General features: G+C 35.5%; 21 protein-coding genes, 1 long non-coding RNA gene and 1 pseudogene across 56 annotated transcripts; 9 read left to right on the plus strand and 14 right to left on the minus strand.

Moving 5' to 3' along the window:
- Nucleotides 1-218: 218 nt before the first annotated feature.
- On the minus strand, nucleotides 219-9861 carry LOC128207503 (proteasome subunit alpha type-3-like). Its single transcript, XM_052910454.1, has 10 exons — nucleotides 9751-9861; nucleotides 8007-8089; nucleotides 7662-7785; nucleotides 7190-7291; nucleotides 5761-5907; nucleotides 3987-4052; nucleotides 3027-3073; nucleotides 2248-2315; nucleotides 1523-1587; nucleotides 219-631 (listed from the first exon to the last, which is right to left on the minus strand). The coding sequence occupies exons 1-10, from the start codon at nucleotides 9769-9771 to the stop codon at nucleotides 587-589; spliced, it is 768 nt and encodes a 255-aa protein (XP_052766414.1). The 5' UTR covers nucleotides 9772-9861; the 3' UTR covers nucleotides 219-586.
- Nucleotides 9862-17351: 7490 nt separating this feature from the next.
- LOC128209049 (uncharacterized) lies at nucleotides 17352-24157 on the plus strand. Its single transcript, XM_052912868.1, has 8 exons — nucleotides 17352-17846; nucleotides 18436-18526; nucleotides 19075-19264; nucleotides 19511-19617; nucleotides 20055-20222; nucleotides 20597-20725; nucleotides 22111-22245; nucleotides 22984-24157. Exons 1-8 carry the CDS (start codon nucleotides 17746-17748, stop codon nucleotides 23122-23124), a joined length of 1062 nt encoding a protein of 353 aa, XP_052768828.1. The 5' UTR covers nucleotides 17352-17745; the 3' UTR covers nucleotides 23125-24157.
- Nucleotides 24158-24713: 556 nt separating this feature from the next.
- LOC128207447 (seipin-like) lies at nucleotides 24714-32648 on the minus strand. 2 transcript variants are annotated; one of them, XM_052910372.1, is made up of 8 exons: nucleotides 32423-32648; nucleotides 31359-31434; nucleotides 30685-30760; nucleotides 29954-30021; nucleotides 27506-27640; nucleotides 26518-26615; nucleotides 25829-26022; nucleotides 24714-25293 (listed from the first exon to the last, which is right to left on the minus strand). In XM_052910372.1, the coding sequence occupies exons 1-8, from the start codon at nucleotides 32626-32628 to the stop codon at nucleotides 25112-25114; spliced, it is 1035 nt and encodes a 344-aa protein (XP_052766332.1). In that variant the 5' UTR covers nucleotides 32629-32648; the 3' UTR covers nucleotides 24714-25111. The 2 variants fall into 2 exon arrangements, with proteins under 2 accessions (XP_052766332.1, XP_052766331.1); XM_052910371.1 differs by having other exon boundaries at nucleotides 29948-30021.
- Nucleotides 28195-28474, plus strand: LOC128207448 (uncharacterized). The gene is made up of 2 exons (XR_008256702.1): nucleotides 28195-28295; nucleotides 28333-28474. It is a non-coding gene; the product is annotated as an uncharacterized LOC128207448 (long non-coding RNA).
- A 2508-nt stretch (nucleotides 32649-35156) lies between the features above and the next one.
- On the minus strand, nucleotides 35157-56688 carry LOC128208840 (poly(A) polymerase type 3-like). Of its 4 annotated transcripts, none has more exons than XM_052912471.1 (22): nucleotides 56549-56688; nucleotides 53578-53732; nucleotides 53111-53177; nucleotides 52732-52816; nucleotides 52017-52126; nucleotides 51619-51672; nucleotides 50991-51102; nucleotides 50424-50513; nucleotides 49811-49949; nucleotides 49380-49455; nucleotides 48140-48260; nucleotides 47445-47535; nucleotides 46992-47045; nucleotides 45280-45390; nucleotides 45012-45028; nucleotides 44451-44520; nucleotides 43636-43708; nucleotides 43109-43285; nucleotides 42591-42704; nucleotides 40193-40324; nucleotides 39493-39669; nucleotides 35157-39065 (listed from the first exon to the last, which is right to left on the minus strand). In XM_052912471.1, the coding sequence occupies exons 2-22, from the start codon at nucleotides 53727-53729 to the stop codon at nucleotides 39060-39062; spliced, it is 2028 nt and encodes a 675-aa protein (XP_052768431.1). In that variant the 5' UTR covers nucleotides 53730-53732; nucleotides 56549-56688; the 3' UTR covers nucleotides 35157-39059. The 4 variants fall into 4 exon arrangements, with proteins under 4 accessions (XP_052768431.1, XP_052768430.1, XP_052768432.1 ...); XM_052912470.1 differs by having other exon boundaries at nucleotides 44925-45028; XM_052912472.1 differs by lacking the exon at nucleotides 42591-42704 and having other exon boundaries at nucleotides 44925-45028.
- A 3315-nt stretch (nucleotides 56689-60003) lies between these two features.
- Nucleotides 60004-79286, minus strand: LOC128208477 (isthmin-1-like). Its single transcript, XM_052912042.1, has 6 exons — nucleotides 78990-79286; nucleotides 70208-70757; nucleotides 68403-68555; nucleotides 61540-61647; nucleotides 60786-61188; nucleotides 60004-60571 (listed from the first exon to the last, which is right to left on the minus strand). Exons 1-6 carry the CDS (start codon nucleotides 79284-79286, stop codon nucleotides 60472-60474), a joined length of 1611 nt encoding a protein of 536 aa, XP_052768002.1. The 3' UTR covers nucleotides 60004-60471.
- A 3542-nt stretch (nucleotides 79287-82828) lies between these two features.
- LOC128209469 (tubulinyl-Tyr carboxypeptidase 1-like) lies at nucleotides 82829-95176 on the plus strand. 12 transcript variants are annotated; one of them, XM_052913504.1, is made up of 13 exons: nucleotides 82829-82845; nucleotides 83839-84304; nucleotides 84666-84757; nucleotides 85305-85361; nucleotides 85610-85684; nucleotides 86003-86174; nucleotides 86682-86727; nucleotides 87168-87247; nucleotides 87505-87588; nucleotides 88224-88253; nucleotides 90375-90425; nucleotides 91647-91789; nucleotides 92202-95176. In XM_052913504.1, exons 2-13 carry the CDS (start codon nucleotides 83951-83953, stop codon nucleotides 92281-92283), a joined length of 1266 nt encoding a protein of 421 aa, XP_052769464.1. In that variant the 5' UTR covers nucleotides 82829-82845; nucleotides 83839-83950; the 3' UTR covers nucleotides 92284-95176. The 12 variants fall into 12 exon arrangements, with proteins under 12 accessions (XP_052769464.1, XP_052769466.1, XP_052769460.1 ...); XM_052913506.1 differs by lacking the exons at nucleotides 82829-82845; nucleotides 90375-90425 and adding exons at nucleotides 82993-83100; nucleotides 89406-89438 and having other exon boundaries at nucleotides 83704-84304; XM_052913500.1 differs by lacking the exon at nucleotides 82829-82845 and adding an exon at nucleotides 82993-83100 and having other exon boundaries at nucleotides 83704-84304.
- Nucleotides 95177-98002: 2826 nt separating this feature from the next.
- On the plus strand, nucleotides 98003-183615 carry LOC128208081 (regulator of G-protein signaling 7-like). 6 transcript variants are annotated; one of them, XM_052911416.1, is made up of 19 exons: nucleotides 98003-98346; nucleotides 122644-122739; nucleotides 125734-125842; nucleotides 146206-146302; nucleotides 148484-148534; nucleotides 153966-154072; nucleotides 161734-161785; nucleotides 162756-162897; nucleotides 163364-163445; nucleotides 165816-165902; nucleotides 166230-166244; nucleotides 169061-169159; nucleotides 170169-170230; nucleotides 170610-170723; nucleotides 173369-173500; nucleotides 173861-173935; nucleotides 175065-175179; nucleotides 175608-175700; nucleotides 179630-183612. In XM_052911416.1, exons 2-19 carry the CDS (start codon nucleotides 122717-122719, stop codon nucleotides 179678-179680), a joined length of 1506 nt encoding a protein of 501 aa, XP_052767376.1. In that variant the 5' UTR covers nucleotides 98003-98346; nucleotides 122644-122716; the 3' UTR covers nucleotides 179681-183612. The 6 variants fall into 6 exon arrangements, with proteins under 6 accessions (XP_052767376.1, XP_052767374.1, XP_052767375.1 ...); XM_052911414.1 differs by having other exon boundaries at nucleotides 175608-183615; XM_052911415.1 differs by having other exon boundaries at nucleotides 98003-98289; nucleotides 175608-183615.
- A 629-nt stretch (nucleotides 183616-184244) lies between these two features.
- Nucleotides 184245-193533, minus strand: LOC128207800 (protein angel homolog 2-like). Of its 4 annotated transcripts, none has more exons than XM_052910942.1 (5): nucleotides 191282-192395; nucleotides 190735-190961; nucleotides 187402-187471; nucleotides 185598-186571; nucleotides 184245-185136 (listed from the first exon to the last, which is right to left on the minus strand). In XM_052910942.1, the coding sequence occupies exons 1-4, from the start codon at nucleotides 191841-191843 to the stop codon at nucleotides 185640-185642; spliced, it is 1791 nt and encodes a 596-aa protein (XP_052766902.1). In that variant the 5' UTR covers nucleotides 191844-192395; the 3' UTR covers nucleotides 184245-185136; nucleotides 185598-185639. The 4 variants fall into 4 exon arrangements, with proteins under 4 accessions (XP_052766902.1, XP_052766901.1, XP_052766900.1 ...); XM_052910941.1 differs by lacking the exon at nucleotides 184245-185136 and adding an exon at nucleotides 193475-193533 and having other exon boundaries at nucleotides 185402-186571; nucleotides 191282-191859; XM_052910940.1 differs by lacking the exon at nucleotides 184245-185136 and adding an exon at nucleotides 193439-193533 and having other exon boundaries at nucleotides 185402-186571; nucleotides 191282-191859.
- Nucleotides 193534-193714: 181 nt separating this feature from the next.
- Nucleotides 193715-232721, plus strand: LOC128207799 (uncharacterized). 2 transcript variants are annotated; one of them, XM_052910937.1, is made up of 14 exons: nucleotides 193715-193849; nucleotides 201074-201809; nucleotides 205013-205087; nucleotides 207236-207397; nucleotides 210796-210946; nucleotides 212310-212419; nucleotides 212856-213003; nucleotides 214614-215662; nucleotides 220880-220966; nucleotides 221706-221835; nucleotides 222952-223133; nucleotides 223832-223925; nucleotides 225452-225532; nucleotides 225939-232721. In XM_052910937.1, exons 2-14 carry the CDS (start codon nucleotides 201192-201194, stop codon nucleotides 226118-226120), a joined length of 3069 nt encoding a protein of 1022 aa, XP_052766897.1. In that variant the 5' UTR covers nucleotides 193715-193849; nucleotides 201074-201191; the 3' UTR covers nucleotides 226121-232721. The 2 variants fall into 2 exon arrangements, with proteins under 2 accessions (XP_052766897.1, XP_052766898.1); XM_052910938.1 differs by lacking the exon at nucleotides 205013-205087.
- A 799-nt stretch (nucleotides 232722-233520) lies between these two features.
- Nucleotides 233521-349999, minus strand: LOC128208856 (ryanodine receptor-like). 9 transcript variants are annotated; one of them, XM_052912504.1, is made up of 115 exons: nucleotides 349878-349999; nucleotides 347772-347916; nucleotides 335506-335628; nucleotides 329980-330081; nucleotides 326665-326736; nucleotides 326407-326482; nucleotides 325241-325353; nucleotides 324805-324901; nucleotides 324301-324394; nucleotides 323684-323758; nucleotides 323263-323419; nucleotides 320608-320775; nucleotides 319609-319730; nucleotides 319097-319221; nucleotides 318280-318480; nucleotides 317861-317962; nucleotides 315798-315916; nucleotides 315249-315382; nucleotides 314543-314781; nucleotides 314070-314259; nucleotides 313543-313753; nucleotides 312959-313167; nucleotides 312585-312671; nucleotides 312139-312298; nucleotides 311661-311734; nucleotides 311371-311468; nucleotides 310317-310361; nucleotides 308465-308479; nucleotides 307270-307354; nucleotides 306902-307022; nucleotides 306542-306638; nucleotides 305874-306075; nucleotides 302646-302750; nucleotides 302227-302346; nucleotides 301669-301847; nucleotides 300436-300903; nucleotides 299108-299131; nucleotides 298009-298813; nucleotides 297460-297733; nucleotides 296898-297084; nucleotides 296206-296287; nucleotides 295763-295960; nucleotides 295160-295339; nucleotides 294623-294772; nucleotides 294275-294387; nucleotides 293517-293674; nucleotides 293157-293255; nucleotides 291456-291735; nucleotides 289927-290051; nucleotides 289123-289271; nucleotides 288579-288789; nucleotides 283466-283595; nucleotides 282817-283056; nucleotides 282281-282506; nucleotides 281752-282002; nucleotides 281287-281438; nucleotides 279458-279678; nucleotides 278907-278997; nucleotides 278412-278549; nucleotides 277761-277924; nucleotides 277423-277501; nucleotides 276862-276951; nucleotides 276398-276532; nucleotides 274168-274309; nucleotides 273756-273879; nucleotides 271388-271637; nucleotides 270932-271050; nucleotides 270583-270693; nucleotides 269907-270145; nucleotides 269401-269482; nucleotides 267730-267756; nucleotides 266781-266929; nucleotides 266269-266446; nucleotides 265779-265897; nucleotides 265282-265466; nucleotides 264227-264385; nucleotides 263580-263709; nucleotides 263312-263454; nucleotides 262952-263008; nucleotides 262482-262616; nucleotides 258804-258916; nucleotides 258209-258302; nucleotides 257896-258066; nucleotides 257620-257691; nucleotides 255247-255346; nucleotides 254819-254898; nucleotides 254420-254496; nucleotides 253850-254004; nucleotides 253266-253354; nucleotides 252639-252767; nucleotides 252056-252160; nucleotides 251773-251854; nucleotides 251495-251565; nucleotides 251000-251065; nucleotides 250649-250728; nucleotides 248280-248441; nucleotides 246924-247080; nucleotides 246496-246594; nucleotides 245973-246052; nucleotides 245232-245432; nucleotides 244570-244785; nucleotides 244026-244146; nucleotides 243644-243699; nucleotides 243029-243125; nucleotides 242602-242622; nucleotides 241700-241786; nucleotides 240548-240943; nucleotides 239472-239587; nucleotides 238912-238972; nucleotides 237950-238096; nucleotides 237547-237678; nucleotides 237126-237282; nucleotides 236730-236794; nucleotides 235968-236068; nucleotides 233521-235146 (listed from the first exon to the last, which is right to left on the minus strand). In XM_052912504.1, exons 2-115 carry the CDS (start codon nucleotides 347829-347831, stop codon nucleotides 234984-234986), a joined length of 16065 nt encoding a protein of 5354 aa, XP_052768464.1. In that variant the 5' UTR covers nucleotides 347832-347916; nucleotides 349878-349999; the 3' UTR covers nucleotides 233521-234983. The 9 variants fall into 9 exon arrangements, with proteins under 9 accessions (XP_052768464.1, XP_052768468.1, XP_052768463.1 ...); XM_052912508.1 differs by lacking the exon at nucleotides 349878-349999 and having other exon boundaries at nucleotides 271388-271586; nucleotides 347772-348056; XM_052912503.1 differs by lacking the exons at nucleotides 250649-250728; nucleotides 349878-349999 and adding an exon at nucleotides 249705-249784 and having other exon boundaries at nucleotides 347772-348056.
- A 68-nt stretch (nucleotides 350000-350067) lies between these two features.
- LOC128208857 (2-aminoethylphosphonate--pyruvate transaminase-like) lies at nucleotides 350068-363348 on the plus strand. Its single transcript, XM_052912513.1, has 11 exons — nucleotides 350068-350142; nucleotides 350541-350682; nucleotides 352624-352770; nucleotides 353108-353245; nucleotides 353883-353983; nucleotides 354958-355091; nucleotides 355516-355622; nucleotides 357078-357242; nucleotides 357511-357670; nucleotides 358688-358848; nucleotides 359341-363348. The coding sequence occupies exons 3-11, from the start codon at nucleotides 352653-352655 to the stop codon at nucleotides 359490-359492; spliced, it is 1236 nt and encodes a 411-aa protein (XP_052768473.1). The 5' UTR covers nucleotides 350068-350142; nucleotides 350541-350682; nucleotides 352624-352652; the 3' UTR covers nucleotides 359493-363348.
- Nucleotides 363349-364211: 863 nt separating this feature from the next.
- Nucleotides 364212-375728, minus strand: LOC128209651 (sodium-dependent phosphate transport protein 2B-like). Of its 2 annotated transcripts, XM_052913780.1 has the most exons (10): nucleotides 375508-375728; nucleotides 374360-374395; nucleotides 371505-371555; nucleotides 371183-371264; nucleotides 370855-370986; nucleotides 369057-369203; nucleotides 368697-368888; nucleotides 366819-366937; nucleotides 366072-366240; nucleotides 364212-365934 (listed from the first exon to the last, which is right to left on the minus strand). In XM_052913780.1, exons 1-10 carry the CDS (start codon nucleotides 375562-375564, stop codon nucleotides 364991-364993), a joined length of 1929 nt encoding a protein of 642 aa, XP_052769740.1. In that variant the 5' UTR covers nucleotides 375565-375728; the 3' UTR covers nucleotides 364212-364990. The 2 variants fall into 2 exon arrangements, with proteins under 2 accessions (XP_052769740.1, XP_052769741.1); XM_052913781.1 differs by lacking the exon at nucleotides 374360-374395.
- A 1840-nt stretch (nucleotides 375729-377568) lies between these two features.
- On the minus strand, nucleotides 377569-390412 carry LOC128207331 (calmodulin-alpha-like). Its single transcript, XM_052910183.1, has 6 exons — nucleotides 390274-390412; nucleotides 389381-389411; nucleotides 388528-388671; nucleotides 388297-388391; nucleotides 379427-379574; nucleotides 377569-378140 (listed from the first exon to the last, which is right to left on the minus strand). Exons 1-6 carry the CDS (start codon nucleotides 390274-390276, stop codon nucleotides 378112-378114), a joined length of 450 nt encoding a protein of 149 aa, XP_052766143.1. The 5' UTR covers nucleotides 390277-390412; the 3' UTR covers nucleotides 377569-378111.
- A 3542-nt stretch (nucleotides 390413-393954) lies between these two features.
- On the minus strand, nucleotides 393955-396064 carry LOC128208478 (52 kDa repressor of the inhibitor of the protein kinase-like; annotated as a pseudogene).
- Nucleotides 396065-398891: 2827 nt separating this feature from the next.
- LOC128208380 (sulfide:quinone oxidoreductase, mitochondrial-like) lies at nucleotides 398892-413800 on the plus strand. The gene is made up of 10 exons (XM_052911941.1): nucleotides 398892-399204; nucleotides 402060-402230; nucleotides 406428-406481; nucleotides 406665-406862; nucleotides 407303-407406; nucleotides 407644-407752; nucleotides 411144-411333; nucleotides 411692-411759; nucleotides 412546-412724; nucleotides 413281-413800. Exons 1-10 carry the CDS (start codon nucleotides 399022-399024, stop codon nucleotides 413339-413341), a joined length of 1317 nt encoding a protein of 438 aa, XP_052767901.1. The 5' UTR covers nucleotides 398892-399021; the 3' UTR covers nucleotides 413342-413800.
- Nucleotides 413801-419553: 5753 nt separating this feature from the next.
- Nucleotides 419554-426114, minus strand: LOC128208381 (MAP3K12-binding inhibitory protein 1-like). 2 transcript variants are annotated; one of them, XM_052911942.1, is made up of 8 exons: nucleotides 426064-426114; nucleotides 424164-424286; nucleotides 423576-423672; nucleotides 423136-423207; nucleotides 422802-422957; nucleotides 421838-421932; nucleotides 421131-421193; nucleotides 419554-420851 (listed from the first exon to the last, which is right to left on the minus strand). In XM_052911942.1, the coding sequence occupies exons 2-8, from the start codon at nucleotides 424269-424271 to the stop codon at nucleotides 420777-420779; spliced, it is 666 nt and encodes a 221-aa protein (XP_052767902.1). In that variant the 5' UTR covers nucleotides 424272-424286; nucleotides 426064-426114; the 3' UTR covers nucleotides 419554-420776. The 2 variants fall into 2 exon arrangements, with proteins under 2 accessions (XP_052767902.1, XP_052767903.1); XM_052911943.1 differs by having other exon boundaries at nucleotides 426061-426091.
- A 178-nt stretch (nucleotides 426115-426292) lies between these two features.
- On the plus strand, nucleotides 426293-433190 carry LOC128207163 (uncharacterized). The gene is made up of 7 exons (XM_052909940.1): nucleotides 426293-426482; nucleotides 428899-429074; nucleotides 429528-429707; nucleotides 430150-430213; nucleotides 430679-430782; nucleotides 431142-431236; nucleotides 431771-433190. Exons 1-7 carry the CDS (start codon nucleotides 426435-426437, stop codon nucleotides 431845-431847), a joined length of 744 nt encoding a protein of 247 aa, XP_052765900.1. The 5' UTR covers nucleotides 426293-426434; the 3' UTR covers nucleotides 431848-433190.
- A 5258-nt stretch (nucleotides 433191-438448) lies between these two features.
- LOC128209341 (serine/threonine/tyrosine-interacting protein B-like) lies at nucleotides 438449-453948 on the plus strand. Its single transcript, XM_052913339.1, has 10 exons — nucleotides 438449-438586; nucleotides 440272-440304; nucleotides 440645-440698; nucleotides 441376-441473; nucleotides 442296-442356; nucleotides 443773-443849; nucleotides 444702-444752; nucleotides 445520-445592; nucleotides 446954-447014; nucleotides 452096-453948. Exons 1-10 carry the CDS (start codon nucleotides 438536-438538, stop codon nucleotides 452158-452160), a joined length of 624 nt encoding a protein of 207 aa, XP_052769299.1. The 5' UTR covers nucleotides 438449-438535; the 3' UTR covers nucleotides 452161-453948.
- Nucleotides 453949-457732: 3784 nt separating this feature from the next.
- On the minus strand, nucleotides 457733-460449 carry LOC128209881 (uncharacterized). Its single transcript, XM_052914140.1, has one exon. It carries the CDS (start codon nucleotides 460199-460201, stop codon nucleotides 458270-458272), a length of 1932 nt encoding a protein of 643 aa, XP_052770100.1. The 5' UTR covers nucleotides 460202-460449; the 3' UTR covers nucleotides 457733-458269.
- Nucleotides 460450-471863: 11414 nt separating this feature from the next.
- Nucleotides 471864-475205, minus strand: LOC128209939 (uncharacterized). Its single transcript, XM_052914213.1, has 3 exons — nucleotides 474565-475205; nucleotides 473528-473608; nucleotides 471864-472738 (listed from the first exon to the last, which is right to left on the minus strand). The coding sequence occupies exons 1-3, from the start codon at nucleotides 475142-475144 to the stop codon at nucleotides 472212-472214; spliced, it is 1188 nt and encodes a 395-aa protein (XP_052770173.1). The 5' UTR covers nucleotides 475145-475205; the 3' UTR covers nucleotides 471864-472211.
- Nucleotides 475206-482383: 7178 nt separating this feature from the next.
- LOC128207849 (sulfide:quinone oxidoreductase, mitochondrial-like) lies at nucleotides 482384-501211 on the minus strand. Its single transcript, XM_052911017.1, has 10 exons — nucleotides 500785-501211; nucleotides 495581-495751; nucleotides 494457-494510; nucleotides 493344-493541; nucleotides 492726-492829; nucleotides 489519-489627; nucleotides 486717-486906; nucleotides 486231-486298; nucleotides 485164-485342; nucleotides 482384-484397 (listed from the first exon to the last, which is right to left on the minus strand). The coding sequence occupies exons 1-10, from the start codon at nucleotides 500965-500967 to the stop codon at nucleotides 484337-484339; spliced, it is 1317 nt and encodes a 438-aa protein (XP_052766977.1). The 5' UTR covers nucleotides 500968-501211; the 3' UTR covers nucleotides 482384-484336.
- A 2555-nt stretch (nucleotides 501212-503766) lies between these two features.
- Nucleotides 503767-518719, minus strand: LOC128207851 (sulfide:quinone oxidoreductase, mitochondrial-like). Its single transcript, XM_052911018.1, has 10 exons — nucleotides 518280-518719; nucleotides 515805-515975; nucleotides 513961-514014; nucleotides 512453-512650; nucleotides 511771-511874; nucleotides 510076-510184; nucleotides 508387-508576; nucleotides 507928-507995; nucleotides 507099-507277; nucleotides 503767-506326 (listed from the first exon to the last, which is right to left on the minus strand). Exons 1-10 carry the CDS (start codon nucleotides 518460-518462, stop codon nucleotides 506266-506268), a joined length of 1317 nt encoding a protein of 438 aa, XP_052766978.1. The 5' UTR covers nucleotides 518463-518719; the 3' UTR covers nucleotides 503767-506265.
- Nucleotides 518720-525119: the final 6400 nt, after the last annotated feature.

Here is a 525119-nt window from a genome sequence, read left to right on the forward strand (position 1 = left end):
GTGTAGAAATATGGTCTATAGGATGTCAACAATGTATTTTTAAATCAAACTTGAACAAGACATGATGAATAATCATATTTGACCTATATCTTATAGACACTTGAATACGGTTTTTGCGATTGAGAATAGTGTTTGCCTCCTTAAGAAAGTTACCTTTGCCTCCTTAAGAAAGATACCTAGAGAAAAGACAACCATTGAAACAGCAAGATATAAAAAGCTTTTCATTCAATATTTTAATTATCATTTAAACACAGAGCACAGTTAAGTTGAACTGTTCAATACAACAATGTCTTAAGCCAACTATCATAGCACTTAATGTACAAGTCTAAGTAAATTACCTTTTTCAATGAAACAATGTCTTTTAATAGCCAGTCATAATAATAAAGAAATCCCTCGTCTTAAAGTTTTATGCTATTTTTTAATGGTATTTTAGCACTTAATTAAGTCTACACCATGAGCGGTCCTTTGAAATACACAGCACTTGAGAACATGGAGATGTTGACGATGACAGATGATGCATTGTATATCACTAGAAGGTCCCATGGACAGGCTTGATAGGGGTGTGGTCCCGATAGTGGGCTTGGGGCTACAAGTCTTCATCATCACTCTCATCACTCTCCTCCAGGGATTCCTAAACACAGAATTCACACAAGGTTTAGCATCATAAATAATATACAAATGTACATACATGTATATAAAAACATTTTGGGCAATCCTAAGACTATACAGATTTATTCCTGCCATTTGACAAATTAAAAACAACAACACTGCAATTAGTTTAAGCTTACTTACATACATTGAAACAACACTTATTAGTGATTATAAATATATCATCATGAGCATAGAGGAGATAGCTATATAAAAGCTGCACTCTCACAGATTGGTCATTTTGACAACTTTTTGTCTTTGAACGAGCCAATTTTTTCCTAAATGTCTGGAAACCAGTGAAATAAGACAACTGACAAACCATCAGATCCTTGTTAATAATATTTACATTCAAACATTGATGTTCAATGGCTTAAAGTGTAACTAACACTTTAAAGAAATTAAAATTTCGGAAGTTTCCAAAAAAAATACTATCTGTTCTATGTTGGTTATATAATGTGACAGAATTAAAAGCATGGATTCCAAATTCAGCTGATTCTGTGATCAACATAGTGTCAAAACTGACAATCTGTGAGAGTGCAGCTTTAAAGCTTATATTGTTATCTGACTATTTTTTCTTTGTAAAGATCTGCCAATGCTAAAACTCATAATAGAAATTTCAGCAAATCAAGGGCCATTACCCAATAACTGTCTTAGGAAGGTTAATGAGACTTGCCACACTTATGCTTATTGTCATAATGAATATGTCTACAAATTTCATATTTAATCCTGCAGGGTTTTTAAATTAAGGCAAGCATAACAAAATGTACAACAACAATAATTTCACCACAATAAAAAAGTAATGCTTATAGGGTTGACGGAGTAACTAGTAAGATGTTTCAGATTTAAACCAAATATAGTTTATGCAAAAACTTACCTTGGCATACTTTTCTGCCTCTGTGAATACATTCTTGGGAACAAGCTGGTGTTTTCCTTCCGTCACTGAAAACATAAATAAATTTGAACTGACAAGAGCACCTCATTTGACGTGTCATCAGTTAGCGGTGTGTTAAGGTAACAAAGTTTGTATTGCTAATACCATCTCTTTTATATTTATGAAAAAAGATACAAGTGAATTGGCAACCAGTCTGGTACAAGAACATAAAAAATTATATCAGTGAAATTGATCAATACCCTTGCAAAAAAAATTACTGCCTTAAGCTTTAGCAACTTCAAGTTCATGATCCATTAATGTCATGAATATTAAACAGGAAGGGGAGAAATTTCTTCCTCCTCCAATGAAAACACATGTTACAATTTAATAATCTAATACAAATTAATACTCCTTATCTAAAGAGATTAACCATGATGGCATACATGTTGTGTTTTTTGAATACTGGTATAAAAAAACACGCGTGCATTTTCATATGGTTTGATTCCGAAGGTCCCTATTCTGTACCAGTGAAACTGTCTCAATAACAATATGAGACTTGGACACTAATGTAGTTTTAACAGAATAAAGTATAAGGGTCTTCGACCATGCAATAAATTAAGATTGAAACTTTTTTTTGAGCATGCATGGCAAATGATCACCTTCAACATCATATTTGCACTGATGATCTTAATTGTGTGTACTCTATGTTACGAAATATGTTGACTTACTTTCTCCAACCCAGCTCAATTCCAGCTCAAAGTTCTTGTCTTTCACTTCATCATGAACAATGTAAATGCTGAAATCAGACATCGAAGTAAAATGATCAATCACGTACAGTTATACATGTAGTATTCAAATTCTGATTTGTCACATAAGTATGCTTCCTTATACATGTGGGGAAGTAGACATATGAATGCGAAATGAATAAAATGATGATAACAGACTTAAAATCCCAATTCTGAAAATTAAAATTGAGTAAAAGGGGTTCAGGCCCAAAGCAGGGTTAAATGGCCAAGAGCCGAATAAAATTGTGTCCGAAGACATTGATATCCATTTAAATGTATTATTTTTCATGCAAAAAAAGTCCAGCAGAAACAAACTCTCTACAACTACACAATAGACTGAAGCTGACAACTCTCAATCCTGAGTTAAGGATTTATTGTGAACTGCTTTCTGAATATCCAAACTACATACAATATGTAACACATATATGCCAAAACTGACATTATCTTGGTAATTGTGGAAGGTTTCAGATGAATGTTAACCCACAAGTCTCAACACCATTGTTTATTTGGTGCTAGGACATAAGTTAGGCATACATGTATCACCTTTTTTCTTTGTATTTCCAGCAATCATAAATATGTTGTCTCAAACTCTGACTGAAAATTGGCTATAACAATTTCTTCTGCTTCAAAAATAGAACTTGTAACAACAGGTAATAAGAGTTATGGTAACACATTACATTTAGACTAGTAAAAACATGTTCTTGTCATACATTCATACTTACATTTTTGCTACCTCTTTTACGAGATCTGTACACAGCATGTCCTTCATCTGAAAGTGTAAAATCAAATGTTCACAGTCATCAAAATTAGTCTTTTGGATGAACAAGCCCAAATTCATATACTGCTTGGAATTACATCAAGTCCTGCTGTATAAACCCCAGATTTTGAGCAAGCCCGGAAAGTATTTTACCAGTGCAGGGCTTACGGGCTTGTGCTAATTTTGACCAATGATGTTCATATAGGTCACAAGGTTGGTTTCCACAAAACTTAGCTTATTTCTACATAGGACCAAGAGAAGGATAACAGTGCTCAATAACAATTCAAGCATTATTGCCCATTTCCTCATTTTACCAACTTGAAAGGACATAACTTGGGATATTTTGTACTTGATTGATTGGACTTAAAACATATGAGGAGTTAACCAAAAGTTTGCGGACATTTTAATTAAAATATGATTTCTGCTTCTTTTGTTTTCTGCTAAAGTATTTTTATAAATGTCATAATGTCGATCTCATTTCATTCTTTTTTTATAGAAAAAATGGCTTTATATAAATATGATATTCAAGAAACAATGGTTATAGATTACATGCCATGGTATGATAGCGCCCATGAACTTCAGATCACCCCTAAATACATGTATGCAGACAAAGTTCATGTCAATTTCTGATTTCCATCTATTGCCAACACGGTATTTGCAAGATACCTTGAAGCAAAAAGATCTTGACAAAGTAACTACAATTACTCTACTTGTGTCTCTCCAAAAACAGACTACCTTCAAAAATGTATTACTATCTATGCAGGAAAGCCTTGGTGAGACTCCAGCCTTCAACTAATATGGCAACCCCGCCTAGCAGAGAAATTGAATTGACTGTACATACTTAGCTAGCTATTTATTTATGTGAAAATATATGCACTTGCATATTGAAGACTGTATATTCATACTTGCTGGCTTCATACATTACCTTGATTTTTTCTATTTCTGTTTTTGCAGCCTGCTTTGCTTTACCAATTGCACATCCATGGTAACCCTGAAAGTAGAGAGGTTTTTGCTATTACACATCTTACATGTATACAGACTTCTTAATTTAATAATCAATATTTGCAAAAATACACATTAAATAATCAGTCAACATGAAAGTGAATACAAGTATTCCATTTTATATAGGTTCTCATTTAATACTGATCTTAGTTGTATGTTTTCTCCTGATAGCCAATGTTGTCAATAAGAACTGACTGCATGCCAAAATGGACAGTTTAAATTGCAATTGGGCTGGTTCAAATTTAGAAAAATAAGTGAATTTTAAGTACAATAAGTAGTAGCCGGTCCGTTACTTTACTATTTGAGGCGGTTCATCCGAAACTTATTAAGAACCTTAAATAGCAGCGATGATAGTTGATGAAAGAATATGTTTCAAAGTTTTACACGGCTGATAAATGTCAATCATGAAAAATAGCCGGGCAATTGTTTGTCAAATTGAGTATTAGGGATTCATGCTAAAATCAGAGTAGTGGCCCTATTTAAATATATTTGACTTACATATACATTTATGTAAATAGCGCCACTTCCTACTGTTTTGATGCATATGAACTTTTGAACCCCTGATTTTAAATTTACATGATGGAACTTATTTAGGTACTGGTTACAAATTTAATGAACTATTAAATGCCTAAAAAGGTCATGATATTGATATGCCCCAGCATATGTACGGTTGTGTTGACATTCCAGGCGCGCCAGCCTTGTTTGAATTTTGCCACCGCCGAGTGAGCAATCATTCCACAGGGATAAAAGTTATTACAAATGCTTCACAAAGTTATATACATTTATTTTATTCAGATTTCATTGCTCACAAACCTGATAAACTTGGGTAAAGACACAGAATATCAGACGTGAATATCCTCGTGTTCATGTTATTCATGTAGAGAAGATTGTTTATTTACTTTTTCAATAGTTCACGATCTATGACGACGCCATCTTGGATTGGCTGTCAGCCAATATTTTTGGGTCATTTGACCCAAATATATGGGTCGTTTTCGGTCGGGTCATTTTCGGTCGGGTCATATGACCATGATTTTCGGTCATTTGACCATGTGTGTATATAAGGCGGGGTTTTCCAGAATCGAGAGGAGACGTAACTTGGACATAGCTTGAAGCACATTCCGTACGATTCGCCCTCGGGCGTTTCGTCCATTTTGGCATTTGGCTTTGACATTTAACTGGAAATAGAAAACGATAACAAATGAAACGATTTTTATTATTTGTCTCCTTGATAAAATCCAAAAAGAATTATATAGGAAATTCGCGGAAAATTAATGTTTAAAGGACTTATAAAATTCAACACGATGATATAGCGTTTTCCTGTGTCTACCCAGCGATTGCATACTGTACCTTTTCTTCTTTTGATGTTTAAATGATGATTTATTCCGCTGGTGTACTGTTTTCCAACGTTTATTAAACTTGTAAACATCGATTTGAGTTGTCTTCCCGGTGAACTAGTTTTTGACACGCAATGGTTAGACTACATACAATTTAACTGCCATTGAGAGGTTTCGCTACCAGTACCTGAGGGGCAGTCACGAGGGGAACACTTCAAATACTTGGTCACCCTAAAAGGGACAGTTGATAGCGTCGACGGACCACGGGGCTAGGTCGTAACAATATTTACGGTCGAAAAGAGAAAATGTCAATTATTCAGTAATATTTACATGTGATGGTCATAGTGAATGCTAAATACTTACATATGAGACACCAGATGGATCAATAACAAACATCTGTGCTCCCTCAACAGCATCATAAGATCCGAGGATACTGCTGACACCGAATGGCCGTACTGAACCATACAGTGTGTATGCATGTACATACATCGACACTCGATCTGTCAGGTGCTGAAATGAAAGAGGACGGGTAATAGGGTATCATTCTTTCAGCATGTCTTCCTTCTTTTTTGAAATGGTTATTACCGGTATGAAAACAAATGGACTTGCGTCAAGATCAGACAACGCGAAAACTTTTTCTTCTTCACAGGACATTGCGACAGGTAAACACTGAAAGTTTACCTGTCGCACCAAATTTTTACCTGTCGCAATGTTACAAACAGTATTCAGTTACATCAGTCTAAACCTTGATTTAAAGCCTCTTTTTAAAATAAGTTTTGTAATTCCCCATTATAACAGGTTTAGATCTTTTTGGTTAGATTTGTCCTACAGTACTATAATAAATTACAAAAAAAGCTAAACATATGTAAAAAAATCAATATTCGGATCTTATGTCATAATTTTTTTCTTCCCTTGCCTCCCAAAACTCATTCGTCTATCCATGGAACAGCTAGATCTTACTCTTTTAATTCATCTTTAAATTAAAGATACAGTACGGTTATAAAATGTAACGAATTGTACTACAAGTCAAACTCAGACACAACATTTATGCAAAAACGAAAGTAGAGTTCTTGTTATTGACAATGTTAAACAGAGCGGAAAGAAAGTCAGCTCGGTATTTAAATTAACACGATTGCCAGGAACCACTTCGCCGAAAATTTAATCGGATTTAAAAATAGTGATACACGGATTAACACGCTGAATAATCATGATATAATAGTTAAAAATACCTCTGAACATTTATTTAGAAACTGATAGTAAATTTTCCGAAAATTAAACGGTGCTGACTGTATTTTTTCACCGGACATTGTGACCGACCAAAACAAAAGTTTCGTCGGTCAAAATGAAAATATACCGGACATGTCCGACTGTCCGACGGACATTCGCATTGTCTGCAAGATGATTTGAAAGGACATGTAAAGAAAACAATGTCAAAAACAAATCTTGAGATAATTTCAAATAGTGAAATTGTAAAAGTAGCATTTTGAATGATACAAGTAATATTCAAAATGTGACAAAAGCCATCAGAGATGGTGATATTCAGAGATCCCTCGCCCTAATACCAGCTTTGTATCAGACACACAAATGCAATGATTCACATGGACCACCATTAACATCTGATCACTTCAATGTCTGCAAACAATCTTGAAATCTTTCTTAAGAAGTTAATTTCATTTCTATTTTCATCATTATATTTTGTTGGCGACACTGACAAAGTACATCTATGTAGTACCACAAGTAGTGGTATTCACTCACATGTAGTGGTATTCACTAATGGTATAAATAACAGTACCTTAAGTGGTACTGGCATGCCATAGTTTGATCGGTAGTTTGAGGCCTCGTCCCTAGCGTTTTCGACTACCTGTCGTGCATCAGCCAGCAGTCCTGCTACAGCCTAAACATTTAAGCAAACAAAATTTTGTTTGAATTTGAAAATTATGTGTGAATTAACATTTATAGCATTGTGAATATAGCATTGTGAATTCTAAATCAATAACAGGTTAAATACTTTTTTCTTTCTAATATTTATTATGCTTACTATATTACAAGTTTAAATCGAGAATAGTCATGAGGTACAATGTAAATCATATCCAACATATCTAATTAAACTGCAAATTAAATTTTATGTCAAATGTCACTCACACAATGATGATCATGTACATGGATTATGAGAAATTTCATCCCTCTATCGTAAAATAAAAATTGTAAAAGCACAAAATTAAAAAGCTAGTGGTTAAGATGATTTTTATTTTGCACATCTTTACCATTCCGATGTGTCTGTCGATGTTGAATATCCGTTTGTTGGCACCTGTCTCATACAGTTTTGAGGTGACCAGTTTTTCTACCCCAAACACAATGCCATCTTTGCCTCTAATGCCTATTGCAGTTCTGAAATAATGATTACCCAGTTAAGACAATTCTTTATTATTATTAGAATCCAGAAGGTATTTTATACAATGCTCCTAAACAAAACTATAAGACCAAAACATGTAATCATAAAAATGATTATTGCAAACTTTATTTTATAAATAAACTAAAATTTTATAATTCCTGACAAATAAGCGATGATCAAATGTACCAAGTTTGAATAATAAAACGTTTAAACATACCCACTGTTTTCGACAGCTTTCTGTGCATACTCAACTTGAAAGACGCGTCCATCTGGTGAAAACTGGGATGCTGACAGGTCATACTGCAACACAACACATTATGATAGATATAATATTTATGATTTATTAACATTAAAGACTGGTCAAACTCTTCACCTGGTCCTTTTTGTCCCTACACAAAGCTTTGCACCAAGCACACTTCCTCCTAACAACCCCCAGGTGTCCTTATGCAGCTGTTGAGAGGTTTGAATTCCAGACATTGGAAACCAAACCGTTCAAACGTTAAAGACAAAAATGTTCAAAAGTTAAAAGTTAAGTCTATGTGACTTTATTTTCGTTTTGTTTGTGAAATAAAACAAATAAATGTTTAAAAATTGAACAAGTGATTAAATCTCTAAAATTAAAAATACACCAATTGACTCTTCAAGCTATGTGTATGCTGGTCTTATGTTATTATTTTCTATCTTAGAACTGGCATTCAGTTACATTTGAACAAATTGAGAAAATAAAGTAAACCTGGAAAGAAACGTTTGCCCCGAGTAGCACTTGAACCCATGACTGCCAGATTACTAGCACAGTGCTATTACCAACTGAGCTAACCTGCAGAGGCTGGTTCTTACCCAAACCCGCTACAAACAACCCCCTATAATGCACCAGTCAATTGTAACCACGGCCCCCCAGGTCCGGGGAATAGGAGGGACTTTGACTTTCGGTCTAGCCAACCCAGGCTAAAATCCTACGCCCTGCGGGCACGAACAGATGGTAACATTCCGGCCAATGCCCCTGCACCCCAGGGACCCTAGGTAAGGCCTATTCCCAGCTATATTTAAAGTGAAGACAAAACCACCGTGTTAACCCGGCACTTTGGGGCCACCTGAAAGGTAAAAACACAGCCCATTTCCCCGGCTATCCCCGGACCTGGGGGGGCCGTGGTTACAATTGACTGGTGCATAACACTAACGGCTGATCGAGGCACTTTTCCCTCTAAGTCTTGGTACTGACACAAGTCACGGACCTATAAACCATGGATTGGCAACTGCCCTATATCGGTGAAACGATAAGAAATAATAATTTACCCAAAATCCATAGCACGCGCTCGGCAATTATCGGAAAATTCCGCCAAATCTCCGATCGGTGATTAATGGCAATCTTCGGTTATTTCCGCCAACTCTGCTAATAATGCCTTGTTCGTTATAGATTTAGTTATAATTAATAATTATGATTTTAATCAGATTCAATTGGACTATTATCAACTCAAATGAAAGTACCGCACATTTGAGTCAATTTTAATTAATGTTTTCCTACGTGTATATATTCGGCCGATGTCGGACGTCTCGAAAATGACCATACGGTATGATCTTGGAATGAAATCCCGCTGCACGCGTGAGTTTGAGATTATCGCATTAACACAGATGAGAGTTGCCAATCCATGGTTTATAGGTCCATGCACAAGTTAAGTAAACCTAGAAGGAAATAGTGTGACGGAGTGGGGCTCAAACCCACAACAACTGGAACAATAGCATGGCACTCTTACAGACTGAGCTATCCTGGCGGCTTGTTCTTACCCCCAGCCCCCCTCACCACACACACATAGACAAAATAAATCAATTTTACATTTTTAGGAACAATTCATTTTATTTCGCTTTTCATTTTATTTTAGCAATGAAGAACTGCTAGAAATATTCACTGATTTTTATACAGCAATAACCTTATTTGATATATAATCATCTTAATATATAATTACCCCTGTTCCTATGGAGCTCATTGTGTATGTCTTCGTCTAAATAGTCTAAATGGCTTTGTCATGCAGAAAACAAACTTTTCACGAATGCCGGTGAAGCGCGCTTGATTTTTGTTCAGTAGTTTAATCGAATTTGAGGGTTAAATGCAACTATTTTTCTAATACCGTCAATTACATGTACATATTTCAACGTTATGATTCTGCACTTAATTTAATATAATTAATAGATCCATTAGCTAAAGTCTTACAATAATGCAGAACTAAAATATAACTAAGATATTTAGATTTATTATTGAATGGATTATAAGATATAAATATAAAGATAGAAGAAAGAAATTGGATCAAAGGTTTGACCATAATGGTCTCGAGTCTGAGATCATGGTGTGTAAAGCTAATATGGGTATATAAATGGATGACAGTACTTTATATTTTGTTTACGTCAATTCACTAGCCGGGACATAGACATTTGGAGTTAACGAAACATAATGGAGGACAAGGCGATCAGAGTGACGTGGCTTTTTTCGAATAGGCCGTTGGTTTTCCAACGTGCCCAATGTCGAACACCGATACATGGGCGATAATTTTCTGGGTTTAAACCAGTACTTACTATTCCAAATTTCTTAGTACTTACTTGTTCTAGCATTTGACGAGCACCATGCAGCCAAGTGTGCTGCCGATACCGTTTTTAACGTATCATCGAGTGGTCGGGATTTAATTTGAACCAACGACCTATACAGCTCTTAAAGCGGACTCTCTAACACTAGGATATCGGGGAATCAAGGAGTCTCATGTGGGTGCATACGTTGAATATTAAAGTTGTTGAAGTCATAAACACTGAATTACTTGTCAAATGGTACAAACGAAATCACATTTTTTAATGTATTCGTTATCTTAACCAGTAATGAGTATTTCAAACTGTGTCCATTTCGTTTACATTCTAATGGGCCGCGAACAACACACAGGCACATGACCTACTTGGTACAAAAAACACAATGTAAATTAAGGTCACAACTTGAAATAGGGGTGTCCCATTATAAATGGTCACCACCTGAATACGAAAAATATTTCCTTCTCAAGAGTCAAATAAACCGATGAAGTGGGATAGCGCAAACAATAGGGGAAATATGCCGCATGATAAGCCCATTTCGGACAGTGATGGGACATTCACCCACCCATATCGGGAAGTGGTGGGACACTCAACTCCCAATTTCAAAGAGTAATGGTGGCATGCACCAACCCATTTCCATTGTGATGAGACATGCGGTCACCCATTTTGTTAGGCGATGCGCATGCGCCCACCCATTTCGGCAAGTGTCCAAGTATTCCAACCTAGTCATATGCCAGTGTTGTATATATATAACATCCGATTTCCTGCATATGTGATATATGGCAATATCACCTGATTCAATGCCAATGTGACATATCATGGCTTTATCACATGATTAAATACCAGTGTGATATATCATGGCTCCATCACGTACCTGATTTAATGCCAGTGTGACATATCATGGCTTTATCACCTGATTCAATGCCAGTGTGATATATCATGGCTTTATCACCTGCTTCAATGCCAGTGTGACATATCATGACTTTATCACCTGATTCAATGCCAGTGTGACATATCATGGCATTATCACCTGATACAATGCCAGTGTGATATATGATGGCTTTATCACCTGATTTAATGCCAGTGTGACATATCATGGCTTTATCACCTGATTCAATGCCAGTGTGATATATCATGGCTTTATCACCTGATTCAATGCCAGTGTGACATATCATGGCTTTATCACCTGATTCAATGCCAGTGTGATATATCATGGCTTTATCACCTGATTCAATGCCAGTGTGACATATCATGACTTTATCACCTGATTCAATACCAGTGTGACATATCATGGCTTTATCACCTGATTCAATGCCAGTGTGATATATCATGGCTGTATCACCTGATTCAATGCCAGTGTGATATGATACATTTTCACCTGTTACTATTCTATGTTAATATGGGGCATTTCCACCTGTTTTATGACAGTGTGAGATGGGGAATATCCATCTACTTTTATGCCAGTGTGATAAGGCGCATTTCCATCTGATTGGTTTTCCACCTGGTCCTCTATCAGTGTCGGATTTGGGACATTTCACCTTTTATCATATACCAGCGTGATATGGTATATTTTCACCTGGTTCAGTGCCACTGTAATAGTGAACATTTACATCGTTTATACAAGTGTGATGTGGGGAATGTTCACCTATTTCTGCGTCAGTGTGATATGCGGGTATTTCTATATTGTTCTACGCCAGTTTGGTATGGAACAGTTCCACTAAGTTCCATGCCGGTGTAATATGAGGAAGTTCCATCCAGTTATATGCCAGTGTAATGTGGGTAATTCCACCTAATTTTAAGTGTGTGCAAAATTAGGCATATCCCCCTGGTTCAATGCCATTTCGATATAGGGCATTTCCACCGGGTCCTCTGCCAGCAATTTATTGGGATTTCAGCCTAGTTCTATGCCCGTGCGATATGGGGAAATCCACCTGATTCTATGCCAGTGTTATGCCGTGAAAAAGTGCACCCGGTCGTTCCGTAAACAATTTATTTTCCTGCAATATAATTCGGTCTATCGTCAACCTGTTGTTTTCCAGTCTTCCCCCTCAGACGAGCGCAATGAGTGCACGTGTTCAATGCATAAGCGGTGCTCCTGAGTGTTCCTAGATCTAGTAGGATGCTAGAAGCATATATCTATAAATCGAAGGATATCAGCCTCTTAGACGACAGACATATGTTACAACAATGATTGTCGGCGCCAAGAGTTAGAAAAGAAGCCAACATGATATCATTTTAATCTAATGTATGTTTTTTAGCATCCTGGGCACCCCAGCGTATCATAACCTAATTGCAAATATAGTATGAAAATGGTGACAGAAGGAGGAATTAGTTCCAAAACAGGAATAATTTATGTAACAACACAAATTACATGTTTATTGTTTTTTATTATGCTACAGACAAAAATGATGTTCAATAGATATTATTGAATTTGAAAGACCTTACTGTATACATTATGTTGTATCATGAGCAAACTATTAAATACTGATAATAACTATATGTACATATCGAGGGGTGAAAGCGAAAAGGTTCTAAGTGACATTAAATAAAGAAGCAGATAGAACCTTTTCGCTTTCACCCCTCGATATATAACTACGAGTCATGACAGATCACTGTATTGATATTGAAACATATCCGGTATAGGTCCGTTTTAGCAAAAACATATACTTTGACTATATTATGAAACTGAATTTTCTGTATTTGTGACCGTTTATATTTCAACAACCTTTTACACGTACAAATTAGCTCAAAGTTTAACCATTGTCTAATCAATGTGTTCTGGACGCAGACAACATCTCGTTATTCCGAAAATAATTGGTTGTAACCCCTTTAATGCGTGATATGCTTTTGTCCCAGATTTTTTAAATGTCATAGGGTAAAGATCTGTTGACTTAAGTGTCACATGTTCGATTTTGCCTGAAGATGGCGTCGGTGTTCGGATGCCACATGTTCAGGTAGAAGAAGCCGAGTACCAGGGCGAAGGCGGTGACACACAGGAAGTACATGACAACACTGAAAGCACGTGCTCTACGGCTTGTCCACTTTTTACCGAGACGCACGGTGTACAGCGAGTGCTGCGGGCGAGGGTGTGAACGCGCGAGAAACTCGTGCGAGCGCGACATCATCTCGTCAGCCATTTCGCGAATGATGTCAAGTCGTGAACGGTCCATCGAGCATCGAGACGTCATTTTTTCACAAATGTACGTCACCGGCGATACCATCAACAGTTAATTTGCTAATGCATCCGATTTCTATAAATGTCTGTATACAATCTCCATGTATATCAATTTGATGTGTTTGAGCACAATTTCACATTATTTACGTTATTGCACATAGTTAAATCACTGTGGTTCCTTCTCCTCAACTGTCATCACATCAATGAATAATTCTGAGAACTTCTTTGAAAATGTGCCAATAATATTCACTTAGTTCTATTTACTCAGAACGGTTACTCTGTTTGAATCCACTTGAAAAAACACTAATGTTATCAGACGATATGAAAGAGAATGTATGTCTTTGCAGAAACGATTTACCAAATAGTCTGGTATTTTTGCACGTGTAATGTTGGCGCCATCTGGGAAAACTTTCTTGAGAAATTCCTAGATTAAGAAACATTCTGCATTTTCATGGGTGCTATCGATCTCTCAGCACAGAGAAAATGGAAGAGACAATAAAATATCCCTCGTTTCCTACTGCCCACAAATAACGGCGTTCCTCCGTTCTGCCTTGGCATTATGAATTAACTGTCACGAGGAATTGACGTCATGTTTACAATTTGCAAGAAACATTGCATTAAAAGCACTAGTTCACCATGGGCACACCATTGATCAATTCCCATTGTTTTACATAAAAGATTTGCACATGAAATAGAAACATACGTTCGCCTATATATGTTCAAACAATTCGGGAAATGGCAGACTAAACTACCTTTTTTAAGAGTTTTGGCGGGGTGATTCACACTGTATTTTTGGTAGCACTCGTCTGCCCATATAGAGAACAGCATGTGCACCATTTTGCATACATAGAATTGAAAGTTAAAGATCACCATTTTTTGTTTTGATTAAAACTTGTATATACTATGATTAGAAATACATAGTTACAAATTTGGCAAGATTGGCAGTTCAAACACAATAATACACCACTTGTAAATTTCTTTGACAAATTCATGATGTTCAAGTTCTTTACAGTCCGTCACAATGTACCCTTTCCTACCTTTAGCACCTTGTTCCTTTTTGCATTACCTTGCCCTTTAAAAATCCGGCTAAAACCCTATCTTATGCAACCTTAGAATAATCATCCCCGTGAAGTTGTTAAATGTGCGCGCGCGGGTGTGTGTGTGGTTGGAAGGGGGGGGGGGGGGTCAATCGTAGTAAAGGTTTGCATATGATGCATCATTTTAAACTAAAATTAGCTAGTCAGCGCAGTGATTAGCACCAATGCAAGCCGGACAAGCGTGGGTTTCCACCGGTTTAAAATACCATATTCTCGCATAACATCGTGCCAACGAGAATGAATAAATAAGTTCATACTGAACCAACACCCACCTAATACCAAATCGGTCCCTGAGATATCTTGGCTCTGCCATTTCGGCCCATTAAAATTATTTTTTATCAACAGGATGGGGCCGATTTGGTAGGGGTCGAAAATGTAACCGTTTCAACTAGGGGCCGACTTGGTAAGGTGTCGATTTGACTGGTAACTGCAAGATCAAATCACGTCATATTTGATTTTGTTTTAATACTTTTAATGTCCACCTGCTGCGGCAATTACAGCGAGGCACCTTGTCCTCATTGATATAATATATCTGTGAAGATACGGTTGTGGAATGGCTGCCCAAATCTGATTAATATCACGCGTGAGCACCCTGACATTTGGTTGCAGCGGATGGGCACGCACCTTACGCTTCAAAAGTTCACACACGTGCTCGATCGGATTTAAATCCGTACTTTTTTGCAAGCCATTTGAGTGTTCGCACGTTGTTTGCTACAAGCATAACTTCTGTGCTTCTAGCCGCGTGACATGTTGCGTTATCCTGTGTCAACATCATACCGCGATTGGCACTGCTATGAGGTAAAAGAACCGGCCGAATGGCGTCATTTTGATACCTCATCGCGTCCATGTTTCCTTGAATGGGTTCAATTGGAGTTTTCGTGTGCATGGAAACTCAAGCCCACAGCATAATGGAACCACCCCCGAAGTTATCCAGTTCTACCAGACAGTTCTCATTGTTCCGCTCACCCGACGGCGATATACGCGAGCACGTCTGTCATTCGCACGTAGTGTGATGCGTGTCTCATCAACAAATAAAACATTGGCACAGTCCGCCCTTGGTAATCGCAAATGTCGCCTGGCCCACGATGATCTTGCCTGCCTGTGTCTTGCGTTAAGAATCGACGGCACCGCAAGCCGGCGGCCCTTAAGCGATTGCGCACTGTCTGTGGGTGGATTGCGGGGTTGTGTCTGCCCACTGTATTACGGGCCGTCGTCGCTGCCGAGGTAAAACTATCCTGAAGGTGGTAATTGACATTTTGAATGTCCTGTTGGGGAGTCGTCGCTCTTCTTTTGGGGCGTCGTCGGAGATCTGCTACACTTCCGGTTTGTAATAATATAATCGAATTGTTCAAAAGTGAAAGTTAATAAGATACAATGTATTTCATTGTATGATTGGTCAGTCCTATATGACAGTCTAGTGATGAAACGATTATCGAGTACAATCAATAAATCGTCGCTGACAATGCCATGTCGACGACAATCGATGAAGGTTGTCCAAAATCGATGTCGCTAATTTTACTTCCGGTAACTACCTATTTGTTTTTGTTTTGTGGTAAAGTTGAGTAAATGTCAATTTTTCTTACACAAATGCGGTGAATATAAACACTTTTGCTTAAAAATTTAGAAATCTCCCAAAATTACAAATTGTTTTTAATTGTTTATATGTTTCATAAAACCTTCTTCAATAATCTGTCTCTAAGGTGTCGTGGGTCCGGTCTTACCTGCAAATTCCGGGGATCCCGGCTCGATGCATTCAGTTTTTGAAACCTTTTTGGTATCGTTTGTAATTAACTTATTTACTTTTTGTGTGAAAGTTTTATGAAGTTAAGATATTCTTATGAAATGTTCAATATAACAGTTTATTCAATGTTAAGCTGGTTCACAAATATTTAATATGCTTTTACATGGATAAAATGATAACTTACTTGATGCGGCGTGCATCATTTTGCAATTGATGTGCAATTATTAAGTATGGGTTGTGTTGTTATGTTTTTTCGTTCAGTTATTAAAGACAAAAAGGTTATGGAAATTTACTTACTGTTGCAAAAAGCATGTCTATTGCATCACAAGTACTGATTTCAGGTTAACCATTTAAATGATCATAATGATACTATGTATAAAGAATGTATTATTTACTGATATTAGGAACTTTCGATTATTGTCCGATAGTAAATCGAAATGCTTGGTCCGATTCGATTCGATTATCGATAGCAAATGGAGTCCGATGTTAAAACACTATATGACACACTGGTATTGTATTGTTGACCGCCCGTGGTATTGTTTACGACTGTTTTTACGTAAATAAGAAACACCTACAGATTAATATAAACAAACATGTTTATGTCAATATTTTGCACTTAATAACAAATAAAAACACATATTGCAACTTTTATAACGACACATAACATGCCTGTCTGATGGGGGTGCCGGCACGAATCATTCCGACGGCTTGCACGCGTTCTGCAATGCTCATTCTCGCCATATTTAATGTTTTTCATAAAAGACAATCCTCGAAGAATCCATTCCAACCATATTCGACAACTACCATGCCGTGCACGAGAAACTCGAGCACATAGTCTATTTTCCACCTACCCGGTTCCGCATGGATGATTTTGTACATTAATACGTGTTTTCTTTAAGTAAATCGATATATTGGTGTGTACAATACAAGAATTACCAACAATTAGATTTATTGATTAAAAATGTCGCATAGCATCATATTTTATATAGTGGCCAATTGGAAATTCGTCGAAGTGTATACGGAATAAAGTACCGTGGCAGTTGCCGACGATGGATCTCAACATTTGTATACATTTTTGCGAAGTTATTTCAAAATCCCAATATGCGTGACATTTTCATATTCCGGTTTCTGAATGTTTTACAGCTGAGAAGACTGCAAACTTCAAAATGAGATATGCACGCAACATGAACAATAACAGTGGATTTAAAAAAAAAGCCGTATAACAAATTTATAATACAGGCATGCGCAAGCTCAATGACACGGGATAAAAAGGCCATTTTAATGGAAACAAATTGTTTTTTGACAATCAAGCACACCATACTGCAAGGTAGATAACTCTGTGCTTAACAGAAAAGTAAATAACTAAAAAGTGTTGAGAATGAAACTGAAAGACAGTGTCCTCTCGATACAATTTATTGCCGTTTTCAAATTTCAGACACCTTATAAAATAAACTGTTTACGGTTTGGTAACGCTTTCAGGTAAGTTGATTGAAAATTACAATTTTAATTTTAGAAATTAAAGTGAAAGTTGAAACTGAAAGTAAAATGAACTGATGGCAGTGATGCGATTACAGGAGCAGGGAGAGCGCTTCTGGCACATCCTTATCCTTCAAGTTATGTCATTTTAAATTTAATTTTTTATTGAAATCATAAATTTCTTGAATTTTTCATTTGCATTTTTTGCAGTGTACATGTAGGATGTGAGATCCCAAAATACATAATAACCTCAAATTTCATTGAAAAATATTAAAGTGTAAAGAAGAATAATGGAAAAAGCTTAGTTTAGCGTATACTTATATACATACAGTATATACCAGTGTGTTCTATATACAGTACAGTATACATGTATGTAAAAACAACACAATAATTTCTGTATTAAATATCTGACCCAAGGGGACATGACTGTGGAAGCAAGTTACATGGCTTGCAGATTTACCAGCCTATTAGCCTGCCCAATTGGTGGATTTTTCGATAATGCAAGAATCTTAACATATTTAATTTGCATACGAATATTTGCTCTACAATGATAATACAAGCCCAATAATTGTATTGTTTTTCTTTGTTTCAGAAAAGACACAAGCGGCCTTGTGGTTGGGGGAGAAGATGGGATAATTAGAATTTATGATTTGTCTTCTGAAATACAGCCAGATAAGCCACAGGTCTGGGACCTTTTTCATGAATGATATCATAGTCACCATTAGGAGTTTTAAACATTTTATGTTCTTTTGATGCTGTGAAAGTACGTTTTCCAGATTTTGAAGCTGAACAAAAATCACATACACATGTAGCATTATTTTTTTCTTTCTATTACATGAAATTGTTTAAACATTCAGTCTTTTAGATTTTAAGACGTTTTATTTTTTAGTGGCTTTATATATCTGATTTGGTAGTAATTGAGAGTATCACAATTACTTTCACCACTATTACTTTTTCAATTATCATCTCATCGTTTTTTTTCAAGTTATTGCAATAGCCATGGAGTCATTGGCATTGTTGACATTGGTGGGATATTGATTGGCCGTATTACAACAAATGTTCAAGACTTTCAAATGAAACATTGTACTGATGTTTCCAGAGACAATGCACAGAAATGCCCACAATTTTGGCTTTAATAATTGTCATGTTATGGTCTGAGAAAAAATATCAGGCGAGTAATGGAATTTGCGCCTCGGCTCCTTTGTTTTATATGGTATTATTTTTTTTACAGATATTCTTAGAAACAAAAGGTGGCCCTATACAGTCAATTGCCATACACGATGTTACTAAGTTCTACAATGATGACATTGTGGCTGGAGACTCCGTTGGCATGGTTACCATATTCTGCAATCGTCAGATTCTCACAAGACACAGTCTATCAAAAAACAGCATTCACTGCCTAAATATTCACAAAAATCCTTGTAAGTATCTTATTTTAAAAGTTTGCAATCTATTCTATGACCCTGACATGACTGGAATACTTATACAAATTCTGCCATTCATTGCTTTTGCCAGCGACGATACTGGAGTGGTTGGCATATTTGATTCTTGATCTGAGGGTCCTGAGTTTGTACATGGAGCTTTGTGTAAGTTTGTTGAAATTTAAAAGCTCTTAAGATCTAATTCTACTAGTTAAAATAAATTATGATCTTAAATTAATCTTTCAGTGGGTAACTGTGCAATAGTTGCTGCAGATGAATCTGGTTACATTTGTGCTATACAGCCATCACAAGAACTGTGGAGAATTAACTTGAACAACCTCGCTATAAACAAGGTAACGAACCATTTAGCATTTGTTGAAACCAATGTTGCATATTCCGCTAGCACTGTACTAAATATGTGGTACATGTAGTAATAGTTATGTGTAATGATGCAATTCAGTTGATATATTCCACCCTGGAATTACTGTTTAATGTTATAAAGTGTTTTATCATTTGTTTCCGTTTACTTCTTAGTTGTTACCCTTTCTCCATTGAGAATGGGTTTTCATCATACTTCCAAAATGAGAGGAAGTTTCAGAAGTTCTGCTAATTGTTAATGTGAAATTCAATATGGGAAACCCCTAAACCATTGCTATATATTTGATACAGTTTGAAGTTGTCCAGACAAATCAAAAGAAATTCATTTTTTTTTACCTACAGAGTTTTCTAGTGTGAGCAATGGCATTACATTAGCGTAATGAATTAAAAAATAATGCTATCAATCTTATAGGGTCCATCAGAAAAGGCGATTGTAACAAGTCTGCTGTGTGCTGATCTCACCACACCGAGTGGGGAAGTGTGCAGCTACATTCTTGCAGCAGACAACAGAAAACATTTGCTGGTAGTGAATCAGGGCGAAGTTGTTATGACAATCAACACCCCCGATGTTGTTACTGCAGTAAGTAAATAACAGGGATAAGTGCTTTTTTGGTATACATTGTGAACATAATTGCTCAATAGATGATAGTTCTCTTGATTTGGAGCTCACAGCAATGTACAGGTTGCCATATATGTTTTCAGGAGTTAAATAACTATATATTGGAAATTAAAACCTCAAATGCAATTTTCTTCCTGATTATTTTACAAGATAGAGGCTCCAAAATTGCAATTACATTGATCATGTCTATGATGTCTCATGTTTATTGGCTAAAGTTCTCTTTTTTGTTTTTCTAAATTTATGACCATTGTTCACAGAGCTAGGAAAAAAAAAATTCATAGATTTTTGTTAGTTGATACAAAACCGTTAACACATTTTCTCATTGTTTATTCTAGATGTGCAGTGGTGCTTTTATTGATGCTGAGCGTCTAGATACTGGAGGTGAGACGACCCAGACCAAAAACACAACGCAGGTTGCTCTTGGCTGTGCCAGCGGGGCAGTCTACATTATGCATAACTTTACTGTTAGTGAACTACAAGATTATGCATGACTATTGCTCTTTCAAGTCACAATGGGCCAATTGTTCAGATTGATTGATTAACGAGATCATTGTTAACTTTTAAGGGTGAAATATTTGATGATGTGCTCACATAAATAAATATAAACAAGTACAGCTGAAACAGTTGTCTCAAAGATTATAAGAAATATGGCAGATCACAAGTGTATCCATTCAACTTCAAGAGCAGTAGCAGTTTGAAAGGTAACAAGGATGAGGTAAACAACGTTGTTAAACTTAACAAAGTTCTGAACAATTTGCCCAATGTCAGTCAACTTTAGCTGTTGTGTGATACTAAAACCATGATCTATGCCCTAAGCCTGAATCTGTACATAATGTTAGAAACATGCTTTGTACAAGTGTGGACTACCTGAATGTAAACCAGTTACATGTATGTGCAGAATTTACATTCTTGCATACCAGACAAGTATTTCCTGTCATATGATGAGTGCCAGGAAAACTGATCTTCCAATCTCCGTGGAAAATGAGTCATGTTGGACAAAATGCCAAATAAAATTATTCTAATGTATAATTTTTTGCAATTTTAATTATGACATTTCAAAAGAGCAAAATTAAGTTACAAATTTTTGCAAACACACTGTAGTAAGGCTAAGTTCTCAGGAAATATTTGATGCCGACTGTAATTTCAAATCATTGCACATCATTATTTCAGTATATTTTTTTTAGTAAAATGTACAAAAACTGTGTTTTGAAGGTCAAAATTCATTAAATTTTAAAGTTAAAGGTATGTAATAAAAAGTATCAATCATATGATTCAAGTAGGGATGGAAAATCCAACAATAGGGCAAGATAACCAGTTTTGCAATTGCCCTTGGGTCAAATGTTTACATTTTTCTTGGAAACACATGAAACATACTTCTAAGATTAAAGCATCTAGCTAATATAGAGGACATCGGCACATGCAAAATGTGTAACTAGTAATTAAATTGCACAGTTTTGAGCAGGCCCACATAAAATCTATCAAATTTATACATGCTTTCAATAGTAAAGAAATGTACAATATCACAATTAAAGCCTAAAATGAGTATCAATGAGCCCATACATACAAGGAGAGATTCATTAATGACTTGTTAGTCCAACAACACCTTTTACTTGAATGTGTAGCAACAAGTACAAGTACAAGCTGTTTTTCTTTATTATGACATGAAACTTCTTAAAACAATGCCAATAAGCCCACCAAATTTGGTAAAATGTTGGTAGAGTTTTGCGCCTTGATAGACTAAGAAGAACAGATCAGCACCGTCACCCCCAGGCTGCACCCTTGTCTAAGATTAACTCAGGAATGTAAGGTAATCTGTCATTTATCATAGCCTCAACTACTCTGTGTTTAGATAACAGAAGATGAGTTTGTGAATGCACAGTACCGCATTGGGCAGTTACTGGCGCATCCCTGCACCACACGAGACACTGACCTCATACTCTGTGCCGGACACTTCAGCTCTCTACAAGTCTTCCATGATGGAAAGGTAAGGTCTATGACATTTAAACATTAAACCCACCCAAGGAAGGCACTTTCAAATTCAACTGTTCCCATTTGTCTTTTAGAAATGGTTTTAAACTTGATGTAGCAAAAAAGAGGACCAATATGTTTTTATTTTGCCTTTATGGCGTTGAAATGAAATGTTTAAATGAAAGTGAAACAATTGTTGATCTAGGGTTCAACTAAAGGAAACCACATGAACTGATGTCAATAGTTATTGTGTGGCATGTGCAGCATGGCCAACATACAGGGTGAGAGTGGTCTAGTGGTATAGGTGTCCGCCTCTCACCTGAGACATTGTGGGTTCAATCTCCACCAGGGGTACTTTCTCATAGCCTCTCAAAAAGGACACAGTACTGGTTTCTGCGCAGGAAACGGACTCGAGAGTGATTCTATAAGCTATCAGCTGTTGTCACAATCGAGTTTAAATAAATTAGTATAAACCAACATACAGAGATCATGCTGCCTTGTGTCATCATTCCCAGCATTACAATTTCATTTCTGCTCTTTAACTATGACATTTCTTCTCCAATATTTACAAAACGAAATAGTTTTGATTAACAGTCAGATCCCCATTGTCACTCTAAGAGTTATGGCCCTTTTATTGTCAGAGGTGACTCACACGATTCACAAAATTCTAGTTTTTGTTCACACTAGTCTTGTTCAAAATGCTCTTTTGGCATTTGGTGTAACACCTACAATGTATTTTTTTTCTGCCTTTCAGAAAGTAGGAAACTATGACACTCCAGACTGGATCCGAACTATGGACATCATGTATACATCAGGGGAGAGAAAACCGCAGATTGTGATTGGCTGCCTGAATAACTCTGTACAGGGGTTGTCTCTCTTGGAAGGCAGCTCCTAGCGATTTCTGATGTTGTGTTGGTGTGACGGGTTAACATGTACAAGGGGAGAGACTCATTACCAAGAAATTAAGTTTCTGTCATGTGTTTGTGATGATTAAGGGCACTATGAAGGGAGAGGACTTGAAAAGTTGAGCTTCGAATTAGTGAAAGCTGGAGGATTGATCTGCTGCCAGTGCGGAGATTTTCGTAGAAAATAAGACTTTTTCCAGAAAATAGACTAGTTTAAGTCCCATGGCAATTGCTTAAAAAAAGTTTCAAGATATTTAGGTGAAACTGCACAGTACAAAAGACAAAATGAACTGTGCAGCAAGACCAATAACTCTTGCTCCAATAATTGTTGAGTAGTGCTCCTTTATTCAACTTTATTCAACTAAACAAAGTGATATTCTCAAAAAAAAAATTAAGACGGCAATGTTTAAATCGGTCTATTAAACATGTCCAACCATTGAAATATGCTTCTTTTTCAACTGAAATATCTTCTAATAAAAAAGCTGTATAGGATTTACATGTTTTTGATGGTACTGATTATCACTAGGAGACTGCTGTTATATTTCATTTAACTGTAAGGCTTTGTTGTTACTATGATGGCCAGTGTGTTTGTGGAAAAGCGCTCTTGTAATAGAAAGCCATAGCTCAGTAACAATAGTCGTTTTGTTAATTGCAACAGTGAAAGAATACAATAGGTGAGTTTGACGCCACCCTCCCACCGGCCCTCACAATCAACGACGCACCGTACGTCATTTTTATAACCACATTGTGAAAACATGGTTAAAAGTCAATGAAGGGTTTTTAGGGTTATTAAGGAGTGATGTTATCTTATTGTCAGATGTTCGTCAATAATTGTGTGAAGTATTAAGTCAATTGAATGAAAGGTACTGGATATAGAAGTTATTAGTAAATTAGAGGGCCAAGTGGCCCTATATCGCTCACCTGCTGGACAAAGGTTACTAAAGTAATTGATTGGACAACATCCTGAATGCCTCAAGCCCATAAGCCACAGGTGAAACTGTAATACATCCCGTTTTTTAAATGGGCTTATAAAGATATAAAAAATATGTATTTGATTAAAATGTTACAAAGGGCCATAACTCTTACAATATTAAGGAGCTTTATAACTTGTCACAATAGAGCACATTGTTACTGTGAATAGGTTCATGAAAGTTTGTTGATACCTTCAATATTGTAAAACAATGAAGAAAAATAAAAAAGAAATTTATATATAAAAATTCCCCCCCCCCACCAAAAAAACAAACCCAAAGGAACTTCCTCCTGCCCACCATGGGTTTTTTAATGCATCAACATGGGTGAAGGAATTTGACAGAGGATCACCTTAGGAACATAACTGTAAAATTATTTTCAATCGGGCCAAAAGTTTCTAAAGAGATGATTTTTCAAGGTTTCCATTTAGACTTGAAATAAAAAGTAGCCTTGGCATTTTGCAGTTAGATGCGGCTAGCCTTTATGAATTTAGTGATGTAAAATCTCTGAAACAGAAAAAATGCAACTTCAGCATTTTAAAGTTTGGCAATCGATATGCTTTAAAGCTCAAAGTGGTTTACTTAAGTCTAATGACATCTTGTTAACAACATACATTACAAACATTTATTCATTAAACAAAAATACAAAAACAGATTTGATAAAATACTAGTGTATTGCACTTTCATTGGGTTTACATGAAGCACCAGATTGGTCCAATGTTACCATCACAACCCATAAAATAACATGGCTACATCTGAATATACAGTTATGTACAAGAACACACAATACACAATGCGGTCTCTTTCCAGAGATCAGTAAAATTTAAAATCACAAAACCTTCAGTATATTTTAATGGCACAGCTTTTTCCTTTCTTCATTCTAACACTGACTTTCTCATATGTATTCATTTCAATGTCAGAAGCGTTCTAAATACACATGTATGAAGACACAAGTTCCTATCCTAAAATCTGTCCACTTATATTGATGGCAAATGATGCTTGGGTGAGTTTAGGTTACATCAGCGGGCCTGGATAATCTTTGTCTAACACCTGGGGTATGTGTATCATGTTGAGTCCGTACTCCTGTTGATAAGAGACTTGTCTCCTCAGGATCCCTTGGTTGCTCTGTGTCACTGCTGTCATGGCTGCCTAATGTCTCTAGTGCCAATCTGCCGCCACTAGCACCCGTATCTGAAGACATTTTGTTTATGTTTTGTTATATACAATGATAAACTGTTCATTAAGGTTAGAGATATATACATGTATGTAGATTTGAAATTGTATAAAGTAATGCCATTTTTGTGTTATTTCAATCATTTAAGATGGCTGATGCGCATAATCTAGATGAAATGTATCAATAGTGAACAGAATTTCAAAATCCATCTGTTTTCAAGATAATTTTTTTTTTATCAAAATGGACCTATTCCATCATTTTTATTATTTATAGACAATGAACTACAAATACTAAAATAATAAATATTAAGTTTAGGGAAAGTTATGACTACAACTTTTCTGTTACAAGCTTCATAAATGGCAACGAATGTAAGATCACTTTTATCACATCACAAAATTTTCCTTTTTTTTCAGTATAAAGTTGAAGATAAGTTAGTATAGCCGAATAAAGTCAATGCGAGCTATATTAACACTAGTGTAATGCACAAAATTCTGTAACAATTGTACTGAAAAACAAGGAACATCATGTAATACTTGATATTCCTCAGCTAACCTCTTTTCTGTTTCACTGGGGATTCCCTTTTCCTGTTTCTGGAGAGGTTTACCCGAACAACTGGGTTGTTTTCATCTTGTTTCCATGGAAACCGGAATTGGTACCAAAATATTAGCACTGCAGAGCTGATTGTGACAAAGTTTGTGGCTATGCCTATTACCATGGAGGTGATAGGCCAGTAATACAGAAAATACCTGGAAAATAACATAATTATTTTTAGGATTACTAGGTTATGCAAACGGATCAGATGAGAGACTCAGAAAATATTTTATTTGGTTAATTCTCAATTCACAACAACCTTAACCCTTGACCAACTGTCCTCCAAATTCAAAGGAGTCATCTGCTTGGCATGACTAATCTGCCTACCAAGTTTGAGGTCTCTAGGCCTAAAAGTGCCCAAGTTATTGAACGGAAACCAAACTGAAGGACAAACTGATGGACGGTCAGATTACACTATGGTGTTGTTTGGGGCATAAATAATTGCTCTGGCCTAGAAACATTAAATAGCAGGAGAAAAATGATAACATGTACACACTGCTTAAATTACAAATAAACTTAAAGCTGTTGTTTTGACAGATATTTTTAGATATTGACATTAGCAATGAACATTTATCTGTTATCTTTTTGAATCTCCAATATCAGTGTAACTTAAACGGGCATACATGTAAAATGCATAAAGATAAGATTACTTTATGCCTGAGAACTGGGCAAACACACGAAGAACAGCCTGGTAGATCTCCACTTTAAAACTCTCGACCTCGATCGTCAGACCTACAGATGGGTTGAACTGGGAAAGGGAAAACAAACATTATAAATACAGTACAGTACAATAGAGCTGTAGATATTGTTGCAAAAATCCAAATAAAACTTGATCAAGTGCCTGATATTGTGCATTAATTGAAAAACAAATCCTGTTTGCCAAAAAAAAATGGCATTTAAATGTTTTGCTGGCATTGTTAACCCTTCCAAAATCAATGATTGTCTACTGAACAATTTAAGTTGATATTATGGACCCACTAGCACAGGGTGACTTGAGCCTGTTTTAAATATTGAGTCTGTCTTTCTAGTTTGTGTGGTATAACATGATCTGATCATTGGTGCAAAAAAACAATGTCAACGGGCTTTGTTTAACTGCTTGACAAGCATGTTTTGTTAAGTTTATTTTCAATGAGCAGTATTTTAAACTAAATATACTTATGAAAGTTCCATAATAACTGTAAGAAATTAGTTTTGCCGAAAGTATAATTATGTTTCTCAGACTCTCTGATCATTTGAGGGTAAAGTCTGAGAAATATAACTAAAACTCCACAAATCAAGAAACCTTAATTTAGAGAAAGCAAAATTGAATATTCTTAAGGAATTCATTTTTAAAATGTTTCATTTCATGGTCATTCAAAATAACAGTCCTAGCTCAACTCCCTTTCTGCTTCATTGAATCACTGAATACATAAAACGAAACCATACTGCACAAGGGTGAGAGTGGTCTACGGGTTTAGGTGAGTTCCTCTCACAAAAGAGGTTGTTGGTTTGATCCCCACCAGCATTACTTTCTCATGGCCTGTCAAAATGGACACCAGTACTGGTTTCTACACAGGAAACAGACTAAAAAGTGATTTATATCAGATTTCAGCTGTAAGCATTAAAGAGAGAGAAAAAATAAGAAAAAGCGAAACATACAGCGCTATCTGTGTACTCCGGGAAAAGCTCGACATGCAGGAACTGTTTCTGTTCGATGTAGCCAAACAGGAACATGGGAGCAAACACCAGTGTCTCAAGCGTACGGAGTAACTCAGACTTGTAGTGCAGGGTTGACTGCAGAGAAAAACAAAGCATGGTCTTAATTTTTTTGTTTTTAAATACTTTTGCTGTTATACATGAACATATATGTAAATAACTTAATATACATTACAAATGCCTACCAGTACTAAAAAAGGCAATGCTATTCACAATGGCCCTATAATAATTGTATTAAGACTTCAATTGTCAGCTTGATTTAACAAGAGGGCCATGATGGCCCTAAAACACTCACCTAAAGAAAGAGCCACAACTCTGTGATAAAGCATAAATAAAAATGTTACAATTTAAACATATCTTTACTGATGACAATGCCTCGATTTATATTTGTAAAGGGTCATGCAAGCTATCTGTTAAGTTTTATTAAATTTGGCCTGGTTGTTTCAAAGATTTTTTTTAAAGCAAAACAGTAAGTCAGCCATTTTGTTGTTGTTGTTGTTGTTGTTGATCAATCTCAATGCCTTGTTGTATTTTTGTAGAGGGTCATGCAATGAAGCTTCCTGTAAAGTTTCAGTGAATTTGGCCTGGTAGTTTCAGAGGAGATGGTTTTTTTAAAGCAAAAAAGGAGGTCGGCCAGATTGTTGTTGTTGTTGATAAATTGTGACCCCTTGTTGTGTTTTTGTAGAAGGTTACCCAAGGAAGCTTCCTGTAAAGTTTCATTGAATTTTGACTGGTAGTTTTAGAGGAGATGTTTTTTTATAGCAAAACAGGAAGTTGGCCATTTTGTTGTTTTTGTTGTTGTTGTTGATCAATCGTGACCCCTTATTGTATTTTTGTAGAGGGTCACCCAAGGAAGCTTCCTGTAAAATTTCATTGAATTTGGAGTGTTAGTTTCAGAGGAGATGTTTTTTTTTTAAAGCAAAACAGGAAGTCAGCCATTATGTTGTTGCTGTTGTTGTTGTTGTTGATCAATCGTGACACCTTGTTGTATTTTTGTAGAGGGTTACCCAAGGAAGCTTCCTGTAAAGTTACATTGAATTTGGATTGGTAGTTTCAGAGATGATGTTTTTTTAAAGCAAAACAGGAAGTAAGCCATTTTGTTGTTGTTGTTGTTGATCAATCATGACCACTTGTTGTATTTTTGTAGAGGGTTACCCAAGGAAGCTTCCTATAAAGTTTCATTGAATTTGGACTGGTAGTTTTAGAGGAGATGTTTTTTAAAAGCACAACAGGAAGTTGGCCATTTTGTTGATGTTGTTGCTGCTGTTGATGATCAATCATGACCCCTTGTTGTATTTTTGTAGAGGGTCACCCAAGGAAGCTTCCTGTAAAGTTTCATTGAATTTGGACTGGTAGTTTAAGAGAAGATGCTTTTTAAAGCAAAACAGGAAGTCGGCCATTTTGTTGTTGTTTTTGTTAATCAATTGTGACCCCTTTTTGTTTATTTGTAGAGGGACACCCAAGAAAGCTTCCTGTGAAGTTTTATTGAATTTGGCCTGGTAGTTTAAGAGGAGATGCTTTTTAAGCAATTGTTGACGGACAAACTGACAGACGGACGACGGACAAAGACCGATCATAATGGCTCACCTTGAGTACTTCGTGCTCTGGTGAGCTAAAAAAGTGAAATAAAATGTCTATACAAAGTTATTAACATTTAAACAATGCAACGCATTTTTGTGAGGGTTTTCAAATTCTGCATGTATATGTCTGTGTCCAACAACTTTCACTTAAAAGATACCGATTTTCAGCGCCATAGAAAGTTTGTTTTTTTCTGTGGCCTGTCAAATAAACACCATTACATGAACCCTTGAAAGAATTTAAAATGTGACTTAAACCAGCTGTATGTAGATGAGAACGGTCTAGTGGTTTGGTGTCTGCATTTCACCCAAGAGGTTGTGGGTTCGATCCCCACTTGGGGAACTTTGTCATGGCTTCCTAAAATGGACAGATTACTACTAGTTATCTAGGAAACGGACACTCTAGTTTGAGTCAATACGCTATCAGCTTTCATCACAATCAAGCTAAACTGTTTCTGTCTATGAAGATTTATGACTTATACGAAAAATGTGACGCTTTATGAGCGCATCATCATTGACGTCATTGGACTGCACCAGTCGGGTTCAACCATATATCATTAATGGATTGTAATTCAGAGAATTTATTATGTTTTGCTCTGAAAATTTCAGGAATTATATTATGTTATATGTAATGTATATGAAGTTTCTATGTTGTATGTGCAACAATATTTGAATTATTAAAAAAAGTCCATGTAATTCTGGATCAACATTCGTATAAATATAGAAATTTGTTTTTTACTCATAGATGCAAAAGCACTTGGTTGAAACGGCTAATTGGATGAAACGGCTAATGAGAAAGAAGACATACACTTACTGCTCTACCAGATGTTTTCACCACCACCCCATGTTTGTTGTACAACTTCATAACTAACATGAACATTCCTGAAACAAAAAAGCTTATGTATGAAATTAATAAGATCAACATTAATTCTATTGGATTTCAAATAAATCTACAATCGGATGCACGATTCATCCTCCTCAAACATCTTTCGTAATTTGTATTTTGTATTTGCAAAAAACTCATTTCATTTAAATGCCCTTATTTACCGTAATTAAGGTTAAACATATGCCTACATGTAAAACGATGATATGATGATAAAAAAGAAGTTGCAAAATACTTCTTGTATGGGTTTTAGCCAGGTTTTATAAAGGACAGGGTGCTGCGGAAAAGGGACAGCGTGCTGAGGGTGAAAAGAGCACATTGTGCTGGAGAACATGAAAATTATGAATTTGACAGAAACTGTTAGGATTTATGTTTATGTTTATCTGATTCATACATGCCATATTTCTGAGAGGCTTCCCAGGGAATATTGGTCTGATTTCCAGGGGATTTTGATATTAAACCAGGGGATTTTAACACAGCGAAACAACATTTATTTTTTTTTTAATTCCAAGGGATATGGATCCCCCAATACCAGGGATGGGTCGGAATTCCGGGGGATTTTTCCTCCCGCCGGGGGATATGGCATGTATGCTGATTTCAAATTCGAAATGAGTATTGTATGTAGTTTGATTGTATGTATTATCCTATTAAAAGTTTTCTACCTATATTCCTGTTGCTATCTGACTCTGGAACATGAAGGTCGACAATGATCTTGTAGGGCTGGCCTACTTTAAACACCTGCAATATAAAGTAACAGTGACATTCATAACAAACAGATCTAATTAAAATTCTGATTTATTCATCATCTGTCTTTGATAATTAATACTTTTTTCTGTTGGCCACTTATAACCAACAGTCCCCATGTTCCCTATAACTTTTCACTAGTTTTGCAAGTTTTAGCAAATTCATGTATCACTTAAAATTGCAGCAGATGTGATGCACATTATAACTTCATATAGATAGTAACACCCCTGCAGGGATTCAAGAATCATAATGTGATGTACAAATTCAATCACACAAGAAATTGGCAACATAGCAACATGTATATGATACATTGTAATAGCATTGTACACAGGCTTTTTTCAAGGCACTGACAGGTCAGATATTCAATTTTAAAATTATGCAGAATACACAAATTGAAAAGTAACTTCAAATTGTTTAAAAGCTTAAAGTTATTCCTGTAAATTCCATTCAAAATTTATTAAATTTAACAATATCGAAAACTTTGAAAAAATACCTGAATTAGATCAAGAGCCATGCCCTGGACTGCCATGTATCTAGTACAAGTATATATATATATATATATATATGTACAATATAAAGCTACAGATTTTACCTGATTTTCCCCATCCTTAGACAAGCTGATATTAGCTGTAGGGAAGGAACACATTCCTACCCCTGAATCACAAACCCTGTAGGAAAAAATGTAATTGAAAGTAAATTTTTAAGTCTGGAAGAGATGATTTCTGGGCCTGTGGAATAAGCGAATTGATTGACCACTGAAAAACTGAAGGCCAAACAGGTACATTAATACATAGAAACATTTACATTTCTAGGCCTTACAGATTTTACTAGCCTTAGCCCTTTTTTCCAGAAAAATGTCTTCCTTGGCTGAATGCAGGCATTGCAAATTGTCAGTAGTTTCAGCAGGCATTGCAAATTGTCAGTAGTAGTAAAATTTAAGCAACTGAAAGATTGTACATTCAACTAATACTGCTCATACTACACCTACACAAAAATGTAGACATGCCCGAGAAGGATCAGTTGCCAACATTTATTGGTAAATCATATATTCATTATTAATACAAACTAACATTAGAAGTATCACTTTTAATTCAAAATAAAACTACCGGGTAATTGATACTAAAAATCAATCAAGAATGCCATAATATGCAAAAATCCCAATGAGATTTTAATCTTATATTGGAAATTAAAATAAAAATCCTTATACATTTTTTTTTTTTCAAAAATCATAACCAACAACTGAATACTTTGCGAGCAAACGAGCATCTTAAGAAAAGTATTAAATCGTTTTTTTAATGTGATTTCTTTACTGACAATTAAATACATGTATTGATAATTGACAAATATAAATTTAATAATAAAAGAGATCAACAGCATCAGGCACACTTTTCCTTCCGGATTTATTTTAAATCTACATTTATGGCTAGTCCAAATAATTGTACGTTGACGGATTTTTTTTTAGATTTTTGATATGGCAAATCCTTCACGACGTTAGGGATTGGAGGAATCCCGTATAACACGTCTAATATTTTAGACTACATTTATGGCAAGAATCCCTTTGACCAAACATAAATTATGATTTAAACGTTTTATTATCCATCAACCTAAAACCATACAAATAAAAAGAAGTAAAGATGTAAAGAAAAATGAAACTACCTAAACTGAAAGTGGACAGGTCTCTCTTGCTCAACAACAGGAACATAGTAGTAGTAAAATGAAGCGTATAGAAATGCTGAAATCCATCCAATCGCTGAAAGGGTAGCAACTATTCTTAGAAACGTTTGTAAATAATAAGTGACAACGGTCACTTGCGGTAAAACTTGCTGTTGAAGTGAATCGAAAATACTTGCTATTAGCCCCATTTCAGTAACGAGTGCTCCCGATTTTGGCACATTGTGCTACCCTAAGGATAGAAGGTTAAATAACACTAAAATAAATAAAATTCTCTCATACGCAGTTACGTTTCCTTACAATAGGTCTCATTATTTTACCAAGCCCAACGCTTTATGCCAGAGCGCTTATGTAGATGCAAACTGTTTCATACCTTAACCTTGTTCTAATAGTGTTTTTATCGATATTGTTAAATCAATTTTCAATAAAACGAGTATAGACTTAACCGATACAAGCGGATCCCAACCACCGTGAGCCACGTGAACATGGATCTTTATATACACTCAGCGACTGTACATCATCGGCCAATAATACACTCACAACTGTGTACATATAACCTTACTGGAATACGGAATAATTCACTTTTTATCCGTGACATACTAGTGCCCCAATCTTGTCTGCAGTAGCTGGGAGTAGGATTACATTATTGGTCCCAGGCAGTAGCGATGGTCGCGTGTCGAACTCCAGATCAGTAGTTTACCTGGCACCGTAAAATGATGCGACATACATAGTAATTTTCTGTCACCGTCTTTATGTAAGTCAGGTATTCGAGCCACTTATTTGTTCACATTCGATGACATATACACATATAGTTTACAAGAAGCATTTATGCACGTGCAAATGGTAGGATTTTACATTCGTATTTGGCAATTAATCGAGAACGTCACGCTTTATGCTGTATTATAACGTGCAGGAAATAACATAAATGGAATTATATGTCAAGCATTTATTTGCATCATATCCATAATGTTCTGATAATTATAATTTGACAATGCATGACTTTGTGCCCATAGCAATTCTAGTTTATTACGAGTAGTTCGTCAAACGCGTATTTGTAATATTGAGTAGTTAAGCCTGATGCGTTGATCAACCGGAAGTCCTTGTGTAGACCCGCCCTACATTTCCAGCAGCAGAATAAACACGTCGTAGAACCAGTCACAATCATCCGTGTCTGTAACAATCCCAGAAAAAAAATCATTGAGAAGCATTCATGTGCCGTGAAATCCGACCGGCTAATAAAGGTCCGATTTTATTGATTTTAATATCAACAGCTTATACGAAGCGGTACCATGAGCACTCTAACTTAGTTGTTAGACATTGTTTAAAAAGTAAATCTCGCAATTTAAAGTTTAGCACATATACAATGTGCTACTGTAAGGTAAATACATTTTTGTGTTTTTCTCCAATTGATATGCTTGCATTTCCATTCAGCTATGTAGGTCTAATATCCCGTCACTGTTTAGCGTTCAAGTTTTAATAGTTTCCAAGACTAACCCATATTGTAGGAGGCACGCTGTTTTTCGCTGCACTTCCACGGAAAATGTATGATACACAGTTACTTAGGGACGCTGTTATGACGTAACATGTCGGCAATGACGTAAGGTCGTACAATGAGTCTCAACATGCTATCGTCACTATGAACCGCCTTTTCGACAGAATTACGCAAACAAATATTTACTTAAAACAGAACGTATATTTTCGAACGTGCAGAAACCGTAAAAATGAATAGCGAATAATAAAAATAGTATACATATACAATTACTACAACTTTTAAGATACCTTTTTTGTAATCGAATATTCGATCGAAAGAATTACCGAATATTCGAATATCAATTTTGCCATTCGTATGCATCCCTACTATAAACACAGTAGTGAAGTGAAGACAACTGTGGTTGTATCTACCGACAGCCCCTCCCCCTTTTCCAAATGAAAAGGGTGATGGAATGGTCAACGGCAACGTATCAATGGAGTTTCACGGTCCTACATGTAGGTCAAATAGTTTTTAAGTTGGTGTACGGAGTTTTCATTAAACTGTTGATCGTGACCACGGACCTACTGACCTCAAAATGAATAAGGGTCATCTGCTGGCCAAGAACAAACTACTGCGATCACCCGAAATTTACAAACCTGTATAATACCTTTTTAGAAGGGCGCCTGCGAAAATACGCTGTCGGTTGATTCTTACAGTACGGAGTATGTTAAGTTACCCAGGGTCGGACTTAATTCCTAAGTCAATTTCCTACGAATTTTATAGTCAAAGTAAAAGAGAACAATTGGTGTTTTTAACAATAAGTATGTATTTTTTTTTAATCAAATCAATGAAAATAAAGTCATTCAAAGTATGGTGTTATTATATTATGTGTTAAGTGAGGTTCTTAACTAAAGAAAATAAGTTTAGAAATTACTTAAGATGGATACTATAATAAGCTATATAACATTCTGATAGTCTCTGATGCATCACCCATGCAATATTCGTGTAATCCAAAACTTAACTCTAATAAATGTGATCCTTAAACAGTAAACATATGTTTGTCGTTCACTACTGTCTGTACACGTACATACTAGCGGAAAGAAAAGAACTGTGTTGCATCCGTAAAATACAGGTTCTTAAATTCCTACGCCAATTTAAAATTTTAGCATTTTTAAAAGATGATTGTTTTGCCACTAGTACGAATTTTTAGTTAAAACTTCCTTGTACACAAGCACAAAAAATACCAGGTTGTTTGTTCAATATTTTATTATGTTCAAAATAGTATAACAGTTTCATATTAAGATAGCAATTTACAACAATGAAAAACAAGTTCTCATATTTATGAATGCTATTTTACAAACTTTCAAATGAACTTTTACAAAATTTTAAATAAAACCAAATAAAATCACTTCTTGCAATACTTACAAATGGCCGAGTTATGCATACAAAGGGTTAACTTAACACAATCACATATTATTTAACAAATATCAACAAACACATCATATATACTCCAATCACATGAACATGTTATCATTGTTGCCACAGCCAGTGTCTGTCAAGACCATTCTCGTTCACCAGAGTGATGATGCTACTGTAAGATTTATCATTATCAAACCTCTTGATGAAGGAGAATGGTCATAACATGATAGAAGTGATGCAAAACATGAAATATTGCAGCCAATTGTATAAAAACATGTGAATTCTTTGCATTGGTTAAAGTGAGCCCAAATGTTATTGATTGGTCAATATTTTTTTCAAAAAATAATATTAACCAATCAAATCATTGAAATGTGCAAACTATTTAACCTGACAATTATCCAAGTTTTAAACAACTGGCTGCTGAGATTTACTGATTTTTTTAATGGTAATGCAAATATATAATTTTCTTAAGAATAGCTGGCCACCAGCATACTAACACAATAAACCATTATAGAGTTGATATTGTTGTTATTTATAGCACTTATTAGGTTACTTCAACAATGAAACTATGATGTGCTTACAATTCAGGTTTACATGAAATAGATAACCCAATTTTACAAATTTTACAACTGTCGTATTATAAGATGAACATGAGATTGTATTTACAAGACATACTTGTGAGAAAGTACTACATGTTGCCATAAATTAATTTTCAATTATTCTTTTAGGGAAAATAATGGATGGCAGATTTGTAAAATATAAAATCAATTAAAACACACAACAGTAAAAAACGATTTTTTGTAAAGCAGAAAAGAATGTGTTATGGTAATATACAAGAAAAAAACATTTTATTATATGAACAAAATATGCCTAGTTAGTACATGAACTGGATATGAATTATTAAAAATGAACAGGATGAAATATTTATCCATTACATTTTGTATTGTTGATGTTCAAAAGATACACACAATGATAATTTATTCAAATATCACCACTTAAGTCTAGAAATATGACATTTAAGTTAATATTGTATTAACACACCTCATATGTGAAGGCCAAAATATCTTGAGTGTAAAATACAAGTCAAATATGTGTACACAAATGTTATGGATTTACAAATGAGAAAAAAATGACACCCATTTTACACCTTCATACATGTTTATACAGCTCATCATATTTACATACAGTTTATCATATTTACAACATAACAAATATATACTACATTTACCTTAAAGTATCCATTGTATAGAATACACATCTTCAACATTACAAGCCTCGTGAAAACAAGATTTACTAACAATCTTACTCATATTTTGAACATTAAAATCACCAACAAATCTAACACAGAATAGTCTGAACATTTTCTCATATCTGACAGATGTTTTAAGATATGGTTTAAAATTTCAAATAAAATTAAATTCTTCGTAGTTTAAAGTGTAATTCAGAATGTTGTATCTCAAAACGTATGGTATGGTTAACCATTTAAAGGACAAGAGCTGTCACAGTAAGTGACAAATGCTTCCGAAGTGCCATGCAGTTCAATGGCTTATGCAATTACTAATATACCTACATTCAGAAAAAGCTATCATAAACCGTAAGCATATGCGTGCCTCTATGAAGGTTGAAGTCAAGTGTGGATTGAGGAAGAGGTGAGAACGAAGACAAATTAATTTAAAGATATCTCCCTGCATGACAAAGTTACAGCCCGGACAGAAACAACAATACACTATCTATGTGCATATATGAAGCTTTGCATAATGATCAGATAGGGTCGACCAGTGGGTCCTGGACGTGACACATTGCCATGATGTACCAAACTTAATTTTCAAAAAATCAGCCCTTGAGCAGATACTCAATGTGCTTATATGCAGCATTCAATAATGATTAAAAATTAAGCTTGACCTTGAACTTTGAAGTTGGGTTTCTGATCATGCACCTGACACATCACCTTCATGTAATGAATACATGCGCCAAGTAATTTTAAAACCCTCCATTGATGAGTTACAGCCAGGATAGGACCAATTTGACGCTATATGCACATATCGTTGACTTAATGTAAGAACTCAATATCTATTTTTATTTTAATATGTAGCTATTGGATTCTTGCACTAGAGCCAGTGACGATATACAGCATTACATAATGATAAGCTGTGACCTTGAACTTTGAGGAAGGGGTGAGGGTCTTGCATGCGACATGAGCTGAACTCATGTGCCAATTTATTTTCAAATCCCTCTGTTCATAACAAAGTTACAGCCCGGACATGACCAACTATTCTGTATATGCAAATATGCAGCATTTCATAAAAATAAACCTGTGTGACCTTGACTTGACCTTTGAGGTAGGGACGTGGGTCTTGCATGCATCATAATCTTAATGTACTGAACATATGTGCCAAGTAATTTTAAAAGCCAGGACATGGAAGACTGCACAGACAGATGGACAGTGCAATTTTAATATGCCCACTTTCGGGGCAATTAAATTAAGTCCTCAATCATTCAAAATGAAATTCAGATTGTTATACCCAAAAAAGTATTGCATGATTCCACATTTCAAATGACACTAAATCCTCAATCCATCAGTGTAGTTCAGAATGTTGTAACCTAACAAAAAGCATGGCCTTCCAAAGGCTCAAAGCAAGCAAACAAAAATTAAAGTATAAAAAGCAGTGAAAATGCACAGTTATGTATATAAGCCAACAATTTTATCTACTAGTTCCATTTTTCACCTCTCACTTTTAGGGAGAGTTTAATCGAGTGTTTGGGCAGGTTGGCATTGGACACTGGTGGGACGCTGTTGTTTTGGTTGGCCAACGGGCTCATCAGGTCGGGCACCTCTTTGCTGGGCAGGCGGTAGATTCTTCCCGCCTGTAACACCCCACCATCAGATCACTCACCGGCCCGACACATTTGATGCATATTAAAGGAACTCCTTCGCAGATTTCATGGTCACAACATTTTTTTTCAAAACATGTTTAAATCGAGTTATTATAATTTTCATTATGAGCGAACGACCAGTATCTGACAGATACCTATTTGAATCGAAATTCGTAAATTCAAGCCTTAAGTAATAAATTATTCATTAGAACTTTTCAATTGCCTTTCGGTACTTACACACTTCAGCAAAATGAAATATTTTCAATCATTATTGCAAAAAGCTTCCTGTATTATTCTTGTTCAATGTGTGACCGAGTAAAACTTGAGATTGTCCCTTTAACCTACAACTGTAGAACATAAACTACATTGTAGTACACTAGCCGGAGTATTTGACTTCACTGACCATGGCAATGAACGTAAGGCAGAAATAATTTTTAAGTATGCAATGCCACTTATCATTTGAACACGTCTTTGGCTTAGTTGAAATGCCTCATGAAGACAAGATTTATTAACAACCATTAAGTTAGTATCAGTTATCAGCAAATTAATGAGCAAGTTACATGAACAATCCCAATGAAAGATTGTACACACGTATGTATTAAATAAGCATACAAAACCACAAACAAAACGATCTACTTAGAAATGTTTCAAAATGTATTAGTCAATGCACTCTTAATACAGGTTTTTACTCGTATGATAATGTACAAATAGGGGATGAAAAACATAATATTATACAGTTAATGAATAAACAATAATGTTATGTAGTGAGTGACAGATATTCCCCGAAAAGTCGTGTGATTATGTGCAACAGAAATTGGACCTGAATAGTGTGAGGGTTAACTCCCCTTGACCACCGTGTCATGCCTGGAAAAAAACAACATGTGAATGCATTGTTAGAAATTTAATTTTGTTGATATATTATAAATCAAATAGAATTACATGTATAAATAATAATTTCAATTGCCTGCAATTGTTATATCCTGCTTTTTAAATATGACCAACAGACCAAGCTATTTTAAGGACACCAAGTTTAGTGATAATTGGTTGTAAACTAAGCCAAATAGGTGAAACTATAATACTAGTCTCATTTTTAACCCATTATTTAAATCATTTCTAATAGAGACCACTTGCCAATTTAATTATTTCTTAATGACAAGAAAATCCATTTTAACTCCGACATCATAATTTACAGCACAGCTTTTTATAAAACTCAATAATGAAATAAAACTTTTTTTTCCTATAATGAAAGAATGAGATTTCCTTTAAGTGAATACAATGAAGCAGGACTCACCACTTTCTCAATGGGTTTGCCAGCAGGCAGTGCCGGTAAACATGAACCCTTGTCCATCTGCAAGGGCTCCTTATCCTCTCCCACAGGAGCAAGACCCTGCCCCACCCCGTCTCCAGACTCGCCCTTTCCCACTGGGCTACCAAACACAGATTCTGTGTGCATTGGTGATCCACTCCCCTTAAATGACAAGGAATGAACAATAGAATATATGGTGTTAGCATATAATAATGCTAATAACAAACAGTTGCTTTGTGACACTGCTATGTTCATTATTTAAGCATCCCATAAACTTTTTATGTACATGTATGAAAGCTGATTATTCTTTCACTTGACTGAATCAATAACAAGGAAATCTACTAGATGAACACAATCAAAGGAGGAGGAAGAGTAAGAGTTATCAAAGTAGAAATTTTCTACTCTTATGTTAAAGGCAAGGTTTAATAATGATAATGGCGAGGTGACTTTTTGTTTATCAAGTTCTAACTACACTTCATTTATTATATTACTTTTGTTTGTTATTCGGCACAGCTCACAAAACCTGTCAGAACTATCATCAAGTGTGGAAAAATTTAAGTTGGCCTAAAAAAATAATGCCTATTTTTTTACAGACAAAGACCAAAAAGTGTGGAAGATGAGTTTTTGGTTTGGTTAGAGTTGTTATATTTTTATGCCTGAAGACAAAATAAATAATGTTCATTACAGAAATGCGGCCTGTCTGTGCTTCCTCCAGGGACTTGGAGCGCTTCACGGGCGTGTCACACTGTGGGGGTGAGCTGTCACGTTTGCGTAGACTGTTCGGGCTCTGCAGGTTCACATCCATCGGAGTGTTCGCCTGAAATGAGCAGGGAAAAAATAGTTCATTCCAGGTCTCATTATGCACACTGTACAATGTTAGATTAATACAGTGAAAGTGTATACATGTAATTCTGGTCACTGATGCTTCTTAATTTCATCTTGTACATTAAAAACCAGCCTGGAGTTTCCTCAGGTAATATAACAACACCTCATGTCAAAATTAACAAAAAATTAGCTAGGTTATATCTTTAATTCAGATATCTTATGATCGCATGAAGTTTAGGTTAAAAAACATTATACAATAAATTATTTCATTTACAAAGAAAAAAAAGCAATTAACTTCAGCGCCATTTCTTCATATGAGCTGAACAAATGTTTATAAAAGGTAAACTAAATGTGTAATATTCTGCAGTTTGTAGCACAATGGTAGACTCTTAAACAAGGCTGCTGCAGTGCTCCAGCTAGGCATAAATAGCAGGGTGGGGCACCCTCTGCCCTTTTCCAGCACCCTGCTGGCTTTTTACTTCACCGTGCTATGCCCTTTTGTTAAACATAGTCAAGTGTCCGAATAAGTAAAAATAAATAATACTTGACTTTCACACTAAAGATAACAGCAAAGACATTCATATCAAACTACTAGTTTTGAAAGTAGTTACAACACAGACATAATATATATATATATACCCCGGTATACATTGAACATTTGCCCTTGCAAGTGCCCTTTCTGACCTAGCACCATGCTCTTTTCAAATTCTAGCTGGAGCACTACTTTGGTTTACACTGTGTTAGAATGCTCCACAGAAGCATTACCAGCATAATATACATAAATATACTGATCTCAAGGCAACAAGTGTAAGCGTGCATCAGAAACCATGTGAAAAGATTTCAGAACCATGACTCTAGACTCATTTCATTTTATTTCATTGAATGACAACTCAAAGCACTTAATCAAAGTAGTCATAGCCAACACAATGTGAAGTTTGACCATCAACACTGAAAACACAAAGTCAAAACCTTTAATATTATCGAGCTATAAAGCCATTTAATTTTATCTAGAAATATAGCCAAACTAAGAATATACATGATAACAATTGTTTATATTAAATTTTATGATATTCTGTAAATATTCCATAGAGAATGGCAACATTTTTCAATTAAAGCAAAAAGCTGGAAATAATTTTCAACCTGTAAAGATTTATTAGAAAAATGATCAATCAATACCCCCCTACACCACAATACAGTACAGATGAATCTGAGGGAATGACTTAATGGCGCACACTTACAGCCAAAATGCTATTTTTAAATAATATTGTGTTAAACTATTTTGAATTAAATGATCAAAGCAAAACCAATGCATATGATTTAGGTACTGTAAAAATTATTAGCAATAGTTTGGCACTTTAAAAATTTAGGTATTTGCTATTAATTAAAATAAAACTTTCATAGAGTATTATATTATACCTAAATAATATGCATTTTTTTGTTCTGATCATGTAAGACCAATGAGTTAAACAAGATAATGCATTAAAGGGGCTGTACTCCGTACAATGAAATAGCGAAAAAAAAAGAGAAAATTGTCGAAAACTGACATAAACTTGGTATCGATGTGTACAATGCATTGAAACTTACTAACTGAAGTACCACATAGTTTACAATTAGTTTATTTTTCGCAGTTTTTCGTACTTTTCCATTAAAAAAGATTACTAGGTAGGTCTACCTTGTAGAATTCATTCCTTATGCGTGATTGGCTAGTGGATGTTATCACGTGATATTACCAAGTTATGTATATAGGTTAAATATTCCAACAGACAAGGGTAAGCCGTCATAGCCCAGTGGATACACGCTGGACAGCAGTTATGGCGACACCGGTTAGAACCCAGTCTCCGACAAAACTTATTTTACATTTTGGTATTTTTTTACAATTTTAATATCAAAGAGTAAACATTTTATTAAATATTTGTCCTGAGATTCATAACAAAAAACAAAACTTTTTCTGTTGCAAATCTGGTGTACAGTCCCTTTAAAATATAAAAAAAACAACATTTTTGCATCAACCTATATCGTGCGCTTTTAAGTCATTAAGAAACAGAAGAAATTTTAAAAATAATTTTTAATTAAAAACTACGCTTTTGATTGATAGTTTTATAGATCAAAGTGCTTTTATAAGTTATGCGCGACTTTTAAATTTAAACTAAATTTTTGAATAATGATTGAAATTTAAGGTCATTATGCATATAGGATTAATGCGAGCATCGGAGCAATGTTAGCCTATCATGCAACATGCCAACAGATAATCAATTTACCTGTTCAGCAGGTTTAAACTTTTTTGTTGGTTGGGCAATTTCATTATCGTCACATGGACGTTTCCCTCTTTCATTGTCCTCAATAATGATAACTTCAGCGTTTCTATTCTTCTTCTGTATAAAAATACAGAGAACTATAAGTACTATGAAATGACTAATTTTTATCTGTGCATTTTTTTTAATTTTCACAAAAATGAATGAACAAACACTTGAAGAAATTGGTAGAAAACAGAAAAAGAAGTTAAAACAGAACTGTGTAAGATTGGAAATACAGATGTGGCAAAAAGAAATAGCCTTTCAAAATATCATTTACAAACTGCAATATAAACCATTTGGTGGTTTAGTAGGGTTTTTTTTAATTTCACTTCATTTCATTTTAGCTCTTTTGTTATTGTCAACCAAACTTTATACACAAATTTCTTCAATTTACAAACCAAAAAACCATCAACATTTTTCAAAACACAGAAAACGCAACAATAAACCAATGAACAATCAGTAACAACCACATGGCAACTTACATCAAGATCAATAACTTCATCCGACCCATTCACAGGTTTGTCCTCTCCAGATAGGTCAATGACCTCTGAACCCGTCACATGAACGAGTTCTGTGTCAGAACGACTGTGAGGCAACGTCTTGGGCTGCTGTTGTTGCGACTCTGTAGACAGTCGCTGCAGATTGCCCGTGCTTGCATGCTTGAGAATGGGAAGAGGGAATTTTTGTTAATGTTGACGTTTAAAGAAGAGCTTGCTTTAGTAGCGTGTCAGCCCTTATCTGCTTTTCTCAAATGGCCAATGGACATAATATGCCTAAGGCTTGCAAAATGTTTGCTTATTTTAGGACCTATTTTCATTTCTCTTGCATTTATAAATTATGAAAGCTGGGGTGTGATCTTACCAAACATATAATGCACACAGGAGCATATTTAAAGAAAATTTGCCATATTAATAATGGCACGATAAAACGACAACCTTAAGTGCCAATCAAATATCTTAGCAACCAACAAAACGAATCGACTAGTTACTTTATTTAGTCATTAACTCACAATTTTCTTGGCAGGTCTAGGCTTTGCCCCTCGGACTAGCACGTCAGGTGGTACAAACTGGTCCAACATTTTCCTGAAGAAAAAACACACCAATGGTACAATACTAATGGCAGGGTTCTGTAATGGTTTCTTGGAATGGAGTCATATTTTAACGCTTTTTCAAGACAACAACTTCTTCAATTTTGTAAAAGTTGTGTAGGTTATGTGATTTTAATAATATCTGTTGCCACGATTAACAGAAAGTTTGTTTGACGTATCACTACCCACATTTTTAGATGTGGGTATGCAGGTAGGCTTTTGATTGTTTTGTTGTTGTTGCTTTTATTTTCAAACCCCTCAAAACCATAATGAAAATGCATCTTTTTTTTTAAATGACCACAGGATAGCCTTCAAGACATTTGAAAGTGGGCATTTTTTAGAAGGTCGGGAACCGGCAAACGAATTATCAATCAATTGTGGCCGGAGACAGGTTCTTTGTACCAAAACAGAATCCTAGAGTAGCATATGTCTTTTGTATTTTTTCGACTGATTATCTTGAGGCACAACCCAAGGTGACCTAAGGAAACCAGCCATTGATGTATTTTCTCACAGTGAGCTTTACAAAGACCAGAACAAATTTTAGAATAGTGGCAGAGCCATGGTCTAGTGGTAAATTCAACAAAGGCTGGCAATAACGAATAGCCCGCAAAAAATTTAGAATTCATTTTAGTAGCCATATGATATAAATTTACACAGAACGACAGTATTTAAAATATATCACAGTTCTTTAAGTTTTATCATGATTTACTTAAGTGACCGGTTGAACCCTGACTTACCGCTTCACATGCCGAATGTCAACAGTCATGTCATCTTTATACAGTTTAATATGCACAGCTTGCTTATACACTGAAACAAACACAAATCAGAGTTAGCATATAAGATTATCAACATCTACAATGCATACATGTATGCAAACATTTTATGTTTTTAATGTTTAAATGGGAGAGACTAATTGAACATGGGGTAGTTTACATTTTGAAGGCAGATGGATATTTCCAAAACCAAACATTGCTCTTTGGAGTAATTCTAAAGCATATAGACAGTTACAAAAAATTCAGAAAGGCAAGAAGCACTCCTATCATATTTTATATTCTATATAAAGCTTGGCCTATATCTATCTAAAGGTGAGTCTTAGATACTTGGACAATATCTACCAGTAGGAGAGTCTAAGAAGATTAGCTCGGACATTATCTACCAGAATGGGAGTCTAAGAAGCCTGGACTTTATCTATTTGAAGGACTACATCTTACCTATGTTTGTGAAACTTTGAATATCAAATGTGAGATCTACATTCTGGTTTTCCACTTTGTTGAAAGACAATCCTATGAACCACTTACACATAAACTTATGATCACTGAAAATAAAAATCAACAACATTAATACACCAAAACAACTCACAAACAAGAGCACTGGGGAGCAAGCTTGTTTGTCATTTTTTATCAGTCACTAAAGGAAAGTAACTTGAAAACAACTAAACCCAGTGTGCAATACGTCTCTGGGAACATGTGTTCCAAATTGCATTTGAAAATCTAGAACAGTTTTTGAATTGTGACCAAGGTTAAAGCTTTTGCATCGCATCTATTATCCATCTGACAGTTTGCTTACCTGTTATCAAGAGGCCCATGTGACTCTGGTGTTACATGAGCTAACCGGATAAACGGGTTTCTCTCCAAGTTTCCGACCAACAATCGGATCTTAGACTCTATATAACCATGCCTGAAATATAACAACACCCACTTGTACAAAATATACAAAACAATTTTTTTTAAAAAACCTGGCATGTTAGCTTGCATAGGATGCTGAACACAGTAGAGAACTAGGAAAAAAGGTAAATATATATCATGCATACAGGTTTAGGGCAAGAGAGATAACATATTAATGAATCTAATTGGTTTTTGAGTGCCCTTCATCATCTACCATATTTATAAAACAACGAAGCCAAAAGGTCCTAGCTTTAACTAAATACAGAAAAGGTGACTAGCATCAAGTAGAACAAGTTTAGTTTTGGAGGAGTTTTGTGGGTATAGCAGGTTCTGTTTTTATCAATAGATTAAATAAATTGTTTGAAAGTCATTCCCTTAAAGGTGCACAATATAGGCTGATGCCCATAGTCAAGATCACTGTCTTGTTTGAATTATTAACTAGGTGGCCAATAATTCCCCAGTTAAAAAGCAGGGTTCGAATTTAACTTTGAGGAGCACTCGCAAATTTTTGCGAGTGCTTTTTGAGGCAACTCGCAAAATGAAAAATCAACTTGCAATTTTATTATTTTCTTTATTCCCTTATAATATTGTCTAATTAAAGTAGATATTTACAACTAAGACATATTATTAATATTAAACACTTTGGGGGGGGGGGGGGGGGGGGGGGGGTAATTCCCATTCGGCGAGAACGCTACAAATTTCATTAACTGATCAAGTCTATAAGTATTAAAAACAATAACAGTATAAATTTAGAATAAATAAAAGCAGCAGTAAATGTAGCGTGGATGCTTTGGACTATAAAATATATCGGAAGTTTATTCACTTTGACAGTTGAGCGGATATATTCTAAGGTTGATGGGATTTTACGAGAGTGCGCGAAAGCGCTAAATTTAGCTAATGATTGAGCTAGGTGATTACGTCATGTCAATTCATTTGTTTTCACTTTGTATTATGCAGCATCCCCAGAAAGATTCGAGATAAAACTCCGCCTTTTCTGTATTTGTTCTGTTTTTGAAAACTTACTAGAACGTGACTCCATATTGTTGTCTCTTAACCGGTAGTGTAAACATGCCACTTATAGGTTGTTTACACTCGACTTTGTAGCAAAGTTAATGTTTATTCTACTTTCCTTTTAACATTTTGTGGTCTAGAAAAAAAAAACACTCGCAAAATTTTGCGAGCTTGAATAAGTCACACGCAATTTGCAAATGCCGCTCGCAGTTTGCGAGTATGCGAGTCTAAATTCGAACCCTGAAAAGGTGCTAAAATTCGCAACTATATTTTTAGCTCTATACCTATCGCATCCTTTTTTGTTTTGATCATTAATGTCAAATGAGTTTTACATGATAATGCATTAAAATTGAAAAAAAATCAACCTTCTTTGTGTGTGCACCTTTAACACAAATAGTCAAAGAACTTCAAGCAAATTTTAACAAACATCATTCTGATGTATATCATTTCCTATAATAATAATAATAATAATAATAATAATAATAATAATAATAATAATAATAATAATAATAATAATAATACACAAGCATGAAAACATGCAAAATGTTTAAAACATGCAAAATGTTTAAAACATGCAAAATGTTTTTGTCAATCTGATCTTACCATTCAAGATAGGAGGACTCTTCCTGTGCTGCACATGATAACACAATGTAATGCCTGAAATACATTACCAATATCAGAAAATGTAGATATCCCCTTCCGAGTAAAAAATCAATTAAAAAACCAACCTTAGCATCACAGCACCCCTTATAATGCTGATAGGCTTGAACATATATGTGTTATCAAGTTCCAATTAATATTAATATGTCAAACTAAAATTGATTAACACCATTATGTACCGAAAGAAAACTATCCGAAAATGCTTCTTGGAACAATTATCTAATTTAAATAGCAACCATTCTTAACAATGTTTCAGAAGCATAATAAAACTTAACTATTGGCGATTGATAATTAGATTACACAGACTTGATTTTGTTTTCTCTTCATCCTTATGACATAAGTCCACTGCAACAGTTTACTACAAGGACAAGTAAGTTGTAAAGGAAGTATTCTCACTTGTATTTTTGGAAGAAGTTGGATGGTCCAAAAAGCAAGGCCCAATTACCCTCTTCTCCCTGTTTGTAAATCTCTGAAGTGGCTTCCAGACCTGAAATAAAGTAAACAAATTAAGAATATACAATGATTTATTGCAAAAGACAAGTAGATGCCAACAGACATTACCGGTTTCCCTCAGCTGACCATCATATTCTTTAGTCAGAGCAATGTGTATCAAATTTTAATGTTGAAATGGTTTCAGAGATATTGTCTACAGAAGAGTTTTCAAAGGGGACTGCTTGTTCAACCAGATCCATCAGTGAATCAGTGAATGTGATTAATAACACTGCCATACAAAATGAAAGTGAAATATTCAGAAATCCTTCTGAAGTACACTGCACTTCCTCCCTTGCTTTTGACCACGGTATAAAGTTTAATTAAATTTCATCAAGTAGTTGATAATGCTGTCGATATAGTTATGGTTCTTGTACACTGCATTTCCCCTTTTTGTTCTTAACCATTGTATGAAATCTTATTATATTTAAACTAGTAGTTTAAAGTGACAAGAAAAAGTAAAAAAAGGGCAATAACTCTGTAATAAGCTTAACAGTTATGCTTCTTGTACACTGCACTTACTTTATGTTCTACCATTGAATGAAGTTATCATAATAAGAATTATCTAATATTAGCTCAAATCTAAACACATGTGAACAGACCTTCTTTGAATTCGTCCATCATGATCTGTCTTGTGGAGTTGGTGACATTGAATGTTGAGTTCTGACATGGGTAGGCCGGGGTGATGATGGGCATCAGATGGAACCGGTCAGATGGGTTGATCTACAACAGCAAGAACTATATGTAAACTAGAAATGTGTCCATAGGACACGGATGCCCCCACTTCGGTCTTTTGTCACAGAAAATAAGCCATAATGATTTTTGAAGTATTTTTGGCAAAAAAGGGCCGTAACTCCTAAATGACTAAAGCGATTTCCATGACTATCGAACTTGATCAAGATATTATGGTCACAAACATGTGTTTAAAGTTTGGTGAGGATTGGACAAACAGTTTTCAAGAATTAGTCGGAAACAATCTTCGGGACGTATTTTTCAAGTCTTTTTTTGCAAATAAAGGGCCGTAACTCCTAAATGACAAAAGCGATTTCCATGGCTATCGAACTTGATCAAGATATTATGGTCACAATCATGTATGTAAAGTTTGGTGAGGATTGGACACATACTTTTCAAGAATTAGATTGGAAACATATATTTTTGAAGTATTTTTGGCAAAAAAGGGCCGTAACTCCTAAATGACTAAAGCGATTTCCATGACTATCGAACTTGATCAAGATATTATGGTCACAAACATGTGTTTAAAGTTTGGTGAGGATTGGACAAACGGTTTTCAAGAATTAGATCGGAAACAATCTTCGGGACGTACGTACGTACGTACGTACGTACGTACGGACAGACAGACAGACGTACGTACGGACAAGGGCAACCCTATATGCCGCCACTTTGTGGGGGCATAATGATGTACATAAAATGTTTTACTGCATATGGAGTTCTGGCATAAGAAGGCCGGGTTAATGACCTGCATCATAGGTTGACCATTGGTTGCATAGTTTAAACTGATACATATTAATCACAATGTTAAGTGAAGCATAACTTAGTCTTGTGTTGTAAGGGAAACTAGATAACTAGAAGCCAACCCTTTTGTCCTGCTTGGTGACCATCAACCAAAATGTATGCTGACAGGCCGGGAATTGAAACAGGGAAGTCTGGCTAGTTGCAAGTACACTTACCACTTTAATAACAGGGCAAGCTATTTGTTTTTTTAATGCCATAAAATTTTAGTAATATACTTGAAATTTTAGTTTCACCAAACAAACACTTTATAGTTCATAAACCACTATTACAAAGGGTAAAATACCAAGAACAACAATTTATTGAACCTACCCGTGGGTCCCATACAGCAAAGTTCAGCTTATTTTCCTGTGAAAGCTCTGTTAATAACACCGGTTGCGGCCATTCCCTGAAGCAGAAACATAATACGGATTTAAATGTACATTCAGTATAATAACAGCATTGTTTGATGACTCCAGTCCAAGCATCATTTTGATTGAATTTTACTCAAAAGGTACTTTATCGATTAATGGAAATTGCAAAATTTAATTTATCATTGGTATCTGCTGCCTACAAAACCTAGACTTCATTTCTTCAAAAATAAGTAAAAAAGTCATTTCAATGAGCTCCCCAATATTAACATACTAATAGAATTAGAGTATAAATTACAACCACCTCTAGGCACTTTTAGTGATAAGGTTAAAACACTCAGAACACCTGATCTACCAATCAAATATAACTCTCCCACTCTTTAGTTGCCTTACCATTTTGAGTAGACCATGAAGAACTTCTGAAGCAGTGTGGAGGGATCAGCATTAGGATACAACTGACATACCCGGGCCACTAGCATTGCCCACGATACACCACCAAGGAAACCAAGAGAGTTGGAATATATACACTTCTCTGAAAAGTAACCAATACATTTAAAAGGTAACTATTTAACTTTTAAAATTTGGTTTTACAATGTTATACTATATATAAAACACCCATAATGTTTTAAAGATACATGTAAACCACATTTTTTTTTTATAATAATCATCTTTCACATGAGCCATGTTATTTCAATAAACATCGTAAAGAATCAAGTTATTGCTTCATTCCACTTTGTAACGATTATACCTCCCGTGTTTAAAACTCAAAACAGTTTAATTTCTCAAACGATCTCAAGTCCCTTATAACACGCTCAAGCTAGACACAAATTTTTGATTTGGTATAAATTGAGTAGTATTATCCCAATTACAGCCACATTAAACTGTTTTTGTACAGAAAAATCAAGTTTAAGTATGGAATTAAACTCTAAAATGAATTAAGCTACTTAAGCATGTTACGCTTTGGAAATTGTGCCAAGGACATGGGCAAGCAATAATGTCTACTTACTTTTAGCCCATAATTTGATAGCTCTGAGTGTCATCCTGAAGTTTTCTACATTTGGGACCAGGTGTAAAATTGCATCCGTTACTCTACAACCTGGTGGAAAAAAGACAATGAATTCATTTGCAAAAGATAATAATTTTTGGGAATGAAAATATGTTTGTGCGAGTTTTGCTCTAATAGCACACAAAAGTAAGGAAATATGAAACCAAACATGTCTTTATATCCTCACTCTAAGGTAGTGTTGGGAATGGGTTCCACTTTGACTATCGATAATCGGTTCCTCTCAAGACTAATTATGACCAAATACAATTGATTGTCGCCAATTTCAGGCCCATCCAATCAATCTATCATAATCGATCATCGGAACATCACTAATTCCAAGGTTAAAAGTTTATTGTACAGAGGCCTCCTCTCCTTACACAGAAGGTCACCCCTGATTAAAACAAGTTGATTTTGCTTCTACAAATAAATCTTCATGATGTAATATGCTGTCATTCAAGTGTAAATGTATGAGTACTTAAATGAACATACATGTAGCTACATGCTAAAAGTCAAAACCTGTGACCTTACCATTGAGACTGCGCACACACTTCAGGTCGAGGTTTTTCAACAATGATTCGTTTTTGAGATCAATATCCTCCGGTATTGTTGGTAAAGCCAGTCGTGCAAACGTCATATCCAGCTACAGGAGTATAAATTACATTTAACACTTACATAACATAATCCTTGTTTTTTAAAACAATGCGTGTGAAAATGCATCTTGGCATTATACTGAACAACTAAAATCTTTTATCATGTAAACGAGACTTTATTTTGTAGCAATTGCCAACATTCAATTTCTGCACACCTTTTTCTGTGACATAGAAACCTGATTTTTTTATCCTAACATGAATAAGTAATATTGTTTTTTTCTTCATTAAACCATTAAAGGGACAGTAGCCAAGCACAGTCAACCTGCCAATTTTAATTGTTTATTAAAGCAAAACTTACTAATAACATTCTTAAGAGTGGGCGATCCATCTGGCGATCCCATTGGCACAGATATGAGCGTAAACACTGAATATGGTAAACTGAATGCCTGCGATAGTGTTTATCACTTATTACGCCAATATGTAAATAAATGTAGCTCTTAACAAAGGATGCTAGGCATTAAAAATCTCAAATTTAAACAAACTTGAAATAAAGACACTTGGTTTACCTCGATGCCATCGAAGGACATTTTTATGACTGGTACAAACGCCTCCTCAACAGCCTGAAACAATCAGAGAATGTCATTATACAGGTTGGACTAGCATCAATGTTCCACTATGCAGAAATTTCTGGAACCATATTCACCTTCTGGACCATATTCTATTTATGTCCTGAGTTTATACTCAATACAGGAAAACTTCATTTTATTTTTTAGTTGCTACTAGAAAAAAAGATCGTTATAGAATTGGCTGTGTCACAAATTGCAAGTTTTATTATAGTTTGTTTGAAATAATTACTTATGTTATTTGTCGCATATTTAAAAGGTGTTGCTGGGTGAGTTCTGTCTGTGAATGTGGCCCTGGTCTTATGTAAATGTTTCTCTAATGTGACAACATAAAGTCCTACCCTTAGCTCTTTGACCTCCGACTGTTCCTTGAGAAGCTCTATGAATGAGGTGAAGAAATCGGTCCTTTCTACGTGTCGTGGGGCCACACACAGGGTATCAATATCAGCACCTTAAAGGGATATGATCGCTATATTCACCATGTACACAGTTTACAAGATGCATGTGTACTTGGATTATTGTCAATTTTCGCAACACATGACCAAACATTGCTTCATCAAAATTTTATATATCATGCAGTGTTTTGCTATAGAATGATCTAAATTTGGTGTTAATTGACAGTTTTGGTTCTTTTTGCTATCTCAATTTAAAAAAAGTTAAAATGTAAATCTATGCTTTAAAATAAAAAGTAACCAAATAAATATGTTGTCAATTTTTCCGAATCACATCTTTTTACAAGGTTACCTTTAGTGTGAACACCCAGCCTGTAGAAGTGCACACCTACCTTAAGTGTGAACACCCAGTCTGTAGGATCCAAAAGTGCAAACCTACCTTTAGTGTAAACACCAGCCTTTAGGATCCAAAAGTGCACACCTACCTGAACTTAAGTGTGAACACCCAGCCTATAAAAGTGCACACCCACCTTTAGTGTGAACACCCAGCCTATAACAGTGCACACCTACCTTTAGTGTGAACACCCAGTCTGTAGGATCCAAAAGTGTGCACCTATCTTTAGTGTGAACACCTAGCCTATGGGATACAAAAGTGCAAACCTACCTTTAGTGTGAACACCCAGCCTGTAGGATCCGAACGTGCACACCATTCCTCCAAATGAGTCGATTTTGTTCTCTGGAATGTTGTTCTGAAACAATTTAAATTAAGGGTCGAGGTAATTAAATTAGGATTTGTTTACACATTTTTCACTAAACCTTAGTTGATGTTTTTCAGATTTCAAATCTGTTCTATTGCCATTAAAAGTTGTTCAATTATGTTCCATATGATATTAAACACAACTTCATTCAGTTTTGGCATAAGAGAGAACAATATATTTTATGCAAGAGTGATTTTGACTTTCAATTTTAATATCTGGACATGTCTGATGGATCAATCAAATGTGAACTTCAAATATTAAAAAAATAGCCATGTATTGTCTTACCTTCCTTCGACTAACATCTTTGATCCATTCCCTGACCAGCAGATTCACTTTGTTAAGAACATCCATCCTGAAAAAAAGTTACACCTTGTATATGAGCTTTTTTAAACTCTACTGATGAAAACTGTGGATATGGCACAAGAAAACATTATTTGGAATACATTAAATAAAATGAAACATTTAGGTTCAAATTCTGATTCTGTGAAGAAATCTATCATACATACATGTTTGTTATGTTTGACTTTGACACATAAATGTAACAGCATTTTTACACAGACAATTATTAGTACAATCATGTACATATGTGTTGATCTCAGACATTATCCAGTTATAAATTTCATACGGCATAATCCTGATAAAATTGTTGACACAATATGGAAGTTGTCCCTGGATGTTGACAGCTATAACCAACAGAGACAAAAACATAATTATGGGTTCTCTCTTAGTCTAGACTCTTTGAATGAAGTTACCTGTGTGCCAATTCCTCTTCACTTTCAAATACACCAAAAGGTCGCATGTATTCCTCCAACTTCTTTGACAGATGAATGTCAATAGGCTTTGGTCCTTCCATGCTGATAGGGGCCGTAATGCCCTGTAACTTTTGTCCTGCATCTAGAGGCATGTTCTGAAAGCAAATATTTTAAACATGTTTTTTTTTTATATGTAAACATTTTTTTTAAAGTCAAAGGAGTTAAATATTATAATGCATTAAATTTAAACAAATGGGTTTTTTGCATAAACCTTCATATAGATATTGTGCACCTAATATGATTGTTTCGTGGTTGATAAGAATCATGACAAATGCCCCAAAAAGGCCTCGTTGGACAGATAGCAATTAATATTTTGGCCTATATGGACATATAGCATATAACAAACATATTTTCACGGCGCCAAAGTGGTCTAAGTGCTTACTTGCAAAATGACAAAAGATGTCATATGATTATAATGATATTAAATATAATTAACATACATTTTAATACATTTATCCATGACAAAATGTTCTAAATTTTTTGTGTTTTTCTGTCCAAAGACCCAGTATAAAAATCAACATTGTACCATAGACAGTCATTCAGTTTGACATCATTAATTTTATAACTCTCAAGTCAATACAGCTAAATCATAGATTGATCTATATACGTGTTTGAATAATGGGTGATCATTACCGTATTATATCATGCATAGGACGCACTTTTTTACCTCCAATTCTTGTCTTAAAAAGGGCCTGCGTCCTTTCTATGCTATTAGAATTGCATCTGTTTTTTTCCAAATCCATTTCAGGTCGAAAATATCGGACCGGGGAAGAACGCGGTAAAAGTAAGTATCTGTACTGCGTCAACGAAGAGAACAACTGACATAGGTAAAATCACGCAAGTTAACACACGCAGAAATGTTTACTTTAAAATGATTTATTGAGAAATAAATTGAAAACAAACATGAGTGTTTACTTTTTTACAAAAGGGACGCTACTCACAAAAACTCGATGTGAGTCAGCACTTTAACTGGTTTGAGTTATAACGGCAACGGAAAATCGGGAAAGGAGGTAAATATCAATTAATCGTTGTTCATGATTTTAATGTTTCGATATTTTACAAAACATTTTGTTGTATCTTACTGTTTTTAAAAAATAATAAAAGAATGTGCATAACGCAAAGTAGCATTATTGTCACTATCAAATCTTTTTCAAATGTGCGAAGGTGTGAAAAACACCCGCTGTCTGTCATTAGAAAAACATCCATAGAACGAACTATTGAGATGTTAATATCGTATGGTTGTTTGTTCGCACTTTACCCGTCGTGCCTTCCGCTGGCAAGGATAATTAAAGACACGCATTAATTATGCTTTAATCCGCGCAGTGACAAGCCTTATCAAAACAATCATCAGTTTTGACAATACACAGTTTTGCAACGGTTGCAACGGTTGACTGTCATTCAGAACGCATGTCGGAACTATTGCAACGGTTGCAACGGTTGACTGTCATTCAAAAGGCATGTGGAACTATTGCAACGGTTGACTGTCAATCAGAAGGCGTTTCAGGACTATTACAGCATTTGTATAAGTCTTATAATATGCGTGAATGTTCTCAAAATGTCAAGACTTATATCATTGTTGTGTACACTAAATTACCGAAATACGACGATAATTATCGAAATACACAAGACAGTTATCGAAATATGCCTTATATACATTTTTTTTTTTTACTTCAATATATGTTATAAATACTTTACCAACCTCAATTTTTCGGCTCCGATTTTGACATTTTTTCGCTGCGTCCTATCTTATATATTAAGGGTTTTTACCCGTTTTTTCAACTATTTTTTTGCCTGCGTCCTATCTATGCTAGCGTCCTATACATGATATAATACGGTATGTTGTTTTAAACATCGCCTGATTTTATATATTTGGTGTGGTCTGGTAAATTTATCTGAAGATAATTTATCTGAAGATGAGAACTTCGCTGTTTAAAAACTTCTTTTTTCAATTTTCATATAAAACAATATTATAATTTGAAAGCCCTAAACTATACTGTAGATATAAGTTAGTTTAAAAGAAAATGATTTTAGCGACATTTTCGACCTATTTCAAAGGCAATGTTTCAAATATATTCCAAAATACTTTCAAATGCTATTTATTGATCTAACATTTCCATCAGAATATAAATGCTATTATTTGAATCCAAATTCATAATCATTTTCATAATACAACAACTAATAAGTTATTTTTACCTGCGTTAAATCGTCTTTCGGTTGGCGAAGGAAGACAACTAGTTCACTGACATATTGTCTTTATTCAATTGACCAATAAGTAAATATTTTCATTAACCTATTCATTTTTATGAGTGTTTTAGTTATATGAATATTATGAGATCATCATTAATTGGAATAATTGTTTATTTTGGAAGCTTTTATCTGTCTTTCGGTTGACGAGTCGGCACGCAGAATTCGATCTCGAACACTGACATTTCAACTGCCTATTACATTATTATATTCTAATATTTTTCTCTAAAATTTGGTTTGGTAATGTATTTGTATAATATTAATATAAAAAACAATAAAATAAATGCATTAGAAGGCGTCTTTCGGTAACTTTCATGCGTCTTTCGGTAATTTTATCCGTATTTCGGTAAGTCCAGTATCCGCAGTCCGGTGTAACGGCCCGGGTAATCTAGCTCAAACCGCTCACAGATATCTGTTTTGTCAACATGTTTCGCATAGAGTGAGATGGTTAATAAGAATTGTTAAATAGGCTTGTGCATCCAGTAATTTACTCGTCAATTTAATCAAATGCACCGGTCAAAACAGTAAGTGTGGCTTAAACTGAAAGTAGAGAACGTCAAAAACAATGATAAATCACTGAAATGAACAATGTCGAAGTTAAACAAACAGCTTACAATTACATATATTTAAATATGTAAACAAAATTCATTTGTTAAGAAATACTCACTGATATTAAATATCCATGCACAGATACAAAATAAGTGGCTTTGACGTTTTAAACGTTTTCATTTGATTAAAAGTTATTTTCAATTCATTCAAAACGATGCAACTTTTACAATGGCGGAAAGCTATCCGAATATAAGAACATTATATTTTTTATTTTTCCTATTTTGTAATGTTTTATAACTAATAATAAGTATTTTTAAACAAATTTATGATGATAAATCTGTATACATAATATAAAATTGTAATGTTTTATTAAAAAAATATATTACGTATAGGTTACATTCAACTCTTATTAGACCCTATTGGCTCTCCAACAGTGATCTCCCCTTAAAGTTGATAACCAGAAGTGAGGAAGTTTACATTGTTATTTGCCCACATATCTTCAGTATTCTGGATAAAGAATGTAAATCAGATAATAATGGTAAGTGTATTGGGGAATTTCAGTCTCATACCATTTGTACATTGTTTGTGTATTGGCAATGTTGTTACATAATATACTAATACAACTTTGACCTGTTTTGAATAATTATTTCTATAAAAAAACAGTGTTTATACTCCCCGGAGCAGGAATGATAACTCGCTAAGTTACACCCGTCCTATACATTTCCATTGGAACTTATAGCGCGAATGTGGATTCTTCATGGTCCATGAGTTTGACATGCAAATAAAATGTTAACACCTTGTAAAAGTTTTGCTTGAACTGGTACAAGTGGCGTGTTTCTCTTGAGATGAAAAACATGTTTTCATAGTTTACCACACTTATGTTTAAAGTCTCTAAACTGCATTTCTGATTATGTGATCTTTTCGTACGATCGTCGGATTTTAAATATGAATTTGCCGGACCATGAGACGATAACAGATTAGTTTGATTAATAGCGGTCTAGGAAAGTAAGATGTCCGCTCTCGTCCTACAGACCGTGGATTAGAGCCCGACCAGACCTCACTTGTTGGCCTTTTAAAATGAAACCAGTTCTGGCTTCTACGCAAGAACCAGACCCGAGTCTCTTATAACCAAACCTTTTTGATGCCTGTAACAGTCATTATACAATATGGTAAACATAAATACGTATTAACCAATAATAAATTACTGTTCTTCTGCCATTGTAACGTGGACTAACAGAAAGGGTTTGTTAAAGAAATCATTTACCATTTCACTTAGTGTGTGTTTTTTACTAATCCCTCGAATGAGTTACATGTATGTTGTTCCTGAATTCTTCAAAATATTCAATATTCTGTAAACATGTTTGACGAGTAACTGAGTTTTTTGAAAAGTTATTGCCTTTCTTGTAAACGATCGTGGAAAACATACTCAATAAGATAATAACATACGAAATAAATATACTGAAGGACGCAATTCAGCCTGTAGGAGCGGAACCTTAAACCACCCAACCCCACAATGGTGCAAGACTTACCTTGTCGACTGAAATTAAGGCAAACTTCATGTGTTATAATTGAATCAGTGTAAGTAACCAGGGATCCATTTACGTAAATATTCTTGTCGGTCCATTCAACGGTCATTCGTGATCGCCGCAAAGGATCAATCTTCGCAGTAAACTTCGGGTAACCCGCCTCATGAACACTGACTAGTGATCCACTAACACGAGTCCTTATGTCAGACATGTCAGGTGTTTATTGCTCAGGTGAGCGGTTCATGGACTTCTTACTTTTCAATTTCATGCATTAATATTATATTAAATCAAAAGGGCATCTTACTCTGGCCAGCTTGTTTTGTGTATACTTAGGAAAAATAAAATAAAAAGTTGTATTAGGCAGCCTAAACGCGTCTCATTACCCAGCTATCTGATAGCGAAAATTAACGGCACAATTATAACTTTGTTCCATATGTTGCATAAGACGCGGACAATAAACATAAAACATTGAAATGATAACTTTTGTAAACTATTCAATATAAACACCGTAGAGTTCACCAGCCACTTTGACAGAGGTTACAACATTGGCAAATCCAAACGGCGTCAGTTCAAATCCTGCTGCCGCCGGAAAACAGTTTCATCTTTTCTTCGCTGCGCTAGTTTCTTTGCTATATTCTTTTAGATATTCACAGTAAGAACGCAGTTGTCGTTTAATATTGGTCATATCCCTAAAACTGTACAAATTACTCACATGGGACTGTGTACGAATATTACCGGTGACAATGCGGTCATGCCCATCAAGGCCTATTGCTCTTGCCTAATAAGTGCATCCATTTAAGAGTCTGAACATGTCATGCAAAATATTTTACTTAATAACCATTTATGATATTCACATGAAAAAAATGTTTACATGATTATGTATAACAATATACACATGTATAATAATATGCACATGTTTGGCATTGCCCTTAAGTCTGGATCCCATACGGTTGTCGGGTTACGCCCCTAGTTTGACCGAAACGGGCTCTTAAATAAACACTGTTGCATGACTGGGAATCACTATGTCAGGATAGTGTGAAGGTGGGGCACCATATTTGGCATTTTGACATCAAACATTTTTCTGGTAAGTTTTGTTAAAATCATTGATCAAAAAGTAGAGTGGGAGAAATGATGCGCTTTCTTTTATTTAATAACATTCTATCCGATTATTTATAGAAATTTATCAGTGAAATAAAAAGGAGATATTACGATGAAATAACTATTTGATAATGTTCACTGTTTAATCCGCTCTCACTTCTAAATCAAACCTCAGCCTTCACAGGGCTGGGACACACTATCAAAGACTATATCAATATTTCCGAATGACGTTAGGTTCTGATATAATTTGGCGCACTGAAAAACTTCAGTTGACTGTGATTTTTAATCCTTTTAGGGCATATATTAAACAGAAGCAAAAATGTTTGTTATCGCCATATGTTTCACAGAGTAAGCACCAAAAGCTATATTTCACGAGTGGCATTATGTTCACTCGTTAAAATATGTCGAATTTTACACTGAAACAAACACTTGGACTTTGTATCATTACTATTATATTTTAAGGACATATTTTTTAAATAACACAACACAAAATGATAATGCATTTATTTTTGCCGTAACGGAATGTTGATTACCTTTATACATATACTCATTATATTAAAGGGACTATATACAGCTGTGATAAAAAATATGAAAAGTAACCGAAAGGAAATACCATAATTACTAGTATAAGTATGTACAGATATTAATTAATAAAGAAAAATCTCAGAAAATAAACTAAAAAGATGTTACAGTATTTAAGCATCGTAAAGGTTCGAATCTCATTCGGTGTATTATGGAAATAACCTTCTTTCGAACAACGTTTTATGTTGACTATTTTCTAGAAATACGAAAGGAAGTATTTATATTTTTAATCAAATCTGACGGTGAAAGAAAACCCTGAGAAAATCAAATGTTAAACGATGGCTGAATAAAATGATAATACCCGTTGTTTAAACTCGTAATAATATCAAGCGTCCATCAGGTCGATGGCGATAAGTTCAATAAACAATTAGTATATTAATTGGTATTTAACAAATGAGTCAATGTCATTAATGACCTACATTAACAAAATACTCTAATGCACGAGTAACACACACCCCTCGTGTCCTGTCTCCCTCGTGTACCCTGCATCCCCTCGTCTCGGTTTGTCATACTAACAATCCTTTTACGGCCTTATTATGATTGTTTTTAAACCATCTGTATGATTGTTTACTAATGTGGTATTAAAATCGTATAACAAAGCCTTATCCTTCAACACCATTTGGACAACTGTAGGCAAGTCTCACTTCATGCACAATTACAATAATTTTAACACGTTTTTAACGACTTGCAGATTGTGAGTTTGATTCCAATTATGATAAGGAAAATCCATGACACAACCCGGTCCAGCTACTAGCCGTTAAAGGTGCCTGTTTATGTCTGTATATCGATGCTTGACCCCTAGAGGTAATCTGGAACTACTGGCAGGGGGATGGACTCAGTAGTTACTCAGTAAACTCTTCTGAAACTGAAGGGTTTCCTCATTTGGATTTTCTGCACATCGGAAGTCGTTGTTTGGAGGCAGTACCTGGTTGTATCTGAAAAAAAAGTTTGCAATAACATTAACTATAAATTATATAACGTTGAAGATGTGCGTTACGTCGTTTTCTTTGATCTTAACTTCAAAATGAATGCGTTTGTTATGTTGTCATGTTGCTAAAAGGATTTGATATGATTTGAATATGAACATTTGACAAACCATTACTATATGCAATAGCCACGTTAGCGTATGGCGGTAAGTCTCATACTGACCTTGTCCAATCACCTTTACAAATCACCCATGGCAAGAGATCGATCTTGTAATGTAGCTCCTCCGATATTTCTGGGCTTATCAGCATGGGTGTACCAGCTGCTCTTCCACGTGTCACCAGCATGTACGTGTCGTCATAGCAACACTGTTGAACAGCAAGAGTTGTCGTACCTGATGCCAAAGTTGATCGCATGCAGGCTTTGGCCCCAGGTTTATACACTAAATCATCATGACCGCTACTGTCTAACCATGTGACGTCAGTGTCTAAGGTGACGTCAAATATATGCTTAGTTTTAACCCGTATAAGTGGAAATATGCATGGGCACCCGGGAAGTGTGGCGTTGTTGATAAAGTCTTGAGCAAATTTGGAATTACACTCGACCCAGTTTCCGCAAACATCGGAACCTGCAAAATAATCAAATATGTGTGAAACCACATACTATTTATAAAAAAAACACTTAAAGAATATAATCATACATCTTTAAAATGTTTGTTTTTATTAAAACGTTTCACACAAAAAAGCACATTGAATATTGCATTGGTAATTAGGTCATATGCGACAATTCAGATATGTTGTCCAGCAGATCAATTGAATATGACAACTTGACGAACGAGCACATGAAGTTGTGGCAAGATCAATGAAACATGTTGTACATACATGTATGTCAAATTCTACTATTTTACTAAGTAAAATTGCACGAAACATATAATTGAACTAAATATATAAAATGTCAAGGTCAAGCTAAACAATCATACCAATGTCAAGGTCATTATGTTCTAGACGGTCGAGAGGCGGCACAAAGTCATCTGACTCCCATTTGTAGAACTCGTTGATGGTATTCGTATTGGCCACATTATTCCCGTCTGAAAAGCAAGATTGGTGTTGTTAAGTGTATGGTCGTTCATTATATTTGTTAGCAGGTGCAAAGCCAAAGTCGGATACCCACGATTGTGTCCGAAGGCGGTGTCAACGCTCGTTCGTTTTCCTTAGTCGAACAATGCTGAATTATTAAAAAGCAGAATACTCGATCTTGCTTCACATGTATTCTTCTATAGCAGAGTGAGGAATCACGTGACTTCAGCGGGGTTCTCATATGGGTCACCACCGATGTAAACAAACAAGTAAGTGATTTTAACTTTTAAATAACGTTTAATTGTATTGCATTTTAGCGACGTTTGATGTGGATATCTTAAAGCGAGAAATGCTAATAGATCCATATGCTTATTAAAGCATGCAAAGGAAATGCAACACCGCGGATTTAATGAGTTTGATTAGGCCTAAAAAATATATATATGTCTGTTTCGGGTAACCCGACCCTACCTATAAAAATGCGCCGACCCAAACCATTTTGAAAAAAAAAATACCTACCTTCCCTACCTAGAAATTTTGGGAAGGTTACCCTAAACAAACTGTTTATTTTTTTTGGCCTTAAAAGAACAATGCATGTTGTATGAGGTGAAAATTAACGACTTCCGTCGGAAGATTAATAACTAAAACAATATGCATGCCATCGATATTTTCTATACCATGCTCCTTGCCACACGGATATTTTCTTTGTGATAATAAGTAGATACATTTTACAAATACTATGTATTCTGTTTTATACATTTAAAGTGTTTTTGTTGTTGTCGTGTTTTAGAATTCCCATTAAACGCTAAAACGCCGCTAAACGACAACACAATTAAGTAAAATGTTCTCTGCTTAAGGGCACTGGCACCCGTCCTCTAAGATTGGTAAAAAGATGTGACTGCTAATGATTGTATCAAGTAAGTAGGACCACTCGTTCCTACACAATTGTTGTAACCATTAGACGAGTGGTTCTTCCATTTACTGATTTCCAAGAAGCAATCACCATCACTCAACACAATATTATTGGGGTTTGTTTTGACATGAATGATATTTCGTCAATGAGTATAGTATAAACAAACGGAACCAAGCCATGATAACTTCTTTAAACAAGCTATTTTTAAGAAAGCAAATCCATCATTAGGATAGCTGGTAACCCAATATAACATTTGAAATAAGCTTTTCACATGTAAAGAGAGAATGTGTATAATAAATTATATGCCCGAAATAACGTTACTGCAGGTTATGTTTGGTCCTGAGATTAGAAAAAAATGGCAATTTCACGTCCAATTTATAATACAATGGAAATATTATGAAACATACTTCTCAGGGCAAAGTCCCAATTACTGTTAATGCGGCAGGGCCTGCTGAAAGCATTCCTGTATAAGCTGTATGCATGCTGGACGAAACACCTTAAATCAATTTACTAATTCCCAAATAAAAAGGTATGTCGAAATGCAAATCTGAAGTAAAACGGAGTATAGTAAATTTAAAAATAACATTTATTTTGGATGCGGTAATTTATGATCGTTTGAAATGGTGTGTAGAAAGAATCATATAAACAATATACCGAACAAAAGTGTTCCAAACAACCGTTGTGTTGTCGGTCAGGATATTTTTTTCAGCTCTCCCACATCCGAAGTTCATTTATGGGACACAAATAGTACTAGTACTGGATTGCCATGGGCTGGTGTAAATTAACCAGTCGGTTTTATTAACAGGATTTAAATGGAAATCATTTGAAGCTGGGCAAACATCAAAGTCCTTTTGAGTAAACAAATTGAAATATCACGATTTACAAAATGCAACTGATTAAAAGGATACAGAGATATGCATAGCGGAGGAGGAGTGGGAGGTACAAAGGGCTAGAACAATTGTTTCAGTCTTGCAGTCTGCGTTGGCTTGGAAAACTACGTGACTGCATGCATAGTGGTGCTTTGCCATTCGGAACTCCTCGACGATTTCGTTTTCGATAAAAATGGCCGAGGAGTTCCGAATGGTTCTTTGCACGATACAGGTTAGATGTAGAAGCATAAGCATATGTTCATAATGGAAAGTTGCATATATTGTAAACTTCTCTGCCAACTATACTTAGCGTGAGTTGAGGATCATCAGTATGACGAACGAGACGAAAGACACTGACAGTTTAAATAGACTATAATATTCCCGCTTAGAATATATAAATGGTATGTTGATTATGTTATTTGAGGGGGTACGTCTGGACTTGGATTTGATGATTGTCACTTTACAACATATTGTCATTAAAACAAGAATCACAAATATTCAAAACACACCACTTACTGTGTTTAATGGACTCAGACTCAAAGTCTCAATGACAAGTTAAGTTTCAAGTCTTAAAGATTCTACCAAAGTTTCAAAGCTTCCATTCATGCAGCGGACGCGCTTATTATATAGTATGTCCAGATGTACCACGTGACCCAAACTAGCCAATGGCTTTCTGCCCGGAGAGCGCCCATCCAACAAGAAGAGGACCGCTCAGGCGCCAACCAATCAGTGGCTGACCGCCCGGGCGCCAACCAATCAGTGGCTGACCGCCCTGGAGGTCCAAGGATGCGTTCCTGGCAGGCAGCCATGACAGTTTGGGTAACGACCAAAATGTAAACAAACAAACAAGTGAACAAACAACAAATTTTTGAAGTGGCTCTTTTAGAACGACGAAAGACAAATGAGATGATTATGAATTAAATATTAGTTATAGTTCTAACAATGGAGTAAACATATTCTTAGGAATTACCATTATGATCTAGAATAAAAATATGGTAGAGTGGGGATTTTACCTACTTTGCATATTTAAATCACCATCTCATCGTGTATCAACTAATGGATAATGAGATAAGAAATATTACTTAAATCATGCATATGTTTCATATTATTATTAAATATGTTAGGTTATTAAGTGAAAGTCCCATGGCTCAAAAAGGTGTCCAATGTATCAACAGGTAAGTGTCCAAGGTATCAACAGGTAAATAATGACAGGGTCATTACAATATGTACATACAATATAGGTTGTCGTGTCTGTGTTATAACTTTGTCATGTGTAGGGGAATAGGAATTGACATGACACTGGATGTGTCGCGTTCAAGTCCCAGGCACCTTTCTCTTAGTCCAGCGTTCCCCTACACGTGCAGCCAACACTTTTAAGGGCCCCGCGTATATGCTTATAGTGTTAGCTCTTCCTGAACAGTAAGTTCGATCGAGGAGATTCGCCACTTTCAGTGACAACTCTTGTTTATGAATTAAAATGCATAATTTTATATATTGTATTATTTATCATTGCTGAACTTAGACTTGATCTTAGATCTATGTGTCGGAGATGCATACGTTTTTTTTCCTTCTAGATCTGATACTTCGTACATCAGTTTGTATGTGTATACTTGAAGCGCGTTGATATACATTGAATTGTTTAATATGTTACAGTTTTAGTTTATTCAAAAGAATCTTTATTTAATACGACTTATAACATCAATTAAAACACTATCAACAAAATAAGCCATATTAGGTATAATATCTTAATTTATCCATCCTATTTAATTTAAAAAAATTAGATTCAAAAGCAGATAACAACTACATGACTGATATTGTTTTATCCCTGGCTGCTGACAGATGAGTTCTGTACTGGTAAGCTGTTTTGATTCGAAGTATTTATGTTGTAAATCTGCGTTCCGCATATCTTGTCATCGAACATTAATGTATACAAAAGCAGTTCCTGCAGACCTCATACAATAACAGTATCTTGGCCGTTAAAATGAAACGAAGTGAATCTAATAACAGGGGGCAATGCGGAACGCCGCATTCTCATTTTGAAGATTGGTTTGATGTTTTTACTACAATTTATTGTATTGTTGGAGCAGAACTATAGGTAACAATGTCTTGGATTCAAATGTTCTGGCCAAAGTCATGAAGATAAAACAGTTGAACTTCTGAAAGAACAGCAACTGTCACTGTAAGTGACGAATGCCCCTGAAGTAGTACTCAAGTGTGATCCAAAGGTCATTTAGAAAGGGGAAACAGCAATGAAATGTGTAGCTAAAGATAGGAATGTTTATGAATAAGTGGAATATATAAAAACACTACTTAACTCTCATTGATGATCTGAAACACCACATGAGACCCATGCAAGGTCACTGTAATATGACCTTGACCTTAGACGTCTTAATATGTCGAACACATGTACCAAGAAATTTTGAAATTTGTCCCTACAAGAAAAACTTACAGCCCTGACACGACCACCTATATATACTCATGTCCTTATATGCAACATTTTATAGTTACACTAAGTTTGACATTGACCTTTGAGGTAAGGATAAGGGTCAGGCACGCGACACCTCGTCTTGGTATGTCAAAAACATGTGGCAAGTTTTTTTTATATGTCAATACAAGAGAAAGTCACAGTCACACACGAAACATTTAGCCGGACGCGCGGATAAACGGTGCGATTTTAATATGTCAACCTTCGGGGGCATAAAAATGAAATTACGCGTTGGGAGTTATGTTTAACTGTTTAAAGAATATATAATAGCACCAAAAATTATCAGTGTGTGTTTTTAATCATTAACCCATTTTTTTGATCCAAGGGTACCATATTGTTTTCTAACCAAGTTTCATATCAATTGGTTAAAAACTAATGAATTCATGACGGATGTTTTTGTTTTTTTTAACAGTTGACCTAGTGACCTAGTTTTTTACCTGATGCGACCCATATTTATAACAAAAAAATATGCAGACGAGTGTAATGTCCAAGTTTCATAACAATCGGGTAAAAACTATTGGATTTAAAACGGTTAATTTTGTTTACCTAATATTTGACCTAGTGACTTAATTTCTCTACCTGTGATGAGCCATATCGATTCTTTTTCAAGACAATACGCACACAAGTATTCTGTCTAAGTTTCAAAATAGCTGGATAAAAACTATTGAATTTAAATAGATATAACCGGAATTTATTTTCCTAAGATTTGATAAGGTGACATTTTTACCTAGAAGATTCGACCTAATGGCCTAGTGGGCTGAGGTGACCAACATTGATAATGATTCAAGACGACGTACAGACTAGTATTCTAACGGGGATTTCATCTTATAAGATTTGACCTAGTGACCTAGTTTTTTTTTTTACTTGTGGTACCCCATTATGGCATATTCATAGTTATTCAAAACAACATACAGACAAGTATACTGACCAAGTGTCATAATTACTGAATAAAAACTATTAAATGTATGAAATGAAATAAAAAGTTCAACACAGAATTGTGAACGACATAGGCCCGCCCGAAGCCCGCCCAGTTTTCGCCCTTCTATAACCTGTAATTTATCGTTGAAAAATCCGTCTAAAAGCCAAAATTGACTGCTGTAAGCCTAAAATACTTGTGTTCGAAGTTCATTTTTTTATTTTGTTCTTGCAAGTTCAAACAAGATATACACACTGGAACTCTGCACCAGTTCACTAGGTTTACAAACAGGGCATTCCTAAAATTCAAGCCAACAACAAAATACCATTCGGATTCCACGCATTCTCGTAAACAAAGGCTACATAACTAAAATGATACCCGTTGACAACCACCCACTTGCTCGGTAATGAACAAGGACAGAAATACTAGGAAATATTTACTATTATAGTTGAACACAGTGGGGTGTCACCTTTTACCGTTGCCAGTGCGAAAAAAACAGGTGGTAATGTTTTTCCGTCCCATTTTACTCACTAAAACACCCTCGAACATGTGAAAAACATTAAAAAGAGTTGTTTTCCGTAAATATCTGTTATAAAAGTATATTTTAGAAAGTATTTTTTTGCTTTCGGGTCGTTTTCCACAGGTGTATAGAATGGATGGATGGTTCAAACAACAACTTAGCAAAGGGAATCCCTATTGGCAGTTAACCGCAATATTTACTAATAAAGATGTTTTGATAGTTGTCTATTAAATGTGTTGATTATTGTCTTGTGACGTTGCATGTTTCTCGTTGTACGTCATTTGTGAATGCCTCTAGTTTAGAGTCTGTGTGGCCCTGAACAACGTGCCTTTAGACACTGTCATGGTAAAATCTTAAACTACTGAGGTCTTCGCTGTCCATGTCTTTCGTTCCCATATATTTGAAACCTAAGGAAGTATTTTTAAATTCGTGACAGTACGTGTTTGTCTCTTGCGTCCTCATCCTCATCGCCGTTGACGCTTTTACTATTAGTTTAGCTTATACTACGTAATAGTTCGATAACATGAAGTACATTTTTAATGATTAAGAATGGGCAGTATATGTAGCGAACGAGCTCTTTCTTAATCATCGGGTGAGTGGCAGTAGGTGGACCTTTAAACCCATGATCCGCGAATATTAAAATACTTAATGATTAAGCCTAGTACTTAATGATTGCCTATTTGCAATTTCATTGACTGAAAATTTGAGTTGTTTTCTAATTTATTTCAGCTCGATTGTGACGAAAGCTGATACTAGTAGCTAATAAAATTACCCTCGAGTCCGTTTCCTGGACAGAAACCAGTACTGTGTCCTTTTTGAAAGCCCATGAGAAAGTGAACCAAGTTAGAATCGAAACCACAGCCTATTTTGTGGGAGTCGGACACTTTTACCACTAGACCACTCTCAGCCTTTTATTATTCAATAGCTTTTATACAGACACAAGAAAATAGGACGGAAAAAGTGAATTTTATTACATCAAGACCAAGCAAATATTGTGAATTGTCTAAAAATTGCTACATGCATGGCTTAATTTTTTTTCAAAGAAACACTGTCCAGAAACAGGTACCTTCACATATCTGCAAGACGCACACCATGGACTCGACTTCTGTGCAGGCGGCCCCACAGCTGCGCATTCGCTCTTGCTGCCCGGCCCCGCACGTGGTGCTGCATGGACTCCAGGGCGACCAGGGTGTCGCGAACCCCGTCCCGTAACCACCATCTGGAATGGTTCTTGTACAGTCATGACTCCAATATGTAAATATGTATTTATCGAATTGAGAATTTTAACTGTCTTTTATAGTCGTCATGCGCCAACAACCTAGTGCGGAGGACTAAGGTGCCGAAGTCGTTTCTCAGACTCGGAATACATTAAATTAAAACGGTGCAAGATACATTTGCAAGAAGTTTCAAATAATTGCAATGGCACTGCTTTTGTTTTCCAAATAGTTTGATAGCTTGTTTTAACAGCACGAACTCATTTAATTTTTTTGTGGCCCTAGTAGGTCCAAATATCGGACCCATTTGCCTATGCAATTGAGTCCTATAACCAGGAAAAAACAATCCCAATAAAATGAGCACATAATGTACATGTTGACTGATGATCTAACTATACTGATAAAAACCGCAATTGTAATTTACCGAATTTGTTTTTGATTATTATATATATACATTTTTTTATTTTCATTTATATAAATAGGGGTGGGATGGGGGGATTACGAAAATTTCGACGTGACTAACGTCCGGCAGTATTTTTTTCAATTTTGAGTAAGGTCGTTTTTCCCAAAAAGCTGCTGGTATAAACTTGCGTACACTAAATACTGTAAAGACTGCTACAAATGGAGAAAATTAGAATGTCTCCTTCAAATTTTAAGCATTTTAAAACAATCGATTTCTTACCGACAAACAATACCACATCAATCAAAATTGACGAGTTATTCAACATCGAACATTGAAAGAACACAAAAGAGGGTTTTAGCGAACCGAATTTTGCCGCGAGCTCGCCATGGGCGCTTCGTGTGCAGACCTCGTACTAAGGTATGTTCATACGAGGTTGATTGGTAAAGATTTTGAAAAATAAACATCAAACAAGATTGATGGTAATGATTTGTTCTTACCAAGCCGATCCCGGCTTGAAGACGAATGACTTCCAGATATGACCACCGCACGGGAGCATGAGAAGGCAACAAAGTATTTCAATTTGGATGATAAAAACCAGATAAATCTAAAGAAAATGTACCATGACGGTTTTTTGCAGAAATATTTATGGTGCATTTTTTTTTAATTAAATGCGATTTTAATGCGCTGGAATTTTCATTTTAGTTCAACACAGTTCGCACGTGGCTAAAAGCATGTTCTGCATGCAATCACGCAATTCCGCTGTTGCGAATGGAATTTTTCTGGGATTAACAAGATTAATACAGTGATTCGGCACATTTTATCTGACAGAAAACGACTCGGTATCAAAACTAAAGAGTTCTTTTATCAGATTGAAATGTTCCGTCGTTTATAGAGTGTAAGTACTCATCCATTCGGAACACCTCAACCATTTTCCATCGAAAACAACCTCAGATGTAAATGGATGGTTTACAATGTCGGAAATCTTTATTTTTAACTACGCTGCAAATAGATCGCGTAGTAATATCAATCAAACAGTTAAACTTAATGATATTTCTCTTGGGAATCTAAATCATTTATCCAATAATAAACTTCACCGACAATCAATTTGAATTTTGTTATTCAAAATACACGTTAAAATACTACAATTTATTAATATTTTTATATGAAAAATTACGAACTACTTTTGATGTACCGGCATACATCCGAGGTTGTTTTCGATGGAAAATTACCGAGGTGTTCCGAATAAGAACTCACCAATACGATAATCTGTTTCGTCCCCAAGGTTGATGTCATCCCCAGCGATGTTGGCCCAGTGCTGGTTATAACTCCATCCCGTTCCCTTTTTTATGTCATCATTTCCACTGTCATCACTGACTTGTGCTCCTTTAAGAATACTGGAAATACTACCGTCTCCTGCACGCGCTCCTGACAAAGTATCGTCTGCCACCTTTTCCAAAACTTTGCGAAGAATGGTAGGACTTAATCTGCCAGATTCCAAGTGTTTCCGACCTTTCCGTTTTCGTATTTTACAGTCTGAACACGCAGATTTAGTTTTTCTATTCCTCTTCGACTCAGAAGTGTCATTTAAAAAGTCGTCAAAACTATTAAGTGCCAGTTTCTTGTTTCTCTGACGAAGTCTGCGCCTCCGGTTCCTGTCCTTTTTTCGTCGTCGTTTGGCCTGCTTTCGGTGTGTTGGCACAACGACTCGTGTGAGGTAGGGCGGGTCTGTTTGGTGTTCGTCTGATGCAGAAAGATTCGGAATATAAGCTGTCCCTGATTTGGAGAAATTTGAGTATTCTTCGATCTGAAAAGCAAGCAAGATTAAGTTGAAATATGTATATGAATATTTTATTATTTATAACATTTTTTTTCACCTGACGGGCACAATCGATTTTTCGAGTTGCACTCTCACAGATTGAACGTTTTGAAAACTCTTTTCGAAAATGCATGGAAACCATATGTGTGAGACTGCTGACAAAAACTTAGATCGCCGATGTTTATATTTAAAAAATGATGTTTTATGCATTTTTCTTAAACCGTTAGTAACGGTTTAAGCCATAAAACATTAGTTTTCGAATGGAAATATGAAAATCTGCGATCTGATCTTTTTTCAGCAATCTTTTATCATTGGTTTGCAGTTATTTACGCAAAAATATGCTCTTTCCAAGACAAAAAAATAAAAAAAAGGTTGTAACAAAAAGGTATATCTGTGAGAGTGCAGCTTTAAATCACGAATTCTAAATCCTCGAAGTAACTGCATGCAAAACTTTCAGAACTTTCGTTGGAATAGAATGTATCACAAAAGAAGCCTACTGTATACTTTAAATGATGGACAGCATTTTTGTTTCGTTTCATTTATAAACATTCCTATCTTCAGGAAAAGGTCCAGTATTGTTAAAAATGGAGTATAATTCAATGGGAATGTTTTTGTTGTTGTTGTTGTTGTTGTTGTTGTTGTTGTTGTTGTTTTCAATGGTACTTTAATAAGATGTTTTTCATTGTAACATAAATCAGCGTTCTATTATGATCTCTATTGGGTTTTTTTCGGTCTTTCAGTTAAACTCTCGTATAACATGGTAGTGCAATTTCTGGATTTACGTGTCGATAGATTTTAGACAATTTGCTGCTATAAAATACGAGTTCTGTTATTTACCACAATAAACCTTAATGTAAATTGACAATGACATGCAAAAATACTTTTAAACAGAATGTGGGGTCGAGATATTGATGTTCAGAGACCGCATGGGTTAAGAAGCATCGTTAGAACCCTCTCGTAAAAGATTACATTTCAGTTCATATAAATACCCTTGGATTACCAGCCACTTAACATCGCGTTCAAGTATTGATGGTATACTCAGCGAGAGGCCCATACCCCTGAAAAGAAAGTATGTGACTTCCTTGGCACATTCCAAAGAGAAAATAAATGTCGCCAAATGGGTTTTCCTGTGAAAGAAACATTCCGCAGAGAAAATAGATGTCACCATCGGGGTCTTCCCGAGTAAGAAACATTCCGCATAGAAAATAGATGTCGCTAAAGTGGTCTTCCCGAGTAAGAAACATTCCGCAGAGAAAATAGATGTCGCTAAAGTGGTCTTCCCGAGTAAAAAACATTCCGCAGAGAAAATAGATGTCGCCATCGGGGTATTCCCGAGTAAGAAACATTCCGCAGAGAAAATAGATGTCACCATCGGGGTATTCCCGAGTAAGAAACATTCCGCAGAGAAAATAGATGTCGCCATCGGGGTCTTCCCTAGTAAGAAACATTCCGCAGAGAAAAAAGATGTCACCATCGGGGTATTCCCGAGTAAGAAACATTCCGCAGAGAAAAAAGATGTCACAATCGGGGTATTCCGGAGTAAGAAACATTCCGCCGCAGAGAAAATAGATGTCGCCATCGGGGTCTTCCCGAGTAAGAAACATTCCGCCGCAGAGAAAATAGATGTCACCATCGGGGTCTTCCGGAGTAAGAAACATTCCGCAGAGAAAATAGATGTCACTATCGGGGTATTCCCGAGTAAGAAACATTCTGCAGAGAAAATAGATGTCACCATCGGGGTATTCCCGAGTAAGAAACATTCCGCCGCAGAGAAAATAGATGTCGCCATCGGGGTATTCCCTAGTAAGAAACATTCCGCCACAGAGAAAATAGATGTCGCCATCGGGATATTCCCGAGTAAGAAACATTCCGCAGAGAAAATAGATGTCGCCATCGGGGTCTTCCCTAGTAAGAAACATTCCGCAGAGTAAATAGATGTCGCCATCGGGGTCTTTCGAAGTAAGAAACATTCCGTAGAGAAAATAGATGCCGCCATCGGGGTCTTCCGGAGTAAGAAACATTCCGTAGAGTAAATAGATGTCGCCATCGGGGTCTTCCGGAGTAAGAAACATTCCGCAGAGAAAATAGATGTCACCATCGGGGTATTCCCGAGTAAGAAACATTCCGCAGAGAAAATAGATGTCGCCATCGGGGTCTTCCCTAGTAAGAAACATTCCGCACAGTAAATACATGTCACCATCGGGGTCGTCCGGAGTAGGAAACATTCCGTAGAGAAAATATATGTCGCCATCGGGGTCTTCCGGAGTAAGAAACATTCCGTAGAGAAAATAGATGTTGCCATCGGGGTCTACCCTAGTAAGAAACATTCCGCCGCAGAGAAAATAGATGTCATCATCGCGGTCTTCCGGAGTAAGAAACATTCCGCAGAGTAAATAGATGTCACCATCGGGGTCTTCCGGAGTAAGAACATTCCGCAGAGAAAATAGATGTCGCCAAAGTGGTTTTCCTGAGAAAAGAAACATTCCAAAGGAAAGAAAATGTCATCATCCGGGTCTTCCGGAGTAATAAACATTACGCAGAGAAATCAATGTCATCATACGGAAGAAACGGGAATCTCGGGGTCCGGGCTTATCAGACTCTCCATCATATATCACAAAGACAGTAGAAATGAACAATGTGAGCCAATGAAAATGGCCATCGACCCAAGCAAGCTCTTTATACAATAAATTATTGGGTAAAAAAGTACAAATGGTATTCTATCCCTACAATTCTAATTTCTGATAAGACGTATGGATTTGTATTTTAGAACTTAAAAATAGATGTATCATTAAAATAGGAATAATTCAACGACTGCAAGTGGGTATTTATTGTACCGTCAGATATAATGACATGCATTTTCACAATCTGTGTTAACTAGTTTGGGTTTTATGTCTCTAGAAAAAAAATATTCATTAAAGAAGCATTATTCTTTAAGAACGTTAAATACGACTCTTGGATAACGGATATTGACGAAAGAATGTGGCATCATTTAAAAAAAAATAGATTCATTGAGCATCCATAAAGTATCCGTTTAGAAATCATCTATAAAATTTAACGTGAATGGAAGGTTAATGTTGGCGAATTTATGTCCGTAGCACAAATTGTCGGACCTGGCGCACAACAAGGATCCAACATAGTCCCTATATTATTCTTTATCTACGTCAATGGTATGTTTACTAAACAATCGATCTTCAGTAAAGTATGCTGGTGATTCTGCACTAAGTTGTTTTAGTTGTTTTTTTTCTGTTTAAAAACCCTCTCCAGGAAACTTTGATACTGTACATTGGCGTGCACTAAAGGGTATATTCATCAATGAAATATTTACTGGAATCCACAAACTACACCTACGTATGCATGATGATTGTGTATCCACTACAGTGCAAACCAATTAAAAGCTAATTAAAACAGCACGTGGTCATGAAGGCTGCTTATATAGCTCACGTTAATACCCTAGCTTTCAATGTAAACAAGTTTAAAAAAACAACAACTTGGTTTTGGCCGAAGGTAACAATGGCATTATGTAGAATTTATAAAGTAAATACTGTTTTAACCACAAGTTGGTCTAGTGACTTACTATGTGCTTCAGCAATGAAATAGGATCCGCATTCTGACCAAGTTTCACGATTATTATGTGGTATAAACATAAACAGACGTACTGCTTATTAAGTAAGTTTCTTTTTGAATAATTCTTTTATTTTATTTATAGCGTAACAATGCATAAATTTGGAGAGAAAAAAAATCGATCTTTCTACACCTGCTCCTGTTTCACTATATACTCTGGCATTTGAAAAACTGCAACGATATCGACATATAGATAATAATTATAGCAGTTTATTGATTTAGATTCTGGTAAACTATCTGCTCTTTGGAAATAATCACATTAACTTCTCTTTTTAGCCCGCATGCAAAGCGTTGAAGTCAACTGATGTTAACTGATTCTATTTCAACTTTATTTTTAACTCATGTTAACTGCATGTTTTTTTGGTCGTGACAGAACAGGGAATAATGCGAGGTCGATAGTTGTGTTTATCCTCGGAAGTGGTGGTGGAGAGTGAAAACTGGTAGAAAAGAAGAGGATGTAGTCGGCGGTTCGCATTCATCATTTAAAAGCTGTTATATTCGTCAAGTACATAAGAGTACCATAATCGATGTCATAACATTTTTATGAACTTTGCACTGGTTTTCTGACGGCTGATTTCCGCGAAAATCTGATTTATTGCTCCATACAGACAGCTCTTTGAAACCATATGCTTCTATCCCCACTCGTAAAACAAAACATTGATCATGGGGCTATCTAATCTCTTTAAATCTGTAGTTTTGTTAAAGCTAATTGCAGGCCTCAGCCACAAGAAATGTATTCACTGATTGTACCATATCTTCCTTTGATTTATTCGCACGAACTTCTTTGAAATAATATCTTCATTGAAGTTTTCTGTCAAATAATCAACAGGTGTTTAGAAGGCAAAAAATATTTCATTGAGTACCTATCGTCGTTTCTAGTTTATTATTTTTGCTAAAAACTAATAAGATGTATGATTGACGAGGGTCTGTGCTGTTAGAGATTTCCAGGAATTTCTCACAGTCATATGATAAGAATGAACTCCTGCTTTTGTGTCATATGACCTGAAATACATTTAGTGACATTTAACCTCAGATTTATCAAAGCGGTCACTCCTACCAACGATCTAGCATTTCTGCAATTTAAAATGTCAGAAAATTTCTAAGGCCTAAATTTGATAAAACTAAAAAGAATAAATAATATAAGGTTAAATGTCACTTAAAGTATTTAAGGTCACATGACACCAAAGCAGGAATTCATTCCTATCAAATGAATTTGATATTTTTGTCAAGGGATATCGACAACAAACTAGGGAACCGTCATTTGGGCCATTGAAAGACTATCAGACACGAAGATTGTATTCTATAATCAGTTAACAACGAGCTGATTAGTGAAAAAAGTCATTTCAACATATTAGTTCTAGGTGGTCATGATTTGTCATATGCTGATTTAATGAGTACACGTGTATTTTGAAATAAATCACACAAAATACCATAGTTATGTTTAAATATTTGAGGTAAGGTCGAAAAAATGTCAATGCATACGCAACCGCCCGTAGGCCGTCATTGGTTCAACTTCAACCAAACTTCACAGAGGAGATCCTTCGTTGGTATTTTTTAAACGTACCAAAATAACACTAATTACTCCGGTAGTCATACCAACCTAGGAACCACTTACAAAACTATATTCTGTACGGACTTTAATACCCTTATACCAAATGCATTTAGATTTAAAACAAGATTCATACATTTTAGTTGTAAACATATTTTGTCCATTTTAGGTGTAAATCAGGATTCGTACATTTAAGGTCGTACACTTTAGGTGTAGGCAAGTATACGTACATTTTAGGTGTAAACCAGGATTCGTACATTTAGGGTCGTCGTTTTAGGTGTAGGCAAGTATTCGTACATTTTACGTGTAAACCAGAATTCGTATATCTAGGGTCGTACATTTTAGGCGTAGGCATTTATTCGTACATTTTTGGGGTAAACCAGGATTCGTACATTTTATGGTCGTACATTTTAGGTGTAGGCCAGTATTAATACATTTAAGGTGTAAACCAGTATTCGTACATTTTAGGTGTAAACCAGGATTCGTATATTTTATGTGTGATTCTTTCAATAGATTCCAAGATTCTTTTATTTCAGGTCGTACATTTTAGGAGAAGGCCAATAGTCGTACATTTTAGTACAAGCCATGGTTCGTATTTAGGTGTAAACCAGGATTCACACAGTGTATGTGTGATTCGTACATTAAAAGTGTAAACCAAGATTCTTATATTTTAGGTCGTACGTTTTATGTTTAGGCCAGTAGTCGTACATTTTGGTGCAAGCCAGTGTTCGTAATTGTAGCCAGGATTCCTATATTGTAGGTGTGAGCTAGAATTCCTACATTATAGGTTTAGCCAGGACTTGTACATTTTAGGTGTAAACCAGGATTCCTACATTTCAGGTGTAGCCAGGATTCGTATATTTTAGGTGTAAGCCAGAATTCCTACATTTTAGGTGTAGCCAGAACTCGTACATTTTAAGTGTAAGCCAGAATTCCAACATTTTAGGTGAAGCCAGGACTCGTGCATTTTATGTGTAAGCCAGGATTCCTACATTTCAGGTGTAGCCAGGATTTGTACATTTTAGGTGTAAGCCAGAATTCCTACATTTTAGGTGTAGCTAGGACATGTACATTTTAGTTATAAGCCAGGATTCCTACATTTTATGTGTAGCCAGGACTCGTACATTTTATGTGTAAGCCAGGATTCCTACATTTCAGTTGTAGCCAGGATTCCTACATTTTAGGTGTAAGCTAGTATTCGTACATTTTAGGTGTAAGCCAGGACTCGTACATTTTAGGTGTAAGCCAGGACTTGTACATTTCAGGTGTAAGCCAGGATTCGTACATTTTAGATGTAAGCTAGGATTCGTACATTTAAGGTGTAAGCTAGGATTCGTACATTTTAGGTGTAAGCCAGGACTCGTACATTTTAGGTGTAAGACAGGATTCGTACGTTTTAGGTGTAAGCCAGGACTCGTACATTTTAGGTGTAAGCCAGGACTCGTACATTTTAGGTGTAAGACAGGATTCGTACATTTTAGGTGTAAGCTAGGATTCGTTCCTTTTTAGGAGTAGCCAGGACTCGTACATTTTAGGTGTAAGCAAGGACTCGTACATTTTAGGTGTAAGCCAGGACTCGTGCATTTTAGGTGTAAGACAGGATTCGTACATTTTAGGTGTAAGCTAGGATTCGTTCCTTTTTAGGAGTAGCCAGGACTCGTATATTTTAGGTGTAAGCCAGGATTCGTACATTTTAGGTGTAAGCAAGGACTCGTAAAGCTAGGATGCGTTCCTTTTTAGGAGTAGCCAGGACTCGTACATTTTAGGTGTAAGCTAGGATTCGAAAAAATCAAGAAGCATTGACTCATATACGTAACATATGATACGACTGTACGATTTGTTGACATTATTAATGTAAATCAATTCCTGATTCAAGCCATGTTTTACCCAAGATTTATAGTCGGCATTATTTATACAAATTATATCTCTTGTTTGTGATGATTTACTTTGTTAAATGCTTCTGGTATTGTATTGTTTCTCACACACATTGCTCCAGAACTACATTAACTGGAAACATCATTGGAAATGAGATTTTTCACGAACTGAATAAACGTAGTTATATTTTGCGTATTATTTTACTGTTAAGCAAGTGTCCCGTTGTGGAGATTATAACATTTTGTTTATTTCATTAAAAACGACTAACGAAAAATATTAACTCGCACAATTTTATTCCCCAAATGATATGTCCCAGATGCCCAGTCCTATAAAACCAGAGTTCTCATAGAGTACCAAGTTAAACGTTTAAATGGCTTTTCAAGATTTTTTATGGCGCCTTGATTGCCGTACACCAGTTGACCTTCCGTTCGTGGGAGGCTTACGGCGGTTGGGGATTCATGCCGCTCCTCCGAGAAGGACGCTATTTCCGGTGACAGCCACACGTCGCTAAATTAAATCGGTCATCGGCAAAGGGATGGATCCAAACTAGTAAAGCTCTTTATCTGCCAGATACTGATTTATTTTTCTTCAAAGCTACACTCTCACAGATTGACCGTTTTGACAACTTTTTTTTGTCTTTTTTTTTTTTGTCTCGGAATGAGCCAATTTTTTCGTGAATAATTTTATCCAGTGATATAAGACTGCTGACAAAAAACAACAACAACAAAAAAAAAACAGATCGCAGTTTTTCATCAGCAGACTTTAACCACTTGTTTACGGAAATTCACGAAAAAATTGGCTCATTCCAAGACAAAAAACAACATCAACAACACGGTCAATCTGTGAGAGTGGGGCTTTAAGAAGGGCTTGGCAACTGGTAGTTTGTTTCAAAATATCTGCGGCGCATTTCTTGTCACACATCAAACATTTAATTTCATATATTGCTTTTAAAAACGTTTTCTATGCGTTATCATGAAATGAAACTCTATATTTTTAATAAGGCATATATTATAGAATATTTCCAGTTGTATTATATATCAACGTGACGTATAGTACATGATGATTTAATAGCTGAGAACATGAACTAGTATGTGTGTGTCACGCATTATTTTCCATAAAACAATTTAACTGTTGTTTCTTGAGAAAAAGAAGAAGAACATGGATGAATGAAATACCTGAGTAGTAGAGTTTGAAATTGTCGTCTGGTTCAATGATGGCGCTCCCGAATATTCCTTTCCAAGGTTACTGGTAATAGTCCACACAAAGTACACTATAAATGTGACAAGGAAACACATATTTATCTTTTGAACCACATTCAATATTATTTTATATTTCCTATGTTTTTCTTTAGAATGTAGTATCTGTTCAGCAGACGACCCATTGCGCGCTTCTTCTATGTCGTCCGCTTCACCATCTTCTGAATCAAGCGCGCGAGTGACCCCGATCGACGTGACGTCCACACCTTGCCTCATTAGCGCTTTAGAAACCTTTGATCTTCGCTTAACAATGTAGATATTACAATAATTTCACCCAGGTAGCTTCCTCGGCGAATTTAATAATTTGTGAAAACCACAGGTAGACGAAAACATCACAGAAAATGTTTGTAAAAGATGCCATTGTTCACCGGCCACTGTTGACTTCATTATGTCATCATCTTGTTAGTTTTCACAAAACTTAGCTTCACAAACAATTTGCAAGTTTTCGAGATTTTCGGTGAATTTAATGTATGTACAAATTTTCATATCCAAAGATTAAGCGGCATAGATTTTACTATTTATCGTCTTATCTCTTATTTGACTCCATTCACTTTGTGAAACTTTGATCTCTCCTAACATCATCTCACAGGTTGATATTAGATATATGTATCGATTACAATTTTTCAAGTCAACTCTTCTTTTCCTCTGCTTTCTGATGGTTTCCCGGTATTAAAACGACATTTGCGTAAAATAGTTTTTCTAATTTTCTTAATGCTTATACATACGAATATAACTAAAACAATCACATCTTTATGTAGGCAAAATGTATTAGCGCATATAAGATATTAACATCAATTATTTTTATGCTTATTTTTTAATAATTAAACATAACATTTTTTTGCATGGATTACAAAAAAAAGAAGAATAACGCTATACTGACGCTAGCTATTATATGATATATTTAAGGGATCTAATAAAACAAAAAGAACTATGATTATATAGCAATGTTATTTATTTGTAACTAATATAACATTATGCCATTAGAAAAATAAGCTCTCGGTGTAACTCTGTATCTATAATGGATGGATTACCCTAATAAATGATTATAGCCGCTAATGACACAAAACTAGCATAGCATTGGTTCAGGCAATATCTTACGAAAGATTATTAAAAGAAAAAAAAATGCAAAAAAATGACTTAATTGATAGTAAAATTTCACTTTTTCGATTTTATCTCTAGCACTGCGTAACTGCAATGTATCAAAAATTGGGCCTCTGACAGCAACCGATTCAAACACTCACAGTTATTACCCAAGCCACGCTTTGCCCTTTATTCCAGCTTGAACCTTCAGATCAAAGACTTTTCCCAAACAAACGTTCAAATAATGAGCTTTTTATCGTTCCATGGTTTAAACTTAGAGATGTAAACCTTCATTTTACAAGAAAAACTCTACAAGAAATTAAATTCTGAGTACGCAAAAAATACGGCTAAAAGAATCCACCGTTGTGTGATGATTTTAATTCTGTTTATGCGCTGAAAGAATGATAGTTATGTTCTCCTCTGATCCAATATTCTTAGAAAGAAAACACTTTTCCATCCGAACATTTCTTATCATTAACTGAATAATTTTGATGCTAAAAAGTATATATATATGTATATTATATCGACTTAAACGAAGAACGAAGCCATTCAGTATTGCGGTTTATTTCTGTATATACCGTTAAGCGGCGATCTTGGAAGTTTTATGGATTTTAATCATGTCTAGAAACCTCACAACTGAACATCTATCCATGTAAAAATGACACTTGTGACGCAGAGATGAATTAAAACATATATTTCGACGATATTTCAAGTTTTCGTTTTGTTAGAAATATTTCCACTAGAAGCACATTTATATTCCCAACTTCCAATCTTTTGAAATCATCTCCACATTCAAAACGTCAATTACTGGATAGGATTTCAACACGGTTCACCGATGCAATGATATCCCAAATAAAATATTGAAATGAAACAGCAATAGCATTGTCCAGAAATGTTAAATATATAAACCACACATTTGAAGAAGCCTCAGGAATATTGACCACTTAAATCCACCCTTGCTGAAATTGCAAGTCAGAAGTTACAAATTAGTTAGAATCAACGAAAAAATATCTCATAGCTGTGGATAATGACCAAGCTTTACATTATCAGGAATCTATCTGCGCTAACGTCTCCATTTACTGTGCCTAATCACCAACATAGCGGCAGCGGATGCGAGTATCAAATCCATCTGGTACACGAAGCAAGGCACGAGCGCAACGGGCATCATTATAGCGCGGGACCGGGTACTCCACGTGACATATGATTGAAACCTCGTGGCAGCTGGATCAACATGGCACTGCTCGACCGCTCATACATGTAGACGTGAACTTGAACATTTGTTTCAAAATTTAGTTTGCCCGTTAGTAGTTTATTTATGCATGAGAAGACTTTGAACATTATTCCAGTACTTATATGAAGCGAAGTTCACTTTTTTGTCTTTTGTTTTCTTATTTTTTTAACAGTTTTGAGACTCTAAAAGAATAGTATCTTTTTGATGGTCACGATAAACTATTCATTTTTTTTTGGGTAAAATCAAGAAAATTAGGTAAAATAAAATACTTGAGCTTGTTACTCTGAAGAAAATTCAGGAAATTGGGGCCTTGGATTGAGGTTTGGAGTTTCGTCGGGACGTTGTCAACTTGATGTGAATCGTTAATCCAACGTCGGACTGACGTCGACTTTGGTCAGCTTAACCTACGACCGTATTCACGTACATCTTTAACGACTCACATACAGACTTAGGTTTCAATATTGACATGATTTCATAGTTTCATTTACTACGTCCTGTTTAGATGACGTTTGATTTTGATATGTCTTTTTATGAAAGCAAAACATTGCAAATTCGTTCTTTTCCATTATATGCTGTTGTAAATGATGTGTTTTACGGATCTTTTTCCTGATCTTTTTTAGCTTGCACCTACTTGATTAAACTGAACGCTTAGCAATACGTACTTACCATATATCGATTTAGTTGAATTAATTATAATCATATCCCGTTCTGTTTCTACCCTCGAAACTACCCTTATTATCAAAGTTCGAAATAAATGTTTGTATTTGTATTTGCGTTGTTGCACTGGGTCGCGCTTCTACAAAAAAGTTAGAAAGAATAACCATTTATAATAAAATTCCCCGGCTATTGAGAGAAGGAGCGAACGAGCAAAGATACACGCACAATCGTGTGCCCCTCCAATGTCAAATCTTTCACCCCTGCAGACGCGACAACCTGTCACGTCAAATTCTAAAGTCAATGTGACGTTGTATTGATAAACCGACGCCAAACTGCCACATATGATGCACGCAACAAATTTAAATAAACCGCAAACAAATGTTTGATGTATTACGTCGAAATTATTTCTGAAAATATTCGATTATTGCGTTTCTTAATTTGCTGTCAAAATGTCACGTCAAATATCTTGAATTTAAACGTCAAAAAGTCGTCGGAATCTTATAAGTACATGACATTGACGTTTAGTAACTGTTCGAAATGCTCTATCAATTCTTGGATGTCTGACATTATGAGCAACACTTTACATTCAAAAACATTGAAAACGTTGAATCTGAAAACAATGATTTCTAGTAAACCTCATCCCCTACTCCATGTTCATTCAGGCTAAACTTACGACGCCAACAGGCAAATCATCAAGCTAAACAGTGTTCATGAGTGGAACCGTTGTGCTCCAGATAACTTGAATAAACATCAATCAATATATGCCGCTTTTGCCAGAAAATCTTGTACAAGATGACCTTTGAAAATGTATGATATTCGTTTTATATGACGATCCTATTTCTGACCAATACTTACAACAACATATTAATGTTTGATTTATTATTATTTTTTAATTCAGGCGAACGATAGCAAACGATATATTCGGGCAAAGTTTTAGCCTGTACCCATTGTCGTAAAATGCACAAGAACAAAATACGATAACAACGAATGTAAACAATTTTAGTTTTTTTTAACGCGAGAACGATGATTTTTCACTGAATATAGTCTTTTTTAAGACACTTGGTAGGTGTAATGCACAATTTTAAATGTTAATTAAAATCTTATATCAACAAGGCTTTGAATAAAATTGAAAGTTAATCAAAATATATTGCTTTAAGTTTAAAAATAAATAAGGTACAGGAAAGTTATTAATGTTTAAAGAAAGAATCCTTACAATTCTATCTAGTATATTTACCATAATCATAAAACTTGTTATTTCGATTACAAGAGAAGTCGTACCAACACAAACTCAAACTACTACAAAGTCGCGCCATATAAATGGAGACATAGTACATGCTATTTCTGTCATACTTGACAATGTATATTGAATAAAAAATTTTAAGTATTTAATTGATTAAAAATTAATGATGGTATATTAATATCAGGTCTACCGGGTATATGACAAGCAACTTTTATGAATCTACCTATACTGCCTTTATTATACATATGTGGGGCGACTTCTCTGTATATATGGCACAACTTTGTAGTGGTGGGAGTCTGTGTTGGTATGACTTCTCCTGGTACCATTATATCAACCTTTTATGTAAATGAAAAAAAAAAATCTTAAAAAAAATTCCGACGGAAAACAACGTTAAATGTTTTTGTGTTGTTTCGATTTCTCTGAAGATGGTTCAAGATAAACAGGATATGCAAGTCTCAGATTCTCATCAACATCAGGCGTGTCGGAGTTTTACTGATGATTGGTCAAATAAGAACTTTCCTGGACCAGTTTTGATATAAACTGTTTCATGGTCTGGACAGAAATCGCAACTGAACAAATCATGTAGCAGGTTGTAGAAAATGGAGAAATTTCTAAGAACAGTAACATTAACAGTGCTTTATAAGAGTGTGTATATCTGTTTTAATTGCTGAAATGCCAAAGCTTGTATCAAACAATGACAGCCCAGGTGATTTTGGCACTCTGAAAAGGACGACAGAGGCCAGTACTGATGAGCCCAAAACTATGAAATTCAAGGCCTCCAAATCACCAACCATGAAAAGTAATGGTACACAATCCTCAGCGCATGATTCAAGATCCCGCCCATCAACATCAACTGTCAACAAAGAGGATCAAAGAGAGGAAAATGGAGTTTGGTTTTGGGTGAACAAAAATGGCTTTCCAGTGGATGATGTGACATGGGGAAGGATGTGGGATCATGTGGCTAAAATCCACCCTGATGGCTATAAGATGGTGGCTACAGTTCGAGCTAACACAAATTTACCCCCTGTAAGAACTTTGTGTTGCACTGTATCCTTTATGCTGTTATCATGATAGGATCATGTCATTATTTTTAAAACTATTTTCTATGCTTGATTATTAAATGGTGCCTACATACACATGTTATGATGTTAATGAAGATACTAGCAAGACCAATGTCCAAAGACATTCAAAGACATATTCCAGTTTTGTTCTACAACACTTGGGCATGCGGGGTTTATTAACCACATCCTGTGATAGCTCTATTTTTAAAACATGGTTTGCCATTACTTGTTGATTTAAACCAAATAGGAATCATATTCATTTTGTCATACTTTGTCAGAAAAAATATAATTGTATGTGACATTGTGCACTTTGTATATTATTTCAGATTCCTGTTCCACAGGCTCCAATGAACTTTTCACCAACGATGCCAATACCTGATAGACTTGAAAAAATACAAAACTATATGAATGCATTGGAGTATCCTTGTCATCTGTTTTACATTAAGTGACTAAGTTAAAAAATTTTTTTTACATGTACCGGCATACTTGAGTTTCATTTTACGGAGCCGAAAATTAAAAAGAGTTTTTTCATGAATCCTTCAGTAACATTTTCTATTGATTGGCAATGTAAACCCCCATAAAAGTAATTTATATGGCAATCCAACTGTTTTTCCATTGTGAATATTGTTGTCTCTCTGTATTATACTTCTTAGTAGTTTTTCTAACTTTTCATGATTAAAATAACTGGTAGAAATGATAAGAATGAAGAGGTACTACAAAAAACATTTGTATTGCATGCAAATGAATATGCATGCTTTATGAATGTTTTTCATAGTTCCTATTTTCTGGTGACCTTTACTTGTTGAAACAAAAGGATTGTCCTTTGAATTATGTTGCAACTATTCTATACCAAGGCAGCAGATTTTTCATCTCATTTGGAATAGCTCTTGTGATATGTACTGTACGTTGTTGTGTTGATGTAAAAATCGGTACTCTGGGACATATAGAAACTTAACCATCAACAGATATAACCATACTGGGACACAGCTGTTTGAAATTAAGAAAAATAGGCCCATATCAGGGTAAGTAAGTGTATAGTTTGTGCGTGTCAGTGCTGCAAAATTATTGATAAGATACAATTAAGCACTTTTAAGGCATTGGGCAATAGAAAATGGTAAGTTTATGTAGAAGTGTATACAACAAGAAATAAACAAGCTACAAGTTTTTCAAATTTTATTGTTTAAAAATTTGCTGCCCTTTTACTGTTTTCTCTCAAAATTACAGTTGACATGTGCTCATGCATGTATATCTTTTCTAATATATTCTGCAGATTGATGGAGGTGGCGAAGGACATGGTACGTGAGTCTCTACCCATCAAGTGCTTGGAGGCCATAATTCTCGGGGTGTATCCTTCGTCACTGAATAGATCATGCTTTTTATTTTAATGGCAGTACTATATGGTATTTGAACATGAAATGTTACCCAATATGGTACTAGTATTTGATCAATGAATGTTAAACTTGCAATGAGTAAGGACTTTGCTACGTGCAGCTATAAGTGTATTTATAATCAGAGAATGAAGTTGTCACTAAAAGGTAAACCTTTCAGTTGAAATTTGTTATTGTTTTTCTGAAATTCTTCTCAATGATATTAAATAAAGGGGAAATGGTATGCCTCAAACCATCATCTTTTTAACCATCATTTATTAGCTTAACTCACAAAGTTACCTCACTAATGGTATGATGGGTATGGAACGCTTTCCGATCGGCTTTAAGACACAGTTCAACGGCAATTACCACCGGCACGTGGTGTTGGGCATTTACCATGGCGGGAGATACGGCGCTTTAGGCATGAGCCGTCGAGAGGACTTGATGTATAAGCCTCTTGTTTATAAGGTACCGTATTTACTAGTAGAAACATACATTTTTACTCACAAATACAATGTATGTTAATTTAAGGACTTGATGTATAAACCTCTTGTTTATAAGGTAACGTACTTAATTGTAGATAGAACACACTCATTTTGTCTCCAATATTTGTCAACCTATAATCAAGATGCATGTTGATAAACAAACATTTTGTTTACAAGATACCATATTATGTTGTGTGTGCAGTGCAATTTTTTAATCTGAAGTTTGCATCCAAATGTAGACTATGTAATTAGCAAGCAGTTGGAAACTGTACACTTGTTGAGAAAATTTCATTGTCAAGTAACAGTGCTTGACTGTTGTGTTACAGTCGTTGATATTGATGATGAATAAAATATTTGCATACATCATTAGGTTTAAATAATTTTTGATTGGTTGAAGGCGGTTTGGTTGAAGGCGATTCAAATATGTTAGTATTTATGTGTTTTCAATCAGGTTTTTAACATAGTAAATCTGTTATTTTTTCTTTTTCAGAGCCTATCAGAGCTGATAACAGATTATGAAAAGGCGTATAGAAAGTGTAAATATTTAATTTCTTATTAAGAACTTTTGCAAAACAGGGTAAATCTTCATGTTCATGTAAAATTTGATTATGATTTCAGTCATTGAAATTGGACTTTTGGATGAACAAGCCCGAATTCTTATACTATTGCTTGGAATCAAATTTTTGAAAAAGCCCTGCTATATAAAATTCAGAATTTGAGCAAGCCCGGAAGACATTTTACCAGTGCAGGGGTTGCAGGCATGTGCTAATTTCGACCACTGTGATTTATCATTTTACCAGATTAAAATGTCATTTGACCAATAATTGTTGCTTTTGCAACTTCAGAGGTGTTGCAAAGATGTTGTGTTCATCGGAATAGGAATACAATTGAGAGCGTGTACATTTGAATCTAAGGAAGCGCAATAGGAGTGTCAATATTTCAGTTTAATACATTTTACTTTGTTTTGTGACTACAGACTGGCACGATGTGAAGAAGATCAAGATTGGTTTACCGGTGTCACATGACCCGCACAGCTATGAATTCATACAGTGGAAGGTTGTCTAGTAATCTAATCTTAATTTAACTTATACCATAGAAAATAGTTTGTTCTCTTTTCTAAGAGAGAAAGATGATGTTTGATAATAAACCAACATGTCATAGCCTTTGAATCATTGTTGGTGTTGTTGTTAGGGTCATGAAAATTGTTGGAAAATCTATAAACATTTATCTTCGTCCTTGCAAAAAATTTAAATGTTTTATACAAATATGTAAAGATCACTATAGTATGCTAATTTGAATATTTGTTTATTTAGAGTATGACTTTGACGAGAAGTAAGCTGACCCAGCAAGAACTTATCAAAGAAGTGGATTCCCATGCCAAGGAAATACGGACCAAGGTGGGATTGAAAACATTTGGGCTCATGTTAATGTTTCTTATTAAGCATGTTACAGGCCATATAAACATAAAATGGGCACAATTTCTCAAACAATTTATAGTGTAACATGCTACTAGTATCTCATTTCATTTAGCCAACTTACTTATATTATCTTGATTTTACAAAATAAAAAAGATTATTCCCTTTAATAGTCTCAAAACTTGAGAATATTACACATAATTATGATTGTTGGAGAAGTTGGTGCCAGTTTGTGGTATTAAATCTCAGCAATAAAATTTAAAAGTTATATTAAGAAACATGTTGACCCTGAGAAAAATTATTCTGAATTTACGGTATATCAGAAGTGACTGAAACTGTTTTTTATTTGTCTGTAAACAATATTAACAGTCACGGACTTAATTTATGTAAAAGCGTTATAATATAATAACCTCAAATGCATATAAGTGTTTCTTTAAATGCCAATTTTACCCACGCTGGTATTATTGATCAAATTAAATGTCCCTACATTTTGCATACTTTCAATAGAATCGTTTCCATAAACCAGTATTTTTGTCTGAAATCTGTGAAGCTGAATATTGAAGAAATAAAATAATAGTCCCTCATCCACTTATTGAAATAAATGTATTGTTATTTAGAATACATGTTCAATGTTCCCTCCTTTCAAGGTAAAATTCATTTCTTATTTAACACGCATAATACACCACAAACTCACAGTGTCTCAGATTGTGCGTGTGAAAACATACTGTTCTAGTAGGTGAGTAGTTCTCGGACACTTTCATTTTTAAGATATTCTCCTGAATTTTGAACATGTATCTGAATAGGATTTTCGCTATTATCAAACTTTAGCATATCGTCAGTTCAACTAATGCCAAATTTACTGCAGTTATACAACTTCACCTCATTTTCTTTGATTCAAAATTATGTATACAAAAGATGTCAAATTCTAGTTCAACAGTAGTAATTTTTGGACGCTTCCTAAAATTAACAATGAAACTGGGAATCTTGTCCTTAGCATTTTCTTAATTTTGATTTGTGTTAAAGTTGAATATTTAAACCAGAAATAATACTTTTGAAGCATTTAGTTGCCTTTAAAATAAATCTAATAAATTTGTTACGCAGAGCATTCAAATATTCTGTATAAATGTCATTACACTTATGACGTACTGTGTTCATCTGATAAGTATAAGTAGTTAAGTTAACAAAATTGTGGAACAAGTTATTACAACATTATGATAATCACTCTTATTGGCACAATGTCACTTGATAGTAGCCAGAGAAAACTCACATGTGCTCAGGCGGGGAATCAAACCCAGGAAGCCCTGGTGAAAAGAGAGTGTGCTTACCACTGCTTTAATCGAACAAGCCATGTATAATTAGTATACGTAGCAGGGGGAGTAACATCTGTATATACGCTTAAAAGTGTGTTTTCTTCCTTCGATTCAAAATTTTATTCACATTTTATGGTACTGCCTTGAAATAATCAGCAAAAGTGAAATGTGATTATGTCAACAGTGATCACTTTTGGGTCTTAATTATTCTTACCTAGAAAGAGTTAGTACCTGCAGATATGTTTCAAGGACCTATAACAACCAGGCATTTGATATGTATCATAATATGGCGAAAAATGTGACTGTCCAAGAACTACTACTGTCCAAGAACTACTCACCTACTGGTATTAGTATCAGGAATCACCAACTATTAAGCAGACTTTTCTTGGTCTTTTTGCTTCATAGACATATAGCTTCAAACTGGATTTTTTATTGTTTACTGTTATTTTTTCAATGTTGATTAAAGCTAAAATATAAAACTTCAATCAGGGAAAACAAAAGTGGTTGTGTTCTCTGCGAAAGGTAAAATTCAGCACATACTAGCATATGACATTGTTATTTTTCCAGGTATTGATGGTGTAACCCTCTTCCCTAAACTGAATACTCAGCATTTTTGTTTTTTGCCGTTGCATGTGTGTGTTGGGGTGGGGGGGATGTATTGATTGGCATCATGCAGAAGCTTCAACTCTGGAAACTTGGTACACATGTTACTGGGTACAAATACACATTTAACATATCAGAAGCAGGGCCCATCACTCGGGCCAAATTTTCTTATGGAATTATGCTGTTTTGCAAACTGAAAAATAAGGGACAAGCTTAGCCATCCTTTTCCTGCTTTTTTGTCAGGGCTAGATCGCAAATAGTTAAAATGTCGGAAACAAATTTAAAAGCTGCATATCGAATACTGACTCAATTTCTTGCAAACTAAAAACTCTCTTGAATTCTGCACCAAAAAGGTGTGGTTACGCCCGCATTTCTGTAATTATGGATAAAGTATGATTTCTATATTGCACCATCATTGTACAGCACTAGTTGCATGCCTTTGTTTTAACTCCATGCAGCTGTTACTTCCCTCTGCTGTATGAAAGGGAGATCACTGCATTTGAAATTGGCCTTTCTGGGTTCTGGAAAAAAAATAAGGAGAATTGTATTTTTGTATTGATATTGAAATGGGTTATGAATCCTTTAACTTGCATTAATAATAAAATAAAAAAGGTTTTACATAATGCCCGAGTATCAACTGCATTGCTTTAATACAAAAACTTTTACAACGCATAATATATTTACTTTTTAGTACCAGCTTTGATAGGAGACCGCGAAACGGTTTGCAATGTCTTCAGTGTATTTCTGCCCGTTCCTTAATTTTCATTACAGTTAAAATCGAGTGCCAAATTTACTGTTTTACACATGTTTTAGATGACCAGTGTACATGTATCTTTCTTTTAAATCTATGCACAGAAACTTCGTGAAACAGAATCACCTTGTTATGTGTCTATGTATTCAAAGAAGGTATATTTTGTGTGAAATACATAACATTGAAATTTTGCCACTATTCAATTTTGCGCTTTGGCTTGGTAGTTGATTACCTGTGCTTGGTAGGTGATCACCTGTGCTTGGTAGTTGATTACCTGTGCTTGGTGGGTGATCACCTATATATATATGCTTGGTAGTTGATTACCTGTGCTTGGTGGGTGATCACCTATGCTTGGTAGTTGATTACCTATGCTTGGTGGATGATCACATGTGCTAAGGGAAACACTGATATAGCTGAATATTAAGTATTGAGTGGCTCATTAGATTATAAAAATTGAATTTGCTTATTATTTTTCAGCAAAAATGTTCATTTCAAAGGCTACACCTAAGACCATTACCTGTGAATAAACCTTTAAAGCATTTATCATCGTAGTAGAATACTTTACTTTCAAAAAATATTCAGGAAATAATGATTTATCCGCTACTCTGATCTGCTGAGCTTATTTTTGGCAACGTAAAAAAAAGAAAAAAATAGAATAAAATTTCAACCTGAAAAAAAAGCAACTTATCCTTTTGTGCCTGACAACGCTACAAATTGAAATTTTTCATTCGATCATTGCAGGTTCATGACCTTTGGTGTAAATCTACCTATCAAATTTGTAAAAATAAATCGTACATAGAAATCCTTAAAGATATCTATTTTTTTTAAAGGATATAAGTTGACTTACAAGTTGCTCCACTGCTGCTAATCCATAGCTTAACACAACAAATACATGTACATGAAATTTCATAATTGCATGCAATTTTTGGAGTGACTAGATGGCTGTCAGTTTAACAATATGCCTAAAACTAATAGTAAAAAAATGACCAAAGAGATTCTAAAATTCAATCTCTCAAAAGGTGAAGACTGCTAGACAATGGATGGAGCTGATATTACATGTAGATTGGTTTGTTAAAGTGCTTCATGGTGCAAGCTGATGTAACAATTTTTTGAATAGAATATGTAATTAGTCATACATGTATGTCAAAGGGATACGGTCATGCTATCGTATTTGTCCAAGGATTTTTGTCTAAGGTTTAACAGTTATGTATTATACATTAATGTTCTATTAATTTCTTAATATGTATAATTTTTTGTAAATTAGTCAATTAAATTTATGATTGGCAACTGGTTGCTGGTTAAATTAGACCAGACTGTCATGATAAAAATAGAATAAAATGATAATGTAATATTGTGATAATCGAACCATATTTCAGTCCCGCTCATGGTCTGTGCCTCAAACAACTTCACCTCGCAAGTCGCTGTCCTTTGTGGACCTTGACTCTGTGCGTCACTCAAGATCCAAGACGGGTCAGGCTTCACACTCCAGCTTCAACCAGGCCATTAAACTCTACAATGGGTTTGTGCACAGCTGTTTTGTTTTTCCATTTAGTGGTTTTACACACTTTTCTTATTTCTCCTTTATCATTCAATATTGGGAATATATGTGTAATCTAGATTTCCCAACTGAAACTTTTGTTTAAATTTTGAAATTTAGATTTTTGAGGAAATAGTTAATTTGTAAAATCAAATTTAAGAAAATTAAATGTATGATTTCTTTCAATAAAAATGCATCACCTTTTTTTCAAATGTTCTGACTAATATATGTTCAAAGTTTCATGACATTTTGTCGATAAGATTTAAATAACATTTTGTTTTACAAATGTATTGTTCAAAATGGATGGTGGCTTTAAAATAGGAACATCCTATCAAATAGACTTTTAGATCACTTTGGCATGGCCATATTCATTAATGCAGTTGTTATTTTTCAGGACAACTGTTTCGACTGATTCAGGGGAGAAAATTAAGAAAAAAGAGCCAACAGATTTAGTAGAGTACCAGATCAGGATATAATGGCTTCCATCCCCGTGAACCTGCGATTGTGACAGTGTGTTCAGAGTCTTAGACATTTATATTCAGCCTCAGGGCCAGTCTTTAATTGGTAGGCGGGTAGCTAGTGCAACAGGCACATGTGTAGCGACACATTAAGATGTGTTAGCAAAATATTGCCAAAAATGGGTGAAAACAGAGAGGCAAAAGGCCTATGACCCCTTAACTTGTGTGGAAAAAAATGGCGTAGCAATGCCCCTAAAGAAAATTAAAACTACAAACCAGGTCATCCTAAAGAAGTATTTTTTTGTAAAGACGTGATCCACACTTTTCAGATCAGAACTCTATTCTCAGTGATATAAGATACTCAATTATGTGAATTCTGGATACCTAGTGACCCCATGTTAATTTGATATCTGAAATGATTTTGTGTTTTGATAAAGATAACTAGAAAATATCACAAATATAACCTTGTAAACATGCATTTTGGACAAATAGGGCATTTCCTATTTGATTCGGTTGGAATAAAGAACAAAATTACACTGCAATTTATTTATCTGTTAAGATGAATTTTCAGTTATTTCTATTACATGGTTAAGGCATTATGGAATAGAATAGATTCATCAAACTTATAACTTATTGCATGTCAATTTTTTTGCCTTCTCCAGCGGTCACAGACAATTTGATTTGAGCCACTGCTAACAATGTTTTAAGGATTGTTTCATAACGGTTCTCCTCTGCATGTAAATGTAAAGGCTATCATTAGTTCAAAAGGTTTAGTTACAATAATAGTATTACAGTCAAATGCATTGATCTCAAATGTCCACCTTAGATTTATACAAATGTGTAATGCTCGCAAACTTAAATTTTGGATAGTCACTAGTCTTTTAGAAAGAAAGTTCAGGTATTGACAAAGCCTCGAAGTCAGATTTTTCATTGCGATTTTTATACGCGCATCTTACGATGGCCGTATTATGGGAACACCCATGGCGGGCGGGCGGCGGGCGTGCGGGCGGCTCCACAATGTTGTCCGCTCTCTAACTTGAACATTTCTCATCCAATTTCCACCAAACTTCATGAAAGTGTTTGTTGGTGAAATATCTAGGTCAAGTTCGATAACCAGCCAAATCGCTCTAGGCACTCCAGAGTTATGGCCCCCTGAATTTGTCAAAATTGGGCGGGTGGCGGGCGGGCGGGCGGCTCCACAATGTTGTCCGCTCTCTAACTTGAACATTTCTCATCCAATTTCCACCAAACTATATGAAAGTGTTTGTTGGTGAAATATCTAGGTCAAGTTCGATAACCAGCCAAATCGCTTTAGGCACTCCAGAGTTATGGCCCCCTGAATTTGTCAAAATTGGCCATTTTAGCTTTGTCCGCTCTCTAACTTGATCATTTCTCATCCAATTTCCACCAAACTATATGAAAGTGTTTGTTGGTGAAATATCTAGGTCAAGTTCGATAACCAGCCAAATCGCTTTAGGCACTCCAGAGTTATGGCCCCCTGAATTTGTCAAAATTGGCCATTTTAGCTTTGTCCGCTCTCTAACTTGATCATTTCTCATCCAATTTCCACCAAACGTCATGAAAGTGTTTGTTGGTGAAATATCTCGGTCAAGTTTAATAACCAGCCAAATCGCTTTAGGCACTCCAGAGTTATGGCCCCCTGAATTTGTCAAAATTGTCCATTTTAGCTTTGTCCGCTCTCTAACTTGAACATTTCTCATCTAATTTCCACCAAACTTCATGAAAGTGTTTGTTGGTGAAATATCTAGTTGTTTACTGTCGACTGTAACTTGCAAACTGTGGGTGATATAAACATGAAACTTGGTACAAATGTTTATCAAGACAATTAACAACAGTTTAGCACATTCAATAACTGTAGCTTAAATAAAATTTGTCAAATTTTGGGCCAAGATTGGCTGCTACGTGCACTTTGGGGGCATGAAATTATCATTTTTTCCGCTTTTGTTTAATTGTGTTTTCTTCCTAACTCAGATTATCACAGTATGTGTGTTATTAATTAATTTATGACATTTTACTTTAGTTGTGTCCATTGTAAATGAATTATAGCATAATATTTGCATTGCAAGTTCAACAACCCTTTCTGTAATATTTCCTGAGTAATGCCCCTTACAGGAAAATCTAGAAGCATCAGGGATTCTAAAGATCAGAAGTAATCCTTAACACAGGATTGAGAGCTTTCACATCAGTCTATTGTATAGTAGTAAATATGTTGTTGTTTTTGCTCAGACATTTGTATTATATAGGTCAAAGCAACACATTATTCGCTCAAATTCATGCACAACATGAAAAATTGAGGTACTTAATAAAGACAATACAATTCAGAGGCTCAAATTGAGTATTCAAGGACATAGCATACATGCAAGTGTATCTAAATACCAGATAGTCCCATTTAACAGAATAAATATTGCACATGAATCATTGGATTCAAACAGTGTTAGTTTATGAATCATAAAATGGGTTAGTACAATGGGAGAGTCAACTAATATATGCAAAAATGTCTTAAATAAATAAGAACACTAATGCTTTAATGAAATTGTTTAAGAATTATAAACAGTGGACCTTTACCCTGCTTTGGGCGTGAATCCCTCATACTCAAACCTATCCCCCGGCTTTTTTGACAGTTGATTGATAATTATCCTCTGGTGCGTTAGGTTACATTGCTTTTTTGTTGTTTTTTGTTAGGACTTCCAGATATTCATATACTTGATTTTGATAGTGTGTGTTTTTAATATATTTGCCATGTTTATTAATTAGTCCATTTAACATTTTATTATTGTTTTGTTGTAGATATACACATGTGATACATATTATTTTTCATTGTTGTTATGATATATTATATGTGTTATTCATTGTGATAAAATATACAAACAGTTAAGACTTATGTAATAAATGTTTTTGATTACATACAATTGTGTTCAGCTCATTAGTTGACTGTGATTTCAATAGTTGTGAAATTTAAACTTAAGTTCCATAGATTCAGCATGCTATATATAAACTAGAAGCGCCGCAATGCGAAGAAACCAGGTTTTTGTTATGGGCAATCAGAAATTATAGCCAATTAATTTGTTGTATGACTTTATCTTTACTTTTATCAAAAAGAGACGTAACTGAAAATTACTCTAATGAAGTATCTTATGTGTTTAGTTTCGCTGCAACATTCATACTAAAGTCTCATATTTGTGAATATCTTTTACCTATTTTTTTGCATATGACAATGATTTAACTTTCTTCAAGCCAACATCACTGAATACCAATGACAATTTATTTTTACAAAGCAAAATGTTTAATCTGATTATTAACACTTTTATAAAATGCAAATGTCAATTTCAATGTAAATTCATTGTTTGCTAAGCAATATTTGAGAAAATGGCTTTACATATTTAAAATCATATTCAATGATAACACACTCTTATTTTGTCAAGCTGATTATATTAAAGATGTTATATAACATTTCAAAATTCCCTTTTCTGAGTCTGAGTCTAAAACTCAGAGTCATGACGATAGTGAACACAGAACCTGCTTCACTACAAAGGCATGCATGTTCTTGTAAAATATTCTCAAAAAATCAGTTGTCTGCTTTTTGAAAAAAAACTTAAGTTTTTAACTTACACTCAACAAATCAAGTATCTTGACCTTCTTCCCAACCCTCAAAAGCAAGTTCAATCTGCAGCTTCATATAAGCTATATTCACACTAAGATTCATCTCTATCCATCAATTCTAACTAAGTTGTTGGGCAGAAAAAACATTTTTCTATTTTTAGGAACAGTGACCTTGACCCCACCTCCCAAGCTAGCTCTTCACATAAGCTACCTTCGCTCTAAGTGTCATCAATATCTATCAATGCTAACTAAAGTTATTGGGCAGAAACCATTTTTCTATTTTTAGTAACAGTGACCTTGACCCCACCCCCCTCAAAAGAAATTCCAAGCTTGCTCTTCACATAAGCTACTAGTACCTACACACAAAATTTCGTCAATATCTATCAATCCTAACTAAAGTTATTGGGCAGAAATCATTTTTTCTATTTTTAGTAACAGTGACCTTGACCTTAGCTCCACCCCCCTCAAAAGCAATCCCAAGCTAGCTCTGTACATAAGCTACCTACACACCAAGTTTTATCAATATCTATCAATGCTAACTAAAGTTATTGAACAGAAACCAATGTTTGACGCCCGCCCAACGACAACCTCATTCTAATAACCCGATTTTCGTTGAAAACCTGGTTAAAAAGCACAACATAACATTTGAACACGTTTATTTATTGCAATGTGTAAGTGAAGATGTTGTCAACGCCTAAGAAGACAAACTTCTTATTGAATGCAATCAAGGATGCATTATAATGCATGTATACATGTCAGTCCACTATACAGTAAATTAGTGTGACTAAAAGAGTTTGAAAATATGATTGTCCAAATTAATTTGTTTTTGCAAAGCAAATATATGACATGTATCAGGGTGTAAGCTCCTTCCCTCATAGAATACTCATTGAGTTTCTACCCGAATCCTGCGTAACAAACGCTATTAACATAGGGGCCATCTTGTCAGTGTGCATATGAAAAAAATCTCGTGTGATCAAGAATCTAAGTTAAAGATTGCGTTTAAGTCACTTAAAGATGCACTCTTACTCCCAGATAAGATTTACCTCAATAATATTGTTTTAAAATTCCTAAAAGGATAAATAAATGTCGAAAACAATGGTTCTTATGAATGATACAGAGTTTACTTGAATGAAATGTGCATAAAACACGGTATTACTACCTTATGAGACTATAGTAGACAACAGTAAATCTTTTAGCATTCACCAATCATTTAATATTTTTGCACTTTCTGCTATTAAATACAAGGTTACAATCTTGTTATCAGTAATTAATAGTTTCCATAAAGGCATAATTTCGTAAGTAGGCGAGGGTGTATCACTCAATAGTTCTGTATGTTATACAAGTGTATGTATTGATTTTGAATAAGAGTGTCACTTTAAGGAGTTAAAAGTTTCATTTCCATATTTAAACAAGGTGTGCCTTACTTGTTCAACTAAATAATCTGTTTTAAAATAAAATGTATTATTACTTGGAATATCCAATCCGAAGTGATCAAAGAAAAGAGTGTCCTTTCTTGGTAAAGTCTGCCTTCCGAGATATGCCCAAGTTTTTGCGTACTGCGTACCACCCTCTGAAGTCCTTTTGACTGAAAAAACTTTAACTGCTTACTAAATAATGCATTTATGAAAAATATTTATTACTGCCTGATAACAAGATTGTAGCCGTGTATCTAATAGCTAAAAAACGCAGAAATATTAAATCACTGGTGGGTCCTAAAAGATTTAAGATAGAAATACCTTTTTTTCAAATTAATTACGGTATCCTTCATAAGAACCATTGTTTTCTATATGTATTCATCCCTTTCGGTAAATTAAAACAATTATATCAGTTGAGAATGCATCTTTAAACAGCAACTGAAAATTGCGTACCAACAACGCAAGTTTCAACCTCGTCATTATAAATGGGACCATTACTCCAATATTATAACAGTTGTCATTGACATGTCACCGTGTGTTACTATTATTAAAATATAGCAGACCATCTACAGAGGGAGGTAATTGCACGGGAAAAACTCGGCGATATTCCAGGGCGGTTATCTATTTGTTTACATGTGGAAGAGTCAGAGTTCACACAGCAGCCTCAGCATCCAATCCCAGATGATTATCGATCCAGAAAATCAATTCAAGATGGTCGCTTCACAAGGTGAAACACTCGCAATGTCATTTAATTCGCAGAATACTAACAGATGATGACCAGTTTCAGTGATATTTAAGTCTAATAACGAAATGCCACACATACAATCAGTGTTTAATGGACGCACAGGGACTAGGGAGAACGATAATGATATATACATAGCCCTCGTTGCGCTAGGAATTTTCAATTAGGTTCCAATTATGTGTTTGCTGTGTTTTTGCTGGTGTTAGCTTGGAACCAGGAAGGAAGAGGATTAATACTTGCTTAAAGGTCCTTTTTGTTTATAGTCACAATTTTGTCTTTTACAACGGAATTATCTTCTACAAGGTTGGTATACGCACTACTTATTTTAGTATCAGTCGTAGCTTAAATACTGATATAAATCTTAAGCGGCATACATTCGATCTTAAGGCATCTTAACAACACAAAAGAGAAGAAGATGAGATTGTATAATTTATTCATATATGTAGGTACCTCATATATGAATATATTTTATTTGCGGAGTGAAAATTGTATACAATAAAAAACAAAAAGGCGCATTTAACAGGACTGTATCGATAAAATAAAACAAACAAACCATTTGAAATATCGGGAAAATAATAGCATGTTAGATTCCTCAGACACCAGTTTTTGGTTATCATAGCATTATCAATGTACACCGTGAAAAGATAAATATGTCACTAATAAGGCATTCATTTTGACCATAAACAAATTACATCCTGAAAATTAGGCGTTATTACATTTATGGTCGTCGAGACGTTACGGTGATATTTAAAGGTGCTTGACTAGCTATACTAATCACCTGGGTAATCATTCTAGTTTATAAGTACTCATGAAGTTGCTACAACACAAGGGCTAATATGAAAGAGTTTGTATGGTTATCAAAAAGTCTTTCATCTCTTCTTTCTATTTCTCAAAATCACTTATGTGGCTCAGTTTCCCACTTCCTGCAAACTTCGTCTCATGTAATGGCGCTCATGTACGTTTAAAGGCTCCGACATAAACGGCTTGTTGCATACACTGACTCTCCGAATCCCGCGTAAAAAAAGTAATATTTAACAATTTTGGGAACCATCGTAACATATTCATGTAATGCCAAGTTTGTACCGCGTACACCCTCGATCCCGAATACCGAGTATACGGTAACCGCAGCGACGGTACCAAAAAGTGAATGGGTGTGTTCTATTATAACTGAGGTGTTACTAAGTGCAGCGCTTTAATTGCAAGTGTACACTTCCGCGACAAAAGCATCATGAACAACTTCGTCTTGAACGATTCCCCCAAATTAAATCTGAAAAATCCTCACTGCTCGGTCGTTGCACCCAGTGCACAACTAGACGTTCTATTTTTCTAAAATTGATTAAACCATAAACATTCCAGATAAAAAATCTGTAAACTTCGTTAACATTGGAAAGACGGTTGATGCAATCTCTCTTTAGTAATGGGGATCTTAGCACAGTGGTACGGGAATTGCTTTAAGCATGGTATTGAAGGGCTTCCCTCTCTGAACCAGAAACAAGATCGCGCTACTTATTTTCTTGCAATAGTATGTGCACACAACTCATATTGTAACACAGATACCCGACAAACCTCATGATACATTCCATTCATGAATAATGTTGTCTTCATTTTGTGATTTTTTTTTCAGCTGCATTTTCAGGTATATGCAAAAATTACGAGTTCAAGTGTACATTACTATACATCAATTTAGATTTGTTGAAGTTTAAAGATGTCATGTGTATTTAAGCATTCAATGAGCGCATTATTTCGACCGAATCACCGTGTAATCATTTGTAGTAGGGATGCAAACGAATGGCAGAATTAATATTCGAATATTCGGTAATTCTTTCGATCGAATATTCGAATATTCGATTACTAATATGAATATTTAAGAAATGTAGTAAACTACTATTATCATTCGCTACAGTTATAGCCGGGGCCTTTGTAATAGCCGGTACACGCGACGGACGCTGATTTTTCCCAAAATGACCCTGTGAAATTTCATATTTACCGAAAATAAATCCAACAAAAAGCAAAATATTCTGAACAAACAAAAACCCAAATTAACTTCAATTCAACAGCATTCATATTTATAAACGAGGCCATGATTGTAAATTCCCGGTTGAATGTCGTGATGCACTAACGGATGGTCGTTCTGTAGGACGAGCAGCTTCGTTCCGGGATTGATCTCTACCAAACATAACTATGGAAAAACCGAACCTACTCGGGACTCAGTTAAAACATAAAACGAAAATAACCCTGAATTTTGACTCATCTATTGTACAACAATATCCTAAAACGATATTCTATGCAGTAACATTTCACAGCACCAACGTTATATTGAAAAATGGAAAATAATTGAAACTTGTTTGATGTCACTTATCTAAAAGCCAGTTTTCGTAAAATTACGGGTATTCTTTTAATCAAACGAAAAAACATCGAATATTCGAATACCGATTTTGACATTCGAATATCAAACGTTCGATCGAATATTCGAATATTCGTTTGCATCCCTAATTTGTAGTAACGATCTGATGTGCCTACTATGAACGTGGCCCTGAAGGGCCCCTGTTCAAAAAGGGAAAGTTTTACTTGTGAACGTACAAGTAAATGATTCCTTTTGACATAGTTAGATTACATGAATTAAACTCATATAATGGTTGAGAATGGGCGGAGTGGGCGTAGCGAACGAGCCGACTTCGTAATCATGAGAATTTTAATTCAGGTCATCTAACTGACTTAGAATACAACCTGATACATTGTCTACGCAAAATCTGACGCAGGGAGTGTGTATCGGATGAATGGCAGTGGACGGACCTTTTAAACACCCGCGATAGTTGAAATTCTTAATGATTAAGCCTAGTAATTAATGATTGCCTATCTGTAATTTCATTGGCTGTAAATGTAGGATGTATTCTTATTCAAACGAAAATGTAGGGAGAATGGGCTTATTCTAGAATGATATTCGTATATAGGACCATTTATGGTAAAACTCAAATAGTTTCGACGCCCGGACAAACGTGTACATGCTCGTTCATATAGCACTAATGGAGCTAGGGCGTGCACCAAGAGATCATTTCCTATCAATATGGTAGATAATTTATGTAGATATTACACCAAAATGCATCATTGTAGACTTAAGGTCAAACTTTGTATGGGAAACAAACCACAAACCCACCCTTGCTATATTTAGAACCTTTTTGTGGTTTTACATGGAAAGGGGGCACAGCGTAGCTTTTAGGCCCCACCAAGCGACAAATCCTGGAACCGCCTTGTAGCATTAGCAAATTGTTCATGAACAGCAGGCATGGACTATCCGTGGCCCACCATTTAAGTAGTACATTGATGAGCAAAGAGTATTACATTGACCCATCAAGGGCTTGTCATCAATTTACGGGCGAAAGGATGTAACCGGATCGAACTATGAAGAGCACGCGTAACTTGATGTTTTTAATCAGTTTTGATCACAACGACAAGCTAAAATTGAGAACTCGGACCTTCCCATACACATCATTGGAGAAGTTCGTTAATAACTTGTGTACTTCAAAATTTGCTTGAACAGTTGCGGGCGGTTTGAGAGAGAGTTCAAGTTGACTTTAGCGGTTTTATCGTGCGGTGACAATCGTCGAATGGACAGAGGCGCAACATAAACAATTGCCTACGTTAATGGTAGTACATGTACTCTGATAAGCATGACTAAACGATCGTTACTTGTTTTCTTCAAACGCAAGATTGAAATGTATGATGAATAAATAAATAGTGTTATTTAACCCTCAAAAAGTTATTTCCCTTTGTTATAAAATTCACATGAATGGATAAAGTAAAAATATCAAAAACTAGCCCTTTAAACAGGTAGTAGACAGTACGTTTATCAGCTTATATATATTGTATTTATGAAAGAAAACTTAGAACTTGTAAGAGCAACAAAGAACTCATAAGAGCTGCTAAGAGCTTCCAAGAAATTATGAAGAGCTAATCAGAACCGCATGAATTTGACTCGGTGTTCTGAAATGATTCACTATTACTAAAGTTATTTTATTATCAAATACTGACATTCATTACGATTTCAGACATAAACCTGGTCACTAATGTATGTATGTATTTATTAAGACCTTGCAGTCAAGGATAACCCGTGAAAGTGCAAGCACTTATTTTCAACGGGGTCCTTTGTTTTTGCTGAAGGAACAGCACGTGGAAGAGATAGTCTAAAATGATAGACATGTTATACGGGATTCTTCCAATCCCTAATGTCTAAACAGGAATGTGCAAAAAACGGGGGTGTTTCAAAAATATTGAAATTGTTTGTAGTGAAGTATTTTATGGTTGAAATTGGTCATAAAGAGTTATATTAATATTTTACCATGTAAGTGAAATGTTATTTTGCACTAAACAAGCATTTAATGCATTAAAACAAGTTGTTTACCTTTCCATTAAAACGAAAGTTGACTGACACAGACCACAATTATGCGAAGGGGAAAAACTCGATACAATATCGTATTAGTCTAAAATAATAGACGTGTTATACGGGATTCTTCCAATCCCTAACGTCTAAACGGGAATGTGCAAAAAACGGGGGTGTTTTAAAAATATTGAAATTGTTTTAAGTGAAGTATTTTATGGTTGAAATTGATCATAAAGAGTTATATTCATATTTTACCATGTAAGTGAAATGTTATTTTGCACTAAACAAGCATTTAGTGCATTAAAACAAGTTGTTTACCTTTCCAATAAAACGAAAGCTGACTGACACAGACAACAATTATGCGAAGGGGAACAACTCGATACAATCGTAATAGCTCGGCCTTCTCCGACAAAGCTTCGAGATAGACCTCGTTATACAATCGTAACAACTCGGCCATGGCCGAAATGTTCCGAGCGATTTAAAACTGTGCCCTGAAGCCTTGCAGGTGCCCTTCATGTATATATCGTTATGTTTTGACAGAATGAAATGAAGAAAAGCCGACAAACTCATAATTATAAGTTGGATATTTATTTTTTGTGTACGGAACTAATATAAAATAACATTATCTGGTAATATTTCTTGTTTTTATGATATTTTATAGACGCTATATGCTTTAACCTGGAATCCTGATCGGAACAACTACCCACTTTTGATACTAAACAATTTGTACGTGAAGGATTTGCCATATCAAAAATCTAAAAAAAATCCGTCAACGTACAATTATTTGGACTAAATATCGTATTAGCTCGGCCTCCTCCGACCAATCTTCGAGATAGACCTCGTTATACAATCGTAACAACTCGGCCATGGCCGAAATGTTCCGAGCGATTTTAAACTGTGCCCTGAAGCCTTGCAGGTGCCTTTCATGTGTATATCGTTATGTTTTGACAGAATGAAATGAAGAAAAGCCGTCAAACTCATAATTATAAGTTGGATATTTATTTTTTTGTGTACGGAACTAATATAAAATAACATTATCTGGTAATATTTCTTGTTTTTATGATATTTTATAGACGCTTTATGCTTTAACCCGGAATCCTGATCGGAACAACTACCCACTTTTGATACTAAACAATTTGTACGTGAAGGATTTGCCATATCAAAAATCTAAAAAAAATCCGTCAACGTACAATTATTTGGACTAGTGGAAGAGACAGTGGTGGGATACAAGGAAGTCTGGGTGCGATACCCTAGCTCTTGTTCGAAGAGATCCCTTGTCTCTTTTACATGCTCGATGTAAAGCACCTATAAACGGGGTGCAACTTTTCTGGGTAAAACCAGTACTGAGTACACCATTTTTCCAAGCACAACCATTTAAATGCCAAGAGCTACTTGTACCAACAAAAAGATTTACAAAGAACAACTAAATTCTACTATGAGCTTCTTAAAAAACTGATGCATTTGAAATAAATATTATTAACTTCCAGGTATTGTCATCAAAACATTTAATTATTTCAGGCTATTATAATAAATAATCATTTTGTTAACACTTAATGAAAATAATGATTTACAGACACTGTCGCATTATACTTCTAAAGATGCTGTTTTATTCTTTGATATAATCAGGTATTATTATATCAACTATAAACATTCATATTTTACATTCCTATATGGCCACTGCTATTAAAGAGAGATTGAAATACGATAATGAGTAAAATAATAATAATATTGAAACCTTTGAATCATGATACTCTAATTGGCATAATACAGAGAAAGTGCCTCAGGCCTCAGATCTAATCATATATCTTTTGGAATGTATTCCATAATGCGTATATGTGAGAAAGGTATCCATGTCTTAATCATAATTCTTTATATGCCTGTAAAGACATTTGATGAGTTGTCTTATTATCTTGCTAATACTTTGGGATAATAGTTTTAAAAGGAAAAATTAAGTTAACCCTTTGATTAAAGGTTGTATGATTAGGATCATGTGGAATAAAGATGTGTTGTATGTTCAACATACACTGAGGAATAATACCCTGATACCATTTCTCTTTTACTATGTTTATGTAACCGGGTATTCGATGTGTATATAGCGGCACTTGTACTGTCTCACTATAGAGCTAGCTTTTATAGCGACGCGGTAGAGTGTCCGCCTTCAGAGGGAGAGGTCGTGGGTTCGAACCCCGACAGGTGCACATAGCAATTTATGCAGTCTGTTACATTTAGTTTATGTTGGTAATGGACAAAACATGGCAAGTTTGGTATTAAAAGTTATTTTAAGGCTCAAATTTATGAACAAGTTGGTAATAAATAAGTGTTTGTTGCGAGAACATTCATTACATACGGGAGTCCAACTTAAATTTAGGTTATCTGATCCTACAACCTGCTATCTGATTGGATGGCCCAATAACGGTTAGCAGAACACTTGAATATGATGATTGGGTTAGGTCGATACACAGTTTGAATTAATTTATTGCACTTATGATCTAATAAATCACACACGTTTTTATGCGAGTCAAAGCATTTAAAATGATTCATACAATTAACAAAGTCATGAATATTTTCATAATAGCAAATTATTTACAATGGGATCATTTAAAATTCCTGACTGCGTCTCCTATTTGTGGTGAGAAACACTTTTTTTTTGCCTGGAAATATTAAATTAGCTTTGCGTGTTGAATCTGTTATTATTCCTTAATATCTTTCATAATGAAAACAATTCATCAAATTAGGTAACATACTGGCCTAACTTTTTAAAAAAAATGTATCAGTATCTGATTACAATTTATGATTGCATAATTACATGCCAGGAATTTATAGTTTGTGCAATGAAAGGAGTGAAATATGAAATATTTCTCAAGTCTAAAGGACACAGTATTATAAGCATATAAAGCTGATCAAGAGCTGTTCAACGTTTCGCATGTTGCTGACTCATGCTCACTCATGCGCGACTATACGCAACATGTACCTGATGAAATCATACTTAATGTAATTATATATTATTATGAGTTTCAAATTATATACACATAAGAAGTCTTATCAATATATTATAATATTTTGGAGTTTGCAGGCCACTTTTGAGCCTTGTCCTACCAGGTCCTTAGATTTAATTTATGAATTACATTGATTTTGATTTGTCATTATGGCTTTTTTGAGACGCTTTTACTATGAAAAACCAGATTTGACAACCTGTCATTGATGATTCTCATGAACAATATTTTTCATAAATACACAAATACATGGAACAACTTGAGAATAAAATTCTTTCTATATTTTAAGTATTAATATTATCATCTGTTCCAATACATTATTACATTAAATAATGCTTTTTTGAAGTTTTTAGTAGTTCTTAGGAGTTCTTAGTGGCTCTAAGTAGCTCTTAATGGCTCTTAGTAGCTCTTTGTAGCTCTTCCCTGCTTGTAGCTCTTAGTAGTTCTTAGTGGTTCCTTAGTAGTTCTTAGTAGTCCTTAGTATTTCTTAGTAGTTCTTAGTGGTTCCTTAGTAGTTCTTGGTAGTTCTTAGTGGTTCTTAGTAGTTCTTAGTAGTTCTTAGTGGTTCCTTAGTAGTTCTTGGTAGTTCTTAGTGGTTCCTTAGTAGTTCTTTGTAGTTCTTAGTGGTTCCTTAGTAGTTCTTGGTAGTTCTTACTGGTTCTTAGTAGTTCTTAGTAGTTCTTAGTAGTTCCTTAGTAGTTCTTAGTGGTTCCTTAGTAGCTCTTAGTAGTTCCTTAGTAGTTCTTAGTGGTTCCTTAGTTGCTCTTAGTAGTTCTTAGTAGTTCTTAGTGGTTCCTTAGTAGTTCTTAGTAGTTCTTAGTAGTTCTTAGTGGTTCCTTAGTAGTTCTTAGTAGTTCTTAGTGGTTCCTTAGTAGTACTTAGTAGTTCTTAGTAGTTCCTTAGTAGTTCTTAGTAGTTCTTAGTGGTTCCTTAGTAGCTCTTAGTAGTTCTTAGTAGTTCCTTAGTAGTTCCTTAGTAGTTCTTAGTAGTTCTTAGTGGTTCCTTGGTAGTTCTTGGTAGTTCTTAGTGGTTCCTTAGTAGCTCTTAGTAGCTCTTAGTAGTTCTTAGTAGTTCTTAGTGGTTTCTTAGTAGTTCTTGGTAGTTCTTAGTGGTTCCTTAGTAGTTCTTAGTGGTTCCTTAGTAGTTCTTAGTGGTTCCTTAGTAGTTCTTAGTAGTCCTTAGTAGCTCTTAGTAGTTCTTAGTAGTTCTTAGTGGTTCCTTAGTAGTTCTTAGTGGTTCCTTAGTAGTTCTTAGTGGTTCCTTAGTAGTTCTTAGTAGTTCTTAGTAGTCCTTAGTAGCTCTTAGTAGTTCTTAGTAGTTCTTAGTAGTTCTTAGTGGTTCCTTAGTAGTTCTTGGTAGTTCTTAGTGGTTCCTTAGTAGTACTTAGTAGTTCTTAGTGGTTCCTTAGTAGTTCTTAGTAGTTCTTAGTGGTTCCTAAGTAGTTCTTGGTAGTTCTTAGTGGTTCTTAGTAGTTATTGGTAGTTCTTAGTAGTTTTTAGTAGTTCTTGGTAGTTCTTAGTGGTTCTTAGTAGTTCTTAGTGGTTCTTGGTAGTTCATAGTGGTTCTTAGTAGTTCTTAGTGGTTCTTGGAAGTTCTTAGTAGTTCTTGGTAGTTCTTAGTAGTTCTTGGTAGTTCTTAGTGGTTCTTAGTAGTTCTTAGTGGTTCTTGGTAGTTCTTAGTGGTTCTTAGTAGTTCTTAGTAGTTCTTGGTAGTTCTTAGTAGTTCTTAGTAGTTCTTAGTAGTTCTTGGTAGTTCTTAGTGGTTCTTAGTAGTTCTTAGTAGTTCTTGGTAGTTCTTAGTGGTTCTTAGTAGTTCTTAGTAGTTCTTGGTAGTTCTTAGTGGTTCTTGGTAGTTCTTGGTAGTTCTTAGTGGTTCTTAGTAGGTCTTGGTAGTTCTTAGTAGTTCTTGGTAGTTCTTAGTATTTCTTACTAGTTCTTGGTAGTTCTTAGTGGTTCTTAGTAGTTCTTAGTAGTTCTTGGTAGTTTTTAGTGGTTCTTAGTAGTTCTTGGTAGTTCTTAGTAGTTCTTAGTAGTTCTTGGTAGTTCTTAGTAGTTCTTAGTAGTTCTTAGTGGTTCTTGGTAGTTCTTAGTGGTTCTTAGTAGTTCTTGGGTAGTTCTTAGTGGTTCTTAGTAGTTCTTGGTAGTTCTTGGTAGTTCTTAGTAGTTCTTGGTAGTTCTTGGTAGTTCTTAGTAGTTCTTAGTGGTTCTTAGTAGTTCTTAGTAGTTCTTGGTAGTCCTTAGTAGTTCTTAGTAGTTCCTTAGTAGTTCTTGGTAGTTCTTAGTAGTTCCTTAGTAGTTCTTAGTAGTTCTTAGCTCTAATTTATGTTCTTAGTGGCTTTAGCAGGACCACCCAAGCACATAAAGAAGAATATAAATTTTCTGATAACAAATAATGTTGAATTCTGAGAGGTAAAATATCAGTAATTGAGTTGGTAGTCAAATTATAAATCCCAGCTTACATGTTTCCTATTTATTTATATTTCATATAAAACCTGGTCATGTTCAAGTTCATTTAGAGACATTTCTAGAGTTTCATCTTTGGAGAAACCATTTATATTCAGAAAGTACATTTTTGTTTATAGCTTATAATATTATAAAAGCAAATAAAACAAGTACTTCAGGTTTCTTCCAATATAGAAAAACGCACCAATAAAAACTGATCTGTTTGATTGAATGCCATTAAGTTCATTTTAAGATTAGTGCCATGTTGTCATACAGCCTTGCACTTTCCGATGATATAACAATTAAACGCAAATCCATACGATCAAGATGGAATTGACAGACACAGAATTCCAATGCATTATTTTCTTATATCGAGAGTGGATCCGAGATGATATACGAGCATTATTAAAATTGTGTTGCAAGTTGCAAACTGTCGTTGTCATTCCTCGAAAGGTTTTTCATTTTTTATTTATTTATTGTTTTAATTAATATTTCAATGTTTGAAAAAAGAAAAAAGAAAACCATAGCAGTTGCATTCATTATTAATTTATTTCATTTCAAAATAGTTGCATATTTAAATGATCTATAGCATGGGGAGCTAAACAGACTTAAGGAAATACTCAAATGACTTTAGGAAATACTGAAAAGACTTAAGGAAATACTCAAAAGACTTAAGGAAATACTCAAAAGACTTAAGGAAATACTCAAAAGACTTGAGGAATACTCAAAAGACTTTAGGAAATACTCAAAAGACTTGAGGAAAAACTCAAAAGACTTAAGGATATACTCAAAAGACTTAAGGAAATACTCAAAAGACTTTAGGAAATACTGCAAATACCTATGAAATACTGAAAATACTTTAAGAAATGCTGAAAAGTTTTGAGGAAATACTGAAAAGACTTAAGGAAATAAAGAAAAGTCTTAAGGAAATACTGAAAAGTCTTAAAGTCTGAAGGAAATACTGAAAAATCTTAACAAAATACTGAAAAGACTGAAGGAAATACTGAAAAGTCTTAAGGAAATACTGAAATGTCTGAAGGAAAGACTTAAGGAAATACTAAAAAGTGTTTGGGAAATACTAAAAAGTCTTAAGGAAATACTGAAAAGTCTGAAGGAAAGACTTAAGGAAATACTGAAAAGTCTTATGGAAATTCTGAAAAGTCTTAAGGAAATACTGAAAAGTCTTATGGAAATTCTGAAAAGTCTTAAGGAAATACTGAAAAGACTTAAGGAAATACTGATAAGTCTTATGGAAATCCTGATAAGTCTTAAGGAAATACTGAAAAGACTTAAGGAAATTGTTGTCATGATTGACAGTTTGACCACTGAATGAATTCCCAAATATTTAATCTAAACTGCCAAATTCTCAAGTTTCATAGAAAATATAAAGAAATACAAATATTTTTTCTTGTCAATTGTAAACATATGCTGACAATTTTTAAATTCTTACAAATTTCAAAAGTGGCCTTATTATTTTAACAGAGCACTTCCACTATAATGGATTTTACTGATAATGTTTTGCACATGAATTCTTCATAAAATAACTCTTAAATTATTTATAAACTGATTTTTAGAACAGGGGTCTAAAGCTTTCTCCTCTAAAGCATTCAGTATTTCTTGAATTATATAAGGAAAACCTCTATTTCTGGGCTTCTAATATAAGCGAACCTAACCAGTAAAGCAACTTTTGAACATTTCAGTGTATTTTTCTCAGATAACTGCATTGTTTGACAAAGGCATAAATATTTTTTAACCTTTTTTTGCGGGTTTCCGACCTACCTTATTTTTTGCCCAGACTCTCAGCCTTTTTGTTGTCTTGAGAAAATATTTTTTATCATTTGTTTGATGAAGTGATTTTGGCTTTTAACAATACCACTGTTGCAAATACAGATTGCTTAGATGTTCTTGAGCAAAGAATTTATATTTTTGGGTAACAGGAAAATCTCAAGAAACAATTTGCTGTTTCACTATCCAAAACACTGACATTTGACAAGACCCTGAACCATTACGTATTTTATGCATATTTTCCAAAAATCTACAAATAGTAACAACAAGTTTTTGTTTACATTGTATGCATCATTGGTTTTGGAAAATGAAAATGAAAGTGATTTAGAAATACTACCGCTTTTGAACCCAATCTACCGACTTAGAGACCCAAATCTACCTCTCTAGCTGACATTGCCAGAGGTTCACATTTGTGTTTGGTGATAGCTTTTTCTCTAAAAATGCATGATTGGTTATTTTCTTTAAAAATGCATGATTGGTTATTTTCTTTAAAAATGCATGATTGGTTATTTTCTTTAAAAATGCATGATTTCTTCTACAAACAAAACCTTTTTGGGGTCAAACTTCTTAATGAAATCATTTTTTGACTCACATATATTTTTTCTTAAAAGGAAAATTGGGATTTTTGTTTATTCCATTTTACCATAGATCTGAGTTTAGCAAATTTCCTAAAATACAAGTTAAAGGGCTGGGGTAGCTCAGTAACTGTTGGTAGAGCACTGGATTTGCAAGCTGGCAGTCCAGGGATTGATCCCTGGACTGACCTCGTACTTACCTGGGTCTACTTATCTGAGGTTATGATATTTGGCGTCTTACATTTAAATTGCCATGGCGCATGCATGTGTGGGAATGAGAAATTGTGGTGAGTGGAAAGGGCCACAATGGTAATATGGTTTGGTCTGGGAATTTGGGGATAGATTCAAGTGGGTGAATGTAGTGATGAAACGATTATCGAGTACAATCGATAAATCGTTGCTGGCAATTCTATGTCGGCAACAATCGATAGTGGTTGTCCAAAATCGATGTCGCTAATGTTACTTCCGGTAACTACATAACTTGTGGTGAAAGTCAAATTAATGTCAATTTTTCTTTCAGGTAAATACTCGTTAAGTTCATTTTACGCAAATGCGATGAATGTAAACTCTTTTGCTTAAAAACTTATTAACTCTCTCAAAATTATAAATTGAATTTAATTGTTTATATATTTCTTAAAACCTTCTTCAATATCCTGTCTCTATAGTAGAGTGCGTCCAGTTTTACATGCTAATACAGGGGATACCGGCTCGATGCATTCTGTTTTTGATACCTTTTTTGGTATAGATCATTTATTATTAACTAATTTACTTTTTTGTGAAAGGTTCATGAAATTAAGATATTCTAGTGAAATGTTGAATATAACGGGTAATTAAATGTCAAGCTGGTTCACAAATATTTAAGATGCTTTTAGATAGATAAAATGCTAAGTTAACTTACTTGAAGCGGTGTGCATCATTTTGAAATAGATGTACAATTATTAAGTATGTGTTGTGTTGTTATGTTTTTTCGTTAAGTTATTAAAGACAGAAAAAGGTCATTGAAATTTATTTACTGTTGCAAAAAGCATGACTATAGCATCACACGTACTGATTCCAGGTTTATCCTTATAAAATGATCATGATGATACTATGTATAAAGAATGTATTCCTTACTGATATTATGAACTTTCGATTATTGTCCAATAGTAAATCGAAATGCTTGGTCCGATTCGATTCGATTATCGATAGCAAATGGAGTCCGATTTTCAAACACAAGATGAATGTCACCTTTTCAGATTCGCACAATTTGAGAGTATGTAAGTTATCCAGGCCAGCTTGCTCACTTTTTAGAGCACATGGCATTTAAAAGCAGCACCTTGGGGTCCCAGGACTAGCCACATTTTTCAGAAGCTGTAACAAACAAAGATACATGTATGTTAATAATGTGGTATTTTGCAGACTTTTTTTGCTGTTTAAAACAGTCATTTTTGATATATCAAACCTTTGTATTTTTAATATCCCAAAATTTTAATATCCTACATGACATTATTTAGAAAAAAAGTGAAAAAAATAACAACAGTGGCCTTAGACGTTAAAATAAAACCTTGTGTGGATGTGGCTGGACAAGCCCAGTTTAATACTGAGCTTAAAATTGCAATGAGAGACATAAAACCATGCAAGAAGACATTCATTACACTAATATCCAAATGTCATTGTCCGTAAATGTTGGGGTAACAGCCTTCACACAGTCAGTGAAAAACGAGTTAGAACTCACTGGGGGTTTAAACCAGTTTCTGAGCTTTAATCTGCAGTCATTTCAAGGCTTAAAGGGACTATTTCATGGTTTGTAAAATGAACCTTTTACAGATTTTTTTATTTGGAAATAAATCGTGGCAAATCATAAGGAGTGTTAAAACTAAGACACAAAATTTAATGGTGATATATGCTGAAATATTGTCTTTGAAGTCCATTATTTTGAAGAGTTAGTAGCATGATTCAGCAGAAGGTTGTAGTGTGATTGATAAATTGACATTATCATTGATGCTAGCAATGTACTTAATAAAGGTTTAAATATCTGTAAGCATATACTATGAGTCCTTGTGGGCGATTGTGGATAATTATCATGTCATTTTTTTCTTGACTGAACCAGCATTGGCTCATCCCCCCATTGCATGCAGGTTTTTTTTTTTTTTTTTTATTTTAATCATTTATTTTTATGCAATTTTGGAATCAAAGAGTAAAATTATTGCAATCTATGGGTTTACATATGTGTCACTGGGAAAACTCATTTTTGGTGCCAAAACATGAGCGAGTCCCTTTTAAAGGTTTCCAAGCATAATTATAAACAACTTAATTTACCGGTTTTTTTATAAAGTGCTTTTTTGTATATCCCATCTTGACTGTTTTAATGCATTTTGCCTTCTACCTGTACTGAAGGCGTGATTACGCAATTAGCTTATGGCTTGAGGTTGGGAAACAAAGGTAAGTTCAGAGAGTTCATAAAAGATTTAATCTTGTGTTTTGTGATTGAGTTAGGCAAATATAAAGGAAAATTAGAGGAAGTTTTATTTGAATTTTACTGTTGTTGATTTATATCACTATGTTCCTACCCACCTAATCTGTAAAACAAGGATGCATATCCGCCACTGAGGCTTTTTTTATTATCCAGTTACAAAGAGAGATACCGTATTTTCTCGACTATAAGACGGGGAAATTGGGTCCCGATTTTTACCCCCAAAGTAGGGGACCCGTCTTATAAGCGAGTCGATAAAATATTAAAAAAAGATTCAAGTCAAAATCAGTAAAATTTTACATAGGGTATTCGTCTATCCAGTATATCGTCTGCTGATACAAGTATGGGGCAAATAAGTAAACAACAACACGAAATATCTTCACCGCGCGTGCTCTGACGTCACACAGTGTACCGTTATATCTGCATTTTTTCTCATGGCGCGTGTCAGTATAATTAGTTTGACAGATATATCAAATCAATAAATTGGAATCTAAATATGATGTAGGTACCTAACTGTCAATTTGATTAAGCAAACAAATGACAATGCGAATATGAATCCTTTATGTTCGTCGCCAATCAAGGGACAATATTGCCTGAAGCATTATTGCTAAACAAACACCTATTTATGCCGCGGCTTTTCGCAGTTATGTTATTAAAGCCATTTATTTTGCCGAAGAACTTTATTGGTGTCTTCAATAAAAAAAACTAAAACAAACATATGTTGTTATTGATTAATTATTACAATTCCGATAAGTAACGACCTGTCCTGCAAACTTATGTACTCATTTTTAACCTACCTCCAAATAGAGAGCTCACAGTTGACTGCCATTTTCTTTGAGGAAAACAAAAACAGTTACCGCGAAAGTCGATAATTGTCCGTTGAGCTTGAACATTTTTACACATTAGGAAGAATTTTAGCATTTTAGATTTGCTTAAAAATTGACCCCGTCTTATAAGCGAGTCGAAACAAAAAGCACCAGAATTCATGGGCAAAGTTAGGGGGCCGTCTTATAAGCGAATCGCCTTATAGTCGAGAAAATACGGTACATACTTGTGTATTCAATGACCTTTTTATGTCAAAAAAGAAAAAAAATATAACAAAAATACACCAGGAGACACCAGAGTGCACCATTTCAGACAGAAATTTCCAACAAATCTTCAGGACCAGAATCACATTTACATCCCTCTTACGCCAAAATCTCGAACTGCCCGTGCTCTTAAATTTCACTTTCTCTCATGATTTTGTAGACTGTCAACCATTTTCTATACATGAATGTTCCTTTAAAAAAATTGCCATGTTTAAACACCATGTTTTATGATATCACTGTAATAGTTATTGTTTATTTTTGCTATACTATCTACCATTAATTCAGCATAAGCTGGGCACAAGAGCACATATTAATTATTTAGTCAAGCAAAATTTTACTTAGTGTTAACCCTTATGCCTCTGCCAATGGGATCAATTTATAGAAAGCTTTTACTTAGTGTTTGCACCTATGCCTCTAATCTAGCCAGTGGGCATACGTGAACCACTACATACCTGATTGAATAAAAACGCTTAATGACTTACATGAAACACCGCAGTTGTTTTTTGTCGGAAGCTTTCTAAATGATAAAATCAGAATCCATTTGGCAAACCCATTGAAAGGGACATGAGTGTAGACACATAACACTGAATTAGTAATAACTTCAACACTATAGCATCATCACATTACAACTTCGGACTAATTTGATAAAGAGTAATTTCTGAAATAAATGGTAATTTTACTTAACCCAGGCTAATTAGCGAAATATGTTATTAGCAAACGGTGGCAACAATATTTTGTGCGGACAAAGTATTACAACAATATTAAACAATGAACTGATAGTTCCGAACTTTGCTAATGTTAACAACCTGATAAACAACATTGTTGTTAACTTTTTTAAATTAAATATTTGATGATGTTCTCACATATTTAAATATAAACATCTACAGCTGAAACAGTTGTCTTTAATTTTGTAAGAAAAACAGCATATCACAAGTGCATCGTCTTCCAGAGTAGTAATGATTTCAAAGTTAACATCAACAAAGTTAACCTTGTTGTTAACTTAAAATAATTGGCCCACTGAATGTGGATGATCATATGATTTCTGTCAAATTTGATCATCAGGAAACATTGGAACAGTTCCGTAACATGTACTTCATTGATAGTGTCACAGATAAATTGTCTCCAAAGTTTTAATAATTCATTAAAAAAGAATGCCAGTTACAACTGAGTGGATTTAAGCACTATTCTTCTCTCCTATTATTATATTTTGTTGACAAAAAACGCGTTAATGAACATCTCTGGAGGAACTATTAATTTTTTTTTTACTTGTTTGATTGGAATACACTCTTTAGTGCGGTCGAAAGCCATGAATATTTCAGCAGACCTCAGTTGGAGACCTAAATTTGTTGGGACATAATCATGATGCTGTGTCCCAGTAGGGTTTGATCTTTTCCTGTCTTGTGAGAAAAGTTGTTTTATCATGATTCTCCTGACCCATTTGGTGGCTATAAACTTGTATGGTGGCCCACACTAAAGAACATTATCATCATAGGTGACGGAGGACAGACCTGTGAACACAATTATAACTGGTCCTTCTTTGTGGTATACAATTTATATGCTTCAAGTGGATGAACAACCGTATTCCAAAAATATTTTACAATTAAAGGGCACACTAGTGCTAGTATGCACTACTTTTCTGAAGAACAAATTACAATCTATGGGTAAACACTACTTCTGCAAAGAACACATTACTATGTATGGGTATAAGCTACTTTTGTAAAGAACATTTACAATGTATAGGTATAAACTACTTTTGTTAAGAGCATATTACAATGTATGGGTTTAAACTACTTTTGCAAAGGACATATACAATGTATGGGTTTAAACTACTTTTGCAAAGGACATATACAATGTATGGGTTTAAACTACTTTTGTAAGGGACACATACAATGTATGGGTATAAACTTCTTTTGTTAGGGACACATATAATGTATGGGTATAAACTACTTTTATTAAGGACACATACAATGTATGGGTATAAACTACCTTTGCTAAGGACACACACAATGTATTGGTATAAACTACTTTTGTTAGGGACACATACTTTGTATGGGTATAAACTACTTTTGTAAGGGACACACACAATGTATGGGTATAAACTACTATTGTAAGGGACACAAACAATGTATGGTTATAAACTACCTTTGTTAAGGACACATACAATGTATGGGTATAAACTACTTTTGTAAGGTAGCCATTTTCAAACTACTTTTGTTAGGGACACATACAATGTATTGGTATAAACTTCTTTTGTTAGGGACACATACAATGTATGGGTATAAACTACTTTTGTTAGGGACACATACAATGTATGTGTATAAACTACTTTTGTTAGGGACACATACAATGTATGGGTATAAACTACATTTGTTAGGGACACATACAATGTATGGGTATAAACTAACTTTGTTAAGGCCACATACAATGTATAGGTATAAACTACTTTTGTAAGGAACACATACAATGTATGTGTATAAACTATTTTTGTTAGGGACACATACAATGTATGGGTATAAACTACATTTGTTAGGGACACATACAATGTATGGGTATAAACTAACTTTGTTAGGGACACACACAATGTATGGGTATAAACTACTTTTGTTAGGGACACATACAATGTATGGGTATAAACTACTTTTGTAAGGGACACAAACAATGTATGGGTATAAACTACCTTTGTTAAGGACACATACAATATATGGGTATAAACTACTTTTGTAAGGTAGCCATTTTCAAACTACTTTTGTTAGGGACACATACAATGTATTGGTATAAACTACTTTTGTTAGGGACACATACAATGTATGGGTATAAACTAACTTTGTTAGGGACACATACAATGTATGGGTATAAACTACTTTTGTTAAGGACACATACAATGTATGGGTTTAAACTACTTTTGTTAGGGACACATACAATGTATGGGTATAAACTACTTTTGTAAGGGACACAAACAATGTATGGGTATAAACTAACTTTGTTAGGGACACATACAATGTATGGGTATAAACTACTTTTGTTAGGGACACATACAATGTATTGGTATAAACTTCTTTTGTTAGGGACACATACAATGTATGGGTATAAACTAACTTTGTTAAGGACACACACAGTGTATGGGTATAAAATACTTTTGTAAGGGACACATACAATGTATGGGTATAAACTAATTTTGTTAGGGACACATACAATGTATGGGTATAAACTACTTTTGTTAGGGACACATACAATGTATGGGTATAAAATACTTTTGTAAGGGACACAAACAATGTATGGGTATAAACTACCTTTGTTAAGGACACATACAATGTATGGGTATAAACTACTGTTGTAAGGTAGCCATTTTCAAACTACTTTTGTTAGGGACACATACAATGTATTGGTATAAACTTCTTTTGTTAGGGACACATACAATGTATGGGTATAAACTACCTTTGTTAAGGACACACACAATGTATGGGTATAAACTACTTTTGTTAGGGACACATACAATGTATGGGTATAAACTACTTTTGTTAGGGACACATATAATGTATGGGTATAAACTACTTTTGTTTTAGGACACATACAATGTATAGGTATAAACTACATTTGTAAAGAACATACATACAGTGTATACATTGGTATAAACTTTTATGTAAAGAACACATACAATGTATAGGTATAAACTACTTTTGCAAAGAACATAAAAAATGTATCGGTGTACACTTGTTTGTAAAGAACACATTACAATGTATGGATATACACTTCGTTTGTAAAGAACACATTACAATTTTTGGGTATACACTACTTTTGTAAATAACACATTACAATGTATGAATATACATTATTTTTGTCAAGAACACATTACAATGTATGACTATACATTATTTTTTGTAAAGAACACATTACAATGCATGACTATACATTACTTTTGTAAAGAACACATTACAATGTATGACAATACATTATTTTTGTAAAGAACACATGACAATGTATGACTATACATTATTTTTGTAAAGAACACATTACAATGTACGACTATACATAATGTTTTGTAAAGAACACATTACAAATATATTGATATACGTTACTTTTGTAAAGAACACATTACAATGTATGACAATACATTATTTTTGTAAAGAACACATTGTACTGTATTAATATACATTATTTTTGTAAAGAACACATTACAATGTATGAATATACATTATTTTTTTTTGTAAAGAACACATTACAAATATACATTATTTTTGTAAAGAACACATTACAATGTAGGACTATACATTATTTTTGTAAAGAACACATTACAATGTACGACTATACATAATGTTTTGTAAAGAACACATTACAAATATATTGATATACGTTACTTTTGTAAAGAACACATTACAATGTATGACAATACATTATTTTTGTAAAGAACACATTGTACTGTATTAATATACATTATTTTTGTAAAGAACACATAACAATGTATGAATATACATTATTTTTTTGTAAAGAACACATTACAAATATACATTATTTTTGTAAAGAACACATTACAATGTATGACTATACATTATTTTTTTGGTAAAGAACACATTACAAATATATTGATATACATTATTTTTGTAAAGAACACATTACAATGTATGACAATACATTATTTTTGTAAAGAACACATTGCAATGTATGACTATACATTATTTTTTTTATAAAGAACACATTACAAATATATTAATATACATTATTTTTGTAAAGAACACATTACAAATATACATTATTTTTGTAAAGAACACATTACAATGTAGGACTATACATTATTTTTGTAAAGAACACATTACAATGTACGACTATACATAATGTTTTGTAAAGAACACATTACAAATATATTGATATACGTTACTTTTGTAAAGAACACATTACAATGTATGACAATACATTATATTTGTAAAGAACACATTGTACTGTATTAATATACATTATTTTTGTAAAGAACACATAACACTGTATGAATATACATTATTTTTTTGTAAAGAACACATTACAAATATACATTATTTTTGTAAAGAACACATTACAATGTATGACTATACATGATATTTTTTGGTAAAGAACACATTACAAATATATTGATATACATTATTTTTGTAAAGAACACATTACAATGTATGACAATACATTATTTTTGTTAAGAACACATTGCAATGTATGACTATACATTATTTTTTATAAAGAACACATTACAAATATATTAATATACATTATTTTTGTAAAGAACACATTACAATGTATGACTATACATTATTTTTTGTACAGAACACATTGCACTGTATTAATATACATTATTTTTGTAAAGAACACATTACAATGTATGACCATACATTATTTTTTGTAAAGAACACATTTCACTGTATTAATATACATTATTTTTGTAAAGAACACATTACAATGTAGGGATATACATTATTTAAAAAAACAAACACATTACAATGTATGACTATACATTCTTTTTTTGTAAAGAACACATTACACTGTATGAATATACATTATTTTTGTAAAGAACACATTACAATGAAAGAATATACATTTTTTTTGTAAAGAACACATTACAATGTAGGAATATACATTATTTTGTAAAGAACACATTACACTGTATGAATACACATTATTTTTGTAAAGAACACATTACACTGTATGAATATACATTATTTTTGTAAAGAACACATTACAATGTATGGGTAATAACACATAGGTATATACACTACTTTTGTAAAGAGCACACATAAAGAGGGTTGTTTGTAAAGTTCATGGAGAAGTTGTAAGATGTTATTCAATCAATATAGTCAACAATCTTAATAAAATCATTTTGAATATACTTTTCATTCAAAAGTATAACACCGAACAATGTTCAAAATATAAACGTTGTTGAAAGAAATTTAATTTTAAAGAAACCTAGTATAGTCGGTATGGAGCATTATGATGTTTCAACATAAATGGAAACAAAAGTGCTCACTTTTAACACAATTAAATGAGCATTTGGTGCCAAATTACGCCAACGTGTTAAATGCATATTTTATGACGTAATATACATAATTATAGCAGAAATATTGATGTCATTACTCGATGTATGAATTTTTAACAACAGCACTAATAGGTAGTGATTGCCTTGTATTTAATTGGCACAAGCGTTTCAGAGATGGTGAAACCAGCATGGATGATTTGCCAAGAATAAGCTGGCCATCTAGGAATATATGCTGAATAGCATAACAAGTGTATGAACTTCAACGGAGAATATTTTGATAAAAATGTGATGTGACATTATATTTTGGGGTTTTTTTTTCGAAGTGCTCTGTGGCTGTGATAGGGTATAATGGCTGTAAAACAGTTTATGTGGTATGCATTTTGACACATGTTTCTGTATCCAGAGCAGTACTGAAATGACTGTATCATTTTATTTATTCTTTCTAACCATATTCATCATATTTGAATGTTGTCTATGAATATTACGAACAGCCCTCGTACAATGTTTTTGTATACACTAGATTGCACTATTATTCTGGAGGACACATACAATGTATGGGTATACACACATATGCGCTTCTTTTCTGAAGGAATTTACAATCTGAAACAATATTATATAAAACAACTCCCGTGAAGGACACATGTGTAAAAAGCAGTCTGTAATACGTTTCTGACCTTCTGCTTGGGTACACACTAGTATACAGTACTAACAATGCTTAATTATCTGAATGAACAGAATATATATGAGTAAACGTTAGTTTGCAATCTGATTAATCAACACTTTTTCTGAATGACCTATACAATGGTACACCCTTATAGTATGCAATACTTTCCTCAAGTACAATGTACATATATGCATAGGTTATGCATACACTTTATTGATAAACTACTTTTCTATCAATTTTTGCATTTTTTACTGATGCACAGACATTTGGTTTTCCATAAACATCTGTATGTTATAATTATTTCATACATCAAAGTTGATTAGCTCTGACGTAACTGGTATTAATCGATGGATGATCACTACAACCAACAGATTTTGCGCAGATTTTGTGTCATTGAGATCTCAAATCTCAACACAAAAATCCTTTGAGTCCAAGCTGTAGAAGAAATACTGATTTCAGATCGCAAGTATTGATCATGCATAATCTTGTATGGCAGTTATCCTGTGCACAGTAAGAGTATTGGAATAGTCATTAGGCGAGAGAAAATGCTAGTTTCTCTATTTGTTCAGACAGTCTTTAGAAGACGCTGTCTGGTAAGAAAAACCTGGATTGCAGCCCTTGCCTTTCATTTAAACAAACTTTGTTTGACACTTGTAGAATGGTAGCTAGAAATATCTCTTAATGTCATGAGGTTGTGGTAGGAATAATCTATACGGGAATGTGTTTGAGGATTCCTGTACATGGTGGTAACACAATGGATGGCTTGGTCTCGTACTCTCAAGTAGTGGCTTGGAGTGGTCTGAATTTAGAATCGTTGGTCTAGATTGATTGAAGATGACCTTTGTCTGAATGGTCTCTGATTGTTTTCGATGACTATCTAAAGGCTTGTCTTTCTCGTTGACCTTTTATAAAGGTTGTTTTACTTGTTCAAAATATGTTGAAGAAAAAAAAAGCTTTTAACTGTAGGTGAATGAACAAGCAAAATTAAGATCTAGTGTATGATAATGATTGTATAGCTTAGTCAGTGGTAATAAACACATACTGTTTTGTTAGAGAGGTTGTGCGTGTGTTTGTGCGTGGGAGCGTGCAATATGTGTTATTGTGCACTATTGTAACAATTCATGTCATCCAAGTATGTGTCAAGTTTTCAATGGTTTGTACTATAGCATGAGGGAAGTGATCTGAATATCAGGGAACATACAGTCATACGCTGTTGGCTCGAATTCCCAGGGACCGACGGAAATACCTCAAGTCTCAGAAAATTTTAGCTATGCGGGATTGCTTACCTTCAGTTTAAAGAATTGGTCCTTTACATCTAGTTTGAGCAAACGAGGAATTCAAGCCAATCGACTGTACACATTTAGGGGAAAATTTCGCAAATGATTTTTAAACCCAATTGCATTAAAATTTTGTAGCCTGTAAGTGTAGCCATACATACAAGAACAGGTTCATGTCGTGTTTTGGAACCACTCTGTTGTTTCTATAATTGTTAGGCAGAAAATGACAGGGACCATAGTTAGAACTCAATTCAAATGAGTTTTATTCTCAATTCCAGTAAGTCTACATATAAGTGCATTCATAAGTCTTATAAATCTTATAGGTAATTAACTTGTTACCATTTTATTACAGCAAAGTTATATAACTCATTTTAATAGTATGAAGTCTCCATTTGACCACACATTTTAGCTTTATTTTCACTTTTTATAACTGTGAAGTGCATCTTACTCTCTAAAGAATTGTAGCAAGACAATTATTGATTATCATTTAAGAATGACGATAAAGTGTTAAACTTGATAGATGCGCAAAAAACATACTAATTTTAATGCATTATTATGTTTAACTCTTTTCATTTTAATTACCGTATAAAAAAAGCATTTGATTTGTGTTTAGATAAAAAACATCAGCAATATTTTGGCGCTTTTTTTAACAGGAGAAATTGTGGCCATGTAGTTATTAATTGAAAACCTGATTCATAACTTATAGGCTAATATATTTTTTTTCATCTGTACACAAATCATAATTATGTTTTTTTTTTTTTTTGATCATTAATGTCAAATGAGTTAAACATGATAATGCATTGAAATTTGTATGTTTCTTGTACATCTGTCAGGTGTCACACTTGATTGCGCCCTTTTTTGTTGCAATGTGGTGCTAACTTTGTCATATAAACGCTTATACTTTGACATATAAACTTTATTCACAGATATTAATTTTATTCCCGTTGTGTTTCAGTGGTGATGCGAGAGTATCCAAGGTGAAGGTCACTGTTGGGTGGGATCCCGCTGGCGTCGTGTTCACCACTGGCATGGTGATGGCTTCGAGCCATAGGTATAGTTAATCAGCTTATACTAATCCAAAAAGATAGCTATCTCGGGAAGAAAACTAAGGGCGATATTGCCATAGCCTTGATGATGTTGTCATTTCTATTTATTGTTGGCGTCATGCAAATATGTTTACCTTAATCATTACTCAAAAACTCAAGATATTCGTATGCAACTTAATAGGCTTGTAACGAGTGACAATATGCATTATGTGTGACAGTAAAGGCCCATAACTCTACCAGCATTGGCATTCATTTTGGGTGTGTTTTTCTGTAAGCTTTCAGTATCACGTTTAGTTTCCAGAGTGGAAATTTTTAATTATATCTGTATTGAGAGGCCATGAAAAAGTTCCTTGGTTGAGGCACTACCTTTTTTTTCTAGAGTGAGACGCCAGGCCCAAATATCACGAAAAAACTGAAGTCAAAACTTAATCTCAACACTTTTTACCACATAAAAGCATGGCATTATTGTTTTTTTTTATGTTTTAACTCTTTTTAAGAACACATTATCTCATTGATTATGTGGATATAAAGATTTTGTAAAGATTTTATAGAAAAGTAATGCTAGGGCAAAAATTATACTTGTATTTTTGAGTTATTACTCAAGTACATTTTGTGTTCTAGAATTATAATTTTATTTTTGTTTTAATATTGAGAAATGATGCTTATCAACATAATGCAAAAGAGAATGCACTTTTTTACAGAGTTAAACATTCAATAGCTTATTTGAATCATGCCATTCTTAAATGTTAAAAAAATGAGCTGAGCTTGATTTTGAGAAATTACTTGAGTATTTTTTGTGATATTTGGGCCATGGGTGCTCCAGTTTCCCCCATAACACAAGACCACACCCTCGCGTAACATCGTGCCAACAAGAGTGATTAATATAATGTTGTAATAACTTGTTTCACAATTGTTGTAAATAAATAAGTTAAAACTTAAAACTATTTTCTAAGGCCTTTAGTCTGTGTTTCAGATTCAGTCTTAGAAACTGAATTCTGAAATTATTCAAAATATTTATAACATTATTAATTTTGAAAAATAGATGTGCGCCAGATTGTAAAACAAGTATTTTGTCATAGATAAAGAATCTATGCCATCTTTGCTCCTGTTGTAGAATTTTACAACAGAATTAAAAATGTGCTTTTCTGAGTCTAAATCTCAAACCGAGACTCAAGACATTAGAAAAAAATGGGCCCAGGGGCCATGATTACAGTCTCAAGTCTGAGTTCAGACTCAAGTAGCCATGATTACAGTCTCAAGTCTGAGTTCAGACTCAAGTAGCCATGATTACAAATGGTCTCAAGTCTGAGTTCAGACTCGAGTGGCCATGATTACAAACAGTCTCAAGTCTGAGTTCAGACTCAAGTAGCCATGATAACAAATGGTCTCAAGTCTGAGTTCAGACTCGAGTGGCCATGATTACAAACAGTCTCAAGTCTGAGTTCAGACTCGATTAGCCATGATTACAAACAGTCTCAAGTCTGAGTTCAGACTCGATTAGCCATGATTACAAACAGTCTCAAGTCTGAGTTCAGACTCGATTAGCCATGATTACAAACAGTCTTTAGTCTGAGTTCAGACTCAAGTAGCCATGATTACAAATGGTCTCAAGTCTGAGTTAAGACTCGAGTGGCCATGATTACAAACAGTCTCAAGTCTGAGTTCATACTCAAGTGAAATATTTACTTCATTGTAATTTTCCTTGTAGTTGATTATTGATGATGAAATTTGCTGAATTTTAGTTCTATTTAAAACTGACATCTTTTTGTAAAATGAATGGAGTAAAGCTGATTCTTTGTTTTTTAATAAAAGTGCTTTTCTGAGTCTAGACTCAGACTTGAGACTGTTCGCAGTGATGGGCCAAGGTATATCTTGGCCAGTAATTGGCTCAGATTTCTAATCAAGAAATGATTGGTAAACAAATTTATTCTTTATTTATAAAGGCTGACAAAATACCTGAGCTATCTGATTGTCTTTGATGTTTTGCATTTGAAGATATGCGATTAATAATATTAATCAGATTCTTTATACAGTTGATGTTGTTAATATTGAATAACTCAGAACATGGCATCAGTGATGAATTTATTTTCACTTGTAAACTGTACTTTTTTGGATTCTGTAAGCAGAGGGGATGAATTTATTTTCACTTGTAAAAAGTACTTTTTTGGATTCTCACAGTAAGCAGAGGACTTTGTCTGTGCTACAACTTTAAATGAATATGTGTACATGAAACAGAGAATGAAGGAGCGAGGTGACCTGACTGGACCAATGTATTTTTCTCCATTGACAACTCATTATCATATATTTTTTCCACTAATGGACATTTATATAGATTCACTGTACTTTGATAAATGTGAAAATTTGATGCCATTTGCTCATTATTATCTCTGTGATGTATTTAGTCTGGTTGACAATCGACCAGCCGCTAATTGTCAATTAAACAATCGGTTGACCAATGATAGGATTGTATTTTGAAAATAAATATAAGCACATGGTTGCATTATGCAATGAATAAACTGGTCGACTTCCAACAAATTATCTTGACTTGTGGCAATATTTGATTTGGTGCCTGGTCCATTGCACAAGATGTTATCTTTTAAATATTAATATCATTGAATTGATGTCAGAATGTGCATTTGAGTAGCAAGTCCCATAACTCTAAATATTTGACTGTTGAGTTATCTCCTGTGTTTGACAAAGTTAAACTGAATTGGAATTTGCATCCATTTGATTTCCATCCATCTGGGTTGATGTGCACCCAGACCAATTGAGGTTTAAAATTTTTAGAAGCCCTGGCTGCTCTATAGGCAATTTATTAAAGAAAGGTTTTATATGTGTTCATCTCATGCATTTATAAACTGAAAATAAAAACAGTTGCTTTCGATGTAAAAGAGGAATCTGAAAGAACACTTGTCTTGTTTTATTTTATTAAATATGAGCCCAATTGCTTCCTTTGAATAAGTTTCCATAAAAACAAAGATGTCATTTCTGCTCTGCAGGTACAACAAGCGGACCGAGTCCCTGCCCAGCACGCTGCCTAATGCTCTCATGTTTGGCAACGGGCAGATTAACCACGAGGAAAACCCTAACTACTTGGTCTACAAAAAGGTGAGATATAATTTTGTGTACACACCCAAATACTGTACAGTAGAAATGCCATTCCAAGCCTGACTGGTAGTGTTAAGCTCTCATGTGTGGTCACAGGGTAATTAACACAAGGAAAATCCTTACTACATGGTCCATACAAAGGTGATACATACTTTAGATAGCCTGAATATCTTATGATATGTATGCCCTGCTGGACTGGTAGCATAAAACCCTCATGTGTCTGGTCACAGACAGATTAATACAAGGAAAATCCTTACTACATGGTCTATACAAAGGTGCTTAATATACTTTGGATAGCCTGAATATCATGATATGTATGCCATTCCTTGCTGGACTGGTAGCTTAAAACCCTCATGTGTGGTCACAGATAGATTCACACAAGAAAAAGCCTAACTATTAGTTTTGCAAGAAGGTGTGATTTAACTTTGGATAGCCTAAATATTGTATAATATATAAATTATGCTATTCCCTGTCCGACTGGTAGAGCAACGCTCTTATGTTTGGCAATCAAGAGGAAAAAAACACTAGTTTAACAAAGAGGTGAGATTAAACATGTTGCATACGATGCATGATAAAGCCCAAATTTTTTTCAGGGAGCTAAAAGGAAACCAAACACATCATTAATTTCATATATGAAGCCACAAAAGATATCTATTTCCAACATCGAACATGCCAAGAAATACAAATCAGTACAAATTTTGAAATATATGTATCATTATGATGAAACTATTCAATTTGTAGCCCCATCAATCACTCTTTGGTCTCATTTGAAGGTGAAAAATGTGGTTTTTATATAAAAATGTGAAAATGTTCAAAACATGATTGGCATGCATTAATTTGATGGAAAACTATGCCAAAAAACTTATTAGACTGGCCTATTTCTGGACGGTATATATATTTAGAGTTCAGACTCATGCCTCATTCAATTGGATTGCCGGACCGATTCACATTTAATCCATTAAACAAGCTCTGACACCCAAAAAGCCATTAAGCAGATTACAACTGCCAAATTTCCATTTTGTGAAACAACTGCCAAAATTTCCATATACTCATTAATTGGTTTTATAAAGTGAGTAATTTAGAAGCTTGGGCATATGACTGGCTAGTTATTATGCATTCAATAGGCATTTCATCTAAACTCTAAAATCAAGCATATATTTTTTATCTTCTAAGTAATAAGTCTGCACTGGGCCGTGCCAGGCCTGCCGACCAAAAATGAACACTAACTTATTAAAATATAATTATGTTAAAGCTAGTGTTCCTTTTTAAGCTCCTTATTTAAGTGTTTATATATTATTTATTATATTAATTAGTTAGAAAACAAGATCTTAATTGTTCACTATACCCAGTTCATCAAAATTCATGCTAGTATTTAATTTTGAAGTTATTTAACCTGCAAATTTGTTATAAGCATATCCAGTTATGAACAAGTCATATAACTCTGGATTTGCCTTAAATGTCAGTTTGAGTATCTTCCTCCAGAGGCTGTGAAGAATGGGTCCTCATAAATGCCACAGATGTTTACATAACAATGTTACAAAGCTCTCATACCTCTGTTAGAAATACACAATATTCAATGGCAGTTACAATCATAATCCAACTTATCTTAGTGACAAAGTGCATTACAATTTTACCACAGCTTTTTGCCCTTGTCTTATTTACCCTCAGTGTGCCGGTAACACACATAAACCAAGTAAATCACATTTGATGTTTACAGCCCATGCTAAATATACCTCAAGTATGGTGGTAACATACGAAAGTGCATCACGAAAGGAATCACACTTTTACTACAGCTTTTGGCAATTAGTTTAACCCTTATTGTGCTGATAACACACATCTACCAAGTAAATCACTCTTTGGACACAGCTTAAGCCCCATTCTAATATAACTGTGCTGGTAACACACTTACAAAGTACATCACACTTACCAAAGTACATCACACTTTTACCACAGCTTTTGACCTTTGTTTACCTGCAGTGTGCGGAAAACTGTGAGGCAGCTACCAAAGTTCATCTCATATTGTATACCACAGCTTTGGGCCCTTGTTAACAATACTTTAGTGTGTTGGGAACAAACTTAAACCAAAGAACATCACACTTTTACCACAGCTTTATGCCCTTGTCCAAACCGTTTCTGTGCTGCTGGGAACAAACATCTACCAAAGTACATCCCACATTTACACAGCTTTTGGCTCTTTGTTGACAACAATACTTTAGTCTGCTGGGAACAAACATGTACCAAAGTACATCCCACATTTACACAGCTTTTGGCTCTTTGTTGACAACAATACTTTAGTGTGCCGGGAACCAACATCAACCAAAGTACATCCCACATTTACACAGCTTTTGGCTATTTGTTGACAACAATACTTTAGTGTGCTGGGAACAAAAGTCAACCAAAGTACATCCCACATTTACACAGCTTTTGGCTCTTGCTAACAATACTTAAGTGTGATGGGAACAAACATCTACCAAAGTACATCCCACATTTACACAGCTTTTGGCTCTTACCAACAATACTTAAGTGTGCTGGACACAAACATCACCAAAGTACATCCCACATTTACACAGCTTTTGGCTCTTACCAACAATACTTAGGTGTGCTGGACACAAACATTAATTAAAGTACATCCCACATTTACACAGCTTTTGGCTCTTACAAACAATACTTTAGTATGCTGGGTAAAAACATCTACCAAAGTACATCCCACATTTACACAGCTTTTGGCTCTTGCCAACAATACTTTAGTGTGCTGGGAACAAACATCTACCAAAGTGCATCCCATATTTACACAGCTTTTGGCCCTTGCTAACAATACTTTAGTGTGCTTGGAACAAACATCAACTAAAGTGCATTCCACATTTACACAGCTTTTGGCTCTTGCCAACAATACTTTAGTGTGCTTGGAACAAACAACTATCAAAGTTATTCCACATTTACACAGCTTTTGGCCCTTGCCAACAATACTTTGGTGTGCTGGAAACAAACATCTACCAAAGTACATCCCACATATACACACGTAGCTTTTGGCTCTTGCCAACAACACTTTAGTGTGCTTGGTACAAACATCTACCAAAGTACATCCCACATTTACACAGCTCTTGGCTCTTGCCAACAATACTTTAGTGTGCTTGGTACAAACATCAACCAAAGTACATCCCACATTCACACAGCTTTTGGCCCTTGCTAACAATTCTTTTGTGTGCTTGGAACAAACATCTACCAAAGTATATCCCACATTTACACAGCTTTTGGCCCTTGCCAACAATACTTTAGTGTGCTTGGAACAAACATCTACCAAAGAACATCCCACATTTACACAGCTTTTGGCCTTGCCAACAATACTTTAGTGTGCTGGGTACAAACATCAACCAAAGTACATCCTGCATTTACACAGCTTTTGGCATTGCCAACAATGCTTTAGTGTGCTTGGTACAAACATCTACCAAAGTACACCCCACATTTAAACAGCTCTTGGCCAACAATACTTTAGTGTGCTGGATACAAACATCTACCAAAGTACATCCCGCATTTACACAGCTTTTGGCATTGCCAACAATACTTTAGTGTGCTTGGTACAAACATCTACCAAAGTACACCCCACATTTAAACAGCTCTTGGCTCTTGCCAACAATACTTTAGTGTGCTTGGTACAAACATCAACCAAAGTACATCCCACATTTACACAGCTTTTGGCCCTTGCTAACAATTCTTTTGTGTGCTTGGAACAAACATCTACCAAAGTATATCCCACATTTACACAGCTTTTGGCTCTTGCCAACAATACTTTAATGTGCTTGGAACAAACATCTCCCAAAGATCATCCCACATTTACACAGCTTTTGGCCTTGCCAACAATACTTTAGAGTGCTGGGTACAAACATCAACCAAAGTACATCCTGCATTTACACAGCTTTTGGCATTGCCACCAATACTTTAGTGTGCTGGGAACAAACATCAACCAAAGTACATCTCGCATTTACACAGCTTTTGGCATTGCCAACAATACTTTAGTGTGCTGGGAACAAACATCAACTAAAGTGCATCCCACATTTTAACAGCTCAGCTTTTGACTCTTGCCAACAATACTTAAGTGTGCTGGGAACAAACATTGATTTAAGTGCATCCCACATTTACACAGCTTTTGGCCCTTGCCAACAATACTTGAGTGTGCTGTGAACAAACATTAATTAAAGTGCATCAACCATTTACACAGCTTTTAGCCCTTGCCAACAATACTTTAGTGTGCTGGGTACAAACATTAATTTAAGTGCATCTTACATTTACACAGCTTTTAACCCTTGCCAACAATACTTTAGTGTGCTTGGAACAAACATCAACTTAAGTACATCCCACATTTACACAGCTTTTGGCCCTTGTTGACAATACTTAAGTGTGCTGGGAACAAACGTCTATCAAAGTGCATCCCACATTTTAACACAACTTTGGGGCCTTAACTGAATCCTTTCTTTCCTGTTAAGACCATGATCCCTCTTTTTAACAACTCTTGGCTCAATAAACACATACTCATGTACATGTAGACAACACAGATATACATAAAAGTACTTTATACTTTTGATATATCTGTCGGCTTGCGTCTCGCACTTCACTAAAGCATTGGTAACGCTTTATTTAGATCAGCAGGAAGTCAGTCTAAGCTTAAAGCAAAGATCAATTGTGGCCAATATTCGTGAGATGTTCTTCGTTAAAACTTGGAAGGAAACCTATTGCCTTTGACAGTATTATCAAGCCAGGCATGAAAATCAGCCAGGAAGCTGGCTTGGGCTATAATTAATTCCAAATCAATGTTGTAAATTTGTTGTCCTATAAACAGTCTACTTTCTTGAATCTTTATGATTGTATCTGATACAGCAGAACTGTCTACATGTACATGTGATTGTCAAATATTTGAGCTGTTGTAAAACAATGCTTGTACATGTACCTGTTACCTGGGGCTATGTTTTGTGCACTATATCATCCTGGTATGTGCACATTGTACAAGATAAGAATTTCATGTACACTAACACGAGGAAAGTGATTTTTGCAGGTATTGCCAATCCTACTTTAGTTAAAGTTTAAAATGAAATTTCGTAAACAACTTGTACAGTGTACTTCATCTTTGACAAGTACATGTCATGATGTAGCTACATGTTCAAGTACACGTACATGTCTACACATTCAAGTACACGTACGTGTCCACATGTTCAAGTACAGGTACATGTCTACACATTCAAGTACACATACATGTCTACACATTCAAGTACATGTACATGTCTACACATTCAAGTACACGTACATGTCTACACGTTCAAGTACACGTACATGTCTACACGTTCAAGTACACGTACATGTCTTCAAGTACACGTACATGTCTACACGTTCAAGTACATGTCTACACGTTCAAGTACACGTACATGTCTACACGTTCAAGTACATGTTCATGTCTACACGTTCAAGTACACGTACATGTCTACACGTTCAAGTACACGTACATGTCTACACGTTCAAGTACACGTTCATGTCTACACGTTCAAGTACACGTACATGTCTACACGTTCAAGTACACGTACATGTCTACACGTTCAAGTACACGTACATGTCTACACATTCAAGTACACGTACATGTCTACACGTTCAAGTACATACACATACATGTCTACACGTTCAAGTACACATACATGTCTACACATTCAAGTACACGTACATGTCCACACGTTCAAGTACACATACATGTCTACACGTTCAAGTTCACATACATGTCTATATGTTCAAGTACACCATGTTCATGTCTACATGTTCCAGTTTACATACATGTCTACCTGTTCAAGTACACATACATGTCTACACGTTCAAGTACACATACATGTCTACACGTTCAAGTACACATACATGTTGACATGATCAGGTACACGTACATGTGTACACGTTCAGGTACAATACATGTCTACACATTCAAGTACATGTACATGTCTACACATTCAGGTACATGTACATGTCTACACATTCAAGTACCCATACATGTCAACATGTTCATGTACACGAATATGTCTACACATTCAAGTACACGAACATGTCTACATGGTTAAGTACACGAACATGTTTACACGTTCAAGTACATGTACATGTTTACATGTTCAAATACACATACATGTCTACATGTTCAAGAACACAAACATGTCTACACATTAAAGTACACATACATGTCTACACAAGTACACATACATGTCGTCATGTAGCTACCTATACATGTACATGTACACATCATCATGTCATGACAGAATTCCCATGTAATGTCCTATCTCATGACAGAATCCCCATGTAATGTCCTATCTCATGACAGAATCCCCATGTAATGTCCTATCTCATGACAGAATTCCCATGTAATGTCCTATCTCATGACAGAATCCCCATGTAATGTCCTATCTCATGACAGAATTCCCATGTAATGTCCTATCTCATGACAGAATCCCCATGTAATGTCCTATCTCATGACAGAATCCCCATGTAATGTCCTATCTCATGACAGAATTCCCATGTAATATCCTATCTCATGACAGAATCCCCATGTAATGTCCTATCTTATGACAGAATTCCCATGTAATGTCCTATCTCATGACAGAATTCCCATGTAATGTCCTATCTCATGACAGAATTCCCATGTAATGTCCTATCTCATGACAGAATCCCCATGTAATGTCCTATCTCATGACAGAATTCCCATGTAATGTCCTATCTCATGACAGAATTCCCATGTAATGTCCTATCTCATGACAGAATCCCCATGTAATGTCCTATCTCATGACAGAATTCCCATGTAATGTCCTATCTCATGACAGAATTCCCATGTAATGTCCTATCTCATGACAGAATATTCCCATGTAATGTCCTATCTCATGACAAATGGTATGTTCAATCCCATGGCAAAATCTCAAATGTTATGTCTAATCACATGACAAAGACCCAATATGTATTGTCCAATCACATGACAAAATCCCAGTGTGATGTCAAATCACATGACAAAATCCCCATGTAATGTCCAATTCATGACAAAGTCCCCATGTAATGTTCAATCACTAGACAGAATCCCCGTATAATGTCCTATCTCGTGGCAGAATCCCCATGTAATGTCCTATCTCATGGCAGAATCCCCATGTAATGTCCTATCACATGGCAGAATCCCCATGTAATGTCCTATCACATGGCAAAATCCCCATGTAATGTCCTAACACATGACAAAATCCCCATGTAATGTCCTAAATCCCCATGTAATGTCCTATCTCATGACAGATTCCCCATGTAATGTCCTAACACATGGCAGAATCTCCCCATGTAATGTCCTAACACATGGCAGAATCCCCATGTAATGTCCTATCTCGTGGCAGAATCCCCATATAATGTCCTATCTCATGGCAGAATCCCCATGTAATGTCCTATCACATGGCAAAATCCCCATGTAATGTCCTAACACATGACAAAATCCCCATGTAATGTCCTAAATCCCCATGTAATGTCCTAAATCCCCATATAATGTCCTATCTCATGACAGATTCCCCATGTAATGTCCTAACACATGGCAGAATCTACATGTAATGTCCTAACACATGACAGAATCCCCATGTAGTGTCCTAACACATGGCAGAATCTCCATGTAATGTCCTAACACATGACATAATCCCCATGTAATGTCCTATCACATGGCAGAATCCCCATGTAATGTCCTATCACATGGCAGAATCCCCATGTAATGTCCTATCACATGGCAGAATCCCCATGTAATGTCCTAACACATGACAAAATCCCCATGTAGTGTCATATCACATGGCAGAATCCCCATGTAGTGTCATATCACATGGCAGAATGCCCATGTAATGTCCTATCACATGGCAGAATCCCCATGTAATGTCCTAACACATGGCAGAATCTCCATGTAATGTCCTAACACATGACATAATCCTCATGTAGTGTCATATCACATGGCAGAATCCCCATGTAGTGTCCTATCACATGGCAGAATTCCCATGTAATGTCCTAACACATGACAGAATCCCCATGTAGTGTCATATCACATGGCAGAATCCCCATGTAATGTCCTATCACATGGCAGAATCCCCATGTAATGTCCTATCACATGGCAAAATCCCCATGTAATGTCCTAACACATGACAAAATCCCCATGTAATGTCCTAAATCCCCATGTAATGTCCTATCTCATGACAGATTCCCCATGTAATGTCCTAACACATGGCAGAATCTCCCCATGTAATGTCCTAACACATGGCAGAATCCCCATGTAATGTCCTATCTCGTGGCAGAATCCCCATATAATGTCCTATCTCATGGCAGAATCCCCATGTAATGTCCTATCACATGGCAAAATCCCCATGTAATGTCCTAACACATGACAAAATCCCCATGTAATGTCCTAAATCCCCATGTAATGTCCTAAATCCCCATATAATGTCCTATCTCATGACAGATTCCCCATGTAATGTCCTAACACATGGCAGAATCTACATGTAATGTCCTAACACATGACAGAATCCCCATGTAGTGTCCTAACACATGGCAGAATCTCCATGTAATGTCCTAACACATGACATAATCCCCATGTTTACATGTTCAAATACACATACATGTCTACATGTTCAAGAACACAAACATGTCTACACATTAAAGTACACATACATGTCTACACAAGTACACATACATGTCGTCATGTAGCTACCTATACATGTACATGTACACATCATCATGTTATGCTACACATACAAGAACATGTGCATGTCATCACGTAGCTACACATACAAGTACACATACACATCATCATGTAGATACACATACATGTCATGTTTAACAGCGTCTCTAGTGTTGGCCTGGTAATGAAACACTAAAATTGGAACAATGCGTGCTTCAGCTGAGCGTGTTGATTATTTGAATTATCGTGTTATTGTAAACATAAACGCTTGTATGAAAAAGTTGGCCCTCAGATGACACCAACCCATTTATCACTTCATTGAAGCCAGGAGTTTGTCTTAATGCTTGTGTCATATTTTGATAAACTACTTAATGGAAATATTGAATGGTGTTCTTGTAATACAAAGTAATGAAATGGCACAATGATGTCAATATTTGGCTTGTGCAAAGTTGTAGCAACCCAAAACACAATCCTATTTTGACTACATATGTATGTTCACTATTGTAAGTTTAACCCATAATTTTATCCAACATATTACGTTACTTTTGATGAAGGATTTCAGCCAGTGTTGTAGACTTGATATTTAAATTTTGTTATCAGCTTACTTAATTGTTAAAAAATATGTAAAAAGTACTTAAACTCAAAGAAATATTTGGGAGAAAACTTAACACGTGTTGGGAACAATTTCGAGCATGTCAAATCAGTCTCAGATTTCAAATAAAAGCCTGAGATCAAGTTTAAAATGATTGCACAAAAGTCTGCATTTCATTGTTTTAAGCTTTCAATGAGATTGTACATTAAGAATTGAATTGATTCAAGAAAAATATACCTAAATTTTTCATCTTGGTTTCTGCTCACAAACTTTATGGACATTTCGTTGCGATGTGTTAGCAATAAGTATAACTGCAGCTTCATCTGGGAAACAGATGAGAATTCAATTGCTGTGATACATATGAATATTTTCTTGGAGATATATCTACAAAATTGTTAGCAACAGTATCAGAACACGTTAAAGATAAGTGGTGTGATCAATGCCCGCGTCACCAATCACCGTGCCTATGATTTTGTATCGATTCTGTGAGTTTGCAGGAAAGAAGAGATAAACAACGGGGTAAGAAATACATTTATGAGACATTCCCTGATCACAAAGACCCATACTTCTTTAGTGCCGATTTCTGAGATCGTGTTGTCAAAAGGACGAGATGTATTTCCCTCTCGTTTATAGCCTCATATCTCTTGCTTAAAAGGGTTTCACTCACAGATTTTATGTTGGCAGTAATTTTTTAAAGGCTGCTTAAATTGAGTTACTTTACATAATTTAATAAACGGAGAGTAAACAGCTCCTGGCAGATGACTTATTTAAACAAATTATTTGAAATAGTTTAAAATGATTCATTACAGAAGAGCTGTATTTTGAACTTAACTTTTTGATGATGTATTATCATTAAAACAAGCATTTCGTCACATTTCATACAAACCTAATTTCATCGATGTCGGAGGCTATCAAATGTGATCGAGTTCCTCTGTAAGAAATGTCGAATATCCGCATGGATGGATGGATGTTTTTTTTTCTTAACAAGGATTGTTTATTGTACTGAAAAAAAAAACGTTTCTGAAACTGTACATGAGGCACTTTAGCTCAGATGATTTATTGGCATTATGTGCAATGAAGTTGTTCCGTATATTGGAATTCTGTCTTGCTTATAAATGATTTATTCCAAACAAGTTTCACAAAATCTGTTAACCATGAAATTATGGCATTGGTGAACATTTATGTTTTACAAGCCCGACCTTTTAAGGTCTTAATTCATAATTTATAGAATGGGTTATTGCAGACAATTAAACACATTCCAGTGACTGCACATACTGTACCTTTCAGCGTTTATTGTCGGCATGTTAGTCACTCAGTTGCTCCTAGTTCTTTGGTTAATCGGCAGATTATTATGAATTCTGGATGAACTTGCTCAGCCCTGCAACTTGCTGCAAGGCATATGTGCCTCTTGATATTTGGTGCATACGGAATCACTTAAATTGTTTATATTTTGCCAGATGTGTTCTAGGCTTTTACTTAATTCATTCCAGCTTTGATTCAATGTTTGTGATAAAGTATTGGCATAAGCATTTGTTTTTGAGTATTTGTGACACCCCTTTGTCACTTAATACGACTACTGTTTAAGATCTATTTGATCAATTTCTATGAAAGTTTACCAGATGCTTCCTGGCCTTGACCTGTCTAAAGTTGGTTGTAATGATTGCCAAAGCTAAAAGAGAACAAAAAAATCACGAATTAAACCAATAGGATTTGGTTTCAGATACTAACATAGCTTGTGATCCTCTAACAAGTTTGAAGAATTTATGCACCTTCCGTCCTTGTTACTTTTTGTATGCAAGACAGACAAAATCCCCATGTAATGTCCAATCGCATGACAGAATCCCCATTTTATGTCCTATCTCATGACAGAATCCCCATGTAATGTCCAATCACATGACAGAATTCCCATGTAATGTCCTATCTCATGACAGAATTCCCATGTAATGTCCTATCTCATGACAGAATTCCCATGTAATATCCAATCACATGACAGAATCCCCATTTTATGTCCTATCTCATGACAGAATCCCCATGTAATGTCCAATCACATGACAGAATTCCCATGTAATGTCCTATCTCATGACAGAATTCCCATGTAATGTCCTATCTCATGACAGAATTCCCATGTAATATCCTATCTCATGACAGAATTCCCATGTAATGTCCTATCTCATGACAGAATCCCCATGTAATGTCCTATCTCATGACAGAATTCCCATGTAATGTCCTATCTCATGACAGAATTCCCATGTAATGTCCTATCTCATGACAGAATCCCCATGTAATGTCCTATCTCATGACAGAATCCCCATGTAATGTCCTATCTCATGACAGAATTCCCATGTAATGTCCTATCTCATGACAGAATCCCCATGTAATGTCCTATCTCATGACAGAATTCCCATGTAATGTCCTATCTCATGACAGAATCCCCATGTAATGTCCTATCTCATGACAGAATCCCCATGTAATGTCCTATCTCATGACAGAATTCCCATGTAATGTCCTATCTCATGACAGAATCCCCATGTAATGTCCTATCTTATGACAGAATTCCCATGTAATGTCCTATCTCATGACAGAATTCCCATGTAATGTCCTATCTCATGACAGAATTCCCATGTAATGTCCTATCTCATGACAGAATCCCCATGTAATGTCCTATCTCATGACAGAATTCCCATGTAATGTCCTATCTCATGACAGAATTCCCATGTAATGTCCTATCTCATGACAGAATCCCCATGTAATGTCCTATCTCATGACAGAATTCCCATGTAATGTCCTATCTCATGACAGAATTCCCATGTAATGTCCTATCTCATGACAGAATATTCCCATGTAATGTCCTATCTCATGACAAATGGTATGTTCAATCCCATGGCAAAATCTCAAATGTTATGTCTAATCACATGACAAAGACCCAATATGTATTGTCCAATCACATGACAAAATCCCAGTGTGATGTCAAATCACATGACAAAATCCCCATGTAATGTCCAATTCATGACAAAGTCCCCATGTAATGTTCAATCACTAGACAGAATCCCCGTATAATGTCCTATCTCGTGGCAGAATCCCCATGTAATGTCCTATCTCATGGCAGAATCCCCATGTAATGTCCTATCACATGGCAGAATCCCCATGTAATGTCCTATCACATGGCAAAATCCCCATGTAATGTCCTAACACATGACAAAATCCCCATGTAATGTCCTAAATCCCCATGTAATGTCCTATCTCATGACAGATTCCCCATGTAATGTCCTAACACATGGCAGAATCTCCCCATGTAATGTCCTAACACATGGCAGAATCCCCATGTAATGTCCTATCTCGTGGCAGAATCCCCATATAATGTCCTATCTCATGGCAGAATCCCCATGTAATGTCCTATCACATGGCAAAATCCCCATGTAATGTCCTAACACATGACAAAATCCCCATGTAATGTCCTAAATCCCCATGTAATGTCCTAAATCCCCATATAATGTCCTATCTCATGACAGATTCCCCATGTAATGTCCTAACACATGGCAGAATCTACATGTAATGTCCTAACACATGACAGAATCCCCATGTAGTGTCCTAACACATGGCAGAATCTCCATGTAATGTCCTAACACATGACATAATCCCCATGTAATGTCATATCACATGGCAGAATCCCCATGTTATGTCCTATCACATGGCAGAATCCCCATGTAATGTCCTATCACATGGCAGAATCCCCATGTAATGTCCTAACACATGACAAAATCCCCATGTAGTGTCATATCACATGGCAGAATCCCCATGTAGTGTCATTTCACATGGCAGAATGCCCATGTAATGTCCTATCACATGGCAGAATCCCCATGTAATGTCCTAACACATGGCAGAATCTCCATGTAATGTCCTAACACATGACATAATCCTCATGTAGTGTCATATCACATGGCAGAATCCCCATGTAGTGTCCTATCACATGGCAGAATTCCCATGTAATGTCCTAACACATGACAGAATCCCCATGTAGTGTCATATCACATGGCAGAATCCCCATGTAATGTCCTATCACATGGCAGAATCCCCATGTAATGTCCTATCACATGGCAAAATCCCCATGTAATGTCCTAACACATGACAAAATCCCCATGTAATGTCCTAAATCCCCATGTAATGTCCTATCTCATGACAGATTCCCCATGTAATGTCCTAACACATGGCAGAATCTCCCCATGTAATGTACTAACACATGGCAGAATCCCCATGTAATGTCCTATCTCGTGGCAGAATCCCCATATAATGTCCTATCTCATGGTAGAATCCCCATGTAATGTCCTATCACATGGCAAAATCCCCATGTAATGTCCTAACACATGACAAAATCCCCATGTAATGTCCTAAATCCCCATGTAATGTCCTAAATCCCCATATAATGTCCTATCTCATGACAGATTCCCCATGTAATGTCCTAACACATGGCAGAATCTACATGTAATGTCCTAACACATGACAGAATCCCCATGTAGTGTCCTAACACATGGCAGAATCTCCATGTAATGTCCTAACACATGACAGAATCCTCATGTCATGTCCTAACACATGGCAGAATCTCCATGTAATGTCCTAACACATGACAAAATCCCCATGTAGTGTCATATCACATGGCAGAATCCCCATGTAGTGTCATATCACATGGCAGAATCCCCATGTAATGTCCTATCACATGGCAGAATCCCCATGTAATGTCCTAACACATGGCAGAATCTCCATGTAATGTCCTAACACATGACATAATCCTCATGTAGTGTCATATCACATGGCAGAATCCCCATGTAGTGTCCTATCACATGGCAGAATTCCCATGTAATGTCCTAACACATGACAGAATCCCCATGTAGTGTCATATCACATGGCAGAATCCCCATGTAATGTCCTATCACATGGCAGAATCCCCATGTTATGTCCTAACACATGGCAGAATCTCCATGTAATGTCCTAACACATGACAGAATCCTCATGTCATGTCCTAACACATGGCAGAATCCCCATGTTATGTCCTTACACATAGCAGAATATCCATGTAATGTCCTGTTAGATGACAAAAAAACTCCCATGTAACTTCCAATCAGATGCTCTATTTGTAGACGTGTTACTAAGCTTATGGACATACACATGTGTGAAGCAACAGTATTAAAAATGTGAAGGGAAGAATTGTTAAACAACTATAAATTGAGAGTGACAAAGTGGGAGATTAAGGCCCCTGACTCCATAAATAGTGTGAATCAAGGTGATTATTTTGAAATCTGCTTCAGGATGCTTCACTTGGACTCTCAAATATCATGACCATGAGACCTAAGCCAAAAACTGAGAGTCCCAGGCATTGATTTGTGCACACATTACTTCCCGCAGATGCACATGTTTTTAAGAATAATGGGTCCTCACGATAAACAATATCACAGAATGCGCAGCAAAATGAATCACTTGAATCATGGGTCTAAACATAAGGAATGGTCTAACTCAGTGTCTGGCATAAATGTTTATTTCCATGCTGAATGTGAACGTTTACTGTTCTGAAATATTTGCTGCCTGTTCAATCAAAATTTAAGTTGTTGAAAAACCGTCCTGGAATATTCACAGTGTTGATGGAGAGATGAAACATTCTGACAGATCGCAGTAAACATTTTTACTGGCCACATACTGGGATGTAGAAGCAGATTGGTTTATCGCTGAAGGATAAAAGATGTTGCACGGCTTGCTACCTAAGCTATAGATTTGATTATGTTCTATAGACAAAGACCAGACAATATCAGTCATTGCAGGAATCTGTTAGGCTCAAACAGGTCTAAACACAGGCCCTACCGGTTTTGTTCCTTGATGGGAACAATTAACAAATTATATATATTTATAAAGGTATTAGAAAATATTCTCCAGTCAGACATGGTGCTTTATATTTTTCCTCTTCATATATAAGTTCAATAAGTAAGATGATATTTTAGATCTTACTTTATTATCTTGTTTGGGCTTTGTGTTTCATGATGTTTCCCAAGCTTCTTAGACTCCAGTGCTCATATTTAAGATAAAACTCAACTAGTTTGGGACCAAATTTGATAATATGCTGTTGTTTAAACTAGGTGGTCTATTTTTGATACAGTTGCAGCATGCTCTATTTTCTGTAAACCCCGTCAAAATTGGACTGATCTGGTTTTTGTTGGTGCAGTCGTCAGAATTGATCTTCGTAAAATTCAGAAAATTCCTCAATTGCAAACACCAAGTTACTTAAGGATGTTATATGTGCATGTCTTTCAAAAGAATCATTCCATTTAAATGAATGTTATGTATTACCTGGTTGTAAAAGGACACTGCATGTTTGGTACGATTGTTTATTTTGAAATGGAGTTTTCTCATGACTATATATAGCAACCAATCAGCACACTGCATTTCAGTTTTGAAGCCATTATTAAGAACTGTGAAATCATTTATATTCGTTGGCATGAAAGTTTTCGGTTTGCCAAAAAATTACAATTTCGTGGGTACTTGAATTTGTGGTTTTTCATTTTTGAAAAAAATAAATCGAAACTGCGATCGTCCTAGGTCGACTGCATTATCTCCACGCGCTGGCTTGTGGTTTCCGTCTTCTACGTCACTTGGTTTATGACACTCGCTATAGTGGTACGACATGCCAGTTAGTGCATATATCCTTGTCAATTATCGATTTAATTGGAAAATTAGGTCATAAAAGAAGACGTACACTGATACTAATAATACAGATAGGAGAAGCCATTGAATGCCAATTAAGAATTTTGCAAACTGTGAAGGTCCGTATATTTGAGTTAACAATCCCTAAAGATAGCTGATGTTTACAAATTCAATCACTTTTGAATATCATCTCATTTCAATATTTATTCAAGCGTTTTTGTTTAATAAGTATATTGAACGCTTTGTTTTGTACATTGTCACGTTGGGTGCTCAGTAACCTCCAATGTAATCGATTAATTATTTCATTAAATAAAAAAATCAAGAACCAACACTCATCACTTACATCTTGTAAACCTGGAGATTTTCATGAACAGCACATGTTTAGGCATGTGCTTCAGTTATTTGGTTCATAAAAACACATTAAAATGATTTGGTTTATTATTTGTTAAAGGCAATTATAATATATTAACAAAACAATGATAGTAAGATATACAGTGAGACAGATATTTACAATGTACGAATAAACTAGAGTATGTACGTAACATAGCAATTGAAAAAGTGAATAAAGGGTCTATATTTCGTGGGATCTTGAATTTGTGGATCACCTAACCCACAAAAACCACGAACATTAATGCCCCACGAACATTAATGATTTCACAGTACTTTGAAATAGGCCTACTTTCTCATGACTATATTTAGCAACCAATCAGCATTTTAAAGGACTATAAAAAAGGCATGATGTCAGATCATGTTCTGAAGCATGAATATACAAATGTTCTTGTATCCAGGCTTTCACCTTAGCCATATTTATATTTCTTGCGTCATCACGCAAGTAATGTTAAACAATACTTTTCCCACAAAATTCTTGACAACTCAGTATGCTTATCAGGTGTCTTTCCACTCAGAACATGGCTATTATTACTCACTTTTGTTACCTTTATCTTTGAATAACTCCACTAGCTATCTTCTTGTACCATAACTTGTATTACAGCAGATTTGTAAAGGCGGCCAGGATGGCTTGCTGCTATGTCTTGACATCACCACATAGGGACACATAATCAATAGGACATGGGACTTCCAGTATCTACACTTGATACGCTATCGCAATTTGGAATATGTGACCGACTTCCAATAAAGAAATTTACAAGTATTAGAGAATGCTAGCCTTTAATGATTTGTCTTTTTCCTTTGGAATAATAATCTTTGGTAAGGCTGCTTTCAATAATTAGTTTGTTTTGCCTATTCCTACCAGCCCTTTGGGTAGGTAGGTAAATTTTTCTTTTTTTCCCATTTTTTTGCTTTCAAAGAATTAATTAAGTGTTATAAGACATGGAAAAAAAATAATAAGACCACCGCATAGCCAAATCAAATTGGTGTCTGGTTATTCTGTGAGTCGGTCAGAAAACACAAAACTAACTATTCAATATTAAATGTGGCATAATGTGCAACGTGATCTTTCTCACTGTATCTCGTGATCCTGCTCACTGTATCTCGAGATCTTTCTAACTGTATATCATGATCTTTCTCACTGTATTTCATGATCTTTCTCACTGTATCTTGTGATCTTTCTCTCTGTATCTCGTGGTCTGTCTCACTGTAACACGTGTACCTTCTCTCTGTATCACGCGATATTTCTCACTGTATCACGTGACCTTTCTTACTGTATCTATGTATCTTTTTCAATGTATCTCTTGATCTATCTCACTGTATCTCGTGGTCTTTGTCACTGTATCTCGTGATCTTTCTCCCTGTAGCTCGTGATCTTTCTCACTGTATATCGTGATCTTTCTCACTGTATCTCGTGGTCTTTCTCACTGTATCTTTTGATCTTTCTCACTGAATCTCAAGATCTTTCTCACTGTAACTCATGATCTTTCTCACTGTATCTCATGATCTTTCTCACTGCACCTCATGATCTTTCTCACTGTATATAGAGATCTTTTTCACTGTATCTCGTGATCTTTCTCTCTGTTGCTCGTGATCTTTCTCACTGTATATCGTGCTCTTTCTCACTGTATCTTGTGGTCTTTCTCTCTGTATCTCTTGATCTTTCATACTGTATCTTGTGATCTTTCTCACTGTATCTCGTGATCATTCTCTCTGTATCTCGTGATCTTTCTCTCTGTAGCTCGTGATCTTTCTCTCTGTAGCTCGTGATCTTTCTCACTGTATCCCGTTGTCTTTCTCACTGTATCTCGTGATCTTTCTCACTGTAATTCGTGATCTTTCTCACTGTAGCTCGTGGTCTTTCTCACTGTATCTTGTGATCTTTCTCACTGTATCTTGTGATGTTTCTCACTGTATATCATGATCTTTCTCACTGTATCTTGTGATCTTTCTCACTGTATATAGTGATGTTTCTCACTGTATCTCTTTGTCTTTCTCACTGTATATAGTGATCTTTCTCACTGTATCTTGTGATCTTTCTCACTGTATCTCTTGGTCTTTTTCACTGTATCTTGTGGTCTTTCTCACTGTATCTCGTGATCTTTCTCACTGTATATAGTGATCTTTCTCACTGTTTTTTGACTCTTAAAACAATTTTTCTTCCATTTAAAAAATGATAAAAAATGTTATAAATATAAGGTGTTTGTGTTGCTTGAAAAGGCCACATCTGTGACAGTTTTATTTATAGTGTTTACCTTTGGCAGAGGCAGTGGCAACAATGTCACCTAAATTATGTGAAGACAATTACTTATGTGTTTATTATAAATCCAGCCATGAAGAGACTTGATGGCGGTGTTTTAATGGGCATAATGTCTTGTCAAATATGATTGTTACATAAATCATTCAAGTAGCCCAGAGTTATTTCCCTTTTACATGAAAATAAAGTTCATTTATTTATTGTGGAATCATTAACTTTAGTGGTTATTATCTATTCATTCATGATAGTGTTTTTGGTCAAGATAACACCAGAATTATGCCCTCCTTACATTTATTGAAATTATATTCATTATTTTTTGTGCAAACGATAACTTAACATCATATTTAAAATTAGTTACACATCTGGACTTTCACCTATGGACTTCTCCATTGTCTAACCAGCGTTAAGTATTTTTGTGTTGGTGTCTATCTTTGTTTTAAATCCCACATCAATAAAATGCCACATCTCCAGTATATGAACCACCCTTCCTTTCACAACAGATCTTGTTACAGCGGCACCTTTGAATGGCAATTAAACCATGGGTCGATTTACCAACATGTCCTGCTTCTAAATGACATCCAATAACACACGTTGTTGACCATGTCTATCATAACAATGAATGATGTTGATATATTCACCACAACATGCGGTCAGCGGTTTATTTCCAGTTCTCATTGCGGCATATTTGATGAAGAAACCAACAAGATAATTATGCCAATTTAAGGCCATGCTGGGATGGAAATTGCTTCAAACATTTTGTCTACATAATTTGGGTCATTGTTGTAACTGGGTCTGTTTACTAGCATGTTGAACCGCAAAATTGCTTTTGTGCTTTTCAACTGGACAAAACTTGAACCCTGCATCTAATCAAGCCTGGGGCAAATATGTATCTTCTGGCTCCATGAATCTCGTTCAACCTCTGCAAACTGCATTGGCAGAGAAATCATTACCCATTATGAGAAAATGGAATTCTTTAATGAAGCAAATAAATGTCATATACAGTGTGACTGATGCATCAAGATTGCTAATTATCACTTGGATATTATATATATCTGTTTATTATATGACATGTAATGCTTTATTAGCTGGATTTAGCTGTTGTACATAGACAGTTATGTCTTAGGTGTCCTTGTTGTATGTATCTATTAGTGTGAATCTGCAATCTTATATTGGCGGTGACTTATACAATACATGAAATTTTGTACACAGTTCACTATGAAATTACATATGTGTGTTGTTACAGCATTCTGGCTACCATATATGTTAATATCACGCCTCCAACATGAATGACAAAACTCCATTGGTCCAATGGACTGGTCATGTGGTGACCCAATATTTTTCCATATTTGGTCACTAAATTTTATCATACCAAAAAGGCGCCTTATTTTTGGATTTTGATCAATAAATAAAAATTTCTCTAAATTGATCAATGTAATCAGGTTGTTGACATTATATATATATGTTATGGGGTTAGTTGGTGACCCAGTATGGGATGTATGGGCAAAGAAAACCACATTCAGGTTTGAGCTCCACTCCCATAATGCATATTCGGTCACCTTTTAAACCTGTAATGTATATCATGTTTTATTCCAACTATTTGTCAAGTTGGAAAAACAGAAGAGTGTTTGCATACACTTCTGGCACTCATGCTTTCCACGAAGGATATATATCATATATATCAACTACTTGATTGAAAAACATCGGAATTGCAAAAAGGGTTACCAAAACAATGTGTTTTCTGATTACAGATGGAGATGATAGTTGAACGTATGCAGGATGAGGCCACGGGCGTGCCGGTTCGCACCGTCAAAAGCTTCATGTCCAAAGTCCCCAGTGTGTTCACAGGTGTGTGCCTCTTATCACAATATTATTAAGATTGTGCTCCAGAATAAATAGGTTTAAGATTCTCATCCTCATTTCTCTTAAGCTGGTATGTTTATCAAGAAAAATTATCAAGATATTGTGATTGCTTTGGTGAAAAAACTTGAACCTTGGGCATATCTCAAAAAAAGTTTTTCCAAGATAAACAAAACATAGTTCAGTTGTGCCAGAGACAATTTTCACACTCAAGGCCCATAACTCTGGCTTAGGTAATTGTTAGTGATGTGATGATAAAAAATTGAGTGGTCGGGCCTGGATTCAGAGATAATCGAATGTATTTGGTCACAATCGATCATCGATTTAACCGGTGAGTTTTTTTTTTTTAAATTTCCTCTTGTTATTTGCGTTTGGTTAATGTCTACCAATTTTTTCCACCGAGTTCATTTAAACACTCGGAAGTGTTCAGTTGTTATTGTTAACAATATGGCCAAAAGCAACAACAACACTTAATTACTTCAAGCATACACATACCATAAGCAAAGTTAAGAATTACGAGTTATTGCACAAGAATCAAACTACAATTAAGGTTTTGTCAAAAACCAATTGTACTATCTATAATCTGGTACTTGAGTGGAACCGATTATCGATAGTCAAACTGGAACCAAGTCTCAACACAAGTAATTGGTAAGTTATACTTCTCTTCAATGAGCGTTGACAGTTGATTGCAGTGCCACTTCAGTAACATTTACCTTGTCAGTTTATGTTTTTTAACAATGTTTTAGGTCTACAGGAAAGTTGAAGCGCCTTGTTTCATGAATAATTAAAATTTATTGGAACCTGCACAGCAGCGTGCACAGGTCATAAATCAGGCTTGCTTTCCCTTGTCATTTAATTAAGGTAATTGTTTAACACAGCATGACACTAATAACATAAGGCAGAGTTAAGGCTGCCATCAGCGCAAATGGAATTAAAATGCCACATTAGTCTCTGTCTAGTTCATGGGTAAGACAGTTATGTATAGGTGATGTTCAACTATAACTTTTGTCTAGTGGCATAATGACGTAGCACACTGACATGCATTGTCTCAAAATGTTCCAAAGTTTTGTCTTGATTTGATCAACCACAGTGAGCATATTGAGAAGTTAAGGCAAAGAGGTTTCATTTACTTCATTATTTAGGGCCGATTGTTCAGACTTTGTTAAAGTTAGCATTGTTGTTAACGTCTTCGTTGTTAACTTTCTAATCTTTATTGCTCTGAAAGTTAAATGGATACGCTTGTGGTCTCCAGTTATTTCCTACAAGATATGAGAAAACTGTTAAAGTTGTTCGTATTTTATGCAAATATATGAGCACAATATAAAATATTTCAACTTTTAAAGTTTATTAACAACGATAATGTTATTAAAGTTCTGAACTGAATCGGCTCTAAATGTTATTTAGGACCTTTTCACTTTTAACTCTTGAGTTACAGGGAGATCTCAGACTCAAATAGTTTAAAGCGGGGGCCAAGATTATGAACAGTTTCAAGTTTGGACACAGATTCAGAAAGCCCTTTAATTATATTACAAAAATATGCCTTTTTTTTGTTATTTAGGTCAGCTTCATATAATAATAATATTTAGCAAATACATCATAAATACTCAACTGAAAGGAAAGTTACAATTAATTGAAGATTTGCAGTTTTTCTGTTACTATTTGTAACCATGGCCCCTGAATACTATAAACCTAGGTTTGTATATTGTTTTAATGTAATGACTTCGAAGTATTTGGTGTCATTTAAGACCCTTCAATTAGGTAAGCCATTTTTGCTAAGGTATAAACTAAATCTTTGTCTATTTTGCAGAGCATGATAATAAAGATTTAAAAGATTGATGTATTGTTTAGAAATTTGTACAGGTGTTTTCTTGTCTGATCCTGAAACAAAAAAATGGAACTTACATATCTCATTGGTGATGGATTCTTCATTGGAAAACTTTTACCTTGGCCATACATTACTCAAAAATGGATCATAGAATTCACATAAAACATATTTCACTCATTACCAGTAACAATATATGTAATATGTGTAGCAAAGCCCATAACTCTGGCTGAAATAATTATCAAGTTATGCCCCTTGATCAGTAGAGAAAACCGTTGAGTGTTGGCTTGGCCTGTAGTTGCTCTTGCCCTGTGCTTTGTTAAATGATTTATTTTCTGCAATTTCAGGCCAGGATCTGATCATGTGGATGATGAAGAACCTTGATGTGGAGGATCAAGGTATGGATACATAATACCCCTGGGCTTGGGCTTGTTACACCTAACTACAATTGTCCCATTCGAGGGATAGGGGAGCACAATTTTATGAAGTTGTAATACCCATTTAAGGGAGGGAAAAACAAATGTATTAAGTCATGATACCCATTTGAGGAATGGAAGCACAATTGGATGAAGTCAATATACCTATTTAAAATAGGGGGGGGGGGGGGGGGGAGGAGTGTACAATTGTATGAAGTCAAAATACCCAATCGAGGGTAGAAGAACTATGGTTGGGGGCGGGGGGGGGGGAGGGGGGCACAATTGTATGAAGTCATATATAAATACCCATGGGGGGGGGGGGGGCAATGCTTGTATGAAGTCATAATTCCCAATTGTGGAGTGGAAGCATGTTGCCTTAATACCTAAGAATAATTTCACAGGAGTTTCCGTAAGTGACTGAAAGTTATGTTATAAAAAATTCACTATACCAATAAGTCCTATACCAAGTTTTGTAAATTCTTGGTGTCAGGGTGGTTCTCCAACAAGTTATTTTTCAATATGACAAATGATGCCCATGGTGTAAAGGGTGTCCCTTTAATTGGGTTCATTTGTTATTTCATACATACTTCAAATAGGAAATAAATGTAAACATTTTGTTATCTACACCTACACTGCATATAGACTTTAAAAATCAGTCATGAAACTTTTGACAAATGATCAACAGGTTTGTTGAAAGTACTTGCATCATGTCATTTGGAACTATAATGGAACACAAGTGAACTTTTTGATGTCATCATGGCCCTCTTGTTTGTTTAAACTGGCAAACTGATTTGAAGCTTTCTAAAGATTGGGAAAGTAATGGATTTTTGTCAGACTCTTGAAACTTATGCTATCATTTTTACTGCCATTAAATTATGTAGTTCATAATGTTGGGAAAAAATTGGTAATCAAGCTCTAATAAAATATTTGGGCGGGTGGGCGGTCGGGCAGCCGGGCGGCGTCAAACTCACCTATGAAAATGAATAACTTTAGTAAGGGTTCACATATCTTGACCAAACTTGGTCTATAGAAAGAGTTTATGGGTACCTTTTATGGGATTGCGTTTGGGGTCCCTGGGGTCAAGGTCAAGGTCACTGTTACTAAAAATAGAAAAACAGTTGAAACTGAATAACTTTAGTTAGGGTTGACATATCTTGACTAAACTTGGTCTATAGTAAGAGTTTATGGATACCTTTCATGGGATTGCATTTGGGGTCCCTAGGGTCAAGGTCACTGTTACTAAAAATAGAAAAATAGTTAAAACTGAATATCTTTTGTTAGGGTTGACATATCTTACCCAAACTTGGTCTATAGTAAGAGTTTATGGATATTTTCATGGGATTGCGTTTTGGGGTCCCTAGATTCAAGGTCAAGGTCACTGTTACTAATAATAGAAAAACAGTTGAAACTAAATAATTTTAGACAGGGTCTACATATCTTGACCAATCCAGGTATAAAGAAAGAGTTTATGGATCCCTTTCAAGGATTGCATTGGGGTCCCTAGATTCAAGGTCAAGGTCACTGTTACTAAAAATAGAAAAATGGTTGAAACTGAATAACTTAAGTTAGGGTTGACATATCCTGACACAACTTGGTATAAAGGAAGAATTTATGGATACCTTTCAATGGAGTGCATTTGGGGTCCCTAGGGTCAATGTCACTGTTACTAAAAATAGAAAAACCGACACAGGCTGAAGTTCTTCTGTCAATCATTAAAAACCTGGTTTCGTTGCATTGCGGCGTTTCTTGTATTGTTTTTAGCTCTACTGGCCAAAGGCCAGAAGAGTTTATGCGATGGTAATGTGTATGTAGTATGTGTATGTAGTATGTGCATCCGTGTGTTCGTGCGCGCGTGCATCTGTAAACAATTGCTTGTGAACACGATACAGTCTTCAGTTTTGATTGTATCTCGATGAAACTTGTACAGTATCTAGATAGCCATTAGAGCTTGGTTCCTTTCGAAAACCAGCCAGATCCGCCCATTATGGCCCTTGATAGTATAAAAAAATGCTGTTGTGTAAACACTAGCTTGTGAACATGATACAGTCTTCAGTTTTGATTGTATCTCGATGAAACTTGTACAGTATTTAGATATCCATTATAGCTCGGTTCCTTTCGAAAACCAGATCTGCCCATGCAGGCCTAGTTTTGAACAAGGCTTTATTTAGTGGTCCACTACCATGGTTGTTCAAATTATGCCCCTTGGGTCAATACTGGCACTGCCCTGGGTGTCACTCTTTTCCTAGATAGTTACTTAAGAAATATTTTCAAATCTTCTTGTTTCAAACCACAAGGCCCATACCTTTGATATTTGTTATGGAGCATCATATGATGCAATTGAAAACATTTGAAATAAGGCCCCTTGAGCAAAAGCTGGCCCCACCCCTTTTCACTTATTAATTTTTAAAGCTACAGTAATGAAATTTTGACAATGTGAACAGTTCAAAATCTAGGTCACTAGGTCAAATCGTAGGAAAAATATTTCCACGTCATGACTTCAACATTTTTTTTCATATCTAGATGAAACTTGGTCAGAGTATTTGTCTGCATAATATCTTGTTTATTTTTTTATATTGGTCATCCCGGGTCAAATTCTAGGTCACTAGGTCAAATCTTAGGAAAATCTTTCCATGTCATAAATTCAACAATTTTTGTCAAATCTTTATGAAACTTGGTCAGAATATATGTCTGCATAATATCTTGATTTTTTTTTAATATTGGTCATCCCCGGTCAAAATCTAGGTCACAAGGTCAAATCTTAGGAGAAAGGATTCCACGGTCATAGAAATTCATTAATTTTTGTCAAATCTTTATGAAACTTGGTCACAATATTTGTCTACATGTTGTCTTAAATATTTGTACATATGGGTCACCTCAGATCAAAAACTAGGTCATTAGGTCAAATCTTAGGAAATATTTTCCCAATGTCATAAACAAAATGAAATCTTAGATGATAAAGTGTGTTATCTAGGGTCAAAAAATAGGTCTCTGGGACAGATCTTATTGGAAAAGCTTATGTATTTATAAAATGTTCATTTTTCCTAACACAAATGGATTGGTTTCTGTTGATCAGGTTATTTTTATGAACGATATCTCAGATAAACATAAATTTGGGTCTTTTTGGTTAAAAATACTAGGTCACTTGCTCAAATTCTAGGTTTGCAAACTTGCATCGTCAAATAAAAAATCTGGCTTAAATGCGGTATTGCCACATTGTTAATATTGTTTTTCACTGATGATAACAGGTATTGTAAAATTTTCTTCTTTGGAGGTAAAAAACAAACAAAGAATTCGGAGGTAAAAAACAAACAAACAAACAAAACCCTACCTACCTATCAACCCACAATAACTTGAGAAACAAACTACTTATTGTGGTCTGAATGATGAAGTTTTCTTGGCCCTGGTGCTATTTGTTCTTGAGTTTCTTCCAGGCTTGACAAGGTCAGAGACAGGTAATTTCAATATTTCTACATCTTCAGTCATAATGGATGTCATCATGTTAATGTGCATATTCAGTTAGAGAGACATGCCTTATTTTCCAGGAAATTGAAAAATCATGATGTGTTTTTGTGGATTCTTCTGATTTCCTTTGAGAAATTCAGAGGATGTAAATCGTACAGTTTCTTGCTATGGGGTGATTGGCATGAAAAATATTGTGAAGTTAAATGAATAAAATATCTGGATACCTGAAATATTGGTTGACTGAAGTTGTAATTTGATGTCATCATTTTTGTCTGATGTTGTCGTTGTTGGTGTAATTATGTGATTACTTTAAAGATGTTCCTTGTTCTAATTATCTTCTGTACCTGTTAGCAATTTGTCCGTCCCATATCTTCTTAACCCCTTGAAGGTTTTTCATGTTACTTGTGTAAAATGATAACCACATTTGCACAACATTCTGAACCCACTCTCCAGGTGTGCAGGCTCAAGGTCAAGGTCAGAGTTCAAGGTCAAAAGATTAAACCAAAGATTTAATGTCAGCTCCATATATCCTAAGCCTGTTGAAGGATTTTTATGAAACATGGGCAAAATGTTCACATTAGCAACACAATACCAACAATCTGCTCCATCATCATCTCCAAATGTCAAATGTCATGGAGCAGAATGAGACCAGCATTGTTTCTTAGCATCTGAAAATGGTTATCAAGAAATTAAGAATCTTATTTTCTTCCCACTGTTTCAAACAAAAGAAAAAACAATTGCTCATTTTTTTTTTTCCACTATTTTTTTATGGCAATACATTTTTAGATCATTTGTGGGGTATGGAAGTGCATAATTATTCAGCGATGAAAATTATCCAATAAATAATGCATCCAGATAGAGCTGTAAAACAATTGTCTCCACATTTTTGCCATTGATCATCGCTATTTGAAACTCAGTTTATGGTACCGTAATAGACAACTAATTCACTGATAATATCCAATTAAAACATGATTAATTATCTATAATATTCCTCATTATGGCTCTATTTGTTAGCAATTAGTGTAAAAGCTTGGGAAATATCAAGTTGAATACGTCATTGTTTTAATCTGGCATTGTAATTCCCGAAGCATATTGTTGGCATTTAATTGCGAATGATTTATATTCATCAGGGAAATATTGGACTTATCAATATACAGTTAACAAGGTTGCACCTTTTGCCGTTAACAATGTTCACATTTCTTCTTTACGTCTGCAAGTTGATGACATATCCAATTTATTACCTTTTATACAGACGTAATGATGTTCATATAATAAAAAGAAAATACAGATGAGCAAAAATTAATGCCACCCCCTATTTCTAATGGAGTTAAATTCAAAGTCAGATAAAATATAGAACATCTCAACTTAAGAAATGTGATTTCATAAAAGCGATATATTAAGGGATTTAGAATATGTTAAAAAATCCAATTGCCACAAAACTTGTAATAAACCCCCATGAGCCCTCGGACTATTGAATCTTTGACTCCTAAAAAAAAAAAAGGTAACAAGATTCCTAGCCGATTTTATACAAATAAGGTGTTTGGTACGTACTAAAACCAGTTGGCATATGATTTTTTAAAATTTTCATGCCATTATTGCAGACAAAGAAGTGCTATCTCCATGCATAAATTTGCAAGCTTATAATTATTCAACACCCATGAATGCAAGAAAAGTAGGAATCTTAAAATGCAATTACGAATTTAAAGGTTCATATAATTATGAAAATTGCATGATTTAGAGATAATTCAAAGCTGGCTAATAGCTCTCAGAGAGTGAACAAGTTATATTAATAACTCTCTTTTGCATGATGTTCAGTGAGAAACAGGTCATGTGTTCGAGTGGAAAGGGGAGGGGCTGCAGGAAACCCACTTATATGATGGATGACCACAAACCAAAAAAATCCCTTAAGAATGATATAGATATATTGATTATTCTTGCGTTTTTCTTGCAGTTGAGGCTCTACACCTGGCTCATTTGATGTCGTCCCATGGCTACTTTTTCCCAATAGATGACCACTACCTTACTGTTAAATGTGACAACACATACTATAGGTTCCAGGTAAGCATTTGATGTTGTTGTCCGATGGTTACTTCCTCCCTGGAGATGAACACTACCTTATTATAAATGTGACGACATAAGCCTTAAGTTTAGGGTAAGCCTGGCCATTACCTTACTGTGAAATGTAACAACACAAGCTAAAGGTTCGGTGTAAGTCTGACTATTACCTGACTTTTAAATGTTACAACACAAGCTAAAGGTTTAGGGTAAGTCTGACCATTACCTTACTGTGAAATGTTACAACACAAGCTAAAGGTTCAGGGTAGGCATGACCACTACCTTACTGTGAAATCTGACAACACAAGCTAAGGGTTTGGGTTAAGCATTACCACTACCTTACTGTGAAATGTTACAACACAACCTCAAAGTTTGGGTAAGCCTGACCACTACCAGACTGTGAAATATGACAACACAAGCTAAAGGTTCGGGTTAAGCATTACCACTACCTTACTGTGAAATATGACAACACAAGCTAAAGGTTCGGGTTAAGCATTACCACTACCTTACTGTGAAATGTTACAACACAAGCTAAAGGTTCGGGGTAAGTCTGACCTTAATCTGACTGTGAAATGTGACAACACAAGCTAAAAGTTTAGTGTTAAGCATTACCACTACCTTACTGTGAAATGTTACAACACAAGCTAAATGTTTGGAGTAAGCCTGACCACTACCTGACTGTGAAATATGACAACACAAGCTAAAGGTTCGGGTTAAGCATTACCACTACCTTACTGTGTTATGTTACAACAAAAGCTAAAGGGTCGGGTTAAGCATTACCACTACCTTACTGTGAAATATTACAACACAAGCTAAAGGTTCGAGTTAAGCATTACCACTACCTTACTGTGAAATGTTACAACACAAGCTAAAGGTTTGGGTTAAGCATTACCACTACCTTACTGTGAAATGTTACAACACAAGCTAAAGGTTTGGGTTAAGCATTACCACTACCCTACTGTGTTATGTTACAACAAAAGCTAAAGGTTCGGGTTAAGCATTACCACTACCTTACTGTGAAATGTTTCAAAGGTTCGGGTTAAGCATTACCACTACCTTACTGTGAAATGTTACAACACAAGCTAAAGGTTCAGGGTTAAGCATTACCACTACCTTACTGTGAAATGTTACAACACAAGCTAAAGGTTCAGGTTAAGCATTACCACTACCTTACTGTGAAATGTTACAACACAAGCTAAAGGTTTGGGTTAAGCATTACCACTACCTTACTGTGAAATGTTACAACACAAGCTAAAGGTTTGGGTTAAGCATTACCACTACCTTACTGTGTTATGTTACAACAAAAGCTAAAGGTTCGGGTTAAGCATTACCACTACCTTACTGTGAAATGTTACAACACAAGCTAAAGGTTCGGGTTAAGCATTACCACTACCTTACTGTGAAATGTTACAACACAAGCTAAAGGTTCGGGTTAAGCATTACCACTACCTTACTGTGAAATGTTACAACACAAGCTAAAGGTTCGGGTTAAGCATTACCACTACCTTACTGTGAAATGTTACAACACAAGCTAAAGGTTTGGGTTAAGCATTACCACTACCTTACTGTGCTATGTTACAACAAAAGCTAAAGGGTCGGGTTAAGCATTACCACTACCTTACTGTGAAATATTACAATACAAGCTAAGGGTTAGCATTACCACTGCCTTACTGTAAAATGTGACAACACAAGCTAAAAGTTCAGGGTAAGCATTACCACAACCTTACTGTGAAATGTTACAACACAAGCTACAGGTTTGGGTTAAGCATTACCATTACCATACTGTGAAATGTTACAACACAAGCTAAGGGTTCAGTTAAAGAATTACCACTACCTTACAGTGAAATGTTACAATACAAGCTAAAGGTTCTGGTTAAGCATTTCCACTACCTTACCATGAAATGTGACAACACAAGCTAATGGTTCAGGGTTAGCATTACCACTACCTTACCATGAAATGTGACAACACAAGCTAAAGGTTCAGGGTTAGCTTTACCACTACCTTACCATGAAATGTGACAACACAAGCTACAGGTTCTGGTTAAGCATTTCCACTACCTTACCATGAAATGTGACAACACAAGCTAAGGGTTCAGGGTTAGCATTACCACTACCTTACCATGAAATGTGACAACACAAGCTAAAGGTTCAGGGTTAGCTTTACCACTACCTTACCATGAAATGTGACAACACAAGCTAAAGGTTCAGGGCTAGCATTTCCACTACCTTACCATGAAATGTGACAACACAAGCTTAAGGTTTGGGTCAAGCATTACCACTACCTTACCATGAAATGTGACAACACAAGATAAAGGTTCGTGTAAAGCATTACCACTACCTTACTATGAAATGTTACAACACAAGCTAAAGGTTCAGGGTTAGCATTTCGCTACCTTACCATGAAATGTGACAACACAAGCTAAAGGTTCAACGTTAAGCATTTCCACTACCTTACCATGAAATGTTACAACACAAGCTAAAGGTTCAGGGTTAGCATTACCACTACCTTACTGTGAAATGTTACAACACAAGCTAAAGGTTCAGGGTTAGCATTACCACTACCTTACTGTGAAATGTTACAACACAAGCTAAAGGTTCAGGGTTAAACATTTCCACTACCTTACTGTGAAATGTGACAACACAAGCTAAAGGTTCAGGGTTAAGCATTTCCACTACCTTACCATGAAATGTAACAACACAAGCTAAAGGTTCAGGGTTAAGCATTTCCACTACCTTACTGTGAAATGTTACAACACAAGCTAAAGGTTCGGGTTAAGCATTACCACCACCTTAATGTGAAATGTGACAACACAAGCTAAAGGTTTGGTTTTAGCATTTCCACCACCTTACCATGAAATATTACAACACAAGCTAAAGGTTCAGGTTAAGTATTACCACTGCCTTACTGTGAAATGCTACAACACAAGCTAAAGGTGCGGGTTAAACATCACCACTACCTTACTGTGAAATGTTTCAAAGGTTCGGGTTAAGCATTACCACTACCTTACTGTGAAATGTTACAACACAAGCTAAAGGTGTGGGTTAAACATCACCACTACCTTACTGTGAAATGTTACAACACAAGCTAAAGTTTAGGGTAAAGCATTACCTCTACCTTATCTGACAACACAAGCTAAAGGTTCGGAGTAAGTCTGACCATTACCTTCCTGTGAAATGTGACCACAAGTTTATTGGGTTAAGTTAAGCATGACCACTTCCTTACCACAAAATGTGTAAACACACACTACAGGTTCCAATTAATCATTGCCGTTGTGTATAAAGTAAATGTGACAGTACACTTTTTAAGCTTTTAAAAGGTAATCATTGGCATATTCTCAATAGAACAGGAAAGTATTGGTGATGATTGATAAAAACTTTGGATTTCATAGAATTAGTTTACTTATATTTAAAAGAAGACTTTCTATACAGAAATAATATTGGAAGTGATGGAGCTCTCATCTGATGACATGCGATAAATATTTTCCGTAGAAAACTAAAGGAGATGAAATTATCACCATTCAGAAGTGACAGCAAAAATTGATAAATTCAATTAGGCAAAAAATATCTACTTTATTAAGGAAGCTAACATTGAATGGGATGTCTCCGAGAAAATAGAAATCAATAGGCTTATCAATAAATGTCTTAATTATACCTGTTTGCACCAGGCATTATTTGCAAGTACTGTATTGGGCCTTTGAATTGAAACAATCGATGTACCTCTTCTAATTAAAATTGTAATTAGAGTCGGAAAAGTTTCTAAGTAGCGATATTTGCTTTAAATGTTCGGCCATTGTGTAAACGAACCAAACTTTGTGAACTCAAGTTTTGGTCGATGTTTCCGACATTATATCAAATAGAGGGTGCTTGAAAAGTTCCACTGTCTATTTGCTCAGGCTATTGGTACATTCTCTATGAAGAGCTCTACTAACAGGATTGTAGTGTAATTAACAGTTTTTTGCCATTAATTACTATTAGATTGATTTCAGTCAACATGCACCAGGTATCCATAGTGTTGACACAGTTCCTAAATATGTGGTGCATCACGGTATTTTGGACCCAAAGTTGGAACCCTTTGATCTGGAAGTGAATTGATATAACACTTAAATTGGATTATGATCATTCTTGATAATTAACTACTTTGGTTAACAAAAGAATATATTGAATTCAAGTACACATGTGTTTGTTTGTCCAGAGTTATCATGTGACTAATGAATCTTGCCGTTGGCCTTACAGTCATGAATATTTATGTCAAGATGTTTGGCGTCATGTTAAATTCACATTAAGATGGTTTGTCATTATGTTAAATTCACATTATGTTAAGTTCACATTAAGATGGTTTGTCGTCATGTTAAATTCTCATTAAGAAGGTTCGTCATCATGTTAAATTCACATTAAGATGGTTTGTCATCATGTTAAATTCACATTAAGATGGTTTGTCATCATGTTAAATTCACATTAAGATGGTTTGTTGTCATTTTAATTTAACATTAAGATATTTACACCTCCATTCCTTAGATGAGCTGCCTTTCGGCAATTGCGAATACTTCCTGATGAACGCAACATCTTTGGATATGTGTAGATCGTAAATCATTGTGTATAAAATTAATATAAATTTAAAATTGCTTGTCTTGTTATTGTTTGTTTTTTGTCAGCAGGCCACCAAAAATTTTATTCAAATAGAAAATTTATGGTATTTTTAATGTATCTTGTCAGTGGAGTTTCAATTTTATGTTTAAAAGTGATTTAATGTATCAACTGTGAAGTGATTAATTTTTTCCACCTTAATGTGACACAGTATGATAAACAGTTACTGGTTACAGTCGAGTCGTTCTATTTTACAGAATTGGTGAGGAAGAATTACTCTAAGGTTTTCTTAAATGAAATGAATTGTTTTTGTGAAAAATTCTGGAAGAATTATTGGTGTAAATATAAGTATGCATTGGGTCCTTTGGACTGCACACACTTGAACAAGTTCAACTGCATTCATACCCTGATAATGACATTGATTCATTCATAAAGTGGTTCAACGTCATTTTAAGTTCACATTAAGATGGTTTGGGGTCATTTTAAGTTTAACTTAGGAATGTTCTGCCTCATGTTAAGTTCACAATAGGATAGTTAAGCCTCATGCTAAGTTAACATTAAGATGGTTGGGCTTCATGTTAAGTTCACATTAAGATGGTTTGGCATCATGGTATGTTCACATATAGATGGTTGGGCTTCATGGTAAGTTCACATTAAGATGGTTTGGCATCATTGTAAGTTCACATTAAGATGGTTTGGCATCATGGTAAGTTCACATTAAGATGGTTTGGCATCATGGTAAGTTCACATTTAGATGGTTTGACATCATGGTAAGTTCACATTAAGATGGTTGGGCTTCATGTTAAGTTCACATTAAGATGGTTTGGCACCATGGTAAGTTCACATTTAGATGGTTTGGCATCATGGTAAGTTCACATTAAGATGGTTGGGCTTCATGTTAAGTTCACATTAAGATGGTTTGGCATCATGGTAAGTTCACATTTAGGTGGTTTGGCATCATGGTAAGTTCACATTTAGATGGTTTGGCATCATGTTAAGTTCACATTAAGATGGTTTGGCATCATGGTAAGTTCACATTTAGATGGTTTGGCATCATGGTAATTTCACATTTAGGTGGTTGGGCTTCATGTTAAGTTCACATTAAGATGGTTGGGCTTCATGTTAAGTTCACATTAAGATGGTTGGGCTTCATGTTAAGTTCACATTAAGATGGTTGGGCTTCATGGTAAGTTCACATTTAAATGGTTGGGCTTCATGGTAAGTTCACATTTAGATGGTTGGGCTTCATGGTAAGTTCACATTTAGGTGGTTGGGCTTCATGTTAAGTTCACATTTAGATGGTTGGGCTTCATGTTAAGTTCACATTTAGATGGTTCAGCGTCACATTAAGTTAACATTATGATGGTTTTATCATGACAAGTTCACATTTAAATGGTTGGGCTTCATGTTAAGTTCACAGTTGCATTTATATAAATTAGAATTTGAAAATATTGCAATAAAATTAAAGAATAATATATCAATCGCTCACAATCCCCCCAAAATCAACTTCATGGCCAAAAATCCCTTGACACAACACATATTTGGTCTAATAAAATGAAACCAAAGGTCAATTCAAAAACTCAGCATATGCAGTCTCTGGCACTGAGATAATGATTGCTATTTACAGGCGTTTGAGCACACTAACAAACAAATTAAATTAAAGAATAAAATATCTAGTGTATATTTACACTCATATGTATATGGGAAGGAAGTTAAGAACGATTTTTGCAAAAAAAGCAGATTTTATAGAAAAGTACATTGTGTCATATTATCTGAGCAGAAGGCAATGTCTTTTCCTTTCCAGGAAAACGTAATCAATGGTTGTAACCGAAGAACTTATTTGTTGTGTCATTTATGAACTTTTTCTGAACTAAATGATTTTGTTTTCTCCTCAAATTATACAGCAATGCCTTGCTTTGAACAACATCTGTTTTTAGTTATGCATGTATTCTATCCTTGGAATTGACAATGATTAATTTCCGTTATTTTATGAAGAATTTAAATCATAAATAGTTTATTATCTTTTCTTGATATTGAAGTATGTGTTATGATTGTTCAGTGATTCTGTACATTCTCAAGAATATAACCAACTGTATTTTTAATGACTTTGGTAATTCTAAACCTTGAGTTGAAGGAGAATGTAATAAACTTATAGTAAAAAGACATGCTCAAGTCTGATTCTTGTGTGGTACTGAAAACTTGGTGCGGTATTCAAATACCTACTCAGATTTAACTTAAGTTTAAGCTTAGAAAGTGTGTGTTGATTGGACTTTAAACAACTGGCCAATTGACTGAATAAATGCACTGAGGCATGTCTAAGAATAAGGATAAGAATCATACTGAATACTGCCCCTTGGGCCAGATTCAATATCACTCATATCCTTATTCTTAGACATGCCTCAGTGATTCAATTCAGTCTATTGGCCAGCTACATGTATTTTTACAGTCCATTTCTACTCTTAAATTTAAGTGAAATCTAAGTTGGTAATTCAATAGGGCCCCAGGCCCGCATTGCTCAATAAATCTTTAGTGTATCAAGCTTAAAAGTTATTTGGTTTAGCCAAATTATTGTCTTTGACTCAATTCTTTTAAAGGTCTCAAAACTCTATAAAATATTACTCAATTTATATCGAAAAAAAAAAAAAAATCTGCTTAGCATGATCCAGTGACAAGGGTCCTACAATTGTATGAGAAATTGGGGTCAGTGTGGGAATCAAACTTGGAACCTTTAATTAGAAATGGACACCAATACCACTAGATTACCATACCTTATAAAATACTTGGAGCATTTTAGAAGAACAGGATGTATTTTGTCATTGATAGATCATAGAGATTCATGCTAAACGCTTGCTTACAATAGTTCTCATATTTTACAAAAATATCAGACAAACATGACAGAAAATCATTAAAATATGATAATATTTAATTTGATACCTTTTATTGATGCAAAAACATCCGTTTAAAAGCAAACGCTGTGAATAATAACACTTTCCATCATACAATGTGTAGAGCTGGTAGTCTGTGAGCTCTGTAATGTCACATAGAACCTGAAATTAATACTTTTTTTCCTTCCATTTCAGACTCCATGTTTTTGGCCGTCAAGATGTGGCGAACCAGAAAATACAGACTATGGTAAGTAGCCCAGTACTCCGCTAATATAATCCTGGGTTGAGATCCTTAGGTGGAGTGGTCCAAGATTTTTGCGACATAAGGGCGAAATGGTGTATGCAATGACCTTCATTATAAAGTTGGTCCTTAAAAGATGTGTTACAACTATTTGCGAATGACCTTGTCAGTCTGTTAATGTAATCACATTTACAATGTCATTTATCAACAAAGAGACAGTCAATATATACTGCTCCAAAAATTGTTTCAAACAGTAAGAGTTCAGCACTTTATATATATTGGCTGTAACCATGCCAACCATGTGAGCATAATTTAAAGCTATGATTTAATTGTTCGGTTGATGTTATACCAATGCAAACTGTACATGTTTGGTTGATTTCCGGAGTTATGAGCTCACTGCTTCAGTAGTTAGGTCATGATGATATTTCATAGTATATTCGAGTCACCACTCATATATCGAGGGCACTGAATCTTGGGAAGGAATGCTAGTGATAATTTAGCTAGTCTGTCTTTTGAAGAAAATAAGACGAAGTATTGTCAAATCCTTGGTCTCCTATTCATCGTTGTTAAACGTTTCAACATAATTAAATGATACTTTATACAAATGTAACCGGATTCAATACATTCATATATAGCAAGGCCAATTACTTATGAATTATGCCCCTTGATTGACTGAATAAAAAACAACCCAAAACACAGTGGAGTCTGCTCCCAGACTGTCTTGTTCTGATCTTTCTCTGGAAGAATTTACAGTATGTTTTTACCCACTACAGCTCTAAACTTATATCAATGGTTCATGGGTAGCAACCCGTACATGCTGGTGTTGATTTTAAAGGCCATGAGAAAGTACTTAGCTTGGGGAAGGAACCCGTTACGTTTGAATAAAAGAGGACGGCTTTTCAGTTAAGAAAGGTTTTATTATTATTCTTTGATGCAAAATATAAATATTCTATGTAGAACAATGTATTTATTACAGCTGTGTATTTATGCAAGAGGACAATGCAGAATAAGCAGAGATTGGAACTTGCCGATTACGAGGCGGAAAATCTCGCCCGACTGCAGAAAATGTTCTCGCGGAAGTGGGAGTTCATCTTCATGCAAGCAGAAGCTCAAGCTAAGTATGTCTTAGGGAGGTGAAATTAATGTTGATGTTGTTGTTGAGTTAAAATATAAGATGTTTCATTGGTTGATCTGCCCATATGATTATTCATAATTTCATGCAGGCATTCAAGTTTAGTGCTGCTTATTTGGGCCCAACTCCTTTGTATATATATATATTTATGTTGAAATATTTGTATTCGAATATGGTATGTAAATCTGTTTATATGCATTAAAATATTATTAAATCAAGTGATGCTAATCCCGATGAAAAGGAGAGGGTTACATTGTACTTGTTTTACCAATGTTTTATCATTCTTACTATTCTCAATTGAATTCAATGTAAGTTTCATGCAAAATATTAAACACAGAATTCGTAACATTATTTTCCCTTGAAATTAGTTAATTGAATATTCCGCAATATAAATCATGACATGGTGTAGTTACACATATTTTTAGTGTATATATGTGTTACGTATGTTTCAGAGTGGACAAGAAGCGCGACAAACTGGAACGAAAGGTGCTAGACAGCCAGGAACGTGCATTCTGGGATGTACACAGACCAGTCGTATGTACTAAACATTGTGTTGTATGTATAATTTATTGTGTTATCACACATTCTCACAGGACTTGGGATTTTGCATGCACGGAAGTTTATCTTGCATAATCTACATTTTTCTTTCAATATCTTATAATTAATTCATTATTGTAACAGTAGCAAATGTACTTAGTCCCTTTTGATTTGTCTTATTTGAGTAATTTTCTTTTCTTTTGGCTTTATTGTTACCAGTTTCTCTTTATAGAGTTATGTCCCCTGTTTTCAAATTTTGTTTGAAATGTATGATACCAATTCTTTTAAAGAGTCACAATGGAGCTTTTATCCAAATTAGTAAGAAAGAGATACTTCATGATGCACATATTTTATATTACCATATGAGCTCTGGGCCCATGGTAAAGAACAGTCTCAACCCTGTCTCAGAAATACTACTTTTATTAAATTATAAAGAATCATCTTTAAAGGGGCTAGACACCAGATGATACAATTGCAAGAAAAAAAGAAAATTGTCAAAATCTTACATAAAATTGACATGGTTGTGAACAATCTTACTTACACAGTTCTTGTGCATTTTTTTTATTCGAAATTTTCTTGGGTTGTCACCAATGTAAGTCCCAGTAGGTTTAAAAATAGTGTCAGTATATTTATCTTTACTCGTAACAGATATGATTTAGAACTGGGAAACCATTATGTGTTATTTTAAATGGGGAAACACAGATGAGACATGAAGATGAGTGTTGCGTTTATTATTTTAATAAAGTAAATAATAATATAAAGTGATGTATACTTGGCCTCCTACTAGTTCGCATTGACAAGTCTATGAAAACACTGTATTTGCCTATATTTGGACCATCTGGTGTCTAGCCCCTTTAATTCATTAGTTTTACCAAATTAAATGTAAGAATTGCACAATTTAAAATAAGAATAAAATCCAGCAAATTTCATCATCAATACTCAACTAGAAGGTACAATGACATGAAGATTTACATTTATGCCAGATGAGTCTGAATTCTGACTTGACACTGTTCGCAATTACAGCGTCTGGTTAATACTAAACTATGAACCTTCCATTAGAATTTTACCATCAAAAATCGCCAATATAATACTATTCTGACAGGAACTGAATATACCTATTTGGTGTCAAATTTTGTGTCAAATTTTGTGTGCTTTATAGATACTAACCCATGTCAGATACAGCTAAATTTTAAAAAAAGTATTGGATGATGATGTTAAGACTTATTTTTGAGAAAACTTCAATATTCGTGGAACCAAATGCAACAAAGAAATTCCCAGTCATTTTTACAAATCCCCTACCCGAAATCCCAAGTTCTGTGAGAATGTGTGTATATATATATATGTTGTTGTTGTTGTTGTTGTGATACAAATTTTCATCGAACCAAAGCCTCTGATTTTGGGCAAAACTGGAGTAAACTGACACCATTATAATGGTATAACATTATACTGACATAGGATTTATTTATAGAGTAATTATGTTTTACATTAAGTCATGTTACTTAGACTCCATATTGTTGAGCTGTATGGCACGATATTGTGCCTTTAAACACAATTGTTACAAATTGAATAATCATTATTAAAAATGTTAAAATGAATGAATCTTAAGATGTTTTTTTTTAATTTCTTCCAAACTGCGTTCACAAGATTGTCACAGCCGAATCATTTTCTTAATGATTTATGACATTTAATTAAGTCGTGTTTCCTTAGCAACCATGGCTTTCATCCTGACTTATTTCAACTGCTGTCAATGTGTTTGTTTCAAACCGTCTGTTTGTTTAATAATGCTTAAATGAGTCATCAAACTTTCATATATTCTGAAAGTAAATTATAAGCTAGTTGGAACATTTTAACATTAATTAGGTATGACTTCATTTGTAACATCAAATTTAGTTCTCAAAGTGTGCAATTCATGGTCTTACTTGTAAACATACAACTTATGCAATTTTAGAGATATCATCATAAAATTATCAGTATTTTTCTGAAATGTAAATAAATTGAATTACCCAAAAAAGAAAATGGCCTTCAATCACTTGTGTAGACTCGTATAAAAGCGCTTTGTTTGTTTAAGCCAATAAAAAAACAACAAAAAAAACCAACACATAAATGCAAGTCTCTCAAACTGGTTCAAACTTTTGTCAAGTTTTATAATGGTTATAATGTCAAAAAAGGAGGTGGCTTGTGCATACATGCCATATTTGTAAACAGTTTCCCAGGGGATTTTGTTCAGAATCCCGGGGGATTTGAGTCACATGCCAGGGGATTTTCATTATTGGCATTAAATTTTAGAGCTTTGGCACAGATAGCATTTCACTTTTTTACCCTTTATTTGTGGGATGAAGAATCACTGATGTTTATTGTTTATTTCAGCCTGGCTGTGTAAATACCACTGAAGTTGATATAAAGAAAGCTTGTCGCATGAACAGACATTCCAAAATGTCGCGGGTAGGTACCTGGGTACGTTGACAGCATTTTGCTTTATAATTTATTATTTTGTAGTTTTAGAACTTGTTTGTCAATAAAAGAATCATTTTGAAGCTTTAATTTCACTGGTTTCCTGTGTTTGATTCTTAGCTTGACTGTCTTTTCAAAGAAAAAATGGTATTGTCATAATCCTGATATCAGCTCCATCATGCAAAAGCAACGATTTGCCCAAACTTGACGACTGTTTAAGATTTTCTACTGAAACTTGTTCTACTTGTTAACAACAACAATATCCTTTCGTGTTATAAGTCCTATCACTGTGTATAAAATATTTGTTGAGCTATGTCCCCTGATGTGCAGAACAATTGGATAAGCGTAAGAAAATGCTTGTGGTGCTTTTGTTATGCATTTGCCAGTAAATAGAGAACATTTATTTTATTTGTGTTTTTTTAAACAGCACGATTGATTTACATCAAGCTTATATTGCACTGAAAACTAACATTTCATTTTTGGCATTCTTTGCAACATTCCATGAGCGATAACCTTTCGACCACTCATTTATTTCACCAATATAACTACTGAAAAACGTAAAATATCCATGCACTTAATTTAGGAATTTGATTTGATTAAGGTTGTTTTACATCTGTAGTATAGATAGAAAAGTGGACTAATTAGGCTTTAACATATATTTTTAGCAAGTCTTTTTTTCGAAGAAAACCCCCCAAGGTAATTGTCATAGCCTTAATGTCATGGGCAGTGGTGGCAGCATCGTCTGTGTTATATGTGAAAATGTTTGATACGTGGCCATAACTAAAAAACCATTTAAGATATTCATATGAAACTTGGTACACATGTTGGCCATATGTATAGCAGGGCCCATAACTCTGGCTTATCGGACCATGCTCTATGCCCTACTGAAAACAACAACAAGATGAGTGTTTGTGTTTGCTACTTCTACATGTTGATTAATCTATAATATATTCACATGAAGCTCTTTGGAAATTTTCTGTTTGTAGAAACATTTTTTCTCTCCATTTTATTTCTGATAATATGGTTACAAATAATTTGACTCATTATAGCTCTAGCGTTTATTTATTTTTTTGAAATTGTCCAGATTTGTAAACTACATACATTGTTTAATATGGCCGCTAAATTTAAACTCTTAGTGTTTCCATTTAGGATGTTAAAATTTAAATCACTAAGGTTATGACCTTTAACACTGCCAAATGCTCATAAATGTGGTTAGTAAGTAGTTATTTAGACCGTTATTTTCTTGATTACAGAGCCCCTCTAGTCAGGTGAGCTAACCATGCTTTTTGAGTCATTTTCCTTTTAAGGCACTTTCAAAATGGACCTAAGGGAGGATATTTGTATTGCAGGCATTATTTAGAGAGTACTTTATTTCCCGGTCAAAAATGTTACCTGTTTTTTCACAGTTTATTTACTGCTAAAATTTCTTTGCATTTTTAGCTTTCCTTTTTTTTTGAAGAAAAGAGAGTCCAGGTATTAAATAGCGTTGGTGTCAGCAGCATCCGCTTCTTTGAGCCTGCAAAAACCTTTGCCATAACTCCAAATTGTTCAAGATATTAAAAATGAAACTTGGTATGTGTGTTGCAATAGACAAAAACACATGTAAAGTAAGGCCAATTACTCTGGCTTAAATAATTGTTGAGTAATACCCCCTGTTGACTAAAAACACAAAAACAGATTAGGGTTGGCGTTCGCTTTAGGGCTCTGCTCTCATCTTTGATCAGTTTGATGCAACAGTTGGAACTCCCACAGGCTTGTCCCATCTGCTGCAAGATTGAATGGAATGTATTTAACTTCCCTGGTTTTTTGAAGGAAGAAAGTTGAGCCTGATTACAGAATGACCATTGGTTTAACAACTGCATGGAACAGGATAATATTTTAACATACACAGGATCTCACTGGAGCATTTATATGGGATATCTTTTGGTGTTCCTTACAGAAATACCAATTAATAGTTATGTCTTCTATGTACTATCATCTAAGACATAGTAATGTACGAGTCGGATGAGGCCTTTTTACAAATTGAACCTTAGGTCCATTTGCTTTTCAACCATTTAAAAATGACACAAATGTGAAGTACATAGATGTACATGTGCCTTTCCCAGTCAATGTTTGTGCCATGAGTGCTAGCTAATTCAGTAATTGAATGCAATGTATTTGTTTTTATTTTTCACCAACAAAACACTGATGGATATATTCACTGCTGTGCACCATTTTGTAAATCTTAATGTGTTTCATGTAAAGGGCTTTTCAGCAGATGAAATGTTAAACTTACTGTGTTAATTGGTAGCTTTTCCTTTTTTTAAAGAAAAAAAGATGAAGTCATGTCGAAGCCTTTATGTCGTTGTTGGCTTCGGAGGCGTCGTTGTGTTAAGCACTTAGCATTAGCTAAAAAAGATCTCTAAATATGATCATGAAACATGGTACACATGTTGCCAATGACAATACACTTGTGTGCAGATAGACCCATAACTCTGGCTATTATAATAGTCTAGTTATGTCCCTTTATTGATGGAATACACAGATGAACGTTGGTACCAGCTTGTGATGTTTCTGTTTCTAATTTTAAATACAATAGGCCAACGGTTCAGACTTTTTTTAAAGTTAACAACATTTTTAACAGCATTGTTGGTAACTTTTAAGTTGAAATATTTTATGATGTGCTTGTAAGAAGTACTGCAGATCAAAAGTGTGTCCATGAAACTAAGAGAGTATGAAAGATGATGTTAACTTCAACAAAGTTCTGAACTTCTATGATAGAAGTGATTGTTTAATATTAATTGCAGAAATAATTCAACAATGAGATATGGTTTCACATAATGCTTAAAAAATATTCATGATATTTTCAAAAAGTATAGTTTGTGATTATACTGTTCATGTATATTGTTGTGAAGCTTAAATCTCTTGAACAATGTTGTTTCGTATAAATATAATAAGTACCAGTCAACGATCAATATCTTACAAAACAGACCAAATATTTATTTATCATACCTTGTCTAATATTCCTTTTCAGCATCAAAATATGTTTTAGGGTCTGTTTTATTTTAGCCTCGATATTTCCATTTCTTTAGTAGAGTTTCTTATGAATAGTCATTTAATGTTACACAAGCTCACATAGATGATAATCTATTGACAGATATAAATGGATCTACTTTTTTCAGCCTAACTACGCAGTTCCTGGTGGAAGAATAAGTCCGAGCGTGTCGGAGGCCGATCTTAACCATCCTGCTGATACTGTCCGCAAGGACTTCTCACATGCCGTAAGTATTGAACATATTCTCTCATATTGACTCAATCTGTACTTAAATCTTAAAGCTTGATTGTGACTAAGCTGAAAATGTATAGAACTCACGCTCCAGTCTATTTCTTTGCAGAAACAAGTGTCCATTATGAAAGACTATGAAAACAAATTGTTGCCCCTGTGCATATAGAAATAGAAGCAGATATTGAGTTCTTCCATTAAGGTGACAAAAGTACCTTTGTGATCAGACCCACAACCTCTTGGATGAGTGACCATTCTCATCTTTACCGCTAATATTGAAAGTGTTATGTCTGCTCATCACCTGAGAGGTCATGGGTTCAAGCCCCATCAGGGGTTTGTTCTCATGGTCTTGCAAGAATGGATGTCAGTATGAGTTTCTACCCAGGAAACAGACTAAAAAGTCTTATAGCTTTCTTTATAATCAAGCTGAAAGATCTAAATATAATCTAAGACCTTTAGAAATTAGCACCAGCTTTTACTACTTACTTTTCTAGTCATCAGGCAAACATGGATCACTGTTAGTACTCAAAACATCATAATACATGTTTAAAGCTGCACTCTCACAGATTTACCATTTTTACAACTTTTTTTTATTTTTTGTCATGGAAAGAGAAAATTTTTGTGAAGATATCTGCAAACCAATGATAAAAGTTTGCTGACAAAAGATCAGATCGCAGATTTTCATATTTCCATTCGAAAATTAAAGTTTTATGGCTTAAACCATTTACAACGGTTTAAGAAAAATGCATAAAACATCATTTTTTGAACTGAAATATAAAATTTGTGATCTAATTTTTATCAGCAGTCTTTTATAACTGGTTTCAATGGATTTTCGCAAAAAATGGCTCATTCAAATACAAAAAAAAAAGTTGTCAAAACGTTAAATCTGTGAGAGTGCAGTTTTAATGTTGTCAATGATATTTAACAAATATTGAATACAGTCATGTACAAAAAGTCATGTATAATTGCAACTGAACACATCTTTTATTCTCTCGAATATTTGACAGATCGACTTGTTGAAAAAGAAGTTAGAAAAGAGACGAGTAAAGATATCAAAAGTTACTGAGAGGTAAGTTTTAACCCTGGTCCGATACAGCTTAAATGTCTACTTTTACACTGAATATTACTGTTGGAATATATCATGCACATTGCCAGCCAAATAACTAACCATTCTGAATCATCTTTAAATACAGTGTACAGCATTTCATCACTAAGAGTTTGAAGTTAATAGAATCAAGGTCAATTGTTGTGCTCAGTCTTCAGAAACTCTGTCTTAAGATTGAAAAATTAAGTAAAATCTTAATGGCAATAAAAGGCTTTGAGAAATGCATGAGTCAGCAATAGTTTTTTATTCATACATGTATATATGAAGGAAAATTTTGCATTATAATCTCGTAGGATAGTTAGTAAGGGTGAAGTAAGGGGAGGAAATCTTTGTTGTATTTCAGTTATGTAGCCTACTACGAGCAGTATGCTGAGTATGACGCATTCTGCACCCCCGCCGACCCAACGAACCCATGGATCACAGACAGCACCGAGTTCTGGGATCAAGATAAAACTATGTGAGTTCTCTCCCTTTGTTCTGCTTAGTCATATAATAAGAATAGGAATAAAATGATGATTAATACTATTGGAAATTGTTCATGAGTAATGTTGATGATAATCGATTGCATTACCTTTAAATCGAAGCTTAACTTTGATGAAAAGACAAGCTATTTAACAAAGGCATCGATCTCAGCCCTCATTTATAAGCTCATCTCTTTTTTTGAGAAAGTAAGGCAAGGTTGACCGTTGTCATCATGAAACTACTAAAATGTTATCCATAACAAATATTTCCACATATTTACATGATTTACAATAATATTATGTAATCCATAACTTAACACATATTTACATTAAAAATATTTGTGTTATACAAGAATGTTTAAATAATATTTCTGCTGCAAATTGTGAAGCAGTGGGCATGGTCATTTGACCAAAATTAACATGTTATGGCTTGTGTTGTGCATAAGTGCCTGCTGCATTTTTGAAAATTGTGGGCATTCCAATTTAACTATTAGTAACATGTTTTGTATGTGCTGTACAGGATAGTAGAGTTTACCCACTGCAGCTGGTGAAGCGATGTGTTCCAATATAACCAATAGCAACATGTTTTGTTTGTGTTGTACAGGATGTAAGGGCTTACCATTTGCAGTTGGTGAAATGGGTGATGTTCCATGTACATGTAACCATGTTTTGTTTTTGTTGTACAGGATACGAGAGTTTTCCCTCTGCAGTTGGTGAAATGGGGAATGTTCCCATGTACATGTAACCATGTTTTGTTTTTAGCTCTACTGGCCAAAGGCCAGAAGAGCTTATGCGATGGTAATGTGTACATAGTATGTGCATCCGTGCGTCCGTGCGTCTGTAAACAATTGCTTGTGAACACGATACAGTCTTCAGTTTTGATTGTATCTCGATGAAACTTGTACAGTATCTAGATATCCATTCGAGCTCAGTTCCTTTCGAAAACCAGCCAGATCCGCCCATGAATGCCTAGATTAAGGGCCATGAAAGTTTTAAAGAAATGCTTTCTATTTTTAGCCAGGTCTGCATGAGCGAATTCTATTTTTAGCCAAGTTTACATGTACATGTAAATTCAAGTCTAGAGTTTAGGGAGGGATTGCAAGTCTAGGATTTTGAGAGACAATTTGCTTTTTGCCTCTGCAGTTGATTTTGTGAATTACTCTGCCTTGTTCTTGTTGAAAGCCCAAAGGCCATTTTTTAGCTTTAAGTTCTGTAGTTTGCGCATTCATCTTAACAAAATTGGTCGTGAATGTTTAAGTTATGCACATGGTGTCATTACTGGCCTCACCCAGAGTTCACAGGTTTGGTAAACATAAATCTGGAAAGGTTTGAAAATCTTTTTGTGTGTTCGTGCATCCATCTCAGCACAATTGATTGTGAATTGTGTTCAAATTGATCAATGTTGTCCTAGGATGCCCTTGACTTTGACCTTTTGACCAACTTTTTTTAACTTTTAAAACTACAGAAATTTTTACTATGAGTACAGTTTTGAAAGCATTTTTTTTTTGTCAGATGACTTTTACTTGGCACATATTAAAATAGTTCATGCAACTAATCTGCTTACAATACTCTCTGGGCTCAGATGTTGAACGTGCTACGTTTTCAGGTAACCCAAACACAAAACATAAACTATATGTCTGTTGCCTTTTACCCATACATACATGCTCTGGATTGATATGACCACAAAAGCCATGCCAGTAGAGCATAGGCCCTTTTGGGCCTCTTGTTGTTGTACAGGATAAGAGTTTTCCCTCTGCAGTTGGTGAAATGGGGAATGTTCCCATGTACAATTTGTAACCATGTTTTGTTTTCGTTGTACAGGAGACGAGAGTTTTCCCTCTGCAGTTGGTGAAATGGGGGATGTTCCCATGTACATGTAACCATGTTTTGTTTGTGTTGTACAGGATAAGAGAGTTTTCCCTCTGCAGTTGGTGAAATGGGGAATGTTCCCATGTACATGTAACCATGGTTTGTTTTCGTTGTACGGGATATGAGAGTTTTCCCTCTGCAGTTGGTGAAATGGGGAATGTTCCAATGTACAATTTGTAACCATGTTTATTTTGTGTTGTACAGGATACAAGAGTTTTCCCTCTGCAGTTGGTGAAATGGGGAATGTTCCAATGTACAATTTGTAACCATGTTTATTTTGTGTTGTACAGGATACAAGAGTTTTCCCTCTGCAGTTGGTGAAATGGGGGATGTTCCCATGTAACCAATAGTAACATGTTTTGTTTGTGTTGTACAGGATACGAGAGTTTTCTCTCTGCAGTTGGAGAAATGGGGGATGTTCCCATGTAACCAATAGTAACATGTTTTGTTTGTGTTGTTCAGGATACTAGAGTCTTCCCACTTCAGCTAGTGAAATGGGGGATGTTCCCTTGTAACCAATAGTAACGTTTTTTGTTTGAGTTGTACAGATATTAAAGTTTTCCCTTTGCAGTTGGTGAAGCGGGGGATTTTCCCCTGTTACAAAAAGCAACACATAACTCCCCATAACAGGTGAAGTGTTAGGTGTTTATATAACAAATGGTAACATGTTTTGGTGTTTATGCAGAAGTTAAAGAGATATTCCATTGTAGCGGCTGAAACAGCTGGTTTTGTTATGATACCAATAGTAACATGTTTTATGCGTTTATTGCAGGAGTGCTAGAGATATCCCGCTGCGACGGGTGAAGCGATGGGCATTTTCCGTGGAGGAGCTTCTGAAAGATCCTGCAGGCAAGGACCAGTTCAGCAAGTTTCTTGACAAGGAGTTCTCCGGTGAAAACCTCAAGTATGTGCTATAGATTTACTATCTTGAGGAGATTTTTAGTTAATTTTGTGTGCGCTTTAAGTTTCTTGTATCTTGTAACAATTTTCTTATCAATTACTATCAGCTGTTTTCTTATGCTATTTGATGTAAAATATGTTAATTTTATTTGTATCTCAAAATCATTTTAGCTAAGATATTGTTATTGACATTAGTCCAAAAACTTAAATGCTGGAGGCAAGGCATATACATGATAGATTTTCACATGAAACTGAGTTGATATCATTTACAATAATTAAATTACAAGACTAATAACTCTGACTGAAGCATGTCTGTGACATGTTTTCATGTGTTGTTGTTTACTGTATGTTTTTTCTACTGCAGATTCTGGCTGGCGTGTCAGGAGTTACGAGGTGTAAAGTTATCAGAATTACATGAACGCGTCCATGAAATATACTCGTAAGTGGTTTTCAGTATAACCACATTAAGTTAATTTTTGAGAAGACTTCACTTTTGAAATTTACTTTCATCACAAAAATCTTTCAATGGTTAAAATGGCTACATTGTATATGATAACAATAGTTATTACTCAGAAGCTAGTTTTTTGCTTGTTTGTTTTTGAAAGAAAACAGTTGATGTGTTGTGATATGCTTGATGTTGTCATTGGCAGTGTCGTTGTCTTGAAGTATCAATGACCTTGGCCATACATGTACCTGGTATCTTAACAAGCATTAAAGATATTCACATGAAACTTAGTATATAATGTTGCCAACAGAATTATGCAAGTATGTAGCAAGATCCATTACCCTGGCTTGAATAATTGTTCTTTTATTTCTGTTTTTAAAGAAATAAAACAATTTTGTACCCAAATGTCATGTTGCCAAGAGAATTCTGTGAGACCCACAATCCAATTTTAATAATTGTTTAATAATTGTTGATTTATTTCCCTTTTTAATGAATATTCAGCAACAAATAATGGAGCAGGGTGCTGGTTTAGTCATGTGCTGCACTTGATTGAACCATATAATCACATCAGTTAGATTTTTAAACTATACTTTTTATATACAAATACTTATTGTGTATAAATCTAATTAATTGAAATGTCTTTCTTGCAAAATGTATCGTCTTGATGTTAATAAATGAGCTATACCCAAACTCACACACATATATATATATAATATTGTTCATAAGGCCTCAAGTAAAATACTAAATATTTCCCCTAACATGACAGACTCATAAAATGATTGCTGAAAGTGTGAGGATATGTGTTTTATAAATGTTTTGTACAACCCGCCTTAGAACAAAAAATATTTGTTTCAACAGCATACTAGCTGTATTATTTTCCCTTAAAGAAATATTAATATTCCTAGTTTAAAAATAATCACATTTTATTCTAACACAAACCTATTCAGTCTAACATGAAAATTCATTCTCTGAAAATTTGATATACACAAAAAATTATCAAACGACCCACCCTCAATCTACGTTGGTCATGTGAGACGAAACTAATAATAATGTTTTAAATCTGACCTGACATCTTATATTGTACTAAACAAGCCTCTTAATTAAGCTGTTGCATATATTTCAGTGAGTTTTTGGCTCCTGGAGCTCACAATCCCGTCAATATAGATGCTCGGATAGCTGAACTGGTGCGCAAACGTGTAGATGACAACCCAAATAGATACTGTTTTTCAGAAGCTCAGGTTGGTGAAGCTATTTTCTGCTGCTATGTTTTTGATATTGCAGCTTTATAAAATGTTAGGGACAATATTTAGCACATCTGTTTTCCAATGAAAAAAAGTCATAGCGTTGGCATTTTGTCATGGAGAATTTTCAAAAGGATTTATGATATTGACATGAAATTTGGTTCTTTTGTTCATTAGTACAATATGCACATGTTAATCTCTTAAGTTCCATAACTCTGATTCAAATATTTGTTTCAAAATGAATTGGCGGCTGTATAGAGATATACTTTTTAAATTTTATGTGAAATTTCCTTGAAATCAGGTTAAAAATGTGTATTGCTGGTCACCGGGTGCACTTCCTGCTTTCCTTAATGTTTGTAGAGTGTAAGCAATAAACATGTAGATTTTTTTTGTGTTGCTTAACAGATCATGATTTTCTTTTCCAGGACCATATATTCAAATTAATGAAAAGTGATAGTTACAGCAGATATATACGATCAGACATGTATAAAGACTTCCTTAGTGGCACACGGAAGAAAGTAAGACTCCTGTTGCCCTCCATTGCTAGTAACTTTACTTTCAAACACACGTGATTCTCAACGCCACTTGGTTCGCACTCTCCGCAACGTTATTGTGACTCCGCAAGCACTTGTGTGGCTCTTCAAGCATTTGTTGTTTATGACTGCCCGCTCTCGTCTTTTGCAAGTCAGTGTGAAACGCATGTACTTACAACTTACAAGTTAAACTTCATTGTGACATAGTTTCCAATACCAATTGCTGTGTAGTGTGAGAGTTTTGGGATAAAGAATTAAAGAGAATTTCTTTTGAACCATTTTCTGATAATGAAATCATCCTTGTAGCAGGAGAGCAAGGACATTTAGCCGAAACAAGTTGGATGTTCATTGCACATGTTTGGAATTCGTGGAGAAACTTGTAATTTTAAGTACTTGCAACTGAAAACCTGTGATTGTGCAAGCCATTGTGACTTTGCAAGCATTTTGAGCTTGAAAGCACAGCTTGACTGTGCAAACATTGTTAGTTTTGCAAGCATATTGACTTGGCAAGCACAGGCTGCTCTTCAAGTTCACGTGACTTGGAGCTTTTTTGATATGTCACTGTGTATCTTTTTTGATGACTTATTTTTCTCTTTTAACAGTGTTTATATTATTTTTATAGAAATTTTATTTAAGCTAGTCTGTTTTTTGAAGGAAAGAGTCAATGTTTTGTCATAACCTTGGTGCCGTTGATGTCATTGGAGTTGCTGTCAGCGTGCAAAAACGCAAACCTTTTCCATAACTCAAATTATAGATATTCAAAAAATGATTGGTAAACATGTTGCAAGGGACAATACACACATTTACAGCAAGACCAATTACTCTGGCTTTAATAAGTGTCGAGTTAATTTTGCTCCTTTTTTGACCGATGACCAACAGACAAGTGTGGGCATTTTACTCCTCAGCCCTTTTTGTTTAAAATTCCTATAAGACGTAAATGTTAATTTATGACTGTGTCATTCATTTTACAAAAGCAATGGACCTTTGATGTTTGTTCAAGATCACGTGATCTATATAACATGTAGCTAGCACCAACTTTCCCTTTTATTTTAGCACATTATTAGCTTCTTAGAGGTGAATTTCTGCTATTAAATGTGTGCCTTTTTGATTTCACTCAATGAATTACTTTAGTTTTGTTAATATTATTGGGAAACTATGTCTTCTGGTAAAATTTTATATATTTATTTCTTTCTTTAAACATATGTGTGAACATAAATTAAACAGATTATGGATGTGTTAACCAAAAGTAATTTTTAGAACTTCAGTCTTAAGGAATTCAATACCCAATTTTGTGAATCCTAGGTGCCTGGTGCCCATAAATTATTTTGGTATCAATGGAAAGGTTTTTATGTGCAGAATCAGACATGTCAACCTTTGGCAATGGCAGAGAGGCAGATTTAGGTCTCTTAAGGGGTAGATAGGAAACATTGTAAACAAAAACTTGATGTTTGTTATTATTTTTAGATTTTTGGAAAATACGCATAAAATGTGTCATGGTTCAGAGTCCTGTCAAATGTCAGTGTTTTTTATTGAGAAACAGAAGGAATATTACCTCCGACTGGTAAAAACTAGTTTATATATAGTAGAGCTACTAATAAATCAAATCAGACTGCTAAAACAGGTCAAAGTGTAAGTGCAGACGACTGCAGAATTGTATCTCTGCATTACATTAACATATAAGTGATCAGCAAGTAAAACCCTTATAAACGATACCAAACTGTCATAGATTCACCAGGCGTCAAAATATAACACTACGTTAAGGGAACTTACGGTAAACCAGGGATACCTTTGAACTCTTATTTTTATGCTCACAATCTGAAATGGATGAATAATGTTACACTAACTTATGTCATAACAGCTACAAGTGCTATTTGCTAAGCTGTGTACATGTTTAGCTATCAATATTGTTGTCTTTCCATGTAAGCTAGTGCCATTTCAATGTGCATTCTTACCATTGGTACTATTTGAATTTTGTTGCATGTTTACTGATTCTTGAATGGTCATGTATATTGAGGTTGGAGATACCGTAATCATGTATTATAATTTTGAATGAAAAATGTTCAACAAGTTAAGATCTATGCCTAATTTCATGAATATTAAAGCACCCAAAATTAAAAACAGGTATAATAAATTTATGGCGTAGCAATTCATGGGACTTGAGTTCTTGAACTGAATGTTGAATGGATTTATTTTTATGAGCCTGCTTGTGGGGGAATAATATTATCATATACTTAAGAGAAAGAAACATATTAACTATATTTGACCCAAAATGACTCCAAAACTGAAGTATTTAAGTATGTCAAAACACACCTATCAACTCAGCTTTTACATTTCCAAAAATAATTGCAATAAATATGATGAACGAAACATCAATTTTAAGAGGCTTAAAATTTAATTTGATACTAGTTTCAAAAAAGAACTTAAGTCCCATTAAAGACTAAGGAATTCTAATAACTTTTTAATATAATGACTTCTTGTTGACTTTCATGAGTATAATTATTAATGTAAAAAAGTAAGTGCCAAAGTGAAAAATGCCAAAAAGAGATTCATTAAAAAGTTTGTTAACTTGCATTCATGGATAGCATAAATCTTTATGTTTGGATGCAAGTTAATCCATGTTGTTTCATATTTATGTGTGTCTAAGTTGTTTGCCAGTGAAATCACATGTTGACGTGTGTGGAGGATAATTGCTGTTATTTTCTTTCCCACAGAACAAAACTTACAACTTCTCTGTAGTTTAGCATGTCAGCATTTTGGCCTCTTTCTATGGATTTCTAGCTCATCTGTTTTTTTCATATTGCGATAGCCTTGGTTTCATCATGTGCAATAACTTTAACCTTGGCCATTATTTAAAAAAATGTTTAACATATCCATATGAAACTTGGTAGACATGTTGCCACTGACAATACACACATGTATAGCATGGCCAATAACTCTGACTTATGCCCCTTTTTTCAACCAATACAAAAATTGCATAAACTAAATTTGGTCATAATTATAAATGTTCAAAATATTCAAATGAAACTTGGTGGACATGTTGCCACTGACAATACACACAGGTATAACAAGGTTAATAACCCTGAGTTATGCCCCTTTTTAAACCAATACAAAAATTGCAAAAAACTACATTTGGCCGTAAATGTTCAAAATAATCAATTGAAACTAAAACTAAAGTTAAAGAAATTCAAATACAATGTAGTACACATGTTGCCAGAGATGATATGAACATGAATGGCAAGGCCCATAACTTTGACTTGAAAAATTGTCCAGTTATGCCCCTTTTTCAACAAAATCAACTACAGATGAGGGTTTGGCATTTACTTTAGGGCGCTCTTGTTTCATTTTATATTTTTCTGTTAAATTTTGTCATTGAAAATACACATAAAATAATTATTCTTCTTAAAAAAATACAGTCATGCAAATGTAAACCTTACAAATAAGGCTATAGTTAGATAATTTTTAAATAGTTTGAACTAGTGATGGCTCGTTGATCAAATATTCAAATATTCATCCTGCATCGCAGTTAATTTGTAATGATCGATTGTCATCAAACTTTATTAAAATCCCAAAAAGAAGACAAACTCCCATTTCTACAATGCATTTTGACTTAAAACTTTGACTTCATCAGGTGAAAGCAGCTAAGTATAATGGAAAAAAATGTCATAACAATTATATATATATATATATATACACACACATTATACAAGTGGGTGCTTTTTAAAATGTACAAAATATATTTTGATACTAGTACATATTTTAAAGAGAAATACTTTTTCATTATTTCCGATTTAATGATCAATTTTGGGAGTCTAATTCGATTGGATTAGGTAATTTGGCCAATAATCCATCACTAGTTCAATAGATTTTAATAGATTTTTAATTTATAACGAAACTTTAATGTCCATACATTACAGAGCAAGAAGCGACTGGTACCTCTAGAACTTAGGAAAATAACAGCATTATGACATGATAGGTCCACAGGTCATACTTCCAACCAGACAAATGCCAAATAATGTTGTACGGGAAAACATTGTACACCAAGTAATAAAGAATTGCTGCAGATTGTTAACATTTTGCGAGGGTTTATTTTTTTCTGATTTTTTGCACAGCAAAGTTTTTAATTTACTTCTGATGTCCATTGAGTAGATAATGGCAGCTTGGCAAAATTGGCGAAAACCGAAAATTGTAAAAAAACATTACCTCATGAAATGAAAGCAGTCTACGGTATGTAATATTGACCTAAATGTTTCAGATTCAGTAAGCTAAGTGGACATATTAATAAAAATAGTAGTAATAAAAGCTTTGCCATTTGGGGTTTTATATTGGTAGTCATGAAAACTTTGCCGTTCGGGATCCAATTATACATGTAGGTAGATTTTGAGCACCGAAATTCATTTTTCATAGGATTTATTGTAAAAGTCAATTATTTATATCCATTATATGACATGCGATGTTGACGACAATTGTTTGAAAAAATACTGCTGTATCATCAAGATATTATTTTACTAGGTTAATTTTATATAATTACCATTATGTGTAGTTTGATACAATGAATATTCTTCTCTTCAGTTAATTTATGATTGAAAATACAATAATTTTTTCTAACTACAAATATTTTATTTCTTTAAATCTCTATTGTTCGACAAACTCTTCACATGTTTCTCAGTTGTAAACACTCACATTATACATTTTTTGGGAAATTGTTTGCCGAGTACCATTTTCAATATAAATTGTGCAAAGTTAATGCACTATAAATTTTTGTCTAGATTTTTACACTGCAGCTCCAATTATTCGCAATCATTTATAGTGCAATGTTCATTATAACGTGATGCCGTCCTGGTTCCCGATTTAAAAAATAGAGAAGCATTTTGCATGATGCTGTGAACATAAAAAACGTGAATGACACACAAATTGCAATATAAAAAACAAGTACTGTTGAAATATTTGGTACATTTATTGCCATACGGGCCTATCAGCATATATAATACGAAGACTGATAAGCCCATCTGGCTCTCAAATGGACAGTGTTTCTATTTGTTCTCTACCATTACTTGCTTCCTAAGCAATAAGATTATTCTTTATAATTAAAACATGATCTTCACTTTAAATTATTATAACTAGGTCTTGGTCGGTATTCAAAGAACATCTTAAGTCATTTCCTATCTTTAGTCATTTCCCTTAAGTTTACTGGTCATATTATATAATAACTAGATGATATATAAAATACTTCATTGAAAAGTCATTTTCCTTAGTTAAGTATTTTACTGGTCATATTATATAATAACTAGATGCTATATAAAATATTTCATTTAAAAGTCATTTTTCTAAGTTCAGTATTAAAATGTCTTCTTTAGTTAAGTATTTTACTAGTCATATGATATAATGACTACCTGTATTAATCTTACCTAAAATACTTTATTTATATTATTTTTATGTAATGTATACAAACTTTTATGTAAAAAACACTTGTACTTCTCTTTAAATTTGACTCTGGAAAGTTGAGGGAAATTGACCTCGACCTCAGTTAAAAAATGACTTAAGATGTTCTATGACTACCAGTCCAGTTTCATTAATTTGGTGAATGGTACATGTATGAATGAAGAGACTGGTTGATGATTTGTTGTGTTTTGTAAATATTAGGACTTTTCTCATCTATTTATTGAATAAGTTATAACTTATTTAGGATAAACTAGTGTGTACATGTAAATAAAAAATCATATGTAAATAGTATTTTATTATTATGAATTTTATGTCATGAACTGTTTTACTAGTTAAATATTTTGTGATTTGACGGGATAATTTCATTCATATGATGAATAGGCGATTGTTTGTGGATATTTATGGAGGTCAAATAGGTTAAGACAGCCTATACATCTCAAGTTGACATTGTAAATTTTGTTGCTTCACACACACAGCTGTCAATAATATGTCTTATTATGTACATGTAATTGATTTCTTGATTTCTGTCCTTGGTATTTTTTTTTCTATTTCCAAAAGATGCCATATTGTAAGTTCTTGACAAATCTTGTGGGATGATTGTTCAGAACTTTGTTAAAGTTAACAGCGCGATGTTTACTGTTAACTGTTAAACATGAAGTGTTTGATGATGTGCAGACATATTTAAAAATAAACAAGTACAGTTAAACAATTGTTTCAAATCTTGTTAGAAATACAGCAGATCACATGTGTTTCCATTAAACTTCCAGAGCAGTAACAATTTAAAATTCAACAGTAGTGACGTTAACAATGTTGTTAACTTTAACAAAGTTCTGAAAGATCAGCCAAATAACAGTTAAATATTATGTTTAATGGATAACAAAAGGTACACCATTGTTCACAATATACTTTTAACTCCTAATTATCGCATATTTTCAAACGTAAGTTGAAAAAATCCCAAGGTGGTTAGATTAATTTTTGTGTTACATTTTTTGAATGACCTCACCCACACACATTTTTCTATCTTGCATCCAAATTTAAGTAGCATACTCCCGTGCCATTCTATAACCCAGAGGTTAAAGCGAAATTCAAATCGATGTTTGCGCTATATTTGTTATTACTACGATTCGTCTTTCTGAAAGCAGCACACAGCGTTTGGTGCTCGAATTGCTTGTACTCAATAAAATGAATATGTAAAATACATGTGTTATGATACTTGGTTAAAGTGCCAATTGTTTTACAATGATTTTATTGGGCCCATTGTTCAGAACTTTCTTGAAGTTAACCACGTTGTTAATAGCATCGTTGTTAACTTTAATAGGTAAAATATACATGTATTTGCATAAAACATGTACAGCTGAAACAGTGGTCTCAAATCTTGTAAGAAATACTGTAGATCACAGGTGTATCCATTAAACTTTCAGTGCAGGAACAATTTTAAAATTAACAACGTTGCTAACTTTGATAAAGTTCTGAACAGTCAGCCCAAAATAATCTTATTCTGCTCTATTTATCGGATCATTGTGTAGATCTCAGATGTCTGCTATGTATTAGTACCCTGTAGAAGCTTTATATATGTAAGAATACTTGGTCAAGTATTTTTCAAACTTGTGCAATATTTTTACAAAATTTACGGATCAAAACAATACAGGTAATACTACCCAAATGTTGGTCATTTAGCCTGTGCAATAGTTTTTTCATTCGGCCTGTGCAATAGTTATTCCGATTAATTTAAATATAAAATTTAGTAACCAAAAGCAGTTTACTATCATCTCACTAACCATTTTACAGTGTCACTAGGCATAAAAATGATTAAAAGGGCAACAAAGTCCAAGAGAAAATTCCTTGGAAAGTAGCTGCTTCCATAACACAATCATGAACATGTTAATGTAAAAACTATATGTACATGTATTGACAAAATTATGTACATGTACATGTAAGGACAAAAGTATATACATGTAATGACAAAACTATGTACATGTATGACAAAACTATGTACATGTAATGACAAAACTATGTACATGTAATGACAAAACTATGTACATGTATGACAAAACTATGTACATGTAATGACAAAACTATATACATGTAATGACAAAACTATGTACATGTATGACAAAACTATGTACATGTAATGACAAAACTATGTACATGTAATGACAAAACTATGTACATGTAATGACAAAACTATGTACATGTATGACAAAACTATGTACATGTAATGACAAAACTATATACATGTAATGACAAAACTATGTACATGTATGACAAAACTATGTACATGTAATGACAAAACTATGTACATGTAATGACAAAACTATGTACATGTAATGACAGTTGTGTGATTTTCTTCCATTGTTCATGTCATCAGATAATTATGTATAATACTCCATTTTTGACTGCCATTGCTATTTCTTGTAAAACATTGACAATAAATCTTATTCGTATGTTTTGTTTGTTGTTTATGTTGTTGCCGTAGTTTGTAATCATTTGGTCTACAAAAATCAACATTAATCCACGGCCAGATAATGATCTAACATCATGGGAATGATTTGTACCGAGCTGAGCTGAATATTTTATTGTCCAGAGTGAGTATTCAATAATTGATCTTTTCCTTAGACATGCCTCAGTGATTCCATTTAGCCTATTGGTCAGCTAAATATACAGGCCAATCAAAACACTTAGTTTCTAATCTGAAGTTTAAGTTCTATCTATGTAGTTTATTTGATATGGCCCCTGAGCATTTTACATATACATGTAATTAATATTGCCTTGATATATAGGTATGTGCTCATTACAGGAATGTTCCGAACAGATCATCTTATCCAAAACAAGACCCTTTTATATGAGTCGATTATTTCATGGAAGGCTTGTTGGCTGCATACCCGAGTAAATGTTATGCGTAAACATTATTATGTAGGCTTGATGAATATCTTACCATCTGTAACATGGTCATGGCTAATCTGCTGAACAAAATCAAAGTTGCAAAGGGATTTAATAGCAAAACTGTCATGTATAAGTCATACCAGGCAAAATTTACAGAATACCCTAATTAAATTGTAGAGCATTATGGGAAGGTGTGTCACTCATAAATCCGTGCTTATCACCTCAATGGTCACATTTGGTAGTTGTTGCAGTCAACCTAGAAATTCATAACGGTATCAATGCTTTATTACCTAGTTACAACTGTCAGGATTTCATTCCAATTTCAGATAAACGTCGAGCAGCTGGGCCAAATGTGTAATACATTGGTTTTCAGAACCAACAATAGGTCTATGGTTAAACTTTTTTTACAAGATATGTTGATGTGTATCCAGTTTTAGAGTGATTCCGTAATAGAAGTTTGAACCATAAATGACCAATCATAAGAGGACTCCAACATATAGTGTGTGACTTTACCATGTGATAAATGACGGCATATAATTATGCTATGTCTGAAGGCAATAATTTGCTTCAAATGAAGACTTAAAACTAAAGATAACTTTACTTTTTATTGACCATTTTAATTGAAACATAGCACAGTCTATGCCGCTTACAGAGCCTCGCCTTCGGTCTTTTACCAGAGTTTGATTGAGTGTTTCAAAACAAATTTAAAATTTAACTTGCAAAATCTAAAAATCTTTGCCTACAATGACTATTATAGCTCTATGTTTAGATATAAATATAATAACAACTCACTCTCAGAAATACTCATTTGAAGAAGCACACATAACATAACCACAGACTGCCATATCCCACACCAAATTAACAACTTTGCCTTTCGACAAAGAATACCATTGAATGAACATAAACAAAGCGCAATAACTAAGTTATGGCCCTTGTGCACTGCACTTCTCCTTAATGTCATCCATCTGTATATTAAATTTGAAGTCAATACCTCAAAGACTTTTCCGAGTTATGCTCCGAAAAAAAAATATGTATGAAAAAGGGCAGTAACTAAAACTATCCTGCACCCAGAGTAATAGTTCCTTTTAACTGCACCTCTCTGAAATGAGATAAATCAGAATATGAAGTCAATACCTTAGGGACATTTCAAGTTATGCTTCGGACAAAAAATAAAGAGAATTAACAGAAGGCCATAACTATAACAATATTGAAACTCTTTCAAGTTATGGCCGGACCCTATAACTATATTCTCTACACCTTTCTACAAAAAAAACCCCATCCTACCATCCTGTTTTTGGACAAGATGTTACCCTAACCTCACAATTTTCTTCTGGTCTTGGGCATCGATTTTGTCAACAGGAGAGTTTACAAGAAGTTTTATTTAACAATAACATGTTTGTTGAACAAAATAACATCTTTAAGAACAGTAATAATCAGAACATGTAAATATCCCCTGATATTTTTACACCTCACAGAAAAATATATATCCCTTAAAAAAGGCACACTTTTGTATCATCCCTCTGATAACAAAGTTAATTTCTGAGACAAAATAGTCCTTACATGAAATGGACAGTTTTGTTGTTGACCTGTAAAGTGAAACTTTCACGTAAGAAGAAACTCTGACATAAGTGCCAAATGGTCTGAACCAAAGTTCCTGTTTGGAAGACTTCCCATATTGTTCAATTCCCTTTCAGTGAGTAGGCCGTATTTGGCCAGCAAAAACAGATGGCTTTCCTTGACGCTACTGGTCTGCACCTCACCTCGAGCAAATCTCACTAACGCTGATTGGATACCATAGAAAATGTAGTCAACAGTGCACACTGCATTTCCATGATGGGTCGTGATTTCTGGGTAAAAGTATCCCCATCTTTTGGTCCAATGATCGTAAGCTGAGTGCAACCTGAGACCATGTTGTAAGAATCCTGAACTTTGCACCGGAGTGCTCTGTAATGTTTCTACATTTTGTGTATTCGCATTTCGCCTCTGGACTACATCACAATACTGGCAGTTGTCTGAGATTCCCATTTCCCTTGGGAAGAAATCTGAAGCAAGTCTTTGATTTCCAGGTTTCATCATACCTTCCTCCTGTCCTGACATATCTTTAATCCGCAGATTCTGGTATTCAAGGAATCCCATCTGCAGAAACTTGTATATTTCACTATGAGGTGTGGAATTGAAGTCTCCACACACAACCAAGGCCTGATAATCATTCTTGCCTTTACTATTAACAAAATGCGCACACTTGTCAACTTCAGCAAGAAGCAGAATTAATTGAGCAAGTTTTATATCCCCACGTTTTGGATTAAACAGGAGATGTGTGTTAGCAACTACGAGTGTTCGGTCCTGAGGTACACAGTTTCCCAGAGGTTTCAGCTTCACAATTAAGGCCACATTCTCCCTGTTGAGAACCTCTTGTCTGGTCCGTTGATATGGCAGATGAACGACTTCAAGAAGTGTGAATTTTTGGGTCCTATAGAACGTGGCACAGCCTTCTTGCTTGTCCCCAGTACGCTTTATGTACTGTCCTTGGTAACCTGGAACATAACCACCAAGTTTATATTAAATCTTATGTATCTAAAGCATGATATTTAACACAGTTTAAAATAATTCTTTGTCTTATTACATTTAAACAAGACATATACCGTGAATGGTTTATATGTCCATGATTTAACCTAATGATTTCAAAAGCTTATCTTATCTAATTTTCTTTTCTAAAATATTGCACAGTGTATATATATATATATATATATATATGTAATACACCTAAGAAAATATGAGGAATAGTATCATGTAGAGATTTTGGATAATAGGCAATGTTTAGTTCAATAATGACAGCCACTCGGACACCAGCAACATCAATACCTAGTTAGCAGTATTGTTTTAACTTTACCTTTTTTACCAGAACCATACATGTAGGTAGCTGTAGAAGTGGGAAAAAAAACACTTACATGTATAACAAAAACATCTTATTATTTTATACATACTTATATAGATAATTCAATATATATATATATAAATCTCTATACATATATCTCTCTGCTTGGATCATATTCGTAAAGCATCTTCAGTCATTCCTATTCCTATAATAAGTAGATTTTTTATATTTTCACGGTCAACCTAAAAGTTTTGTAGAAGTGTTTTTAACATTAAAGTACCTTTTTTTCAATAAGGTCAATGAAAATAATGTATTATAGAATTTCTAAGTTTTATATCATACGAACAATGAGATACTTAAATAAGAAAGTGACTTCAGTTAGCAAATGTCTTAAAATGTGTTTATGAATTCCAACCCAGCTGTTCTATTCAGCTGCCTTGCCATAAACAGATGTGTTAGTAATTTCTTGTAAATGATAAAAATCTTTACCAAGTTTGTGTAACTCCGGAGTGAAGAAATTTACGTAGTGATCTCCATGTACTTCTTGCAGACAAATAACCTGAAAATAGTAGATCATTCATTTCAAATACTTTATGTAGAAGAACACACCTAAACAGCAGTGTCAAATCCATTACCATATCTGTAAGAATATAAAAACCAGTATACTGTAGCATTCATGAATCATAGCTGTAAATATTGATACCAATGATACTTAATATGCCTAAAATATCTGGTAACTAACTAGAGCAATCAGACAGAGTGATAAGGGTCCCCAAATGTTACAATTGAATCTCAAAAAAGCAAGTTGATATCTTTAAATTGTTTTTAAGCTATTAAGAAAAAAAAAACATAAAAAACTGCCAAGGTTATTTCTATAGAAGCAAAACTGAATATCCATTAACTTTGCAAACATTTTATATTAAAAACTTAGCTTAATTACTACACCAGCATCAGCAAATGTATCATACATGCCATATTTCTGGAGACCATTCAAAGGGTTTGGTAAGAAAGGCTGAAAATTCAGGGGGATTTGGTAGTATTCAAGGGGATTATTTTAGCAGGTCTAAGTTGGCAAAATTGGCAAAAAGTATTTTTTGGATACAAGTACATAAAACTGTATTTTGATATATTTATTGCAATGAAAACCTTTTACTTTTTGAATATACAGATTTATTATACCCCCACAAAAGAAGGTCAAGGTCACTGTTACTAAAAATAGAAAACGGTTTCCGGACGATAACTCATGAAAGGCTTGACAGATTTGAACAATTTTTGGTACACAGGTGAAACATCAGAAGATACAGGTCAAGTTCGATATTGGGGCTGGTGGGGCCAAGGTCAAGGTCATTGTTACTAACAATAGAAAAAACGGTTTCCGGACGATAACTCATAAAAGGCTTGACAGATTTGAACAATTTTTGGTACATAGGTGTAACATCAGAAGATACAGGTCAAGTTCGATATTGGGGCTGTTGGGTCCAAGGTCAAGGTCACTAAAAATAGAAAAACGGTTTCCGGACGATAAATCATGAAAGGCTAGACAGATTTGAACAATTTTCGGTACACAGGTGTAACATCAGAAGATACAGGTCAAGTTCGATATTGGGGCTGGTGGGGCCAAGGTCAAGGTCACTGTTACTAAAAATAGAAAAATGGTTTCCGGACAATAACTCCTGAAAGGCTAGACAGATTTGAACAATTTTTGGTACATAAGTGTAACATCAGAAGATACAGTTTGGTACACAGGTGTAACATCAGAAGATATAGGTCAAGTTCGATATTGGGGCTGGTGGGGCCAAGGTCACGGTCACTGTTACTAAAAATAGAAAAACGGTTTCCGGATGATAACTCATGAAAGGCTAGACAGATTTGAACAATTTTTGGTACACAGGTGTAACATCAGAAGATACAGGTCAAGTTCGATATTGGGGCTTGTGGGGCCAAAGTCAAGGTCACTGTTACTAAAAATAGAAAAACGGTTTCCGGACGATAAATCATGAAAGGCTTGACAGATTTGAACAATTTTTGGTACACAGGTGTAACATCAGAAGATACAGGTCAAGTTCGATATTGGGGCTGGTGGGGCCAAGGTCAAGGTCACTGTTACTAAAAATAGAAAAATGGTTTCCGGACAATAACTCCTGAAAGGCTAGACAGATTTGAACAATTTTTGGTACATAGGTGTAACATCAGAAGATACAGTTTGGTACACAGGTGTAACATCAGAAGATATAGGTCAAGTTCGATATTGGGGCTGGTGGGGCCAAGGTCACGGTCACTGTTACTAAAAATAGAAAAACGTTTTCCGGATGATAACTCATGAAAGGCTAGACAGATTTGAACAATTTTTGGTACACAGGTGTAACATCAGAAGATACAGGTCAAGTTCGATATTGGGGCTTGTGGGGCCAAAGTCAAGGTCACTGTTACTAAAAATAGAAAAACGGTTTCCGGACGATAAATCATGAAAGGCTTGACAGATTTGAACAATTTTTGGTACACAGGTGTAACATCAGAAGATACAGGTCAAGTTCGATATTGGGGCAGTTGGGACCAAGGTCAAGGTCACTGTTACTAAAAATAGAAAAACGGTTTCCAGACAGTAACTCATGATAGGCTAGACAGATTTGAACAATTTTTGGTACACAGGTGTAACATCAGAAGATACAGGTCAAGTTCGATATTGGGGCTGGTGGGGCCAAGGTCAAGGTCACTGTTACTAAAAATAGAAAAACGGTTTCCGGACGATAACTCATGAAAGGCTAGTTTTTCTTGTCTGCAGTGTAACTTCTAAATTACTCAACAGATTTAAATAAAACAATACATGCATGATAAAAGAAGATGCAGTGTGCAGTAACATTGGAGTTATGGCCTCTTTTCAAATGAATGGTTTGCCATTCCTGTGTCCAGGCGGTATTTGGGGGTATTCGTCACTCCTGTGACAGCTCTAGTTTTATATATCATGATTCATCATATTCTTATGATACACTGTAATGTTATACTGTAACATGCATGCACTTGCAAAACAAAATATGTCATTGAAAAAATATGTTTTCGAGACAATAAAATTGGTTTACCTTCCTCCAAAGTCAATTAAAAAATTCTGCTTAAGCTATGATGATGTTCAGACAAAAAAAGAATGAAATAAATATTATTAATTTCTTCCCTTTCCCAAATAGTAATATTTCTTTGCCTTTGATCATTACTACAATTAAATTCATCACTTGTTGTAAAAGTTTCCTTTTGGCATTGATCAAAGTTTACCTTTTTTAAAATATTCATTGTGATTTATACGGTCATTTCCCTAGTGGAGTAGTTTGTTTACATTCAGTTTCACTCAGATACTGTAGTTTCACTTTGTCATTATTGCCTGTTGTAAAATCTAAAAAATAAAATATTTTTATGGGGGATCTTTATCTCCCGCCGGGAGACCGATGGATAGATTGAAATTCCGGGGGATTTTTTTCCTCCGCCAGGGGATATGGCATGTATGATATGTATTATGTTGATTTATGTACAGACTCAATATTGTATGATACTCACATTTGAAGTTTGAAAGCAAAGTAAAGAATATTTCAACAATCAATCTCCGGAATAAATACCACTACATCACTATTGCTACATATATTATTTTCCAAGTCACTATCTCTTTAACAAATACCACTACATAAATTATAGTCTAAGTCACTATCTACTGAAAAAATACCGCTTAATTAGTTATAGTCAAAGTCACTTTCTTGGGAGCAAATACTTTTAAATTAGATATAGTCCAAGTCACTATCTCGAGAATAAATATGGCTACATAAATTGTAAGTCACTTACATCTGGCAGTAGGAAGCGTAACTCCTCCAATAAACGCTCTCGACGGAATTCCCACTCGAGAAATTGTTGTCTGCAGTAGTTGTACATACGCCGGTTATCCTGGAGGAGGTTTTGCGCAAGAACGTTGTAACTCATTATGGTAAACTCAAAGCCTCTTTGATGAGCCGGCCTCTGCAAGTAATAGTGACCTATCTCTGTGTACTCCCATCTACGTCCGTGGTAATCATCTGTAACACAGAAGGAATTAACATCTTGAAGGATGATTACTTCATCATGCATATAATTCACAGAAGATCTGGGCCCTGTTTCCAATAAAACTTAAATTACATATTTTAAACAGACTATTCAAAGATCTTCTTGTTATCTATTTTTGTGAAACTGACTGCAGTATTTACGAAATATCAACAACTATTTCTATTTTCTCGTTTTAACTAGTATCATACTCTTTTCTGAAATATTTAAAACAAGGTTTAAACACACAATCTTGGACATTGTATTCAACATATATTAGAAAGAAAGATCAAAATTACTTTATTAAAATAGTTACCATATGGTGCTGAATTATTTCTTTTCCTTTTTGAGCCATTCGGTTGCCATGACAGGCCAGAGTAAACGGTCTCCGGTGTTGGTTTACTGCTTGCCATCTTCTGTGGTCTACTGGGGGATCTCTGATATACTGGCACGTGATTACTATGTGAAAGAGGACCTACATTTACAAATGGAACATTACTTTGACTTTGTATTGCTTTATAGAGATTTAGTTGGTTTTCAATTTGAGTAACATTATTGGTACCTGCATTACCACTTGACTGAATCGTTTCACCATAATCATTGTTAATTACAGCATCACTTCTGCTGGCATCACTTTCATTGTTTTCAAGACTGATGTCTATTTTTTCTCCAGAACTTTCAGCAACCGGAGTCACATTTAATTTACATGTACCCGAGATTGAACACAGATTTGAAACAGTTTCCTTATGACATGACTCTGGCTCAGTCACTTTTATATCTGATGAAACTTCTCTTTTTTCACAGCCGTCTTTCTCTGAATATTTGGTAGACAATGGGACTGGCTTCTTACTTCTTTGAACAGAGCGTGGAACCATCATTTTTCATTTTCTTTCACTTAAACACAAAATGCAAATTTATGGTTAATGGTAAATGCCTAAATAAACTAAATTTCTTATGGCAATAAAAGAGCATTGTTAATCTGCAGTGTATTTCTCCAACACTCTGAGAAATGGGGTAGGACCTTTCTGATTGGTTAAGTACAATGTATTGTATTAAAAAGTAATTAACAAGAATGCTACAAGAAATATATTGTTTATAGCCATTTTTTAAAACTGTTTGTTTCTAATTTCATTGCTGAAAAGGTCCTGATTTAATCATCTGTTATTTGATGAATTAGTTTCGGCTATGGGTGCGCTAATAAAGAGGATGTGTAATATATTTTGGCAACAGGAGATGTAGCAACGTAGACCACACACTCATGATAATGGCCACTTGTATGTACTGTGGGTTTAAAGCTGCACTCTCACAGATTTACCATTGTCACTTCTTTTTCATTTTTTGTATTGGAATGAGCCAAATTTTGCATAAATATCTGAAAGCCAGTGATTTAGACTGCTGACAAAAGATCAGATCGCAGGTTTTCATATTTCTGTTTGAAAATTAATGTTTTATGGCTAAAAGCGTTACTAACAGTTTAAGAAAAATGCATAAAACATCAATTTTGAACTTAAATATGAAAATCTCCGATAATATTTTTTGTCAGCAGTCTTATATCACTGATTTCCATGCATTTTCGCATAATTTGGCTTATACAAAGCAGTGCCGTAGCTACACTGAGGCACACCGAGGCAGCTGCCTCGGTGTTTTTTGGGACAGATAATAATTTCTATAGCTCTGAAAATAACTTTTTTTTCGACTTACTTCATTTGCCTCAATGTACATAAACCATCGACCGAATATACTCCAGAATGCAGGAAATCACTTATTGCCAAAAAAAAAAATCGGTGGGGGGAATGCCCCTGAACTCCCCATAGACAGTTCTGCCTCGGTGTTTTTTTAAGTCTGGCTACGGCACTGCAGACATTTTTTTTTGGTCAAATTATTCAATCTGTGAGAGTGCAGCTTTAAATAAGTTCAATCACTCCATACAATTTTAGTCCATGATTAATCAATAGTTCAAGTTACGTCCATAATTAATAAATAGTTCATGTTAAGCCCATAATTACATACACATTTATGATAATTAATAGTTTGTTTGACAATTCCCTACACAGATATTTAGGCAGAAAAGGTTTTTTTTGTTTTTTTTATTTCTATAGAAGTAAATTCATAGTAATAAAATATAGGCTATAAAAATGGGTGGTGGGTATATTTATGACTCAGTATGGGAACACAAAACTATGTACTAACTGGCCCATGCCAAGCTAAGACCAAAGTTATTAAGTTTGGCAAAGTTTTGATCTTTGGAATATGGTTAACATAAAATATCTTAAAAGTTTAACGTTTGTGATTTAGTGCTAGTCTTGCTCCATGGTATTATTTACAAACCAATCTTTGTAAGAAAGAAGTCAGCTAATGGTGGTATGTAACCTAACAAACATTTAAAACACGCGAAAACAGATGACAACGTTTCATTTATTAGTTCTGAAGACTTGAAACCGAATAAAAAGCTAAAAAGGACGAGAAAACACACTTGTTCTCAAAATCTACTACGGAGAAAACTTTATACTTCTTGGTTGCATAACTTATTTGAGTTTCTAGACATTCACATGAATGTTTGGTTTACCGAATTTTTTTAGACGAAAATGAATAAAAAAAATGTAAATTTAAATCCAAATTAACGAAGAGACTGTACTAGTTTCTTGTGTTTTTTCAAATGCGAATGATAAGATTTCTTCCGATGACAATCTGGTATGTGTTCGTTTAATGTAAATGTGATACTTTGAAAACTTATTCCGTTCGCATTCTGGTTAGACCAAAATATGTCAACTCGTTCCGTGGCTTAGAGATTTGGATAACGTTGTGTGCCTAAATACTGTAATATCTCACTAAAATATCAAATTATGTTGCTAAATTAAGTCTTTGACGTTGAATTACAGGAATCGTAAGTTGCCATCGTTGTTTCTAGCTTTACCTTCGTGAAATGTTCGATTATGACCATGACCTAGTTACAGGACACCTGCACTTTCTTGAAAAAATCGGTCAATTTGTAAATTATGTATATTGACACAAATTTTGACAAAGTCTGACTAATATCAATACTCAAGATGCTTGTTTTACTAGGGTGAGATTGCTAATAAGTTGGACCAGAGGGGCAGATTGTGCCTTGCCAAAGATATATTAAAGACATAAAAAGCCTTCTCCCACCCCCTTTAATATTAAAAAATACAAATAAGGCAAAAAGCTTTGATGGTTTATAAAAAATCATAAGGGATCTGAAGCTGGTACTTTTCAAAATGGTGTTTTTAAGTGGCATGTGTAGTTTCATAATTTCTTTGCTTGGTAATGCAATTCAATTCTGGAAAACATATTAGCACAAGTACAGCGAAAGATTGTTAGTGATTACTGAAAGTAACCCTACAAATAAAGCCGAAGACTGTCTGGTTTAGTTTTTATAATTGACAAAGTTATGGCCTCTTGAAAATACAGAGAAATACAGGGGCGAGTCAGCCCTCTTTATACTTATTGCAGAAAAGTAATGTATTTAAAAGTTTAATTCTTGTCAGTAGTGATTAAGTACTGTATATTAATCATGAACCTTGGTATGTTTTTGTCCCTTTTGTAAATGAAATGGGGCGTGGGGAGGTAAGAGAGGGTGTCACAACCACACGCAGTCCCTGTGGGTAGGACCACAAAAGATCTTGAGTTATCTCAGCAACATCCTTTTAAAAAATGCTTTTTGTTTGAAATGGAAATACTTCCATCCATTGAAAAAGAAGGTAAAGCTACAAATGTAAGCCTCACTTTATAGTTGGGGATGTTTCTGAAAAGCAACTCAATGAGGCAATGGGAAACAGCATAATTCTTTATTTCTAATGTACCCTTTCCTAGGAACTGGCTAGAGAATATTCTAGAGCCATGTGCTTAAAGGGGTAACAGGACTATATAAACCTCTAGGTGGCGCTGGGGCAAGCTTTTGTATAATTTTATGCATGTTTCACATCAGGGACACTTTTTCCAAATTTATGCAATGCTTACAAAAAGTTGAGACATGAAACTTTGCAGGCATGTAGAATGAAGGTTAAACAAATAAAAAATCCTTTATTTGTTTTTGAAACATTACTAGAGACATGACTTTGAGAAAAAAATCCAACTGTCAGATTGAAAATTTGAATTTGCCGGGGGAGTGGCTAATTGGTGTTCTGGGGGTTATGAACTCTCTGATGTAAACATTACCACGTGCTGGTGTTTACATCCCTAGCAGCTTGCTTGTAGCAGACGACATGCCTCACTATCAAATACTGTAGTAACAAAAGTGAACAAACCTTGATAAGTTTTTATTCCACCTGCATATCCCAAAATTATTGATAGATATCATCAGCTTCATATGCTACATTTTAGTCGAATTGTTTTCTATGATTTTAACACTTTTTTCCTTTTGAAGCGTTACATAATTAATAAGTCTGGTGAATCTTTCCCAGGTTTAAATATGTAACATTGTTTTCATATTTGTCGTTTTAAAAACAATAATTATGAACCTCATTGCTTAAATGTTAGTTGCTCCTTCGCTTTCTATCAAAAGCTCTGTCATCATTACAAATGTTTATATCCCTGCCAGGTAAAGTGAATATCTCCTATTGTTCTTTAGTCATGTAAACTATATATATATATATATATATATATATCTTTGTCCTGTTTATTTTGAGTCTTCTTATTCTGCCCAAAGTTATTATTTTAAAGGAAGGCAGTACCTAGTTCCATGTCTTGCAAATGTTCATGTATAACTGTGTTTGAGTTCCCTCCTTTTTGACTCAAAATGTGCATTTGATTTCCAGTTATCAATACACAAACCAGATTCCGGGTAAATTGTGTATTGATAACTGGAAATCAAATGCACATTTTGAGTCAAAAAGGAGGGAACTCAAACACAGTTATACATGAACATTTGCAAGACATGGAACTAGGTACTTTTAATTTCCGCAACACTTTTTTTTAAATCTTAGTTAAAACTTTCTTTTATGAACAAACACCAGCTGCCAGATACTTATATAATTTTTGTGAATACAAGCTTTAATTATACCAATTTTCAATTTGGTTTCTTACGTTCTTCAGTGAATTTTCTGTCACATTTTAAAAATATAGCTCTAATATTTTATCATTGCAACAAGCATTTTGTTCATATTTCACATACTCTGCAGACAGACTTGCAAAGATTCCTTGGTAAAAGCGTATTAAATTGTGTGTGCATTAGTGGTGCCAAAGGCTATATATTATGCTATATATTCACAAAGTTCTCAAAAAACTTGTTCAATATTGTTTTATGCAAAGATTTATGCATCTGGTTGCATGGTTTATGATAAAAATAAATTGGAAGGCCTTTTTCTTGCCATTTTACTGTTCAGAGTATGTATGCGAACACATTACTTGAAAATTACTACTGAAACAGTCTCCAGTTTCTTAAATTTGCATTTGACAAATAACGTGCATCTGAGAAATATTATAAGGGTAATTAGGAATAAAAAAGCACAACTACTGATTTTAAAATGTGGAAATCTAGTAGATATAAGTTCATGTAGCATGGAGGAAATATTTTATCAGGGTAATCATGTTAATGTTCAATTGTTAAAATTGGTAACTTTTATGCTTACAAATTCAGTACCTTTTTTCTTATCAATTCTTGGGCTCTAAAATCAGATTAAATCTGCCCTCAATATAGTATAATTAGTTTATAAAAAATATATATTATACATTTGTATCCAAGTTCATGTGTAATGAAGTTTTTTCCAGGTTTGTCACAGTTTAACACTCTTGTTAATGGTTTAACAGTTGTAAATATAAAAATCAGAGCAGCCTAAAGGTAACTAGGAAACGTTTAGTCCCTGGTTCTCATTACTGTCAGCTGTATGTGTCTCTAATTTATTGGTGCTTTAGCTATAAAAGAGTCAGGGTATCGCACCATACCGACCTTCACCTTTATCACTCCACTGTCTTTTCAGCATGCCAACGATGTGAACCTGAAACCACCCAATATGAATAGATATAGAGCATGTACAGTGTTAAGACACTTTCGTTTTGAAACAAGAGGCTGTCAGATTTCCTTCTTGCAAATTTTAGTAGTCGGAGTCAGTATCAAGGAGTCCCAAGTGTTTGAGATATGTTCATAGTCATATAAAATGTAGAAAGGCGAATAAATAAAATCATTAAATGTGCAATATTTAAGCAAAATTTAACTTGTTAACAAGTTTTATGAAGGTTTAAGTTTCTTTGGCATGCTGATCAACTTGGAGTCTGTTTAGACTCCATCAAACCAAAGACTTGGGAGTCCTGACCGAAATTAAGTGTCTAAAATCCTGACTTAAATGATTTTACATGTGGCCATTCCTTTACTATTGTGTCTGTCCAAAGTCTTTATTTCATTTGTTAACATTTAAGAGAGAAAGGTGTAGGTCTTTGGGTCGATACGCTTCCAAGGGGTTAACTTGCATGAAGATAGTCTGTTTGTTTTTTTACAAAAAGTTGGGCTATTTTTATACCATTGGTGTTGTGGTTTGCGGCATAAACATCGTTGAAAACTATACTCTTGGCCATTACTCGTATCTGTCATTGTCAGATATTAAAGTTAAACTTGGTGCACATGTTGCCAGAGACAATACACACATATATATAGCAAGGCATATTACTCTGGTTTAAATGATTATTGAGTTATGCCCCTTGTTTTACTGAAAATCCCCCAGAACAGATGAGAGTTGGAATTCAATGCTCTTGTCTTCATTGCATTGACTTTTTTCAGAAATCAAGAAAGATATTGATGGCCTCAATTTGAAATGCTGAAGCTGCATTTTTTCTCTTTCGGAAATTTTTACATCAATAAAATCATAAAGGCAAGCCGCTTTTATTTGCAAATTGCAGAGTAAATAGTCTTATGAGAAAATGGTGTTGCATCATGTGATCAAAATGTTGAGCAATGATTGGACATCTCACAGAGAAGCAAAAATGCCAAACCTTCAGAAATTGTAACTTCAAGAAATGTTACTTTGGCATTTTGTAAAGAAAGTGTGTGATCAAATGACCAAGATAAAATTCTGAAAACGTTGCTTCTGAAACCATGGGATTTTGTAGCTTCGACATTTGGAAATGAGGCCATTGATATTGCTCATGAGTATTTTTGTGTTATTGATAATTGACATCTTATATAATGGCAAACAGAAGACAAAATGTCACCTTTCCTGATTACATGACCACAAAGTCAAACAAGGTATGTCAAATTTCACAATAGCCATGAATGCTGATGTATTACAAAACTCAGATGTCATAGAAATTAGACCTTGAATCAAGCCACAGTCCTTAAATAAAAAATAAAAATAGTCACAGATATCCAGCTGTGGCGGCGTCCATGGTGACACACTTAAATAACTGTTCATGTGCCCTAACATAAGAAACTGTTAACCCTTTTTAGCTCTACTGGCCAAAGGCCAGAAGAGCTTATGCGATGGTAATGTGTACGTAGTATGTGCATCCGTACGTTCGTGCGTCTGTAAACAATTGCTTGTGAACACGATACAGTCTTCAGTTTTGATTGTATCTCGATGAAACTTCAGTATCTAGATATCCATTAGAGCTCGGTTCCTTTCGAAAACCATTTTTGAGAGACAATTTGCTTTTTGCTTCTGCAGTTGATTTTGTGAATTACTCTGCCTTGTTCTTGTTGAAAGCCCAAAGGCCATTTTTTAGCTTTAAGTTCTGTAGTTTGCACATTCATCTTAACAAAATTGGTTGTGAATGTTTAAGTTATGCACCTGGTGTCATTACTGGCCACACCCAGGGTTCACAGGTTTGGTAAACATAAATCTGGAAAGGTTTGAAAATCTTTTTGTGTGTTCTTGCATCCATCTCAGCACAATTGATTGTGAATGTTTGTTCAAATTGATCAATGTTGTCCTAGGATGCCCTTGACTTTGACCTTTTGACCAACTTTTTTTAACTTTTAAAACTACAGAAATTTTTACTATGAGTACAGTTTTGAAAGCATTTTTTTTTTTTGTCAGATGACTTTTACTTGGCACATATTAAAATAGTTCATGCAACTAATCTGCTTACAATACTTTCTGGGCTCAGATGTTGAACGTGCTACGTTTTCAGGTAACCCAAACACAAAACATAAACTATATGTCTGTTGCCTTTTACACATACATACATGCTCTGGATTGATATGACCACAAAAGCCATGCCAGTAAAAGGGCCTCTTGTTTATAGAGCCCGCATGCGGTGAGCTAAACATTATTCTCACAATTATAGTTCTGTGTATATTCGTCCAGACGTCCGGGCTGTATCTTGCCCATGCATTATGGGATTTTCATAAAACTTGCCATGAAGGTTCACCTCTTGATGAGATGGCCCATTGTGCACAATACCCAGGTCTATACCTCAAAGGTCAAGGTCACCCCTAAGAGGTCAAAACATTGACATGATCCTTGTCCAGGCTGTATTTTGACCATGCATACCGTATTATATCATGTATAGGACGCTAGCATAGATAGGACGCAGGCAAAAAAATGGTTGAAAAAACGGGTAAAAACCCTTAATATATAAGATAGGATGCAGCGGAAAAATGTCAAAATCGGAGCCGAAAAATTGAGGTTGGTAAAGTATTTATAACATATATTGAAGCAAAAAAAAAATGTATATAAGGCATATTTCGATAACTCTCTTGTGTATTTCGATAATTATCGTCGTATTTCGTTAATTTAACATTTCATTAATTTAGTGTACACAACAATGATATAAGTCTTGACATTTTGAGAACATTCACGCATATTATAAGACTTATACAAATGCTGTAATAGTCCCGACACGCCTTCTGACTGACAGACAACCGTTGCAATAGTTCCGACATGCCTTCTGAATGACAGTTAACCGTTTCAACCATTGCAAAACTGTGTATCGTCAAAACTGATGATTGTTTTGATAAGTCTTGTCGCTGCGCGGAATTAAGCATGTCAGGCATAATTAATGCGTGTCGGTAATTATCCTTGCCAGCGGAAGGCACGACAGGTAAAGTGCGAACAAACAACCATACGGTATTACCACCGCAATAGTTCGTTCTATTGATGTTTTTCTAATGACAGACAGCGGGTGTTTTTCACACCTTCGCACATTTGAAAAGATTTGAAAGTGACAATAATGCTACTTTGCGTTATGCACATTCCCTTATTATTTTTTTAAAACAGTAACATACAACAACTTTTTTTTGTAAAATATCAAAACATTAAAATCATGAACAACGATTAATTGATATTTACCTCCTTTCCCGATTTTCCGTTGCCGTTATAACTCAATCCAGTTAAATGCTTACTCACATCGAGTTTTTGTGAGTAGCGTCCCTTTTATAAAAAAGTAAACACTCATGTTTGTTTTCAATTTATTTCTCAATAAATCATTTTAAAGTAAATATTCAATATATTTCTGCGTATGTTAACTTGCGTGATTTTACCTATGTCAGTTGTTCTCTTCGGTGACGCAGTACAGATACTTACTATTACCTCGTTTTTTCCCGGTCCGATATTTTCGACCTGAAATGGACTTGGAAAAAAACCAGATGAAATTCTAATAGCATAGAAAGTACGCAGGCAATCTTTAAGAAGAGAATTGGGGGTAAAAAAGTGCGTCCTATGCATGATATAATACGGTAATAGGATTTTAAAAAAACTTGCCATGAACATTTACCATGATGAGGTGGCATGTCACCTGTGTGTCTTATACTTTCAATCATTTAACCCATCATTTAACTCATTACCAAATAAGATGCGATCTCTTTTACAGATTTATGGCCCTTCATGAGTTCATTCTTTTTGAAATTCAAATGGAAATAAATTCTGTTAATGGACCAGTAAACCCTTCATTATATTTCTATAAAAAACAAACATATCTAAATCCAATCCAACGCCTTTTTAAGTAATTCATTGTTTTTCGCCTCAAACAGTATGCAGCTCATGTTCAAATTTGATGTGCGGAGTCTTATGTTTACCTGCTTTTAAACATATCCATAATGGTTCTTCATAACTTACTGGAAAATCAATATGAAGTATCACATTAAAAGCTAAAAGCCTTCTCAATTGTAGTTTGATATTGGTTTCGAAGACAGTTGACATCTCATTTTGTCTTTTTGCAGACCAGTACATTATGTACAGAATGGACATGATGATTGAAGACAGTTGAACGCAGGAAATAATAGTTTTGGATCTGTTGTGAAATATTGGTCCAGATATTAATATTGATCACTGCTAACCATGGAGGACGGAAAGTCAAACTATAGTTGTCCAAAAAAGGCTTTCCTGTCAAGGCTAAGCACAGATTCTGACCTGTCAAACCACAGCCCCTCAGATGGAGGTCAAAAATCTGACACGGAGAGAAAGTCGTCAGGTGCGGAGTTGTTGGCCTTTAATGGCATCCTATCCAACCTCTCTACTGCAGCTTCCTTTGGAGAAAGACGTAGAAGTTCAATTGGTCATCAGCGTGTCGATAGTATATCCCAGATGTCTCTGCCGGATGATCTACAAATAAACTTTTCTGAGCTGGATGATACAGGCTCGATACAATTGGATGATATCGACCTGACCTATTCTCCGTCGCCAGATGTTGACCTCACAACTGCGGATATTCGTGCTTTAGAACAGGGTAAAGATGGTGACTCACAACTACAGCGGATAACTTCGTCAATCTCATCCACAACTGGTGCACCTCAGTATGCCCCGCAGCTGGCGCAAGAGAAGGTTGATAACGGGATGCCGGTAAAGGTGAATATGGACGATATAGGAGAACTGGGTATTACGAAAGTAAAGGAAGAAGAGCCGGAGATTCCAGACTACAACTTTGAGGGTGATGGGTGGAAGATGAATGCACAACAGGTACTCTTTTAAAAATCAATGCAATAATCATTAAAAATCAATGATAATTTTAAAAATCAATGCAATTATCATTTATGTACATGTAGTGAAGTTTACATTTTTTTTCTAAAATTACATTGTGTACTTGAATTTAATAATCAGATTGGCTGTCTTGTTAATTTACTTTTAATTTAATTTACCCCCAGATCGATATTATCTGGGGTTTAAAGCATTTTACTTGATCTTACAAGAGCTATGGACCTTAAAAAAAAAACATGGTCATTTTTATTGTTTATATAAATGTATTTAAAAAAAGGCAATTTTACTTAAGTTCCTTCATGAATCCAGTCTCATGTGATGTAAGGAGAAAGCTGACAATGTCATGTTGGCCAACATCGATGTTGTAGGTCTAAGATCAATGTCGCTACTGAATCAGAAAATATTGGGGGTAAACACAATACATCTTCATAACATGCCTACGATTAGCATCAGAAACAATGCGTCTTCATCTATATATAGCATGCCTTTGATTAGTATCAGAAACAATGCATCCTCATAACATGCCTACGATTAGTATCAGAAACAATGCATCGTCATAACATGCCTACAATAAGTTTCAGAAACAATGCATCGTCATAACATGTCAACTATTAATATCAAAAACAATGCATCTCCATTACATGCCTACGATAAGTTTCAGAAACAATGCATCTCCATAACATGTCTACTATTAGTATCAGAAACAATTTATTGAATTTATCTTCAAAGCATGCCTATGATTAGAATCAGAAACAATGCATTTTTAGCTCTACTGGCCAAAGGCCAGAAGAGCTTATGCGATGGTAATGTGTACGTAGTATGTGCATCCGTGCGTTCGTGCGTCTGTAAACAATTGCTTGTGAACACGATACAGTCTTCAGTTTTGATTGTATCTTGATGAAACTTGTACAGTATCTAGATATCCATTAGAGCTGGGTTCCTTTCGAAAACCAGCCAGATCCACCCATGCATGCCTAAATTATGGCCCTTGATATTATAAAAAAATGCTATTGTGTAAACAATTGGTTGTGAACACGATACAGTCTTCAGTTTTGATTGTATCTCGATGAAACTTGTACAGTATCTAGATATAGATTAGAGCTCGGTTCCTTTCGAAAACCAGCCAGATCCGCCCATGAATGCCTAGATTATGGGCCATGAAAGTTTCAAAGAAATGCTTTCTATTTTTAGCCAGGTCTGCATGAGCGAATTCTATTTTTAGCCAAGTTTACATGTACATGTAAATTCAAGTCTAGAGTTAAGGGAGACAATTTGCAAGTCTAGGATTTTGAGAGACAATTTGCTTTTTGCTTCTGCAGCTGATTTTGTGAATTACTCTGCCTTGTTCTTGTCGAAAGCCCAAAGGCCATTTTTTAGCTTTAAGTTCTGTAATTTTAACAAAATTGGTTGTGAATGTTTAAGTTATGCACCTGGTGTCATTACTGGCCACACCCAGGGTTCACAGGTTTGGTAAACATAAATCTGGAAAGGTTTGAAAATCTTTTTGTGTGTTCGTGCATCCATCTCAGCACAATTGATTGTGAATGTTTGTTCAAATTGATCAATGTTGTCCTAGGATGCCCTTGACTTGGACCAACTTTTTTTAACGTTTAAAACTACAGAATTTTTTACTATGAGTACAGTTTTGAAAGCATTTTTTTTTTGTCAGATGACTTTTACTTGGCACATATTAAAATAGTTCATGCAACTAATCTGCTTACAATACTTTCTGGGCTCAGATGTTGAACGTGCTACGTTTTTAGGTAAACCAAACACAAAACATAAACTATATGTCTGTTGCCTTTTACCCATACATACATGCTCTGGATTGATATGACCACAAAACCCATGCCAGTAGAGCATAGGCCCTTTTGGGCCTCTTGTTATAGCATGCCTTCTATTAGTATCAGAAACAATACGTCTTCATAATATGCCTACGATGAGTATCAGAAACAATGCATTAAACAATGCATTTTCATAATATGCCTACAATTAGTATCAGAATCAATGCGTCCTCATAACATGCCTTTGATTAGTAGAAAATATGTCTACGATTAGTACCAGAAACAATGCATCTATATTTATATCATAAGAACATAAATCGCATGGATTCTGTCCATTTTTTTTTTTTTTAAAGCTTAAAGCATCGTCAGGTTTATGTCTAAGATATCTTATCAAAATGAGGCCCAGTAGCCCATATTTTAACTTGTTTCAAGGTATATTAGATTCAAGACCTAAACATACATGGAACAAGAAACACATTTCATTACAATACAACATAGACAGATAAGACATGTCATGGATTAAAATATCTCAATAAATGTTGAGGCTACCACCTTGGAACTGTAGGCAAAACAGGTAGATCACTGGAGGTTGAAACTAGTTAATATCATACATGCCATATTTCTGGAGAACATTAGGGGCGATTTGTTCAGAAAGGCTGAAAATTCAGGGGGATTTTGGTAGTATTCAGGGGGATTTTTTAGCAGGTCTAAATTGGCGAATTTAAGTTTTTTTATATGCAAGTACGAACAAATGTATTCACTTAAATTTATTGCTATGAAAACCTTTAACTTGTTGAATATACGAAATTATTTTATATATCATGATTCATCATATTCTTATGATACACTGTCATGTCATACTAATGCACTTCCAGAACAAAATATGTCATTGGAAAAATATGTTCTCGAGACAATTAAATTGGTTTACCTTCCTTGAAAGTCTTTAAAAAAATTCTGCTTAATACTATCAGCTATGATGACGTTCAGATAATTATTGAAAGAGAATGGAATAAATATTATCTATTTTCCCAAATAGAAATATTTCTTTGCCTTTGATCATTACTACAAATAAATTTATCACTTGTCAAAAAGTTTCCTTTTGGCATTTATCAAACTTTTTTTTTAAATATTCATTGTGATTTATTTATAGTCATTTCTCCCTTGTGGAGTTTTTTGTTTACATTCAGTTTCACTCACATATGTGAGACTGGGGGATGGATCGAAATTCCGGGGGATTTTTTACCCCACCAGGGGATATGGCATGTATGTTATATGTACCCATCCTCCCACTTGTCCCCACATACATCAATAATAACAAAAATGTATGCCTTATCAGAACAAGAATCAACTTAAAGTCAGTGAAAGATAAAGTAGAACAAATCATAAAAACTTTAATTCAAGTACTCAACGAACGGATACAGACATCAACTGCAAACGAATGAATCGAGTCGGAGCAACATTGATGACTCCTCCAAGGTATGATACATTCATAACAAAAAACAACTCTCAGGCATCGTATACTTAGTAATCTTGAAGGTTTAAAATAGGGATGGCAACGAGTGGCTAGGGTATCCAAGTACTCGATCAATTCTTAGAGTACCGAATACTAGATTCATTGCCCATTGCAGATTATTTTTCAAAAAGGGATTGATTGATTTCACACATATCTGATGCTTACCACATAACTGGTAATAAAAAATATATTTGATATAATAGGACCCTATGTTGGCATGGACTGGGTGGTATTACTATTTTTTCTATTTTTCCACTTTTAAAGTGGCTATACACCGTATGATGAAATAGCGAAAAAAAGAGAAAATTGTTGAAAACTTGATTTCGATGTGTACAATGCATTGAAACTAACTAACTGAAGTACCACATAGTTTACAATTAATTTATTTTTTTCGCAGTTTTTCGTATTTTTCCATTAAAAAAAGATTACTAGGTACACAGGATTGCAATTTTGGCGGCACCAGTTTGAACCAGGTCTCTGACTCAACTTTTTTTGACATATTAGTAATTTTTTACAATTATGATATCAAAGAGTAAAACATTTTATTAAATAATTTTCCTGAGATTCGTTACAGAAAAATACTATTTTGATACCAATCTGGTGTATAGTCCCTTTAATGTGCATATGCTGCATCACCGAGTTTTGCTTTCCTTGTGGTAAGTTCATTGATGGGAGCCATCCTTGTATACACTGTTTATGATTTTGTGGGGAATCATGGCCTAGCATAAAATCTCTTATATTCATTAAAAAAATATTTAAACTATGCATGAATTATTTCTCCCTTAAATCAGCTGCACGCTTTTATTGTTTTAGCATCAGCGTTGTTCGCAACCAATCAAAATTTTTAAATACCCAAAGAACATCTTTGATGATCAGATTCAAAACCTGATTGGAAATATTGTTTTTTATTGTGGCACATTTCAATCAGCTGCAGTATGATTGAACTGAACTGTTATTGAATAAAAACATATAATCTTCACAAGGCAAGCTGAACATGTCAATGACTTTTTTGAGGTTTTTGAACAGCCTTGTGTTTTGGAATGTGTGAATTTGTTTTTGCCATTTTTAGGATGATACACTGTGTAAAAGGATAGCTGAGAGAATTTTCAGATTGATTGTTCCGTCTCATGCTTTGGATTTTCAATCATGTCTAGAAGTAAAAATGTCAGTCCAAGACAAACAAAACCAAAAAATTCAAGATTCCTGTACAACACTTAACATATCACTGACTTTGTATTTCCAAACACTTGTAAACACAAAAGCATCCAAGTTCTGAATCAGAAGATTATTTCAATTTGGGAATAGAGTACCCAATCTACTACTGATTGCCATTGTAATCATACAGACTAATAATGATTGTATCCTTGTTCATACAGGAGATTGATAGAAATCAGTCAGATAAAATAAGGCCTAAAAAAGACACATTTTGTTTAGGTTACCTGACCCTACCTACAGAATAGGCTGTTTTTATAGACAGTTGGTAAAAAAGCTTTTTTTTAAAACAGCTTTGTGTTTTAATATGTAGTTTAAAGCATTTAAGGCTTTATTCAGAATATAACTTAAACACTGTTCTAAAAAGATGACAATTATGTTCTTATGTAAAGCCTAATAAAAAAAGAAAGAAACCCCTGTCTACCCTACCCGTTTTTGAAAAAAATGTAACCTTAACCAAACAATTGTTGATTTTGGCCTTAGGCAATACTCAGCATCCCTTGGTGTTAAGATAACCTTAAGGATCTTTAAATCAGTAGAGCAGGACTGATGGCATGCCGTGGTTACGAAAATGTGTCAGTCTTTTGCTTTCTTCAGTCCAGCTGTCCTTATAACTTAACATCGCAATTTTTACGCACCTTTTTTTCACATTTCATCTATTTTTTATCTCAGAAAAAGTTGAGGTATTGCTATAGCCTTGGTGTTGGTTGCAAAAACTTTAACTCGGCAAAAACTTTAAAAACCATTCAAGATGTTCACATTAACACCTGTTACATGTGACAATATGCACAGTTACTGTGGTTTAAAAAACAGTTCAGTCTAGCTAATGCATGTGCAGGATAATAATTGCATATGAGTTTCATGTATTCACTTGTAATACCCAGATCCTTTGTTCACAGGTATCGACAGTTGGCAGCAGTGGTCAGGGTTTGAAGAAGAGGAAGGCTGTGAGCCCTCGTAAGACAAACAAGCAAAAACACCTTCAGAACATCGCATGTCAGGTGTGTGGGGACATTGCGGCCGGCTTCTACTGTGGAGCATACATATGTGAGGCTTGCAAGGTAAATATAAATGTCGGGTGTTCTGGACTGGTTTTGCCGTCCATCTTGGCACTGTGACCACAGTACTTTTGCCCACACAGCCATCCACCTTGAAGCTGAGTGTTGGAATGGGGAAATTCATATTTTTAATTCAGTTATACAAATTAAAAATGAGTGTAGTGCATCCAGGTCATGGGAATGGCCAAAAAAGGCATTTGATAAATGGAATATTATGTGAATGGGAAGAGTTCAGAAAAGAAGGGACAGACCCCCCCCCCCCCCTTAAATTGGGAAATGTTAAAAACCTTTTTGTCTGAAACCACTAGGCAAATCCTTGCTATTTTGAACAAGGCTTTAATTAGTGGTCCACTACCATGGATGTTCAAATTATGCCCCTTGGGTCGAAACTGGCACTACCCCTGGGTGTCACAATTTTCCTAGAGACTTATTTAAGAAATATTTTCAAAATCTTTTTGTTTCAAACCACAAGGCCCATACCTTTGATATTTGTTGTGGAACATCATATGATGCAATTGAAAACATTTGAAATAATGCCCCTTGGGCAAAAGCTTGCCCCACCCCTTTTGACTTACTTATTAATTTTTAAAGCTACATTAATGAAATTTTGATAATGTGAACAGTTTTGCAAACAAGCATTAATGTTGTCCTCGGATGTCCTTGACTTTAACCTTTGACCGACTTTTTATTTTTAAAGCTACAGAAATGAAATTTTGACGATGAGTACAGTTTTAAAAGGAAATATTTTTTACCCTCAGATTACCTTTAGGCCAGTTTTTTTTTATTTTTCGTTTTACGGGAAATTTTTCAAAAAATAGCGTCAGGAGGAGGGAATAAAATTAAGAAAAAGATGTCAAAAAATGAGCGTCGAGAAAAATAAATAAAAAAAGATGGATTTTCCGTATATTTTTCTTTTTTTCGCAAACTTTTATAGAATGTATGTTTTGAAGTTGTGCACACTTGTTTTGTACTTCTTACTGCCTGTTGTATAATAGATCTGTATAATAAAGTCAAAACAAGATGTCATTTTCACAAGAAGCCACAATAATGCACCAGTCAATTGTAACCATGCCCGACCCAGGTCCGGCCAATCCTTGGTAAAACCTGCCCTGCGGAGAAAAACTACTGGTCAAATCCCCACCTAATTCCCCCCACCCCAAGGTGAGGCCCATTCCCCACTATTTTTGGCGAAAAAAAACAAAACCACCACATTCACTGCGGGGCGACCTGGAAGGTAAAAACATGGCCCATTTCTCTCATTATCCCCTATATAACCCCGGACCTGGAGGGCCGTGGTACAATTGACTGGTGCATAATCTGGTGCATAATGCATGTTTAAGGAACTTTTTTTAACATTTGGATATTCATTTAACTCCCTAAATGCCACATAAGTCAACTGATTTACACCAATGTAAATATATTCTTCAACTGTAACACTACACTGCTAAATAAAAATACACATAAATTAGTATATATTTTTTCTTATTTATATATGCATGATTTTAATATGAGCATCTATACTTTTGTAGTGCTTCTAATAGTCACTGAAACTGGCAAAACATGAGGCATCTGGCACATTGTTTGTGTCTCAAATGTTGATTAATATCATTTTGGTTACATATATTGAGATAAACAACACATCTGAAGAAATTTAATATCTATGATGTACAAGAAAAGAAACAAGGTATGTAACTCAATCTTACCAGATTTCACTGTAGATTCCATTTTGTTCAGTTTCTTAATCAACATACAAACAATCCATTTTAAAATGGGTGACATGAAAAAAGGAGTCAATGCCCATTAAAATGGTATGCAATATGTTGGTATAAGTTTATTGTCTTTAGACAAACAAGCCAAATCCAATGTCACATTCTCGTCTTTTTCTGTCAGAAACTGTACAGCAAATTCTAATTCTCAGTGTATCCCCATATAAACAGGTCTACACACAGAAGTATTTAAGTGATATTATGCTTTGGTATAAAGAACATATAATTCCGTTCCGAAATATCAAAATGCCTGATTTTATGAACAACAGTTTTAGTCTTCAAACTCAATCCACTTTCGTAAAATTTCGTAAAAGGCAGCCATTTTCCTTACAAGCGCTTAGATGATGATAATAAGCAAGTTTCATGTTTTATTTTCATCATTGCATATAATATGCATGTGATATCACAAAACAATGAAACATATTTCAGTTAACATCATAGGCAAATAGGAATGACGTCACCATTACGTCATATGTACTTCCGTTGTGTGGAAAATTCTCAATATAAAAAATGTTATTATGATTAATAGACATGTTTTCACATGCTCAATACACTGTCAATCAAAACTATCATTATTCCTGAAACTTTAATACCTGAAGTATCTATTCTTGCTTGATTTATCATTTAGAGTAGAGATTAAAGCATAAACCGCTGCCCTATAGTTGAAAGGTCATTTTGGAAGATCTGTCATGGCGGACGGTGCAATTTTTAGAGTTTGTTTTTCAAGTGGAGTGATTTTTCTTAGGAATAACTTGACCCCCCTTTTTTATTGGCTTAAAAGGTAATTTAAAGCTTGTACTTTAAGAATATATGTGGTTATCATAGCCTGCATTCGCTCGAAATGCCTTTAAATGTTGTCTAAAAATTATAATTTTACATTGAATTACATAGGGAATAACAATGGTGGTGTGTAACCAAAAGCGCCGGCTTCTGCCATCTTGGAAATTGTGCGCGATATTTTTGTGTTGTTGTGAAATTAGCATTAGGTTAAATAACACTAATTTTTATTTTCTATCGGAGATCGAAGAAACGGGCGGCGGAAAAAATAAAAATAAAGTTAGGAATTTAAAGTTAGGAATTTGAATCTTTTTCTTATTTGGGTTTTGCAATATTTAGGTATGGCGCTCCCGTAAAACGAAAAAACAACAAAAAACTCTGGCCTTACTTGGCACATATTAAAATAGTTCATGCAACTAATCTGCTTACAACACTTCCTGTCCTCAGATGTTGAATGTGCAGCATTTTCAGCTAACCCAAACACTAAAAGTGAACTATATATTTGTTGCCTATTACTCAAACGTTCATGCTCTGGATTGAAAATGACCACAAGAGCCATGCAACTAATCTGCTTACAACACTTCCTGTCCTCAGATGTTGAATGTGCAGCATTTTCAGCTAACCCAAACACTAAAAGTGAACTATATATTTGTTGCCTATTACTCAAACGTTCATGCTCTGGATTGAAAATGACCACAAGAGCCATGCCAGTAGAGCATAGGCCCTTTTGGGCTTCTTGTTTTTGCTTGTTTTCCTATTTAATAGTTCTCTGAAGGCCAATGAACTTCAAGCTTATTAACTGACTATCAGTTGTAATTCAATGAATATGCACCCAGAATGGTTTTATTTCATTCACAGAAATTCTACATGCGAGCATACAAGCAGGACAAGCTGAAATATGTTTGTCTGCGAGACAAGAAGTGTGTTATCACGAAGGAAAGTCGGGTACAGTGCCAGTACTGTCGCTACCAAAAATGTACACAGCTCAACATGTACTGCCCAAAGCAAGGTATGGTGCTCTGCTGTATTTTCTGGTAGGATTTATTCTAAGAAGTAATCCTTCATTTAATCCATTCATTTCCACATCTTTATATTAAAAATGCAAATTGCTATTATTATGCCCCCTTTTGAAAAAAGTGGGGTATATTGTTTTGCACATGTCGGTCGGTCGGTCGGTCGGTCGGTCTGTCTGTCGGTCGGTCGGTCGGTCGGAATACCAAATGGTTTCCGATCAATAACTTGAGAACGCTTTGACCGAGGGACCTCATACTTGGTATGTGTATTGGTCATCACCAGCAGATGAACCCTATTGATTTTGAGGTCAGTGGGTCAAAGGTCAAGGTCAGTGTGACCTTTACATGAAAAACGGTTTCCGATCAATAACTTGAGAACGCTTTGACCCAGGAACCTCATACTTGGTAGGTGTATTGGTCATGACCAGCAGATGAACCCTATTGATTTTGAGGTCAGTGGGTCAAAGGTCAAGGTCAGTGTGACCTTAACATGAAAAACGGTTTCCGATCAATAACTTGAGAACGCTTTGACCCAGGGACCTCATACTAGGTAGGCTTATTGGTCATGACCAGCAGATGAACCCTATTGATTTTGAGGTCAGTGGGTCAAAGGTCAAGGTCAGTGTGACCTTTACATGAAAAACGGTTTCCGATCAATAACTTGAGAACGCTTTGACCCAGGAACCTCATACTTGGTATGTGTATTGGTCATCACCAGCAGATGAACCCTATTGATTTTGAGGTCAGTGGGTCAAAGGTCAAGGTCAGTGTGACCTTTACATGAAAAACGGTTTCCGATCAATAACTTGAGAACGCTTTGACCCAGGAACCTCATACTTGGTAGGTGTATTGGTCATGACCAGCAGATGAACCCTATTGATTTTGAGGTCAGTGGGTCAAAGGTCAAGGTCAGTGTGACCTTAACATGAAAAAACGGTTTCCGATCAATAACTTGAGAACGCTTTGACCCAGGGACCTCATACTAGGTAGGCTTATTGGTCATGACCAGCAGATGAACCCTATTGATTTTGAGGTCAGTGGGTCAAAGGTCAAGGTCAGTGTGACTGTAAGCTGAAAAAAGGTTTTCTGATTGTCCATATTTTATTTTCTTATATTTTTTGTTATAAAATCAATAAACTAAATTTTATGTTACATTCATGTGTTTTTTTTCCAGACCAAACAACAACTGTACAAAAATTATAATCGTGAAATAATTTAATAGATCTGGTTAGTTTTAGAAAAATTTAAACAGACATTTTGAAAGTTTCCCCTTACTCTGGTAGGTGGAAATATTTGAGGAATTTCTTAAGATATTTAAACTGTATGCCCCCATGGCTATCTATCTGTTATGTTATTCAGGGGATAGTGAGAGCGGGAAGGATATGCACATGTCAGAAATCCCGTGTCGTGTCTGCTCCGCCCCATCATCTGGGTTCCACTTTGGGGCAATCACATGCGAGGGCTGTAAGGTATGCCTGTCTAATGTCATTCACTTTCAATTTTTAAAAAAAAATTACGCCCATGTTTTGACTCCGCCCTGTTGTAAGAGTTCCACTTTGGGGCCGGGCCATCACATTCTAGGAATGTAACGTCTTTTAAAGATAAGTTAAAGTACATTAAAAAAGTATTTTCTTACAAAAATGCAAGTTGTACTTTTCTCTGAATATATATATCCTCTTTATAAAATATCATCAGCAAAACCTACATTTTCATATTAAGTATTCTAATAGCATGTTTTTGTATGAATGTGTCGTACCTTACCTTGAGAAGCAGCAATTGTCAGAATGTGCGTCTTACTTATATTTATGAATAATGTAAAATGACTTATGTTTTAAAAGCAAAAATATTACATTCACTCTGAACATAGCACAAATTGGCAGTCAAATCAGGAGTTTCTTGTTTCAGGGATTTTTCCGGCGTATGGCGAAGGAACGGGAAGCAGAGAAATACCAGTGTAATAAATCAGGAAACTGTGAAATCAATATGATAACCCGTAATCTGTGTAAGGCATGCCGGTACCAGGCGTGCATACGGGCCGGCATGTGTGTTGAAGGTATGAGTATCTGCAGTTTTATTGTACCCTTGGTTTGGCTTGTTAGTGTTTTGGGAGGAAGTGCCTTTGTCTTGGTGTCATGGGAGGAAGTGCCTTTATCTTGGTGTCATCGAAGTGCCTTTGTCTTGGTGTCATGGGAGGGAGTGCCTTTGTCTTGATGTCATAGGAGGAAGTGCCTTTGTCTTGGTGTCATGGAAGGAAGTGCCTATGTCTTGGTGTCATGGGAGGAAGTGCCTTTATCTTGGTGTCATGGGAGGAAGTGCCTTTATCTTGGTGTCATGGAAGGAAGTGCCTTTATCTTAGTGTCGTGGGAGGTAGTGCCTTTATCTTGGTGTCATGGGAGGAAGTGCCTTTGTCTTGGTGTCATGGGAGCAAGTGTCTTTGTCTTTGTATCATGGGAGGAAGTGTCATGGGAGGAAGTGTCATGGGAGGAAGTGCCTTTTGTCTTGGTGTCATGGGGGAAGTGTCTTTGTCTTGGTATCATGGGAGGAAGTGCCTTTGTCTTGGTGTCATGGGGATAGTGTCTTTGTCTTTGTATCATGGGAGGAAGTGCCATGGGAGGAAGTGTCATGGGAGGAAGTGCCTTTTGTCTTGGTGTCATGGGGGAAGTGTCTTTGTCTTGGTATCATGGGAGGAAGTGCTTTTGTCTAGGTGTCATGGGGGAAGTGTCTTTGTCTTGGTGTCATGGGAGGAAGTGCCTTTGTCTTGATGTCATAGGAGGAAGTGCCTTTATCTTGGTGTCATGGGAGGAAGTGCCTTTATCTTGGTGTCATAGGAGGAAGTGCCTTTGTCTTGGTGTCATGGGAGGAAGTGCCTTTGTCTTGGTGTCATAGGAGGAAGTGCCTTTGTCTTGATGTCATAGGAGGAAGTGCCTTTATCTTGGTGTCATGGGAGGAAGTGCCTTTGTCTTGGTGTCATGGGAGGAAGTGCCTTTGTCTTGATGTCATAGGAGGAAGTGCCTTTATCTTGATGTCATTCCATTCATGTAGAAGTTCACTTTTGTTTGAATATTTTTTTGTGTTTTGCTCCCTTATCGTGGAAGGAAATTTGACATACATTAGCATCAATGTAATTGCTGTGCTCTATTTGCATTTATTGATATTCCTGGTAGTTCAACAACATAAAATAATGAAAATCATAATCTTCTATGCAAGACAAGACTAACCTTTCTATGAATAGTCATTATGTACATTGTCTTCCAGTAAACTGAGAAAACAAATACAATCTTACAGTCTTGTTACAGGCAATTCATTAACCGATAATGTAGGGCATTTGTTTTTGTGAGCAGATAAAAGATGTTTGAGGATCTCATCAGGGAAATACTGTTCATTGATTAAATATCTTGCATAACTGGCTTTAGAGATAACCATCCTTGTTTAATTGCATGAAATGATTTGTTAAAGTTCATCATGCTATCTGGTTTTTCATTTCAATGAGTTGTCTTAGGGAAGCACTACATTTGCTTCTCACCAAGGCATCTTAAGCTCCCCTTAAGCTGAAAAACACACATTAGCATAACATCATGCCATCAAAAGTAATTAATGTAATGTTGTTATTGCTTGTTGCCAAACGGTTATAAAATAACAAACTTTTAACTGTTTGATTTTAAGGAAGCCGCATAGGCAGGCAGCCCAATTCCGTTAAGCATGCGATATCAATAGAGCTAAAGAACCAGTCATCAAAAGATGGGTATCCGGTGCCTCTTGAGACTGGACTCGGACGAGTGAAGGAGGAGCCGCTGGACAACACAGATGATTACCTGGAGAGGGAGAAGTCTAGTGACACATACAGCTGGGATCAGTGGGCTAATGAGTTTCAGATGCCCGTTTCTACCTCGAATCAAGAAAGCCTGTCCGAAGATCAGTTCTTACCTACTATAGCTTCTACCGTATTTACGAGTTGTGCTAATCCTCCATTGGTCAGTATTTCACAGACTTCTGGTAGTGCTAACTTCCAGACACCTACTAGTTCATCTACTGTTGACTCAAGCGTTTTGCAATCTAGAGAACCATCATTAGATTCAAGCAGCCAGAAAAACTGGACTGGTTACTCGTTTTCTCCACCTAATACCTCAGAAAATCCCTTATCCTACAGTAGTGGCCAGATGAGTGCGCAAACCAGTCGGACCTCCACACCGTACAGTACCTCGCCGCAATCATTTATTCGCAACACCTTCAGTAACAATCAGTTTGAAGCTGCTTTAGGGAAAAAGCTTCTCGGGGATTCAAACAGTAAATTTCAGAACGCAAATTATGCACATTTTCACCATCAAAAACCTGTGGAAATTAAAAAGACATTTTCGATGAACTTTGCCAATAACCCTGTGAAGCTGAATTTGGGTTATGCCCCAGCTTATAACCCAAATCAGGCCCCAGAGCCTGGTTTTAATATGAATCGTAAAGACTTGAACGCCACACCACTAGAAACCCTCCCCGGCAATTCAAACATGAGACCAGTGACAAGCAGTCAGTCTTTCTCTCCCCCCGCTCAAAGACAACCAAGAGCTCCCCAGTTTACCTCACAGAACAGTCACATGACCCAGGGATTCCCCACCCAGGAAATAAATCGTAACAGCACGTACGGAAGTGATCCAGATATGAGTGAGTTCATCAGGAAGACAGTGGACGCAGGGAAATGTTTACAGTTGCTCAATTATCGAGTAAGTTTGGCCACATCATAGGCTCTATTTTCTGAAATCAACTGTTTTTCCATTAAGTCTTTTAAGGCCACAAATATTAGTATATTGCCATCTCTTCTGATCCCTGCCCGAATTCACGTACCATAACATTTTTATTGGACAATAATCAGGTTTTGCAGAAAAGTGGTTGAAAATCAGCAAAGTAATGTTGAAAATTAAATGGACCACAAGTCATGCTTCTGTATTATTTATTTTTATTCCCCCGCCCAATCATTTCGGACAAGAATCTAAACATTTTTCTTAGGCCTAGCAGAATTTTTATAAATTTACATTACAACATACATAGCATGAAGCTTTAATCCCATCCAAAGCAGGAAGCTTAGTGATGGAAATTACCACAAGCCCGCAGTTGTAAAATGCTTTCTGGACTTGCTCAAATTCTTCATTTTATATAGTAGGGCTTGTTTTTGATGCCAAACACTAGTGTTAGACTTTGGACTTATCTCAAGACCGAAGCTTTAGGCCCTGAAAGTCTTACAATAGCCAAAGTAGGAAGCTTCAACCTCAAAAAGTCTCGCCACAACCAAAGCATGAACTTGATGAAGCTTTGAAAGAATGTTGAAAGGGACATTGTTGGCTTTTGTTCTTTTAATCAAATATAAAACTTTTCTTAGAAGTTTGTAAACATATTACAGTAAGTTGTATAAACAAAATGTTAGAAAAGTAAATAAGGTCATTAAAAATAGAAAACAATATTTCGCCAGTAGAAGGGATCAAAACCCATCTCCTCTAGGTCTGCAGTCATGCACCTTAATCATTACACCATGGATGACAGATGCCCTTGATGAGTTTTCTAAACACAATTCAAAAATTGTGAACTATTGAACGAAGAACATTGAGGAAAGGTGTCAGCATTTGAATGCTGGGTTGTTGGAAGATGATAAGAACAAAGTAATCATTTTTGTGCGAAAGGTAGTTGGTTACTGAGAAGATTTCACAAGGCCTAATTCAACCAATTATTATCCTTGCCATACCAAAGGTTTTGGGAGGAGGATATTATTTGGTGTTGTCCGTCTGTCCTTCCATCTGTCAGCCACATTTTTTGCTGTCAGGAACCCTGTCTATAAATTTGTTATGGGTTGGTCCGATAATATTCAGACTTGGTCAGAATGTCTTCCTATATTACCATAAATATTAAGTACCGACTGCTTGTAGAAGTGGGTCACATGGAAAAAAACTAAGTCACAAAGGTTAAATCTCTGGAAACATTGTACACAATATATATGGTCCAATATTCATGAAATTTTTTCAGAATGTCTTCCTTGACAAACTCTTGGATTTATTTGAAACTAGGTCATGTGATGTCAAAAAACTTGGTAAAATCTTTAGAGTTTTTTTTTTGTCTGGAACCATATCATCGGAACTTTAATAATCTTGGTAGGGATTGGTAAGATTAAAATTTAGATTTCAAGGTCAAATATTAGAAAAAAAATCTTTGAAAAACACACAAGAGGCATTCTGTACCACTATTCATTAAAGTTAATCAGAATGTTTCCCCTTGGTGAAATCTTTACAAATTTAATACTGGGGCACATGGGGTCAAAAACTAGGTCAAAACTTAGAAAATATATTGGGAACATACTAATGGCAATTATATCTGTTTCAAAATTTATGAAACTTAATCAGAATGTTTAACTTTTATGAAATCAATAACTAGTTTGAAACTGGGTCACATGAAGACAGAAACTAGGCCGTTGAATCTTTCAAAAATCATGTCTGGGACAGGGATAATTCTATATCATAGTTGCAATGAGAGAATTGCTCCCATTTGTCCAAAATTGGTGAGAGAATTTTAATTTTATTGAGATTTTTATAATACATGGATAACGCAGTGATAAAACAATGCATAACAGTAACTTGTTTCATGATAATCAATATATTTACAAATTTACAATATATAGATACATGTATATAGATATAATATTTCAGGGCTTTTTCACCAAAAATTGTGAAGAGGCCTAGCCTTTTCATTTTGGGAAATTTAAACACGTGAAATTCTGCAAATTTGGAAATTTATATGCATAAATGTCTCAAAATGGGAAATTCCACACATGAGGATTGAAGACACCTTTTAAACTTGGGTCAAGGTATCCATATGAAACTTGGAACTCATGTTACAAAAAAACAGGCTCATATCTTACATGTGAGTCTACTTCTAGCTGATTTTTGTTTAATTATAACTTTTTTTAATATGAAATGTGTACAAACACTCAACAGGGTCAAGCTTGAAAGGTCTTAAATGTATGAACTTCCAATTGATACACATGTAGATTTTATTGGGGGAGAAATCATGTCTTTGACTTCGCTTTTTTAACATGACGCAATGACAAGAGAGGGAGAGAGATTAGTTTTAATCTTCATAGAGTTGATTCTAAATTGAGGGAAAGAATTGATAACAATATAATTTTATGGACTAATTTGTCCTCGAATAACGTTTAAATTATACAGCATTCTTCATATGTCAACTTAAAAGATAAAAAGAATAATTTGCTCAAACAAAATAAATTTTTATTGTAAATTTTTGAAGTAAGATCTTCCTTTTTGGGAAAAATATCTGGGAACTGTGAAAAAAATATCTGGAAATTGGGAAAATATGCCATTTTTCCCAATTGTGAAGTAGCCTAATTTCGGCCCCAAGCAAAGAAGGTGAAAAAGCCCTGTATTTACACTTGTTTACTTGAAGGAAACACTTGTTAACAGTTCAGATAGCATGAACATTCATACTTATTATACTTGAGCAAAAAATAGGATTAAGCCATTTTTGCTGAAAGGTGCATTGACCTTTTTTGGGAGATGAAGGCTTTCCATTGTTGTTTTCATCTGAACCTGGTATTTTATTTTGGTCCAGAGGCTTTTTCAAAGAATGCAAACAATGTTTTCTGATTAGACATTTTGATGCTTCCGATCTTGTAGACGCATTTAAAATGCAGTGGTAACTCACGTAAACAAAATTATTCCGGGTCGCAAAAACGCTTGAAAACAAGACTTAGTGCATGGACAATATCGATCAAAACATTCAATTAAGACAAATGCATTAAATGTAGGGGAGGCAATTCATGAGTAATTCAATAAATATAAACAAGAAGCTATCTGCGACTACGATGCTTTATTTTGTAAAACAATAAAAGGGTACAGGCACAAACTGCGATCAAGCGCGAGAATATCTCGCATTTATGTAATTTGAATGTGATTTGAGCGATTATTATGCGAGAAATCGCTTACTAGAATTATCCCTGCTGTAACCAAATGTTGATATTTTTGGTCACACTTTGTTCCAAATGTTCCCCTTCAGGTTATCTTGGTAGACTGATGGCTAAATGTGGGTCTCATGGCGTCAAAAACTAGGTTGCTTGGTAAAATTTTAGAGAAATCTTAGAACACACAGAGGCAACATACTGCTTCAATATTCATGAAATTTAATCAGAATATTGCCTTTATAAAATCTTGGCTGAGTTTGAAACTAAGTGACATGGGGTAAAAAACTAGGTCACTAGGTTAAGTCCATGAAAATCCTTTGGAACACCCTAGAGGCTATGTTTTGCAATATTTCAGGTCCAATCTTTATGAAACTTAATCAGAATCGTTGATTCCATGAAAAGTTTTGTTAGTTTGAAACTGGGTAAAGTGGGGACAAAAAGAAGTTTATATTTGTATTCCTTAAGTTTAACATAAACAAACTTTTAAACAAAAAGTTAAACAAAACTCATTAAAATAATTTGATAAGTTAGTAGGTATTATTGGATATTGACAAATCAATTTATTTTTTTGAAAATCTATCAACATTTCAAAACTCCTATTCAATATTTTTGCTCTTATAAAGAATTGGTTATGCTAACCTGATTTCATTTGTTCAGAGTATTATTTCCGTTTTAGAGAAAAAATATCTCTTACATATGAAATCATCCTGGCCCTTCAGAACAAAACTATTATTGTGATTCAAGAGTTTCCTGTTATGCTGTTATTTCCAAGTTAAATACTGTCAATCTCTACATGTTTAGAAAATAAAAGAACTTGTAAGATTTTATTTGCTCAGGGAATAGAGACATAGTTAGAATTAAGTGTTATGACGCATTATAACCGCTGTTGCATTCATTTTAAGATAAGCCTAGATTTGCGCAGCAATTAAAGTTATTTCGAATCTGGCTCGTACAGTTTACAGTCGTTTATGGAAGTATGTTTGTCCACAGCTTCATCCCATGATACTGCTAGATGGCATAAAGTAAATCCTGTTTTACTGCGGTTTTCTCAGCTGGGAAAACTTAGCTGAGAAAACTTTGATAAATGACATCACTTCTGAAAGAAAGTAGAGTCATAAAGAATTTAGCTCGCTTTTACAATTAAATACCTATTTAAGTCATTTTAAAAGAGTTTTAAGTGTAAAATAAATAAACTAAACTGTTTATGTGATTTATCAATTTTATTTCTTAGATTGAACACTTACTAATGAGCCCGTTTGATGAAATCAGGTTGATATTCCGCTGAAACAAACAAGTTTTCTCTTTGTCATGCAAAATAAATCAACAATTTAGATTACGCTTAAAGTGAGGAATTCATACCAATAAAAGGAAGCACTTTGTAATTCATACAAAGAAAAGTGATGTACTAATAAGTAATGTAATAATTAGATCAGGTTATATTTACAGTAGTTTTCAATGTTCTGTTAGTTATTATGTTCGCCAAGTGTCCAACATCTACCATTCCTAGACCAGTGTCAACAGTTTAGAACTTTTTATAGATATTTTTTTCTTTGAAACGGCATGACCCAGACCTATGATATTTGGTATTCAGCCTCATGTAGTGCTCCAGTTTTCTATATACTTAAACAGGAAAAACCTTAAATTTTATTGTCTGAAACCGCTAGGCCCATATCAAGGCGCACACCTTTGATATTTGGTATGCAGCCTCTTATAGTGGTCCTTTACCAGGATGGTTCAAATTAAGTCCCTGGGGTAAAAAATAGCAACATCCCCTGGGTACCATGTTTTCTGTATGCTTATATAGTAAAAACTTGGAAAATAAGAGCACTAAAATGAGAGCTATATTTCACAAGTGGTGTAATATTTCTTTTATCATTCTTGAGGAATAGTTCTGTAGATTATATTATAAATTGTTATTATTGCATTGTACATGGTTTTCTATGAAGTAACTGATAACTGATATCGGTTTCTGTATTTCCAGGTATTTGACACAGATATTAACCCCACAACGTCAATGGATGTGGATGAAATAAAGGCCCTGTTCAAATGCAACTATATGGACCCAAAGGTGAGCTACATGTACATTCCCCAATTCCATGTCCATATTCAGAAACCTTTTAAATATTACTTAAGACATAAAGTTTCAGCATCCATTTTATTATCTATTCTGCTTTTTGAATGAAAAAGTCTATAATATCCCAACTACTATACAGTATGTACTCAACATTATTATTTTAAATCCTGTATATATTATAATATGTGAAAAGATTGAAAAGTTATTCGCGTAATATCACATTTTGACTTTTTCTATTTCTTATGAGAGTGCTATCACAATAAGGTAATTAATATGTAAATTTACAGTTGAGTATAACCTCAAATATGTCAATAATTACTTTTAATTACATGTTTTGCTCTATTACAACTTCTGTTTACGTATTTTACCTTAACTCAATCAGTATAATTGATGAGAGAGTATGATTCTGACAGATTAGGGACATTTAATAATTTAAAATGTACAAGGCTGTAAAGTGGCAATATGAGTATGTTTACTTATTTAACAATTACTTATAGTAAGTAGTTTTTCCAGAAACTCGGACCTGTTGTCCTTTTTTGAGAGGACGTGAGAATTTACCCCTAGTGGGGCTCAAACTCATTGTCCCTTAAATGAGAGAAGCGAATTCTTAGGCCATATCACGTTCAATCATGAATTTCATAATGTTCAACTTGATAACTGTATATATGCAAAATTGTGACCAGAAAAACTCTACATGAATCTTTATTTCAAGATTTTTTGTTTGTTTTGTCAGGAGGGCAACCATATAAAATCAAAGGCGGACATGTCCATGTTTTCAACCAGGGAGTCCACATGGAACTACATGATGACAAACTTTCACAACAACACTTACATTACCATACGCTTCGCCAAACTGGTGCCAGGTGAGTAAGTTTGTTGCCACAATCCAGGAAAATACATTGGTAGATTGCCCAAAGTATTATTAGAGCTTTGGTGTTCTCCTTGCCATTTTTGCGGTCTTGTAAAAGCTATAATGTCCGCCAGAACTCAGAAACAAAATTGTTCTCAGACTATAGCAAATACTGGTATGTGATGCATTTCACTGGGGCTGAAATTATTTTTGTGGGGTGACCCTTGAATAACAGCTTCTGTGTGAGGTGCTCTTGAATTAAAGCTACTGTAAAAAACAAACAAGTAAACTCTAGTCTTCCCCAATATGTGCCCATGTAGGGTTTTCCCTTCAAGGCAAAAAACACAGTCCCTGACACTGTTTTCAAGCCAGGGACTCCCATTTTGAACCTACTGTGTATTCCTGAGACCCCCAAAATAATGTTCATTAAGATTAAACTAGTATATAAGGGCCACATAGGGACACCCAATTTCAAAACCATAAGGCTCACAGGACCCCCAGCCAGAAAATCATGGCCTTTTAAAGTCTATAAGGGTAGAATATGGTGTTCCTGGGTCTTGACTGCTTAGAGGGCTAAGATTCACTGTTTGTACAATTATGACTGTTCAATTGTACATTAAGATATTGGTGCAACTTTTAACTTCTGCGTCCCAATCAACTCTCTTAGCTTGTTTTTGGTATTATATTATACCTTACATACACAGGTAGCTGACTGTACGCTAATACGCAGCTGCATATTGAGAGGTCGAAGTTTTTTTCATACCAAAACTCCCGAATTTAAATAAAATCCAAAGGGGCTAGGGGGTGAAGGGATTAATATGCTGTCTGTCATCAATCTGCGCACTCCCAAATTTGCCCTAGCTACACAGCTGACATAAATGTGTCCCTTTTTTTGTATATATATATAAAGTTGATTGGTAATATTGTATTTTAATAAAAATTCACTTTTATAATGTCAGCTCTCCATATAGTATATTTAGCCGGTCCGGGCATGTCCAAATCAAATGCTGACGTCATAAAAGTGTGTTCATAATGGCAAAAAATTGTCTAATGTAAATAAGGCCATATTCAATAAAACACAAAAAAGTGTGCAGTTTATACAATGTCTTATTTGTTCCTTCCCCCCCAGGCTTTAAGACACTGAGTCTGAATGACCAGGTGAAGCTGATCCAGTCATCCATCTATCCGATAGAGCTGCTCAACATGTCCAAAGTGTTTGACCCCGTTACGAAGAAATACAACTACTTCACTTACACGAAAGAAGAGGAGAATATTATGATGGAGCAGTTTCCTATGCTCAGGGTTTTTCAGGTAAGGTATCCGATGTACACTTATGTGCATTTTGGATGCATGGTGATCCCATATTGTTTTAGCTGGATTTCATAAAAAAAATCCAGGTTATAGATTGGCAAAAAAACGGTTGGGCGATCCTGTGCCGTTAACAATTTGAGTGAAAGTTTTTTACCTGTGTCATAAAAACATCAGTTTTTATTGGAAAGTCTTGAAGTTTGTCAGAATATTTGTCAACATGATATTTAAGACCTATGTGAAAATGGTCAAAAACTAGGTCACTAGGTCATATATTTAGACATTTTTTTTTTTGGTTAAAGTTACTTATTCCCTTCATTAATTCTACAGTGTTTATTTCAATCTTCAAAAACTAAGTCAGAATATATCTCAGCAATCAGGGGTAGAAAACTAGGTGAGACCAGTGTGAATATAGGTTAGCAGTAATTTCTTTTTCCTATATGAACAAACATCCTGCTGCAAAATCACATTTGTCATGATGAAAAATCGACGTTAATGCAGTTTCTGAATTAACCCATTGTTGTATTATTAGAATGGGTTTAATGTGTAGATAAAGAATATGCAAAAGAAAATACTGAAATATATATTACATACAACCTTTTACGCCTTTAAAATGATAAAATTGGTCAATTTCAGTTGAAATTTATATATAAGGAATAAAAACGCCAACTGCCATAATTTTATCGATAATTATTTTTCAGGAGCACTTCCTGCACATCGGAGAGATGGTCACTGAGTTTCAGCTGACAGATGAGGAGTTTGCCATTCTCTCCGCCCTCATGCTTTTCCCTGCTGGTAGGCCAGCTTTTTCACTCTCACACTGTAATGTGTAGATTAGAAACTATTTTGGACGTAATAAAATCTCAAAATAAAACAATCCCAAAATTAGACCAATCCAATTAAATCTATGATCTTAAAGGGAGCACGTAATAAAATCTCAAAATAAAACAATCCCAAAATTAGACCAATCCAATCAAATCTATGATCTTAAAGGGAGCTTTGCTTTGTTTCTTTGTTCAAAAAATATTATGGTTAATTCACAGTTAGAATCAGATCTTACTAATTAAACAGTTATTAATTACTTGTACATGCAGATAAATGTTATTTATTTTGGCTCAGTTATATGGAAAGCTCAAAGTTTATAGAAATAAAATCACTTTCAAGGTTGAGAAATTCTCTGTTTTTGTGGTTGATGTTTTATCTGTGATAACTAATTGGAACTGTTATCTGTGAATCTATTTTCCTATCAATCACAAGGCCCAGAGTTTGCAAAGACTTCCCTTGAGATCAAAGAACTTAAGATATTTCAAACATGATATTGTAAGGCTGAGCCGATTGGACACCATGTGTTTACTAAATGTAGCCAACATATCACTTGTAAGGCAATTCATGTTGCTTTAATGATTTTTTTTCTTATTTTATTCTAATTATCTTTTAATTTTCTGCCAATCTTAAATCTTAAAATTAAGATTTAATTGAAAGTTTAAGCCAATTAAGTTCATTTTGTACAAGTTGTTACTGATATTAGTCTTTACGAGCAAACCAACAGAACATAAGTTGAATGTTAACAGACTAATGACAGATGTTAAATAGGCTGTTAGGGCCTCACAGGAGGTTTTTAGCAACTGGAGTCTTTTTTTTCAAGAATGCTGAAGTGATTTGCATCAGGATTGATTTTGTGCCTCGCTCCTATGAGTGATTTTGCACCTAGAAGTGATTTTCACCTAGAACCTAGGAGTAATTTTGCACCTAGGAGTGATTTTTGCACATAGCACATATGAGTGATATTGCACCTAGGAGTGATTTTGCACCTATCACTTAGGAGTGATTTTGCACCTATCACCTAGGAGTGATTTTGCACCTAGAAGTGATTTTGCACCTTCAATTTTTTTGCACCTAAGAGGTGCTATTTTCATCAATAGTACTGCTCTGCTGAAAATCTCCTAGGTATGAAATCTGTTCTAGAATTCTTGATGAAACAGTCTTTGGCCTCTTGCATCTTTCAAATGTCGGCTTTTATTGTTGTAGTGTGGTTAGAACTTGTTTTGTCTGACATGGAGATCGAAAACCAAATTGATTAAGCAATCCATCTTAGTGAACATTTGGAGTTTTGATTGTAAACAGAACAAAAATTGAAATAACAATTCTGAAGTCAGTACAATCATATTAATACAGGCTGTAAGAATATACCACTATTTCCTCTCAATATTTGAAAGGAATGAAAACTTTCTATGCCAAAATATAACACTTGTTTAGCTTAAATGAAAAAAGATCCTTAGTTGCTTTCAGATCTTATCTATCTTACCTTTACACTTTTCAAGAAATCCACGGCCTGGAGGATCCACAGGCTGTGGAAGCCTTACAGTCACAGATCTCTGTCGCCTTACAGTACTATGAGGAAGGTGGGTGCTCACTCTAGATAATTGAATGTGCATATTGTCAGGCCTGTATTAAACAAGGCCATCTTTAAAATTATATGCAGTGACCCAACCAGAGTGTACGAGCACTGGGGCCATATTCAATATAAGTCTTATTCTTTTCTTTAGATAAGCCAAAGTGAATCCATTTTTTTCCATTGGCCAGTTATTTTTACTGTCCAATCAAAACACTTTGATTCTAATTTTAAAATAAATTGATATATAAGGTGGTTATTGAATAGAAACCATGGACTGTTAAATGTTTGCTTGGATTGCTCAAAATCTTAGTTCAGCATAGCTGCACATGTTACGATTCTGAAGCTGAAAAAGGTTCAAGTAATTGAACATTTAGATCCTTAAGTCTTATTTCTACGACTTTTTTAATTTTCAGAGACCTTTCAGGATGGCCTGACACGTTATGGTATTCTGCTGGTGCGCGTAGCGGAGCTTGTCCAGTGTCTTCTACAGCACAATCTAGCCATAGGTCTGCTGCTTACACACAATCCCACCATCAAAGTCCCGCAACTCTTCCATGAGCTCATCATTGAGAGTATCAAGGAGGGACAGAAATAAGAGTTACGGAACTTGTTTGTAGTATTAAAGTATGGCCTTGTTTTGGTTGTTTGATGAGAATGTTATTTGTTATAAAGTGCTGAATTTTTAGCTTTTAAGGACACTTTGAAAATGTTGTGATAATTTCTTAAAGAATTTTATTATTTTATGTTTAGCTTTAAACTGAATTCTTTGGATGAATTATTATGAAAGAACTCGCTATTGTTTTTGTTATACATTTATCATTTTAAATCTGTACATTGAATTGTGTACAATTTGTTGTAAAATACTTTGCATAATGCTGCTGGCCAAAGTATTAGGAATACTTTTTATGAACACTTTGCTTGTTGATTGGCCAAGTATTACCACCGTCTGTTTATTCCTGCTGGTTATTAATCACTTGTAGATTTTATTCCGCTGCTGGACATTTCTTCATGTATATAGGAAATACTCTGCCGTAAACAAAGCCTTATACAAATGTTCACATAATGTTTAGTTGCAATAAAGTTAGCTATAAAAGTAAATGAAAGTAATAATTATTATATATTGTTGACATTCTTCTTCTAATTTACCACTTAAGTGTTGTAAGACTGAGGTGAACTGTCCGAGCTGGTAGCTTTTAATAGAATTTATGTACAGGAAAAACATCATTTAAATCAACGTGTTAGCTTAAAAACATTCACATGAACATGCATGCAGTGTTGGCCATATATGCAGTTCTTTTGTGGACTCTTATTAGTGAGACTGTTTTGGTGTATGCCTGCCAAACTAGAGGTCCTGAGTTCAGTCCAAAGTCGATTAAATATGGTGCAAATTATTGTCGTGGTAATTAGTGATGAATGGATATACGGACCCCAATTTCTCAAAGCTTCATAAGTCCCTTATAGCAAGATTAAGCTAAGCTCACTATTTTTGATTTTCTATAATATGCGTTCTATTTTCTTTTGAAGAGTGTTTTTTATGTTATATAGGAATTATCTCTATGTTAAACACAATAAACCATTTTTCATTTATCAAAATTTATTTTAAGTATGTGTTTTGGCTAATTGAAATAAGCTACCTAAACAGGTTAAGCTTAAGAAGTTTCAAGAAATTGGTGCCAGGATGTTAAGGATATCAGCAATATGTTAAGACATGGTAGCGAGGGTACCTGTATGTAAATGTTTGACTAGTATTAAGATGTCAATTATCTCTCTTAATAATTGGACTTGACAGTTGCTGTTTTTTGGCCAGTTTAAGTCCCATTTGTGCCTATCATATTCCGGGTAGCTACATGCTGGTCAGCTGCTCTCAAACAGTTCCATAAACAAATCCATGTTCAACCAATGCTCATGTGATATACCAGGGCTGTAAGATTATTGTTCAAGTGATTATAATTGTAAATATCAGAACAACAGTTTCCAATTATTGTAAGGTGTTTCTTGAAATGACATTTCTCATCTATATTATTTAGTTGATTAAGGCAGTATATGTTTGGTTTAATTTGTTGCTTTGACTTAATAAGAAATGAAAATTCCTGAGCTTGTGATTATTTGTTGTAGTCACTGGTAGATTAGATGTACCTTGTGTGTATAAGGTACACTTTTTTAGTTGGTAGCTGGTTTTGTGAATAAAGCAATAAGAGTTATTTAATCAAACTATTTGAAATCAATGATATGCTGCACTGTTTAAAACTACTGAGCTTTATGCTTGCAAAACTATCCTGCCTATTAACTAAGGTTTGTGAATATTTAAAAATGTATTACCCCGGTACATTGATTTCTCTACATGTATATTGGCTATGAGTTCATAAATGTAGGCTAGGAGTACATGTATATAGGCCAAAAGTACATGAATATGGGCCACAGTTACATGTATATAGGTCACAAGTACATGTATATAGGCCATAGGTACCAGTTTATAGGTCGCAGGTACATGGATATTGCAGGTTCATGGATAAAGGCTGTATGTACATGAATATAGGCCACAAGTACATATAGATATAGGTCACAAGTACATATATTTATATAGGTCATCGGTACCTGTTTATAGGCGGCAGGTACATGGATATTGCAGGTTCATGGATAAAGGCTGTATGTACATGAATATAGGCCACAAGTACATGTTGATAGGCTGCAATTACATGGATACAGGCCACAAGTACATATATATAGTCCAGAAGTACATTAGTATATAGGCCACACATGCATGACACAGAAACAACAACTTATTTTATTCCTTTATTTTTAGCTGTAAATGTGCTATTTTTGAATGCTGTTCATTGTATTATATCATAACGCAACTTCCTTTACAATTGTTTATGTTGAAAAAGTGCTTGGCTTTGTTTTTGTGTTTTGTTGATATTGTGTTTTATTGAACTGTATCTGGATGTCAAATTATTAAACTGGTATTATGAGATCTCCATTTCATAAAATACTGTTCGTTATTTCTTGACTTTCGATGAATCAATCATGGAGTTGTTTGATCATGTGATTTGAAATTTTCTCCCATGAAATTACAGCATGATATTCTATTTTCAGCCCATGTGCTTGTACTCTTCCATGTATTAGACATAATCATTCAATTACATGTACAGTGTAATTTTGTTTCGATTAAATAATGTGCACTCAGGATAAAAGATGCATTTTATTGCTATGGTGACAGCCTATAATAATCATGTTGTCATAGTGTTATATGAATATGTACATGCATGTAATTACCTTCTTCGACGTTTCATACTGTTTTCATTCTGGCATCAAGAGTATGTAGTAGTTCATTCATCAGCCATGTTATTTTTGGCTGTGTGGCAATTATAATGCTTTACATATGACTGGAAACATAGGGCATTATATATGTATATATATATTTTATATATGTATGTATGTATATAAAATGTATATTGTACATGTATGTTACTTTGTAAGATGTAATGCTATGTTGTTTGTTACCGAGGTTTGAGGTTTGAGTGATGTTAAGCATGATGCTGTTTGACAGATAAAAAGGAAGAAATACCCATATATGTAAATTTAGATTAAATGATGCATGTAGCATATCAGTATGTTTGGTTGTGTGATGTGTATAATTTCTACATATTTTTCCATTTTCAAACTCATTCATCATTTTTATGTAAACAACTGCGTTATAATCAAGGTTTGTGTCACTTGTTCAGTTTGGCATGACATTTGTGAGCAATTCACTCTGAACTTGGTATGTAAAAGTAAATACTTGTAGGGACATTGAGATTCAGTATGGTTATCAGACTTCTTAGTTTATATGTACATGTATATATACGCTCTTTTGGCAGTTAAAAGACAATTTATTACTGTATTATATATGATTACCAATCAAAACGTTAGTTCAGTGATTAACAACATATAAGTTGTTTTTTTTACATTTCAAAATAACATACAAGTTGGATAGATATAAAAATGTTGAATTGAAACTCTAAAAAAGTTTTGCTCTTCTGAAATAATGGCTTTTCATAGATCAGTATTGGTTTATGAATGTATATCAATGAAACATTTTAAACAACAGGAATCAACACCAAAACAAAACGAAAAATATTTCACTGTTGACCAAGCAAATAAGTACATGTACATTAATGGCTTCAATATACCCATTTAAATTCAGCACTGTCTACAACTTAACTATTCCCACAGCCATTAACCACAACAAATACATCATCCCATGTACATGTATACCAGCTGTTCAGTAATAGGGTCAATGTGAAATCCTGTTACCCAATAAGGTATACCCTGGCCAGTAAATACAGAGTTTCATTTCCGGATATGCATTCACCAATTAATAACCTGAAAAACTGTTTTCAAGTACATGTACCTGTCTGTTGCATAGGTAATGATTGTACAATCATTACCTATGCAACAGACAGGTACCTTATTGGGTAACAGGATTTCACATTGACCCTATTACTGAACAGCTCTGATAAAAAGAAGTTAATGGGATCATTTTAAAACTTACAGATTCAACTTTGACTTGACTTGTCCATAGTTTCATGGCCACAGGTGTAGCATTTGGTACCATTTGCTGTAATATATTTCATCATACTCTCATGTATTGTTTTACTTATGTTATGTATATGAGTATGCATGCGAATGTTTTAAATGTTCTTTAGTTGCCTTCAAGTGCTTGCTCAATGTTAACAATTATGTGTCATTTCTCAGGACAATCCATTTAAAGATACTGAGAGGTTGGTTCAGTTTTTTATATTAACGGAAAAATGATGACTGGTTCATAAAGTCATCGGCATGTACCGGTTTGTTCTTTTGTGTATATATAAAATATCTGTCGTGCAGTAATTTGGAATGGACAAACATTTGTGATCACACTATATGAAATTACAATAGAAATTGTATCAACTCAATAATTTCGTCAGTGCGAATCTACATGTAATTGTAGTCTTTATGAAGGTCAGGTCAACCCAGTGGCTGCATTTTAGCATTCAAGTACTTCAAGTACTTACAATTATGGGGGTGACTATGTTGATTTTATGATGACAACAGACTGCTTATTGACCTCAACTCCCAGTAAGTGAAGCAGTCTTGTTAGGTTGTGAGCCATAGTGCACTGATAGAGTGTAACCCAGGTTACAGCTACAAGTGTATAGCACCGACACACCGTTTAGCATCCCTCCAGGAAGACAGTATTTTGAATGGTGAGGCAGGGGACCAAAACTGTGACCTCTGGGTTGACAAGTTAAGTCTTACACACAAAAACACAAGACCACAGATCTGCTTCTTTATTTCCCCATTGTATGTTATATTTGCATCAGCTAGACATTTAGAACTGATTTGATTACGGGTAATAGATTGTTGCGTGGAAAGCAACCATGCATCAATGAGTGTACCTTTTTCAGGCTAAGGGGAAGTAAATGTTTTTATAGATAAAAGTGACAGAGTCATTACGAGGGACTATTTTACAAAATGGTGGTCACCACAGCGTGTTGATGTAACTCTCTACCTTTACCTCCTGTTTATTTTTTTGCAGCAGGCAACATATTCACAATAACATAATGAAATCAAATTTGCACATATTTTGCATGATTTTATGTTCATTTCGTTACTATTGATTTTGAGTACTGATGAATAAAGTCTTGCCTTTTTAATTAATTATTTGTGGCAATTTTTTTATCTCGTCTTTTTAACAAAAAATGTTTTTCTAGATTTTGTGATAGCCATTCCGCTGGTGTCTTCAGTAGTGGCAGCGTCTTAGCGCACAGACTTGAATCTTGGCCCAAACTCATAAATCAATGTTCAAATGAAATAGGTGTTACATGATACCTTAGACTGTAATTACATGTACATGTACAGGGAAGCAAGGCCCAGAACTCCTTTTTAAACGATTATAGAGTTATGCCCCATTTCCAATTGAAATAAACAACCACAAGCGCTGGTGTTTACTCTGCAGCGTTAGATTGTATTTTTGATAATAGAAAATTTACACAGCATGTTGCTTTTTTAAAAAGACAGAATAAATTAACAACATATTTTACTATAAACTTTAAATTTGAAACTCTCTGCCTGTTATATGTATTAATCCAGGATGTATTCAACTTCTGAACTAGTATTGTAGTACATGTAGTTTTTAGATCATCTTGTAAATGTTCTTTCCATTTTTAACTGGATATTTTGATAGTATGCTTTAAAGCCTTCATGCCCGGTAATACATATATTGCTTTATAAAACATTGTAATTGTATACTATAGATTTATTTGATATATTGATGTACGTGTATGATGAATTACATTGTTTAATGATTCATTTGAAATATTGATGTACATATATTATGAAATACATTGTTATGTTTTAGCAGATTTTATGTAAATCATGTGATACTGTTTTTGATACCAGTTTGATTGTTTCCATCCGTACCATTATGGCAGTATTTGTCATTTAGGTTAAAACAAATTTAGGATACAATTTTGATTGAGTAGTTGTACAAACTGTTTGTATCTACATTTCTAACATTGAATTTTATTCTTTGTATTACTGAAATATTTTGATTGAATTTAAAGAAAATAAACCAAATGTATAATAGACTTGACATTAATTGAAGATGATGTAAAAATTATGTCATATTTCATTTATAACATGTCGTATTTCATTTATAACATGTCGATATATTTTTTGCGTTTTAATTTTTCTTTTATCATTAATGAATAATTTAGTGTTAAGTGTTCCATTACATTACATGAAATTGAAAAAATCCTTGAAAATTGAAACCAAAATATCTTTTGCAGGAATACCATGTCTATAATTTTTAAAAATCTCCATTTTACCGATCTGTTTGTAGGTATTTGGATATTGCTCGCATTTTTTTGTTCTTAGGGTAGTTAATGCTCAAAAGTTAAGACAAAAACACAAAATATGTAATATTCAGGAACATAAATTGTAGCATAAGAAGTTGAATAAAATAAAGTGACATAATTATGTAAAAAATTTACCCAGAACTTCGATAAATTGATTCAAAGCTCTCTAAGTTGTTTTCTTGCTATGGTTTATAAGTGACTTGAGCAACTGCTGCTGTAATGGTGCAAATAAAGATGATAACTCATGTAGTTATTTTAATGAATCATACAATCATGTATGTTGATGAATGAAATAAAAAAAAATGAATATTATCAAAAGGTGTTTGTATTATAAAATGTATGCAACAGTATGATTATGTTCCCTGATGGGTGAAGATGAGTTCATGCATTTTCCATGCGTTCTTCCCAATTTCGTGTCTGCCCAATAACTCCTCATCTGATTAAATGATATTTGATATCTTTGGATAATGTTCACCACATCAACCATATCTTTAAGATAAAATCAGCATATGAGGTCAAAGGCTATGTTTAGCCATGAAAGCCTTGGTGTCATGGTCATTGTTGCCAGAGGCACTTTCCACAAGTGTTGCAAGGCCCATAACTAATAGTAGCTAAATTATTCCCCTTTTGGACTTGGACAACAGTCTGCTTGTGGTGTTCTTGTTCGCGTCTGCAACATAATGAATTCTCAACCGATTAAACGGTGTTGAAATAGTTTTGCACAAGTTCACTACATGGTGCCAGTGCATACAGTACATGTTGGCCAGATATTTGGTCTCACTTAGCATAGGTCAGAGGCCATTTTATAACTAGTAACCATTGGAAAGATTTTGTAATGATTTGACACGTTTATCACTTTAAATGGGTCATATAGCCATTCTTTTAAGATCACTGTCGTGAATGGATTTTAATTATTTGTTTGCCTTTGCTTATACCTAACCTGTAGATACAACTCATCCTTCTACGTTTGTAACAGATGTATATTAGCTTGACAAATTTGCTGTAATTCCTTTTAAATACATTTGTGGAAGCAATAATACATATAGTAACTAATGCTAGATAGCCTTGTTAGACATAATTTATATACATTGATGTATGCAAGAACAATGAACACAAATGTGGGTGTCTAAATTTATTTTAAAAACATGGAAGTTTTCACCTTCTATAAAACATTCCTCGAGCATCTACGAGTAAAACATCAGTAAGAGGGTCAGGGCCCCGTCTCAATAAAGATCGCAAAGCTAAAGGTCGTTACCTTTCTCGATATAATCCTGTGTTTGGCGTTAACTGCATTTTAATAAAAATATAAGAACATTTATCACATATTTTCGTAACTTTATGGGTTTCAACAAGCACTCTTAAACAGGGTAAGTTTTACGACTCATATCTCATTGAAACGGACCCCTGGTGTACGTGTTATGTAACATAAGGTGCTGGGGGGTCTAATAAGGTGTTATCTAAACACTCTACAAAATAGTGTAATAGCATAATAATAAATATGTCCACATCAACCAAACAAGGGAAACAAATTAACAAGAATTATGGTGTTCAAATAGCACCAGTTAAGTAACAAGAGAATAATATCAAAAATTGTATCTACAGTTTGTTAAAAGAATGTTGATAAACACACATGAAATTATCTATATTATGTTGTTGTTTTGTAATATACGCTATAATGAATGATACATCTAATCAAATAAATTGAAATTTTATAAATAATGATACATGTAAATGTTTACATGTGTCCAAATATGCGTAACAAATAATTAATATAAAATAACAAGTTTCAATTTGCAAGAAAACATCAACTAATACAACATCTGCCTAAATATTGCACATTCTGATTATAAATCAATATAAACAATTAAATCCTAACACATCTAGTGAACACTTTCATGTGTACAAATATAACAAAGGATAGAACAGCAAATCAAAATGTTTTGAACAATGATATCTGCATAATTTGCATAGCTATTGCACCAAAATAACAAACAAAACTTACACTAATTTTGTACAAAATGTATAAAATCAGCCTAAAATATACAAAGTGTCAATGTTTAGGTCTGTCAGGTAAGTAAGTATGCTAATAAATTCAGCCTCAAATATACATGTCTCAATGTTAAGGTCTCTCAGGTAAGTAGGAAACTAAATATACTCAAACAAACTATTATCTATGAATAATTTCATTGCCAGCTGTCCATTCTAAGAATTACCCTTAGTGTTGCATTATGGGTCATGGTTGTTTTTCAAATGTCAGAATCTAATATCACAACTCAATCCTCCCAAAAAGTAAGAGAAGCTGGATATTTACTTGTAGTTCATAATATTCACTGGAGTAACACGAGATATGTATGTTCCAAACTCCAATCGCTCAACGCCTTATCTCATAAATCTTTTTCAATAATAAAAAAGTCTGATATAAATATATCACAAGTTGCTGTTATAAGTAGTGTCAGCTATTCAACACTCGCTACAGTGTAGCAGTAAACTCTTCTTTGCTGTTCTTTATTGTATTGTCAGCTGACTAAAATTCCAATGACCCCCCCCCCCCACACACACACACACTCTGTACAGCGTCTGTTAGCTTTTCAGTGCACCACTGACCTCATCCTCGTACTGTTTACGGAAGCAGTCTCCCACAGGGAAGAAGTCCCAGCACCGTTGCTGATACAGTTCCCACACATAAGTCTCCTGACCGGTGTACTCTGTGTCCGGCTTGTTAATCAGGTGCATCAAGAAAAACCTGAAACACACAAAGTTATATGTAGGGCCTGAAAAATTACAGTGATGTAAGAGCCTGAAAAAAATGTAGAGATTTAAGGACCTGCCAAAAAATAAAGTGAAATAAGGGCCTCAAAAAAATGTAGAGATTTAAGGACCTGCCAAAAAATAAAGTGAAATAAGGGCCTGAAAAAAATGTAGAGATTTAAGGACCTGCCAAAAAATAAAGTGAAATAAGGGCCTGAAAAAATTGTAGGGATGCAAGAACTTAAGCAAATTCTGGGAATGTAAGGGCTAGAAAAAAACTATATAGGAATGTAAGGGCCTTAAAACAGTTATAAGGATTAAGGGCCTGAAAAAATAGGACTGTAAGGTCCTAAAAACATTTTACAGATGCAAGGGGCAGAAAAAAATGACAGGGATAAAAGGGCCGGAAAAAATACAGGGATGAAAGGGCTTTAAAAATATGTGGAAGACAGGGCCTGAAAAAATGTCCAGTCTAGTAAAGGGACACAATTCAGTGCCATCTTGTCCATATAAAAATGGACTAAAATCAATTTATCAGACAATCAGATTCATGAAAGTTAGAGGGTCATTTCCAACATTAACATGCTATAGACAGTTTTAATAGAAATTGACCCCATTGTTCAGAACATTCTTAAAGTTAAAAATGTTGTTTACTGGATAATTGTTATCTTTCAAATATTTAATAACCTTGTTAATTCACATTTTATGTGCAAGGTTAAACATACACACACATAGATGATCATCATTGAAGAGATTAAATGCTAAAAATAGTTAGAATACCAAGAATATTTATGAAATACGTTAACTTATACTTACATGTAGTTGGCAAAGTTGTGCTCGTTACCCACATGGGTCTCAAAACCATGTGGGACTTTGTCAAAGTAATCTTTCCCGATACCACAAATAAAGCACTTGGACTGAAAATAATAATAAAACTATGCAATCATGACTGTTATGTTAAAATGTCTTCTTTCTCATTGCTTCCTTTAGGGGAAGACGTTTTTAATTCATATTCACTAAAATTTTGAATTGTTCTTGCTGTCTCCCAAACAGGCCTCTAAGCTAGTTATATACTTTTTTTCAAGCGGAACTGTAAATTTTGTTGTTTTACTTAATACTGGCTGCCTTTACTGTCAAACGTAAAGTTGATACAAGGGGAAGAACTTGATTATAAGGTTTATTTCTACCATTCAAATCCTGGATATTGAACAATGTCACCTTAGTGCAAGAACTCAATATCTGCTTCTATTTCTATATGCAATAATTAAGTTATTGCACTAGGGCGATAATATGTAATTTATTTAATTTATTGATATGTTTAGTACTTTTGCTCAATAAAATATGTTGAAACAAAAATGAACAGATGCATTTTAACTAAATGCTTAAAACTATGCTTACAATCATTCCTTATACCGGTAGACTATCAATTCGAAAATAGTGACTAATTGATGATTATATCTAAAATGTATCTTATTTTTGAGCATTACTCATATTGCATTTAAGGGTGCTATTTCATCAAGGTCATGTATAACTAGAAGCATGCCATATTGATAATAAGTGAATAAGTTGTAATCTGACCTCCATATCCTCCTTGACCTGCTCCAACTGGTCTCTCAGTTCACCAAACGCATCAATGATTAAACCTGAAACACAAACGATAATCATGTAATAAATAGTTCTCATCAATTTTTTAACATTTCATTTTTATAAAAGCTGACAACTGAAGGTGACTCTCATAAGACTTGAACTCATGATCTATTTGGTGAGAAACAGACATAACACTACCATTGGGCTAACATTGATCCAATTTATTTCCTTGACACAATGTAGTAAGAAGAAATTTGAAATAACTCTGGAACACAAGTTAACACTGTTAAACCAAATAAACTGATGAAAGCTGAGACAAATCAAAAGTTTTATCCATATACCAACAAAATGGCAGTTTAGAAGGCTTTAAATAATGGCTAGTCTTACCCTGAATGATAGCCAGCAAGATGACAATGATAAAGAAGAAGAAACTGATATCGAACAGAATTCTCCATATTTCATATGCGTCTCCATCTGCAGGCTCGATCTCATCTGCAATACCTCCACCAGCCCTCACACCTGTGTGCAGATGGTACACGAAGCACTGAAAGGTAAAACACAGGATAAATATGACACTTGCAGGGTAGTTCACAAGCACCCTTGTGCAGGTGGTTTACTGATGATGAAAGGAAAAACATGGTGTGGATATGACAACTTCAAGATAATTCACAGACAAATATGAACAGGTGGTAAATAAAGCCATGAAAAGTGTACATTTACTGTTAGAATTGTTCACATTTTTTAATTTTTATGATACTCAAACTAATATAGAAAACATTAAGTAAAGTCTTCTAGGCTTCCCACTGACCGTAAGCATGTCATGGCACTTGTAGTCGATAGATCCGTCCTCGTCTTTTATGTAAAACTTGCGGAAGAAGTTGAAGGCAATCACAGTGTAGATGTAGACAATAATACACAGCAACATGAGTGTCAACATCAGCTGTAACATGGCAATAGAACACAGCATTACACAGGTTGAACATGTGATTATTAATACCGTATGTTACTGCTCTCAAATTCAAAATGAAGGAAAAATTTATACCAATGCTAGTGAAAAAGAAAATTTATTCAAATCTATGACATAAACATTTATATTGTTTAAAAGATAGCTACAAATGAAGGTAAATAGGTAAAAGGTAAAACTTAACCTTGCTGAGGAGAAAATAAGTTTGTAATTAATCTATTAAATGAAATAAAGGATCAGGGCTGACCTGTTTCCCATTGTGTGTGACAGACTGGAGAATGGTTCTTAGGGTGTTGAAAGAGACAGCCACGTCCAGGAGATGGGCCGCAAAGAAGAAATAGTTGAGGTTTCCTAGGCAAGACCAGCAGAAATACCACGCTATGTATAGGAACGACTGAAAGTGGATATGATTATTAGATATTTAACTGGTCAAACACACCTCATATATTGTGAACTTGTACTAATAAGTTATACATGTATACACCATTTTTGATAATAACCAAACAATCAGGTTTCATAAAATGATGAAAACAATGTAAGCGTATTTTTTGGTGAGATGGAAAGGGTCAACATTTTCAAAATTCAACATCTTATCATCTTTAAAGATTTTTCTGTACAGACAAGGTACAAGATTTTTTATAACTTATAAAATTCTATATTCTTTACATTAAATTTCATCGAAGATATATATTGGTATCTCTTTGTTCTTCATGATTGTTTTCCCATATACTGCTCCTATATTAAGGCTTAAAGCACTTTCATCATTAACTGCAATGTTCAGTATTAAAGGGGCTATATCATCAACAGATCATATGACAATAAGTCTAAACGCGCTTTGTCGAGCTCTGCTTATCTAGAAGTTCCGGTTATGTTGAACTTTTTTCATTTATTTTTGGTTAGATGTTTTTAGTATTTAGGTTATATCAAATGTTCATTATCTTGAAGTAATTAACAAGGTCAGAACGACTTCAACATAGCAAGTTATGACTGTAGATCCAAAGTTCAAGAAATTCAGATGAATACTAAGCAAATGCCAGATTACAATAAAATGATCAATTTGAAAAGTGAATTATTTTAACTGTCTGTGTTGAAAAATATTTTAAAGCAACCAAGGATAAAGGTTTTAAAAAATTGATTGTACAATATATTCATTGAAAAGATGACCCCTTAGTGCTTAAATGAAAAATACATTCCACTTGTTCTGCTTACATTATCTGTGAAGATGACTCCCCATTTCCATATCTGATACTGCCAGTCCACATAATAGAGGCTGAAATACACATGCAAAAACACATAAGTGCTTTGCAATATGATTTATATTACAATCTATGGCTACAATTTAGGTACTAAACATATTTGCAACACCAAATTAAATTGATGACCCAAGAAACTTACTGTTTCGTAAATGTTAGCAAAATCAATTGAGCTTTTAAATAGATTTTTTTTATAAATGAGTAAGCTACAAACACTTGGTTCAAACAAAAATATGTAATAATCACATTTAGGCAAGTTTAAAGACAATTCAATTGTGTTTCTTTGTTTATACTATACTTACAATATCACAAGACTGACACACCAATAGTATTTCTACTACAATCCAATAATAGTTCTACTATAATGGCTACAATACCACAAGACTGATAGTCCAATACTATTTCTTCTTTATCTTCAATATCACAAGATTGACGTTTTCTACTGTAGCTACAATATCATTAGACTGACATTTCAAGTATTTCTACCACAGTTACATAATCACAAGAAAGACATACAATTTGAAGATGCCGGATCCCTCATCCTTGTCAATGGTGATAGTGTCTGATTTCTCCATGCCAAGCAGGTTGCTGATGGCCTCATACTCATACTGCTCTGCATAGCGATTGCGAACCTGATGGAAAAATAAGGAGAGGTTATCTAAATATTGAGTAAGGCATAACGAAAAACTCTTTGTTTCTGGTTTCTGGACCTACCCTAATATTCGACCCCACGCTTATATATGTATTGCCATCAGACAATTTTTCTCTGACTGAATTCCTTCTCCTTTAGTGTACATCTTTTCAGCAGTTTCTTGCCTTGGAAAAAGGCGGAGATGTACTGCTTTTAGAGAGGGCTTTAATAAATGTTAATCCAGACCATATGTAGCTGGTTTAAGGTGTGACCATGATATTAAGACAGAAGTTTACCGAAAAGAAAATAATACTGACCTACCTTCTGATATTGTTTGGCAGTGAAATTGAAAACAAATATGATCTTTCTTGGTGGAGTAATGGAATAGGTATGGTATAGGCCATCTCATATTATAACCGAACATGTTATGTTACCATTAATTAAGTACACTATCATGTTGTGTAAAGGCTAGCTTGAAGCACAATCTAAAGAGTACACCACATTTAGTATGCTATTTCATTTCAATTTATTTTAGCTTGATTGTGACAGGAGCTTATAGCTTATGAAATCACTCTAAAGTCCGTTTCCTGGGCAAAAACCAGTACCATGTCCTTTTTGAGAGGCTAAGAATCCATCGTGGGGATCAAATCCACAACATCTTGGATGAGAGGCAGACACCTATACCACAACAATATTCTCACCACTCTCTTCCATGCAATTAAACTGAAAGTTGTTGATGGAAGGACTACAAACCATTTAGTAGTTAAGAAAAGGGTGCCTTTTATTTCACTCGCGGTCACAGAAAAATAATATTGCCACTCATGGCTACACCACTCATGAAAATATTTTTTCTTTGACCAAAAGTGAAATAAAATACAATCTTACTCTGAAATCAACAAATATCCTCTATAACATTGTACATCAGATTCTGATGTACACCAAATCAAATCTATATGATTACCTTTTTCTTGACAAACTTGTCCCAGTAGCTGTCAGGGAAGGACCCCGTACTGAGTACCAGTTTATCCCAGTGTGATCTCAGATCATCTTCGCTCGGCTGTTCAGCAATCCACAATCCATCAAACTCCAGCTTTCGTGCGATCTCCTTCTCTCGTTTGAAAATAACAAGGGGAACCTTAAGACAGTAGTAGGCAACAAGCATGGAGAAAGCAGCAAGAGAGTGGCAGATCGCGAGGCATCGTAGCACGTGTTCGAGGTAGTAACTGGACTCGGACATCGAAACAAGCTCTTCTACGTCCTCCTCCTCTTCATCTCCGCCCATGTCCGTCATGTTAGCGGCGATGTCATCAACGTCAGAGTCTTCAGTTCCAAGTAGTTCCCCTGTTAAACGGGAAACCTGTAACACAAATATAATAAAACATTTAGCCAATACAAAGAATTGAATCATAGAGTCTTGTCTAAAGATAAGATAACAAATTGATTATGGGAACTGGACTGTAGAGTTAAACTTGTAGCTATAAATGCAATGGTGGTGTTGTTAATCATCTTCACATTGGTGCATAACATCTCTATCAGACTTAATATTCATTTTTTAAGGTATGCTCGTGCATATTGGCTGCATTATGACTTGACTCCACTTCATCCTCCGTGCAGTTTAAAGAGGAATTTAGAAGCCGAAGAATCATTGAATGATTTAAAAGCGGTTGTGTAACAGTGAGTGACATCAAAAGCTTACAGATGAGAGAAGAGAAGAATGAGGGATCATCCCCAGTTAAATGGGACCTGACTGGGTTCTGTGTACCCTACCTAGGTTCTGGCAAAATGAATCGCTCCAAAGGGACGCTCAGAGCTTTGACTTAAAATATCATATTATCTGATGATAATCAGAGCCATTTAAATACATTATGTTGATTACCATAGATATACTAGCAGAAAAAACAAACATGCAAGTTTTGAAAGAACTCCAGAAATAGCAATTTTTAAAGATGACTTCATTCTGAAAATTGTTTCAAGCTTTGAGGAAGTACCTCTCCTTATCACAGTACCATGTATGTGTAAAATAGTACACATCATCGAATCATTGAAAGGTTTGAATTTATTTTAAACAAATGTTGTATTAAGAACAGTTCCTTAATTCCGCAAGTAATTATACCTTGTAGAAGAGCAGCATGAAGTTGATAAGGAAGGCCAGCAGTAAAGCCAGGTACTTGAAGTTGTAAAAGTTCCGGGCAAACAGGCTCTGAAAATATCAAACACTCATGAAATTTTGGCCAAAATATCTTGTCTATCTATCTCAAACTGAGGAAGTTAGTTATCTACCTAATAGTTATACAGTTGACGTTATAATCTTTGGTATAAGCAGAACCATAAAAAGGAGATCACAAAAATGACTTAAAACAAAGCTTTAGAAAGCAAAAACACTACAAAACAAAAATCGACTAATAACCAAAAAAATCCAATAGCAAAGATTAAGAGGAAAGTAAAGTTAGAAATATACGAGAATGAGAAATTTGCAATACAATTGTACAACAGATGGTGTTAACCTGACAATGTCTCAGAAGGGACCATTGTCCATAAGTTAAGAACTAATTACACATACTATTGAAAAGTATGGATACCTAAAAAGAACACATATTAAGACATTTAAACAATAATTAACATACAATATGTAATTTTTAACATACACTTACAATTACCACAAGTATCAAACAATTAAAATACTTTTTTTTACATAAATCATCCAAGGCAGCAAATTCATTAGTGGTATTTTCACGGTTGGAATATTAATATGAAATACATGTAAAACATTAAGAATTATGTTAGCAGGAAAATATATAATACTTTGGCAATTCTGAAAAAGGATATTGCAAATACTTAAAGGCTGAAAGGCTGGTCGCAAAATGTCTGAGTAAAATACACAAGGCAAGGCAATTTGTTTGAAGGTTAAATGGATGATTCTTGAAACAATCTTGGCTGAAAATTTCAGTTATAAGCATTTTGCTTTTTAAGCTATGATTTTTGGTTATAATGGCAAGATAGGAAAACAACTGTTACCCCAATGTTGATTAATGTTATCTGAAAGGTCAACATTAAAGGTAAACTGAGAAATCTGAAAACTATCAACAACAAATCTTAAAGAAATTGAATATAATTAATCATGTATACACTGCATTATAAACTTAAATATCAAAAAAATAATACATAGGATAGTGATTTTCAGAGCTGCGGACAGTTTTGAATAATTATGGTTGTGAAAATATACATATTCCACCAACTTAGTGTAAAACAAAACACATGAAATATTCTTTAGCTCCTATGTTATCAATGTTTACTAACAAATTAAGACAAGCTGAAATGAGTTTTATTGTAAATATGTGAACAAAAAATCAAGCATTCCAGCTCTATCTAGTATCTACTAACAACAATACAAAGTTAGATTAACAACAATGAACATCTCCCCTATGATAGTTAGTTCACTTACGAGGATGTATTTGCCATAGTCAAAGTTCTTGGTTTCATATATGATATCCTCATCCTGATCGGCTCCCGGCTGTGTGCCTGGCCCCGCCGCACCTCCCCTTCAAAAAACAACAACAACAACAATGGGAACTGTAGAATACCTAAGCCCATATTTACTAATGTCTTGAGTCTGATTTTGAGACTCAGAAAAGCGATTTCTTAACTGTCATAAATTATCTTTATTGTCGTTGTTACCCATACAATGGGTTAATAAATGTTTTACACTGTAGTTGCAACATATATTGCCAATTCAAACATTATTGCTCTTTAATAAAGATTGTACAATAAAATGAATATATTCAGATTTGAGTCTTGAGTACCGGTAAAAATGGCTTTTAATGTAAGTACAAACGGATCATTTGTTTATGCTAGAGAGCACTTATAGCAGTTTATCTGTGTATAATGTATAAAATCATCAAGATGACCCCTTTTTAAAATGTTTTTTTATGATTCATTATGTTCAAATTCAGGTAAATAGGGAAACTCAACTACTTTCTGGGTTCTAATAAAAGTTGCTTATGTTTTAAGTGGCATTTTAGAAATTTAATATTACACTGGGATGATAAGTTTCACTTACATAGCACTGTATGTACTAGTCTGTCTGCTGAGCTCACGCTCTACCGGTGTCTCACCCTGCAAGAAGAATTAACTTTTAAAATTCAAGACTAATTCAAACAGTGTTGGATTTAAGTTTGCCAATCCATAATCCTGGCAAACTTTATTACTCCATTTTTAACAACAAACTTTAAAAACCATTAACTTTCTCTGTATTATAATCTCCACTATTTTTCGACAAAGATCTGAATGGGAATCAAACTCAAGATGCTCTGATCTATAGTATGATACGCTTCCCACTTAGCTGTTACCACCTACTGACAATTATATAAAAATTACTGTATAATAATGGCCTGTCTATCGTACATTATTTTTATGACAAACAAGTAGCCATAATAACTAACCTGGGTGGTTCGTATTTGAGGTGTTGCGGTAGAATGTCTCTCAGCAGATTTATCCCCAGTGAGATCCAGGTCCACACTGGCCTGGGGTGTCACTGGGTGTCGTGCCTCTGTTAGACTGATTCTAAGAAAAGATACAGTAAGTGAACTTTATTGTGGCAAGACAGCAATAATATAAGATAAGCGTGGTATGGCAACCCATTCATTATGGTAACACAGCAATGGTAAGCTACACAAAATCTAAATTACTATATTGAGCATTGCATTTACTTTGCAGACAGCAAAAGTCAGAAATAATTGAATGACCAATGCTCTTATTGTTAGAAGAGAAAAATAATTCATTAAATTACTGCGTATCATCTAAAATCAGACATACGAAATAGCATAATTATCTAGTGTTGTTCACAAAACTCTATCACACTATTTTAACTCTTTTGGCAATGCAATTTGCCCTACAAAATCAATGTACTGCCTACACATGACTTAGGTTTAGTGTTAAATATGTAGTTACATATATATGCCAAACCAATGGTCATAATCATCTTACGTTTGGCCCTCTTCCTTTTCTTCTTTAGTAATGGTCACGCCGAAAGCCATCATGGGTTCTGCCGTTTCAATCTCAATGGGGGGAACCAGGGGTTTGTCGCCTGGGGTGGGGCCAGGGATTCCAGGTAGGGCCAGTGGCCCAGTAGGAACATTCCCCTCCACCCCACCCTCATCACGTTCACCCATCATCATGTTCAGTATGAAACGGCATAGTGTCCTGCAAAATTAAAATAATCAAGGTTAAAACAAACAAGAGAACCACAGACCAAACGCCATCATTAATCTGATGTTGATTTTACTGTCAAGTAAGGAGCATAACTGGACAATTATAAAACCTGGAGTTATGGATCTTGCTATGCATATGTGTATTGTCTTTGGAAACGTCAATAAATCTTGAACTGTCTTTGAGTTATGGCCAAGGTTAGAGATTTTGCATGACACACTGCCCCTGCAAAATACAGCACCAAAGCTTTCCAATCACCAATGATCTTTGGAAAAACAAATTAAAAGCTAAAGTAACCCCAAATTTTTATTGACTACACTAAGAAGTAAGATTACAAATTCTTTGATTATCAAAATTGATTATTTTTTATCACCATGACATCATAAAGTTTATATTATTCATTACTGAAAAAGAGTTTAAAATTTACAAGCCAGACTCACCATACAATATGGAAGAGAACTGTAAGTATCATGAAGGCGAGTCTAAAGTTGAGTTTGAGAAGGGCAACAAACAGCTGCCAATACGTCATCCTGCGGAACGTTCGGTACGAGGTACGCAGGTTTGACATTGTGAACAGCGACAGGAATGAGCCGATTCCATCCCTGATGAAGTTGTAGCCCATCTTCACCGGCTCCAATACTCTATAAAACAATGATATTAACATATAATCCAGCTTACTGATAGTGTAAAGCATATAGCTTACTTCTTTTTCAAAATTAAGACATGTCACATGACACTTTATCAGAAATGTTTATTATTGAATTCAGTAGTTCTTTTGCCAACAATCTGATAGTCAACATCATAGAATATGTAAGTTTTATACAAATTGTTCAAGATATATATTCATTTATTATTAATAAATTAATGGGACAAGGATATCCTTTTATTTGGTTGGCATTTATTTTGCTTTCAAAAGCTGTATTCATATCATAAACTAAGATTTAATGCCCCAACTTGTCCTACTATAATGAAAATATGTAACATATCATTTCCCCTGCCCAAATGCTGAAAGCTACAGCAACTTTCCTCTGCTCTTCTGCACTAACCCAACCCTTATTGTAACAGGGGCGTGACCTTCAAACCATGGACATGCTCTACAGAGAGCTGCTTTTCTATGCTTCTCTGCACTAATAACTCTACACCCCCACCATTGTAACAGATGTAACCTATGCGTGACCTACCCTCCTCGGGCATCTCCTGCCCCACTCCGGAGAGCAGCTATCCTCTGCTCCTCCGCACTTATACTGGTAGCATGCTGCATCTAAAAGACAAAACTTTGGGCATAAAATAAGGATCAAGTGCTTTAATAAACAGTTATGAAAAATAAAATAATACATTAAAAAATACATAAATTTAACAGACATGACATGGACACACCATTCACTTAAGGAGATAGATAGAGACACATGTATAAGCACAATTCATGGCATTACTAGTAGTTGAAAAGGTGAACATTTGCAATGTTAAACTGCAGGCCCCATTTTTCTCAAACAAACTTAAGTCCCTTGTAACAGGATTAAGCTCAGCACACTATTTCATTATGGTATTATTTGTGTAATTTTGAAGAGTTTTGAGACTTGTAGAGGAAATTATCTTTACGATAATCACTAATATTTTCTAAATGAAATAAGACACATGGGCGTGATTTGCTTAGGGTTTTTCTAAAATGTTGGCCTGAGTTCAATACACCATTTTCGTGCTCACCTCAAAGATAGTGTCCTCGCAGAAGTTGACAAAGCTCTCCAGTTTCTCCTTATCTCCACCCTCGTTAACCACGCTGTGCAGGAAAGAGCGCTTAGACTCCTACAATACAAATACAACATATAAGGTTTTTACTCGATTTTTAAGAACTTTTGTTGTTAAACTTGTTCAGAAAGTGAAAGCACAAGGGCAGCAGTATTTTTTTATGAAATTTGCCTTGCTGAAATTGCTCTTTTTTTACTTTTTTAATATTTTTACAAGCATTTAGTCAATTTTTCCCAAGTAAAATGAGAGTAGGTCATGAACAAAGAAAGTCCGAGAAAACTCTCTTCATAAATCCATGATTGATTAAGTAATATCATCCTAGCATTTTGGTAGTGAAAAATAAATTCATAATAAGACTATTGTTACTGAAGCACAGTATAGCTGACCTTGATCTGCGGTTTCTCCCACTGGTCGATGTGTGACTGTTTGATCTCAAAGTAGACGCGCTCGATGCGGTTAGCCCCGCCCAAGATCTCAATACGCCCCAGGTATGGCTGGAAGTAGTCTAACACACAGCGCGCCTTTTCCAGGAACCTCTCAAGTCTGTTAACAACACCATCAACATAGTTTAATTAATACTAATTTATTTCATACTATACTTATTTTTATCTATGTATATAAAATGACATATACCGTAAATGACTGGGTATTAGACGCCCTTTTTTCCCTCAGATTTCGATGCAAAAAAATGCCTGCGTATAATACCCAGTAACAATTTTTTAAACTTTTTTTCTGAGATCGATTTCAAGCCGAGAGTTTGTTTAGATTTATGTAGAAAGGGATGTTACTCGTGTCATATTGATCGAGTATATACGAGTTAAAATGGCAGTTGAAGATCGGGATACTGTATATCGTAAGACGTTTATAATTTAAACAAAAATATTTTTCAATTAAAGTTATTCAATATTATTTTCAATAATAAATTGAACTGAACTATAAATAAACTTGCATATAAAAAAGCAAAGTTTGGCACTGTCAAAATATTTTTTATTAGTTGTGTACACGAGAAGGTGTGAAAAACTAGACTGCCTTTAACCTGTTTAACATACCAATACTACAAACTGTTGAGATAATGGTCTTGTTTTTTCGCACTTTGTCACATTCTTAATTCTTTTCTGTAGGTGTTGACATTTTGAGAACAAACCCGTACAATATAAGGTTTTTGCATAACTTAACTTTTCATTCTCGACAGTTTATCATTGTATGGTTTTAAAGATAACCGTCGCCATTTTCATGAAAAATTTTTTTTTGTCACTGTCAACAAACATGGTGGCCGAAAATGCCAGACGACTTGACATCTTTTCTATGCGTCTTTTAACCAAAAACATAGATTAAAAGGTTTTTTCTTAGACTTTTCACAGATTTTTTTCCCTGCGTCTAATACCCCCTATCGTCTTATACCCAGTCATTTACGGTATATATTTTCTTCAGAAAACCTGGTTAAAAACCTGAATATACAAATAAATCATAACGTTGGGTTATCCCAGGTACCAAAACCTTCTATATCTAAAGCAGTAAAGGTCGCTTTTGTAACTTCTGCCATTGACCTCATGATATGTGTAACAAATCAAGAATATTTTCCAAGTCCAGGCTTTAATCAAGCTTGTACTAAATTCATTTTTTTTTTATTCAAAACCAAAATCTAATGAACTTAATTGCACTTATATTGGTTTTAACTATACTTAGGTTTTAACTATACAAGTATGAAATCTTAGACAGTAAATAGTGTGTAGACATCATACCTTGGATCATTGGGCATGTGCTCGGAGAGATTGGTAAGGAGAACGGCCATGGTAAAGCCAATGTCCTTGGCCGGGTTGTGAAAGCGGTCGGTAAACTCGTTGAAGTCCACCTTGCCGTCCTGGTTGGCATCCACACACATCATGATGTACTCTATTTCCTCCCTATAGGGTCCAGAAGAACGGTTAGTATGTGGTAAGCATGAGTACATGTACTTATGGTAAGTAAAATATACCTCATATTTGGTTCACTTTTACTTAAAGAAATCATTCAATATGTCTCATGCAGGTGCATGATATAGTACTTTTGAATGGTTGCCGTATAATTTTAATAATTGTTTTTTAAATTTATATAAAAGGTTTGAATCATGTCAATGTTAGCTTTTAATTATTTTTTTTTAGACATGATTATGGCATTATAAGTGTCATTCTGCATACATAATATTATATCAAATATTGAACATAACAATCTTCTAGTAGTATTAACATACCCAGTACCTTGTATACAACAATATAATTCACTTAAGAACACCCTTAAACATCAATACAGACACTGTTAGCATGCTCTAGATGCCATTAATATTTCTACATTCACAAAAACAATCATGCACATAAAATTGATATTCTATCCTATGGGTATGAAGTTATCCATCACAACAGTTACAATATCAATTTTGTCCTTAAAGATGTGTAGCTTTTTCAGACCCTATACCAAATAAATATCTTGTTCAAATTTGTCAATAAAAATAGTGGTGTTCAAGAAGTACACTAAGCCATGGGTTTATAGAAATTGAGTCAGAAGGTTTGCTGTTACAAAATGGTGACCAAAACATGGTTTTGTAGAAAATCAGCTTATTCTTAATGTTTTGAATTTAGACTAGCAGTAATAGTCTAAGAATCTACGAAAATGCTCATGAATATATCTCCCACATGCCTATTATAGCATGCGCATCAATAAGGACAATTACAGATAGCTTATAAATGCAACAATCCTGTTTATCAGATCTTGCATTTATTTTACCAAAAAAAAAAACACGAATGAAATTGGACTCATCCACTACTACGCAAATTTTACAAACATGCCACATATCCACTAAGTCTGAACATATATTAGATATTACATCAAAGTTTTTATATAGATAGTAGAAATAAACACAACAGGTAAAAATAAGACTGAAATAAATCAAATAGAGAGAAAATTATAGAAACACTGATAATTTCTTTCATAGGACAGTAACATTTTTCAGGTCTTCATTCAAGGTTCAAGGAAAAATTAAGAGAAACCTTAATCTATCTGCACTAGGGACTAAACCATGAACTTTCAGTAAAACAAATGGATAGGTGATGCTTTCCTATCATCATGCCTATGGAAACAAACTGTAAAGCTGTAAAACTGCAGGGGGCACTCCAACAGGGGTTTTCACTTACAGAGTGTACAGTTTTTGTGATTCGAGAGCATTCTTAAACTCTTTAGTGGAGATACAGCCATCCTTATTTGTATCAAACTCCTGCAGAAAACATTGGAAAGGAAATATTTAAACTGTAACTGCATTTTCCATATATAGCACCCCTTTTCCTGTCTTGGTATTTAGGTAGCTTCCGTAGCGATGTGGAGTGTCTGCCTGCGGTGCAAGGGGTTGCGGGTTCAATCCTCACCAAAAGCACATACAGCAACTTGTGCATTTCAAAACATACATCCTATAGAAATTGATCTTTATGGACAAGGTAGAAAAGAAGCTGCATTAGTTGCAGAGGAGAAACACATAGAATGTTTGAGGGGGACAGTGCCATACAGTATATAGTTGCGTAGATAATTTTATTAAGCCATAAAGCGCAGTATAAGTTTTTGGCATTTGGGCAAAAGTATAGAGGTAAAGCACACCCCATATCCCCTTAACCACTATCAGTCCACATTCATGGCCATGTGCACAACTCATCTTATCCAGGAATGAAACAATTCAGGCCCCAAATCATCGAAAAATTGCCCCTCATTACACAATTTAGCTCAGCTCACTATTTTTGGGTATGTGTAAATTGTTTAAATTTCACCTTTTTTATGAGTTTTGGGACTACTTTATCTATTAAGCTTATGACAAATTGGAAAAAAGGGTAAAAAATGGTGGGAGAGCTTCTTTTTTCTTATTTTTTTTTAGTTACTCATACATTTTTAGCTCATATTCAAATTTGAGCTTAGATTAGAGCTATTTGCGAGTCCTTCCAGTATGAATCCAGTAGTTATACTTTAAGCCTGGATAAGTTCAGAAAGAGCTGTGCACATGCCCATAATGTGCTATGCTACAACACATAATTACAAGGACCAGGCACACAGCATTTTAGATGCAGAGACGTATTATATGGCCATAGTTCAGTACCGTGAATACATCTTTTGTGCTTCCATAGCTTTGCGGAATTCTTTGGCGGATATGTAACCATCATGGTTTGTATCAAACTCCTATGTAAGCAGCAGTAAAGTGATAAACATGTGTAAAATCATGTGAATTTCTGTACAGTTTGCAAAAAGAGAAAATATTAAATCTGAAAATATTTCATAACATATATTAAACAGTATCATTCATATCAGGGATGTCCATCAATATTTATAAATTGTTATACAAAGATAATGTTAAATATGGATTGATCAAAGTCTAATTTAGTATAGAAAAGAAAGCTTTATCTGTATTATCTACAAACCATTTTTCCTGCATATTAACCATTATACGTACCAAGAAGGCCTCGGATGTGGTCAAATCTTTCATCTTCAGGAAAATGTCAAAGAACTTCAGGATCATCTGAAACAATCAGTTATTTGTATTCAAAAAATGCTCAATAAAATTTATTTCTATTAATGAAATAAACAACTCACAATTCAAGGAAAATGCCATGTTTGGAAGGGGACATCTTGTTTCAGGATCAAGACCTAATAAACGATGAACTGCTGCTTACCTTGAGCTGATCAAGGGGCAGAACTCAAAGCTGTTAATTTTCAGACTGATTGAATGTTCTACACATGTGAGCTATGTTATTGTTAAAATATTTGCATCATATATCATAATGCTATATGCATTTCTGTAAAAACTTAGGAGAGTTATATGCATAGTTATAATCAAAACTTTTCCATGACAGCCAGGTTTTCAATTTTCAATCACATTCGTTCCCCTACACTTCTCTTACTTTGCAAAAAAGCAATGATACTTAATGTTGTTAAAAGATCTACTTACCTCAACATTACTTGAGGATTCAACGAGTGTGTCGACCATCTGTTTACCAATAGGTCCGTTCATCACGTTGCCTACGAATAGAAAGTTTGTTGTCAGTACAGCATACAAGTATACAGTGTAAGATTTCATGAACTTCAAATGGTTATTTTGCGACAAAGCTCTAATAATTGTGTAATTTAGTCAACAAAAACCGCCTTTCATAATTTTATATAATTCTTCATAACAAGTCTCCTTCACACTGCATTAAGGAATGAACTAAGCCAAAGAAGTGTGTGTACCTTCCAGCATGGAGAGCAGCATGATCATCATCTCCTTCTGTAGCTTCATGAACTCCCGCAGCAACTCCAGCTGGTCCGAGTCCTAGAAGAACAAAACATTACACAGGTGTTATGTTGGGTTCCAGGCAGGATTGTTTCCTTATACAGGCATTATGTGCACCAGGAAGGATTTTGACTGCCAAGCATCATGTTAATTCAATATAAAAGCCAACAACTTTAATATATAAAGTTCTAAACTTGATGCTAAAATTATTGAGAAATACTTAGCCAAAGTGCCATATACCCGTGAGAGTTTTTCCTGCATGTGAGCAAAGATGTAGAGGAATCCTCCAACAGCGTCCCACAGCCTGGAGTGGGCCAGTGTCAGCTGGTTCTGCGAACATGGACCCTGCAATGGGAGGAATCATCTAACATGAATGATAAACACATATTCAAGCCATTATTTACAAAAGAGAGACTATTAATATAAGGAAACGTCTTATGGCACCCCACAGCCAGGAATGTCAAGTCAACTGGCTCCGAGTGCAGGTTTCATGAAGAATGCTAGGAGCAGTTTCATACCTAGAAGTGGTACTGCATCAATTTGAAACCTTTCCTAGGTACAAATTGCTTCTAGGTTTGTTTAGGAAACGATTCAAAGGATGCAATGCCCTGTCACAGTTTCTGCCATTTCTGTATTACAGATTAAAAATGAGTTATAGGGATCCCAAGGAACAGGACAGGGTCAGATGGTTCTGAAAACAATATTTATTTAAATGATTAGGACCAGGCTGTTAAACATTTAAAGTATTTTCTTTGATAAACTAATTGAAAGAGTGCTTAGGCTATTTTTGAATGTACGTCACATATGAGGTTAAGATACCCACCTGGACATATTCTGTGAGGGAGGCAAAGACTTGTTTGGAAACCATGATTGCCCGGCAGAAATTGTCCTTGCCGGCTGCATCGATTGTGTCCTTGCCAGAATAGTGCCAGTAGAAGTCCATGATCGACTCCTGAATACAGACTTTATGGTCAGTGCATAAAATTAATGGGGAAAACTCCAGTATACAATTTAGGGCCAGACTCCAACTTACAAGTGCATAACATTGGAAGCAAACTCATCAGTAAGGAGTGATCAGCGTGTAATGCTAAAATAATCCCTGATAGTTCACTGATTCAAACAGTGATATAACAATTTGATATTTTTCCCGCTCTTACTTCCAAATCAAACATAAGTGTGCACGGGGTTGAGACACAACTTCAATATTGTCATTGACAAATAGGCATTACGTTCACATAAAAATTTGTCACATTTTCTAAAAAACTATAATTATCATTGACATTCATATCCTTTTGAGCATATGATAAAAAGAAAAACTGTTTGTTTCAGGGTCAGATGGCTATATATTTCACATCATGAAAGCTCATATAAGATATTGCTTCTACTGCTCACTCGGTCCAATTTATTACGATCTGAAACAAACAATGATCCATTATATAGTTAAACTGACCTGGAGTCGTAGGAGGTAATCTACGGTGCTGATGACAATATTCACAGTCGTGTTATTACCTGCCTGGGTGCGCAGGTAGTTCTGGAACTCTGCAATATACACAGATTGCACACCGGTTTATCACTTTGTACCCAAACAGTGTAACAGTATATCAATATATAAAAGCAAAACAGTTCTGAGTGCTTCTATATTTAATCAGAAATATTTAAGAACCAAGACAACTGTAAGCAATACTTCAGTTAAGTTTACACTAATTTCTTTTTATTGAGATTATGTCGTAAGAAGACAGCATATAGAATCAATTATGAGTCTGTTTTCTGGGTCAAACCAAGTATAAGTGTGGTCATGAAAAGGACCCCTGATGGGGCTTGAACACACGTCTTGTGAGAGAGGTGGATCCCTATATCAAATGGTTTACTCTCACTGTTGAGCATAACTTTGACAAATAGGTAAGGAGTAGCAACTGTGTTGCAGCTAATGGCATAAAGGCTTTAATAATACCTGACTCAATTCTTTGAAGAAACAGTAAAGCTTACAGAGAAATCTAAAATACTCATGTTCATTTTAATGCAAAAACCACCCACCAAGATTGTGGCCTTCACAGAGCAGCTGTAGGAAGCGGAAGAGTTTACAGATGAACTCGGCATCATGTAGGTTCTTCTCGCCCGGGCTTGAGTCAGAGCTCATACCCAGACCTTCAGCCTTGTTGGTGCGCTCAAACGCATCCAGGTCCAACACACTGTAATAAAACAATAGGTAAGCTTTGCCATGTCTATCATGAAAGGGATGTGAAAGTTTTTGACTCCTAGTCATTGATTTCAAACATGCTTTCAGTTTCACACTAAATAATTATGTAATTTTCTGTGATTTGCATTAATGGTATCTTACATTTATGTAAAAGAGCGCTCATATACATTGAGGTCAACTTAAATCATTTATTTATTGATTTTAATTACTCTTGAATTTGTTTCCTTGGTAGAGACCTAAATTAGTGTCACTTCGAAGAGGCCAAGAGAATGTGCCTCTAGTAAGGGTCAAACCCACAAGCTCTGGAGTGATACGTGTGCATGTATAACACTAGACAACTCTCAGAACATTGTCTTTTATAAGGAATGATGCCCATAAGTATGTATGTTTATGAGTAAGATATGTACCTGCACTGTTGCATGAGTCCTGTCAGAGAAGTGAAGAAACCAACATCCTTTTTGTCCTTAAGATGCTTCAACATCCTCTGTGAACGGAGATATAACATGTCATGTCATACTCGGAAGAAATAAAAGTGTACATGATATGAGCCACTACAGCATCAATACATTACTGGTAGTCTGGCTAAACCAACTGGGTGCAAAGATAACCATTTGGAATACCCATATAAACACTTCTTTCCATTGACATGACTTTTGTCAGTTGTTTTGAGGTGGTTAAAAGAGAGTGATGCAAATGTCCGTGATTTTAAAAGAAAACTAATGGTGTTTTTTTTCAAAAACCCAGAAACAATTGATGTATAGGGAATGTCATGAAGCACATCTCAAACTATTGAAATAAGTGTTTACCTTTTGAACGTCTGTGTTACCACCCCGCAGTAGAGAAATGCCCGTTTCTATTGTTTCAGTAACCATGGGACCAACACAGCCTGAAAATCAACAAACACAAATGATATTCTTGAAGGAACTTTTCTTTGTTCAGAGTTTGTACAAAAACAAGTGAAATTTAAAATTTGATGAATGCATATCAACAATTTGTTAATATACCCATTTTCAGGAAATGTTATCAACAATGTTATAAACAGACCCCCTTGCCCCTCTATACTTCCATACACCGCAAACAACCACCTCTGCCAGCACTTATGTAGAAAAGCACCATCACAGATACTCCCCTGTCTGCAGGTCTTCCTCCCGCCCCTCCTGTCCCATAAAAATAAACCCATTCCCCCTTTACACTTATCCCTTACCCAAACCCCACCTAGTACCCATACACCCACCTCTGCTAGCACTTATGTACAACAGCACCATCTCAGCTGCGCCCCGGTCTGCCAGTCTTGCCTGCTCCGTCAGTAACTGTTGCTTCTCCATCTCTTGTTCCTATAGCAACAATAGAATGGTTTAGAGCATAAACAATGAGTATGCAGTAGGGCTGCAATGACTTGATTATGATTTGAAAATTCCACCTCCGTCCAATATTTTGACCTCTGTTCACAGGAAAATAACGAAAATAAGGCAGTCTGCAGTAACTGCTATAAAAGAATCGATCATCATTGCAGTCCTTTTATCAAGTCACGGTTGTTAATGCTCTTTTTCAAATTGTGAGATATCTAGCATAAATTTTTTAGTTAAGCAATTACAATAAGATGTTAGAATCTTGTTAAAATAATGACTGTACTGATTACATAACAAATACAATCATTTTAAAACATGGAAATGCATTAAAACATGGTGCAGCATGTTAGTCTTTCAATCTTTTTAACAGAAGAAAAAACATAACATAATTACTTCATAACAATATGACATGTATGTTACAAAATCATATACCGTACCACAGCTAAACTAAAATATACAGATTTACTACACCGGGGGCAACTACATGTACATAACATGTACATACATACATTTCGTCCATAAGAAACATAGCATACAACAGTTACTGCACTCTTACTTCAAGAGTCAAGAATTAATCTTGGAATATTTTTTTTACATTCTTTTGAAATAATTTCAATTTCACGTCCCTAACTCATTAAAATTTTGACTGACGTACATTCGGTTACAACATCGCTAACTATCTGAGCTAGTATTACCATGTACAAACCCACATGGCAGTTAGCAGAGTATTTTCATTTTCAACTCTTATAAATTGGTTATTTTGTAAATGATATGACAACAAATCACCCCAATATAAATATTCATAACTGTTCAACCAATGGAGAGGTGCACTAGTCACATGATAACCCTGAACAAAAAAAAATGCACCTGGACTTAGATTCAATATACTCTTTTGTTAAACAAAGTAAGTTATTATCGATGGTGGTCATAATCCGAATTAAATGTCATATCAATTACATGGCATGTGCATGATAACAGCAAAATGATTGCAGCTAACAGAAGACAAACAGCAATTAGTCGAAAAAATATTAAATTCAGATGTACGATATATATAATGTTCAATAAAATGACTTCCAGGATAAAGCCAGATCAAGATGATACTTAATGATTATTTTTTATTTGATTTTTTTTAAGAAAGAAAGGGAAATTGCCATCAAATTTCAGAAAAAAAGAAGTTTTGATATGTATGTCTACAGTTTATCCAATTTAAGCTTGCAAAATAGGAGTAGCCCCCTGTAAACTTTGACCCCAACCTCAATCATAAGTGTTAATATCACGGTGATATAATAATCATTGTATGCAAATCTGCATTATTTTCTTTAAACTCTGTACAACAATTCTGCGTGTGAGTTTGTAGGGAGGGACAACTCTACAGGAGAGTACCAGGCAAGGCGGAGTCGTCTACCTTTAAAATGTCCAGATGAAGCTGGGTAAAATGTAACCAAGCAACAGTGAGAAAGTGTACTCCACAGCCACAAATCTCAGTTTAAGACAAATCTATAGATTTTAAGGAATAACATTTTACATTTTAGAGAATGTCAAATTTTACTATAAAAACTACAGTAAACTCGAACAACAGAGTAATAATAAATGTAAAAGTGGAAAAAATCAGTAAAATAATTTTTAAGAAGAGAATCTCAACATAATAACAATATAATTTCAGGAAAAACATCAACATACTTATGAAATGAAAAGTTTAATAAATGATAGTGAAATTCAATAATTTGGTAATCAAATAACTGTGCCGAAGGTAAGTCTATTAATTCAGTGCATATTTAACTACAGTGCCCGAGGTTATTAAAAAGTTAACTTTAATAAAAATAAGCAAATACATAGCAAATTATATAGGTAAGAGTGAAAAGCCAGGCAAACAGTAACAGGAAGATTAACACTGCATGAAAACAATAAAAACATAAAGTCATATTTGAAACGAGAGGAAGTCATAATTGAAACGAGAGAAAGTCATATGGAAACAACATTAAAAAAAACATTATGTACAATAAATACAAGATTTCATGGAGAAAGAATACAATAAGAACATTAAACTCTTCTATAAGTCCTACAACTTTAACAGCAGATACAGCGTATGTTTGCTCTTAAAGATTTAAACAGAAAATCATATCAGAACACCTCAGAGCTTAGTAACATGTAGGAGTCACCAAGGACTTAGGAGAGATCAGAAAATCAGGGAGAACATAGTCCATAAGAGAAGAAAGAAAGTTAAAAACAAATAGATCAAAGTTGTTTAGATTATTTACCTGGAAAGACGAGCCAGGCCCATCTTCGTCACCACCATCATCATCATCGTCATCGTCAGCACCACTGCAACTCTGAAACATGCAATCTTCAATTAACTATTGGTTTCCAGCTACTGAAAAAATTATTTACTAACAAAATAGTACATACTTTAAAATGATCTGAGCATATGGGATATACGGGCAAACTCACCTGGCTCATGATCTGAGCCTACGATATGTTAAAGCCAACCCACCTGGCTCATAATTTGAGTGTAAGATATGTAAAGGCGAACCCACCTGGCTCATGATCTGAGCATATGAGATGTAAAGGTCGTCCTCCGGCATGGAGCTCTGTTGTTCCTTGGTGGCTGCACGGGAGAGGCATGTGATAAGCTGCTTTAGAGGGTCAGGACGCTCCTCCTCGTCCTCCTTCTTCTCTCCAGCCTCTTCCTCATCTTCATCTGACCGCTACAGGTGTGAAAGAAAATTTAAGAATACAAACAGTGTAGAAATTTAGCAGACTAAAGAGCAATATTTTGAATTCACCACATCATAATACAATAATCATTTATATTAGGCCATGCTTTCACTACAATAAAACTATACTCACGGTGAGGTCATCAATCAGGATCTTTTTCTCATACTCCTCTGTGTCGAGCCACTGGGTCCGGTAACACTTCAGGAACAAGTTGATACAGCGGTGCCTGAAACATGGTCAAACATGCACTTACCACAAGAGTTTACAAATCAAAAATAGTTAAAGTTCAGAAGCTTATTTTAAAATTAAATAATTAAGGGCAGACAAATGCAATGGTATCTCAACACACATTTGTTTTTCTAAGTCAACAAAGGGTCATAACACAACAAATATTTTAGCCAGTGTTATAGGACTCGCAAACAAATATGCATATCAATAATGTTAATATATGTACCAAGTTTAATGTTAATCTCTTCAATGGTATTCAAGAACAAATCAAGTTTTTGCACAACAGTAAAACATTAATGACAATGAAGAGTCCAAGGCTATATTTATACATATATATTTTTTAAAAACAGTCATACTGAAAAAGTAGAATGTTTGCAAACTTATTCCAACATACAATATAACAGGCTGTAGAGCATGTCTGGTATGAACATGGTTTAGTTGTGTTCTGAATTCCCAAGCTTCTTCGAACCTCAAATAGTAGAATCTGGCCTATACTTACTTGGGTAGGTTGTGTAGCGGGATCATACGGAAGCAGGCCATCACTGCCCTCTTCCTCTGCGTGGATACGACCTTTCGCCATACGTTTTTGTGGTGACCCATAGGATGCTCCACCTGAACACAGCAAATGTATCATGACTTTGTATTGCATAATTTATCATGACTTTGTATGGCATAATGTATCATGACTTTGTATGGCATAACGCATCATGACTTTGTATGGCATAACATATCATGACTTTGTATGGCATAAAATATCATGACTTTGTATGGCATAACATATCATTACTTTGTTTGGCATAATGTATCATGACTTTGTACCACATACAGCATCATGACTTTGTACCACATAAAGTATCATGACTTTGTATGGCATAACGTATCATGACTTTGTATGGCATAATGTATCATGACTTTGTATGGCATAATGTATCATGACTTTGTATGGCATAATGTATCATGACTTTGTATGGCATAACATATAATGACTTTGTATGGCACAACGTATCATGACTTTGTATGGCATAGCGTATCATGACTTTGTATGGCATAACGTATCATGACTTTGTATGGCATAACGTATCATGACTTTGTATGGCATAACGTATCATGACTTTGTATGGCATAACGTATCAAGACTTTGTATGGCATAACGTATCATGACTTTGTATGGCATAACGTATCATGACTTTGTATAGCATAACGTATCATGACTTTGTACAGCATAACGTATCATGACTTTGTATGGCATAACGTATCATGACTTTGTACGGCATAATGTATCATGACTTTGTTTGAGATATTTGCCTCTCAGCAAATAAACTTAACATTTTACAATCATTGTCGGCTATTCAGTTTCAATTATTTTAAAATCTAGATTTTCAATAACGTTCAACAGTTAAGGAATTCCTATGTTTTGACTTTGAAAGCTCATTTCAATGAGGATTTAATGTAATAACTGTTTTTTCCTGGTTTCAATGAAAATATTATGTTCTTCAGGGTGATGAATGCTTCTTAGCTTAAATTTGCAGCTGTGACACATGCACATGCATTTATTGTTGCAAAAAAGTGGTAGCTATGTAATACTCCAAATTGGACATAGTACCACATAAAACTTGACATGCTTGTTTTTTACTACTTTATTTCAGCCTGATTTTGAAGACATATGAATCAAGCTGAAGTCCATCTATTGGACAAAAACCAGTACTGTGAAAGTTTCCATGGCTGGATCGAACCCAAGACCTCTTCGATGATCGTGGAACACCTAAACCACTACACCACTTTACCCTCTCATTGTTATACTCATTAATATGCTGCTGAACATCAAAACTTAGCAACAGAGACATGTTTTATACACATGAAAGGCTTATATATTAATATATTTGTATTTGTGCAGATATAAATATGTATTTTAAATACTTTCTCACAGGCAATATTTAAGTATTTTTTAGGAACGTCACAAAGGAAACATAAGGTCAGGATAGAGCTGAGCTGGTATTCATCTAACAACTTAAGTCGTTTCCTAACTTACATCATTTTCCTACATTAAATGTCTCCATGGTAATTATTTTTAACAACTTAGAAATGTCAAAAAAACTTTATTTTCATATTACTCATAAAATATCAAACTTTTATGCGTGTTTTTTATTTAAGTATTTTAATTTCACTTTGAAAGGTGATGAAATTGACTAGACAAGTTAGGAATTTACCTGAATACCGGCCCAAGAAATTAAGGCAAAGATATTAAGCATTTCACAGATACTATCATGACAATTAAGCATGCAAGTCAATAATATTAAATTTGGGGTAAATAACATTGCAAAGACACTTTTATAATGAAAACAGGAAATACTTCTTCCACATTAAAATTAAAAAATTGGCGGAATATCAACTTGAAATATGTTTCACCTTTTCAAATTTGCATCACAGAATTGTTTGCTCCAAATCAGAACCCCTTGACTAGTAAAAAGGTGTTGCACTTCATTAAACAAGTGCAACGCACAGCAAACACCAATGGTTGTCCTTTATTGATAGTAATAAAAAGGGGTATAACTCTACAATAATTAAAGCAAGAGTTATTGGCCTTACTTCACATGTTTATATTGCCTCTGGCAACCTGTCTTTTAAGTTTCATTTGAATATAATAAGCTTTTTAGTTTAACACAACGAAGCCAATGCTGATGACAACCACAACACCATCAAAGCTATGTTGATACCCTAATATTTTCGAAAAACAGACAATAAATATGTCAAAAACTCATATTTTGCCCAAAACTTGATTTTGGGCTATGAACACCCATGATGAGATACAACAAGATGAACAGAGATCACAAACAATGAGCAAAAAGATTCATACATATTGCTCACGTACCATGTATGGAAGGCTATGATGGTTCACAAAGGTTAGCACACAGATGAAAATTAGGGGGTTACTCCAGATGAAAATGGTAGGTTAAATGAACACCAAACCTCAGAGTTTGGTAAAACTTACATTCACCATCGTAATGTCCTCAAATTTTGAGGCTAGTATTTCAAACTAAGAAAAAACGATCAAAAGATAAGCTTTCTATTAGCGTTAGGCAAAAAAACAAATATAACAGAGTTAGTTTTACATCAAATTAAATGATACAATGTTACCAATGAAAATAAAAAAAATCTGAAATGACTCATTGAATTAAATTTGAGGCATCTTATCAAGGAACGCAAGAGAAACTATCGTCAAATCATGAAATTTACTTAAAAAACTCATGCCAGAAATGAAATAAAAAAATAGTTGGTCAGTCCAAATATTATACCCGCATTATTACGACCAGATATAAATTATTCGAAAATTCAAATGTGAGATATGTTCAATGATAAGAGTGCCCCATAAACTCTATTCATTCTGATGTAAAAAAATATATTGCACTAATACACAAAACATACAACAAGAAAACACTTAAAGACAAAAACACAGTTAACTATTTAGTAAAAACATGTTTTAATATCAAACTGAACAAGATAAATAAGTTAAATGTTATTTTATAATTCTACAGCAGCAAACAAAAGCCATAAGCTACGTACAAACTGTAGTCAAAGAAAAAACAAATTGATTGTTTTGGGTTTTTTAACAAGAGAATTGTGGAGAGAGCATAAATACTCGCCTGTTATTTCAGTCCAAAAAGTTGCATAACTGAATAATTATTAAAACCAGAGTTATTGGCCCTTCTACACACATGAGTTTTGTCTCTGGGAACATGTGCACCAAGTTTCATTTGAATGTCTGAAACAGTTTTTGAGTTTTAGCCAAGGTTATTATAAGTTCTTGCTTGACAATGTCAAAAAGTACAACAAGGCTATGACAATAACTGAACTTTATTTTTGGAAAAACAGAATTGAAAAACAGACAGCAATAAAAAAGACTTAAGTTGTATGAATATCTCTAGTGAATATCTTCATCTTCATTTTGAACTACTTAACTATGTTTTAATTTATCATAAAAATAATAAATAACATTGAAATCCCAATTATTTCAATAGCTTTGGTCAGAAAGTGAAAAACACTGAATGGCTTGCCGTGCCCTTTGACTACAAGAAACACTAACAAAGCCTTTATATCTACTGTCTAAAATGTTATCTCTAATATATAATATCTAACACTAACACTAACAAGCAAGGGACTGATTAAAAGCTTCACTGACCGTATGTAGCCCATGCATGACCTTGGCCATGGATATGATACGATCAATGACACGGTTCTGGTCGCCCTCGTTGCCTGTCCCGCCACCAATCTTCTGGTACAGAACCTTCTGCCACTTTATCTTCTCATCTATAGGCTGTACAGGGAAGAATTTTTAGACTCAATATTCATTTTTAGTCCACACAAGTTGTTTAAGCTTATGTACACTTATTTACTTAAGCTTATTGTGAAAAGTTATAAGGTGATCTGCCTCATGCACAAGTCCTTTTAGGGTGTAAAAACCGGGGCTAGTTTCATTTAAGATGTTAGATATTTCATGAAATGATCAATTCACTATGTCATAACATATGTTCAATATTTTGCTATACAAGTAAAAAAACAACTAAGAACCTTTATGGAAACAGCCTCTGGATTACCAAGAAGAAAACACACTTGTGCTGTGTTACTTGATGTTAGATTGAATCAACTTACCCCTTCCACTTCTTCAAGTATTTTTACAAGGAAATCTTCAAGATCTGCATCTGGGTCCTAGAAGAAAAACATATGTGTATCGTAAATATTTAGACATCATCCTCTGTAAATACTAGGATATGCTACATGATGTGATAAATTACCTTTGGTACTGTGTGTGACACAAAATCAGAGAACATAAAATTGGAGAAATTGCAAGGAAAATATCGTAGTATTCTTGTTATAATTCTTGTAATAAACATGGTGACTATCACTCCATAATCTCTCCTTAGAACTTTTCCTCATATAATGATATTTAACCCAGTAAATTCTCATGTATGTGAACACAAATATTACAGCCCAATATCAAAGGGTCCCTACATCAATCAGTTTCTGTTTGACCGTCTGCAGCAATTCTTGTTCACGTCCGCTGAAGAAGCTTAGACCAATGGGCAGGAGCCGTTTGAGACAGGCCACATTGAGACTGTTGTGAGGCTCCAGACGCTTCTTCTCTCGCTTCTTGCCTGAAGTTTATCACATGGGATGGGTCATTTTTACGCCTATGTTTTTATTGTCAAATTAAAAGAAGTGTGCATATCACAAGATATTTTTAATACCTACAAATCAAGTATCTTATAATGTTCAATACCTGTGGGTTTCTTGGACTCCATCCCCGGGTCCATCTGTGCAACCACTGGCTTCGTCTGGCTCGGCATAATCAGGGCCATGTTGTCTATCTCGTTAGACAAGACAAAGTTCTGCTCCTCACGCTTGTACAACTGTCCAGGGAAAAATGCAACAGTCAAATATCAACAATCACATTGCAAATGAATATGTCTTTTTGTTCCAAATCTCTACAACTGTTCATGTATTAATGTAACATTCAAATTACAACTCTCATTGCTACGATAAATACACAATTCAATGCCATTATTTCAGGGGTTCTAACAGCTGGTCATTGTCCATCCTGAAAATTGACTGGTAGTCTGAGTTTGAGTATAAGGGATTCATGCCCAAAAAAGTTAAAGGGGCCAAGACATTAAATTTTAAAAGCTCTTAATCTTGATTTTAGGAATAATCTTGCTCATTTGCCCAGCTTCCTGATTAGCATATATATATATAACTGCAAGTACATGAACATTATAAAATTATTGTTGGTTTTTCACAGAATTAAATAAAATAGTTTAGGCTATTACCGGTAACCAAGTGTAAAAAGTTTGAGGAAAAACTCATATGTATTTAAACATATATTGGTGACATATACATAAATAAGTCTAACACAAAAAATATTCTTACAATAGATTTTGACCAGAGAAGGAAGATGTCTGCAATGAGTGTGAAAAGCTCTTCAGCAGCGGAGGTAGGATTCTTGAGCCAGGTGGACCGATGCAGGTCCACATACTTGATCAGCAGGGGGTAGAATGCGTAGATGTCTCGAACCAAGATACTAAAAGCCTGAGGGTTAGAAAACAAATCACCATCAAAAAATGAACTCTTAATTTTGTGAAAACTAAAATAATAATAAAAAATATATATCTATATCATGACTCAAACAAGTAATCAATATAGAGCAACCACAAGTTTTCAAGGCCTTAAGCATAAAACATATATACATTTTAGATACTATACAGTGGAAATTCGTTGGCTCGATATCTCATGGCCCGATATCCTCGTTGGCTCGATATCTCATGGCCCGATATCCTCGTTGGCTCGATATCTCATGGCCCGATATCCTCGTTGGCTCGAGCCAGATTAAAAGGACCGATTTTTTTAAAATCTATGTTCATATAAAATTTGATCGGATTGCTTGGCTTCATTTAACACAAGGTGCTAATCGATTAAAATTGCTTGATTGGTATTATAATTGTTATCAAATTTAAATGGTTTAACAGTTTGAGCAAACATGCCATCACTTTAAGTTATGATTCTAGTTGTTATCCATGTATAAATATCAATGCATTTTGATAAGGCAACATTCACAAAATATTGGGCTGACTGCTTCTCTCAATGGATGAATTATAACAAATGTCAAATGCTGAGAATGATTTCTATTTAGTTATTATATTGCGTCAATAAAAGAATCAAAATATATTTTCATAGTATGTCATGTTGCGAACAGTACAATGTGTGTACAGTAATTTAGTCCAATAAATACTCTTCTCTTGTGGAGATAGCATAGCAAATATCAAACGAGATGAATAAGACTTTTTGTAACGTAGGAAAGAAAGAATTATGTTCAATAAGCAATCCCGCTTGGCTCGATATTCTCGAGGCTCAAAGTATTATGGCCGGTCCCTAGAATATTGAGCCAAGCAGTTTCAACTGTATATGCAAAGTGTTGAGTGCCTCACCAGTTGTACGTCAGCCTCCATATCAGAGTCATCATCGTTTTGAGACTGGTGCATCTTTGTCAGGTAAAGCTGTTTCTCCTTGTGTTCTACGACCATCGCATTGTCACGAATCTTCTTTGCAATCGGCAGGAAGTGGTCTGATATCATGTCTGGCTGAGAACTGCTGATGATTGGCTGTACACGTGCTGTAGAGGAACGGGTTCAATAAATGTTAACAAATGTATAGCGAAATTTAATTTCACATGCTGACTAGCAAAAATTCAGATCCTTAACAAACAAAAACAACAATCCTGATATTTGACAACCCTTTGTAATTCTTTTGTGTCAAGAGGATAAATCTGTGTTACTTGGTAATTAGAAAATGCCCAGAATTATTGACGACACAGTAACATTTTAATTTTGAACAAACTCGTTAGCTGTCATATAACGATAATAGATTAAATAAAGGGGCATAAATGAGAGAGCCTTTTGTCACAAAGTCTCTCAATGCTACATACATGCAATGGTGTTCATCCATGGTGCATCCTCGGCTCCTACATTGTTGCTGATCAGGTGAAGAACGTTGCCCAACACTCGGTTCATCAAATCTACCGTCACTGTGCTAACAGGGTTTGTACTGCAAAAAAATAATTTCATTACACTGTATATCAGTATGATTATAAGGCAGAAGAACATTGTCCACGGTCCATCAAAACCACAGGTCCTGCAAAATTTATAATACAAGGCCTAATGAAGACAATGATTTGTTTTTCAGACATAATGGCAATTTATTTCAAAACAAGTGAAGAAAACAATGAGTTAAAAATTCACATTAATCATGAGAAGAGAAAGCTTGTAAGTTGTTTAACATAGAATCATTATGGTATGACTGGCTGTAGCCCATACAGGGAGCTGTATACATCAATTCTTTTAATAAAATTATGATGAAACCAAACTTAATATGAAAAACATGCATTTTTTTTCAAAATGCTAAACCAGATAGCATACCCCTGTATGGCAGGAGCGTTCTGAAGCCAGTATGGGAGGTAACTGCACACCATGGGCAGGGTGACCTCTATGACATGAGGGGCCTCCATATACTTGCCCCCCGATTCGGCAAGGGTGTCAATCTCCGCAACAATGTTCTCTAGAGGCGGTAAAGTCTCCTGTAGAAGGTCCATCACCTCTGCGAATATAGGGGAAAAATTCCATATATTTGTTTAAAAGATCAGTGAACAGTCTTTTTTCCTGTCTCATGGTGGTAACTTCACAACTTGAATGGTATATGCTTATGGTTAGGTCTTTTGAGTATCAAAGTTTCAATCATGCATAACAAATTATTATTCAGCTCAAATAATCTAGCAAATACTTTAAACATGTAAAAAGAAGAGCTCAAATAACAAGTTGTATGTTTTACAACCATAAAAGTGTAAATGCCCAAGATTTTTTTTCAAACCAAAAACTTTTTTAAATTACCTTAAGAAAAATGATTCACATAAATTTAACAGTGAAATACTAACCCTGGGCCTCGAGAGAATGCTCGGATATTTTGCCCTCGAGTCCAAACAGGATGGAGTATTTGTTGTACTTGTTCATCTTAGGCTCGAGGAAGGCGACGGGGAAACAGCCCGCATACGAGCTCAGGCACTCCCCAAGAGCTGGCCGATGTCTGTGGGCACGGGAAATATATACAATCATTCATCTTGGATATTAAAGGACATAAATCATTCTAACAATAATTATTTTTAACAATTTTGAAAACAATATCTCTGGCACAAAAACATCATGCAAATTCTTCTTTCTAAATGGCTTCCTGAATTTCGCTTATATTTTCATTTTAACTTTTGGTAACAGGTTTTAAATTAACTCTAATTGAAAAGAAAAGAACAGAATATAATAGTTTCTATTGGGGCAGGGCGTAAGAATCAGGGAACAACACAAGAAGTTTAAAAGGTGGATGACAACTTTTTAAATCAATGCTGAAAGTCAAAAATATAAAAAGACATTCACTACAATGTGCTAATGGTACTTTTTATTTGACTTAAAACGTATGGAAGAAAGCTGTGCAAACATGTCCTTTTTAGCATAGTATACAGTTATTAAAGGCAAAGTATAAATTCTATATCTATCATTATGTTTACTGATCAATATAAACATTATGTAAAATCTGTAGCCTGTATTTACAAGCAACAAAAAACAAAACTAAAGCAGCTAAAAACAAGAAGACAATGTCTTTTTTTACACTTAACAAAACAAAGAAATAAAACTGTGCGGACTGATTATTTTTAAAAACAAATACTATCTCTGGTGATGCTAAAATGTCAAGGTAAACATTTAAGTGTCATGCGGGCTAATGTGCACTTTTCTACATCAAGGTCTCAATTCAGGGTAAAAAAATATGAAAAGCCATTCCATGTGCTCAGCAACATTTGAAAAAATGAATTATATTGATAGGGTCATACGTAATACCTGGACAATTCTGATGCAATGGTTTCTCTGAAATAAGAGCAGTGTTTAAAACAATAAGTCTGATTACAAGAGCGTTATGAAATTATGAAGCCATCCATTATTGTTGAGATGTCAAAATAGCAAATTTGAAAAGATCTGAAGCAATTCCTCATCATTCAATCAAACAATATTGACTTTGATTAATCCAAGTCTTGGTCATTCCAATGAATAGCCTTTGAATGATTCCACATATTGGTTGATTCCACTGTTGTCGCATTGTCTAGAACTAACATAAGTGGCCGTCAGATCAACTAGAATTCTGCAAAACAGATGTGTTTCCTGTTGAGAGCGCCCATCTTTTTCTTATTTTAAAGTCACCATGACCTTGACCTTTCACCTACTGACCCTTAAATCAACAAAGGTCATCTTCTGATCTTAAATAGTTTTTAACATGTGCATTCATGGTCTGAAAACACTACAAGTTGTTTAAAAGTTATTGATCAGAAACAAAAGTATGAAAAATATGCAGGCAAGACATATTTATCACTGTGTCCCTGCCATGCTTTGAAAGCAACAACAACGTTATCATACACACTGACCGTAATTACATCTTCATCCTTTCAAAACTAGACATTTTCAATGAATGGCGTCATAATTCCTGTTGTTATCATGCAAGCAGCAGTTTACGCTGTATTAGATAGAACCAGCAAAGTTGCTTAAGCTGTTCACCATTAAGCACTATAATCAACCAGCTCCAATGCAGTGGTATGTTAGCAGAGAGTGCCACCAAGGTCATGGCTTAGGGAAGGAGGGCTCTCACATGGCGCTGTGGTACTCTCTGTTTACTCAACTTGCCCAAAGTTAACACATTGTATGAGATAGTTCTGGTTAACATTGCCGAGAGCACAGGTTAACATTGCCCAGAATAGAAGTTCACATTGTCTAGAGTACATATAAATATTGTCGAGAGTATGGGTTAACAGTGTCCAGAGTACAGGTTAACATTGTCGACAGTACAGGTTAACATTGCCCAGAGTATAGGTTAACATTGTCCAGAGTACAAAGAGACAGCGTTATATTTCTGTGCATGACTTTCCCAACATTCACTTGCCTCTCTTGGTGTATTGGTTGGCCAAACTTTAGTGCGATCCACTTGTTCGTAATATTCAACAATCTGTACACACATTATCATAAACATGTAGGTGAGGTATTTTGTCAGCCAAAACTTATTCTAAATTATGATGAACAGCTGATTTCAAGCATGAATATTTTTACTTGTCTAAGAAACCAGGAATAGGCAACCCTTTCCTACTCATAATTGTCCAATTACCAACTCTTTTCAAACACCTTGAAAAGTTGGCATTATAGTAACAATCATATATCCTGCAAAAAAGGATTTATCTCATACAGCAAAAATTTATAGAAGTACACATATATGTACATTTGTTCTTTTTTTAGGGTTTTATCTTTGTTACAAGAAAAAAACCTAAAAGAAATATTTGAATGTGTCTTACAAACAGAGCCAGTATTCAATACAATACTTATTCTTATTCATGCCTTTGTGATTCCATTCTGACTATTGGCTAGCTATTTTTACAGTCCAATCAAAACACTCAGATTCTATTCTTAAATTTGAGTAACAGTGGCATTCGACTGTGAAATGGGTAAAAATGGTGAAAATGATCAACAGACCTGGTGAGGAACTCGCTGCTACTGGTTCCCAGAATGTAGAGGGAGTTCAGGATCCGGTAACACGCCAGCTGGACGTCTTGCACTGAAACCAATCATAATACAACATGTTTTACTCATCCAACATGTCCAACTTTCTATCCATCACAAAGATTTTTTTACGCCTTAATAATTAGTATGTTTATGTTACTGTCATGGAAAACAAAGTGAAAACCGTTCAGTTTGTACAGTGTTCTTTACTTAAATGCATATCATGAATTAAATTAATTCCACTGAAAATGCTATTGGCTTAACCAATGATATCTGGTCAAAACATTCATAAAATATTCCACTCACTTAAACAGTTGTCTGTATACCTCTTAATTAAACAGTTGGTGTGATACCTGTTAATTAAACAGGTGTCATTTTACCACGTTTGTCCTTATAACTGTTTGTTAAACAGTAAGCGATACCAAAGAGATTTGGTCCATATCTGGATTTAATGTTAAAAAATCAATTGTGAAATTTACCAATGAGATCAGGCCCAAACTTGTTTCTGCCAAGATGGTCAAACAATGACGAGAGGACGGGCAGCAGGACCATGTGAACATAGTTGAGGCTGGTGGCCCCACGCGTGATCGTGCCCTTCACATGGCTGAACCGACCATTCTGTAAGTTCTCAACGAGGTTCGCAAGGTCATCAGCGGCATTGTTGAAGAATGGCAGTAATGACGATCGGATTATCTCAGGGCTGTTCTTTACCACTGTCCTGTATATGCCAAATACACATAACCTTTCTTCAGTTTGCAGCTTATTAACAAAGTTATTTTAACTAGTTTTGTGTTTCCTGTTTTTATTTCCATACAAAATTCAAACATATTTTACACAGCTGCTCTAGTTTCACAGTAAATGAAAAAAAAAATTTGACTAAGCACTAGCCATTCAAACTAAATTTAAATAAATATAATGATGACTGTTTAATTTTTAGAATCATAACACAGCTCAAAGTTAACATTCAAACATTGGTAAATAAAGATGTGCTTATCCAGTCAGAATGCAGTAATGACATAATGTAAAAAAAATAACATCAACAGTGTAAAGCAATTTGTTCACAAATTGCTTGAGAAGTATAATAACTGCTGACTTCCTGCATGTATTGTGCTGTGCTGCATGTATATCGCTAAGATTTATGTAACAGTTTGTTACCTGGCATCAACGGCCTGTATGAGGACCTGCAGACATCGGACAGAGATGTTCACATCGTGACCAAATGCCATCAGCTTCGTACGCAGGGTGAACGTAAGCTTAGAAAACAGACTGAAAACATACACAAAAATATCATGATAAAGGTGACTTTACAGATAAGATGATAATACATATATTTGATAAAAATAATTCAGATATTGTTTCATACTGTCTCTTTATGCATATGTTCAAAATCATTGTGTAGAATAACATTCTAAGTTTGAACAAAAGCCTTCAATTAACATCAAAATCCCCCTAAAATCAGCCAGATCATATATATTTATTTCAATCCATCAAGTAGCTTACTCACCTGGCAGTCATTTCCTTTTCTTTGATTGAGGCCATGGATCCAGTGTTTGGGGCGTTAGGTCCACCAACAAAGTACTCCCGATGTGCCCGGAAATACTTCTCCACAAACGGCAACACAACCTAGCATATAAATAAAGATTTATTTTTTATATGCAAGATAATGCCACTTGTTTCTCAAAGAGTAACATTAATATGTGCCTGGACAACATTTTTGAACTACTAAAATTATATGTTATGTTCAGTAAAATTTGATTCTTAAGAACATTTTATACAAGTACATATATATGCTTTTCAATCCAGCCTGCAAGAATAAAATTGTAAAATTGGACAAACAGAATAAAAAAATAATTTCAAAGAACAAAAAATAGTAGCATAAATTGTTTAATGGTGTTTCATTATGTATTCACTTCCATTTTTATCTGGATATAAATCCGACTTTTTCTGGTTCCATACCAACCTTGCCAAAGAACTTGACATCCTCAGTAGCGGTGGTAAAACTTCCCCTCCGGCTGTACCGAGAGCTTGACCGTGTCTGAGTCATGCTCATAGAAGCTTTATCAAAGTACATGAGCAGTTTCTCCAGCAGACTGTACGCGAACCTCTTCTCCATAGCTGTAACCCCCACACCGCTGTCGGCCTCGGAGTCCTTGGACGGTCTGGAAGTTGATTTCTTGCGTTGACCCTTGCTGTCCAGGTCCATATCATTGCTGCAGTGGGCGGGTCAGGGGGTGGGGCAGGGGAGGTAAATAAGGATACGCAGGTTAAAACAAGGGGAGAGAAGGAGAGAAGAAAATACAACATGTAAATGCATTGTCAGCTGTACAGTATCACAACAAGTTGATTTTGTTAAGTAATACGATAATTGATTTACTTGACAATAAAACAGCATACTTCATTTACAAGTAAAAACATACTAAAAACACTGAACAATATTACAATAAATAAACATATTGTATCCATTAAAAGCAATATTTTCCCTGGCACATTTGGTGTGTCAGTGCGGACATCCCTTCAAAAGCTCAGCTAGCAATGTGACATTCATTAAATGCAGTGACATGCTTAATCCTGGCACACTAAATATCATAAAACCTATGTCAATAAATGTGAATTGAGGCCTGTATTCCAATCGTCAAGTTTTAGGACAAGCTGCGTATGGGTATTAGCCAATTAGGCATGTCACATCAGCTAAAGGGTGCCAGGATAGTAAGGCAAAAGCCAATCAGTGAGGACTTAACAATGTCATTAATTCTGATTTATTCAGCACAAAGTGTAAAGGGAAGTAACTGCTGAATTGAGAATGTTTTTCAGTGCATTTTTTTTTAACAATGTGATAAAAAAAATATCATGGAGTCACTGGTACCGAGACACAAAATCTGGTAGTCCAAAATATATTTAATGAGCCTCGAACTATCAAATTTTGAAGACTGAATTAGTTGGTAGCATAAGTGGAATTGCACCTGATAAAGTTTAAATCATTAAATCCTTAAATGACTGAAAAACAGCACATTTAGAATTGGGAATATTTTGAATCCCTGTGAAAGTGTTGGAATTAACTATCATCTGTGTTAAAAAGGTAATTTTATGTGTGTTTTTTTAAGAAAAAATGAACAAAGAAATAATTTCATCAACATGCTCTTAATAACAAATAAAAATTCAGACCAGAAGCAAAAAAATATCTCCATTACATGTTGATATACAAGTAAAAACTACTATACCAATGTTGTCATGGACAGCATTCAATAAGTAGCATGGGTATAAGTGAATGTCGTTGCAATTTTTCCACATGCTACTTATTGCACTGTAACAGCTCTGACCACTGACTCCTGTTTCTGCTATGACAATAAATAAATGAATAAAACAAAGAAAATACTTTCCAATATGATACAATGTAATATTCATGCAATACATGATGAACGTAAAGACACATTCACAAGATATGGGATGCATGGTGGGGTGTGGTGTTTCTGCAGATGAAATGAATCTGGGAGCAAGGAAAAAGCAAGATTTGTTAATCGCAGATCTACTGCTGTTAGATTAGATATAAAATGTTGCAAAAAAGCTATCTACATCAGACATAATCATGTTACAAATGCATATGATATATGATCATTAGTGTTACAAATGCATATGATGTGTAATCATGAATGTAACAAATGCATATGATATATGATCATTAGTGTTACTAATGCATATGATATATGATCATTAGTGTTACAAATGCATATGATATATGATCATAATTGTTACACATGCATCTGCATATTAGCTAAATTGAAACACAATGTGCAAATATACATTCAGATGACTGAATTTCACAATTATGGTAGCTTGTTTATAAAGCCTGGTCCTGTTTCATTAAAGGATCTAAGTCGTAACTTACAAAATCTTAAACTTAAGGGACATTGTCGATGACAACAAATTGATGTTTTTCATTTCCCGAACTCTGTTTTCAATTTTGATGCCAACCAAAATTCATTACACACAAATATACAGAAAAATAACAAACACAGGACACTAAAATTATTTCACTTTACTTACGACTAATTAGATGCTTAATGAAACACGGACCCGAACATTAATAGGGCCATCAACAAACTTCTTCTGTTAGTATACTCTATGGACGAATTTCAAATTCATCCAATTCTAACCTAAATTAATAAAAATATGAAAAATGTGAAAAATGAAACAAATAAAACGCTTGCAGCTGGTCAATATTATTTGTCCATTGAGGGCCAGACAAGCTTACCAGCTATCACATTTCATAAGCTTACTGGCTTGTTTGGCAATAAATGGACGTATCACCATAGCATGTTTCCATGCCTTACCTGTGGACCCTGAATCCAAGGAACTGGAGGAACTTTAGCAATTCATGCGCATGTTCACGATCTTTCTTCTTCTCTTTCTCTGTCAGAATGTCATATGGGACAAGCTGTGGGTGTACTCCTCCACCTAAATGTACAGAATTCAGATACATATTTGTTCCTTAAAGAAAATCAAATTATTAACACAAGAGTTTGGTTACCTTGCTGTAGAAGTTGAATTATGGCCAAGGTTAAGATTAAAAATTTTACATGCCAATTCAACTGCCAAAAAGAAACAACAAGGCTTAAATTCCACAACTTTTTAAGAAAAAAAAACAGACGAACTTTAAAAAAAATAATACTTATTGATATAAATTTGACACAAATTTTCAAACAGTGATCCTTCTCATTGAAATAAACAGATCATGACCCATACCAATTTCCTCAAGCTCAAGTTTCTTTCTTTTGGCCCAAAGGTCATGTGAGTTTTCTGCCAGTTTTTCCGCTAGTGTCTGCATCTCCCGGGTCAAGGTCATATTCCGGAGGTCGTAAGGTCGTGGACTGTACCCATGGTCAAACTAAGGGGTTAGAAACGACATTCACATTGTTAAATGTCAAATATTATTTATTTGAATTTTTTAACTAATTGTTTTGTTTTTTCTTATAACAATGTTTTTCAATTGAGAATAACTATATAGTTAAAAATTATGAAATGCTTAAGCACTCAAATGATGATAAATATATTGCATAGGAACTATCTTATACATTGATAACTGAAATTATCAAAAAATTGTTTAATTTGATGGTCTCATAATGTTGACATCCATTAGTTTAATGTTACACATGTAAAAGCAAGAACCCAGGTACCATTACCAATAAGTATGTGACACATGTTTGTTTATTATATGCTATCCTCTGATAAATAAAGATTTATCAGTGAAATAAAACTGATATTAACGTTTAAAACAGTGAAATAAAAAATTGATATTTTAACACTGCATTGAAGATTTAACATGCAAAATAAAGTGTCAGTCACACAAAGCTGACACACAATTTCAATGACATCATTTCCCACATGACATTACATTCGCAATTTTTTTTATTTCCCTTCTAGGCATACAATACACATTTTGTTGCAGTGTAAGATTGCAATATATTTCACTAAGTGGACACCAAAAGTAAATGTATATTTTGGAGCCCACTTAGTGAAAAATATTGCGATCTTACTCTGAAACAAACAATTATGCTCTATATGTACATAGCATAATACCAACACTGTTTCCCAGTACCAGTGGAGAAAGGCATACAGTTCACAGAGAAAAAGAAGAAAATGTTGTAAAGTACATTTGAATATGTGCAAACGTATGGTTATAACACAAGCCACAATTGTTAGTTAAACCGCCAACATAATTAAGGTGAGTTAGGTGACAATTTTACTGAACGGCAACAAGCAGAGATAGGTCTTTACAGTAAATTTTGACATAATAGGAAACAGTGGCTCCATCCATGGTGTGATATATTTTTACGGTCCATGGTACATTTAAGGGAGTTTACACTTCTTCATATAAATATATTACATGGGATAAATTATAACAAGAGGCCCATGAAGGCCTATATTCTACTGGCATTATATTTTCAGTATTTTTTTCTACAAAGCATGTACCATTCATACTAGTATATATGGGCAATATACTGAACCCACATTCAAAAGAAAGCAATCAGTGACAGATATGATTTCCAAAGGGCAAAAGGATCCTTACATTTCTATAATACACAACTCTCTGTATTAGTTGTAATCCTTAAAGTATATTTTTGATAGGACTACACCATTTCAAGGGGCATAATCCCGTCATGCATGGGTGAATTTGGCTTGTTTACAATAGGAACCAAGCTCTCAAATATCAAACTACTGTCTCTTATGGATATCTAACTACTGTATAAGTTTAATTGAGATGCTATCAAAACTGAAGACTTTAACGCATACATACAAACAATTGTATTAGGATGTACAGACAACATACACCGCACCATTGCATAAGCTCTTACAATATGAGCCATTTCTGCTTGTTTCAGTTCATATCATAAAATATTTTTGTACATGTATATAAGTAGGCCTTTTGTGAGAATGTGATGCAATTTTTATTTTAAGACACCTTCGCCAGTTTCGACGGAACACTGCTTTGTCTCCTGAATAGATTTACGGTTTCCTTAAAGCTCACATTATATGTTGACCTCTGGATCAAAGGAACCTAAATGTGGGTGGGGAAATAATGGAATTACATGACAAAATACAAATTACAGCTAAAAACAATACAATTTTTCTCTAAAAGCAAAATAATTCTTTCCTGAAAGCAAAATAAATATAAGAAATTAAGTTTTTGCAAAGTATCAGCTTACTGAATGATATTGAATTTTGTGCACTCAATCTGTGTTATGTATATGCATAATACCCCCAAAATAATGTCCTGTAAAGACTATGTTGGATCACTGGAAGCTCAAGGTTGGAATCCTTCATTTGGAAGAAAACTCACTGTTTCGCCCCAAATAATTTTGTTATCATATTAAACTATGATAATATGTAAATCATTAATTCTGCAAAAAAACGACTTTCAGCCACAAATTCCACGATGCAACACCTCAGTTCTATGGTGTGATATGTAACATACCACATCCTTTGACATTCGCCTCTTCATGGACTCCCTGTTGGCCGTGAGCCGTGCCTGGTCCTGCTCCATGGCCCAGCCCCACGCAATCACTGACCTCACAGAGTCTCTCATTGGCTGCAGGTACTTGTTCTTCTCCTAAACGTCACATCAATCATTTTTGCCAATTTCTAACATACATGAAATCAAATCACATGGACTACTTTTGAAACATGTCTTGTAAAATTTCCGTGAGGCATTATTCAATTTTATCATATTTTCAAAATGCATCAATTAAAAATCAGTTCACTGTCATAATGATAAGTTAAAAGTTGTACCAAACTGACAATTTCCAAACAAACAGGCAGAATAGATTTTCAAATGCCAAACATGCATGTTTCTTTTGATAATGTTTAACTGTAATTAATTTGGTGAGAATCAATATATCATTCATAACCAGTTTTAAAAACTCTTCAATTTTCACTTACCCTATCTCCCAACATGTGGTAAGGCTTGATCATCGGATGATATTTCCTGTCTTCATCAAAAGTGCTACCAAATGTCCAGCCTTCATCAATCTATGAGGTAAAAGATTAATCATTTATGAACTTAGTCCGATGGCCATGATTGTTGCGGTCCCATAGGTAACATTGGGCTCATTGTTCGGAACTTTGTTTAAGTTAACAACATTACTACGTAAATTGTGTAGATTAATGGCATTGTTGTTAACGTTTAAAAGTTAACTATTTGATGATGTGCTCATATAGTTAAAAAAAAACAGTACAGCTGAAATACTGCAGATCACAAATATATCCATGAAACTTTCAGAGCAATTAGAATTTGAAAGTTAAAAATGTTGTTAACTTAAAGGAAGTTCTTAACAAGCAGATTATTTGCTACATGGTTGATCCCCATACTTTAATTTGATTCATACTAGTATTTTGATGTCATTAGAGTCTGGACAATAAAAATACTGAAGCCGCCCATCATACGGTTTTCAAATATGGGTATTAATTCAGTGAAACTGTATTTGAAATAGTGAAACTTACCTTTTTCAAAGACCATGTGTCATGGAAGTGCTCAGCAAACTTGTTACAGGCCGTCTCTAATGACTGGTTCAAATGTACCCTACAAAAATAAGATAAATATATGTGTACATATATGCACATGAAAGTCAATGCATTCATGTCCGTCTGGTCTATACACAAAGGGGAATAATTCAGGTAGACTCAAACATTTAAAACACATGTATTAAGTTACTTTAAAGCACTCAAAATCAAATATAGGAGATCTTGATCATCAACATTTGGCCTTAAAGCAGTACAAATTGTATGCACTGATTACTCAAAATTTAATACAACAATGTTATATGCAAGTCATGGTTCACCTGGAGGTATCAATGGGGTTGGGATTGTAGACAGCCTCAGACTCGGCGATCGCCTTGTGGTACCAGCTGTCATCGTGACTTGTCAGAGAGTAGTCGGGTGACAGGGCACAGCCAATCGCTGACAGGCATGGCAAGGCCTTGGAAAACAGCTCTGGGTCATAAGCCTGCAAACAGAACACATACACTGGATTAATTATACTTCATCAGTAGCCTCCATATGATGAACAGGTGCCAGATTCTGGATTTGAAGGTCCGATTCAATCCTCACTCAAGAGAGCTTCTACTGCCTATCACTCATGAAAGGATATATTTTTTTAATCACATGAACAGCAGTACATATGTTCATCACAATTAAAATTATTTTGAGCATGTTCATCATTGTGACTTTATAATCATTATATAATCCTACTATGTATATTATATATCTTTCAAGTTGAAGTATTGCAACAGAGATCTATATGGAAAACATTGCAAAATGTTTAATGAGATATTCCTAAAATAATCAGGCCAATGCCAATAATGCTATAAATATAAAGCACAGTTTTGAATAATTAACTGGAGGAATAAGGACAAATGGAGCATACTTTTACTTTGGATAAATGAGGATACAAATACTTTGGTGTGCCAACAACTATTCCCATTATAGCTTACCCTTGTTGAAAGAGAGTCAAAAATCCCGGAGAAAAGCATCATGGTTAGCTTTTTCTCCTCATCGCTGGCAGCCCCAAATGAGCCCCACCCACCGTGGCTGTAGTACCGACCACACCTCTCGTAGTATGCTGTCAACACCTGTGGGGATATTACAAAGCTCAATTGCATGATTTCTATGAGGATATAGTCATTGTTCAGATTTCAACACATTACATTCAGAAATTTATACATTTTCATCATGACTGTGTGAAATTTACCTGTCATCAAATTTGGCTAATGTCAAAGCCTTTAGTATGCACCTTTTGATTATCAATGTCTCTCTGTAGAAAATAGACAGAAAAAATGACACCCTAGATAGCCATAATATTTTTTTAGTTGGGCTTATTATACTGTTTCTGTTTGGTTACCACAAACAAACATTTCTTCAAGGTTGGCCTTATCAAAATACTCATTAATGTCATGCCTTAGAACTAGATATGGGACAGGCTTGCTTACCCTCAAGGGTACCACAGTGTTTTCATTGAGAGCAGGCACATCAACAGCCATCTTCCGCAGCAGCTTGGCCATCATTGGAGGGCGCAGCTGGCTGTAAACAGTCAGGAAAGTGGCAATGATTTAGCTGTTCATTGATGAAGTCATTTTCACATGTTAAATAAATATTTTAAGCATAATGAAACCCATTTTTCTATATATTTAATGCCATTATGAATGTTACAGAGAAAATGAGCCGGATGTGACGTCATTGATTTAGTTGTTTGTTGACTTAAAACATAGCTGTTCGACAACTGAAAACATCCCTAAAATACTTTTAAGTCCAAAGAAAGTTCATACCATCTGACTAGTAGTCATGTTAGGACCATGTAACTTGTTAAAATTAATTAGCAAAAAGTTGGACAAAATAATATAACACCCTGTACTTCTGAAATGTACCTAAAAGACTTGGACATTTTGGAGTAATGTTAAGATACTCATGTACATGTTTCTAACAGTTACTATATGGTGTGTTCCAAAGATATTACATAGTCATGACAGTAAATCTCCCTTACTTGGTAAAGGCGACGAGGAAGTCGGAGACCATCTCTCGCTGGTTCTTTGTGAGGGAGTTACACTTGGACAGCCGGTATACGGTATTGAGGGTGGACTCCAGGAGAGATGACATGTGGTCGGCATCCATGAAGAAGTGACTGTGCTTTGTTAGCAGGGGAAGCACCGAACCACACAGATAACGGTTCAATGCCAGGGTCATGTCGCTTTCTGACGAGGCAGCCTTAATAAATAATGAAAATGAAAATTAAGCTATGTTCAGTGGAAATACTGATAATTATGTTTTGGGGTTGTTTTTTTTATAATGATACTCTCAAAAAGCATTTTGAAAAAGCATGATATGAACAAACATATAAGGAGATTATGTTAAATAAAGTTACAATGGTAAAAGCTATGCATGTGGCACTATATAATTAAAGTTAATGTTTTGGGGAAATTGATGGGTTATTTGAGGTGTTTGTTTCAAATTAATATGAATCAGACTTCAAAAACTTTTATTAATAAGATTTTAGTAAAAAGAAAGCAATTTTAGCACATTAAAGGGGTTATACATCAGATGGTCCCAAAATCCACAAAAACTTTATTTCCACAAGACAAGCCTAGAATTGTAAATACAAGCCAGTATGAGGCTGATAATTTATCATTTAACATGATTAAAAAGAGGCTGATAATTTATCATTTAACATGATTAAAAATAAAATTTTGTTGCTGTCTCAGCTGAGTTTGCCCGTTTAAAAATAGCCCATAACGCTTTCAGGGTTTATAGTGTGTATATTTAGCATGTGAATGTTACATGATAAGTACAGATACAAATATCAAAGCTATTTCTTTAAATTAACTAGCATTTACATAGTAGACAAACCCAGTTAATACATCGAATTTGAAAAATACACAAAAACTATGAAAGATACATGTAACGTAAGCCATGTGATACATTAGATACTAAGAATCAATGTGTTGTACAGAACAATATCAGTTTTATATTTTTTAAGTTTTTTTCTTTTTTTCTTGCATTTGTATCATCTGGTGTCTAGTCCCTTTAATCTAAAGGATCAGTTAGATAAACATTAATAAATTTTGTAGTGGTAACTAACAAATCATAATAAGGATTCTTGATTTGGTAATATAAGGATTTTGTCATTGAAAAGGTTAGAGAGAAGAAACTATAAGACATAAAATGATTATACCTTCTTCTCCTGAAATTGAAAAACCATCTAAACTATCAAAAGAACTTATACTAACTTATGCTCAGAAAAAAACTAGAATTTACAAAGTATGATGATGGTTCAGCAAACAGGATTTAATATTATATTTAAACACATAGGAAAGACATTCATCAGTAAAACATTACACATACAAAGTGCTATGACGTCACTTTTACATTAACAAGATATATGGTCAAACATATAAAGCTATTTAAGACTGTACTACTCAACGGTGCTCTATGTTTTTTATTAATAAGGAAAAAAATAGGGGGAGGGGCAACAATCATTACCTTTTTCTCCTGTTAAAAATTCACACAGTCACATTAAAATGACATTAAAAAATTGAAAAAAATGTTGCTTTCATGAAAAGATAACACTACACATTGTCAAGAAACCAAACTGGACAGTAAACATATATGAAATAAATGTATAATTTAAGAGAAAATAAGGAGAATATTACCAGGAAAAAAATCTCAAATATTTAGAACACTAATAAATGTAAACCACATACTGAAAACATTAAAAGAATCCCGAAACCAAACTTTCTGTCTGTCATATCAAATGTTGTCTTCAATACTATTCAGCGAGAGACGGCAAGCATTTTTCAAGAGTAAACGAGTTATTACCATATCAAGTGTGGTTGCAGCCCGAAGGTCGGACAGAATGCAGTCTTCAAGAAGCCGGAAGAATGTGGCCTGGTGCTCGATGCCATAAACCCGCTCCAGGAACATCACAATTGATGCCTTGTGGGGTGGTAGCAGGCCAGGTGGAAATGCACCTGCAATACCAACAAAACATGCATTAATACAAGTCCTCATATTACAGACAAACATTGTCTGAACTTTGATGCCATTTATGCGCCCAAAGAACATCACAGTTGATGCCTTGTGAACCTGTGTTGTGACAGGTGGCAGCAAATCTATACTACATTACTATGCTAAATAAATATTCACTTTTATGCAGCGAATTTCAGCAAGCTTTTAACCAAATTAGGGCCCATTGCAAACTGTATGTAAAAGTGCTAGATTCCATTTATTATTTAAATTCCCCATATTTTCTTAAACTGGAGATAAGGGAGAACGATCACATACCATCTCCATCTCCTCCAACTGGCAGAATAAATCGAAGACCGAGGACACCCTCTAGGTCCTCCATGGAGACGAGAGAGCGCAGAATGGATCGTGCCCGCAGGGCGTCACTCCGGCCTGCCTTGATTGACTCCGCATCTGGGGCACACCGCCCAAGCAGATCTACAAGCCCTGCGTAAAAGTTTAAGATCGCCCCACCCATGTCGACGTAGTCTTCATCATCCTCAGGGGGTAAGGTGGAGAAGTCAAACTTGCTGCAAGGATTATCAAAAAGTGTTGAGTATTAATTGAGTAATTTATGTAAATAATTGCTTTTTTTCAATGAGTGAAATCTGAAAAATGATATGCTTATATAGTTTGCTGATTTAATTTTGTGCTAAAAAAAATCAGAAACTTTGTCTGTTCTCGGTCTACCTTCAAAGTATAGTATTGCATATTTAACTTTGTTTCTGTTCCTGTATTCATAAGTATGATACATGCTGAAATAAAACAGGTTCATACATCCAATTTAATATCAACATGAAGCACTGACCTTTGGAAGAGATATTTCCCATCTGAGTCATCATCATCATTCATGGCTGAGAGGAACATGCAAGAGGCTCCGTCACGGGCTGCGGCAATCTGTTCAGACATTTTAATGCCATCTTTCATTGCCTTGAGAAGTCCTCCTCCCTCTCCACGTAGGGCAGGGCCGAGACATTCTGGGCGTCGGATCAGCAGTCGTACTACCAGGTTGGCATTCTCCTCAACAGTCTCACCTGGCAGACAAAAGTAGTAACACACACTTAATGGTTTGTAAGAAAGATAATTATGTTATGACAAGATATGTGATCATATGTGTCATAAATTAGAAAATACAAGCCTGTTAATCTGGATTTGGCAACAAAATGCATCTACAAATAACAGAAAGGGACAGAATAACAAGCAACTTTTATGCAGAAATAGTGGATGTATGTATTACTTTTAATACAAGTACACATAGGACACCCTTCTAACGTCATATTTCGAGTAATAGGTTAAAACAGAGCAAAGGTATAGCATACTAATAAATAAAATCACAAAACTCACCATTGACCCATACACAGAACCTGAAGAAGTCGAGGTATCTCTCTCCCTCCACCGGGTCCCAGCCAATATCAGGGTACCCTTTCTCGAGGAGTTCCACGTTTGACTGGAGGCCACAGCGGGACAGGTAAATGGCGATCTTCTCCAAATGGGCCTCTCGTAATGCCAGTGCCAGCTCATTGTTGTCCATAAGAGAGCTGTAGGCCACGTCTAGGGGGCATGAGCCACGCAAAGATGGGCGTGCTGCAAAGGGAGTTTGCTAAATTATGTATGTCTTCATGAGTGATATACAAAAACAACAAAGACAGTGGAGTGCAAAAGCATCAACGAATAGTGAACATTATCATTCAATTTAACTCTCATAAATGGAGACTTTTAATTAATGTATCTACACCTTGTTCAATGAGCATGACACTAAATTGGACTATGACAGCCCTTAATAATAAAAAACAAAAGTATATATTGAATGAATAAACACATGCAATTGCTTTCTCCATGGTTATCTTGTTACAAATAAATATCTCTCCATTGGTTTAACATCTATGATTATTAATATCAGGGTGGTTCAGCATCATGTCAATAATTCCTTATCCAATGGTTTATATAAAATTGTAATATTCAGGCTGTCAAATGCTCTTAATGGCAGCCATACCAAGCAACATGCTGCTGTTATCCAGGAGATAGCTAAGATGTTCAAACATGGCACGCTGGTTCTGGCCACTGGTTCGGCAGAAGTAGCACAAGAACCGACAACACATGACGACCATCTCCGCAGCAGCATCCTGCAACACAACACACAGCATGTAAAACATACATGGATACTCATCTATCCAATATGATATATGTTTCAGATTAACAAGAGTGTGTCTCAATATATTCTATGATAATTTTATCTTAACATTCTGGTTTAAAACTGACTAGCTATTATCCTTATCAAGCAACATGAATGTATGTGATTTCTGTTTTTATTAATTTGAACTAAGAGTATAATTCAACATTATTAAAGCCAGGTTTTTGGTCCTTTTGTCAACATTTTCACCAACATTTTCACCAAGGTTGTCACAATACCTTAAAATTTTCTCCATGAAAATCAGACAACCTAAAAAAGTTTTTTTTTTTTTTTTTTACACACTATGTGCTAAGGTTATTTTTATACAAAGAAATATTGGGTATATACTATGATCAAAGTGCATTGAATAGTTTGAATCCATCAAATTATACAAGACTAAATGTACTTGCACATATCCAACAAAAGTGCATAGAAAATTGAAAACATTACCTAAAACAGAATATTGAATATTTCTATTGAGCTTATCATCTGACAGACTCCAAAATGTTTTTGCTTTATAAATGGTTTTGCAAATATATACTACCACTAAACCAATACTTTAATGCAACTGAAAGAAGAGAATGAAAGTGAGCACTAAATGAAGCATGCAAAATGGAACAAAAGTGACACCTATGCAATAAGGAAAAACTATGACATCATTGAGTTCCATGCCAGATTAATGCATACAATTTTTCACAGTTATTATACATGTCTATGTATCTCGTATACAATGTTGGGACCTCATGAATTTTTTTTTTCATGTTTTTTTTCTTCAATATTCTCGAAAAATCGACCATATCACACATCTTGATGAGTCCTATAACCACATACAAAAAGCTGCCTCGATTTCTCAGTGTTACTGCTCGATGACTGAGCTAACCTGTGAAATTGTTTATTATTATTTATTTATTTGTGTATTACAATCATAAAAAACTGCTACCCGGGTTTATTTCGGTCTACTGATTAAAAACTTATGGGTTTTACATGTCTTTTTCATCAGCAATATTATGATGGCGTAATTGGTCAATAAATCAAGAAACTCATCGACAAGATGAAAGAGTTCAACATATTGGATTTCCACTGTCATGTAAATGACTAGGCACATGATCACTTTCAACAGGAACATAGCAAATACTATACAAATCAATTTGATACAAAAATAAACCAAGATTTCTGACAAATTTCAAATATTTCAAAAAGAAACATAACTGTGATTTTCCCATGCATGTGTGGCATGAAACTGTAGAACTATTTTTACCACAGAATATAAAACTGATACCTAAAATATACATGGCATGACAGCATAAAAATACACAATACAATGCAGAAAATGAACTAGAAACCTTACAATGTACATTAACAATTTACTCTGTAAGTAAAATGATGCAGTGTCAAAGATTAACACAAAAATGGTATAGATGCTCTAACTAACATTCAAAATGATAGGATATCACTCCAAGCTGTCATGCCGAAAGAAAATAAAATCGGATAGATCACGATGGGTTCCTTTTCATTTGCAAATTTTAAATAGAGTGCTGCGGAGGGAATGTCAATACTCATCTGTTTCTTTTTCAATAGAACAAGGGGCATAACTCAAACAATTATTTGAGCCTACTTTATATTTGCGCATTATCTCTGGCAATATGTGTACTGAGTTTCATATGAACATCTTAAACTAATTTATGAGTTATAACCAAATTTGAACAAGGCCCTTAACGACACCAAGGCTATGACAACACCTCAAGATTTTTCCCTTGAAAAAGAGACAAACTAAAAACATGCTGTATATTTAATGTGCTCAAAAGCTCTTAATTTTTTCTGAGAACTGCACATAGTTATTATTATACCAACAATTAAATTCTAGTTTACTGTTGGTAGTTTTATCAACATGACAGCTTGAGAAATAATACCCTACCATTTGTCCAAATATAAGTACATTGTACATAAAAAATCTCCAGTGGCTATGCATAACCTTGAAATGTCAATGTAAGCAAGATATGATTCTGTATGCCATATTTTTTACTATCCTTAAATGAACAAATAGGATACAAAGAACCTTTTCGACCTGTTACATAGTGTACCAACCCTAGGGTGCACTGTGGGTTTTCTATCAAATCCTACGGGTGCACTGCAGTCTTGCTATCAAATCATGTGGGTGCACAGTGGGCTTGCTATCAAATCCTGCGAGTGCACAGCGGGCTTGCTATCAAATCCTGCGAGTGCACAGCGGGCTTGCTATTAAATCCTGCGAGTGCACAGCGGGCTTGCTATCAAATCCTGCGAGTGCACAGCGGGCTTGCTATCAAATCCTGCATGGCTATGCAAGGATGTATTTGGTCTAATCTGGGTGGCATTGTCGTACTCAAATAATCACTTTTCTAGTATAAATTTGATTAATTTCTCATTGTAAATATCCACTGATTTCCAGACTTGCCCTCAGGATCCTGATTGAATTGCGCTTCTATGTTATATGTAGCGTCACCTATGCATATGTGGCAGTGTTGGTCAGAAATGGTGAAAAACAATTGGATAAAAAAACATTTAATAGTTTTAAACTAATTTTTCAACAATGTGATGTATAAGGTACGAGCTCGTAAAGACACATTCTGATTCAGGTATGTTGCAGTTATGCATTTAATTTGTTTTATTACTTGAAAAGTTCAGATTTATTGGGAAAGGGTAGAAAACAGTCTTGGAGATCTTCTCAAATGCTTTTGCCCATCTCTGACTAATACTGCCACCTATGGTCATTCTGGCATTTTTATGACTCAGATCTTATCCTACATTGCAAAACAACATTGGGATCAGGAAGTATTAATATGCAAAACAGTTGGACTTACCAAGAAATTTTTAACAGAACCCATCTTACTTAGAATTTCCTTAAGTGTAAGCTTTTATGTGAGATACAAGTAATAAAATGATAACAAATGTGCATTAACGCATGTGTATGTGTCTGTTATACAGTTATACAATGCTGTTAGTGTAAAGCATACAATGTTCTATCAATAAAGTATCTGTAAACTAAACAACTCGGTGCATGAAAACGCTATATTTGCAAACAGGAGAAAATTAATAATATTTCGTAACATCTATTATTTATTTATGGTTAACTAAATCAGTAATTCTGCATAAGGAGGGCACAGCCCTGCTACTGAATTAATTGTTTAGTAAAACAAAAATAACTCAAAATTTTCTAAGTGTTTGGCGCAGATGTCTCTATGCTAGACAAGGTAAATCCGCAAACCAAATTGAACCACTAATTTAATAAACCAATAAATGACTTAATGGAAACTTGGAGATTTTTTTTTCGTCAGAGGCAAACAATAAAATCAGAATCTGTCCAGCTATTCCTTTGAGGGAGACATAAGCGTTAACACTAATCATATATATATGAGCAGTAATGTAAGGTAAACATGAGAATACCATTGTTTACTAGAATGGAATGAGTAACACTGGTCAGTGGAAGACAGTTAGTATGTTAAGCAGTAAGCTGGTCAGACAACAATGGGCAATGCAAAAACAAATAAAAAAAACAGATTTTGGGGCTTTTAAACTTTAAAGTCTTTTAAACGAAAAGCAGATTTTTGCACTTATCAAGAACAGACATTGTAATGCCTTTTTCGATGTTCACCAACACTGCTGATCAAACTAGAGCTGTCACAGGAGTGACAAATACCCCCAAATGCCGCCTGGACACAGGAATGGCAAACCATTCCTTTGAAAAGAGGCCATAACTCCAAGGTTACTGCACACTGCATCTTCTTTTATCATGCATGTATTGTTTGTCCGAAACCATTTTTCTATTTTCGTAACAGTGCACAAAAACCTTTACTCCACTGGCCCCATTTTCAATCACAAGCATTGTCTTCACAGAGGCTGCCTATACAACAAGTTTCATCACAATTTCTCATGCCCAATTAAAGTTATAAAAAAGAAACCATTTTTCTATTTTTAGTAACAGTGACCTTGACCTTGGCCCCACCAGCCCCAATATCGAACTTGACCTGTATCTTCTGATGTTACACCTGTGTACCAAAAAATGTTCAAATCTGTCAAGCTTTTCATGAGTTATCGTCCGGAAACCATTTTTCGATTTTTAGTAACAGTGACCTTGACCCCACCAGCCCCAATATCGAACTTGATCTGTATCTTCTGATGTTACACCTGTGTACCAAAAATTGTTCAAATCCGTTTAGCCTTTTATGAGTTATCGTCCAGAAACCGTTTTTCTATTTTTAGTAACAGTGACCTTGACCTTGGCCCCACCAGCCCCAATATCGAACTTGACCTGTATCTTCTGATGTTACACATGTGTACCAAAATATTTTCAAATCTGTCAAGCCTTTCATGAGTTATCGTCCGGAAACAGTTTTTCTATTTTTAGTAACAGTGACCTTGACCTTGGCCCCACCAGCCCAAATATCGAACTTGACCTGTATCTTCTGATGTTACACCTGTGTACCAAAAAAAATTCAAATCTGTCAAGCCTTTCATGAGTTATCGTCCAGAAACCGTTTTTCTATTTTTAGTAACAGTGACCTTGACCTTGGCCCCACCAGCCCCAATATTGAACTTGACCTGTATCTTCTGATGTTACACCTGTGTACCAAAATTTTTTCAAATCTGTCTAGCCTTTCATGAGTTATCGTATGGAAACCATGAAAACCGACAGACCGACCGACAAGCTCACTCCTATATACCCCCTCAAACTTCGTTTGTGGGGGTATAATAAAAACCTTCACCCAAAAATTGTTATAAGAAGCAAGAGAAAAGGTCATTAATTAGCACTCTTATTAGCAACATACTACAAGAACATACTACATTGAATGCCATAGGCCTTACACAATGGTGCATGGACACTGAGATAGAGAGATTCCCAAACTATGTGTGTAACTAGACACAATTATCTGTTTTCAGAGCCACCAAGCATTCATACCTTGCTTGTTTCCATAAGGTTGTTATCAAGGGCACCAGCAGGGACGGTGGACTGGCGTCGCTGGTTGGTGGTGTTGTCACCCCCAGCTGCACTCTGCTGCTGCTGGGCCTTATTCAATGTGTTCACCATCAGCTGCATGACAGTCTCATGCAGACACAGCGCCCGCATAAGGTCAGGGTGCTGGAAGAACACCTTGTTGTCCATCAGGTCTCTGAAGCATGAAGAGGTCAGTTAAATGTAGAAAGTTTTTATGTGAAAGCAAACTTTCTGCATTATAGAATCCCAAATAAAACTCCCTACCTACCAAACAAATCTAATATTTCCCCTTACTATCCCAAATTAAACTCTCTACATACTAAACAACCCCTTAAGTATTCCAAATAGCATGGTGTCCTTTTATAAAGTTGGCAATTAAAGAATGAAATACACACAGACTCCTCAGACTAGCTACAGGGGGGTGGATGAAGTATAATATGATGGTAGGTTAAAGAAGGGCAAACAAAATGCCTACAAATACTATCACATGCATTTGAAAACCACATACTTGAGGCTGTTTTTCATAAGCTCCTCCTCATCTGGGCCCGCTTGGACAAGCAGCAGAGAGCGGATATTGCCAAGGGCCTTCAGAAGGTTGTTGATGTCTGTCTCACTCGAGCTACTGATAACATAACCTTTCTCCAGGCCCTCGAGTAACTGTTGGGAGAGCATATCGTATTATATAACGTTTTATAACTTTATGAAATAGTTGTACTATGCATGTTTCTTATTAATATCCCAGTTATAGCGAACACCTAAAAAAATAATTTCTTAACACAATAATTCTATCGCTTAAAAAAAAATTAAACAAGAATTCTGCTGATTGAACATGTCACCTGTCTGGAGCTCCAACAATACTTATACTTAAGGTCACTTTGATATACTGACCCAAAGATGACTAGGGGTCATCTACCGACCATGACCAATGTGCATACAAAGTTTGAGACTAAAGCAAGTCTTTGAAAAGTTGTTGATTGGAAACCAAAGTGAAACGCCGACCCTGAAGATGCCAAAGCCAGACAAAGTTATACCTATGTGGTTGCAATGCTAGTAGGCTACACAACAACAGACAAGCTTATAGTCATAACATTCTAAACCATAAACAAGAGTTAATATTCTCACAATCATCTCAGTTTGTCAAGGGGCTTACCACAATGATAATAAAAGACCTGAGGAATGAAGCAGTTTCAAGGCCTTCCTTATATGCTTATGGTCAATGGTAACAACAACGCCTAGGCTGACAATACCTCTACTGTTTTTCTTCGATAAACAGATATACTTAAAACAATGTCTGCATCAGGAAGACTTATACCTCTCCAATGCCATTGTACTGCCGATGAAGCAGTGAGAACATCTCGCGTACGAGGTCTGCAGAGGAGATGAAGGTATCCTCCGCCCACATCACCATCGTCTTCTGGATCAGCTTCTGAAGGGAGTCTGAAATACGAAGAGCACACATTGTTACTGCACACTAACAATAGCACACCTGTCTAAATGTTTATCCACCATTTAAAATTTAAGTTTATATTTAATTTTTTGAAGCTTGATTTAGCTAACAGCTGATCACCTTTAGTATCATACTTGAGTTGTATTACTCGTGCAGAAACCAGTTCTGGTGTCCATCTTTGAGAGGTCAAGAGATAGTTAAGCTTTAAGCTTTGTTATAGAACATCATTGGATACAATAATAATAATTCATGCACTTGAACGTAAGTCTATTGAAATGGTCATTTGAAATGTGTGGATACAGACCCTTTTGGCCAAGGTTAATCATCACTTATTCTCGTGAGTATCTGGAATAGTCTTCCAAATTCATTTTAAAACAAATGAATATTGTGGGAAAAGCACAAAATTGAATCTTATGTGTTGTCTGTTGTGAGCACCCATCCTTTCTAGTCCTTTGACCTACTGACACTCAAATCAATATTGGTCATCTATCGACAACAAGCAAAGTGCACCTCAAGTTTAAAAAATGTCATTCAAAAGTTGATCCGAAACGATAGTGTGACGTTGACAACGTGGACAACACAAACAATGGCACCAGACAAAGTAATGTGTCTACCATGTAAAATAAACATATTTAAATTTATATTATACATGTATGATGATTTAATACTATTCCACCAAAAATACATCTTTATAGCAATGGATTCTAACAGCAGATTATTAACAAAATAGTGTGCTACAATAACTACATGTACTACAGAAAGTACAAAGACAATCAAAAGTATTTAAATCGTAACTTATATTAACGTAAAAAGAAAGAGAAAAAAATCACACACAAGTGCATTGAATAAAAGAATATATTCACTCCAATGTAAAGATACAGTTGTTTAAAAGTAATAACGTTACCTCTAAAACCTATAAAAGCAATGGAAGAAAATAGTTGCATTAATGATGGGTCAAAAGTGTTTCGACTTCATTACACTACCATAATTTAATCTCAAGTTAACTGTTCTTTTAGCTAGCCTATCACTGTAAGTTCAACTAATATTACATATTTACAAAGCACAGAAACATACAAATATTAAGTCAAATCTATATAATTGCTCCTAAATGAACCATTTTGAGAAACAAACATTAACAGTGTTGACAAATGATCATCCAAAGTGTTTGGAGAAGGATCTGAAGCCTATGAGGTATGTTCACTTATTAATGCTCCATATATTCAGTGTCTTTTTGGATTTTTATATTTCTGAAAACATTCGATCTTAAAAATCTAAAACAATGTGATTGAAGATTGGTTTGTTTGCCTCCTTTTACATATGCCTGAAGGCTGGAGAAAAAACAATACTTTGTCACTTTCTGGAACTCATTTTTATATGACCTATGGGTCTCATACCAATTTTGCCATTTTTCTTGCCATTCCCCTCTGCAGTCTCCTCCTCCTTCGCCTTCCAGACAAGGGCCATGAGTCTGTCCGTTACGGATGGGCTGTCGGGCACAGTCTCCACCCCAGCCCCCTCTCCAGGCCCCACCTCTTCATTGATGGCTGTTGGCATGGAGCAGTGTTTCAGCAGATTGTTGTGGAAGTTCCAAAGCAGTTCCCGTATATCGGTGTGACATGGACAGTTTTGAATCAGCTCTTCCCTATCCATCTTAAAGGCTAGCAGGTTCCTCATCTATAAAACAGTAGTGAGGATCAAACCTGAGAGCAAGGTAATGAAGAAGGAACATACATGTAATTAAAGTAATGAGTTTTTAAGTACAAGATGCTTAAAATGCTGTGTAAAGTGATCAAAATTGGCATTAGCCTAATGGTAAAAACCGGCTTTCAGAACTGAAAAACATTTTAAAGATGCACTATTACTCCCAAATAAGATTTAACACATGTAATACAATTGTTCTAATATACCAAAAAGAATGAACAAGTTTTGAAAAAAATGGTTCTTATGAATGATACCAAGAAATATGCAGAAAACACGATATTGCTACCTTATGAAACCATAGTAGATCGCAGTAAATATTTAAGCATTCACCAATCATTTAATATGTTTGCATCTTCAGCTATTAAATACACCGTTATAAAATTGTCATCAGTAATTCATATTTTCTATAAATGCATTATTTAGTATGTAGTTGAGGGTTCATCACTCAAAATGTATGTTTGTTTTACATGACTGTATATGAATTGATTTTGAATAAGAGTGTAATTTTAAACATTGAATGCACAACTGGGCTTGGGAATGTTATTTTCTCCCACCTCAGATAAGTAGATCCAATAATTTAACCATGCTAGAAATTATTATCTTGCCCACGGGCGAAGATAAAATGCCCGTATGGAACTCCTTTTTTTTAATGCTCGCCACATTGTTATCACCTCCCTTGTTGAAGACTGTCGTCTGTAGCATCATGGAAACCTTCTCTTAAGGCAATATTTAGAACACTAATTTATTATTTCTCGCTTCAAATGTCACCATAAAACAGTTTTCACGCACATTTCAAGAAACAATGCTTCACTCTTCTCAGAACTATTTAAAGACCGGTTTGACTATTAACATAACCTGAATCCCTACGCGCATATCCATGACAACCACGAATTATCGCATATCCATACACAATTATTTTCACTAAGCACCTTTCAAGAAACAATGCTTCACTCTTCTTAGAACTATTTAAAGACCGGTTTGACTATTAACATAACCTGAATCACTACGCGCATATCCATGACAACCACGAATTATCGCATATCCATACGCAATTATTTTCACTAAGCACAATAGAGTTCCAGCAGAATAATACATTTTTACTTAATTTTGTTTAACTGAGGTGGGAGAAAAAGCATCTACCATAGCCGCTTGTGTAAGCTAGGTTCATCCCGACCCTCGCTTAGGGTGTATTGCGGAAACTCGGTAAACCTCGTTTCCGCAAAACACCCTACACTCTCAACCATGGAAGATACTTATAATCTATGTATAGAATTTTTCAAATTGTGCTATTAAATACGAAACTCACAACACTTGTCCATGTATACAGGCATAGTTGGCATGGTCTAAGATTTGTACTTTTTTTTAATTCAGATAAAAATCTTAGACATACACACCTGTTCATTGGGAGGGCACCTGAATTCTCTTGTTCTCCTCGCTGCAATGGACGAGGGAAGGTTTGCCTGTTTGATCTCGTTGTAACGTCGCAGTTGGTCCTGGAATCATATAAATAGACTTGTGAGATTCTGACCATGATATTATGATACAGGAAGGAAGATAAGAGATCCCTACATAAAAAACCTTACATAACCTACTTGCAACACTATTCCCATCATTCTAAATCATTACATATAGAAACAACATATTAATTCCCAAAACCTCTTACGATACTCAGTAGATGGCAACACCTTGCATTACAGTAAGCTACTCCCTGAATAAACAACCAAGGTTACTTAGGCAAGACTTAAAGCTCGTACATTTTGGCACACTCCGACAAAGTCACGTGAGAAGGCAATGATGGACTCTATCCTGTGTCTCAGCTGAAGGTCGCACAGATGTTGCAGGAGACGGCATACTTCAAATTTCACTGGCTCTGCAAGCTTCATGTGCAGCAGGCCCTGCCCCACACCCTTCCCTGTAAAAACATCGTCCAAACTTGGAAATTGAAAACTCACAGGTAATAAGGACAATTATATTGTATATATCTAAAGTATGTGTATAAGCGGTGTTTTTCACTACCATTTTGACAATTGGGCCATGGCCTTTCAGAAAAGAAAATTACTTCATTTTGACTAAAATTGGGGATTCCAACTTTGCCTAGAAATTGACAAGAATGCTTCAAATAATATAGACAGAAAATCATGATAACAGAATGTGATAAACTTTGTTTCTTTAAGAAAAAATCAACTCTTCCATATAAAAACAGTTTGGATGTCAAATTTCTTAATTTGAAAAATAAAATATCTTTATTTTATTATAAAGCATAAAATTGGAATGATTGTTTTACATCTGAGAAAAAGGATGTGTTTTAGCACTGGGAATAAAGATGAATTTCCGAGCCAAATTAGTCAGAAAAACACACTTAGTTGTTTTAACTCATATAAAATCATTGGCATTGTTTTTTACTGAAATATATGAAAGAGTTGATCACATTAGATCTTTAACCAAATGAAAGTTGACTCAAGTTTTAAGGTATCAATTACACTAAATAAGGCTTTGACAGTAGGCATCATACCTCTAGCAGCGGCATCAAAGGTCTCTGGGTCAATGAGGAAGAGTAGCTGGTGCATGTCATCGTCCGTGAGCAGACCCATCACCAGCAGATTGTCCAGGGTCTTCAGTAGCGGCCTGTAAAACAACACACACATTCGATAAGTTTAACACAACATTGAAAATATTATGCTTCTTTGGTATTTTTTCTTAGTTGATCAAATAGCACACACACACACACATACACGCACACGCACACACACACACACACACACAATAACATGAACACTGCTTTGGAATTCCTAAATGCCAATTAAATATCGGCAATCCTATCAATCCTCTTTATCATAATCCAACACAAGTATATACTTACACAAACAAGTTGGCGTTGCTTCCCCCAATGGGGTCGCGTATATGGGCGGCCCCTCTCTCCACAGCATCAGTGAGGGCCTGCATCATGTACGTCTTCAGCCGGTCCATTGGGAAAAACGGGGATGTCTCTGCTTTGATCTTTGACTCGTTCCTGAGGATTATGTGAACATATCACATAGTTATGCATATAGATCTACACTGTGATGGAAAATACCCTTTGTCCGATGTAGTACATGACTAGGGTTTCAGGTAATGAATAATAGGAGTGTTCCGCTCTGGCCTATTTGGTTAGCTCCTGCTTACCCTCATGGAGAACAGCATATTTCCTTTGATTTGTTTTAATTTTACCCTATGATTTTAAATACATATAAACTTAATATATTTGGCAGTTGAAACCTGCAACTACTTGAAACACATTTCTAAAAAAATTGTCAAATTTATAAAGAGTTCTTCCCTTCAACACGTCCCAAAAATGTAAATGAATTTAGTATTTCTAACAAAGGAATATATTTTTCACAAAATTAATGCAAATTTGTACCTGGTTTCAATGTCCTTCTTCTGCAGGGTGAGTTTCGGTCTGATAGAGACACTGGCATCCATGTTGGGTATGGTATGTTTGATGGAAGGCCCATCGCTGGTTGGGCTCAGCTGGCGATACAGGCTCAATGACAACATCTGGTCAGTCAGCGGAATTATGTACTCCCTCTCTGTCATCTCCCTGAAAAGGACAGGATCAGAGGGGAGTTAGATATAGGATTTTAAGTATTCATAACATGGTCGTTGCTAGGCCTATATGTTGCACATCAGCTACAAAGTCAGGAGTCTTACACTCATCACTCTTCCATTTTTTCATCAGTTTTAAATGAACAGGAATGACCAGACCTATAGAAGCAAGAGCTCTACACCCATTGTCCTCCCATTTTTTCACTAGTTTTAAATGGACAGAAATAGCTAGATCTATAGAAGCACCAACTGTTTAACACCATAATAAGTGAATACTTTGCAGCTATAATCAGAAAAAGACTAACATTTTACATCAAATATGTCATTCCTGACTTACTTAGAAAAACTGTCATAACATCATGATCAGCCACTCTGGTAACACTTTCTACAAACGGCTGTAATATACTACGCCCCCTACCTAGCTCTTGTGTGGGAGTCCAGATGCATGGAAATGAGGAGATCGTGAAATCCAGCCCTCAGTGGGCCTGACAGATACTCGCTCTGAATACAAAACATCAACTGGAGTATGTCCACGTGGCTTGTCAGAATGTTGGCAACATTGTGGTTGCCATGGGAACACACTGCTTGGTATAGCTCTAGTGTTGTAGCATGGAAACTGAAAAGAATAAGAATGTACTCGCCTTGTTTAAAATATCTCTCTGTAATATCCTGTAAAAAATCAGCCGATGATTCGCAACTTTTCTGCTTAAAAAGTACCTCTTACTATGTCCATTTTGATAGGATTAGAATTCACAAAGAAAAGTACCATTGTCAATTTATTACAGGACTTTACCATTTGTTATTGTAAACTAATGATTAATGTTGTTACAACTTCACTTTTATAAAATGAAAATGTCTTACCTGAGTATGTGTGGGTGCTCTATCAGGTCGAGGATATCTAGAGACTTGTCTTCCTCCGGGATGTACAGTGCCATCATGGGAACTGAAATATCACACAATAGGCTAGACAACACTGTGTAGTTTAATACACCCTAAGCTGAAGATAAGTTGAAACCTGATATGGATATTACCTAGGTAGAAACCAGTACTAGTATCTTTATTGCCAGGCTAACAGATCTAAGCTAAGACCTCTTTGGTGAGAATTTTGCCATTAATAAACATATGTGTAAGTGAAACAAATGCTCCTCATAAAGATCTTTTATGACACAAGACCAATCTTTTGTCCTTTTTGTTTTACAAATGTAAGACCTACATGTACCTGTTGTTTCAGGTAAGACCCATAGGTGAACCTGTTGTTTCAGGTAAGACCCATAGGTGAACCTATTGTTTCAGGTAAATGTGAACCTGTTGTTTCAGGTAAGACCCATAGGTGAACCTGTTGTTTCAGGTAAGACCCATAGGTGAACCTGTTGTTTTAGGTAAGACCCATAGGTGAACCTGTTGTTTCAGGTAAGACCCATAGGTGAACCTGTTGTTTCAGGTAAGACCCATAGGTGAACCTGTTGTTTCAGGTAAGACCCATAGGTGAACCTGTTGTTTCAGGTAAGACCCATATGTGAACCTGTTGTTTCAGGTAAGACCAATATGTGTACCTGTTGTATCAGAGAGCATGCTCCATCCACGTAGGTCTGAGAGTTTCAGTGAATTGACGTAGGAGGTGTTGTGCGGCACACGTGACCAAGAGTTCAGGGTAAGCGTCTGTACATCTAGCCGTGGCGGGCATGATGGAACCACACTCTTCGGCCCTCGGAACACAGCAGCCGACAATGGAAGGGCATTCTGATGAGGAAAATTTTTACAAAATAGAGATTTACATTAGGTAAAAAAAATCCTCACTTCAAGTCTGTAAAATATATTGGACCTTGTAAAAAAATGAGCCCCCATTATTTTGTTAAGTAGAATACTGAGTTTCCCTGAATAAAGTTAAATAAAGCAGTTATGTTACATCAACATTTAAGACTATATTCAACAGTAATGCATGGTAAAATTATTTTCATTAAACATTCATTAAAGGCAGACTTATTAAGACATACATTTTAGGTAGATTTTATCAAACATCCATTTCAGATATATTTATTAAAACAAGCACAAAAAGGAGAGTAACATTAACTCAGCCAATATATGTAGATTAGTTATAATTTTCCAATCACTTACCCTGGTAGCTCCCAGCTCAAACTGCAGCATCTCCTTGATGGTGGGCTCACAGATCACTGCCGGAAACAGCTTGGTTCCTGGCTCAACCTGGAACTTGTTGGCTACTTCCTTCCCATTCACTGAGAAAGCTAGCACGCCGGTTGAGGTGTCTATGGTGCAGCCAATAAGTAGGCCGGGAGAGGCACGCTTTGAAGAGACATCCTGGCTGCTGCTGTTGCCGTAGCGCTGTTGTAGATCCCCCGCACACACCATGTAGCAGTTCTTACGACCAACACTGTCAAGAGGATGAAAACAGATTAAAAAGTGCTACAGTTAAGTTAATACATACACATTTGATTTGAATTACTAGTAATTGCCATGTTTTCTCTACATCTCTGTCTCATCGTTTTGAATAACATATATTTTTAGAAGTCCTGTAGCAATGTCATGTTCATTTTACACAAATAATGTGCTAAGGATTAAGTCATTAATATTATAAATAATATGCTGAAAACAAGATTTACAAAGACTCAAAGACTATGTTGTGATTAACAAAAGAACACAACAAACCTTGTTTTGATTCTGAAGTCTTGATCAAGAAGGGAGACAACTGCATGTCTGTTTTTCTTTGTATCAAATGATTTCTCAAGATTATGAAAGCCCGGGGTCATCCAGCCGACATACACCTGGCTGGGATCCTGTCCAGGGAAGATCCGCACAGAGTAGAAATACTCGTCCACATGTTCTGCCCACGCATTCATCTCAATCAAGTCCGCCTCGGAGAGGTCAGGGTCAGAGCCGTCACTGCTGAAGTCCCTTCCTCGACCCATTCCCTCCCGGAACTCGTATGGGATAATGGCACTTGGGGCATCTAGGCCAATTATGGGACCTCCAGTAGTGCCGTTACCATCTCCTTCATCACTGATCCTTGTGATGGGTAGGGTCGTGGTTCTGTTTGGTGATCGTCCCGCTCCGGACCTGAAGCCGGACTTCCTGTCCAAACTTCCTCCATACTCTGTGCTGCGTGTCCTGCTCCGGTCATTTGGAGACGGATCCCTTGACGGCTTCTTCTTAAACATCGAGAAAGGTGTCTTGGGCTTTTTGGCACCACTCTTGTCAGCAAAAATTCGGGCAGCATCTCCCAGTTTATCGCCAAGGAGTGACAGCTTGGAGCTAGAGGCCTTCCTTTCATCTCGAGGTAACCCGAGGGTGCTGGAGTCGCCCAGCAGCATGGACTCACTGGCTGCAGCCTTCATGCCCCCACGACCTCCATCCGGAACACTATCCTCCAGCGAGTGACCACGGTTCAGTGATTTCGCCTTTGTCTTTGACCTTCGGCTGTCAATTGTGTCATCTGTGAAGCTGTGACTCATGCCTGTAAGTACAAATGGCATCTAAAGATGCACTGATCAAAATGCACATGAACTTCAACCATAAACATCAAAAAAGAAAACTTATAAACAATTTTTTATTCAAATGCCATTAACTTCTATGTTAAATATGATGTATACCTTACAGTGGTTTAATAAACACCTTTCTTTACCAGCAATTTATGCATGCAATTTTTTTATATCTATTTTCAATTTTCAATCAGAGAATTGATAAAAAAAATCAGGGTAGTTTAGCATTATTCTCTTATGTTTGCAGGAAGGTTAAGAGAAGTACGAACCTGCTAGGGACAAGTCATCATCATCTGGAAAAGCAGGGAATCGCACACATAAAAAGTGAGACAGAGAGGTACAGTGAAAAATCAGGGGTGCAAGAAGCCACCTTACATGGTAATACCGTATAAAATATCCTTATAGATGTGCTCGACATGTGCTACTTTATGACACCGCAATGTTTAAGAACTTGTTTAAATTTTCAGCGCACTATGTTTTTGTTGAGTAACCTTTTGGTAGTACTTAGGACATAGGTTTATATCAATTACATATATAGGTTTGCTTTAAAGAATGTGGAATGATACAAATGACTAACTAAGAAATAAAAATAGGAGCAATTTTTGTTATGGTTTTGGGTCAGGATTAGCATTGTTCAATTCCCATAATCAGAGAAATACTTAGATGAGGGTGTGCACTTCTATTAGGATACAAACGGTGTTATCATACACGACACTAATTATAATTGGGACATTTAAATGGTGGTTTATATAATTTTGAATATAAAGTTAAATGGTAAGGTAGCTTTATACAAGTGAGAAATTCATTAGTATATTATTAATGAATTGACATCCTATGCAATGTGTATTATTCACAATAAATGATGATGAACTAATTAACAACATTATCAGGAAAAAATCTTAAGAAATCCATGGACCTATAAACCATGGATTGGCAACTCTCATCTGTGTTAATGCGATAATCTCAAACTCACACGTGCAGCGGGATTTCATTCCAAGATCTTACCGTAAGGTAATTTTCGAGACGTCCGACATCGGCCGAATATATACATGTAGGAAAACATTAATTAAAATTGACTCAAATGCGTGGTACTTATATTTGAGTTGATAATAGTCCAATTGAATCTGATTAAAATCACAGTTATTAATTATAATTAAATCTATAACGAACAAGGCTTTATTAGCAGTGTTGGCGAAAATAATCGAAGATCGCCGTTTATCACTGATCGGAGATTCGGCGGAATTTTCCGATATTTGCCGAGCGCACGCTAAGGATTGTGGGTAAATTATTATTTCTTATCATTTCACTGATATGGGGCAGTTGCCAATCCATGGTTTATAGGTCCATGAGAAATCTAATTACAGTACCTTATGCAGTTTATGTGTCTATCTTTCAAATGTTTTTCCAGTCCAATTAATATCTACCTTTAATATCAATCTTTAATACGAGGCATAAAGCATATTGATATTTTACTTATTTCACTTTTACCACATGCTAATTGTTCCATCTATTTATCATGCATCAACCTTTTCCATATTTCAAATCTCTTTCACCAAAGCGGCTATAAGATAAAATTGTTACGACAACAACTACTTACTACTAGTTTTTGACGAATGTGTACCAGTCATGGAATTTGCATTCTGTGAATTTTCAGATCCTTTACTACTTGGCGAGGCTTTAGATAATTGTCCATCACTTAATTTCACTTCTTTTTCTTTCTTGTGGCTTTGATCCTTATCTTTAGTTTTATCTTTATCCTTATCTTTAGTTTTATCCTTATCTTTAGTTTTATCTTTATCTTTATCTTTAGTTTTATCTTTATCTTTATCTTTAGTTTTATCTTTATCTTTATGTTTTGTCTTTTTGCCTTTTTTTATTTGTAAAACAGGTGATGATGGTTTTCCGTCAGTGTTAGAGGTACTATCAGTTTCCTGACTGGTTTCATGCAAGTTAGTCTGGTTAGCCATGCTTGGACTGGTTTGCAGATTGTTAGACTGGTTCCTGATCACAGCATATGGACTGGTTTCATTAGTGTTGGCACGATTAACCAGTCTTCGCAAGGCATCTAGGAGTGAAAGCAAGTGAAAAATAACAACCCATAGCCAATATTAGTAACCATGCATGCAAGCAACAGTTATTCAGCAAAATTTAATCAGTGATTTGGATGTGTCATCATTCTCTCATGAGCATCCATCATTTTCCTGGTAAATGTCAGTATCACATTAAACAAAATCAATTAGGGTCATCTACTGACTGTGAACTATATGCACACAAAGTTTGAAGACTCTACACCAAGTTGTTCAAAAGATACTGATCAGAAAAGTAAGGGTGGTGATGAGGATAACAACAACGTCGGACAAAATGGTCCCCATGTTTCTGCCATACTTGTGACACAAAACTATGTACTTGAGAAATTTGCTGAGTATAAACTATACCAACCATTGTAATCGATTTGTAATCTGGAGTACATCATATCAATATTGCTTACATCAAAAACCTTACCAAGTGATTTTGACCCAACAGTTATCCTTATCAAAGGATTTCTCTTTTCTTGAACAAATAAAACATGAAAAGCATAATCTTAAAGGATTGTAATGCAACCATTGTGTACCAACACATAAGAAGCTGCATTTAACTACTTATAAGTAAAAGAAAACTAAAACCCAAAACCAACACATCTTCTTATCTAGAAGACTTTTTCAAAGTCGCAAACACTAATATTTGTTCATATAAATCTTAGAAGGAATTTACGAGTTAGTACAAAGAAACTTTGCAAACCATGCATTGATTTGTCATCCCTCTATAATAAGCTTCTATCCACATGGCATACCTGCTATGACTTTACTACCCCTCTCGATGGAAGCATCACTCATGTTGGCATCACTGTAGTTCTCGGTGCCGTTGTCAGTGCCACCATCTTGTTCCTCTTCAATGTCAAGTTCCCGTCGACGAATGTTCTCCAGATTCATGCGGCGCTCAAGCGCCATCTGTTGACTTGCCTTCTCACGACTGGCCGGTAAAATACAGGTAAGTTTATTAAACTCAATGATTTCCAGAACCAAGGGAAATATTTACTCTTTGCATTCATTTTCTCAAAAATCTTTTGATATTGATGAAGATTTTAGTAGGTCAATACTTAAAGCGGCTTTGTTGTGTAGAATTATAACAGCCAATGACCAAACCAGACTTTCCCGCAATTCTATTACAAAACTTATTCCAATCCTTTTTGAAGTAAAAACAACAAGAGTGCTTCAGAGCAAACACTGACACTCCTCTATTATATACTATCGGGGAAAAGGGCAGCACTCAATAATAATTTAAGCACGAGTTATTGGCCTTGCTAAGTTTTTGCACAAAAAAGAAAAAACATAGCGAGCTAGCCACTGACCTAGGAATAAATGTGTTCTTGCAGCGTACAGGGAGACTGAGTCTCAGGTACTCCAGTTTCACCTCGTCCAGGCTCCCGAATGTCTTGGAGGTCACCTTTAGGCAAGGGGCTACATTCGCTCTGTTAAACATAGTTTAAGGATTTAGCATAATAAGCAGACAATATTTAAATTGTACAGAGTATTTTGAATTAGGAAATAAAAGCATAACCTAAATTTTGCTATCAATGGACAGAGTTGAATTCAAAGATGACTTATATAAAATACAATTAAAATCATTTAGTTCGGTCTAGTTGATTCGTTAAAATGACATGAAAAAAATCATACTGAACCAAATGTGCTCTTCACAAAAAGCTCAGTCATTTAGCAAGCCAACTATTTGAATCAACACATCTCAGGGCATATAGAGCTTAGTACTAACCCTCCTGGAATTCTGGACACAGAAACGTTAGCATTGGCCGGAGTGACCGTCTCAAACGCAGGCTGGTCCTTGGTATACCACAAGGTCATCATACGCGTCATGTTCCTGGTAATATAAATGTTGCATATACAAGTATAGTGAATGATTGTGCTATAATGCCACAGCTTCCAAAATAAATGATGGTGGAAAAGTATTTTTGCTACAACAGCAGGGCTTTTCAAACTAGAGCTGTCACAGGAGTGACGAATACCCCCAAATGCCGCCTGGACACAGGAATGGCAAACCATTCCTTTGAAAAGAGGCCATAACTCCAAGGTTACTGCACATTGCATCTTCTTTTATCATGCATGTATTGTTTTATTTAAATCCGTTGAGTAATTTAGAAGTTACACTGCTGACAAGAAAAACTAGCTGATGCTCTAGCTGATCTCTTCTGGAATAAGACATCTAGAGCATTCACGAGCTTTTCTTCCAACACGATCATTATCAAATTTTACAAGTACATATTTGGGCTTGAATGCATCCTTATCCACCTGGGAATAAATCCCGGGACTGTTCCTGTAGCCGAATTAACAAGTCCATCTGACAGGTCAATATTTGTAGTAAGCACTACTGTGGCAAATATGCCATACTTAAGTTCTGCTGGTATTCCACTGGCATCTTGTTCAAATGAAGCATGCTGAATTTGTTTTGTTTGTTCATCTTTCCAAGTGTCAATTACTTTTAAGGTAAATATTTGCTCATTTAGTTTTTGAAGGATCTATCGAACTTGACCTGTATCTTTTGATGTTACACCTGTGTACCAAAAAATGTTCAAATCTGTCAAGCCTTTCATGAGTTATCGTCCGGAAACCGTTTTTCTTTTTTTAGTAACAGTGACCTTGACCCCACCAGTCCCAATATTGAACTTGATCTGTATCTTCTGATGTTACACCTGTGTACCAATAATTGTTCAAATCCGTTTAGCCTTTCATGAGTTATCGTCCGGAAACCGTTTTTCTTTTTTTAGTAACAGTGACCTTGACCTTGGCCCCACCAGCCCCAATATCGAACTTGACCTGTATCTTCTGATGTTACACCTGTGTACCAAATTTTTTTTCAAATTTGTCAAGCCTTTCATGAGTTATCGTCCGGAAACCGTTTTTCTATTTTTAGTAACAGTGACCTTGACCTTGGCCCCACCAGCCCCAATATGGAACTTGACCTGTATCTTCTGATGTAACACCTGTGTACCAAAAAATTTTCAAATCTGTCAAGCCTTTCATGAGTTATTGTCCGGAAACCGTTTTTCTATTTATAACAGTGACCTTGACCTTGGCCCCACCAGCCCCAATATCGAACTTGACCTGTATCTTCTGATGTAACACCTGTGTACCAAAAATTTTTCAAATCTGTCAAGCCTTTCATGAGTCATCGTCCGGAAACCGTTTTTCTATTTTTAGTAACAGCATACATGTGATAATTTCTTGGGTCGATTCCGGGACACTCGTCGTAATGTCAACGCACACTAGGGGGGTCCGGGGGCATGCCCCCCCTGAAATTTTTTTAAATGGGGAACGTCTGTGGTGCATTCTATAGCATATCTGGGGCTATTTTAGTCGTTTTTAACGTCGGGAAAATGTACCTATTTTGACTGCCAAGACGTATTTTTTACTTGACATGGTTGGGTTTTTTTCCTGCATTTTCTTTAAAAAATAAAACCACCAGATATTTTCCCAGGCTTTAAATGAAGTGCTAACCAGGAGGATATGCAGTCTACTTTCGGTTTCATCAAAACAGGAAATAAACAACTATACGGGCACCTGTTTTCCCGCGCTTTTGAGAACATGCGTTACAAAATATTTATTTTTTCATCACATTTAAAACGTTTGCAATTTATGACATACAATATTTTCCAGACGATAAAGAAGATTTTCCAGTCGATGAGCTTTTTTCCGTTTGGAGATGCATATAATTTTGATAGAGGGACGTGTCAACAATCGGCTGTATAAAGCGATCACGTGACTTACCATGGTCACGTGATTAAAGCACTCTATATAACCACCTGTAAACCCCATATCGTCAGTTTTATTTCGGCGTAAAAATACACACGATAGTTCGGAAAAAAGCTCAAAACACTAAAATTCCTTATGGACGTGTAAGTTGTTTAAAGTAATACGACGTATCGACTTTGAAATTTGAAAGGAATATGGGATGTTTTCCGTGTTTTAATTTTGTTTTTTTACTCATTTTGTCACTTTCTTTGAACTTACCTTCATGCTCGTTTGTTGGTAAAATGTGTGAAAAATATCAATTCATCAATTAAAAGCTATTATTCATAAGACCAAACAAATCCATATGAAACCAATGAATTTGTATACAAGAACCCTCCCCCACTCGTTAAGCACAACAATAGGCCGATAGATCATTTATCGGGTGATTGACGATGACCTCGACGACACACGTACCAATTAACGGATTAGTGTCAACATGTCCTGTGTTTTACGACTAGCGTCCCGGACAGGCAAAATAGCTGACTTACATTAGTAAAATTAAGATAATCGATTCCGACTCCGAGATTTTTTTTTTCGTTTTTTTTTATGACTTTCCGGGACAAACATGCACCCTCCGTGACTCCGTGACAGAGATATGATTTCCGGGACAATCCCGGACGTCCGGGACGTTATCACATGTATGAGTAACAGTGACCTTGACCTTGGCCCCACCAGCCCCAATATCGAACTTGACCTGTATCTTCTGATGTTACACCTGTGTACCAAAAACTTTTCAAAACTGTCTAGCCTTTCATGAGTTATCGTCCGGAAACCATGAAAAACGACAGACAGACAGACAGACAGACAGACCGACCGACAAGCTCACTGCTATATACCCCCTCAAACGTCGTTTGTGGGGGTATAATAATATTTTCGAATAAGACTTGCTACAATGATGGTGCAAAATATTTACTACAAAAGTAGGGCTTTCAAAATAAATGATGGTGAGGAGATATTTGCCACGTTAACAATGCTGTCCAAAACCAGACCTGATTTCCATACCTATACACACACATGATAAAACTAATGACAAAACTTGTTTGATATATTTCTGAATTGATGATTCAGGGGATAACTGGAATGTCAAAAAAATGGCCTAAAAATAGTTGATATTCTTTGCAATAAGAAAACTGCACAAGGAGAACAAAGCTTAGTATAAAGTGAATAAGTATAAACAATCAAAACAATCACTTACACACAGAACGGTTCATATCCCTCCTGGAGTCCACAACATGTGAAGTACTTTAGCGTGTTCACGTCCTGGCCAAAGTTGAGCTTGATCTGCTGATAAGCCCCTAGGGTTAGGGCTGGGACATAACCCTCGTCGACGTCGATGTTCCTAAAGGCAATCTCCTGGCCCATCGAGTCCATCATCAGTTCACCATTCAGGGAAAATGCTGCAGAAAAAATGTTCCACCAATATAAACATCTTTCTTGGTGCAAATTGAAAACACGTCTTTATACTGTATTAATCAACTAATAAGAACTGCTGGCCCATCAAGTCCATCACGAGTTCTCCATTCAAAGATAAAACTAAATTGGGTTTAAAGATCTTTGGTGAAAAAGTGTTTTGTATGATGTTTGTTAGAATATCTCTGTACTGTTTTGACTTGGAACAATTTGAATAAAAACTTATGTTAATGAAATGTTTCAGACAAGTATTTCATATTGATGAAACATGGTTTTTACACAATAATTACCTTATTCCTTTTCACAAATTACAACAAACATGGAAGTAGAGGGCAGATAATTTGGGGAAATAAAATGCCATGAATCTATCCTGCTGATTCATGTGTCATATTCTGAGCCTTTTAACATAGAGAGTAACATTTATTTCAAATAAGGGATAAACACATCACTTACTGAGAGTTTTGTCGTGTAGATCCAGCATACAGCCAACCACATCTCCCGTGTTCCAAGTCTTACCATAGAATTCCGCTCCCATATTCCACTTACGACCCTGTTCATACACAAAATGCAATGATGAATGTCATAAAATCACAGAAATATTAAAAACATATTTCAATGAAGAACATTAAACTTAAACTGAATCTCCTTTGTTTGTTAAACATATGTTTCAAATCTAAGACATAAAATAACAGAAATATTTAGTGTTTTTGACAAGACAAACAATTTCCCTTCAAATGATATTTCCTTGGGCTGTATTCATAAAATTTCTAATAAACTCATTATTTAACTTAAGTCAATTTCCAAAAAACTTACACAGAGGCCGTCAAATGCGTAGGACAACCCATCCATGCCGATCTCCTCCGCGGGGCTGGCAGATTCCAGTGCCCAGCCAATCTTCATGTAGCCTGTCGTCAACACCTCACACTCGTAGTACCTGACAATAGGGGGAGCAATTCTCTTCAGTTGATGCACCAAGGTTCAATTTATTGGACAAATACAATAGAATGATAAAAATAGCACTCAACCTTTTTGTATTTTTTTTTGACGTGGTAAGTTTAGGGTCAGCTTTTGTAAGTCTCAATAGAGTCTAGATATTAGCCATAGGCTACTTACAACACTGAATAATTTGGATATTGATATGTCGATAAACATATATAGATTTATAGTTAAGACGAGCCTACCACTTCCCAGACTTGACAGCGTAGGTGAGCTGTGCTCGATATGTCCTCGTCTTCTTCATTTTCTCTGCATGGATTCTGTTCATGGCTAGTAGAGGAATATGATACGAAACGTAAATACATGATCAAAGATCAAACAAGAATGTTCGAGGATCATATACAATTGTTCAGTTAGGTCACATTAGTACAGGGAATTATGATTTTGTGTAATTTTAGTAAAGGCAATTATTTAAACTGATTTATAAACTGATTATAAAGTGTATTCATTACAGTTCTCAAGAACTTTTTTTGACAAACAATAGGGATTGCTTGATTTCTTTCACTTTTAATAACACTTATAAAGGTTTATTATAGTTGAATGTTAATGCTATACATATATATGCAAAGATAACATATTGAAATTGTGTATACCATGAACATCAAAATAACAGCTGGAAATGAACAGATTATAAAAGCTTCTTCTAATGCCAAAAATTATAACTAGCACTCATCACTTGGTAAATGTTAAAATGGTGAGGTAAAATGTTAATACATGTATCAACAGAACTGGTTTGGGGTAAGCTTTAGGTTTCCATGGGAACACACCATTCTTGGTACTAGGGTACTTTAACGGTTGTTAAGCTAGATGCTAGACTGGCTAGTGGGGAATGAATCATGAAACATCTTGCAGGGGTAATCTGAGATGTGACCATTACTCTTATGGTTCAATAATCCTTATATAAATGCTGTAAATTCACTGTGACCATGTTTATGGCTTTTTGAAATTATTTTTAGCATATTATAAGCCAATCGTAAGAATATCATAGCAGACGAGACAACACTATATGTAGGAATTGTGTTCCTAAAATCAATCTTAAAGACATATTTGTCTTATCATTGTCTTCCCACAGACTTGTATGCCAATCGAAACCTACTGAATAACATGTTAGTACAATGAGTTTTCCTACAATTAGAATTGTGAGTCAATTTTAGTTTTAAATCTTCACATGGCAAATTGAAAAAACAAAGATTGAAAGTTTCAAATTCACATATCAGATATTGCCGAAAAAATGCAAAGTTAACATGTATCAAAGCTGATTAAAAACAGAGCTCGAATTCATTATAATATGAACAATGGCAAAAAAAATCATTCCATACGATGGTGCTATCTATATAAAAATTGCCGACATAATAACAAAGTGACCTCTCCACTTATTACCTGGGATGTCTTTGTCTAGAAACAAGTCAGGGTAAAACATTTAATATAGGACCCTTGCTATCATGATACATTGTACTCTGATTCTATGAGAATTACAAGTCATTATTAGATGTACAACTTCTTTATATGAGCCGCATCGCTGGATTTTGGGCCTTCAGACATCTGATTACTTTCTGATTTTATTTTAAATTTCATTCTAAGCAGTGCTGAAAAGTTAAATAATAAAACTTATATATTGCTAAGATACAGCTTTACAAGCATGACCATGTGAAGCAATTTTTTACAGCTAACTTTGACATCACAGTGAAAGAACTTAATTGAAGCAGTGCGTATAATTATCATATCAATATTAAAACCGTCTTTTGATGTAAGTTTAAGCTTTACACAAAATTATTGCCCCAATTTCTCGAAATTTCTTAAGCTTAACAGGCTTAAGTAGCTTATTTTAAATGGTCAAAACACATACTTTGATTTTGGTAAATGAAATATGGTTGTTTGTGAACATCATAAAAGAAATTATCTATTTAAGGTTGAATAACTCAAAATGAAGTTAAAATTACACAAATTATAGATAAAGAGAAATAAAGAAATTAGATTAATCCTGTTATAAGGACTTAAGAAGTTTCAAGAAATTGAGGCAGAAAGGCGATTCAGGACTTAAATGCAGATCAAACTGTATAACATAAATGTTTTGAAGATTATTGATATTTTATAACAAGCAAGACGTTTGAAGTGGACAACCATAAATTTTGTCTCGACGAAGAATTTGGTAAGTATGGAAACATGGAATAGGCATTTGTAATAACTCAATAAGAAAACCATGCAGAAGTACCTTTTTATTCAAAGAGTTTTAAGTCATTGTATGACATTACCTTATTTTGACGTTTTTTTAACAATAAATATCTTAAATGTAAAAGTGATGTCCTAAGGCCCAAAATCAGGCAGTGTATTTAAGTAAGTTTTTTTTTTAATCACAATTATAGCTTCTTTTTTAATTTTAATAATGTTTTAAAGTATTTGATAGTAAATATTAAAGCTATGGTACTAAAAAGTTCCTTCATTAACCAGTGTGATTCAAATCATACATACTGGAGCTACGCACTCGTTGTGTATAGTTTCATAGTTTTAGTGCAGCACCTTTTTCTTAATATTATATAAATGTGTCCCTTCTTTGTATACATACAGGCAATCAGTCCATGTTTTACTGTACTTAAACAAAAATTCAATTTTATGATGTCAGCGACCATATTATATTTTGGGCCGGTCTGGAACTCTTCAAAACTACAAAAAGGACAGCTGACATCATATTATATGGACCACTGACATCATAAAACTGGCGAGTGCGGCTTGCGGCTTACAACGTCAAAAAAAAGATGCAAGTAAACATTATTTGCTTTGTTCATTAAAACACATCAAAAGCGCTTTAAAAATATTGAATGGTAATATAAAATGTTTGATATAAGAAATATAACAGACCACTTTAGGCCAAATGGCAATATAAGGACCGGCCAGTCAGTCACCGAAAGTCAATGGACCTCAGCTACACTTTCGGGGGCTGACTGGCCGGTCCATATAATGTCATATGACTCTCAGTGGTTTGTATTAATTCTTAAATATAAGGACACCATGATTGCAGTAATCAATTTTGAAAAATGTGATTTTCTTTGATCTTAACAATTCAAAACATCTTTATGTGGCATTGTAAGGAATATGATTCACATAAGACTATTAATTAAAACTAATTCTAAGTTCTTATCTGTGCTCCTCCATCATATACCAAATCTAAAATACAACATTAAAGATAACTTAATGATAAGTTATTCAAAACAGAGTTACAATGAAGGGTTCATACCTTTCATTAGGCCGTGGGTTGCCAAATGGTATTCAAGTTTGCTGCCTTGAAAATGTAAAAAAACACAACAGTTTAGAACATAGCTTAACCCATAAGTAAATGAACAGACTGAATAACACATGGAATTTCATGGTTATTAATATACATGTTTGCCAACAGTTCTCAGCAGTATATCATAATAAAACATATATACTGAGAAAAAATATATAATTGAAGCAAAAAAAAGGCCAATTTATGTCCGCAATGGCAAGGAATGATAAGCTGAATGATGAGAATGAAAGGTGTGTTTTAAAGCATGTGATACTAATAGTAGCACTCACTACAGGACTTTCTAGCCTCATGCCAGATAATAACTAGGAAACATTAGCTCCATTACAACAATTTTGTGATGTTACATAAAAGAGAAGGTTTTTGTTTTTTAACACTGTTTCATTCTTCTTTCTTTAAAATTAAGTTTAAGGAATGATGTTTTTTTTATTCAGAGGGCATTTGGGGCCTCTGGGAGCAGCCATAGTGTATAACACCCTAGAAGTCTCGTTTTTTGAAATTGAAATGGAGCTATGCGTCCCTAGGTGAGCAAATTCTAAGCTTACTATATCTACATGTGCTGGTCACTTCAACACAGCCAAGCTTATTACATAAATAAGTTGGTGCTATATTTCATATGGTGGAGACAGCCAATCAGCATTAAGCAAATAACACTTTTAAAACACCATTTTGTGATTTATTTCTGATAAAAGGAGCGCCATTATTACTACTTACTTACAACTGTAACACAGAATTTTTTCAGTTTACTAATAAACACAATGCTTGTTAATGTTCATTAAATCTATGATAACAGATTCTTTTTCATTATACAATTAATAAAGAGAATTTGAGCATCCGAATGTTAGCATTGTACGTAAACCGGTTCTGTCAGTCATGACATAAGGTTAATACTTGTTTTCTTTTATCTATACTATCTAAATCTTAAATGACAAAAAGCTTAATTAAAGACTGAAATATTCTTGGGGTTGGGGACATATGTAGGGAGTGGGGTAGGGGGAGGGGGTACCTGACTGTGGCCTGGCAGCCTCCCCAAGCTCTGTGGTCGGGGGTTCCAGCTGGTAGCCGTATGCCAATATTGTCTTCACTGTCTGGCCCGCAGAATCCCTGCAACACAAATACTGGTAAAAACTCATCACTAGACATCTGTTGACTTCTTAAAACAATCAATATCATGTGATGAGGGGGGTAAACAAACATTGTGTAAAGAAAATGTACACTTTACTGTAATGGGGTTTATAAAATACAAATAAAATCATATTTTTGAAATAGGTAACATTCTTTGAGACATTATATTACCTGTTTGCTCTTTTGATATGTTCTTCAACTTTACTGTAAGGCACTAAATGTGGACTTCTCTTGTTCACTGGGTCCTGGAGCAAAAAGAATTGGTTGTAATAAAAAAATGCACATAAAAAACTGTCAGCTTTTATTTTCCACAGAATCATTCTCAAGTAAGAAGGCACAAGCATTCATGTGTACCATAAAAAACACTTTGTCTGGTAACTTATAATTATTCAGTTCCATGTCAGTTATCACATCAGATATTAATACATATTTGATTCTTGAAGTCTGTCAAGTCCAGTAATATAGATTTATCTTCTACAAATCCAATCTGTAATTAGCTTTGTCCGTCCATGTTTGATGCCGTCCTTTGCCCAGACATTGTGGGTGTACACGGCCAGCACTTGATCCTTACCTTGTACAATCTATCCATGTTTGATGCGATCCTTTGTCATAAAATTGTGGGTGTACACTGTCAGCATCCAATCCTTACCTCATACAATCCATAAGTCCATCCATGTTTGATGCGATCCTTTGCCCAGACATTGTGGGTGTTCTCAGCCAGTAGGTCAACCAGGTCGCTCATCTTCTCATCCAGCTCAGTACTTGACAAGTCTAGTGGCATTGGCTTGTACCCATTTGCTTGTAGGAAACTGTGAAGCATACAATATAGTTATATATACATTTAAGGGATGTCTTAAAGTAAAACTGTTTCCTCAAGAGACTTGGGCCTTGAATTTATCCTAGAAAACTGATGAGTATTAAAGCTTATTTTTGTAAAACACTGATTTTGTCCAAAATGGAACTATGAAATCTATCTGATGAAAAAGTCAGGCCTCAATGCAAACTATTGCTAAAAATTATTTTGTAAATATCAGTCTTTTTGACTTATGAAATACGGAAAACATGAAAGATCTGAAACAAATATTAACTACTAACTCAGAGCTCAGTTTGATCATTTTCATTCTGTTGGTCTTTGATTCCTTTGTTTCCATGGAGACATGGTATCCTAAAGCCAGCAGAGTTCTGAAATTATGCAATGCAAAAACAAATATTACTGAATTTTATTTCAAAAGATCAATAACCCATGTTAATATATAGGAGAATAACTAGCATAACTCAACAACTATTAAAGCCAGAAATATTTTTTTTGCTGTGCTTGTATGTAGTGTTTCTGGCAACTTATGTACTAAGTTTCATTTGAATATTTTGATTACTTTTAGAGTTATGGTTAAGGTTAGTTTTTCCACAAAGGCTATGACAAGGCAGACAAGCTTAAACTGTTAAAGCACTGAGAATGAATGCTTCCCTACCTAAGAGTTTCAAATGAGACAGTAATGACGTATTTCTTCTCAGACATGGGCAGTTTCTCAAAGCTAGTGATACTGGGGTTCTTCTTGCGCGGGTCATCCCTTATCTCACCCCAGGACCAGCCCTGATCAATTTTGTTCATGGCCCAGACCTCATGTAGGTTCTCCGCCAGCTTGTCACGCACAGATTCCACATACACTGGAAGCTGGACCTGCATAGTCAGACACAGTGGTAAGAAATTCTGTAGCAAGGTTGTTACAATTAACGTAACAAAAGCATCATAAGGTTGTTCAAGTTTTTAAAGATGGAATTGTTGAAGCTGTCACTTACGATAGGAATGAGACACCAATGATTTGACTTTAACCCTTTAGAGCATGTAAATGACTTTGGCCGCTATAGCCCATTACCGCATGTAAACGGATGTGATTACTCCAATAATATGACATTAACTCGACTTTTCTTCAAACAACAGAAGAGTTAAAATGAAAATATTGCAGTGAGTAATGGTGATGTACTTAATATATTTAGTAATACAATTTATGATTCATATTTAAGATTACTTAATTTGTTATGCTATTATACATACATTGCTAGTGTCCACAGGCTGGGGCACAAATGGAGCATAATCCAGGACCTCTGTGGGCCCGCTGATGATGTTTTTCTGGACGTCACCCAAGTAGAAGCATGGCTGGATCTTGAGTTTCTCCTTGGGTAGGAGGGACTCGATGGCTGGGGAGTGGTTGGGTGGTGGACCATGCTTCATTTTCCCCTGGTCTCCACCAAGCACAAACCGACAACTGGTGATAGCAAGTCATACATGCGAATAATGGATAGTTTTAAGTGTATTTTTTCAGTTTTGATCAACTTTCTTCATGAAAAGAAACACAAGTACACAACATACAAAATGTGGCCCTTAAATTTCTTTAGAGGATTTTGTTTTCAGCAGTTTAACCTGGAAAAAAATACTTTAATACTTTAGAAATAAATTATTTAGGCAAGATGCAATGACAGTTTACAAACCATGAATGGTTCTTATATGAAGACAACTATACAAGTGATAGCTTAAGAATCAATGTATTTTATTTCCAACTTTTGAAATTTCTTGTGTCCTACCTAACACAGGCAGTCAAAGAGATGACCGGAAAGAAGAGCCCATCTACGTTGAAGTCTTTGAAGAGTCCCATGACAGGTGCCCCATTGAGTGTGAACGATATAGAGGGCACGGTGAGGTCAAGAGCACAGCCGACCACATCTCCCTTCTTGAACACTTGGTGGGCTTCCCGCACTGGCTTCGGCTTTGCACCTACATAATAAAGTAAGTGTAGTACATTTTTAAAATACACACAGACACGCCATTGAAAATGCAGACCCATTTTTTACCGAAATACTATTTAACAAACTTCCTTCAATTATAGAGTGCTTGATTCAAGCATTTATTCCAGATTTACTTATGTGAAATACACCATAGGTCATAACTTAAGTCACAGGCTGAATACACCAATACATAGTCCTATGCAAAAATTATTTAAGGCAAGTAAACCTTTCATTAATTGTTATCATTTTTATAAATCAAATCTGAGACTGACCAGTCCAGAGAGACACGCCATCAAAGGCGAAGGAGTAGAGGTCATCGCCAGCGCCGTTACATCCCCAACCCTCACCGGCCCCGGGGTAAGGCACGAACCCACTGCTGTTGGCCCAGCCAATACGGAGAAGAGGCGACAGGTGAGAGCTCCATTCAAACTGATCGACAACCACCTCAAAGTACCAGCGCCGGTACATGGACGACCCGTCACACAGGCCCACATAGATGTTTGGCTTCATGCTGGAATAGTTAAACAAGGATTATACCATATTGATCTTACATCAAATGTAAAGGTGGTGTATATGTTTGGTAAAGGTTAGATTCACTTTACGTCACCATGATGAACATAAAGTAACATAAGCTCTGAAGTAACAAAGGTATGTCTGCCATGAAATTATAAAAGCTACTGAATAAAGATACAACAAAATATATGATCAAACAAGAGCAGGACAAGTGGATAACAGCTCTCATCTGGGTATTTAATGAGAATTATTGAAGGCAGAGTTATGGTCTTGCTATACATGCCTGTATTGTCCAAAGTAACATGTGTACAAACTTTCATGTAATCATCTTAAACTGTATTTGAGGTATGGCAGAGGATAGGTTTTTCAACTCTGATGCCACCCGATGTGCCAATGCATTCACAACAACTGGACTTTTCTTTAAAAACAGACAACAAAATTGAATAAATTTGTGCAGTAAGTCACCTAAACACATGGTCCACCAGTTTTGTCTGGAGCAACAGGTCTCGACCTGGCAGCAGGTTATCACAGATCAGGTTCTGGTTTGTTCTCACAGCAACATTGTTACCCACACACAGTGACTTGAGCACGTTCAAAACCTGGTGGCGAAATTAAACATACGCACATGTTAAATAGCATTAACATAATATGTAGCAATATTATCATGCACCAAACTTCAAAAAGCAGTCTATCTCCTTCTCATATCATAATCATAATGTTTTAGTATGTGTGTTCCATTTGATAGTCCCACTTTTAATTACATTTTCTAAGTTCATTCTCAGAGTAGCATACAGAGAAACTGGTGGCAGCAGCCATTTGTATAAAACTAGTTGAGTTTTCGGTTTGGTCATTGTTAGCCAACAATCCATCCAATCATGACTATTAACCAATCAAATCCTTTAAATATGCAAACTAACCAATGGTAAGCAAGTAGACAACTATTCAAGTTTATACCATTTACTGCAGTTATTAATTTCTGCTCTAGCATATTCATAATTGTATACAAATACTTACTTTAGGATCTCTGCCATGTTTGTCAATGAGAGAGATGATGGTGATTATGTGTTTCTCCTTAATCATGTTCAGGGCCTCTGGAGAGTCTATCAGAACACAGTGGAGCACATCCAGCACACCTACAGAGCATAGGTGATATAGTTACACAATGAGAAAGATGATGGTAGGGATGTGTTTCTCCTTAAAGGCCTAGTTTAAGGAATGTTTGGCATGATAATCCCCTGCTGTGCATATCCTGCTACCCACACTGGTGTCACAGTAGGGGCCAATTTCCTGTGTATTGGTTTATTGGCTCAGGGCCATTAAGGTTCCATTTTTTACAATAAAACATCGAAAACTGAACAGCAGGATATTCATATTGGAGATCTGATAAGCCAATTAGGCAATAATATTAAGATCAATTAACAGAGATTGTGTACTAATACACGGTTTGGGGGGGGGGTCACTTATAGAAGGCTTAAACTAGGCCTTTAATCATGTTCAGGGCCCCCGGGGAGGCCATCAAAACACATTGAAGTATGTCAAGCACACCTACAGGACAAACATACACACACAGATATATATGCATCCATATACGCTGTCACAAGTTTTTAATTTACATTGACTATTCATATAATATTTTCATACATGCCATATTTTCTGGAGACCATTCAGGGGGATTTGTTTAAAAGTCTGAAAATTCAGGGGGATTTTGGTAGTATTCAGGGGGATTTTTAGCACATCTAATTCGGCAAAATTTCAAAGTATTTTAAGACGCAAGTACGAAAAAAACAAATTGCCATAATTTTGAAAGGCTCCCGAGGGGATTATGCCCAGAATTTAAGGGGTTTTGGGTCACATACCAGGGGATTTTCATCATCGCCATGTAGCATTACAGGCATGACACAAGTGCCAATTCACCTTGTTTACCCCTTTTTCCAGCACTTCATCTATATTTTTATGAGACACAGCCATATTGCATAACAAAAGCACTCACTTGAAAAATTAAATACTTCACAGAAAAATATGTTTCAGAACCAATTTAATGGGCTTACCTTCCTCTAAAATTGGATACAAAATCTGCTGCCTATGATCATAAATGATGACTTTCAGACTAATAGAGAAAATGGAATGAATTATCAATATTTTTCATTTCAATTCCCCAAATAGTCAGATTTGTTTGCTTCTGATAAAAAGCAAATGCATAATTTATTGTTTAAGTTCATAACATATCTTCTTTGGCATTCATCAAAATATAAAAACATAACCACCATAATAAATGAATAAAAATTATTCATCGGAATTAAATTGTCTACTTTCAGTTTCTCTTCTGGAAGTTCTGTTATTTTCCGATATTTGCAAAGAAGGTCAATGTCATGTATGCAAACATATAAGTGGGGCATAACAAAGAACAGCATTGTCTATTAGTTATTTTAATCCTTTTCTTTACTGAATAATTTACTGTCACCTTTCAATTAAAAATCCTTTTGATGACAATATGACACAATTGTATTGAAGAACGCTTTAATTTGTTACATCCTCTCTGATTGGATAAAAATTATAGTTTTAACCAATGAATATCGACCTTTTATCTGACCAGTCTAATTGACATTTTTTACGCAAATTCTGTCAGTTTCAATCAAAGCAATGCATGAAATGTGCCCTGCTGATTTATTAAGTGTCACCCAATAGGTGTTGTTAAAACACACCATCAGTTGATAATCCAATTAAGCTTCAGGACAGGAAGGGCATTATAACTGTAAACAGGCATATATAATTAAACCCTGTGATAAATTTGCGTAATTTTAAACACATTTTTTTTTTAATTCCGGGGGATTTTCATCCCCCTCCAGGAGACCGGGGGATAGGTCGAAATTCCAGGGGGTTCATCTACGTTCTATCAGTAACTCCTTAAGTTTTTACTTAGGTCATGTTTCATGATAATCTCATGAGCCTGCTTTTTTATTTAAACATTTAATCACTTTTAAAAACTATTGGAGAAGTTATTTCGCTACAATGAGCCAGTAACTGTAAGTTATGGCCACATGTTATAATATTTTCCTCTATTTAGGTTTTTGCCATACCTTTTGAAGACATCTGACTTTCTAGTCGGTGAACGAGCCAGTCCAGCCTGTATGACTGGGCGAACTGGGCACAGTTGGCACGGTTACCGCGGATCATAGCAGCTGTAATAGCAAAAATATATTAACAGTTGTTTTCTTTTGCTTCCTTTTGGTTTCAAAATGACTTCAAGAACAAGAAATAGAGAATATTTATTGATTTCTGTTTTAGGCTGTATCTTATTCTACAAGTGGTCATAGCAAAGAAATCTTCATAAGCGGTGCAGGAATCAATAATAAGCCAAGAAATAAGAAACCTCTACACATTTAAAGAAAGTCAAATATTAATGGTTTTAAAGGTACGAAAAGAATTTCTACACCCATCATAATAATGCTTTCAATAATTTATCGTTTGTTTAAACACGCAAATAAGTGAGACATGCCTAGGAGTAGATACAGGTATCCAGAGATATCGTCCCACTTGTTGGCAGCATCCTCGCCCGCGTAGTGGGCAAACTGGCGCTTGCTCTTGTACTGGCCAAACTTGTCGATGGTCTCCAGAATCAGTGCAATCATGCCCTCCTCCTGGAAGAGGTCCTGTCGATTTCTCAGTGCACGTAGCTTGTTCTGTTTCTCCTCATGTTCTGTAATGATACATAAATACTCAGTAAGCAATTTAAATTCAACTGTCTGGCTAGCCAACATTGGCAAACTAACTCCTCACATAAGCACATTGACTCTGTTTCCCGACCTAAATAGTGTTATTTCATCAAGAATCATAAAAGTGATTCTGTACCCAGGAGTTTTTTAGACAATAGCACCACAATGTTGAAACTCTCTCTTAAGTTTGAAATAACTTTCTCAGATTCTTGGTGAAATGGCCCCCATGGGACATTGATTGGCAGTCATCAAGCCAGACAAATGCATTTCCTCTTGGTACTCAAGTTTCCCTACCGCTCAACACCATATTCTCACACAACATTGTGACAACAAGATTTCAATATGCTACACATTTCAAACAGTTCACAAGGGGAAATAAGATTAAAGAATTTAATGTGATAGGCTTCTTTAATGTATTTGAAAAGTATTTACCATATTTTACAATCTGTATGCTAATTCCCCTTTCTCTAAAAGCTGTAAAGGCACTCCCTTTTCTATAAAATCTGTACAATTATTTCCCTTTTTTTAAACGCTGTAAAGGAATTCGCCTTTATATAAAAGAAGTATTTCCCATACTTCACAAGCTGTTCATGGTTATACCTTCATCGTCTGCAGGCTGCTGGAAGTAGTCTATGAGATCTGTAAGGCACTTGACCACCTCCGACAACCTGATACGGGACCACGCGATACATGTGCGACCTTCACTGCGGAGCAAGTCCAGGGCCCTGCATAAACAAACATTACATTGAAGACATTGAAGACTTGATACCAGGCCATGTGAAACAAGTGTGACCTTCATTGTGGAGCAAGCCCATGCCACTTTATATACTACATTACAAATACTTACATCTTATTACAGGACCATCAGATACAAGTGTAACCATAATTATTTTTTGAGAAGAGGGTTTGCATCAACACATACTTGTAAGTTTACCAAAAAGTGTTTTGTCTTGATTGTGATGACCTGATTGCTTATAGAATCCAGCTGGATTCCAATTCCATTGTTGAATACAATACTGGTGCACTTTTAGAGAGACTATGAGAAAGTTAACCTGTTGTGGCTGGAACGAACAACCTAAACCACTAGACGACCTCTTCCTTTTACTACATACTTGTTGAATCTATTGAAGAGGGACTGGCACTTGCGGATGACACGGGCAGACCGCGACTCCTCCTCCTGGGCGCGAGACAGCGTGATGCCATCATCCATGTGGCCCTCCACCAGCATCACAGCCTGCAAACCAGAGAGAATTGTATGTTGGGGCTTTCAAACAATTTTTGTATTAAATAAACCTCCATAAGTTAATTATATAATTAAACTAACAACAAACTGTACCATCATTCATGTGGCCCTCAACCAGAACCATTGCTAAAATAATGCACACAGATGTAACACAGTGTGGTTATATGCAGTTAAGAGAATATTTATTGAATGTAAGTCCACAAGCACTTAAGTAGCATACTTTTTATCTGGATAAAACCATACACACATTTTTTGGTTTGATTGAGTACATGAGTAACACTCTTCTCTTTTTATAACATTATAAACTTCATCAATATTTTTCTTTTGAACAAAATTCCTGTACACTAGGTCACAGCTCGCTCTGAGCTTGTTGTTACTTGATTAAAGGGACTATACACAAGATTGGCACCAAAAAAAGATTTTTCTGTAACAAATCTCAGGACAATTATTTAATAAAAAAATTAACTCTTTGATATCATAATAAAAAAAAATGAGTCGGAGACCGGGTTGAAACCGGTGTCGCCAAAATTGCAGTCCAGTGTTGTATCCACTGTTCTACGAAGGCTTACCCTAAACAGTTGGAATATTTAATCTATATACCTAACTTGGTTATATCACGTGATAACATCGACTAGCCAATCATGCATAACAATGGAAAAAAAAATACGAAAATTGATTAATTGTAGACTATGTGGTACTTCAGTTAGTTTGTTTCAATTCATTGTGCACATTGATACCAAGATTATGTCAGTTTTAGACACTTTTCTTTTCTTTTCGCTATTTCATCATATGGTGTATAGCGCCTATAACACAAGTCTATACTACATATTGGATATATTCATTACCTCCTATTTCAATTTTTACCCACCTTTTTCTCCTCAACACGGCCGACGCCCCTTTTCTTTGTCTCGAATGTCTGGTAAGAAAGCCACAGACCAGTGGAACAGTGCTGGAAGAACGCCACAGAGTCGCCATACTTGAGGTCTGACTTTCCCATACCCTCGTCTTCATGTCCCTCTGACTGCTTTTTATCATCCTGTAACAAGAAATATTCCCTTTGTTGAAGTGTTGATAAAATCATAACATGGTGAGATAAAATGAAAATACCTTGAGTATAGATTTATATGATATTCTTTCTATTTTGACCAATGCTTTGATAATGTTTTCCCTGCCTGTCATTGACAGAACATTCGTGGTATTAGGATTGTAAATCTAGCAACAACATTAAATATTGCTTTAATATTACTTTTTTTGGCATTTCAACATCTGGGAATTTAGAAAGAAATAGTGTTAACATAATGTTGTCCCTGCCTGTCATTGACAGAACATTCATTGTTTGTATGTCAGGATGGTAAGTAGCACTTCCTTTAATATTGCTTTAATATAACTTTTAGCATTTCCACACTTGGGAATTTAGAAAGAAATAGTGTGGGAATTTAGAAAAAAATAGTGTTAACATAAGCATTGCTGCAAAACTGTGATACAAACAAGAGTGCTATGAAGCTACCGCCAACACTCATCAGTTGTTGTTTTACGATTCAAACAAGGGTTATAACTCAACAATTATTAAAGCCAAAGTCATGGGCCTTGCTTACATATGGTTATTGTCACTGGCATCAAGTTTCATTTGAATATCTTTTTGAAAGATTTTTTATTTATGGCAAAGTTTCATGCAAGTCGCCGATTAAAATACCGCTTCTTCTAGTCATTCTCAAAGATCACCCTTTACTAATTGAGTAAGAGATTTCATTTTGCTAATAATGCATGTAAATCATGCATATAATTTTAATGTACATGGATGAGACAATCTTTGTAAAAGACAAATTATTCAGTTCAAGTTAAATTTATATTATTATGAAAGTTAAATGTTATTTCCTCTTTTTGCAAGGGTTTGAATTGTTATCTGTGAACCTACATTGTAAATAGAACAATTTTCATTCAAACTGCAGTTATATTAGTGTGTTAGACCTACATTTCCCTGGAAGATGAGCCAAAAACCCTCAATTTTTCACCAGGGTTGTCAAACTGCTGGCAAAGGAAAGTCCTCCAGATTGCAAGACAATGCTTCCCCAAGGAACTGTTCAATGCCAATATTATTCCGACATGCATAAATAAAACAGTCTCACATATGGAATAACTACGCTCAAACTGCCACAAATCTGATGGAAAAGTACAGAGCTGAACAAATTCAAGGTTTCCAAGAAATAGCAAAACAAATACACCGAGGAGACCTTGAATGCAGATATTTTACATTATTTCCAGCTAGTGTTTCTCTCAGTGGACTCTCAAATAGATGAGGTTTCTTTGGTAGTATTAAAACCAGATTATAGGAGTTTTTTGTTAACAATTTACAGAAGATAACAAATTTATTCTCTGCGGGCGGATGGAATTACACAATTTCTCTGATATTATATAGAGCCATGAACCTAAATAAATGACAATAATTTTCTTTTAAACAAGTTCAAACACATCAATTACAATTTCAAAGCAGCTATTTTCAAGTATAAATCAGATCAAGCCATACTTTGTCCTAAAAAAATTGTCTGCGAAATGACATCGGTAATCAAATGCACTTCTGGCGCTCAGTATGTTCTGTTATTGGCATATATCCATATTTTGAGACTTATTTCAAATATCTTTTACGCAATTTTGGAGAAAATTAAGAAATTTTCCCAGATAGACCAAACTTTATGACTGACAGGCAGGCAAATTAACCGATAAACACATGGACCAACTTGCAAAGCCTACATTTAAAACCTATCTCTTACCCAAGGATCTAGTTTTCCAAAACTGATTATTCAAATGCCTTCCAATTGCTTTCGTTTTTCCCTGGAGAGCACTTCATTTGTCAATTGGATGAAAGATATCGGACTTTTAACGTATCTGTTTATTAAATTGGAATACAGTTCAAAACAGAGCAACCATATTAGGTCAGTAATATTTTGACTAATTAGTTATTGCCATAATGTAATTTGCCTTAATGGTCCAACTATGCATGAATTATGTTAACTTAACAATCAATACCCAAATCACCATTGGCAGCTAAAATTTATATTTGAAAATTGATTATATTTTCAAGACAAAGCATACATGACATATGGCTGGAGGAAACAAAAGTTAGAAAGAAATTTTTGTTTAAATAAACTGCTTGATAGTGGAACACAGAAAAAAAATGCTCACACCAGAGGGATCAAGGTCATATGAACCCCTACCCCCCCCCCCATCCCCCCAAACCCTTCCTCAAGTAATGGGCATAAAATCCCCTGGTTTTCTGAGCAAAATCCCCTGGGAAACCTTCCAAAATGTATGGAGGTATGAGACATTGACTAGTTTAAAAATGCCCTGGGCTAATTTCAAGATCCTTTGATTTTCTAAACAAAATCCCCTGAAGAGGAAAATATGGCTTGCAAAACAGAGGCTTTTACTTTCTTAGCCTCAGCCCATAAATCATTTTACTTTACTTTTTAAATGATTACGAAGTTTTAGGTTGAAGCCGATATGTGCAAAACTTCAAAGTCCTTACTTTAGTTTGCCTAAGATAGAAGGATGCTGTATCTTCGTCAGCCTTCCCACGGTGCACGGTTACCACATTGTGATCATGGGTGATTCCAAGGTAACGGCCAGAGGTCACATGGCGAATACGCACTTGTTGACCCCAGCCCATGAACCCACCAGCCCATCTGGTAAATAATACATGGTGTTGTTTAATGTTCTATATTTTACAAAATGATTATTCAACAAGTTATTTACAGTACAACATAAGACATATGTAGCTCCGAGACACAGTGCTGCTCAAGAGGTTGGTCTTATAACTTTATATGTGGCAGTGCCAGTGACCATATTGTAAGAACATTCTAATACAATTTAATTTCATTAATGTAATTTGTAAACCGTAAACTATACCATTTAAGTTCAAAACAAACTCTAAATCATTATGTCCATACTTGGTTTTGTTAAACTCCAGTCTCCACAGTGATCTTGCGTGACTGCACACTGCTCCAGTCTCGTACATCACGCAGCTTCAAATACAAACACAATTTTTTTTTAGTTTGAATTAACAAAAAAAAAATGCAAGTAAGTTAGACAAATATATGTAATAACCTGCACCCCATTTCGATATAATTTCTTAATTGTACCATACAAAATATCATATCTGTATGGACAACCCAGATAGCAGCAAGTTGGTTGTATATTTCCTCTGATTTTTATTCAATGTTAGAGTTCAATTCACACATATATAAAATAACGAAAATACGACACTAACATAATTTAACTTAACTGACTGAGATTATTATTGGAACAAGTACCAGACCTTATAGACATAACTCGGAGTACAACATCAGTTGCAGAAGTAAGAAAATGATGCAAGTATGTTGGACAAATATATGAAATAACCTGGGCCCCGTTGGGTCAGGGCTAAATGGGCAAGGCCGTTGATTTAAGGGCGAATCATCAAAACTTATCTAGCTTCACACCTGATAAGTTTGAAATATCTTGAAATATTAATAATAAACTATAACTGAGTGCGTAAATAAATCAATACTGAAGTACGATATCTCACTTGAATTCGTTGTCACTGCCAGCCTCCGGAATGGTGAGACATTCATCCATGTGTCCATGGAACAGCCGCAACACATCACCGCCAAACACAAAACCTTGAAAAATAAAAGTTAAAGTAATGAGCAGAGAAGTACTATTTAAGTTTTTTTTCATTTCTTAATACACAATTCTGTTATGGTGAACAAATTTGCACTGCTGTCAAGTTAATAGAGCAGTGAAAAAACATTGCTCTTCTTATCATAAAATCAACCCATTTACATCACTTGTAAGGAGTATTTCAGTCAAAAATGAACTGTCCACCGATCTTTGGTTAGAGACCCACCAAGGCACATTCTTATGGTCTCTAAAATCATCACTAGATTTGGTTTTGAATCACTAAACAGACACAAATGTGTTATTTAAATTAGCTTATAGCTGCCTTTTTAATCAAGCTCAATAAATGAGTACTATAAACTAATTAATGTAGTTATGATATGATATTCTAGCAGGTGCCAGTCTGCCATACCCATTGATTTGACACGGATGGCTCCGGAGCTCATGGGTACAACCGTCCATAGTGTCTGCTGGAAGGACGCAATCACGTCTGAGTTGCTGCCAATGTGCTGAAATATACCACCACAACATCATTGATAACAATATACTGCATGACATCTTATTCCATCAGCATTACGCAAATAAAAGACACCAGCCTTGTAGTTTTCTTTAATCAGCATTTTTTTAGTATGAGAGTTCACTGATTGACATGTGAAAGCTTTATGTCTGATAGAGTGACAAAATACGCATTATTGCAAAGTATGCTCGTGCCCTTTCCACCAACCCTGACCTTCTCACTCAATGACCTCTGCTTGCTATGACACCAATTGACCTTCTCATTCTCCAACCTCTGATTGCTATGACCAACCCGCAACCACCCTGACCAACTACAAGCACTGCCCACTTACCAGGTACCTCTCGGAGGATACGCTGACCAGGATAAGGTCATCACCAACCCTGACCTTCTCACCATCTGACCTTTGTTTGCTTGCCGGGTGAATGGTCCACCAACATGCTTCTCCTGTAACAATGTATATAATACAATAATAGTCTGTATGTTAAGTTTTGTTGACCTCTGAGAGTTATATTGACCTATAACAAAGTCCCAGCTAATAAGATTTGTGACAGCATACAAGATAAGATTTATATTATTTATAGATATGCTTCACAAACATATATTTTATGATTTAAATAAAGAGCATGCAACAGGTTTCGCAAGAAAATTGTACTTTAGTTTCTTTGCAATTTCTTTGACTAATAACATCAATGACAGCACTATTATAATAAAGGTTGTCCATACATATATACATAACAGCTCTTTTTCTTGTGACAAGGAGGTAAACAGTCAGGGGTGTATCTGAAGCATTTTGAAGTTTATGCTTGTATACTGAGTGAGCTGTTGACATGTGAAGGTCTTTCATTAGACCTCAATATGTTGTAAGAGATGGGAGTGGGGGCAATTAATTTGTTGAAGAATACTGTAATGTTAAGAACTGTTTTCAAGCATTCTAAAGGTCAACATTCAGTAAAATTATCACAACCTTTAACAAGTAAAATGTTTCATGTATACCACTTAGCCCTGATTTTAAGCTTTTGCCATTTCTGGGGCACCAAAATGGATTTGTATGTCTGGGCACACAGGAGTGCACCTAGTCATATATGAATATACCCCTGACATTTACATACCTTGTGCTGCTTCATGGGGCACCAAGATGGATTTGTATGTCTGGGCACACAGGAGTGCACCTAGTCATATATGAATATACCCCTGACATTTACATACCTTGTGCTGCTTCATGGGGCACCAAGATGGATTTGTATGTCTGGGCACACAGGAGTACACCTAGTCATATATGTATATACCCCTGACATTTACATACCTTGTGCTGCTTCATGGGGCACCAAGATGGAATTGTATGTCTGGGCACACAGGAGTGCACCTAGTCATATATGAATATACCCCTGACATTTACATACCTTGTGCTGCTTCATGGGGCACCAAGATGGAATTGTATGTCTGGGCACATAGGAGTACACCTAGTCATATATGAATATACCCCTGACATTTACATACCTTGTGCTGCTTCGTTAAGACCAACATCAAAGGCCAGTTTGTCGTTGGAAGAGCTTGTGGACAGACAGGAAAGGTACTGAAACAGACATTCAACAGTTATTTACAAGAATATGTCTTTATTTATACTGTTCTTAAATTACTTGGTACCGTAATTACAGTTGGTTAACCTTTACATTTAACATCTTTGTTATGGAAAATTAATGCTAAATTACAAATAAATCCAAATTACTATATATAAAACTCCTATATCATGCCTACCATGTTGCTATGAAGGTGTCTGAGAAGAACGGCATGTCCATAAAGTAATGTTCTGTGGCCTGACTGAGCTGCCTGAAAACAACATAGAGGTCAACATGATTTCAAGGTCATTGTAAGGCTATCAAGGTCATAATGATTTCAAGGTTACCAAGGTCAAAATGATTTTAAGGTCATTTCAAAGCTATTAAGGTCAAAATTATTTCAAGGTCACTTCAAGGTTACAGACACAAGCTAGATGTCAAAATGACTTGAAGGTCAAAACAAGACCAAAACATCATTATCATATCATGATGTTTTTTGCTTCTTTTTTTATTTAGCTCTGATTACTAAGTGGAATATTTGTTCTGACTTTAACTAAGAACACATATTTGGTTTGTAATTCATGTAGTTATTAAAATAACACTATATAATTTTGGTAAAACAAAGAAAGTAAACAGTTTTAACAAAAGACATTGAAGCAAACGTCATATGTACTAGTAAAATATTATTCAACTTCAATATATATTCTGGTTCCTAATCAGCATAGCTGTATGATATTACCATAAATCAGAAAAGTTATAACTTATTTACATGTATGAACTTGTTAATAATAAAGATGTTGAATGATATGACAAACAGCTTTCAAATGATGAAAATGTTAGATATTCAGCCAGAAACGGCTGATTTACACAAATTTTACAGGCACCATTATGAAATTACCATATTTTTTAACACAATAGTCATGCTCTTCATTTGCATGACTTGCCAATAATTCACTTATTATACAGTAACATCTTTACATAAAATGTCTAAAGAATAACTCATGTTATTTGAAACAAATATAAAAAAAAAAACAGAAATTAGTTATTCATAGAAGTCTGAAGTGTGTTATTTAGAGACAATTGCCTGGCTTCAATTTCTCCAAATATTACATTTAAGTATCTATAATAATTCATTAAGCCAAATTACTTAACTTAAATTTGCTTTTACAAAACAAAAAATAGTTCATCTTGATTTTCTTATAAGAAATTTCTTTAAAAGTCTCAAAACTCTGCACAACATATAGCATGTTTATATTTGAAAACAAAAGTTATTGTTATGTGGAACACGAATCTGTCTGAGAAATATGGACCTGTACATTATTCAGGCTAATTCAATATGTCAACAGAAAAGAGGACATAAATCTTGCACTATCCCTGACATGAAAATCAGATTATTTTGTGATGAAATACATCTATACAAGTATGAATGACTAAAAGCTATGCGCTGTTATTGGAATTTACAAGTCTGTGATATTGAACACTTAATCAATATAAATCACAGATTATGACAATAAGAAGCACTACTGATTAATGTCATTACTTCATAGCCTGTGGTGAATGACTGGCACTGTTGGATAATACAGTTCACTTATCCACCCATATTCATTAATGTCTTGAACCTGAGTCTGACACTCAAGATTCATAACAGCTTATTTTATCTGTTTGTAAAGTTGGTCTTATATGTGTTTATTATATGTGTTATAATGATAATTATTTATAAATTACTCGATCTGTTACAAATTACCTATTCTACAATCAGGCAAACATCTTAATATAAGTTTTGAACAGTTATATCACAGATATTTTGAAACATTAAAGAAATGTTTTTTTCTAAGCCTCAGTCTTATATTCAGACTCCAGATGTTCGTGTCTAGGGTCCCAGGACTTATGAAGAAGAAGATGACAATAGCTTATGTTTTCATTACTAATCAATAACGATAATTAACAATCCAAGATTTGCTACCAATATTACAGAAACACATGGTATATATAACCATCTCTGGTATACAGTCTTCAGGTACAAAAACCTCGGAGTGTGTACGTCATGCCAAACCCAGGAAAGATAATTGCCAAAATCAAACGGCAAATCTACCTGGCATTTTCTTAGATTTTCCGAGAGGAATTCATGGTAATAATCATGTTCATGGATTGTTTAGACAAAGGAATCACTACATTAAGATTTATCTCAGCCTTAGCCCTTCTTTGAGTTTTTTTCATGATGAAGAAAATCTAAACTGTAACATAAACTGAGATAAAACACTTCTTATTCAATAACTTTTGAAACAATTTAAAGACAAGCAGTGATGTAAATATTTAGTCAATTTTCTTGTTATGCTGTCAGAATATTTTATTAAAAGCTACATGTAGCCTGGTTAACAACTTTCAACTCTGAAGCATACATGTATAATTATGTTTTTCAATCGTTTCAAAATATCTATGTCAAGATTTGAAAAAAGTGCATTTTTTAATGACAAACAATTAAAAAATGTAAGTGGACATAACATTTTTACTACTTGACAAAATAATGCTTATTTCTAACGCTGATTCAAACCTATATACTTATAATTCGTATATTAATATATCATGTTACCTTATTTATCAAAAATTGCAGAACCAGCTGGGTGAATACAATTACATTTTACATGGCTATAGATAGGACAGTTGTTAAATTACTGATCTAATATATATTAAATAAGATCAGGGGCTTAATTCATAGAGCATTTAAGATCTTATACATGAAGATATTCAGATTCATTGAAAATCACATTTTTTTTCAAACTTTAAGATAGTTAAAATAAACAGTTTCCAGTTCATTTGTACAGTATGACTTTTAAATACAGACAGGACAGTTGTTAAAACACTTATTCAAAAATAATACTGATCCAAATACAATGTGAACATTTCCTAACTGTACCATCTTGGTGAAGTGCAGTGATGTTTCCATGCTTTCAATTTCATTGGTCCCCAAATTTGGTCCTTCATCTTCTGACTTTGTTTCCAAGGTTACAGTTTATTTGCATATAATTATAAAACAATATGCTAACAAAAACTCTTTCATCCGAAAAAATACATGTACATTTAAGCATGCTACACAATTTTTTTCTATTTATTTAACATGTGTTAATCAAAAGGGTGGTCAAGAAAAGAAATACAAGAAGTCAAAAAGCAGTGTCAACATTTTACTGCTTAAAGACCACATCAAATCTTTCAAAATCTGCACTTTCTTTTATGAATGCAGTGAAATGTATAAAAAAAATATACCATTTATTTATAATATACGAAGATTATAGATTTAAACCAATCAAGGCTCTGAATTGTCTGTCATTACATCTATATTACTTTATTCATTGCTTAGAGCAGTAATCAAAATAAAGCCCTCCCTCATAATGGTAAAATGTTAAAGGGCTTGCTTAATATTTTACAAAGGGAAACCTTGGAACCAAGCTATTTATTTTAAAATTTCTGGTTTGTTAATCCAAAGGTATATTTGTTGATGACTGTCGGAGTAGCTTACTGTTGAATCCTGGGAGGAAGAGGTGACCATTTCCTGTAAGGCTCTGACCGAAAGTGCTTGCTCAAGAACAAACACACACACCGATATGTCCGGAGGAATGTCCTGAAACAAATTAAATTGAAAATACATATTGTTATTCATGTTTATAATGGGCTATGCTAGACTTTTCAACTCAAGGAATTTATATATAGTTACATATAGACAAGTCCATTATTTCTGAAGAAAATTACAATATAGGCTAGGACAATGTCTAACAAATGTCAGTCCATATTTCTTAAAAATATAAATTATATAGCACTACCGGGCCAGAACAAATGTGTGTCCATATTGCTCAAATTATCTTTATAGAGATAGGCAAGAATTAGATTCCAAATAGCGACATGTCAAGCTCATTAAAAAAGCCTTTGACACAGACATAATGTGAACCTTCATGGCAAGTTGTTTTTTTAATCCTAAAATGCATGGTCAATATACAGAATGGACAAAGTTCAGCACGGACAGAAAGAATTGGACACACATATGCTCCCACATACACGGAGCTGCCATTGTGACGACTATGTCTTGCTTACTGGAAGTGGGCTTGACAAAAAATAGGTCCTACAAATGCAAAGATTTGGCAAGAAAAATATAAGTCTGGGACAAATAATCACATTCAGACAGATGGTGGTTGGATTTTGTAGGCTGCTTTATATTCACTACTTATTGAATGAGATGGGCTATTAATTTCTTCCTTACTTTGTGGTGGCTACTATACATCTTCACACTTATGTTTTACACTTATTCTAGCAACTTAATGGAGTTCCTCTATGACCAGCCTGCTGGCTGATAAGCCATGTATCTCTCTCTCTGTGACTCCTACAGAGGCATGAAGCCAATAAAATCTATAGATCAACCTTCAACTTCCCTTCTGCAAAGGTAAGTCTCACTTAATCATTCAATTATCTCAAGTTTGACGTAATTATTCATCATACCAAGCACAAGAATCACACCAACCAACCCATACATTATGAGTAAAAAACAATGGCAGCCTTTCCTACATCACTCAAACAACAGTTATGGAGCATGTGTCTGTTTTGTGTCATGAATATTTCATGGAGATCTTTTTTTTTAAACTTGGAGCTTTACCAGTAGAAGCTTTTGCTAAGGTTTCACAAGAAATCATTAATGACAAAACCTTTTTATGAATCTGTCACATGATATAAAACAAGCAAAAGTAGTCCCAAAAGGTTAGTTGAATTGAAATGCAGATCCAATTTGCACGGATAAAGCAGTATGGAGTTATTTCATTTCAAAGTAGTATTTCTCTAATACTTGGAGGATTTCCCGGAAATGACAAGATTATCTCTCTCAGGAACTGATGCACAAAATCTATTGATCTGATCTGCTTTCCTTGCAATTTCACAGCTCTGAAGTCTGCCAAATGCACTGGTTAAATGGTTCAAATGTGAAATTAATAAAAAAATTAATTAAAAAGCACCATGTATCTCATTAACGAATGAAATATACTCTCGGCCATATAATTGCCAATAGAATTTATCCAAATTTCAATATAAATATATACTTATGAATTGCAGCAAATTTAGTGAGTTATTTAGTTATTTTATTTTATTAGTTCACTAGTGTCAATTATGAGTATACCCTATCTCAATGCTAGCTTTTTTAACTACGAATTGTAGTAAAACTGGCACTGACATAAGAAACAAATTACATTTCTTCTTAATTAAGGTAAATGAGGTAATGAGGTAACATTAACTACACCAACGGCTACCTGAGTTATCGAGATTATACATAACAAGCATAGAGCACAAGTCATGTATAATTTCAGCGATAAGGGTTTGGTGTTGTAACTGTTTTATATAATGTCAAGCTGATCACTGTGCAATAAATATTGAAATATTGTTGTATTTTATCTGCATGCTACTTATAAAACAGTACCTTGCTCCATCTACTGGTTTCTGCCCTGATATATATTGCAGGTTAATGCACAAACGAACATTAAGAAAACACTTAACCATATCGTACAATTATCAGTTATAATATTAATCATTGGAGTATTCTGTGACCAGTAGAATGCCAACGATTGTCTTATTATTGTCTTATATGGCCCTTGATCCAGCATTCATAGAACAATAATGCAAATTGTAGAACAAAGTCTTTCCCAGCCTGCCAATCATTGCCTGCAAATGGAACTTGACCAATAACATTAAGTCAGAACAGATTAGAATAATGGTTGCCATGGGTATATCATGTCACAAACTATAACCATACTGTCAGCTTTATAAGTATAATTGCAGCTATAAACTTTGGCTAGACAGTCAAATTCTGAGTCTTGCAAAATTTTGGGACAAAATTGTGTTAGTGGCAGATAAAAGGGTTTGGTCTCAGCTTCTGTGAAAATTTATACGGTTCTCAATTTCCACATTCCTTTTACAACGAAAAATAAATGAACGCTTTGCATACATTTTTTTTTGGCTTTTCGATCCTATTGTAATGCTGTTATTATATAGAGAGCGTAACCCACCTCCCACTGTATATGAGAACATACACCGTTTCCCATTATATATGAGTGCGTAACCCACCTCCAACTATATACGAGAGTGTAACCCACCTCCCATAATATACAAGAGTGTAACCCACCTCCCATAATATACCAGAGTGTAACCCACCTCCCATTATATACGAGAGCGTAACCCACCTCCCATTATATACAAGAGTGTATCCCACCTCCCATTATATACCAGAGAGTAACCCACCTCCCATTATATACGAGAGTGTAAACCACCTCCCATTATATACAAGAGTGTAACCCACCTCCCATTATATACGAGAGTGTAAACCACCTCCCATTATATACAAGAGTGTATCCCACCTCCCATTATATACCAGAGAGTAACCCACCTCCCATTATATACGAGAGCGTAACCCACCTCCCATTATATACGAGAGTGTAACCCACCTCCCATTATATACGAGAGTGTAAACCACCTCCCATTATCTACAAGAGTGTATCCCACCTCCCATTATCTACAAGAGTGTAACCCACCTCCCATAATATACCAGAGTGTCACCTTCCTCCCATTATATACAAGAGTGAAACCCACCTCCCATTATATACAAGAGTGTAAACCACCTCCCATTATATACGAGAGTGTATCCCACCTCCCATTATATACGAGAGTGTAAACCACCTCCCATTATATACGAGAGTGTAACCCACCTCCCATTATATACGAGAGTGTAACCCACCTCCCATTATATACGAGAGTGTAACCCATCTCCCATTATATACAAGAGTGTATCCCACCTCCCATTATATACGAAGTGTATCCCACCTCCCATTATATACGAGAGTGTAACCCACCTCCCATTATATACGAGAGTGTATCCCACCTCCCATTATATACGAGAGTGTAACCCACCTCCCATTATATACGAGAGTGTATCCCACCTCCCATTATATACGAGAGTGTAACCCACCTCCCATTATATACGAGAGTGTAACCCACCTCCCATTATATACGAGAGTGTATCCCACCTCCCATTATATACGAGAGTGTAACCCACCTCCCATTATATACGAGAGTGTAAGCCACCTCCCATTATATAGGAGAGTGTAACCCACCTCCCATTATATAGGAGAGTGTAACCCACCTCCTATTATACACATGATACGAGAGCATAACCCAACTCTCATTTAATACGAGAGCGTAACCCATCTCCCCCATTGAGTTTCGAATTCTCCTTCATTTTCAACCCAAATCATGTGAAACAAATAATTTTTCACTATTTTGAGAGTCAGGCTACAGGCCAAATTTTGTTTATCTGGGATGCCTACCACACAGTCATAGATGTATATTTAATACCCTTAATGTTTGCATGGGTACTCTATCATTGCCTGATATAAGGAAAAGATCAAAGCATTAAATAGCTACAAAACTACAATTTAGGTTATGAGGATTTAAGGCAAACAAGACTCTTCTGAAAAGACATTAAAGCAGCATCTTGTTTGTAATGCCAGTAAATACAATACTGACCAAAGAGCAAATTAAACACATCTGTATGGTCAGTATTGAAGTGCCATATGGCTTACTATTTAAAAATCATTAATGGTATTGCATTTTGCATAGAAAAAGTCACCAAATATACCAAACTATCTTTAAGAGTTAAAGCTCATGTCTCCTCAAATCAGCTTGCTTACTGGATGGATTCTGATTTAATCCATTAAAAGGCCACAATTATAACAGTCACCAATTTTCCATAAAGTCATTGGTTTTAATAAGTTGGTTATTAAGCAGTTCATGCATGCGCCCAAAATGGCTGGTATGGAGACATTCATGTCAACACTAAGTAATTTTATATTTATTTCCACCTCACTAAACAATTAATTTAGCGTTGGGACTGTGCCTGACTGAATATGCTGAATTAAAGATTAAGTAAAGCAAAAATGAAAGGTTAAGAAAGGCAAGTAAACTAAACAACTCTTATTAAGCCCACAAGTAAACCAACTGATGAATGCTCTTTAAATGATAAATAGAAGTGAATATCAAACTATTAAAAACGTATGACAATGTTGAACAGCTTCTGTTTGTTAGGGAGATACATATTATACCAGACCAGCTACATACAAATTTAAAGCAGCCTATCTACAAACAGACTAAACACTGAAACAGTAAAATCTAACTGGCTGAAATCAATAGTAAAGCCACTTGCAGGAATCAATAAATTCCACAACACTTGAAGTACAGGACATATTATAAGGTGACTTGTCATCACGAACATGATCCCAAATGACCGACCTTTTACACCAGACTGATGCCTTCTTATTTATGAGTTTATATTCTCTTAGGATTATACATTTTGATAAGTGAAATTTCCAACAATATGTCAAAGATTTTAATTGTCAAATATGTAAGGGTGTTTTAATTTGCACAAAATACTTGAAAGACCTCCTTTTATACTGAAATATAACCTACATGTACATGTCTGGCGCAATAATTAATCCATCACTTTCATTCTGAGAGCCTTGTTTCATCCTCAAGATATTCAATGCATAAATGTGACAGATTCTTAGAACTGCCCAAAATATGTATATTTGAAAATATCAAGGAAAATCACTAAGAATTAAAAAATTGACGATTTATTCAAGAATTTAACTACCTTATAGGTTTATAACATTAATTCTGTAAGCAGTATGCCAGAATATGACCTCTTGTATATTAATTGAAATTCTAAACAATAAAAGTGTGTGACCTCCAATGAAAGTCCTAAGTTGATCATTTGACTGGTAATGTACATAATGTCACGCTACAGTGTTTCCCAGTTCAGAGATCCTGCAAGTTATCCTGGGGCTAGTAAGCTCAATTGGTAGAAAACTTGAAAGTATATAGGAATGTCCAAGTTTGATCCAAGGACTAGCATCCCTGTTTGATCCAAGACTGGCCGCATATTTTTCTTAGCATGCAACAGGTCTGCAGATTCTGAATTTCTGTACAAATAACATAACTAAGATATGGTTTTATTGCTAACCTTGCTGGAGACTTTCTCAAGGAAACACATGCGGTTTCCAAAGCCCTCGGCTGCAAGGTTTACCCGATCACTCGGACTGTCACGGGAGAGGGCTGCGTGACAGCTCAGACATACCATGTCATTCTGAAATAATGGAAAACAGGAACATAGCATGTGAAACAAGGTAAAACATTAAACTTAAAGACTGAATAATTAATATTTGACTCAGAGGGTATGTACCAGCAGTATGTGTCTGGCACATAAATTCAAGGGACTTAATTAAGTCAAATATTTATGAAGCCTCTGTCCAGAATGATCTTCTGAAATGAAATTTCTAATCAATTATTTTCATCATCTTTTTCACTATCTAGATTTATGCACATAGAACATTTATGGCTATTTTTTGCAATCACAAATAAATTAGCTGCCAACCAAGGACCAGCTTAAAACTGACTTAATGGTTGCAAAGAAAAAGTAAAACATAATTTGCAGGGAATATATAAAATAATTGGCAAGAAAAATGTAAGTACATATTGTTCACAGACATGGCAAAAGACTTCCAGCTTATACCAGCAGGAAAACTCAATTTCCACATATTTTGTTCTTTGTCTTTACCTGCCTTAACTTTGCCCCAAGGCTACAATTTCTCGAAAACTCTTGACCATTTTATAACAGGCTTAAGTATGTTATTTCATTTATAATACCCAAATTAGTTACTTGAAGTAAATTTCAACATGAAAAATTGTTTTTTGTGAATTTCTTAAATTGATCTTCTATGTCTCAAAACATTTCTAAATGAGAATATAACACAAAATATACCAAAACCAATATAGAAGGCTTAGCATGATCCCATTATAGGAGACTAAAGTGGGGCCTGGAATCTATGAAAGGCTTCGACAAATGTTTTGTCTGATTCTGTCATGCTCATGGAATCTCTATAAATCTTTCTTGGGCTTTATAAATATACATGCAATACTCATGCAGTTATAAAATGTAATTGCACATAGAAAATTCATTGGGGTTTTTTGCAATAAAAAAATAAATTATCTGCCAACCATTAGGACCAGCTTAAAGCTGGATAAGTGGTTGCAAAGAAAAAGCAAAGAATACTGCTAATTACATTTATCGATAATATGCTTCAATTGAAATCATTGTTTCAGTCTATACATTTACTGGAGAAATAACCCTTTTCCTTAAATGTTCACCACAAAATGTGCATCTAAGGTACTAGTAGTTTGGGCTTTAATTATAATAAACACGTACATATACATCCTTCTACAAAATATTTTTGCCCTAGATGTTTTATATAATGTATGTAAAACAACTTGTCAAAATATGACCCAAATGTGGTAATTTATATTTCTTTAGCAACACTTACTATCTAAAGTAAGGCCAACTACATGTATACCAGTAACACATTCAATCCAAATGAAAACAATTCTATTTTCTATCATTGTCAAGCAACACGACTATGGTGGGTTGTTGTTGTTGTTTTTCAGTTATACAAGAGCAAAACTTAACAATGATTAAAACTAAAGACAGGTTAAGGGCCTGTCTATACATACATGTGAGTATTGTCTCTGGCAATATGTGTACCATGTTTCATTCCATTATCTTGAACAGTTTATAAGTTATGGCCAAGTTTTCAACAACCCTGCCAATGCAGCAAAACAACAAAAACTCCAAGGCTATGACAAAAGCTTGACTTTTTTGCTTTTAAATACAGACAAGCTAATAAAATGATATATCTGAAGAGGAAAAAACAGCTACCTGTGCAGTGGCGTTGCTATCGAGGCAGAGATAAGCTTGTGTGTTAAAGATCAGAGAACTGTTGGTAAAGTAGTCAAAAAGAGCAAGAAAGGTAGAGTGTAGCGGGAAAGGGGGACGAGGAGAAGTCAAAAGTTGCAAGAATGGTAGTGTAGCGGGAAAGGGGGAAGAGGGGAAGTCAAAAGTTGCAAGAATGGCAGAGTGTAGTGGGAAAGGGGGACGAGGGGAAGTCAAAAGTTGCAAGAATGATAGAGTGTAGCGGGAAAGGGGGATGAGGGGAAGTCAAAAGTTGCAAGAAAGGTAAAGTGTAGCGGGAAAGAGGGTGAGGGGAAGTAGGTACAGGCCCTTGATGCTTATATAATGTTGTGTATTATCAAAATTTATATTATAAGTTATGCCTCTGTTGTATCCATAAATTGGTGATTCAAACATAAGACATGTGCAGCTTACAGTACTGAGAAAGTCATTGCCCTCAACCCCATCCCCTGCCATAGGCCATGTTTTCTCAACTTTAATAGTTTTACTTGTCATAACTCAACCATTCCTTACACTTTTTGCAAACATTGCTGAAATTCCTTCCAAACATAAAATATACAATCACTATGATGAATAAAGACTGGCTATAACATTATCAAAAAGTCCTTCCAAATTACAAAAGAAGATATTTGAATAAAAAGCATAAAACGAATGATTGTCTGAAATATGCACAATACTCTAATGGAATATTAATTTGCTACAAGTATTCTCAGGATAGGAAAACCATGCAGACTTCCATGGAATCAATGAAATATATCCAACAACTAGATTGACATCAATGTCCTTGGAGGACCAGTTTTATAGGATCTGGGGCTATTGACCAATAATAATAGGACCAATACAACTGACCCAGTTTTTCTTGTTCTTCTTAGTACAACAAAGTTCATCCTGACATTTTAATATCAAGTATTAGATTAAGGGAAATGATAAGAAAGGACGCCAAATATATACCAATCGATGATGCATAATTTATATAATATTATTATTTGCAGCCATGTTCAAGACATTACTATTACAATTCAACTTCACAATGCTGTTTCTCATAAAACTTGTATCCACTGTCAGCTGTACCCATGACCTTTAAGTGTGACCTTCACCTTGACTCTAGTAGGGATCTGGATATTTCAGTGACATGCCATCTTTTCGATAATAGTTTGTTCCTGCTGGTTGAAATGCTCACAATCAGAACACTGTTGACATGATCAAGAAAACAATTTTTAATGACCTTTTAACAGTGAATGAGGTCAATATTTATATAGATTTCATTGAATGGGGTTAATATTTGTATAGATTTCAGAGATTGGGTATAATATTTATAAAGAATGCAGATTCTGCTCTACATATTAAAATACTTACACATCTGACCGTTTCATAGCCCTCTGTATCTATTTCATCATCGCCCTTTGTTCGGCCCATCTTCACACTCTGGGCTCACTCAATACTTTCACCAGGTATATTCCAAACAAACATCCACTTCATCCAAAAATGTTTTAATAATGATCGAAATTAAGTCCATTAGCTTTCAAACCTAAACATTTCAATAAAACAAACATTTTTAATTGAGAACCATAACAAGTGTGAAGTATTGAATATTATCCTAGAAATATTGACCATAAAATTGACCCTGTCTAGAACTGATGATTTAATAACTTGTTCCAATCACAAAGACAAAAGGTAATTTCCATTCACATCTTAATTATTAATACAGAATGTCTATTCTTATACAATAACAAAATGCTGTCAGGAGGGACATGGTTTGTATACGTCATTAATAATTCATATAAGCATCAACTGTGTTTAAGTGCTAATATGCATGCAAATCTTTTGCGCAAGATTTGCACAGCATCTTCCATCATTATTTCATTAGGTAAGTGCTACCATATGACAGTTATTTTCTCTAAGATTATCTCATCAAATTCTGCACTATTTCTAACAATATATAATATATGTATATATAAGAAGTGACATACGGCAGTTATTTATAAAATTCATACTTGATAACATTATTAATACGTAAATGACAAAACATTTGACAATTAACATGTTTCCATTCATTAAAAGGAGGAGTTTCTTACTTAATGAAAACTGTTTAAAGATAAAACCTATGCAATTATTATATGAACAAAACATGAAAAACATTCAATTCTAAACTTAAAGTAAGGAAAAAAAAAATTGAATCCATTTAGTGCATGATATATAACTTTCACTCCTTGAAAAATTACGAAAAAAAATAAGAGTAATTCCAAAGATGAATAAATTCCTGCACACAGCACATCCGTTCCTCATACCACACTGAAGTAAGTGATGCCCATGTGATGCCCATAAAATTACAGTGCTTGTAATCCCATTAATATACAATTAAGCATCCATGCATACAATCATCAATCCTGCCTGTAACAAGCAAGCTACCCAAGGGGCAGGAAAGTTCTCACAATTGCAGGGGGAAATCATTTCCAGCTGCTTGTTTGATAACATCCTAGATGAAATGCAGGAGAAATGCAACAAAAATCAACATTAAATTATTGATGAGATTGATTTTGCTGCAGATAACTGGGATAATGACCTTAACTGCATATGATCTATAACTTTTCCCATAATCATTATCATATTCTTGTGTCTATACAGATTCATCAGTTATCTGGATGATCAGGGTTCAAAGAATTGTCTTTTTGTTAATCATATGTACAGACTAATCTTGAATGAACACATGTTTGATTAATAATATATGAGCACTAGAATTATATTCAGAAAAGAATGATAAATTTATTCACAACCTTTGTTTTTCCATTAAAAATAGTGATAAAAATCAGACTATTTCAGAAATAAGTAAAACCTGTTTTCTTTGATACTTAAGCATGTTGCACTGAATTATACTAATTAATATTCCATACAATTTCCACTTCACGTTGCCTAGACACAATGTAATTAAAGAAAGAGGTAAATATTTCAAGGTTTTGCAGTTAAGCAGCCCTCTTCCAATCATTCCTCCTGTAATTTCTGAGATTGTTGATTCTTAAAATACACAACCACATCCTCACAAACTATACATTGTTAACATTATGGGGCAACTTTACATTCAAATGCACTTTTACCTGAAAAATAGGTAAAAACAGAAAGAGAAATTTATATCCCTTAAGAAAACAATAATATCAAATTTGACTGCATTAAAGGATATAAAACCAAACTGGAGTAAACTTGCAAACTTACTTAATTAAACATTAAACTTAAAATCATTAAAACTATGTTTTTGTGGTTCCTATATCTATTGTTATCTGAGGACACACATTTTAATAGTTGTCATTACTTCCGTTTATGGAGAGACAATGGTAACAGCCCTTCTAGACGTCTTTCTAGAACTGACTATAAAAACCAATGGAATGTCAGTCTTTATTACAACATGGGCATACAGGCTGACATGTGCTGGTTCCCCACAGGAATGACAAAACATGACTCTTTGTTGTTAGTTTGTCTTAATTCAGTTGGTCAGAGCATGCAAATTCAGCTTTTTCCACCGTACTCCTTGAATTTGCTGGCACCACTTCCAGCGATTTTCTGCTGTCTGTGCCCTAGTCAATTTGCAAGCTACTTTGTAGCTAAGGCGGGGTATGTGTTTCAGCCTTGTGCCTTGAGCAGACTAATCATTCAATATGTAAGAAAGTTTTGAGAATTATCCCATTCCATTGAGTTTGTTTTATCATCGCAGAATCCTGTGGCACTGCAGGGCAAAGACACTTTGAGTTTGGTTTTCGCAAGACAGGAGTTAGCTACCTTTTCCTACTATGAGAACTTAAAAGTTTGTTTTCAGATAGAAATTCAGTATCTTCTCTTGCTTGCTATGCATGCATGATGTTCCTGGTTCACTTGGATCCATTGTGTGATGAGTTCAGTATGGGAGCTTCATGCATGCTGTGGTCAGTTGCCAGTAGCACTACACAATCTCCCTCAAAATCCCGGTCTTGGTAAAGGAAATGAGATATTGTGGTTTACAAGAAAGGGATTATTTTTGCTGAACTGTCTACAGTGATTATTTTAGGATAGCACTCCAGAGCTAAAGTACTGCAATTCCCTTCATAGTATGTCCATCTCCTTTTAAGTACATTGTAACTCAGCCTAATTGCAGGACAGGATGGTCGCCTAAAACTTTTGAGCAGACTCAATGTTCTGGAGCAACAGTCCTGATCAAATCCGTACATGAAGCCTCTCCATGATGACAGTTCATAAACCAAACATAAAAAGTTGCTACTTAAACATCCACTTCTTTGCACACAGGGTTAAGGACAGGGCTGCTGGTAAGGTTATCTTGATCCTGAACTGTCTGTAAAGTTGCTGCTGGTAAAGTTGTCAAGAGCTTAGGACCAGGCTGCTGGTAAAGTTGTCAAGAGCTAATAAGACCAGGCTGCTGGTGAAGTTGTCAAGAGCTTAGGACCAGGTTGCTGGTAAAGTTGTCAAGAGCTCAGGACCAGACTGCTGGTCAGGTTTTCACTAGCTTATGACCAGGCTGCCGGTAAGGTTATCTTGATCCTGCCTGTAGTGATTTCTTCTGAAGGGACTCCAGAGCTAAGGTCAAGGCAGCTGGTTAGGTTGTATTGTTTCTGAACTGTCAATCGTTATGACTTGTGAGGGGGCTCCAAAGTTAAAGACTATGGAGTGGGCAATGTTGTGCAGAGCAAAGGACAATGTTGCTGGTAAAGTTGTCAAGAGCTTAGGACCAGGCTGCTGGTTTAGTTGTAAAGTGCTTAGGACCAGGCTGCTGGTACGGTTGTCAAGAGCTAATAGGACTAGGCTGCTTGTAAAGTTCTCAAGAGCTTAAGACAGGGCTGCTGGTAAAAGTGTCAAGAGCTAATAGGACCAGGCTGTTGATAAAGCTTTCAGCTTAGGAACAGGCTTCTGGAAAAGTTATCAAGAGCCTAGGACAAGGCTGCTGGTAAAGTTGTCAAGAGCTAATAGGACAAGGCTGCTGATAAAGTTGTCAAGAGCTAATAGGACAAGGCTGCTAGTAAAGTTGTCAAGTCCTTAGGACAAGGCTGATAGTAGAGTTGTCAAGAGCTTAGTACCAGGCTGCTGGTAAAGTTGTCAAGAGCTTAGGACTAGGCTGCTGGTAAAGTTGCCAAGAGCTAATAGGACCATGCTGCTGATCAAGTTTACAAGAGCTAATAGGACCATGCTCGTAAAGTTGTCAAGAGCTTTGGACCAGGCTGCTGGTAAAGTTGTCAAGAATGTGGGGACCAGGCTGCTGGTAAAGTTGTCAAGAGCTAATTAGACCAGGTTGCTGGTGAAATTGTCTACAGCTCAGGACCAGACTGCTGGTAAAGTTGTCACAAGCTCATAACAAGGCAGCCAGTAGAATTGTCAAGAGCTAATAGGACCAGACTGCTGATTAAGTTGTCAAGAGCATAGGTCCGGGCTGCTTGTAGAGTTGTCAAGCGCTTAGGACTAGGCTGCTGATAAAGATGTCAAGAGCTTAGGACCAGGCTTCTAATAAAGATGTCAAGAGCTTAGAACCAGGCTTCTAATAAAGATGCCAAGAGCACAGGACCAGGCTGCTGGTAAAGTTGTCAAGAGCTTATAGGACCAGGCGGCTTGTAAAGTTGTTACGAACTAATAGGACAAGGCTGCTGGTAAAGTCATCAAGAGCTAATAGGACCAGTCTGCTGGTAAAGTTGTTACGAACTAATAGGACAAGGCTGCTGGTAAAGTTGTTATGAACTAATAGGACAAGGCTGCTGGTAAAGTCATCAAAAGCTAACAGGACCAGGCTGCTGGTAAAGTTGTCTAGAGCTTTGGACCAGGCTCCTAGTAAAGTTGTCAAGAATGTGGGACCAGGCTGCTGGTAAAGTTGTCAGAAGCTTAGGACTAGGCTGCTGGTTAAGTTGTCACAAGCTGATGACCTGGCAGCCAGTAGAGTTGTCAAGAGCTAATAGGACCAGACTGCTGATTAAGTTGTCAAGAGCATAGGTCCGGGCTGCTTGTAGAGTTGTCAAGCGCTTAGGACTAGGCTGCTGATAAAGATGTCAAGAGCTTAGGACCAGGCTTCTAATAAAGATGTCAAGAGCTTAGAACCAGGCTTCTAATAAAGATGCCAAGAGCACAGGACCAGGCTGCTGGTAAAGTTGTCAAGAGCTTATAGGACCAGGCTGCTTGTAAAGTTGTTACGAACTAATAGGACAAGGCTGCTGGTAAAGTCATCAAAAGCTAACAGGACCAGGCTGCTGGTAAAGTTGTCTAGAGCTTTGGACCAGGCTCCTGGTAAAGTTGTCAAGAATGTGGGACCAGGCTGCTGGTAAAGTTGTCAGAAGCTTAGGACTAGACTGCTGTTTAAGTTGTCAATAGCTTAGGACGAGGTTGCTTGTAAAGTTGTGGAGAGCTTAGGACCAGGCTGCTAGTAGAGATGTAAATAGCTCATGACCAGGCTACTGGCAAAGTTGCCAATAGCTTAGGACCAGGCTGCTGGTAAGTTTGTCTTGATACATACTAAACTGTACATGGTGATGACGTTGTGATGGGGGCAACAGAGCCAAGGACCACACTTATTATGTTCCTCTGCACTTGTGAAATAATAACTATAATGTTTAACAACGTTTAATAATTGTGCCCTATGTTTCAGCATATGCGAAATAATAATACCTTTGTAATGTTTCACTGCATTTGCGAAATAATAACTTTGCCCATTTAATGATGTTTCATTGCATTTCAAATAAATAATTAAGCCCTTATGTTTCACTGCATTTGCAAATTAAAAAACGTGCCAGTATCAGGTTTCTCTTCATTTTCCAAGAATCTCCATTCCCTTTAATATAATGCTTTCTAAATGAGTAAATTGAAATTTGTTTCCGCGCTGCTATTGGTTTAAAGGGACTCGAGCATGATTTGTGACCAAACATTTTACTCTATGATACCGAAATTGCAGAGAAAAATGCAAATAAAGAATAAACAATATTTTGGTATAAGTGGGCCGGGAACCCATGCCTGTAAAGCAAAGAAAAAATAGATAACCAACACCATAACCACTAGGGCACAAGGACTTATACAACAGTAGATGGATATTTTGACCATATAATGTAAGAATACATTGATAACATCATGTGATAATGTCAATCAAAAATAACGCTTGTAACAACGATATGCTAAATCCCGTTTGGGACTGTTATTGAAAATTGTGGTCTTAATTCAAAGACGATATTTGAGAAAATATCAACATTTGCTGAAGGGTTGCAGCTGTCAGTATCTTTAATAGTTTTAACACTCCTAACGATTTGTCACACTTTATTTCATCATAGAAAAAAAAGAGTTCATTTTACAAAACATGAGTGAGTCCCTTTAGGAATTGTACCAAAATGATGAGCCATTATGTACTTCAGGTGTCACCATGTGTAAACATTCTGTACATTGTCTGGCAACATTAATTTCAGACTAGAAGCAAACACTGCGAAGGATAAAAGCAAAGCAACAAAAACATATGTTGCATTAGCACAAGTCATTATTACATGGAATTACAAGTGAAACAAATGATTACAGTAAGGCACACCTGGATTTGATGTTCCAGACACATGCAGGGAATATCTAGATGTATATTTACTGCAGCAAACACAAGTGATGTGTAATAGTACCTTGGTTATAGGCATTTCAATATAAGAGTTCTTCACAATAACTGTAGAAAACTCAGCCAACATTGGAACACAACTAATGTGACAACCACCTGTGATCTTTTATCATATAAAGTCATATAAGTAAAGTAAAAAAGTTGAACGCACAGCAACTACCGTAAATGTCCTATTCAACATGCCAGCTGTGTTTTTTAAGAACTTTACAAGTGTGAAAATTTTGACCCATTCAGCGAACTTCATAAAATCATCTTAATTTGATAATGAGCCATGTACAGAGTCATAAATATCAAATACCGACTAAAAAGCTTGACGCAATTACCCATCACCATGTACAAGTTGAAGCCCACGACTGACTAATTAGCGACAAGTTTATTGCTAGGGCATAGCTATATAGCTACAACCCCTGGTGAGCTAATCAATAAAACTGCTTGTCCTCAAAATATCAATAAACAACTTTCGGCAAGATATTTTTTTGGATGATTCTGTTATCAATGTAGCCAAAGTTTTACGATGGAACATGGCTTAATAACTTAATATGCATGACGTCAGCTGCCTGAGCAGTTGAGTTAATGGGAACAAATGGCTTCTTTAAGTTTAGAGTTAAGGTTAAGAATTGTTTCAAGTCAGGAATTCAGAAAATAGACCAAGGAAAAAAGACGTGCCAGTTCAAAAGGTCATGCGCGTCTGATAGGACATTTATGGTAATTTGTTGATTTTGTAGAGCTGTCATTAGGCAACAAAAAAATAAATATAAACTTGTAAATAACATGCACAACCATAGGAGAGATGGTGAAACATATTTCTTATATGTAATTATATAAATAACCATCTCTGACTGATACTGCCACCTGCAAAAAAACTACACCTGTTAAGAATGTAATCTATGACTGCATATTATATATGTATATAATCATTGAGCTGGTTGCAAATAACATATTGTATTTTTTGAAAGATCTTACATAAGTGTTTAATCTTAATACATCTATTTTTAATGCACCAGTCAATTATAACCACGGCCCCCCCAGGTCCAGGGAAAAGCGGGGACTTTGACTTTCAGTCCAGCCAACCCTGGCTAAAATCTCTGCCCTGCGGGGATGAACTGATGGTAAAATCCCCACCAAATGCCCCCGCACTCCAGGGACCTTAAGTTAGTCCCATTCCCCACTATATTTTGCGCGAAGACAAAACCACGGCATTAACCCGGCACTGCTGGGCCACCTGGAAGGTAAAAACACGGCCCATTTCCCCGGCTATCCCCGGTATACCCCCGTACCTGGGGGGGGGGGGGGGCGTGGCTACAATTGTCTGGTGCATAACATTTGATAGAAATTCATTTTGAATAAATATGCATTGCCCTTTTGAAAAACAAAACCCTGAACATTTTTTGACCCATGCTTTTTGTATTCGCCATTTATCAATGGTAAATAAACATGTCAATATGTCAAAACCATCATTAAGAAATGGTCAAGCAAGCATTTCCAGTCATAAAGCTTAAATTTTGTCTGCATTTGAAAACAGTCAATGGCTGATCCAGGACATGTACATGAAAATTAAGAAGGCAACTAACTCGTTTAGACGTCACTTTTCGCATGGTTAATGCTTTCAAGATCAGAAACCATATTCGATTAAACAATGAACATCAGATTTACACACAAAAAAAGGCTTCATGCATACACATACAATTTAATAAGGCAGTATGAAAATAGACTATGAAATATGAGTCCCAAAGTTTCTGAACAGTTTTATCACCAAAAACCTTGCCAAACTGCCTAGCTTGTTTTGTTTAGCATGTTACAGTAACCACATCATTATTTCAGTTTAGCCTAATGAAAAAAATAAACCCTTGAATACTGAAAACTAGAGGCTTATCAGCTTAACAACTATCAATGTTGAGCCTAACATGGGACAGCTCTGAGAAAGATTGTTATTTGATCTTGATATGTGATTAATGGAAAGTTGATTGCTGTGCATGACAATGTTGTTAACAAGCCAAAACAAACAAAACATATCTGACTAATGGTACCTGAGCATGACCTTGACCTTTGACCTACAGGCATGGGTCTAGAACATGACTCTCCCTCTTCTTATGGTTAACATTTGTGTTAGGTTATTAATGCTCAATGCTAGCAAAATAACAGCCCCAACAAACCAAAATTGGATGGAATTTGTTTCCCTTTTTTTTCAGAAATGGCTTATAAGCAGGTGTGAGCTTTTCATATAGATTTTTTTTTACAAAACAAACTTATCCTATTGTCAGTACAACCTATAAAGTCTTCATATTGGTGTGGATAATCAAACACACTAAAAACACACATACATTTTGCGCTTTCAATATGTCAGCCAATGGGGTTGTATTCTAAGTCAGTTAGATGACCAGAAGTAATTTCTACTACGCTCAACTCACTCAGCCCAGTCATAATAATTAAGAATTTACTTCATGTCACCTAGCTATTACATAGTCAGGTGCAAAACAGTTCAAAGTGGTTTAAAGAACATTTCCAAATGCAGAACCACTCCAATAACCTTCTGAAATGGGAAATGTGCATGCAGGATGATGTTGCGGGTACCATACACTAATTGGACCTAATTGTCAAATAACTAATGACACGATATCCTGGTTTCATGGACCATTTTTATGGTGTCTGCTTCATGATGTTTTCACATATAAGACTTGAATTATTGATGTTTCCTGGTGCAAATGTACCATTATCATAGCAACTCCAGTAAATGTATACGATGCTCTACACATGCAGTAACCCTAACAGTAAAATCAATGTCTAGAATTGAATACAGCTAGGAGTATGTCTATTGATCGAAAATGTCATTGTTCACATTCATTTTTTATTGAAAATGCTCAAAATAACTTCAAATAAAACTCACTGTTCTAAGGAAGGAGATGTCATCTTGTTCCGATCCCCCACTGTCCCCCTTCTCCGCCATCTTGGAATCCGAGCACCGTTACCTGTGGTTTTCAACTCGATTCCAATTTCCACCAATTAACCTTCAATTAACGCCTGTTTTCTTTCTGAAATAGCAACATCGGGAACATTCCTTCCTATCGATATGCCTTGCACATGAGAAAATATCACTTTATTCAATCAAAATCGAAACATTTCGTGCCTTCAGGTGTGATTATTTCTCAGAAAATTCCACAACTGTCAGAATCTCGCGCGCAGCAGCCGAAATGAAGCTGAGCTAAAAATAGCACCAATTAGGTAAATAAGTAACACGTGCTATGCGTACTGGTTTAGTCTACATGTACATTGAAGTTGTATTGTGATATGAATCAGTCTCAATATTGTCTTCAATTGTTTTGGTCTAGTTATTGATCACTTATAACCTAATTGATGATGCTTTACATAGATTTTAACCGGATATTACTAGAGCCCTGCATACAGCACGAGTGCTTTGGGCCCGTTTCATTTATCGACGGCAATATCCTTTGAATTGGAATGTCACAAATGTCGAGAAACCAATTAAATAAAAACTTATTTTTTAGTTCATTTTCAAAACTGTCAAAAGTTCAGTTCACACAAACACATAGCAAGATACCGAAAATATGACTACCAGATAGATTTCATTCTACGACTGCAATGTAAGAACAGTAAAGATCTATATTGAAACGGGCCCGAAGAACGCCCCCACCCCCATCCCCCTCGGGGAACGGTGCAATTTAAACTCTTACCGGTTCTAAGTTGTTTCAAGTACTAGTTGATGAAATAGTGTTTTAAAGTTGTGTCAACAGCGGCAGTAAATAATGAAACTTATACTCTTGCTTCTTGAATGCCACTTTTTATGCATTTATTTGGTTCAAGGCAAAGCCATCCTCGGCACCCCAGTGTATCATAACCTATATAATATTATATATGTTATGATACACTTGGGTGCCGAGGATGGGCAAAGCATGTCAATTAATCAGTGTCAAGTGGACGTAATGCACGTGTGTATGGGTTTACATTCAGTCGGGACAAACGCAACGAAATGCAATGTTGCCAATGTTGTGGTTCATTGAGATAATGGTTGAGTTGTCGCAATCGCCCGTTGACCGTCGCCACGCGGTCGACTTCGAAGTTTTGCCAAGTACTAATTTATTCTACCAGAACATGCAGACAGAGCATTATTTCGGAGAACTGAACCCATATTTAATCAATCTCAACAGCTAAACAAACATTCGATCATTAAACAACGCCAGTAAATGGTCATAAATGGGTTCCATCGTAATAGCTTAAAAGCATTTGATTGATATCCATAACGTATTGTGTAAATGTGCTTAAAAATAGCTTGTATGCAATAAATTAATCATGGGAAATAAAATACTAGTACTTGAACTAGTATAACTAGGCAGTCATTAGACACATGCTACGTTCCTTGTTGTGCTACATGATTTGTAAAACTGGCTAAGCACCAAGCTTTGTCTGTTAACATGTTCGGGCATAAATTGGTTATGGTCAGCAGTTTTATTCGCGATATTCCACAAGAGGGCGTGGTGCACGTGCGTATAAGCCCATTCAGTCGTGACAGACGCTACTGCAAGAATGCAATGCTGCAAATGTGACCGTTGCGGTCATGGTTGAGCCGTGTCGCGATCGCCCGTTGACCGTTGTCCATCTTTTGACATACAGAGCATTATTTCAGAGAACTGAAACCACATTTACTGAGTCCCAAGAGCTAAACAAACATTCGATTCAGGCATTCATCAATTAAACAACGTAAATGGCCACAAATGGGTTACATCGGCTTTTGTTGCGGAATCATGAATAGCATAATTAATTGCATATTAAATTTTGTTTGATTTCATATCCATAACGTATGGTCGAACTATCATTGAAGATATAATGCATTGCAAAGAAATATTGTTTGTAATATAAAACTACAATAGCAAAAAAACACACACAAACAAACACAACAACAACAAAGGTTATCGATCGAAGTAAAATTATATTTTAATGTTTATCTCATGGCTTATTTGTCAAATAGATAACTTACCGAAATTAATCCATTATTACCAGTTAGTAGCTAATTGTACACTTATAACAAATTATAGAATCCAGACACTTATATACGAATTGTTTCACAAGTAAAAACGAGCAACAACTGCAGGATTTCTGGATCTAGATCAACTTAGGGAGGTTGTTATTTAGACAATTATTGTCTAAGACATATGTTTTATATTTTGTATGAATATCAGGAGAATAGCGACATCCCAAGTATGTAGAAAGCATCCACTTCGATTTGGGAAAAGATCAGGCAGGTAATAAACATATTTTCTAAGTAATATCTGCAATATATTAAGCAATTGTTCGTACTTCATGAGCAATATATTCTGTTTTTACAAAGAACATTTCAATTATTAAAATAACAAGGTCACAAGCGACTGTAAAGTACATGAGCTCACCTTTTATCGCATTTAATTTCATTGCTGCATTTCACTTTGCTCTAGATTTGGACTTAAATAACAAATAATAATTATTATTAAATATACTTCTAATCCTGGCTCCCACCTGGGACCAATATGTGACCAATAACAAACTCCCAGCTCTCACCTTTTCTGAATCTTCCGCACACAGATGATCTACATGGGACAGGTACCTTCATGGATGGATCGTTCATTTCGTCAATTTTACATATGATATTGTATCTATTTGTTAGTTACAGAATGGACCTATAGGTCCGTGTTACAATTACCAACCCATGTAAAGGGAGGTAACTGCGTTGGTAATTTAGCGTACTTGCACATCATTGTTGTCTGCTGCCGTCGTTTACAACAGAGAACAGTTTTAGAAAACAAGAGGTTCGACACTTTCTTTATTTGTATAAAGCCAAAATTATTAATTCATCATAAAGATTTGAATTATCAATTTATTCTCCATTGATTAATATTTAACGTGGTTGTATGTGTTGGTATTTTTTTATGATAAAAAATGCTCCATCTCAACATGATCATCCATCTGTTGACACATGTTGATGTTGCATCTAATCATGATTAACTGTCTTTAATACACAATAGCATTATTCCATGAAAGTTTGAAACAATGAAAAATATAGCGTGAATCACAGGAGAAAAATTGGCACAGTGTTGCATGCAAACCTAGCTGCATTAACTGGCGTTGGTTTGATTCAAAGCACAATTTAATAGATCTACCTGTACATGTAGACTGGACTTTGGATCCGGCCAGTCAAACTATTTTTCTTTTTTTTGTAGAGGGTCCCCCAGTTAGACTCTTACACTGTGAATTTTAAAACAGGCGATAACAAACAGTTATATGCTTTAATTAAATAGATAAGCCAGTTTGTGTATTTTGGAAAAAAACTGATGTTTTTAAATTGACTAATATTCTATAAAATTGACTTACAGTGTACTAATGTACCAGTCAATTGTAACCACGCACCCCCCCAGGTCCAGGGGTATAACGGGAATAGCCGGGGAAATGGGCTGTGTTTTTACCGCAGTGCCAGGTGAACGCAGTGGTTTTGTCTTTGTGCCAAATATAGCGTGGAATGGGCCTAACCTGGGGTGCGGGGGCATTTGGCGGGGATTTTACCATCAGTTCTTCCCCATAGGACAGGGATTTTACCCGGGCATGGCTGGACCGAAAGTCTTAGTGCCCGCTTTTCACCGGACCTGGGGGGGGGGGGGGGGGGGGGGGGGGCTCTGATTACAATTGACTGGTGCATAAAATGCCTGTTTTAAAACTCTCATGCAAAGAGATCAACTGGTGACCCAAAAGCTCCAAAAAACAGATCAACTGTTTGAGCCAAAGTTCAATTATCAGGTTACAATGTTCAAAAAACTTTTTGATTTTTTACATTTTTTGTTTAAACTCTCAACAGTTTATCCTGTGCCCCAAAATGTATTATTTAAGACCAAAGTATATTGTATTTTTACATACAGTCATGAATTATTTTCAAATATACATGAACATGTCATGATTTTTTTCTAACCTTGCCAATAATACAGTTTGTTATAAAATAAGAAGAAAAAAATCAAGTAATTTTAAAGCCTTGGCTTTGAGTTGCAAAAACTCATTATAATTTTGATAGACTAATGGAACTTATTTCACATGTTACCTAAGACAATATGCCGAATTTACCAAAAGGCCCCTAACTCTGTCTAAAATCATTGTTGAGTTATAAAAATGTTTTTGGACTCATCATTTAAAGTACCAGGATGTCACTGACAACTTATCACCTGTCATTTTTTTCATGTCTTCCTGTATTTTGGATCATTAATTTTGATTTCAATGAATTTCCCAGAAGAAAACTTAATAGACCTAAGGATCAGTAAAGTGTCTGATATCAATTTAACTTCAAATAGCTTCTGATATTGTATAAATCAGGATTAGAATCGCTGCCAGTTACTCACTACTGAGTTAACTGCATCTAGGATATGGACGCCACAAATCTGCTTTTAGCCAAATATTATAAAAAGACTACTGTTTTTTGTTTAATTTATATGGACTAGGCTCAAACAAATGCAGTCACTAACATTACCAGACAGGTGTTGCTAACCCATGCATGCTACTAAAATGATAAGTACTGTTGACAAAAAGCAAACCAATTCATTATTCATTCACTCAGATTACTGTCATGTCTAATTGAGAAGTATCTGTATTAAATGTGATCAAAATCCTTGATCATTTTGTCCTCAAAAAATATTGTAATTAATATGCAATCAATTCTTTGTTATGCAGAAGAGGACACTGAATACATTGTTACTTATACTATCTTGTAGCTCCACAGTTTGTTTGCCGCTTAACTAAGATGGCTGTCAATCATCCTTTCATGCATATCAAGACAAGGCTATTTGGCATTAGAAGAATTTGGAGACCCCTCGCAGTTGGTTGTCGACATCTACACAGAACCTCAGCCGCAATGGCAGGTACAATCATAGTTATATGAGTTGTTGTCATCAATCTGTTTTTCAAAGAATGAAAAATGAGGAACAGGTAATTTGATGGCCTTATCAGAATTATTGGCATCGTTGCTGTTGGCTTAGTTAATGAAAAACTTAAACCTTTACCCTATTCTTATGAAATTTGGTACACATGGTAACAATGGTATTAATAATTTTATCAAGTGAGAAAATTGACACATTGATTTAATTTCATAATCATTATAATGTTATTTCATTTGCTTATAGTGGATATGATAAATATGTTTGAATAAAAATTGTACATTAAGTTGTTTTAGTAAAAATGTTGAGATTTTGTTTGCAGACAAAAAGTTGTTTACCCCTGGACCATTAGGAACATCGGAGACAGTGAAGCAGGCGATGCTACGCGACCTTGGCTCCAGGGACCTAGAGTTCATCAGCATTATCAAGAAAATCCGGGCTGGCCTCCTTGATGCCGCAGGTTTGTGTTTTACATATACTATACATGTTATTATTATTAACGATAAAGAATAATGGTTTCCTTTTATTTTTTATGTAATCATTTATCAATAACTTCCAGGTTGTATTTTTAATCAGGAGCCCCATAAGCAAATATTTAGTGCACACACATCTCTTCAATGGATATAGTTGAACAGGATAAATAGCATGTAATACCAAGATTGGGGGGGGGAATTTCAAAATGACATTGTCATAATAGTTTTAAGCTCATTTGTGTCTGTTTTTCAACGAAAACATATTTAGGTATGTCAAAAACTTGCCATCATTTTAGGCTTGCAATACTTATGCACCTGAATGAAAAAAAAACTGACAAGCATTAGATTTTGCAGTGCTCTTTTTGTATTGAGATTAGGACTTTCATGTTTAGTATTAATTAGTCACAAGCCATTTTTTCACGTTCGTTAGAAATATCATACCTTTTTATTTTATTCATTTCTTTGCTTTTGCTAATAAATGTACTGGGTATTATGTTTATGTTCCTTTGAAATTCAGGCTCAGTCTAGTTTATACTTAATGGATTTAAACAAAACTGAACAAGGTTTTAACTGTTTCTTCCATCAGTTATTTTTGTCATCCATTAACTTTTTAATTTGCTTCAGGTGTGTCCAGTGCTGACTTTACAGTTGTGCCAATGCAGGGAAGTGGAACGTTCGCAGTTGAGTCTGTCTTCCAAACAGCCTGCAATCGGGAGAACTCACAGGTCTCAGAATTGTGTTCTCTATCACTTGACCCTATAGGGTTAACACTTTCATTTATATTATTACGGAATACACAAATTTTAGTACTTGTTTTATATCATATGCATCATTTTAACAAAACAACTCTTTAAAAAGTATTATTCTTATGTAAAGTTCCCGGTAAGTAAAAACACTCAAAATGTGAAAGGAAATAGTTCAGCATATTTGACAAACATAATATTAAATGGATCTTCATAGAAATACTTTACATTATCATGTATTTGATGATCATAATGTGAAATGGATCTTCATAGAAATGCTTTACATATGCATTTGACTAACATAAAGTATAATGGATATTCATAGAAATATTTAACATATCGTGCATACTCTGCATCTCTGTTTTCATTATTTTTGATGTTTGTTAAAATATAGTCCACTACAGTTATTTTGAAAATTCATGTCACCATTTTGGCTTTTTGGCCATGGCCTTGCTCTGGCTAGACATTTTTAAACTTTATTAAGCACCCAGATTGATTTTGATGCAAATGACAGGATAGATGATTCTAACATGTAGCTCTGTATTATTTATAAATGAAAATCAACACTAAATTTGAATCCTAGATACCACACTAAAACACATTCTATAGAGTTAAATGTGTAAAAAGTTTGTTCTTAACTTACCAAGCTTACATCTCTTTAACGTTAAGTAAAATATTGTTTTGCAATAAAAACTACTCATATGCACTTTAAACCATTAGTGTTACCTCAACTTCGTTATTTTTATACTCTTGTTCATAAAAATGGATGTATTATAGTTTCAACTTCAGCCTATTCGTCCAGTATCATGTCAGATCAATAACTTTAGAAGCAGTTGTCCAACCGCTAGAATGTGTATGGGCATAATATCTGGGACAAGTTTGATAACAGCCATTTCTCTAGAGTCACTTGAGAGTTTTTACTCTTTTTATCTCACTAATACTGTTGTGGCCAGTAGGTGTTGTGTATATCAAGTGGGGCATATGGTGCACGACTGGGACGGATATGCGAGGTGATGGGCCTGCGTCACCAGGTGCTGTCCTTTCCGGAGGATGGGAGTGTGGACCCTGCACGTGTGGAGGCCGCACTCAGGTAAACATGCACTGATGTCAATCAATTTCAAAAGGAAAATTGATTATCCGTAGATAATAACTATTGAGATGTATCCCAATGTAGTTTTTGAAGTTTGATATCTAGAAACTCAATTTCAATGAATAATATGTATTATAATTTGCCTGGTACATGTAGTTCTATCAAATCCTTATTTGACTGGGGGAGAGTGTTTTAGTGGTGTAAGAGGTGCCTCTTATCCAAGAAGTTGTGTTTGTATCCCACCAGGGGAACCTTCTAGTGTCCCCTCAAAATTATCACAAGTTCTAGTTTATATAAAAAGGACTTTAGCATTATTCTATAAGCTTTTGTCAAAATCAAGCTAAACGTAATTAGTATATACTAGTTATTTATGTGAGTTAATTTTGGAAATACACTCTCCTTACTACATGTAATCAACTTTCAGAGCCAATCCATCAACAACTATGGTTGCCATCGTCCACTGCGAGACCAGCTCAGGAATCATCAACGATGTCATTACTGTCGGCAAAACTGTTAAAGCAATTATTCCAGGTACAGTTTGTATATATGTCCTTCATTTAGATTTCTTTGGAAATAAGAATTAAAGAATTTACTTGATTTAGAAGTATAATTATGTTGGATTTTTGGTTGACTATGAATATGAAAACTATCCTCTATCCTGTTGTAAATACTCGTTTAGATTTTTGGATGTAAAAGCATTAATTTTTAGCTCGACTACTCGAAGAATAGTCGGGCTATACTACTCGCCCCAGCGTCGGCATCCGGTTAAAGTTTTAGGTCAAGTTGGGATTTTCACTTATAAGTCCAATACCCTACATTCAATTGACTTAATACTTCACGCAGTTGTTCAGGGCCATCACATGATGAGGTTAGATAACTCCATATTATTCATTACACAGATTATGGCCCCTGATTGACTATGGAACTTAGGTTAAAGTTTTAAGGCAAGTTGGAATATTTATTAATAACTTCTATATCCTTTGTTCAATTGACTTAATACTTCACACAGTTCTTAAAGACCATCACACAATGCGGTTACATAACTCCATATTATCCTAAATACAAGTTATGGCCCCTGATTGGTTAAAGTTTTAGGGCAGGTTAAAGTTTTAGGGCAAGTTGGGATTTTCACTTAAAACTCCAATACCATTCATTCAATTGACTTGATACTTCACACAGATGTTCAGACCCATCACATAATGAGGTTAGATAACTCCATATTATACAAATTATGGCCCCTAATTGACTATGGAACTTAGGTTAAAGTTTGAGGGCAGGTTGGGATATTGTTTAATAACTTCTATACCCTTCATTCAATTGGCTTAATACTTCACACAATTGTTCAGGACCATCACCCAATGAGGTTACATAATTCCATATCCTTAATACAAGTTATGGCCCCTGATTGACTTAGGTTAAAGTTTTAGGCAAGTAAAAGTCAAGGGCAAGTTGGGATTTTAATAAAAAAACTTCTATACCGTTCATTAAATGCACTTAATAAAATTCAGAACTATTTATGACCATCTTACAACAAGAAACATAACTCCGTTTTAAGCCTAAATACAAATTATGGCCCTTGATTTTCTTATTTATTTTTTTTTATTTCCTTTGAAAGGCATATTTGTATATTCTTAACCACATTTTCATAATGGGAAATCAAGTTATTTTAATGATTGCGTCATTGTTTGGGCGGGCTGGTGGGAGGGCAGGATCAAAGTCACCTTATGTATCGAATAATTTTAGTTAGGTTTGACATAAAGAGACCAAACTTGGTATTATTACATCGTTATTGTTATCTAAGTCAAAGTGGCGTAGTCGAGCGGGCTGTCTTACGACGGCTTTTGTTACACAACAGAATTACAAATGTAGTGCTTGGCATCAGGTTTCTTTAAAAATACCTATATAATATACAAAATTCGAGAAAACCAAAAAGCATTTTACTAGTGTATGGTCATTTTATATACTTTAAAGAATAAATTATTTCAGACTGTGATGTCTTTGTTGATGGGATGAGCAGTTTTGGTGCTGTTCCCCTCGACGTGGGGGCGGGGCAGGTAGATTACCTCGTCAGCTCTGCCAACAAGTGCCTTCAGGGTGTCCCAGGGTTCGCCTACATCATTGCCAGGCTTTCCAAGCTTCAGAAATGTAAAGGTACTGTAAACTCATTGATTTTCATGGTTGATTAATTTTCACGCATCTATTGTTTCATAAATGTTTTAATTATGGTGATTGCAACAATTTTGGAGCTAAATACTAGCTTGGACATATAAACCATGGTTTATGGCCATGGTTAATATGTATGTGATAAGAGTTGTCATTATTGCCAAAGTTAACACTAATATTCTTTGAAAAGCGTTGAAATGATTCATTTCTGTAAATATCTAATACCGTTCACATTAAGTCATTCTTTTCACTCAAGGAAACTCCAGAAGCCTCAGCCTGGACGCGTACGACCAATGGGATAACCTAGAGCGGACGTCACAGTTCCGGTTTACCCCACCAACCCACACCATGCTGGCCTTCTCACAGGCTATGGAGGAGTTCCAACTGGAGGGTGGAGTACAGGGCAGGGCAGCTAGGTAGGACAGAAATTGGTTTTGTTACCTTGTTTGAATTTCAAAGGAAATTTGAATTTTAATGGAAAAGGCATAGTCTTTGTGTCATCAGCAATGTCATACTTGAAGACATTATAATTCTTTTCATAGCAGTACATAATTTAATAATATATTGTCAAACCTGCCAATGTCGCAGTCATGTAACTGTTGTGAGAAAGATTGTTCTTTGACATTGAATGTAAGAAATACCAGACCATTAATTCCTGAGTGTGGCCATGACCTTTGAAGGAGATCGTAATAATTGTCATCAAAAAGAGGTCAAAAAACCTCCTTGGCCTTTGACCTACAGACATGTCTTGCACACAACACACTGTCTTCTCATGATTAACATAATGGCATTTGTGACAAATTATCCATTGCATGGCCAAGTTACAGCCTGGACAAGGTAAAATACAAGGAATATGACCAATGACTCTTGAGTGTGACCTTGACGTACAGACATGGGTCTTGCATAGGACATGCCATCTTATCATGGTGTATATTTGTACCAAGTAATTTTACCAATGACCTTTGACCTACAGACATAAGTCTTGCATGTGTCAAGTCGGTCAAGCTGTCTTCTCATTAAGAACATTTGTACAAAGTAATTTTTAAATCCTTCAATGCATTTTTAAGTTACAGCCTTGACAAGCCAAAATGCAAGGGATTTTGACCAATGACCCTCGCATCTGACATTGAGAGACATGGTCTTGCCCTGGGCAAGCCATTAACACAATATTTAACATTTGAAAATTATTTTTAAATCCAGACGTGCATGGACAAGCCGAAATCAGACGCGCTTATGCTACACATACACAGAACAACCATAGTGACAATTATGTTGAGCTAATTTCAAGTGGGCTCAACAAAAACGATAAGACAATGATTTTAATCTCTAGACCAGCATTAATAGATATTAGAAAAACAATAAAATTTGGATAAATAAAACCATGGGTTATGGGTTATACATTTATTCATGTGCATTATTTTTGCTGTATTAAGGTATAAAGAAAACTGCACAGTATTGAAAGCAGGTATGCGGGAGATCGGATTCAAGGAGTTCCTCGCCCCACATCACGATGGCTACATCATAACATCATTCTGCTTCCCCAAACACAAAAACTTCAACTTCAACACCTTTTATACAAAACTTAATGAAAGAGGTACGTTTTAAACAAATTAATACATGCATTGTCTAATTTATTTTGAACACTTTGCAGGATATACAAGGGCCATTAAAAGTTACATAGACTTTCTTAATGATTTATATAGTTTTGAACTATGAATTAAGGTACCGGTATTCTATTATTGGTTAAATGTAAGAGGAGTATATGTATGCACAAAGAATTTTGTTCACACCACTGTATTATATAGTTCAGTGTTTTTTTCTGTACATGTCAGAGACAGAATTTTACTTTGGGGAATATTTAAATTCCAGTGACAACTCTTATTTTACGGTAATATTGTCATTTGAAAGGTTTTTGAGATCAGTTTTCTCTATGTATTCTCTGGCTGATCATGGTGGTCATAGCTATTAAAAAGCTATATGAAAATGAGGCCACACACACATTTGCAGAACACATACAATTAGTAGTTAATAGAATACCTTGATCATCTTTATTGATACACATAAATGTATTTGTGTTTTCTTCCAGACCAAGTTATTTACCCGGGGAAGGTGTTGAATGCTGAATGTTTCCGGATAGGTAATATAGGGCACCTGTTTCCTGCAGATGTACGACACCTACTGGGCTGTATACAGGAAGTCTGCAAAGAAATGGATATACCATTGCCCATCACCGAGTAGGGGGTCGGGGAGAACAGGACAAGGGGTGGGATTTGAGTCTTTTAACTACAAATATTGATACTCTTTAAATAAAAAATGAGCCAAGATGGTTGAAAATGAGTCCTATGGAAGAGGTCATGTTATTAAAAAAACACAGACAAATCCATTTGCAACACATAGCGGTATTATAAACCAACATATAAGTAGCAAAACAGATTCAGATTATAAAAAGACTTAGTTGGGTAAGAAACCTATTTAAGAAATTTTATAAGCAAGTCATTTGCAAGCTTTATAACTTTACCATAACAAGTTTCACAAAATTGGTATTCGATAGCGACAACTGTAAGATCTTATATCTTTTTATCATATTATACATTTGTCGCCAAACATGAAGATTTTATTAAATTTTGGGTAAAGTTTGATGATAATTTTAATAGAGCGAAATTACTTCAATGTCAAGTTATATAACATATGTGTATATGAAAAAAATACAGTAATGATTGTATAACACTCGAAACAAGCAACATCATGTGATAAATATAGCTGGTGTCACATGTTTGGTTACAACAGTTTTGTATTAAGTTCACATTATGCTTCATAGGACTCAGTGTATTGCTGAATTGACATGATGCCAGAATCAATCTACGTCTGCTCTCCATCTTGAAATCTATCACATCTTGCATCTTTGTCTGTATTTCCTGTGGGTCATTTTCCAATTTGAAGGTTATGAATATCAATTAAGGTGGTCTGGCGTCATATCAATTCTTCCAATACAAAGTGATTTGTCTTTTTGTATAATATTATTCTAGCCATACTTAATAGGCATTGACTGCCAAAGATTGTAATAATGATATTTTGATTGCTCAATAAATGTTAAGTATTGTAAATCTATTTTGTCAAAGTATTGTTAATCTATATGGAAATGCTATTGTCAGAAAAATGTGTTCAGTCTTATATAAACACAATCAGTTCATTGTATTCTTTAAATGTATGACAGTGGTCAAGTGATACATGGGTCATTCTCTCATCAAAGAGGTACTGACATTTGGCTCAGAAATTTGGGGATTCAAGGAATGTAATGAGATTGAAAAAGTACAGCTTTTCTTTTGTAAATATATTTTCGGAGTTAAGAGTTCTGTAAATTATTGTGTGGCTTTAAGTGAATGTGGTAGATCACCAATGTTCACTATTTATGTCTCGAAATGTGTAAAATATTGGTGCAAAGTATTACAAATGCCTGAAAATAGATTACCGAGAAATTCATATATTATGATAAAAAATCTGGATAGTTTAGGAAGGCATACTTGGGCAACTTATGGGAGATATAAATATATTTATGTGTCATTTTAAAATAAAAATTGCTGATTGTTGTAGACAAACATGGCTTGGTGATGTAAATAATTCCTCACATTGTGATACTTATAAATGCTTCAAGTCTTTATTGAATGTTGAAAGATACCTTAATATCAGTTTACCATTTCCTGTACGAAAATCATGGGCTAGATTTAGAACATCTAGTCATAAACTCCATATTGAAATTGGTCGATTTTTTTGTATTGATAGAAATGATTGCTTTTGTATTTATTGTTTATTGGATAAAGACATACTTGTTATTGAAGATGAATAGCATGTATTTTTTAAGTGTTCAAGATTTAATGACATCTGGGAAAATTATTTGTTCTCTTGGTATCGGGAAATACTGACATTGTTCATTTCTATAATATGATGGCATTGGAAAATGTTACCCATATTAAATCCATTGCTCTTTACATTCATAAACTCATGTTAGCCATAGGTAACACTTAACTTGTTAACCAAGAGACACAACACTTATTTAGTTAAATATATGCATTTTGTTATATTTGATTTGCATCGTAACATGTATTATGGGCTGGAGGCCTTTTATTGAATAAACTTTCATTCGTTTAAACGTATGAGAGTGGTCAAGTGATACATGGGTCCTTCTCTCATCAAAAAGGTCTCAGATTTGATCCCCCATAGGGGAATTTGCTCATTGCCTCTTTGTCAGTTTGACACGAGTACTGGTTTGTTCCCAGGAAACAGACTCAAATGTGATCATATAGTTCTCAGCTTCCTCACAATTGAGCTTAAAGGCATTGTAATAGAGTAAATATATTTTGTGCATATCAATATGCATTTGTATATGGTGCCAGGTTATTCTCTGTCTCAATTCATGTTTCACCACATGATCTTAAACTTGTCTCATCTTAAAATACAGTATCTCCAATTACGATGTAAACTGGTAGATAATTAGACATACATTGTATATGCATAATGTATTGTGATTCAGTCAAATTTAGATGCCTATTTATCCCATAATACTTTGGTACCATTTTAAATGGTTTTATTTGAGGGAAAGTAAATGAAGAATCCATACCAAGTTTGCACTACAATTACCTTATTTATAATGTTTTTGCAGTTAATTATGTTGCGTATAAGTAAATATCAGACGATACACTTTCATTTGAAACCACAACTTTATAAAAGCTTCAACAGGCATCGGAGTTAAACTATACCACCAATGACCTGATAGAATGATGAGCTTATGCACCAGTCAATTGTTACCACGGCCCCTCCAGGTCTAGGGAATAGCGGGGACTTTGACTTTCGATCCAGCCAAGCTCGGGTAAAAACCCCGCCCTGCGGGGACGAACTGATTGTTAAATCCCCGCCAAATGCCCCCGCACCCCAGTGACCCTAAGTAAGGCACATTCCCCGCTATATTTTGCTCGAATACAACACCACCGCATTCACCCGGCACTGCGGGCCACCGGGATGGTAAAAACACGGCCCTTTTCCCCGGCTATCCCCAGTATACCCCCGGACCTTGGGGGGCTGTGGTTACAATTGACTGGTGCATTATTTGTTCCTTAAGGTGCAAATACCAATCTTATTTTGCAATTTTTTTATTTTTTCGAGTCCTTCTTATTGAACATTGGTTGCATGTTTAAGTGTATATGTCTTATGTGTATGGATACGGTCTAATAGCTTTAAACAGATGTGCCTTATTATCATGTATGACATTCCATATTTCATAATAGCAGTATGTAAATCAACTGTTTTCAGTAACTGTATAAGAACAATCATTTTCTGACACTCTTAGGCTGGGCATTGGTAGACCATGTTGTCAGCATTTTATGTATTTACACAAATTACGATTTTTTATAAGCAGTTCATCTTTTAAGGCAATATCTGTTTACAATATTGTTTACATAAGTATTTCAACATTGTACCTAAATAGTAAATACACATCGATTTTTTTCAATTCCACACATTTTATATTGCATTTGTTCTATACTTATTTTTTAGAAAATTTACTTGTTGATATTAAACTGTTTGCTACGATTATAAGAATTCCAAAGAAGTCTTTGATTACTGTCCAATCAGATGGCTTTATCTGCTACGACTAGAAGTGTCGACTTCACACTAGAATGACATGTTAAGGTAGAAACCTTCACTTCTTAACACAGAAGTTTCAGTGGCTACATATTCTATGAGCATGTAAAGCTATCATCAGAAATATATACAAGTAGTCAAGCATTTCAGATTTCTATTGAAGTGTCCTAACATATGCATATATTTTTAAATGAATTTGAGATGATGAACGCATTGTTACATTGTAGAACTTTGCTTAAAATTTTAGAGGGTTTTAAAAAAATTATGCCACAATTTGTTGAGTTTAATATTTTGTTGTGTTTATGATTTACCTTTGTAATTGTATACTAAGGAGAAATTTTACCCTTGTTAAGCATTCCATGTGATTCAACTTGTTACAACTTTTTAAAATTCTATTGAAGGTTCAATACATTTATGAACATTTTTAATTATTATTTCAAATAAATATATGAATTAAGAGGACACGATATTTGTTATTTTTAGCTAGACTTTTTGACTCTTCTCACCCTAGAGTTGGTGTGCACAGTTGGCGTCACAACTTGGTTTAAGCCTTGCATGTAAGCAAATTTGAGTAAGCATCTCAGCAAATTCTTCATTTATTGCATTGGAACTTAAAACTAGTGTTCCTAACCATCCAGTATACTTAATCAAGTGACGTTGCTCTTATGTTGAATGCAATGCCAATAATTGACCTTTATTGTTTAACTTATACATTCTAGTTAAGGTTTTGAATGCAAGCGATCATAGGTCAATATCTTGGCAACTTCTTAATGCATTGCATTGAAACTTCAAGGGCTCCCAACCATCCAACCAACTTAACTGCTCAAGTCAGATTTTGTCTTGCATGTTATGTAAATTATTTTACTAAGGAATTCAGGTTTAAAGCTGTAACATACTAAAGTGTGCTGTCTCTGTTGCAGCTCCTGTTTTTATAAGCTGCTGGCTTCAGTGGCCTGTACCCAATGCCATAAGTGTTCATATTCTAATATTTCCTTGTTGGAGGACAAACTGACACTGATTAAGCTCAGTGATGATCACATTCAGGAATAAGAGTTTTTAATTTAGGCTATGCTACATTTGTTAAGCTTTTTTTTGTTGGGGGGGGGGGGGGGGCTGGAAATTTGCATGAAAATCAGTATAAAGCACTTCAGATGGTGCATTATGGCTTTGAACACAATTTCAAGAGAGGTCCAAGCCATTAAACCCTGCTTTGGGCTCGAAACCCTCATATTTTGTTCCGGATAGAGATTTTCAGTCTGTTACCAACTCATTCTCCCTGTTAAGTAGAACATGTATATATATCAAGTTTTGACAAGCTGACAATCAAATGTTTTGTACTTTATTATTTATTGCATATAAACTTGGACAAGTTGTCAATGTAACCAGTGATAAAACACAGTGTACAAAGATATACATGGGTCGTTCATGTACCTAGCCACTTGACATTTAAAGCTGACAAACAACATTTTTGAAATACTTCATAATTGTGGCCATTTGTAAAGGTACATCTTCACATCTGCACTCAGTTTAATGTAGTTTATACATGTAAGTAGATGATGCAATGACTGGTAGAAAACTTAATGGTAAGTATTATGTAAAAATAGAACATACTTATAATATCATAAAAGCATGATAACATATATGACACAAGTGGAGATATTTGCGTTTTTATTGTGCAAATGTATTATTATGAAACCGCATGGGCGTGTCAAAAATGAGTTCTAGGAAATGACCCCACGGCTGTAAGTAAACCTATATCTTAACACAATGTCATAGTATTTAGTTTGTAGTCAGCGGGGTGTTCCCAATCTACAACTAATGGCACCCTTGGACATTGTAGACACGCATTGTTCCCATTTCGTTACCAACTGTGGTTCACATTTGCTTAAAATCCCAGGAAAAAGACTACCTTCTGTTTGCTCTGCGTTTTAAACCAGCCTGAACGTTTAATTGATCAAAAAGGACATGTATAAAAATATCCGAAAAAAATCACGCCACATCACATAACCAATTACATGACCAATAGTGTTAAAACAAATCACTCTGAAGCGAAGTGCCATTTCATCACACAATCAATGCTGTTTGCGCGTTTTGTGAGCAGATCATAGCTTTGTAGTGTTGCCGACGGTACCATTCTCCGGGCGGTTACCATTAGTATCCTCCATGGCCACGTGGCCATCACTTTCGGTGTCACCTGCCTCAACGAGGGCCGCACAGCATCCTAATCGCCGGCAGCAAAAACAGTTTCCGGTCACACACACGAGACCCCGGTCCATTGGTTCCAGCGACCGGCAGTAGACCGGAAGCCATTTCCAGTTCCGTAGTTTCACCGGAAGGCAGGTCGGACAACGCCTTTGAATTACTTTTATAATAAAAACCAGGAGCAGGATCACTCCAATAGGAATGAACACAGCTGCGAGAGCAATCCAGCTCACTACAGAGAGTCCAAATCCTGCAGCTGGTAGCAAAAAGAATGCAAATATGAGATACATCACCGCAAACCATCGATATTTTGCCGTCTGATTTCCGAGAAACTTTGCGGCCGCGATTGGCGGACGGAAAAATGGCAGAGGAAAGAATATAAGGATGCCACTTATATTAAAAAGTAAGTGACACAATGCTATTTGAAGGGAACTGCGAATATTCTTTGAATCTTGAGCAAAAGCTGCTAAAATGCTGGTGACAGTTGTACCAATGTTTGACCCCAGGGTGAGAGGGTACATGCGCTCCACGGAGAGGACGCCGATGCCGACAAGGGGCGTCAATGAGCTGGTGAACACGGAGCTTGACTGGACCAACATAGTGAGTCCCGCCCCTACCGCAATTGCCAGGTACCCCGTGAAGTAGCTACACGCCCCCGGAAAGTCCGCGTTAATGAATTTCCGGATCACGTGCGCCATCTGGCCACGGAGCAGAGAGTGTAGCAGTTTAACGATGGCGACGAGGCATACACACAGGAGCGCGAGAGCAATTGCCAGCAGGACACCGCCGACGGCCGCGTCACTCCATCCGTCGTCACGTGACACGCTCTCAAACATGAACTTGCCTGAAACACAAACAATAACACATATATCTTTATTGTCAGATCAAATTTAGACAATATACTTGCATCAAATCATAGAGTGATATTTTATCTACACCTTACAGCTTTGATTTCTATAAAGGAATATCACGTGCACTTACAGTATCCGCAGTTGACCTTGACCGTCTTGACCGTTTCCACGAGCGTTCCGTTGACGAGAGTGGAAGTGACGTTTTTCATTTTATCACAGCACATATGTTTGATAATGGAGAGATCGTCGCCACTTTTCACCTTCCCCGTAGCGAGGCCTGTAATCACCGATTTATCAATCTGAAACGAAAGTTTCAATATGAATGCAAACAATGGCCAATTTGTTGTTTGTACATAATACATAACAATATACTACAATAATGTTAACGTAACCATGGTGACAGGTTGTCCCGCCGGAGATGGGACAGAATGTTATATACATTGTGCAACAACGTTCAAACCCCTATGTTACAGGATGGCATTCAACTCTTTTTTTTAAACATCCTCTTTTATATCTAAATTATTTAAAAGTACTCGTGTTTTGGGACCAAAAATAGTTTTCTTGGTTATATGCATCTGAACAGACTTATTTTATCATTGTTTTACTATATGGTATCGAAATTGCAGGTTTTTTTACAGTTATAGTATAAAGTGCATTTTATAAAAACATGAATGAGTACCTTTAAAAGTTTGTTCATTAAACTTCCGACGAGTATTACTATTCGATGTGCTTATGCGCTGCGCACAACCACCAGACCTGCGTACAATAATATACTGAACGATTTTCAATTCAATTCTGTCAACCTCACTAAGATTTTTCAGTTAAGAATGGTATGAAAGAAGCTTGAGCAGTTCACCCGCTACATTTCCATGGTTACCTGGATGATGAGTGAGGTGAACGGTTTGGTGATGACCTTGAGAAAGTCGATCTTGCCCTTCCCGCTGGACTGTAGATGGAACGAGTCCACCATCGCCTCGCTTGCCAATTCCAAGTAGCCTGCAACGTGACAAATCTTGTTATGAGTTTACATCAGTGTATCAGTGTGTGTATACCACGTGATAAATTACGTCATATATGCTTCGTCGGAAGGCAAAAAACTGCTTAAAATAAAGACTTAAATCAAATATAACTTTTTATTTACAAAACCATTTTAAAGAGCCCCGTATTTGTTTTATTTCCGAAATTTGATGAGGTCATAAGTTTCATCAAACATTTCGACAAACCTGTTTCCAAAATAATGTTTTGACAGTGCTCCGTTAGACGGCCGTACTGTATGGTGAAAAGGTTTGTCGAAGTGTTTTAAGAAACTAAACTCGCAATCAAATTCTGGTTAATGACCGAAGGTGGAGCTCCATAAGCGGCGTAGACTGCGCTTGGTTTCATTTAAAATGATGAAGAAAAAGTTATCTTTGTTTAAAGTATTTTTTCAAACCGAAATATTGCCTACCGACGTAGCATTTATGACGCAATTTATGACGTGGTATACACACACTGAGATTATACGAAGAGTGTCCCAAAATCGGCAAAAGTACATGATTTTCAGAGATGTGTCGATACATCCACGAACGTCCTCACCTTTGCGACCAATGTGAGCAGTGCCTTGAAAAAGGTTTTTATTTCTTACTGACAGAGACAGATAAAGTGCTGACGGACGGACATACGCAAGGACTTTCATGGGGCAAGTATTTACGTTCATCTACCAACTGAACCCATAATTGAGAAACAACACAAGAACGTTATTCTATATATTGGCCTATTTCTGCCATTTCGTATTTTGTATTTAAAACACTTAAATACGAAAATACGACAACACGAAAATATGGCAAATTGAAGAGCGAAAATGGAAAATACGCTATGTGGCGAGCGAAAATACGAAATAAATGTTTATGCCCTGTCACATTGGATATTGTCGCAAAACATTTTCAAGAAGAACAATACCGCTGCATTTTCAGAAATGCGCATTTATCTACCTTTTTATGTGGAAACGTACCGCGTATAAACTGAGAGTAATACACTATTCAACCTTGTTAAAATCCATTTAATGCCTGCATTTTGCCTATGCCTACCTGAAGGTATTCCCCCGCCATTTTGCGTATACATGTACATGTAACCGTATTTTCGCCTCGTATTTTGGCTTATATTCGTATTTTCGCCCCGTTATTTGGCGTATATTCGTATTTCTGCCCCGCCATTTGTCGTTTATTCGTATTTTCGCCCCGCCATTTGGCGTATATTCGTATTTTCGCATCGTTATTTGGCGTATATTCGTATTTTCGCTCCGCCTTTTGGCGTAAACTCTTGTATTCGTATTTTCGCCAGGCCATTTTGAATAAATTCGTATTTTCGCCCCGCCATTTGGCTTATATTAGTAATTTCGCTTCGCCTTTTGGCGTACACTCTTGTATTCGTATTTTCGCCAGGGCATTTTGAATAAATTCGTATTTTCGCCCCGCCATTCGGCTTATATTAGTATTTTCGCTCCGCCTTTTGGCGTATACTCTTGTATTCGTATTTTCGCCAGGCCATTTTGAATAAATTCGTATTTTCGCCTCGCCATTTGGCTTATATTAGTATTTTCGCCTCGCCACTTTGCTTATATCCGTATTGCGAATATATGAAAATATGAAATGACAAAAATCAGCTACCATATTAGTCCATATTGAAAGCTTAAACACAATACACTCCATGTTCATCAGCAGCTAGCAGCATCTACTATTTGTACATGTCGCTACATTTGGCGTATAACAATCCGAACCTGTTGCAACCTCAAGTGGCAGTAGAATCAGCACAGAGAGCCAGTTGAAGGCGTCATGGACGGTGGCTCCTGCAAATGCGCGCCGGAAGTCGTTCTTGTTTGTGATCTGGCCGATGGAGACGATCGTGTTGGTGACGGATGTGCCGATGTTGGCTCCCATGACGATCGGGATCGCCAGGTGTACGGACAACACTGGAAATGGCAGGGTATAAATAAACCATTAACAATTTAGCATGGTTGGGAAATAAGTTGTCAAAGAACTTACGGACATAAACACATTATTTATAATAATTATGTATTTTCGTCCCATATTATTAATACTAATGGTCGGCGGAAAATCATTTGGTCCAATAAACTTACGTCCGCCGCCACCGACCATGGAGACGACGATTGAGGTCGTGGTTGAGGAGCTTTGGAGGAGCACGGTTGCTAGGACACCAATCATGAGGCCTGCCACGGGGTTCGAAAGGATTTTGTTCTCCGAGAAGGCCCGTCCAGCAGCCTTGCCTGAAAAAAAAACCCAGAACGCATGTGTAATTATTGTACAGATTCTTATATAGTTTTCCGATTTAAATGTTCAATGGTTTACCAAATTTAACTCAAGTGTCGCGGTCAGGACCATATACGTTCAGATTGGTTATACAAGTGCAACCAACAAAGAGGCCATAGTATCTCACGCAATTTCGAGAAAAGTAAAAAATAAAATTATGTCCGTTTCAAAACTCTTGTCTGCTTCAGAGGTGAGACGTTTGGCGGAAGGATATTGGCGGGAACACACGAGGTTTCCGTGATGAGCTACATACTATGACAAAGTTCAATGCACGGTTCGCCACAGGTATTTTTATTTGACAGATATATATATATATAACATTCATTTAACAGAATGTCTCACCCTCAGCCTTTGTTTTTTAACGATTAAATTGTCAATATGTGTTTTTGAACGATGTTTGTACTGCTTAGTTTTTATATTACAAACAAAAACGTGTAAGATTCTCGTATGACAAAAGTATACATCAATGTGGGTCTACATGTACTTCCAGGAAGCAGTTAAAAGGCCACCACATAAAGAACGTCACCTTTCGGTAACGTTCAAACGAATCGTTTATATCAAGCGTTTCAATGATTAAATTAGTTTCGTCCCGGTTGAAGCAAGCATTTTAATGTTCACAGGTTCGGTGCTCCCTGTTGGATCGTTTTGAAAGGATGACGTGGCCGCTGTCAGAAATCACGCCAAAAATGACAGAGGACATATCAAGCCCCAATGGACATGACATTGCCATGATTAAGGACTTCGTCTACTCATTTCATATTTTGTAGCGTTTTTGAAGTCGAGAGTGAAGTTTAATTGCCAATAAGCGTCATGTACATAAGCGTCATGATTTAAATGAAATATTGATCTTATATATCCATCATTAAGATTAATTTTACAAATATATTATGTTGTACAATTCGTACGTGTATCTTTCGAATTGCGATTATCGTTTTTACTGACTCCTATGTAAATGTATGTTACATGCAAAATTTACTTATTACGCTGCACTACTTTATGCAATAGGTAAAGGGAGCCAATAACAAGCCTAATTTGTGTTATGTTATATAAATATATATCAGGGTTAATATACAGTTTATGATTTTTAAATGGGAATTAATTGTTTACTCATGATCATAGTATGCATGGTAAAAATATTGCTACCGAAACAAAAATAGTGAGCCTTGCTTAATCCTGCTATAAGGCACTTAAAACAATGTCTCAAGAAAAAAACGTTGGGCCTGGATTTCATGTTAAAGCTGCACTATCACAGATATACCATATTTACAACTTTTTTTATTTTTTGTCTTGGAAAGAGCAAATTTTTGCGTTAATATCTGCAAACCAATGATAAAAGATTGTTGACAAAAAATCAGAATGCAGATTTTCATATTTCCGTTCGAAAAAAAAAATGTTTTATGGTTTAAACCGTTACTAATAGTTTAAGAAAAATGCATAAAACATTAATTTTCGAACGCAAATATGAACATCTACGATCTGCTTTTTTGTCAGCAATCTTACATCATAGGTTTAGCAAAAATTTGCTCTTTCCAAGACAAAAAAAAGTACATGTATAAATATATCTGTGAAAGTGCGGCTGTAATGGTTTGGAGGCATTTGGTTGATTACCTCCAAGGAGTTGAAAGGCGTCCCCGAGGAAACTGAGAGAGCAGATGAACACGTAGAGGAAGCCCAGCAGCAGGATCAGCTTGCCGATGTAATGCCACAGTACCCGGACGACCTTCCCCCGGACACTCAGATCTGGTACAGAAAACACACAGGAACTTGGAATTATTTAGTACATACTGGTACCGTTAATCATGCGTTTGGATACTGCTTGCGTGTCATTGCTTTATTGTCAGCCACGAAATGTTGCCCACATGGACATTTTGATGGTGTAGTAAAACACCTGAAACGTATGCATGGACACACACAAGTGACGTTCACCGAGACCCACCTGACCAGCTTGTGTAGTCCTGCTGGAATTCCGGAAGTTTCCACACGTCCTCCTCATCCTCTTCCGAACCAGCGTCTCCAGTCTGTAACCCGGCAATAATATAAATTCAGTTATATATAAACGTGCATGCAAACAAAGAAAGCGACATCTTCTACAATTTACGCTTGGAGGCTGACTTTGAGAACCAGGAGACTCGATTAAGACTTCTGACGTATACTTAAGTCAGATTTTCAATATTCAAATCTCAAATGTTATTATTTTTTTTTTAAATGGTACAAATTTCTAAAATTACAAGGGATGTTTAAAATTGCTTAACAAATACCTTGGCTTCGTTGCTATCCGCAAAAGCAGGGTTGTCGATACCATCATTCCTCTGAAAAATAAATAAATAAAAAATTAATTGTCATTGTACCGTCGTACGCCAGCTAGGGCATAGGGATGGATAACGTCGAATAAAATGTTTCTTTAAATACTTCAACTCGCATCTTCTACAACGTTCATAATTTTAATAGCTCATTCGTGATCTTTTTGTATGTTACCTCTTTTATATAACATTAAAAGTATCATGTACAACAATGGCGAAACAATCATTTGGTAATTGACTAACATATACATTGTATCCACTAATTTCAAATCCATAAGTACGGTGAAATGACGCGAGCTCTGGTCATTGCTTGTCATGACGCTAGCGCTAGTCCATGCTATTCCAGGTGCCAACGCTAGGCCATACTGTTCAAGAACTGTATGACTTCAGCTTCATGCCATGCTAGTAACGACAGCTTAAGTACAGTCTACTCCTTACCCCAGCTCCTTACCATGCTATTCCATACTCCAGCTCTATGTCATGCTCTTAGAGACTCCAGCTCAATGCCACGGCATAGAGACTCCAGCTCTTTTCCATGCTCTTTGAGACTCCAGCTCCATGCCATTCTCTTAGAGACTCCAGCTCTGTTCCATGCTTTTAGAGACCTCAGCGCTATTCCATGCTCTTAGAGACTTCAGCTCCATGCCATATTCTTAGAGACTCCAGCTCGATGCTTTGCTCTTAGAGACTCCACCTCTGTTCCATGCTTTCAGAGACTCAAGCTCTGTTCCATGCTCTTAGAGACTCGAGCTCTGTTTCATGCTCATAGAGACTCCAGCTCTTTTCCATGCTCATAGAGACTCCAGCTCTGCTCCATGCTCTAAGAGACTCCAACTCGATGTCATGCTCATAGAGACTCCAGCTCTGTTCCATGCTCATAGAGACTCCAGCTCTTTTCCATACTCTTAGAGACTTGAGCTCTGTTCCATGCCCTTAGATAGTCCATGCTCTAAGAGACTCCAACTCGATGTCATGCTCATAGAGACTCCAGCTCTGTTCCATGCTCATAGAGACTTCAGCTCTGTTCCATGCTCATAGAGACTCCAGCTCTGTTCCATGCTCTTAGAGACTCCAGCTCTTTTCCATACTCTTAGAGACTTAAGCTCTGTTCCATGCCCTTAGATAGTCCATGCTCTTAGAGACTCCAGCTCCGTTCCATGCTCTTAGAGACTTCTGCTCTGTTCTATGCTCTTAGAGACTCCAGCTCCATGTCATGCTCTTAGAAACTCCAGTTCTGCTCCATGCTCTTAGAAACTTCAGCTATATTCAATGGTCTAAGAGACTCCAGCTCTGTTCTATGCTCTTAGAGACTCCAGCTCTATTTTATGCCTTTAGAGACTCCAGCTCCGTTCCATGCTCGCTCTTAGAGACTCCAGTCCCACTTCTTGCTCTTAGAGACATCAGCTCTGTTCCATGCTCTTAGAGACTCCAGCTCTGTTTTATGCTGTTAGATACTCCAGCTCTTGCATGCTCTTAGAGACTCCAGCCCCATGCCATGCTCTTAGAGACTTCAGCTCTGTTCCATGCTCTTAGAGACTCCAGCTCTGTTCCATGCTCATAGAGACTCCAGCTCTTTTCCATGCTCTTAGAGACTTCGGCTCTGCTCCATGCCCTTAGAGAATCCATGCTCTTAGAGACTCCAGCTCTGTTTTATGCTGTTAGATACTCCAGCTCTTGCATGCTCTTAGAGACTCCAGCCCCATGCCATGCTCTTAGAGACTCCAGCTCTTGCATGCTCTTAGATACTCCAGCTCTTGCATGCTCTTAGAGACTCAAGCTCTTGCATGCTCTTAGATACTCCAGCTCTTGCATGCTCTTAGAGACTCCAGCCCCATGCCATGCTCTTAGAGACTTCAGCTCTGTTCCATGCTCTTAGAGACTTCAGCTCTGCTCCATGCTCATAGAGACTTCAGCTCTGTTCCATGCTCTTAGAGACTCCAGCTCTGTTATATGCTCTTAGTGACTTCAGCTCTGTTCTATTCTCCTAGAGACCCCAGCTCTGTTCCATGCTCTTAGAGTCTCAACGCGCCAGCTCTATGCCGCCAACTGTAGTCCGCGCTATTCAAAGCGCCAACTCTATGCCGCCAGCTAAAGTCCTTGCTATTCAAAGCGCCAGCTATATGCCGCCAGCTGTAGTCCGTGCTATTCAAAGCGCCAGCTATATGCCACCAGCTGTAGTCCGTGCTATTCAAAGCGCCAGCTCCATGCCGCCAGCAGTAGTCCGTGCTATTCAAAACGCCAGCTATATGCCGACAGCTGTAGTTCGTGCTATTCAAAGCGCCAGCTCCATACCGCCAGCTGTTGTCCGTGCTATACGAAGCGCCAGCTCTATGTCACCAGCTGTAATCCGTGCTATTCAAAGCGACAGCTATATGCCGCCAGCTGTAGTTCGTGCTATTCAAATCGACAGCTCCATGCCGCCAGCTGTATCTCGTGTAATTCAAATCAACAGCTCCATGCCGCCAGCTGTAGTTCGTACAATTCAAATCGACAATTCCATGCCGCCAGCTGTTGTCCGTGCTATGTAAAGCACCATCTCTATGCCGCCAGATGTAATCCGTGCTATTCAATGCGCCAGCTATATGCCGCCAGCTGTAGTCCGTGCTATTCAAATCGACAGCTCCATTCCACCAGCTGTAGTCCGTACTATTCAAAGCGCCAACTCTATACCGACAGCTGCAGTCTGTGCAATTCAATGCGCATGTTCTATAATTTCAAACACTGTGCCGTTACTGGTGAAGTTACTATCTATTTGTTACCATAGTGTCGTTCAATAACAAGCGTGTGCATAAGTGAATATCTTTGTAATATACCTGCATGTAAGTATCTGCACGGTCAAGCTCCGCATTCTGCCGGTAACCGTTCAGACATGAGAGTTAATGTTTAGACAAATACAAACAATATTCTCGACATGGTAAAGTAAAAATGTTGCAGTCAGATGTCAGTTGAATAATAACAAACAAGCATTTCCATGATGCATACCAAACCAAAACTGTCATTTATTGTATAATACTATCAATCATCCATTATTCAACTAGGCCAATATAATGTTGTTATTTGTTTTTGCAAAAGCCCGGTTGAATTCTTTCGAGAGTCGGTATATAGGTCATATAGATTCATATTCGAAACTCAATCGGAACACCTTGGCCATTATCCAACAGATTTGAATATATCCCGAAGCTTACCGGAGATAGCCGAGTTGTTACGATTGACTCAAAACTGAGTGATTTTTATGACATTTACGATAATAAAAAAAATGTTGGTATAGTCAACTCAAAAGTCTTAAGTAAGTTGGTCGGCCATTACAAACAAACATTTCATTTAGAATGGCCTTACAACCACTGTGTTGACGGTGTAGACAAGAACAGGTTTTATTTCCCTTTCAGACTGCCGTCGTAACTAACATTCTAAGTATAATTATGAATGTTATTTGATATTTGACTTAGAAATTAGTAATAACATAATAGAAATATCATTTGTTAAGAAGACGATACGTGAAACTTTCGACAATACATCGTCAAAAAACATCCAAATTGGACGAATTTTCTCTTTTGAAAAAAAGGAAGATTATTCTTTCAATATTAGAGAAGGCATTGAAACCTTTGAGTTTTACAAACAACGCTCTAGACATCTGTTGAATGGAAATTAAAAATTTAAATTATATTGAAACATGTCATCATTTTCCATAATACTTTTTAAACTGTCATTCCCTTCGATGATTTTGCGAGAAAGCGGACAATTTTACAGTCATAATAAAAGTTCTATATAGATATGAAAAAGTTATGATTTCCATTGAACTCAAACCAGGAACATATATGATGCTCTGAAATTGAAAAAGATATTGAGGAACGCTTGAAAATACCGTTTGTGAACCCCAACTTTTGACGCTCAAGCCTTAGTCTGTTTTCATATGTATGTTTTATTTGCCGTCAACGTTTTAACCAGCGGAAATTGAACCCACCTCATTCCAGTTGTTATCCACACTCTCTAATGTCGATTCTGTTTTTCCAATCGGCATTGCTAATGTTCCACTTAATTATTCCACGATGATTTTATAGCTAATAATGTAAAATTTTAGAATTAATAATTTCCGACACAATTGTTCACCAAAAAAAGAATATATCACTATTTGACATATTGTCATAGAAACCCCCAATTTCTGTCGACAAACGTTACGTTAGATCCGCGTTGAAGATTACGCTTCGCCGAAACCACAAAATGTTTTGTGGTTCCCCGTTTCTTAATAAGGAGGCCCGTACGTGCAGCGTTCTGTGTGATCAACACACATATATATAGGACCTTATTTATCAACATTCGGAACTCCTCGGCCATTTTTTCTCGTAAACAACCTCGGATGTATGCCGGTACATCAGTTCAAGTAGTTCGTATTTTTTTTAATTTTAATTTACTAAATGTATTGGTTTATATTGTATTAGTATATCTTAGTTTTAATTGATAACCAGTGAAGTGTTGTATTGGAAACATAGTTAAAAAACCCAACAGTAAAGACATTCAGTAAAACTGCTAAATTGAAATTAATACGCGATCTACTTGCAGCGTAGTTCAAGTTCACCGATTTCTGACAATGTAAACCGCTCATATACATCCGAAGTTTTTTTTCAATAGAATATGGCCTAGGGTTCCGAGTGCGGTCTTACGACAATTAACCGTAAGACTGCTTTCTTATAACAATATATTTTTTTGTAAAAGATAATACACTTATTTCAAAACAAATCAATATATTGTAGTTTGTTTCTGAGAAGCATGCACACTTTCCAAGGTACGATATCCTGTAAATCAAATAAGAAACTTTAGACAGCCGTTTCTATGGCCGGTTAACATAACCCTATACACAGTTACACAGTGTACATGTAAATAGTTTTAAGCCGGCAGTGTAATTGAACTTTCTTAATTAATTTAAAGTTTATGTACCTTCATTGTGAATATGCATTATATCCCTAACATTTTCGGACTTGTTTCAACAAAAGTAATTTGATTCGCATAAACAGCGCCACTAAAAACGACACAAAGTTAACAGTCGTACATGGACCTTTATCTATGAAAAAAGGGAGAAAAACGGCGGGCTAAGATTAGGTCATGCTGATATTTCAGAACAGCTCAAGTAGTATTTGTTGACTGGTGTTCCTTGGCCGGGCCTCCACCGATTGTCACGGCCATAAAACACTTGTCTTGGTAGTGTCTGCCTATGCATCATCTTCACTTGTCATCGCGGTTTCATTCTGCGTTTTAATTCGCCATGGGCAATGTTCGGGGGTTGTACGTACTTGCGGTTCACAGCATAAAATACAAGTACATACAAAATGCAAATACGTTGAATGCGTCTGCAAACTGTTGCTCATTGATGAGTTATTATTACTTTTTCGTATTTTCGGGGCTAAATTATGGCAAACATTGCAAGAAATAGACTTATTCGCTAGAAGATGGTGAAACCAAAGCAACAATGCCATCGTCCCTAAAAATCGTACGTCTTGAAATTGTTTTGGTCGCGTTTTTGGGTGGTAGGACATTGTTGTTGTTTTTTGGTCGCTAATAGGGGTTGTTAGAATATCATGATATTTTAATTGGTCGCGTTCAGAGATCGGTGGGACATCGTGAAATATTTTTGGTCGCGGTTTGGGGTCGGTAGGATCTCGAGATATCTTTTTGGTTTGGTTAGGGTTCGATAGGATATCTTTTGGGTCGCGGTTAGGGGGGTTGATGACATCGTGATATCCTTTTTTGTCGCCTTTTGGGGTCGGTAGGGCATCGTGATATCTTTTCGGTCGCGATTAGGGGTCGGCAGGACATTGTGATATATTTTTGGTTGTGGTTTGGGGTTGGGAGGACATCATGAAATCTTTTTGATCGCAGTCTTTGGTTGATATAACTGTGTGTGTATTGTGGTTTTGGGTTGGTCGCATTCTCATATTTATGCAAGGGTTAGCCAGTGACACAAACTATTCATTAGTAACATAAAGATGTCAGCTAGAATATTGAATGATACATACATAAGTAACAGACGTTATAAAGCATCTTTAATCAACAGAATTTATGACAACAATAAAAAGTGAATAATATGTAAATGTAATTAGATAATTGTCTTGTTACGAAATGTGAGGAAGACATGGTAGTAATATCAAGTAATGTAATAGCACGTAACTTGTCCGTAAACGTTACAGCAATAAGGAATGTATAGAAGCGAAAGGCGTTACAGGCGATAACTCGAAATCGCGATTGCTCGAGAACATATGGTTCAGGAACAATAGTTCAAGTTCAATTGTTTGAAAATAATAATGAAATATACCATTTTATGAAAAAAGGTATATATGTGTATGCATTTAAGACAAACTAATTGAGATGTATACTTTCATCATAAAATTGTTTTACGGCAAATGTTCACATTCCGAAACAAGATAATGACGGCTACTTTATGCAATATAGCATATAAAACATGGACATGTATAAGGTATAATGTTGGATGACACAATGAAAGCCTGACTGCTGAAAGAGCTGTCTGTCATGGGTTCGCAATATTCATGTATATATTTTCTGGAACATCCCAATATCACGTCTTCGCTAACATCTGGGAAAATTCTGAAATAAAACAAAAGATGAATTAAAATTTAAAAAAGTATTTGGGATACAACTTACATTTTCAGCTTATGGATTTGCGGATAGGTAATCATTTAGGACTAGGCTTAATCATTCAGAATGTCAACATTCACGGATGTTTACTGAAAGGCCCGCCTACTGTCACTCATCCGATACACATTTCCTGTGTCAAAGTAAAATCTTTAAAATTAAGAAGGGCGCGTTCGCCACTCTCACTCCACCCCTTCTTAATCACTAATGTTTTACTTCATGTCATCTATTTCTTATTTAATACATATAATTGGAACGGAATAAGTATCCACCCATGCTCCACTCAAAGTTAAGTGTATAAATTAAATGCTTATGTATTTTAGCCCTATTGTGACGATTTAAAACTGATAACTCGAACTAATAGAGACTAAACTAGCCACTAACTTATGCAAATAACGGAAAGCTATGAGAATGTTCCTTGAAGGGCCTCAAACCTGAGGAGTGAGATAACATCTTTTCCACTACACCACATTACACGCTTTCGGCCCCGTAAGCAACGTTATTTTGGTAATCAAATGTAAATTAATTCTAATTAAAAAGAACTCTATTTCTTGGTTTTATATAGCATTAATGTATAAATTTCATCAGAGCGGCGATTTTTTTTCCAACTTTTGAAGTTGTTTTTTTCTTATGGTAAATTGGAACAACGAGGTTTACCGAGTTTCCGCAAAACACCCTGCGCGAGGGTCGGGATGAACCTATCTTACACGAGCGGCTATGGTAGATGCTTTTTCTCCCACCTCAGTTAAACAAAATCAATTAAAAATATATTTTTTGCTGAAACTCTTTTGTGCTTAGTGAAAATAATTGCGTATGGATATGCGATAGCACGTCGTTGTCATGGATACGCGCGCAGTGATCCAGTTAATGTTAATAGTCAAATCGGTCTTTTTAAATAGTTCTAAGGAAATAAAGCATTATTTCTTGAATGGTGCGTGAAAACTGTTTTTTAGGGACATTTGAAGTGAGAAATAATTAATTAGCGTTCTAAATATTGCCATAAGACAAGATTTCCTTGATGCTACTGACGACAGTCTTCAACAAGGGAGGTAATTATAATGCGGTGACCGTTAAAAAGAAGTTCCATACGGGCATTTTATCTTCGCCCGTGGGCAAGATAAGAATATCTAGCATGGTTAAATTATTGGATCTACTTATCTGAGGTGGGAGAAAGATACTTCTTTACGAAGTCTGCAGGTACATCATATGAAAGAAATAACATCTTATTTGAGAGTTACCTTCATAGTCTATGATCCCGTTGCCGTCGTCGTCGACGATGGAGAGCATCTCGTCAACCTCCTCGTCCGGTAGCTTGTCGCCCAGGCTGGTCATGATATGCCGCAGCTCGTCGACCGTCAGGTAACCCTTCTCGTCCTTGTCAAACACCTGTGGGTAAGGACGAATATTAAGTTCTGATTTCTTTCTTTAGCCTATTTCTATTTGCTTTATAGTGTTACCCAATTCAGTGAACTCTATTCCGTACTTCCTATCCCGTTCACTTAATTCATTAGCGTTTTCCTAATCGGTTCATCCCATAATTGTTTTTTTTATTCTTAACCCTTATAGCTGGTTCCATGTTCGTTTCTCTATTAAGGTAGCACACCCTTAAGGTCTAAAAAAATATATGTCCGTTTCGGGTAACCCGACACTACCTATAAAAATGCGCCGACCCTAACTATTTTTTTCCGTTTCTGAGGAAAAAAATATTCGTTAGCGAATAGAGAGTTACGAAGGGCGGATAAATGCAGATTTTAATCAGAATTATTGTTAATATGATAAAACAACGTCAGGCAATGACAGTAATGTACATGTGCAAGAAAACACTCTGAACTTACGACAGATTTTGAAAAAAAAATCCCTACCTACCCTACCTAGAAATTTTGGGAAAGTTACCCTAAACAAACAAAAAAAAAATTGGGCTAATGAAAACCTCCACTTGAAATCTTCAATTTTAATGCTTTAGTCTATGTTGTTAAGCACAGGACTACAAATCTTTTGAGGGTTTCAATGTAGTGGTTCGAATACAGCCAGAATCACAAAAAAAAAATCTTCTTTGTTTTCTTTGCTAACATTTATTTCCAAAAGTTAATATTGTATTTTCATTAAAAAGTAATTAAATACATTTTTTACACGTAAATACAACTAGCTTCTGTGAAGATTTTATAACTTGCAGGCACGGCTGAAATAGGTGGTTTGGAATTACAAACTTTTTTTTTAAATGAGACGGTAAAACATTTTGATTTTTTGGCATACTGTTCCCAAAAGATTACAGATAATTATTAATAAAGAACAGGTCATGAGTATTTCTAGAACTTGTTATTTTTTTCCAATTTGACGCGGTCAAAACAGTATGTTAGAACTGAAATACCATATGGCTATTTTAGTACCGTATGAGTATAATTGTTGGTGATGTAATCAATAATGTATTATTTCTGAAAGCAAATATATTCTTTTTACTCTGATACCAAACTATTACCAAAGTGTGGAAAAATAAATGAAATAAAGGATTGTTATTGTCTCTCGGGTGATGTTGTTTTTATCGACGATTCTGAAATGGGGGTAGGGTAATATAAATAAAATTGTTATTTGACGGTAAATTTGTTTTAAATTTTGTTTTTGAATCCAGGAAATGATACACATGCAAAAAATATCAAGCTGATCATAGTTTGAAATGGTGCCCATTAGGGGTGTGCTACCTTAATTGCGCCCAATTGAATGGTCTCTATTACATGTAATACATTCATTATGCCCCGCTGTCCTTCAACCCCCATTTTGTATTCATTACTGCATGCCAGTTAGTCCTTATTTATTGCACCTCTTTCATTCTATCATTGTTTTCTGTCCTTTAACCCCATTCATTTTTCACTATTTCATGAAATTATTCCCTATTCCCTATTTTTAACTGTCCCTATTCCGTGAACCATATATACCACATTTCCAAAGCCAAATATTATTGTAACCTATTCCGTTCAACTCCTTTCTTATGACATGGCATGGTTCTCTATCCCGTGTATACTCATTTCTTTATGGGAATATAACCCCTATTCCAGGATTCCTATCCATTTGAAGATCAATCAAACGCTCCCTGGTCAACGGACCCCAAGTACTGAAATCAATTAGCCATCGTCTTCTGGTATCCCTTATTCCTGCACCATATGCCATTGCCCATATTTCACTCTCAAATCTATATTCCAGTGGGGTTTTTTATTCCAAGGCTTAATTCATTCTCCTCTTGTGTCCTATTCCATGCCACCATCTTCTATTCTTGTAACCTATACCATTGTCCTTAATTTACATCCCTGTTCCCCATGCCATACCCCCTTTCTGTATCCCTGTAACCTATTCCACGAACCCATTCCCTATTCTTGTTCCCTTTGCCAATCTCCATTTAATATCCTTTTTACATATTCTATGGCCCCATTCGCTATTCCTGTTCCCTTTGCCTATCTCTATTCTATATCTCTTTTACCTATTCCATGGCCCCATTCTTTATCCCCATTCCCTATGCATATCTCCATTCTATATCCCTTTTACCTATTCCATGCCCACTTTCATTATTTCCGTTCATTATGCCATATCCCTGTTACCTATTCTATGATCCCATTCCCTATTCCTGTTCCCTTTACCTATTCCATGCCCCTATCATCTATTCCTGTTTCCTTTACCTATCCATGTAACCTATTCCATGGCCCTGTTACCTATAACATGCCACAATTCACTATTCCTGTTCCCTTTAACATATCCCATACCTATATCTTGTTACCCATTCCAAACCCCATCCTCTAGTCCTGTTCCCTTTTCCAAAACCCCGTTCTATATCCCTGTAACCTATTCCACATCCCTGTAACCTATTCCAACCCCATCCTCTAGTCATGTTCCCTATCACATATGCCCATTCTTTATCCCTGTTACCTACTCCATCATCCCTGTAACCTATTCCAACCCCATCCTCTAGTCCTGTTCCCTATCCCATAACCGTGTTCTATATCCCTGTTACCTACTCCATATCCCTGTTACCTATTCCAACCCCATCCTCTAGTCATGTTCGCTATTCCATAACCGAGTTCTATATCCCTGTTACCTACTCCATATCCCTGTTACCTATTCCAACCCCATCCTCTAGTCATGTTCCCTATCCAATAACCACGTTCTATATCACTGTTACCTACTCCATATCCCTGTAACCTATTCCAACCCCATCCTCTAGTCATGTTCCCTATCACATAACCCCGTTCTATATCCCTGTTACGTACTCCATATCCCTATTACCTATTCCAACCCCATCCTCTAGTCATGTTCCCTATTCCATAACCGAGTTCTATATCCCTGTTACCTACTCCATATCCCTGTTACCTATTCCAACCCCATCCTCTGATCATGTTCGCTATTCCATAACCCCGTTCTCTATCCCTGTTACCTACTCCATATCCCTGTAACCTATTCCAACCCCATCTTCTAGTCATGTTCCCTATCACATAACCCCGTTCTATATCCCTGTTACGTACTCCATATCCCTATTACCTATTCCAACCCCATCCTCTAGTCATGTTCCCTATTCCATAACCGAGTTCTATATCCCTGTTACCTAGTCCATATCCCTGTTACCTATTCCAACCCCATCCTCTGATCATGTTCGCTATTCCATAACCCCGTTCTCTATCCCTGTTACCTACTCCATATCCCTGTAACCTATTCCAACTCCATCTTCTAGTCATGTTCCCTATCACATAACCCCGTTCTATATCACTGTTACCTACTCCATATCCCTGTAACCTATTCCAACCCCATCCTCTAGTCCTGTTCCCTATCCCATAACCCCGTTCTATATCACTGTTACCTACTCCATATCCCTGTAACCTATTCCAACCCCATCCTCTAGTCCTGATCGCTATTACATAACCTCGTTCTATATCACTGTTATCTACTCTATATCCCTGTTACCTATTCCAACCCAATCCTCTAGTCATGTTCGCTATTCCATATCCCATATCTATATCCCTGTTACCTACTCCATATCCCTGTTACTAATTCGAACCCCATCCTCTAGTCCTGTTCGCTATTCCATAATCCCGTTCTATATCCCTGTTATCTACTCCATATCCCTGTTACCTATTCCATCCCCATCCTCTAGTCCTGTTCCCTATTACATAACCGAGTTCTATATCCCTGTTACCTACTCTATATCCTTGTTACCTATTCCAACCAAATCCTCTAGTCCTTTTCGCGATTCCATAACCTCGTTTTATATCCCTGTTATCTACTCTATATCCCTGTTACCTATTCCAACCCCATCCTCTAGTCCTGTTCCCTATTCCATAACCGAGTTCTATATCCCTGTTACCTACTCAATATCCCTGTTACCTATTCCAACCCAATCCTCTAGTTCTGTTACCTTTCCATAACCGAGTTCTATATCCCTGTTATCTACTCCATATCCCTGTTACCTATTCCAACCCCATCCTCTAGTCATGCTCGCTATTCCATAACCCCGTTCTATATCTCTGTTACCTACTCCATATCCCTGTTACCCATTCCAACCCCATCCTCTGGTCATGTTCCCTATTCAATAACCGAGTTCGATATCCCTGTTACCTACTCCATATCCCTGTTACCTATTCCAGCCCCATCCTCTAGTCCTGTTTCTTATTCCATAACCCCGTTCTATATCCCTGTTACCTACTTCATATCCCTGTTACCTATTCCAGCCCCATCCTCTAGTCCTGTTCGCTATTCCATAACCTCGTTCTATATCCCTGTTACCAACTCCATATTCATGTTACCTATTCCAACCCGATCCTCTAGTCCTGTGTCCTATTCCATAACCCCGTTCTATATCCCTGTTACCTACTTCATATCCCTGTTACCTATTCCAGCCCCATCCTCTAGTCCTGTTTCCTATTCCCTAACCCCGTTCTATTTCCCTGTTACCTACTTCATATCCCTGTTATCTATTCCAGCCCCATCCTCTAGTCCTGTTCGCTATTCCATAACCTCGTTCTATATCCCTGTTACCTACTCCATATTCCTGTTACCTATTCCAACCCAATCCTCTAGTCATGTTCGCTATTCCATAACCCCGTTCTATATCCCTGTTACCTACTCTATACCCCTGTTACCTATTCCAACCCTATTCCATAACCGAGTTCTATATCCCTGTTACCTACTCTATACCCCTGTTACCTATTCCAACCCTATTCCATAACCGAGTTCTATATCCCTGTTACCTACTCTATATCCCTGTTACCTATTCCAATCCCATCCTCTAGACCTGTTCGCTATTCCATAACCTAGTTATATATCCCTGTTATCTACTCCATATCCCTGTTACCTATTCCATCCCCATCCTCTAGTCCTGTTCCCTATTCCATAACCGAGTTCTATATCCCTGTTACCTACTCCATATTCCTGTTACCTATTCCAACCCCATCCTCTAGTCCTGTTCCCTATTCCATAACCGAGTTCTATATCCCTGTTATCTACTCCATATCCCTGTTACCTATTCCAACCCCATCCTCTGATCATGTTCGCTATTCCATAACCGCGTTCTCTATCCCTGTTACCTACTCCATATCCCTGTTACCTATTCCAACCCCATCCTCTAGTCCTGTTCGCTATTCCATAACCCCGTTCTATATCCCTGTTATCTACTCCATATCCCTGTTACCTATTCCAACCCCATCCTCTAGACCTGTTCGCTATTCCATAACCTAGTTCTATATCCCTGTTATCTACTCCATATCCCTGTAACCTATTCCAACCCAATCCTCTAGTCCTGTTCGCTATTCCATAACCTCGTTTGATATCCCTGTTATCTACTCTATATCCCTGTTACCTATTCCAACCCATCCTCTAGTCCTGTTCCCTATTCCATAACCGAGTTCTATATCCTTGTTACTTACTCCATATCCCTGTTACCTATTCCAACCCAATCCTCTAGTTCTGTTACCTTTTCCATAACCGAGTTCTATATCCATGTTATCTACTCCATATCCCTGTTACCTATTCCATCCCCATCCTCTAGTCATGCTCGCTATTCCATAACCGAGTTCTATATCCCTGTTACCTACTCCATATCCCTGTTGCCTATTCCAATCCCATCCTCTGGTCATGTTCCCTATTCCATAACCGAGTTCGATATCCCTGTTACCTAGTCCATATCCCTGTTACCTATTCCAGCCCCATCCTATAGTCCTGTTTCCTATTTCATAACCCCGTTCTATATCCCTGTTACCTACTTCATATCCCTGTTACCTATTCCAGTTCCATCCTCTAGTCCTGTTCGCTATTCCATAACCTCGTTCTATATCCCTGTTACCTACTCCATATTCCTGTAACCTATTCCAACCCAATCCTCTAGTCATGTTCGCTATTCCATAACCCCGTTCTATATCCCTGTTATCTTCTCTATATTCCTGTTACCTATTCCAACTCCATCCTCTAGTCCTGTTCCCTATTCTATAACCGAGTTCTATATCCCTGTTACCTACTCCATATCCCTGTTACCTACTCCAACCCAATCCTCTAGTTCTGTTACCTTTTCCATAACCGAGTTCTATATCCCTGTTATCTACTCCATATCCCTGTTACCTATTCCAACCCCATCCTCTAGCCATGTTCGCTATTTCATAACCCCGTTCTATATCCCGTTACCTACTCCATATCCCTGTTACCTACTCCAACCCAATCCTCTAGTTCTGTTACCTTTTCCATAACCGAGTTCTTTATCCCTGTTATCTACTCTATATCCCTGTTACCTATTCCAACCCCATCCTCTAGTCCTGTTCCCTATTCCATAACCGAGTTCTATATCCCTCTTACCTACTCCATATCCCTGTTACCTATTCCAACCCCATCCTCTGATCATGTTCGCTATTCCATAACCCCGTTCTCTATCCCTGTTATCTACTCTATATCCCTGTTACCTATTCCAACCCCATCCTCTAGTCCTGTTCCCTTTTCCATAACCGAGTTCTATATCCCTGTTATCTACTCCATATCCCTGTTACCTATTCCAACCCCATCCTCTAGTCATGTTCGCTATTTCATAACCCCGTTCTATATCCCGTTACCTACTCCATATCCCTGTTACCTACTCCAACCCAATCCTCTAGTTCTGTTACCTTTTCCATAACCGAGTTCTTTATCCCTGTTATCTACTCTATATCCCTGTTACCTATTCCAACCCCATCCTCTAGTCCTGTTCCCTATTCCATAACCGAGTTCTATATCCCTCTTACCTACTCCATATCCCTGTTACCTATTCCAACCCCATCCTCTGATCATGTTCGCTATTCCATAACCCCGTTCTCTATCCCTGTTATCTACTCTATATCCCTGTTACCTATTCCAACCCCATCCTCTAGTCCTGTTCCCTATTCCATAACCGAGTTCTATATCCCTGTTACCTACTCCATATCCCTGTTACCTATTCCAACCCCATCCTCTGATCATGTTCGCTATTCCATAACCCCGTTCTCTATCCCTGTTACCTATTCCAACCCCATCCACTAGTCATGTTCGCTATTCCATAACCTCGTTCTACATCCTTGTTACCTACTCCATATCCCCGTTACCTACTCCATATCCCTGTTACCTACTACATATCCCTGTTACCTACTCCATATCCCTGTTACCTACTCCATATCCCTGATACCTATTCCAACCCCATCCTCTAGTCATGTTCGCTATTCCATAACCTCGTTCTATATCCCCGTTACCTACTCCATATCCCTGTTACCTACTCCATATCCCTGTTACCTACTCCATATCCCTGTTACCTACTACATATCCCCGTTACCTACTCCATATCCCCGTTACCTACTCCATATCCCTGTTACCTACTCCATATCCCTGTTACCTACTCCATATCCCTGTTACCTACTCCATATCCCTGTTACCTATTCCAACCCCATCTTTTGGTCCTGTTCCCTATTCCATAACCTCGTTCTATATACCTGTTACCTACTCCATATCCCTGTTACCTACTCCATATCCCTGTTACCTACTCCATATCCCTGTTACCTACTCCATATCCCTGTTACCTACTCCATATCCCTGTTACCTACTCCATATCCCTGTTACCTACTCCATATCCCTGTTACCTACTCGATGTATGTACATAAAGCTTTTGAATTAAGAAATACGTTTGTTTATATTTAACAAAAGTAATGAGTTTATATCTATATAGCATCCACTGTCTCCTCACATATATTATAGTTTGAATTATATAATGATAAAGTGTTAGTTATTGTAAAAAAATTGTATCTAAAAAATTGTATTTGACCAATGATCTATGAATTGTCATGATATGTGTATATATATGCATAATTCTTGTATGCATTTGAAATAAACTATGAAACTATATTCGTATTCCCTACGCCATGCCACCATTCTCTATTCGTATTCCAAACGCCATGTCACTATTCTGTATTCGTGTTCCCAACGCCATGTCACCATTCTCTATTCGTGTTCCCAACGCCATGTCAACATTCTCTATTCGTGTTCCCCCACGCCACGTCACCATTCTCTATTCGTGATCCCAACGCCATGTCACTATTCTCTATTCGTGTTCCCAACGCCATGTCACCATTCTCTATTCGTGTTCCAAACGCCATGTCACCATTCTCTATTCGTGTTCTCAACGCCATGTCACCATTCTCTATTCGTGTTCTCAACGCCATGTCACCATTCTCTATTCGTGTTCCCCACGCCATGTCACCATTCTCTATTCGTGTTCCCCCACGCCATGTCACCATTCTCTTTTCGTGATCCCAACGCCATGTCACTATTCTCTATTCGTGTTCCCAACGCCATGTCACCATTCTATGTTCGTGTTCCAAGCGCCATGTCACCATTCTCTATTCTCTATTCGTGTTCCCAACGCCATGTCGCCATTCTCTATCTTTGTTCCCTATGTTATGCCCCCATAATCTATTCGTGATCCCTATGTTATGGCCCCATTTTCTATTCGTGCTCCGTTTATATTCCATGCCCCAAGTGTCTACACCATGCCCCCATTCTCTATTCATCTTCCCTACACCATGTATTCTCTTTTATATTGCATGCTCCACTCTTTTCTAATACTACATGCTCTAGAACACCGACGTACCTTGAAGGCCTCTCTGATCTGATCGGCGGACCCCGTGTACTGACAGCGTTTCGCCATCATCGCCAAGTATTCTTCGAAGTCGATCTCACCGTTACCTACAAACAGTTAATATGTCCATACAAGTACCGTTGAATACATTCTTTCATAGTGTAGATCTACAACGATGAATGAAGAAACAACAAAAGAAAAAAAAACCGCAGTAGAAAATCTGAACTTAAAAATGTGACTTACCGTCGACATCTACTTCCTGGATCATAGTCTGCAGCTCGGCGTCCGATTTATTCTCCCCAAGAGATCTCATGACGACGCCCAGCTCCTTCGTTGAGATCGTGCCGCTACCATCCTTGTCAAACAGATTAAACGCCTCCTTGAACTCTGTGGGTAGCAATCAGATATGTTCATTTTGTATAAATCTACAAGGACTTACAAAACGCAGAAAACTTGGGTCCCTGGTGCAATTTTCTGGCCAAGAAACCCCATAATCAAAATAAAATTCAATTGAATTACGAATATATCGGGACCCTATATATTTTATTTCATATCATAGAATATCCTCAAATGTCAACCATGAGGGTCCTACGACCCCGAGCTGAAAAATCCCAGATAAAACCCTTATTTTAACCTAAGCTGAATTGTAAGTTTATGTGACCAGAAAGGCATAATACTCGAGCCGTTTTCGCACCTTCTTCTACTTCTTTTCTCGTGAGAAGCTGTTGGAACCGTAGATCGAACTTGGATCATTTTGCGCGGATATGAACCAACACATTCTTGTTTCTAAATGAAATTCCCATGACTGTAATGCTTTAATGTTATATTTTGAGTCAACCCCCTCGCCACTATAGAAGTGTCATACGAAGTTAGAGAGTACTCAAAATCTAATTAAAAACTGTAATAATAATAACAATAATAATAATAATAATAATAATAATAATAATAATAATAATAATAATAATAATAATAGTAATAATAATAATAAAAATAAAAATAAATAAAAAAATAATAAATATAATAATAATAATAATAATAATAATAATAATAATAATAATAATAATAATAATAATAATAAATATGAGAAACCACATACCTGCTATTTGTTCTGGTGTCAGTTTGTCTGCCTAAAGAAAACGAGATCCATGTAAAATGTTAACTCTTTAAAGATCATATTCAGTTAAATGAGATGTTCGCTATATTCGACATTATTTTCACAAATCATATATAACTGTCATCACAAGTTTCTCCATTGTGAAAAATACTATGTGTGGATGTTGTGACATAATATGATTATTTATCAGCTGTGCTCAAAAACAAAATATTTCGTGTGGTTAATGTAAAAAGGTACCAAATGACACTTCAATATCGAAATTTTAATACCTTCTGGAATGAACCACACGATATATTCGCAGTAGGAAAATTTCATTAAATAGAATTAGCATAATTACCACATTTTCAAACTTCGTTTAAATGTGTATTGATTACTAGATACTTTGAACCCAAGTCTACATCAACTTGTGTAGTGTTCTGTTCAGTTATGTTCTGTTCACAGTCAAAGTGTACATGTATATACTCTTTCTCTAACACTACACTTAAGTCCCTTATAACAGGATGAAGCTTATTTTGAAATAAATTGTGAAATAATCTTATTTCGAGTTTTGAAAAAAACAACATAGCTATGGTAAACACGATAAACAATATTTTATTTTTGTAAAACCACGCTAACTTAGTAAACAGATAATACTTTAGCTTGTTATTAGACTAAGAAACGCTTGTCAATGAGTAAAAATGCACGTGCTAAAACGCCAACAAGCAACATGCATTTACGAGTTATTGTGTCAATATGCGCAGTTTATTTAAACTTTCATTTTTTTCTCAATTAGAAAGAAACTACTCGTAAATATAAACGTTTTTGTTATAAAATGTAAACAAAATAACTATAAAAGCCTATGCCTTCGTGAATACAGATGAAATAAACAAACTTACCATAACTTATTTCCTCAATTTACATGTTCGATATAAGAACATAAAGTGACTGGCGTTCTCAATATAAAAGAAAAATCCTATACACCAATACCGATTTAATAAAAGACGCTTTCAAAATATTATTTACATGGCCACTTACGGTTTATAATCTCTGGTGTCGAAAAGCCTACCAATTTAATCTGATCGGTTCTGATTTTAAGGCAGAGACATGCATGCACTTGAACGTGAGAAAGAGAAATGGTTCTTCATGTAAGGCTGGGTGGGGATAAACTATGAATAGATGTCTAGACATTGGCTTAGAACAGGGGTTGGGTCGGGTCGGTCGGGTGGCGGGGATGGGGGTATGGGTGGTCTCCGGTTTATTTTTTTCTTTAAAAAACATTAAATGGTAGTATCTCTTTAAAGCTGCACTCTCACAGATGAGATAACTTTGATTTTATTTTTTTGTCTAGGAACGAGCCATTTTTTTGCGAAAATCATTAACCAGTTATATAAGACTGCTGACAAAAAATTAGATCGCAGATTTTTTATATTTAAGTTCAAAAATTGATGTTTTATGCATTTTTCTTTAACCGTTAGTAACGGTTTAAGTCATAAAACATTAATTATCGAACGGAAATATGAAAATATACGATCTTATTTTTGTCAGAAATCTAATATCATTGGTTTGCATATATCAACGCAAAAAATTCTCTTTCCAAGACAAAAATAAAAAAAAAATGTAAAAAGGTATATCTGTGGGAGTGAAGCTTTAATACTGTTTTGAGGCTTCGTTCCCATTAAAATAAAAGGCAATACATTGATTTGAACTCAAAAGTCAAAATACAATTACCTAAATCATAAAATCAGGTGCATGTCATAAGATAAAAATAAGGCGGTACAATAAGTAATCCGACGCAAACCGAATCACGTAGACAAAAACGTATCATTGCAAGCTAATAAGGTTTTATATAAATTTAAAAAAAAGCAATTCCACTAATCTTGATATTTCGTTTAACAGAAATCGTATGACCAGTCGCCTTTAGGTAAAATATGGATTTTCACCAAAAGCCAATAGTAAGAAGTTTTAAATTAGAATTTCTTTACTTTGTCAAGGTGTCAAGTCTCGAAGAATTTACCATACCTATTGGCAAATGCGGTATAAACAATCTAGTCTCACCGACTGGAAGGTATGGCAAACAATGAAAACACTGCCCCATTTTCGCTGTGTATATATCAACTATAAACTCGCTTATTTTCCTTAAGTGATCTTCTATGTAAGTGACAGGTACTTGCCGTCCTTTTTCTGCTAACCGCTAATCATACATGTATTGATTAACGTAAAACTTGACGACCCCGTCTACAGTGCTCTCATTTGACTGCGCATTACATTAAAATGTTTAAACATACATGTACGGCCATATACACAGAACCGACGACGCCCGAGAACTGTCCGTCGAGAATTACGATGACAGCCTTAAGTTCCGTGTTCCTTACTATGCCGGTCATGGCCGATCACACGGGCGTCAATGCGGTGCGCAACCGAGAAATTCAGTTCCGGATTGGCACTGGTGCAAGGAGGTTTCCTGAGCATCCGCTGCCAGTTCAGGGTTTCATTCTCATTCGCTTGTGTTTAAGGTACCGTACTTCATTTGGTACTACCCGAGGGCCGTCAGATTCCGATGGTGATTAGGAATTGCCAAACTAGGTTTTTTTGGAGTTTGGGCTTACAATGTCCATTTTGTTGATGGACGTGTTTGACGTTGTACCTTTCCTGAAACTTCTGAGAAGAATGCAAGATGTTTGGAGACAACTGATTAAAAAATAAGTTAGTTACGAGAATTATGAAAACACAATCGTCCGTAAAAGAGCCTTGGGCCATCCTTAAAAAATTGAATGGTTGCTGTAACGCGACCGACTCACGAAATTACCGCGACTCAACTTTTTTTTTAGGCCCTCCAGGACGAATTTTTTTTTTCGCATCTCCGAGCGTACGGAAAATAATCTTTCCGATCATTATATTTTCTTTCCGCTCATTATTTTCCTTCGGCTCATTTATATTACGTCATGCGGTTGACTTTTGTTTTTATCGACAAAATGGCCGACGAAGGCGAGCGTGTAACCTTTGCGGTTACAGTTATCGAGAAAAAGGGGCCTGAAACCATATTCCATGCTCGAAACTCCATTAGAAAAATCAGCACAAACGAGTCCTGGTTTGATGTCTTTTCCGCTTTAACTGAAAATGTCGCAATTGACCCTGAAATAGATGAACATTTTGAGAAAATTGCGTCGGTGCAGGTGTCCTCGAATCTGGAAAATACTACACAATTCAGTCCAGATACTTACGATAAAATAAGTGTCTTATATGACTTTGACAAGACTCTGAAGTATGTCACGATCACAATTAAAACTACACCACAACAGGACTAATCATGAGCAATCAAAATGATGTAAGCTTTACTTTAACATGGTATATCATAGGTCAGCCCAAAATCCAGGTTTACAACACATTCATGGGTCATGATTTGTACATGATTTCTACAGCATTTTGGTCCCTCTTGCTGTTCTCAGTTACTGATAGGAGTATGGGAACTTTAAAGAACTGGTAAACAACTCAGGATGACTGAGATTGCCCAGGAACATTGTGAGTAGGTTTCTAAAAATGTTACTCAAACAAAGCCAATAAACAAAAATGATGCAATGCATTAGACTTTATTAACAGGAAACTTATTTTGGATGTTCATTATAAATACCAAATTTATTATTATAATGTTCTGTAACTATTTATATTGTAATCCTAAGAGTTTGTTGTACAACTATGTAGACACAGTGATGAAGTATCTAAGTCTGTGTCCATGGGATCTGTCCAAATGAGGATGATGGAATGAGACATGTCTGATGATAGTCATCACACTGTACTACATGATAATGGATTAATGGATGAGGTCTGTCCAAAATGAAGTGTCAAGCAATCTGAAATGATAAGAAACTTATTTACTGAGTAATTTCAGGCACACAATGGAAAAAAAAAAATCCCTACCTACCTACTCACTGTAAAAATGATGGGTAGCGTTACAGCAAACATACAATTTTTTAAGGATGGCCTTAACATGCCAACCTTTGTGTAAAAAAGTTTTTTGTTAATATTCTTGGAATTTTTGGTTGATATTTAGGGTTTTGTGATAGATGATCATGTTTCAATTAATTTTGGTCTTGAAAAAGGATTTTTTAAGGAGGGGTTGTGGTCATAGGGCGAGTCATGTCAACGCAACTGTCGTCCGAGGTGAATACTACAGTGCCTGCGGCACGCTTTGTTTGTATTTTACCTGTTGATGAGCAGAACAGGTTAGACCGTTTATTCGACTTATACAAGAGTATATCGTCGTAATACATATAGTTTTATATATATTTAAACATGTCACGTATATCAACCAGGGGCGTAACTGAGTTATTTTTAAGTGTACTCCCATAATAGGGGGGTCCGGGGGCATGCCCCCCGGATTTTTTTTTGGAGAAGGAAGCGATTTACTGGCATTTCGTGACTATCCAGGGGCTATATTAACGACATATTTGGGTAGAAAAAAATCAAAACAGATTGATTAAATGTTAATATACTGTTTCTCTGATACGCAGTACATATTATTAAACATAGTTGATCTCATAAAATTTCCATATTGTGTCTTTCTCAAGCGACATTAAGATTTAAACCTTGAACACAAAGGCAAGGCGTCTGTTTTGCTGGTTAGCAAACTTGTCGACAACGCGTTCTGCACTGATTTCTCTGTCTCTGCATACATTCATGAGACCAAGACCTGACAGGCGCTCAGTACCCATCGTACTTCTTAGATATGTCTTGACCCTTCTCATTACCGAAAACGACCGTTCGGCTCTTGCCGTAGACACCGGCATGACCATTAAAAGGGTGAGACAGTGTCGTAGTCTTGGGTAAAGGGCTTTGCTTGCAAGCGTAATTGATTCCGCTAGAGACGCCGGGGCAGCTGGACGGTTAACCGCCAACGTCGCGTCCGTCCACCACATACGCCACCGCTCACACTCGCGGACAAAAATGGTTTCATCCACATCTAGGCATGCTTGGAAGGCTTGGTACACGTCATTGATACTCTCCCGGGGAAGACCGTCATTCTGAATCTACAAAAGAACGCAAATGTTGCGACTTAGTTTTTTTATTCATTAAATAAATCAGTTTACAATAAATCATATACCTGATTTAGCAAACAAATCCAAGGATGTATAAGTATGTTAAAAGATACCTTCAATGGAAGAAGCTTTTGGGCACAGAACCGACCATGGCCCTGCATCAAGCGTGTTTCTAATTCTACCAGCAAGTGGTCGACGAAAGGCAAATACATGTTTCTCTTCCAAAATTCGGACGTATTGCCTGGGGCGTTCGGTCGATTTTGTTGATGACCATAACGTCTGGGAGCGGCGGGTATGACTTCAAAGTCACCAGCAATGTCCACCGCTTTCTGAAACAGGCTGTTCCAGACTTCATCGTCATTTCTTTCCGCCTGAAAGAATTAGGAGTCGTAAGGCGCTGCGGATATTTTAACGAATTATTATGTACATGCTTTCACGTGTGTGCTGAATATTTAAAATTTATCATTTAAAATGGAAAATAAAATTTACCTGTGTCGTTAGCTGCATGAAGCAAGTCACAGTCATTCGCCTGTAGCATGTAAGACAGTGGAACTAGGGCTGACAAAAGATGATAAATCGCCACCAGGGTCACAATAAATTCGAAATTCGTAACTGACAATTTATGTACCGCAGCCTTCGTATCCCCTTCATCGGCAAGTCGGTCGAGTGTCGTTACCACGGTCCTACAGGATACAAAAAAAGTATGTCCATGCCAGTATGGTGTTTGGATAACAATAAAACAATATTTACGCAATGATTCATTTTCGACTGTATAATCAAGATTGTTTTATACCTGTATGATACAAGGAATGTGTGCAAAGCGTCCGCACGTGCTGACCAGCGAGTCTCATAAAGTGATCAGAGTCGCGTTCGCTCCGCCATGCCTTCCCTGCTGACATCATCTCCTGCAAGTGTTTCTTGGAATTGAAGTAAGCGTTTTGCGGAATAATTAAAGGCGAATGCCACCTGTTGCACCGTACTCATAAGGTTTCTGGCATAAACCTCTTTGGATGCATGGATGATGGCGAGGTTCAAATAATGCGCTTTGCAATGGGTGTATATCGCCTCTGGTATGAGGGATCGAATCCTCGCCTGCACTCCACGATGTATGCCCGACATATTGCTGGCACCGTCGTAACCCTGGCCACGCATTTGATCCGTTTTGACACCTTTAAACGAGTTATGATAAGCATTATAGAACGTTTTTTAAACAGTAGGTAAGTTTTATTCGTTTTTCTGCTATTTTAATCTTTTAGCAAAGACCCTAACACGACATTACATAAGATAAAAAGTGTACGACACATGAAAATTGCATACAACACAAAAAGGAAAAGGTTTTCTAAAGGGTGTATTTTTATTCTGTATGGAATTTTCACTTGTATAATTAATCTAAATCCGACGATTATCTAAAGATCATTTATGCGACTACATAATTTATGTGTTACAGAACCATGAAATACTTTCAATAGTTTTGCATACCTAATTTAGTGAGGTTTTCAATGAATGCATTAATAGCTAATGCCTCTCCAGTGGTAGACTCGCATTGGGAGAACCCGAGGAACTCCTCGTGTATCTCGTCACTCTCTGAATCTACAAAGCGCACACATAGGGCTATCTGCTCCATAGTGGCAGCGTCCGTTGCCTCATCCACCATGAAACCAAATACGCCAGCGTCGTTACACCTCGAAACGATATCGCCACTTATAAGTTGGCCACAAATACCTATCAGATCATTCTGAATCTTGGGCGATGTATACCGGGTTCTAGGGTCACCATTTACCAAATGATCATTGAGAAGCTTATTATATTTTGCCTGGAAATGCAACAGCGCTTGGAAATTGCTTGATGACTCATCATGACCCCTTAGCGCAATGTTTTGCTGACCACAAAGAATAATTGTTTCAACAATAGACACTAAAATCTGACGATTCTTTTCAACCATGGCGTTAAATTGAGATGATATTGTGCACTTAATGTCTTTTTTTCTGCCCTTTCAACACGGCCAAGTAGTTCTCCGCAGCAATTAATTGGTCAATATGACATTGGGATTTGCTATGTCTTTCTACAATCTTTGAAAAATTACACCAGTCTGTAAAAGGTTCCCTAGTCAAAGCTTCACTACGGGCCACCTTGTCACCGAAAAGGAAGCACGGCGCGCAATAAACGCCATCTTTGCTGATAGAATACCTCAGCCATGAATGGGACCTGAACCAGACACCTTGGGCCTTCCGAAGTTTTCCTCCGCTGAATCTGTAAATAAGATAAAATTATAATATATTTGCACTTACATTATTTGTTTTGAAAATTATAAAAAATAAACTCAAAATAATTGTTTATCGTATAATTTTGACAGTATTGAAAGCTTTTGCTTTACCATGTTATTACGACGTTTCAAAAGTATTTGCTACTCTGCGGTTAATAATCACACTGGTACAATGTTGCCTGCTATTTACAAAATCGTATACCATACCATGGTACTGTACACAGGCGCAAGTCACATAATAAAAAATCGGCCTATATATGTTTATTAAAATATATAAATTATTATAGTATATAGCCCATATAGAACATTAAAAAAAGTTTGTGTCAAGTACCTGTGGTACTGTACTGCATGTTTTTTTAAGCTAATGCTTGTGTAAAATCCCCTAGCATGGGAAAAAATCTTCATAACAAAACATACAATACTCGGTACAGAAGGCAATAAATGATTGATATATCGGTGCCTAACTTTAGTTGCTTAGTATACATATCCGACGTAAACAAATATGAAATAGTTGCACATCGAGGTACAGTGTCGAGCAATTATTTAACAGATATACCTTGATGGGAAAGAGCAACAATGTGCCTCGTCCCATGAAGTGGACAATAGCTCAAACTTCTTAGCACCAGTCAAAGGCTAAATGCTGGTAGCAAAAACATCCGGATACGGCGGATAAACACACGAGGATACCATTTTGAAATGGCTGATTACTCGGAATAACCTCGGTGTACTTATATAGATGACGTCACAAGGGTGACATCATTGAAGAAATAGTTAAAATTTAAAAAAAAGCGGACACGTTTTGTTATCACTCTTCCGAAAACTGACTTCGAAGTCATAAATTCGAAAACAGTTCTGACAAACCACAGAGTCAGTATTTATGTGCCTATACCCCCTAAGCCTCTGGTTTTTATGCCTGTTTTCGAAGTTTAAGCCTTTCTCATTTTTTTTTAAAATCGGAATAGAATTGTACGCACGGGCGTACAGGAGTACGCCTAGTTACGCCCCTGTCAACTTATACATAACATTATAAAATAGAATTTAAAGAAGGCACGAAGTTTATATACATTAGTAGATTGAATACAAAATAATAATTATTTTATCGTGGCAGTGAGGGAAAGTTTACTACTATATTAAGTTGTATAATTTATAAGTGAGTTGCGTATGACAAATGCTTCTTTTATATATTTACAACCATTCATAACTTCCTTTTTGTCACATGATGCCAATAATTGATGGAATTTAAATACAGATGGATTAACATAAAAGTAAAATCGTTGTATATAAGATTTACGTATTACTGAAGATAACAACGACAAATACATATGAGATGGTGAGCATGAAACTAAACAGGTTGACAAATGAAATAGGAGACATCCATGTAATGTCGTGTGTTTTTTTCTATTCTTCAATTTTCTTAAACCTGCACACGTTATGAATCGATTTTAAATTATCATGTGAAGTTAAGAAATTCCCTTAGTCAAGGTGAGGAAACTCCAAAAACTAAGAAGGCTGATAACTTGACAGAGTTGCTCCTCTTCCCTTTATGCATAGTTCATTAAGGTCAAACTAAACTAATTCAAAACACAAATAAAGGAGTCGTATTTAAATGGCGATTATAACTTTAAGTCCCATATTTGTCTAGCACCCCGACCCTTAACTATGGAATGAGGTCAAACAAAAGAAATCGTATGTATCATATCTAATTATTAACATAAAATATGAATCAATCCAAAACTCTATAAATACAAAAGTACATTCATGGTTCAAAAGGTCAACTCTGTCTATAGCGTCCACTTGCACCGGATTTTTTAAACTCAAGTTATTATTTTCAAAATATAAAAAAACGAAAAAAAATCCTAGCTAAAAATCACAATGCCAGAAATGTAAAAAAATATTTGAAATTATTTGTTTTTCATAAATATACACTTTGCACTGTCTCATGCTATATATTCTAACATGTGCCAGTACTAGTTCATACCTGCGTTTAATATACATTAAACAATGTTTAAGTATGTAGCCCGGCGATTAATGTAAAGTAAATTAAGACAAAAAACATATTAAACGAAACAGTGGATGACTATGCAGATTAATTTTTACGATGATCCACGTTTTTAACCTCGAAACCCCTTAAACTGTTATTTTAAACGTGATCTCACTGATCGTGTGTCCTTGACCGAGTTACTCGCTGTGGTATATAACATACCGGGTTGGTATTGACTATAAATACATGAGCGCAGCGATCATAGCTGATCGTAGATAGTAGAACAGCCGGGCTGTGATTTATTTTGTGTATTGCTGGATTAAACATCCTACGGATTCTAAGATACATTTACAAGTGAGGTTACATAATGTCCGGTCATTCATGCCGTCGCATGCAACGTGTTCTCGTGCAGTTCACGAGGAGTTACAGTGAGGGCGGAAGGCACTACAAGGTTGTAATAGCCGGAGGGGGGACGGGTGGCTGTTCTGTGGGTGCTCGGGCCTGTAGGACGTTCGGCCGGGGAAACGTGGCCATCATAGAACCAGCAAAGGTAAGTAGCTAAGTTCTGCTATGCTTTATATTCTAGTACACGGTCAAATATCGAACAGTCCGTGACAGTTTTTCCACGATGGCTACTTGAGATATACAAGTCTAAAAAAATAAACGTGTTATATGGGATTCTTCCAATCCTTAAGGATTTGCCATATCAAAAATCGTAAAAAATCCGTCAACGTACAATTATTTGAACTAGAGATATAAATAGTATAATAACAAGGTAAGGCTTATGTAAGTATACTAAGTAGGGGTAAAATGTCAAACTTAACCGCAAAGTCTATACATATATGTTTTTTACTAAATGTCCCTATGAGGTCAATGATATGTTGTGGCTGCGATATATGTATACATGTAATGCACTCTATTTTAACCTTTACATGATAACGAAAAGGGCATGGACCTAATACGACAATTTCATTGAAAAGGACATTATACCTTTCTTTCTTATACTACTAGTAACATTTTAAGTTATGGATCAGTTTCATTTGACACTGAAACTGAGCTCATCTCTTTCTATTATTTTGGTGCACTATCACTATTTACCCATGCAGTCATAATATCAGCGTAGATGTCTACCCATGTAGTACTATTACCAGCCTAGATCACGGTTTACCCATGAAGTTCACCTTCTACCAGCGCTGATAATTAACCGTGCAGTTTCACTTCTACCAGCCATGATGTTGCCCATGCAGTTCCACTAGAATTGCCAGCCTAGATGTTTACCCTTGCAGTTCCACAACTACCAGCAAAGATAGTTGCCCGTGCAGTTATTCTTCTAACAGCCTAGGTGTTTACCCATACAGTTCCCGTACTACCAGCCTAGATGTTTACCAATACAGTTCCCGTACTACCAGCCTAGATGTTTGCCCATGCAGTTACCGTACTACCAGCCTAGATGTTTACCAATGCAGTTCCCGTACTACCAGCCTAGATGTTTGCCCATGCAGTTAAACTACTACCAGCCCAGATGTTTACCCATGCAGAACCACTACTACCAGCCTAGATGTTTACCCGTGCAGTACCAGCACTTCCAGCCTAGATGTGTGTCCGTGCAGTTCCACTTCTACCAGCCTGGATGTTTACCCATACAGTTCCCGTACTACCAGCCTAGTTGTTTACCCGTGCAGTCCCGCTACTACCAGCCTAGATGTTTACCCGTGCAGTCCCGTTATACCAGCCTAGATGTTTACCCGTGCAGTCCCGTTACTACCAGCCTAGATGTTTACCCGTGTAGTCCCGTTACTACCAGCCTAGATGTTTGTCCATGCAGTTTCCGTACTACCAGCCTAGATGTTTGCCCATGCAGTACCGCAAATACCAGCCTGGATGTGAGTCCGTGCAATTCCACTACAACCACCCTAGATGTTTACCCATGCAGTTTCCGTTAATACCAACCTAGATGTTTGCCCATGCAGTCCCGCTTCTACCAGCCCAGATGTTACCCATACAGGTCCACTACTACCAGCCTAGATGTTTGCCCATGCAGTCCCGCTTCTACCAGCCCAGATGTTTACCCATACAGGTCCACTACTACCAGCCTAGATGTTTGCCCTTGCAGTCCCGCTACTACAAGCCTAGATGTTTGCCCGTCCAGTACCACTTCTACCAGCCTAGATGTTGATCCATGCAGGCCCGCTACTACTCCCACCACTGCCAGCGACGATGTTTGCCCATGCAAATCTACTACCTCCAACCTAGATGTTTACCCGTGCAGTACCGCTACTAGCCTAGATGTTCACCCGTGAAGTTCCACTACTACCAGCCTAAATGTTTGCACTTGCAGTCCCGCTACTACAAGCCTAGATGTTTGCCCGTCCAGTACCACTTCTACCAGCCTAGATGTTGATCCATGCAGTCCCGCTACTACTCCCACCACTGCCAGCGACGATGTTTGCCCATGCAAATCTACTACCTCCAACCTAGATGTTTACCCGTGCAGTACCGCTACTAGCCTAGATGTTCACCCGTGAAGTTCCACTACTACCAGCGTCGATGTTTGCCCATGCAGTACGACTTCTAGCATAATATGTTTGCCCGTACAGTTCCATTTCTACCAACCAGTACGACCGTGGACGACTGGCCTATATATATATATATATATATATATATATATATATATATATATATATATATATATATATATATATATATATATATATATGCCTATGCAGATCTACTACTACCAGCCTAGATGTTTACCCATGCAGTACAATTATTCCCGCCTAGATGTTTACCAGTGCAGTTTATCTGCTGCCAGCCTAGATGTTTACCGTGAATTGCTAGTACCGAAGATGTGTGCCCGTACAGTACAATTACCACCGTCCTAGATGTTTGCCAATGCTGTTCCACTACTGCCATTCTAAATGTTTGCCCAGCAGAACTACTATCAGCGTACATCTCTTCACAAGCATATCCACTACTACCAACCTAGATTTTTACCCGTGCAGTTCTACTACTCCCAGCCTAGATGTGCGCATATGCAGTTATACTACTCCCAGCCTAGATGTTTACCCATACAGTTCCTGTACTACCAACCTAGATGTTTGCCTATGCAGTTCCCGCACTACCAGCCAAGATGTTTGCCCATGCAGTTCCACTTCTACCAACGTAGATGTATGCCCGTGCATTACCACCACTGCTAGCGCAAATGTTTGTCTGTGTAGTGCCACTTCTACGTACAGTGTCACTGAATATTTTATTTGTGTATGCAACTGTTTCGTAATAGTATTATAAATTAAGATAATGTCACGCCCTTGCCAAGTTAACCGTGCATTCAAATGCACCAGTCTAATACATGTACTTGCACTTATATTGGATGATATCATACGTTTGCCCCTGTTTCCCGTGCAGCACCACTACTACCAGCCCATGTGGACGCTGGTGGGTGCAGGCATCAAGCAGGTGGAGAACTCCTCCGCCCTCATGAAGGACGTGCTGCCCTCTGGTTGCCATCACTATGAACAACGCGTGCAGGAATTCAACCCGGAGAAAAACACGGTCATACTCAGCAATGGAGAAAAGGTACGTTAAATATACGTGAAAGGGGTAATTAAATAACGTGCTGCAGTCAGGGGGCGTAGCTAGCCCTCTATTCATGTGGATTCATAATTGTCCTGGGGGGTTTTGAAAACCATGGTGCATTATTTATGCTCTGAAGTGCTCTATTTAGTACTGTAAAATGGACAGTTTCAGGATCATGTATTCAAGTACGCATACTGCAACTTTGGCTGTTTTTTTGTTGTTGTTTTTTTGGTCGGAATCATGTGGATTCAGCCGCGTACTCGCGTATAGGCAGCTAAGCGCCTGGCACTCAAAGACCGGTTTGTTACCTCCGAGGGCCAGTTTTCACTGACGTCTTCCGTCTGAGACTCGGAATCAGAAAAGCAAAAATCTTATTTTGTTATAAAAAAATATTATTTTACGAGCGAAGACGGTAAAACATGCTCTACAATCAGACGAACATAAGTTATTTTATACTTTATAGATATTTTGAATCGTTTAATGTATCAGTTTTCTGAGTCTGAGTATGAAACTAATGCATAAGACGTTAGTTAATAACTTAAGACCATGCATATTAAGCTGTTCACAGACAGTGTGTGTATACCACGTGATAAATTACGTCATAAATGCTGCATCGGAAGGCAACATTTTGCTTCAAATAAGAATTATAAACAAATATAACTTTACAGCAGTATCTATTCATCATTTTAAATTTAACAAAGCGAAGTCTACGCCGATTACAGTGACCCACCTTGGTATTTTACTAGAGTTTGGTTGAGAGTTTAGTTTCTTCAAACACTTCGACAAACCTTTTCACAAAACCGCCCTCTGATGGAGCACTGTCAAAACATTAGTTTGTACACAGGTTTGTCGAAGTGTTCACCTAATCAAACTCCGGTTATAAAACGAAGGCGGGGTTCTTTGAACAGCATAGACTGCCATTTGTTTCATATAAAATGGTGGAGAAAAAGAAAAAATATCTTTGATTTATTTCATCATTCGAAGCAAAACGGACTTCACTATGTTACCCTATTCCTTATTATTGCGCCTAATACTGAGGCCTTTAAATATGTTATCGGTGCTAGACTCATGTAATCATGTCGTGGCTTTGCTTATATTGATGCGAGAGCTGTGATTACAAGATATTTCGAGACTTAGAAATAAGTTCATGCAGTACCTGTTTCGAATACAACGCTTCAGTATGCGTTCGTATAGTGTAATGGTTTCAATCAGTGAACAGGCGCGGGCTCGCGGCATACTTTTTCATACATGTTATCCCAAGGGCACTAAATAAAAATACTGATAAATCCGTGGAGAACTTGCTAATGGGTTTGCCATTCTAAGTATCTTTTTACTGAAACGTGGCATACTTAAATAAAACTGCTGGAAAGTCCGTCGAGAACCTGCTAATGGGTTAACCATTCAGATTTTGTTTTTACACAAACTACTACTGATTTTTTTTGTAATGATTTCGATTTCTCAGCGACCTGACCTTTGAATCGAACCAGTCTGTCACCAATAGTTAATTAGTTGTACATCAGCGCTTCGCGCTAAAAGAGCGTCTTGCTTCAAAACCCTCCGTTGCTAGATTTTATGATGTCATATCACTTTTAGCCAGATTCATCATCGAACATTTACGGGTAATAAAATGTTGAAAACCAGGCGGACCGTTAAAAATTCTGCGTTGAAATTTGTATTCCATGACTGTCATAAAGTATATAATTGTATCCAATTGCTATGAAACTTACTCGGAATACCTGTATTCAGGTTGTTTTGAATATTTGTGAATATGGATCACCTCAGGTAAGAAACTAGGTCACGAGGTCAACTCTTAGGAAGTTTTAATTACATGTCATTTAGTCATTAGTCTTTATCCAATGGTTATAAAACTTTGTCAGAATACTCATCTACATGTTAGCTTCACTTTTTGTGAATTTGTGTTTCCTCAAGGAAAACAGTACGTCACTAGGTCAAATCTTAGGTTTTTATATGTCATGTCATTAGTCATAGTTTTTTTATCCATTTGCTATGAAACTTTGTCAGAATACTTGTCTACATTGTGTCTTGAACATTTATGAGTATGGGTCTCCTCAGGTCAAACACTAGGTCAAATCTTCGGTTTTATCCATTTGCTATGAAACTTTGTCAGAATACTTCCTACACATTGTCTTGAACATGTGTGAATATGGGTCACCTCAGGTCGAAATCTAGGTCACTAGTTCAACTATTAGGAAGTTTTTATTCCATGTCGTAAAGTCAATAGCTCTTTATCCAATTGTAATAAAACTTTGTCAAAATACTTGTCTACATTTTGTCTCGAACATTTGTGAGTATGGGTCACCTCAGGTCCAAAACTAGGTCACTAGGTCAAATATTCGTTTTTATCCAATTGCTATGTAACTTTGTCAGAATAGTTGTCTACATATTGTCTTGAACATTATTGGTTTTGGGTAACCTAGATCACTAGGTCAAATCTAAGAAAACGTATTCCCAATGTCACAAATTCAAAAGCTTTTGTCAAATCTTATTTAAACTTGTTCCAAAAACTTGCCTGCATTGTATCTTAGGCTTTCATGTGCATGAGTTATCTTGGACAAGAAACTAAGTCATTAAGTCAACCGTTTGGAAACATCTTCCCTGTTATAGATCTGGGACTTAAATTTTAAGAAAAGCTGATGTATTTATAAAATGTTCATTTTTCCTCAAACGTTTGGAATGGTTTCCATTGATCGTCATGAAATTTGATCAGATTATTTGTATGAACATGTCTATGAAAAACAGAAAGATGGGTCTTTTTGGTTAAAAAACAAGGTCACTAGCTCATATCTTAGGTTTGCAAAATTGCATCGGCAAATGAAAAAAAAATCCGGCTTTAAAGCTGCACTCTCACAGATTGAACGTTTTGACAACTTTTTATTTCTTGTCTTGGAACGAGCAAATTTTTGCGTAAATATCTGCAAACCGGTGATACAAGACTGCTGACAAAATATCAGATCGCAGCTTTTCATACTTCCGTGCAAAAATTGATGTGTTATGCATTTTTCTTAAACCGTTAGTAACGGTTTAAGTCATAAAACATTAAATTTATAATGGAAATATGAAAATCTGGTATCTGAGCTTTTGTCAGCAGTCTTTTATCACTGGTAAGCAAGTAATTACGCAAAAACATTCTTATTCCAAGATTTTTTTTTTAAAAAGTTGAGAAAAAAACGGTAAATCTGTGAGAGTGCAGCTTTAATGTGACGTTGCTGCATTGGCGTCTTGTTGACAGTGATCGAGCTGCTAGTCTCCGACTAAATGCCGTAAACATGTTAAGTCTGTCTTCTTTTCCGTTTTTCTTTTAAGGTACGATCTTATGTCGTGATTGAAATTCGTTATCGTATTCATTAAGTTAAAAATGATCGTTTCGACACAAAACCTAAAACATGGTCTCTTCAATACATGGTCTCGGCCTTGTCACGTTTACTCCCGAAAGTCACACTTGTAAACTAGAGTACAGAGTACATAACATACTCTTGGAACGTGACGCGACCGTCTTGCGATATGCGTGTCAGCTGTTCTCAATGATATCCAATGTTAAGCATGGTTATTTTTGCGTAGGTGCAATTCATACAATGTAAATCTCCCGATATGCTGAAATATAAATACTGCAAGTTCATTTGAGGGTTATTATGAATGGAAATCATTGAAGGATATACAATGACTTAATGAAGACAGAAGCTCGTAAATTAGGTATAAGTTGTAGCTTATTTACGCAGGTAAAAACGGTCTGAAAAACTAGTATTGTACAAAAGCCTTTACTTATCTTAAAATGATTATTAAAACAAATGCCTAGGGAGCTTGAAAGGAAAACAATATTATTAAGTTTAACGGGGGCCGATCAGTCGCTGCATGTATTTTCCGTTTTAAAAGGCGGGCGTACGTCCACGAGCTATTTGTAAAATGACGATGGCAAATTTGAGTCCATAATTTAACAGCAAACTACGGGTAGTGGTTAAAATGTCCGCAGGCCTGTACACATGCAATTTGATATCGTCGAAAGTAATGCGTAATAACGAATACATGTATGTATGTATCGTTCAAGCGTTTCGATTTGCTAATATGTTTATAGTACTCCATACAAATTTTTATAATTTTTTTTTTATTTTTGTTGTTGATTATAATCGTATTTCAATGCGATTAACATTAATATAGTATATTTTGCTTGTTTTTTTTCAGCTGAGCTACGACTACCTAGTTATTGGCCTCGGAATACAGATCAACCTTAATAAGGTATGGTTTTGAATTTAAATTAAGCGTGCCTTTGTTTAATATCACAAAAACCTGCTAGATACACCATCTTCAGAATAGCATGTCACTCATTAAGAAGAAGTGTTGAATTAAAAAAACAAAAACGTATATAATAACGTATCATGATTGCCATTTGTTTTATCCGGTTCTTGCACGCGCTTGCAGGTAGAGGGCCTTATTCCTGCGTTGAAAGCGGACCGTAACGTGTGCACGAATTACGTCCGTGAATACGTGGAGAAGACGTTTCCCGCCATCCAGGATTTCCGCGGAGGCAACGCCATCTTCACTTTTCCAAACACGCCTATCAAGTGTGCAGGCGCCCCCCAGAAAATCATGTATTTGGCGGATGAGTACTGGAGAAAGGTAGATTTTTTATATTTGAAGGGTGTGTGGTATACAGGGTTTCCTCTTGGAGCAATTTAGTGCCTTCTAAATGCTGTTTCCCCTGACAAAATACTGTCCATTTCCTCCCATGTATGCTTGCTATTATAGCAGCTATTTCGAAATGCTATTGTATTTTCCTTAAGTAAGAGCATTATCCCAAATTGGAAGACACATGCGGAAGAAAACAATCCCAACCCCATTAACACAGTTGCGTTAAATTCGTTAAAGAGTTGTAGCCCTTTTAACGTATTTTGCACTTATCTCTACATGAATGTTTGTGGAACGGACTTGTTCCACAGTTTTTGCAAGGATCGTATTAAAACTGAAAACACAATGACACTATAAGGTGGCATCGTGCGTTAGTTTCTAATGATAAATTCAGAACCTGATATATTTAGCATTCTTCTTTATATTTTCAGGCAGGTGTCCGTGACAAAGCAACCGTCATGTTTAATACTTCTCTCGGTGTAATATTTGGGGTAAAAAAATATGCTGCCAGCCTTATGCCAATAGTGGAGAGAAAGTAAGATATATAATATTCATGCATTTTCTTGTGAACTTCATATTTTATGCCACTTCTTAAAACTACATGATCCAGATAAAACATATTTCAGTATTGCACTAAAATGTTCATGCTGTAACTAGAAATAAATATGTAATGACATGTACTCACAAATAGTATGACAATAAGCTAAAGCTGCACGAATAAAGCTGTTTGTCATAATATGTGTGAGTACATTTCAGTCATGTTCTTTTCCAGAGGAATCCAATTGAATCTCCGACGCAATCTTGTCTCCGTTGACCATTCAAAGAAAACCGCCACATTTGAACTGCTGGACAGTGAAAAGGGGGAGAAGATCACATATGATGTATGTAAAGAAGGGGAGATGAATGTATTAAATGTGTCTCATTTGGTATGCAATGAAGGAGGAGAGAGTTAAACAATGTATGTAATGAAGTAGGGTACTGAGAGGGTCACATATATATACTGTATGTAATGAAGTAGGGTACTGAGAGGGTCACATATATATACTGTATGTAATGAAGTAGGGTACTGAGAGGGTCACATATATATACTGTATGTAATGAAGTAGGGTACTGAGAGGATCACATATATATACTGTATGTAATGAAGTAGGGTACTGAGAGGGTCACATATATATATACTGTATGTAATGAAGTAGGGTACTGAGAGGGTCACATATATATACTGTATGTAATGAAGGAGGATACTGAGAGGGTCACATAAATATACTGTATGTAATGAAGTAGGGTACTGAGAGGGTCACATATATATACTGTATGTAATGAAGTAGGGTACTGAGAGGGTCACATATATATATACTGTATGTGATGAAGTAGGGTACTGAGAGGGTCACATATATATACTGTATGTGATGAAGTAGGGTACTGAGAGGGTCACATATATATACTGTATGTAATGAAGTAGGGTACTGAGAGGGTCACATATATATACTGTATGTGATGAAGTAGGGTACTGAGAGGGTCACATATATATACTGTATATAATGAAGTAGGGTAATGAGAGGGTCACATATATATACTGTATGTAATGAAGTAGGGTACTGAGAGGGTCACATATATATACTGTATGTAATGAAGGAGAAGAAAGTCTATACAATGTATGTACTAAAAGGGGAGAGGGTCACATATGTTGTATTGAATGAGAGGGGGGGGGGGAGTTTATACAATGCATGTTATGAAGTGGAGCGGGTTTCATATGTTGTATGTAATGAATGGGGAAGTCTATCCAATGCATGTTCTGAAGGGGGAGAGGGTTATATATGTTGTATGTAATAAAGGGGGAAGAGTCTATACAATGCATGTAATAAAGCTTGAGAGGGTCTTATATGTTGTATGTAATGATTTAGTGGATAGTCTATACTATGTATTTAATGAAGGGGGAGAGTGGCACATATGTTGTATGTTATAAAGAAGGGGAGAGTCTATACAATGTAGGTAATGAAGGGGGAGTGGAGTGTATCACATTTGTTGTATGAAATGAAGGGAGAATCTATTCTATGTGTATAATGAATGTAATGAGTGTCCATATGTTGTATGCAATAAAGGAGGGGAGAGGCAATACAATGCATGCAATGAAAGAGGGGGCGGTACCGAAAGGATCGCATATTATTATGAAGAAGGAGAGACTATACAATGTGTGTAACAAAGAGGGAGAGGAGAGTGTCACATATTTTGTATGATATGAAGGGGGAGCTTCTATAAAATGCATGTAATAAATGGGGGAAAAGATCACATTTGGTGTATGCTCTGAATGAGAAGAGAGTCTATATTATGATTGTACAGAATGGGGGTAGGGATTACTGAGAGGGTCACATATGTTGTATGCAATGGAGAAGGAGAGTGTCTATACTTTGTATTTAATGAAGGGTTAGAGGGTCACATGTGTTGTGTGCAATGGAGGAGGAGAGTGTCTATACAATGTATGTAATGAAGGGTTAGAGGGTCACATATATTGTATGCAATGGAGTGGGAGTGTCTATACAATGTATGTAATGAAGGGGGAGAGTGTCTCTTTATGTTGTAGGTTATGAAGGGATGGAGAGTCCGGTATAATGAAAGTAAAGAAGGGGGAGAGAGTAACATATACATAATGAAGGGAGGGGATATGGAATCATGTGATGCATGTAATGAATGGAGAGAGTTCACATATCAATATGTATGTTGGGAAGGAGGGGGGTCACATGCAATAAATGTAATAAGGGGATTGCATAAATAAATGAAATGAGGGGGGGAGGATCACATACAATTAATTTAATGAATGGAGTATCACATACAATACATGTAATGAAGGGAGTGAGGATCACATACAATAAATATAATGAAGGGGGGGGGTCACATAAAATAAATGTAATAACCAGGAAGAGGATTTAATACAATACAATAAATGTAATGAAGGGGAGAGGATCACAAACAATAAATGTAATGAAGGGGATCCACATACAACATAATGTAATAAAAGGGAGAGGATCACATACTATAAATAAAATGAAGGGGGGAGGATCATATATAATAAATGTAATGAAGGGGAAGAGGATCACATATAATAAATTTTATGAAGGGGTTATCACCAACAATAAATGTAATGAAGGGGAGAGGATCACAAAAAATAAATGTAATGAAGGGAATCCACATACAACATAATGTAATGAAAGGGAGAGGATCACATACTATAAATAAAATGAAGTGGGGAGGATCATATATAATAAATGTAATGAAGGGGGGATGACATAAATATGATGAAGGGGAAAGATCACATATAAAAAATGCAATGAAGGGGAGGGGATCACAAACAATAAATGTACTGAAAGGGGTCCGCATAAAATATCATGTAATGAAAGGAAGAGGATCACATACTATAAATGTAGAATACAACAAAGGTAATGAAGGGGGGGGGGGGGGTCACATACAATACATGTAATGAAGTGAGAGAGGATCATATAATTAAGTGGGAGAGGGTCACTCACATATGGTGCATATAATGAAAGGAACATGATCATCTGTGATGTATGTAATGAAAGGGGGAGTGTCACATGTAATGCATGTAATGAAGGGGTGGGGGGGGAGAGGATCACTTACAATGCATGTATTGAAGGGGGAGAGGATCACATACAATGCATGTACTAAAGGGGGAGAGGATGACATCCAATGCATACACTGAAGGGGGAGGATCACATGCAATGCATGTAATGAAGTGGGGAGAGGACCACATACAATGCATGTACTGAAGAGGGAGAGGACCACATACAATGCATGTACTGAAGAGGGAGAGGGTCACATGCAATGCATGTACTGAAGTGGGGAGAGAACCACATACAATGCATGTACTGAAGAGGGAGAGGGTCACATACAATGCATGTACTAAAGGGGGAGAGGATGACATCCAATGCATACACTGAAGGGGGAGGATAACATGCAATGCATGTAATGAAGTAGGGAGAGGACCACATACAATGCATGTACTGAAGAGGGAGAGGGTCACATACAATGCATGTATTGAAGAGAGAAAGGATCACATACTATTTTTGTAATGATGGAAGTAATGAGGACCGTATATGATGTATTTACTGAAAACTATTTATCAAATGTAAAGCAATATTAGCTTGATAAGCACACATGATTGAAGTAACAACATTAAACATATAAACTGTTTTCAATCTTTTATTCAAGCTTATCAACTTGCAATGTTATTACCCTTTCACACTATTTATTCTGCAGTATGATTTCCTGCATGTGGCGCCCCCAATGTCAGCCCCTGACATCCTAAAGAATTCCACCAGTCCTATAGTTGATGCATCAGGATTCCTGGACGTCAACAAACTCACATGCCAGCACAACAAGTTTCCCAACATTTTCGGTGTTGGTGACTGCACCAACATTCCCACGGCCAAAACTGCTGCTGCTATAGGTTTGTGTAGATTTCCCCCCTTAAACTCATAATCAGCTGGCCATTTTGTTCAACTGAAATATTGACAAGTTTACTTAGAATTTATCTTTCATTTATAGATAAGACATAACAGACTAGAAGAAAGCGTTTGTTTCTTAGTTGCAAAAATAATAATAGAGCAATGTGTTAAAAAAACACACCATAAAACAGAGAACTTCTTTATTATTAATGACAAAGGTTAAAAAATTTGCACTTTAATGCCGACAACATCACCAATGTCATGAAAATCAGATAATAATATATTTTAGCTCACAAAAATTTACACAATGACGAAAGAAGTTTTTTCCTTTCTATAACAGTGCATATATTCATATTACAGCATCACAGAACAAAATTGTGCATACTGGTATCAAAGAGGTGGAAGCAGGGAAACAACCATCTGGACAGGTATGAAACACTGGGCAAAAAAAATCAGATTTCAATGTAAAAAAAAATATAGGGTAACAATTAATTATTGCTGGGAGTCTGCAAACATTTACAGTTACAGGTAGTTTAAAAGTAAATCTGGTTGAGGGCTTTAAAAACATATGACCGTTAAAAACCTTGTGTCGCATATACCTTCAAAAGTGTACCCACACACATGAAACTTCAGGGGTGTATTGGTCAGCTTGGGCTGCCTGCCATTTCTGTAACATTTCAATTGGTGTAACATGAGTAATGGCTCTTGATTTAGTATTAAATGGTCTAAAACATCTTGTGTTGCATATACAACCTCCAAAAGTATTGCACCAACACACATGAAACTTGCTAGGTATGTTGGCAAGCATGAGAACAATCATGTGCACCTGTCAGGTCTGTCACATTACACTTGGTCTGTCAGGAATTATGGCCCTTTACTTAGCAAAATAATTGTCTGAAAAATGAGTTGTTGCTTGAAGTTTAAAAGGTATTGCACCTATACTCATGAAACACCAAAAGAATGTTTTCTTTTTGAATTTCTCAACACTACATTTAACCATTCATTTGTCTTTGCTGCGCTAGGAGAGTATTGATCGCATTTGTGATAGCTCTAGTTTTAGTAGAATTTCTTTTAAGTAGGATGTTTCAGTAAGTTAACCAAACAGGACAATTGGATTTCTCTAGTTACTCAGTTTCTTCCTCAGCATAAGACCACACTCTTGTATAACATCTAATCAGTGGAAATGATAATATAATGTTTATAAACTTTTTCAGTACGATGGCTACACATCATGCCCCCTGATTACTGGCTATCACCACTGTATTCTCGCTGAATTTGGGTTTGAAGGCGTTCCCCTCGAGACATTCCCACTGAACCAGGCCAAGGAGCGACGAACCATGTTCCACATGAAGAAGGATATCATGCCGGAGATCTACTGGAATATGCTGCTTAAGTATGTGCTTAAGTTTAAAAAATGATTATACAATGTTTTAAATATCTCAGTATTCCTGACATTACTAGAATGTTCCCCTTAAGTATATATACTTAGCTTTAAAGGGACTTCCTCACAGATATTATACATTGTTGAAGATATCTCAGTATTCCTGACATTACTAGAATGTTCCCCTTAAGTATATATACTTAGCTTTAAAGGGACTTCCTCACAGATATTATACATTGTTGAAGATATCTCAGTATGTCTGATGTTACTGGAATGTTCCTGTTAAGTATTTATACTTAAGATTAAAGGGACCTTCTCACAGATTTCATGTTCGCAACATCAGTCCTTTAGGCCAAGCACAATGGTTAGCTCCATCTTTTTTAATGGAATTGCCCTGGGTAAGGGCAAATATGATTTTGTTATGAGGTCATGCGTTTCCTATTAGTACTGGTGTTTTCCGCACAACATAATAACAAATTTAGACATACCATCACCCCAACCACTGTGTTATATATATCTATATAATGTATACATGTAAATTTAAACCACATGTATTTGGACATTTCAGGGGTTACTGGGGAGGCCCAAAGCCGTACAGAAAGATCATGCACCTCGGAACGGGGAAGTGATTACACACTGAGTACACACGAGTTCTGGTAGCTGACATGTGCCTGGCCATAAAAACTTTATCTTGATGAATCAGCACAAAGACTTTGTTTTTCGCATTGATTCATACCTTGATGGTATTTTATGTGTCATGAAAAAGCATCTTTGTTCTTGCCTACAACGATGCATACAAAAAGAACGTGTAGAAAATAAGAAATTGAGTTTTCAATACTTTTATTTCATGATCACATCTTGTCAAATATAAGGGAAAGGTAAAATATCACATACGAAATATACCAATAGGGTAAAAAAATCTTGATTTCAGAAAGTACCTAGAATACAGTTATTTTCGTACAAATATCAAAGACTGTAAATAAGGCACTAAATGATATTATTGTTTTTAATGTGAATATTTATGTGTGAACATTTTGAAATTTATTTGTAAATATGATCTTGACATTCACAATAAATTATTTTATATATGTTATATTATGTCTATGTGCTTCTCTTAGACTTTCATAATACGTCTCTTGTCAGTGAGAGTCTTTGAATAGCTTTCTCCACTGATTTTAATTGGAACAACAGATTGCTCAAGTCTGCACAGTACCGGTACTTTTTGGCGATTTAAAAGCATTTGCCCTTTTCCTTCAAGGCTGTTACAATAAACCAATGCATTAAAATTATTTGAGAACTTCCAGTTCCACTTAGGTGAGGATTGAAAATAAATGATCCATAATATATTTATTAATATTGACCAGCATCAAGTTAAATAATGTGCAAGATGAATAATAATTAATGAATTTGAACCAGAGACATCATTTGTAAATTGTAGGCTAAGTATTTATGGATCCTATACCAGATATTACTGTTTTTGTGACATTGACATATTCACCCATCATGGCTAACAGATCACGCAAGGAAAACAGAGGAAGCCCTTCCCACGTTATAATAACTCCCTGATCCCAACCCCCTACTTCTAAAACAGTTCATGGTACTTTGTACAGACTGCAATTGTGAAATGAAAAGAAATGTGAAATCCATAAGTTGTGATCTGTGTGACTCATGGTATTGCCTGAAATTCTCAAAACTGAAACTTGGAAATGAGAAAAGTATTTTGTGGTCTTGCAAACACTGTACAATTTACATGCCTGGCATCAAAGCTATTTTAAGCAAATTGTCATCTTTTGAGTCTAGATTTCAGAATATTGAGAAGGAGATCAACACCCTCCGAAGCAAACCTTCGGCTGAAGCTGATAAGCAATCAGTTGCAGACATAGTGAAAGAGGTCTTGAATAAAGAAAGAGAGGTAGAAAACTGAAAATTGAATGTTATCATACATGGCTTGACTGGGAGCAAGAAAGATAATGAAGGTAGTAAAAAAAGATCTTGAGCTGCTAGAAAATCTTTTGAATGATAAATTACTGTCGACAGATATCAGAGATTAGGGAAATTATTTGCTGATAGGAGAAATGCTAGACCAGTTTGAATCACTGTTGACAACTTTAAATCAAAGAATATTATCTTGTCCAATGCTAGGCTACTGAAAAATGCTAAAGACATTTCAAATGTCTACATGACACAGAAACAAAGGGAGTAAGCATTACTGTTGTGTGAGGAGAAGCGCCGCAGGCAAAAGAATGGAGAGGTAAATTTAGCCATATGAAAGGGTTGTATCGTGCAGCTACAGCAGGACTCTGACCACAACTATACTCCTAGCCACACTCCTAGGGGAGCTGGGGGGGGGACTTTTCAGTGAATCTGAAACAGACAATACTGACTGTATATTGTTAACAGTTTAAACAATTCCAATGTTGATTTTTCTAACAGTGTAAACAGTTCCAATGTTGAATTTTCTAACAGTTTAAACAGTTCTATTAGTTCTGAATATAGGTCTGACATTTCAGGTCAAACTGACCTTAAGGTCATTTATGGATCAGATGTGAATAAGTTAAAAGTTTACTATACAAATGCTGACAGTTTATTGAATATATTAAATGAACTGCAGGCACTGATTTACTTATTAAATCCAGATATCATAGTTGGTACAGGTTTTCCCCAAATCTGTGAATGTTTTAAATGTCCACAACAATGAATACAATATCATTGGATATACAAACTGTATTGGTAGAGTTAATGTAAACTCCAGGACCCAATTTCTCGAAACTTCTTAAGCTAAACAGGCTTAAGGAGCTTATTTCAATTAGCCAAAATACATACTTAAATTGCATTTTGATAATTGAAAAATGGTTTATTGTGATTATCATGAAGATAATTCCTATCTTAAGAATAAAACTCTTAAAGAAGTAAATATTTCACAAATTATTGAAAAACAAAAAAAGTGAGTTTAGCTTAATCCTGTTATAAGGGACTTCAGCAGTTTCGAGAAATTGGGGCCAGAGGTGTTGTTATATATGTGATAGATTCGATTCCTTGTGACTCTTGCCAGATATTGAATGATCTACCATTTAATAAATCATCTTGGTGCGAATTGAGGATTAATAAATTTGAAAAAATATGAATAGGAGCCATATACAAAAGCCCAAATTCTTTGGATGAAAATCAAGAAAACTTGCTTGAAGTGTTCAGACATGATTTTGTTCGATCGCATAAGAAATTAATTATAGTGGGAGATTTTAACTTTCCATGCATTAACTGGGATGCGTGGACTACAACACATAATGAAAACCATATTTCACATAGATTTATGAAACTTTGAGGGATGGTTTTCTCCACCAACATGAACATGATATTACCGGTACCAGGTTACACTATGGACAAAATGATAGCTTACTAGATCTAGTTATCTCAAGTGATGAAAACACTATTGAAAACATTAATTTGGGTGACAAACTTGGCGCCAGTGACCATGTTAGTATAACTTTTAATATCTTATGTGATATAAGCACACAGACAACAAAATCTCCTCGAAAGAACTTTTTCCGTGGGAACTACAATGAATGCCGAGAATATATGTCCCAGGTTAACTGGCATGAAATGAAAGATTTGAAGTTAGCGAGGCATGGAACTTTTTTCATAAGCATAACATTGTGTTGATAGATTTATTCCTCGATTCAAAGAAAGGGAAATTAAACAAATCCAGATGGATGGACTATTACTGTGTAAGGGGGCTGAAGAAGAAGTACCATACTTGGAAAAAAATTTAATTACACTAGAAATTACAGAGACTATGTTGAGTATTGTAAACTCAGAAACAAGGCTTCAAAAGCTGTCTCTAAGCTGTATAAGAAGAAACATAAAACGGCATTGCACAAAATGTTGGGAAAAATAAAAAAAAACTTGAAAATGTTGAAAAGACTGATGTTTTAAACGACTTTTTCTCATCTGTTTTTATATTTGAAAGTGATGCTCCATTGCCAGATTTTGATAAAAGACATCAAAAAGAATCTCTTGGTGACATTATATTACTAGAAAAGACAGTTTTGAAACATCTTCAGCCAGACCCTTCTAAAGCTTGCGGCCCTGACAACTGTCATCCATATTTTTTAAAAGAATGCGCCTGTGAGCTGTCATATCCACTTTTTGATATTTTCAGTAAATCTATCAAAGAAGGTAAAATTTCTGATGATTGGAAATGTGCAAATGTTACAAGTATTCACAAGAAGGGATCTAAAAGTGAACCTAGAAATTATCGCCCAGTGTCGTTGACTTCCGAAGTATGCAAAGTTCTAATAAAGATCATTCGTCATTTCGTGTGACTATCCTTGAATATCTAAACAAACACAAGTTAATATGGGAAAGTCAATTTGGCTTTAGATATCACAGAAGCACAATTCTTCAACTGCTTACTGTTCAAGAAGATTGGACTGCAGCACTGGATGATAAATTGCAAGTTGTACCGTCATCTTCTACATAAACTAGAAGCTCATGGATTTACAGGAAAATTGTTGAAATGAATAAAAAGTTTCCTCTTTGACAGGAAACAAAAAGTAATAGTGAATTGATATGCATCCCAGTGGAAAAATGTTATATCTGGGGTACCTCAGGGCTTACTATTGGGTCCACTCTTGTTTGTCATCTATGTAAATGATGTACCAGAAGTAGTTCAAAGTGTATGTCGTTTCTTCGCAGACGATACTAAACTATATAGAGTCATTAAAAGCAAGGCAGATGAAGATATTCTTCAAAATTATGTCCAGCGCATGTGTGAATGGAGCAATACTTGGCTATTAAATTTTTAAATAAAAAAAGTGTAAGGTTCTCCATATTAGCTACAAAAATGTTAACACGGATAATGTCATGTTTGACTCCAAAAACATATATTCCGAAATCGAAGAAGACGTCTCTGAAAAGGACTTGGGTATACATTTCTCAAATAGCCTCAGTTTTGACTCACACATAAACAAAACTGTAAACAAAGCAAACAGCCTGATAGGTCTTTTCAAGAGAAATTTTGTGTATATGGACAAAAAACATTTCTGATGCTGTACAAAACCCTCATTTGACCTCATATTGACTATGGAGATCTGATATATATAACCCTTGTTTTAAGAAACATAAACAGATTATTGAAAACTGTCAAAGACGAGCAACAAAATTAGTTCTGGAAATTTCTCATCTACCATATGAGCAGCGTTTCATTGAGCTGAACTTGCCATCTCTAGAATACAGAAAGTTGCAAGGTGATCTCATACAAGTACGTTAAATGATACATCACATCAATGACATAGATGTAACTACAGTGGAAACTCACTAAACCGGATCTCCACAAAACCGGAATCTTTGGAATACCGGACTTTTTTCAGAGTCCCAGGGTGTGTTTTATTAACACGAATCCAAATCTCGATTACCGATCATGATTGTGATTCAGTCGTTTTTTTAATCGAATCACGAACATGTTCTCAAATCATATTAATAAAGCTCCATGCTCGATTAAAATCCAATCAAAATGGCGGAGATGACACTAACAGCAGAGCAGACTCATGTTGAAACGATAATTGGAATGATTTCTGATGGTAAGTATTGAAGTTATGGTAAAATTTGTTCTTGATGAAAATTTTCCAACAACCGTCAATTTTCCAGCTACCTGTCAATGCATTATGCTGCAAAAAGATACGGTAGTTTCTTCAGTTTGGATTTAAAAAAACATCACACTTGCAACTAATGAAAAATTGAGGTGTCCCAAGGTTCTGTTAAAAGTCAGCTTCTTTGGATACACCTGTATTGGCACTCATTTTATTACAAAATATAGATAAATGCAATAAGAACAGTTTTTTCCAAAGCTTAAAATTTTTTTATAGGTATCCCGGGGTAAAAAAAGGGTTTGCATTGAACTTATTATAATATATGGCTGCCACATTTTTGTGAAGGTTTTAAAATATCTAAATTAAATCAATTTCTGTTTAACCCTATTACCAGTTACTGTATTCTTAAATGTCTTTCATGAATTTGAACGTTTTATTTTATTTTTTAATTTGATTACCTTCCTTTATTGATTCTAGCTTCTTAATTTCAAGTGCATTATAAAAACTTGAGCTTTTTATGCTGTTTTTTTATAATTATGAAAATTCTCTTATTGGACAGTTGTTCAATCCTTTTTAACATAGAAATAAAAGCATAAAAGCATTTATGAAACTTTAACCCCAGCCTTTTTGAAAGTTTTTTTTTTTTTTTTCTTTTTCAGGAAGTATAAATGAAGTGCCAGTTGGGCCAATATGCACATTGGTACCTCAGAAATACCACCAGTTTTTAGACAGCAATACTTTGAAGTCCTTGCTTGTTGGGTCGTTTGATGTGGCACAGAAGTTAACAGATTCTGCTGGTCTGGCAAGCTTGGGAATTATTTGTAAAGAACCAACCTTTGATGTGTACCCACAAGTGCTCAGTTCTTTAAATGAGATTGGAAAAGATGTCGTTAAAGAAATAAACCCATGGGTCATCAACACACTGGTTGACTGGTGCAACTTTGACAATGTGATATGTAGTTCTCCTCTGAAAAGTCTTGATACAGTAAGTTGTATTTATTACATTGAGGAATTTTTTGTCATAGTGTCACTTATTCATTTTAGTGTTCCATGTTAATTGAATTTAGTAATTAAATGCAAAAATTTAATACCGCTTAAGGTTGTGCACTTTGGTCGTGGACAGTGTTGCATATTTTATTACTGATTAAAACCATGTCTGCTGTTATTGATATTCAATTATGTTTGATGTCTTTGCCGTCGAGAGATCTACATTTGTTTGGTATTGCATGAGTGGCTAGGCTAAACAAAACACATTGATTTTATTACCCCCCTTTATTGATTATAGCGGTATAATTTCATGTGCAATATTATAACTTGATCGTTTCTTATTGTCTATATGTGGACAGTTGTTCAAACTATTTTTAATATAAAAATAACAGCTTTATGGGACTTTAACTTGTACTAGGTATATAATAATTTATTATATTTGATTGATGATTTGAACAGAAGGTTGATTTCACTAATGATCTTTATGTTATTTTATAATATTTCAGCAATCATCAGATTCCACATCATCTACTGACTGTTCACAGACATCATCAACTGGCTGTTCACAGACATCATCTTCTGGCTGTTCACAGACATCATCTTCTGGCTGTTCACAGACATCATCTGCCGGCTGTTCACAGACATCATCTGCCGGCTGTTCACAGACATTATCTTCCGGCTGTTCACAGACATCATCTTCTGGCTGTTCACAGACATCATCTTCTGACTGTTCACATACATCATCTTCTGGCTGTTCACAGACATCAGAAAGTTGCAAGGTGATCTCATACAAGTATTTTAAATGATACATCACATCAATGACATAGATGTAACTACAGTACTTTGTTTACCTTATCAACCAACACATCAAACTGTGGACATAATTACAAGATACAGAAACCAAGAGCTACCCGGTAATAAGAGCATACTCGTTCGCCCATAGAGTCATAAACAATTGGAATGCTTTAACAGTAAATGCAAAAAATGTGATTTTATTTAAGTCAAAGCTAGATAAGCTGTGGCAAGCAAAGAGGTTTCCTCTTGAAAACGTGTACTGATTAGATCTAAAACAAGATACTATTGAAAATATACCAGACCGAACTGGAGACAACACAAAAACAGACAGGCAAAAGACAGGCCTTGGGGGCCTAACAGTTTCCCTCAAGAACCAGGTAGAACCAGGTATTAAGATGTAAATAAATACATTTATATATTAGCCATGACACTCTGGATGCTTGACCATACACAGACATGTAACATCTTATCTGTCACATGACCCAACTTTTCTTTCACATGACCAAATCTGTTCAATAAGCATGAATGCTTCGGTCACATTACCAAAACTGTCTAATCAGTATGGAAGCTCTAATCGTGTGACCAAAACTGTCCAATCAGCATGGAAGCTCTGATCGTGTGACCTCAAACTGTCCAATAAGCATTTAAGGTCAAATATATGACCAAAACAGTCCAATCAGCATGTCAGCTTAGATCATGTGTCTATCTTCCTGCAGAGTGATTCACGTAGTTCCTGTATCCTTGCATCTATTTCCCCAATACTCATTTCCTGTTCAAAATCAAGGATATGTATCTTAGTTTCAGTCTATTATATCTGGGAGTGAAATGTATTGTTGGTCCCAGATTATATTAAGCATGTGTGCATAAATTTCCTTATTTTTACCTTGCAAATTTATATTTCTTTCCAAATGAAAGCAAAAAAACAAAGACAAAAGTTTTGATTCTACTTTGCCAATACTCTAAAATCTTAGTTCAAATACCTATATGATGTATGATGCAAATATGTCAGAACTAGTTAAAAAAACTTTACAAAAGAAACAATGATTACCTCCTTTAACCCAGTCTGCACAGAGCCTTTCTCCTCTTTCTTCTGTTTCTTGGCAGGAGGTGGCTGAAAATAACAGAGGGAAATTGTTGATAAATTTGCAACAATATACAAGACTTCACTGTACCTATCTAACATTGCATCATAAAGAAGAAATATAAAAATTATACAAAAACAATTCTGGTTTTTGTCGGAAATATTCTTAGAGGTTATTTCCACTGATTAATTTCAAACTGATTAATTTAAACTGAGCCAGAATTTATTAAATAAGAGAGCAGATAGTGATATTGTTTGTCTTTTTTTGGAATTTGACAATTCAAGGGCTATAACTATGAAGGTTCTGATCCAATATGGATGATTCTCAAACTTTTCTCAAGATGTTATACCCATTCACATTCATAACCAAGTTTGACAGAGACTGACAAGAATACTTCATGCTAGAGAGTTGAAAGACCATGAAACAATTAATTTGGGCAATTAAATATCTGTAAATCTGGTACATAAAGCTTACAGTTAACAACCCTTTTAAGAATCTTCAATGATTATTGGTAAATATATTGGGTTTACATCTCACCAAAAAAGAAACTGGTTTGATCCCAGATCACGTCTAACAAGGTAATGAAAATGGAATCTTCATTGGTTACGCAAAATTTTAATTCATCAGCCAATCAAAACCAAGCTTATATATGTTAGCACAAACTAAACCTTACCCCTGATGTAAAGTACTCTGGGGACAGAGTTTCAAGGAAGAGAATTCTTTCCTCCAGGCTCTTGAGCCTACTGAACACATCTGTCGTTGTGGATCCTGCAGATAAATAGAGCACATGACTTTAGTCTACATGGAGCTTAAACTGTGCCCTTTGATGGTTTAATGGTTACGGTAGGTAGTATAGTGGTGTAACAGTGTACGTCTGGACAGAGAGGTTGTGTGTTCGATACCTACAAGGGCCACTTTCTCATGGTCTCTTAAATGTACCAGTAATGGCTTCTTCCCAAAGCGTGTGATAACAAAGAACAACAAAATATTACATGACTGCCAAGGAGTAACACCAATGCTTGTCTGTGGTTTTTGAGTCATCTTTAAGAATAAGCATTCATAACCAATACTTCTTTCAAGAATAAACAAGCAGGGTTTAGTGCAAGAAAGGTTTTTTGAAAATGATAAATATTGCTTCAAGATTAGAACTAGAGAACAAAACAAGTTATTTTATAATCTGTCCATACAAGAGAAGCTTACAGCCCGGACACAAGTTATTGAGCCAGACACACAGATGGACAGACAGACGGACGGTGCGATTTTAATATGCCCATCTTCAGGGGCATAATTATGCTAACACTGTAAAGTATATTAAAAGCGACTTGTTCACAGTTTTTATGTTGGTAGAATTGTTTTTCAAACTTAGTTGAAATTGAATTATTGTACTTATTTTAACACAACAACATGTCACTGGCAGATACTAATTTGGGCATTTTTTTGGTAATCCAAGGCTTATTTCAAAAAAGGGCATTTTCTTTAAACACTTTTTAAAAGTTATAAACAACAAAACTCCAATTTGAACTATTGATGATGTGTTATCACTGAAACAAGCATTATGTTCAAAGTTCCTGTAAAATTATTGTTTATGATGTCTGACCCATAAGACATCACAAGTAAACGTAAGATAATCAACTTACCAGATATTCTGAGATGGTCCTCCATATTGGAGAGTCTCTCTTCCAAGCCGTCAATGGCAGAATTGGTTGTCTGTTTCCCTGAATTGTTTTCTTGGCTCCCCAAAGTCTGTCCAAGATTGCGGGTCTGCGGGCCATACATGTTCACCACTCGGCTAACTTTAAGTAGAGAAACAAAAGATTATGCATCATACATATTCAAGTTTGACATTTTTAAGTTCACTTTTGTTAAGACAGAGCATTTGGCATGGCACATGCAAACATGTTATTAACCAGATTTCACCAAGCACCAAGATGTCTTCTAAGGGCTAGTTACAGATACAGGCGTCTATCTCACCTTTGATGTGGCTTTTGCCTCCAGCACGGGGAACAAACACAGCTGTGGTCCGCGAACATGAGTCCTCCATCGCTGAAATAGTATGGAACTTGTCAGGAACGTTACAAAATCTCCTATTGTTATTATGTAAAAAATAATATTCTAGGAGTTATTACGTCATTAAAAAAAAATATAATGATAGTATTATTTTAATGTAATTTATTTGATAGGGAAAGTTCAAGAATAATGCTGTCTGATTTTTAAAGTTATTGTTTACGGTATATCATTTTTTTTTAACTTGAAATAAGCAACATGCTTGGTGAATAAACAAAATCAATCAAATTCTTCAAAGCAACATTCACCTAAATCTGGATTAGTTTTGAATTGTTTTGCAGTCTTTTAACATTATAATCCATGATCAAAATGATTAGACCTCTAAATGTTTATTTCTAGCGGCTCACCTTCCAAGGCTGGATGAATACCACAAAACTCCTGGCAGTTGTTGATGTCCACTTCTCGCTGTTTCTGCTCAATGAGGGCCGAAATACGTCGCATAATCTGAGAGAAAAATAACGTTCTTTAAAACACATTAAAAAGGGCACCATAGGGAAAATGAGGTTGCTCATCTGTTGTTATTTATGTTTTCTCAGATGAATAAGGGGCATAACTTGACTATTATAAAAGTCTGAATTATGAGCCATGCTGTGCATGTGCATACTGTCTCTGGCAACAAGTGCACCAAGTTACATGTGAATATTTTGAACATTGGCAATAGTTTCACCATACTTCCAACTTTTATTTTTAGGAAAAACAGTCGAGGTTAAAATGTCTGTTTTGCTAATCATGAATTCATCATACCTATGAAAAAATAGTTCTATTGTAAATATGGAATTTAAGTATTCTTGGATCAATTTGTTTTTATGCTTGTACAACTCTTCCCAATTTGACAGTTGTGTATTACTTCTACATTTATAAACGTCTTTATTCTTATTAAAAACGTCATTGCAATAACATGAAAACTTTTTTCAAATTTCAAAACCTATACTCACCTCAGCATTTGAAGCCTTTATCTGGACAAGCTGGGAATCATCCGCTGCTGCCCGTGCAACATCAGGCCTTCCAAGGTCTGGAACATCAGCCACATTTTCAACGGACATTCTTATCTTTTCAATCTAAAGAAAAAAAAATCTTGTCATTATCATAATCCAAATTCAAAGAATACCATATTCAGTCAGTTGGAAGGTAGCTACTATTTGGCAGAAAAAAGATTAACCAATTAGAAAGTAAGTTGACCTCTTAAAGATAAAAATAAAACCATACATTACTCTTATTATATCCATGTATATAAATCTTAATGTTTGCACTCATGTCTCCATCAACTGGTTTAAAGAATGATTTCTGATATGATAATTTAGAAGACCTCTGACAAAACCTAACAAATAATATGATGTTTTGTCATTAAAATAAATGATTTCATAATAAAGTATCATTCACACATTCATGTTGTAGTTCATGAAATGCAATGATAAGTTACAGAGACATCTGCCCAAACACCTATGCTGATTTATATATAATAATCAAGTTAAGTGACGACTAAGTAAATAATGCAAAAATAATAACTAAACTATTGTATTTTTGATATTCTGATTCTTCCAAGATAGCTGTATAACCTTTTAAAGAGTGGAGCAGGAGTCAAGTGTGAACATAGAAGTGTTTCATACGTCATGGCTGATCCTGGAGTGTGGTGTGACATAACAGTGTATGTCCTGTCATTACTGAATCAGGAGTGTCAATAAACAGAGTATAGCCTGTCTAGGCTGAGCCAGGAGTGTGACATAAATGTGTATAACTTGTCAACACCGATCCAGGTTTGTGACATAACAATGAATAGCCAGTCTAGACCTATCTAGGAGTGTGACATAACAGTGTATAGCCTGGCCACACTAAACCAAGAGTGTGGCATAACAGTGTATATCCTGGCCACATTAAACAAGGCATGTGACATAACAGAGTATATACTGTCTAGGCTGAAGCAGGAGGTGACATAACAATGTATAGCCTGTCTAGACTGATCCAGGAGTGTTACCAGACAGTGTACATGTATATCCTGTCTAGACTGAAACAGGAGTGTGACATAACAATGTATAAGGCCTAAAAAAATTGTTTGGTTAGGGTTACATCCTTTTCAAAAATAGGTAGGGTAGGTAGGCTTTTTTTTTTTATTAGACTTGGTGTAAGAATGTTTTTTTCATAATTGGAGAATGGTGTTAAAGTTATCTCCTGTATAAGCATTTAAGGTTTTAAACTACACATTGAAAAGCAATTAAAAAAAAAGATTTTTTTTTTTTCATTTTTTTTTTCAAACTGACTATAAAAATGGTAGGGTCGGCGCCTATTCCGTAGGTAGGGTCGGGTAACCCGAACCCAATGTATTTTTTTTTAGGCCTAACCTGTCTCAATCAGGAATGTGACATAACAGTCTAAAACCTATCTAGACTGAATCAGGAGTATGACATAACGGTGTTTAACCTGTGTGGACCAAACCTTGGAATTTGACCTAACAGTGTATATTCTAGAAATATTATAGAACTTTTATTGCTCCAAACAGGCATTTTAAACACTGATATACAAGTCATGATTGTATGTTCTTTGTTTAAGGATAAACTGTAATAGGTTTGTCTAGTAATTTATTTAAACTAAACATCCAGGGACATATTATTTATAGAGGATTGCACATGATTACACATGAGTGGTCATTCAATATATGAAACTTTCTCAAAAATAAAATTAATCACAATGAAGCTGTTTCTAAAATGTGGGCAACAGTACCTCCGTACCACTGCAATGTTAACAGAACATGAGTGATACAGTACAAATTACATCACTGACCGCTGAGTTTTCCCGAAAAATGTCAAAATTATAAACAGATTAATAATTTAAACTTACTACCTGCACCTACTACCTCAAGTGACTGGTACGAATGTAGTAAGTACGAAAAAAAGCTTGCATCAATATAGAATGCAATTGTATAATATGTATACACGCCATCTAAACGAAGGCTGCAATTATAATCATTTATAAAACAAAAAGTAAATGAACAAAATCACATCCTGGTGCCATAGTATTATTACAATTTTGTTTTGATTTAATAAATATTAGCATATAAGCGACACAAAATGGCTGCGTGCACCGTCTTTAAATCGTATTGAGAAAAAACACGCGCTTTCCCATGTATTACCCTGTTTAAAAATTAAAATATTTGTTAAAGGAAACAAGGGTTATATTTTTTTAATTTGGTGCTTGTCCTTTCATAAGAAGAGATGGAAAACTCCAATTTTCCATACAGCAGTGGAATGACCCCACATCAGGTTAGTTATTTTATAAAATAGTCCTACTAAAATCACTAGGCATGGATAGCATTATCATTGAGTCAGTACTAGCAATAAAGTACGCATACCAAAGATTGTGTAATAGTCAAGTGTGACTGGCTGAGACTGTCATAGTAACAGTCAAAGAGCGAACAATATTGTCCATTTAACTGTTTGAATAGACCCTAAGAGTAATTTTTTAAGATCTTGGGGTATCATATATGTAGGGTAAAATAGTAGACATTCAATATGGCAGTGTTCAACACTAACCGGGTCCCGGGATCCCGAGGACACCAATTTTTCGGGAGGGACACCTGAACTTTGAAGTCCGGTATTCTGTCGGGACACTTAAATTTTGATTGATAAAAGCTAAATATCAATAAATAAATAGCGTTTTATTTATTTTAAAAGTGCATAATAAAATGATATTATTATTAATACGTCGCACACACTAAAGCGAAAGTATGTCTGACTATTTGACTATAGGCCACATCATGAATCTATAAATAAACAGGTCATTTCACAGTGCACATGCAGGTTAACGCTTCTGTTTTGTTGTTTACATTATCAACAAGGTCAGAGGTGACAGACTTTTATTATAGGTACAATAATTATGTTGAATTAGTTTGCTTATGTGTCAAAACCGCCCCAAAAAGATGCCAACACTACTGACTTTGATGCCTTAATGATGAGACCTTCGAGTTTTTACAGTAACATTTACGGCACAAATACCGGAATCCTACTATTCAACATTATTTGTTTTATGCTTTGATCAAAACAACATAGAAATAAAATTCCCAAAGTTTTATTAATGCAATCAATGTATAAAATTTTACGACATTTTGGCGCGAAAATTTACATTCACAATTTATCTGCTCTTCCAGTATGCACTACATCTGTTGGGCAGTCTGATTGATTGATCAGCAGCTCTACTAAATATAAACTTGAGTTTTCACAAGCCAGATATAATATTCCAACTGTTTCTCAATCAAAAGCACTGACATATGACAAGACCCTGAACCATGACATATTTTATTCTTATTTTCCGAATGTTCTAAAAATGGTACAGTACCAACCATCAAGTTTTTGTTTACGTTGTATCCATCTTTGTTTTTGACTGAAAACAAAAGGGACTTAGACATTCTACCGCTTTTGAACCCAATCTACTGACTCGAAGACCCAAATTTTCCTCTTGCCATTGCCAGAGGTTCATATGTCTGACATTATGCTACTAACTTGTAATCAATACAATCATGCTGTTGAAAAGATGTATAATATGGTGTTTAAAAGACACTGTATTTGCATGTTAAATTTAATATTAAAACAGGTTAAGTAATGAAAAAATGTAAAAATTGGAAGGGACTCCAAATTTGATTTTCAGGAAGGGACACCTGATTTCAAATGTTGGTGTCCCTTCGGAATCCCTTGGAAAAATGGTTAGTGTTGACCCCTGTATGGGATTCTTCTTATGCCTAAATCATTCTTCTTAATCTTATGCCTATATCATCTAAATGGGTTGATGTAAAAAAGGTTGTTGTTTTTTTTAAATGTTGAAATTGTATTTAGAGACGCATTTGATGTTTGAAATAGATTATGATAGGTTTAATTAATATTTTACCATGTAACTGCAAAATTATTTAGTGCAAAACAAGCATTTAAAAGGCATTAAAAGACAGACTGTACCTTCTGCAGATAAACAGAGCTTTTTAGGGCACAGACAACCTCTGTAAAATACAGCTACCAGCAGTACTCTTTCTGTGTTCTTAAAAAGAGTTTTATACCGGGTAGTTATTTAATTTGAGGTTATATTTCAGTAAAGATTATTAAAACTGGTATTATAATGTTTTAAACTGATCTTATTATGCACATTCAAACAAATGAAAAAAAAAAATCACAGAAAAAAACACATTAATAAAAACAAACTAGTTTTGGTACTGGAGGTCCCGGAAAATGAACTGATTATAAATCACTTGACTCTGAACTGCAGGTGCTATTTATGTTTATATCATTATGTGTTGACTGTTAGGAATGAAAAAAGCAACAACATTAAATTCATGATTGTTCGTTTGATGTTGACTTTCCGTACATGGAACTAATATGGAATAACATAAAATGGTAATTTTGCCTGTTTTTATGAAATTTTATAGACATAATATTCTTTAACCCTAAATCCCAATTGGAATGAATTGCCTGCAATGGGGACAAAACAATTTGTTCGTGAAGGATTTGCCAGAAAAAAATGGTATCATTATGTTTTTGTCTTAAGCTAGTGTGATTTTATATCTATGTGGACTGGGAAGGGCAAAAAATGTGCTAAAATCTGAAAAAAAACTAATTTCAATCTAAGATTTTGTTTGAATTAAGATGAATGCAGAAACTTTAAGCAATACATTATTGAAAGCTTTTTATGTTACAGAGCCCCATGGTGTCTCCTGGGACATTGCAAAGCTTTGGTCTCGGCCCGACGCCCACCCCAGTGATGCCACCTTCAAATTCCAGCATGTATCCCACCACTCCAGGGGCCCCCATGACTCCATTCTCTCCAGCACCTGCTTCAGCGTCAGAGGGCTCAGGCATCATCCCAACACTGCAGTAAGTACATACATGCAAAAACTGTCAGTTTTGCAGTAAAATAGCAGTTGAGTTCATGCTTAAAAACAGTTACACTCATCTTTGTGAAATGAATGTTTGTTTAAAATATTTACTCATAAAAACATTATATTTTTAAGGGATTCTTAAGTGACACATATGACAGTTTTGGTTACTTCTCATTGGTATTATTGCAGACAGTGCACTTTATCCTATTTGAATACATTCTCTCCATTATGTTAACCATCTCATGTTTGATGTACTACTCTTTTTAATAGATAAAGGTTAAAAATAAAGGTTTATAGGTCAGGAATACATGTAGATAGGAATTACATGTACATTACTTAAAAGTGAATAGACAACTACAAAGTAAATAAGGCGGTAGTGAGTTTATACTCAGCTTTATTGTTTTCATTAAGAACAATTAAAAACACTTATTGAATGATACCTTTGCAGGAATATCGTGTGCACAGTAAATCTTGGCGTTAAACTGGAACTCAAGAAAATAGCCCTTCATGCGCGAAATGCAGAATACAACCCAAAGCGATTTGCTGCAGTTATCATGAGAATAAGGGATCCTCGTACAACAGCTCTCATCTTCAGTTCGGGGAAAATGGTGTGCACAGGCGCAAAAAGGTTAGAAGCTGATACAATCAGTCATGTATTAATTATTATACACCCACACAGATCTATCTTTGGGCAATGAAGGAGTTGCGTATGTAGCGTTGTGTCTATATATACTACTATATATAGGTATATTGGTCAGCATATTGGGCACCTGCCATTCCTTTCACTTTTCTTTTTGGCTAAATAGAGTTATTTCCATTGAATTAATAAAAATTGTACCTGCACACAAGAAACTACATAGGAAAGTTGGTCAGCATAGGCTGTAGTGCTTCTTAGAAGAGTCATTACCCTTGACTTAGTTAAAAATGATTTGAAAATCTTGTTTTGCATGGATGAGTACCAAAAATATTGCATTACAAAAAAATTGTTAAGCCTTCTGCAGTCTTTTTTGCAATTTTATATTTGACGTAAAATGTAAACACTAACATGTTATTTTTTTATTTCATTTCAGTGAAGATTTTGCTAAACTTGCAGCCAGAAAATATGCCAGAATAATTCAAAAGCTAGGATTTGCCGTGAGTTGGTTACATAATATTATGAATAGTGAATGATGACATGTACTTTTTATTGGTCAACAAACAGTTTAAAATTGAATACCAGTATTTTGCTTGTCAAGTTGTTTGGGCAACTCAGGACATATGGCAAACTCAGTCAATTGAAGGATGCATTTTGTCTGTACAATCAGCAGCAGAGCCCATATAGCATTATGCTCGTGTATGTGTATGTGTAAGTCAGTTTAACAGTTGTTACTATGTTATGAAAGTAAAGCGTAACATAATGATAAAATGTAGGCTCTTCAAGATATTCTGTTATTCACAAAATGAAAATCCTCTCTGATTATAAATATTATCACAAAAAACTCAAATCTTTTGCCTTTATCTAGAGATATGATGGAAATTTGAGATTGAATGTATATAGTATTAATAATTTTGTTTGCCTTTGGAGCAGAAGTAATTCTTGGTGATCTCTCTGTTTGACAGGCAAAGTTCAAGGACTTTAAGATCCAGAACATGGTTGGCAGCTGTGATGTGAAGTTCCCCATACGACTTGAGGGTCTTGTGCTGACCCATGGAAAATTCTCCAGGTATGACCTACAGTCCAATACCCCAGCTAGGTTTTCAGAATAGAGGGACTATATTGTATGCATGTTGTTGGGGCCTTGTTCGCCTTAGAAAAACTCCCACCAACCTGTGAGCATTGACATTCGCTCCATGGTGCTCTTGTTTTGATATCTATGACACATACTTTGTATATCTTGTGTTTTGTCCTTATTCTCTGCTACAATTTGTAAAAATTGTATTTTATCATAAAAAAAAGTATTTGAACACTTGAAATTTCACTTTGTCCTTGAAGTGATTAATTTGAGGTAAAACTGGTAAAGACAGATTTTGTGTTCTCCTTAATACTATTCAAAATCAATAATTGATCTCATCTGTATTTTAGCTATGAGCCGGAGTTGTTCCCCGGACTGATCTACAGAATGCTCAAGCCGAGGATTGTGTTGCTGATATTTGTCTCAGGAAAGGTGGTCCTAACAGGTACACAAGACATATGGAGAAATAACCTTTGTCTTTTGGTTATATTATACATCTGCTACATATCTTTTAGACTGTGGTTAGAAATCTTTTTTGGTACAAGCAATGCATGATACTTGTATTACAGTTTTCCTAAAGACAAACATACATGTAACTATGATCCTGTTGTAGATGACCTATATAAGCTTACACGCTAATAAATAATTGGTTCAAGGTTATTTTGTAGAAATTAATTGAAGATATGTTTAAATAAAAAACTACTATGAGAAAGTGAAACAAGTGTTTTGCTTTGTATATTTAGGACCAATGATTCTTTAAATCAAATTGGTATTATAAACAATTTTGTGGTAAATTCAGTTTAAGTTTCCACCACTTACAAAGGTCCATGTTCACCTCCCGAGTGTAAGCAACTCATATATGGCCTCTCCTTATGGACAACCGCTGTTTTCTATGCAGAAGAAAGACATAATTCAGCTGATATTGGAATTAAATTATCACATATTAAAAGTACATGTATTTCTTTATGTTTCCTTTCAGGTGCCAAGGTCAGAAATGAGATCTACGAAGCATTCGAGAACATTTACCCCATTTTGAAAGGCTTCAAAAAACAGTAGCGATTGTGTTTTTTGTACATATGTAAATAGATTCATTATTTGGAAGCATTTAAGTCAGTGAGAGGACTGAAAATGTTAAATCCACTTCACTCAGCGTGTGGGATATCCAGAAAGTGTGTTCTTGTGTTCCTTCAAACTGTTGTCATTTTCTGAGTGTAATGATAGGAGGAGACTATGACTGTGAGTGTATGACATAATGTGTCTCTCATTAAAGACTGGATGTGTTCATTTTGTGTATATAGGCGAGTTAAAAATGCTGTGTTTACCTACATGCTCATTTTGCATATTATTTGCATACTATTGCATACTACTAGTTTAATGTTTAATTGTTTAAAAGAGCTAGACACCAGATGGTCCAAAAATTGGCAAATACAGTATTATCTCAGGCCGATAATACATCTCTTTACATGGACAAAATAATAAATGCAACAATCATGTTGCTGTCTCATCCGTTTTTCCTTGTTTAAAATAGCCTGTAAGTTTTTGACAATTTTCTTTTTTTCTTGCAATTGTATCATCTGGTGTCTAGCCCCTTTAACTGGGCTCTACGATATTAAACTGACCAAGACATAAATATACAGGATTTCACATATGCCATCTTCAGTAAATGATACAAAAAGTTGCAAAATATATTTCAATTTTCATTCTTAAAAGCTTTACTTACTTCATATTTTGTCATTCATTTGCTTTAAGGCAATCCTTGTACAGAATGTTTACAACACTCGATCTATAAGTTTTACACTTTGACTTTATTTGAAGTTTATTTATTTCAGCTTTCAATCTGACTTCAATCAGTCTTACGATCCATGTTTTTAAAAGGGCTATCTTTTCACATCAACTACCACTGGCATATTTCTTTACTTTAGCAAGTGGTCTGCAATCCACAGTAAACTGTGTTGATTTCAAAGTCAGACATGACAGCAAATGTTTGTTGGAAAGAAATGATATCATTAACACACTATAAGTAAATCACTCATTTGAAATTATAAAGATTTTCAACTAACGAAGAATGTCCCTTTTATATCCTTGGTGTACATAGCATTTCCCGGAAAACTTGAATTTAGACATGCAATTTCTTTCTACAATCTTTGCCACAAGGAATGGATGCCTTTGGTTATTGATATATGTCTTTTGTTTATCTGATCAGAAATTCTGTAGTAGGAATTTGCAATAATCAATAAAATGATCGTTTGATGTGGAAACCTTTAGTTTGTGTCCCTGTGATCTACATGTTTAATTTGTATTTATATTTCAATCTGCAGTAGGTTTAACTACACATGTTTGTACATTGTATGTAATACTTCTGTATAAAATATTGATGTCAAAATAAATCATGAACTGTTTGTGTTATTGTTCTAGGCAGTGAAAGTTTCAAATGTTACTTTCACAGTTTTAATACTTGTGTGATCATCAGCCTATGAGTTGAAGGGCCAGTATTTGCAAACTCATTTACTTGAAATATGAGTTTTGTAAGTGATCAAAAAGCCGGACAAGTAGTTTCCTCCAGGGACTACAGTTTCCTCAACAGTAAAAAACCACATGCTCGCTTGACATGGTACCAACAAGAGTAATAACATACATATTTAGATATACCATGCTATCATTCCACAAAATTGGAGGCGTTGCCAGTTTGGAGTGCCTAACAAAATCATACCAATCATAAAAGCAGCAAAATTGCTATGGCTCAATCAAATTTGAACCAAATATTATGCCTACAAACACTCACCAAGTTTTATCAAACAAATGGTACTATTTTTTAAGGAAAAGGGGTGCACCTCTATAGTAATGCCGCAATTTGCCCCACAATTTAACCTGACTGAGATATGCCAACAAAGTTTCACCATGATTCGACAAGATATACTGAAGCCATTATCTGATGCCTCCACTGCCAAGGTAATGCCTAAATGTCGCGTTTTCTGGCACCACAAAAGCATTCTGACAATCGTTAGTGGCGATTTTTTTTATTTCATTTGATGATTTTATTACCAACTTTTTCAAAAAATGCTGTGATGATCATGTTATTAACCCACATTAAAGAATGGTTAAACTGTCAAAACATCAACTGTAGATACGTCACCTATGTTGTGTTTTGATGTAATTTGTTATCATGATATAAATAAATAAATCTAAAATAATTGCATGTTTTCATATTTAATATCATGTTTATCTAATCAGTCTAGAATTGTGTCATACAAACAGTAAATACAAGCAATTAGTTACGTTATCATTTCCAAATTGTTATTAAATACACTTGATAGATAGCAGTTATATAATTATGCATTTGGTAATACAAGTACATATAGATTGCGTACAAATACATGGTCTTTATTCTTGTTATTGTAAACCATATAACACAATGTATTATATAAGCATCATAAATCAATTATTTGCTAACAATACATACTGCAAAATATATTTTCTACACTGCTTATGTCTGATGATGTCATAACAAGTATTATTGCAGGATGTTAAATTGACATAATACCACGAACAAGACGGCAAAAGGTGGTCCTTTACGCTCACCTAAGTAAATGTTCGCTTACGGTTTAGGAGATGATTTTACTTAGTTTTTCTTTTACAGGTCAATGGCAGCCAATTTTTTTATGAACCAACATGGTTTGGAGGAATTTGATAAAAGGCCACCCTTAGAAACATTTCTGTGAGATTATTTTAAAAGCTGGCCAACAATTTCTCAGAAGTTTTCCACATAGTCATAAGGTGAGACGTAGCCAAGCCAACCCCCTGATGGCTATGTTTTTTAAGATCCAGCATAGCTTAAAAAGATTTCGATGAAAGGCCTCCTTTTCTGTGAAATTATTTTAAAATCTGGCAAATGGTTTCTGAGTAGAAGATTTTCAAATTTTCCAAAAAGTCAAATGGTAAAAACTAGCCCAGCCCCCTGTTGGTCTAGTTTAAATTATTTACAAACCAACATGGCTTGAAGGAATGTTATAAAAGGTCTCCTTTAGGAATATTTCTGTGAGATTATGAACCAACATGTTTAAATGGAATTTGTTAAAGGGACAGCTAAGGAACATTTCTGTGAAATTATTTTGTATTCTGGACAACAGTTCCAAAGGAGAAGTTTGCCATATACGAAGTAATATGGTAAAAACTAGCCATTCCCCCTTTCTGTCAAACAAACCAACATGGCTTGAAGGAATTTGATGAAACAATAAGGTCTCCTTAGGAATTTCTGTTCATTATTTTGACCTTTGGCCAGCAGTTTCTGAGGAGATTTTCAATGTTTTCAGTATAGTTATAGAGTGAAAACAAGCCACGCCCCCTGTAGGCAAAAGAACCACATTGGCTTGAAGGAATTTAATAAAGGACCACCTAACTACAGGAATATTTCTGTGAAATTTAATGAAATCTGGCCAACCATTTCTGAAGAGAAGATTTTCAAAGTGTTTCCTTTTGAGTTTGATATTCAGAATTCTAAATAGAACCATTTTATTTTATAAAAACTGGAAGAGGACATTCCTGTGAAATTTGGTTGGAATTGGCCAAGTGGTTGTTTGAAAGAAAATGTTGATGAGGGATGACGGACAATGGACAGTTCTTTATCACAACAGCTCACCCTTGAGCACTTCCTGCTTAGGTGAGCTAAAAAGTTTGTCATTAAAATGCAACTTTATGGTATAAGCTGTCTTTTCAGTAATTTAAACCAGTATTGCAGTGTTCTCAATAAAAACCAGCTGCCAGTCAATATGAACAATTAAAATCGCATTGGGGCTGGTTCAAATTTGGGGAAAATAAGTTAATTTTATTAAGTAGAATAAGTAGTAGCTGGTCAGTTTCTCTACAATTTGAGGCAATTCAACTGAAAAACCTGGTAATGTATACAATAGAAGTTTAACTAGTACTGCGTTTTGATCCAGGAGATCTTATTTCACTATTGGGGAGGCGAACAAAACCTCCAGGATCAAAAGGTAGCACAATAGTTCAAATAATGAAAACAATACAAATGGTATCTTGGCAATATGAAACCACCTAATGGACTCTGGCTCACCATTTTTTAGTCTATAATTTACAAAAATAATTTCTGTCATAAAGACAACTGACATTTTGCATGTAATAAATGTCTGATGGTGCAACAGTATAAAGAAAGATGAATTCTTGCATAGAATAAATATATTATCAAAACTATATCATATACAATTGAGTTTGGAAATTATCAAAGAAAGAAATTAAGAGAGATTATTAAGCAACTGAATAAATATTATTATAATGCAAAATACATTTTTTTTATATACGTAAACATGTGGTGAATAATTATGCTGCGGATCCGGAGTCCTGTCCTCATTGCTTTGCCTGAGGATCCATTATTCTTAAACATGTGCTTCGGCAAGATGTATATTTTTACACATATATGTGCACAAAAAAATGCCTCATACTCAAAATGTTTTGCTCAGCAACCATAGTTTTGAATTACATGTATTTGAGTTCAATGAAGCATTCAAACATATTTTAATGAATGAATTTCTGTACATGTTTTAATTGAAGTGATGATCAGTTGCAAACACAATAAACTTAAGTTAAATATTGGTTATTATAATTGCAATTTTCATACCCAAAACAGACATTGCAAAATACTTGCAAAAAGCTTCAACCAAATACAAAAACTCATTTTTCATACTTTCTTTCTTTCAAAAATTCTGAAAAAATTAATGACCATTTATGCCATTTCTAACCAATCATTGTTAACAAAAGCAAAAATATAGCACAAGTTTAGGATCTCCCAGCATTTGAACATCATAGAATTGAAAATAATCAATGTGCAATCACAAAATCACCTCAAACACCACTTTGAGCAGAGTTAATAAAATTTGCCACAGAACAGAGCCAACATCCTCATCTTCATCACCGTAGCTATCTTCCACCGCTGGATGAGAATCCCGGTGATTTTGTTTTGATGTTGGAGGCAAGGTCGGCTTTACATCTCGATACATGTAGTCTGATGCTTGATGATTCTGAAACATATGGTCTGCTGCTTCGTAGTCGTAATAATGATGAGTAAGCTGCTCATATGTAAGTTCTTCGTGTGGAGGCAATAATATCACAGATACTTCGTAAGCTGACAGTTCATGTACAAAGTGTCCATATACTCCAATACCAAATGGTCGTGGAAATGAAATTGGAATTTCAACAGAATCAATGCCACAAGAACTTGATTGTAGTTCATAGTCATCTAAAGTTGGTTTCATATTTATTGAAGACACGTACAAGTCTACGTCACCTTTTAAAGATTTCAGCTCAAGAAGAAGCTTTCCTGGACGAGATATCCGATAATGTGTGTAGTTTTGAGCACCAATTTCGCCTCTAACAGTCTGCAACACTTCAAAGGCAGCAACACAATGAAGTAGACTTCTTAAAATGAAAGCTAATGTAAGAAAAACGGTTAAGTAATTCATCTTTATAGCTTCAGTTACACGGCACCTCATCTGAAAAAAAAGGAGTTATCATTATCATCAGACATCATCATGTAATTATTAAGTGAAATAAATATTCAAACAGACACTCATATGAGCTATCATAAGAGCTTAACATGAACAAAGTATTAACAGATAAAAACTGTCGCTTCTGCACTACTAAATCTTCATCCATATAATTGTACATGAATGGATTTTTTTTACATTTTTTTATATGGCAAATCCTTCTTAGGGGTTAGAAGAATCCTGTATTAAACATCTATTTTTTTAGTCAATACCAGTGATATTTCTTGGTGCAATTTACTGCCTTCAAAAGGCTGTTTCCCCTGAGAGAAAATATCCAATTTTCCTAATTTTTTTTATCATTTTTCCCAATTGATTGAAAAGCAATCAATTTCTTGAGAAATGAACAAAATCTTTACAAGACTAACTCATTTATATCATAATGCACCAGTCAATTGCAACCACGCCCCCTCCCCCCCCCAGGTCCGGGGAATAGCAGGGACTTTGACTTTTGGTCCAGCCAACCCCGGGTATAATCCCCACCCTGCGGAGATGAACTTATGGTAAAAACCCTGCCCGGGGAATGGGCCGTGTTTTTACCTTCCAGGTAGCCCTGCAGTGCCAGGTGAATGCGGTGGATTTATCTTCGTGCCCAATATAACGGGGGGATGGGCCTTACCTAGGGGCCCTGGGGTGCGGGGGCATTTAGCGGGTGGTTTACCAGTAGTTCGTCCCCGCTGAGGCAGGATTTTGTAACCATATGATTCTCAGCAATGACATCAACATCGATTACAGATTTTCCAATGATTATAAATAAAATATAATGATTGATAAATTCTCATTCATCATTATTACTTTTGTTAACCATTGTATTTCCATCATCTTGACAAAAAAGTTTTCATATTTATATTTTGTTTGTCAGACCGAAACCGGTTTAACTGTGACTGATTTCTGAGTTATACAAAGACAATGTTTCATTAAAACCATTGGCATAAGTTAAAAATTGTTATCAATGCAAATCCGTTCCGTACCAATCATTTATTGTTGTCTTTAACCGATTTATTTATAAAAAGCTTCAGTTTTTGGCAGTACCGTCATCAGAGTATAACCTGTCTACTAGTCGTTTTGATTTCCTGAATTATAATCGATTCAATTTGGATTGAGCTTACTTGAATATATATGTGTAGCAGACATGTATTGTTTGATTTTTAATTAGTTAAAACGTGTCACTAACATTTTAATGAGAAATTGGTATGGAACATTCAACTGTTGACCCCAAAGCGATCAGGAATATTGATGGTGTGGTGAGTATTGTCGTCTCGTACAATGTAATGTACATCCACTCGTACCCAAACGTATCGTAACATAATCAGAAAAAGTTTATAAGTGACGGAATTTATTAAGTTTTTTTTTTTAGATTTTAACTATTCAGGGATATGTATTCTTTTAATATTTATTACAACACTACATTGATGATATGTATTGAGAAAGCCTTGGTTCTGTCAATATTAAAAAGTACCCCTGAATGCGCATTGTTGCGGATATCAAGTTGCAACACTGGTGTCATCAATGTCTTGGACATTCATCTGCATGCGAAAAAGATACCTTGGCTGATATTCAATAACATGTCATTTGATTCTTATGAAAATTGGTACATAGGCGTAGACAATACACACAATTGGTTGTATAATGATAAAATCTAAATATGCCCCCCCCCCCTCCACCTCCACCCTCCAAAGAAGAGGGGGTATATTGCTCTGCACATGTCGGTACGTCGGTTGACCAAAGCCTGTCTGAGTGATTACTCAACAATGCCTAGACCTATGGTCATCAAACTTGACATCAAGGCTGGGCCTGACCAGTAGATGACCCCTACATATTTTGGGGGTCATTTGGTGAAAGGTCAAGGTCACAGTGACCTGTAATGGTAACATTCACCCGGCACTGCGGGGCCACCTGAAAGGTGGTTACAATTGACTGGTGCATAACTTATCAGTGTCTGCACCCATGGCCCTCACATTTCACTGGGAGGTTAGGCCTGACCAGAGGTTGACATATTTTGAATTTAGGGGTCATAGGTCAAAGATCAAGGTCACAATGACCTTTAATGGTAAAAGGTCCAAGTGATACCTTGACAATGCCTGCACAAAATGGCCCTCAAATTTGACTTGGAGGTTGGGTCAGACCAGTAGATGATCCCTATTGATTTAAGGGGTCAAAGGTCAAGGTCACAGTGACCTTGAACACAAACTCTAAAGTTGATCGACCTTTGGTCATCAAACTTGACGTGATGTTTGGGCCTGACCAGTAGATGACCTCTATTGATGGTAGGGGTCATTGGGCCAAAGGTCAAGGTCACAGTGACTTTTAATGCAAAAGGGTTAACAAAGCTTGTCTGAGTGATATCTCCACAATGCCTTGACCTATGATCATCAAACTTGACATGGAGGCTGGCATGACCAGTAGATGACCCCTATTGATTTTAAGAGTTGTCGGGTCATAGTTCAAGATCAAAGTGACCTTTAGTGCAAAAAGGTTGTTTGAATGATAACACAGTGACCTTGAATGCAAAAAGCTTCTTTGTGTGATTTCTCGACAATGCCTGCACCCATGGCCCTCAAACTTGACATTTAGATTTTGGGTCACCTGTTGATGACCCCTATGAATTTAGAGGTCAAAGGTCAAGGTCATGACTTATGTTCATAATTAAAATTTATGTTATATTTTCTCATTTCCTGTTGCTAAGAGGATACAATTTATCTGCAAATATCAGTCATCATCTGAACATGATAAAAAACTGTACCTTTTATCCTCACTCTTTGAATGGTCTTAATCTTAAAACTGCCTCAAAGCTGAATTAGCTGTCATTTCGGTCCATGCATATTTCATTCAGTTGTCCAAATAATCCTGGCAACATGGTGCTCAGGGGGGCATATTGTTTGACAAACATCTCTTTTTAATGTAGTCATTTTGCCATGTTTATCTTCAGGACTGGAGTTATGGAATGAGAAGAGAAATGCAGGTATTTACTTTTCAACAATTCATAGGAAAAGATACACATTATACTGTATTTTACAAGTGAATTAAAACAAATAACATTGCAGAAATAATTGTTTATATGGACATTTCAAGGAAAGAAAAAAAAATATTGACAAAGTTAAACATTGATTAATAACAATTAGTCTTTAGTATTGAATGTGTACATAGACAACAACATGTGTTTCTGCTTACATCATTTTTCCCAACAATAATACAATTAATGAAAGAATCAATAACTAACGGTTTTCTTTTATTAAAATATGAAATAATAAGATAGACTTGGAATAATTTAGTACATTCTGAAAACGCAGAATCTTTTGCAGGAGATTGTACCAGGCCTATTTCTTGGACCGTATGCTGCAGCAATGAAATCAAAGGTATTCATATATATATATATATGATAAAGAATAAATGACATGATATATCCTCAAGCCAGTGGTCGAAATAAACACAAACCCGCAAGCCCTGCACTTGTAAAATATCTTCCAGGCTTGCTCAAACTTTGAATTTTATACAGCAGTCTTGTAAAAAAAATTGATGACAAGCTATAGTATAAGAATTTGGGCTTGTTCATCCAAAAGTCTAATTGCAATGACTGTCAGGCAATGTTTTTTATAAGACAAATAAAAAAAGATAAAGTCCCCCTATTAACTCATGTCATGTTGTATTTTTTACTGTATTTCAGGGTTTCCTTAAATTATATATTTTTTACTGAAGGTCTTGATATAAAAATATTGATGACAAGCACTTGGGTACAAATTTAGGCTTTTTCATCGAAAAGTCTTATTTTGACAACCGACTACTTAATAGAAAATAAACAGTGATAAATTAATCATTATTAAAATTAAATGTATGCATGTATTTATAAGACTTAAAATTAAGAATAATGTTTTAAATCCATACAAATATAATTTTAATACTTCAATATTATATATAATATAAGCCTACCAAATCATATACTAGTACTTATATCCAAATTTAGAATATATTTTCATCAATTTAATATTTTTGAGTTACTATAACCTTGAACTTGAAGTTTCCTTTCATTTACCAGAAATGTGATCTACAGAATCGAGGCATCACCCACATTGTGTGTATCAGACAGAATATTGAGGCTAACTTCATTCGAGCTAACTTTCCGGACACATTCAAGTATGGCTATGTTTAAACTTAAAAGAATCATGATTAAATCTGTTTCCTGGGAAGAAAACAGTTCTTGTTTTGAGAGACCATGACAGTTCACATGGTGGAAATTGAGCTAAATCCTCTTTGTTGAGATGTAGACACCTGGACTAATAGACCTTTATCATACTTTGGCTTATAGACTTAATAATATCATTGAAATCATCTGCAAAATTGTTTTTATTAACATTGAAATACAGTCTACATTTTAAGCCAATGATTGCAGTCATTAAGTACTAGACTCAGTCATTAAGAATTCCACCTTTTGCGGGTGTTCAAAGGTCTGCCTACTGCCACTTATTTGATATACATTGCATGCGACAGATTTTATGTTGTCAATGTATTAGCCAATGAGGTTATATTCTAAGTCAGTAAGATGACCTAAAGTAATTTCTTAATGATTAAGAAAGTCTTGTTTGCTATGTTCACTCTGCCAATTCTTATTCATCAAGAATTTACCTCACCTCATCTAACTTTTACTTAAATTTTTACCTTGTTTAACTGGGGGAGACAAGCATTGATGTGACCTTGACAGACATGTCCTGATGAATTTAGGGTATGATTGATCATGATTGAATTCATAGAGGGTCTGTTGAAACGAAGCATGACTTATTTGCTACTTTCTGATGAATTTAGGGTAGGATCGTGATTGAATTCATAGAAGGTCTGTTCAAACAAAAGCCTGAAATATGTGCCACCTTCATCATTTAGGGTATGATCATGATGCCCTATGGAATTTATAGAAGGTCTGTTCAATCATGTGTTTTGAATATGTGTCACATTCTGATCCAGGTACCTGATACTGGATATTGCTGACACTTTCACAGAAAACATCATCAGGTTTATGTCTCAGGTAAATATCTTTACATTAGTTTCAATTTACCTAATGGTAAGACCCATTATACAATTATTTGCCAATTGTTAAAGTTAACAACTTGATTCACAAAATTGTTGTTAACTTTAATACATGAAATTTTGGTTGATGTGCTCATGTATTTAAATTTATACAAGTACAACTGAAACCACTGTCTTAAATCTTTTTAGAAATACTTGAGACATCAAGTGTATCCATTTAACATCCAGAGTAGTAAAGATTTTAAAATTAACAACGATGATGTTAACAACATTGTCTACTATATCAAAGTTCAGAACAATCGGCCGAATGTTGGACAAATTGCTGGCCATTGTAATGTATATTTATCTACATTGTGATGTCAGCATATTGAAACTAGAATGATTTAATCAAAAGTGAGTCTCCGATCACTCCCAAGTTCCTGTACTATAATCTACTTCAGAAGTTGTACCAAGTTTGGATTATGATGTAAACATTTCACTATTTGTCAACAACCATCAAAATGAATTTTTAATAGAAACTGAACTCGTAAAAGACATAACTAAAGTGTGATTTTATCACTGCTTTATTCCAAAGATGCATACTATAATTTTGTATTGGCTTTAAATTTTGCAATTTTTTTACTGTTTTTCATATTAATAATACAAAAAAATCAACTTGAGGGTGATCTACTGGTTTAGGTGTCTTGCCTCTCACAGGTTGTAGGTATTGGCCTCTTATATAACACACTCACACTGTGGTTAGATCACAGTTTTTAGCTCGACTATTTGAAGGATAAGGAGAGCTATCCTAGACCTAGTCACCCGAGCGTCGGCGTAACCACTTATGTTAAAGTTTTTGTAAGAGTTTGTGTACCACCTCAAATATTTTCAAAGTCCATTGACATATGGCTTTGAAACTTTGCACACTTGTTCACCATCATGCCCCCAACCTGTACACAGGAGGAGGTAACTCTATCAAGCATTTTGACAAAATTATGCCCCTTTTTCAACTTAGAATTTACGTTAAAGTTTGCATACCGCCTCAAATATTTTCAAAGTCCATTGACATATGGCTTTGAAACTTTGCACGCTTGTTCACCATCATGGCACCAACCTGTACACAGGTGGAGATAACTCTATCAAGCATTTTGACAAAATTATGCCCCTTTTTCAACTTAGAATTTACGTTAAAGTTTGCGTACCACCTAAGATATTTTCCATTCAATTTATGTAAATATCTCAGCACATCATGTATTGCATTGAAATCTAATCTACCGGTAACTGTGATCCATGTTTCGCCAAAACTTTTCAATCCATACACCGAAAAACGGCTGAATAGTCGAGTGCGCTGTCTCTGTGACAGCTCTTGTTTATATTTACATTTGAAAATTTTTAAGATTATAAATTTGTTGAGGCTACACATATCATGTTTCAGTTCCAGCAGTTTGTCGATGGGTGTCTTAAGGAAGGAGGCAAGGTTTTGATTCATGGTAATGGAGGAATATCTCGCAGGTATGCATCTTATATTAAAATGGTAACATGTCATTTCTTACCATTTAGTGATGGCTGCTTTCAACCCTGGGTTGTTTTTCACATGCATGGCACATCAGTGAAGTTCAACATCCCCCAGAATTTCTATCCATTTCCCGGTCTCTTTTCGAAAGATTAATATTACCTGTCATGGGATGAAATCCCCCGTAATTAATGAAAAAAATTGGTGTGATTGGGAAGAATGTAGACAAGATCCCTTGGTAAAATTAATCTTACAACATCTAGACTCAATGGGAGCCTTCAATTGTTGAAATAAGACTTACTGTCTAGGAGGTGGCTCAATTCACAAGACCAACCTTCGTCTTGTGAAAAATAACCACAATTAATGTTTAGAAAAATTAATGAAGTATGTTCTAAGCCAAAAATCCTTTAAATAAATCAGCTTTTCTTTTGTTATCTGGCATGTTTATAGTAATATTATAAATATACGATTGATTAATCTTTTAGTACATCTGTACTTAATGTATTTTGGAGAAAAATGCTTTAGTCCATAAGTGTATAAAACTTTGAATTGACTTTTTTTATCAATAATTATAAAAATAAGTCTGATTTTGTTTGTTAATACTTTAAAAAAATTAGCTCGATCGTGAAGGCAACTGAAAGCTGATATGAATAACTCTTGTGCAGAAACCGTCACTGTGTTAGTTTTTAAGGGGCCAAGAGAAAGTGCCCCTAATGGGGATTGAGCTTGGGACCTCTAGGTTGAGAGGTGGATACCTTTACCTCTGGACAACTCTCACTATGATTGAGTTATTATTGTGCATGTAAAAAATGTATAACAATAGCTGTTACTTTGTTGTTTGATATTTTCAGTGCATCTTTGGTGGTGGCATACCTAATGGAGAAGTTATCTCTTTCTTTCAAGTAAGTACACTACGCAGGATAAGCATGACTCTGGAGGCCATTAAACAATCCAGTTTGACCAAAAAATATTGTATTTCATAAATGAATAATAGCATATCATTGTATTGTCCAATGGATTCCTTTGACAGCTTCTAACATGCAACCTCTAACAAGTGACAATGTGGAGCAAGGTTGTCATTCGTGTCATGTTTATTAGTGAATGTCTTTAATACAAGTGTAATATCTTTAGTGTTAATTTCAACTGTTTTATATATTTCACAACGTTAACGTTTGGTATTGCAGTGAAAAAAATAAACAGTAGACTGATTTTTCAGAATTGTTTAACATTAACAACGTGATTAAAGACATGTTAACTATTATACATGAAATATTATATGTGTTAATTTTTTTAAATAGAAACAAGTCAAGCTAAAAAAGTTGTTTTCAGGGGCAGCTCCAGGGTTTGACTTTACTTGCGCCCCTCCCTCAGAACCCAAATTAATTTGGTTAAAAGAGTTGGCAGGAGAGTTTGGGGTACCAGTACTCCGCCATCAGTTTCTATATGGAATGGTGCATTTAAACATATTTCAATACTTTTTTCTCCTTATTGAAATAAGAAGTAAACTTTGTTGATTGGGGGGAGGGGGGTAGGCATTTGGTATGCCCACCTCCCCCTGGAACCGCGTGTTGTCTCATATCAAAAGTTTATCCATTATTCTACCTGAGCACTAATTATTTGAATGTTAACAAGGATGACATTAACAATGTTGTTTAATATGTTGTTTCAGAGATGCTTTGATGTTTGTTCAACGGAGGAGATTCTGTATTAACCCCAACGAAGCCTTCTTTCAGCAGCTCACAGTAAGTAGAGCATGGGATCACACACCATGGGATCAGCCACTCGGGTCAACTTATCAACAAGGGAATGATAAATTATCATAAAATCTAGAAACTTAGTTAGATACTGAGTGACTAACAAAATTCACATTATATTTCTTCATTGCAAATTCATATAAACCTGTAGTAACATTGATTCAAAATATATCACATGACCACCAAGAATAAAGACTATAGTTGTCTATATGAGGGCCATATTAAGTGTTTTTAGTAGTGTGGTCAATGACAACAGTGAGAACATGATCCCTATAAAATATTCCAGTGGCACTTTTGTGCTCGAGTGCTGGCTACCATCCTGTAAAGGTATCAAAAATAAAGCATACAATCATGTCCTGCTGCGCCTCGCCATCACAGGTAGTTCACTAGTTTCATCCGCCAACATTTTATTAGCTGGCAAACTAAAAAAGGAGAGCCATTTTCAAGACCTTTGAAATCTCCCTTAATCACAATGGGTCATTGTCATAGAATTTAGAGAGCAATGCCAACCTGTTTCAACACATGCCAGCTTCTGTTCAGGGGACAACAAGTGCAGTATCCAACATGTGCAAACCTTGATCATTTAGGTAGTTTTCATTTAAAATGAAATCCACTGCTGACATGTTTGTCTCTGATTAGATCTCTATCTCATCCACTGTAACACAGGTGTCTTACTCTTCTATGGAATTTACAGTATCAATGTTTTTGTCAAAATCGGCCAAAATCGCCAGCCGGGCTGGGACTCATTTTTCTTCCTGTAACAAGGATACCCATTTTGAAAGAGCCATTTCCCTGTACACATTAGCAAGAATTGTTTTAATTTCTATTTTGCTTTTCTCAGATATTTTCGCCACATTCTGCCATGTTGCAGTCAGTATGTTGCCTTTAAAATTTTACTACTTATGCAAAAATGTGTAAAATTTGGATAGACTTTTACAAAAATCAATATCGTTTCCAGTGGTATAATATATAAATTTGTGCACAAGGACTGTGATTTTGCAGTTATGCCATTTCTAATAAAACATTTCATATACAGAAGATAATTGTTTGTTTGAAATATCTTGCAATCTTACATTGAAACTAACAATTTTTCATTTTCTTATATGATTAAAAAGGATATAAAATGACATTTTATTGTAGGTTTTCAGAAATGCTTGCCGAATGACTGCTACCATAATGCCATTTCTGTGTGGGCTGACATTTTCTTTCAGAACGGGCCAAAATTTCAAAACTGAAAAATATCAAATTTATTTCACTGATATTTCACGCATTTCACTCTATATACCAGCTGATATATGTATATAATGTTTTCTTTTGTTAACATTATTATCAATGTATTTTTCTTCCAGGAGTATGAGGCCTTGTGCAACGCACGGAGATCTGTGCTGTCTGGTGGAACACTCCCCTCAGGTAATATACTCTCTAAATTAAGACATTTAAGGTCTGTTTAGAATAGATTGATATATTTTTTTTTTGTTTTATTGAGCACCGATCAAGACTTTCAAAAAAGGGAGATTTTTTCCATAGAACTAGAGAGGTGTTTTATTCCATCCATTGACACAAATGACAGAGTCTGGTTTAACAATTTGATGAATCTTATTTAAGCATTCATCAATATAAATTAAGCTCTTACAACATAAATCTTGATGGCACTGGGTTAGTTCAAATAGTATTGTATGTTGTAAAAACTGCACCAATTAATCTGTCGCTTTAATTCAGATCATCTTGATTTGACTGCACATATTCTATACAAAGTTACAAACCGTATGGACCATAGAGGTGTAGGCACATGTACAAGAAAGGTTTGGGCATTTGTACCATAATGTGTGGACACATGTACCATAATGGTTTAGGCTAATGTATCATACTGGTGTAGGCACATGTACCATAATGGTGTGGGCACATGTACCATAATGGTGTAGGCACATGTATGATAATGGTGTGGGCACATGTACCATAATGGTGTAGGCTCATGAACCATAATGGTGTGGGCACATGTACCATAATGGTGTGGGCACATGTACCATAATGGTGTAGGCTCATGAACCATAATGGTGTGGGCACATGTACCATAATGGTGTGGGCACATGTACAAAAATGTGTAGACACATGTATGATAATGGTGTAGGCACATGTACCATAATGGTGTGGGCAAATGAACCATAATGTGTGGGCACATGTACCATAATACTGTGGGCAAATGCACCATAATGGTTAGGGCACATGTACCAGAATGTGTGGGGACATGTACCATAATGGTGTAGGCACACATATCGTTATGCTAAGGGCGCATATACAATAATGATCAGTGCACATGAACCATAATGGTGAGTGCACAAGTACCCTTATGGTGACTGCACATGAACCAAAATGGTTAGGGCACATGTACCATAATGGTGAAGGCACATGTACCATAATGGTGTGTGCACATGTACTACAATGATGTCAGCAAATGAACCATAATGGTGAAGGCACATGTACCATAATGGTGTATGCACATGTACCATAATGGTGTATGCACATGTACCATAATGGTGAAGGCACATGTACCATAATGGTGAAGGCACATGTGCCATAATGGTGTGGACAAATGTACCATAATGGTGTATGCACATGTACCATAATGGTGTGGGCACATGTACCATAATGGTGAAGGCACATGTACCATAATGGTGTAGGCACATGTACCATAATGGTGTGGGCAAATGTACCATAATGGTGTGCACATATACCATAATGGTGTGGGCAAATGTACCATAATGGTGTTGGCAAATGTACCATAATGGTGTATGCACATGTACCATAATGGTGAAGGCACATGTGCCATAATGGTGTGTGTACATGTACCATAATGGTGAAGGCACATGTGCCATAATGGTGTGTGCACATGTACCATAATGGTGAAGGCACATGTACCATAATGGTGTGTGTACATGTACCATAATGGTGAAGGCACATGTGCCATAATGGTGTGGGCAAATGTACCATAATGGTGTATGCATGTGTACCATAATGGTTTGTGTACATGTACCATAATGGTGTGTGTACATGTACCATAATGGTGAAGGCACATGTATCATAATGGTATGTGTACATGTACCATACTGGTGTAGGCACATGTACCATAATGGTGTGTGTACATGTGCCATACTGGTGTAGGCACATGTACCATAATGGTGAAGGCACATGTATCATAATGGTATGTGTACATGTACCATAATGGTGTGTGTACATGTACCATAATGGTGAAGGCACATGTACCATAATGGTGTATGCACATGTACCATAATGGTGTGGACAAGTGTACCATAATGGTGTGGGCACATGTACCATAATGGTGTATGCACATGTACCATAATGGTGAAGGCACATGTACCATAATGGTGTAGGCACATGTGTCATAATGGTATGTGTACATGTACCATAATGGTGTGTGTACATGTACCATAATGGTGAAGCACATGTACCATAATGGTGTATGCACATGTACCATAATGGTGTGGGCAAATGTACCATAATGGTGTTTGCACATGTACCATAATGGTGTATGTACGTGTACCATAATGGTTTGTGTACATGTACCATAATGGTGTGTGAACATGTACCATAATGGTGAAGGGACATGTACCATAATGGTGTATGCACATGTGCCATAATGGTGTGGGCAAATGTACCATAATGGTGTTTGCACATGTACCATAATGGTGTATGTACGTGTACCATAATGGTTTGTGTACATGTACCATAATGGTGTGTGAACATGTACCATAATGGTGAAGGGACATGTACCATAATGGTGTATGCACATGTGCCATAATGGTGTGGGCAAATGTACCATAATGGTGTATGCACATGTACCATAACGGTGTGTGTACATGTACCATAATGGTGTGTGTATATGTACCATAATGGTGAAGGCACATGTGCCATAATGATATGTGTACATGTACCATAATGGTGTGTGTACATGTACCATAATGGTGAAGGCACATGTACCATAATGGTATATGCACATGTACCATAATGGTGTGGGCAAATGTACCATAATGGTGTATGCACATGTACCATAATGGTCTGTGTACATGTACCATAATGGTGTGTGTACGTGTACCATAATAGTGAAGGCACATGTACCATAATGGTGTGTGTATATGTACCATAATGGTGTAGGCACATGAACCATAATGGTGTGGGCACATGTACCATAATGGTGTAGGCAAATGTACCATAATGGTGTATGCACATGTACCATAATGGTTTGTGTACATGTACCATAATGGTGTGTGTACATTTACCATAATGGTGAAGGCTAATGTACCATAATGGTGTATGCACATGTACCATAATAGTGTGGGCACATGTACCATAATGGTGTATGCACATGTACCATAATGGTGTATGCACATGTACAATAATGGTGTATGCACATGTACCATAATGATGAAGGCACATGTACAATAATGGTGTAGGCAAATGTACCATAATAGTGTTGGCAAATGTACCATAATGGTGTATGCACATGTACCATAATGGTGTATGCACATGTACCATAATATAATGGTGAAGGCAAATGTACCATAATGGTGTATGCACATGTACCATAATGGTGTGGGCAAATGTACCATAATGGTGAAGGTACATGTACCATAATGGTGTAGGCACATGTATCATAATGGTGTGGGAAAAATGTACCATAATGGTGAAGGCACATGTACCATAATGGTGTAGGCACATATACCATAATGGTGTGGGCACATGTACAATAATGGTGTAGGCACATGTACCATAATGGTGAAGGCACATGTACCATAATGGTGTATGCACATGTACCATAATGGTGAAGGCACATGTACCATAATGGTGAAGGCACATGTACCATAATGGTGAAGGCACATGTGCCATAATGGTGTGGACAAATGTACCATAATGGTGTATGCACATGTACCATAATGGTGTGGGCAAATGTACCATAATGGTGTATGCACATGTACCATAATGGTGTGGGCAAATGTACCATAATGGTGTATGCACATGTACCATAATGGTGAAGGCACATGTACCATAATGGTGAAGGCACATGTACAATAATGGTGTATGCACATGTACCATAATGATGAAGGCACATGTACAATAATGGTGTATGCACATGTACCATAATGGTGAAGGCACATGTACAATAATGGTGTAGGCACATGTACCATAATGGTGAAGCACATGTACAATAATGGTGTAGGCACATGTACCATAATGGTGAAGGCACATGTACAATAATGGTGTATGCACATGTACCATAATGGTGAAGGCACATGTACAATAATGGTGTAGGCACATGTACCATAATGGTGTATGCACATGTACAATAATGGTGTAGGCACATGTACCATAATGGTGAAGGCACATGTACAATAATGGTGTATGCACATGTACCATAATGGTGAAGGCACATGTACAATAATGGTGTAGGCACATGTACCATAATGGTGAAGGCACATGTACCATAATGGTGTATGCACATGTACCATAATGGTGTATGCACATGTACCATAATGGTGAAGGCACATGTACTACAATGGTGTGGGCAAATGAATCATAATGTGTGGCACATGTACCATAATGGTTACTAAACCTGTACCCTAATGGTGGGTGCACATGTACCATAATGGTGAGTGCACATGTACCATACTGGTGAGGGCATATATACCATAATGGTAAGTGCACATGTACCATAATGTTGAGTGCACATGTACTATAATGTTGAGTGCACATATACCATAATGGTGAATGCACAAGTACCATAATGGTAAGGGCATATGTACCATAGTTGTGAGGGCACATGAATCATAACTTTGAGTGCACATGAACCCTAATGGTGAGGGCATATGCACCATAATGTGGAGTGCACAAGTGCCATAATGGTGAGTGCACATGTACCATAATGTTGAGTGCACATGTGCCATAATGGTGAGGGCATATGCGCCATATGGGTGTCGGCTCATGCACCATAATTGTGTAGGCACATGTACCATAATGATGAGAGCATATCGAGGGGTAAAAGCGAAAAAGGTTCTAAGTGACATTAAATAAAGAAGCAGATAGAACCTTTTCGCTTTCACCCCTCAATATGCAACATAATGGTGTGGGCACTTGTTCCATAATGGTGAGGGCATATGCACCATAATGTTGAGTGTGCATGTACCATAATGATGAGGGCAATTTAACCATGATGGTGTAGGCACATGCACCATAATTGTGTAGGCACATTTACCATTATGGTGAGGACACATGTACCATTATTTTGTAGCCTTTTTTGTAGGCACACATTCCATAATGGTGTGCACATTTGTACCAGTATTGTGAGGGCAATTTACCATAATGGTGTGGGTACCTGTAAGTAAAGTAATGGCTTAACAAATTCTTATTATGATGTAACCCATTTCCTTATCCTTTTTTTCGTTTTAATAAACTTTCATTTTTTCTGTATATTGGTATAGGGTCAAGGAAACGAAAATTCCCCAGTGATCCAGATGATAACATATCTGACACCGCCATGACCTGAGGCGTACAATCCTTATTTGTGGACCATGAACGATGGAAACTCATCGTAAAAGAAAATGCCAGTTCTGAGCATATAAATGGTTTCTGAAGCTTGGACTTAACATGATTAAAGTCATGTGTGACTGGAAATGGGAAATATATTCTTACATTCTTGTAACCAAGAAGGTGAAGAAAAACTGGTGTTAAACAGTTAAAAATTGCATTTGTTTCTCCTTGTTTTGATGCATAAATTGTCTTTACTGCGGAACTTTCACAGGGCAGCTGTTTTCACCAAAGAATGGAATGCTTGATCCTGTGTGTATTCAATATGCAAAGCAATTTTGTTTTGATTATGGTTTTATGAGTGTGGATTAAACAATGATCAGGAATTATGAAAAATTGATTGCTTATCACTGAGGATGCTCTTAAACAATTGCATAATCATATAATGTGTCTAAATTCACTAAAATATGAGATAAGCAGTCAAACATTGAAACTAATAACAGTATTTTACCTAATCTAACATCTCTCACAGAAAAGTTGATTTTTAAATACATCCATCTTCACGTTTTTGGACATTCTTTGTATATTTTTTTACCAATTTTTAGTACAGTATTTTAAATATAAATGCAGCATGTGATTATTTTGACTTTTAATTTGGATTATACAAGCGATCATTAATCAAAATCGGTCTTCCAATTATATCATATGATCGATGATTTAGGACCAAGTTTTAATCCCCTGTTTTGACATTCAGTTTTGAACTCACCATCATGAAAGTTGCCATATATGCCTGCAGATTTCAGTGTTCTTGTTTTATCCATTCCATAGTATGATTAACCAGACGAGGAATTACTTGAATTAGATATGCAATTATCCTGTATATACCAGTTGTTTGTTTTGACTTGGGGCTTATTTCATTATTTTTTTTTTAATATAACAGGTTTAAGATCTTTAAACAATTTTAGACTCGATTGCTCAGTATACAATTATGTGGGTTTCACAGAATTATCTTTTCAGTAATTTGGCTTTAAATTGTATTTGATACACCTAGATGAAGACAACTAAGAATAAATGTCAAACAATTAATATCCATATAAGCTTATTATATAAATCTCAAAATTTTCATTATTAATTAGATTAACCCTTATTACAGGTTTAAGATAGCTGATAAATTATCCCTTGATTTTCAAAAAGACAGATTTGACAGATCATTCCTTTTCAGTATTTCGAACGGTGTTAAAACCATACCATAATGTTGACAGTGTTGTACATGATAAACCTATTTGGTTCAATGTTACTTTTGACATTTTGTTGACTTAGGCTTTTATGCTGTACTGTTCATGAAAACATACACATTAATTCATGATTGTTTGTTTTGTTTTGAACCAGAAATCATTTGTGGTACTATGTTTGTTGATTTGTATAATACATGTAGTTGGAGGGGTTGTGTGTGTGATTATTGTCAGAAACATTATTAAAAATATTCTGTTCAGTCATATGACATAATTAAAATATTTAGACAATTATTGTTTAAACCAACCAATCTTCCGAACCATATTACTCAAAACTATTTAAAACAGCAGCTGTATAACCCATTACTTGTTGATATGTGCATTATCATTTGAAATGAACCTCACATGCATCAATACTGTATTGTTTACATTTTTGCTGGGATTCATATAAATAGTCACACTTCTTCTCCCAGAGTTCCTTCAACCAACACCTTGTTCATTCAATGTACATTTGTATTTAATTTATGTTGAAGTTTGTTTTCATACATTTTGCAATAAAGAATTTTAAAACTAAACATGTTTCAATTTATATTACTAGTATGCAACTTTCAACTATGTGTTAAATTGAACAAGAGATTCTATTGAACAAGAGATTCTTTACAAACATATCAAAAAGTAACTTTGGATGTCTACCTTTTAGGCCCGAAACCAGGGGCGGATCCAGGATTGGATGTCAGAGGGGGTGTAACTTTGGCCCAATTGGGGCGTCGCTTTTTGATTTGCACCCATCCCTAAATGATAATGTTCTAATCATTTTTGGTCTTGAAAATATATTTTTTGATATTCATTGTTTTTTTGTTTTTTTTTTGTTTTTTTTTTTGGGGGGGGGGGTGACAATTAGGTTTGGGTCTTGTCAACGTAACTGCCGCCTGTGGGCTCAATTAGTCCCTAACCCCATTTTCGGATTTTAAAATAAAGAGGCACACATGTGCACCTCATCAAGACAGTGTGCATGATCCGACCACTACCCTCTAAGGCCATGGCCACACAAAGGGTTAAATGTCATACAGCCATTTGTGTCAGCTCATAAGTCCCTAACCCCATAATGGACATCAAAATATTAAACTAGGCACAAATGTGCACCTCGTCAGGCCAATGTGCAGATTGCATGTTTCGTCCACTCATCATTTAGGTCAAGGTCAAGGCCACACAGAGGGTTAAATGTTATATAGCCATTTGTGTTGGCTCATTAGCCCTAATCACATGATGGACTTGAAAATAACTAGCCACGATATCACTGCATCAAGCGATGTGAAGAGTGCATGTTTCACTTTACAGTCACTTAGGTCAAGGTCATTCTAATGGGTCAGCCTAAGTTTTGTTTTACCTAAATAATATAATGGCTTGAAGGATTTTACAATAACATCTATATTTGGTTACCTAAATATTTCCCACAACGCCTGTATATTTCATTGTGTTTCTTCTAAGTAACACATAGGGATTCATGCACATACAATTTTTCAACATTCCAATGATAAACCTTAAAAAAATGAAAAACTAATACATTAAGACCAGAGTTGTCTCCCATATGAGTTGAGTAATTATTACGTGCTATCAATGTTGCAGCAGGAAACGCATCGATTGATGAAAATACTTTTTCAATGCAATGGTCCTGCTTTTATTTTATCCAATACTTATAATCAATACCAGCCATATCGATATATGCACTGGATTAACAATCCAAATCAATACCAAGTTTACTTTACATTATAATCATTTAATTATTTAGGCTTAATACATTGCAAGATATATCATTATGGAACGCCGCAAGACCTACATGTACAACTAACCTCTTCGATCATGTATAAGTCGCTCGATCAGGCTGACCGGTTGAAATGTCAATATTTTACTAGTGTCTGTGCAAATATAATCAGTGGTCAGAAAAAAATTACAGTACGTTTCTGTGGTCGGGGCCTACAAGTTTCCCTCTCATTGAAGTGCGATATGATATTTTATCAGCATTCTTTTATCACCCTTTTCAGACATTTACACAAGATTTGGCTCATTCCAAGACAAAAAATTAAAAGTTGTCAAAACGGTCAATCTGTGAGAGTGTAGCTTTAAACTGTTCATGAAACATGCCCTGTGTAACAAGGATTTGTGCCGTCGGCGTAGTATGGTAGACATATAGACATGGACCTTGTCAGGCGTCGTCACCTACTTAACATGGTAGGCATTGGTCATATACTGTCCAGCGTGGTCATCCATCAGTTCGTCGGCATCATCTTCCCTGTCCGTCCGTGACTTCACACTCTCTTGACCACTCTCTAGAGGATGAGAATCCAAAATAAAACTGTGGCTTCATGACAGCCAGCCAGACAGACTGATAGAATTGTTTATTGTATACGTGTATAAAACAGTTTCATGACATAAAATAATATTTATCACAATATGTACTTACATAGTCGGAATGATACATGGCATAAACATAGGAGAAATAATACAGTAACACAAATATAAATCAATGTAGAAGTGATGCAGACTCTGCGAAAAGGAGTCAACTTGGAATATTCATTATGGCAAAATATTATGTCTCGTAAACATTATGACACAAATGCTTTGGATATAAATTCACTTTAATTTCTGATGATACCTGTTTGTTTTTGACTGTATCAATTCAATAAAGATTCAAGATTCAACACATTTGTTCAAGTGACACTCTTTTTCAAAGTCAATACATACAACTGTTTAACAAACATACATTTTGAGTGATAAACCTTTAACTACTTACAATATAATGCCTTCATGGAAAATATTAGTAACTGATATCAAGATTGCAACCATGTAATAGCTGAATCCGCAAAAATATTAAATGATCGGTGAGTGCTAAAAGATTTACTGTGATCTACTATCGTCTCATAAGGTAGAAAGACCGTGTTTTCTGCACCTTTCTTTCAAATTAAACTCGGTATCCTTCTTGCAAACCATGGTTTTCGACATTTATTCATCCTTTTTGGTATACACATGTATTAAAACAATTGTAGTAACTGTGGTAAATCTTTTTTAAAGAGTGCATCTTTAAGTAATTTGAACACAAACGTCTTCCTTTTTCCTTGATCGAAATATTAATTCAAGTATACATACATACAACGCTTCCACAAAATGTTTTAATGTGAGACACGGTAGATATATTATGACCACTATTATTTTACACATTAAATTTGTATTAAAATTGTTAAATTAACATTGAGGATGGAAAACAAGCGTTAAAGAAAATATTTATATACAATTATTCACGTTTTGAAAAATATAAACTTTATTGATTTCAGGAGATTGGTTCAGGTAGTACTTCAGTACTAAGGTGGATTAGTTTGACGGGACACTAGTAACATGATTTCCTCGTGTTTTTGTGGGTATATGGGGAAAACGCTTTTGTTTTCGTCACTCGAGGTTTTGTATTTGATGAAATAAGAAGTTATTTTGAAATGTCTGAAAGCGAAGATATAAATTTGATAACATTTTCCGCCCATCCCATCCCTATTTTCAGGTTGATTTTCCTGTTACATGTGCTCTATTTACATGTATATTTATTTTCATTTACAGATTTCCACTGTTTGATTGCCTAACATTAGTTAGTAACGTATTTGTTACTTTTATGATTTAAGATTTACCGTATGTTTAGTTTCGTTGCAGTTGTTTCATGATGTTTTCTAAGATACCTGTCCAGTCATTATTGATGTTGCTGAGTCTAAAGACGGACGTGGCCACGATTGACCAAGGTTACGATCCAGATGTGCTCAGACGCTTTAACCAATCTTCCAGCATCCAAATACTGCATTTTCCTGTGTACATGTTCACCAAATACATTGCCAATTCCTAAACTGTTTGTGTTGTTGTATTTTGAGATTAGTGAATAATTAGTTTACCCACGTATTGAGTGAGTAAGTTGCATTTGTCACGAGCAGAGACATATCATATGACAAACATGTACTTTGTAAACAATTACAATTTATGAAGATAAAGAGTTAAATTTTTAACTTAGAGTTAAATTGATAACGAATAAACTTGCTTAGTACTGGCTTTAAGTTTTCATTTTGCTTGACATTCAGGCTGTGTGACGATATAAATCAATACATGAAAGGGTTGAACAGAAAAACAAACCATTTTGTATGAAAATCATAGTTTCGAGTGGTTGCTGAACCTTTTCAGAAGAGGCAAACAATCATCGGACCATTTTATTTATTCTTCGTTTCAGATGAGTTATTAGTTACCCATGTTATTTTGAGCATAATATTTGTGCATTTCTAGTGGATGGCAACTGATGTCCATTCTTAAAGATGCATTCAGATAACTCCCAAATAAGTTTTAACACATTTAATACAATTGTTTTAGTATACCAAACTGATGAACAAATGTCGAAAACAACGGTGCTCATGAAGGAAACAGAGTTTCATTTGAAAGAAATGTGCAGAAAAAAACGGTATTGCTACCTTGTGAGACAATAATAGATCGCAGTAAATCTTTAGCATTCACTAACCATTTCATGTTTTTGCTTTTTCAGCTATTAAATACAAGGTTACAATTGTGTTATCAGTAATTCATATTTTCCATAAACTGCATTGTAGTTTATCACTTAAAATTTATGTTTGTTATATATATGTGTATGCATTGATTTTGAATAAATGAAATCTGAGTTTCACTTTAAAATATTTCTTTCATTCATAATGATTATAAATAAATAAAACATTTTTTTCAAATAAATGAATGGTTGTAAAAGTGTTGTGAAAATACAAATCAACTACAATAAATAAATGCAAGATGGAATTATGTAGAGATCAATTGCACAGCACCCTGATAATCTGAAGGTATTGGACGTTACATGTACTTTCATCTTACTTAAAGCATATCTAAACAGTAACATATTGGTTTGAGTTTTACTCCATCAACACAATGGGATTGGTTTCCGTATCTGTTGAGGCGAACTGGGTCCCCCACAACTGTCATTTTGTCTTCTTGGTTCCCGGCCTTGAACGCCATATAGTCCACTATCCCCTCAAAAAAGGCCGGACCGGGGTTGGTGAAAAAGAACAGACTATAGCGCCCTGTTCCACTGTCTATATCGGGCGATGAGTGAAACAATTTATTGAACCAGCTTGAAGACCGACCCAACTCTTTGTTCAAATTGCTGTCGTCCCTTTCCGAATACACAACCGTAGCTTCCGTAACATTTACAAGCACCATGTTCGAACACTTGTTAAGCTTTTTTGAAACCATCTCGTTCATGTATTTAACAAGAACCTTGGCTACATATTGCACTAATGGGGAACTGGTTTCTACTAAAACTTTATCTTTGCATGTGCAAAACGCATCTTCCACTCCTGCGTCAATGCACGTGCGATCTAACGGAACTGGATGAAAGACGTTACGTTTCACGAGATATTTTTTAGTTGGCACCATTTCTTGGTCCTGAAACGCACGACCGTATATGACGTCATAAACCGTCGTATAAATGTCAAAATGGGTAACGAGTCGTTTTGAATTTTCTCTAAGATGGGTGCGAAGTTTGGGGTATACTTTAGATACACTGTCTGGAACGTGAATCATTATCCACGGGTTGTTGTTTTCAGCGCGCCCTACGTGTGTTAAAGAAGCACCACCTATGCGAAATCCGTGGTCACTTAGCACTATGAATATAGTATTACTCATGTCGGTTTCGCTCACCATCCACCTTAAGAATTCTAGAAAGGGTTCGTCTCCTCTACTTACGGACGAAAAGCTCTCATGTCCAACCTGATTTGACCACATAAAAGCGAATTTACGTTTACCGTTGTATTTCCGTAAAAATCCTTTTAAGTAATCCATTTGAATTTGGAAATGGTTTCTGTTTCCATAACAATCAGCCGTAGATTTACCAAGAGTTTTGCCAAACACCGCCTCGAAATCACTCATAGCCAACGTGTACGGTCGGAAGTAGAAATCCGTTGGGACTTTCTTAAACCCACTTTTAACGTAGTTGAAAGAAGATATATCTGGTCGGTCTTCTCCAAAAAAGGTTGCCATGGATTTAACTGGCGACTCGTTCCAGATAAACGGCATGTTGTCAGCGTGCATCTTAAGGTGTTCTACGTGTGGAAAGCTTGAGTGACTTTTCCCCGTCAGAAGAGGCACGATGTTTGGAAAAGTATTCTCTCCAACTTTCCGGTACCCTATTAAATCTTGGCAACGAAGTTTGTCACGTAAATATTCATATGACTTTGGCAAGTTTCTCAGCGCATGCGACCTTGACACTGAATCTATACCGAACATAACCACACTTGGTTTAGAGGCACTTTCTGCTTCTGTACTGTCGTAAGCTTTAGCATATTCATTGAAGAAAGGGTTAAAATGTGCCATATCGTACACCGTTTCGCTGGCATTATGTTTAATGCACGTGACACGGAATAAATGGCCGGGAATTGTAGTCGGAAGTATCAAGTTTTGACGCGAGAGCATTTGAAGTTCCATATCACCATCTAACCTCCGAATCACTCGATACCAGCACTCCAACGTCAATGGGTCGAGACCGTGTGTTTCCGCGAATGACGTGTTCATGTACATCTGCATGTCCGACCGAAAGTAGAACAGCTCGTACTTCTCGTTACAAGGAAGTTGCCCCGGTTTTGTTAGAAATGGCCTCAGTGAAGCGTCCCAAGGATTTAATTCCGTGATGTTGCAGGGTTTGAATAAAACCGACGAAGAAGCTAAGAACATCCATTTTGTACACAGAAATAGCACCGATATAGTTAAAATAAATACTAAAACTTTAAAATATCGTCTCTTGAATGCCATAATGATCACGACAAATCTTATCACTAAATATGGTCAAATTCGTAATCCACCAATAGTTCGGTTTAAAGTGGTTTATATCCGTTAGGTGGCCACACAACATAATTCTCCTATTGTACAATTTAAACCAGCGATCAATATTTTCAATAACCACAATCGGTCAATGTTTACATTATTCATCATATACATTGGCATGAACATAAACTGATATTCCTCAAATTCACTTTAATAACACGCATACTGAAACGCCAGCTGCAAAATTCATCGATAAAAGGAAAAGGTTAAAAAAAAAACACAAATGCGCAATGACATGCGCACTGCATTACATGGTGAGTAAATATTATCGTCTGCTCTGGCTCTGGCGCTTGTTTAGTTTAGTTTTATTAAGCACAGTTCAGGCATCTATCTACATGAGTGATAGTTTGTTTATTTAAAACACACACAACGTATTTCTTGTATCATAGTAATAGTTGCGTTAAATATTATTAAACCCACAAATATGCCTGGTTTGATCACGAATGTTAAATAGTTAAAAAGCGTATTCAGAGGCTCTCGGTATTAACGCAGTGTTGTGTTACAAAAAGCCTGCATTTAAAATGCTTGAAAATAAAGAGAGCGTATAAGACGCATCAAGCGAAAAAAATGTATGAGTTCAATGCGAAGCAAAAAAAGAACACAAAATCATTCTGGAACAATTTTAAATCTTAATAAAGTAGTAAATCCGCATTTCAGATAGATAAATAACTAAATGAGTACTTTATCGCTACTTCGGTCATTTAACGGATTCTCGACCGTGCCATATAAAAATGTTTAATCTTCACACGTTATTTTGTGAACATATTGTTTATGAAGTTATAAGACCGATTCTCCCATCAAACATATGCATGTTTACAAACGAAAGTAGGACATTTTCACCAATTTTCAGCTGAATTTCACTCAAGAAGCTTACATTTGAGATAAAACCAGTATGATCGAGTGCTTTTATTTTGTCGGGAATAAAAATGAACGCGTGTTTACCGGAATAAGCATGTTTATACTCTTTTTCTGGGTTGAGCTGGAGCGGCCAAAAGCCAGGGAGCTTTCAAGAGCCAAAGCGTGGAGGCTGAGCGTTTGCAACACTAATTAGCGTGAGCAATTATTTGTATCAATAACATTTGCATGTAATGCTTTTCAATTAATTCAAAATTTTGAAATATTTCATTGATTTTTTTTTCTTTCTAATTCTATAATGATGACTTGATGTATGCATTTATTTGGTATATATTAAAGCGACTTTTAAAATTATTCCGTATGGGTCAAAATATTCACTGAATGTGTATAAGGGTTTCAATAGCAAGTGTTCGGCTTCAGGTTTAAGTAGAACGCATGATCACATACATGCGCCAATGCATAGCATTGGTAAATTGAAATTAATTAAACACACCTTTAAATGAATAAATTAGGTGATTATATTTGGGTATCTGTCTCCAACAACTGTATACCTTAAAGAGGCTGTACTCCGTATGATGAAATGGCGAAAAAAAGGAGAAAATTGTCAAAAACTTACATAAACTTGGTATCGATGTGTACAATGCATTTTGTTCGTATTTTTCCATTTAAAAAGATTCCTTGGTATGCCTACCTAGTAGAATTCATTCCTTATGCGTGATTGGCTAGTCGATGTTATCACGTGAAATTACCAAGTTAGGTATATAGCTTAAATAGTCCAACTGCTGAGGGTAAGCCTTCGTAGCACAGTGGATACAACACTGATTTGCGATTTTGGCGACACCGGTTCGAACCCGGTCTCCGGCTCGTTTTTTTTTTCTTCACATTTTGGTATTTTTCTTACAATTATGATATCAAAGAGTAAATCCTTTTATTAAATAATTGTCCTGAGATTCGTTTCAGAAAAAAATAATGTTTGGGCCAATCTGGTGTACAGTCCCTTTATTGAGGCGTCAACTCAGCTTTATGCGTTGCAATCAGCTAGTGGTTGTCATAAACGAGGCAGATTCTGTAGTAAGCATTGATTCAAATTTATATTTCAATCGCTGAAATGATGCGTAAACTAATACTTATGATCAATCAATACAGATTTGAATGTTCTTTTTAAATACAGTATGGAAGTGCGATCTTTCGGAATAACGAAATATATTCAACGTGTAAAACAGCAGGGTTCGATTCCTACCAGTACAATTCTGCCCAAAGCGGCTATCTCAACAATTATTTAAAGGTGCACTTTTACTCCCAAATAAGATGTATGAATAAATATAAAAGAATGGTTCTTATGAAGGAAACCGTGTTTAAATTGAAAGAAAGGTATAGGAAACACGGCATTTCTACCTTATAAGACGATAGTTGATCACTGTAAATCTTTTACGACCCACCAGTCAATTAATATTTGTGCGTTTCCAGCTATTAAATACACGGTTAATCTTGTTATCAGTAATTAATATAGCATATCGGCAAGCAGAATGCATACGACTTAATAAGTAAGCACGTCTTCAAAACATTGACATTTTGTAATCCTTAAAAATCTGCTTTTGGAATATATGCATATATTTAAAAAACCACAAATCAATTTAAAGGATGACAAACACTGTCTTCACTGTCTTTCGTTGGTAAGAAACTAGTTTTACTTTTATATCTGGTACACGAACTTTGTTTTTGTTGTAACAGTTTCAAATAAATTGAAAACCAATTTTATCGTTTGTTTTACGAAAACCGAAACTCGTTTTTGAAACTATCGAAATCCCCTCCGCGAGCGGTTTTGTCACTTCCATCCAAAAACAAAATGGCGGACAGTGATCCAACACGTGTGATAGAACATCATTTAGTTAGAACAGGCAAACGACCATCTGCGGTATCATTGTATTGAAGAAATTCAGAAATAATGGCTACAAGCAGAAGCTCCGCCATGTTTAAGACACCTTGAAATTGAGATAATTTAACAGAATTGTTCCTTATTAGGATTTTGAAGCGTTTTTATAACACTTAAAGCACTAAAATCTCCTTGAATACAAAATGCATTTCTGCAAACGTTTTATGACGACCACTTGTGCATTGTTTTTCTGAGTTTGAATAAGGAACTATTTCCTTATTCCTTATTCGCAATTCTGTGTATTGTTAATCACGTTAAGCCAGAAGTGCTACATGTAAAAGAACAGAATAGAACAGAATTTATTCGATTAAAACCATTACGGCTTCTCATCATAAAGGTATACAAAATAGATAAATACAAATGTTAAACAATAAGCACTACACGAGTATGAGTTGCTACAATTATGACCAATTAACAAAGTGACACTGAAATATTAAGCAATGAATGGGCTCATAAAGATGAAAACAAGAGAACAAATCCTAATATTTCATCACATCATGAAAATATTATGCAAAGAAAAAAGATCATACAGTGTTGTTGTATAACATCAACCTTAGCCAATCGAAACATAGATGAGGACATGATAATTTTAACACTTTAATATTTTATGTTCTTATTTTGGTTTCGATAATTAATCAGGAACCAGTCCAAAATTTGAGTTGGAAGAAGGAAAAATAATCAAGTGCGATGTTCCTTTTTCGTGGTTCCCTTTTCTGTCCCAGAGTGCTTTTAATAAATGGGCGCAGTTAATGGAATGTGCTTCTGATGTAAAGGAAATAAGCATATTACAAGGCAGTTGAATAAGGAACTAGTGTCCTATTCCTTATTCGATTTTTTTCTATTTTCGTGCACTGTTTATTCACAAAGTGTTTAATTCTTATGAAAAGACGAACACATTACAAAGAAGTAATTATAGGCATATCTGCAATAATGTATTTTGAGGAATAACTTTTCTCCCACCTCAGATAAGTAGATCCAAAATTTTAACCATGCTAAAAATTCTTATCTTGCCCACGGGCAAAGATATAACAAGTACCCGTATGGAACTCCTTTTTAATGGTAATCAATCCATTGCAATCGCCTGCTTGTTAAAGACTGTCGTCATAGAGACCTTGTCCTGTGGCAATATTTAGAGTCCTTATGGATATTTCTCGCCTCAAATGTCACCATAAAAAAGTTTTCAGGCACTTTTGAAGAAATAAAGCTTCACTCTCTTCAGAACTATTTAAAGACCGATTTGACTATTAACATAATCTGAATCACTGCGCACACATCCATGACAACCACGAATTATTACATATCCATACGCATTTATTTTCACTACGCACAAAAGAGTTCCAACAAAAAATACATTTTTAATAAATTCTGTTTAACTGAGGTGGGAGAAAAAGCATCTACCATAGCCGCTCGTGTAAGATAGGTTCATCCCGACCCTCGCACAGGGTGTTTTGCGGAAACTCGGTAAACCTCGTTTCCGCAAAACAACCTACGCTCGGGTTGGGATGAACCTATCTTACCCTCTCGGCAATGGAAGATACTTATATGATTAACATTCATGGTCCAATATCGCCATTATTGTTTTCTTATTATTTAGATGGTCTGCATGAATATTTTCGAAATAGTACAATTTTGCACGGTGTCAGTAGTAATAATCACCCATTAGATAATAATTTGCTCGCCTATCTGAAATTAGTTGTACTTTTGTATGCAGATGACACTGTCATCATATCTGAATCAGCTGATGATCTTCAAAATGCTATTGACCTTTATGAACAAAACTGTGACCTATGCAAACTGACTGTCAACACTTCTAAAACCAAAATTCTAGTTATTCAGAAAGGCATAAGACGTAATTATCATGTTCTGTATAAAGGCAATCCATTGGACGTGGTTGATAGTTTTAAATATTTAGGATTAGTATTTAGCAACAGTGGCTCTTTTTATAAAGCTAAGGTTGAAATATCAAAGCAGGCACTTAAAGCAAATGTAAGCATGTAGCCCTGCCGATTGATATGCAAATATATCTTTTCAATAAAATGATTAAGCCTATACTTCTATATGGATGTGAATGCTGGGGATATGGAAATAATGAAAGTTTATAAAGAGTTCAACTTAAATTTTTGAAATATATTTTATGTGTTAAGTCAAGCACCGCATCTTGCATAGTATACGGTAAAACGGGCGTCAAACTGTTATCAATTGATATAGAGAATAGAATGATTTTATATTGGACAAAACTTGTATCACCATTGTACCAAAAAGCAGCAACAACTATGTATACGATAATGTACGTACTTAGTAACTATATTTGTGATGTAAACATACGTAGGAATACTTTTCTATGGATTTCTTTTGTCAAAAAAATATTTATAAAATGTGGTCTTAATAATATATGGGATTCACATATATTTCCAAATCATAAATGGTAAACTTGCAATGTTAAACAGAAACTCACAGATTTGTTTTTAAATGAATGGTATAGCATTGTTAACGCTTCCAGTAAATGCAACAATTATAAATTGTTTAAGAACGAGTTAGGAATTGATAATTATCTTAAAACTACACCTTATAAATTGTTAAAGTTAATGATTAAATTTCGAACCAGAAACCATCGTCTTCCTATCGAGACAGGAAGCTGGATTGGACTAGATATGTCATCAAGGAAGTGTTTTTTTGTGTCAAGCAAACAGTAGCATTGGAGACGAATATCATTATTTACTTGAATGTATAGCTTTAAACAATAGCAGACAGCGATTTATTGATAAAAAATACTATGTTAATCCGAATGTCATCAAATTAAAATCTGTAACACTCAAATGTCGAAATATAAAAAGTTGTCTCAATTTGTGAAGGAAATAGTAAAACTGTTCTAAAATGTTAATATATTTGTACAACAACGCATGTATCCGATACTCGATAACTTGATATTCATATCCATATAAAGCATTGTATAACACATGTCTCTCCCATTTGATTTGCTTTGTACCTTTGTATATCGAATGTTTTCTTTTTATAACAGCCTCGTTGTTAGTGTGTATTTCTTTTTCACATGCCCATGCTGTCATGTTATATGAACTGAGTTGTCTGAAAATAAACCTTGAATATCTCCCCTGTTATCAATGATGTTAAAGACTGAGTAAGATATTGATACACTATCATTTTTATGCTATTGTTTGCTGATGAATTCGCATTATTTACCACTGATCCTGTTATCTAACATCATCATCTAAATTCTCATTACATGTATATGTATTCAAGAAACTGGGTCTTAAAATTAACACAAAAAACTAAAATATGTGCGTTTGAAAGCAGGAAAAGTTATTAAACTTTTGTTATTTAGGTATAAACTTTTCTAATACTGGAAATATGAATAATGCTGTAAAAATGTTGTTTGAACAAGCTTTAAAGGCATGCATACACCATCTACTAAACTATCATTGTTTGATGTTCTTGTTGAATCAATTATTTTATAGGGATCGGAGATTTGGGGAGCATAAAATTATGTTCACAGTGTGTTAAACAAACACCTTTAAAATTACGCAAACATATTCTTCGTGTTAGACAACATACATTTACAACAAATGCCACCTGTCACTGCCATCTGTCTGTTTCTCAAAATTTCGTCTCATTCTGGTGATGACAGTTGTGGCTTGGTGGTTAGATGTAGGGTCTTCGGTAGCGGGTTTTTCTTCATCTCCATCCGCACCGCCGTGCCTGCTCTCTGCTGGTCTCGGAGTTCCTTGTTACTGTCGTAGATTACAATTGTAAGTCTATGTTAACCCAAAAAGTAAGAAACCAATACATGTATGTTCAAACTTGGTATGATAACTTGAAGCAGCACTCTCACAGATTTACCGTCTTGACAACTTTTTTGTCTTTGAATGAGCTAATTTTTGTGTAAATATCAGCAAACCAGTGATATAAGACTGCTGACAAAAGATCAGATCGCAGATTTTCATATTTCCGTTCGAAAATTTTATGGCTAAAAGCGTTATAAACGGTTTAAGAAAAAGGCATAAAACATCAAACTCAAATATAAAAAAAACTGCGATCTGATTTTTTGTCCGCAGTCTTATATCACTAATTTCCGTACATTTTCGCATAAATTGGCTTGTTCCACGACAAAAAATAAAAAAAAAGTTGTCAAAGCGTTCAATCTGTGAGAGTGCAGCTTTAACATTTCAGCCCAAAATGGAATACTATTGTAGATTCAAACAATAACTTTTAATTAAAGAATATTATACGTGGGTCAAAAATGAAAACCATCGTAAAGAATTATCAAGATTTAAGACTATCATCTCATTCACTTGAAATAGAGACTCATTGCCGATGTATTAATATTAGTAGATTAAATAGAAAATGTAAACTTGTCCACAAAATACTGTTGTGTCTGAATATCATTTTTACTTAGTTGTACAGCCTATTCAGAACTTAGAAATAAACATTGTATTAAATATATTTCGCCAAATATGAATAAATTTGAATATATGATGTCAGTAAAGAGGGATTTATATTATACAATAATTAGCAAATATGTAAGAAGTGCTATGAAATTGAGACAAGAAAGGCTATAAAAGTTCAGCTGCTTCTATTTGCCGTAATAATAGTGGTCATACTTCCTTATAAATTAATAGGATATTTCTTTTGTAATTAGAAATGTTTTTGTCATTACGTAGTTGCTATATCATTATATATTTTTGTCTTGGCCATACATGTAAGTAGATAGTTTGTAAATGGCCAAAGGCAGACATGCCGTTTGGTCAATAAACCCTGGAACTCTGCTTAAAACAGAGAGCCTCTTTATAATACACAATAATATATTCTTAATATTAATTCCTTAATAATATTTATTGTTTATTTTATTTGACTAAACCATTAAGAAAAGGAAGTTGAAAATTGGTTTTGTTCGTGCGCACGTTGCTTACGTCACTCGCGCGCTATTACGGGACAGTGTGTACCGTGTCAGTGACCAATATCCCAAGGTCATTCAGGACCGCCGCAGAAAGCTTGTGCCATATCTAGTACAGGCCCGCCAAGCAGGTTAACATGCATCGCTTTCGAACGATGTGCTGTACATCGACAGGGTAAGGTATACCTACGACCATCCCCACTAGGGCCTACACCGGCGCTACCCCCGCCCCCCCCCCCCTCCCCGCGCGGTCCCCGGAACCAGCGCCGCAGAGACACCGGCAGCCAGGATGGTCAAGGACAGCCACGCACAGCTGGGAAAAGGAACAGAAGCGATCAGATATAGTTGAGAATATTAATCATAATCGATATGTTGATATGCCGGAGTACGATTTTCCGCTTGACGTACTACCGCCACGCTCGTCTTTCGATGACCAGGCTAATCCTTTTGGTAACAAATTATTATCACTTTGTAAAGAAAATATCATCTTTATCGTCAATGGTAGATAAGAGCCAAGTCATTCAAGTTACATGTCATAACTTTATTAGAAACACATTCGCTTCTAGTGTTGTTGACTATATGTCATAGTAAATTACAATTTATTTACTTGCTTAGATAGTTTTAAAGTTCTAGACGCTACAGAGTTTTTCGATCATTGCCCGATTGATTTTACTTTGAATTGTAATACTCTTTATAATGATACAAACTTGAATTCTACTTATGGTAAGATTATTTGGGATACCTGCGATGCCAATGTGTTACAACATGCGTTAGATGGTAAAAAACGATTATTTGATGAAATTACCAATAATTTATTACATGACAATGCTGATTTTGATGTATGTATAACTAAACTGTGTGATCTTATTTATGATATATCTTTTCAGCTGAATGGAAAGTCTTTTAATGTAAACCCTCTACGTAAATGCAACACTAGAAAATCAATGTGGTTTGATGTAGCTTGCAAAGAACATAAAAAAATATTTTATCATTGTAAAAGGGTATTTAAAGATTCACCTACGAATGAAAATCGCTTAGGTTTTTTAAATGCTAGAGCGAGCTTTTGTGATGTTAAACGTAAAGCAAAGCGTGTTTTTATACCAAGGAACGTAATACATTATGTACTCTAAGTAAGTCTAGACCAAGAAAGTTCTTGAAATATATAAACAAATATAAGGCTAAACCTATTTCTAGTAGTCACGATGTCAATATTGATGATTTTATTAAACATTTTAAGAATATATCAAATACTCCACTCTTCAGCTCATTCGACAACGACGATTTTGTAATCAGAGAGGAACCAATAAATGCTGATGATTTAGACTGCCCTTTAACGATCACAGAAATGCAAAATAATGTTGCTGATTTTTTCATTGATTCTAAGCATTTTATTTCCCCCTATCTTGTTAAGAATTTTAATTTTATCTTTGACCAAGGAATTTATCCTGAGGCTTGGTGTAAAGGCGTCACAGTTCCTATCTTCAAGAAAGGTGATCGTTCTTGTGCTGCTAACTATAGAGGGATAACATTAATAAGTAGTATTGCCAAAAATATTTTCAATTACCTAACGGAATAGAATAAACAAGTGGTGTGAACGTGAACATATATTAAACTCATCTCAATTTGGGTTTAGAGATAGCCGTAGCACAACTAATTGTATTTTTATATTACATACTATTACTCAGAATGTTATTAATAATAAATCAAAGTTGTATTGTGCTTTTATAGGCTACGAAAAAGCGTTTGATACTGCCATACATGAAGCGCTTTGGATTAAACTTGTATGTGTTAAGCAGGGCGAACTCTTGTCTCCATTATTTTTAATATTATTTATAAATGACATTAAAGATTGTATAGATTTTACCAACCTTACGGAATAAAACTTACGCTTGCTATCCATATGTATGCTACTAGTTGCTGATGATATTGCGTTATTTACTACCAGTGCAGATAGTTTACAATTACAACTAGACAATCTATACCAATATTCATGCAAATGGGGTCTAAAGATAAATGTAAATAAAACTAAAGTATGTGTTTTTGAGAAAAGAAAAAACAATTGTACATTCAACCGGTCTATCAATGGTGATATTATTAAAATTGTCAGTGAATTCTGTTACCTAGGAATTAAGTTTCATTACACTAGTAATTTATCACGGGTAATAAATATTTTAAATGAGCAAGCTTTGAAAGCATATAACCATTTATTATCGATATTTAGTCGTGTCAATATAGATGTTAAAACAAAACACTCTTTGTTTGATGCGCTTGTTGTACCAATTATTTTATATGGTTCTGACGAATGGGGGATTTACTACTCAAATGATGCCGACAAGTTACACTCAAAATTTTGTAAATTGCTGTTAGGAGTACGCCCCCAGACTACAAATGCAGCTGTTTTTGGTGAGCTGGGTAGATTCCCATTGTCTGTCATATGCAAACAAAGAGCTTTAAGCTACTGGGCTAAGGTTATGAATAAACCAGATTCACTTATGTTTAACGTTTTTACTAAACAATGTAATTTATATAATGGTTTAAATAGAAATATCGCTAATAACACAAATGTAAACCTATGGTGTTTATCAGTCAAACGGGTGTTAGATAATCTCGGTCATGGTAATATTTTTTTGAATTTAATGCTGATATCAATTATATACCAAATTTGGTGCAAAGACTGAGAGATCAATACGTACAACAATGAGTTTTGAGTTGAGTTGAGTTGAGTTGAGTACAACAATGGAGTGATATAATCAACCCAAAATGGAATACTATAAAACATTTAAATGCGAATTTATATACGAAAAATACTTAGATTGTGTTTATAATACTAAATTTAGACAAAAGTTGTCACAATTTCGATTATCTTCACATAATATGGAAATTGAAAGAGGTAGATTTAATAATGTTATTAGGGCAGAACGTAAATGTAAATTATGTGCACAGAATACTGTTGAGTCAGAATTTCACTTTCTACTATGTTGTTCCGCTTATAGTGATATACGAAGAAAACATGGAATAAAATCACACTGGCCTAGTTTAATTTAATAATTTATTATCCAAATTTTGGCTGCTTCTTAATTTTATTTAAATAATAATAATAATAGTAATGTCAATAATATTGATTATAATTATAGTTATTATTAAAATGATAGAAATTAAAATAATTAATAATGATAGTTTGTTTAACTCGTCAATTACTTCGTATATTGATTATTTCAATTGTCAATATATATACATTTTCATATGCATATTATATCATATTTGTTCATGTACGTTTGTGTCTTGGCCATATCGATATTTATGCAATGTGTAAATGGCCAAAGGCAAGATCCCGATTTGCCAATATAAAACTTGTAACTTGTATATGAACCTAGTGAAATCATATTATTAAAATTCATATGTGTAACTTAAAAGTGATTCATATATGCACATAATTTCTGTTAGAGGGAGGATGGCAGGCGATTTTTTTGTCATTATCGTATGGTTGTATGTACCCCCAGATCAGCCTCTGTTTCGTCTTCGGAAATGTTTCAATCGGAACACCTCTGCCATTATCAATCAGAATTGAAGCTTGGAAGCTCGCCGGAGATGGCCGAGTTGTTACGATTGAGAATTTTTGTTACTTAAATATTATTACTTATTTATGTTTTCTTATTTACCAATTGGACCCGAATTCAATTTATTCTGTTTAATAGTGGAAACCGTCAATAACAAACCTGAGCATTAGGAATACCCTTAAAATGGACAGAATTTCGGCGTCGGCGTACCGAAATGGGGTTGGCATCCTTATGCCCCTCATGCTATTTCTTCTCCCACACTTCCTAACTCACATTTCTTTGTAGCATGCATCCTTATCCCCCCCCCCCCCACCCTAAAAACACACCCGAAAAAAAACGACAACTTTGAATGACAATTATAATCCAACTGCAAACACTATAAGAAGTGATTGTATATTTTGTACTCATTATGCATATTTAATGCCAGTGGGCGTGCTGGTCCGAACAACCGGCCATTTTCATGCATGAGCGCGAGCCCCGATCAATCCTTGCCGGTCTGGTCCCTCTTTGATGTGTTTATGGAAGTTACTAAGTATGGATTGGTAATTAAGAACTCCCGATGATGATTCAAGTCGCACAACTGAGGTTACATGTAGAATGTTCAAAAAGTACAAATAATAAGATAAAATAAAAGATATTGCTTTATATGCAAATGTCATTTGTTTAACATCTTAAAACTTGATTTCAGAAGTGGTTATAATAAAGCAATTGCCTCCATTTCTTCCTTTTACCAGGTTTGAAATCAACGTCATTGGTAGCAGTCTCTATGAAGACAGGTGTAACCACCCGTCTAAAAACAAGTGGCTTCCTCAGTCTGTGTACCAGACATACGGCTGTCTTCAAACCACTCTTCTCTTCATTTACGATTTGGTTCTCACGTGCGTCTAACGAATGACCCCCGGTTTCATTCCTCTTATACACTGCCGATTCCATATTTCCAACCAGTTGAGCTACCCTTGTTACAGCGTCAAGGAAGTCCACCTCTATACCCTTAGATATCGTGTCAGTTACAGTTGTTTTAAGATGTGCCAGCATCCACGAACCGTCTTTGGTGTTGCGTTTGCTGCGTTTTCCCGACACAGAAGGAAAAAGAACGAGAAAGTCCATTGGAATGATGTCAAATATGCACTGAAAACCAAATTCCTCTACTTCCGTCACACAAAATCGTCCAATCCGAGTCGGATCATCGCTGATATTTTCCCTCGAATTACCTATATTTAAGAGCAACATAAACTAAGGTTAGGACTTTTATAAGGCAATAGCAATAATTGCTATGGTAAAACTGCCACCACCCCCAGCACCAACACCTTCATCATCATCATCATCATCATCATCATCATCATCATCATCATCATCACCACCACCACCACCACCACCACCACCAAAGCCAGCCTCCTCCTACTCCTCCTCCTCCTCATCCTCCTCCTCCTCATCATCATCATCATCATCACCACTACCATCAGTAGCAGCCTCATCGCTTTTACCAAAACCATCATTATGAAACTAAAATTCTGCGAATCGGATATGTCGTCTGACAGGAGCGCCCGTCATTTCTCTTGTAGCGGTCACTTTGACTTTCTTATGCTACATTCAATACTGCCCAAGACCAATGTGCATATTAAGTATGAAGACTCTACAAGAAGTCAGAAGAGAAACTCAGTAAAGACATTTCTGGTTACATCTCAGTTCTGTGAAATCTATATTATTGTCATGCCGCGTGGTAGCATTTTATCCGATTTGAGCTCATCCTTTGTGACTCGGCTTAATTAATTCTCATGTTATTATTTGCCGAAATAAATACTTGTTGAACCAAGTCATCAAAAGCGAAAGTGTGACTCCGACGACGCCGCGGAAGACGTTACCCCCTACATATCTGCCATGCCTCGCATGCGACACATTAACTGATAAGTCATTAACAGAGCTAGATGTGACTTTGAAAATTAATAAAATATCACTAATTGTTTCAAGAGGCAATAATATTTTCTACAAAAAATTGAGACCTGCTTGTTCTTCTTCATGGCCACTGTTCGGGACTGCTACAAACATTGAAACCCCGGTGTCATCTTTTGTGTGTTCTTCGGCTAAATTAAAATGCAAAATTATAGATTACGCAAGCGCAGAGAAAATAATGAACATTAAAGTTACACTTAACTCTAAAGAAATGATCAAAGCTACTTGCGATCAGCCAGTATGATGCTGTAATACTAAGTCTTGGAACAATTTCATATATAGCTCTTAATATGCGCGTCACTACATATATCTGTAGCGCTGAGCACTGTTTAAGGTAACTCACTCATGGTTTGTAAAATGCACTTTTTAAAAAAAATTAAGTGTGGCAAATCATAAGGAGTGTTAAAACAAAAATATCAAAAGCTGGAACCCTTCAGCAAATGTTAATATTTGCTCAAATATCGTCTTTGAAGACCGCAATTCTCATTAGCGTTAGTAACACGACATAAAATTAATTACGGCTGTGGTGTTGCGTGATTGGTTGATTGGCATTATCAGGTGATGTTATCAATGTATCATTAACAGATCAACATATCCACCGCTTAAATTTAAAGTCCCAGTGGCCGTGTGGACTAAATGGCTGTTTTCTACTTTTTTCTTGACTTTACCGGCGTGAGATTGAACTCCACTAAAACCAAAATACTTTTTATGCCATAACTGTATTTATTTCTGCAATTTCGTTTTAAAGAGTAAAATAATGATAAAATAAGTGTTTTCAGATGCATTACCGAACTATATTTGGTCAAAAAACATGAGCGAGTCACTTTAACGCCTAAGCCTGATTCTCACTGTGACGATTCCATTCCCAGCTTAATTTCGGAAAACTACTTATCCATGTTATTTTTACTAATGATAACAACAAATAATTAATAAATATCTCTTCAAAACCAATTAAAAATGTATTGAATTGAAGAGGACTTAATTGTTATATGAAGAGGTATCTAATTACTTGAATGGCTCTTCAAATATTTGAGTTTATGTGTATTTGGCCATATAATTATGTGACTTTTTCCAATGTGTTTATTACCTTTGGTATTTGTTCGGCAAGCTTGAAGTATAAGAATTCTTGGTATGTCCCTTAGTGTCGGACAGTTTTTGTCAGATAGTGTATCAATAATTTCTGACAGATATATTTTGTTTCCATCTGAAAGAATGATCAACGGCTGATTACCAACCTCTTCACCGTGTGAACTAATCGCAAACACAAATGCCTCTGTGCCTGTAAAATCGGTGCTCTTAATCAAACATTTTAAACAACACTGTGGATCTGGTTTGAAGGCTTCGACGGGTTTGTGAAGAGATTTGACAGTAGATTCATTGCGTTTTTCATGATCCCACTTTTCTAGAGTAATATTCTGACACCGGTGTGGACCTTCGTTTAGTTGCTGGTACTCTATACCACCTCGCTCGCAAAATGTCTCCCTTAAACACGTGAAATCCTTTATGGCGCCCTCACGCGTCTTGAACGTATACTCCCCGCGTGTCCCGACCCTCTCGATGTTCACAAGCAAGCACGCGTAACCTCGTGGCCTCCGGCCAGGTGATGCTATGCCCTCGACGTCAATTTTCATTTCAGCCTCATCCCTACTGACACCTCCATGTGCCATTTTAGTTATTACTCGAACTGAACATGCTGATACACGATCCAATTTAACAATCAACTTAAGATAAAACAAACCTGTAATACATGCATATACATGTTATACATATAACTTCCTGCATTGTATACACGCGTATATACAAGTTTAATAGTTAAACCTTAGTTCTCTTGCGTAACTACTCGGCCAACTCCGGTCAGCTCGTAAAATAGCCCAGCCAACCGAGGCTATTTACTTAGCTTAACGGGGATTGACGAGAAAGTACGAGTGATAGGCCTAATTTGTTGAGTTTGGAACATAATAATTGGTGACCACTCCAACCATAAATATACCATGCCTAAGCAGCATATATGACATGAACCAAGTGGTTTCAGACAAAACTACATAGCCACATTAACTCAACCATTTGGAGAGCTCTTTACATAATTAGAGACAATCACTTCAAAGGCATCTTTAATTGGTTTGAAGAACTCTCTAATTATTTGGAACTATATATAATTGTACAATTATTCCTGGCAATAATTTATTTGTTGCTCTCACTTGTGAAATTATAGAGGTCATGAAGCCGAGAGCAATAAATGATTTGTAGATAGCTCCAATTCTCAACACCCGTAATTATCTATAGTTGATTTTAAGTTAGCTATTATACAGTGTATATTCTATTGATGATCTTATTTCAAACGCAAGCACGCAATCACACGCACGCAAGCACACGCACGCACACACGCACGCACCCACGCACGCACTTAAGCACGCACTGCACAGCACGCACGCACGCACGCACGCACACACACACACAACCTAGCCTTAACGAACATAGTTTCTGCATTTTATATTCACCATATTACTATGTTTGTTGGTGTTTTGTTTTTTATTTCAGTATAGTAAAAAGGTCCACATATTGTTTATATTTTCGAGGAAGTTAATGTAACACTAGTTTTTTAAGACCCCATTATTTCAAACAACCTGTAGAAAATAAACTAGCTATTGGGTCTGTAAGAACTGATCTCGAGGGGTTGAAATTGTATTATTGGCTAAGCGCAGAGTAACAGACAGAAAATAAAGATTAATTACAAGGTATTAATAAACTATTGAAACATCATAGGGCATATACATGATAATAATTGTTATACAATTGTAATAAAAGTAAATGTAGACTAAAAATTACACGCGTACAATATAGGTTGATTTAATTTAAAAAAACGATTAAGGTACAGATTCAGACAAAAATCATTAGCATACAAACAATGTATATAAATTGTTTTGATCATTTAAATCAAATGAGTAAAAAGAAATGTTGAATCAACATAAACTGTGCGCCTTTAGCCAATATAATAATCCTAATTACAATTGTGGGATAAGTACAAACAGGACACTTTTACATACTTCAGTGCGAAAAAACTATTCACATTCAGTCAATAAGGCCTAAATCACGACACTTCTCGACCATCTCTGGGGTTTTGAGTTTATTGCCAACGAATGCAAATGGCTGGCCAGTGGAACGTTATTGAAAAATCTTCTTTGGGACGTCGCCCGTAGCGTAGCCTTTCATAACGACACAGACCGGAGCAACTTTGAAGACGTAGTCTATGTACCGGTTACACTTTTCCGCCGTCACCTTGCTCTTCCAATATTTTGTAATGGCCGCCACTAACTCGTACACGGTCGTACATGCCCGCCGGTACATGTGGGTCTTTAGATTAGCCCACAACATTTCGATCGGGTTCAAGTCGGGCGATTCTAAAATGCAGTGTAAAAAATGTCAAATGCGTTGAAATTTAAATGCATCAAACCCACGAGCGAGCAGGTTGCACAAGTAATGAACATTATTTATTCATGTGAACAATAAATTAAAAACATGGTTTCTTACCGGAGGGCCAGTCGTCTAACCAATGGATGCCGTTGTCCCTCATGAAGTCTCGTGCCAGCTTTGATCTATGTTTGGGGTCGCTGTCCTGTGGCCCTCAGTGTATGTTCTCTGTATGAACGGAAGGGACCGATTCGCCAGAATCCCGTCCGTGAAAAACGTCTTCTCCATGATGCCCTGGAATATGGCGAGTTCTGTTACCACGCCGACTTATCCCACTCCATACATGGACCTTCGCGGGTTGCTTCGCCTTCGGGATGACGGGTTTGATCGTACCCTGTCGATGGAGGCCGACTTTCTCTGTTCAAGTGAAATGCCAGATTCGTCTGTGAAGATGACGCTGGCTAAGTCATCATCTCCCTGGATCAGCCGATTGCAGAATTGAACACGTTTTTCCTTGTTGATGTCTCGGACCATCTGGCCGTACCCAGGTGACGAGGTGGTGAACCACAGGGACTTGATGAGATTCATTGTCGTCGTCAGGCTATGTGTGGAGTCCTCTCTGACAAGGTTCTTTTCCAGTTCGGTCACAGACGTGAAGGTCGTCCCGGTGCTGGCTCCATCAACATGGCCAAATTCTCATTGAACGTACTTCCGAACATTAGGCCCCGCTCACTCTAATCCAACCAGTCGGCATTCGCTATTTCATTGCTCCATTTCTCACATACACGTTGTACCATCAGAGGTATATATTCAAGTCCTAAAGCACGTTTTCCTCGAGGCAATATGGATCCCATTTGATGAACAGTTAAGCATGAAACTGTATTCAAAGGCCAAGAAAAAATATCTTTAATTCATCAGGCACCTATTTTTAAAACTTCTTTCATGGTCTAATAATAAACATTGAATATACCTTAAAAGCAAACTGGAAACACTATTTCGTACTGGAACAAAAACTAATGAGATATAGAGAAGCGAATTCAATGGAACCAGAGTTGCTAAACATTATTTTAGTTGGTCTTTCCACTATTTAAGTCGCTAAAAATGTGTTATTACCTCTTCGGGTTTAGTTATTCAAAAATACAGTTTAATGCCATATACTTTTATCATGATTTACATACGTACAGGTCACATACCTCAATTGTATTGATTTATTTATATGCTGATAATGACAACTTCAGACAGTTTTCAAGTTGTATGGTTTGACCGTTCATCAGTAGGTATCTGTTTTATACAGAAAGTTCAAGGATGGCGTTCTCAACCCCGAATGTGGTGTATCGTCCGATGTTTAAATATCAAGTCAACGTTATCACCAAAAGACTCCCATCCCACTGCACACACCACTGTGCCATATTTAAGAAAAACATGGACTTGTCATGATGCTGTTCTCTTTTTAGATATTTTCGACTTATCTTTATTAGCAGACACTAGCGTTGGTAACTGGTTCAATGGCGATAATTATACATCCAAACAACAGTAAATAATACTGAAAAAAACATAACATATTTTCCAACAAGTTACAAATCAAACTTAAGTGCATTTTTTGTAAGGCCATACTATGAACAAACATGAAACCTTTTTGATGTAAAAAAATACAGATACTTTTCATGTCGATCTTAATATCAATTATATTTATGCAGAAAATAATGTTCAATTTAGTTTTTCGACCACCGGTTTCAAAACCAAAACCATTCCGTCCATGGACTTTTAACGAAATTCCAATACGGCAATTCCAATTCTGACAACTAGGTTAAAATCATTGCCTTGCAATGTGTACGGTAAACACTAATTCTCTAGCCATAGAAAATTGAGTGATTGAGCATACCGTTTAAATTTCACTCGGAGGTAATCGAGCAACGCGGAGAAACTCGGGAGGGTTTTAAGCGAGGGAAACAATTTTACCCTCGGAGGAAACCCGCGACAAACGACTTAATCCCTCGGAGTGAGCAAGGAAAGTGGGTCTAACTCGTTTAGTGCACTGTACTGCTGTCGTCGGGGAAAGCACTGCGTGTCATAGTGAGCCTGGGGCTAGTCGTTGGAAATGCATTATAGGGACCGTAGCCAAGGACACCGACGTTCTGATTGAAATCTCCACCTTGCTACCATCCCGACAAGCCAACCAGGTCTCGGAAGTCCGGGTTCTTGACGGAACTGAAAACTTCATCTACGTCAAGTATGAACAAGTGTCCCAGTACACCATCTCCTGAGTCAGAGGGTGCGGGGCCCTGGTCATTTCAGACTTATCTGGAGCAGGTGCAGACAGTGAAACAGAAACATCTCCCAGTTCACCGGTCAATCCAGATGTGTTGTTTTCACATGTACACCCTACAGTTTGTAACTTTAACGCGATTGTATCAAACCATTAAGCACCAAACACAAACATAGAAAAAACAAGAATGTCTACTCTTACCAAAATCCAGTCTTTACCCAGTCCAAAAAAAATAAATAATTGTCGCTTGCACCCGTGCCTTTCAACTTTATGCAGACATTTACACGTATAAATACCTTCATGAGGCTCCGCAATTTTTCCGCTCCATGACACTGTTCCAAAATCCTACGCAGAGTTAAGCGTCATACATATGTGAAAAAGGTCATTTCCCTTTAACCACACGGAGACAACCTTATGCTTTCAAATTTCAGAGGTCATCTACTTCAAATTCCTCGCTAAATGTTTCCTTTGACACTACCGACCAAAGAAAAAAACAACAACATGCCCCTGCCGCACACAAAACGTACACTCGTTTTGGACACTGTAACAATATTGTTATACACATAGTGGTGCTGGCTTCCAGTCTTTCTTCAACAAGTCAAACTGTTTCTGAACTTATTGAAACTCCGAACCATGTACTTAGCTTCATCTACCATACATGTAAGTAGCCATCGCTCACCCATTATACTTACTAGCAGAAGCTGCAAGGTCACTGAGACCCATATGGTTCATTTCAGACTCAAGGTATGATACTTGGCTGCCGTAAGTTAAACACCACTCGAGATACACGCCAACCATTGACATAAATATGTGAATCATCTTTACGAAGCAACACCACACCTGTTTTGATAATTACTATCTAATCATTTTATTTCAATCTTTTATCATAAACGCACTTTTTTGTTTCTTTCGCATTCGGGAGAACTTCTGCCATCGAGTGTTGCAAATGCCCAAAAAGTGGTTATAAAGGCCACGTTCAAATTACAAAACGACATATTCGCCATTCACTTCACCACTTCAAATCTAAACGGTCTCCACAACCAATCCGTATCATCAATTCTAAGTCTTCCGTATTGTCCAGTCATTCCATGAGCACATACCTGTCTGTTCGTGGACCCTCGACTGGTCCGCTCTTCACATACTCTAAAGGAAGTGCGGAACTGTCCAGTCCTTCAAAGCAGTGTTTATTAATTAACTTAACTTTTGCCAAGTTCGACAGAAATAAGACAAACAAGAGATGTTTGTCAAACATTATGCCCGGTCATCTACTGGTCAGATCCAGCCTTCATGTCAAGTTTGAGGACCATAGGTCCAGGAATTTTCAAGTTTACGTTCAAAGTTACTGTGACCTAGACCTTTGACTCGATGACCCCCAAAATAAAAAGGGGTCATCTACTGGTCAGGCCCAACCTCCAAGTCAAGTTTGAGGGCCATGGGTGCAGGCATTGTCAAGTCATCACTCGGTTCACCTTTTTTCAAGGTCACTGCTGGGAATAAGATACATGTATTATTGGCCCCTGGTCACTGTGAACTTGACCTTTGACCCCTTAAATCAGTAGGAGTCATATACTGGTCAAGCACAGCCTCAATGTCAAGTTTGATGACCAAAAATTATCACAATGTTGGGTTATCACTCGGACAAGCTTTGAAAACCATATCCCATTAAAAATCACTGTGACCTTGACCTTTAACCTGATGACCCCTTAAAATAATAAGGGTCATCTACTGGTCAGGCCCAGCCTCAATGTCCAGTTTGATGACCATAGGTCAAGGCATTGTCGAGTTATCACTTGGACAAGCTTTGAAAACCATATCCCATTTAAGGCCACTGTGACTTTGACCTGATGAACCCTTAAAATAATAGGAGTCATCTACTGGTCAGGCCCAATCTTTATGTCAAGTTTGATGACCAGGCATTGTCGACTTATAAATCCGACCAGGTTTGGTCTACCAACGGACCGACATGTGCAAAGCCATATACACCCTCTTCTTCGAAGGGGGGCATACTTACACAGCTTCAACATTGGCGTATACTCAAGCAATACTGTTAGGCATTTCAGAACAAAAATCATGCGCATGGGCCCTTGGAAATCACATTCACAATCGCATTCAAACGCTACATTAGAACTCCCAAGGTTCATACAAAACATAATACATGTCATACGCAATCCATGCCCACTTGCCCTCCTTCCTTGTGTCTTTCATCATGGGAACCAGCTGGCGGCGTTTATCAAGCACTTCCAGTGGGAAATGTTCATACATTTGAAATCCCGTCCCTGCCAAATGTTTCCACTTCCGCAGAACTACGTCCATAAAAATGGTTAACTTCGCAATGATATTTCGTACTTTACCCTGCCTTGGTGGCCCCAGGGAGCGATGAAAGTGCTCAAAGTGACTCAGTCGTCTTTTTCTTGATCTTGAGGGTCCCCTGGATATGCATACGAAGTTTGTTTTCGGTCTCGTCGGCAGAAGTTTGTTCTCGGTGTCGTCGGCTGAAGTTTGTTCTTGGTGTCGTCGGCTGAAGTTTGTTTTCGGTGTCGTCGGCTGAAGTTTGTTCTCGGTGTTCGGTGTCGTCGGCTGAAGTTTGTTCTCAGTGTCGTCTGCTGAAGTTTGTTCTTGGTGTCGTCTGCTGAAGTTTGTTCTCGGTGTCGTCTGCTGGCTCGTTTCCTGAAAAGTTATCTCCAGGAACATTGGTGAACACCAAATTATTTTTCATATTGACTGCGACTTTAATTACGCAATGGCATACCGAAGCTCCTCCAGTTGTTTTCCTAACATGATCACCCTGTCTGCCATAATCCCCGCCTCCACCTCCACCCACTCAACCTCGTCCTCAAGCTTATTTACGCGTTTGTCCTTACGCTTCACACGGTCCTCGAGGGCTATCCATATTTTCCTTAACTTCTTTTCAAGGGTTTCAATTGAATTCAATTTATTTTCCATGACTGTAAATTTTTGGCCCATTGCCTTCATAGTCTAGCAAGTCTTTGTTGTGTGGGTTCGCTGTCAAGATCAGTTTCAACTCAGCGCCTATCCATGGCTCTCATCAGGGAATCAAGGCCCAGGCTTTACACCCTCACCCATCTGTGCACAGAGATACCTTCTGTAAGTGGGCTGGTAATGTTTCTTTATAATGTATAGCTGTAAACTATTTTCTACAAGTTTCTTTATTCAGTCATCTACTCAGATCCCCTGCTTAAAGATTGCAGCCCCTTGCTGAGAAAAAACCCCATAAGAGAATACTGGATTTATTGGTCAAAGCATAATTATCATATGTTGCAAAACAGAACAAAGTAAACAATGTAATGTTTTTTTGCAATTTATGAAGAAACAAGTTTCAAATAACTAAATATCAGTCAGTTTCAAACACTTCAGAAGCGACATATTTTGTGTGTGTCCAAGAATCATAATTTGAGATAAAACGATAATATTACAACTTGTCTTACATCCATGAAAATCACAAACATGTATATAACATTAACAACAACTGCGTGATCTTCCAAAATCTTTAACAAAAGTGTATGACCAGGCAAAAGATCACAGTGAAGCACATAGGCCGGTATCTATATATCTGCAACTTTGTTGCATTTGTACTTCAAACTGGAAACTCTATTCTATGTTCCCGCAAAAATAAACGAAATCATATTTCTAAGTAGAAAAAAAATCTGCACAATAAGTACAATAGCGTTCCTTTTTGACCCAATTTCTTGAACAATCTTAAGTCAAGCTTTCCTTTGGTCTAAAGTATACAACTATCTCTTGTAAAAACAAGTTTAAATTAATAATGTGGTCAAATGAAATAAGATACTTGAGCTTGTTTCATGTAAGATTATTTTGGAAATTGGGGCCAATTTCTCGAAACTTCTTAAGCTTAACAGGCTTAAGTAGCTTATTTCAATTAGCCAAAATACATACTTAAATTGAATCTTGATAAATGAAAAAATGGTTTAATGTGATTTTCATCATGATAATTCCTATCCAAAGTATAAAAACTCTTAAAGAAAGTAATATTACGCAATTTATTGTAAATCAAAAATAGTGAGCTTAGCTTAATCCTGTTATAAGGGACTTAAGAAGTTTCAAGAAATCGGTGCTGGTAATTACATTGAAGGATTCAAAATCCCCCAACAAAGCGTTAATGGAACAACCTCATCATAATTATATATTAATACTATTATATACATTTGGCCTTTACAAGGCAAGTAATACTTGAACATGTGACATATAACAGTCACAATAATTTCATGTACTTTCTTTTAAAAAGTAAATACTTAAGATGAACTTCTTTAATGCTGAAAAACATGAATGTTTTCATGTTCTCTTTTATTTTAATTAAAAAAAAAATAAAGCTGCGCCCTCAAAGATTGACAGTTTTGACTCTTTTTTTTCTCAGAATCAGCTGATTTTGTTATCAATGCCTTCAATTCAGTCATCTAAGATGATTAACAATACAACAGATCTCAAATGTTTGAGAGCCTGCAGAAAATTTCATTTTTCAGAGGTGTTGGATACGCTTTAAGCCATAAAACAATTTGGTCTTTCGTCAGCAATCTAATATCACTGGTTTCCAGACATTTACACAAAAATTGGTTCATTCAAAAACAAAATAAAAATGGTCATTCTGCGAGAGTGCAGCTTTAAGATATGTTACAATTAATTACAACTAAAGAGTAAAACCTTACAACACTAATATAATTATTTGCTTTGCTTCATCATAAATTTGAATGACTGAGTTCCCCTATTACATATTAATTGTCGTTATTTTGCTTTTATATCTGTAACAAACACACTTTTAAAATAAAAATAAAAATGTCGAAAATTGATTAAAACTGAGAAGCATTCAAAATGAATATGCAAGAATTTAAGACCACAGGTACCATAATTACAATTCCGCCAAAATAATGCATGGGTTGCATCCATCTTATCCACGAGCGTAAGACAAAATATTGTTAGCTCATGATTTCCAAAAAATTGTTTCTCAATGCTTCAAAGTTAGGATGTTTTAAATCCTAAGAAAAATATTTTTTTGGTTAGAACTGGTGGATCAAACTATAATTTTAGACATTGATATTATGATCACTCACAAATATAAATTTAAAAACCAAACAATGATAAGATAATGCAGAAGTGCTTAACAACTTGGATATATCATAAAACATATGTTAAAGGCGCAAGAGTGCACTTTTCAGCAGCACATTCCAAGGTGCATTATCTTCCGGTACGTTCCCGGCCCATTCCAGTAACCTCTGAAAAAAGAAAATGGTAGGTCAGAATGTTTTACTTTTCAGTTAAGATTATAATAATTACTTTAAATAGCTGATAGTTAATACTAATAGAATCACACTCAGTTTCCTTGGTAATAACCAGTATTGGTATTTTTTTTTATTACTTATAAGTACTGATAGGATTATGTTTAGACTTGTGTTAAAGATATAGACTTTCCCCACCTTGATCCAATACAATGAAGCAGAGATCAAGCTGTGTTTAAAATATACTTTAAATTTATATATATAATTATTTATGAAGGTTTATATGGCGCTAAGGCTGTTCTAGAGGAAAGAACTAAGGCTGTTCTAGAGAAAAGAACAAGGTCCATTTTAGCGGAACATCTGCAAGACTTATTAATCTATCAGCATGTGTTTAATAGTTCATTGTAGTAAGGCATGGCAATGAAGCTCACAAAACGCTGTCACGATGCGTAGATCATTTGTGCATGAAAATCATAAAATAATCTACTGTAACTTCCCTGTTACAAAATTTGAATTTGTGTTGTGATTCGCCAATCATTTTGACAATTCACGGACCATAACTCAACTGTAAAGTCACAATGGAGACCTGACTTGTGATAAACTCAGTCAAAATATTATGCAATTGAGAATTGCTGCCAAATTTTGTAAAGATTGGAGAAAAAATGTCAAGAAAAGTGCCGACATGAAAGTAGGATGTCGCCGACATAGTCACATACAGACAACACAATCTTATTTTGCTATGCTTATGTAATCTGTAACATACTTGAGGAACATATGCCAGTATATTTGTGGCATGACATCTCTCTTGAGATGGTACATTGTACGTCTCTCCTTGCTCTGGTCGAGCGGGAACGTTTCGTAAATCTGCCCGTCAAAACCGAACTCGGCAAGAATGCAGTGGTGGTAATCTGTGATCAGCGGACATGAGGAGTAGCCATTGTACTGTAATATAAACAAGAAGTATGTTATATTGTACCTTTCATAAATGTGTCTCTTCTTTATAAAGTCGATAGTTCCGTTTTTTTAAGATGTCAGCAGTCCATATCATTATTTTTGGCTGGTTCAGACCTCCTAAAAATATCATATGGACTGCTGACGTCATTAAAATGTTGAGTGCAGCTTGCTTTTTACACAATGGCAAACAATTCTCGAAAGTAAACACTATTTGCTTTGAAATATAACACACCTCTTCGGGCCTTATAACATTATATGGACCGTCCAGTTAGTCCCCGCGGATAAGTCTACTCCGGTTCATGCCTGGGTTCATAAACATTTTCGTTCTGACTGGCAGGTCCTTTTAAAGTCATATGGCCCTCAATGGTGTGAAATATTTCTTAGTTCTGTCAATTATATTGTAGATTCCTGACTAAAGTGCTAACATATAAGTCTGAATTGTCATTTTAAATGAATTTCTCTCTGTTAAGTTTAAATTGCATGCTTGTAGCAACAGCAATTGTGTTTGAAATCACCAATAAAAAGTCTTAAAAGTAAAACAATACCACTATGGAGTGAACTCTAATACTTGGCTGTTGTTAACTTTCTCAGTCATACAAGGGGTGTAACCATAACATTATTCATGCCATAGTTACGGGCCTTGCTGTTCATGCGAGTACTGTCTCTGACAACATGTGTACCAAGTTGCATTTGAACATTTTGAATGTGTTTCAAGTTTTGACCAAGGTTAAAGTTCACTACGCCGATGCTGAAAAAAACAAGGGTATCACGATACTCTTAATATTTTTTACTTAAAAAAACAACAGACGGGCGAATAATATATGAAACAAGTTTAACATGAATGTTTACTTAAACGTTTACAATACAAGTACTCACTGTGCCTGAAGGCTTCTTTCCAGCCTCCATGTCTTTGATTCCTCGCCACAGGTGTCCACTGCAGGCAGCTGGATTTAAAACAAGTTTTAATGTGAAAGATATTAACCTGTTAAATTTTACACTATGGTAAAAAGGTTTAATAAGGAACAAAAGAAATGCTAACAGTTTCTGACAATATTGCTACAAATGGTGAATATCCAATCATTTAATAACTAATACATGTAACTTCATAACTGTATAATAGTACTTTAACTCATAAAGTCTACCATGAAAACATGACCAGGGGTCATTTACTTATCCACTCTAAAACGACACTCAAAAAATATTTGCTCCTATTCCAGAAACTCAAGAGTGATTCTTATTTGCTAACAGCTGTTTACAAAATCAAGCAAAGAAAAATATTATAGACTCAAATCTTTTATTATTTATCATATAATACAGTTTTTTCAGTAACCCAGAGATCGTTTCACTTCACCCCCTACTCACCTACAGCAGCTGCAGTTTTCGCAGCAGGTATGTTGGTACAGTCCCCAATGCCAAAAATGTTCGGAAATTTGACATGCTGGCATGTGTTTTTATCCACATCAAGGAACCCTGTCGCGTCAACAATCGGCACTGAAGAATTCTTGAGCACATCTGGTCCTGACTGGGGCGGTCCCACATGAAGAAAGTCGTACTGTGTAAAATATCATTGAAATTAAACTAGGAAATGGCTGAACTCGCAGCTAAAATCTTTTTTTTGTATAGAGTTATTACAAGATTAATGTCAAAATTTATCAAGAGTAACAAAATCTACTGGGTAATTTGAACAATGAAATTAATGATCACAATAAATTTTGAAAAGAGGCTATTTCAAACATTGTTGTTTGGTGTATGCCTGCCTGATTTTAACTAGAGCTGTAACAGGAGTGACAAATACCCCTGAATGACGCCTGGACACAGGAATGGCAAACTATTTCTTTGAAAAGAGGCCAAAACTCTGAGGTTATTGTACACTGCATTTCCACTTATTATGCTTAACAAGTGAGTGTTGTTTAATTAAAATCCATTGAGTAATTATGAAGCTATGCTGCTGACAAGAAAAAGTAACAAAGGGCAATAACTCTGTAGTTAGCTGAAATAGAGTTATGGTTCTTGTACACTGCACTTTCTCTCATTGTCCTTTTCCATTGTATGACGTTTGATTAAATTCCATCCTTTAGTTTTCAAGTAATGCTCCGGATAAGAAAAAGGAACAAAGAGCTATAACTCTGTGATTAGCTGAAAAAGAGTTATGGTTCTTGTAAACTGCATTTCCTCTCATTCTTCTTTACCATCATAAGAAACTTAATTAAATTCCATCCAGTAGTTTTCAAGTTATGCTCCGGACCAGAATAAGTAACAAAGGGCAAAAACTCTGTTATAAGGTAGAATCGAGTTACGGTTCTTGTACACTACACTTCCTCTCATTGTCTCATTGTCTTTAATTAAAATAATAATTAAATAATAATCATTTATAATTAATCACAGGAGTGACGAATACCCCCAAATGCCGCCTGGACACAGGAATGGCAAACCATTCCTTTGAAAAGAGGCCATAACTCCAAGGTTACTGCACACTGCATCTTCTTTTATCATGCATGTATTGTTTTATTTAAATCTGTTGAGTAATTTAGAAGTTACACTGCTGACAAGAAAAACTAGCCTTTCATGAGTTATCGTCCGGAAACCGTTTTTCTATTTTTAGTAACAGTGACCTTGACCTTGGCCCCACCAGCCCCAATATCGAACTTGGCCTGTATCTTCTGATGTTACACCTGTGTACCAAAATTTTTCAAATCTGTCTAGCCTTTTATGAGTTATCATCCGGAAATGTTTTTCTATTTTTAGTAACAATGACCTTGACCTTGGCCCCACCAGCCCCAATATCGAACTTGACCTGTATCTTCTGATGTTACACCTGTGTACCAAAAATTGTTCAAATCTGTCTAGCCTTTCATGAGTTATCGTCCCGTAACCGTTTTTCTATTTTTAGTAACAGTGACCTTGACCTTGGCCCCACCAGCCCCAATATCGAACTTGACCTGTATCTTCTGATGTTACACCTGTGTACCAAAAATTGTTCAAATCTGTCTAGCCTTTCATGAGTTATCGTCCGGAAACCGTTTTTCTATTTTTAGTAACAGTGACCTTGACCTTGGCCCCACCAGCCCCAATATCGAACTTGACCTGTATCTTCTGATGTTACACCTGTGTACCAACAATTGTTCAAATCTGTCAAGCCTTTCATGAGTTATCGTCCGGAAACCGTTTTTCTATTTTTAGTAACAGTGACCTTGACCTTGGCCCCACCAGCCCCAATATCGAACTTGACCTGTATCATCTGATGTTACACCTGTGTACCAAAATTTTGCCAAATCTGTCTAGCCTTTCATGAGTTATCGTCCGGAAACCGTTTTTCTATTTTTAGTAACAGTGACCTTGACCTTGGCCCCACCAGCCCCAATATCGAACTTGACCTGTATCTTCTGATGTTACACCTGTGTACCAAAATTTTTTCAAATCTGTCTAGCCTTTCATGAGTTATCGTCCGGAAACCGTTTTTCTATTTTTAGTAACAGTGACCTTGACCTTGGCCCCACCAGCCCCAATATCGAACTTGACCTGTATCATCTGATGTTACACCTGTGTACCAAAATTTTGCCAAATCTGTCTAGCCTTTCATGAGTTATCGTCCGGAAACCGTTTTTCTATTTTTAGTAACAGTGACCTTGACCTTGGCCCCACCAGCCCCAATATCGAACTTGACCTGTATCTTCTGATGTTACACCTGTGTACCAAAATTTTTTCAAATCTGTCTAGCCTTTCATGAGTTATCGTCCGGAAACCATGAAAACCGACAGACCAACAGACCGACCGACCGACCGACCGACCGACAAGCTCATTCCTATATACCCCCTCAAACTTCATTTGTGGGGGTATAATAAGCTTCATCTAGCAGTTTTCAAGTTATGCTCCTGATAAGGAAATGTAACAAAAGGCAATAACTCTGTAGTTAGCTGAATACAGTTATGGTTCTTGTACACTGCACTTCCGCTTATTATCCTTTACCATCGTGTCAAGTTTAATTAAATTCTATCCGGTAGTTTTCAAGTTATGTTCCAGACAAGACCAATTGCAACGAACGGACCGACCGACCAACAAACCGACCAACAGATCACAGGGTGACTCCAATATACCCACTCAAACTTTGTTTGTTGGGGGTATAACAATAGTCTTGGTGAAGGTATATGACCAAGTATATCATACATGGTACGTCTGTGTCTCTCCTTTCTCGCTGTCAAGGAGGTCAAAGGTTGCAGTCTTCTTGGCATGGTCCACAGCCTTCAAACTTTGTCGCTTGTTCAGGATTATTCCTCTGCAAACAGAGAAACAGTGTAAGGTGGTCTAGTGGTAAAGGTGTCAGCCTCTCATCCAAGAAATTGTGGGTTTAAGCCCCAGTCATAGGCACTGTTTCACAGTATTATCAAAATTTGGACACCGTGGAGCAGTACTAGTTTCTACCAAGGAAACAGACGAGTATATCCATAGCTGTCTTCACAATCAAACAAATTTAAATCTGTTTTTACTGAACACACTTAATCATTTACATCTAAGCTTAATTTCATAATACTTAAAGATGCACTCTTACTCCCAAATAAGATTTACCACAATTGAAAATATTGTTTTAATATTCCAAAAAGGATGAATAAATATAAAAAAAAGATTCTCTTGAAGGATATCGAGTTTAATTTGAAAGAAATGAGCATAAAACACAGTATTTCTACCTGACAAGACTATAGAATACAGTAAATCTTTTAGCATTCACCAATCTTTTAATATTTTTGCGCTTTCTGCTATTAAATCGATGGTTACAATCTTATTATCAGTAGTTAATATTTTCCTTGATAGCATTATTTAGTAAGTAGTTAAAGGTTTACCAGTCAAAAGTTATGTTTGTTTTACATGTGTATGTATTGATTTTGAATAAGAGTGTCACTTTAATGTTTAAAATTTACATTCACACTTGATTTTCTGTACAATAAAGTTTGCGTTTTTTATGCATGAACTGGTCGACCTTTCGTGACAGAGTTTCACAAGTTTTCTTGAGTATTACAACCAAAATCATAATTGCTAACAAGAAAAGTAGTGAAAAGGGGGTAATGTGAATATAAGGATTAATTCTTATTTTTCATCTAACCATGCGGTCTGAATGCTTGTCCGCGATTTTGCAAATTTTCCAAGAAGGGCTAGTGAACTTCATGGATTTGCAAAATAGTGACAGAGCATGAACGCTATGAAATCTATAGGAGTCATCAGCTGGACACCAAAAATCTAAATGTCAAGTTTGACGGCCATGGGTGCAGGCATTGACAAGTTATCACACAGACAAGCTTTTTTCGTTCAAGGTCACTTTGACCTTGACCTTTGACCCGATGACCCCTAAAATCATAAGGGGTCATCTACAGGTCAAAAACAACTCCAAGTCATTTTTGAGTGCCATGGGTGCATGCATTGTCGAGTTATCACTCGAAACATTTTCGCATTCAAGGTCACTGTAAACTTGACCTTTGACCCAATGACTCCTTAAATCAATAAGGGTCATCTCCTGGTCAGGCCCAACTTCCATGTCAAATTTGATGATCATAGGTTCAGGCATTGTTGAGATATCACTGGGAGAAGATTTTTTAACTTTTTTGTGTTAAAGGTTACTGTAACCTTGACTTGGCCCGTTAACCCCTAAAGTCAAGAGGGGTCATCTACTGGTCAGGCCCAACCTTCATGTCAAATTTGATGACCATAGGTCCAGGAATTGTCGAGTTTGCTTTCAAGATCACTGTGACCTTGACCTTTGACCCCTTAAATCAATAGGGGTCATCTACTGGTCAGGCCCAACCCCCAAGTCAAGTTTGAGGGCCATGGGTGCAGGCATATTTGGATTATCACTCGGACAACCTTTTATCATTCAAGGTCACTGTGACCTTTGGCCCAATGACCCCTAAAATCAATAGGGGTCATCTACTGGTCAGGCCCAACCTCCGAGTCAAGTTTGAGGGCCATGGGTGCAGGCATTGTCGAGTTATCACTCGGACTACCTTTTACCATTCAAGGTCACTGTGACCTTGACCTTTGGCCCAATGACCCCCCAAAACAATAGAAGTCATCTACTGGTCAGGCCCATCCTCCAAGTCAAGTTTGAGGGCCATGGGTGCAGGCATTGTCGAGTTATCACACGGACAACCTTTTACCATTCAAGGTCACTGTGACCTTGACCTTTGGCCAGATGACCCCCCCAAAACAATAGGGGTCATCTACTGGTTAGGCCCAACCTCCAAGTCAAGTTTGATGACCTTAGGTCAAGGCATTGTTGAGTTATCACACGGACAACCTTCTACCATTCAAGGTCACTGTGACCTTGACCTTTGGCCCGATGTCACCCAAAAACAATAGGGGTCATCTACTGGTCTGGCCCAACCTCCAAGTCAAGTATGAGGGCCATGGTTGCAGGCATTGTCGAGTTATCACTCGGACAACCTATTACCATTCAAGGTCACTGTGACCTTGACCTTTGACCCAATGATCCCCCAAAACAATAGGGGTCATCTACTGGTCAGGCCCAACTTCCATATCAAGTTTGATGACCACAGGTCTAGGCATTGTTGAGTTATCACTCGGACAAGCTTTAAAATTATCTTACCATTAAAGGTCACTGTGACCTTGACCTTTGACCCGATGAGCCCTAAAATCAATAGGGGTCATCTACTGGTCAGGCCCAACCTTCAAGTCAAGTTTGATGTCCATACGTCCAGAAATTGTTCAGTTATCTCTCGGACAAGCTTTGGTCTACCGACGGACCGACCGACTGACGGACCGACCTACCGACCGACCTACTGACCGACATGTGCAAAGCAATATACCTCTCTTCTTCGAAAGGGGGCATAATAAGTATTGAGGCACATATATATAGACATCTTTACACATGTATAATAAACATCTGATTGATTTTAGAAATGAAAGTCATTGAAATCAAGCCCCTAGGGGGAAGGCACTTTTAATTTATGCTACCCCCCCCCCCCCCCCCCCCAGAAGCAAATTTACCCTTTTGGGGTCCATATTAGCGAAAAAAAGACACCCACCTATATACAATTAAAATAATTGCCTTCCCCCAGAGGCAATATGTTTTACTGGAATAGCCCTTAGTTGCTCCTGCAATTTTGTGTTACCTTTTCAGAAAATACTTGTTCCCACAGAGTAGAATGCCTAGAAAATTGCATATATATTTTCATTACGATCATAAACTAATTTGGTTGTGCTTACATGGGTTCGATCCTCTGCCAAGGTGCATGTGAGTTTGGTTGGTGGTCATCAAGTCAGATTACCTCAGGGCTCTCTAGATTCCCCACTTGTATAACTTGTTTCAAAGTTATTGCAAAACAAATAAGAATCATTTTATTACAACTAACTAGAATAGCTCACTTTCTTTCAACGACCTTCATCAAGCTTTCCGCATATCTTGGCACCCCAAATATCACACCCAAGGCAGTGTTGTAGAGAATCTTTGTCTTGTCTTTAACTCCATGCTGAAATACACCGATTTTATACCATATTACTAAAGTGGGGTGAGGGGCAATTTTCAGGATTTGTTTACATTGACTCAGATCATGATTTATGTACCCGGTTGTTACCAAAAGTTGAAGGCAAAAAAATCAAGCTCAGAGTCTTTGAAATCACTTTCCAATTTCCTGCAAGGAATACTTCCAGCATATGAAAACTTTAAGCAGGACCATTATTTCAAATATATTTTAAAATGAGTAATATGACCTTGATGTAAGAGCATGGATATCTTTGAGGTTAACAACAGCTTATAATCATACAAGGTTCACAACAGCTCATAATCAATCAGTTGTTAGAACAGTGATCCTTTAAGGGCTCAAATTGTATAATCTTTTCTTCGATACTCCGCCACCAGGCTCATGATTTTCTGAGGCGCGTCTGCACACTTGATAGCACTGTCGAAATATTAGTAGTGTTTATCTACCCCACTGAAGAGCATAATATCATCATAGGAAATCGTTTTTTTGAAACAGCATGTACCTTCTTCCAATAGTCCTCAGCCAGATACATGATTTTCTGGGGCGCGCCTGCACACTTGATAGGCGTGTTTGGGAAAGTGAAGATGGCGTTTCCTCCGCGGAAATCCTGGATGGCAGGAAACGTCTTTTCCACATACTCCCTCAAGTAGTTTGTGCATACGTTCTTGTCATTCTTCAAGGCTTCCTCTAAACCCTCCACCTAGCAAGAGATATATGTGAAAGAAAATCAATCAAGCGTAAAATATACTGGTTCAAGTTAGAAAAACTCATTTGAAACTCTATATGCATGTCAACAAAGAGGCCCACAAGGGCTTATGCTCTACTGGTATGGCTTTTTTGGTAATTGTTCATCCTATACTGAACTCAAGCGTTTTACAAAGGGAGATAATTGCTACAATTGCTACAGCTCTCTGTACAAAGTTGTCTTCCTTAGAGTATACTTGTGCTAGGGCTGTAGCATTTCAAGGGCCATAATCTAGTCGTGCAGGGGCAGATATGGCTGGTTAAAGGATCCCAGCTCTGATGGAGATCTAACTGCTGTATAAGTTTGATTGAGGTAACTCAAAAGTGAAGACTGTATCATATTCACAAGCTTTTGTTTAATGCCTTTGGCCAGTAGAGCCCCCAAAAAATAAAAATAGCCGGCTTTTAATTCCTATTGCGGGTCAAATGTAATGATTTTTAACAATTTTATAATTACAAACTAAATATAACACAGGATGAGATGGTGTTGCGGTAAAGATGTATGCCGCTCACCTAAATGGTTTTGAGTTCAAGACCAACCAAGGAAACCCACAAGTCTGTTTTTAACAAGGAAACCAACTAGTATGTATTCATATTAGCTAAATAACATCTCAACAGAAGACCTAAAGTAAAGTGAATGTAATTGAAACTAAGATTGTCAGAGGCCATTAATGGGAAAAACTGACTTTGATCTTGTGAAAAGAGCACGGCAGAAGTGTTTTTATTTTACCTGTAACCTCCATTAGACGCTCCTAAAGACGAAAATAAATTACATGGTGAAATCGAATGCCACATATGACATGACTCATTTATAGCTTTTGTATACACAATAAATCAATGTGCAGTGAAGGGCATGTTTCATTCATTTTACCTTTTTCAAATCTATCTGTATTCCCAAGGCCACTACAAGGTAGTCGTAACTGAGCTGGAATAGAAATAAACACGTATGATAAATGTTAACTTGACATTCAATATAAAACTACAAACTGTAAAGGCTGATTTTATTTTTTTTTAACATTTTTAAGATTAGGTTTGTTTTGCAAAATGTAGTTGATCCATTAAAATAAAAAAAATATATATTTAACTTGAAGTGACACCTTGACATGTAAGTATCATATTAGAACACATAAGACTTATTTCTGAAGCAATTAATTTTTAATCAAATTCATGACCGTTTGAGTATACATTGAGAAAAAAAAGGATCTAGAACCCGATTGGATAAATTCAGTATTAAAGCTGCACTCTCACAGATTGAACGTTTTAACAACTTTTTATTTTTTTTGTCTTGGAACGAGCCATTTTTTTCGAAAATGCGTGGAAACCAGAGACATAAAACTGCTGACAAAAAATCAGAGCGCAGGTTTTCATATCTATCATTTCTATCTATGATGTTTTATGCATTTTTTCTTAAACACATAATACTTATTTTTGAAGCAATTAAACTTTTATCCAATTCATGACCGTTTGAATATACATTTAGAAAAAAAAAAGGATCTAGAACCTAATTGGATAAATTCAGTATATATATCAAAGCTGCACTCTCACAGATTGAACTTCTTTTAACTTTTTTGTCTTGGAACGTGCCATTTTTTTTCTAATATGCATAGAAACCAGAGACATAAGACTGCTGACAAAAAAATCAGAGCACAGGTTTTTAAATCTATGTTAAAAAAATGATGTTTTATGCATTTTTCTTAAAGCGTTAGTAACGCTTTTATCCATAAAATATTAATTTTCATACGGAAATATGATCTTTTGTCAGCAGTCTTATTTCACTGGATGTAAGATAGTTGAGCAAAAATTGGCTCATTCCAAGACAAACAAAATAACTGTTTTTATTAAAACGGTAAATCTGTGAAAGTTTTAATATTGTTAAACAAACCTCCAACTCTAATGCATATAGCATAATTTTTACTGATATTCTAAATTTTCCATTGCTTAATATTTTGATATAGTTTTGAAAACATGAACTCTTGAGAACTGACTTGGGAGTACCTTTTCCCCATTTTTAAGGGTGACTGTATTTCTCTCTGGGTCGAATTCCTGTAGATACTGATTGTAGTGCTTACATCCCCGTGGTAAAGCCTCTTGGGTGGGGACGCCTGACTGCGACAATGTTTTTACCCCGGCCCCGACCAATGTCCACATGGGCTGGTAGTAGTGGACCTGAAATCAAATAGAAAACTCTAAAAATAAAATGAAAGAAGCAAGAGCATGTGATGGACAGAACTAAAAGTTGTTTGATGACAGACAATTAAATATGATTTCCCCCATGCATTGGCCAGTTTTCCTTTTGATCTTACCCTTTAAACTTTCACAGGAAGAAAATTGTCAAAAACTTACATAAAATTGATATTGTTGTGTACAATACATTGAATCTTAATAACTGATTTATTGCATCGCTTATGACATCTATGTATCTTTCGAAGTGTTTGCATATTTTTCCAATTCGAAAATTTACTGGGTTTGTCTACAACATAAATCCCAGTTAAATTAAAAATAGCGTGGGTATCTGTACTAATCATGTGACTTTCACACGCTAAATATACACACTATAAACTGGGAAAGCATTACGCGGTATTTTTAAACGGGAAAACTCAGCTGAGACAGCGACCAAATATTATTTTAATCATGTAAAATGATGTATTATCGGCCACATACTAGCTTGTAATGACAATTTAGTTTTGTTATGAGGAAATACTTTTTTTTCCATTTTTCCATATTGGAACCATCTGGTGTCTAGTCGCCAGATGAGTGATGATATTAAGTGGAAAGGACATGGGTCTTGCACGCATCATATTGTCCTTATGTAACAAACACATGAGCCAAGTAATTTTAAAATTCCTCTGTGCATGACAAAGTTACATCAGGACACATAAATCTATACTCTTTGCAACATTCCATAGTGATTAAAATCTAAGTGTAAACTTGAACTCTGAGGTAGGGTCATTGGTCTTGGACAGGAAACATTGCCTTTGAAATGAACACATGCACAAATTATTTTTCAAAAATCCATGATAATGCATGATAAAGTTACAGCCCTGACATAACCAACTATACATGCAAATAAGTAGCATTTCATAAACCTGTAAGTGTGCCCTTGACCCTTGAGGTAGGGACATGGGTTTTGCACTCAACATGTGATCTAAATGTACCAAACTCCTGTGCCAAAAAGTCCTCTCTATATGAAAAAGTTACAGTCCAATACAGGAAACCAGACGGGCAAACAGTATGATTTTAATGCAACAGTCAATTGTAACCACGGCCCCCCCAGGTCCGGGGGTATACCGGGGATAGCCAGGGAAATGGGCCGTGTTTTTAGCTTCCAGGTGGCCCCGCAGTGCCAGGTGAATGCAGTGGTTTTGTCTTTGCGCCAAAAATAGCGAGGAATGGGCCTGGTTACCTAGGGTCCCTGGGGTGCGGGGGCATTTGGCGGGGATTTTACCAGCACTTCCTCCCCACAGGGCGGGGATTTTACCCGGGCTTGGGTGGACTGAAAGTCAAAGTCCCCGCTGATCTCCGGACCGCGGGGAGCCGTGGTTACAATTGACTGGTGCATAATATGCCCACTTTTGGGGGCAAGAAAACAAAACATATTAGAAAAGGTCGAAGTACCACAAAGGAAACTAATAATGAATTAGACAAGCTTTTGGCAAAGTAGAATGTATAGTTATTTACACAGTGATCTTGAGAAGCGATAGGAAAAACTAACCCAAAACTACCGAAAACAGACATGCCAGAAACCAAGGTAAAACCTTGAAACCAGCAAAACCACTTTGTTGATGAGCAAAGAGATGATATCAAGAGAAATACAGCAGCCAGCATAGAATACACACACTGCAAAAGTGCATATTCACCTGCACATATAATGATAATAAGGGAAAAGAGAAACAGAGTGATATACAAACTAATATACACCAAATCTGATAATTGCAAATAAGTAAATACATAAATGTTCTAAATATGTGTAAGTCAAAACACCTAAACAAGCATATTAGTATGAAACCTTTTAAAAACCCATTGGCAAAATAATGGAAGATGAAGAAGAAATATCAAATGAATTAAGTAAACACTTCAGGCATCCATTTTCACTACTGAATAATTAAATTAGTATACTACCAAACTTTAACATCAACAACCAACAAAACAAGCTAGAGACCGTTGAAATTATGAAAGATTAGATCTTGAAAATAGTTACGAGTCATAAATCCTTCTGAAGAAAAAGGGCAATCTGACAAAAGTCACCACAGAATAATAACAGAATGTCAGTGAGCAGAGAATCTAGCAACCTTACTACAAAATTTAATATTAATCTTCAATAAATCAAAAGAATCCAGAAAAATGGCAAATGGATTGAAACAGGCATCTTACACACCAGGTTATAGGAAATGGCAGAAAATTACTACCCAGTAAGAATAACTTCAATTTGCTGCAGAATATATCAAAAACAAAATCATGAGATTCATTGAAACAAATGAACTCATCAACCCAAACCAACATTGATTTTGAAAAGACCATTAAACACAACAACTCGCATGCCTACAAGAATGGACTGAGTGGACAGATGCAAAGAAATAGCTATGATTTAATAGGACTTCAAAGCAGTTTTCAATAAAGTACCATACCAAAAAGCTCCGAAAGCAAAATATGATACTACTGATTCCAAAGAGAAATTTGTAATCATAAATGATAATGCCACATGTAAAGGGGAAAAAGTTTAAAGTGGAGTCCCTTGAGGAATGTCATAGGTCCAATCCTTTTCTATATTAAGGTGCTTCCCAAAAACATAGACTTTCCTCCAAATTATTCGCTGATGAAACCAAAATCTTAAAAAGCATTAAACACGAAGACAGCTCTCAAAAACTACAATGTACAAAGCATGCAACTGGTACAAATCCTGGCAATTACTACTTAACACAATGAAATGCAAAATCGCCAAAAAACATACAAATTGGTCAAACTAAACTGTGAATACTTTATTAAGACTTAATAAACAAAATAACAACAACAAGCAAATTCATTGAATTGATATCCCCCGTCAGATTAGGCGAGGATTTTATGTGTTGGTGAAATATTCCAATCAAAACATGTGATATGAGATATGAGTTTGTTTAGAAGTTCAGAACTGTTTGGAATAAAGGGATCATTTATTTATTGAATATACTATATAGTGTAGCATTTAGATTTGACCTAGTAACATAGTTTTTGACGCCATGTTGCCCAGTATCAAACTAATAAAAGATTTAATCAAGGCAAACATTCTGAAAAAGTATCATGAAGATTGGAGTAGAAAAATATAAGATTGGAGCGGATGTATTGCCTCTGTTTGTTCCCAAGATTTGACCTTATGACCTAGCTTTTAAGGGGGACATTTTGACCACAGTTTCTGACCCCATGTGACCAACTTTAAAGTCTACCAATATTACATTAAGTCAGACCCATCAATACCAATTTCTATATTCTGACCTCATGTGACCCATTTTTGAGCTAGTCAATAATTCCATCAAGGAAAACATTCTGATTAATTTTCTTAGATATTTGACAAGATATATTGCTTTTAGTATGTTCCCAAGTTTTTTCTAAGATTTGACCTAGTGACCTAGTATTTGACCCCATGTGGCCCACATTTACAAGCTGTCAAAGTTTTATCAAGGGGGACATTCTGACCAAGTTTGTAGATTATCTGACCAATCCGTACCAAGATTTGGTTCCGGACAGAAAAAATGTTGCAGACGGACAGAGGGAAGGATGTGCGCAAGGAATAACAGAAGGACAGACAATGCCAAAACAATATCCCCCTCCACAAATCTTTGATCTAATTTTAAAACAATAGGTGAAAGCGAAAAGGTTCTATCTTTTTTATTTAATGTCACTTAGAACCTTTTCACATTCACCCCTCGAAAAGAGGTTGAAGGAAAGGGTCTTGGAGTTATTTTTAACAAGCAGCGAAAATTCAGAATCTGTTTTATATTCGAGGAAATGTTCTTCATATGTGAAGAGCTCTTCAAATAATTAAAGAGCTTTTCAAATAAATATAGACCTCCACAAAAGATTTGAACAGCTCTTCAAATCAAATGAAGACCTTGAGATTTAAATGATATGAAGAAGTTTCTAAAATTTTTTGCTAACATTACATAATTAATTATCGCTGGCAACAATTCATTTGTTGCTCTCACTAATTAAATTAGAGCGAACTTGAAGAGAGCTCTTATTAAATTTATGAGGACATCAAATGGTTTGTAGATAAAGCTCCAATTCTAACAAATCCATACCTAACTGCTTTGAAGATAGCTCTTTTACTGTTAATCAACTCCTGAATTTAATTGTTGAGAGCATAAACTCCTAGATACATTCAGATTTGAAACTATGAAGTATTTGACATACATTATATAAATAATGGTTTAGAGACATCTCCAATTGAATTGGAGTGGTCCCTTATTGATTTAGAGATTGGTGTAATTCAATAGCAGAGCTCTTCAATTCAATTGAATTGTATAGCATTCTGGACAAAGCTTTGTTGCAGAGCTCTTCAAACATTTGAGATAATGTAGATTTGGCACTCCATAATATCATGTGAACATAAAATTGTCAACATTATCAACATGTTTTAATAATAAATGTCAACTAACCATGTAAAATTTAAAACTGTCAAATCAGACCAAACATAAAACAGGGCCCAGGGAAACCCTTTTAATACAGCCTGAGGAAGTGTTTTGTGACTGCAATTCGAGGAGTGAAAGCGAAAAGGTTCTATCTTCTTCTTTATTTAATGTCACTTAGAACCTTTTCGCATTCAGCCCTCGAATTAAACCAGTCAGCTCAACATCTTGTTTATCTATTCTCGCCGTTCACATCGACATTGTCTGAAGTGCCTACAAGACTAAAATATGAGCATGCATTACCATGTCTGATAACAAGAACCACTTGCTAACATATTTGAGTCGATATCTTAAAATAGAGATACAAATGTACATGTACAAATGTACATGTACATTTGTACAGTAAACATTGGGCAAGGAACCAGATGCATTGACTTTGAGCCGTAAATGAGTTATGATACAACTCTTCTTCATTTATCTTCACATGAATTTCGTCAATTTCTGTTTTTAACCAGATTGATATATCGACAAACAAATAAAAATGGCCGGTGAAGTTGTAAACACACGTACGCCATATGGTCTACTTTCGCTTTCACTTACCTTGGCCGGTTCAATAATTGCCACGTTTCCAACTCCAAATTGCCGACAAGCACGTGCCCCGATTGAAAGACCACCTGAGCCGCCTCCGGCAACCACCACTTTATAGTGTTTGGTGGTTTCTGCGCTGTAATTTCGCACGAAATGCACGAAAACCTTGCCTACTTTATTCGTGGAAAGGGCCATCCTTAAACAATGACGCTTCTTTTGTTTTCCGTGTTTAAAAGATTCTGATTATTTCTTAAATAATTTCCGTATCTCATTCACTTCATTCACATGTTAGCATGTCCTTGGGTAAATACATAACAATGAGTCCACTTTTTAGATAACACTCATGGTAGGCTGAAATATACCGCCGTGGTTCAATGACGTACTCGATAACTGTGCGACATAGCCAGTCAGTGGGAAACACGTTGTGAATGTGCACAGGCTAAATGAAAGTATGCTGGCATCACCTTTCTGGTTTTATTTTTAAATTGTGTAACAATTTACAAATTGTTAAGCTTATTTTCTCAGTGTTTATTGAATTAAAACCTATTACTCTTCTTTCGAATTACAGTACACGGAACAAAAGGACTCTGGATTTAAGTTGGTTTATTGATTAAAAAAAAATATTTGAGAAACTTGGTAAATGGTTGAAAGGGACATGCATCAAATTTAAATAAAGGTTGATCTCAGAACATGAAGAATTTAAACCCCTTTCAGTATGTAACTAAAGTGTATTGGGTTAAGGTCTGGCTTCCATAACTTTAATGTTGATAGCTAAAGAACTTCAGCGAGCACGTAATATATTACCTTTTGGGACGTGTTCTGTAATGTGTTGTAAACACAAAAAAAATAAATATCAACATTAAAGTTATGGAAGCCAGAACTATAATGTTGATATTCAGTTTTTTTTATGTTAACTACACATAACAGAACACGTCCCAAAAGGTAATATATAACGTGTTCGCTGAAGTTCTTCAGCTATATTGGGTTAAATATTGACCAGTCGCGAGTTTTCAATCAAACAATTCACTAGGGGGTCCAAGGAGCGGCGCACCCGGCGCACCCCCCCCCCCCCCCGTCAACCAAGTTTACTTTTTATTTAATCAAATATAGGAGAAAAAAGAGTAATAAAATACACCAAAACTGCATTTTAGACTAGAAATTGTATAAAACAAGAGGGCCATGATGACCCTAAATCGCTCACCTGAGTAAAAGAGTTTAACCTTTGTTATCAATATAGCTTGTTTCTCAAAGAAAATTGAACAAGAGCTGTCACAGTATGTGACGAATGCCCCCGAATGTGACATTGTCCTATGAACAAGTACATAAAAAGTTCATCTTGCCTTTACGTATATATATATTTTCAAATACATATGGCAAGTTATTTTAAATTGCCTCTGAACAAAAAAAATACCACCCATACTTGACAGCCTGCACTCTTATGTCCTCATATTCACCATTCCATTGTGAATAAACACTTAGTGTATCTTTCACCTTAGAGGTAGGGACATGGGTCTTGGCCACGACACATCGTCTAGGTATGTCGAATACATGTGGCAAGTCATTTTAAAATCTGTCCATACAAGAGAAAGTTACAGCCCAGATACGACAGCCTATACTCCATGTACTTATATGCAGCATTCCATTGTGAATAAACACTAAGTGTGACCTTCAACTTAGAGGTAAGGACACCGGTCTTGCACACGACACGTCGTCTTGGTATGTTGAACACATGTGGCAAGTCATTTTAAAATATGTCCATACAAGAGAAAGTTATAGCCCGGACACGACAGCCTATACTCTATGTCCTTATATATGCAGCATTCCATTGTGAATAACACTTAGTGTGACCTTGACCTTAAGGTAGGGACAGGGAGCCTTGCACGCGACACGTCTTCTTGATATGTCAAACACATTTGGCAAGTCATTTTAAATTATGTCCATACAAGAGAAAGTTACAGCCCGGACACGACAACCTATACTCTATGTCCTTATATGCAGCACACCTAAGTGTTACCTCGACCTTAGAGGGAGGGACACAGGTCTTGCACGCGACACGTCGTCTAAGTATGTAAAACACACATGGCAAGTTATTTTAAAATATGTCCATACGAGTGAAAGTTACAGCACGGACACGAGTTATTGAGCCAGACACACGGACTGACGTACATTTGACACCCCGTCCCAGCAAAATGTTTCCACTCCCGCAGAACTACTTCCCTGAAAAAAAAGTAAACTTCGCAACGATAATTCATACTTTACCCTGCCTTATCCTACCTTGGTTGCCCCAGAGAGCGATGGAAGCACTCAACGCTAATAGACTCCGCCGTCTCTTTCATGATCTTGAAGGTCTCCTACATGTGCAAACAAAGTTTGATTTCGGTGACGTCGGCTGGCTCATTTCCTGAAGAAAACTCTTCAGGAACATAGGTGAACACCAAACTATTTCTCATTGACTGCGACTTTAAGTACGCAATGTCATCCCAAAGCTCGTCCCGTTGTTTTTCCAACACAACCACCCTGTCAGCCATAATCCCAGCCTCCACGTCAACCTTGACCTCAAGCTTGTTTAAGCGTTTGTCCTTACACTTCACACGGTCATTGAGGGCTATCCATATTTTCCTTAACTCCTTTTCAACGTCTGTAACCTTACGTTCAAGGGTTTCAATTGAATTCAATTTATTTTCCATGACTGTAAATTTTTGGCCCATTGCCTTCATTGTCTAGCAAGTCTTTGTTGTGTGGGTTCGCTGTCAAGATCAGTTTCAACTCAGCGCCTATCCATGGCTGTCATCAGGGAATCAAGGCCCGGGCTTTACACCCTCACCCATCTGTGCACAGAGATACCTTCCGAAGGGGGCTGGTAGTTTTCCTTTACAATGTATATAGCTCTGCAATTTTTCTACAAGTTTCTTTATTCAGTCACCTACTCAGACCCCTGGCTTCAATATTGCAGCCCTTGCTGAGATCTCGATCTCATTGAAGAAAATAAAAACATAAGAAAATACTGGATTTATTGGTCAAAGCATATCATTATGTCGCACAACAGAACAAATTAAACAATCTAATGTATTTGACAATTTATGCGGAAACAACTCTCAAATAACTAAATATCAGTCAGTTTCAAATACTTTAGAAGCGCACATATTTTGTGTGTGTCCAAGAATCATAATTTGAGATAAAGGATAATATTTACAACTTGTCTTACATCCATGAAAATCTCAAACATGTATTTAACAACAAGTGCTTGAACTGGAACCAAAATCTTTAACAAAAGTGTATGACCTTGTAAAAGATAACAGTGAAGGACATAGCTGGTAACTTTTGTGCATATATTTATACAGACCTGAATCTGTCTGCAACTTTGTTGCATTTGTATTTCAAACTAGAAACTATTCTATGTCTGAGACTGTCTCCACAATAATCAACGAAAACGTATTTCTAAGTAGAAATATAATCTGCAAAATAAGTACAACCAAGTTCTTTTTTGGCCCAATTTCTCAACAATCAAAAAAGCAAACTTAACACACTGTCCACTCCTACGCACAGGGTACAGAAGGTAGAAAATTCAGCTCTCTACAAGCTTATCAAATAATGCTCACCATGAGCCAATTTCTGACCACTGTGCGCAAGAGTGTGTCTCTGTATGGTATAACATTTATAACTATCACTTTTTAAAATATTTTTGAGATAGCTTTATGACAATCATTTTAAGCTATTTTTAAACTTGTAAAATCAAGTTTAAATAAATAATGAGGTCAAATGAAATATTAACCCTTGATTTATGTAAGATTCTTTGAGAAATTGGTGCCTGGTTAATACAGCCAAGGATTTACAATCCCATTACAACAAAGCGTCAATGTAACAACCTCATCATAATTATATATATTAATACTATTATGTACATTTGGCCTTTACAAGGCAAGTAATACTTGAACACGTACATGCCATATAAAAGTCACAATAATGTCATGTACTTTCTTTTAAGCATTAAATACTTAAGATGAACTTCTATAATGCTGAAATACATGTATGTCGTCATGTTCTCTTTTAATTTAAAAAAATAAAATGGTTTAAAGCTGCAATCTCAAAGATTGACAGTTTTGACATTTTTTTCTCAGAATCAGCTGATTTTGTTGTCAATGCCTTCAATTCAGTCATATAAGATAATTTACAATAGAACTGTTCTCAAATATTGGGGAAATGCCGAAAATTTCATTTTTCCGGAAGTGTTGGATACACTTTTAGCCATAAAACATCAATTTTTGAACATAAATATGAAAAACTGCACTATGATTTTTTGTCAGCAATCTAGTATCACTGGTTTCCAGACATTTACACACAAATCGGTTCATTCCAAGACAAAAAGTTGTCAAAACGGTCAATCTGCGAGAGTGCAGCTTTAAAATAACAAAAAATAAATTACAACTAAAGAGTAAAACTTTAAAACCATAATTTGCTTTGCTTCATCAGAAATCATACTGTAAATTTGAATGGCTGAGTTCCCCTATCACATATTCATTGTTGTTATTTTGCTTTTATATCTATAGCAAACACGCTTAGAGTTCAAAAACAAAATGTCGAAAAAAAAAAGTTATTTTTTTTAAGAAAAGATTTGATTGAAACTGCTAAGCATTCAAAATAAAAATGTAAGAATTTAAGACCACAGGTACCATAATCACAATTCTTCCAAAACAATGCACAGTGTGCATCCATCCTATTCATGAGATTAAGACAAAATATTGTAAGCTCATGATTTCCAAAAAATTGTTTCTCCATGCTTTAAATTTAAGATGTTTTCAATCCTAAAAAAAATAAAAAAATGTCAGAACTGATTGATCAAACTATTATATTATGACATAGATATTATTTTCTCCCATCTCAGATAAGTATCCAATAATTTAACCATGCTGGATATTCTTATCTTGCCCACGGGCGAAGATAAAATGCCCGTATGGAACTCCTTTTTAACGGTCGTCACATTATAATTTCCTCCCTTGTTGAAGACTGTCGTCTGTAGCATCATGGAAACCTTGTCTTGTGGCAATATTTGGAACGCTAATTAATTATTTCTCGCTTCAAATGTCACTATAAAACAGTTTTCACGCACATTTCAAGAAATAATGCGTCACTCTCCTCCGAACTATTTAAAGATCGAATTGACTGTTAACATAACCCGAATAACTGGCGCATATCCATGACAACCACGTGCTATCGCATATCCATACACAATTATTTTCACTAAGCACAAAAGAGTTCCAGCAAAAAATTCATTTTTACTTAATTTTGTTTAACTGAGGTGGTAGAAAAAGCATCTACCATAGCCGCTCGTGTAAGATAGAACCTATGAACCTATCTTACACTCTCGGCCATGGAAGATACTTATGATCACACACAAATATAAATTCGAAAAAAAATAATGGTAAGATGTTGCGGATGTGCTTAACAACTTGAATGTATCATAAAGCATATGTTAAAGGCACAAGAGTGCACTTTTCAGCAGCACATTCCAAGGTGCATTATCTTCCGGTAAGTTCCTGGCCCATTCCAGTAGCCTCTGAAAAAAGAAATACATTTCTATAGAAAATGGTAGGCTAGAATGTTTTGGTATTCAGTTTAGTTTTAATATTTACTTTAAATAGCTGATAGCTAATACTAATAGAATCACACTCAGTTTCCTTGGCAATAACCAGTATTGTTTTTTTGTTTTACAACTTATAAGCACTCAGGATTATATTTAGACTTGTGTCAAAGACATACCGGTAGATTTCCCCCACCTTGATCCAATTAATTGAAGCAGCGATCAAGCTGTGTTTTAAATTTAACTTATATTTATATTAATTATATTTATAAATATTTATGAAGGTTTATATGGCGCTAAGGCTGTTCAAGAGAAAAGAACAAAGTCCATTTTAGCGGAACACCTGCAATACTTATTAATCTACCGCGGTGTGTTCAATAATTCATTTTAGTGAGGCATGAGCTCGCAAAACGCTGTCACGATGCATAGATCATTTGCGCATGAAAACCATAAAACGATCTACTGTAACTTCCCGGTTACAAAATTTGAATTCATGATTAAGTTGTGATTCGCCAATCATTTTGACAATTTACGGACCATAACTCTACTGTAGAGTAACAATGGAGACCCGACTTGTGATAAACTCAGTCGAAATATTACGCAACTGAGAATTGCTGCCAAGTTTTGTAAAGATTGGAGAAAAAAGGTCAAGAAAAGTGCCGGCATGAAAGTAGGATGCCGCCGACATAGTCACATAAAGACAACACAATTTTATTTCTCTGGCATGCTTATGTAATCTGTAACATACTTGAGGAACATGTGCCAGTATATTTGTGGCATGACATCTCTCTTAAGATGGTACATTGTACGTCTCTCCTTGCTCTGGTCGAGCGGGAACGTCTCGTAAATCTGCCCGTCAAAAGCAAACTCGGCAAGAATGCAGTGGTGGTAGTCTGTGATCAGCGGACATGAGGAGTAGCCATTGTACTGTAATATAAACAAGAAACATAATCTCATATTATTTACATACCTAGTTGATAGTTCCATTTTTTTATGATCTCAGCAGTGCATATCATTATTTTTGGCTGGCTCAGACCTCCTAAAAATATCATTTGGACAGCTGACATTATAAAAATGTTGAGTGCTGCTTGCTTTTACACAACAGTGAACAATTATCAAAAAATAAACAGTATTTGCTTTGAAATATAACACACCAATTCGGGCCTTTTAAATTATAACATTATAGAGGATGGACCTTGACTAATGCCACATTCCTAATAAAAGTTCTAAAATATAAGTCTGAACTGTCGGTTTAAGAGATTTTCTCTCTGTTGAGTATAAATTGCATGTTTGAAGCAACAGAAAGAACTGATTGTGTTTAAAACCACCAATATAAAGTCCAAAGCAAAACAACAGCGCTTTGGAGTGAACGCTTATACTTAATTGTTCTACATTTTCTTAGTCATACAAAAAGTGCAACCAAAACATATTTAAGCCATAGTTACGAAACTTGTTGTTCATGCGAGTATTGTCTGACATTTAAGCAATATTTATTTTTAAAAAGCAGACGAGCAACTTATATATGAAACAAGTTGAACAAGTTTGTTTACTGAAACGTTTACAATACTAGTTCTCACTGTGCCTGAAGGCTTCTTTCCAGCCTCCATGTCTTTGATTCCTCGGAACAGGTGCCCACTGCAGGCAGCTGGATTCAAAACAAAAACTCCTGTGTAAGTTTTTATATGAAAGAAATTAACCTCTTATATTTTACACTACAGTAAAAAGGCTTGAGGAACAAAAGGAACACCAACAGTTTCTGATAACATTGCTTTAACTGGTGAATATCAAATCATTTAATAACTAAAAACTTCATAATTGTATGATAGTACTTTACCATTAAAACATGACCATAGAGGTCGCTTACTTGTCCTCTTTAAAAGGACACAACATTTTTTTGCTTCTATCTGGGAAACTCAAGAGTTGTTTACAAAATCAAGTAAAGAAAAATATTATAGACTCAAATCTTTTATCATTTATCATTTAATACAATTTTTTTTCAGTAACACAGAGATCTTTTTACTTTTTTCACTACTCACCGACAGCAGCTGCTGTTTTTGCAGTAGGTATGTTGGTACAGTCCCCAATACCAAAAATGTTCGGAAATTTGACATGCTGGCATGTGTTTTTATCCACATCAAGGAAGCCTGTCTCGTCAACAATCGGCACTGAAGAATTCTTGAGCACGTCTGGTCCTGACTGGGGCGGTCCCACATGAAGAAAGTCGTACTGTGTAGAAAATGATTGAAATTACAGTAGGAAATGGTTGAAATTTCCTACATCATTGTTTGGTGTATGCATGCCTGATTTAATACCCCCCCCCCCAGAAAGCGGCCTGGACACAGGAATGGCAAACCATTTCTTTGAATGATGAGGCCATAGTTCTGAGGTTATTGTAAAATGCATTTTCACTTATTATGCTTAACCAGTGTGTGTTGTTTAATCAAAGTCCATCGAGTATTAAAGAAGCAATGCTGCTGACAAGAAAAAATAACAAAGGGCAATAACTTTGTAGTTAGCTGAAATAGAGTTATGGTTCTTGTACACTGCACTTTCTCTCATTGTCCTTGACCATTTAATGACGTGTAATTCCATCCTTTAGTTGTCTAGTTATGCACCGGTTAAGGAAAAGAAACTAAAGGCAATAACTCTGTGATTAGCTGAAATAGTTATGGTTCTTGTACACTCCACTTCCTCTCATTGTTTTTTACCATCATAAGAAACTTAATTAAATTCCATCCAGTAGTTTTCAAGTTATGCCCCGGACCAGAAAAAGTAACAATGACAAAAACTCTGTAATAAGGTAAAATAGAGTTATGGTTCTTGTACACTGCACTTCCTCTCATTGCGCTTAATTAAAATAATAATTAAATAATAATTATGAATAATCAAATCTAAACTCCATCTAGCAGTTTTGAAGTTATGCTCCGGATAAGGAAAAGTAAAGGGCAATTACTCTGTAGTTAGCTGAATAAAGTTACGCTTCTTCTAAACTGCACTTCAGCTCATTGTCCCTTACCATCGTATGAAGTTTATTAAATTCCATCTGGTAGTTTTCAAGTTAGCTCTAGACAAGAGAAAGTAATAATGCACTCCTTCTCATTGTGCATTACCATTCAATGAAGTTTAATAAAATTCAATCAAGTTGTTTTTCAGTTAACCTCCGGACAAGAAAAATAAACAAAGTAAACTCTATGATTAGCTGAAATATTGATCTTACACACTGCACTTCCTTTTATTATGCCATATCATCATATGCAGTTTAATTAAATTCTATCCAGAAGTTTTCAAGTTATGCCCTGGACAAGAAAAAGGGCAATAAATATGCAATTAGCTGAAATAAAGATATTGATCTCGTTCAATGGAGTTCCTCTCGGTGTGCTTGACCACTGTATGAAGATTAATCAGATTCCATTCTTCAGTTTTCAAGTTATTCTCCGGACAAAAACAATAAACAAAAGGCAATTACTCTATAGTAATCTGTAAAAAGAGTTATGATTCTTGTACACTGCACTTCCTCTCATTGTCCTTTACCATCATATGAAGGTTAGAAAATTCCATCCAGTAGTTTACAAGTTATTCTCTGGACAACAACAATTGCATAGGACGGACAGACCGACCAACCAACAGACCAATAGACCACAGGGTGACTCCAATATACCCACTCAAACTTTGTTTGTTGGGGGTATAACAATATACTTGAAGGTATTTGACCAAGCATATCATACATGGTATGTTTGTGTCTCTCCTTTCTCGCTGTCAAGGAGGTCAAAGGTTGCAGTCTTCTTGGCATGGTCCACAGCCTTCAAATTTTGTCGCTTGTTCAGGATTATTCCCCTGCAAAAACGGAAACAGTGTAAGGCGGTCTAGTGGTAAATGTGTCAGCCTCTCATTCAAGATATTGTGGGTTTTTAAAAGCTCCATTCATAGGCACTTTCTCACACTGTTTTCGAAATTTGGGCACTATGAAGCAGTACTTGTTTCTACCAAGGAAACAGACAAACAGACATAGTCTATTCATATGAGCTAATAGTAGATACTATAAAGTTTACAGTTTTTTTTGCAAAGGTCGACCTTTGTGACCACTGTAGTCGGAGTTTTGTAAGATAGTTTTCGTGATTATTATAAACAAAATCATATGTAGTACAAAAAAGTAGTGAAAAGGGGGAAATTTGAATCTAATGATTGATTCCGATTTTTCATTTATCCATGCAGTCTGAATGCTCATTCGCGATTTTGCAAATTTTCCAAGAAGGGCTAGCGAACTTCATGGATTTGCAAAATCGTGGCAGAGCATTCATACTGCATGAACGCACCAATAATAAGAATCAAATTCTAATGACTAAGGTACATATATATACTGTAGGCATGTTCACACATGTATAATAAATTTCAGATTTTTGTAATGAAAGACACTTTTGTTGCATTTGGGAGTAATAAGACTTGTCAACAACTATACAAACATTCCTATGTGTGTCTTACATTTATAGCCTATTCATATAACTCACTGTGCTGCTAGTTTTGTCCCATTTTCGATCTGTTTTCTTAAAGCGATATTCGTATTTAAAATGAATACATACACATACTGTATATTATAACAAACATAAATCTTGGGTGATAAACCTTTAACTAATCACTAAATTATGCATTTGTGGAAAATATTAATAACTGATAATAACACTGTTAATATGTATTTAATAGCTGAAAAGGCGCAAATATTAAATGATTGGTGGGTACTAAAAGATTGACAGTGATCAACTATCATCTCATAAGGTAGAAATACTGTTTTCTGCACCTTTCTTTGAAATAAGACATGGTTTCCTTCATAAGGCCCATTGTTTTCGATATTTATTCATCCTTTTTGGTAAATTTAAACAATTGTATCAATTGTGGTACTGCTTATTTGGGAGTAAGAGTGCATCTTTAATGTATTTTTATCCAATGATGTTATTTTTTTTACCCTTTTTAGCATCTAACAATTTACATATTCTGAACAGTTGCCAATGGGAAATATAAGTCATTAAAATCAAGCAGAATTATCCATATATATTTTGACAAGTTGCTCATGGAATTTCAATTTCAATTATGTGATATCTTTTTAAAAAGTCAGAAGTAAATACTTGTTCTCAAAATGCCTAAAAAATTGAATACGTTTTTTTTCATTTTTTGTTTCATACAATCTTGAACTAATTCGGTTGTCCGGTAAGCACAGTGGCTAGCACATTTATTTCTCACCAAGGCGGCATGGGTTTGATTCACGGCCAAGGTGCATGCAAGTTTGGTTGTTAGTCATCAAGTCAGACAAGTGTGATTCCGGACTCACTAGAGTCGACACTTAATAGTAACTCGTTTCAAAATAATTGTAAAACAAATATGCTTTAAAACATGTACTCATATTATTACGTCAAGTTAGACTAGCTCACTTTCTTTCAACGACCTTCATCAAGCTGGCTGCATATCTTGGTATCCCAAATATCACACCCAAAGACGTGTTGTAGAAAATCTTTGTCTTGTCTTTAACTCCATGCTGAAGTACACCGAGAATTTATAACATACTATGAAGGAGTGGAGGGGGTGTAAGAACAGTGATCCTTTAAAGCTGCACTCTCACAGATTGAACGTTCTGACATTTTTCTATTTTTTGTTTGTTTTGGAAAGAGCAATTTCTTGTGTAAATATCTGCAAACCAATGATAAAAGATTGCTGACAAAAGATCAGATCACAGATTTTCGTATTTCTGTTCGAAATTAACGTTTTATGGCTTAAAGAGTTACGAAGGGTTTAAGAAAAATGCACAAAACATCAATTTTTGAACTTAAATATAAAGATCTGGAATCTAATTTCTGTCAGCAGTCTTATATCCATGCATTTTTGCAAAAATTGCCTCGTTCCGAGACAAAAAATAAAAAAAAAGTTGTCAAAACGTTCAATCTGTGAGGGATCTATACGTATAAAAAAATTCTATACTCTGCTGCCAGGTTCAAGATTTTCTGAGGCGCATATGCACACATGATAGCACCGTCCAAATATTTGTGGTGTTTATCTACCACACTGAAGAGCATAATATCATCATATGAAATCATTTTTTTTTGAAACGGCAAGTACCTTCTTCCAATAGTCCTCAGCCATGTACATAATTTTCTGGGGGGCGCCCGCACACTTGACTGGAGTGTTTGGAAAAGTGAAGATGGCATTGCCTCCGCGGAAATCTTGGATGGCGGGAAACGTCTTTACGACATACTCGCTCAAGTAGTTTGTGCATACATTCTTGTCATGTTTCAAGGCTTCTTCTAAACCCTCCACCTAGCAAAAGATAGATGTGAAAGAAGGTCAATCAAGAGTAAAGATATACCAGTACAAGTCAGAAAAACTCATTTGAAATTCTTTATAAATGTTAACAAAAAACCCATCAAAACCAAGAGGCCCACAAGGGCCTATGCTCTACTGGTATGGTTTTTACGGTGCTGTAATGGTTCATCCTCTACTGAACTCAATCGTTATTAAAAGGGAGATAATTGCTACAAAAATATACAGCTATCTGTACAAAGTTGTCTTCCTTAGAGTATACTTTTGAGAGGGCTGCAGCATTTCAAATCTAGTCATGCAGGGGCAGCTATGGCTGGTTAATAGATCACAGCTCTGATGGATATCTAACTGCTGTATGAGTTTGATTGAGATAACTCAAAACTGAGGACTGTATTGTATTCACAAGCTTTTGTTTAATACCTTTGGCAAGTAAAAATCAAAGGGAAAATAGCCGGCTTTTAATTCCTATTGCTTGTCAAATGTAATGTATTATAACAATTTTATGATTACAAACTAAATATCACAGGATGAGATGGTGTAGCGGTAAAGATGTATGCCGCTCATCTTAATGGTTTTGAGTTCAAGACCAACCAAGGAAACCTACAAGTCTGTTTTTAACAAGGAGACCAACTAGTGTGTATTTATATCAGCTAACAGGGGCGTAGCAAGTGCCTAAAAAAACTTGTAGGCCCGATGATTTCATGTGAGTTTGGTGACTTTTACATGCACGTAATACACACAATTTTATTTGCAATGATTACACTGCAATCAAGCAATACACCCTGCATGTAGTTTAAATAAACATAGAACCTGCTTTGGTTAAAATAAAACAAACTTTTGTGTTGTTCAAAGTGTTTGAATAGCTAGTTTTATTGCATTTTGGGTAATTGTAAATTTTGTCATTTTTTTTAAAAAAAGTTGTAGGCCCAGGCCTACAAGGCCTATATGAAGCTACGCCGCTGGCCAGACGACATCTCAACAAAAGACCTAAAGTAAAGTGAATGTATTTGAAACAAAGATTGTCAAGGGCCTTGCAGCTAATTTTGACACAGACGTGTATTACCATCAAATGGAAAAAAACTGACTGATTATTTTGATCTTGTGAAAAGAGCACGGCAGAAGTACATGTATTCTTAATTCACCTGTAACCTACATTAGACTTTGAAACGTGATACCAATTGCACTTTAAGGCAAAAATAAATTACATGGTGAAATCGAATGCACGCACATGTCTCATGTATAGCTTTTGTATACACTATAAATCAATGTGCAGTGGTATTCTGAAGGGCATGTTTCATTCATTTTACCTTATTCAAATTTATCTGTATTCCCAAAGCCACTACAAGGTAGTCGTAACTGAGCTGAAATAGAAATATACATCATGATAAATGTTAACTTGACATTCAATATAAATAATAATACTACATAGTGTAAAGGCTGACTGTTATTTTTTTACACATTTTCAAGATAAGATTGTTTTAAGTTTTGCAAAAATGTGGTTTATCCATTAAAATAAAAACATTATTTAACTTGAAGTAAAACTTTGACATGTAAGTATCATATTAGAACACATAAGACTTATTTCTGAAGCAATTAATTTTTAATCAAATTCATGACCGTTTGAATATACATTGAGAAAAAAAGGATCTAGAACCCGATTGGATAAAGTCAGTATTAAAGCTGCACTCTCACAGATTGAACGTTTTAACAACTTTTTTTATTTATTTTTTTTGTCTTGGAACGAGCCATTGTTTTCGAAAATGCATGGAAACCAGAGACATAAGACTGCTGACAAAAAATCAAGCGCAGGTTTTCATATCTATCATTTCTATCTATGATGTTTTATGCATTTTAGCTCTACTGGCCAAAGGCCAGAAGAGCTTATGCGATGGTAATGTGTACGTAGTATGTGCATCCGTGCGTCCGTGCGGTCGTGCGGTCGTGCGTCTGTAAACAATTGCTTGTGAACACGATACAGTCTTCAGTTTTGATTGTATCTCGATGAAACTTGTACAGTATCTAGATATCCATTAGAGCTCGGTTCCTTTCGAAAACCAGCAAGATCCGCCCATGAATGCCTAGATTATGGGCCATGAAAGTTTTAAAGAAATGCTTTTTATTTTTAGCCAGGTCTGCATGAGCGAATTCTATTTTTAGCCAAGTTTACATGTATACATATGTAAATTCAAGTCTAGAGTTAAGGGAGACAATTTGCAAGTCTAGGATTTTGAGAGACAATTTGCTTTTTGCTTCTGCAGTTGATTTTGTGAATTACGCTGCCTTGTTCTTGTTGAAAGCCCAAAGGCCATTTTTGAGCTTTAAGTTCTATAGTTTGCGCATTCATTTTAACAAAATTGGTTGTGAATGTTTAAGTTATGCACCTGGTGTCATAACTGGCCACACCCAGGGTTCACAGGTTTGGTAAACATAAATCTGGAAAGGTTTGAAAATCTTTTTGTGTGTTCGTGCATCCATCTCAGCACAATTGATTGTGAATGTTTGTTCAAATTGATCAATGTTGTCCTAGGATGCCCTTGACTTTGACCTTTTGACCAACTTTTTTTAACTTTTAAAACTACAGAAATTTTTACTATGAGTACAGTTTTGAAAGCATTTTTTTTTGTCAGATGACTTTTACTTGGCACATATTAAAATAGTTCATGCAACTAATCTGCTTACAATACTTTCTGGGCTCAGATGTTGAACGTGCTACGTTTTCAGGTAACCCAAACACAAAACATAAACTATATGTCTGTTGCCTTTTACCCATACATACATGCTCTGGATTGATATGACCACAAAAGCCATGCCAGGCCCTTTTGGGCCTCTTGTTTCTTAAAGCGCTAGCAATGCTTTAAGCCATAAAACATCAATTTTCGAACGGAAATATTAAAACTTGCAATCTGATCTTTTGTCAGCAGTCTTATTTCACTGATTGTAAGATAGTTGAGCAAAACATAAAATATTACAAGACAATTTTTTTTTATAAAAGTTGTCAAAATGGTAATCTGTAGAAGAGTAGCTTTAATATTGGTGAAGAAGCTTCCAATTGTAATGCAGAGCGTAATTTTTACTGATATTCTTAGTTTACAGTGCTTAATATTTTGAGATATTTTTGAAAACATGAACACTTGAGAATGATTTAAAGTACCTTTTCCCCATTTTTAAGGGTGACTGTATTTCTCTCTGGGTCGAATTCCTGTAGATACTGATTGTAGGGCTTACATCCCCGTGGTAAAATGTCTTGGGTGGGGACCCCTGACTGCGAAAATGATTTTACCCCGCCCCCAACCAATGTCCACATGGGCTGGTAGAAGTGGACCTGAAATAAAACAGAAATTTCTAAAAATAGAATGAAAGAAAGAAGCAATGGCAAGTGACGAACATAACTTAAAGTTGTTTAACAATTAAATATGAGTTCCCTTTGAATTGGCCGCTGTTCATTTTGATCTTACCCTTTAAACTTTTAAAGGGACTAGACACCAGATGATACAACTGCAAGAAAAAAAAGAAAATTGTCAAAAACTTCTACATAAAGATCATAGATACCGGTACTGTTGTGTGCAACATAATGAATCTTAATAACTGATGTATCACATCGCTTACAACACATGCATCTTCCAAAGTTTTGCATATGGTTTCAATTCAACAATCTGCTGGGTTTGTATACTACAAAAATCCCAGTTAAATTAAAAACAGCTCAGTATCTGTACTAATTATGTGGCTTTCACACGCTAAATATACGCAATATAGACTGGGAAACCATTATCCACTATTTTTAAACAGGTAAACTCAGCTGAGACAGCAACCAAATATTATTTCAATCACGTAAAATGACGGTATTGTCGACCCCATACAACCTTGTATTGACAATTCTGGTCTTGTTTTGAGGAAACACTTTATTTTTCGATTTTGGAACCATCTGGTGTCTTGTCCCTTTAAGTCCAGATGAGTGATGATATAAAGAGGTAAGGATATGGGTCTTGCGGGTATCACATCCTCTTTATGTACAAAACACACGAGCCAAGCAATTTTAAAACTCTCTGTGCATGACAAACTTACAGCGGGACACATAAAACTATTCTCTTTCTCTGTGCATATATGCAGCATTCACTGTTGATTAAAATCTAAGTGTAAACTTGAACTTCGAGGTAGGGTCATGGGTCTTGGACAGGAAACATTGCGTTTGAAACGAACACATTCACAAATTTATATCAAAAATCCATCCTTGCATGACAAAGTTACAGCCCAGACACAACCAACTACATGTATACTGTGTATGCAAATAAGCAACATTTCATAAACCTGTAAGTGTGACCTTGACCCTTGAGGTAAGGACATGGGTTTTGCACGCAACATGTCATCTTTATGTACCAAACTCCTCTGCCAAGTAATTTTAATGGTCCTCTCTGTATGCCAAAGTTCAGTCCAATACAGAAAACCAAGTGAGCAAACAGTGTGATTTTAATATGCCCACCTGTGGAGGCAAGAAAACAAAACCTACTAGAAAATGTCAAGCAAGTAATGAAAAGTACCAAAAAGGAAACTAAGGATGAATTAGACAAGCTTTTGGCACAGTAGAATGGTATGGTTATTTACCACTTGATCTGGAGAAGCTATGGGAACAACTAACCAAAAAACTGACGCATAAAGTTAAAACAGATTCCCAGAAACCTGCAAAACCACTTTGTTGATGTGCAAAGCAGAGATGATATCAAGAGAAATAGTGCAGCCTGCATAAAATACACACTGCAAAAGTACATATTCACCTGCACATATAATGATAACAAGGGAAAAAGAGAAACAAAGTGATATACAAACAAACACCAAATCTGATAATTGCAAATAAGGCCAAAGTAAATACCATACAAAAATGTTCTAGAAATGTGTGTCAAAAAACAAGCATATCAGTATGAAACTTTCTAAAAACCTGTTGGCGAAATAATGGAAGATGAAGAGGAAATATGAAATGAAATAGGTAGACACTTTAGCAATCCATTTTCACTACTGAATAAATTGGAATAATACCAAACTTTAACATCAACAACCAACAAAACAAGCTAGACGCCATTGAATTTACCAGAAAAAAAATAGTTACGAGTCATAAATCTTTCAAAAGAAAAAGGGCAAGACAAAATTCACCATAGAATAACAACAGAATGTCAGTTAAGAGAGAATCTAGCAACGTTACTACAAATTTTAATAATCTTCAGTAAATCAAAAGAATCCAGAAAAATGCCAAACGGATTGAAACATCCATCTTACACACCAGGTTATAGGAAATGGCAGAAAATTACTACCCAATAAGAATAACTTCAACATGCTGCAGAATATATCAAAAACAAAATCATGACATTCATTGAAAAAAATGAAATCATCAACACCCGAACCAACATGGATTTTGAAAAGACTATTAACACTCCAACTAAAATGTCTACAAGAATGGACTCAGTGGACCAGATTCTTTGACTTTAGCAGTTATGATACAACTGTTGTTCATTTATCTTATGACATGAGTTTCTTCATTTTCTGTCTTTATCTAAATTGATATATCGACAAAAAAAGAAACTAATGGTCACGTTGTAAACACACGCACGCCATATGGTCTACTTTCGCTTTCACTTACCTTGGCCGGTTCAATAATTGCCACGTTTCCAACTCCAAATTGCCGACAAGCACGTGCTCCGATTGAAAGACCACCTGAGCCGCCCCCGGCAACCACCACTTTATAGTGTTTGGTGGTTTCTGCGCTGTAATTTCGCACGAAATGCACGAAAACCTTGGCTACTTTATTCGTGGAAAGGGCCATCCTTAAACAATGACGCTTCTTTTGTTTTCCGTGATTAAAGGTTTATGATTATTTCGTAAATAATTTCCGTATCTTATTCACGTATTCACATGTTAGCATGTCCTTGCGTATGTAACATAACAATGAGTCCACTTTAAAACCCTGCTTGATAACACTCGTGGTAGGCTGAAATATACCGCGGTGGTTCAAGGACGCGCTCGGTAACTGTGCGCCAGTCAGTGCGAAACACGTTGTGAACGTGTACAGGCTAAATGAAAGTATTTCTTCACGCCGTCAACAGCCTGCTGGCATCACGTATCTGGATTTATTTTTAAATTGTGCAACAATTTATAAATTGTTAAGCTTATTTTCTCAGTGTTTATTGAAATGCGACCTATTAATTACTCTTCTTTTGAATTACAGTACATGGAACAAAAGGACTCCGGATTTAAGTTGGTTTATTGATAAAAAATATTTGAGAAACTTGGTGAATGGTAGAAAGGGACATGAATCAAATTCGAATTAAGGTTGATAACAGAACATGAAGAATTTAAACCCATTTCAGTTTGTAACTAAAGTGTATTGGGTTTAGTTCTGGCTTCCATAACTTTAAAGGGACTGTAAACCAGATTGCCACCAAAAAAAGTTTTTTCTGTAACAAATCTCAGGACAATTATTTAATAGAATGTGTTACGCTTTTATATCATAATTGTAAAAACAGTACCAAAATGTAAAAAAAAAATGTGTCGGAGACTGGGTTCGAACCCGTGTCGCCAAAATTGCAGTCCAGCGTCGTATCAACTGTGCTACGAAGGCTTACTCTCAACAACTGGTACATTTAAGCTATATACCTAACTTGGTAATATCACGTGATAAAATTGCCTAGCCAATCACGCATAAAGAATGAATTCTACTAGGTAGACATACCCAGTAATCTTTTTTTATGGAAAAATACGAAATATCTGCTAAACTTAAATAAATTGTAAACTATGCAGTACTTCAGTTAGTAAGTTTCAGTGCATTGTACACATTAATACCAAGTTTATATCAGATTTGACAATTTTCTTTTTTTCTTGCAAATTGATCATCTGGTGCACAGTTGCTTTAATGTTGATATTCATTTTTTTTTATGATTACTACACATTAAAGAACTCCTCCAAAAGGTAATATATAACGTGTTTGCTGAAGTTCTTCATCTATATTGGGTTAAGTAGTGACCAGTCGCCAGTTTTCAATCAAACAATTCACTAGGGGGTCCAAGGGGTGGCGCTCCCCTCCGCCATCCAAGTTTACTTTTTATTTAATTAAATATAGGAGAAAAAAGTAATAAAATACACTAAAATTGCACCATTTCAGACTAGAAATTGTATAAAAAATTTGAGTACCCCCAACATTTATAACTAGTTTTTTTTTCGATTCCGCAGGAGGGGTGCAAGTCCAAAGGTTATGCCCCTAAGTTGCGCCCCCTCTAACATCAAATACAGGATCCGCCCCTGCAAATAGATGACATATATTTTGAAAAAAAAATAAGCACATGGTTGCATTATCAAATGGATTAACTGATAAACCTCCAACAAGCGAGCTTCACATGTGCCAATAATTGCTTTCGCTACTGGTCCATTGTGAATGGAGCTTACATTTGTGGATCAAAAAACATTTCCACGTGAAGGATGCATCCCAAGTTGCACTTCTATAATGTAAAATACTGGATCTGCATCTGGTTTATATACTAGTATATCATAGTTTGAAAACAAGAGCTGTTACAGAGACGGCGTGCTTGACTTTTTGGCCGCTTTTAAGTTTACAGATTGCATAGTTTGGGATCACTGTAAGATTACATGACATGCAAAACTAGCATTAAAAGATTAAAAGAAATAAAGGAGCAAGCTTTGCATTGTATGCATGATATATCATACTCGATCCTTGATTGTATACAGTTTCAATGCAATACAAAAAGTAGTTGCAGAGTTATTGACTTGGGCTTACATGCAAACCTTAACCAGAATTTCTAAATCAAATAATCAATCGGCACATTTATATATATATATATATATATATATTATATAGAGTTATCTTACTTGATTAGGAGCGCTTGTATAGTTTCAATGCAATGCCAAATGCATTTGCTGAGAATATGGCTTAAACGTGGTTACATGCAAAACCTTCAATGTAATACATGATGTAAAAAAAACTTCTGATACATTTACATAAAGGGACTAGACACCAGATGGTCCCAAAAACGGCAAATGCAGTATTTCCTGCTAGAAGCCTAGAATTGTCGATACGAGCTCGGAAGAGGTGGTTAATACATCACTTTACATGATTATGAGAATATTTTGTTATTAGTCCATGTGGTTAACATGCAAAAACTTAACCAGAGTTTGTAAGTCAAATAATATAGGGCCTTAATTTGAATTTTATGCAAAAAGGAGTTATCTGACTTGGTGATTAAGGTATGTTGGATGGTTGAGTACCATTGTATACAGTATACATCAAGTATTTGCTGAGATATTGACCAACGTGTCCTTACATGAAAAACCTCAAATCATGAAGGGCCATAATTTGCATATTTTTCAAAATATTGTTATCTAACTTCACTAATAAAGTAGGTTAGGTGCGAACACATCTCTAAAGCTTGAATGCAATACATGATGCATTTGTTGGGATAATGACTTGAAGGTGCTAACGTGAGTAGTATTGGTCTCCTTGTTCTTTGAGTATTGTTCTTTTAGTAGAGCTAAAAATTAAGATACAAGTATATTTTTTCTTTTATTTTCAACTACAATGCATACAACAAGCATATTTAATTTTATGTAAAACTATTCTTATAAAACCATATAAACAATAATAATAATAATAATAATAATAATAATGGTATTATCATATTATACACAAATGTAACCAATAACGGCAAAACACGTCAAAATACATTTATCCATTAAAATAAAAAATACATTAATTACACATAAATTATAACGTCAACATTCCATAAACCAAGACAACAACTTGCAAGACATGCAAAGCCAATATTCACAACTAAGTTTAATACTTTCCACCAACAACTTTAGTATTACGTTCTTAGATTACAACTCATACCGACCAATGAAATCATGTATATGCATCAAATAAGCATCACGCTTTATGGCTTAATTGCTAAGTCTTGCAGCTTTACAACTTGACAGATATGACGTCATAATTTTGTTTCTTCACATGCCAAATGGGTTATACGGTAATCTTAGTCATTTAACACAAAAAGTATAAAAGCTCAATGAGTAAGAAGGGCTCACTTGCTTGACTCATTCTACCCTTCTTCGTGATAAGGGATTTTATACAATAGTGTGTTAACTATTACATTTTTCACATCATTGGCAGCACAGACATTTCAATTTCAAGTGGGATGAAAAGTACAAGCTGGACTCATAGATGCAACTAAATGTCTGTTTATTGGTTCAGAAGTATTAAGTAATCTGTAATACAGTAATTCTGTATATACTGTGGTACGAATCACAAGCAAGAGTTCAAACAGTTTCAAACTAAGGTGGAAAATAATCGGGGACTGTTAAGATACAAATTGTTCAGCATTTCGTCAAAAGGACAAAAATAAACATTCAGTAACAATCCCAATGCTTTTCATAAACCAAGCCAGCACCATCCAAGTGGTGTGTGTTTTTAAATATTGATGCAATATGCTTATCTTAGGGTTGTATAATATAACGGATATAATAATATGTATAACTAATATATTAACAATATATCTTGCATGTTTTGGGTAGAAATATATAAGAAAATAAAAAAGATGTGAAAGTGAATAAGCTTGTCCATCGTCCATCATTTGACCCTTGGGATGTTTAATCCAAAACTGGGCCTCATCAGGACGAAGGACAACTTTCTATATGAGGCCAGTCTTACAAAATTGCCTGTTTGCAGTGGCCCAACTGATACCCAATATTCCCAACTTGATTTGTTTTCCACACCAAATCACCAAAAACATTTCCAATTTGATTTATTTTCCAGACAGAATCACCCCAAGCATTCCCAGCTTTGTTTTTCCCAACCAATTCACTGACAACATTCCTAACGTGTTTGTTTTACCTTTGGAGTAGCCAATTGCTTTTATTGTAGCTTTGATATCCTCGTTCTTAATATAAGGGCGTCATTCCTTAATAAAACAATAATTCCATTCCCAGCAAACTTCTTAAAAAAGACTGGGTCAGGCAACTGCAAACAAACACTTTTTGAAAGATTGCCTGAACTCCTTAAGAATGTAGGCAATATGATGGATGGAACTGAGTACATATTTATCATCAGTAAGGTACTTGTAATGAGTTTTTGATCAGACAATAACTAGCAGCCATCATTTTATATGACAATATAAAAAACATGCTATGTACAGCCTAATGTCAGGGGCGTAACTTGACTGAAAATGATGTTCTAGGGTGTTCCTGATTTATTAGGAAATTGTAGGAAGTGAATTTGGCATATTATTTCAACCAATAAATGTTTACCTTAATAAATCCTTACATTTTACAATAAATAATCACAACAGTTTAACATCAGGATTTATTTTGGCATTGTTATTTATGGTAAGTTCGCAAAAAAGCAGGCTGCAGCCCGTAAGGCCAATAAAAAGCCACGACCCTAAATGCCCTTATCTAAATGTATAACTATATTTTGTTTGAACTGGACGAAACATCTCTGTTTCAAGGCAAATTTGAGACGTTTGTGAATGAGAAGCATATTCAGGTAAACTATTATGAGGTTCATGTATTGGAATCAAGAAAAACAGTAACAATGAACAAAATCTTGTAGAAATGGTAACAATTTTCACAAACTATTTTCACAAACCACTATTACTATAATACAACGATGTAAACTAAAAGATATTGAATACTATATTAATGCTTGTAGCTAGGCATGGGATAATGTAAAATCATATAACAGCAGACTAGACTCAAGTTAATCATTTAAAGGGACTCACTCAAGTTTTTTTTTTATACAGTTCAAGGTTGCAAAAAATGATTTCATGTAAAATGTAAGACATGCTTTCAACAATGATAATACATCATAAAAAGAGCTCTATTATAATTTTTGTTTAAAAAATAATGTAATAGAAAAATGTTCTATTCTGGTTTACAATATTCTGCTCAAATTAGTATCTGTCATTTGCTGTCAAGTGTTTGTTCATACAGTAATTAAAATAACTGAATTATGATTCAGTTAATAACAGATATCATTGCCACATAAAATCTGTGAGTGTGTCCCTTTAAGAGAAAGACAATATATTTCAGACATTTTACTAAAAATAAAATGGCACAAGGTCAAGTATTAACAAGTGCTTTTGTATAGTTCATAACATTTTGCTACAGTTATTTTCCAATGCTAGAAAGTGAGAATATCCTGTTGTAAAGGCCAGAGAGTGTCTCAGAGAAATAGCGGTCGTCAATCTATTAAAATCATCTGTTTGGGATCTGACAGAGTTAATTTATGTGAATCATACAGCAGCTACAGTGTCATTAGCACTCAGCCAATCTTAATGAGGTAGATTCAAATTTGGTAGATGACAACAAAATCTTCTTTTATAGACACATTGATGGACCAAGATGGATGCTTCTTTTTTTTAGGAATTTTCAATAATCTTATAAACTGAAAAACATTTATGACAAATTTTAGAAAAATATGTTCAGTACTTCTATTGTAAATTGTGTTGTCTCATGTTGCAAATTTACAGTTCATAGGCAACAACCTCCTCTTTCTTGTACACTTTTCTCCCCAGCCTTTAAGGACAATTATCTGGTAAAGTATGCATGTGTTACTTAAATGACAATCACATACAAATATTCCGCTCTCCTGACTCTATCTACATATCTATATTCACTAACCTAGGGAGTACGAGTTTCAGTTTAAAAGGTGCAAATCTTACTTTCATTGTAAAATTGCTGTTTTTGAAGCATTTAAGATGAACACTGCTACATGTTTGTGATGAAAAGCAGGTTTTAACAATAATTTTAACACCTTGATATTGATTGTTTTTTGCTACATTTAAATATTTCTGAGTCTCAGACCCGAGACGTTTATTATAGTAAATATAGGCCCTGACACTATCTATTGAATATATATACATGCAACAGCACATGTAACAGTAAAGTAAGTTCAATAACAGAACTATAAAGCTGACAACTTGGGTACAAAAAAAGGCATCAGTCTGTCATGCAAGGCAAGGCCAAGATATCTGTGTTTCACGGTACATAACATGGGGTGAAAGCAACCCGTTATATTTGATTCTCTATTTAATGCGATTAAGAACCTTCCCGCTTCATCCCACAAAATTAGATTAGCTCTTTATTGCCAAAATCAAGACAGATGCCTTAAAAAACACATTTTAATGAAAATGATTATTAAGTTATTCATAGACCAAAGCCAACCAGTGTTTTCAATTCATAAATATTTCTGTATAATTATATTTATTGTTATATATTTATAGCCCTATCTCATCAACGTGCATACGATCAATCACTTTTTCAAATTAATATCTCTGAGTGGTAATAATATTGATTTTCAATTTTCATTAAAATCAATTCAATTCAACTTCTCACACAGATATACAATTTTTTAGCTAACAATCCTGTATGACACAAACATTGTCTCACAATCAGTTATATTTTTCTTTTGCTAAAAGAG

The sequence above is a fragment of the Mya arenaria genome, chromosome 11 (genome assembly GCF_026914265.1).
Source record: "Mya arenaria isolate MELC-2E11 chromosome 11, ASM2691426v1".
In the NCBI taxonomy this organism is placed as follows: domain Eukaryota; kingdom Metazoa; phylum Mollusca; class Bivalvia; order Myida; family Myidae; genus Mya; species Mya arenaria.

Excerpts from the sequence above, each read along its gene's own strand:
- LOC128207503 (XM_052910454.1), bottom strand. The coding sequence starts at position 9,771 with ATGAGCTCCATAGGAACAGGG. Across the intron at positions 5,908-7,189 it reads GCATGCCAGTACCACTTAAG|CACCTGACAGATCGAGTGTC; the intron begins GTACTGTTATTT and ends CTTTCATTTCAG. Across the intron at positions 3,074-3,986 it reads CAGAAATAGAAAAAATCAAG|ATGAAGGACATGCTGTGTAC; the intron begins GTAATGTATGAA and ends TTACACTTTCAG.
- LOC128209049 (XM_052912868.1), top strand. The coding sequence starts at position 17,746 with ATGAAACTGAAAGACAGTGTCCTCTCGATACAATTTATTGCCGTTTTC. Across the intron at positions 18,527-19,074 it reads TACAGCCAGATAAGCCACAG|ATATTCTTAGAAACAAAAGG; the intron begins GTCTGGGACCTT and ends TTTTTTTTACAG. Across the intron at positions 19,265-19,510 it reads AAATATTCACAAAAATCCTT|TGGGTAACTGTGCAATAGTT; the intron begins GTAAGTATCTTA and ends TTAATCTTTCAG.
- LOC128207447 (XM_052910371.1), bottom strand. The coding sequence starts at position 32,628 with ATGGGGCTAATAGCAAGTATTTTCGATTCACTTCAACAGCAAGTTTTA. Across the intron at positions 30,761-31,358 it reads CTAAGGATGGGGAAAATCAG|GTGTTTAAAGTAGGCCAGCC; the intron begins GTAAAATCTGTA and ends TTTATATTGCAG. Across the intron at positions 26,616-27,505 it reads CGGAGTACACAGATAGCGCT|TTCAACCCATCTGTAGGTCT; the intron begins GTATGTTTCGCT and ends TCCCTTTCCCAG.
- LOC128208840 (XM_052912470.1), bottom strand. The coding sequence starts at position 53,729 with ATGCCTCTAGATGCAGGACAAAAGTTACAGGGCATTACGGCCCCTATC. Across the intron at positions 50,514-50,990 it reads GTGTGTGCGCAGTCTCAATG|GTTGTAGAGTAACGGATGCA; the intron begins GTAAGGTCACAG and ends TTTTTCCACCAG. Across the intron at positions 45,029-45,279 it reads CATGGGCCTCTTGATAACAG|TGATCATAAGTTTATGTGTA; the intron begins GTAAGCAAACTG and ends TTTTATTTTCAG.
- LOC128208477 (XM_052912042.1), bottom strand. The coding sequence starts at position 79,286 with ATGAGGCAAGGTGTGGACGTCACGTCGATCGGGGTCACTCGCGCGCTT. Across the intron at positions 70,758-78,989 it reads TTTCAAACTCTACTACTCAG|ATCGAAGAATACTCAAATTT; the intron begins GTATTTCATTCA and ends CTTGCTTTTCAG. Across the intron at positions 60,572-60,785 it reads TGTAAAGGTGATTGGACAAG|ATACAACCAGGTACTGCCTC; the intron begins GTCAGTATGAGA and ends CTTTTTTTTCAG.
- LOC128209469 (XM_052913504.1), top strand. The coding sequence starts at position 83,951 with ATGCCAAAGCTTGTATCAAACAATGACAGCCCAGGTGATTTTGGCACT. Across the intron at positions 88,254-90,374 it reads CAATGTTCCCTCCTTTCAAG|AAACTTCGTGAAACAGAATC; the intron begins GTAAAATTCATT and ends ATCTATGCACAG. Across the intron at positions 91,790-92,201 it reads GCCATTAAACTCTACAATGG|GACAACTGTTTCGACTGATT; the intron begins GTTTGTGCACAG and ends GTTATTTTTCAG.
- LOC128208081 (XM_052911414.1), top strand. The coding sequence starts at position 122,717 with ATGGTGATGGCTTCGAGCCATAG. Across the intron at positions 169,160-170,168 it reads GCAAGGACTTCTCACATGCC|ATCGACTTGTTGAAAAAGAA; the intron begins GTAAGTATTGAA and ends AATATTTGACAG. Across the intron at positions 170,231-170,609 it reads ATATCAAAAGTTACTGAGAG|TTATGTAGCCTACTACGAGC; the intron begins GTAAGTTTTAAC and ends GTTGTATTTCAG.
- LOC128207800 (XM_052910942.1), bottom strand. The coding sequence starts at position 191,843 with ATGATGGTTCCACGCTCTGTTCAAAGAAGTAAGAAGCCAGTCCCATTG. Across the intron at positions 190,962-191,281 it reads AAATAATTCAGCACCATATG|ATGATTACCACGGACGTAGA; the intron begins GTAACTATTTTA and ends TCTGTGTTACAG. Across the intron at positions 186,572-187,401 it reads TCCGGAGTTACACAAACTTG|GTTACCAAGGACAGTACATA; the intron begins GTAAAGATTTTT and ends GTTATGTTCCAG.
- LOC128207799 (XM_052910937.1), top strand. The coding sequence starts at position 201,192 with ATGGAGGACGGAAAGTCAAACTATAGTTGTCCAAAAAAGGCTTTCCTG. Across the intron at positions 205,088-207,235 it reads ACATTGATGACTCCTCCAAG|GTATCGACAGTTGGCAGCAG; the intron begins GTATGATACATT and ends CTTTGTTCACAG. Across the intron at positions 210,947-212,309 it reads CATGTACTGCCCAAAGCAAG|GGGATAGTGAGAGCGGGAAG; the intron begins GTATGGTGCTCT and ends TATGTTATTCAG.
- LOC128208856 (XM_052912504.1), bottom strand. The coding sequence starts at position 347,831 with ATGGCGGAGAAGGGGGACAGTGGGGGATCGGAACAAGATGACATCTCC. Across the intron at positions 323,420-323,683 it reads CTGGAGTTTAACAAAACCAA|ATGGGCTGGTGGGTTCATGG; the intron begins GTATGGACATAA and ends ATTATTTACCAG. Across the intron at positions 297,734-298,008 it reads GACTTCAGAATCAAAACAAG|TGTTGGTCGTAAGAACTGCT; the intron begins GTTTGTTGTGTT and ends TCCTCTTGACAG.
- LOC128208857 (XM_052912513.1), top strand. The coding sequence starts at position 352,653 with ATGGCTGTCAATCATCCTTTCATGCATATCAAGACAAGGCTATTTGGC. Across the intron at positions 353,984-354,957 it reads GCAATCGGGAGAACTCACAG|GTGTTGTGTATATCAAGTGG; the intron begins GTCTCAGAATTG and ends TGTGGCCAGTAG. Across the intron at positions 357,243-357,510 it reads CAAGCTTCAGAAATGTAAAG|GAAACTCCAGAAGCCTCAGC; the intron begins GTACTGTAAACT and ends TTTTCACTCAAG.
- LOC128209651 (XM_052913780.1), bottom strand. The coding sequence starts at position 375,564 with ATGCCGATTGGAAAAACAGAATCGACATTAGAGAGTGTGGATAACAAC. Across the intron at positions 374,396-375,507 it reads TGGATAACAACTGGAATGAG|AATGCGGAGCTTGACCGTGC; the intron begins GTGGGTTCAATT and ends GGTTACCGGCAG. Across the intron at positions 365,935-366,071 it reads CAAGGTCAACTGCGGATACT|GCAAGTTCATGTTTGAGAGC; the intron begins GTAAGTGCACGT and ends TTTGTGTTTCAG.
- LOC128207331 (XM_052910183.1), bottom strand. Across the intron at positions 388,672-389,380 it reads GACACCAGAACAAATAGCAG|AGTTCAAGGAGGCGTTTAAT; the intron begins GTATGTGGTTTC and ends TGCTACCCACAG. Across the intron at positions 379,575-388,296 it reads AGATCAGAGAGGCCTTCAAG|GTGTTTGACAAGGACGAGAA; the intron begins GTACGTCGGTGT and ends CCTTACCCACAG.
- LOC128208380 (XM_052911941.1), top strand. The coding sequence starts at position 399,022 with ATGTCCGGTCATTCATGCCGTCGCATGCAACGTGTTCTCGTGCAGTTC. Across the intron at positions 399,205-402,059 it reads CCATCATAGAACCAGCAAAG|CACCACTACTACCAGCCCAT; the intron begins GTAAGTAGCTAA and ends TTTCCCGTGCAG. Across the intron at positions 402,231-406,427 it reads TACTCAGCAATGGAGAAAAG|CTGAGCTACGACTACCTAGT; the intron begins GTACGTTAAATA and ends GTTTTTTTTCAG.
- LOC128208381 (XM_052911942.1), bottom strand. The coding sequence starts at position 424,271 with ATGTCCGTTGAAAATGTGGCTGATGTTCCAGACCTTGGAAGGCCTGAT. Across the intron at positions 423,673-424,163 it reads TAAAGGCTTCAAATGCTGAG|ATTATGCGACGTATTTCGGC; the intron begins GTGAGTATAGGT and ends TTTTTCTCTCAG. Across the intron at positions 420,852-421,130 it reads TGCAGACTGGGTTAAAGGAG|GAAATGAGTATTGGGGAAAT; the intron begins GTAATCATTGTT and ends GATTTTGAACAG.
- LOC128207163 (XM_052909940.1), top strand. The coding sequence starts at position 426,435 with ATGGAAAACTCCAATTTTCCATACAGCAGTGGAATGACCCCACATCAG. Across the intron at positions 426,483-428,898 it reads GTGGAATGACCCCACATCAG|AGCCCCATGGTGTCTCCTGG; the intron begins GTTAGTTATTTT and ends TTTATGTTACAG. Across the intron at positions 431,237-431,770 it reads AGGAAAGGTGGTCCTAACAG|GTGCCAAGGTCAGAAATGAG; the intron begins GTACACAAGACA and ends GTTTCCTTTCAG.
- LOC128209341 (XM_052913339.1), top strand. The coding sequence starts at position 438,536 with ATGGAACATTCAACTGTTGACCCCAAAGCGATCAGGAATATTGATGGT. Across the intron at positions 440,305-440,644 it reads GAATGAGAAGAGAAATGCAG|GAGATTGTACCAGGCCTATT; the intron begins GTATTTACTTTT and ends AATCTTTTGCAG. Across the intron at positions 445,593-446,953 it reads CCTTCTTTCAGCAGCTCACA|GAGTATGAGGCCTTGTGCAA; the intron begins GTAAGTAGAGCA and ends TTTTTCTTCCAG.
- LOC128209881 (XM_052914140.1), bottom strand. The coding sequence starts at position 460,201 with ATGGCATTCAAGAGACGATATTTTAAAGTTTTAGTATTTATTTTAACT.
- LOC128209939 (XM_052914213.1), bottom strand. The coding sequence starts at position 475,144 with ATGGCACATGGAGGTGTCAGTAGGGATGAGGCTGAAATGAAAATTGAC. Across the intron at positions 473,609-474,564 it reads TTGCCGAACAAATACCAAAG|CCGAAGAACACACAAAAGAT; the intron begins GTAATAAACACA and ends ATTTTAATTTAG. Across the intron at positions 472,739-473,527 it reads CCATGAAGAAGAACAAGCAG|GTAATTCGAGGGAAAATATC; the intron begins GTCTCAATTTTT and ends TCTTAAATATAG.
- LOC128207849 (XM_052911017.1), bottom strand. The coding sequence starts at position 500,967 with ATGGCCCTTTCCACGAATAAAGTAGGCAAGGTTTTCGTGCATTTCGTG. Across the intron at positions 492,830-493,343 it reads CTGAGGACTATTGGAAGAAG|CATGGAGTTAAAGACAAGAC; the intron begins GTACATGCTGTT and ends GGTGTATTTCAG. Across the intron at positions 486,299-486,716 it reads GAAAACTGCAGCTGCTGTAG|CTGCCTGCAGTGGACACCTG; the intron begins GTGAGTAGGGGG and ends TTTTAAATCCAG.
- LOC128207851 (XM_052911018.1), bottom strand. The coding sequence starts at position 518,462 with ATGGCCCTTTCCACGAATAAAGTAGCCAAGGTTTTCGTGCATTTCGTG. Across the intron at positions 515,976-518,279 it reads CAATTATTGAACCGGCCAAG|GTCCACTTCTACCAGCCCAT; the intron begins GTAAGTGAAAGC and ends GTTTTATTTCAG. Across the intron at positions 512,651-513,960 it reads TACAGATAAATTTGAATAAG|GTGGAGGGTTTAGAAGAAGC; the intron begins GTAAAATGAATG and ends ATCTTTTGCTAG.